This window comes from Pleurodeles waltl, chromosome 6, assembly GCF_031143425.1.
Source record: "Pleurodeles waltl isolate 20211129_DDA chromosome 6, aPleWal1.hap1.20221129, whole genome shotgun sequence".
Taxonomy (NCBI): domain Eukaryota; kingdom Metazoa; phylum Chordata; class Amphibia; order Caudata; family Salamandridae; genus Pleurodeles; species Pleurodeles waltl.
Window position 1 is genome coordinate 89,868,166 of NC_090445.1, and position 576,716 is coordinate 90,444,881.

Genomic DNA, 576,716 nt, shown 5'->3' on the forward strand with positions numbered 1-576,716 from the left:
TTGAGAGGTAGGAAACCTCATAATAAACTTAATCCAGTGTAGTTGAATTTAACTGCAGGAAGGAATGAAATGTGTGTATCTGAAATGTTGCAGAACATTATAACAAGAAAAATACATGGCTCAATTTGATAGGAAACAAGATGTGCGTACATCCTTATGGAATGTTGGAGACAAAGGTTTGGTTAGAAAACCAGGTATGGTCAGAAAAGGGTGTGTGCGCTAAATTCATGGGCCCTTTCATTATTGGTGAAGTGAGGAAATATGTGGTGGTATATTCGGGTGATATGTGGAATATGTCTTGGTTGGTCAACTGTGATGGAAAATTTGGTGAGAGTGAAGATAGACTTTGTGATGGCGATCAAAACTTTTCTGTAGATGAATGTCTTAATATTGACCTGGATAGCGCCAGGGCACTGACTTCCAAAAGGTAAAGAGTCAAACCAGCTTGGCACAAGGATTACGTAACTGGACATATCTTTAATCCAACCAATTGTTCTATCCATGTTTTGGTTCCAGGAACATTTATAACGTTCATTTATGTTTCAGTTATTGCAACTTTTAACTGTATAATATTAATGCAGTTTTTTTAGTCATTTGCAATTTCATTTGTTTCTGTTGAACCATTTAACTTCCTAGTGTGTAAATATTATATGGGGGGGAAGATGTGTTATGTCCTGGGTTAGAATGTTAGACATCTCACGGTTTACCTAGGCTACTAGAACTTTAGCTAGGTCACTGATGACAACATAATCCTTGGATGTCAAATATGTGCAGGGGTTTGAATATTGGCAGTTGAGCTGAGTGGCTTGTACAGGTCGGTGGTCTGTTAAGCTGTACTTGGAATAAAACAAATTGGAAACCTCATTGAGTTCTGTTGTGAACTGAAACTTTGACAGTAGCTCCCTGTTCTTGTATGTCAAGAAGCTATTACGCTTAGGCTGGATGTGGTGTCAGTGATGTACACTGTGAGCAAGATTGCTGTATGCCCTGATGACATCTTGAGCCCCGTCAATAATGCACCGGGTGAGAGATTGTTGTATGTCTTGAGAGAGTGGGGCACGCACAGGCGAATACATATAAAAACAGTGCTGAGATACGAGGGGCCTACTACACTCCAGTTATGATTGTCATTTTGTATCAAACCTGGGTGACAAACTTATTTTCCTCGTTTGCATTAGAGCCTCCTGGCATTTTGGTTAGTTGCTGAATATGCTGACTTTCACTATAGCTAGTGAAATGACTAACCCCACGACCATCTGAGTTGAACGAAGAGTGCCACAGGTGGACTTTATAGAAGTCTCATCATCTTTTTTGTATAGTGTAGGATTCCTGTACCCAAGAACTGGCGGGGGCACATGTATGTGCATGGAAGGACAGTTTGGAACACTGAAGAAGCCTCTTCAGTCCACACATATATCCTTTGCATCCTAGCGGTCTGGAATCAGGACTCAGTGGTGCACTTTCCAATACAGGCTCATGTTGAACACTTTTTAGCTATCAGCTGAACAACACCAGAATGGGCGATGCTTAGCAAGGGGAATAAGGCGCTATACTGACTCCCTATGTACAGCATAAGCTTATGTGTTCAGTGTGCATCCAAGATGTACAGCATTTGTTCAAAATCCATGAAACAGAGCAAGTGCCTGGAAAAGGCAAACAAAAAAAAACTGACTGACTAGCAACAAGGACCATTCCAGGAACAAAGGTCATAGGAAACACTAAATTGCTGGGGGACCTGGACAGTCTTGGGGAGAAATGGCCCAGGGGTCGGGCTTGGCTCCAACAGCCAAAGCAAAAAAATTAAAACAGGCAACAAATGTCATGAACAAATATTATAATGACTTTAACATGACAAAGTCAATAGTGTTTGGAATATTTCTGCAGACAACGATGATCAGAGTGACAGAACATGCTATTGTGAAGGAAAATGTTATTTACCCAGTAGACATTTGTTTGTGGCATGTAGTGCTGTTGATGCACATGCTTCGTATTATCCTGCCATCTAGTGTTGGGTCCGGAGTGTTAGAAGTTTTTTTTCGAGTCATGGGATCAAGGGACTCCTTCCTCTCTGTGATACTGCGCATGTGCATCGAGTCCTTTGTTAGATCGTTTTCCTGCAGGCGGGTGAGGAGGAATGAGAAGGAAATATAGAGCAAGATGCAATTGTATTTACATATGTACACAATATCAGGGGTGTGGAATTTAATAAAATATTCCCTTATCCGTGGGACAGGCTGCTTCATAAATCTACTCGTCCTGTAAAAAAATAAAAACTACTTGTCCCTTTAGCCCCATCTAGTGCAGCAACACATTATGGCAGCAATCACATTATGTAAGAGCTTTGATTATGCCAGGGTTAATGCTATAATAGGGCTCGAATACTAGCAATTTCCTTCGTTTGTCACCTTTCTGCAGAAATACATACTGGTGCTGGAGGTAGCGGTAAGCAAAAGATCCAGCGTTGGAAAGCCCTTTTGAGCAGCAGTGGCTGCTCCGTTAAGGCGGAGGAGCATCGCCCCACTGCTTTATGCAGTGGACGAAAGGGAAAAATAAAATGATATTAACTTAACATTATCATTTTATTTTTCCTCAGGACAACAGTAAGAGGAGGGCGGGACTGGGCTGGAGGAGGGCTACGTGCACATGAGTGTGCATGACACTTTGCCGGCCGTGTTGGGCCAGCCAGTCATGCGCACTTTACATTTCTCCACCCGGCTGTATTGAATAGCCGGGAGGAGAAAGTGCACAGGGTCCTATTACCTTGTCTGAGCACTGAAGCAGGCCACTCACACCAGTCAAGACGCTGCTGACAGCAGCCTTGTGATTGGAGGGGAGTCTGGAAGCCTGTGTGCTTCTGGGAGTCCACGGAGGAAGGAGTGTTGGAACCGTCTCTCCCAACAAAAAAAAGGTAAGGTTTTTTTTTGCTTTGTTTTTTCACCCCGAAGACAAGTGGCCACCACAGCTTTTGAGTCTGTGCAAACCTACTAACTCAGATGTTTTAAGGGTTTTCACCAGCTCTTCTCTAATGTTTTCCCATACTGAAAAAGACTGGAAATTTACTCCTGACAAGGGCAGAAGTAAAATTTCTTCCAGGGTTTTGGAAAAAAGTGGTTAGAGGAAAAGTGAACTTGTAAATGCTCAACACATTTTCGCATGAGCAAATCTACAGACCCCATATTTACTTGTGCTAAAATACAGTTCACTAATGTTTTCTAGAAATACGAATTCTTGGTCTACTGCAGTAAATTCTTTTGAATTCATGAAATACAGAAATCTGCACTAATGTAATGACATACCATAGGTGCACTTTTGTGACTTTCTTTAATAATTAGGCCTCTAAGCAGGTCTGGCATTAACCAAAACCTTTTGTTTTTATTAAAAATCAATCTCACTGAGTGATAACAACCTGCTCTTTCACAAGAAGCATATTTGTACACAAAGTAGTTTTGTTCAGTGCCAGGAACTATTATGGCAATGTATACTTTTGCTTTGTGCCAATGTTTGTTACAATGGTGAGGGCCAGACAGGTCCCACAACAATATTTTTTTTACAGAAGCCATGTCAACACAAGACATGCTTTGACAACGCATTAAGCAGGGCTACTGGTATTATGCGGCAGGAGAGACTAAATTATGCATCACAGTTGAGTAAATTATGCAGCAAGAAAAGGCAAATTGTGTTACATAATGCAACACATTTTATAACAGTATTATTTTGTTGCTTTTAAACTTGGTAACACTCTGTGGACTTTCTGGACTTGTACCTCATTAAAACCAGTGTAACACCCAAACATAGCAATAATAATACAAAAGTGACCAATCAAGCATTGCAAAGTGCCTTCCACCGAGTTGTAAAACCTGTATTTGCATTTTTAGTAAAGTTTGAACCGTCTGAACTAATTTGTTTGTTACAATCTGCATATTATGCGGCAGATAATGGATTATGTGGCAAATGCAGCAAATCTATAGTTATGTGAAAATCGCAGCGTTCACATAAGTCCAGTAGCCCTGACCATAAGACTGGCCACTAATGTTGGACCTATTGGCTTTGCCAATGCTTGTTTATTTTCATGTTTCTTTAATATTGTTGAAACTGGGTACAATGATTTTCCATAATGAAGATTTTTGTGGGAATTACTGCCATGCATCAACACATTTTACTAAGTGAGGCAACAAAGAAATGGTACCTAAAATTTCACAGTAATTTAGCAAAACATTTTTTTCCTTGTTCCATTTTTTGGTGGAACATATTTTGAAAGCAAAGCTTGTTTTCAAGCTTCTGCAAATATCTGCATTTAATTAGAGAGCATCCTGGGAGAATTATACATTGCCTCATATTGTTAAACTTTTCAAACGTGTGTGTAAACATTTTTATTACTAGAACTGCTGTCAGTAGTGCAGCCAGAGCTTACAACATTTAGTTACAGTACTCACCCTAATAATAAGGGCTTTGCATCAATGAGCCATAAAAGCAAGAAACGAATAGCATTAACATAGGGACACAAATATTACTTCAATTGCAGACAATTCCCTTCCCTGTTCCGTAATGTAAACTGGCACCCAAAGAGTTTATGCTTCAGGGGGTTGGCCTACTTGTCCCAAGGTCAAAATGGACATGAACACTTGTTGTCCTTGACACCAAACATGTCCTGGGAGTCAGGCTATAGGAATTCCACACCCCTGAACATACACAAATATAAAGCAACCACAGGGTGGGCGCATGTGAATCTAGAGCGCTACATGACACAAACAGATGTCTACTGGGTAAGTGACATTTTCTGTTTGCTGGCATATGTGGCTGTAGATACACATGCTTTGCACAGACTGTAAAGCAGGCCCTCTCAAAAGCAGTGGCGAGCCTGTTGAAGTTGTCTGGAAAAGTGTTCTTAGGACAGCTTGTCCTACATTTGCTTGCTTGTCGAGCTTGTATATCCACACAATAATGTTTTGTAAATGTGTGTGGTATAGCCCAAGTAGCTGCTCTGCATATCTCAGCTAAAGGATTATTTCCCAAAAATGCCATAGTAGCACCTTTTTTCCTCATGGAATTGCCCTACTAGTTTGTGGCAGTTGTCTTTTCGCCTTAACATAACAAGTTTGTATGCATCTAGCTATGCCATTCTTAGGGACTGGACTGCCCTTGAAAGGCAAAGCAAAAGTGACAAAAAGTTGTTTTGTTTTTCTAAACTCTTGTTCTGTGAATATAGTACAAGAGTGCTCGCTTTACATCTAAAGTGTGGCGTGCCCCCTCTGCTACTGAATCAGGTTTTGGGAAGAAAACTGGCAAATCAATGGTCTGATTAACATGAAATTGAGATACTAATTTTGGTAGTTGCTACATTGGATTTGTGTGAAGGCCCATCTTATCTTTATGTTTTTGAAAGAAAGGTTCTTCTAGAGTTAATGCCTGTAGCTTACTGATATGTCTAAGTGATGTGATTGCAACCAGAAAAGTTACCTTCCATGAAAGGAACTGAATAGGACTAGTAAAGTGGTTCAAATGGAGGGCCCATGAGCCTAGAGTGTACATTAGGATTGCATGATGGAACAGGTGGAAGTTTAGGTGGAATTACCAGTTTAAGTCCTTCGAATAACGTTTTAGGTACAGGGATTCTGAATAATGAGATATACTCCCTGTTTTGTAAATATGCAGCTATAGCTGCAAGATGTAATCTGATTTAAGTGTAGCTAATTTGGCTTGCTGCAAATGTAGAAAGTAGCAAATAATTTTCTGGAAAGATAGTTTAATTTGATCAATGGGTTTGGACTGACAGTAGCAAACAAAATACTTCTATTTTGCAGCATAACATGCCCTGATTGTCGGTTTGCATGCCTCCTTTAACATTTCCATACATTCAGGAGGTAAATTGAGATAACCAAATTCCTTCACTTCAGGAGCCATATTGGCAAGTTGAGTGGTTTGGGTGCCTGCTCTGTCCATGTGTGAGAAGATCTGGCCTGTAGGTGAGCTTCTCGTGAGGAACTTGCGAGCAGTCTAGAAGTGTTGTGAACGAAGGTTGACGTACCCATGTGGGCACTACTAGTATCATAGTTAGTGATGTCTGAGTTTGCGAACCTGAAATTGAATGAGTGGGATAGGTCAAAAAGCGTAAACAGATATCCCTGACCAGTTCATCCATAGAGCATTGCCTTTGGAGAGAGGCTGAGGATACCTGGACGCAAAATTTGGGCATTTTGTGTTTTCTGCTGTGACAAAAAGATCTATTTGAGGGTTTTCCCACTTTTGGAAGTATATTTGAAGGACTTGTGGGTGAAGTTCCCATTCGTGGACTTGTTGATGCATCCTGCTGAGCAGGTCTGCAAACTCGTTGTCCGTCCCTGGGAGATACTCTGCCAGTAGGTGAATGTGGTGGTGATGAGCCCATTTACATATTGTTTGTGCCAGTTGTGATAACTGGAAAAACTGTGTCCCTCCTGTTTTTGTAGCTAATACATCGCTGTCATGTTGTCCATACAGACAAGGACAACTTTGGGTGTGAGGTGAGGTAGGAAATCTTTGAAGGCTAGAAATACCGCTTGAAGTCCCAGATAACTGATGTGTATGGCACAAAGTGTGTGAGTGCAAAGACCCTGAACTGTGAGGTTTTGAAGATGTGCTCCCCAACCTGTCAAGGATGCATCCGTGATCAGAATGAGTTGAGGCACAAGGTCTTGAAAAGGCCACCCTTTTAAGAAGTTGGTGGAGCTCCACCATTGCAGAGTGGTAGGTTTGGCTGTCTATCAACACTAAATCCTGGAGACGACCCTGTGACTAAGACCACTGACGAGAAAGACATTGCTGTAACGGTTGCATGTGAAGTCTGGTATGTAGGACAATGGCAATGCAGGATGCCATCATCCCTAAAAGACCCATGACAGTTTTGAGCGTGATATTGTTGAAACTGAGTAATAAGATGTTGAAAACGTTGTATTTGAGCTAGATTGGTGTATGCTATTCACTATTGCATATTGAGAATGGCCCCTAAATACGGTTTAATTTGCAGGGGTTGTAGATGAGATTTTTGAAAGTTTATTGTAAATCCTAGATGGTGAAGAAGGTTTACCGTAATTTGAGCGTGGAATTGGCACTGTTGTAGTGTGTTGGCTTTGATAAGCCAGTTGTCCAGATGTGGAAGACATGAATCTTTTCTCTTCTGACGTGCGTTGCGAGACATTTGGTAAATACCCTTAGGTCGGTTGTGACCTCGAAAGGGAGGACTATGAGTTAGTAACGTTTTCCCGCGACCAGAAATCTTAGATATTTGCAGTGTGCAGGGTGTTTGGGAATGTGGAAATAGGCATCTTTTAGGTCTAGAGCTGTTATGAAGTCGTTCTGTGGAAGCAGTGGGATAGCATCCTGAAGAGTGACCATGAGAAAGTGTTCTGAAAGAATGTATTTGTTTAGGAGTCTGAGGTCCAAAATGGGTCTGAGTGACCCATACTTTTTTGGAATGAGGAAGTATAGCAAGTATACTCCTGTTCTGCGATATTGGGTTGGAAACTGTTCTACTGCCTCTCTCAAAAGAAGAGACTGTACTTCCTTTTTGAGGAGTGCAAGGTGTTCTTTAGATAACCTGCGAGTGCAACGAGGGATGTTGGGAGGTGTGGAAGTAAGCTGAAGACAATAACCATCTTGGATAATGGAGGGGACTCATTGGTCCGATGTTATATCTGTCCATTGTGGGTATTAGTACTGAAGACATCCCTCAACTGGTGAAATATGGAGTAGTGGTATTTGGAGGTAGTCAATGTTTTTGCTATGGAAGCTGAACCCCAGGAGCAAAGGTTTTTGCCTCTGAAATTATTTCTGCTGAATCTACCGCTAAAGGAACCTCGGGGGTAATAGTTTGAGGCTTGTCTATTTTGGGAGGTGGATGGGTCCGATGTTGTAGAGGATTTGTAACCCCCTCTAGACATTAGGCAACATGGCCCCCATGGCTTTTGCAGTGTCTGTCTTTTTTTTATTGTTCTAATGTGCCCCAAAGGGATGTTATTTGTCAAAAGGCATATTTAATACAGCTTACTGCACTTCTAGCTTAAATCCAGAGCATCTAAGCCATGCATGCCTTCCTATAATGCACCCTGGTATTTATGCCTCTTCCTGCTGTGTCGGCAGCATCTAATGCACACTGAATAGAGTTATTTGCAATTGTTTGCTCCTATTGAACAATTTGCTGTCCACGCTTACGATGCGTGATATTGGAGGAGATCCTCCATTTCATCCCAGGGGGCCCTATTATACCTAGAGCATAAGGCTTATGAATTAGCAATATGCCAGTGATTTGCAGTTTGAGCAGCAACTCGCTTGTCTACAGTGTCAAGCTTTTTTTACTCTGCTTGTCTGGTGGAGGAGAGTCTCCAGTGACCTCTCTATTAGCCCTTTTTCTGGCAACAGTAGCCACTGTTGAGTCCGGTGTAGGAAAGTACCATCTTGCCTGGCATGTTACCCCCATATTTCACTGTATATATGTTGTTTTAGTGTATGTGTCACTGGGACCCTGCCAGGCAGGGCCCCAGTGCTCATAAGTATGTGCCCTGTATGTGTTCCCTGTGTGATGCCGAACTGTCTCACTGAGGCTCTGCTAACCAGAACCTCAGTGATTATGCTCTCTCTGCTTTCCAAATTTGTCACTAACAGGCTAGTGACTAAATTCACCAATTCACATTGGCATACTGGTACACCCATATAATTCCCTAGTATATGGTACTGAGGGTATTGGGGTTCCAGGAGATCCCTATGGGCTGCAGCTTTTCTTTTGCCACCCATAGGGAGCTCTGACAATTCTTACACAGGCCTGCCACTGCAGCCTGCGTGAAATAACGTCCACGTTATTTCACAGCCATTTACCACTGCACTTAAGTAACTTATAAGTCACCTATATGTCTAACCTTCACCTGGTGAAGGTTGGGTGCAAAGTTACTTAGTGTATGGGCACCCTGGCACTAGCCAAGGTGCCCCCACATCGTTCAGGGCAAATTCCCCGGACTTTGTGAGTGCGGGGACACCAGTACACGCGTGCACTGTACATAGGTCACTACCTATGTACAGCGTCACAATGGTAACTCCGAACATGGCCATGTAACATGTCTAAGATCATGGAATTGTCACCCCAATGCCATTCTGGCATTGGGGGGATAATTCCATGATCCCCCAGGTCTCTAGCACAGACCCCGGGTACTGCCAAACTGCCTTTCCGGGGTCTTCACTGCAGCTGCTGCTGCTGCCAACCCCTCAGACAGGTTTCTGCCCTCCTGGGGTCCTGGCAGCCCTGGCCCAGGAAGGCAGAACAAAGGATTTCCTCTGAGAGAGGGTGTAACACCCTCTTCCTTTGGAAATAGGTGTGATGGGCTGGGGAGGAGTAGCCTCCCCCAGCCTCTGGAAATGCTTTGATGGGCATACATGGTGCCCATCTCTGCATAAGCCAGTCTACACCGGTTTAGGGATTCCCCCAGCCCTGCTCTGGCGCGAAACTGGACAAAGGAAAGGGGAGTGACCACTCCCCTGACCTGCACCTCCCAGGGGAGGTGCCCAGAGCTCCTCCAGTGTGTCCCAGACCCCTGCCATCTTGGAAACAGAGGTGTCTGTGGCACACTGGACTGCTCTGAGTGGCCAGTGCCAGCAGGTGACGTCCGAGGCTCCTTCTGATAGGCTCTTACCTCTCTTGGTAGCCAATCCTCCTTCCTAGGTAGCCAAACCTCCTTTTCTGGCTATTTAGGGTCTCTGCTTTGGGGATCTCACCAGATAACGAATACAAGAGCTCACCAGAGTTCCTCTGCATCTCCCTCTTCACCTTCTACCAAAGGATCGACCGCTGACTGCTCAGGACGCCTGCAAAACCCCAACAAAGTAGCAAGACGACTACTAGCAACCTTGTATCGCTTCATCCTGCCGGCTTTCTCAACTGTTTCCAGGTGGTGCATGCTCTGGGGGTAGCCTGCCTCCTCTCTGCACCAGGAGCTCTGAAGAAATCTCCCGTGGGTCAACTGAATCTTCCCCCTGCAACCACAGGCACCAAAAGACTGCATCACTGGTCCTCTGGGTCCCCTCTCAGCACGACGAGCGTGGTCCCTGGAACTCAGCAACTCTGTTCAAGTGACTCCCACAGTCCAGTGACTTCAGTCCAAGTTTGGTGGAGGTAAGTCCTTGCCTCCCCACGCTAGACTGCATTGCTGGGTACCGCGTGATTTGCAGCTGCTCCGGCTCCTGTGCACTTTTCCAGGATTTCCTTCGTGCACAGCCAAGCCTGGGTCCCCGACACTCCTTCCTGCAGTGCACAACCTTCTGAGTTGTCCTCCGGCGTCGTGGGACTCCCTTTTGTGACTTCGGGTGGACTCTGGTTCACTTTTCTTCCAAGTGCCTGTCCAGGTACTTCTGCGGGTGCTGCCTGCTTCTGTGAGGGCTCCCTGAGTTGCTGGGCGCCCCCTCTGTCTCCTCCTCCAAGAGGCGACATCCTGGGCCCTCCTGGGCCACAACAACACCCAAAAACCTCTACCGCGACCCTTGCAGCTAGCAAGGCTTGTTTGTGGTCTTTCTGCGTGGGAACACCTCTGCAAGCTTCATCGCGACGTGGGACATCCATCCTCCAAAGGAGAAGTTCCTAGTCCTCTTCTTTCTTGCAGAACTCCAAACTTCTTCCAACAGGTGGCAGCTTCCTTGCACCCTCAGCTGGCATTTCCTGGGCTCCAGCCCACTCTCGAGACTGTCGCGACTATTGGACTTGGTCCCCTTGTCTTACAGGTACTCAGGTCCGGAAATCCACTGTTATTGCACTGCTGGTGTTTGTTCTTCCTGCAGAATCCCCCTATCACAACTTCTGTGCTCTCTGGGGGTAGTAGGTGCACTTTACACCTACCTTTCAGGGTCTTGGGGTGCGCTATTTTTCTAACCCTCACTGTTTTCTTACAGTCCCAGCGACCCTCTACAAGCTCACATAGGTTTGGGGTCCATTCGTGGTTCGCATTCCACTTTTGGAGTATATGGTTTGTGTTGCCCCTATACCTACGTGTTCCTATTGCAATCTACTGTAATTTTACACTGCTTGCATTACTTTTCTTGCTATTACTTACCTAATTTTGGTTTGTGTACATATATCTTGTGTATATAACTTATCCTCATACTGAGGGTACTCACTGAGATACTTTTGGCATATTGTCATAAAAATAAAGTACCTTTATTTTTAGTACTTCTGTGTATTGTGTTTTCTTATGATATTGTGCATATGACACCAGTGGTATAGTAGGAGCTTTACATGTCTCCTAGTTCAGCCTAAGCTGCTTTGCCATAGCTACCTTCTATCAGCGTAAGCTGCCAGAAACACCTCTTCTACACTAATAAGGGATAACTGGACCTGGCACAAGGTATAAGTACCTCTGGTACCCACTACAAGCCAGGCCAGCCTCCTACATCCGGTGGCACCTGTCACCTGAGAAAAAGTGGGTCTGAGGGTGCAGGTTTAAATTTTTTGTGTACCCTAGGTGTTATGATTCCGGAGCGGACAGGCTCTTGAAAAATATGAGCCGCACAGGGCATCATTCCAGAAAGTATATGCGGATATTGGGTGTCTCTATGAGTGCTGATAAGTGTGTTGAATAAGAAATTCTCTTCAATGGGTTATTTATGTATTGGTACATTATGATATGAAGCTGCCCAAGCAATCACCTGTTGGTGGCATCTTCTGGAGGGGAAGTCCTAGCAGGATACAGATCTGGGTCATAAGAATCCTAGGCGTCTGGATCTTGAGGTGTTTCCCCCGAGTAGTGTTCTTCGAATATGGGTGTACCCTGTGGAGCAAAATCTTCCACAGCTGGAGATGTGGGAGAACGAGGAGAAGAGATAGGTGGAGGTGAAGTTGGAGGAGGGGCTGGGGGAAGGCGGGGGTGGGGGGAGTAGGAGCAGACTCAGTTGAGGTAACTGAGGTAACCTTCCCTTTTAATTTTGTTTGGAGGCGGGGAGGTGCACAATGCCTCCTGAAAAGTTAGATTCCGTTTAAAAGTCACAGTAGGTGAAGCTACAATGTGCCCTGTGCCTTCCTGAATGTATAGTCTGCACTGTTTAGTGTCCACAGTTTCAAGTATGGGCTGAACAGGTGAGGGCATGGAGGAAGAATGTCCTCAGTCCAGAAGTCCCAAAGTTGCAGTGTCTTTATGTTTCGGAACCAAACTTTTTGATGAACACTGTTCCATAGACTCTCAGCTCAACTCTTATCTTGAGGCGGGTGCAATTGGTGACGAAACCTTGCCCATACTGAATCAGACTAAAGTGGATGAAGTTGATGCCACAGGTGAAGCCGAACCTTCTTTCTGAGACCAACCATGGCTTGCTTGCAGGGACAGGGACTTTTTTGCTTGAGTTTTTGGGTGAGGAGTTGGGGCCCCAGTACTCGCAGACGTCAATGACGAGCTCTGACGATGTCGGAATCTGAATCTTGGATGGAGATGGCTTCTTTGTTTAGGCTGTTCTTGTGCATGTTCCGCCCTGAAAATATCATCTGTGCCTTCCGAAGATCTGCGTGACACCTCTAACCTGTGAGCTCATCGGTCCCAAAGAGTTTTCTTTAATCGAAATATTTGACACACCTCAGAAGTAGCCTCTTGATGATCCGGTGAAAGGCACAGATTACACACCCGATGGTAATTGGTGTAAGGTTACTTCGAGTGGTACAGAGGACAGAATCGAAACGGTGTCTGTTCCATCAGGATTACAGTCTTTTGGCATCACAAGTATATGGGCATGAAGGCTGACTGGGCCCAACCCAAAAGGCATACATAAAAATAAAAAAACTGGTCCCAATGAGTTTGAAAAATCAATGTGCGAAGAGAAACCTCAATCAAAAGTAACATACCATCGAATATAGAGAAGATGGAGAGAAAGTCTTGCACCGGAGAAAGTCAAAGACGGGACAAAAGATTACACATTCAAACCTGACGGCAGAGAGAAAATCTAACAAAGGACTCGGTGCTCATGCACAGTATCACTGAGAAAGAGGAGTCACTAGATCCTGTGACTCAAAATAGAACCTCTTCAAAAAAAAAAAAAAAAACTTGTAACACTCCGGACTCAACACTAGATGGCAGGATAATGCAAAACGTGTATCTACAGCCACACATGCCATCAAACATTATGTTACACTTCACAAGCATCACCTTGCTAATCACATAACTGTAGACAGAGTTTTCAGCCTCTCCTAAAATATTTTTTTCTCAAGTTAGCCAAGCCACTAATAATATTAACATAAAATAGCATTTCCATCCCTTTCTCTGCTGGCTTGCCTGAATTAAAAGCATCTGCCTAGCTTTGTGAAGGATTGCTGCTCTGTCCCCTCGAGAGATACTGCCTTTTAAATAACTTGTATTGGACTCTGATGTTGACGTGGTATCCAAAGAGCAACCCCCTGTCAAAAGAGCACTTCTCTCTTTTTATCTTTTAAAGTAATCTGTAATCAGGGCCACAGGCTTTTCCACCTGTACCCTATTAAGAGCTGTCTAATATCACCTTCTCCCCATCCCCCAGTGAACAAGTTACTTACCTTTGGTTAACACCTTTTCTGGTAGAGACGATCATCGTACTGATTATACAGAACAGGGAGGACTGTGGGTTGATGAGGAATCTGCAGTTAGCATCTCTACCAGAAAAGGCGTTACCCAAAGTAAATAACTTGTCCTTACGATTGAGATTTCCAACTGCAAATTTCTCACCTTGTGAATAGATTCCAAAGCAGTACATCTCCCCAGTGGTGGTTCTGTGAAACGGCTCAAGACAGAAAATCCTATAGGACTGATCAAGAGATGGTTCTGTTGCACAAGCTTTGCATTTCTTATCTCCACAGAAACAGACCAAAAGTAGTTTGTTTTCTTGGTACTTACTGGTGAGGTCAATGTAGAAGTTAAGCACCTTCGGGTCAAGGCGATGAGGTTATTCTCCTTTCTTGCAGAGCTGAGGCAGGGCATGGAAAGGTGACTGAGTGCCCTATGTTGAAAGGCATGACTACCTTGGATGGAAATGCTACATTTGTCCAGACGGCCAATTTATCCAGAAAGGATGTGTATGGTGGAACTACTGACGCCTAGAGTTCACTCACTGTCTGATGTTATGGCAATGAGGAATAGCTGATTAGGTAAATGTAAGAAGTCTGATAGCAAACTTTTAACTGTTGACGAATCAAGGCCTTGCTGGGCTAAAGACAGAGAAAATAAGACAACATCTGTGCATTCAGTGACTGGATATGTTGGAAGGATCACCAGACAAACTACCTCCAGTGTCCTGAGTAAACAGATTTGGTAGATGGATGCCTGGCTGCCAAGATGACACCTATTAGTTAGGGAGGAAGGCTGAAGGTTGTCAATGTCACTGCTCAATCTCCTTGCATGGAGGAATAGGTTGTGCAGGCCAAGTGGTCCCTACTACAACAGGACCTCATGAAGGCACAGCCGAATCAGAGGACAAATAATCAAAGCCTGAAGTTTCAACTACCACACTCTCCTCACCCAGTCTGAAGCACTTTGATGACTTGGGTCATGTCTCTCTTGATTTGTTTCAGTACTCTGGGTAGGAGAGGGAGGGGCAAAAGAGTTGAAACAGTGGGATCATAGCTCAAATGTTTTGAGGCTGCGGGATTTCTTGGGAAAAACACTGCATCCAGGATGGCACTGATAAAAGGTAGCCACTGTGAACGAGCCAGGTGAGTCTTCTGAATGTTGATGAAAAAGCTCAACAATGTCAACATGTCAGCTGTCACCAGGAGGTGGCTTACAATTGTTTGAGGCAAGCTAAATTGATGTGGCATGGGAAGACTTATTTCCATCCTACACAGTTAAGCCACAAGCACCAACATCACCTGTGTGAACACCCAAGGCAAGCTAGTAAGGACAAAACCGAGCACAGTGAATCTAAAGTGCTCCTTGCCTACCTGAAACCGCGGGTAACATATGTGAGACTGTAGGATGTGAAAATATTCATTCTGCATGTCCAGCATTACCATCCAGTCTCCTGGATCCAGGGCAGATAGAACTTGGGCCAGGGTAAGCAACTTCTTCTTCTGAAATAAGTAGTTAAAAGTATGAAGGTCTAGGATGAGGCGATGGCCTCTGTCCTTCTTTGACACCAGAAAGTAAGGGCAGTTCCAATATCTGATGCCAGCACCCTTTTTAGTGTTCTCTTTGCCAAGACAGCTTGAACATCGCCAGAGTATAGACAATTGCTCCTCCTGGAGATTTTGTGGTTTGGATGGCATGTCTATGGGGTAGGATAGAAAGCGTAGGAAGTATCCGTTTTGCATGAGCTGGAGAACCCATTGATCTGATGTGATATTCTTCCAACTGGGAAGGTGAAAAGTGATGAGACCTCCTACCAGTCAACTGTGCACTGCCAAGGAGAAACTAAAGCAGGCATTTGGCAGATGCAGGGGAGTGGCTGGGGTTTGGGTAGCTCTTTACCCCTGCTGGCCTGGATGCTGTCGGCCTGACCGCCACCCTTGAAAAAAGTGGGAAGCCTGTTGCTGCTGAGGCACATATTGTCTCTGCGATGTTAAGAGCAGAGCACACTGGTGCCAACCCCCCTACCCGTTCAGTAGTGTCCAGACTAGATTTAATAGAATATTTTGCTGGACCTTGTCTAACATCAGCCTTTATGAGGTTTGAGGGACATTGTCTGAGACCACTGGCAAGACGCCTGACACTTTCTCCCATAATGCATGTGAATATCTGCCCAAGAGGCATGTAGTATTCTGCAACCTGTAAGGCTGTCCGAGGAGAACATCCACTTTTATGAATGTTTTCATCCTTTTTGATTCCCTGTCAGGTAGTGTGGTACGGCATGCATTGGGGTGAAAATGGTTTGTAGATGTCTGAACAATGAGATTATCTGCAGTTGGAAGTTGTGATAGGAAGTCTGGTATGTGCCACCTTTTACCTGTCAACTGACTGGAGGGCAATATCCTGACTTTGACCAGGTGCCCATAAGAACATCACTTAAAGCCTCATTAAAGGGGATCAGAGGCTCCTGAGTGGATTGTGCATGGTTAAGGACCTCGCTCAGGAGAGTATCCTTAAGTTTTTGTGATGGCAGAACGAGGTCAAGTGTCTCAGCCACCTTCCACATTATGGTGGTGAAGGAAGCAAACTTTTCAGTAGCTATAGCTGGATTGGGTGAGGACAGGCCAATGTCTGGGGATACGTCCAGACCACTAGCATCCAGGAGATCATCAAAAATATTGCCCTCTTCATATTGGTGATCATCATTATGCGTCAATTGTGGCATCCAACATGGCACGGAATATGGGACCGTGAATGGTGTCAATTCTGGATTCAGCAAACCCAAAGTCAAAGACACTGTCAGCCTCAATGTGAGGTCAAGAGGCGCAGTTTGTGTCATGGAAGTATCCACTGACAGTAGATGAACCTAAGGTCCCTTCAAATCTGTGGGGCCTAAAGGTGCCTCAGAGAAACCGGATGTGGCACTGAAAATGTGATCCATGACCACCGTGAACTGCATGAGCTGATTTGGTGTCACAGTCTGTTCGGCGTCCGACTAGGATTTGGGTCAAATTGGTGGTGGGGTGTCAGAGGGTAGGGCGAACATGAAAAAAGACCATGATTGTGGCCTAGAGGTGCAACTCCAAGTGGTGGGGATGAAGGAGACCCATATTTTGATTTTTTTTTTAATGCTTCTCATGGAACTTCCTTGTCTTGCCCAGGTCCCATGACCTTGATGATGAACGGCCATGGTAATGGTCTCAGTAGTACACCTGCACCCTCAACTTCGATCACAGGAGCTTTTTCGACCTCCAGAGTTCGGGGACAGCAATTTTGTTTATCTTTGCGCAGCTTGGACACAATGCAGATTTGTGTTTGGAGCCAAGGCACAATGAACTTACTAAAGTAATAAATATACTCTGTGTGCACCTGTGATGATCTCTGTGCACTGTAGCCACAGCCATGTGTGTCCAAGACAAATATGGCTTGTAACTCAAATTTAGCTACATGTAATAGATCACGGACCATGACAGCAAAACATGCACGGGTAAGGAAGCAACAGAGCAGCATGATCACAGTCAGAGGTAGCCCTCTGTCAATGTGGGAAATAGATAAGCATTCAAAACAAGCTGATAGAAACTAATAATATTTAAATTAAAGCCCTTTTGACCTGAAACACAATTCAACAATGCTTCCCAGTAAGCTAGGTGACACTTCTGCAGTGGGGTAGGGTGATATCAAAAAGAGATGAAGAAACATCATCACAGAGAGGAGGTGGAGAAAGACACTAGTGATAGGAAGGTAGAAGAAAGCACAAACAACACAAGACTGAGGCCCACTCAAGTCAAAGAGGGAAGTAGTGGCAGACTAAAGGAGGAAAAAGAGCAAACCGACATTGGAGGGCCATCCTGGGAATTTGAAAAGAAAAACAACACCACTGTTTCAATACCGATCAGTCATTTGGTACATTTCCTAGAAACTCTGTTTAGGCAGATGTTAGCCCATAGCATATAGAGCAATATATCACGAGCAGGGGATTATCCAGTGTCCAAACATCACAAGCACACAGATCTTGGTTGATCAATGCAAGTCACCCATCCTTGCACTCCTGAGACTGCCTTTATTTGGAAACAGAGGCACAGTCAGGTGGAGGAGCCTCCTTCCTTCTTGATCTCTGAGCACATTTTTATTTGAATTCCATCACATCAGACATGACACAGAAGCATAATTGAAGAAGTTGATCATGCATTGAAATGCATGATATTCCTATGTTAGATGCACTGGGCTCAATAAGAGGTCTCATCCAAAAAAAACAAATATATGTTAGCCTCAAAGGGGAACAATGAGCATGTCAAAAAGACACCTATATCTAGCCCATGGTGAAAAGCATTAGTCCCACTGAGAGATCTGCTAACTGCTGCATTAAGCAAAAGCACACTGTCACCCTTGTCACTGCCAGCTAAAGCAGCTTAAAAGGGCTATTGTGAAGGTAATTTCTTTGGGCCTGGGCGCTATGGCAGGATATATAAAAGAAAAAGACACTGGCTAAGCCAGTAGAGCTGGCCAAGCCACTAGCCTTTTATTAATTCTTATCATGGTTTTTGCACAACTTTATTGTTCTGGAAGCTCCCAGGCCCTTATATAAATCTAAACAAACACATTGCCATAGTATTCCCTGGCACTGAATGGAACTACTTTGTGTGTTGATGTGCTCCTTATGAAAGGGCAGCAAGTCATAACTCATAGTGAAGTCAGCCAATGGCTGAAGTGGGTTGATACATTGCCTCGTGATGCATGCTGGAGTGGGTAGAAGAAAAATGTGAATTACAGAACCACAGAAAAATGGACCAAGTCTGTCTGAAAACAGATATAGATAACTATGTTATACCAATAATTTTAGTAAAATAAAAAGAATTTCTTGGCTAGGACAGATTTGAATAGCTAATTGGTCTGGCACTCTTGCTTTTAGGAAAGAAAGAAAGAAAGAAAAAGAAATAAAGACAAGCAAGAAGGGAAGAATCAAAGAAAAGGGAAGAAAGGAAGGCGGGAAGAAAGGAAGGCAGAAAGAAAGGAGAGAAAGCAGAAGACAAGTAAGAAAAAGGAAAGAATAAATGAAAGAAGGAAAGCAGAAAAAGAGGAGGCTAGAAAGAAAGGGGAGGAAAAGAATGAAAAAATCAAAGAAGGAAAGATAGTAAAGGAAAGTCAGGAAGAAAAAGAAAAGAAAGAGAAAAAAAGTAAGGAAAGAAGGACATAAAGAGGGACTGGCAGACAGGGTTGCAAATGTACAGCACCCTCATGAGCTTATATTCAGATTTCACGTGAGCTGCCGGTCTAGTACGAAAAATCAGACCAGCCATGTCAAAAGGAATTTACAACAGCATTGGCAGGAGATGGAAACTGAAAGATGAAAATTAGTTATTTACCTGTAACTGTAGTTCTCCAGTATTGGAATCTTTCATAGATTCACATGCTTGAATCCTTCCCTGTCGTCGAGATGGGAGCCCCCGGTACATTAAAACAGAACTATAGAAGCTACTGCAATGCAAAAAGGCCCAAAGGCTTTCACTTTAGTAGCCTATCTTTGTCTCTGAGTAAAAAGGACCAAAGCAAGTCCCAGCCAATCAGGCTTCGCCTCCCTTTAGAACGTTCCTTAGAGAAGCTTCATTCCCTCAGATTTTCCCAAGCACGAGTGCCAGAGTATCTGAAGAAGACAGGTAACAGTGAGCTCCCCAGGGGAGGAGGTAGGGTTGCATATGAATCTATGAAAGATTCCAATACTGGAGAACTACAGTTACAGGTAACTCATTTTCTTACTCTAATATTGGAACTTTCATAGAGTCACATGCTTGAATCAGAATAGCAAGCAGTAATGAAGCACATTGTATAGTATACATCCAAACATATACATGTATTTACATATATAGTCATAGAACATACATATATAACCAGAATAACTGGAGAAAAAGATCATGCAGGAGAGATAGAACCCTAGATAAGCAATAAACATGATAAAAGAACAGCACCTTGACCAGAAAATTAAGGAATATCATAACCTCAAAGGAAGAAACAATGCTAAACAATGTGCGCAAAGTATACTGGGCTGGCGGGAAAAAAGGAACAAAGGAACACAACAGCTCACTGTTACTTGAAGAAATGTCGTAAAACCACTTGTCCTACCGCCAGATCGTCCTGCTGAGTTTCTTCTAAACCGTAATGTTTCGCAAATGTATGCGTTGACTTCCAAGTGGCTGCCCCGCAGATGTCCTGGATGGGCACACCTGCAAAAAAAGCGTCATGGATGCAGCCATTTATCTTGTTGAATGTGCACGCGCTGAATTCTGTAAGGGTTTTCCTGCTGCTGTATGGCAATAGTTAATCGCAGAGGCTATCCACCTTGCAATCCCCTGCTTGGACAATGCTCGGCCTTCACGTGGAGCACTAAATGCAACAAAAAGCTGGTTCGATTTTCTAAATTGCTTAGTTCTATCGAGATAAGATTTTAGGCACCTCTGTACGTCCAATGAATGCAGAGCTTGTTCCGCTGGCATCGATGGATTTGGGAAGTATGACTTCAGTACCACCGGCTGGTTTATATGGAAATCCGACGGTTCTTTAGTTATAAATTTTGGGTTTGTTCATAAAATTACCTTGTCTCTCTTGAACTGCAAGAAAGGGTCTTAGATAGTGAATGCTTGAATCTCGCTCACTCTTCTCGCTGAGGTAAGAGCGAGAAGGAGAGACGCCTTCCAGGATAGAAATTTCAAATCCGCCTTGTGAATTGGCTCAAACAGTGGTTTCATTAATTCAGACAAGACCAAATTACGCTGCCACGATGGGGGAGGAGGCGTAACCGGAGGGAAACATCTGAACAGTCCCTTAAGAAACAGCTTTATGACCCTTGCGGACCACAAAGGAGGTACATTATCTGCACGCCTACAGCAGGAAATCGCTGCTAAGTGGACCTTAATCAAGAAAATAGCCAAACCTGATCTGGCCAGAAGTAGAAGATAAGGCAGTATTTGCTGTGGAGATTAATAGAAAGGATGCACCTGAGCTTGTGTACACCATGAACATACCTCCTCCACTTCAGACGATATCATCTGCTGGTACTCTCAGCTGCAGCCCTGGCGAGGATGGCTCTACAATACGAAGGTATATCTAAATGCGCAAACTCATGGCGTTCAGGACCCAGGCTGTCAAGTAAAGTGAAGCTGGATCCGGGTGGAGAATGTGGGCCTTGCTCATTGTTAGCAGGGAGGACATCACTGGTAGAGTGATGCTGTGGTTCTGTGAGAGGAGACGGAGCTTTGTATCCCAAAACTGGCGACGTAAGCATAAATTCCTGACCATGCCATGGAAAATGCATTCTAAGAGCCCAGATGATGATCCCGACTTGCAAAGAATCGGCATTTCGTATTCTGCGGGGTGGCAAAGAGATCCAGGTTTGGCTTTCCCCATAGGGAGAAGACTTGATTCAACACTCCTTGATCCAGCCCCCATTTGTGATTGGACGATCAAGATCTGCTCAGACAATCCGCTATGATGTTCTGTACGCCTGGGACATGTTCCGCTCGAAGGTTTATCTGCTGGCTGATAGACCATTCCCAAATGCTTTGAGATTCTCTCGATAAGAACAGAGACCTGGTTCCTCCCTGTTTGTTGATATAATGCATTGTTGTAGTGTTGACCGTCCGAATGAGTACGGATGAACCTTTTATTTTGGGGAAAAAAGTGCAAAGCGCTAATCAAACAGCTTTCAATTCGAGGTAATTGATGTGAAAGACCTTTTGATGTGGTTTCCATTTGCCCCTGACTCGTAGGTGCTGGAGGAAGGCACTCCAACCCTCGAGAGAAGCGTCTGTAGTAATCACCCATGGAGCTTGTTGGGGGAGAAAAGAAAGTCCTCTCGATAAGTGCGACTCCTGCGTCCACCAAGTCAGAGGCGATATCATGGGTTTTGTTATCCTGATGACATTGTCGAAAGACCCCCTGGACTGCGTCCACTGAAGGTCTAGCTGCTCCTGTAGGGGCCTCATTCTGAGACGACAGAATGGTACCAGTGGAATGCAGGATCACATCATCCCTAACAGGGACTTGAAGAGGCGAACTGAAACATACTTTCTTTTTCGAAAGCACCTCGCAAGGGATATGAGTTTTCTCCATCTGTCCTCTGTAGGAGTTGCATTGTTGGTGGAAGTGTCCAATATCGCCCCTAGAAATGTTCTCCTTCTTAAAGGCTGGAAGGCTGATTTTTCGCGGTTGACTGTTAAGCCTAGGCTCGTGAAGAGCTCGATGCAAGCGCATGTGGACTTCAGGGCCTGAGACCTGGCTTGGCCTTGACCAGCCAATCGTCCAGATACGGGAAGACTTGATGGTTCTGCCTTCTGAAGAAAGCTGCTACTGGAGCCAAGCACTTGGTAAAGATTCTGGGGGCGGATTTCAGACCGAAGGGTAACACTTTGAACTGGAAATGGTCTCCGGCTACAACAAATCTGAGGTATTTCCTGTGGGAAGGGTGTATCGGAATATGGAAATATGCGTCCTGCAAATAAAGGGTGGACATGTAATCTCCCGGGTTGAGAAGGGACAGGATGTCTGTTAGGGTGATCACACGGAACACTTGTTTCTTGAGATAAGTATTGAGGTCTAGGATAGGGCGCCAACTCTTCCGCTTTTTTCAAACCAGGAAGAATCGAGAGTAGTATCCCTTTCTTTTGTCCTGATGTGGAACTCTCTCTATAGCCCCCTTGAGGAGCATCGACTCGACTTCCTGCTTTACCCTTCGAGGGAGGGTAGGTCTTGTAGGAGGGTACTGTAAGAATTCCAAAGTATGGCCAAACTGAATGAGATTTAAGACCCATTGGTCTGATGTTATCTTTTGCCAGTTGTGAAAGTAAAGAGAAATCCTTCCCCCTAGGTTTGTATCCAAGGGAAGGTCCGCAGCCGGAGACGCCAGAAAGTCATTGTCTGTGTCCTGTATCCTTTGCTTGCCTTCCAGCTTTTCCTCTCTGTGAAGGTCTTGAATAAGCCGCTTGCGGAGGTAGTCTCTGTTGGAACTGGGGACAAAAGGACTGAGAAGCCTCAGACAGAGGGATACCTATATTGTTGGAAACCTCCTCTATATGATGAATACCCCCGACCTCTAGCTCCCTGAAAGGGCTATCTTTTAAAGTGCAGCATGCCAAGGGACCTGGCTGTATCAGTATCCGTTTTTATTGACTTACGTGCATCATCAATGGGCTTCCCGAATAGGGCTTCACCATCAAACGGAAGGCCCCGAACTTTGTTTTGAACCTCAGGTCTAAACAAAGTCGCCTGGAGCCAACCCTGCCTTCTTAGAACCGCGGCTCCTGCCATCTGTCGGAAAGCCGTGGTGGTGATATCCATCGCACAGTCTATAACTTCAGAAGAAGACTTCTCACAAGACTTTCTTGGCTTCCAATTTAGACTCCTCTGGCAGCTGATCCATATAGGGAGCAATGTCCGCCCACAGCTGTCTATCATATCTGCCTATGATAGCCAAAGAATTAGAAGCTCTTATCGTAAGCGAAGCCATCAAAGAAAAACGCTTCCCTATATTATCGAGCCTTCTACCCTCCTTGTCCGGTGGAATAGAGATTGGCGCTGAAGGGTTTCTGGATCTACGTTGCGCCGATTGAGTAATGACTGAGTCCGGTTTGGGATGGCCCGTGAGGCAGGCTGGAGAGTCTTCCGGGGCCTTATATTTCTTGTCAAGGCAAGGCAGAACCGGGGTGACGGTCGCCGGGTTCTTCATTACCTTGATGCCCTCATCCCAAATATAGTCCACAATTGGCATAGACTTCACACTTTTTTTTAATGGCTCTTTAAAATCAGACAAGAAGCAGTCAATCTGCTTCATGGGCATGGGCAGCTCAAATCTCTTTGCAGCTCTTTCCAACAAGTTTTGAAACCCCCCGATGTCACCAGGAGGGGAATCCACTGGAACCGGGGAGGGTGAGGACGGGCTAGGAATCTGATAATCATCCCACTCTACTATGGCATCCGGCAATTCTCCCTCCTCTGTCATCATCAGATGAAGACAGATCCTGTGTTGGGATTGAAACTGGCGTCTGTGGTGGTACATGCAATGGCTGGACCCCCGGAGGAACCGGAGTAGAAGGAAGAGGCACAGAGGGTGTCATAGAAGGTTGCTGTACTTCCGAGCCAGCTGGCAGAAACCGCCTTCTATAGTCATCCAGCATCAGTTGTAAGTCAGCTATGAGCGAGCCCGGCAAAGAAACCATCTGTTCCGGATACTGCCGTGGTTGTGAATAAAAGGAGTGTGGATCATGCTGTAAGTCCTCCTCTAGATCCTGGCACTTCACATGTAATTCTGATGGGCTATGAGCAATTCCCAAAAGGGCCCTCGTCTTCCAAATCTTTCTGTTCCAAGAGATGTGTAGGTACCAACGCCGATACCCTACATGGAGATGTAACCAGTGGCGAAAGCAAATCAGACTTCCTATGTCTTTCAACTCTCACCGATGGCATCGTCATTGCCGACGGAGAAAGTCTCGTCGACGGTAGCACCATCGTAGACAGTCTCACCAGCAGTATCGTTGACGGAGGAGAGGCGATGGGTATACAGATCGTCAACAAAGTGACTGCAAAGGCCATCAACGAGGACGTAGTCGATATGAGCATCATTGAAGAGGAAGCAGCCGTAGAGACAGTAGATGTTGTCGTAGTCAACGACGAGGCTGTAAACACACCTTTCGACACTGCCTTCGATGATGCTATCATCGACGGTGCAGATTTTTCAGATGGCTTCTTAAAGACATGTTTTACCATAGGAGGTGGCGTTGGAGGTTTGGAAAAGGCTCTTTTGCTGCGTTCAGAGTAGACAGAACCTTCCTTAGAGTGTCTTTTAGATGAAACAGAACTCCTGTGTGGAGAACTGGAAGGACTGCCAGCTTTAGAAGACACCTGTTTGGTCTTTTTATGAGCTTTTCTAGGTGGATCCTTAGAATGGTGAGCTTGAGGAGATCTGCCTCTTTTTTTTAACTTTCTCGATGAGGAGGAGGAGGAGGACTCCTCACTGTCAGAATCAGACACTGGGTTTGATCTGGATTTCAACTTCAAATCAGTAGCCTACCCTCTCTGTCCTTGAGGGTTTTGTTAGAAAAGGTTCTGCATACCTTGCAGTCTTTGGCTATATGGTCAGGAAATAGTCTTTGTGTGGGTCGTCAAAATGAAGTCTTTTCTTCCCACAGGTTTTGAAGGCTCTAAAAAGACTTCTTTTTCTTATCTGACATGTCGAATTTTGACAAAATACAATTCCTTTAGGCAAAGTAAAAAGAGGACACCTTACTTGCTGAAGAAATCCACTTTCTTTGAAGAAAAAGTAGTAGAGATAGACTTCTCTGGAGATTTGACTGAGCAGAGCTCAATGGAGACTCCCTAGCACGACATGCGATAGAAAATCTGAGGGAATGGAGCTTCTCTCAGGAGGGTGCTAAAGGGAGGGGAAGCCTGACTGGCTGAAATTTGCTTTGGTCCTTTTTATTCATAGAGACAAAGATAGGCTACAAAAGTAAAAGCCTTTGGGACTTTTTTCATTGCAGTAGCTTCTATATTGCTGTTTTAATGTACCAGGGGCTCCCATCTCGACAACGGGGAAGGATTCAAGCATGTGAATCTATGAAAGTTCCAATACTGGAGTAAGTAATGTGCACTGTGCTCAAATCTGGTAGAAAGTATCATGCTCTTACAAAGGCAACGCTAAAGCAATAAGTAAAAACATAAACATTGGCACTGAAGGGGAACTACCTTGTCGGCAAATGTGCTCCTTGTGACAGGGAACAATGCAGTCAACTCAAAGCGAAGGTGGTCAGTGGCTGAAGTAGGCTTACCCACTTGCCCTATGCTGTAAAGGGTGGAAGCAAAACATGAATGACAAGTACAGACCAATTATGAAGAGAGGTGGCTGAAAGCACCTTTATGCAAGTATATTATAAATATAATTTTAGTAAAATCAAAAGGTCTTGGTTAACACCAGACCCAAATAATGGCACACACACACTGGCCCTTTCAGCTGGCAATGCCAGGGTGACAGAGCCGACGGGCCAATTTAAAACATTCTACAATTGCCATGGCTGGACTAGGAAGAAAAGAAAAAAAAAAAGCAGACCTAATCCACACACAGAATGTGATTCGAGCCTCTTCACAATACACTCTTTTGGAAGTAGCTACGCAAAACACTTTTTGATAGACTTTTGGCGAGTCTCAGTATCAAGACTTTAATGGCATGGGAGGTGTAGGAAGTTGGCTCTGTATGTGCTATTTCAAAGTAAGGAATAGCATGCACAGAGTCCAAGGGTTCCCCTTAGAGGTAAAATAGTGGTAAAAAGAGATAATACTAATGCTCTATTTTGTGGTAGTGTGGTCGAGCAGTAGGCTTATCCAAGGAGTAGTGTTAAGCATTTGTTGTGCATACACATAGACAATAAATGAGGTACACACACTCAGAGACAAATCCAGCCAATAGGTTTTGTTATAGAAAAATATATTTTCTTAGTTTATTTTAAGAACCACAGGTTCAAATTCTACATGTAATATCTCATTTGAAAGGTATTGCAGGTAAGTACTTTAGGAACTTTAAATCATAAAAATTGCATGTATACTTTACAAGTTATTGACAAATAGCTGTTTTAAAAGTGGACACAGTGCAATTTTCACAGTTCCTGGGGGAGGTAAGTTTTTGTTAGTTTTACCAGGTAAGTAAGACACTTACAGGGTTCAGTTCTTGGTCCAAGGTAGCCCACCGTTGGGGGTTCAGAGCAACCCCAAAGTCACCACACCAGCAGCTCAGGGCCGGTCAGGTGCAGAGTTCAAAGTGGTGCCCAAAACGCATAGGCTTCAATGGAGAAGGGGGTGCCCCGGTTCCAGTCTGCCAGCAGGTAAGTACCCGCGTCTTCGGAGGGCAGACCAGGGGGGTTTTGTAGGGCACCGGGGGGGACACAAGCCCACACAGGAATTTCACCCTCAGCAGCGCGGGGGCGGCCGGGTGCAGTGTAGAAACAAGCGTCGGGTTTGTAGTGTTAGTCTATGGGAGATCTAGGGATCTCTTCAGCGCTGCAGGCAGGCAAGGGGGGGGTTCCTCGGGGAAACCTCCACTTGGGCAAGGGAGAGGGACTCCTGGGGGTCACTTCTCCAACGAAAGTCCGGTCCTTCAGGTCCTGGGGGCTGCGGGTGCAGGGTCTCTCCCAGGCGTCGGGACTTAGGATTCAAAGAGTCGCGGTCAGGGGAAGCCTCGGGATTCCCTCTGCAGGCGGCGCTGTGGGGGCTCAGGGGGGACAGGTTTTGGTACTCACAGTATCAGAGTAGTCCTGGGGTCCCTCCGGAGGTGTTGGATCTCCACCAGCCGAGTCGGGGTCGCCGGGTGCAGTGTTGCAAGTCTCACGCTTCTTGCGGGGAGCTTGCAGGGTTCTTTCAAGGCTGCTGGAAACAAAGTTGCAGCCTTTCTTGGAGCAGGTCCGCTGTCCTCGGGAGTTTCTTGTCTTTTCGAAGCAGGGGCAGTCCTCAGAGGATATCGAGGTCGCTGGTCCCTTTGGAAGGCGTCGCTGGAGCAGGATCTTTGGAAGGCAGGAGACAGGCCGGTGAGTTTCTGGAGCCAAGGCAGTAGTCGTCTTCTGGTCTTCCTCTGCAGGGGTTTTCAGCTAGGCAGTCCTTCTTCTTGTAGTTGCAGGAATCTAATTTTCTAGGGTTCAGGGTAGCCCTTAAATACTAAATTTAAGGGCGTGTTTAGGTCTGGGGGGTTAGTAGCCAATGGCTACTAGCCCTGAGGGTGGGTACACCCTCTTTGTGCCTCCTCCCAAGGGGAGGGGGTCACAATCCTAACCCTATTGGGGGAATCCTCCATCTGCAAGATGGAGGATTTCTAAAAGTCAGAGTCACCTCAGCTCAGGACACCTTAGGGGCTGTCCTGACTGGCCAGTGACTCCTCCTTGTTGCTTTCTTTGTTCCCTCCAGCCTTGCCGCCAAAAGTGGGGGCCGTGGCCGGAGGGGGCGGGCAACTCCACTAAGCTGGAGTGCCCTGCTGGGCTGTGACAAAGGGGTGAGCCTTTGAGGCTCACCGCCAGGTGTCACAGCTCCTGCCTGGGGGAGGTGTTAGCATCTCCACCCAGTGCAGGCTTTGTTACTGGCCTCAGAGTGACAAAGGCACTCTCCCCATGGGGCCAGCAACATGTCTCTAGTGTGGCAGGCTGCTGGAACTAGTCAGCCTACACAGACAGTCGGTTAAGTTTCAGGGGGCACCTCTAAGGTGCCCTCTGTGGTGTATTTTACAATAAAATGTACACTGGCATCAGTGTGCATTTATTGTGCTGAGAAGTTTGATACCAAACTTCCCAGTTTTCAGTGTAGCCATTATGGTGCTGTGGAGTTCGTGTTTGACAGACTCCCAGACCATATACTCTTATGGCTACCCTGCACTTACAATGTCTAAGGTTTTGTTTAGACACTGTAGGGGTACCATGCTCATGCACTGGTACCCTCACCTATGGTATAGTGCACCCTGCCTTAGGGCTGTAAGGCCTGCTAGAGGGGTGTCTTACCTATACTGCATAGGCAGTGAGAGGCTGGCATGGCACCCTGAGGGGAGTGCCATGTCGACTTACTCGTTTTGTCCTCACTAGCACACACAAGCTGGCAAGCAGTGTGTCTGTGCTGAGTGAGAGGTCTCCAGGGTGGCATAAGACATGCTGCAGCCCTTAGAGACCTTCCTTGGCATCAGGGCCCTTGGTACTAGAAGTACCAGTTACAAGGGACTTATCTGGATGCCAGGGTCTGCCAATTGTGGATACAAAAGTACAGGTTAGGGAAAGAACACTGGTGCTGGGGCCTGGTTAGCAGGCCTCAGCACACTTTCAATTGTAAACATAGCATCAGCAAAGGCAAAAAGTCAGGGGGCAACCATGCCAAGGAGGCATTTCCTTACAGGAGGCCACTGTCAATGGATGTTAATGTGATCACTGCAATTTTGGAAAAGAACAGGAAAAGGACCATTCTCAGTTTCTCCTGGGAGAAAATACCCCAACCCTATGTTTATGTAATGTCTGTCAACTAAAATCTCCCGGTCAACTTAGAAAAGCTCCGCTTATATACTCGCATATTTGCTCAGACTAATTCCATTTAGACCTTGTCAATTGACTCCTGATTTTCTAATCAACATGGCATAGGCCCTTCCATACACCGTGCTGAAATAATAAGTCCTGTATTGGCCACAATTTCAAAGCACGGTAAATAGGTGTTTTAATTACAATTACTTATCTCAGCTGTACTTATTACATAGATCTTCTCAAGTTGAAAGGCTGCATCATTCCTTCTAAATTTCAAACAGGCAGATTGCACTCTAATTTCTTCTTCCAAGGGCCTTGCAGTTCTGGTGCTAGTGAAAAGGTACCAGGTTGAGTGTATGGGCCTCTGACTCCCTCTACAGCAGTGTGGGTTCCTTAAGATGCACACCAGTGAACACTTCTCACACTATTCAGTTGTGGCAGCTGATATCCCTGCTCACCATTAGGTAGTAAACCTACTCGGGACAAGGGCACTGACCAAAATGCCAATAGAAGCAGAAGTGAGATCATTCACCCTTTAATCCAAGATGACATCATAAAGATGACCTCTTGTCCAACCCTTAGCAGCTCCCTATTGATGAATCATTAGGAGAATGAAGGAGCAGGAGTGGACACTACATAATGTTACCAAATCACTTAGAATGAAAATGTCACTTACCTAGTGTACATCTGTTCGTGGCATTAGTCGATGCAGATTCACATGCTGTGCATAGTCCGGCGTCTGGTGTTGGGTCGGAGTGTTACAAGTTGTTTTTCTTCGAAGAAGTCTTTTCGAGTCACGAGACCGAGGGACTCCTCCCACTTCGGTTCCATTGCGCATGGGCGTCGACTCCATCTTAGATTGTTTTCCCCGCAGAGGGTGAGGTAGGAGTTGTGTATGCTAATAATAGTGCCCATGCAATGGAATAAATACGTATGTACAAAATGAAGGTTTAATGTAATATATTTACAAATGTACAAATGTTCAAGATCTACTTCTAAACGGCTACAGGCTCCCGGGGAGGAGGGTGGGCGCATGTGAATCTGCAGCGACTGCCACGAACAGATGTACACTGGGTAAGTGACATTTTCAGTTCGGTGGCATGTGTAGCTGCAGATACACATGCTGTGCATAGACTAGTAAGCAGTTATCTCCCCAAAAGCGGTGGTTAAGCCTGTAGGAGTGGAACTAGTTTGAAATAAAGTTCTTAGTACGGCTTGACCTACTGTGGCCTGTTGTGCAGATAACACATCTACACAGTAGTGTTTAGTAAATGTATGAGGCGTAGACCATGTTGCTGCCTTACATATTTCGGTCATTGGAATATTTCATAGAAAGGCCATAGTAGCACCTTTCTTTCTGGTTGAGTGTGCCTTTGGTGTAATAGGCAGTTCTCTCTTTGCTTTAAGATAGCACGTTTGGATGCACTTTACTATCCATCTGGCGATAACTTGTTTTGAAATTGGATTTCCTGCATGAGGTTTTTGGAAGGCAATAAATAGTTGTTTTGTCTTCCTAATTTCTTTTGTCCTGTCAATGTAGTACATTAGCGCTCTCTTGATGTCTAATGTATGTAGTGCTCTTTCAGCTATTGAATCTGGCTGTGGGAAGAACACTGGTAATTCTACTGTTCGATTCAAGTGGAACGGTGAGATAACCTTTGGTAAGAATTTTGGATTTGTTCTTAGAACGACCTTATTTTTGTGTATTTGAATAAATGGTTCTTGTATGGTAAACGCCTGTATTTCACTTACTCTTCTTAGAGATGTGATGGCAATGAGAAATGCAACTTTCCACGTTAAGTATTGCATTTCACAAGAATGCATGGGTTCGAAAGGTGGACCCATGAGCCTTGTCAAGACAATGTTGAGGTTCCATGAAGGAACAGGTGGTGTCCTTGGTGGTATAATTCTCTTTAGGCCCTCCATAAACGCTTTAATGACAGGTATTCTAAATAGGGAAGTTGAATGAGTAATCTGCAGGTAAGCAGATATTGCTGCGAGATGTATTTTTATGGAAGAGAAAGCTAGATTTGATTTTTGTAAATGTAGTAAATATCCTACTACATCTTTTCGAGATGCATGCAATGGTTGGACTTGATTATTATGGCAGTAACAAACAAATCTTTTCCATTTACTTGCATAGCAGTGTCTAGTGGATGGTCTTCTAGCTTGTTTTATGACCTCCATACACTCTTATGTGAGGTTCAAGTGTCCAAATTCTAGGATTTCAGGAGCCAAATTGCTAGATTCAGCGATGCTGGGTTTGGATGCCTGATCTGTTGTTTGTGTTGTGTTAACAGATCTGGCCTGTTGGGTAGTTTGACATGAGGTACTACTGACAGGTCTAGTAGTGTGGTATACCAAGGTTGTCTTGCCCATGTTGGTGCTATTAGTATGAGTTTGAGTTTGTTTTGACAATCTGTTTACTAGATATGGAAGGAGAGGGAGAGGGGGAAAAGCGTACGCAATTATCCCTGACCAATTCATCGATAGAGCATTGCCTTGAGATTGCCGGTGTGGGTACCTGGATGCGAAGTTTTGGCATTTTGCATTTTCTTTTGTTGCAAATAGATCTATTTGAGGTGTTCCCCAAATTTGGAAGTAAGTGTTCAGGATTTGGGGGTGAATTTCCCATTCGTGGACCTGTTGGTGATCCCGAGAGAGATTGTCTGCTAGCTGGTTCTGGATCCCTGGAATAAACTGTGCTATTAGGCGAATGTGGTTGTGAATTGCCCAATGCCATATTTTTTGTGTTAGGAGACACAACTGTGTCGAGTGTGTTCCCCCCTGTTTGTTTAAATAATACATTGTCGTCATGTTGTCTGTTTTGACAAGAATGTATTTGTGGGCTATCATTGGTTGGAATGCTTTCAACGCTAGAAATACTGCTAACAATTCTAGGTGATTTATATGAAACTTTCTTTAATGTACATCCCATTGTCCTTGGATGCTGTGTTGATTGAGGTGTGCTCCCCACCCTGTCATGGAAGCATCTGTTGTTATCACGTATTGTGGCACTGGGTCTTGGAAAGGCCGCCCTTTGTTTAAATTTGTACTGTTCCACCATATAAGCGAGATGTATGTTTGGCGGTCTATCAACACCAGATCTAGAAGTTGACCCTGTGCATGTGACCATTGTGATGCTAGGCACTGTTGTAAGGGCCGCATGTGCAATTTTGCGTTTGGGACAATGGCTATGCATGAGGACATCATGCCTAGGAGTTTTAATACCATCTTTGCGTGTATCTTTTGTGTTGGATACATAGCTTGTATCACCTTGTGAAAATTTTGAACCCTTTGTGGACTTGGAGTGGCTATCCCTTTTGTTGTGTTGATTGTCGCTCCTAAGTATTGCTGTGTTTGACACGGCAAAAGGTGTGACTTTGCATAGTTGATGGAGAAACCCAGTTTGTAAAGGGTTTGTATAACATAATCTGTGTGGTGTGAACACATTTTTAGCGAGTTGGTTTTGATTAACCAATCGTCTAGGTACGGGAACACGTGTATTTGCTGCCTCCCGATATGTGCAGCTACTACTGCTAGACATTTTGTAAAGACTCTTGGTGCTGTTGTTATTCCGAATGGCAACACTTTGAATTGGTAATGTATCCCTTTGAATACGAACCCTAGGTATTTCCTGTGCGAGGGATGTATCGGTATATGGAAATACGCGTCTTTTAGATCTAACGTTGTCATGTAGTCTTGCTGTTTCAGTAGTGGTATTACGTCTTGTAACGTGACCATGTGAAAGTGGTCTGATTTGATGTAGGTGTTTAGTGTTCTGAGATCTAATATTGGTCTCAGACTTTTGTCCTTTTTCGGTATTAGAAAGTACAGTGAGTAAACTCCTGTGTTCTTTTGTGTTTTTGGTACTAATTCTATTGCGTCTTTTTGCAGTAATGCTTGAACTTCTAGTCCTAGAAGGTCTATATGCTGTTTTGACATATTGTGTGTTTTCGGTGGGACGTTTGGAGGGAGTTGGAGAAATTCTATGCAATAACCATGTTGGATAATTGCTAAGACCCAAGTGTCTGTTGTTATTTCCTCCCATGATTTGTGGAACTGGCTAAGTCTTCCCCCCACTGGTGTTGTGTGAAGGGATTGTGTGACTTGTGAGTCACTGTTTATTTTGAGGGGTTTTGGTACCCTGAAACTTTCCCCGGTTTCTTGGGAATTGGCCCCCTCTGTATTGGCCTCGAAAGCCACCCCTTTGATATTGTCCCTGGTAGGTAGGTGGTCTTGTTTGTGAGGTACTGGCTTCTGTGGCTTGACCTCGAAACCCTCCTCTGAAAGTTGTTCTGCGAAATGTGCCAAATGTGCCTCTGCCCTGCGGGGGAATAGAGTGCGCCCATGGCTTTGGCTGTGTCAGTGTCCTTCTTTAATTTTTCAATTGCAGTGTCCACTTCTGGGCCAAACAATTGCTGTTCATTGAACGGCATATTGAGCACTGCCTGTTGTATCTCAGGTTTGAAGCCAGATGTGCGCAGCCATGCGTGCCTCCTTATTGTCACAGCAGTATTTATTGTTCTTGCAGCTGTATCTGCTGCATCCATAGAAGAACGTATTTGGTTGTTGGAGATATTTTGCCCCTCTTCAACCACTTGTTTAGCTCGTTTCTGGAATTCTTTGGGGAGGTGCTCGATGAGATGTTGCATCTCGTCCCAATGGGCCCTGTCGTATCGCGCTAGGAGTGCTTGCGAGTTGGCGATGCGCCACTGATTTGCAGCTTGTGCCGCAACCCTTTTCCCAGCTGCATCAAACTTGCGGCTCTCCTTGTCCGGAGGTGGTGCGTCGCCTGATGTCTGCGAGTTGGCTCTTTTACGAGCTGCTCCTACGACTACTGAATCTGGTGTCAGTTGTGATGTAATAAAAGCAGGGTCTGTGGGCAGTGCCTTGTATTTTTTCTCCACCCTTGGAGTTATTGCTCTGCTTTTAACAGGCTCCTTGAAAATCTGTTTAGCGTGCCTTAGCATTCCCGGGAGCATGGGAAGGCTTTGATAATGGCTGTGGGTGGAGGACAGGGTGTTAAAGAGGAAGTCATCCTCAATAGGCTCCGAATGTAGAGATACATTATGAAATTCGGCTGCCCTAGCTACCACCTGTGCATATGCTGTACTGTCCTCAGGTGGTGAGGGTTTAGTTGGATACGACTCTGGACTATTGTCCGATACTGGAGCATCATAGAGGTCCCATGCTGCCTGATCATCCTGGCTCATGGTGGTATGAGCTGGTGATTGTGGTGGAGTCTGTGCCGGTGATACATGAGTTGACGGTGGTGGAGTTGCCCTCTTTACCACCTTTGCTTGTGGTGGCTTGTCTTGTTGCTGGAAGTCAAGCTTCCTTTTCCTTCTGATTGGGGGAAGAGTGCTGATTTTCCCTGTACCCCTTTGGATAAAGATCCACTGTTGCGTGTGATCTACCTCTGTAGTTTGTAATTCCTCCTCAAATCTGTGTCTTTTTAGTTGGGAGGACAGTGATTGTTCCTCTGAGTAGGAACTGGTTTTTGGTTCGGTTGCCGGGTGTTTTGGCACCGAAACCGTGTGTTTAGTTGTTTTCGGCTCCGACGAGATCTTTCTCTTTTTCGGTGTCTTGGCCTCTCGGTGCCGACCATCTTCGGTGCCGCTGTCTCTGTGTCAAGTAGCTTCGGTGCCGCTATCTCGGTGTCGAGCCTTTTCTGCACCACTCTCTCGGTCCCGAGAGTGTTGCGTGCCTGTGTCTCGACCTGAGTCGGACGACTTCGGCACCAGCTCGCCCTTTTTCGGTGCCGATGGACGGTCACCTACTTTATGGGTTATGCCATGGCCTGTTGGCAGTGGCGTCCCCTGGGCTTTGTCTGTTTTCTCGTGTGATCTTTCTTTCGACGTCTTACTCACGGTTGGTTGCTCGTCGACGTCTAATTCTTCGGAATCCGATTCGCGGATGGAGAAAGTTTCTTCTTCTTCCTCCTCCTCGAACCCTTGTTGTCCTGTCGGCGTGGAAGCCATCTGCAACCTCCTGGCTCTTCGGTCCCTGAGCGTTTTTCTGGACCGAAACGCGCGACAGGCCTCACACGACTCTTCCTTGTGTTTGGGGGACAGGCACAAGTTACAGACCAAATGTTGGTCTGTATAAGGATATTTACTGTGGCATTTAGGACAGAATCGGAACGGGGTCCGTTCCATCAGTCTCGATGTTGCACGCGGTCGGGCCGACCAGGCCCCGACGGGGGATCGAAAATACCCCAAAGGGTTACCGGAGCTCTTTAAGGCTCGGTGTCGATTTGCCCTAACTATCCCGATACCGAACGAAACAATACCGACAAATTTTCCGTTGATTCTGACTAACTTTCCGACCTGAAACACGGAGCAAAAAGGAACACGTCCGAACCCGATGGCGGAAAAAAAACAATCTAAGATGGAGTCGACGCCCATGCGCAATGGAACCGAAGTGGGAGGAGTCCCTCGGTCTCGTGACTCGAAAAGACTTCTTCGAAGAAAAACAACTTGTAACACTCCGACCCAACACCAGACGGCGGACTATGCACAGCATGTGTATCTGCAGCTACACATGCCACCGAACCCAAGTTTATTTTTTTTTGTACTCCTGGCTGCATGAAACCAGAGACCAGGGATAGTGAGGGTAGCACCAGGTGTACGAAAGGCCAAATAAGCAACTTCACCTCCTGATCCCCCTAATTGACATTTATTGTAAGAAAGTGCCTCTTTTTGACATGATTACTCCCCACTTTTGGCTTGGTATCTCATATGATTTTGACTGAAAGTGCACTGGGTTCCAGCTAACCAGGTCCCCAGTGCTCGATCTCTTTCCCAAAACTGCAGTTTCACCAATTGGCAAAACCTTTAGAGCCCTCTGTAAGTCCCTAGTAAATGGTGCCTGGTATCTAGGGCCTGGAGTACTACAGAGGGTCCCTAAAGGCTGCAGCACCAATTATGCCACCCTAAGGGACCCTTCCCCAAGCACGATAGGCTGTCATTGCAGGCTGTGTGCCTTTGTGCAGACAAATGTGAAAACATGACATGGCGCAAAGCCTGTGTGCTATTTCCCCTGTCACTGCATGCACCATATGTAAGTCACCCCTCTAGCAGGCCCAGCATTCCAAAGGCAGGGTGCATTATATTACACTTGAGCGCATATCTGTACGAGCAGAAAGAAGTGCCCCTGCTATGTCGTCATCAATCCTCAGACATAGTAATTGACCAGGGATGCCATTTTTAAAAGAATGTACTGGTCATTACGAGTTCCCTAGCTATATGATTGCTTCACTGAAGATAGAGATGTTTGTTATCAAACATCTTGTAATGGTGAACCCACACCGATGGCAGTGTTGGATTTACCAATACCTTAGAGGTGCCCCCTGAAACCCTACCATCCTCTGGTGTGCTCACTGAGTAGTATCTGCCAGCCTGCCATCTAAGATGTGCTTCTGGCCCCCTAGGGTGAGAGTCTTATGCTCTTAGGAGGTCCGGGAAGAGGGTGTAATACTATCTCACCTAGGACGACCTGCAGATTATCCTTCCTGAAAAAGTCATGTTGACGAAACACATGTTGGCTGTTGCATTCCTGGACTCACGAAGGCTGCTTTCCTCATGATTTATTGGAAGGAATAATAATAAAAAATTGCTACTTTACATTTACCTCGAATTGGTGTTTTGATGTCTATGACAAGAAGGAATGGATTTTTATGGTGTGCCCTGGTTTGACAATATTATGTCTTTGGAGCCTTCAACTGACACAACCGCACTCTGAGTGGCTGGGTGCTTACCAGTGCTGGCACCCGCTACAGTACCTTATAAAATTGGTGTACACTGTTTGCTCTTTTTACCATTTACGTATATAAAGGAAGTGTGAACCTACTGCACAGCGACTTTGTTCTTTGTAATTGCGATTAGGGCTGTTTCAGTGGTGTGGTTCGCACAGAATCCAGATTGGCTGGCCAAGGGGCTGTTGTTTTTCAATTTATTGAGTGAGTTGGCAGTTGGCCTTTGAGAACTTTGGCGGGGAAAGGGAGCTGAGAGCTGGGCGAGTCGTTTTTGAGCTTGTTATGGGGCCAGTGGACAGTTTGAGGAGGGATGTGATGTCAGTTTGATGTTACACTTGTCTGACAAGGTGGCCAAGATGATCTATGTGTTGCAGATAGCTGTGAGCTTAGTGATGCTCTTGTTGCTGCGGTTGAACATGTGGTGGGGACAGGGGTCCATGGGTGCTCCTGAGTGGATGGAGTGCATGATGCCAATGGTACTCTGCATGATGAGTTGGCCGCAGCCGATGAGCCTGTGGTCAGGGGTAGAGGCTGTGGATAGATGAGGATGTCGGCGGTAGTGGGTTGGGGTTTTAAGTTTCTGTAGCTAGAGATCTTGTCATGGAAGAAGTCAACCAGGGTGTCACAGAGTTCCTGGGATGGGGCGAACATGTTTCCAGTTGCTGAAGGGTGGGAGAACTCTTTGACGATGCTGAAGAGTTTTTTTTGTTGTGGTTGGAGATGGCTTCGATGCAGACCTTCAATGTTTTGAAGGTAGTCCAGTTAATGGACTCCTTGCTGGTGCGCCATTTCCTTTCCAGTTGCTTGCATTTGGGATTTGTAGTTTTCAGTTCTGGGGTGTAATGGGTGCCATGTTTGGTGATCGCTTAATTTTGCTGGAAGCAGCTTCATCTGCGCAGTTGGCAAGCCAGGTGGTGAAGTTCTTGATGGCCTGCTCAAGGTTGGTGGAGGTGTCGGGGTGAGAGGAGTTGAGGGCCTCGGTCCACTGGCTTTTGGATACTTTGTTCCAGCTGTGGTGTGGGATGCTGAGCATTCCAATGCACGCCTGCGCTGCAACCTCCATTAAGTAGGTCCTCAGAGGGGCGATGGGAGGTGAGCGGTGGGAATGCTGATCAACACTAAGCGAGCAGCGAGGCTCGCTGAACAAGAGATGAGGCACAGAATCCAGACAAACAAGCTACCAGGCACAATAAGTCAACAGAACGGAACAAACTACTGGGCACAATAAACAGACAACAGAGCAATTACAGGCAACACAACAAACTATCACGCACGACAGTTGGCAGCAATAAAGTTAAATGAGTAAATGTAAAGAAATGGCTCCCTGTTGCAGTTACCCCCCACTTCTTGCCTGATACTGATGCTGACTTGACTGAGAAGTGTGCTGGGACCCTGCTAACCAGGCCCCAGCACCAGTGTTCCTTCACCTAAAATGTACCATTGTATCCACAATTGGCACACCCTGGCATTCAGATAAGTCCCTTGTAACTGGTACTTCTAGTACCAAGGGCCCTGATGCCAAGGAAGGTCTCTAAGGGCTGCAGCATGTCTTATGCCACCCTAGAGACCCCTCACTCAGCACAGACACACTGCTTACAAGCCTGTGTGTGCTAGTGAGAACAAAATGAGTAAGTCGACATGGCACTCCCCTCAGGGTGCCATGCCAGCCTCTCACTGCCTATGCAGTATAGGTAAGACACCCCTCTAGCAGGCCTTACAGCCCTAAGGCAGGGTGCACTATACCATAGGTGAGGGTACCAGTGCATGAGCACTGTGCCCCTACAGTGTCTAAACAAAACCTTAGACATTGTAAGTGCAGGGTAGCCATAAGAGTATATGGTCTGGGAGTCTGTTTTACACGAACTCCACAGCACCATAATGGCTACACTGAAAACTGGGAAGTTTGGTATCAAACTTCTCAGCACAATAAATGCACACTGATGCCAGTGTACACTTTATTGTAAAATACACCACAGAGGGCACCTTAGAGGTGCCCCCTGAAACTTAACCGACTGTCTGTGTAGGCTGACTAGTTCCAGCAGCCTGCCACACCAGAGACATGTTGCTGGCCCCATGGGGAGAGTGCCTTTGTCACTCTGAGGCCAGTAACAAAGCCTGCACTGGGTGGAGATGCTAACACCTCCCCCAGGCAGGAACTGTGACACCTGGCGGTGAGCCTCAAAGGCTCACCCCTTTGTCACAGCCCAGCAGGGCACTCCAGCTTAGTGGAGTTGCCCGCCCCCTCCGGCCACGGCCCCCACTTTTGGCGGCAAGGCTGGAGGGAACAAAGAAAGCAACAAGGAGGAGTCACTGGCCAGTCAGGACAGCCCCTAAGGTGTCCTGAGCTGAAGTGACTCTAACTTTTAGAAATCCTCCATCTTGCAGATGGAGGATTCCCCCAATAGGGTTAGGATTGTGACCCCCTCCCCTTGGGAGGAGGCACAAAGAGGGTGTACCCACCCTCAGGGCTAGTAGCCATTGGCTACTAACCCCCCAGACCTAAACACGCCCTTAAATTTAGTATTTAAGGGCTACCCTGAACCCTAGAAGATTAGATTCCTGCAACTACAAGAAGAAGGACTGCCCAGCTGAAAACCCCTGCAGCGGAAGACCAGAAGACGACAACTGCCTTGGCTCCAGAAACTCACCGGCCTGTCTCCTGCCTTCCAAAGATCCTGCTCCAGCGACGCCTTCCAAAGGGACCAGCGACCTCGACATCCTCGGAGGACTGGCCCTGCTTCGAAAAGACAAGAAACTCCCGAGGACAGCGGACCTGCTCCAAGAAAAGCTGCAACTTTGTTTCCAGCAACTTTAAAGAACCCTGCAAGCTCCCCGCAAGAAGCGTGAGACTTGCAACACTGCACCCGGCGACCCCGACTCGGCTGGTGGCGATCCAACACCTCAGGAGGGACCCCAGGACTACTCTGATACTGTGAGTACCAAAACCTGTCCCCCCTGAGCCCCCACAGCGCCGCCTGCAGAGGGAATCCCGAGGCTTCCCCTGACCGCGACTCTTTGAACCTAAAGTCCCGACGCCTGGGAGAGACCCTGCACCCGCAGCCCCCAGGACCTGAAGGACCGGACTTTCACTGGAGAAGTGACCCCCAGGAGTCCCTCTCCCTTGCCCAAGTGGAGGTTTCCCCGAGGAATCCCCCCCTTGCCTGCCTGCAGCGCTGGAGAGATCCCGAGATCTCTCAGACTAACATTGCGAACCCGACGCTGGTTTCTACACTGCACCCGGCCGCCCCCGCGCCGCTGAGGGTGAAATTTCTGTGTGGACTTGTGTCCCCCCCGGTGCCCTACAAAACCCCCCTGGTCTGCCCTCCGAAGACGCGGGTACTTACCTGCAAGCAGACCGGAACCGGGGCACCCCCTTCTCTCCATTCTAGCCTATGTGTTTTGGGCACCACTTTGAACTCTGCACCTGACCGGCCCTGAGCTACTGGTGTGGTGACTTTGGGGTTGCTCTGAACCCCCAACGGTGGGCTACCTTGGACCAAGAACTAAGCCCTGTAAGTGTCTTACTTACCTGGTTAACCTAACAAATACTTACCTCCCCTAGGAACTGTGAAAATTGCACTAAGTGTCCACTTTTAAAACAGCTATTTGTGAATAACGTGAAAAGTATACATGCAATTTTGATGATTTGAAGTTCCTAAAGTACTTACCTGCAATACCTTTCGAATGAGATATTACATGTAGAATTTGAACCTGTGGTTCTTAAAATAAATTAAGAAAAGATATTTTTCTATACAAAAACCTATTGGCTGGATTTGTCTCTGAGTGTGTGTACCTCATTTATTGTCTATGTGTATGTACAACAAATGCTTAACACTACTCCTTGGATAAGCCTACTGCTCGACCACACTACCACAAAATAGAGCATTAGTATTATCTATTTTTACCACTATTTTACCTCTAAGGGGAACCCTTGGACTCTGTGCATGCTATTCCTTACTTTGAAATAGCACATACAGAGCCAACTTCCTACAGTAAAGTAAAAATAAAGTGAAAAACATGAGGGCATAGAGGTCAGCAGCAGACCCACTGGGCAGAATCAGGAGGATGGTACTCTGTTAAGCAGTGAAAGGGAGCTGGCACGCGTACCTGCTCTAATAACAGTCATTGTTTTCATAAATGCAGTAACTTTTGCTTAAAAGAAAACAGGATGTGTTTTAAAAAAAATTATATCACTAACATTTTTTAAGAGAAGGACGTGGTTTCCTTGGGTTCAATGCATACTCTTAAAATTACTACTCTTAAAAAAAAAATTCTCAACAGTCACAAAAGGGATGGTGTCCACTGGGGACCCCTTTCCATTAGCAAATGCCTTACCACTGCCTTTCAGTAGTTGGTAAAATAATGTGTTATGGTCAAATTTCAATCACAAAACAAAACAACAGCATTTCAATTCAGTATTTGGAAGTAACACCCTAAATGTGCCCATTGCAAATAGAGATTCGGTACGTAGTCACAAACCCAAACTGCCATTCGGTAATGCATTTCTAAATTGCAGTTTGGGTTTGCATGCCAAAATGCCTTTTACGGTCGCAAACTGCCAGATTCTGCGAACTGGACCCTTTGCGAACCTAGATGATAATAAATTGCCCAAGATAACAACGAACATCTCGCTTTAGTAATAAGAGGGATAGTACTACCGTACAAAACAAAGTACATTCCAGCTAGATCAACGGCACTCAACATATGAACACTATTCACTCGAATGCATCAAATAAACCCCAAACTTTTGGCTGTCAGTTTTCTCAGTTGCTGAAAAAACATTTAGTTCACTGGAGTGGTCCTTCCTACTGTTGGTTCTGAAGCGTTTGGGTATAGAAGCATTCATGAATGGATTAATCAAGCTGCTCTACACCTGCCCAAAGGCCAGAATACAGGTACATAACATTTTCCTGCAGGAACCTCTGGAATCCCAGCTGTTTTCAACGAATTTCAAACGAGGACAGTAAGAAATGTTTCTCATGCCCATATAAAATATCTAATGATTCTACACTCCTGAATAAATTGTCAAAGCTAGGCGTATCTGGGAGAAAGATCTAGGAGACATGGGATATTTGAAAGAGGTTGTACTGTCGTGCACAGCTATAGACCATATCGTTGTATTTCATGCACAAATTGTTACATATCAATTATTTACATGATTTATATTATACACTTGACTAGCTTTGTCAGCTAAATCCACCCAGACCACACGAATGCGAATGCTGCACATGCCAACTTTAAACATCTAACTTGGGAGGGCCACATTCTGGGAGGAACCTGCACATTATAACTTTATATTGGAATGCCTGTTGCAAGATCACTAGATGTGCCCCTGTGAAAAAATACCCACATGGCAATGTAAATTGACAGGGCTATTGTTCATCAAAAGGGAAATCTCTTTATATGAGATAAAAGTCCACTATCAACAGTGACTAAGTGGCTTTAGAGTATAGCAATATGTACTGTGAATGTGAAAACATTTGGTGAAATGCAACCCTTCAAATCGGGACCCTGAGACATATGCGTGCAATACCGTGCATATTTGAATATATTGGCCATCTAAATAAGGCTATGACAAGCTATTCATAAATGACCATTCAATGAATACCCAGTCATATACATGGATGACAGATATCTGTAAGTGAAATGGGCTAAGATATGAATGGAATATGTACGTCAGTGCTAGATGAGCCTTATATTTTCAATTAACCAGTTATGAATGTAACTGATAAATACGATATAATATGTATCCCCTACATTTATAGAACTGTACTAGCATAACTGCATGTTGTAATGTGTTATGTGGCTTATAAATTAATACTTTAACAAAAAAGAGCCTTGTGGCGTTAGTATGTCACCACTCTGTACCTTTCACTGATCCTTTCAAAGTACCTTGTCACTCCAAAGCTAAAGGGTCGTGCTAAAGTGACATGATAGGAGATCGGGAATACAGCTAAAATTGACAGTTAAACACGAACTCAAGTGTTTGGAAAAAATCAAAATCGACCATACCTTAAAATGTTGATGTCACGTTGGATGGTGGAAACATTTTGCTTTATTTTTCCAGGGATTAGCAACTTTCAAATAACTTCAACACTACCAATCCCCACATGAGGCCATTTAATACCAAACCGTTTCTGCCTCAGGACTACAGTGTTTTCAGAACCAGGGTGATCCTTCAATCAGACTTCTTTCTTCATTTTCATATATGGTTGGTAAGTGGATTACTATGTGGTGCGGCTGCGAAGCCTCAACATGTAATCAAGACAATTTCTATCAGGTCAAGCTAAGTTCTTTAACAAAAACCTACGCTCAGTCCCAGGTAGCTGTGGCACACGGCACTTATGTTTAATCAAAGGAACAAGTAAAAAGAACAAGAGTAGCAACAGTTAACAGAAGACGCAACACTATAAAAATATGACAACAATTTATAAATATTAGAGTATTTTCATCTTATTTAAAAAAACAAATAGGAAATAACCTATGAAGGAAATCATAAGATTGAAAATGTCACTTACCCAGTGTACATCTGTTCGTGGCATTAGTCGCTGCAGATTCACATGTTTCACACAGTCCGCTGCCTGGTGTTGGGCTCGGAGTATTACAAGTTGTTTTTCTTCGAAGAAGTCTTTTTTGGTCACGGGACCGAAGGACTCCTCCCTCTTCGGCTCCATTGCGCATGGGCGTCGACTCCATCTTAGATTGTTTTCCCCGCAGAGGGTAAGGATGGAGTTGTTTGCTATAAATAGTGCCCATGCAATGGAGTGAATACGTATGTACATAAAAAGTTTATAATAATTATTTACAAATGTACAAATGTTTAAGATTTAAGATCTACTTCTAAACGGCTACAGGCTTCCCAGGGAGGCGGGAGGGCACATGTGAATCTGCAGCGACTAATGCCACGAACAGATGTACACTGGGTAAGTGACATTTTCAGTTCAATGGCATATGTTGCTGCAGATACACATGTTTCGCATAGACTATAAAGCAGTTACCTCCCCTAAAAGCGGTGGTTTAGCCTGTAGGAGTTGAAGTAGTTTGGAATAATGTTCTTAGTACAGCTTGGCCCACTGTAGCTTGTTGTGCATTTAGTACGTCTACACAGTAGTGTTTAGTAAATGTATGAGGCGTAGACCAGGTTGCAGCCTTACATATTTCGCTCATAGGAATGTTTCCTAGAAAGGCCATTGTAGCACCTTTCTTTCTGGTTGAGTGTGCCTTTGGTGTAATTGGCAATTCTCTTTTGGCTTTAAGATAGCATGTTTGAATACATCTGACTATCCATCTAGCAATGCCTTGTTTAGAGATTGGATTTCCTATGTGTGGTTTTTGAAAAGCTATGAACAGTTGTTTTGTTTTCCTGATTAGCTTTGTTCTGTCAATGTAGTACATTAGTGCTCTTTTGATGTCTAATGTATGTAGTGCCCTTTCAGCCACGGAATCTGGTTGTGGGAAGAACACTGGCAATTCTACTGTTTGATTTAAATGGAATGGTGAGATTACTTTTGGTAGAAATTTTGGATTTGTTCTTAGAACTATTTTATTTTTGTGTATTTGAATAAATGGTTCTTGTATGGTAAATGCCTGTATTTCACTTACTCTTCTGAGGGATGTGATTGCAATGAGAAATGCGACTTTCCAGGTTAGATATTGCATTTCACAGGAATGCATGGGTTCGAAAGGTGGACCCATGAGTCTTGTTAAGACGATGTTAAGGTTCCATGAAGGAACTGGTGGTGTTCTTGGTGATATAATTCTTTTTAGCCCTTCCATGAATGCTTTAATAACTGGTATTCTAAATAGAGACGATGAATGAGTAGTTTGTAGGTAAGCAGATATTGCTGCGAGGTGTATTTTTATAGATGAAAAAGCGAGATTCGCTTTTTGCAAATGTAGTAAGTATCCCACTATGTCCTTTGTAGAGGCATGCAATGGTTGGATTTGATTGGTATGGCAGTAGCAAACAAATCTTTTCCACTTAGATGCATAGCAGTGTCTAGTGGAAGCTTTTCTAGCTTGTTTTATGACCTCCATACATTCTTGTGTGAGGTCTAAGTGTCCGAATTCTAGGATTTCAGGAGCCAAATTGCCAGATTCAATGATGCTGGGTTTGGATGCCTGATCTGTTGTTTGTGTTGTGTTAACAGATCTGGTCTGTTGGGTAGTTTGACATGCGGTACTAGTGAAAGGTCTAGTAGAGTTGTATACCAAGGTTGTCTTGCCCATGTGGGTGCTATCAGTATGAGTTTGAGTTGGTTTGGACTCAACTTGTTTACTAGATATGGAAGGAGAGGGAGAGGGGGAAAAGCGTATGCAAATATCCCTGACCAACTCATCCATAGAGCATTGCCTTGTGATTCGCGGTGTGGGTACCTGGATGCGAAGTTTTGGCATTTTGCGTTTTCTTTTGTTGCGAACAAATCTATCTGGGGTGTTCCCCAAATTTGAAAGTACTTGTTCAGAACTTGGGGGTGAATTTCCCATTCGTGGACTTGTTGGTGGTCTCGCGAAAGGTTGTCTGCTAGTTGGTTTTGGATCCCTGGAATAAATTGTGCTATTAGGCGAATGTTGTTGTGAATCGCCCACTGCCATATTTTTTGTGTTAGGAGACACAATTGTGTTGAGTGTGTTCCTCCTTGTTTGTTTTAATAATACATTGTTGTCATGTTGTCTGTTTTGACAAGAATGTATTTGTGTGTTATTATGGGTTGAAAGGCTTTTAACGCTAGAAATACTGCTAACAGTTCTAGGTAATTGATATGAAATTTTGTTTGGTGTACATCCCATTGTCCTTGAATGCTGTGGTGATTGAGGTGTGCTCCCCACCCTGTCATGGAAGCATCTGTTGTTATAACGTATTGAGGCACTGGGTCCTGAAATGTCCGCCCTTTGTTTAAATTGTTGCTGTTCCACCATAGAAGCGAGAGGTATGTTTGGCGGTCTACCAACACCAGATCTTGAAGTTGACCCTGTGCCTGTGACCATTGTGATGCTAGGCACTGTTGTAAGGGTCGCATGTGTAGTCTTGCGTTTGGGACAATGGCTATGCATGATGACATCATGCCTAGAAGTTTTAGCACAAATTTTGCTTGTATCTTTTGGTTTGGAAACATAGCACTTATTACCTTGTGGAATGCTTGCACTCTTTGTGGACTTGGAGTGGCAATTCCCTTTGATGTGTTGATGGTTGCTCCTAGATATTGTTGTGTCTGACACGGTTCGAGGTGTGATTTTGTATAGTTGATGGAGAAACCCAGTTTGTGAAGGGTTTGTATGACATATGTGGTGTCGTTTGTGCACTTTTTTACTGTGTTGGTCTTGATTAGCCAATCGTCTAGGTAAGGAAACACATGTATCTGTTGTCTCCTGATATGTGCTGCTACTACTGCTAGACATTTTGTGAATACTCTTGGTGCAGTTGTTATTCCGAATGGCAACACTTTGAATTGGTAATGTATTCCTTTGAATACGAACCTTAGGTACTTTCTGTGAGAAGGGTGTATCGGTATATGAAAGTACGCATCTTTTAGGTCTAATGTGGTCATGTAATCTTGCTGTTTGAGCAGTGGAATGATGTCTTGTAGTGTGACCATGTGAAAGTGGTCCGATATGATGTAGGTATTTAGTGTCCTGAGATCTAATATTGGTCTTAATGTTTTGTCTTTTTTTGGAATTAGAAAGTACAGGGAGTAAACTCCTGTGTTTTTTTGTTGTACTGGTACTAACTCTATTGCATCCTTTTGCAGTAGAGCTTGAACTTCTAGTCCTAAAAGTTCTAAATGTTGTGGTGACATTTTGCGTGTTTTTGGAGGGATGTTTGGTGGGAATTTGTGGAATTCTATGCAATAGCCATGTTGGATTATTGCTAATACCCAATTGTCTGTTGTAATCTGCTGCCAAGATTGGTAGAATTGGCTTAGTCTTCCCCCCACTGGTGTTGAGTGAAGGGGTTGTGTGACTTGAAAGTAACTGTTTAGGTGGAGGTGTTTTTGGAGTCTGGAATCTTCCCCTACTCCTTGGGAATTGACCCCCTCTATATCCCCTGAAACCTCCCCTTTGGAATGAACCCTGATATGGTGTGGTTCTTGTTTGTTGGCTGGTGGTGTCTGTGGGTTGGCCACGAAACCCCCCTCTAAATGGAGTTTTTCTAAAAGAGCCTCTGCTCTGCGGCGAGTAGAGTGCGCCCATGGCTTTGGCCGTGTCTGTGTCCTTTTTAAGTTTTTCAATGGCTGTGTCCACTTCAGGGCCAAAAAGTTGTTTCTCGTTGAAGGGCATATTAAGGACAGCCTGCTGGATTTCAGGTTTGAAGCCTGAAGTGCGGAGCCAAGCGTGTCTCCTTATGGTGACAGCAGTGTTGACTGTTCTCGCTGCAGTATCGGCTGCGTCCATTGAAGAGCGGATTTGATTGTTTGAGATCGTTTGTCCCTCTTCAACTATTTGCTGCGCCCTTTTTTGGTATTCCTGGGAAAGATGGTCTATGAGAAGCTGCATCTCATCCCAGTGTGCGCGGTCATATCGGGCCAGCAGCGCTTGAGAATTTGCGATGCGCCACTGGTTGGCTGCCTGTGATGCTACTCTTTCCTGCCGCATCAAATTTTCTGCTTTCTTTGTCCGGAGGTGGGGCGTCGCCAGATGTATGGGAATTTGCTCTTTTGCAAGCTGCCCCTACTACTACGGAGTCAGGTGGTAACTGCGAAGTAATAAACACTGGGTCTGTGGGTGGTGGTTTGTATTTCTTATCCACCCTTGGGGTGATGGCTCTTGATTTTACGGGCTCTTCAAAAATTTGTTTTGCGTGCCGTAACATCCCTGGTAGCATTGGGAGACATTGATATTGGCTATGTGTAGCCGAGAGGGTGTTAAATAAAAAATCATCCTCTATAGGATCGGAATGCAGTTGGACATTGTGGAATTCTGCTGCCCTAGCCACCAGTTGCGAGTACGAGGTACTGTCCTCTGGCGGTGACGGCTTTGTGGGGTATGAATCGGGATCATTGTCCGGCACTGGGGTGTCATATAGGTCCCAAGCGTCTTGATCCTGATTATCTTGACTTATGGTAGTTTGCGCTGGTGAGTGCATTTGTGGCGGTGTTTGTGCCGGCGATGCCTGTTGTGGTGGAGAGGGCGGAGGCGTGACTTTTTTTAACCACTTTGGCTTGTGGTTGTGCGTCATCCTTGAGAAGTCCGATCCTTCTTTTTCTCATTATTGGGGGAAGGGTTGATATCTTCCCTGTGTCTTGCTGGATGTACAGTCTCTTTTGTGTGTAGTCTGATTCTACACTTTGGAGCTCTTGTCCAAATCTGTGCATCTGGCCACTTATTCCTTGTTCCTCTGTGTAGGATGGAGGTGTGGAACTTTTCGGCGCCGAGAGAGAATCTTTTTTCGGCTTCGGCACCGACAGAATTTTTGTGGCTTTCGGCAGTGTGTCTCGGTGCCGATGTTTTTCGTTGCCGGCATCTTGTTTTTGCCTCTCGGAGCCGCTATCTCGGCTCCGAGGTTGCTCCATGGCGGTCCCTCGACCGGAGTCGGGTGTCTTCGCTATGGGCGTGCCCTTTTTCGGCACCTTAGACGGGTCGCCGGTTTTATGGGTCGAGCCATGGCCTGTTGGCAGTGGCGTCCCCTGGGCTTTTGTCTTCTTGATGGTTTTAATTTTCGACGTCTTACTCACTGTTTGTTGCTGTTGTTCGAAGTCGGAGTCTCCGGATTCTGATTCCGGAACCGAGAATGTTTCCTCTTCGTCGTCGAAACGTTGTTTTGTCGGCGTGGACGCCATTTGTAGACGCCTGGCTCTTCGGTCCCGGAGTGTTTTTCTGGACCGGAAGGCTCGACAGGCCTCACAGGTATCCTCCTTGTGCTCGGGGGACAAGCACAAGTTACAGACCAAGTGCTGATCTGTATAAGGATACTTACTGTGACATTTTGGGCAGAAACGAAACGGGGTCCGTTCCATCGGCTTCGATGTCGCACGCGGTCGGGCCGACCAGGCCCCGAAGCTACCCCAAAGTCTTCCGATGATCGGTGTCGATGTACCTAACTATCCCGATACCGAACGGAACAATACCGACGCTTTCTTCCGAGATTCTGACTAACTTTCCAAACCGAAACACGGAGCGAAAAGGAATACGTCCGAACCAGACAGCGGAAAAAAACAATCTAAGATGGAGTCGACGCCCATGCGCAATGGAGCCGAAGAGGGAGGAGTCCTTCGGTCCTGTGACCAAAAAAGACTTCTTCGAAGAAAAACAACTTGTAATACTCCGAGCCCAACACCAGGCAGCGGACTGTGCGAAACATGTGTATCTGCAGCAACATATGCCATCGAACATGATATTTCAAATGTAAATAAAATACTTTAACTTTAATCTATTGGATGCTATAAATGGATACCCTGTTAGGATCCCCTTGGACGGGCTGGGGCCAGTCATATGGACCACTCAGGTCCAGGGAGACAGGTTACAGATTGCTGTCTGCAGTTTTGGGTTCCTCAGTGTAATTTTCTTCAGTCCATCCAAGAAGTGGTACTGATGCTAGGGATGAAGGATGCCGAGATGCTGGAGGGATGCCAAAGAGACACCATGAGTTTTCCTAGGGCCACCCTGGGGGGGGGTCCATGAACTTTTGGGGTAATCTCTGGGCTCAGGACTTAATGTCCACATTCGAGCAGGAGAGTCCAGCGCAGGTCCAGTTGCCACTGCTAACAGCAGGCTCAGCGGTTGCCCACAGGTAAGCAAATCCCTTTCTTTGGGGGGGGTGCAGAGTCCATTTTAACTGCGGGCAACGTGGGGACACCTCAGGAAGGTCTGTACTCCATCTTGATCAGTCAAAGGGCACGTTGTCATACAGCAGGAGGCAAGCATTCTGGGCAGCTGTCCTTTCAAAAGGTGCAGGTTCATTTAGCTTTTGGTGGGTCTGAAGTTTAACAGAAGACTAGCCACCTACCCCTTGGAGTCACTTCTCCCACCCTGGCACAAGTGGAGCTCCTTCACATGAGTAGGCACAGCAGACACATTCCCATTTGTGGGTCCATTAGGTGCAGTCAAGTCTTTGGTGCAACCTCTTTGCTGGGTACAGGGAGCAGCAGGACAGTCCTTTCTTCTTAGCCAGTGGTGATCTGAGGACTGTGGATCTAGCGTGCACATTTCTGCCATCTTATCAATTGTGAGAGGGGAGAACTCTAGTCAACGGGGCAATGGCTGCCACGAGGCAACCCTTCTCCACTTTACATCACTTCAGGGGGGGTTTGGCCACTAAACAATCCCAGGATACTCCTCTCAACTCTAAACTACGATAGTGCAAGTCTTTCCCCTGTGAGGAGCCCTGGGCACACCCCTACGGTATACCTAGCATGAAGGGCAACTCCTCCTGGAAGACCGTTCTGCAGTGGATTCTCCCCCTCTGGAGGAGATTCCAGCCTGTCTGCCTGCACAAAGGAGCGGACAAGTGAAGGCATGATCGCCATTTGCTTCACTGGGGTGGAAGTCTTTTAAACTTGACCATCTGGGGCCACCACCCAGTAGCCATCCTGCTATAGATCACCCCTTCTTCCAACAGCAGTTCATTCTGTTACTTGAATTACTTTACACTTCTTAGCAGGGGGGAGCATGCTGTCGCAGGTGACAACTGCTGCAGATAGACAGGAAATGCTACAGGAGGTTTGTGCAAAAGTCACATTGTTATTACAAGTTACCTTAAATATTATCTTGGCAATGAGTCAGGTTTAAAGTAATGATTAATTTGATAACTTGGAGTAATATCTTTGGTGGTCCCAAAAGGAAGTCAGCACAATGTGAAAGCTAGTGAAACTCCATGCTAGCCAATACGAACATTGGCCTTGCTACAGTGAAAATGGCAATTTTATGTTTTTACTGTTATGGCATGTTAAACACAAAAGTCACATGTCCTCCTTTTTAATATTAAGTACCCTGACTGGTGGATTATCTAAGCCTTCCCTAGATATGGCTTATTAATACTGAAAGGAAGGCCTTCGACTTGGCAAAAGGGTTTATTTTGCCATGTCATGTCGCCATTTTAAAAGCTGCTCAAAAAGGCTACAGTGGCAGGCCTAAAGTTACATTTTCACTGCAATGGTGTCACCGTTTAGTGCTGCAGTCCACAAATGACATATTGCTCACTAGACCTGGGTACTTCTGGTACCATATACAGGACTTATAGGTAAGTTAACTTGAGCCAATTAGTATTACCCAATTGTACACACATTAGGTCCAACTACAATCACTGGGGCCTGGACAGCAAAGCCCAATGCACAACACTGAAAAAACATCAGCATCAGTCCAAAAAGTGGGGATGATCATAAAAAAAAAAAAAAAAGGTCCTTTCTAACATATAATCATGCTAAGAAAATTAGTTACTTGTAACTGCAGTTCTCCAGTATTGGAATCTTTCATAGATGCACATGCTTGAATCTGTCCCTGTCGTCAAGTTGGGAGTTCCCAGCGTGTTGTAATAGCAATGTAATGATAACTAAAGTGTATAAACGCCAAGGCCTACCACCTTAATAGTCTATCCTTGTCTATTTGAGAAAAGAAAAAAAAAGACCCCAAACAAGTTGCCCTTTCCTCTAGAACACTCCTGTGAGAAGCTCCAGTGCCTCAGATTTACCCATAGCAGGACTGCTGAAGCACTTGAGGTATATAACCTGTAATGGTGAGCTTCTCAGGGGAGGCAGGAGGATCGCATGTGAATCTGTGAAAGATTCACACACTGGAGAACTACAGTTCGAGGTAAGTAACTAACTCTTCTTACTCCAGTATTGGACATTTCATAGACTGACATGCTTGAATCAAAGTACCAAGCAGTAGTGAAGCACATAGTATGATGAACACGCTATATCAATTGATAGATGCAAATCCATGTATAAAAAAGAAAGCTTTAAATGATTAATTGCTATGGAAACAAAAGTTATTACACAGTGCTCTACAACAACCAGTGTATTGTGAAGGAAAAAAAACTTATCATACAATAGGATGCGCATTATACAGGGGAGGAGGGAAAAAAGAATAGCACAGTTCACTGTTACTGAAACAGATGCCGCAGCACTGTTTGCTCAACTGCTACATCACCTTGTGACGATTCCTCCGAGCAATAGTGCTTCGCGAAAGTGTGCGTGCACTTCCAGGTGGCCGCTCTGCAAATGTTCTGTATGGGCACACCAGTGAAGAGTGCTGTGGATGCTGCAACAGCCTTTGTGGAATGTGCATGCATTGGTCTGCGCAGGGGTATGCCTGTAGCTTCGTGACAATAGTCAATTGCACTAGATATCCATCTAGCAATTCTTTGTTTAGAAATCGGTTGCCTTTTCCTAGGGACACTGAATGACACAAATAATTGATTTGTTTTTCTAAAACCTCTCCTCTTGCCCAGATAACTTATTAGACATCAAAAGATGTCTCAAATTTTAAGAGCCTTTCCCGCTGGATTTGGAAAGTACGACTTTAGCACAGCTGGCTGATTATTGTGGAAGTCTGAAGAAACTCTGGGTATGAATTTTGGATTAGTTCAAAGAATTACTACACTGTCTTTAAACTGCAGAAAGGTATTTGAATAGTGAAGACTTGTATTTCGCTAACCCTTCTAGCTGAGGTTAGGGCAAGAAGAAGTGCAACCTCCCATGACAAGAATTTTAAGTCCACCCTGTGAATAGGGTTAAATGGATATTTCATTAATTGGGACAAAACTACGTTACACTGCCAGGACGGTGGTGGTCTGACTGGCGGGAAAGAACAAAAAAGTCCTTTAAGAAACTGCTTGATAATTCTCGTCAACCACAAAGATGGCGAGTTCTCTGATCGCAATTAACGGGAAATTGCAGCTAAGTGGACTCTAACTGAACCATTCACCAAACCTTGTCTGGCTAAATGGAGGAGATAAGGTAGCACCTGCTCTGACAATGATGAGAAAGGGTGCACCCGAGCATGTTTGCACCATACGCAAAATGTTTTTCATTTAAGGTGGTAAGCTCTAATGGTACTATCTGCTGCAGCGCTGGCAAGAATGACTACAGCCGGAAGGAATGTTTGAATTCATGGTGTCTCAGGAGCCAGGCAGTCAAATGAAAGGATGCTGCGGCCGGGAGGAGAACGTGACTGTTGCTCATGGTTAGCAGGCGGGTATTACTGGTAGAGGGATGCTGTGGCTCTCTGACAGGAGAAGCAGCTCCATATACCAATGCTGTCAAAGGCCATGCCGGGGCTATCAGAAGAATTTTGCAGTGCTCATTCTTGATCTTGGCTAGTACTCTTGGAATGAGGGGAACGAGATGAAAAGCATAAATTCCCGACCATGCTATTAAAAACTCATTACCCCAGGAGTCCGGATGGTGATCCGGACTTGCATAAAACAGGCATTTTGCATTCTGGGGAGTGGCAAAAAGATCAAGGTTTGGCTTGCCCCATTGAGAGTACCAACAAATTTCTTATCTTTGGTAGAAAAGCTTTCAGTTTGAGATAATTGATATGGTAAGCTTTCTGATGCGATTCCCACCTGCCTGACTCAAATTCAGGGATCACCCACAGTATTGGCTGAGGAAGGAAAGAGGCCCACAGACAGAGGAGATTCCTGGGTCCACCAATATAGGTGTTTTCTCATGGGTTTTGTAATTTTGATTTACATCATCGAAAGGCCCCCTTGGACTGCGTCCACTGATTGTCTAGCTGCTCTTGAAGGGAACGCATTCCGAGACGACAGAATGGCACAACTGGGATGCAGGAAGACCCCATTCCTAGTAGAGACTTGAAGAGGTGAACTGAAACAGATTTTTCTTTTTGTACCAGACTGGCTAAGGAAATGAAAATGTCACTTACCCAGTGTACATCTGTTCGTGGCATCAGTCGCTGTAGATTTGCATGTTTTGCATAGCTCGCCATCTTGTGTTGGGCCGGAGTGTTACAAGTTGTTTTTCTTCGAAGAAGTCTTTCGAGTCACGGGACCGAGTGACTCCTCCTTTTGTCTCCATTGCGCATGGGCGTCGACTCCATCTTCGATTGTTTTTCCCCCGCAGAGGGTGAGGTAGGAGTTGAATTGTAGTAATAGTGCCCATGCAATGGAGTGACTAAGTATGTACTTATTTAACCCCTTCGCTGCCAGGCCTTTTCCCCCTCCTGTGCCGGGCCTTTTTTTGCCTATTTGGGGCAGTTCGCGCTTAGGCCCTCATAACTTTTTGTCCACATAAGCTAACCAAGCCAAATTTGCGTCCTTTTTTTCCAACATCCTAGGGATTCTAGAGGTACCCAGACTTTGTGGGTTCCCCTGAAGGAGGCCAAGAAATTGGCTAAAATACAGTGAAAATTTCGTTTTTTTCAAAAAAATTGGAAAAAGTGGCTGCAGAAGAAGGCTTGTGGTTTTTCCCCTGAAAATGGCATCAACAAAGGGTTTGCGGTGCTAAACTCAGCAGCTTCCCAGCTTTCAGGAACAGGCAGACTTGAATCAGAAAACCCAATTTTTCAACACAATTTTGGCATTTTACTGGGGCATACCCCATTTGTGCAATTGTTTGTGCTTTCAGCCTCCTTCCAGTCAGTGACCGGAATGGTCATGAAACCAATGCTGGATCCCAGAAACCTAAACATTTCTGAAAAGTAGACAAAATTCTGAATTCAGCAAGGGGTCATTTGTGTAGATCCTACAAGGGTTTCCTACAGAAAATAACAGCTGAAAAAGAAAAATATTGAAATTGAGGTGAAAAAAACATCAATTTTTCTCTACTTTTTACTCTGTAACTTTTCCCTGCAATGTCAGATTATCGAAAGCAATATACCGTTACGTCTGCTGGACTCCTCTGGTTGCGGGGATATATAGGGTTTGTAGGTTCATCAAGAACCCGAGGAACCCAGAGCCAATAAATGAGCTGCACCCTGCAGTGCGTTTTCATTCTATACCGGGTATACAGTAATTCATTTGCTGAAATATAAGGAGTAAAAAATAGCTATCAAGAAAACCTTTGCATTTCCAAAAAGGGCACAAGATAAGGTGTTGAGGAGCAGTGGTTATTTGCACATCTCTGAATTCCGGGGTGACCATAGTAGCATGTGAATTACATGGAATTTCTCAAATAGATGTCTTTTTTACACACACCCCTAGATTTGGAAGGAATAAATGTAGAGAAAGACAAGGGGCAATAACACTTGTTTTGCTATTCTATGTTCCCCCAAGTCTCCCGATAAAAATGATACCTCACTTGTGTGGGTAGGCCTAGCGCCCGCGACAGGATATGCCCCAAAACACAACGTGGACATATCACAGAAAACAGAGCTGTTTTTAGCAAAGTGACTACCTGTAGATTTTGGCCTCTAGCTCAGCCGCCACCTAGGGAAACCTACCAAACCTGTGCATTTCTGAAAACTAGAGACCTAGGGGGATCCAAGGAGGGGTGACTTGCGGGGCTCGGACCAGGTTCTGTTACCCAGAATCCTTTGCAAACCTCAAAATTTGGCTAAAAAAACACATGTTCCTCACATTTCTGTGGCAGAAACTTCTGGAATCTGAGAGGAGCCACAAATTTCCTTCCACCCACCGTTCCCCCACGTCTCCCGATAAAAATGATACCTCACTTGTGTGGGTAGGCCTAGCGCCCGCGACAGGATATGCCCCAATACACAACGTGGACATATCACAGAAAACAGAGCTGTTTTTAGCAAAGTGACTACCTGTAGATTTTGGCCTCTAGCTCAGCCGCCACCTAGGGAAACCTACCAAACCTATGCATTTCTGAAAACTAGAGACCTAGGGGAATCCAAGGAGGGGTGACTTGTGTGGCTCGGACCAGGTTCTGTTACCCAGAATCCTTTGCAAACCTCAAAATTTGGCTAAAAAAACACATGTTCCTCACATTTCTGTGGCAGAAAGTTCTGGAATCTGAGAGGAGCCACAAATTTCCTTCCACCCAGCGTTCCCCCACGTCTCCCGATAAAAATGATACCTCACTTGTGTGGGTAGGCCTAGCGCCCGCGACAGGATATGCCCCAAAACACAACGTGGACATATCACAGAAAACAGAGCTGTTTTTAGCAAAGTGACTACCTGTAGATTTTGGCCTCTAGCTCAGCCGCCACCTAGGGAAACCTACCAAACCTGTGCATTTCTGAAAACTAGAGACCTAGGGGGATCCAAGGAGGGGTGACTTGCGGGGCTCGGACCAGGTTCTGTTACCCAGAATCCTTTGCAAACCTCAAAATTTGGCTAAAAAAACACATGTTCCTCACATTTCTGTGGCAGAAAGTTCTGGAATCTGAGAGGAGCCACAAATTTCCTTCCACCCAGCGTTCCCCCACGTCTCCCGATAAAAATGATACCTCACTTGTGTGGGTAGGCCTAGCGCCCGCGACAGGATATGCCCCAAAACACAACGTGGACATATCACAGAAAACAGAGCTGTTTTTAGCAAAGTGACTACCTGTAGATTTTGGCCTCTAGCTCAGCCGCCACCTAGGGAAACCTACCAAACCTATGCATTTCTGAAAACTAGAGACCTAGGGGAATCCAAGGAGGGGTGACTTGTGTGGCTCGGACCAGGTTCTGTTACCCAGAATCCTTTGCAAACCTCAAAATGTGGCTAAAAAAAACACATGTTCCTCACATTTCTGTGGCAGAAAGTTCTGGAATCGGAGAGGAGCCACAAATTTCCTTCCACCCAGCGTTCCCCCCCGTCTCCCGATAAAAATGATACCTCACTTGTGTGGGTAGGCCTAGCGCCCGCAACAGGATATGCCCCAAAACACAACGTGGACATATCACAGAAAACAGAGCTGTTTTTAGCAAAGTGACTACCTGTAGATTTTGGCCTCTAGCTCAGCCGCCACCTAGGGAAACCTACCAAACCTATGCATTTCTGAAAACTAGAGACCTAGGGGAATCCAAGGAGGGGTGACTTGTGTGGCTCGGACCAGGTTCTGTTACCCAGAATCCTTTGCAAACCTCAAAATTTGGCTAAAAAAACACATGTTCCTCACATTTCTGTGGCAGAAAGTTCTGGAATCGGAGAGGAGCCACAAATTTCCTTCCACCCAGCGTTCCCCCACGTCTCCCGATAAAAATGATACCTCACTTGCGTGGGTAGGCCTAGCGCCGGCGACAGGAAACACCCCAAAGCGCAACGTGGACACATCCTAAATTTTGGAAAAAAACAGAGGTGTTTTTTGCGAAGTGCCTACCTGTAGATTTTGGCCTCTAGCTCAGCCAGCACCTAGGGAAACCTACCAAACCTGTGCATTTCTGAAAACTAGAGACCTAGGGGAATCCAAGGAGGGGTGACTTGCGGGGCTCGGACCAGGTTCTGTTACCCAGAATCCTTTGCAAACCTCAAAATTTGGCTAAAAAAAACACATGTCCCTCACATTTCTGTGGCAGAAAGTTCTGGAATCTGAGAGGAGCCACAAATTTCCTTCCACCCAGCGTTCCCCCACGTCTCTCGATAAAAATGATACCTCACTTGCGTGGGTAGGCCTAGCGCCGGCGACAGGAAACACCCCAAAGCGCAACGTGGACACATCCTAAATTTTGGAAAAAAACAGAGGTGTTTTTTGCGAAGTGCCTACCTGTAGATTTTGGCCTCTAGCTCAGCCGGCACCTAGGGAAACCTACCAAACCTGTGCATTTCTGAAAACTAGAGACCTAGGGGAATCCAAGGAGGGGTGACTTGCGGGGCTCGGACCAGGTTCTGTTACCCAGAATCCTTTGCAAACCTCAAAATTTGGCTAAAAAAACACATGTCCCTCACATTTCTGTGGCAGAAAGTTCTGGAATCTGAGAGGAGCCACAAATTTCCTTCCACCCAGCGTTCCCCCACATCTCCCGATAAAAATGATACCTCACTTGTGTGGGTAGGCCTAGCGCCCGTGACAGGATATGCCCCAAAACACAACGTGGACATATCACAGAAAAGAGAGCTGTTTTTAGCAAAGTGACTACCTGTAGATTTTGGCCTCTAGCTCAGCCGCCACCTAGGGAAACCTACCAAACCTATGCATTTCTGAAAACTAGAGACCTAGGGGAATCCAAGGAGGGGTGACTTGTGTGGCTCGGACCAGGTTCTGTTACCCAGAATCCTTTGCAAACCTCAAAATTTGGCTAAAAAAACACATGTTCCTCACATTTCTGTGGCAGAAAGTTCTGGAATCTGAGAGGAGCCACAAATTTCCTTCCACCCAGCGTTCCCCCACGTCTCCCGATAAAAATGATACCTCACTTGTGTGGGTAGGCCTAGCGCTCGCGACAGGAAACGGACCAAAACACAACGTGGACACATCAAATTTTTTCATGGAAAACAGTGCTTACCTGTGGATTTTGGCCTCTAGCTCAGCCGGCACCTGGAGAAACCTAGCAAACCAGCGCATTTTTGAAAACTAGAGACCTAGGGGAATCCAAGATGGGGTGATTTGCGGGGCTCTGACCAGGTTCTGTTACCCAGAATCCTTTGCAAACCTCAAAACGTGGCTAAAAAAACACGTTTTCCTCACATTTCAGTGACAGAAAGTTCTGAAATCTGAGAGGAGCCACAAATTTCCTTCCACCCAGCGTTCCCCTAAGTCTCTCCATAAAAATGGTACCTCACTTGTGTGGGTAGGCCTAGCGCCCACAAAAGGAAATGGCCCAAAACACAACGTGGACACAACATATTTTTTCACAAAAAACAGAGGTGTTTTTTTGCAAAGTGCCTACCTGTGGATTTTGACCTCTAGCTCAGCCGGCCCCAGGGGGGGGGGGGGGGGGAAATGCCCTAAAATAAATTTGACCCCCCCCCTGCCCAGGAGCGACCCTTGCCTACGGGGTCGCTCCCCCTGCGTGACATTGGCGTCAAACAACAAATCCCCGGTGCCTAGTGGTTTCTGCCCCCTTGGCGGCAGATTGCCCTAAAATTGACCAATCTGCCCCCAAGGGGGGCAGAAATGGTCTAAACACACTTTGCCCTCCAGGGGAGCGACCCTTGTCTGATGGGTCACTCCCCATCTCTAAAAAAACAAACAAACAAACAAAAAAACACAAAAAACAAATTTGTCCTGGCGCCTACAGGTTTCTGCCCCCCCTGGGGGCAGATCGGCCTAATAATAGGCCGATCTTCCCCCAGGGGGGTCAGAAATGGCCTAAAATAAATTTGCCCCCCGAACCTCCACCCCCCCCGGGAGCGACCCTTGCCTACGGGGTCGCTCCCCCTGCGTGACATTGGCGCCAAAAAACAAATCCCCAGTGCCTAGTGGTTTCTGCCCCCTTGGGGGCAGATTGACATAAAATCGACCAATCTGCCCCCAGGGGGGCAGAAATGCTCTAAATACAGTTTGCCCCCCAGGGGAGCAACCCTTGTCTGATGGGTCGCTCCCCATCTCTAAAAAAAAAACACACAAAAAAAATGTGCCCTGGCGCCTACAGGTTTCTGCCCCCCCCTGGGGGCAGATCGGCCTAATAGGCCGATCTTCCCCCAGGGGGGGCAGAAATGGCCTAAAATAAATTTGCATCCCCAACCCCCACCCCCCCACCAGGAGCGACCCTTGCCTACGGGGTCGCTCCCCCTGCGTGACATTGGCGCCAAAAAACAAATCCCCGGTGCCTAGTGGTTTCTGCCCCCTTGCGGGCAGGTTGACCTAAAATCGACCCATCTGCCCCCAAGGGGGGGGCAGAAATGCTCTAAATACAGTTTGCCCCCCAGGGGAGCGACCCTTGTCTGATGGGTCACTCCCCATCTCTAAAAAAACAAACAAACAAAAAATAAAAAAATAAAATAAAAATTTGCCCTGGCAACAAGAGGTTTCTGCCCCCCCTGGGGGCAGATCGGCCTAATAATAGGCCGATCTGCCCCCAGGGGGGGCAGAAATGGCCTAAAATAAATTTGCCCCCCCCAACCACCACCCCCCCACCAGGAGCGACCCTTGCCTACGGGGTCGCTCCCCCTGCGTGACATTGGCGCCAAAAAACAAATCCCCGGTGCCTAGTGGTTTCTGACCCCTTGCGGGCAGGTTGACCTAAAATTGACCCATCTGCCCCCAAGGGGGGGGCAGAAATGCTCTAAATACAGTTTGCCCCCCAGGGGAGCGACCCTTGTCTGATGGGTCACTCCCCATCTCTAAAAAAACAAACAAACAAAAAATAAAAACATTTGCCCTGGCGCCTAGAGGTTTCTGCCCCCCCTGGGGGTAGATCGGCCTAATACCAATAGGCCGATCTGCCCCCAGGGGGGGCAGAGATGGCCTAAAATAATTTTGTCCCCCCCACCCCCCCCGGGGAGCGACCCTTGCCTACAAGGTCGCTCCCCTTGTGTGACGGCACAAAAAAAAGATCCCTGGTGCCTAGTGGTTTCTGCCCCCCTTGGGGGCAGATTGACCTAAAATCGGCCGATCTGCCCCCAAAGCGGGCAGAACTGGCCTAAATACATTTTGCCCCTCCAGGGGAGCGACCCTTGTCCAAGGGGTCGCTCCCCATCTGTAAAACGAAAAAACAAAAAAATCCCTGGTGCCTAGTGGTTTCTGCCCCCCTTGGGGGCAGATCAGCCGAATCAAAATAGGCTGATCTACCCCCCAGGGGGGCAGAAATGGCCTAAAATAACCCCCCACCCCCCCAGGGAGCGACCCTTGCCTAAGGGGTCGCTCCCCTTGCGTGAAATTCGCACGCAAAAAAAAACCTCCCTGGTGTCTAATGGTTTCTGCCCCCCTTGGGGGCAGATTGGCATCATCAAAATAGGCCAATCTGCCCCCAAGGGGGGCAGAAATGGCCTAAATATATATTGCCCCGTAGGGGAGCGACCCTTGCCTAAGGGATCGCTCCCCACAAAAAAAAAAGACCACCACAAAAAAAAAAAAAACCCTGGTGCCTAGAGGTTTCTGCCCCCCCCTGGGGGCAGATCGGCCTAATAGGCCAATCTGCCCCCAGGGGGGGGCAGAAAAGGCCTTCCCAAAAAAATGCCCCCCCTGGGAGCGACCCTTGCCCAAGGGGTCGCTCCTGTTGCGTGAAATTCGCGCGCAAAAAAAACCTCCCTGGTGTCAAATGGTTTCTGCCCCCCTTGGGGGCAGATTGGCCTCATCAAAATAGGCCAATCTGCCCCCAAGGGGGGCAGAAATGGCCTAAATATAATTTGCCCCCCAGGGGAGCGACCCTTGCCTAAGGGGTCGCTCCCCACCTACAAAAAAAGAAAACATCACAAAAAAAAAAAGAAAAAAAAAAAAGGTCCCTGGTGCCTAGAGGTTTCTGCCCCCCCCCGGGGGCAGATCGGCCTAATAGGCCAATCTGCCCCCAGGGGGGGCAGAAAAGGCCTTCCTAAAAAAATGCCCCCCTGGGAGCGACCCTTGCCCAAGGGGTCGCTCCCTTTTGCCAATTTCATTGAGAAAAAAAAAATCCCTGGTGTCTAGTGGGGTTTCAAAAGCCGGATTGCAAGCAATCCGGCTTTTGAAACCTGTGAGAGACTTCAAAGGGAAGGAAATACATTTCCTTCCCTTTTGAAGCCTCTCGGGGCCTCCCCCAGTGATTGAAAGAGAAATGCAAAAGCATTTCTTTTTCAATCGCGCTGGAAGCTCTGCTTCCAGCGCGATGGGGGAGACCCTGTGACTAATCAGCGCGCGCTGACGTCACAGGGGGGGTTGGGGGGGTCGGGGTGGAAGGGGAAGGGCTTCCCCTTCCATCCCTGACTTTGGGGGGGTGGGGGGGAAGCACACAGAGGGAGCGAGAGCGCTCCCTCTGGGCTGTGTGCCGAGGACGTAGTGGTTACGTCCTCGGCACAGCAGCACTGTGCCGCAGGACGTAACCACTACGTCCGCGGCACAGAAGGGGTTAAGGTTGAAATGATATATATACAAATAGTTGAAGGTAACTTCCGAACTGCTACAGGCTCCCGGGGAGGCGGGTGGGCACATGCGAATCTACAGCGACTGATGCCACGAACAGATGTACACTGGGTAAGTGACATTTTCAGTTCGATGGCATCTGTCGCTGTAGATACGCATGTTTTGCATAGACTAGTAAGCAGTTATCTCCCCAAAAGCGGTGGCTCAGCCTGTAGGAGTGGAAGTAGTCTGAAACAATGTTCTTAATACGGCTTGACCTACTGTGGCTTGTTGTGCGGATAACACGTCTACACAGTAGTGCTTGGTGAATGTGTGAGGCGTAGACCATGTGGCTGCCTTACATATTTCTTGCATTGGGATGTTTCCTAGAAAGGCCATGGTAGCACCTTTCTTTCTGGTTGAGTGTGCCCTTGGTGTAATGGGCAGCTGTCGTTTAGCTTTAAGGTAGCAGATTTGGATGCATTTAACTATCCATCTGGCTATACCTTGTTTTGATATTGGGTTTCCTGCATGAGGTTTTTGAAATGCAATAAATAGTTGTTTAGTCTTTCTGATGTTCTTTGTTCTGTCAATGTAATACATTAATGCTCTTTTGACATCTAATGTATGTAGTGCCCTCTCAGCTACGTATCTGGCTGTGGAAAGAACACTGGAAGTTCCACTGTTTGATTTAGATGGAACGGTGAAATAACCTTTGTTAAAAAGTTAGGATTAGTCCTTCGGACGACCTTATTCTTCTGTAGTTGTATAAAAGGTTCTTGTATTGTAAACGCCTGAATCTCGCTTACTCTTCTTAGGGAAGTAATGGCGATGAGAAATGCAACCTTCCAGGTTAGGAACTGTATTTCGCAGGAGTGCATGGGTTCAAAAGGTGGACCCATAAGTCTAGTTAGGACAACATTTAGGTTCCATGAAGGAACAGGTGGTGTTCTTGGTGGTATAATTCTCTTAAGGCCCTCCATGAATGCTTTAATGACTGGTATCCTATATAGGGAAGTTGAATAGGTTTTCTGCAGGTATGCAGATATTGCTGCAAGGTGTATTTTAATGGAAGAGAAAGCCAGGTTAGATTTTTGTAAGTGAAGCAAGTAACCCACTACATGTTTTGGAGTCGTGTGTAATGGTTGGATTTGATTAATATGGCAGTAGCAAACAAACCTCTTCCATTTACTTGCATAGCAGTGCCTGGTGGACGGCCTTCTGGCTTGCTTTATGACTTCCATACATTCTTGGGTAAGTTGTAAGTGCCCGAATTCTAGGATTTCAGGAGCCAAATTGCTAGATTCAGCGATGCTGGATCTGGGTGTCTGATCTTTTGGTTGTGTTGTGTCAATAGATCTGGCCTGTTGGGCAGTTTGATGTGGGGTTCTACTGATAGGTCTAGCAGCGTTGTGTACCAGGGTTGCCTTGCCCAAGTTGGTGCTATTAATATGAGTTTGAGTTTGTTTTGACTGAGTTTGTTTACCAGATAAGGAAGGAGAGGAGGAAAAGCGTAAGCAAATATCCCTGACCAGTTCATCCATAGGGCATTGCCTTGGGACTGCTTGTGTGGGTATCTGGATGCAAAGTTTTGGCATTTTGCGTTCTCCTTCGTCGCAAACAAGTCTATTTGAGGTGTTCCCCAGAGTTTGAAATAGGTGTTCAGAATTTGGGGGTGAATTTCCCATTCGTGGACCTGTTGGTGATCTCGAGAGAGATTGTCTGCGAGTTGATTCTGAATCCCTGGTATAAATTGTGCTATTAGGCGAATTTGGTTGTGAATTGCCCAACGCCAATTTTTTTGTGCTAGCAGGCTTAACTGCGTGGAGTGTGTCCCCCCTTGTTTGTTTAGATAATACATTGTTGTCATGTTGTCTGTTTTGACGAGAATGTATTTGTGAACTATTATTGGTTGGAAAGCTTTTAGTGCTTGAAAAACTGCTAGCAGTTCTAGGTGATTTATATGCAGTTTTGTTTGATGTACGTTCCATTGTCCTTGTATGCTGTGTTGATCGAGGTGTGCTCCCCACCCTGTCATGGAAGCATCTGTTTTTATTACGTATTGTGGCACTGGATCTTGGAAAGGCCGCCCTTTGTTTAAATTTATGTTGTTCCACCATAGAAGCGAGAGGTAAGTTTGGCGGTCTATTAACACCAGATCTAGAAGATGACCCTGTGCTTGTGACCACTGTGATGCTAGGCACTGTTGTAAGGGCCTCATGTGCAGTCTTGCGTTTGGGACAATGGCTATGCATGAAGACATCATGCCTAGGAGTTGTAATATCATCTTTGCTTGTATCTTTTGTGTTGGATACATGCGTTGTATGATGTTGTTGAAATGTTGAATTCTTTGGGGACTTGGAGTGGCTACTCCTTTTGTTGAGTCTATTATGGCTCCTAGGTATTGTTGTACCTTGCACGGCAGAATGTTGGATTTCGTGAAGTTGACGGTGAACCCTAGTTTGAAGAGGGTTTGTATGATCTGATTTGTGTGGTTTGAGCACTCTATTAACGAATGGGCCTTGATTAGCCAGTCGTCTAGATATGGGAACACATGTATTTGCTGCCTTCTGATGTGTGCAGCGACTACTGCTAGACATTTGGTAAAGACTCTTGGTGCGGTTGTTAATCCGAAAGGCAATACCTTGAATTGGTAATGTATTCCTTTGAATACAAACCTTAGGTATTTCCTGTGCGATGGGTGTATTGGTATATGGAAATACGCGTCTTTGAGGTCTAAAGTTGTCATGTAGTCGTGTAGTTTTAGCAATGGTAACACTTCTTGTAGTGTGACCATGTGAAAGTGGTCTGATTTGATGAATGTGTTTACTATTCTGAGGTCTAGGATTGGTCTCAGCGTTTTGTCCTTCTTTGGTATCAGAAAGTACAGTGAGTAAACTCCTGTGTTTATTTGTGTGTTTGGTACTAATTCGATTGCATTCTTCTGCAATAGTGCCTGCACTTCTATCTCCAGGAGATTGGAATGATGTTTTGTCAAATTTTGTGCTTTTGGTGGTATGTTTGGAGGGAATTGTAGAAATTCTATGCAATAACCATGTTGGATAATTGCTAGAACCCAAGTGTCTGTAGTGATTTCCTCCCATGCTTTGTAATAATGACCTATTCTTCCCCCCACTGGTGTTGTGTGGAGGGGTGAGTGACATGTGAGTCACTGCTTAGTAGTAGGGGTTTTGGGGCTTTGAAATTTTCCCCTATTCCTAGGGAATTGCCCTCCTCTATATTGTCCCCGAAAACCTCCTCTGTACTGTCCCTGGTAACTGGACGGTGTTGCCTGTGAGGTGCTGGCTTGTGTGCCCTGACCCCGAAACCCCCCTCTAAAGGGTGTTTTACGGAATGTGCTGTAATTCCCTCTGCTCTGCGGGGAGTAGAGTGCGCCCATGGCTTTAGCAGTGTCCGTGTCCTTTTTGAGTTTCTCAAATCGCTGTGTCCACTTCTGGACCGAACAGTTCTTTTTCGTTAAAAGGCATATTGAGAACTGCTTGCTGAATCTCTGGTTTAAATCCAGACGTTCGTAGCCATGCATGCCTTCTGATAGTTACAGATGTATTAATTGTCCGTGCAGCTGTATCTGCAGCGTCCATGGAGGAGCGTATTTGGTTGTTTGAAATGTTCTGTCCCTCCTCAACCACTTGTTTTGCCCTCTTTTGTAGGTCCTTGGGCAGATGTTCAATGAGATGTTGCATCTCATCCCAATGGGCTCTGTCATAGCGCACAAGTAGTGCCTGAGAGTTAGCGATGCGCCACTGGTTTGCAGCTTGTGCTGCGACTCTCTTACCAGCTGCATCGAACTTGCGGCTTTCTTTATCTGGGGGTGGTGCATCTCCAGATGTGTGGGAGTTGGCCCTTTTCCTAGCTGCTCCTACAACGACAGAGTCTGGTGGCAGCTGTGTAGTGATGAAAACCGGGTCTGTAGGAGGCGCCTTATACTTTTTTTCCACTCTTGGTGTGATTGCCCTACTTTTGACCGGCTCCTTAAAGATTTCTTTTGCGTGCCGGAGCATACCAGGGAGCATAGGCAGGCTTTGGTAGGAGCTGTGGGTGGAGGAGAGGGTGTTGAATAAAAAGTCATCCTCGACCTGTTCTGAGTGGAGGCTTACATTGTGAAATTGTGCTGCTCTAGCCACCACTTGAGAATACGCAGTGCTGTCCTCTGGTGGAGATGGCTTCGTAGGGTATGCCTCCGGGCTGTTATCTGACACTGGGGCGTCGTACAAGTCCCATGCGTCCTGATCTTGGTCACCCTGGAAACAGATTTTTCTTTTTGTACCAGACTGGCTAAGGAAATTAGTTTTTTCTGCCTCTCTTGTACGAGCTGCCATGCTGTTGGATATGTCTAGAATTGCACTCAGAAAGGTCTTTCTTTTCAGGGGTTGGAAAGCTGTTTTGTTGTGATTGATGGTTAGGCCTAGTTTTCAAAGCAGCTCTACACAGGTCTCTGTTGCTCTCTGGGCCAGTCATCCAGATATGGAAAGGCTTGATTTTTGTGCATTCTAAGGAAAGCTGCAACTGGAGCTAGGCATTTGGTGAACATTCTGGGGACTGATTTCAGGCCAAAAGGAAGAACTTTGAACTGGAAATGCTCCCCTGTGACTACGAATCTGAGGAATCTTTTGTGGGATTGATGTATAGGAATGTGGAAATATGCTTCCTGAAGATAGAGGGTGGACATATGATCTCCTGGATTGAGAGGGGAAAGGATATCCTGTAACCATACGGAATATCTTCTTTTTTTTTTTAGGTAAGTATTCAGGTCACCGAGGTCCAAGATTAGACCCCATTCCTTCCATTTCTTCTGGATAAGGAAGAAACAAGAATAAAACCCTTTGCTTCTGTCTGGAACAGGAACTCTTTCTATAGCCCCTTTCTTGAGCATTGCCTGGATCTCCTTTCTCCAAAGATTTAGGTGTTTCAGAGAGCTCGGAGGAGGAGGTCTTGCTGGTGGAATTTGCATAAACTCTAGTGTATGGCCAAATTGAATAAGGTTTAATACCCATCGGTCCGAGGTGATTATTTGCCAATTGTGAAAATATTGGGAGATCCTCCCTCCTATTATTGAATTTGAAGAAAGATAAGTAGCCAAAGTAAGAGAGAAGTAATTGTCTGTGTCCTGCTTCTCGTTTGTTGTCCTGCTCTTGTTCTTTGCGTGGGTCTAACATATGCTACCTGTGGAGGATGCCTCTGTTGATATTGAGGGAAAAAAAGGATTGGCAAGTGAAGAAAGAAGAGGGATATTTAGATTGTTGAAATCTCCCCTCTGTAGGATGGATATCCCCTTCCTCTGGCACCCCAAAAGGGCTGCTTTTTTTTAAATTGCAGGGTTCCAAGGGAACTTGGATGTGTCCGTATCAGTATTTATAGCCTGCAGGGCACCATCAATATGTTTCCCAAATAGGGATTCTCCATTGAAAGGTAAATCGAGAATTTTGTTCTACACTTCAGGCCTAAAATAAGTCGCACAAAGCCCCTGCCAGCTGACAAAAGGACGGGGTAGCAATATCCATTGCACAGTTGAGGACTTCAGCGGAAGTCCTTTCCCCTTCCTGTAGTATCTTGATTGCTTCCGCTTTTGAATCCTCCGGAAGTTGGTCTATGTAAGGAGCAATGTCTGCCCATAGCTGCCTGTCTTATCTGCCTATTACAGCCAATGGGTTTGACACCCTTACTGCAAGAGAGAACATGAAGGAGAAGCTCTTTCCTATATTATCAAGCCTTATTCCTTCTTTATCAGGCGGAGCAGAGATTGGAGCTGGAGGATTTCTAGATCTGCGCTGCCTGAGTGATAACAGAGTCCGGCTTGGGATGCCCAGTCAGGCATGCTGGGGCGTCGTCTGGCACCTTATATTTTTATCCAAGCGGGCAATACCAGGTAGCAGGATTTTTCTTTACCTTCAGACCCTCATTCCATATTTAGTCAACTATGGGTATCGATCTTACACTTTTTCGAAAGGGTTCCTTAAAGTCAAAGAAAGCAGTCCATCTGCTTTGTAGGCATAAGCAGCACAAATCCCTTTGCTGCCCGCTCCAATAAACTGTGGAATCCACCAATGTCACCTGGTGGAGAGTTGACTGGGACCAGGGAAGGGGAAGATGGAAGGTATTGGATAGTCATCCCACTCCGCAACAGCATTTGGCAACTCCCCCTCTTTTCTGCCATAATCGGATGGTAAAGGGTCTTGTGGTGGAACAGAAAGAGGTGTATGCAGGGGTACATCCAATGGCAATACCCGCAGTATAACAGGTGTGGAAGGAGCTAGCATCAATGAAGATATAGATGCCTGCTGGTCTTTGAAGTCGACTTGTGTAAATCTCTTCCTATAGTCCGCCAGCATTAATTGCAAATCTGAAATGAGGGAACCTAGCATAAGGAACATTTGTACCTGGTATGAATACTGATCCTCAGGAGAATAAAAGGACTGAGGATTATATTGGTTGTCTATGTCCAAGTCCTGACACTTTACATGTAGTTCAGAAGGACTGTGGATAATACCAAATGGCCCTTCCCCCTCTGAGTCCTCATCCTCAAAAAGATGAGCAGGAATTAAAGGTGACACTTTACTAGGGAAAGTGTGTGACGGTGTCGGGGATTTCAATTTTCCATGTTTCTCTACAATCTTCACCATCGACAGTGTCGGCAGGACCGTCAACGGTATCATCAATGCTGTTGTCGTCAACTGTGTTGGCAGTAATGACTGCGCGACTCTTGTGAACGGAGCAGTCGGCGGCGGTAAGGGTGTTATTGTCGACGATGGTTTAGTAGGATTTGTCGATGGAGGTGAGAAGACAGTTATTTTTAGTGTCAACGACCTGATGGAGTGGGTCCTTGACGGCGGTGTCGTACACACATTGGAAGTACTACATGCTGTATAGACCGTTGTTGTAGATGTCATCGACGCCGTGCACACCTTCGTCGCTGTAGTCGTCGGCGATTTCGTTGACAATGTTGTCCGTTTGACAGATGGCTTCTTGAAAGAATGTTTAATCATTGGAGGTGGTGCAGGGAGCTCAGAGGAAGCTTTTTTAAAACATTCTGGTGAGGAAGAACATTCTCTTATTTCTCTATGGGAGGATGCAGAACTCCTGTGAGGAGAACTTGAAGGGCTGTGAGCTTTGTAAGACCCAGGTTTAGTCTTTTTATGCTGATCATCCATGCGACCATATTGACGTGATCTGCCTCTCTTCTTTAGTTTTTCTGGAGGATGTAGAAGAATCCTCACTGTCAGAACCAGAAACAGGGTTTTTTCCTAGTTTTTAATTTCTGGAGCCAAATGAGCAGCTTGCCCTCCCTGTCCTAAGAGTCTTGTTAGAAAATGTCCTGCATACCTTACAATCTTTAGTAGAATGGTCTGGATAATGGCAATATTTGCAGTCTTTGTGGAGGTCCTCAGAGTGAAGCCTTTTCTTTCCACAGGTCTTGCAGGCTCTTCCTCAGACATGGCGATAGATACAGAAATTAGGTGTACAGCAGACTAGAGAAGAGGCTCTGAAGCCTTTGACTGGTAACAGCAACATTTTGAGGAGAAAAAGTACCAGAATTGAGTTCTGAAAAGTGTGACTGAGCAGAGCTCAGTGGAGACTCCCTAGCACGACGTGCGGTAGAAAATCTGAGGCACTGCAGCTTCTCACAGGAGTGTTCTAGAGAGAAGGGCAGCCTGATTGGCTGAAACCTGGTTTGGGTCTTTTTTCTCAAATAGACAAGAATAGACTACTAAGGTGGCAGGTCTTAGGCCTTTATACACTTTAGTTATCATTACGTTCCTATTATAATACACCAGGGACTCCCACCTCGACGACGGGGAAAGATTCAAGCATGTGAATCTATGACAGTTCCAATACTGGAGTAAATACAAGAATTAAAGTTACTTAACTATAACTGAAGTTCTCCAGTACTGATATCTTTCATAAAGTTTGCAGGCTTGTGTTTTTGTAGACACTGTTCAACAATTCATACAGATTTGTTATTTTTCCTGATACTGCTAACAAACAGTAGTACACTTAAAAACCTCAACTCAAAGATGCACTCAAGCTAGGTTGTCCACGGTGTACAGTTTGTGACAAGGTCAGAAATACTCGGAGTTCTACGATACTGAATTGTTCATAGATACACATGTTCTGTAGTCAAGCTGGGAATACTACAGCAGACATAGTGAGCAGTACAATATTAACCAGGTAAAGAAAGGCTTTAACATAAAAACAAAAGTAGCCCCACATTAATTAGCTTCCTTATTCACTGGGGCATCCACTGTGACCTTCCTAGACTCAAACTCTCACAATCAGCAATCTTAGGTACCACACATTCCCATCTCTGCATTGCAGCCAGTGCCTTGGGTTCTTCTCAACTATCACCAATCTGAAGTTCAAGTCCTCTAATTTCTGTTCTGTACACTGTGGAAACCCTTTGGGTGGTGGTCTTCTCCAGATGGAAACACCAATCTGGTAATAAACCTTCTTCACTAAATTGTGCACCTACCACTCGTGGTCCTCAAAGTGAGACAAAAGTATGTGTGTCTACACAAAGAAAGCTTGCAAGATGATCCGGTACCAGACAGACTACACAACATGAAGTGCCAACCGCCATATGTGAAACGCCTCCTTCCATATGTTCTAAGAGTGTCCTGGTTAGTTATTCACCATCTGGCATGGGGAACCAACAGGGTACACAAGATAAAGCAGCCACATGATTTAAAGAACTGTAATCAGTGCCTGAGTTTTGAAACCTCTGAATAATCTCTCAAATATCTGCGATACTCTGAGGTGGTGGCACTCCAAGAAGGTTGCCTCAGCCGGAGAGCCTGACTGGCTCCAGGAAGTCTGCTTTCACTAGTCCACTAAACCTGACTGGCAAAGTGAAGTCACTACAACAGCTAGTACTTTAGGGAAGATGCAAGGCAAGACTGTCATTCCAAAAGGCAAAAGTGTGAACTTATAATGATGGGATCCCACAGTGAATCTCTGGTAATGTCTGTGGTTAAGAAATTAAAGATGAAAACAGGCATCGCAAGCGTAAGGTGCCAACCAATCAATCACCTGGACTTAGGGACCTGGAATTTTAATAAGCCCACCCTTTAGAGGAGTGAGGGTGTTAAGCCCTTAAAAGCTTAACCATCCTATAGAGAATGGGACCCCCCCCCCCCCCCAAAAAAAAAAATAGTTTGACTTCTTGTAAGGACCTATGCACCACAGGCATGTGGTGGGATGTGAGGTGTAGGTATTCGCCCTTTCCTACATGGTCACCCCAGATTTTTAGCCTTTTGCTGGATCCTATATTTTAGATGGCTGTAGAATTCTTTGCACTCTACCCCTGCTAAGGAGTGGCAAAGTATTGATGTTCTTCCTTTCAACGTGAAAAAAATTGGTAGACTACTACTTCGTATATTTAACTTACTATAGGTCCCTAAAATATGGTACAAAATGTATACGGGGACTGTAAATTAAATGCCATCCACTGCAGCACCCCTTGTGCCATCCACAACAGTGACAATATGACTGCAGGGCTACCATTTGCAGCCTTGCTGTTCTAGTTCAAAATGCAAATTCGACCTGTCAAAATAACAGAATATTTAACAGGAAGGTTCTGACCTGTCAAAAGCTAAGTATGCAGGCCTTATTGCCCATAAGGCTGGGCGTATGATATTTAAAAGAAGGACACCTAGGAATTTAATTTTAAACACGTCCTTACCGTGAAAATGCCCCAAAGGCTATTTTCTCTAGAGCAAGGCTAACTGATGCACTGAAAAACACTGGGTTACATTAATACATTTGATAATGCTAATTTCGATTAGGAATTACCGAAAATATTAAACAACTATTTTCAGTAATTACTAAAATGCCAGTTCACTGGTGAAATCAAGTGCTTGATAAATAATTATAGAAAATATACTTTTGGAAAGTTATTTCCTGCCTAAAGCCTCTAGAGGCCCATTTCCATTTGGTCTTCAATTTCTGCAAGCCACTTATAGGCACTGGAATAGGATAGGTATGAATGGGTGCGAAATGCCTCCCAGGAGCACACAATAGGCAGACCTGAATAGGCAAGATGTTCCCTCTGAAAGTAACAGGCTATGCGGGGCGGGGGGGGGGTGGGGGGGGGGGGGAGTGGAGGGGTGGCTATCAGCATTTTTATTGGCATTATAGTGTCAAATCCTGCTTGCCAGATCCACTAGGGTTTTACATAAAACAGTGGGAGAAACAGAAAAACAAAACATTTCTGGTGTCCCCAGTCTCTGGATGCTGGAAAACCCTCCTTTGTTCTAACAGACGCCTGCCTCTCTGTTTATTGCTGTTACTGTGACTGCCCGAACTGGATTTTAGTGTTAGCTATATTAGGACACTGGAAATACCATAGTACACTCCCCACACAAGCCCCCCATCCTTCAGAGCCCAAGTTTGGTGTGGGCAAAAACATCCGTCATCTTGAATACGCCCAAAGTGGGTAGGGATGAACCCAGGAACCTTTACCCATTTGGGCAGGGAGCGTCCAAGAGTCATTCCCATCCACCAGCTTGTGCCAGATATAAATGGGACATTTCGAAGCACACACTTCAGAATACTCCTGGACCTGTGTAAGATCAGAAGAGGACTGAACCTACTGTCTGCGACCTGAGAAGAGCAATGGAGAACTGGACCTGCTCGGTCTTGTACCCATGAGAAAGCAATGGACTCCAAGGGTTACAAGACTGACCGGATTATGGTTCAATGATACAAGGTACAAGAGGCCTCTTCCTGCAACTGCCCAGCGGCAACTGGACCTGGGATTGATGCTCCTGTTGCCCTCTGACACCTTTTGGGTCTTTACGTGCCTCCGCTGAGGTCCTGGGAGGCATGAGAAGTGAACTCCTCTGGTAGTCTGGGACTGGAACTTCAAGGACTAAAGTCAGAAGGACAAATCTTTGACCAGGAAGACGCTTGGTTGGTGTACCTAACCTGTGCTCCATCGTGGTCAGCGTCAAATTGCACCTTGGTCCTGGGCTTTTGTGATCATTGACTATATTAACACTTTATGCTTCCCAGGGTTATTCCACCTTAAACTTCAAAATGCAAATCCCCCAAACTGATGTTAGTCATTTTATTAGATTTTGCTCTATTTTTCTAATTTGTTTTGGGATTGCATCAATACTCTATAAATTGCTCCTATGTTATACTTGTCTGCTCTGTGGCATAGATACCAGAGAGATGATCTCAGGTTAATTTAGTGACTGAGGATTCACCATGACATGACTTCTGATTATTCCTTGAGGTGGATCGTCACCCACCCAATATACCCATCCAATTTCCTACACTAGATAATCAGTGGAAAACGCGACAAAATATTGCCAGATTGTTGCACATGTGAAGCAAAAGGATGCCTCAGTGTAAACTGGCTGGTACTGCTGTCAAATCTTTTCTACCTGAACCGAGTTCTAGACGCAGACTGTAGTACATATAAATACGCATTCTGTCAGTAAGAACTATGGGGGAACATGGTTACCAAAAAAATTAAGTAAACAGTATTTAATACAGCTTCTTTTAGATCACCTATGAAGCAGAGCTTGGTAAAAAATAAATACAAATTGAAAATATTGTCACAAGTGTGGAATACAGAATAGGGAGGATGTTTTATCTGAAAAAAAAAACCCTGGTCAGGGTTACCTGTCTGTGCCTCTCTGCACTCTTAAATGATTCTGGGACCTGGGGGTTATGTTTATTATGAATGGCTACTCAGCTGTTGATTGGACACAATCAGCAAGGTGAAACATTCTACAACTAAAACATTCAATTTGGCTGCTGTGCAGTATATCAAAGTCCTTGTCTGCTTTTCTCTTAAAGGCTATTTGATAGAGTGTGCTGCCAAGCAATTTTGTAGTATTGTGTTTGGCTTTGAAACGCATGGGAGATTGTTTTTTTAGCCTGTTTGTTCAGAAGGCCAGTAGTTCATAATTTCACTAGCAAAGTATAGGCCTAGGACTTAGACAGTAACAAATATCTGCTCCAAGACGTTCACACACAGTGAAATATTGTGCCCATACTTCCCCCTCAACTCCACATTTCCAAAACAAACATTACAAATATTAGCAAAAATGTATCAAAAATGCACTGCTGTTGGGCTAAAAGATTTACTTAAAAAACAACTAAATATATATATGTATATATATATATAATCCATTTTACAAACAAAAACACAAGTGCTGAAGAGCTCATTAGACCCAGCACTCACTTAATTGAGAACAATTCAACATATAACACAGATTTTCAAGTATTTGGGGAGAGCTATTCTACTGGCAGAAGTGATTACAGGCTCACGTCACTGTGTACACCTACCTGTGGGACTGTAAATTAAAAACAAGCAATCCACATGTTCCCCACCTCCGCCAAATCCTCAAAAATAAAAAATAAAACATTTGGGAAACCGTAGCACTGAGTGTTAATTCAGGAACTCTGCACTTAGCAACAATGTCCATAACAAGGAACGCCGACACGATGAAACCACCAAGAGGGGATCTGCCGTACATGCCTCGGTCACTGGGGGCTGTGTGACAGTTCATGGTCTCTGCTTCACAGTTGGCTCTGCAATTGAGGAATTCCCAATGTTGCTGTCTTCTACGTATTGTTTTTGTCCTTCAAAGCCTCCTAGCAAGTAAAGAAAGCATGAGTTAATATTTTATGCTTTATGCAAAACAAAATCTCAGACACAGGGAAAAACCTACAGGTGTACTGAAAAGCAGTAGCAAATCGGGACATTTTATCCTAGGTCTCATATCACAAGACAGACAAACCTGAATTATATTTGAGACATGGCTAATAACTACAAAATAGTGCAATGAAAATAATAAATAAAAAAAACTATAAAATTAAATTATTCACCTCACATAAAAATCTACTAAAAGAGGTTCTGCAGAGCAATCAAGGCAGGCGCAGCGGGTATTCAGACCTTGCAAGCAATCTAAAGTTTTTGTTTAACATCTGCAAAATTATCTGTCAGTTTTAGGGAAGCCCGGCAGCCACACAATTGTCCTATTTGGGGTCAAACCTATTAAATTAGAAATTTTAAAAAATAACATCTAGCGATAGATACATAGAAAATATACAGATACACATTGTAGTATGCTATTTATTAACAATGTTGTGTGTGGGGGTGGCTATGACTCAGCACGAACATCATGATACACAAGGTTTTGTCTCACCTGTCAACATCAGTAATAAACATTATATTATACTTTGTACATCAGCACATATGGTTTATGCCATGGCATTCTTTTATGTGCAATTGCTATAACAAAAACATTTAACAATATACAAGGTGTTAAATTTAGCAAAACATACATTAAAGCGGCCCCATGACTCATTAAAGAATCGTTAAATGCAACATGTGCGGTGGCAAAAAGTGTTTATCATGTCATGTGGAGTACTGTGATAAATCTGCATTTGATCTTTGTGTTGTAGTAATAAAAATATGAATGTGTTTATCAGTACCTCTGCTTTAAATTACGTGTTACACGGTCACCTGTATTTACCTTGCCATGGAGGGGAGCGGAGGCATGATCAGGGACATCACTGATGACATCATTAAGCGAGTGAGTGCTTCGTAAAAGGTTCGGCTACTGAGACACTGAAAGATGTATACTGAGCTACTGCACAAGTTAAATGACTTTTTTTCTTTATTACTTAGTGTTAGGATTATAGTTGAGTTGATACATGTTATAAAATAAGTTTTTTTAAAGCGGATGTACCATTTATGATTGAACTAGCCTCTACACTGATGTGACTCCTGCTGAGGTATGTGAATGGTAGTGCTTTGAGACAGTCTAATCTGCTTATTGAGAATACACTCCACAGTGATGGCTGAGTATAATTGTGTTTTTAACAATGCCCACTTTGCTTAGAGGTCTCTCCTTTATGATGAATGAATGTAGTAGTAGTATACTACAATACATTTACCGGTTCACTAAGACCTCTTTCTAGGGTGTTGGCTCATTGTATTAGTGGTTTGCAACACACTGACCTCTTTGCTGACAACCTTCTCCGGGATGAAGAATAATTTCTCTTGTGGTTTCTGACAGCACCCTGTTTGCAAAGACCTCTACTGGGTATGTGTAGTAGTGGTTTGGGCAAAACTGTCGTCTGCACTAAAACCTCTTTCAATGTTGACAAATGGTGTTATGGTTTGTGATAGACTAGCCTGTATGGTTAGATGTCTTACCTACTTCAGTGTTTAGAGTAGTGGTTTATAGAGACCGGACTATGCGCTGAGAACTCTCCCCTGAGTGATATGCGAGTGTAATCGTTTATAAAGGCCACCAGTCGCCTTTTCCTATAATAATAATAAAAATAAACATTTAAATGGTTTTTCATGAAGTATATTGAAGTTTATTTTTCTGGATGATGTCATCAGTGATATTACTGACCAGGTCATGAGTGACGTATTGTGAGATCATAAGTAGTACACTGCAGGGGGCTAAGTTATAGTTGGCTCCAGTAAGTGTAACTGCTGAATTTCTATGGCTTTGTGTGTGTAAAATCTAAACCTAACTGGCACCTAATTAGAACATCCCTGTAACCTTTGTTTTTTTTACCACTGAGTTTGTAAATTTTTTTAATTCTATTTCCTAACTATAACGTCCCTGTAACCTTAGTTTAGTGAATCACAGTTTAATGTAAACTGTACTACAATTTGACCCTTAAGATCAATTTACTAATATACATTTTCATAAGTTTATATATACATTTTAATCACACATTCATTTGTTCTTATATATTTTAAAACAAAGTTATAGTAACTTATGTAGTCTTTCTCTAAATGAAATGCACCAAGTGTTTTTTGTTTTTTTTAAAATTAATTTTATGCATCTGCAGATCAGCTCCCAACCAAAAGCACACATTCAATACTAAAACACATGGTGACTGGGGGTAGGCGCGAGTGGCTGTATGGTGACCGGGGGTAGGCGCGAGTGGCTGTATGGTGACCGGGGGTAGGCGCGAGTGGCTGTATGGTGACCGGGGGTAGGCGCGAGTGGCTGTTGTGTGAGTGGCTGAATGGGGGTTGTGGGAAAATAGCCTCTTTTCAGCATGGTTACCCCCACTTTTTGTCTGATATCGGTATGCTTTGACTGTGTTCACTGGGATCCTGTTAACCAGTACCCCAGTGATTGTGCTCTTTCCCTCTAAATGTGTTTGTTTGGACTTCACACACCTCACATTTGGCATACTGGTGCCCCATATAAGTCCCTAGTGTGTGGTACCCAGGTCACTGGGCAGCCAGTAGTTACCCATGGGCTGCAGCATGTACAATGCCACCCATGGGAACGCATGTAAAATGTGTCTGCAGGTTTGTCGTGGCAGCCTGCATGAAAGGGTGCATACACCCTTTCACTTTAGATCACTGCACCAGGCCACTGTAAGCCCAGAGGGCTGTGTGTGAGAGCATGAGCCGAGGTGCCCCCACGCACTCCAGCTCCATTCACTTGGCCTTCGTGAGTGCGGGGAAGCCACTTTACCTGTGTACTAGACATAGGTCACTACCTATGTCCAGCTACATTAACCGCTTCTGTGCCTTGGACGAGGTGACCTCGTCCAAGGCTACAGTTCCCCTGTGCCTTGGACGAGGTCACCTCGTCCAAGGCACAGGGGAACTTGGGGGAGCGCTAGCGCGCCCCCCGTGCAGCCCCCTCCCCCCCAAGGTGGGGATGGAAGGGGAAGACCTTCCCCTTCCACCCGACAGTACCCCACCCTCCCTGTGAGCTGCGCGAGCTGATTTGTCACAGGGGCCTCCCCCATCGCTCTGGAAGCTCTGCTTCCAGCACGATTGAAAGAGAAATGCAAAGAATTATCTTTCAATCACTGGGGGAGGCCCGGAGGGGCTTCAAAGGGAAGGAAATGTATTTCCTTCCCTTTGAAGTCTCTCCCAGGGTTTCAAAAGCCGGATTGCTTGCAATCCGGCTTTTGAAACCCCACTAGACACCAGGCCTTTTCTGTCCCCCCTGGGGGCAGAAACCTCTAGGCACCAGGGATCATTTTTTTTTTTAATGTTTTATTTTATTAGGTGGGGAGCGACCCCTTAGGCAAGGGTCGCTCCCCTAGGGGGAAAATTATATTTAGGCCATTTCTGCCCCCTTTGGGGGCAGATTGGCCTATTTTGATTAGGCCAATCTGCCCCCATGGGGGGCAGAAACCACTAGACACCAGGGAGTTTTTTATTTGCGTGAATTTCAGGCAAGGGTCGCTCCCTGGGGGGGCAAGTTTATTTTAGGCCATTTCTGCCCCCAGGGGGGCAGAAACCTCTAGGCGCCAGGGCACATTTTTTTTTTGTGTTTCTTTTTTTGTTAGTTTTTTTTTTTTTTTTAGAGATGGGGAGCGACCCATCAGGCAAGGGTCGCTCCCCTGGGGGGGAAAATTGTATTTTGACCATTTCTGCCCCCCTTGGGGGCAGATTGGTCGATTTTAGGTCAATCTGCCCCCAAGGGGGCAGAAACCACTAGACACCGGGGATTTGTTTTTTGGTGCCAATGTCACGCAGGGGAAGCGACCCCGTAGGCAAGGGTCGCTCCCGGGCAGGGGGGGTCACATTTATTTTAGGGCATTTCTGCACCCCGCCACAGGCCCGGCTGAGCTAGAGGCCAAACTCCACAGGTAGGCACTTTGCAAAAAACACCTCTGTTTTCTGTGAAAAAATATGTTGTGTCCATGTTGTGTTTTGGGCCATTTCCTTTCGTGGGCGCTAGGCCTACCCACAGAAGTGAGGTACCATTTTTATCGAGCCACTTAGGGGAACGCTGGGTGGAAGGAAATTTGTGGCTCCTATCAGATTCCAGAACTTTGTCACCGAAATGAGGAAAAAGTGTTTTTTTGGCCAAATTTTGATGTTTGTAAAGGATTCTGGGTAACATAACCTGGTCAGAGCCCCGCAAGTCACCCCATCTTGGATTCCCCTGGGTTTCTAGTTTTCAAAAATGCGCTGGTTTGCTAGGTTTCCCCAGGTGCCGGCTGAGCTACAGGTCAAAATCCACAGGTAGGCACTGTTTTCTATGAAAAAATGTTGTGTCCACGTTGTGTTTTGGGCCATTTCTTTTCGTGGGCGCTAGTCCTACCCACACAAGTGAGATATCATTTTTATCGGGAGACTTGGGGGAACGCTGGGTGGAAGGAAATTTGTGGCTCCTCTCAGATTCCAGAACTTTCTGTCAAAGAAATGAGGAACATGTGTTATTTTAGCCACATTTTGAGGTTTGCAAAGGATTCTGGGTAAAAGAACCTGGTCCGAGCCCTACAAGTCACCCCATCTTGGATTCCCTTAGGTCTCTAGTTTTCAGAAATGCACAGGTTTGGAGGGTTTCCCTAGGTGCCGGCTGAGCTAGAGGCCAAAATCTACAGGTAGGCACTTTGCAAAAAACACCTCTGTTTTCTTTAAAAAATTTGGATGTGTCCACGTTGCGCTTTGGGGCGTTTCCTGTCGCGGGCGCTAGGCCTACCCACACAAGTGAGGTATCATTTTTATCAGGAGACTTGGGGGAACATAGATTAGCGAAACAAGTGTTATTGCCCCTTGTCTTTCTCTACATTTTTTCCTTCCAAATATAGGAGAGTGTGTAAAAAAGACATCTATTTGAGAAATGCCCTGTAATTCACATGCTAGTATGGTCACCCCGGAATTCAGAGATGTGCAAATAACCACTGCTCCTCAACACCTTATCTTGTGCCCTTTTTGGAAAAACAAAGGTTTTCTTGATAGCTATTTTGTACTCTTTATATTTCAGCAAATGAATTGCTGTATACCCGGTATAGAATGAAAACGCACTGCAGGGTGCAGCTCATTTATTGGCTCTGGGTTCCTCGGGTTCTTGATGAAACTACGAGCCCTATATATCCCCGCAACCAGAGGAGTCCAGCAGACGTAACGGTATATTGCTTTCGATAATCTGACATTGCAGGGAAAAGTTACAGAGTAAAACTTAGAGAAAAATTGATGTTTTTTTCACCTCAATTTCAATATTTTTCTTTTTCAGTTATTTTCTGTAGGAAACCCTTGTAGGATCTACACAAATGACCCCTTGCTGAATTCTGAATTGTGTGTACTTTTCAGAAATGTTTAGGTTTCTGGGATCCAGCATTGGTTTCATGCCCATTTCTGTCACTGACTGGAAGGAGGCTGAAAGCAAAAAGAATTGCAAAAATGGGGTATGTCCCAGTAAAATGCCAAAATTGTGTTGAAAAATTGGGTTTTCTGATTCAAGTCTGCCTGTTCTTGAAAGCTGGGAAGCGGCTGAGTTTAGCAACGCAAACCCTTTGTTGATGCCATTTTCAGGGGAAAAACCACAAGCCTTCTTCTGCAGCCACTTTTTCAATTTTTTAAAAAAAAAATCAAAATTTTCACTGTATTTTGGCTAATTTCTTGGCCTCCTTCAGGGGAACCCACAAAGTCTGGGTACCTCTAGAATCCCTAGGATGTTGGAAAAAAAGGACATAAATTTGGCTTGGTTAGCTTATGTGGACAAAAGGTTATGAGGGCCTAAGCACGAACTGCCCCAAATAGGCAAAAAAAGGCCTGGCACAGGAGGGGGAAAAGGCCTGGCAGCGAAGGGGTTAATGCTAACTCCAAACCTGGGCATGTTTGTTATCAAACATGCCAAAATTATACACCAATACTGTTGCCAGTTTGGTTGTATGATTCCAAGCACTCTGGGGACTCATTAGAGGACCCCCCTGCTTTGTTCCCATCAGTTTGCAGGGCTTCCCGGACAGCGCGTGCAGCTGCCATCCTACAGACCGGTTTCTACCCTCCTGCTGCTTGACCAGCTCAAGCCCAGGATGATAGAACCCAGCTCAAGCCCAGGAAGATCGAACAAAGGATTTCCTTTGGGAGAGGGACGCAACACCCTCTCTGTAGGAAGGTAGCCTCTTTCTAGCTTGGTTACTCCCACTTTTGTCCTTTTGTCCGTGTGACTGTGTTCACTGGGATCCTACTAACCAGGACCCCAGTGACTGTGCTCTATCCTCTAAATTTGGACGTGGGTAACTTTTTATCCCCACAATTCGCATACTGGTGCCCCCATGTAAGTCCCTAGTATATGGTACCTAGGTACCCAGGGAATCGAGGCTCAGGGGGATCCCTATGGGCTGCAGCAGTTATTCTGACAACCATAGGGAGCCCATGAAAAGGGTTCTGCAGGCCTGCCATTGCAGTCTGCGTAAACCGGGTGCACACACCAGTTTTCACTACAGGTCACTGTAAGTCACCCCTATGGTAGGCCCTCTCAGCCCAGAGGGCAGGGTGCAGGTACCTGGGTGTGAGGGCCCCACTTCACTAGCAGAGGTGTCCCCATGAACTCCAGCCCCATTTGACTGGACTTCGGGAGTGCGAGGACGCCATTTTACTGGACATATGTCCAGCTACATAATGGTAACTCCGAACCTAGGCATGTTTGGAATCAAACATGTCGGAATCATACCCCAATACTGTTGCAAGTATTGGAAGTATGATTCCATACAATCCAGCATTGCTACCACCAGTTTTACAGGGTTTACTCCGGGCTGCAAGGCGGCTGCCACCCCTCAGACAGGTTTCTGCCCTCCTGTTGCTTGAGAAGCTCAAGTCCAGGAAGGCAGAACAAAGGATTTCCTTTGTAAGAGGGGTGTTACACCTTCTTCTACTGGAAATAGGTGTTACAGGCTTGGGAGGGGTAGCATCCCCAGGACACTGGCAATGCTCTGAAGGACACATTTGGTGCCCTCCTGGCATAAACCAGTCCACACTGGTTCAGGGACACCCCCCAGACCCCCTCCCACCCCAGTCCCTGCTCTTGCGTGAAACTAGACAATGGAAAAGGGAGTGGCCACTCCCCGGGCTGTCACCACCCCAGGGGTGGTTCTCAGAGCTCCTCCAGAAGGTCCCTGAGTTCTGCCATCTTGATTCTAAAGTTGGAATGATAACTGTGGGAGCATCTGAGTGGCCAGGCAGGTGACGTCAGAGCCCCCTCCTGATAGGTGACCAATCCCCCTTTCAGGGCTATTTAGAGTCTTCATCTGGGGTGGTTCCTCAGATTCAGCTTGCAAGATTCCAGCAGGACTTCTCTGCAACCTCTGCTTTGACTTCTGGCACCGGGAACTGCGACTGGACCCTCCAGGAACCTACAAGCTGCAGACCCAAGAGGACGACTCTTCTGCAACACTGTATCCCGACTTCCTGGCAGCTTTGCAAAATTTCCCCGGCAGTTCATCCCCAGAAGACTGCTACTCTTCAGCCCACACAAGAAGGAATCTCCCTTGGGGTGAAAAAAAATCACACCCCTGTAACTACATGTACCTGGCTGCAACAACGAAACAGCTGCGTGGATCTCCCCTCATCCTGATTGGCGTGGATCCTGTATCACGGGTGGTGGTCCGGAGAGTCTCCCTTGGTCCTCTCTGCCAGCTCTCGCACTTTGGTGGTGGTAAGTCCTTTCCACTCCACGCAAGACAGCATCCCTGTGCATCACGTCCTTTGCAGCTGCCAAGGGTTGCTTGCTTCACCTCAAAGGGGAACTTTAGGCGACATGTAGCTCCAGCCCCCGGCACTCCCTCCTGCAGCTCCTGGGCCTCTACGTGGTCCTCCAGCGATGTGGGAGCAACTTCTGTGGGCTGCTTCAGCGACGCCTGTGTCCCTGTCCTGTGGGGCACTTATGGGTGCTGCCTCTGCTCCTGTGGGTGTTCTGTGACGCGGAGGGTCCACAATAACTCCCCCTCCTAGGTAGAGTCCTCCTGGGCCTTGGTGGTCCCCGGCAGCGCCTCTTTTCCTCCAACCGCAAATTTGCCCTTGCCAAGGCTTGTTGGTGGATTCCTTCACCAACACCTGGCTGCAATCTTCCTTCCAGAGTGGGTTTCCATCTGCATCCGTCAGGAACTCTTCTCCGGGTTCTGGGCTGCAGTGCTGACCTGTTCTTCACTGTCGACCAAATCCTGCATCTTCAGTGTGGTGGGTAGGGGCTCTGCCCCACTGGACTCTGTTTTACCTTCTGGACTTGGTCCCCTCTCTTCACAGGACTTTTTATTTCAGGAATCCACCGCTGGTTTTCTTGCAGCCTTCTCTGGGTGTCTTCTTTTCCTCTTTTTAGGTGGTTTGGGAAAAATCCATTGTTTTACTCCTGCATTCCTGGTCAAGGGAGGCAGGGGTTACAGGTACTTACCTTTGTGGTTTTCTAATACCCCCAGCTCCCCTCTAAACATCTTACTAACATAGTTGGGGGTACCTTGTTTGCATTCCATTTTGTTTTTTTTTAGTATATGGTTTGTGCTCCCCCTTGGGTCACTATTGGTTATTACTGTTTGCACTGTTTTCTAACCATTTCTATGCCTATTTCTAATTGCTAGTGTATATATTTAGTGTATTACTTACCCCCTAAGGGTGGGTCACAGGTCTAGTATTTTGTGGTGATTTGTGCTAAAAATAATGTACCTTTATTTTTGTAATACTGAGCGTTTTCTTTCATGTATGTAAATGCTGTGTGACTACAGTGGTATTTCATGAACTTTTCATGTCTCCTAGATAAGCCTTGGCTGCTCATCCACAGCTACCTCTAGAGAGTCTGGCTTCTAGACACAGCCTACACTACACTAAAAGGGGATACCTGGTATAAGGTGTATGTGCCATAGGTACCAACCACACACCAGGACAGCTTCTGACACTCTCCGTTTGAAAATAGGTGTTACATGGTTTGTGACGGGTAGCCTCCCCAAGACACTGGTATGCTTTGAAGGGCACATTTGGTGCCCTCCTTGCATAAACAAGTCTGCACTGGTGCAGGGACCTTCAGTCCCTGTTCTGGCATGAAACTGGACAATGGAAAGGGAAATCCATCACCACACCAGCGGTGGTGCCCAGAGCTCCTCCAGGTGGCTATTTAGGGTCTGCCTCTGGGGTGGGTCCTCATATTCGATCTGTAATATTCCAATATTACTCCTCTGCAATGTAGACTTCTGGACACTGGAACTGCAACTACTTCACAGGAACCTACAATCTGCAGCTATAGAGACGGCTCTGCAACATTGTTTCTCCGGCTCCTTCCAGCAACTGCAACATTTTCCCGGCTGTGCATCCTCTGAGGGTGACAAGTGTTCAATCTGCACAAGAAGCAAGAAGAAATCTCCGTTGGAGTGAAGGAGTCACTCCGCTGCATCCGCAGGCACCAACTGCAACGACGACAGGCTGCGTGGATCTAGTATCATTCAGGGATGTGTGGATCCTCTTGCAGCTACCAAGGCTTGTTGGCATCTCCTCCAAATAATCTTCATGCACTGTGTAGCCCCTGCCCCCTTCCTTGCGAGGCTCAGCCCTCTGCCTGCTTCTCCAGCGATGTGGACTTATTTCTATGTGTGCTGTGTGGGCCTCTTTGCAATTCCCGTGCTTGCTGCCTTAGGGGGCTGCCTCCTCTTCCTTCAACTCTCCTCACTGCTGAGGGTCAACCACGACTCCCCTACGTGGCCAGTTCCGAGCAAACCCGCATTTCTTCTCCAACGACATTTGCCCTTGCCAAGGCTTGCTGGTGGTTTTTCCACACCACTGACCGACTGCAATCCTTCTTCCGGAGTGGGACGTCGACTATCACTCCAGGATCTCTTCAGCTGCTCCAGTGCTGCACTGCTGACTGTCTTCGTCCACTGTCGACCTGGTCCTGCATCCACAAACTGGTTGGTAGTGACATCTGCCACCACTAGACACTCCAATGTAAACTGACTTGGTCCCCTACTTTTCCTGGTCTTCCTCTTCAGGATCCATCTCTGCTTTCTTGCAGTCTTGTCTGGGTCTTGCAATATCCTTCTCTGAAGTCCTTTTGGTGGGTTTGGGGAGAACCAGGTACTTCCCTCTCTTATCCTGGTCACTGGGGGGCAGTCTGGTACTTACCTTTTGGGTTTCCTAGTTCATCCAGCTCCCCTCTACCGCTTACGCTTCCTTGGGTGGGGGCCAGACCAGCATTGCACTTAGTATATGGTTTGATACCCCCGCCCCCATAGGGCCTTCAATACTTACTACTGCTTTCACTGTTTTTTATTTGCTGTACATAAAATAGTGTGTTTACTTACCTCCAGTTGTGGTATTGCCTATATAGTATTTTGGTAATTGTGTTAACATAATGAAGTACCTTTATTTTTGTAACACTGTGCGGTTCTTTCATGTGTGTAAATGCTGTGTGACTGCAGTGGTATTGCATACGCCAATGGTTCCCAGCCTGTGGTCCGTGGTTAGAAAATTAAATAATATGAACAGATTAGGTCCCCAGCTTTCAATGACGACTTAGTAGGGGGTCCCCGGATTCTAATAATGATTCAGTGTGGGGCTCTGGGTTCCAGGAATGATAAAGTGGGGGTCCACAGATGTCAAAAGGTTGGGAACCACTGGCATAAGCTTTGCATGTCTCCTAGGTAAGTCTTGGCTGCTCATCCACAGAAACCTCTAGAGAGCCTGGCTTCCTAGACAATGATTACACATTATTAGGGGATACCTGGACCTGGTATAAGGTGATAATACTATAGGTGCTCACCACATACCAGGCCAGCTTCCTACAGGTGTTGCATAAGAGGGCAAGCGGGTGCTGAGCGCGAGCGGGCGCAGTATGCGAGCGGGTGCTGTGCGCGAGCGGCCATGTGGGGTTTCGTGTATCTAAGTCGTATGTGAGTGGGTGTATGGGTGTGTGAACAGCTTTACACCAAATTACAAAAAGCACTTTTTCTGGACCAAGATCTAGCTTTCTGACAAATTTAGTGTACGTCTGTTCAACGGTTCAGGCTGTAGTCATGCCTAAAATCCCTATGGGAAACTGCATGGGGAAAATATATTTTGGGCCCCGCCTTTTTCTCGGCCCCAGCTTGAAGGATCACCCAGAAACTTTTCAGAAAATAGCTGAAGTGACTGGCAAAGTAGTTTTGAAAATTTCATGAATATTCGTCAAACAGCACCCAAAAAAAAATAATAAATAAATAAAACTCTCCTCCTGTAGAAATTGCGTTCTTACTATAACTACCTACTGGTGAGTGCCAGTAGACAATATGTATAAATATATCTAGATGCACGCGCACATGTATCCCCACAAAGAGCAAATAGTCTATCCAAAGGCCTTTTGTATGAGGGTGGCCCAGTGTGTGGTGGACACCTATGGTGTTACACCTTTATCTGGGTCCAGACAACCCTTATTAGATAGTGTTACAATGTCTAGGTAGCCGGCTCTCTCTAGGGGTAGCTAAAGACGTATCTAGGAGGAGTGTGAAGCACTTGCAATACCACAGTAGTAACACAGTAACTTATCCCACATGAAAGGAACTACAAAGTGTTGCAAAAATGAAGATACGTTATTACAGAAACACTAAACTAGATCACTATAGTCAAATTCCCTTCTGGAGGTAAGAACACACAAAATATACACAGGTAAGTATTAGGAAATAGCATCAAATAGCAAAGGCCCTATAGGGGTGCAAAACCATATAGTAAAAAAAAAAAAAAGTGAGGTCCCCCACCGGAGGATATGGAATAGTTACCCAAGGGCTGGAAGAGAGTGGAACCCCAAGAGGTAAGTATCTAGAAGACCCGCAGCGACCATGTAGGAAGCCGGCCTGGTGTGTGGTGGGTACCCAAGGTAATTACACGTTATACCAAGTCGCCCCTCCTAGTGAAGTATAGGCAGTGTATAGAAGCCAGGCTCTACCACTGTAATCACACAGCACTTACACACATGAAAGAAAACATTCAGTTGTACAAAAATAAAGGTACTTTATTTTTGACACAGATTATCACAAATCACTAGACAGATGACCCACCCTTAGGAGGTAAGTAATACAATAAATATATACACTAGTAATCGGAAATAGGCATAGAAAAGGTTAGAAAACAGTGCAAACAGTAATAACCAATATTGACCCTAGGGGGAGCACAAACCATATACTGAACAAAATGGAATGCGAACAAGGTACCCCCCCCACCTGGGTAAGTAAAAAGTTTAGAGTGGAGCTGGGGGTATTATAAAACCACAAAGGTAAGTAACTGTACCCCCGCAACCAGGATTGCAGGAGTAAAATACTGGATTTTCCCCAAACCACCCAAAAGGAGGAAAAGAAGAAAAAGAAGACACCCAGAGAAGAAAGCAAGAAAACCATCAGAGGATCCCTGAAGAAAGAAGAACTGTGGAGAGAGGGGACCAAGTCTAAGAGTCACAGTGGAGTCCAGGAGGAGTAGGAGGTACTACCCACCCAGCTGTGGATGCAGGAGTTGGTCAACAGTTCTGAAGAACAGGTCAGCACTGCAGCCCAGGAGCCGGTGAAGAGTTCCAGATGGCTGCAGAAGATGTTCCACGCTGGAAGGAAGATTGCAGACGGGTGTCAGTGAAGGATTTCCACCAACAAGCCTTGGCAAAGGCAAACTGACAGTTAGAGGTGCTGCCGGAGACCAGCAAGGCCCAGGAGCACTCAACCCAGGAGGGGAAGTGTAAATAATTGGCTCCCTGTTGCAGTTACCCCCCACTTTTTGCCTGATACTGATGCTGACTTGACTGAGAAGTGTGCTGGGACCCTGCTAACCAGGCCCCAGCACCAGTGTTCTTTCACCTAAAATGTACCATTGTCTCCACAATTGGCACAACCCAGGTAAGTCCCTTGTAACTGGTACCCCTGGTACCAAGGGCCCTGGTGCCAGGGAAGGTCTCTAAGGGCTGCAGCATGTCGTATGCCACCCTAGGGACCCCTCACTCAGCACAGACACACTGCTTGCCAGCTTGTGTGTGCTGGTGGGAAGAAAATGACTAAGTCGACATGGCACTCCCCTCAGGGTGCCATGCCAACCTCACACTGCCTGTGGCATAGGTAAGTCACCCCTCTAGCAGGCCTTACAGCCCTAAGGCAGGGTGCACTATACCACAGGTGAGGGCATATGTGCATGAGCACTATGCCCCTACAGTGTCTAAGCAAAACCTTAGACATTGTAAGTGCAGGCTAGCCATGAGAGTATATGGTCTGGGAGTTTGTCAAAAACGAACTCCACAGCTCCATAATGGCTACACTAAATACTGGGAAGTTTGGTATCAAACTTCTCAGAATAATAAACCCACACTGATGCCAGTGTTGGATTTATAGAAAAATGCACACACAGGGCATCTTAGAGATGCCCCCTGTATTTTACCCAATTGTTCAGTGCAGGACTGACTGGTCTGTGCCAGCCTGCTGATGAGAGATGAGTTTCTGACCCCATGTGGTGAGGGCCTTTGTGCTCGCTGAGGAGAGAAACAAAAGCCTGATCTGGGTGGAGGTGCTTCACACCTCCCCCCCCTGCAGGAACTGTAACACCTAGCAGTTAGCCTCAAAGGCTCAGGCTTCCTGTTACAATGCCCCAGGGCACTCCAGCTAGTGGAGATGTCCACCCCCTGGACACAGCCCCCACTTTTGGCAGCAAGTCCAGGGGAGATAATGAGAAAAACAAGGAGGAGTCACTGGCCAGTCAGGACAGCCCCTAAGATGCCCTGAGCTGAAGTGACTCTGACTTTTAGAAATCCTCCATCTTGCAGATGGAGGATTCCCCCAATAGGGATAGGAATGTGCCCCCCTCCCCTCAGGGAGGAGGCACAAAGAGGGTGTAGCCACCCTCAAGGACAGTAGCCATTGGCTACTGCCCTCCCAGACCTAAACACCCCCCTAAATTCTGTATTTAGGGGCTTCCCAGAACCTAGGAACTCAGATTCCTGCAACCTAAGAAGAAGAGGACTGCTAAGCTGAAAAACCCTGCAGAGAAGACGGAGACACCAACTGCTTTGACCCCAGCTCTACCGGCCTGTCTCCCCACTTCTAAAGACACTGCTCCAGCGACGCTTTCCCCATGGACCAGCGACCTCTGAATCCTCAGAGGACTGCCCTGCTCTAGAAGGACCAAGAACTCCTGAGGACAGCGGCCCTGTTCACCAAAGACTGCAACTTTGAAACAAAGCAGCAACTTTGAAACAACTTGCGTTTTCTGCCGGAAGCGTGAGAGTTGCTACTCTGCACCCGACGCCCCCAGCTCGACTTGTGGAGAACAATCACTTCAGGGAGGACTCCCCGGCGACTGCGAGACCGTGAGTAGCCAGATTTGCTCCCCCCCCCCACCACCCCGAGCCCCCACAGCGACGCCTGCAGAGGGAATCCCGAGGCTCCCCCTGACCGCGACTGCCTGCTCCTCAGATCCCGACGCCTGGTAAAGACTCTGCACCCGCAGCCCCCAGGACCTGAAGGATCCGAACTCCAGTGCAGGAGTGACCCCTAGGAGGCACTCTCCCTTGCCCAGGTGGGGGCTACCCCAAGGAGCCCCCCCCTTGCCTGCATCGCTGAAGAGACCCCTTGGTCTCCCATTGATTTCAATTACAAACCCGACACGTGTTTGCACACTGCACCTGGCCGCCCCCGTGCCGCTGAGGGTGTACTTTGTGTGTGGACTTGTGTCCCCCCCCCCCCCAGTGCCCTACAAAACCCCCCTGGTCTACCCTCCGAAGACGCGGGCACTTACCTGCTGGCAGACTGGAACCGGGGCATCCCCTTCTCCATTGAAGCCTATGCGTTTTGGGCACCCGTTTGACCTCTGCACCTGACTGGCTCTGAGCTGCTGATGTGGTAACTTTGTGGTTGCTCTGAACCCCCAACGGTGGGCTACCTTGGACCCAAACTTGAACCCCGTAGGTGGTTTACTTACCTGCAAAAACTAACAAACTCTTACTCCCCCCAGGAACTGTTGAAAATTGCACTGTCTCTAATTTTAAAATAGCTATATGTGATTTATGTGAAAAGTATATATGCTATTTTGCTAATTCAAAGTTCCTAAAGTACCTACCTGCAATACCTCTCATTTAAAGTATTACATGTAAATCTTGAACCTGTGGTTCTTAAAGTAAACTAAGAAAATATATTTTTCTATACAAAAACTTATTGGCCTGGAATGGTCTTTGAGTGTGTGTTCCTCATTTATTGCCTGTGTGTGTACAACAAATGCTTAACACTACTCCTTTGATAAGCCTACTACTCGACCACACTACCACAAAATAGAGCATTAGTATTATCTCTTTTTGCCACTATCTTACCTCTAAGGGGAACCCTTGGACTCTGTGCATACTATTTCTTACTTTGAAATAGTGCATACAGAGCCAACTTCCTACTGGAAGTCACAGGGGACCTTCAGCACCACAGAGAGAGTCCACAGGAGCAGAGGCTCCACCCACAGGAGTGGAACACAGAAGGCACAGAAGTAGCCCACGCAGCACTACAAAAGTGGATCCCATGCCGAAGGAGAACCACGCAGGAGGCTGGGATTTGCAGGAAGGAGTGCTGGGGTCTGGAGCTGCACGTCACCTGAAGATCCCTTGAAGTAGACACAAACAAGCCTTGGCAGCTGCAAGAGACATGGTGCACAGGGCTGCTGTCCTGCGTGGGAAGGCAAAGGCTTAACTCCACCAAAGTTGGACAGCTGGCAGAGGACCAAGAGGACTACTCTGGACCACCCCCCGTAATGCAGGATCCACACAGCTCAGCAGGAGAGGGGATCCATGCAGCCGGTCGTTCCTTGTTGTAGGTGTCTGCTGTTGCAGGGAAGTGACTCCTTCACTCCAAGGGAGATTCCTTTTTCTTGGGCAGGGTGAAGAGTTGCAGTCTTCTCAGGATGCATGGCGAGGAAACTGTTGCAAAGCTGGCAGGAACTCTGAATACAATGCTGCAGAAGAGGCTTCCTCGTGGATCTGCAGCTTGTAGGTTCCTGGGGGGTGCAGTTGTGGTTTCAGAGACCAGAAGTCAAACAAAATGTTGCAGAGGTGTCCTGCTGGAATCTTGCAAGCTGAATCTGAGGACCCACCCAAGAGAGAAACCCTAAGTACCCCTGAAAAGGGGATTGGTCACCTAACCACGTAAGTACCTATCAGGAGGGGGCTCGGACGTCACCTGCCTGACCTGGCCACTCAGATGCTCCCAGAGTTCCATGCCAACCTTGGAATCAAGATGGCAGAACTCAGGGACCCTCTGGAGGAGCTCTGGGCACCAACCCTGGGGTGGTGATGGACCTGGGAGTGGTCACTCCCCCTTCCATTGTCCAGTTTCACGCCAGAACAGGGACTGGGGGTTCCTGAACCTTTGTGGACTGGTTTATACATGGAGAGCACCAAGGGCCTGATTACAACTTTGGAGGAGGTGTTAATCCGTCCCAAAGGTGACGGTAAAGTGACGGATATACCACCAGCCGTATTACGAGTCCATTATATCCTATGGAATTCGTAATACGGCTGGTGGTATATCCGTCACTTTACCGTCCCTTTTGGGACGGATTAACACCTCCTCCAAAGTTGTAATCAGGCCCCAAATGTGCCCTTCAAAGCAAACCAGTGGCTTGGGGGAGGCTACCCTCCCAAACCAGTCACACCTATTTCCAAAGGGAGAGGGTATTACCCCCCTCCCCCCACTTTCCCCAAAGGAAATGCTTTGTTCTGCCTTCCTGGGCTTGATCAGATCAAGCAGCAGGAGGGCAAAAACCTGTCTGAGGAGTGGCAGCAGCTGGGCTGCCCGAGAAACCCTGTAAGACTGGTGGTAGCAATGCTGGGGGGTCCTCTAAGAGTGCATGGAATCATACTTCCAATACTTGCAACAGTATTTGGGTATGATTCCGACATGTTTGATACCAAACATGCCCAGGTTCGGAGTTATGTAGCTGGACATAGGTAGTGACCTATGTCCAGTACATTTATAAAATGGCGTTCCTGCACTCACGAAGTCCAATAAAATGGCGCTGGAGTTCTTGGCGGCACCTTAGCTATTGCAGGGGTGCCCTCACACACAGGTACCTGAACCCTGCCCTCTGGGCTGAGAGGGCCTACCATAGGGGTGACTTGCAGTGATCTGGTGCAGTGACCTGTAGTGAAACTGGGTGCATGCACCTCTTTCATGTAGACTGAAATGACAGGCCTGTAGAACCCTTTGCATGGGCTCTCTATGGGTGGTAGAATAACTGCTGAAGTCCACAGAGATCCCCTGGAACACCAATGCCCTGGGTACCCAAATACTAGGGACTTACATGGGGTGGAGGGGCAGTTTGCCAATTATGGGAAGAAAATGGTGCAATTTAGAGGAGAGAGCAAAACTACTGGGGTCCTAGTTAGCAGGAACCCAGTAGACAAACAGAGTCAAACAAACATTGTGACAGCAGGCAGAAAATGGGGGCAACCATGCCAAGATAGAGGGCACTTTCCTAAAGACCAGGTGAGCAGAAGTAAGTTATCTGGTCGTCCTATAGGCTAACATGGAGATTCGTAAATGGAAAACTGCAAAAGCAGGACCAGGCCGGTGGAACCTAACAGTGGATTCTGGATGAAAAGGACCTGCAAAAGAAGGGGAGAGAGTCCAGTCAATGGAGGAGTGTCCAGGTGGGGAAGGAGGCAATGCCCACCCTTCTGTGGGTGAAGCTCCAGGTCTACGGTGGTGGATGAAGTCCAGCTGCAAAACCCAGAAGCTGCAGAAGAGTCCCTGAAGGGTCCTAGGAGCTGTGCCTCAGCAGTCACCGGATTGCAGATGGGTCAGGACCACCAACAGGCACAAGCAACTGGAACTGTTGGAGATGTGCAGAGCTGAAGAAGACCAGCAAGGTCCTGGTGACTTGACCCTTGGAGGGAAGTCTGGGCTGACCTTAAGAAGACAGGACAGCCAGCAGAAGCAGTAGGAGCCCCCACGAGCGACCCGCTGGCAGCAGGCACAATAAGTTGCAGTGAGGCTTAGGCTGCAAACTGGAAGAGGAGTAGTACCACGCCGCTGAACCAGCAGAGATGAGACGGTCCTTGCAGAGGTAGAGTGCTGTGGGGCGGGGCTACTTGGAGCCTGAAGATTCCTCAGAGCAGTAGTCAACAAGCCTTGGTTGCGGCAACAGTCGTGGTGCACAGGGGTTCTGGGTCTTGGAGGAAGAGGCAAGGACTCACTGTCTCCCAACTTGGATAGAAAGCAGAGAGGACCCAGAGGACCCCTCCAAACCACCACCTGTGTTGGAGAATCTTCACAGGTCCAGAGGTCAGCAGACCCCAGCAGCCAAACAACGTTGCCTTAGGTGCCTGCAGATGCAGGTGAGTGACTCCTTCACTCCAAGGGAGAAACATTATTGCTTCTTTATATGCAGCTTAAGTCTAACGTTGAACCCCAGAAGATGCACAGCCATGGAAATGTTACAGGTTGCTGACAGGAGCCCCAGAAACAATGTAGCAAGGAGAGGTCGTATCAGTGTTGCAGTCTTGTTCAATTCCTTTGAAATCCAACAGCGGTTCCGGTGGCCAAGAGCAGAAGAGGTCGCTGCAGAGGAATCCTGCATGCCAAATCTGGGGACCCACCCGCAAGGGAGTCCCCTAAGTAGACGGAAAAGGAGCTTGGTCACTTTGCAAGGTGACTACACCTATCAGAGGAGGTCAATAACGTAATCTGCAAACCGGATTATGCAAGGAGGGTGCTAAATGTGCCCATTAAAGCAAGCCGGTGACGTGGACAGGCTACCGCTTCCCAGTGCTGTAACACCTATTTCCAAGGGAGAGGCGGTTGCACCACTCTCCCACAGGAATTCCTTTGTTCTGCCTTCTCTTGCTTGAGCTGTACAAGCAACAGGAGGGCAGAATCCTGTCTGAGGGGCTGCAGCAGCGTGGGCTGCTTACAGACCCTGGAAAAATGTTAGGAGTAATACTGTGGGGGTGGGGGGGATTTAAGGGGGGAGTTTAAGGGGGGGGTGCTCGAAGGAGTCCCTAGAGTGCATGGAGTCATGCCACCAATACTGGCATCAGTATATGGGCAAAATTCTGACATGTTTGATACCAAACATGCCCAGGCTCAGAGTTACCATTATGTAGCTGGACGATAGGTAGTGACCTATGGCCAGTACATAGCTAAAATGGCTTCCCTGAACTTACAAAATCCACAAAATTGGAACTGGAGTTTGTAGGCGCATCCTCTGCTCCTGCACTAGTCCCAACACACATAGGGACCAGCGCTCTGCCCTTAGGGCTGGAAGGGCCTAACATGGGGTGACTTAGTGACCTAGTGTAATGACCAGCAGTGAAAGGGTGCATGTACCTTTTCACGCAGGCTGCAAATGGCAGGCCGGCAGACAGTTTGCATGGGCTCTCATTGGTGGCATAATACATGCTGCACCCCATGGGGGACCCCTGGTGTACCAATGCCCTAGGTACCCAAGTACCATATACAACGGACTTACAGGGGTACACCAGTATGCCAACTGTAGGGTGTATAGAGTACCAAGACAACCAAATTTAGAGGAGAGAACACAATCACTGGGGTCCTGGTTAGCAGGATCCCAGTGAAAACAGTCTAAGCACACTGACAACAGACAAAAAGTGGGGGTAACCATGCCAGAAAGAGGGACTATCCTGCACTTTTGGTTCAATCAATGTAAAAACTCAGCACTCACTTGGGGTCTAAACAATGTAGTTGCTCCTCCTTTGAGGGATGAGGTGGAGCAAAGAACGTCAGAAGTGTGATGAACTGTCTGATATGAAAGGGAGGTAACCTTTAGTAGCAAGGCCGCTAGCAAGGCAGCTCTAGTCCTCCGAATAACACTGTAAGAAGAGCACAGGACTGAAAGACCCAGAAGCTCACTTACGCGACAAGCTGAAGTTATTGCGACGAAAAAGGCAGTCTTCAGAGTCAGGAGATGTAAGGAGCAATTATGTGTTTTCTAAAAGTGGGTACAGTTAAGAAAATGAAATCAAATTTATATCTCACTCTTATCCCAAATGACTTGAGATACATGAATTAAGTCTTTAAGGAATGGCATCACAACCGAGATTCAAATAAGGGCGGATGGTCTGTGTTAGAAATGGGGTCTCTGGTTGGCAGGGGTTTGGTGCACAAGACCCTGCCTTTCTCCATCCTGGTCCCAGATACTCCAGGGGGTCAGAAGGTCTGCTGTCGTCTGGGGGTGATCCATGACTTCCTTCAATAGCTAATCATCAAAGTAGTTAAGATGAGCTAGAACCACCACAATCATTTTTTTTTTTTTTTTTTTTTTTTAAACACCAGAGAGGCAATGGTGAGGCTGAATGGGAGCACGAAAAACTGAAAATGCTCCTGACACACCCCGAGCCACAATTAGCGCGTGTGGGCCCACAAGACGGGAACATGGAAATAGGCATCCTGCAGACCCAGCGCTACCATTCAGTCTTCTGGATTCAAGGCACATAGATCCTGTGCCAGCAAGAGCATCTCAAATTTGTCATTCGGCAGGAAGAAATTGAGGGGTCAGAGATTTAAACAGGATGACGTTTTAGGAAGCTGGCCTGGTTTGTGTGGTGGACACCTATGGTCTTTGTACCTTATACCAGGATTAGGCAAACCCTGTTAGTGAGACAGTGTCTAGGAAGCCAGGGCTCTGTAGTGGTAGATGTGGTGAGTAGCCAAGACTTATGTAGGCAGTGGCCACAACTGGAGTATATGTATATATTTTTTCTCTCTCTCTCTGTATGTATGTATAATATATATATACATACATATATACATACATTTTATATATGGAAAATGTCACTTACCCAGTGTACATCTGTTCGTGGCATTAGTCGCTGCAGATTCACATGCTGTGCACATCCCGCCATCTGGTGTTGGGCTCGGAGTGTTACAAGTTGTTTTTCTTCGAAGAAGTCTTTTCGAGTCACGAGACCGAGGGACTCCTCCCATTACGGCTCCATTGCGCATGGGCGTCGACTCCATCTTAGATTGTTTTCCCCCGCAGAGGGTGAGGTAGGAGTTGTGTATGCTAGTAATAGTGCCCATGCAATGGAGTAATGTACATAATGTAGTTTAAAGTAATATATTTACATATATACAGATGTTCAAGATCAACTTCTAAACGGCTACAGGCTCACGGGGAGGCGGGTGGGCGCATGTGAATCTGCAGCGACTCATGCCACGAACAGATGTACACTGGGTAAGTGACATTTTCCGTTCGATGGCATGTGTAGCTGCAGATACACATGCTGTGCATAGACTAGTAAGCAGTTATCTCCCCAAAAGCGGTGGTTCAGCCTGTAGGAGTTGAAGTTGTTTGAAACAATGTTCGTAGTACTGCTTGGCCTACTGTGGCTTGTTGTGCCGTTAGCACATCTACACAGTAGTGTTTGGTAAGTGTATGAGGCGTAGACCATGTAGCTGCCTTACATATTTCGGTCATTGGAATATTTCCTAGAAAGGCCATGGTAGCACCTTTCTTTCTAGTTTTGTGTGCCTTTGGTGTAATAGGCAGTTCTCTTTTTGCTTTAAGATAACAGGTTTGAATGCACTTAACTATCCATCTAGCAATGCCTTGTTTAGAAATTGGATTTCCTGTATGAGGTTTTTGGAAAGCAATAAATAATTGTTTTGTTTTTCGAATTAGTTTGTTCTGTCAATGTAGTACATTAGCGCTCTTTTGATGTCTAATGTATGTAGTGCTCTTTCAGCTACAGAGTCTGGCTGTGGGAAGAACACTGGTAATTCTACTGTTTGATTTAAGTGGAACGGTGATATGACTTTTGGTAAAAATTTAGGATTTGTCCGTAGAACTACTTTATGCTTGTGTATTTGAATAAATGGTTCTTGTATGGTAAATGCTTGAATCTCACTTACTCTTCTTAAAGATGTGATGGCAATTAAAAATGCAACTTTCCATGTTAAGTATTGCATTTCACAAGAGTGCATGGGCTCAAAAGGTGGACCCATGAGTCGTGTTAAGACAATGTTGAGGTTCCATGAAGGAACTGGTGGTGTTCTTGGTGGTATAATTCTCTTTAGACCTTCCATAAATGCTTTTATGACTGGTATCCTAAATAGAGAAGTTGAGTGCGTAATTTGCAGGTAAGCTGAAATTGCTGTAAGATGTATCTTAATGGAAGAAAAAGCTATCTTTGACTTTTGCAAACGTAGTAAGTATCCTACGATGTCTTTGGCAGATGCGTGTAAGGGTTGAATTTGATTATTATGGCAGTAATAAACAAATCTTTTCCACTTATTTGCTTAGCAATGTCTAGTGGTAGGTTTCCTAGCTTGTTTTATGACCTCCATACATTCCTGTGTAAGGTCTAAGTGTCCGAACTCTAGGACTTCAGGAGCCAGATTGCTAGATTGAGCGATGCTGGATTTGGGTGCCTGATCTGTTGTTTGTGTTGCGTTAACAGATCTGGTATGTTTGGTAGTTTGACATGAGGCACTACTGAAAGGTCTAGTAGTGTTGTGTACCAAGGTTGTCTTGCCCATGTTGGCGCTATTAGTATGAGTTTGAGTTTGTTTTGACTCAACTTGTTTACTAGATATGGAAGGAGTGGGAGAGGGGGAAAAGCGTAAGCAAATATCCCTGACCAACTCATCCATAACGCATTGCCCCGAGACTGATCTTGTGGGTACCTGGATGCGAAGTTTTGGCATTTTGCGTTTTCCTTTGTTGCAAATAGATCTATTTGTGGTGTTCCCCAACTCTGGAAGTAAGTATTCAGTATTTGGGGTGAATCTCCCATTCGTGGATCTGTTGGTGATCCCGAGAGAGATTGTCTGCTAACTGATTCTGAATTCCTGGAATAAATTGTGCTATTAGGCGAATGTGGTTGTGAATCGCCCAATGCCATATTCTTTGTGCCAGGAGACACAACTCTGTTGAGTGTGTCCCTCCCTGTTTGTTTAGGTAATACATCGTTGTCATGTTGTCTGTTTTGACAAGAATGTGTTTGTTGCTTATTATGGGTTGAAATGCTTTCAGCGCTAGAAATACTGCCAATAGTTCTAAGTGATTTATGTGAAACTGTTTTTGGTGAGTGTCCCATTGTCCTTGGATGCTGTATTGATTGAGGTGTGCTCCCCACCCTATCATGGAGGCATCTGCCGTTATTACATATTGTGCACTGGGTCTTGGAAAGGAGGCCCTTTGTTTATATTTATACTGTTCCACCATTGAAGTGAGGTGTATGTTTGGCGGTCTACCAACACCAGATCTAGAAGTTGACCCTGTGCCTGTGACCACTGTGATGCTAGGCACTGTTGTAAGGGCCGCATGTGCAACCTTGCGTTTGGGACAATGGCTATGCATGAGGACATCATGCCTAGGATTTCATCGCCATTTTGACTTGTATTTTTTGTTTTGGATACAAGGCCTGTATTACATTGTGAAATGCCTGAACCCTTTGTGGACTTGGAGTGGCAATCCCTTTTGCTGTGTTGATTGTCGCCCCTAAGTATTGCTGTGTTTGACACGGCATAAGGTGTGACTGTGTAGTTGATTGAGAAACCTAGTTTGTGGAGGGTTTCTATGACATACTTTGTGTGTTGTGAACACTTTTCTAGCGTGTTGGTTTTGATTAACCAATCGTCTAGGTACGGGAACACATGTATTTGCTGCCTTCTGATATGTGCAGCTACGACTGCCAGGCACTTTGTAAAAACTCTTGGCGCAGTTGTTATTCCGAATGGCAACACCTTGAATTGGTAATGTATCCCTTGGAATACAAACCTTAAGTACTTTCTGTGTGAAGGATGTATCGGTATATGGAAATATGCATCCTTTAGGTCTAGTGTTGTCATGTAGTCTTGTTGTTTGAGTAGTGGGATTACGTCTTGTAATGTCACCATGTGGAAGTGATCTGATTTGATGTAGGTATTTAACGTTCGGAGATCTAATATAGGTCTCAGACTCTTGTCTTTTTTGGGTATGAGAAAGTACAGAGAGTAAACTCCTGTTCCTTTCTGATGTTTTGGTACTAATTCTATTGCTTCTTTTAGTAGCAATGCCTAGTCCTAGAAGATCTATATGTTGTTTTGACATATTGTGTGTTTTCGGTGGGATGTTTGGAGGGAATTTGAGAAATTCTATGCAATGACCATGCTGGATAATTGCTAGGACCCAAGTATCTGTTATTTCCTCCCAATGTTTGTAAATGAAAATGTCACTTACCCAGTGTACATCTGTTCGTGGCATCAGTCGCAGTAGATTCGCATGTTTTGCAATAGCTCGCCATCTGGTGTTGGGCCGGAGTGTTACAAGTTGTTTTTCTTCGAAGAAGTCTTTCGAGTCACGGGACCGAGTGACTCCTCCTTTTGTCTCCATTGCGCATGGGCGTCGACTCCATCTTCGATTGTTTTCCCCCGCAGAGGGTGAGGTAGGAGTTGAATTGTAGTAATAGTGCCCATGCAATGGAGTGACTAAGTATGCACCTATTTAAGGTTGAGATGATACATATACAAATAGTTGAAGGTAACTTCCAAACTGCTACAGGCTCCCGGGGAGGCGGGTGGGCACATGCGAATCTACTGCGACTGATGCCACGAACAGATGTACACTGGGTAAGTGACATTTTCAGTTCGATGGCATCTGTCGCTGTAGATACGCATGTTTTGCATAGACTAGTAAGCAGTTATCTCCCCAAAAGCGGTGGATCAGCCTGTAGGAGTGGAAGTAGTCTGAAATAATGTTCTTAATACGGCTTGACCTACTGTGGCTTGTTGTGCGGATAACACGTCTACACAGTAGTGCTTGGTGAATGTGTGAGGCGTAGACCATGTGGCTGCCTTACATATTTCTTGCAGTGGGATGTTTCCTAGAAAGGCCATGGTAGCACCTTTCTTTCTGGTTGAGTGTGCCCTTGGTGTAATGGGCAGCTGTCGTTTAGCTTTAAGGTAGCAGATTTGGATGCATTTAACTATCCATCTGGCTATACCTTGTTTTGATATTGGGTTTCCTGCATGAGGTTTTTGAAATGCAATAAATAGTTGTTCAGTCTTTCTGATGTTCTTTGTTCTGTCAATGCAATACATCAATGCTCTTTTGACATCTAATGTATGTAGTGCCCTTTCAGCTACGGTATCTGGCTGTGGAAAGAACACTGGAAGTTCCACTGTTTGATTTAGATGGAACGGTGAAATAACCTTTGGCAAAAATTTAGGATTGGTCCTTAGGACGACCTTATTCTTGTGTAGTTGTATAAAAGGCTCCTATATTGTAAACGCCTGAATCTCGCTTACTCTTCTTAGGGAAGTAATGGCGATGAGAAATGCCACCTTCCAGGTTAGGAACTGTATTTCGCAGGAGTGCATGGGTTCAAAAGGTGGACCCATAAGTCTAGTTAGGACAACATTTAGGTTCCATGAAGGAACAGGTGGTGTTCTTGGTGGTATAATTCTCCTAAGGCCCTCCATAAATGCTTTAATGACTGGTATCTTATATAGGGAAGTTGAATAGGTAGTCTGCAGGTATGCAGATATTGCTGCAAGGTGTATTTTAATGGAAGAGAAAGCCAGGTTAGATTTTTGTAAGTGAAGCAAGTAACCCACTACATGTTCTGGAGTTGTGTGTAATGGTTGTATTTGATGAATATGGCAGTAGCAAACAAACCTCTTCCATTTACTTGCATAGCAGTGCCTGGTGGATGGCCTTCTGGCTTGTTTTATGACTTCCATACATTCTTGGGTAAGTTGTAAGTGCCCGAATTCTAGGATTTCAGGAGCCAGATTGCTAGATTCAGCGATGCTGGATCTGGGTGTCTGATCTTTTGGTTGTGTTGTGTCAACAGATCTGGCCTGTTGGGCAATTTGATGCAGGGTACTACTGATAGGTCTAGCAGCGTTGTGTACCAGGGTTGCCTTGCCCAAGTTGGTGCTATTAATATGAGTTTGAGTTTGTTTTGACTGAGTTTGTTTACCAGGTAAGGAAGGAGAGGGAGAGGAGGAAAAGCGTAAGCAAATATCCCTGACCAGTTCATCCATAGGGCATTGCCTTGGGACTGTTTGTGTGGGTATCTGGATGCAAAGTTTTGGCATTTTGCGTTCTCCTTTGTCGCAAACAAGTCTATCTGAGGTGTTCCCCAGAGTTGGAAATAAGTGTTCAGAATTTGGGGGTGAATTTCCCATTCGTGGACCTGTTGGTGATCTCGAGAGAGATTGTCTGCGAGTTGATTTTGGATCCCTGGTATAAATTGTGCTATTAGGCGAATTTGGTTGTGAATTGCCCAACGCCAAATCTTTTGTGCTAGCAGGCTTAACTGCATGGAGTGTGTCCCCCCTTGCTTGTTTAGATAATACATTGTTGTCATGTTGTCTGTTTTGACGAGAATGTATTTGTGAACTATTATTGGTTTGAAAGCTTTTAGTGCTTGAAAAACTGCTAGAAGTTCTAGGTGATTTATATGCAGTTTTGTTTGATGTACGTTCCATTGTCCTTGTATGCTGTGTTGATCGAGGTGTGCTCCCCACCCTGTCATGGAAGCATCTGTTGTTATTACGTATTGTGGCACTGGGTCTTGGAAAGGCCGTCCTTTGTTTAAATTTATGTTGTTCCACCACAGAAGCGAGAGGTACGTTTGGCGGTCTATTAACACCAGATCTAGAAGGTGACCCTGTGCTTGTGACCATTGTGATGCTAGGCACTGTTGTAAGGGCCTCATGTGCAGTCTTGCGTTTGGGACAATGGCTATGCATGAAGACATCATGCCTAGGAGTTGTAGTACCATCTTTGCTTGTATCCTTTGTGTTGGATACATGCGTTGTATGATGGTGTTGAAATTTTGAATTCTTTGTGGACTTGGAGTGGCTACTCCTTTTGATGTGTCTATTATGGCTCCCAGGTATTGTTGTACCTTGCGCGGCAGAATTTTGGATTTTGTGAAGTTGACGGTGAACCCTAGTTTGAAGAGGGTTTGTATGATATGATTTGTGTGATTTTAGCACTCTATTAACGAATGGGCCTTGATTAGCCAGTCGTCTAGATATGGGAACACATGTATTTGCTGCCTTCTTATGTGTGCAGCGACTACCGCTAGACATTTGGTAAAGACTCTTGGTGCGGTTGTTAATCCGAAAGGCAGTACCTTGAATTGGTAATGTATTCCCTTGAATACAAACCTTAGGTATTTCCTGTGCAATGGGTGTATTGGTATATGGAAATAAGCATCCTTGAGGTCTAAAGTTGCCATGTAGTCGTGTAGTTTTAGCAATGGCAATACTTCTTGTAGTGTGACCATGTGAAAGTGGTCTGATTTGATGAAAGTGTTCACTACTCTGAGGTCTAGGATTGGTCTCAGCGTTTTGTCCTTCTTTGGTATCAGAAAGTACAGTGAGTAAACTCCTGTGTTTATTTGTGTGTTTGGCACTAATTCGATTGCATTCTTTTGCAATAGTGCCTGCACTTCTATCTCCAGGAGATTGGAATGATGTGTTGTCAAATTTTGTGCTTTTGGTGGTATGTTTGGAGGGAATTGTAGAAATTCTATGCAATAACCATGTTGGATAATTGCTAGAACCCAAGTGTCTGTAGTGATTTCCTCCCATGCTTTGTAATAATGACGTATTCTTCCCCCCACTGGTGTTGTGTGGAGGGGGTGAGTGACATGTGAGTCACTGTTTAGTAGTAGGGGTTTTGGGGCTCTGAAATCTTCCTCTATTCCTAGGGAATTGCCCTCCTCTATATTGTCCCCGAAAACCTCCTCTATACTGTCCCTGGTAACTGGACGGTGTTGCTTGTGAGGTGCTGGCTTGTGTGCTCTGACCCCGAAACCCCCCTCTAAAGGGTGTTTTACGGAATGTGCTGTAATTCCCTCTGCTCTGCGGGGAGTAGAGTGCGCCCATGGCTTTGGCAGTGTCCGTATCTTTTTTGAGTTTCTCAATCGCTGTGTCCACTTCTGGACCGAACAGTTCTTTATCGTTAAAAGGCATATTGAGAACTGCTTGTTGAATCTCTGGTTTAAATCCAGACGTTCGGAGCCATGCATGCCTTCTGATAGTTACAGATGTATTAATTGTCCGTGCAGCTGTATCTGCAGCGTCCATGGAGGAGCGGATCTGGTTGTTGGAAATGGTCTGTCCCTCCTCAACCACTTGTTTTGCCCTATTTTGTAAGTCCTTGGGCAGATGTTCAATGAGATGTTGCATCTCGTCCCAGTGGGCTCTGTCATAGCGCGCAAGTAGTGCCTGGGAGTTCGCGATGCGCCACTGGTTTGCAGCTTGTGCTGCGACTCTCTTACCAGCTGCATCGAACTTGCGGCTTTCTTTATCTGGGGGTGGTGCATCTCCAGATGTGTGGGAGTTGGCCCTTTTCCTAGCTGCTCCTACAACGACAGAGTCTGGTGGCAGCTGTGTAGTAATGAAAACCGGGTCTGTAGGAGGCGCCTTATACTTTTTTTCCACCCTTGGTGTGATTGCCCTACTTTTGACCGGCTCCTTAAAGATTTCTTTTGCGTGCCGGAGCATACCAGGGAGCATAGGCAGGCTTTGGTATGAGCTGTGGGTGGAGGAGAGTGTGTTGAATAAAAAATCATCCTCGAACTGTTCTGAGTGGAGGCTTACGTTGTGAAATTGTGCTGCTCTAGCCACCACTTGAGAATACGCGGTGCTGTCCTCTGGTGGAGATGGCTTCGTAGGGTAGGCCTCCGGACTGTTATCTGACACTGGGGCGTCGTATAGGTCCCATGCGTCTTGATCTTGGTCACCCTGGCTTATGGTGGTGTGAGCTGGGGAGTGTGTTGGAGTTTGTGCTGGTGAGACGTTAATCACGGGCGGAGGAGAGGGTGGTGGGGTAACTTTTCACCACTTTTGGTTGTGGTGTCTGTTCAGTTTGGAACTCCAACCTTCTCTTTCTTCTAATAGGGGGAAGGGTGCTTATCTTTCCTGTCCCCTGCTGTATGAAAATACGCTTTTGCGTATGGTCTACATCCGTTGAGTGTAGTTCTTCCTCAAACCTATGCTTTTGCATTTGGGAGGTTAGCGAGTGCTCTTCTGTATAAGAGCCTGAAACTGGGTCGGTTGCAGTTTGTTTCGGCACCGAAACCCTGTCTGCATCTTTTTTCGGCTCCGAGGTGACTTTTTTCTTTTTCGGGGCCGAAACCTCTCGGCGTCGATCTTCTTCGGTGCCGCTGTCTCGGCGTCGAGCCGTGTCTACACCGGTATCTCGGTGTCGATGCTTGTCTCCAGCACTTTCTCGGTCCCGAGAAGGCTGCGTGCCGGTGTCTCGACCGGAGTCGGACGATCTCGGCACTGTTTGGGCCTTTTTCGGTGCCGACGGTCGGTCACCGAATTTATGGGTGGAGCCATGGCCTGATGGCAGTGGCGTCCCCTGGGCCTTGTAAATCTTCCTCTGTGTGGTTTTCGACGTCTTACTCACGGTTTGTGTATCGTCGAATCCTTCGGAGTCCGATTCTTGGATCGAGAAGGTACCTTCCTCTTCTTGTTCCTCGAACTCTCGGTGGGCTGTCGGCGCGGACGCCATCTGAAGTCTTCTGGCTCAACGGTCTCGGAGTGTTTTTCGGGACCGGAACGCACGACAGGCCTCGCAGGTGTCTTCACTGTGCTCAGGTGACAGGCACAGGTTACAGACCAAGTGTTGGTCTGTATAGGGGTATTTATTGTGGCATTTGAGGCAGAAACGGAACGGGGTCCGTTCCATCGGCGTTCTTCAGCACGCGGTCGGGCCGACCAGGCCCCGACGGGGGATCGAAAAAACTACCCCCGAAGGGCACCGGAGCTCTTCGATCCTTCGACGCAGTGTTGAATCTAACTACGCCGATCCCGAACGCAACAATACCGACGAAAATCTTCCGAAATTAGCTATCTTTCCGTTCCGAAACTCGGAGCGACAGGAACACGTCCGAACCCGATGGCGGAAAAAAAACAATCGAAGATGGAGTCGACACCCATGCGCAATGGAGACAAAAGGAGGAGTCACTCGGTCCCGTGACTCGAAAGACTTCTTCGAAGAAAAACAACTTGTAACACTCCGGCCCAACACCAGATGGCGAGCTATTGCAAAACATGCGTATCTACAGCGACAGATGCCATTCAACATGTGGTTAGTCTCCCCCCCACAGATGTTATGTGTTGGAGATGTGTGATTCGGAAGTCACTGCTTGTTTTGGGACTTTGGAACTTTCCTCTTTTCTTTTGGAATTGTCCCCCTCTATATTGTCCCCGAAAACTTCCCCGCTGATACTGGCTCTGGTAAGTGGGTCTTGTTTGTGAGGTTGTGGGTTCTGTGCTTTGTCCTCGAAACCCCCCTCTAAACTATTTTTCGAAATGTGCCTCTGCCCTGTGGGGAGTAGAGTGCGCCCATGGCTTTGGCCGTGTCAGTGTCTTTTTTAAGATTTTCGATCGCAGTGTCCACCTCCGGCCCAAACAACTGCTGTCTGTTGAATGGCATATTCAGCACAGCTTGCAGTATTTCTGGTTTAAATCCTGATGTACGCAGCCATGCATGTCTCCTTATTGTTACTGCTGTGTTGACAGTTCTAGCAGCTGTGTCTGCAGCATCCATTGCTGACCATATCTGATTGTTGGAGATACTCTGTCCTCCTACTACCTGCTGCGCTCACTTTTGGAACTCCTTGGGCAAATGTTCTATAAAGTGTTGCATTTCGTCCCAATGGGCCCTATCGTATCTGGCCAACAAAGCCTGTGAATTGGCAATACGCCACTGGTTTGCTGCCTGTGCCGCCACCCTTTTGCCTGCTGCGTCAAATTTTCTACTTTCTTTATCTGGAGGTGGTGCATCTCCTGAAGTATGCGAGTTCGCTCTTTTGCGCGCTGCCCCTACTACAACTGAGTCCGGTGTTAGCTGTTGTGTGATGTACACGGGGTCTGTTGGTGGCGGTTTATATTTTTTCTCCACTCTTGGAGTAATGGCCCTTCCTTTTACAGGCTCTTCAAACACTTGTTTGGAGTGTTTCAGCATTCCGGGTAGCATGGGGAGGCTCTGGTACTGGCTATGTGTGGACGACAGTGTGTTAAATAGAAAGTCGTCTTCAATGGGCTCTGTATGCAGGCTGACATTATGAAATGCCGCTGCTCTCGACACCACCTGTGCGTAGGCTGTACTATCCTCTGGTGGCGACGGTCTAGCTGGATAACATTCAGGACTATTATCTGACACTGGTGCGTCATAAAGGTCCCATGCGTCAGGGTCATCTTGACTCATTCCTGTATGAGTTGGGGATTGCATCATTGGTGGAGTGGCTACAGGTGATGGTTGCGGAGAGCACTGTGGAGATGGTGGCGGGGTTACTTGTTTAGCCACCTTTGCCTGTGGCTGCTTGTCTTTTTCCTGAAAGGCAAGTTTGCGTTTCATTTTAATCGGAGGGAGAGTACTGATCTTCCCTGTTTCTTTTTGGATATGGAGCCTTCTTTGTGTATAGTCTGGCTCTATTGTTTCCAATTCCTGTCCAAATCTATGTGTCTTCATTTGTGTGGACAGTCCTTGTTCCTCAGTGTAGGAACTTGTTTTCGGTTCCGAGGCCAGATGTTTCGGTATCGAAACCTTTTCGGCTGCTTTTTTCGGTTCCGACGAAACCTTCTTTACTTTCGGCGTCGTGGTCTCTCGGTGCCGCTATCTCGGTGCCGAACCTGCTTGGAGCCACTATCTCGAGCCCGAGATTGCTGTGTGGCGGTATCTCGACCGGAGTTGGATGACTTCGCCCCCAGCGTGCCCTTTTTCGGTGCCGATGATAGGTCACCTATTTTTCGGGTTAAGCCATGGCCTGTTGGCGGTGGCGTCCCCTGGGCTTTAGTGGTTTTTTCGTGAGTTTTGTGTTTCGGCGTCTTACTCACGGTTTTCGGCATTTCTTCGGGATCGATCTCATCCGAGTCTGATTCCTGGATGGAGAATGTTTCTTCCTCCTCCTCGAAACGCTCTTGTCCTGTTGGCGCCGACGACATTTGCAGTCTCCTTGCTCTTCGGTCTCTTAGTGTCTTCCTGGACCGAAACGCTCGACAGGCTTCACAAGTATCTTCCTTGTGTTCCGGCGACATACAGTGTAGAAAGGAGTGATAGAGTGAAATAATTTAAATGTGCAACTAAATGTACTAACTAAATAAGATGTCTATGCAAGTGTAAAATATATATATGGAAAATGTCACTTACCCAGTGTACATCTGTTCGTGGCATGAGATGCTGCAGATTCACATGCTGTGCATATCCCGCCATCTAGTGTTGGGCTCGGAGTGTTACAAGTTGTTTTTCTTCGAAGAAGTCTTTTCGAGTCACGAGATAGAGGGACTCCTCCCATTTCGGATCCATTGCACATGGGCGTCGACTCCATCTTAGATTGTTTTCCCCGCAGAGGGCGAGGTAGGAGTTGTGTATATAGTAATAATGCCAATGCAATGGAGTAAGTATGTATGTACATAGTGTGATTAAAAGTGTTATATTTACAAATTTTCAAATGTACAAGTTTAATTTCAGACAACTTATAACGGCTACAGGCTCCCAGGGAGACGGGAGGGCGCATGTGAATCTGCAGCATCTCATGCCACGAACAGATGTACACTGGGTAAGTGACATTTTCCGTTCGATGGCTTGAGTAGCTGCAGATACACATGCTGTGCATAGACTAGTAAGCAGTTATCTCCCTTAAAGCGGTGGATTAGCCTGTAGGAGTTGAAGTTGTCTGAAATAATGTTCTTAGTACTGCTTGTCCTACTGTGGCTTGTTGTGTTAATACATCCACGCAGTAATGTTTAGTAAATGTATGAGGCGTAGACCATGTGGCTGCCTCACATATTTCTGTCATTGGTATATTTCCTAGAAAGGCCATTGTGGAGCCTTTCTTTCTAGTGGAGTGTGCCTTCGGTGTAATAGGCAGTTCTCTTTTAGCTTTAACATAACAGGTTTGAATACATTTAACTATCCATCTGGCAATGCCTAGTTTGGATATTGGATTCCCTGTATGAGGTTTTTGGTAAGCTATAAACAATTGTTTTGTTTTGCTAAACTGTTTAGTTCTATCAATGTAGTACATTAGAGCTCTTTTTATGTCTAATGTATGTAATGCTCTTTCAGCTACAGAGTCTGGTTGTGGAAAAAACACTGGGAGTTCCACAGTTTGGTTTAAGTGGAACGGTGATATAACTTGGCAAAATGTTTTGATTTGTACGTAGAACCACTTTATGTTTGTGTATTTGTATAAAGGGTTCTTGTATGGTAAAGGCTTGTATTTCACTAACTCTTCTGAGGGATGTGATAGCTATTAGAAAGGCTACTTTCCAAGTTAAGTATTGTATTTCACAAGAGTGCATGGGTTTGAATGGTGGACCCATGAGTTGCGTTAATACAATATTGAGGTTCCACGAAGGAACTGGTGGTGTTCTTGGTGGAATGATGCTTTTTAGACCCTCCATAAATGCTTTTATAACTGGGATTCTAAATAGTGAAGTTGAATGTGTAATTTGCAGATATGCTGAAATTGCTGTGAGATGTATTTTAATGGACGAAAAAGCTAATTTAGATTTTTGTAAGTGTAGTAAGTAGCTTACAATGTCTCTTGCGGATGCGTGTAATGGTTGAATTTGATTATTTTGACAGTAATAAACAAATCTTTTCCATTTATTTGCGTAGCAATGTCTTGTAGTATGTTTTCTAGCCTGTTTGATGACCTCCATACATTCTTGTGTAAGGTCTAGGTGTCCAAATTCTAAGACTTCAGGAGCCAGATCGCTAGATTGAGCCATGCTGGACTCGGGTGTCTGATCGGCTGTTTGTGTTGAGTTAACAGATCTGGTCTGTTTGGTAGTTTGATATGAGGTACTACTGACAGGTCTAGTAATGTTGTGTACCAAGGTTGTCGTGCCCAAGTTGGTGCTATTAGTATTAGCTTGAGTTTGTTTTGACTCAATTTGTTTACAAGATACGGAAGGAGTGGGAGAGGGGGAAATGCGTTAGCAAATATCCCTGACCAACTCATCCATAACGCATTGCCTTTGGAATGAGGCTGTGGGTACCTGGATGCGAAGTTTTGGCATTTTGCGTTTTCTTTTGTTGCGAATAGGTCTATTTGCGGTGTTCCCCACTTTTGGAAGTAGGTTTGCAGTATCTGTGGATGAATCTCCCATTCGTGGATCTGTTGGTGATCTCGACTGAGATTGTCTGCCAATTGGTTTTGAATTCCTGGGATGTATTGCGCTATTAGGCGAATGTGAATCGCCCAATGCCAAATCTTCTGTGCTAAGAGACTCCCTGCTTGTTTAAGTAATACATTGTTGTCATGTTGTCTGTTTTGACAAGAATGTGTTTGTGGGTTATTAGCGGTTGAAATGCTTTCAACGCTAGAAACACTGCTAGTAGTTCTAGCTGATTTATGTGAAGTTGTTTCTGCTGAGTGTCCCATTGTCCCTGGATGCTGTGTTGGTGGAGATGTGCTCCCCACCCTACCATGGAAGCATCTGTTGTGATTACGTATTGAGGCACTGGGTCTTGGAAAGGCCGCCCTGGTTTAAATTTACAGGATTCCACCATTGAAGCGAGGTGTGTGTTTGGCGGTCTATCAACACTAGATCTTGAAGTTGACCCTGTGCTTGTGTCCATTGTGTTGCTAGGCACTGTTGTAAGGGCCGCATGTGTAATCTTGCGTTTGGGACAATGGCTATGCATGAGGACATCATGCCTAATAGTTTCATCACTAATTTTACCTGATACTTTTGGTTTGGGTGCATGCTTTGTATAACGTTTTGGAATGCTTGTACCCTTTGTGGACTTGGAGTGGCAATCCCTTTTTTGTGTTGATTGTTGCTCCTAAGTATTGTTGTATTTGACACAGCTGTAAGTGTGATTTTTGGTAGTTTAGTGAGAACCCTAGTTTGTGAAGGGTTTCTATGACGTATTTTGTGTGTTGAAGACACTGTTTCTGGGTGTTGGTTTTGATTAACCAATCGTCTAGATACGGGAATACGTGTATGTGCTGTCTTCTGATGTGTGCCGCTACTACTGCAAGGCATTTTGTAAATACCCTTGGTGCTGTTGTTATTCCGAATGGTAACACTTTGAACTGGTAATGTACTCCTTGGAATACAAACCTTAAGTACTTCCTGTGTGAAGGATGTATGGGTATATGGAAGTACGCATCTTTGAGATCTAATGTAATCATGTAGTCTTGTTGTTTGAGCAAGGGGATTAAGTCTTGAAGTGTTACAATGTGAAAGTGATCTGATTTGATGTAAAGGTTTAGTGTTCTGAGATCTAATATAGGTCTTAGAGTTTTGTCCTTTTTGGGTATGAGAAAGTACAGGGAGTAAACCCCTGCCCCTTTTTGATGACTGGGTACTAGTTCTATTGCCTCTTTTTGTAACAACGCTTGGACTTCTATCTGTAATAGATCCATGTGTTTGGACATGTGTGTTTTTGGCGGCACATTCGGTGGTAATTGTAGGAATTCTATGCAATAGCCATGTTGGATGATGGCTAGGACCCACGAGTCCGTTATTTCCTCCCAATTTTGGTAAAAATCTGTTAATCTCCCCCCAACTGGTGTTACGTGTTGGGGATTTGTGACACTGAAGTCACTGTTTATTTTGAGGTGTTTTGGGACTTTGGAACTTCCCTCTAGTCTTACGGTATTGTCCCCCTCTGTATTGTCCCCGAAAACCTCCTCTCGGATACTGGCTCTGGTATGTGGGCCTGGTTTGTTAAGTTGAGGGTTCTGTTGTTTGAGCCTGAAAGCCCCCTCTAAATTGTGTCTTCCTGAAAGTGCCTCTGCTCTGTGGGGAGTAGAGCGCGCCCATGGCCTTGGCCGTATCTATATCTTTTTTCAACTTCAATAGCAGTGTCCACTTCCGGCCCAAACAACTGCTGTCCATTAAAAGGCATATTAAGCACAGCCTGTTGGATTTTGGGCTTGAATCCTGAGGTGCGCAGCCATGCATGTCTCCGAATTGTCACCGCTGTATTTATAGTTCTTGCAGCTGTGTCTGCTGCGTCCATTGCTGAACGTATCTGGTTATTAGAGATACTTTGGCCTTTGTCTACCACCTGTTGTGCACGTTTTTGGAATTCTTTGGGCAGATGTTCAATAAAGTGTTGCATTTCGTCCCAGTGGGCTCGGTCATACCTTGACAGCAAAGCCTGTGAATTCGCAATGCGCCATTGATTGGCTGCTTGTGCTGCCACTCTTTTTCCCGCTGCGTCGAACTTGCGACTTTCTTTGTCGGGTGGTGGTGCATCTCCGGAGGTGTGTGAATTCGCCCTTTTACGTGCTGCGCCAACTACTACTGAGTCCGGTGTCAGTTGCTGCGTAATGTACATAGGGTCTGTTGGTGGAGGCTTGTACTTTTTCTCCACTCTAGGAGTAATAGCCCTGCCTTTCACGGGTTCTTGAAATATCTCCTTTGCGTGTTTCAACATTCCCGGTAGCATTGGAAGACTATGGTACTGACTATGTGTGGATGACCGAGTATTAAATAAAAAGTAATCTTCGATAGGTTCAGCGTGCAGTGTGACATTGTGAAAAGCAGCTGCTCTGGACACCACCTGCGTGTAAGCAGTACTGTCTTCAGGTGGTGATGGTCTTGCTGGGTAACAGTCAGGACTGTTATCTGACACAGGCGCATCATAAAGATCCCATGCATCTGGGTCATCTTGGCTCATGCTTGTGTGTGTTGGAGACTGCACCATCAGTGGGCTAGTGTAAGGAAATGCCTCCTTGGCATGGTTACCCCCTGACTTTTTGCCTTTGCTGATGCTAAGTTTTGATTTGAAAGTGTGCTGAGGCCTGCTAACCAGGCCCCAGCACCAGTGTTCTTTCCCTAACCTGTACTTTTGTTTCCACAATTGGCACACACTGGCATCCAGGTAAGTCCCTTGTAACTGCTACCCCTGGTACCAAGGGCCCTGATGCCAGGGAAGGTCTCTAAGGGCTGCAGCATATCTTATGTCACCCTGGGGACCCCTCACTCGGCACAGACACACTGCTTGCCAGCTTGTGTGTGCTAGTGAGGACAAAACGAGTAAGTCGACATGGCACTCCCCTCAGGGTGCCATGCCAACCTCACACTGCCTATGCAGTATAAATAAGTCACCCCTCTAGCAGGCCTTACAGCCCTAAGGCAGGGTGCACTATACCGTAGGTGAGGGCACCAGTGCATGAGCACTGTGCCCCTACAGTGTCTAAGCAAAACCTTAGACATTGTAAGTGCAGGGTAGCCATAAGAGTATATGGTCTGGGAGTCTGTCATGCACGAACTCCACAGCACCATAATGGCTACACTGAAAACTGGGAAGTTTGGTATCAAACTTCTCAGCACAATAAATGCACACTGATGCCAGTGTACATTTTATTGTAACATACACCTCAGAGGGCACCTTAGAGGTGCCCCCCTGAAACGTTAACCAACTACCCGTGTAGGCTGACTGGTTTTAGCAGCCTGCCACACTCGAGACATGTTGCTGGCCACATGGGGAGAGTGCCTTTGTCACTCTGTGGCAAGTAACAAAGCCTGTACTGGGTGGAGATGCTTATCACCTCCCCCTTGCAGGAACTGTAACACCTGGCGGTGAGCCTCAAAGGCTCACCCCCTTTGTTACAGCACCCCAGGGCATTCCAGCTAGTGGAGTTGCCCACCCCCTCCGGCCACGGCCCCACTTTTGGCGGCAAGGCCGGAGGAGATAATGAGAAAAACAAGGAGGAGTCACTGGCCAGTCAGGACAGCCCCTAAGGCAACTTGAGCTGAGGTGACTGACTTTTAGAAATCCTCCATCTTGCAGATGGAGGATTCCCCCAATAGGGATAGGAATGTGACCCCTCCCCTTGGGAGGGGGCACAAAGAGGGTGTAGCCACCATCAGGGCTAGTAGCCATTGCCTACTGCCCTCCTCGACCTAAACACACCCCTAAATTCTGTATTTAGGGGCTCCCCAGAACTTAGGAACTCAGATTCCTGCAACCTAAGAAGAAGAGGACTGCTAAGCTGAAAAACCCTGCAGAGACGGAGACACCAACTGCTTTGGCCCCAGCTCTACCGGACTGTCTCCCCCCCTTCTAAAGGCACTGCTCCAGCGACGCTCTCCCCAGGGACCAGCGACCTCTGAATCCCCGGAGGACTGCCCTGCTCTAGAAGGACCAAGACCTCCCGAGGACAGCGGCTCTGTTCACCCAAGACTGCAACTTTGTTACAAAGGAGCAACTTTAAAACAAATTGCGTTTCCCGCCGGAAGCGTGAGACTTGCTACTCTGCACCCGACGCCCCTGGCTCGACTTGTGGAGAACAAACACTTCAGGGAGGACTCCCCGGCGACTGCGAGACCGTGAGTAGCCAGAGTTGCCCCCCCTGAGCCCCTAAAGCGATGCCTGCAGAGGGAATCCCGAGGCTCCCCCTGACCGCGACTGCCTGTTCCTCAGATCCCGACACCTGGTAAAGACTGCACCCGCAGCCCCCAGGACCTGAAGGATCCGAACTCCAGTGCAGGAGTGACCCCCAGGAGGCCCTCTCCCTTGCCCAGGTGGTGGCTACCCCGAGGAGCCCCCCCCCCCCCAACATCACTGAAGAGACCCCTTGGTCTCCCGTTGATTTCTATTGGAAACCCGACGCGTGTTTGCACACTGCACCCGCCCGCCCCGGTGCTGCTGAGGGTGTACTTCCTGTGCTGACTTGTGCCCCCCCCCCAGTGCCCTACAAAACCCCCCTGGTCAGCCCTCCGAAGACGTGGGTACTTACCTGCTGGCAGACTGGAACCAGGGCACCCCCTTCTCCATTGAAGCCTATGCGTTTTGGGCACCACTTTGACCTCTGCACCTGACCGGCCCTGAGCTGCTGGTGTGGTAACTTTGGGGTTGCTCTGAACCCCCAATGGTGGGCTACCTTGGACCCAAACTTGAACCCCGTAGGTGGTTTACTTACCTGCAAAAACTAACAAACTCTTACTCCCCCCAGGAACTGTTGAAAATTGCACTGTCTAGTTTTAAAATAGCTATATGTGATTTATATGAAAACTGTGTATGCTATTTTGATTATTTAAAGTTCCTAAAGTACCTACCTGCAATACCTTTCATTTGAAGTATTACATGTAAAATTTGAACCTGTGGTTCTTAAAATAAACTAAGAAAAGATATTTTTCTATACAAAAACCTATTGGCCTGGAATTGTCTTTGAGTGTGTGTTCCTCATTTATTGCTTGTGTATGTACAACAAATGCTTAACACTACTCCTTTGATAAGCCTACTGCTTGACCACACTACCACAAAAATAGAGCATTAGAATTATCTCTTTTTGCCACTATCTAACCTCTAAGGGGAACCCTTGGACTCTGTGCATACTATTCCTTACTTTGAAATAGTGCATACAGAGCCAACTTCCTACAGCTAGCGATTGGTGATGATTGCGGTGAACGTTGAGGTGATGGTGGCGGAGTTACTTGTTTTGCCACCTTTGCTTGTGGTGGTTTATCCTTCTCTTGGAAAGCCAGTTTCCTTCTCATCCTTATAGGAGGGAGAGTTCTTATCTTCCCTGTCTCCTTTTGGATATGGAGCCTTCTCTGTGTATAATCTGGCTCCCTGCCTCTAGTTCCTGTCCGAATTTATGGCTTGGCATTTGAGTGGAAAGCCCTTGCTCCTCTGTGTAGGAACTTTTTTTCGGCTCCGAAGCCGGATGTTTCGGGATCAAAACCTTTTCCACAATCTTTTTCGTCTCCGAAGCCACTTTTTTTGTTTCGGTGTTCCGATCTCTCAGTGCCGAGTCGTCTCGGTATCTCAATGTCGAGATTGTTCTGACCCGGTGTCTCGGGGTCGAGTCTTTTCTGTGCCGGTATCTCGACCGGAGTCTGATGACTTCGACACATGCGTGCCCTTTTTCGGTGCCGATGGACGGTCACCGATTTTTTGGGTTAAGCCATGGCCTGCCGGCAGTGGCGTCTCCTGGGCTCTGATGAATTTTCCATGAGTTTTGGCTGGGGTGGTTTTACTCACGGTTTTCGGCGTCTGTTCTGTTTCGGCCTCGTCCGAGTCAGGAATGGAGAAGGTTTCTTCTTCCTCCAAGTCTTGGTGTCCTGACGGCGCCGACGCCATTTGAAGTCTTCACGCTCTCCGGTCCCTCAGCGTTTTCCTCGATCAAAACGCTCGACAGGCCTCACAGGTATCCTCTTTGTGTTCGGGAGACAAACACAAATTACAGACCAAATGTTGATCTGTGTAAGGATACTTGTTGTGGCATTCGGGGCAGAAGCGGAATGGGGTCCGTTCCATTAGTCGTGTCGACACACGTGGTCGGGCCGACCAGACCCCGCCAGGGAACCGAAACCCCGAAGGGTCACCGGACGTCTTAAAAATTCGGTGTCTATCTGTGTTAACTAACCCGATACCGAACGCAAACAATACCGTCAAATTTTTCCGATATCTAACTAATTTTCCGAACCGAAACACGGAGCGTAGAGGAACACGTCTGAACCAGATGGTGGAAAGAAAACAATCTAAGATGGAGTCGACGCCCATGCGCAATGGAGCCAAAATGGGAGGAGTCCCTCGATCTCGTGACTCAAAAGGACTTATTCGAAGAAAAACAACTTGTAACACTCCGAGCCCAACACTAGATGGCGGGATATGCACAGCATATGTACCTGCAGCTACACATGCCACCGAACACACACACACTCATATATATATATATATATATATAAAATGTCACTTACCCAGTGTACATCTGTTCGTGGCATTAGTCGCTGCAGATTCACATGCTGTGCACAGTCCGCCATCTGGTGTTGGGCACGGAGTGTTACAAGTTGTTTTTCTTCGAAGAAGTCTTTTCGAGTCACGAGACCGAGGGACTCCTCCCATTTCGACTCCATTGCGCATGGGCGTCGACTCCATCTTAGATTGTTTTGCCCGCAAAGGGTGAGGTAGGAGTTGTGTATGCTAGTAATAGTGCCCATGCAATGGAGTGAATGCGTATGTACATAATAAAGTTTTAAGTAATATATTTACAAATGTACAAATGTTTAAGATCTACTTCTAAACGGCTACAGGCTCCCGGGGAGGAGGGTGGGCGCATGTGAATCTGCAGCGACTAATGCCACGAACAGATGTACACTGGGTAAGTGACATTTTCAGTTCGATGGCATGTGTAGCTGCAGATTCACATGCTGTACATAGACTAGTAAGCAGTTATCTCCCCAAAAGCGGTGGTTCAGCCTGTAGGAGTTGAAGTAGTTTGAAATAATGTTCTTAATACAGCTTGACCTACTGCTGTTGCTTGTTGTGCAGTTAGCACATCTACACAGTAGTGCTTGGTAAATGTATGAGGCGTAGACCATGTTGCTGCCTTACATATTTCGTTCATTGGAATATTTCCTAGAAAGGCCATGGTAGCACCTTTCTTTCTGGTTGAGTGTGCCTTTGGTGTAATAGGCAGTTCTCTTTTAGCTTTAAGATAGCAGGTTTGAATGCACTTAACTATCCATCTAGCAATGCCTTGTTTTGAAATTGGATTTCCTGTATGAGGTTTTTGAAAGGCGATAAATAGTTGTTTTGTCTTTCGAATTAGTTTTGTTCTGTTGATGTAGTACATTAGTGCTCTTTTGATGTCTAAAGTATGTAGTGCTCTTTCGGCTACAGAATCTGGCTGTGGGAAGAACACTGGTAATTCTACCGTTTGATTTAAGTGGAACGGTGAGATTACTTTTGGTAAAAATTTAGGATTGGTCCGTAGAACAACTTTATTTTTGTGTATTTGAATAAATGGTTCTTGAATGGTAAATGCTTGACTTTCACTCACTCTTCTTAAAGATGTGATGGCAATTAAAAATGCAACTTTCCACGTTAAGTATTGCATTTCACAAGAGTGCATGGGCTCAAAAGGTGGACCCATGAGTCGTGTTAGGACAATGAGGTTCCATGAAGGAACTGGTGGTGTTCTTGGTGGTATAATTCTCTTTAGGCCTTCCATAAACGCCTTTATGACTGGTATCCTAAACAATGAAATTGAGTGCGTAATTTGTAGGTAAGCAGAAATTGCCGTAAGATGTATTTTAATGGAAGAGAAAGCTAGGTTAGATTTTTGCAAATGTAGTAAGTATCCTACTATTTCTTTTGCAGATGTGTGTAAAGGTTGAATTTGATTATTATGGCAGTAATAAACAAATCTTTTCCACTTATTTGCATAAGAGTGTCTAGTGGTAGGTTTTCTAGCCTGTTTTATGACCTCCATACATTCCTGTGTGAGGTCTAAGTGCCTGAATTCTAGGATTTCAGGAGCCAAATTGCTAGATTCAGCGATGCTGGATTTGGATGTCTGATCTGTTGTTTGTGTTGTGTTAACAGATCTGGTCTGTTTGGCAGTTTGATATGAGGTACTACTGAAAGGTCTAGTAGTGTTGTGTACCAAGGTTGCCTTGCCCATGTTGGTGCTATTAGTATGAGTTTGAGTTTGTTTTGACTCAACTTGTTTGCTAGATATGGAAGAAGTGGGAGAGGGGGAAAAGCGTACGCAAATATCCCTGACCAGTTCATCCATAGTGCATTGCCCTGAGACTGATGTTGTGGGTACCTGGATGCGAAGTTTTGGCATTTTGAGTTTTCTTTTGTTGCAAATAAATCTATTTGTGGCGTTCCCCACATTCTGAAGTAAGTGTTCAGTATTTGGGGGTGAATTTCCTATTCGTGGATCTGTTGGTGATCCCGAGAGAGATTGTCTGCTAACTGATTCTGAATCTCTGGAATAAATTGTGCTATTAGGCGAATGTGGTTATGAATCGCCCAATGCCATATTTTTTGTGTTAGGAGACAACTGTGTCGAGTGTGTTCCTCCCTGTTTGTTTAGGTAATACATTGTTGTCATGTTGTCTGTTTTGACAAGAGTGTATTTGTGCGTTATTATGGGTTGAAATGCTTTCAGAGCTAGCAATACCGCTAACAGTTCTAAGTGGTTTATATGGAACTGTTTTTGGTGAATGTCCCATTGTCCTTGGATGCTGTGCTGATTGAGGTGTGCTCCCCACCCTGTCATGGATGCATCTGTCGTTATTACGCATTGTGGCACTGGGTCTTGAAAAGGCCGCCCTTGGTTTAAGTTTATACTTTTCCACCATTGAAGCGAGATGTATGTTTGGCGGTCTATCAACACCAGATCTAGAAGTTGACCCTGTGCCTGTGACCACTGTGATGCTAGGCACTGTTGTAAGGGCCGCATGTGCAACCTTGCGTTTGGGACAATGGCTATGCATGAGGACATCATGCCTAGGAGTCTCATTACTAATTTGACCTGTATCTTTTGGTTTGGATACATGGCTTGTATGACATTTTGGAATGTTTGGACTCTTTGTGGACTTGGAGTGGCAATTCCTTTTACTGTGTTGATTGTTGCTCCTAGGTATTGCTGTGTTTGACACGGCAGAAGGTGTGACTTTGAATAATTGATTGAGAAGCCTAGTTTGTGTAGGGTTTGTATGACGTAATTTGTGTGTTGTGAACACTGTTTTTGCGTGTTGGTTTTGATTAACCAATCGTCTAGGTACGGGAACACATGTATTTGCTGCCTTCTGATATGTGCAGCTACTACTGCTAGACATTTTGTAAAAACTCTTGGCGCAGTTGTTATTCCGAATGGCAACACTTTGAATTGGTAATGTATCCCTTGGAATACAAACCTTAGGTACTTCTTGTGTGAAGGATGTATTGGTATATGGAAATATGCATCCTTTAGATCCAGTGTTGTCATGTAGTCTTGATGTTTGAGCAGTGGGATTACTTCTTGTAATGTAACCATGTGAAAATGGTCTGATTTGATGAATGTATTTACTATTCTGAGATCTAGTATGGGTCTTAGAGTTTTGTCTTTTTTGGGTATCAGAAAGTACAGTGAGTAAACTCCTGTGTTTAGTTCTTGTTTTGGTACTAACTCTATTGCTTCTTTTTTGAGCAATGCTTGAACTTCTAGTCCTAGAAGATTTATATGTTGTTTTGACATATTGTGTGTTTTCGGTGGAATGTTTGGAGGGAATTTGATAAATTCTATGCAGTAACCATACTGGATAATTGCTAAGACCCAAGTGTCTGTTGTTATTTCCTCCCAATGTTTGTAAAACTTGGTTAGTCTCCCCCCCACAGGTGTTGTGTTGGGGATTTGTGACCTTGAAGTCACTGTTTGTTTGGAGGAGTTTTGGGACTTTGGAACTTTCCTCTGTTCCTTTGAAATTGTCCCCCTCTATATTGTCCCCAAAAACCTCCCCGCTGATACTGGCTCTGGTAAGTGGGCTTTGTTTGTGAGGCTGTGGCTTCTGTGGTTTGCCCTCGAAACCCCCCTCGATATTGTGTCTTTCGAAATGTGCCTCTGCTCTGTGGGGAGTAGAGCGCGCCCATGGCTTTGGCCGTGTCAGTGTCTTTTTTAAGCTTTTCGATCGCAGTGTCCACCTCAGGCCCAAACAACTGCTATCCGTTGAATGGCATATTCAGCACAGCTTGCTGTATCTCTGGTTTAAATCCTGATGTACACAGCCATGCATGTCTCATTGTTACAGCTGTGTTGACAGTTCTAGCAGCTGTGTCTGCAGCATCCATTGCTGACCGTATCGGATTATTTGAGATACCCTGTCCTTCTTCTACTACTTGCTGCGCTCTCTTTTGGAACTCCTTGGGTAAATGTTCAATAAGGTGTTGCATCTCATCCCAATGGGCCCTATCATATCTGGCTAGCAAAGCTTGCGAATTTGCAATACGCCACTGGTTTGCTGCCTGTGCCGCCACCCTTTTGCCTGCAGCATCGAATTTTCGACTTTCTTTATCTGGAGGTGGTGCATCTCCTGAAGTATGAGAGTTGGCTCTTTTGCACGCTGCTCCCACTACAACAGAGTCTGGTGTTAGCTGTTGTGTAATGTACACTGGGTCTGTTGGTGGCGGTTTATATTTTTTATCTACTCTTGGAGTAATGGCTCTCCCTTTAACAGGCTCCTCAAACACTTGTTTGGAGTGTTTTAGCATTCCGGGTAGCATAGGAAGACTCTGATATTGGCTGTGTGCGGACGACAGTGTATTAAAAAGAAAGTAGTCTTCAATGGGCTCTGAATGCAGGCTGACATTATGAAATGCAGCTGCTCTTGACACCACTTGTGCGTAGCCTGTACTATACTCTGGTGGCGATGGTTTAGCTGGATAGCATTTTGGACTATTGTCTGACACTGGTGCGTCATAAAGGTCCCATGCGTCAGGGTCATCTTGACTCATTCCTGTATGAGTTGGGGATTGCATCATTGGTGGAGTGGCTACCGGTGATGGTTGTGGAGAGTGATGTGGGGATGGTGGTGGTGTTACTTGTTTAGCCACCTTTGCGTGTGGCTGTTTGTCTGTCTTGGAAGGCAAGCTTGCGTTTCATCTTGACTGGAGGAAGAGTGCTGATCTTTCCTGTATCTTTTTGAATAAAGAGCCGTCTTTGTGTGTGATCTGGCTCTATTGCCTGTAATTCCTGTCCAAATCTATGTGTCTTCATTTGTGTGGACAGTCCTTGTTCCTCAGTGTAGGAACTTGTTTTCGGTTCTGAGGCCGGATATTTTGGTACCGAAACCTTTTCGGCTGCTTTTTTCAGCTCCGACGAAACCTTTTTTTACTTTCGGCGTCGTGCTCTCTCGGTGCCGACCCGTTTCGGTGCCGGTGTCTCGGTGCCGAATCTTCTCTGAGCCACTATCTCGGGCCCGAGATTGCTGTGTGCCGGTATCTCGACCGGAGTCGGAAGACTTCGACACCAGCTCGCCCTTTTTCGGTGCCGATGAACGGTCACCTACTTTTCGGGTTAAGCCATGGCCTGTTGGCGGTGGCGTCCCCTGGGCTTTAGCGCTTTTCTCGTGAGTTTTTGTTTTCGACGTCTTACTCACGGTTTTCGGCGTTTCCTCGGGATCGATCTCCTCAGAGTCCGACTCCTGGGTGGAGAATGTTTCTTCCTCCTCCTCGAAACGCTCTTGATCTGTCGGCGCCGACGCCATTTGCAGTCTTCTTGCTCTTCGTCCCTGAGTGTCTTCCTGGACCGAAACGCTCGACAGGCCTCACAAGTATCCTCCTTGTGTTCTGGTGACAAACACAAGTTACAGACCAGATGTTGATCTGTATATGGATACTTGTTATGGCATTTTGGACAGAAGCGGAATGGGGTCCGTTCCATCAGCCTTGAAGAGCCACGTGGCCGGGCCGACCAGGCCCCGACGGGGATGGAAGAAAACCCCAAAGGGCCACCGGAGCTCTTCTTAATTCGGTGTCTATCTGTTGTAACTAACCCGATACCGAACGCAAACAATACCGACGATTTTTCCGAGATTCTAACTAACTTTCCGACCCGAAACACGGAGCGAAAAGGAACACGTCCGAACCCGATGGCGGAAAAAAAACAATCTAAGATGGAGTCGACGCCCATGCGCAATGGAGTCGAAATGGGAGGAGTCCCTCGGTCTTGTGACTCGAAAAGACTTCTTCGAAGAAAAACAACTTGTAACACTCCGAGCCCAACACCAGATGGCGGGATGTGCACAGCATGGGTATACATATATATACACATACATATACACACACACACATATACACATACACATACATATATACACACACACACACACATATATATATATATAGAAAATGTCACTTACCCAGTGTACATCTGTTCTTGGCATGAGACGCTGCAGATTCACACATGCTGTGCATTATCCTGCCATCTAATGTTGGGCTCTGAGTGTTACAAGTTGTTTTTCTTCGAAGAAGTCTTTTCGAGTCACGAGATCGAGGGACTCCTCCCATTTCGGCTCCATTGCGCATGGGCGTCGACTCCATCTTAGATTGTTTTCCCCGCAGAGGGTGAGGTAGGAGTTGTGTATTATAGTAATAGTGCCCATGCAATGGAGTAAATATGTATGTACATAATGTGGTTTAAAGTGACATATTTACAAATTTACAAATGTTCAAGATCAAATTCGAAACGGCTACAGGCTCCCGGGGAGGCGGGTGGGCGCATGTGAATCTGCAGCGTCTCATGCCACGAACAGATGTACACTGGGTAAGTGACATTTTCCGTTCGATGGCATGTGTAGCTGCAGATACACGCTTTGCATAGACTAGTAAGCAGTTATCTCCCCAAAAGCGGTGGTTCAGCCTGTAGGAGTTGAAGTTGTTTGAAACAATGTCCGTACTACTGTCTGGCCTACTGTGGCTTGTTGTGCCGTTAACACATCCACGCAGTAGTGTTTGGTAAACGTATGAGGCGTAGACCATGTGGCTGCCTTACATATTTCAGTCATTGGAATATTTCCTAGAAAGGCCATGGTAGCACCTTTCTTTCTAGTCGAGTGTGCCTTTGGTGTAATAGGCAGTTCTCTTTTTGCTTTGAGATAACAAGTTTGAATGTATTTAACTATCCATCTAGAAATGCCTTGTTTTGAAATTGGATTTCCTGTATGAGGTTTTTGGAAAGCAATAAATAATTGTTTTGTTTTCCGAATTTGTTTTGTTCTGTCAATGTAGTACATTAACGCTCTTTTGATGTCTAATGTATGTAGTGTTCTTTCAGCTACAGAATCTGGCTCTGGGAAGAACACTGGTAGTTCTACTGTTTGATTCAAGTGGAACAGTGATATGACTTTTGGTAGGAATTTAGGATTTGTTCGTAAGACTACTTTATGCTTGTGTATCTGAATAAATGGTTCTTGTATAGTAAATGCCTGTATCTCACTTACTCTTCTTAGAGATGTGATAGCAATTAGAAATGCAACTTTCCATGTTAAGTATTGCATTTCACATGAGTGCATAGGTTCGAAAGGTGGACCCATGAGTCGTGTTAAGACAATGTTGAGGTTCCACGAAGGAACTGGTGGTATAATTCTCTTTAGGCCTTCCATAAACGCTTTTATGACTGTTATCCTAAATAATGAAGTTGAGTGCGTAATCTGCAGATAAGCTGAAATTGCGGTAAGATGTATTTTAATGGATGAAAAAGCTAGCTTTGACTTTTGCAAATGTAGTAAGTAGCTTACAATGTCTTTAGCAGATGCGTGTAATGGCTGGATTTGATTATTATGGCAATAATAAACAAATCTTTTCCACTTATTTGCATAGCAATGTCTAGTGGTTGGTTTCCTAGCTTGTTTTATGACCTCCATACATTCCTGTGTAAGGTCTAAGTGTCCGAATTCTAAGACTTCAGGAGCCAAATTGCTAGATTCAGCGATGCTGGATTTGGGTGTCTGATCTGTTGTTTGTGCTGAGTTAACAGATCTGGTCTGTTTGGTAGTTTCACATGAGGCACTACTGAGAGGTCTAGTAGTGTTGTGTACCAAGGTTGTCTTGCCCAAGTTGGTGCTATTAGTACGAGTTTGAGTTTGTTTTGACTCAATTTCTTTACCAGATATGGAAGGAGTGGGAGAGGGGGAAAAGCGTATGCAAATATCCCTGACCAACTCATCCATAACGCATTGCCCTGAGACTGATCTTGTGGGTATCTGGATGCGAAGTTTTGGCATTTTGCGTTTTCTTTTGTTGCAAATAGGTCTATTTGTGGTGTTCCCCATCTTTGGAAGTAAGTGTTTAATATTTGGGGGTGAATCTCCCATTCGTGGATCTGTTGGTGATCCCGAGAGAGATTGTCTGCTAACTGATTCTGAATCCCTGGAATAAACTGTGCTATTAGGCGAATGTGGTTGTGAATCGCCCAATGCCATATTCTCTGTGCCAGGAGACAACTGTGTCGAGTGTGTTCCTCCCTGTTTGTTCAGATAATACATTGTTGTCATGTTGTCTGTTTTGACAAGAATGTGTTTGTGGCTTATTATGGGTTGAAATGCTTTCAACGCTAGAAATCCTGCCAGTAGTTCTAAGTGATTTAAGTGAAACTGTTTGCTGAGTGTCCCATTGTCCCTGGATGCGGTGTTGATTGAGTTGTGCTCCCCACCCTATCTTGGAGGCATCTGTAGTTATTACGTATTGAGGCGCTGGGTCTTTGGAATGGCCACCCTTGGTTTAAATTTATATTGTTCCACCATAGAAGCGAGGTGTATGTTTGGCGGTCTATCAACACTAGATCTAGAAGTTGACCCTGTGCCTGTGACCATTGTGATGCTAGGCACTGTTGTAAGGGCCGCATGTGTAATCTGGCGTTTGGGACAATGGCTATGCATGAGGACATCATGCCTAGTAGTTTCATCAGCATCTTGACCTGTATCTTTTGTTTTGGATACATAGCCTGTATTACATTGTGAAATGCTTGTACCCTTTGTGGACTTGGAGTGGCAACCCCTTTTGTTGCGTTGATTGTCGCCCGTAAGTATTGCTGTGTTTGACACGGCTGAAGGTGTGACTTTGTGTAGTTGAGTGAGAAACCTAGTTGGTGGAGGGTTTCGATGACATACTTTGTGTGTTGTGAACACCATTCTTGCGTGTTGGTTTTGATTAACCAATCGTCTAGGTACGGGAACACGTGTATTTGCTGTCTTCTGATATGAGCAGCTACTACTGCCAGGCATTTTGTAAAAACTCTTGGCACAGTTGTTATCCCGAATGGCAACACTTTGAATTGGTAATGTACTCCTTGGAATACAAACCTTAAGTACTTTCTGTGTGAAGGATGTATCGGTATATGGAAGTATGCATCCTTTAGGTCTAGTGTTGTCATGTAGTCTTGTTGTTTGAGCAATGGGATTACGTCCTGTAATGTCACCATGTGAAAGTGATCTGATTTGATGTAGGTACTTAACGTTCTGAGATCTAATATAGGTCTTAGAGTTTTGTCCTTTTTGGGTATGAGAAAGTACAGAGAGTAAACTCCTGTTCTTTTCTGATGAATTTGTACTAATTCTATTGCTTCTTTTTGTAGCAACGCTTGGACCTCTAGTCCTAGAAGGTCTATGTGTTGTTTTGACATATTGTGTTTTTTCGGTGGGACGTTTGGAGGGAATTTGAGAAATTCTATGCAATAACCATGCTGGATAATTGCTAAGACCCAAGTGTCTGTTGTTATTTCCTCCCAATGTTTGTAAAACGTGGTTAGTCTTCCCCCCACAGGTGTTATGTGTTGGGGATTTGTGATGTGGAAGTCACTGCTTGTTTTGAGGAGTTTTGGGACTTTGGAACTTCCCTCTATTCTTTTGGAATTGTCCCCCTCTATATTGTCCCCGAAAACTTCCCCGCTGATATTGGCTCTGATAAGTGGGCCTTGTTTGTGAGGTTGTGGGTTCTGTAGTTTGTCCTCGAAACCCCCCTCTAAACTGCGTTTTGCGAAATGTGCCTCTGCTCTGTGGGGAGTAGAGTGCGCCCATGGCTTTGGCCGTATCAGTGTCCTTTTTTAGTTTTTCTATAGCAGTGTCCACCTCCGGCCCAAACAACTGCTGTCCGTTAAAAGGCATATTCAGCACGGCTTGTTGTATTTCCGGCTTGAATCCTGACGTACGTAGCCATGCGTGTTTCCTTATGGTTACTGCTGTATTTACTGTCCTAGCAGCCGTATCTGCTGCATCCATTGCTGACCGTATCTGGTTGTTCGAGATACTCTGTCCTCCTTCTACTACTTGCTGCGCTCTTTTTTGGAACTCCTTGGGTAAATGTTCAATAAGGTGTTGCATCTCATCCCAATGGGCCCTATCATATCTGGCTAGCAAAGCCTGCGAATTTGCAATACGCCACTGGTTTGCTGCCTGTGCCGCCACCCTTTTGCCTGCAGCATCGAATTTTCGACTTTCTTTATCTGGAGGTGGTGCATCTCCTGAAGTATGAGAGTTGGCTCTTTTGCGCGCTGCTCCCACTACAACAGAGTCTGGTGTTAGCTGTTGTGTAATGTACACTGGGTCTGTTGGTGGCGGTTTATATTTTTTATCTACTCTTGGAGTAATGGCTCTCCCTTTAACAGGCTCCTCAAACACTTGTTTGGAGTGTTTTAGCATTCCGGGTAGCATAGGAAGACTCTGATATTGGCTGTGTGTGGACGACAGTGTATTAAAAAGAAAGTCGTCTTCAATGGGCTCTGAATGAAGGCTGACATTATGAAATGCCGCTGCTCTTGACACCACCTGTGCGTAGCCTGTACTATCCTCTGGTGGCAATGGTTTAGCTGGATAGCATTCTGGACTATTATCCGACACTGGTGCGTCATAAAGGTCCCATGCGTCAGGGTCATCTTGACTCATTCCTGTATGAGTTGTGGATTGCATCATTGGTGGAGTGGCTACCGGTGATGGTTGCGGAGAGTGATGTGGGGATGGTGGTGGTGTTACTTGTTTAGCCACCTTTGCGTGTGGCTGTTTGTCCTTGTCTTGGAAGGCAAGCTTGCGTTTCATTTTGACTGGAGGAAGAGTGCTGATCTTCCCTGTATCTTTTTGAATAAAGAGCCGTCTTTGTGTGTGACCTGGCTCTATTGTCTGTAATTCCTGTCCAAATGTATGTGTCTTCATTTGTGTGGACAGTCCTTGTTCCTCAGTGTAGGAACTTGTTTTCGGTTCCGAGGCCGGATATTTTGGTACCGAAACCTTTTCGGCTGCTTTTTTCAGCTCTGACGAAACCTTTTTTACTTTCGGCGTCGTGCTCTCTCGGTGCCGACCCGTTTCGGTGCTGCTGTCTCGGTGTCGAATCTTCTCTGAGCCACTATCTCGGGCCCGAGATTGCTGTGTGCCGGTATCTCGACCGGAGTCGGATGACTTCGACACCAGCTCGCCCTTTTTCGGTGCCGATGAACGGTCACCTATTTTTCGGGTTAAGCCATGGCCTGTTGGCGGTGGCGTCCCCTGGGCTTTAGCGCTTTTTTCGTGAGTTCTTGGTTTCGACGTCTTACTCACGGTTTTCGGCGTTTCCTCGGGATCGATCTCATCAGAGTCCGAATCCTGGGTGGAGAATGTTTCTTCCTCCTCCTCGAAGCGCTCTTGTCCTGTCGGCGCCGACACCATTTGCAGTCTTCTTGCTCTTCGGTCCCCGAGTGTCTTCCTGGACCGAAACGCTCGACAGGCCTCACAAGTATCCTCCTTGTGTTCTGGTGACAAACACAAGTTACAGACCAGATGTTGATCTGTATATGGATACTTGTTATGGCATTTTGGACAAAAGCGGAATGGGGTCCGTTCCATCAGCCTTGAAGAGACACGTGGCCGGGCCGACCAGGCCCGACGGGGATGGAAAAAAAACCCGAAGGGCCACCGGAGCTCTTCTTGATTCGGTGTCGATCTGTTGTAACTAACCCGATACCGAACGCAAACAATACCGACGATTTTTCCGAGATTCTAACTAACTTTCCGACCCGAAACACGAAGCGAAAAGGAACACGTCCGAACCCGATGGCGGAAAAAAAACAATCTAAGATGGAGTCGACGCCCATGCGCAATGGAGTCGAAATGGGAGGAGTCCCTCGGTCTCGTGACTCAAAAAAAGACTTCTTCGAAGAAAAACAACTTGTAACACGCCGAGCCCAACACCAGATGGCGGGATGTGCACAGCATGTGTATCTGCAGCTACACATGCCATCGAACATATATATATATATACACACACATATATATATACACATACATACACACACACATATGTACAAATAAAAACTGCAACGACTACAGGTTTCCGGGGAGGAGGGAGGGTGCATGTGAATCTGCAGTACTACATGCCACGAACAGATGTACACTGGGTAAGTGACATTTTCCATTCAATGGCATGTGTAGCTGCAGATACACATGCTATGAATAGACTTAAAAGCAGTCCTTCTCCCAAAACAGCAGTGGCTAGCCTGTAGGAGTTGAAGTAGTTTGAAACAATGTTTTAAGTACTGCTTGACCAACATTGGCCTGTTGCTTTGAAAATACATCCACACAGTAATGTTTTGTAAATATATGTGGAGTGGACCATGTCGCAGTTTTGCATATGTCTGCCACTGTTATGTTACCTAGAAGCACCTTTTTTCCTAGTGGAATGTGCTTTAGGGTTTAGTAAAAGTTGTCTTTTTGCTTTAATATAATATCTTTGGATGTATCTTACGATCCACCTAGCTAATCCTTGTTTAGAGATAGGATTTCCTTTACGTGGCTGTTGAAAAGCTACGAAAAGCAGTTTAGTTTTTCTAAACTCTTGTTCTAGCAACATAGTACATTAGAGCTCGTTTAAGGTCAAGAGTATGAAGAGCTCTTTCAGCAGTTGACTCTGGCTGTGGGAAGAAGACTGGCAATTACACTGTTTGGTTAATGTGAAAAGGCGAAACTGCCTTTAGCAAAGGTTTTTTGATTTGCCCTAAGTTCTACTTCATGTTTGTGTACTTGGAAAAATGGTTCCGCCATAGTGAATGCTTGTATTTCACTAACTCTTCTTAATGAAGCAATTGCTACTAAGAAAGCAACTTTCCAAGTCAGAAATTGAATATCACTTGAATGCATGGGCTCAAATGGTGGTCCCATTAATCTTGTGAGTACAATATTGAGAATCCATGCAGGAACTGGTGGGGGCGTTGGTGGAATAATACGCTTAAGTCCCTCCATAAAGGGTCTTATGGCAGGGACTCTAAAGAGAGAAGTATGTTGTATGGTTTGTAATTAAGTTAGCAGTAAGATGCATATTAATAGAGGAAAAAGCTAAATTTGCTTTTTGTAGATCAGGCAGATAGCATACCATATCTTGTATTGATGCTTTAAGTGGGTCTATATTTTTGGGCTGACAATAGTAAACAAAACGTTTCCACTTCTTAGCACAGTATTGCCTAGTTGTAAGTTTGCATGCTTGTTTTAGAACTTCCATACATTCTAATGGAAGGTGTAAATATCCAAATTCTATGATTTCAGGAGCCAAATCGCTAAGTTGAGAACACTGAGATTGGGATGCCTGATTTGAGCCTTGTTCTCTGTGTAGGAAGCTGGCTCTGTATATACTATCTCAAAGTGAGAGATAGTGTGCACAGAGTCCAAGGGTTCCCCTTAGAGGTTGATAGTGGCAAAGAAAATAAGTTACTTACCTGTAATTATAGTTCTCCAGTATTGGACTCTGATAGATTCACATGCTTGAATCATTCCCCATCGCCGAGATGGGAGTCCCCGGTACCTTAAAAAAAGACAATGTCCCATATAAATAACATTTATAACAAACCAATTCTCTTCACTTTAGCAACCCATCCAATTCTTTATGTAAAAAATGACCAAACTTGAATCTCAGCCAATCAGAGAGTACCACCCTTTAGAACCCTCCTGAGAGAAGCTCCAGCACCTCAGATTTTCTAAGCACTAGTGCACCAATTGACTATTAAACAAATGATAAGCAAAGGTGAGTTTTCCCTGGGAGGCGGTGGGTCACATGTAAATCTATGAAAGATTCCAATACTGGAGAATGAAAATGTCACTTACCCAGTGTACATCTGTTCGTGGCATCAGTCGCAGTAGATTCGCATGTTCTGCAATAGCTCGCCATCTGGTGTTGGGCCGGAGTGTTACAAGTTGTTTTTCTTCGAAGAAGTCTTTCGAGTCACGGGACCGAGTGACTCCTCCTTTTGTCTCCATTGCGCATGGGCGTCGACTCCATCTTCGATTGTTTTTCCCCCGCAGAGGGTGAGGTAGGAGTTGAATTGTAGTAATAGTGCCCATGCAATGGAGTGACTAAGTATGCACCTATTTAAGGTTGAGATGATACATATATAAATAATTGAAGGTAACTTCCAAACTGCTACAGGCTCCCGGGGAGGCGGGTGGGCACATGCGAATCTACTGCGACTGATGCCACGAACAGATGTACACTGGGTAAGTGACATTTTCAGTTCGATGGCATCTGTCGCTGTAGATACGCATGTTCTGCATAGACTAGTAAGCAGTTATCTCCCCAAAAGCGGTGGATCAGCCTGTAGGAGTGGAAGTAGTTTGAAATAATGTTCTTAATACGGCTTGACCTACTGTGGCTTGTTGTGCGGATAACACGTCTACACAGTAGTGCTTGGTGAATGTGTGAGGCGTAGACCATGTGGCTGCCTTACATATTTCTTGCATTGGGATGTTTCCTAGAAAGGCCATGGTAGCACCTTTCTTTCTGGTTGAGTGTGCCCTTGGTGTAATGGGCAGCTGTTGTTTAGCTTTAAGGTAGCAGATTTGGATGCATTTAACTATCCATGTGGCTATACCTTGTTTTGATATTGGGTTTCCTGCATGAGGTTTTTGAAATGCAATAAATAGTTGTTTAGTCTTTCTGATGTTTTTTGTTCTGTCAATGTAATACATCAATGCTCTTTTGACATCTAATGTATGTAGTGCCCTTTCAGCTACGGTATCTGGCTGTGGAAAGAACACTGGAAGTTCCACTGTTTGATTTAGATGGAACGGTGAAATAACCTTTGGCAAAAATTTAGGATTGGTCCTTAGGACGACCTTATTCTTGTGTAGTTGTATAAAAGGTTCCTGTATTGTAAACGCCTGAATCTCGCTTACTCTTCTTAGGGAAGTAATGGCGATGAGAAATGCCACCTTCCAGGTTAGGAACTGTATGTCGCAGGAGTGCATGGGTTCAAAAGGTGGACCCATAAGTCTAGTTAGGACAACATTTAGGTTCCATGAAGGAACAGGTGGTGTTCTTGGTGGTATAATTCTCCTAAGGCCCTCCATGAATGCTTTAATGACTGGTATCTTATATAGGGAAGTTGAATAGGTAGTCTGCAGGTATGCAGATATTGCTGCAAGGTGTATTTTAATGGAAGAGAAAGCCAGGTTAGATTTTTGTAAGTGAAGCAAGTAACCCACTACATGTTCTGGAGTTGTGTGTAATGGTTGTATTTGATTAATATGGCAGTAGCAAACAAACCTCTTCCATTTACTTGCATAGCAGTGCCTGGTGGATGGCCTTCTGGCTTGTTTTATGACTTCCATACATTCTTGGGTAAGTTGTAAGTGCCCGAATTCTAGGATTTCAGGAGCCAGATTGCTAGATTCAGCGATGCTGGATCTGGGTGTCTGATCTTTTGGTTGTGCTGTGTCAACAGATCTGGCCTGTTGGGCAATTTGATGCAGGGTACTACTGATAGGTCTAGTAGCGTTGTGTACCAGGGTTGCCTTGCCCAAGTTGGTGCTATCAATATGAGTTTGAGTTTGCTTTGACTGAGTTTGTTTACCAGGTAAGGAAGGAGAGGGAGAGGAGGAAAAGCGTAAGCAAATATCCCTGACCAGTTCATCCATAGGGCATTGCCTTGGGATTGTTCGTGTGGGTATCTGGATGCGAAGTTTTGGCATTTTGCGTTCTCCCTTGTCGCAAACAAGTCTATCTGAGGTGTTCCCCAGAGTTTGAAATAAGTGTTCAGAATTTGGGGGTGAATTTCCCATTCGTGGACCTGTTGGTGATCTCGAGAGAGATTGTCTGCGAGTTGATTTTGGATCCCTGGTATAAATTGTGCTATTAGGCGAATTTGGTTGTGAATTGCCCAACGCCAAATCTTTTGTGCTAGCAGGCTTAACTGCGTGGAGTGCGTCCCCCCCTGCTTGTTTAGATAATACATTGTTGTCATGTTGTCTGTTTTGACGAGAATGTATTTGTGAACTATTATTGGTTGGAAAGCTTTTAGTGCTTGAAAAACTGCTAGAAGTTCTAGGTGATTTATATGCAGTTTTGTTTGATGTACGTTCCATTGTCCTTGTATGCTGTGTTGATCGAGGTGTGCTCCCCACCCCGTCATGGAAGCATCTGTTGTTATTACGTATTGTGGCACTGGGTCTTGGAAAGGCCGCCCTTTGTTTAAATTTATGTTGTTCCACCATAGAAGCGAGAGGTAAGTTTGGCGGTCTATTAACACCAGATCTAGAAGGTGACCCTGTGCTTGTGACCATTGTGATGCTAGGCACTGTTGTAAGGGCCTCATGTGCAGTCTTGCGTTTGGGACAATGGCTATGCATGAAGACATCATGCCTAGGAGTTGTAGTACCATCTTTGCGTGTATCCTTTGTGTTGGATACATGCGTTGTATGATGGTGTTGAAATTTCGAATTCTTTGTGGACTTGGAGTGGCTACTGCTTTTGATGTGTCTATTATGGCTCCCAGGTATTGTTGTACCTTGCGCGGCAGAATTTAGGATTTTGTGAAATTAACGGTGAACCCTAGTTTGAAGAGGGTTTGTATGATATGGTTTGTGTGATTTGAGCACTGTATTAACGAATGTGCCTTGATTAGCCAGTCGTCTAGATATGGGAACACATGTATTTGCTGCCTTCTTATGTGTGCAGCGACTACCGCTAGGCATTTGGTAAAGACTCTTGGTGCGGTTGTTAATCCGAAAGGCAATACCTTGAATTGGTAATGTATTCCTTTGAATACAAACCTTAGGTATTTCCTGTGCGATGGGTGTATTGGTATATGGAAATAAGCATCCTTGAGGTCTAAAGTTGCCATGTAGTCGTGTAGTTTTAGCAATGGCAATACTTCTTGTAGTGTGACCATGTGAAAGTGGTCTGATTTGATGAAAGTGTTCACTACTCTGAGGTCTAGGATTGGTCTCAGCGTTTTGTCCTTCTTTGGTATCAGAAAGTACAGTGAGTAAACTCCTGTGTTTATTTGTGTGTTTGGCACTAATTCGATTGCATTCTTTTGCAATAGTGCCTGCACTTCTATCTCCAGGAGATTGGAATGGTGTGTTGTCAAATTTTGTGCTTTTGGTGGTATGTTTGGAGGGAATTGTAGAAATTCTATGCAATAACCATGTTGGATAATAGCTAGAACCCAAGTGTCTGTAGTGATTTCCTCCCATGCTTTGTAATAATGACTTATTCTTCCCCCCACTGGTGTTGTGTGGAGGGGGTGAGTGACATGTGAGTCATTGTTTAGTAGTAGGGGTTTTGGGGCTCTGAAATCTTCCTCTATTTCTAGGGAATTGCCCTCCTCTATATTGTCCCCGAAAACCTCCTCTATACTGTCCCTGGTAACTGGACGGTGTTGCTTGTGAGGTGCTGGCTTGTGTGCTTTGACCCCGAAACCCCCCTCGAAAGGGCGTTTTACGGAATATGCTGTAATTCCCTCTGCTCTGCGGGGAGTAGAGTGCGCCCATGGCTTTGGCAGTGTCCGTATCTTTTTTGAGTTTCTCAATCGCTGTGTCCACTTCTGGACCGAACAGTTCTTTTTCATTAAAAGGCATATTGAGAACTGCTTGTTGAATCGCTGGTTTAAATCCAGACGTTCGGAGCCATGCATGCCTTCTGATAGTTACAGATGTATTAATTGTCCGTGCAGCTGTATCTGCAGCGTCCATGGAGGAGCGGATCTGGTTGTTGGAAATGGTCTGTCCCTCCTCAACCACTTGTTTTGCCCTATTTTGTAAGTCCTTGGGCAGATGTTCAATGAGATGTTGCATCTCATCCCAGTGGGCTCTGTCATAGCGCGCAAGTAGTGCCTGGGAGTTCGCGATGCGCCACTGGTTTGCAGCTTGTGCTGCGATTCTTTTACCAGCTGCATCGAACTTGCGGCTTTCTTTATCTGGGGGTGGTGCATCTCCAGATGTGTGGGAATTGGCCCTTTTCCTAGCTGCTCCTACAACGACAGAGTCTGGTGGCAGCTGTGTAGTGATGAAAACCGGGTCTGTAGGAGGCGCCTTATACTTTTTTTCCACCCTTGGTGTGATTGCCCTACTTTTGACCGGCTCCTTAAAGATTTCTTTCGCGTGCCGGAGCATACCAGGGAGCATAGGCAGGCTTTGGTATGAGCTGTGGGTGGAGGAGAGTGTGTTGAATAAAAAATCATCCTCGACCTGTTCTGAGTGGAGGCTTACGTTGTGAAATTGTGCTGCTCTAGCCACCACTTGAGAATACGCGGTGCTGTCTTCTGGTGGAGATGGCTTCGTAGGGTATGCCTCCGGACTGTTATCTGACACTGGGGCGTCGTATAGGTCCCATGCGTCTTGATCTTGGTCACCCTGGCTCATGGTGGTGTGAGCTGGGGAATGTGAAGGAGTTTGTGCTGATGAGACGTTAATCACAGGTGGAGGAGAGGGTGGTGGGGTAACTCTTTTCACCACTTTTGGTTGTGGTGTCTGTTCAGTCTGGAACTCCAACCTTCTCTTTCTCCTAATGGGGGGAAGGGTGCTTATTTTTCCTGTCCCCTGCTGTATGAAGATACGCTTTTGCGTATGGTCCACATCAGTTGCTTGTAGCTCTTCCTCAAACTTATGCTTTTGCATCTGGGAGGTTAGCGAGTGCTCTTCTGTATAAGAGCCTGAAGCTGGGTCGCTTGCAGTTTGTTTCGGCATCGAAACCCTGTCTGCGTGTTTTTTCGGCTCCGAGGTGACTTTTTTCTTTTTCGGGGCCGAAACCTCTCGGCGTCGATCTTCATCGGTGCCGCTGTCTCGGCGTCGAGCCGTGTCCACACCGGTATCTCGGTGTCGAGGCTTGTCTCCAGCACTTTCTCGGTCCCGAGAAGGCTGCGTGCCGGTGTCTCGACCGGAGTCGGACGACCTCGGCGCTGTTTGGGCCTTTTTCGGTGCCGACGGTCGGTCACCGAATTTATGGGTGGAGCCATGGCCGGATGGCAGTGGCGTCCCCTGGGCCTTGTAAATGTTTTTCTGTGTGGTTTTCGACGTCTTACTCACGGTTTGTGTATCGTCGAATCCTTCGGAGTCCGATTCTTGGATCGAGAAGGTACCTTCCTCTTCCTGCTCCTCGAACTCTCGGTGGGCTGTCGGCGCGGACGCCATCTGAAGTCTTCTGGCTCGACGGTCTCGGAGTGTCTTTCGGGACCGGAACGCACGACAGGCCTCACAGGTGTCTTCACTGTGCTCAGGTGACAGGCACAGGTTACAGACCAAGTGTTGGTCTGTATAGGGGTATTTATTGTGGCATTTGGGGCAGAAACGGAACGGGGTCCGTTCCATCGGCGTTCTTCAGCACGCGGTCGGGCCGACCAGGCCCCGACGGGGGATCGAAAAAACTACCCCGAAGGGCACCGGAGCTCTTCGATCTTCGATGCGGTGTGGAATCTAAGTACGCCGATCCTGAACGCAACAATACCGACGAAAATCTTCCGAAATTAGCTAATTTTCCGTTCCAAAACTCGGAGCGACAGGAACACGTCCGAACCCGATGGCGGAAAAAAAACAATCGAAGATGGAGTCGACGCCCATGCGCAATGGAGACAAAAGGAGGAGTCACTCGGTCCCGTGACTCGAAAGACTTCTTCGAAGAAAAACAACTTGTAACACTCCGGCCCAACACCAGATGGCGAGCTATTGCAGAACATGCGTATCTACAGCGACAGATGCCATCGAACTTATAGTTACATGTAAGTAACTTATTTTCTTACTCCAGTATTGGAACTTTCATAGATTCACATGCTTGAATTGTTTAAATAATGCATTGCTACAGTATTGTCGGTCCTTATGAGAACTGTTGTGTGCTCTATCCTTGGAAGGAAAGCCTGTAGGGCCAAGAAAATCGCTCTCAACTCTAGAAGGTTGATATGATACTTTTGGAAGGAGCTGCTCCACTTCCCACTGATTTGAAGATCCTGGAGATGTGCTCCCCAACCCTCTAGGGAAGTGTCCATGGTGATGACCAATGGAGGCCGAGGTGGTAGGAAATGAAGACCTACTACAAGGTTTCGCTGAATTTTCCACCAGTGGAGAGCCTGGACCATCCGAGGAGTTACAATGATCAGATAGTCGAACGAGTTGTCTCTCTGTATCCACTGGAGATCTAATTCCTACTGCAGGGGACGCATTCTTAGGCGACAAAAGGGGACTAACTGTATGCAAGAAGACATCATCCCCAGAAGCGATTTATAAGTGCATACAGAAAGACTTTTTGTACTCTGCTTGCCAATGAAACGAGTTTCGCTTGTCTCTATCAACGGGAAAGCTCTGTCTCTGATGGGGTCGATCTTTGGTCCTAGGAAGGTTGTTACCCTTGTAGGTAAGATGTTTGACTTGTTGTGATTCAGAGTGAGACCCACCTCGCCAAATAATGCTATGCAAGCCGTTTCCGATTCGTGAGCTGCTTGAGACGACCGCGCCTTGATGAGCCAATCGTCTAAGTGGTGAAAAATTAGCATTTTCTTCTTTCTTAGGAAAGCCGCCACTGGAGCTAGGCAGTTTGTAAAGATCCTGGGGGCGGACTTCAAGCCGAATGGAAAGACTTTGAATTGGAAATGGCTGCTGGCTACAAGGAAAAGCAGATACTTCCTGTGGGCAAGTGAATTTGGAATATGAAAGTATGCATCCTGCAGATCCAGAGACGTCATATAATCTCCGTGGCTCATGTGGAGAAGAATATCTTGCAATGTGACCATGCGAAAGGTTTGGCGTTTGAGGTACTTGTTTAGGCCTCTGAGATCTAGAATGGGACGCCAAGATTCCCAGTTCTTGTGTACCAGGAAGAAGCAGGTGTAAAAACCTTTGCCCTTCTCCGGAGAAGGAACTCTCTCTATTGCTCTCTTTTTAAGCATGGTCACAACCTCCAGTCGGAGTTGTTTTGGATGCTTCTGCACGAAGGTATGAGGACAAGAAGGTAGGCGTTGAACGAACTCTAAAGTATGGCTAAATCTAACAATGTTTAAGACCCACTGGTCTGATGTAAGTTGATCCTACTTCTTGTAGAAGTGCAATATCCTTCCTCCTATCTTCCTGCTCTGTGGAAAGGCTGTAGCCGGAGCCTGAAAGTTGTTATTGCCGTCTGGCTGCCTCCTTACCCTGACGTCATCTTCCCCTAGGAGGGGGTCTGGAATATGATGCCTGAGGCGGTTGCCTTTGGGTATATTGAGGCCGAAACTGCTGTGTAGTATAGGAGGGGTAACGAAAAGTCTGGTAACCCCCTCGATAAGTTGAGACTCCCCGACCTCTGAAAGCACGAAAAGGAACTTTCTTAAATTGAAGTGTCCCTAAGGACCTTGTGGTGTCTGTATCTGTTTTTATAGCCTGCAAGGCTTCAACCACATGCTTGCCGAATAATGCTTCTCCATCAAAAGGGCGGTCCAACACCTTGTTCTGAACCTCTGGACGTAAGGATGTTGCTCTTAACCAACCCAGCCCTGACACCGCAGCACTGCTCCGCCAGCTAGCTGTCGAAAAGCTGTTGCAATGTCCATAGCGCAATCACCTCAGCCAAGGTGCGGTCACCCTCCAAGAGGATCTCTTTACTTCCGCCTTAGATTCTTCTGAGACGTGATCTAGATACGGGGCAATATCAGCCCACAGCTGTCTGTCGTACCCCCCCCCAGGATTGCCAACAAATTAGCTACCCTCACTATGAGGCCAGACATGGAAGAGAAACGGTTCCCAATGTTGTCTAGTCTTCTACCCTCTTTGTCCGGAGGAGCTGAAAGTGGCGTTGATGGATTTTTAGAATGCCTCTGCACTGCCTGGGTTATAACGGAGTCCAGTTTTGGGTGACTAACAAGACACGCTGGAGCATCCTCCGAGGCCTTATACTTTTTGTCCAACTTGGGCAAGACTGCACCTACCGTAACTGGATTTCTCATTACTTTGAGACCTTCCTCCCAGTTGTACCCAACAATAGGTATGGAGCGAACACTCTTGATACGGCTCCTTGAAGTCGTATAAAAAACAATTAATCTCTTTGGATGGCATGGGTATCCCAAATCTCTGACGCCCTCTCAAGCAAATTGTGGAAGCCCCCAATATCTCCAGGGGGAGAATCCACAGGGGTAGGCGACGGAAAAGAGGGTTCAGCAATATATAATTGTCCTGCAATTCCCCCTCTTCTCGCTCTTTATCCAAAGAGTCCGTAACTTGTATGAAGGGCCTTTCGGGGTACTTCTGGCCGGTCTAGGGGATACTCTAGGTTGTGACAGTGGAGCGGCAGGTATGGATGGATGGAGGTGCTGTCAATGTCCTGTTGCAGCACTGACGGAAATCTCCTTTTGTAATCGGACAACAGACTGCAGCTCAGATATAAGGGAACTCGGAACACAAACCAACTCCTCTGGGACATAAGTCTCCTGCCGCAGAGGAGAATAATACTGGTGATCGCAGCTTCATGTAAAGTGCCAAGAGGAAGATGAAGAATACTAAGGGCTATGGGCTGCCCCGAACGGCCCATCGTCATCTGAATCGTCTTCTAGAAGATGAGTCTGGATCGATGGAGTGATCTTACTTGGGGATGTAGCTCCTGGAGTGATATTTCCCCATCAAGACTCAGACTGCAACTTCTTCGTCGACGACGGTACAGTCGACGGGGTGATCTCCGGTAATATAAGTATTACCGTTGACGGTGTCGTCGATGACAGCGTAGACAAAGGTATCTTCACCATCAACGGTGTTGTCGACGGAGTCGTCATCGTAACCATCGTCGACGTCTCGATTTTGTTACCGTCATCGTGGACGTCGTCGAAGATGAAGTCACCATCGCCAAACGGAGACAACAACGATGACCTCGATGACGGTGGAATCGTCGTCAACGATCTATCTTCAGAGGCTGAAGTAGTCTTTCTAAACGTCGTCAACACCTTTGGAGTGGGGTGTAGAAGGCACTAGGGAAGATTTTGGGACCTCCGAAGTTGAAGCCCGATGGCTGGATTTAGAGGCAGATCTTTTTTCCTGAGGTAAAGATGAGACTGCAGCCTTCACCAGACCCCTGTGAGGTCTTTTTAAAAGTCTTTGAGGGTTGTCTCGAACCCTTTTCAGATTGAGGTGATCTATGCCTTTTATGAGACTTCCTAGAAGACCATGAGGAATCCTCACTGTCAGAGTCTGACAGGGTTTTTTCTTGTCTTCAGCTTTTGGAGCCATATCAACAGCCTCCCCTCTCTATCTTTCAAAGTCTTTGATGAAAAGGTACGACATACCTTACAATTAGCAGCGGAGTGTTCAGTGTAGAGGCAATATATACACTCTGTATGAGTGGCCTCTGAAGGGAGCCTTTTCTTCCCACAAGTGCTGCAGGCTCTAAAGAGACTTTTCCTCTCCATGTCCGACATCCTGCCGTGATAACAGGCTCCAGAAGGTAAGCAATAAGGTAACCAATAAGCAAAAGGAATTCAGATATATTGAGAAAATCTTCTCTCACAAGAACAAACTGAGCAGAGCTCAGAGGAGACTCCCTAGCACGACGTGCAGTATAAAATCTGAGGTGCTGGAGCTTCTCTTAGGAGGGTTCTAAAGGGTGGTACTCTGACTGGCTGAGATTCAAGTTTGGTCCTTTTTTACATAAAGACTTGGATGGGTGCTAAAATGAAGAGAATTGGTTTGTTATAAATGTTATGTCTTTGGGACATTGTCTTTTTTAAGGTGCCGGAGGCTCCCATCTCAACGACAGGGAATGATTCAAGCATGCGAATCTATGAAAGTTCCAATATTGGAGTCAATTAGATAATACTAATGCTCTATTTAGTCGAGCAGTAGGCTTATCAGAGAGTAGTGTTAAGCATTTGTTGTACACACAGGAAATAAATGAGGAACACACACTCAGACTTAACTCCAGGCCAATAGTTTTTATATAGAAAAATAGCATACACAGTTTTCGTAAAAATGGCAATAAGCTATTTTAAAAGTGGACACAGTGCAAAAATCAACAGTTCCTGGGGTAAGTAATGGTTAGATTATCAGGTAAGTAAGACACTTACAACTAAGTTCCTGGGCATAGGCAGCCCACCGTTGGGGGTTCAAGGTAACCCCAAAGTTACCACACCAGCAGCACAGGGCCGGTCAGGTGCAGAGGTCAAAGAGGGGCCCAAAACACATAGGTGCCTATGGATAACAGGGGTGCTCCGGCTCCAGTCTGGCAGCAGGTAAGTACAAATCTGTACTCTGAGGACACAGGTAGAGCACTGGGGGGGGGAGAGAGGGGACGGGACACAAGTAGGCAGACAAAGCACACCCTCAGCGGCACAGAGGCGGCCGGGTGCAGTGTGCTTGGATTGTATTGGATTCAATGGAGGGACCTGGGGTTCACTCTAGCAATGCAGGCAGGGCACGGGGGGGCTTCTCGGGCTAGCCACCGACTGGGCTACGCAGAGGGTCGCGGGGGGTTGTCACTCCTGCACGGAGGTTAGGTTACTTCTGGTCCTGGGGGCTGTGGGTGCAGTGCTTGGTCCAGGCGTCGGGTTCCTTGTTACAGGCATTCGCGGTCAGGGGAAGCCTCGGGATTCTCTCTGCATGCATCGCTGTGGGGGGTCATCTCGGGCTACTCATGAGGTTGTAGTCACCTGGGAGTCCTCCCTGTAGTGTTGGTTTCTTTGGAGCTCGAGCCAGGGGCGTCAGGTGCAGAGGGTGAAGTCTCACACTTCCGGCAGGAAGAGTGAAGGCCTTTAAAAGTTGCAAGAACGTTGCAAAGTTGTTGCTGTTGTTGAGCAGAGCCGCTGCTCACAGGAGTTTCTTGGTCCTTTGGTTCAGGGCAGTCCCCTGAGGCTTCAGAGGTCACTGGTCCCTGTTGGATGCGTCGCTGTTGCAGGTTTTCAAGTCAGGAGACAGGCCGGTAGGGCTGGGGCCAAAGCAGTTATCCTCTCCGTCGTCTCTGCAAGGCTTCCAGCTCAGCAGTCCTCCTCCTTGGTTCAGATTGCAGGAATCTGATTTCCTGGGTTCTGGGGTGCCCCTAAATACTAAATGTAGGGGTGTGTTTAGGTCTGGGGGCAGTAGCCAATGGCTACTGTCCTGGAGGGTGGCTACACCCTCTTAGTGCCTCCTCCCTGAGGGGAGGGGGCACATTCCTAATCCTATTGGGGGAATCCTCCAAATTTAAGATGGAGGATTTCTAAAGGCAGGGGTCACCTCAGCTCAGGGCACCTTAGGTGCTGTACTGACTGGTGGGTGACTCCTTATTTTTCCCATTATCTCTTCCAGCCTTGCCGCCAAAAGTGGGAGCAGTGGCCATAGTGGCGGGCATTTCCACTAGCTGGGATGCCCTAGGGCGCTGTAACAAAAGGGGTGAGCCTTTGAGGCTCACCGCCAGGTGTTACAGTTCCTGCAGGGGAGGTGAGAAGCACCTCCACCCAGTACAGGCTTTGTTCCTGGCCACAGAGTGACAAAGGCAACTCTCCCCCCATGTGGCCAGCAACTCGTCTGGTTGTGGCAGGCTGGCAGAAACTGGTCAGCCTAACACTAGAAGTCGGACTGGTATTCAGGGGGCACCTCTAAGATGCCCTCTGGGTGCTTTGTACAATAAATTCCACACTGGCATCAGTGTGCATTTATTGTGCTTAGAAGTTTCATACCAAACTTCCCAGATTTCAGTGTAGCCATTATGGAACTTTGGAGTTCCTGTTTGACAAACTCCCAGACCATATACTCTTATGGCTACCCTGCACTTACAATGTCTAAGGTTTTGCTTAGACACTGTAGGGACATAGTGCTCATGCACATATGTCCTCACCTGTGGTATAGTGCACCCTGCCTTAGGGCTGTAAGGCCTACTAGAGGGGTGACTTACCTATGCCACAGGCAGTGTGAGGTTGGCATGGCACCCTGAGGGGAGGGCCATGTTGACTTAGTCATTTTCTTCCCACCAGCACACACAAGCTGTGCGGCAGTGTGCATGTATGAGTGAGGGGTCCCCAGGGTGACATAAGACATGCTGCAGCCCTTAGAGACCTTCCCTGGCATCAGGGCCCTTGGTACCAGGGGTACCATTTACAAGGGACTTATCTGGGTGCCAGGGTTGTGCCAAATGAAGAAGCAAAGGTACAGTTTAGGGAAAGAACACTGGTGCTGGGGCCTGGTTAGCAGGGTCCCAGCACATTTTCAATCATAACTGGCATCAGCAAAAGGCAAAAAGTCAGGGGGTAACCATGCCAAGGAGGCATTTCCTTACATGTGCCCATGTGGGAGCTATGGGTATCATAGTGAGGGAGGTGTGAGGGATCTTGTTGACCAAAAATGGAATTAGTGGGAGAGGGGGGGGGAAATCATATATCCCTGACCAATTGATCCATAGAGCATTGCCCTTGGATCGAGGGTGTGGGTACCTGGATGTGAAGTTTGGGCATTTTGCATTTTCGCTGGTTGCACAAAAAGATCTGTCTGGTATTCCCCACAGGTGAAAGTACTGTTGCATTTCTTGTGGGTGAATCTCCCATTTGTGTATTTGTTGCTGCCTCCTGCTTAAGGGGTTCGCTAGTTGGTTGCGTATCCCTTGGATATACTCTGCTAGTAGTTGAATGTGATTGTGAATTGCCCATTTCCAAATTGTCTGTGCTAGAAGGGATAATTGGGTTAAGTGTCTCCCCCCCCTTCCCCCCCCCCCCCCAACCGCTGTTTTTGCAGATAATACATTGTTGTCTTGTTGTCTGACTTTATTAACACTGTCTTGTGTGTTATCTGTGGTGGGAATGCTTTGAGTGCTAGGAACACTGCTAGCAATTCCAAATGGTTTATGTTGTAAGTTTCCTGGACTGAGTCCCATTCTCCCTGGATAGTAAGATTGTTGGGATGGGCTCCCCAACCTGTCATTGATGCATCTGTTGTTATTATGGTCTGTGGCACAGGGTCCTGAGATGGCAGCCCTTTTGATAAGTTGGTGTGATTCCACCATTGCAGAGAGTTGTAAGTCTGACAGTCCAACAACACTAAATCATGAAGTTGACCCTGTGCTTGAGACCATTGTTGCGAAAGACACTGTTGTAGGGGTCTCATGTTTAGACATGCATTTGGTACTATAGCTATGCACAGTACCATCACTCCCAAGAATTTCATAATAAACCTTACTGTGCAAGTTTGATTGTATTGTAGCTGAGATATGAGACTGTGAAACGCTTGAATTCTCTGTGGTTTTGGGTAAGCTGATGCTGACTGAGTGATCAGAACTGCTCCCAGATATGATTGCATTTGCACGGGTTGAAGGTGAGATTTCTGGTAACTGATTATGAACCCTAGACTGTGTAGGGTATTGATTGTGTGTGTTGCTGACAGGTTTGAATAGTGCTGGCTTTTATGAGTCAGTCGTCCAGAAAGCGAAAGACATGTATGTGTTGTCTTCGGAGGTATGCTGCAACCACTGCTCGGCATTTGGTAAATACCCTTGGCGCTATTGTTACTCCAAAGGGTAGCATTTTGAATTGTTAGTGCTTGCCTGCTATCACAAACCTTAAGTATTAGCGATGTGCTGGATGTATGGGAATATGGAAGTATGCATCTTTTAGATCTAATGCTGACAAGTAGTCTTGTGTTTTGTAGTAAGAGAAGGACATCCTGAAGAGTGACCATGTGGAAATGCTCAGAGAATGTACTGATTGAGGGGTCAGCAGATCGAGGATTGTCTGAGTGCACCATCCTTCTTTGGTATGAGGAAGTATAGAGAATATACTCCTATCCCTTGTTGATTTGTAGGTACTATCTCTATTGCACCTTTGAGTAAAAATGATTGTACCTCTTGTTTTAGCAAAACGAGGTGTTCTGGAGAAAGCCTGTGTGAGCGAGGGGGAATATTTGGTGTGGAGATGAGTTCTAGACAATAACCCTTTGTTGATAATTGACAGTACCCATTCATCTGATGTAAATGTTGTGTCATTGATGGTAGAAATGTTGTAGTCTTCCTCCCACAGGATATATGTACTAAGCGGGGATGCTGAGAAAGTCGCTGCTTTGATGAGGTGGAGACACCTCTTGTGGCAGTGGTTTTCCCCCTACCTCTAGAGTGGTTTCCTCTATAGGATCCTTTGAAAGTCCCTCTAGAGTAATATTGATGTCCCTGCTTAAGTTGGGACGTCGTGGCCTCTGATGTTAAGAGTTTAAAACCCCCTCTGAAGTTAGGGCCTGCGAAAGGTAGCCCAAACAGGAGTTGCTTATAAGGCACCCATGGCCTTACCTGTGTCCGAGTCCTTTTTTAATTTTTCTACGGTGGTATCCACCTCTGATCCAAAAAACTGCTGTTTGTTAAACGGCATATTAAGGACCGCCTGCTGTATCTCAGGTTTGAATCCCGAATATCGCAACCAGGCATGCCTCCTGATTATTAGACAATTGTTTATACTCCTAGCGGCGGTGTCTGCTAAATCTAGGGCAGATCTAATCTGGTTGTTGGAAATAGACTGTCCTCCTGCCACTACCTGCTGTGCCCTTTTTTGGTGTTCCAGAGAGATATTGCAGGAACTCCTGCATCTCGTCCCAATGGGCCCTATCATACCTGGCTAAAAGAGCCTGGGAGTTGGCAATTCTCCACTGATTTGTAGCTTGAGTTGCCACTCTATTGCCTGCTACATCAAATTTGTGGCTTTCTTTATCGGGGGTAGGAGCATCCCCGGTGGACTATTTGCCCTCTTTTTTGCTGCACTCACAACAATAGAATCAGATGGCAATTATTGAGTGATGAAGAGTGGATCTCATGTTGCAGCTTTATATTTTTTGTTCACTCAGTGTCAGTACCCTAGCCTTTACTGGCTCTTTAAAAATGTCATCAGCATGTTTTAGCATGCCTAGAAGCATTGGCAGGCATTGGTACCCTTTGTGTGTAGAGGATAGCGTGTTAAATAAAAAATCATCCTCTATGGTATCAGAGTGTAACTGCACACTGTGGTATACCACTGCTCCAAAAATAACCTGAAATTATAGGCCATGGTGTCTTCAGGTGGAGGTGGCCTAGTGGGATATACATCAGGATCGTTAGATGTCATAGGGTCAGGGTCATACAAATCCCATAGATCTACACTAAGTATTGTCACCCAGGTCATCCCCATGTAAGGAAACGGGATTGCGGCGAAAATTGTAGGTGAAAGTGGTGATGGAGTTTCAGGTGGTGGCGAAGTGGGAAGCAACGGAGAATGAGTTTGTGAAGGATGATGTACTGCCTTTGGTTTCTCCTTGTGTTTGAAGATTTTGGCAGGTGAAGGCCCAACTTCTCTTGGAAAGATTGTTTCCTTTTAGCTATAGAAGGAGGAGAGGCAATAACCTTTCCAGTATCCTTATGGTTTTGGATTTTTCCCCTGTTTATGGTCCATCACTTCAAGTATGGGCCTAATGTCTGTGGATTATTTTACAGATGGAGCCTATTTCTTTCCCACAGTTTTGTGCCCCGAAAGCTTGGAGACTGACTGTTTTAATTGAGCCGAGAATGTCGACTTCGGAGCAGGAAGAGGTTTTTTTTTCCAGCTCCAAAGAGGATGTTGTGTGTTTCTGCTCCAAGGTGAAGACGAATGCTTTTCGAGTCGATCCCAAAACAGGTGTGGAAGTCTATTCGGTGGACATAAGATGCATTTTGGTCTTTTACGACGCCGAACCAGAGGGCCAGTCACCGAGATGTAACTTTCGGGTCTTACCATGGCTGGCAAGTAGTGGTGGACCCAAGACCAGTTGTGCTGATTTTTTGGATTGTTTTTGGTGATTGAAGGGGCTGGCGTATTCACGTACTGCACCACTTGAATCACTTGGCTGTCCCCATCGGAGTCATGGTAGGGATCAGAGTCTGCGATGGAAACTGTAGTCTGCGCACCTGTTCCTCACCGAAAATGTCAGGCGTTTGTTAGGGTTGACTTGGATGCCATCTCTAGCTGACGCGCTCTTCGATCCCGCAGTCTCTTCTTGGAGCAGAAGGATCGACACGCCTCACAGGTTTCTTCTTTGTGATCGGGAGAGAGGCAGAAGTTGCACACCGAGTGTTGGTCGGTGTAGAGGAACTTGGCGTGGCACTGGGGGGGGCAGGACTGAAACGGAGTCCGATCCATGAGCCTGTGATGCAGTAGGCCCAAGAAGGGCACGGTCACCGAAAGGGTGTTTAATCGATCCAGACGATACAATCGAATTGAGTGTTGTTAGAAAACGCGTTTGAAAACTATACCGATGTTTAAAGGAGAGATAGAGAAGTTGAGATAGTACCAAACAGATTTACCGAAGCGAGAGGGAACATGTCCGAACCAAACGGAGTAAAGAAAAGAATCTAACAAAAGACTCTATGCCCATGTGCACTATCACCAAGAGTAGTCACCACTCGATCTTGTGACTCGAAAAAGCTTTTTCGAAGAAAAACAACTTGTAACACTCCGAGCACAACACTATATTGCAGACTTATGCAAAGCATGTGAATCTGCAGCTACACATGCCATTGAATATACATTCACAGTAAGTATTAGGAATTAGCATAGATAAACGAGCATTGGCAAGAAATTGCAGAAGATCGCAAGGGCCCTAGAGGGGGGCTAAACCATATACTAAAATAGTAGAATGCAAAGTTAGATCCCTCACCCAACTATGTGGAGTAGTTAGAGGGGAGCTGGAAGAACTCAGAACCCCAAAAGGTGAGTAGCTAGGTGACCCCCAGCGACAGGAGAGTGGAGTTAAGTTACCTGGTCTTCCCAAAGACTAACAAGGGGACTTGGAAAAGGAAGATTGCAAGACCAGGACCAGTCCAGTAGAACCGGATGGTGAATTTCGAGAGAAGAGGACCTGAAAAAAATAAAAATACAAAAACGGGACAGATTCCAGTCCATGCAGAGGTGTCCAGGCGGGGCAGGAGCCACTACTCACCCTTCTGTGGATCAAGATCCAGGTTGACGAGGGACGATGAAGATCAGCTATGGCGCCCAGGAGCTGCAGGCAGGTCCTTGGAGTCGTGCAGATGTACCACGTCGACCGCCGGGTTGCAGATGGTCTGTGGTCAGGAGGACCACCAACAAACCTTGGCAAACAAATCTGGACAGAAGATGATTTGCAAAAAAGAAGAGGACCAACAAGGTCCAGGGGACTAAACCCTTGGAGGGGTGACCGGGCTGACCCTCAGCAGTCGGGAGAGCCAGCACAGCAGTCGTAACCCCCACAGGTAATCCACTGGCAGCAGGTAGAGTAAGTAGCAGTGAGGCCCAGTCAGCACACCTGAAGAGGAGTCCCACATCACTGGAGCGGCAGAAAGGAGACTGGCATTGCAAGGATGAAGTGCTCGTGGCTACTAGGAGTGTTAAGATCCCTTGGAGCAGGAGTCAACAAGTCTTGGTTGCTGCAAGAGTCGCAGAGCACAGGGATTCTGTCCTACAAGGATAGCCAAGGGCTCAGCGTCTTAAGTTGAGCAGAAGGCACAGAGGACCAAGAGGACCACTCAAACACCACCCGTGTTGGAGGATCCATGCAATTTCTGTGGAGAGCAGATCCCAGCAGCCAGGTGTCACTGCTTAGGTGCCTGCGGATGCAGGGGAGTGACTCCTTCACTCTAAGGGAGATTACTTCTTTGGGGCAACTGATGTTTTGCCGACCCCAGAGGATGCACAGCTGTGGAAATGCTGCAATTGCTGGAAGGGGCCGGAGAAACAATGTTGCAAGGTGAGGTAGCATCTGGAGTTGCAGGTTTGTTTGGTTCCTGTGAAGTCCAGCAGCGGTTCCGGGAGCCAGGAGCAGAAGAGGTCATTGCAGAGTCGTCCTGGTGGAGTCTTGCATGCTGCAAGGGAATCCCTAAATAGCCCTGACAGGGGGATTGGTCACTCTGTAGGGTGACCACCTATCAGAGGGGGTTCGACGTCAGTCACCTGTCCTAACCAACCAGATGCTCCCAGGGGCCTCTGCCCATTTTGTTTTCAAGATGGCAGAATCAAGTGGCTACCTAGAGGAGCTCTGGGCACCAGCCCTGCAGTGGTGATGGACATGGGAGTGGTCACTCCCATTTCCTTTGTGTGGTTTCATGCTAGAGCAGGGACCAGGGTTGCCTGGACTGGGGCAAACCTAATTATGCAAGGAGGGCACCAAATGTGCCCTTCAAAGTAAGCCTGTAGCGGCTACAGCTCTCCAGCCTTGTAACACCTATTTCATACCGAGAGGGTGTTGCATCCCCTCTCCCACAGGAAATCCTCTGTTCTGCCTTTCCTTGCTTGTCAAGCAGTGGGAGGGCAGAAACCAGTCTGAGGGGCTGCAGCAGCGTGCGCTTCCCGCAAACCCTGGAAGATTGGTAGGAGCAATACTAGGGGGTCCTCCAAGAAGCCTCCAGAGTGCATGGAATCATGCCACCAATACTGGCATTAGTATTGGGGGTAAGATTCAGACATGTTTGATACCAAAAATTACTAGGTTCGGAGTTACCATTATGTAGCTGGACCACAGGTAGTGAGTAACCTGTGGCCAGTACAAGGGTAAAATGGCTTTTTAAGCACTTACAAAGTTCAGTGCATTGGAACTGGAGTTCGTAGGGGCACCTCTGCTTATGCAGGGGTGACCTCGCACACAGGAACCTGCACCCTGCCCTTTGGGCTAAAAGGGCCTAACACAGGAGGCAACTTAGTGACCTGGTGTAGTGACCAGCAGTGAAAGGGTGCATGCACCTTTTCACACAGGCTACAATGGCAGGCCTGCAGAGACAGTTTGCATGGGCTCCCATGGGTGGCATAATACATGCTGCAGCCCATAGGGGCCCCCTGGTATACTAGTGCCCTGGGTACCTAAGTACAATATAATAGGGACCTACAGGGGTACATCAGTATGCCAATTGTGGTGTGTAAAGGGTACCACAGCTACTAAATTTAGAGGACAGAGCACAATCACTGGGGTCCCCGTTAGCAGGATCCCAATGAAAACAGTGTAAGCACACTGATAAACAGGCAAAAAGTGGGGGCAACCATGCCAAAAAGGGTGAATTTCCTAAACCTAATTCTATTACTAGATGTTACAAGTGAACAGGGAAGCCATCTTAGCTTATGTACTGGGCACTGGTCAAAACTAGTTACCCAGCTACGTAATGGCTTCACTGAAATATATGGTGTTTGGTTTCAAACACCTTGCATTAATAAACCTGTAGTGTAGCCATTTTTAATATAGCTTCATGCACGTTAGTTTAACATACTAGGCCACTGTGCACTTTGCCCTAGATACATTTTATTCAGCCTCGTACTGTTATTTTACAATAACCAGTTTTACGGTCTTGTTTTAATTTCCTTCTATCACACTGTTTAGCTTAGTTCAGCACTGTGTTCTCAAATAATGCATTCTTGATCGCCCTGTGCTTCAGTCAAGGCTACAGTCTGGTACATTGCTGGTAAACGTGGTAGAAGTTTAGTCTCCAGTATTCGTAGAAAATACACATCCTTACGTAGGGACATTTTCTTAGAACATCTGCGTGTTAGTTATAAAAACACTTCCTAGTCCTAGTACACGTCAGAGGGAGATTCCGGCCAGGAAGGATAAGTTACTTACCTGTAAATCCTAGTTCTCTTCCAGGGGTATCCTCATCAAAGTCATAAACATTGAATATTCCCGCCCTTGTGCGGGGACCCCGGAGCATATATATAAAATACATACATATTATCATGTGTAAAACAGCAATGCAGGCTATAATCATAAATAGGCTAAAATGCTTTATTTCTATGCAAGTTTTTTTTTTTTGTTTGTTTTTTATATTATAAAATCACAATAGATCATAAATATCTACCTAAGCCCCCAAAAACTGGACTTAGGGAAGTAAACAGCAGTAAATAGCAGAGAAAAATAGAAAAAACTACATTGAAAAACAATGAAGCATTCTTAGCCAATAGGCTGCATGCAGGTTAGCACAGGAGAACCATAAAAACTTTGGCACCGTGCCTTTAAGACCCTGAGCACCTCCAGTATCCCACCATGCCTCAGGGGTGAAGGAAAGGTGACAGTTGGTTCACAGTTAGGTCAGTACTTTTTTACGGTGACAATCTGTGTAACTGATCAGAAAGATAATCTGTCCTGCACTTCCAGGAGACTTGAGTCCGGGGAGGAGGGTGGGTTGTTTATGACTTTGATGAGGATACCCCTGGAAGAGAACTAGGATTTACAGGTAAGTAACTTATCCTTCTCTTCCAGGGGATCCTCATCAATAGTCATAAACATTGAATAGATTAGCAAGCCCATCCCTAAACTCTGCGGACTGTCTGAAAGAAGTGCAGGAAAAGATATATATTCATGCAAATAGATTTCTAAGAGATGCCTGCCCCACCTGGGCATCCGCTCTTGCATCCGAGTCTAAACAGTAATGCTTAGTAAAGGTATGCACAGACTTCCATGTAGCAGCCTTACAAATCTCGGAAATTGGTACATTGTTAAGGAGGGCAGCAGTAGCCGCTTTTCCCCTTGTGGAATGCGCTTTTGGCCTAGCCAGTAATCTCTTATTAGCCAGTTGGTAAGAGTTAACAATACAAGACACAATCCATCTTGATATCGTTCGTTTAGACGCTGCCTCTCCTGTTCTTAAATGACCATAATTTAGAAACAAATGGTTAGAATGTCTAATCGGTTTTGTTTTGTCCAAATAGAATTTCAGCACTCTTTTCAAGTCTAAAGAGTGCAATGCTTTCTCAGCCGGAGTCTCCGGCTTGGGAAAGAAAGTCGGTAAATATATAGTATGATTGATATGGAATTCTGACACCACCTTCGGAAGGAAAGATGGGTGAGTTCGCAGAACCACTCTATTATCGTGAAAAACCATGTACGGTTCTCTGCAAGACAGAGCCTGAATTTCGCTGACCCTCCTCGCTGAAGTAATGGCCACCAAAAAAGCCGTCTTCCACGTAAGGTGCTGTAAAGAGGCCTTGTGGATAGGTTCAAAAGGAGGGCCCATAAGTTTTGACAGGACTACATTCAGTTCCCATGGAGGAGAAGGTCTCCGAATGGGAGGAAAAACCTTTTTCAAGCCTTCTAAAAAATCCTTGACTACAGGTATCGTAAAGAAGGATTCCTGAGAAGGCGACTTACGATACGCTGTAATTGCAGACAAATGAACCTTAATAGAAGATACCTGCAGACCAGACTTCGCCAGATGAAGTAAATAGGACAGTATGACGTCCTCCTGAGCTCGTATGGGATTTATACCTTGTTGAGAGCACCAGATGTAAAATCTCTTCCACTTAAAAGCGTAAGAACGCCGCGTGGAAGGTCGTTTTGACTCTTTCAAGATGCTCATGCACTCCTGTGAGAGCCCTAGGTGCCCATACTGTAGGAATTCAGGAGCCATGCTGTCAAGCTCAGAGAGGGAAGGTTGGGATGTAGGATTCTGCCTTCCATTCTGCTCAGGAGATCCGGTCTGCACGGCAACCTCCTGTGAGGTCTTTCCGATAAGTTGAGTAGGTCCGTGTACCAGAATTGGCGGGGCCATTGTGGCGCTATCAGAATCATTCTGGTTCTGGAGTTGTAAAATTTGTTGATTACTGCCGGTATGAGGGGAATCGGTGGAAAGGCGTAGAGAAATGTCCCTGACCAGTTGATCAACAGGGCATTCCCTTGAGATCCCGGACGGCAGAACCTGGATGCGAAGTCTGGGCATTTCTTGTTTGTTTCGTCTGCAAAGAGATCCAACTGGGGTCGACCCCATTGACCGAAGATGTCCTCGACGACTTCGTCGTGTAGGACCCAGTCGTGCGCGTCTTCCAGATGTCTGCTCAGGAAATCTGCCTCTACGTTTTGCTGACCTGGCAGGTGTACCGCAGTGATAGACATTCCCCTGGCCAGGAGCCAATGCCATATCGTTTGGGATTCTCGAGACAGAGGTAGTGATCTTGTTCCCCCCTGTTTGTTCAGGTAATACATTGTGGTTGTATTGTCTGTCTGAATTAGGATAGATTTCCCCTGAACCAATGGAGAGAAAGATTTGAGAGCCAGATGGACTGCTCTGAGTTCCAGTAGATTTATGTGATAGTTCTTTTCCTTGTCGGACCACAGACCCTGAGCTTGGAAGGAACCCAGATGAGCACCCCAACCCTGAAGAGACGCATCCGTTACCAGAGTGTCGACTGGAATTGTCTGGTGAAACGGAGAACCTATCGACAGGTGAGGTCTGTGCATCCACCATTGTAGTGATTGAAAAGCCACTGCTGGTAGTCGAACTCTGTCCTCCCAGTGACCAGTCTTTTGGCTCCAATTGTTCTCTAATGCCTCCTGAAGGGGCCTCATGCGTAGCCTGGCATTCGGGACAATGAAGATGCATGAAGCCATGGAGCCCAGAAGCGATGTCACCTGACGAGCTGTAGGTGCATCGGCTGTTAATAGTTGTTGACACTTTCTGTGGATTGATAAAAGTCGTTCCTCCGAAGGATACACTCTTTGGAGCTCTGTGTTTAGTATCGCTCCCAGGTAGTGGAGGTTTTGTGTTGGAATCAAGGTTGACTTGTCGTGGTTGATTTGAAGACCTAGAGACTCGAAAGTTCTTAGAACGATATCTCGATGTTTTCTCGCCTGATCCGGAGATGAGGCCTTCACTAGCCAGTCGTCCAGGTAGGGGTAGACGAATATTTTTTGTCTTCGAAGGTGTGCCGCTACCACTGCTACACATTTTGAAAAGACTCGGGGTGCAGACTTCAGGCCGAATGGAAGGACTCTGAATTGGTAGTGCTGTGACGCTATCTGGAAACGTAAAAATTTCCGATGTTTGGTTGCTATTGGGATGTGAAAATATGCATCCTGTAGGTCGATGGAGCACATCCAGTCTCCCTGATGCAGTTGCGGGACAATCTGGTGAAGGGCTAGCATCCTGAACTTTTGCTTTCTTATGTACTTGTTCAGGAGCCGTAAGTCCAGAATTGGCCTGAAGAGGCCCTGTTGACCTTTTTTCGCCACCAGAAAGTAACGGGAGTACACCCCTTTTCCTTTTTGTGCCGGAGGAACCTTTTCTACAGCTTTCTTTTGTAGGAGTGCGAGAACTTCCTTGCGTAGCAGGCTGAGATGAGAAGGAAAACACCTTGCTGGCGGCAAGTGTGGAGGAGGTTTTTTGAAAAGGAGAGAATAGCCATGTTCGACAATATTGAGCACCCATTTGTCTTTTGTGATGGAGTGCCACTCGCGAAGATGATGCGTAACACTTCCCCCCACCGGAGTGGTGCACAGTGCTGAGGGAAGCAATGCCTCATTGCTTTGATGGTGTCTTTGCTGTAGACTGTCGAGGTCTACTTGACCCTCGGTCTCTTGTGGGTCTACGTGCCTGAAACAGGGGACGTCCCTGTCGTTGTTGTGGCCTCTGAGACCAGTGAGGGGTTTGAACCCTCTGCTGGAATGGTCGTCTGTCATACGGCCTGTACCTCCGCCTGAAGTCTTTTTTACGTTCCAGGCCCACTGCCCTCATCGTGTCGACTTCCGTTTTCATTCGGGCCATCTCTTCATCCGCGTGGGTACCGAACAACGAACTCCCGCTGAATGGGAGGTTCAAAATGCGCTGCTGTGCTTCCTGTTTCAGACCCGTGAGCCGTAGCCAGGAAGACCTCCTAGCGCAGATTCCGTGCGCATACCCATGCGCAGCCAAATCCGCCCCGTCCGCCGCCGCGCTGATGACCTGGTTAGATACTAGGCCCCCTTCCTGCAAGATTTCCTGGAAGTCCTGTCTATCTTCCCTGGGCAACTTTTCTGTAAATCTGTGGAGTGAGTCCCACAGAGAGCGGTCATATCTGCCCAGAAGTGCTGAGGCGCTGGAGACCTTCATAGCAGATGCCGCCGTACCGCACATCTTTCTCCCCAGAGAGTCTAGGTGTCTGCTCTCCTTATCCGGGGGGACTGTGGAAGATGATGCCACAGAGTGTGTTTTTCTGGCTGCGGCTAAGATCACAGAGTCCGGTGGCGGATCCTTCCGCAGGAATAAAGGATCTTGTTCCGGAGCTTTGTATTTCTTTTGAATCCTAGCCGGGGCAGACTTGAGAGTGGCTGGAGACAGAAAAGTGTCCATAGTCGGTTGCAGCAAACCCGGTACTAGTGGCAGCAGTTTTCTCGAGACTGATCTGTGTTGTAGGGTCTCAAAGATAACTGAGGATGAGGTGGCCGGCTCCGGTACCTCAATATTTAGCTTCTGCGCTCCCCTTAGAAGAACCTCATTAAAAGTGGTGATATCATCCACCGGGGAAATCCTAGCAGGTGGAGAATCTGTCAGTGTGGGGGAGTAGCGCCCAACCGACGATCCTGAAGAAGACCAAGAAGGTGATCTTCTGCGTGGTGTTCGTGACCTGGTTCTCCTTCGGGAACGGGACCTGCTCAGAGAGGCTGTAGCAGAGTGTGCAGGTCTTGTGGTCGGCTGACGAGAAGCAGAACGAGCCCGTCCTGCTCTAGCTGTAGGCGATGGCGTTCTCGGTAATGAGGCAGTAGGAGAATACATCCTAGAGTATTGTGAATCCGGGGATGCTGCCGGTCTATTCAGGCTCTCTAACCATCTGGGTGATAGAGTGATGGGAGAAACATGCCCCGATGCTCTGGAATTGGATGATGCACTCCTTATAGAGACCACCGGTGAGGGAGCTTTGTCCGCTGGCTCTACTGCCTGTGACACAGCTGAAGGTTTTGTCGACGTCGATTGTATCCTCGACGTCGAAGGTTGCGATGGCTGGTCTGTTCTCGACGAAGGTCTTGACGTCTGAGGTCTTGCCGTCGAGTGTCTTGACGCCGATCGCCTATCGCGGGACCTGGACCTACTCGCCGTCGTGTGTCTCGACGTTGAGTGGCGAGTGGTCGACGGCGGATGTTCATGCCGTCGAGGTGTTTTTGGTGTCGTGTCCTTCGACGCCAAGGGGTGAGACGTTCGACGGCGAACGGGAGCGCCGGAGAAGGCTCGACGCCGAACGGCGGCCTGCCGTCGACGGAGATGTACCCCTGTGTCCATGCTTCGACGTTTTGTCCCTCGACGTCGGTCTGGGCGCCGTCGACGGCGATCTATGCCGGTGAGACGGTGGTGCCGATGACGTCGATGGAGAACAAACAGGCACAATCCTACCTGTCGACGTCGATCGGGCCATTCCTTCTGCTGTAGGTCTGGGAAGTGAAGAGGATGTTGACTTTTTCCTCTCCTGAAGCCCATGTAGCCTGATCTTCTCTCTGTCTTTGAGAGTCCTCCTTGACATGTTCTTACAATACTTGCAGGTGTCAGGACAGTGACTCTGTGGCAGGCAGACAATACACAGAGTGTGGGTCTGACTGGGCTTTCTTCTTCCCACAAGAAGGACATTTTACAAAAAGAGATGGCATTTTCAGTCAAAAAAAGACTTCCAAACTCAGACAAAAGATGTTATCTGTCGAGTAAACAGGAAAAACACTATTTTTAAGGATTTTTCTGAAGAAAAACTCAGAAAAACTGAGAGCTCAATGCTCCAGGATCCTCTCAGAAGAAGCCGGAAAAAAGAACTGGCCTAACTGTGAACCAACTGTCACCTTCCCTTCACCCCTGAGGCATGGTGGGATACTGGAGGTGCTCAGGGTCTTAAAGGCACGGTGCCAAAGTTTTTATGGTTCTCCTGTGCTAACCTGCATGCAGCCTATTGGCTAAGAATGCTTCATTGTTTTTCAATGTAGTTTTTTCTATTTTTCTCTGCTATTTACTGCTGTTTACTTCCCTAAGTCCAGTTTTTGGGGGCTTAGGTAGATATTTATGATCTATTGTGATTTTATAATATAAAAAAAAAAAAACTTGCATAGAAATAAAGCATTTTAGCCTATTTATGATTATAGCCTGCATTGCTGTTTTACACATGATAATATGTATGTATTTTATATATATGCTCCGGGGTCCCCGCACAAGGGCGGGAATATTCAATGTTTATGACTTTGATGAGGATCCCCTGGAAGAGAACCTACAACTAGATGCGGACTGCCCGTTGCAGATGCTGATGCAGATTACAGGCCTTTGCTCAGGTATGAGGGTTGATGTCCTCCTGGGGGAACCTGAAAGGCAGGCTTAGAGCTTCACATGCTGTGCTCAGAATATAATTTAGAGAGAACATAATCTAGTGGCACTATGATAGCCTTATTCTTGTGCTTCACTCTCATCGTTACTATTTCAATCTTATTGTGGTTGTGTACTTCTGGTTATTGCAGCTCACGCTTTGCTATCTAAAATGCAGTCGTTTTATTAAACCAATCTTTAAAACTTAAACTGCCTTTGTCATTTCTATATGGGACCGCACTGTGTATGAGAGAACCGGTTGTGACCTGAGTGACCACGACTTCTCTGGGAAGTGCTAGGATGTCATGCGCTCTGCTGCCCAATTGTCTCTTCCCTTTGGGAGAGATGAGGCACTGCTAGTTAGCCGGAGCAAAACCCAGATTTGGAGTGACAAGGGTCCTTCGCCGTGGGTCAGACTTAGTCCCCCACACTACGAACGATCTTGCCGCTCAAAATCCAGTAGTCTCATTAGGATAATGAGAGCCTACGCGACAAACCCACACTGATTCCAGTGATGAATTTATTAATACATGCACTAAATGGGTACCTTACAGGTACCCCCTGAGCCCTCTAGTGTGCTTGCTGACTGGTCCTGTCCAGGCTGCCACCACAGAAGAGTTTTTGACCCCCTAGTAGGTAAAACTCCCACTCTGGGGTCGGAAATGATGCCTGCTCTGGCGATGTTTACCCTCCTCCAGCAGAAAGGCTAGTAAATTAGCATGTCAAGAAAGGGAGCTTCAAGAAGCACACCACCTTAGATATGTGAGCCTGGCTTCCCCCTTACCTGGAGGATGCCACCCCCTGCCCTGATGCCCATTTGGCACCAGGACAGGCAGGAAATTACCTATACTAAGAGGCGTGTTACACCTCTAGGCTAGTCACACCCCTAAGGTGGGATACCTGAAGTGAACACAAATTAGGATTTCACCATCTTGGATGTGGTGAATTTAGAAACTCCGTGTGCGCTGCCCACTCCCCACAGGAAGTGGCCATTTAGGGGGTGTAGTGACCGGTAAGCCCAATGGCTACTACACTTCACTCCCCTTAACGCCCCTAAATTGAGTATTTAGGAGGCCCCCCTCACACCACTAAATGAAATTAGTTTGCCTGGCAAAGGAAGGAGAACAAAGAAGAGCCCACAACGTGAGAACTGAAGAGCAGCAACTGACTTAGCTCCAACCCCAACAGCCTGCCTGCTTTCCCCAGCAACTGCATGGACCCAGCTCATCCAGAAAGCAGAGTGTCCTCAAAGAGCTGTGGAGGAGTGACCCACAACTTTAACTGGCCAGCAACATCTCTGGAGCAGAGGGGTTGTCTCACTCCACGTTTGTAGGCATCAAAAGGACTGAAACCAGAGCCTCTGCCAACATGACCACACCGAACAAAGCCTCCCTGTACACAAGCCGCACTGCCTGAGTTGCCATGAACAGACAGTGTCCCTAAGTCAGAGACCCTAAAGAGCTGAGCCCCATCCTGGGTGTAGCCAGACCGGCCACACCTATAACCACCTGCAGTATGTGTCTGCAGAAGAAGGTACTGCGAGAACCTCTTGAACACCATGACCAGACGCCTGAAAGCTCCAATGCAGTTGTGCCCCACAGCCAGAGGAGTAGTGGACAAATAGGGTCCCAAGACCCTTTACAGCTGAGCCCCCCTTTGGGTTTGGCTGGACTGGTCGCCCAAGTCCACAACCGCAGCCTGTTTTCATAGGCTATCACAAACTGAGAGTCTGTCCCACTGCGTGAACCTGCAGGAAACAATCACTTCTGCAGCTGAGCCCTACAGTCCGTGTTCCAGTGAACCTGCGGTGTCCAGACATGCCAGAGCCTTTACAGGACTGAGCCACCCCACTCCACCTCCACGTGGATTCACCCAGACTGGCCCCCCCAGTCCCTTCCTGCAGCTTCTGTCTCAGGACCTTTTTCCCCAATTAAAACAACGGGGCACCCAACGGGGAAAAGCACCTCTGTGCCTGGACACCCCAGTGCCCTCTGATGTGACCGGTTGGTGCTGCCTTGGACTTTGCCCCATACTTACCTTAACTCTTTAAGATTGGTCCTATAAGTCCCTGCTAAGTACCCATATGCAAATTATGTGCCTTTTCCCATAGGATAACATTACGGCATTAGAGTCAATAAAGTGTATTTACTCCATTCTTCAAAACTGCTTGAACTTGAAAAGTACTTATCTAATAACTAAGTTCTTGGAGTAAAAAAAATACATACAAATATGCTTTACTTTTCTAAATTGGTCTCAAGTTTCTTCCTGAGTGTGTGTCCCATTTACTGACTGTATTTGTTTAACAAAGGTTTAACACCGCCCTCGGATAAGCGTAAACTGCTAACCCACACTACCACAAAAAAGCATAATATTTTTTGCCTCCATCTACCAACAAGGGTTGTCTGCTCTATCTGCAAAGTGTACCCCTACTTTGGCTTTGCATAGATAGCAAGCTTCCTACAAGCACCTCTGTCAAGACATTTGACCTCAACCGGGGCAGCTGAAGGTCCAGGACCTCAGCCTCCCTCAGGACTACCACTGGAAAGGAAGCCCCTACCTCCGCAGCCACTGTGGGAGGAGAGAGGAGGCCACTGTCTGGAGAGACAACCAGAGCATTGGCATCAGCCAGGTCCTCATATCAGGTGTGGCAGGCCACAGACTCTGTTAGGGACTCCGAATAGCCACAGGGATCCCCTTCATTAGTGTTACTCAGAAGGTCCTTCAGGAAAATAGGGCTCTATCTCCAGTTCAGGCTGCGTGGTCCTGCTCCATAATGAAGTTGGGAGTAGGGTTGGGGTCGGCGCCTCCGATGGGAGTCTGCAGTGCGGGGGAACAACAACACTGGAACAGTCCCTGAAGGGAAAGGTGTCAACGCTGGGGCCGATCTAAATCCACAACGCATCATGAAGGCCAACTCCTGCCCACAGAGGTCCTGCCAGTGGAGTTTCAGTCTGAGTCCCTCCCGAACCCATGGAGCCTGAAGGTGCTCCGGAAGGGTCCATCTGCACAAAAGAGGCTAAAAAAAAATACTCAACTTTGGGGGGGAAGAGGAGGCGAGGCCTGGATTTGTAGAGCTGTTTCTGTGCCTCGTCTGATGAATGGGACCAGCACGGAGAAGTCAAAATGCTTCAACTTCTTGGACTTGTGGGACACACTAAAAAGCATAATAAATCACATCTTTCTCTTTCATTACAAGCTTTCAATATTTATATACGTGTTTTGTTAGCGCCTCCTTTCTCCTCGTGGCCGGTTTCTCTTGCCACCCCGGGATCTCTTGGTATATGTTCAATACCATAAAAGTTAAAGGATTTGCTGGCCCCATGTGCCTGACAAGTTTTCATGTGTACCACAATCGGATCTCTCTCATCATCATGTTTAAGGGCTCTTACATGTTCACTGATCCTTATCCTAAGGGGGCGAATCGGTCTGATGAAGTCCGCAGGTTACTTCTCAAGACGAAACATGTGTTGGCTGTGTCAAAACTAAAATTATCATCTGGCACATACAGAAGGACTGTAATTTTGTTTGTCTGGATTAAACTGGAATACTGGCTGAACCCATAAAAGGGATGAATTGTTGTACTTCAATATGCAATAATATTGGATTTAATTAGGATACGTTGATTTGGATTTTTTTTTTTCCCTAATAAAAAACACAAATATACATATTGAAAACTTTTAATGAAAGACAAAGATATGATTTATTATGCTCTTTAGCATGTGCCTTAAATGTGGATTGTCTGTCAGTCATAGACTGTTCAGGTTTTTGGGAGGAGGGTGTTTTCCCTTACAAGAGCACTTATTTGATAACATCATTGTTAATACGTTGTCAACTGGGTCTTAGAGCACCAGGTTTTCCAATAAAAACACCCCTCATACGTATTGTTCTTGTGGGACTTAACTGAAGAACTCCAGGATCGTGACGATGACTAGCGCAAGCAACTTAGAAAGTAGTCCTGGGGTCCTGCTAATGGGACCTGCAATGGAATGGAGTTGGCAAAGCGAGCAGCCAGAACCTTCATGGCCTGCTCGTGGAGGGCCTTTAGATTCAAGGCTCAAAAAATCTACCTGACCACTCAATTCCACTCGACCATTCTGGCGAGTGGACAAAGAACAGGTGTTCTGTTTAGTCAAACTGAATTGGCAATTAAAATGCCTTTAAATCTCATTCTTTAGACATTTGCTCTGTATTCAGAGACAGGTCAAAAGTCAGTTTGTCGCCTTGCAATGCAAATGCTTTTCCTTGTGACTGCAGAGTTCCAGGATTTTGTAAGGTGAACTGTGTGACCTATGTGAAATGAAAGGCTTTTGGTACCTGGTTTTCCCTAACACACAACATTTATATAACTAAGTGAACTTTACAAACATTTCAAAATAGATTTCAGTCGCTGTGAACGACCATTTTTTGTACTTGTGTGATGAAAAAAATAGGATAAAAAAAAGTAAGAACACTATAATTGGTGATGTACAAATGATAAATGTTTTCTGAAACCCAATTTTCACAGATTATTGTTAATACACTATATCTTTTTATCAGTAAAGCTGCAAGTTAGTGGGAAGGTTTAAATTTCTTGGAAATTTACTGTCTGTAAAAGACGGTGCGCTCCCACATCATGCTTTAGTAATATATTTATTAAAAGTGAGTGTTTAAACAACTGAAAAACACTCCTGCTCTGATGGTAAAGCTATAAGTAAACTAAGAGGCAAGTCATGAATGGATCATGTGTACCCTATATGTGGGCTAGGTTTATTATACATGGAGCAAACGTTTAGTGTATTTAATCAAACAAAAGAGGACTTTTATTTTTTTTTAACAGCAGAAATGCTGAACTCACATATTTGAAGGTGCACTCATATTTGAGAATGAAGAAAAAGGTGACTGTAAAATACAATATTTGCCTAGGATCACACAATTTGAGACCCATTTCCGGGTCAAGTACTTTACAGTTAGGTCAAGTAGATTATTCAAGCTACTCGACCTGCAGGTCTAGTAACATTTTTATGATTTTGAGGCTTGAGATTCATAGTCCGGCAATCCATGCAGCCTTGGAATCGGGGCCCAATTTAAGGCACCACAGACACATCAAGTGAGGTTATGTGACAGACATTTGCCTGTGACAGGCACCACAAGGATTGAATCCGTTTTTTTTTATTTTTTATTTTTTTAGAGACACTAAAACCAGTGGGGCAAAAAAGGCAAACCGGTCGTATTTGACAAAAAAAAATAAAAAATAAAATAAATAAACTTTCGGGAGCTCTTTCGAATCAGCATGGAAAAGAAACTGAGGTCAGGGCTTTGGTGTGCCACCCATATAGGCACTGCACATCACTTCCAGTGCGGCTAATGCCAATGAAGCTGCTTGGAAACGAATAACTTACCAGCTCGCAAGGGTACTTGCCAAAAAATTCCAGATCCAATCTGACACCGGGAATATTCTAAGGCAAGGAAACTGCGGCTAGAAGTCTCTATCAGATCAAATAAAAAAAATTATGTCCCCTACAAAACACGTGTCAGCTGCCTGTATTTCTTCTGGAATAAAAAACATCTCAATCTATTAGTGTACTGTGTTATTCTAATATATCTAAACATTTGTACTTGGTGGTATTGGACAATTTTGAGGACATTTGTGAGATGCTCCAGGTAGAGATTTTTGGTTGTGCAGGGGTTTTCTCTACACTTGTTGGACACTGCTTTGGTGGATCAGGGTCACTACCGGTTAAGCATTTTATCTAAAGTTGCTGTTAATACTTGGCACTTGTGGGAAGTGTGGCAACTTCTATACCACAGCCACCCATTCCACTGTCATTTCGTACTGTGAAACCTTGATTGAGGCAGCAGGTGGATCCCAGGAGCTTAACCTGGGCCTCTACCAAAACCTTAAGCTGGCACAACTTAAGGCCCTCTGCCAAGAATGGAAACTTGCCATGGGGTCTAAGCCCACAAAAGCCCATCTGCAGCAGCTACTTGCAGAAAGTGATAGAGCCATGGCAAGGAAAGGAGCCACTCACGAGGAGGATGTGGAAGAGGATGATGAATCCCTCCACAACTCCACTGACAGCAACACCACTGGGAGCATTTCTGATAGAACCCGGGGAAATGGAAATAGTGAAGATACTGAGCTTCAAAAGCTAGTTAAGAGGATAGAATTAGAGGCTAAACTCTTAGCTATAAAAAAAAGAGCCGAGATGAGCCTAGGACCCATCTCTGGTGGTAGCAAAATCTTAAATAGGGAGAAGAAGCAGCTTTTGACCCAAAGATCCCCAAAGGGATTGTCCTTATATGTAGAAGGTGATGATATCACCAAATGGTTTACAGCCTTTGAGAGTGCTTGTAAAATGAGAAAGCTCAACCAAACTTAATGGGGGTCTCTACTCTAGGAGCTGCTTTCAGGAAAGTGTAGGGCTAGACTCTGGACACTTGACGAGGCAGATGCGGAGTCCTATGACCTAATGAAGGATACTCTTGATTGAAGGATTTGGACTAAGAACTGAAGAGTGCAGGGTACATTTTGCTGACTTCTCAGTCGAGACACTGGGTGGCTGGTTAAAAGTGAACCAGGCGCACGACTAAAATGGGCTTTATAATCTTTTTATGAAAGACCATCTGTTAAGTAACTATTTCAGAAAAATTGCATCAATACCTGCTAGACCTAGGTCCAATTTTTACCCAAGAATTGGGAAAGAAGGCAGACCACTGGGTCAAGATTATGGTATCCAAGACAACAAAGCAGGGGTGACCAAAAAAAAAAAAAAAAAAAAAAAAAAAAAAAAAAAATGGGGTTTCTAAGGACCCCCCTCTCCCAACAAAGGGAAAGATGGTGACCAGTCTAAAGATAAAAACAAAGACTCTTCTATAGGCCACCAAAAACCTGTTGAGGAGGGTGGGCCCCAAGACACAACAGACCAAGGGTGGGTACCAAGGTTACAACTGGGACACCAAGAAGGCTTAGTGCCTTAATTGAAAAGCCAATGGGCACCAAACTGGAGACACTGTCTGTCCCAAACAGAATCCCCCTAGTGCACCTGCAGCTCCTGCTGCAGTGGTAAGTTTCCAGGCGGGATCCCAGGTGTGCCTTGACCATGTCAGAGAGCACACAGAAGCAACTTTAGTCTTTGAGAGTGCTGCTGGAGTCTGGAATAAAGGCCCAGCGCTCCAAGAGAAAAGGCAAGAAGTCTAGAAACCCACCTTCTGATTAGCCACAAGCACAGGTCCCCTCTATTCAGGGAGAATACCTGTCAGCCCTTGAGCTAACTGAGCCCCAGGAACTTGGGACTTACAGGGCAGAGCTCATGGGCCCAGGGCCCCCCCCCCCTCCCCCCCCCCTCTAGGAAAGAGCTGTGCCAAGAACAGAGAACCTGTCCCACTCTTGAAAGCCTGAGATAGCAAGCTGCTGACCAGGAAAAGGGAGAGGTCAGTGGCTCCCACAGAACCTAGAACCTATTTGGAGGAAGGGCTCCAGTATACAGAGGCCAGAGACCCCAAACCTGGTGCCAGTCGGAGAGTAGTAGTGCCTCAAAAGTAAAGAGTTTCTCATCACATTAGCACAACATCCCCCTAGCTGGACATCTTGCCCAGACCAAAACCTGGAGTAGGTTAGTCCCTCACTTTTACTGGCCAGCTCTGTCCCAGAAGGTGAAGGAGGATTCACAGCACAACCCCCACAACACTGTCCTAACAATGCCTCCATAGCACTGTCCTTATACTTTGAATTATTCACTGGACATATCAGTTTGTACTTTCAGATAGCTTTTTTCCCCTTACCAGTCCTTGCTCACTCATCTGGGCTCCTCCTGACCTGCACCCTAAGCTGACACCTCTTGCAGGTGGATTTGAGGGTGGACAGCCAAAAAAACAGTTTCCCATGGTCACAGGGCCATCTTCCGCCGCACAATAGACCTCCTCCTCGGACGGAGATGACGCCCAACTGCCACCAGTCTAGCTGCTCGCAGGTCCTTAAACTAGTCACCAAAATGTTGAAGTTAGAGGGCAGGGTCCTCATACTGGAGTATGGGAACACTCAGGTAGAAAGCAAGTTCTTTATTTCATGTTAGGCCATTAGGTTACAGCAACAGCAGGTAGGTCTGATCAGGGCTTTATCCTCCTCCTCCCTATCTCCTGGCTTCCACTCCACACACCCAAATTGTTAAATTTTTCACCCTCAGCATTCTAGACACCAGCTCATAGATACAGAGAATGGAGACGCAGAATGCATGTTAGTTAAAAGCAGCACAGAAAATAACATTTTACTTGAGAAAAACTCACAATCCAGGGAGCCAGACTGCTACAAGGACCATAAATTCAATTAACTTTAATCTAGGTCACCTGCAATAATCAAGTTATGAATACTTTATTTCAGGCATAGAACTAATGAGACCTAAAATAATGGGACGAAGCCCACTTATTAATCAACCTTCACAAAAAGGCTGTGCTCAGCTTTTAAACATCCTGTGATTTACTTACACACATACAACCAAAAAACATTTGTGCTCTCACCCTCTGAGGGGTCAGAGACCTGCCTGTTGGTGGCAGGCTAGTTAAAACTAGTCAGCCAGTACATGGTAGGTTTTTCAAGGGGACCTCTAAGGTGCCCTTTGGGTGCATGTATAAATAAATACATCACTGGCATCAGTGAGGGTTAATGAACACGAGATGTTTGATACCAAAAATCCCTACTTTCTGTTAAGGGATATTATGGTACATCACTAAAATCACTGCAATCTTCGTACAGAACCATAATACCCCGCACTAACAAAATATACCAAATTCCGTGGAAAAACGAATGTTCACAGGATTTGCGCTTATGATGCAAAACAGCAAACATCAACTGTTGCCAATTTTGGTTTCCTGGAAGCTCATGACTATATGCAAGAAACAAAAACGTATCTCTTTGCTATCCATGAGGGTGCTGTTCATGACTAACCTCAGGAGGTGGAGGCTTGATGGTGACAGGATGGGAGGTTCTGCGAGGAGGGGACAGCTTAGGTTGCACTTGCTGATGGACAGTGTTGTAGTATGTGACACCACCATAAACTTGAGACTGCGCCTGTGGAGAAAGTAATAAATGTGGTTATGCTAGTAACTAATATGTTCTATCTCAGACTAGTACAGTATGGTCACCAGAATGAAAAGACAAGACGTCAAATGATGTTCTTTATTTTCATTATCAACATGTCAAGTAATGGTCAATTGCATAAACTTACTGCCAAACATTTTCTGGTACAGCAGACACCCCCAAGTTGGGAAATCTATTGTAATTGGCAATTCTCCCAGCATAAAATCAAGCACCCAACAGTGGTTTGAAGCGTCCTACTATTTTCTGTAGTATCAAGAGCATTACAGTTCTATTGAACCTGAATTATGTGAATGACTGCTTCAAGAATGATGTGTGCTCCCTTCTTTATGCTATTTGTTCTGGTTTCAAATGCTGCCTTTCTTCATGTTATTTATGCTAGAGCAGAAAGTGTGTGATGCAGGTCTGCTTCCACTTTCTAATGGTTTCCAGCAGCAGATGCTGGGCCTGTGATCATGATCTGTGTGAGGTTTTCGGGCCTACCACATCATGACCTATGGGAGACAGATTTAGTTCTTAATGACTTATCGCCAGCACCACGACTGGTGGCTCTGTGGTACGAAACTGCTACTTACATATAATTCCCTGAAATCATCCAAACCACTTTGCCCTCATTAAAAACCTAGAGAAAGGCACCAAGGAAACTGCAGTGTTCCTTCAACACCATTTCTTCCTGGCCAAGCAGAAAAGAAGCATAACAGACTATTCTGGCACAGAGCTGCCACACAAGAGGCAATGAGCAATGGCAGCATATCACATCTATCCCAGCGCTATGAGGAATTGTGAACAAAGTTCTGGGACAGATGTAAGCTGCCATCTAAACTACTGTGTTAAAAACAACAGATCTGAGTGAGCAATTTACATCTGCCCCAGTACAATGCTCTGTTGTTAACACTGTACTGGGACACAGAGGAAATGGTCTGTGGCTTGCAATGTTTGCCAGGCAATGGACAACTGAGTTGTAAGTAAAGCCCCACACCTTGGCAATGCAGGGGGAGGGGAGAAACGTACCTACCAAGGTGGGGCAAAACCAGGGGTGGGGAGGATGGAGTGTAGGTCTCCCATCGAATAGGGCAGTGTGGTTGAGAGGATGAGGCATGGGAGCATGGCAATGTGATTGGAGTTAAATATCCTCAAAGCTTTCCAACCACAAATCACACATAAAACAGTGTTGAATAAGGGAAGACAACATAACCATAATGTATTATCTGCAAACCAATTGAGGGGGGGGGGAATGGGCAATGCACAATCATATTCAACTACTAGCAGAGTATATCCCAGGGAAACACAACCAACTAGTGGACCTCTTATGCAGGATGCAGCAACAAATACACAAATGGGAGATTTGCCCATAAGTGATTCAACACTACTTCCAGATGTGGGGAACCCTAGACATAGACCTTCTCCACAAGTAGAAACGCAAAATGCCCAAACTTCGCATCCTGGTACCCCACACTCTCAATTCAAGGGCAGTGCTCTATGGATCAATTGGTCAGGGATATTTGCTTACACTTTCCCCCCCTCTCCCACTAATTCCATTTCTGGTCAACAAGATCCGTCACACCTCCCTCACTATCATACTCAGCACCCACGTGGGCACTTCAACACTGGTACAGAACACTGTTGGATCTGTCTGTAGTACCACATCAGAAGCTTCCAAACAGACCGGACCTATTGACTCAAAACAAAGGTCAAATCAGGCATCCCAATCCCAGTATGCTCAACCTGGCGATTTGGCTCCTGAGGTCACAGAATTTGGCTATCTACGGCTTCCATCTCAATGTATGGATATTCTAAAGAAAGAACGTAAACCTACAAGTAGGTAGTTTTATGCAGTTAAATGGAAACGTTTCGTAAATTCTTGTCAACCCATTAACTCACTTAAAGTGTCAGTACAGGATATGGTCTGTGATTTGCTCCGTTTACAAAAAGCCAATCTTGTATACTCATCTAGTAAAATTCATTTAACAGCAATAGTTGCCTACCTCCAAAACAGACACCATACTTCTCTGTTTAGGATTCCTGCCATAAAAGCTTTTATGGAGGACCTTAAAATAATTATTCCACCTAGAGCTCCAGCAGCTCCTGCCTGGAATCTTAACATCGTGCTCACAAGGCTTATGGGTCCACCATTTGAACCAATGCATGTTTGCACTCTTCAATTTCTCTCATGGAAGGTTGCTTTTCTAGTAGCAATGACTTCATTAAAAAGTGTTAGTGAAATTCAGGCATTCACTTTAGAAGAACCTTTCTTCCAAATTCACAAAAAATAAAATAGTATTTAGGACAAACCCAATATTCCTACCTAAAGAAGTTTCACCATTTCAGTGGAATTGCCAGTCTTTTTTCCATAGCCAGATTCAGTTGCTTAAAGAGCTCTTCACATTCTTGATTCTAAAAGAGCTCTCATGTATTATGTAGATAGATCAAAAGATTTCAGAAAATCTAAACAGCTTTTTGTGGCATTGCAACAACCTCATTAGGGTAATCCTATTTCAAAACAAGCATTAGCCAGATGGATAGTAAAGTGTATCCAAAGTTGCTATCTTAAGGCTAAAAGACAGCTATTAGTAACTCCGAAAGCACATTCTACTAGAAAGAAAGGAGCTTCAATGGCATTCTTAGGAACTATACCAATGACCGATATACGCAAAGAAGCCACATGGTCCCCACCACACACATTTACTAAAAACTACTGTGTGGATGTCTTATATCTCGCCAACAAGCAAATGTTTGTCAAGCAGTGCCTAAAACACTATTTCAAATTACTCCAACTCCTACAGGCTAGCCACTGCTTATTTTCAGAGGGGACTGCTTTTCAGTCTATGCAGAGCACGTGTATCTACAGCAACACATGCCATTGAACGGAAAATGTTACTCTGTTCGTGGCATGTAGTGCTGCAGATTCACAGGCACCCTCCCTCCTCCCCAGAGCCATACGCACTATCACCGAGAGGAGGAGTCACTCAATCTCGTGACTCAAAAAAGCTTCTTCGAAGAAAACCAACTTGTAACACTTCGAGCCCACTAGATGGCGGACTTATGCAAAGTATGTGTATCTGCAGCTACACATGCCATCAAAATACATATATGTTTTGAACTAGCTACTTGCAATTTTATTTAAATATCAAGAATGAACAGATTTTCACCAAAACAAAAGGCATTAAAATGACAAACGCTGCAGTGCCATGAACAAATGAGTACAATTTGGATTTGAGATATTGGAGTTATGTATGGAGAAAAAAAACACTCCTATTCACATACTGTGCATACTACTGCCATCTAGTGTTGGGCCCTGATATGTACAAGTTCTTCAAAGAAGTCTTTAGAGTCCCACGGATAGGTGACTCCTCTTGCTGGTGATGCACAATGGTACTGACTCCACTCTTAGATTGCTTGCCGCCCCCCGTGGAAACTCTTTTTGCAAGTGGAGTGGGCTTTAGGAGGGATAGATAATATTCTCTATGCAGGTTTGGATGCATTTGTAAGCCTACGCAACTATTTGTCGCAAATATCCCAACTAGTTCATCCATAGTGCACTGCCTTTTGGCTGTGGGAACCTGGATGCGAAGTCTGGGCATTGTGTGGTTTCTACGGTTGCAAACTGGTCTATTTGGGGAAAGCCCTATTGCTGGTATTTACTGGTGGAGGACTTGCGGGTGGAGTTCCCACTCCTCAACTTATTGCCACGTTCTGCTGAGGAGGTCGGCAAAGTGTCTGTTAACCCCTGGGAGGTGCTCTGTTAATAGGTAGATTTTGTGACAGACAGCCCATAGCCAGATATGCTGGGTGAGTTGAGAGAGCTCTAGAGACGGAGTCCCCCTGTTTTGAAGGTTAAATATGGCTGTGGAGTAGGTTGTCCGAACATGAACTATTTTGCCCATCCGAAGGGGAGGGAAAACCTTCAATGCAAGGTGAACTGCTAGTAGTTCTAAGTAACTGATGTAAAGGCTCTGGTGTTTGGGTTTTCAGTGGTCTTGGGCGGTCAAAGTTTGGAAAAGTGCTCCCCATCCAGAGAGGGAGGTGTCTACTGCAATGGTCTCCTGTGGAACTTGGTTTCGAAAAGCCCACCCCTGCAACTGGTTTTTGGTGTTCCACCACAAGAGAGAGCGGCAGCTGACCAACACTAGACCTTCCCAATGAACCTCCACTAGAGACCGCTGTGCTAGGCATTTCTGCAACCAACGCGTGTGTAGTCTTGCATGGGGCACTATGCAGTAAGCCATCATGCCTAGGAGTTGCGCAAGTGTCCTGGCTGTAACCTGGTGGTATGGTTCAAAGTGTGGAAGAAGTGTATGAAAAGACTGTATTCTTGCCCTGTTGGGGTAGGCCAGCCCACGTTCCGAGTAGAGGACTACTCCTAAGTAAGGCTGAATTTGTTGGGGGTCGGAGGTGGGATTTTGTGACACTAATGGTGAATCCAAAATTGTGAAGAAGAAGGTGGTTTATAGTGATCAGTGTGTGTTTGTGGCATAGCTGGTGGGTGGAACTTTTGCTGAGCTAGTCGTCCAGATAAGGGAAGACGTGAATGCCCTGCCGACACAGGTGTGTGGTTACCATTGCAAGGCACTTTGTGAACACTCAGGGAGCTGAAGTGACCCCCGAAGGAGAGTACCTTGAACTGATAGTGTTTACTGTTGCAGAACATCTGAGGTAGCGCAGATGAACTGGGTGCACTGGCATGTGAATGCATGCGTTGTTCAAGTTGAGATCGGTCATGAAGTCGCCTCTGCTCTAGAAGAGGTATGACATCCTGAATGGTGACTATATGGAGACTTTCTGAGTGGATGTATTTGTTGAGGAGTCTTGCATCCAGAATGGGCCCAAGTGAGCCATCTTTTCAGGGAACAGGGAAGTACAGTGAGTACACTCTTGTGCTTTGTTGTTGAGTTGGTACCGGTTCAATGGCACCTTTGTGAAGGAGTGATTGCACCTCTAAGCTTTATGTGCTCTGCTGTAAGTTTGTTTGCGGGTGGTATGTTGGGAGGTGTGGAAGTTCGCTCCAGACAGTAATCATGCCGTATGATGTCCAGCACCCACTGGTCAGAGGATGCTCCACTAAGTGGAGAAGAACCCCTGTAGATGGCCCCAGACAGGTGGCATGTGATCACAGAGGCAGGAGGGTGAAGTAAAGTTTCACGACTAGGGAGGGACCCCTGCTTCTACCTCTGGCGTTATTATCCCTATAGGTGCCACTGAAAAAACCTCTACTTGAGGATGACAGGGCCTGTGGGCCGTTTTAAGTCATGGAGTTTAAGGGGAAGTTTGTTTCAAGTCGCCACAGGAAGGAGTGCAGCAAAAGGAAACTTCAAAAAGTGTGCGTTTGAAGTGCACCCATAGCCTTGGCTGTCTGTATCCTTTTTCATCTTTTCATGAATTTGGTCCATTTGGTATCCGAAAAGATGCCGTCAAAAGGAAAGGGACAGCAAGTTCTGTTATACCCCTGCTTTGAACACTGATCTGCCCCACCATGCATGGCATCTGAGAAGGAGGCTTGAAATGATGCCTTGAGCAGCAGTGTCTGCGGTGCCAAGAGTGCATTGTATGGGGGAGTTGTAGATTAATTTCCCTTCTTAAAACAAACCATGCGCTCTTTTCCTGTGTTCCTCAGGTAGGCACTAAGGAAGGTCCTCCATTTCACACCAAGTAGGTCTGTCATATCTGCCTAAGAAATCAACAGAATTGCCAATACGCCAGTGGTTAGCGGACTACTCTGTCACTCTTTCCCCAGCAGAGTCTGTTCTTTTACTTTCGGACTAGGTCGTCTCTGGTTGTTTGGGAGTTCGCCCTCTTCTATGCCATATGCACCACAAGTCTGGGGGAAGCTAACCTCAAATGTAAGGAGAATCTGATGGCTACACATCATAAGGATCCCAGGGGTTTTGGTTGTGCGGCAATGGGAATGTGCTTCCCCCTCTATACCCTCAGTGTATGGAAGTGGTGACCCCTGTGGAGTGTGAGAAAGAGGGTCTCCATGTGAGGAGTACGTGAAAGGTGAATCCTGCATGGTCTGTGTTGGTGACAGAGTAGCAGGTAGTGGACTGGTGGTCTTGTCAGTCTTTTTTCTGTGTTTAGGATCTGGGGGTTCATCTAAGGCTTCCTTGAAAGAAAGCTGTCTTTTTGGCTGCCGTATGGCAGTACCAGGTGGGCCAGTGATGATTCGACCCATCTGAGGATGGACTGCCAAATGTCTGTTGAGCATCAATCTCCTCTTGGAGCCAACAGAGGACTGGTTTGATCGCTTTATTGATGACTGCAGTGGTAGTCTGCTTTGACACAAATGATGGTTTCAGTGCAGACTGTTTTGGTGTTGATGGTTTCAACTCTGACAATTTACTCTATGCCAAGCTGGTCGTGGTTGGTGCAGAGCTGGTTGGCTTGGAGTTTGTTTTCCCCCAACACTGAGCTGGGTATTGTGGCCAAAGTCGATGGTCAATGCTGACCATGGCCCGAGGGCACTGGTGGCCCGATGGTATGTTGCTAATGATCCTGGGTGGCAGTGCAGCATTTTGTGGAGGCCTGCTCGCCCTGTGAGCTGTATTGAGGAAGGGAAGGATGTGCACTCGCGACCTGTTAAGCTGCTGGAATGTCCTCAAACTACAGATCAGAGCTGGTGTGAACTTCTCCTCGTCGGCTGCAGATGCCTCACCCGGATGTTCTTGAAGCTCCTCAGTGCCAAAGAACCTGTTTATTTACTGTTCCTCCTCCACATCTCCAAGTGTCAGCTTAGATCTGAAGGAGTGGCAAGAGTCACAAGCGAGCTTGTTATGACCAGGTAAAAGGTAAAGGTTACAGACCTGATGGAGGTCGGTCCCTGGATAGTGAGTGGAATCAAAGACAATATCTAAAAGGCATTTGTTTCATTGTACTGGTAACACGGCATGGAACCAATCAGAAGTCCTGGAAAGAAGACCCTAAATGGTGAGGGCCCACAAGCGACCAAGATCAGAGGATCGCATGGGCACAGCTAGAGTTTTCAACTTGGTAAGGAAGGGAAATAGGACATCAGTTTGAACAACAATACAGGCTGTTAGGTTACTGTGGGAACCAAAAACAGTACAGACTGCAGTATTGAACTGGAGCTCGGGAACACATCTGAGCCAGATAGTGGGAAGAAAACAACTAACAATGGAGTTGATGCCCATGCGCATTACCAGCAAGATGAGGAGTCACAACCTGGTGACTCGAAAAATTTCTTCAAAGAAAAACTTGCACACATCCGGGCCCAACACTAGATGGCAGGATTGTGCACAGCATGTGTATCAACAGCCACAAATGCCTCGAACAAAATGTTTTGGGGACCCCTTACAACTTAAAAACTGCTTTACCAATCAGCACCAAATCTGACATACTCCGAACCCCCAAATTTTGGTGCTGATTGGTCAAGTGGAGGTCAAGTTAGCAAATGGGCTTTCATAGAAGTGAAGAGTCAACCTTAAATATTGAGGTATGACTGAAGCTCTAATGCAAATAGCTTACATGCCAACTGTAGGAAGCTGGCCTGGTGTGTAGTGGGTACCTAAGGTACTTACACCTTATACCAGGTACCCCTTATTAGTGAAGTGTATACAGTGCCTAGAAGCCAGGCTCTCTAGAGGCAGCTGTGGATGAGCAGCCAAGGTGTTTCTAGGAGACCACTATAGTCACACAGCACTTACACACATGAAAGAAAACAGTTGAACAAAAATAAAAGGTACCTTTTTTTTTTGGTCACACAATACCACAAAATACTAGAAAGACAACCCTCCAATAGGAGGTAATACACACATTATATACACTAGTAAACAGCAATCTGCATAGAAAAGGTCAGAAAACAGTGCAAATAGCAATAAGCAACAGTGACCCTATGGGAAACCCAAACCATATAAATCCCAAAAAATGGAATGCAAACATAGGACTCCCACCTAGATGAGTGGAATGTGTTGAGGAGAGCTGGGAGTACTAAAGAGCCCAAAAGGTAAGTAACAGTACCCCACTCCCCCCAGCGACCAGGGAAGCAGGAGTAAAACACAGGATTTTCCCAAACCACACCCAAGGAGGAAAAAGAAGAAAAGGCGGCACCCATACATGACTGCAAAAAGCCAACGGTGGATTCCTGGAGAGGAAAACCTGTGGAGAGAGGGGACCAAGTCCAAAAGTGTCAGTGGAGTCCAGAAGGAGTAGGAGCTACTACCCACCCAGCGATACTTGCAGGAGTTGGTCGACAGTGAGGAAGAACAGATCAGCACTTCAGCCCTAGAGCCGGAGAAGAGCTCCTGAGGAATACAGAAGCTGTCCACGCTGGAATGAAGATTGCAGACAGGCAGGCGATGTGCAGGGATTCCACCAACAAGCCTTGGCAAAGGCAAACTGGCGGTTAGTGGTGCTGCCTGTGACCCGCAATGGCCAGTATAACTCAAACCGGGGGGGTGCGGATGCTTTGGCTCACAGGGGACCCCCAGTAACACAGAGGGCCCACAGCAGCAGAGGCAGCACCCAAAGCCCAAAGGAGTCACACAGGACTGGGACACAAGTCACACAGCACTACAGAAAGGGATCCCACGTCGCAGGAAGGGGCTGGAGCTGCACGGAACCTGAAGTTTCCTTGGAGGAGGTGCAAACAAGCCTTGGCAGATGCAAGAGGCACGGTGCATGGGGGTAATGTCCCTCATACCTCCACCAAAGTTGGACAGCTGGCAGAGAGGACCAAGAGTACTACTCCGGACCACCACCCGTGGTGCAGGATCCACGCAGCTCAGGATGAGAGGAGAGGAGATCGACGCAGCCAGTCGTTCTTGCAGTAGGATGCATGGGATTGACTTTCACACCAAGAGAGATTTTCGTCCTTCTCGTGCACGCTGAAGATTTGCTGTCCTCAGAGGTTGCACAGCCGGGGAAATGTTGCAGAAGCTGAAGGGAGCCGTGGAAACAATGTTGCAAGAAGTCTTCTTTGTGGATGCAGATTGTCAGTTCCTGGAGAGTCCAGTCGTGGTTCCAGTGGCTGGACGTCAAAGTGGAGGCTGCAGAGGACTCCTGCTGGAATTTTGCAAGCTAAATCTGAGGACCCACCCTAAAGGAAGACCCTAAATAGCCCTAAGAGTGGGCTTGGTCACCTAGCCAGGTGCCTCTCAGGAGGTGCCTCTCAGGAGGTGCCTCTGACGTCACCTGCTTGGCCACTCAGATGCTCCCAGAGTTACATGCCAACATTTGAAACAAGATGGTAGAACACAGGGACCCTCTGGAGGAACTCTGAGCACCACCCCTGGAGTGGTGGTAGGCACGGGAGTGGTCACTCCCCTTTTCATTGTCCAGTTTTGCGCTAGAACAGGTACTGGGGGACCCTGAACCGGTGTGGACTAGTTTACGCACAGAGGGCACCAAATGTGCCCTTCAAAGCATACCAGTGGCTTCTGGGGGCTACCTCTCCCAAGCCAGTCACACCCATTTCCAAAGGGAAAGGGTGTTACCTCCCTCTCCCAAAGGAAATCCTCTGTTCCGCCTTCCTGAGCTTGATCAGATCAAGCAGCAGGAGGGCAACAACCTGTCTGGGGGGTGGCAGCAGCTTCGGATGACCGGAAAACCCTGTAAGACTGGTGGTAGCAACGCTGGGAGTCATTTAAGGAGCCCCCAGAGTGCACAGAATCATACTTCTAATACTTGCAACAGTATTGGGGTATGATTCCAACATGTTTCATACCAAACATGCCCTGGTTCAGAGCCACCATTATGTAGCTGGACGTAGGTAATGAGCTATGTCCAGTACACGCGTATAATGGCATGCCCCAACTAACGAACTCCACGAAAACGGAACTGGAGTTTGTGGGGGAACCTCTGCTAGTGCAGGGGTGCCCTCACACACACAGGTACCTGCACCATGCCCCCTGGGTTGAGAGGGACAATAGGGGTGACTTAGTGACCTGGTGCAGTGACCTGTAGTGAAAACAGGGTTCATGCACCTGTTTCACGTAGACTGCAATGGAAGGCCTGCAGAACCTTTTGGATGGGCTCACTATGGGTGGCAGAATAACTGCTGCAGTCCATAGGGAAACCCTGGTACCCCAATGCCCTGGGCACCATATACCAGGGACTTAAATTGGGTTGGGGACAGGGGGGGCAGTATGCCATATGTGGGGAGAAAAAGGTACAGTTACAAAACTTTACAGGAGAGAGCATAACCACTGGGGTCCTAGTTAACAGGATCTCAATGGACACAGTCAAACACACTGACAACAGGCAGTAAATGGGTGTAATCATGCCAAGAAAGAGGGCACTTTCCTACACAACCCCCCACCCCCAATCCAAACAAAGGACAAGAAGGCTAACATTGCCCAGATGAGTCTTCATTGTCTAAGTGGAAATATCTGGAGAGTCCATCTGCATTGGAGCGGTTACTCCCAGGTCTATGTTCCACTGTATAGTCCATTCCATGTAGGGATATGGACCACCTCAACAATTCGGGGTATTCTCCTTTCATCGGGTTGAGCCATGGAATGGGCTTGTGCTCTATTTGAACAATTAAGTGAGTTCCAAACAGGCATGGCCTCAGCTTCTTCAAGGCCCAGACCACAGCAAAGGTCTCCCTTTCTATAGCTGACCAACGCCTCTCTGGGGCAAAAGCAATTGGTTGGTCCTCACCCTCAGTGTTGAGCTGAGAAAGAACTGCCCTCACCCCTCCCTCTGAAGCATCAGTCTGAACTATGAACTTCTTGGAGTAGTTAAGGCTTTTTAAAACAGGTGCAGAGCACATGGCCTGTTTGAGGTTCTCAAAAGCTTTTTGATAGCTATTGGTTGAATCTGGCCTCCACCTAAAAGGTGACCCAGATACGCAAGCTTTCCCTGCCATATCTAGCACTTCGAGGCCTCGATAGTGATAATGCCATCCAATGGTTAAAAATGCTGTCTTTGGTTTAGCATCATCTGATAACTTGATCTACCAATAGCCTACAGTCAGATCAAATGTGCTAAGACACTTGCCAGATGCCAGTGTATCTATGAGCTCACCTACCCTAGGGATAGGATGCGCATCAGTTTTTGTGACAGTGTTGAGTCCTCTGTAATCAACACAGAACCTCATCTCCCTTTTCCCATTTTGGGAGTGAGGTTTTGGAACCAGCACCACTGGGCTAGCCCAGGGGTTGTCGGTGCTCAATGACTGCTAGGTCTAGCATCTTTTGCACCTCTGCCTTGATGCACCATTGGTGGAACATTACACAGAAATGAAACACAGCAGAGGACATTCACTGGATAGTGCTGGATGTAGTACAAACAAAGACATAAGGACAATCTACAACCAATAAACTGTTGATACTGGAAGCCCGACTGATTGAAAAATACCAAACAGCCCGGCAAGGACTAAATGACATTGATGAAATTTGGTCGTTAATCTAAAAATTTGTACTATGTTGCAGCCTAATTTTCTTATTTTTCCTTATTTGGCTGTACTATTCATTTGCATTTTTAGTTGTCTCCGTCTCCATGTAGATGCCACTTTCTTTGGTAATAATGTAAACTGTAAACATGTTTATTTCTGTTTATCTCTGAATAAGGGATTGAGCCATACGAAATACCAGAGCTCGGATAATATTAATTAATCTGCAAAGCTCTGAGTGAATGGTCAGACATGCCCGTTTGTCTAGTAGCTCCCCTGTAGCACTTTAACACCTTATAGGAGGTTGTTTCCCTTTTTACAAAGCAAAGCGAGTTCCCTTACAGGCCGTTTTAGCCACTCCAAGATGGCCGATCCTTTTTCAGGTTCTTTCCCTGGCCTTTTCAAAGGACTCGTTAAGCCGACGTGACGCTTTTTCTAAGCGCTGAGACGTTTAGCGCAGCTTAGTAACTGTGTATTTGAGGTTCGCCAGCTGCGCGATTCCCCGCTGCCACATGAGGAGAATCAATATAAAAGCACCGGGTTGAGGCTGCATACAGATTCACGGTGCGCTAGAGGACTTTGTATAATTCAGTAAGTACGGGGCATAATCAGTTTTGCGCGCTGGTTATAGACCAGCTCTGGCTAGCCTCTGATTTCAGTTGTTTACTTCACTTCAGTTGTTTACGTTCCAGTCGATCTCAGTTGTTTAGTTTACTTGAGTGGTGTCTAGCAATACTGTTGTTTATTTGATATATTCCTATGTTTAGGTTTTCCTCGGACGAGGAATTTTTTGACTGCCACAAGCTCTAGAAACAATGAAGGTAAACAACGCTTTGACCCAGCGTCCAAGTATTTTCACTTCCATAATCTGTTGAGCATGTTTGGGGGGGACCGTGAGCACGTTTCGCACACGAGCAGTTTCAGCCATCATTTCCGCGATGATTTGAGACCCTGTTAAGCACCCCGTACACAGCATGGCTATACAGACTTACACGTTGGGGTTCTATGGATTTAGTTTGTAACACAATTTGCACCGGGTGGCCAATTGTTTGGCATTTTTAAGTCTTTTTCAGTGCTTTGAGCTTATTTTGTATATTTTGGTTTATCATTAGGCAACATTGTCCCTTTCTAGTCCTGATGAGGCACAGAATGGAAGGGGCCGAAACGCGTCAACACCTTTTGGATTGTGGCGAGGTTGGGTAAAAAGCGCATTAGACCCTCCAGAACTACATCACACAGTGCAAGGAACCCCAAGAAGAAATTTATCAGGGTCTAGCACTTGTGGGCATAGCTATCCACAACCATCGCTTTTGAGTGGATTACAAGTTTAAGTGATTTTTGTACCACTACCTCCAACGGAGGAAATTTAGTTGGGACAATTTCCAGACAATGTATTTTTGTTATGTTTTGTAATTTATTTGTATTTAAGCATAAAGATTGTAATTGTTTATGTTGTGTAAATACATCTCTGGCGCTATGTTCCAGTTGTGTTGGGACATTCTGTCTCCTTGAGTTCTTCTCTCTCTATGTCCTGCTTGAATGAATGTGAATACATTTTGTAAAGAAATTACTTCCCGAAGAGAGTATTTTTCACTTCTCTTTGCATAAAATGGGGTTATTAGTCCTGGCCTTTTGATCAATTTTTGTGTTACAAATTGTTCTCTTACCCAGGTCAGGTAGGGTTTGTTGGGTGAACCTCTTTTTCATTATATGCAGTTCCTAACATGGTCAGGTTGCCTCTAAACTTTACTTTTTATAGGCAAACTGTCCCCTGTGTCAATGGTGTGTTCACACCATGTTGTCTGACCAGGTGTCAGAGAAAATAATTCTGAGAACTGCCCCAAGAGGTTCCTGAAGTCTTCTTTCCGAGATTCAGAAAACAATCTACTAGGATCATCCTATATACTGAGCCATCAACTGCAATGTTAAAGAAGAGTTTAGGGAGAGGCTCACTCTTCTTCCTGTCCCTCATCAGTGGCCATGAGCAGAGCCATATCAGCCCTGAAATAGTAGGGCTTAAGGCGGTTCACATGAAGCACCCTGAGGGGGCTTCTGGGAGTACCTAGGTCAACCAACTAGGTGACTTCACCCCTTTTTCTCCACTATAATAAGGGGTCCACTCCACTTGTTTTGGAGTGCCCTGGGAGCCAAAGGCTCCAGGACCAACACTTTCTGCTCTGGCCAGTAAACAGTAAACACAGCCTTCTCATCATGCCACTGCTTATGCAGTTCCTGGCTGTTTTGACTTTTTAGTCGTCTTTTTCATATACTCAGCCATCCTGGATCTGAGGCCAAGTACATAATCCACAATGTCTTGTTAAGGGGGCGTGAGAGGTTACTCCCAGCTCTCTCTTACAAGAACAAGTGGACTCCTGACAGGGTGTCCAAACAGAAGTTCAAAGGGGCTGTAGCCCACTCCCTTCTGAGGAACCTCCCTGTAGGCAAACAGGACGCATAGCAGTAGGACATACCTTCTCTTTCTGAGTTTTTCCAGAGAGTCCCATGATCATGCCTTAGAGAGGTTTAATAAAATTCTCAATCAAACCAATTGTTTGGGGGTGGTGAACTTGTAAGTTACACCACATTCCTTCCACATGGTCTTAAGGAAAGCAGACAAAGTTTGTACCTGTCTGATACCATCTCTTTTGGGAAGCCCCACTCTGGAGAAAATTCCCAGGAGGGCTTTTGCCACTGCAGGAGCTGTAGAGGTCCTTAGAGATATAGCCTCTGGATACCTGGTGGCATGGTCAACCACCACCTGTATGATGAATCTGTTTCCAGAGGCAGTGGGCGGGTCTAGTGGGCCAACAATATCAATCCCAACCATCTCAAAGGGAACCCAAACCACTGGCAGTGGGTTTAAGGGGTCCTTTGGAGTGCCACGTGTCTTGCCACTCACTGGCTTGACAGGTGAAACAGGACAGGCAAAACTCCTTTGCATCTTCAGACATATGGGGCCATTGAAAGTGTGGGCCAAGTCTGTCCCAAATCTTGCTTTGCCCCAAGTGACCTGCAAGGTGTATGTCATGGGCAAGGGTCAATAAAAAATCTCTATTCTGCAGAGGTACTCCCAATCTCCTGGTGGCACCAGGTTTGGGTTCCCTTGGATCGGAGTATAAGAGGTTGGCTTTTAAATACACCCTGTGGGTGCCACGGACATCCCCTGCTTCCTGAAGGACAGTTTGCTGCCTTAATCCTTCCCAGTGTGGGACAGGTTTTCTGAGCCATACTGAATTCCTCCCTGGCAGGCCCCCTGCACCTAAGAGTTCAGCTGTGTCAGCTTTCAACTCTTCAGGTTTAGGTTCTGCCAAGGGAGTGGATTCCTCCTCCTCAAATGGGGAATCCTTAGTGGAAGGTGGGGTAGGGGGCAACGTTTTGCCTTTTCTACCCTTGGCTTTAGGAGACTCTTGGGCCATTATTTCAGGCTCCAAGTTTTCTTTTTGGCCTGTGCCCTAGTTAAAGGGCAAATATGCCCTGGGATGCCCAACATTGCTGCATGGGCCTCCAACTCTACTTCAGCCCAAGATGAAGTCACCAAGTCGTTTCCTAGTTGACACTCTACAGGAAGGTCTGTGGACATTACAACTTTCTTAGGACCAGTAAACACCGATCACACCCCACCCCCCCGGAAATTCCCCCCTCCCCCAAGCTGAAATCAACAACAGGCACAGTTGTATTGTTGTGGGAGTCGGTCACTTGGTACTGATAACCAAGTAGGTGTTGCTCAGGGGGCACCAGTTTTTCAGTCACCATAGTGACACTGGCGCCTGTGTCCCTGTAGGCCTCTGCCTGAACACCATTTATCAAGGGCAGCTGCCTGTACTTACCCATGTTAAGGGTACAGGAAGCAAGGATGGCAAGATCAATGCCCCCATCTGAGACTAAACCAGCGTCAGTAGTCTCCCTGACTAAACCAGCCCCCACTACACTTCCTTAAGTAAGCCCAGCTACACCTTTGGATTGGCTATCGTTACCTGATCCGCCACTACTGATATTACTAGAGGCACTGGTGGTAGAGGTGGGGGTACAGTGGTGGGTGCTTGGTGCTTTTCTTAGGGCAGAAGCTGTCTCCTGGCTTGTGGTCTTTGTTCCTACAGACATAGCACCAAGGCTTCTGATTATGGGAAGAAGAGGAAGAGGTTTTGGACCCACCCCTAGAGCAGTTTTGCGGGCCTGATGAAGACTCTAGATATTTGGCCTCGCCTTTGTCCTGGGACTTACCAGCTTCCTTTTTCTTGGTCACCCCCTGGGTGAGATTGTCTGCTCACCCTTGTTCTGAACCATTTGTCTGCCTTCTTTCCCAATTCTCGGTGAGAGGTCAGATCTGAGTCTGCCAAGTACTGGTGCAACAAATCAGACACAATTGTTAAGTATATGCTGTCTCAGAATAAGATTGTATAAGCCCTCATAATCATTTACTTTGCTACCATGTAACCAGCCTTCCAAAGCCTTCATAGAGCAATCCACAAAATCAACCCAACCCTGGGAGGACTCTTTCCTGGTCTCCCTGAACTTTATCCTGTATTTTTCAGTGGTAAGACCAAATCCATCCAAAAGAGCAGACTTCAACACAGTGTAATTATCAGCATCTTCCTCTCTGACAGTAAGGAGTCTATCCCTTCCCTTGTCAGAGAAGGAGAGTCAAAGGATAGCAGCCTACTGTCTCTGGGGGACCCTCTGTACTTTACAGGCCCATCGCCAGAGCTCCAGAGCTGAGAATCACTTTTGGATGTCATCCCCCCAACCTTATAAGGGGGGGGAGAACAACTTTACTTAGGTTTTTGGAATCAAAAGAGTCCTCCCTGACCCTAGGGGCCCTGAAACTAAAGTTGCTGCAGCCACCCTGGTGGGGGGGGGGGGGGGGGGGGGGGGGGGGGTAACCCCAACACATCTCTCTCTCCTCTGCCAAGGCCTCCCTGTTGCTGCTGCAGCCTCAGCTTGGCTTCCTCCAGTCTCAGTTGCCTGTGTTCCCTATCTAGAGAAACTTCCCTTGGAGTTGTGCAGTGGGTCCCCTCAGATACTGAGGAGATGTGAGTGGGCAGAAGAGGATCTATTCCTATTCTGGGGCACCCTCTGAACCAGCCCTCTTGGGACAAAGGTGGACCTACTGTTATGGCCCCACTTTACTGACAGTGCTCCTAGCAGGACTCTGGGTGCACCTAGGCTTTGCCTGATCCTCCCTGGATATGTCCTGACCCACCACAGAGTCTACTTCATCTGCCGTCTCCTCCTGGCTACCAGCATGAACCTGGTCATCCCGGAGGAGCAGGCCCAGAAGTAAAGTCTTGTTGTGATTCCTTCCAGCCTTCAGCTTTCTTTCTGCACACAACTTCGTACTCCCCTGGAAGGTTGTTTCCTCATAAGGATACTCCATGTTCTGAGTTGTGTGCTCTTCTGAAGACGTGTCAGCTAGCTGGAGTGCTGTAGAATCCCTTACTACTCCAAGTCCCCAAAAAGACATTTGGAGTATAGGGCTATACCTAAAATCCTTCTCTTACCCAAACGCAAGAGAAGGTTTCCCTGTTAATAGGTATAGTGTAGACCCCTAGTTAGTAAGTGATTTTTCCTGTGGAAGGTACCAAGTGACAAAGTGGTAAGGCAATTACAAGTGCTTATCCCACTGCTGCACCACCAATGTAGGAAGCTGGCCTGGTGTGTAGTGGGTACCTACCAGGTATTCCCTATTAGTGTAGTGTAGGCAGTGTCTAGAATCCAGGCTCTCTAGAGGTAGCTGTGGATGAGCAGCCAAGGCTTATCTAGGAGACATGCAAAACCACTGTAGTCACATCACTTCCACACATGAAAGAAAACATTCAATTGTACAAAAATAAAGGAATATTTGGTCACACAATACCACAAAATACTAGAAGGGAAACCTTCCAATAGAATGTAAGTAATACACAAATTATATACACACTAGTAAACAGCAATAAGCATAGAAAAGGTTAGAAAACAGTAAAAATAGCAATAGTGACCCTAGGGGGAGCCCAAATACTACTAAAAAAAAAAAAAAAAAAAAAAAAAAAAAAATGGAAGTGTGGAATGTGTAGAGGGGGGCTGGGAGTCCAAAAGAACAGCTAAGGTAAGTAACAGTACCCGCCCCCCCCTCCCAGCGACCAGGAAAGCAGGAGTAAAACACTGGATTTTCCTCAAACTACCCACAAGGAGGAAAAAGAAAAGAAGACACCCAGACAAGACTGCAAGAAGCCAGCAGTGGATACCTGGAGAGGGAGACCTGTGGCAAGAGAGGACCAAGTCCAAAAGTGTCAGTGGAGTCTAGGAGGAGTAGGAGCTACTACCCACCCAGCTGTTCTTCCAGGAGTTGTTAGACAGTGAGGGAGAATAGATTAGCACTGCAGCCAGAGGAGAGTTCCTGAGGAATGCCCCACGCTGGAATGAAGATTGCAGACGGATGTCGGTGCAGGAATTCCACCAACAAGCCTTGGAAAAGGCAAATTTGCGGTTAGTGGAAAAGTGGTCCTGCAGGGGACCAGCAAGGACCAGGAGGACTCAACCCAGGAGGGGGCGTCGCAGGGGACCCTCAGCAACACAGAGGGCCCACAGGAGCAGAGGCAGTACCCACAGGATGGGGACAAGTCGCAGAAGCAGCCCATGCAGCACGACAGAAAGGGATCCCACATCGCAGGAGAACCATGCAGAGATCTGTGCATCACAGGAAGCAGTGCTGTGGGCTGGAGCGGCATGTAGCCTGAAGTTCCCTTGGAGGAGATGCAAACAAGCCTTGGCAGCTGAAAGAGACGTGGTGCAGGGGGTACTGTCCTGTGTGGGAAGGCAAGGGCTTACCTCCACCAAAGTTGGAAAGCTGGTAGAGAGGACCAAGAGGACTACTCGGGACCACCACCTGTGGTGCAGGATCCACCCAGTTCAGGATGAGAGGAGTTCCACGCAGCCAGTTGTCATTGCAGTAGGTGCCTGCGGATGCAGGGGAGTGACTCCTTCACGCCAAGGGAAATTCCTTCTTCCTTCTCGTGTAGACTAAAGACTTGCCATCCTCAGAGCATGCACAGCAGGGGAAATGTTGCAGAAGCTGGAAGGAGCTGTGGCAACAATGTTGTAAGAAGAGTCTTCTTCGTGGACACAAATTGTCGGTTCCTGGAGGGTCCAGTCACAGTTCCAATGGCTCGAAGTCGAAGTGGAGGTTGCAGAGGAGTCACCCCAGAGGAAGACAGTAAACACCCCTAACAGTGGGCTTAGTCACCTAGCTGGGTGACCACCTATCAGGAGGTGTCTCTGACGTCACCTACCTGGCCTGGCCACTCAGGTGCTCCCAGAGTTTCATGCTAAGCTTGGAAACAAGATGGCAGAACCATGGGACCCCCTGGAGGAGCTCTGAGCCCCACCCCTGCGTTGGTGATGGACAGGGGAGTGGTCACTTCCCTTTCCATTGTCCAGTTTCATGCCAGAGTAGGGACTTGGGGGCCCTGAACCTGTGTGGACTGATTAATGCACCGAGGGCAAAAACATGTGCCTTTTAAAGCATACCAGTGGCATGGGGAGGCTACCCCTCCCAAGACAGTCACACCTATTTCCAAACGGAGAGGGTGTTACCTCCCTCTCCCAAAGGAAATACGTTGTTCCCCCTTCCTGAGCTTGGTCAGATTAAGCAGCAGGAGGGCAGAAACCTGTCTCCGATGTAGCAGCAGGGGGCTGCCTGGAAAACTCTGCAAGACTGGTGGTAGCAATGCTGGGAGTCCTCTAAGGAGCCCCCAGAGTGCATGTAATCATACTTCCAATACTTGCAACAGTATTGGGGTATGATTCCAACATGTTTCATACCAAACATGCCCAGGTTCAGAGTTACCATTATGGAGCTGGACATAGGTAGTGACCTATGTCTAGTACACACGCAAAAGGGCGTCCCCGCACTCAGGAAGTCCAGGAAAATGGAACTGGAGTTCATGAGGGGCACCTCTGCTAGTGCAGGGGAGCCCTCACACACAGGTACCTGCACCTCACCCTCTGGGCTGACAGGGCGTACCGCAGGGGTGACTTAGTGCCCTGTAGTGAAAATGGGTGCATGCACCTGTTTCACGCAGACTGCAATGATAGGCCTGTGGAACGCTCTGCATGGGCTCCCTATGGGTGTCAGAATAACTGCTGCAGCCCATAGGGATCCCCTGGTACCCCAATGACCAGGGTACCTTGGTACCATATACTAGGGACTAACATGGGGGTGGGGGGCACCAGTATGCCAAATGTTGGAAGAAAAAGGAACAGTTACCAAAATTTACATGAGAGAGCATAACTACTGGGGTCCTGGTTAGCAGGATCCCAGTGGATACAGTCAAACACACTGACAACAGGCAGAAAAGGAGGTAACCATGCCAAGAAAGAGGGCACTTTCCTACACCAACCCATGATCAAATCTTAATACAAAAATATCTTGCATACATTTCTAGGTTTCTAAGGTAGTATCTATAGGCTCCTAATAACAGTGATGAAATGCTGATGCTAGCCAGGAGTATCAAGAAGAAATATGGCAACAAAACTGTCCAATTAATATGCAAGTCTAAGATGATCTTTTGCAGGAGCGAGGAGATTAGGGTGCTTAAGTACATGTTTTCGTGGAGCACAATTCATGGTTCGTTTGCACACATCTTGGCTCTTCACCACCCTTTTAGCGGTGTAATTGTTACTTTTAATAACTATAACAAATGCAGCATGTATGATTTCTTTTTTTGCCATGCCCCTTAATCTGCTCTACAACACCAAAAGCTGAATTCCTTAAATTTCAAAGCATATGATAGTCATGTGGAAAGATGTTTCATCTTTCTCAGGTAGAGGAAGATTTAGACAGCTACACAGGAGCTACTGGGGAACAAAGCTTTATTGTAGGACCTTATCAGACATCTTACTGAAGATCTGGCCACCACGAAAGCCTCTTGAGTGGCCACTGCAATGAGAGGTGATCCAAATATTAATATGGACTTGAAACATTTGCAATAATGAGGATCATCGTAGTTAAGTGCTTTTTCAGAAAAGCTGTCGACATTTAAGAAAGAGAATAGTAGGAAGGCATTCTTGACCACTGTATCAAATACGCAATCCCCTTGGAGTCGAGTTTTGGGTTTCTTTATGTGAAGTCTCATCATCCTCTGCTTCTTGTGGTCGCAAACATAGCAAGCTGTGGTGTTTCCCGTTTAAAAAAAAAAAAAGTATTTGAGAACTGTCTCTTCATCAACTTATCTTCATGAAAGCACCAGCTTTGATTGTCTGCCTAGTTATTCTGAATATCCTTCAGGTGGGTCTGCACTAGTCTGCAGTCTCTAGCCGAAAGTACTCAATACTTTCAGCTTCTTTGGTACTCTGTGGAGATGTGTGATTTCATGAAGTACCCAAAGGTGGCTCAAAAAAATCTTACAAAAGCCAAGAGTGCATGAGCCTCATAAGGTCTATTGACTCCCACAACAAGTGTTAAGCCCATAAATGGTCAAGGGATTTTCATAAAGGCTCCAAGGACACAACACAGAGAAGAGATGTGGAATGAGTGAATGCAGGAGTCTGGGTATAATGGACTTAAGAGTAATAATCGTAACTCCCAAAGAAGTCCGAATACAACAAAAACAATTAGCTGCTCTGGGCTATGATCCAAGATGACCCACATGGAGGCAGGTCAAAGTGGCACTCCCATGTCTGCCAAGATATCCCTCATGGAAACAAAATCTCTTTCCATATCCCCAACACGCCCTTCTCCAAACTCTCCTTCCAAATGGGACTATAAGCCTGCCTCCTCCGATAACCAGTCAACTTGTTTGCGTGGAGGGTGTGTTTGCTGTGCCCTATCTCTACTACACTTCAAACCTGAAACTGAAGTGATAAGGAAAATACAGCTCAGGAAGGGACTAAATTGGCAGGAAACACCCTTCCAAGTCTGGTAGAAGCTCTCCTGTGGTACAGACAGTATCTCTGCAGTCTTTAAAGTTACGCAAGGGCCCATGTCTGCCCCAAATGTCCTACTGTACCCAACATTAACATGCAATATGTAAGGCTTCACATCCATAAGAGTTCTTGGTGCAAGGTGTGAAAGAATACCATACTTAATAATATGTGGTACATTTCTGCTATGTTTGGTTCCTGACTTGCAGACACCAATAATTTTGATGGACATTGCTTTGGAGGATTAATTTAAGGGGCATTCATTTGACATGTGTATATTTAATACACATTTTGTTTTGTTAAACTATTTATGTTTTTTTCAGATATTAAACAATAGGGATGTTAGAATTCAAAACTGTCAGGCTTTAAGATTGGGAAAACATAAAAAAAAGGTGATTGGTGTCACAAAGTTTCAAAGGGCTCCCCCTAACGCAGAGGGAAAATCCATGACAAAATATGAAACAAAAGGCAACACTGGGCCCAAACTTGGAAGCAACAGCCTCCAGTGGCTAATATCCAGTTTCCAAACAGTGTACTTACCAAAAACGGTGCCCTCTTTGGTGTATTGCCAGCTACAAATGTTAACAGCAGGTTTCTATCAGCATAGGCTTTCTACTAAAGGGTATGCACTTGTTGCGTTGTAAATAATAGGCGTTACTATCACACAACAGTAAACCACTTAGGTACCTCTGGAGAAATAGAACCATCTTGATTTAAACAGGACCTTCAGACAATACAGATCTATGTAACACATATCTTGTCCCACTTGCTGACCTGCATTTAATAAGAGGACTAAGACTCAGTGAAAATGTGAATATCATACCACCACACTTTGCCCCACAGTATTTACCACTGGACCACATTCTTACTATTGATGCAACACTTGTCACCTCTTTGGTGATCACTTACCTGTGGGTTAGGATATAGATGAGGTGGAGGTGGTGGTGGTGGTCCCTGCAATGCCCCAGGAGCATAGGGGTAACTTGGAGTTCCATAATTCATCACACCTGGTGGAGAGAAGTAAGGGGGTGGCAGCAGCTGTTGAGGAGGAGGCTGTCCAGGGGAGAGAGATACTGGAGGAGGGTATAAACCTGGATTTGCCAGAGGTGGAGCTGATTGGTGTGGGTGTAAACCTGTAATAGAACAAGGTAATAGCTGAGTTTACCAGTGTTTTGATTAGCTCAGACTCAAGACATGACATGGACGTCAGAAATATTACCAGAATCTCAAGCAAGTCTGAATCTCTGCACTGAAGGTCCCTTATCGCAAAACAAAATAGGAGCAGATGTCTAAGCCTCTAAAAAAACACACCCAGAGAATAATCTGAAGAAAATTGCATTTGTTGTGATTCTTACCATTTATTTTTGGTTTATTTGGACTCTGAACACTGGAAGGCTTCCACTATATTTATAGAAGGAGTGGGTGTGGAGGGGAGAACAGTGGACATCAAATGGAGAAGCAAAGGTAAGGAGTCTGGGAGGTTAGGATGTGGATAATGGGCCTAACTCAGTCACTTTGGCTGGTATCAATGTGTGTGAGGAAGGAAGGGAGTACAGCATGAGAACTTGGAGGATAAGCTTGGGGACATCCATCAACCACTAATGATATACCATTTGTTTCTTGGGGCTCTAATCTTGTAGAAAATAAAAACACCAATAGACTGAAGGAATAAGCCACAAGGTCAAAACCTACATGGAAGAGGACTGAAGCTTTGGTATACTGCTCCTCCTCGTGCATCCTCTTGGATTTTGTTACGAATACAAAGGTTCTCCACTAGGTTCAGACTGTTATAACAGGAGGGAGGACACAAGATCCTCACATCTGAATATCACTGCCTCTGATACTACACAGGGTTTAACTCACATGCCAAAATTCTGTTTCATTTTCATAAAATATCTGTTACAATGAAAACTGATACAGGTGAGCCAAACAGCTTTCCTCTTATTAAAGCACTAACATACATCAACAAATCATTCCATGTTACTACTTCAAAATCAGGGGGCCTAATATAGGGTCGAAAAAGACTTAGCTTGACCTAGAGGTAATAGGAAACTACAGTTCCACTATCAACCTATACTCCCAATCAGTGTCACAACTGCAGCCCCTTTTAATCACTGTTATGGTATTTAAACAGAATTCATAAGTGTACATTGCACAGAATCTACAGTTTATTTGTTAATGCCATTCTACTGTTCAAACCTAGCCACTTGAACAGTAAAGGCCTTCAAGACAAAGGTAGACAGGTGCAACAGAATATGCTCAACAGCTGGTTACATCAGAAAAAATGTGGTAATAAAAGCAAGATGGGAAAATGTAGAATACACAAAATAAGTTGAGTGGTAAAAAGTTAATCAATATGAGTTAGAGAGTTAATTCTACACCAGGACCAAGATTTTTGTAGAATAGCCAACTGAATTAATGCCAGATAAGGCAGTGACCTATAGAGTTTAGAAGAAAAGAGAAGGATTATTTTGTAGGTTTTAAAATTACAGACTTCTGTAATGCCTATTTTATAGAGAGGGACTTGCAGTGAACTAGACGGCCTCTTAAAGAGTTGGCAAGCTTCTGCTGCACATGGATATTCCTGTTGAAGACAGGAATGAAACGTGTGTGAGGCAAACTTGTAATGCTGTTGCCTTTGCTACATGCCGCTGATGTAGCCATGTGTGAAGAAAGTCTTAACTCTTATAGCACAAGCTAAAGAGATTTGTTCTGTTCCTGACAATGATTTTTATTAGCATTGCATGGCAGCATTGTGACATGAGAGCAACACACAGTAAGAAAATAAGTTATTTACCTGTAAGTGTAGTTCTCCAGTAGTGGTGTCTTTCATAGATTTACATGCTGGAATCATTCCCAGTCGTTGAAGTGGGAGTCTCACTGTACCATAGATGATAGTACAGAAAAAAAAAGAAACAACATACATAGAGAGCAATGTTAACGACATTCACTTTAACAGCTAATCAACATAATTTAAAAAGAACCAAAGTCCAGCCAATCAGGCGGCAGCACCCTGTAGAACCCTCACCACAGAGGCTCAAGTCCCTCAGATTTTCCACATAAGTGATATCTATATATGGAAAATGTCACTTACCCAGTGTACATCTGTTCGTGGCACGAGACGCTGCAGATTCACATGCTTTGCACATCCCGCCATCTAGTGTTGGGCTCGGAGTGTTACAAGTTGTTTTCTTTGAATAAGTCTTTCGAGTCACGAGATCGAGGGACTCCTCCCCTTTCGGCTCCATTGCGCATGGGCGTCGACTCCATCTTCAATTGTTTTCCCCGCAGAGGGTGAGGTAGGAGTTGTGTATCATAGTAATAGTGCCCATGCAATGGAGTAAACATGTATGTACATAATGTAGTTTAAAGTGATATATTTACAAATTTACAATTGTTCAAGATCAACTTAGAAACGGCTACAGGCTCCCGGGGAGGCGGGTGGGCACATGTGAATCTGCAGCGTCTCATGCCACGAACAGATGTACACTGGGTAAGTGGCATTTTCCGTTCGATGGCATGTGTAGCTGCAGAACACATGCTTTGCATAGACTAGTAAGCAGTTATCTCCCCAAAAGCGGTGGTTCAGCCTGTAGGAGTTGAAGTTGTTTGAAACAAAGTTCGTAGTACTGCTTGTCCTACTGTGGCTTGTTGTGCTGTTAACACATCCACGCAGTAGTGCTTGGTAAATGTATGAGGCGTAGACCATGTGCCTGCCTTACATATTTCAGTCATTGGAATGTTTCCTAGAAAGGCCACGGCAGCACCTTTTTTTCTAGTTGAGTGTGCCCTCGGTGTAATAGGCAGTTCTCTTTTTGCTTTGAGATAACAGGTTTGAATGCATTTAACTATCCATCTAGCAATGCCTTGTTTGGAAATTGGATTTCCTGTATGGGGTTTTTGGAAAGCGACAAATATATATTTTTTTTTTCCGAATTTGTTTTGTTCTGTCAATGTAGTACATTAATGCTCTTTTGATGTCTAATGTATGTAGTGCCCTCTCAGCTACAGAATCTGGCTGTGGGAAGAACACTGTTAGTTCTACTGTTTGATTCAAGTGGAACGGTGATATGACTTTTGGTAAAAAAAATTGGATTTGTCCGTAGAACTACTTTATGCTTGTGTATTTGAATAATTGGTTCTTGTATGGTAAATGCTTGGATTTCACCGACTCTTCTTAGAGATGTGATAGCAATTAAAAATGCAACTTTCCATGTTAAATATTGCATTTCACATGAGTGCATGGGCTCAAAAGGTGGCCCCATGAGTCGTGTTAAGACAATGTTGAGGTTCCATGAAGGAACTGGTGGTGTTCTTGGTGGTATAATTCTTTTTAGGCCTTCCATAAAGGCTTTTATGACTGGTATTCTAAACAGTGAATTTGAGTGGGTAATTTGCAGGTAAGCTGAAAATGTGGTAAGATGCATCTTAATGGATGAAAAAGCTAGTTTGGCCTTTTGCAAATGTAGCAAGTAGCTGACGATGTCTTTAGCATATGCGTGTAAGGGTTGAATTTGATTATTATGGCAATAATAAACAAACCTTTTCCACTTATTTGCATAGCAATCTCTAGTGGTTGGTTTTCTAGCTTGTTTTAGGACTTCCATACATTCCTGTGTAAGGTCTAAGTGTACGAACTCTAAGACTTCAGGAGCCAAATTGCTAGATTCAGCGATGCTGGATTGGGGTGTCTGATCGGTTGATTGTGTTGAGTTAACAGATCTGGTCTGTTTGGTAGTTTGATATGAGGCACTACTGAGAGGTTTAGTAGTGTTGTGTACCAAGGTTGTCTTGCCCAAGTTGGTGCTATGAGTAGGAGTTGGAGTTTGTTTTGACTCAACTTGTTTACTAGATATGGAAGGAGTGGGAGAGGGGGAAAAGCGTATGCAAATATCCCTGACCAACTCATCCATAACGCATTGCCCAGAGACTGATTTTGTGGGTACCTGGATGCGAAGTTTCAGCATTTTGCGTTTTCTTTTGTTGCAAACAGGTCTATTTGTGGTGTTTCCCAATTTTGGAAGTAAGTGTGTAGTACTTGGGGGTGAATCTCCCATTCGTGGATCTGTTGGTGATCCCAAGAGAGATTGTCTGCTAATTGATTCTGAATCCCTGGAATGAACTGTGCTATTAGGCGAATGTGGTTGTGTATCGCCCAATGCCAAATTTTCTGTGTCAGGAGACACAACTGTGTTGAGTGTGTTCCTCCCGGTTTGTTTAGGTAATACATTGTTGTCATGTTGTCTGTTTTGACAAGAATGTGTTTGTGACTTATTATTGGTTGAAATGCTTTTAACGCTAGAAATACTGCCAATAGTTCCAAGTGATTTATGTGAAACTGTCTTTGCCGTGAGTCCCATTGTCCCTGAATGCTGTGTTGATTGAGGTGTGCTCCCCACCCTATCATGGAGGCATCTGTAGTTATTACGTATTAAGGCACTGGGTCTTGAAAAGGCCGCCCTTGGTTTAAATTTATATTGTTCCACCATTGAAGCGAGGTGTATGTCTGGCGGTCTACCAACACCAGATCTAGAAGTTGACCCTGTGCCTGTGACCACTGTGATGCTAGGCACTGTTGTAAGGGCCGCATGTGCAACCTTGCGCGTTTGGGACAATGGCTATGCATGAGGACATGATGCCTAGGAGTTTCATCACCATTTTGACTTGTATTTTTTGATTTGGATACATGGCCTGTATTACATTGTGAAAGGAACCCTTTGTGGACTTGGAGTGGCAATCCCTTTTGCTGTGTTGATTGTCGCCCCTAAGTATTGCTGTGTTTGACACGGCAGAAGGTGTGACTTTGTGTAGTTGATTGAGAAACCTAGTTTGTGGAGGGTTTCTATGACATACTTTGTGTCTTGTGAACACCTTTCTAGCGTGTTTGTTTTGATTAACCAATCGTCTAGGTACGGGAACACATGTATTTGCTGCCTTCTGATATGTGCAGCTACGACTGCTAGGCACTTTTTTAAAAACTCTTTGCGCAGTTGTTATTCCGAATTGCAACACCTTGAATTGGTAATGTATCCCTTGGAATACAAACCTTAAGTACTTTCTGTGTGAAGGATGTATCGGTATATGGAAATATGCATCCTTTAGGTCTAGTGTTGTCATGTAGTCTTGTTGTTTGAGTAGTGGGATTACGTCTTGTAATGTCACCATGTGAAAGTGATCTGATTTGATGTAGGTATTTAATGTTCGGAGATCTAATATAGGTCTCAGGCTCTTGTCTTTTTTGGGTATGAGAAAGTACAGAGAGTAAACTCCTGTTCCTTTCTGGTGTTTTGGTACTAATTCTATTGCTTCTTTAGTAGTTATGCCTGAACTTCTAGTCCTAGAAGATCTATATGTTGTTTTGACATATTGTGTGTTTTCGGTGGGACGTTTGGAGGGAATTTGAGAAATTCTATGCAATAACCATGCTGGATAATTGCCAGTACCCAAGTGTCTGTTGTTATCTCCTCCCAATGTTTGTAAAATTGGCTTAGTCTCCCCCCCCACAGGTGTTGTGTTGGGGATGTGTGACTTGGAAGTCACTGCTTGTTTTGAGGGGTTTTGGGGCTTTGGAACTTCTCTATTTTTTGGGAATTGTCCCCCTCTATATTGCCCCCGAAAACTTCCCCGCTGATATTGGCTTTGATAAGTGGGCCTTGCTTGTGAGGTTGTGGCCTCTGTAGGTTGACCTCGAAATCCTCCTCTAAATTGTGTTTTGCGAAATGTGCCTCTGCTTTGTGGGGAGTAGAGTGCGCCCATGGCTTTTGCGGTATCAGTATCTTTTTTGAGTTTTTCAATAGCAGTGTCGACTTCCGGCCCAAACAACTGCTGTTCATTAAAGGGCATATTCAGCACGGCTTGTTGCATTTCCGGCTTGAATCCTGACGTACGCAACCATGTGTGTCTCCTTATTGTTATTGAAGTACTTACTGTCCTTGCAGCCGTATCCGCTGCGTCCATTGATGACCGTATCTGATTATTGGAGATACTTTATCCTTCTTCTACCACTTGTTGTGCCCTTTTCTGGAACTCTTTGGGTAAGTGTTCTATGAACTGCTTCATTTCGTCCCAATGAGCTCTATCGTATCTTGCCAAAAGTGTTTGTGAATTGGCAATACGCCATTGGTTTGCTGCTTGTGCTGCAACTCTTACCAGCAGCATCGAATTTGCGACTCTCCTTGTCTGGAGGTGGTGCATCGCCCGAGGTGTGAGAGTTTGCTCTCTTGCGAGCTGCCCCAACAACCACAGAATCTGGTGTTAATTGCTGCGTAATATAAACAGGGTCTGTTGGTGGTGGCTTGTACTTCTTCTCCACCCTTGGAGTTATGGATCTGCCTTTTACAGGATCCTGAAATATTTGTTTGGAATGTTTTATCATTCCCGGGAGCATAGGTAAGCTTTGGTATTGGCTATGAGTGGAGGAGAGTGTATTAAACAAAAAGTCATCCTCAATTGGTTCTGAATGCAAGTTATGAAACGCAGCTGCCCTTGAGACCATCTGCGTGTAGGATGTACTGTCTTCAGGTGGCGACGGCCTCGCAGGGTAACAGTCTGGGCTGTTATCTGATACAGGAGCATCATAAAGGTCCCATGCATCAGGATCATCTTGTCTCATTGCAGTATGAGTCGGGGATTGCATCAGTGGTGGAGTGGCTACCGGTGATGTGTGCATTGATGGTGGTGGAGTTGTTGGTCTTGCCACCTTTGCCTGTGGCTGCTTGTCCTTTTCTTGAAAGGCAAGTCTTCTTTTCATTTTAATTGGGGGAAGAGTGCTTATCTTCCCTGTGTCTTTTTGAATGTGGAGCCTTCTTGGAGTGTAGTCTGGCTCAACAGATTCAAGTTCCTCTCCGAACTTATGTTCTTGCATCTGGGAGGACAATCCCTGTTCCTCTGTGTAGGAACCTGTTTTCGGTTCCGAGGCTGGATGTTTCGGAATCGAAATCTTTTCGGTCGCCTTTTTGGGCTCCGAGGAAACCTTTATTTTCGGCGTTGTGGTGTCTCGGTGCGAACCATTTCGGTGCCGAATCTGCTCGGGGCCGCTGTCTCGGGCCCAAGATTGTTGTGTTGCGGTATCTCGTCCAGAGTCGGATGACTTCGCCACATGCATGCCCTTTTTCGGTGCCGATGATCGGTCACCTATTTTTCGGGTTAAGCCATGGCCTGTTGGCGGTGGCGTCCCCTGGGCTTTTGTTGTCTTCTTGTGAGTCTTATGTTTCGACGTCTTACTCACGGTTTTCGGCGTTTCTTCGGGATCGAGCTCGTCCGAGTCCGATTCCTGGATGGAGAAGGTTTCTTCTTCCTCCTCGAAACGCCCTTGTCCTGTCGGCGCCGACGCCATCTGCAGTCTTCTCGCTCTTCGGTCTCTTAATGTCTTCCTCGACCGAAACGCTCAACAGGCTTCACAGGTATCCTCCTTGTGCTCTGGAGACAGACACAAGTTACAGACCAGATGCTGATCTGTATATGGATACTTGTTATAACATTTTGGACAGAAGCGGAATGGGGTCCGTTCCATCTGCCTTGAAGAGACACGTGGCCGGGCCGACCAGGCCCCGACGTGGGGGGTGGGGAAATCGAAAAAAACCCCGAAGGGCCACCGGAGCTCTTCAAAAGTCGGTGTCGATCTGTTGTAACTAACCCGATACCGAACGCAAACAATACCGACGATTTTTCAGAGATTCTAACTAACTTTCTGACCCGAAACACGGAGTGAAAAGGAACACGTCCGAACCCGATGGCGGAAAAAAAACAATCCAAGATGGAGTCGACGCCCATGCGCAATGGAGCCGAAATGGGAGGAGTCCCTCGATCTCGTGACTCGAAAAGACTTCTTCGAAGAAAAACAACTTGTAACACTCCGAGCCCAACACCAGATGGCGGGATGTGCACAGCATGTGTATCTGCAGCTACACATGCCATCGAACATATATATATATGGAAAATGTCACTTACCCAGTGTACATCTGTTCGTGGCATGAGTCGCTGCAGATTCACATGCTGTGCACAGTCCGCCGTCTGGTGTTGGGCTCTGAGTGTTACAAGTTGTTTTTCTTCGAAGAAGTCTTTTCGAGTCACGAGACCGAGGGACTCCTCCCCTTTCGGTTCCATTGCGCATGGGCGTTGACTCCATCTTAGATTGTTTTCCCCGCAGAGGGTGAGGTAGGAGTTGTGTATATTAGTAATAGTGCGCCCATGCAATGGAATGAATACTTATGTACATAATAAAGGTTTAAAGAAATATATTTACAAATGTACAATTGTTTAAGATCTACTTCTAAACGGCTACAGGCTCCCGGGGAGGCGGGTGGGCGCATGTGAATCTGCAGCGACTCATGCCACGAACAGATGTACACTGGGTAAGTGACATTTTCCGTTCGATGGCATGTGTAGCTGCAGATACACATGTTGTGCATAGACTAGTAAGCAGTTATCTCCCCAAAAGCGGTGGTTCAGCCTGTAGGAGTTGAAGTAGTTTGAAATAATGTTCTTAATACAGTTTGACCTATTGTTGCTTGTTGTGCAGTTAGCACATCTACACAGTAGTGCTTGGTAAATGTATGAGGCGTAGACCAGGTTGCTGCCTTACATATTTCATTCATTGGAATATTCCCTAGAAAGGCCATGGTAGCTCCTTTCTTTCTGGTTGAGTGTGCCTTTGGTGTAATAGGCAGCTCTCTTTTTGCTTTAAGATAGCAGGTTTGAATACACTTAACTATCCACCTAGCAATGCCTTGTTTTGAAATTGGATTCCCTGTATGAGGTTTTTGAAAGGCAATAAATAGTTGTTTTGTCTTCCTAATTTGTTTTGTTCTGTCAATGTAGTACATTAGTGCTCTCTTGATGTCTAATGTATGTAGTGCTCTTTCAGCTACCGAATCTGGCTGTGGGAAGAACACTGGTAATTCTACTGTTTGATTCAAGTGGAACGGTGAGATAACCTTTGGTAAGAATTTTGGATTTGTTCTTAGAACTACCTTATTCTTGTGTATTTGAATAAATGGTTCTTGTATGGTAAATGCCTGAATCTCACTCACTCTTCTTAGAGATGTGATGGCAATGAGAAATGCAACTTTCCACGTTAAGTATTGTATTTCACAGGAATGCATGGGTTCGAAAGGTGGACCCATGAGCCTTGTTAAGACAATGTTGAGGTTCCATGAAGGAACAGGTGGTGTCCTTGGTGGTATAATTCTCTTTAGGCCTTCCATAAACGCTTTAATGACTGGTATTCTAAATAGGTAAGTTGAATGAGTAGTCTGCAGGTAAGCAGATATTGCGGTGAGATGTATCTTTATGGAAGAGAAAGCTAGATTTGATTTTTGCAAATGTAGTAAATATCCTTCTACATTTTTTGGAGATGCGTGCAATGGTTGAATTTGATTATCATGGCAGTAACAAACAAATCTCTTCCATTTATTTGCATAGCAGTGTCTAGTGGAAGGTTTTCTAGCTTGTTTTATGACCTCCATACACTCTTGAGTGAGGTCTAAGTGTCCGAATTCTAGGATTTCAGGAGCCAAATTGCTAGATTCAGCAATGCTGGGTTTGGATGCCTGATCTGTTGTTTGTGTTGTGTTAACAGATCTGGTCTGTTGGGTAGCTTGACATGAGGTACTACTGACAGGTCTAGTAGTGTTGTGTACCAAGGTTGTCTTGCCCATGTTGGTGCTATTAGTATGATTTGAGTTTGTTTTGACTCAACCTGTTTACTAGATATGGAAGGAGAGGGAGAGGGGGAGGGGGAAAAGCGTACGCAAATATCCCCTGACCAGTTCATCCATAGAGCATTGCCTTGGGATCGCTGGTGTGGGTACCTGGATGCGAAGTTTTGGCATTTTGAGGTTTCTTCTGTTGCAAATAGGTCTATTTGGGGTGTTCCCCAAATTTGAAAGTAAGTGTTCAGTATTTGGGGGTGAATTTCCCATTCGTGGATTTGTTGGTGATCGAGAGAGATTGTCTGCTAGCTGGTTTTGGATCCCTGGAATAAATTGTGCTATTAGGCGAATGTGGTTGTGAATCGCCCAATGCCATATTTTTTGTGTTAGGAGACAACTGTGTTGAGTGTGTCCCCCTTTGTTTGTTTAAGTAATACATTGTTGTCATGTTGTCTGTTTTGACAAGAATGTATTTGTGGGTTATCATGGGCTGAAATGCTTTCAGCGCTAGAAATACTGCTAACAGTTCTAGGTGATTTATGTGAAACCGTCTTTGATGTATGTCCCATTGACCTTGGATGCTGTGCTGATTGAGGTGTGCTCCCCACCCCTGTCATGGAAGCATCGGTTGTTATGACGTATTGTGGCACTGGGTCTTGGAAAGGCCGCCCTTTGTTTAAATTTGTACTGTTCCACCATAGAAGCGAGATGTATGTTTGGCGGTCTATCAACACCAGATCTAGAAGTTGACCCTGTGCATGTGACCATTGTGATGCTAGGCACTGTTGTAAGGGCCGCATGTGTAACCTTGCGTTTGGGACAATGGCTATGCATGAAGACATCATGCCTAGGAGTTTTAATACCATTTTTGCTTGTATCTTTTGTGTTGGATACATGGCCTGAATTACCTTGTGAAATGTTTGAACCCTTTGTGGACTTGGAGTGGCTATCCCTTCTGTTGTGTTGATTGTCGCTCCTAAGTATTGCTGTGTTTGGCACGGCAAAAAGGTGTGACTTTGCATAGTTGATGGAGAAACCTAGCTTGTGAAGGGTCTGTATGACATACTTTGTGTGATCTGAACACTTTTTTAGCGTGTTGGTTTTGATTAACCAGTCGTCTAAGTAAGGGAACACGTGTAATTGCTGCCTTCTGATATGTGCAGCTACTACTGCTAGGCATTTTGTAAAGACTCTCGGCGCGGTTGTTATTCCGAATGGCAACACTTTGAATTGGTAATGTATTCCTTTGAATACGAACCTTAGGTATTTCCTGTGTGAAGGATGTATCGGTATATGGAAATACACATCTTTTAGGTCTAATGTTGTCATGTAGTCTTGTTGTTTGAGCAGTGGGATCACGTCTTGTAATGTGACCATGTGAAAGTGGTCTGATTTGATGTAGGTATTTAGTGTTCTGAGATCTAGTATTGGTCTCAGAGTTTTGTCCTTTTTTGGTATTAGAAAGTACAGTGAGTAAACTCCTGTGTTTTTCTGTGGACTTGGTACTAATTCTATTGCGTCCTTTTGCAGTAATGCTTGAACTTCTAGTCCTAGAAGATCTATATGCTGTTTTGACATATTGTGTGTTTTCGGTGGGACGTTTGGAGGGAATTGGAGAAATTCTATGCAATAACCATGCTGGATAATTGCTAAGACCCAAGTGTCTGTTGTTATTTCCTCCCAAGATTTGTAGAACTGGCTTAGTCTTCCCCCCACTGGTGTTGTGTGAAGGGGTTGTGTGACTTGTGAGTCACTGTTTATTTTGAGGGGTTTTGGGACCTTGAAATTTTCCCCGATTTCTTGGGAATTGGCCTCCTCTGTATTGTCCCCGAAAACCTCCCCTTTGATATTGTCCCTGGTAGGTAGGTGGTCTTGTTTGTGAGGTGTTGGTTTCTGTGGGTTGACCTCGAAACCCTCCCCTAAAAGGTGTTTTCCGAAATGTGTCTCTGCTCTGCGGGGAGTACAGTGCGCCCATGGCTTTTGCTGTATCGGTGTCCTTTTTTAGTTTTTCAACGGCAGTGTCCACCTCTGGCCCAAACAATTGCTGTTCATTAAACGGCATATTGAGCACAGCCTGTTGTATTTCAGGTTTGAACCCAGATGTGCGCAGCCATGTGTGTCTCCTAATTGTGACTGCAGTGTTTATTGTCCGTGCAGCTGTATCCGCTGCGTCCATGGAAGACCGTATCTGATTATGCGAGATACTTTGTCCCTCTTCCACCACCTGTTGCGCTCTTTTTTGGAGCTCTTTGGGTAGGTGTTCGATGAGATGTTGCATTTCATCCCAATGAGCCCTGTCGTATCTCACCAAGTGTGCTTGCGAGTTGGCAATACGCCACTGATTTGCTGCTTGTGCTGCAACCCTTTTTCCCGCTGCATCAACTTTGCGGCTCTCCTTGTCCGGAGGTGGTGCGTCGCCTGATGTATGCGAGTTGGCTCTCTTGCGAGCTGCCCCCACAACTACTGAGTCCGGTGTCAGTTGTGTTGTAATAAATATAGGGTCTGTGGGTGGCGCCTTATATTTTTTCTCCACCCTTGGAGTTATAGGTCTGCCTTTAACTGGCTCCTGAAATATTTGTTTTGAGTGCCTTAGCATTCCCGGGAGCATGGGAAGGCTTTGATAATGGCTATGGGTGGAGGACAGGGTGTTAAAGAGGAAGTCATCCTCAATAGGCTCCGAATGTAGTGATACATTATGGAATTCGGCTGCCCTAGCGACCACCTGTGCATATGAGGTACTGTCCTCAGGTGGTGACGGTTTAGTTGGGTACGACTCTGGGCTATTGTCTGATACTGGGGCGTCGTAGAGGTCCCATGCATCAGGATCATCCTGGCTCATTGTGGTATGAGCTGGCGAGTGTGTTAATGGTGGAGTTTGCGCCGGTGATGCATGAGTTGATGGTGGTGGAGAAGGTGGTGGAGTTACTTTTTTCACCACCTTTGCTTGTGGTTGCTTGTCTCCTTGTTGGAAGGCAAGTTTCCTTTTGAGTTTGATTGGGGGAAGAGTGCTGATCCTCCCAGTATCTTTTTGAATAAAGAGCCTCTTTTGCGTGTGATCTGGCTCTATTGTTTGTAATTCCTCTTCAAATCTGTGTTTTTTCATTTGAGAGGACAGCCCTTGTTCCTCTGAGTAGGAACTGCTTCTCGGTTCGGATGCCGGTTGTTTCGGCACCGAAACCTTTTCTACTGCTTTTTTCGGCTCCGACAAAATCTTTTTTCTTTTCTGCGTCGTGCCCTCTCGGTGCCGACCAATCTCGGTGCCGAATGGTATCTGCGCCACTCTCTCGGGCCCGAGAGTGTTGCGTGCCTGTATCTCGACCGGAGTCGGATGACTTCGGCAGCAGCCCGCCCTTTCTCGGTGCAGATGGACGGTCACCTACTTTTTGGGTTAAGCCATGGCCTGTTGGCGGTGGCGTCCCCTGGGCTTTGTCAGTCTTTTCGTGAGCTTTTTGTTTCGACGTCTTACTCACGGTTGACATTTCTTCGGCGTCGAGTTCTTCGGAATCCGACTCTTGGATGGAGAGTTTCTTCTTCTTCCTCCTCGAACCGTTGTTGTCCTGTCGGCGTGGACGCCATCTGCAATCTCCTGGCTCTTCGGTCTCTGAGCGTTTTCCTCGACCGAAACGCGCGACAGGCCTCGCACGTATTCTCCTTGTGCTCGGGGGACAGGCACAAGTTACAGACCAAATGTTGATCCGTATAAGGATATTTATTATGGCATTTAGGACAGAATCGGAACGGGGTCCGTTCCATCAGTCTTGAAGTCGCACGCGGTCGGGCCGACCAGGCCCCGACGGGGGATCGAAATTACCCCGAAGGGTCACCGGAGCTCTTCAAGATTCGGTGTCGATGTGTGCTAACTAACCCGATATCGAACGAAACAATACCGACGATTTTTTCTGAGATTCTAACTAACTTTCCAACCCGAAACACGGAGCGAAAAGGAACACGTCCGAACCCGATGGCGGGGAAAACAATCTAAGATGGAGTCGACGCCCATGCGCAATGGAACCGAAAGGGGAGGAGTCCCTCGGTCTTGTGACTCGAAAAGACTTCTTCGAAGAAAAACAACTTGTAACACTCCGAGCCCAACACCAGACGGCGGACTGTGCACAGCATGTGTATCTGCAGCTACACATGCCATTGAACATATATATATATACAGTCTATCAATAAGGGAAGACTATAGGGAAGAGGGTGGGTTGCCTCTACAGGGAGGAGGGGGGTTGCACGTGTCTATGAAAGATACCAACACTGGGGAGCTACAGTTACAGGTAACCTATTTTCTTCTCCAGTATTGAATCTTTCATAGATTTGCATGCTTGAATCAATAGTTAGGAGTTAGCATTTACAAATATCATTCCAGTGTTATAGCAGATGGTGGGAAACAATTAGTTAGAAATGGCTCAAGTTATTGAAATAGATGGCATAACACTACTTGCCCTACAGCCGCAGCAGTCTAGTCAAAGGATTCGAGACAGTAATGCTGCCTAAAACTGTGCCTACTGGACCATGTGGCTGCCCAGCAAATCTGTTGGATAGGCACACTAGCAAAGAGAGCTGCAGTGGTGGAAACAGCTCGAGCAGAATGCGCCTTCACCTTGCGTGACAAAGGCTTTCCTACTTGGCTATGACAGAATTGGATAGTTGTGGTGATAGATCTGGCTATGGTCTGATTAGACACTCTGAATCCTCTCCATAGTGTTCCATATGCCACAAAAAGCTGGTTAGTTTTGCGCAATTATTTTGCTCTAAGCAAGTAGAATTCAATACATCTCTATGTCTAGCATATGCAATGATATTTCGGCCGTAGTCTGCAGATTGGAAAAAAAATTCCTTGGTACAATATGTTTGTACAGGTGAAAGTCAGATGGGACTTTTGGTATGAACTTTGGGTTAGTTTGTAGAATTACGCTGCTTTGGGTAAACTGCAGGAATGGTTCTATGATCGTGAATGCCTGGGTGTCGCATCTCGCTGACGTTAATGCCAGTAACATTGCTGTCTTCCATGTGAGGTACTTTGCGTCTTATTACGGACTGGCTTAAACAGAGCTTTCATTTACTGGCTTAGTACGATATTGAGATGCCAATCAGGGGGAGGTTCCCTTACAAAAAACACCCTGAAAAGTCCTTTGAGGAATGATTTGATTACCCTAGCTGACCATAAAGAGGGTACACTTGACCTACAGAATCGAGCTATCGCTGCTAAATGTACTTTGATAGATGAGTGACTTAGTCCAGACTTTGCCAGTTGAAGAAGATACTGTAAGATCTGCACCAGGGTTGAGGTAATGGGATGAATGCCCTTGTCCTGACACCACAGACAGAAACACGTCCCTTGTATGTCTTAGCAGTGGTATCAGTCCTGGCTTTGGAGAGGATCTCTGCAGTTCCCCAGGATGTCTAAGCAAATTCATGGAACTCAGGAGCCACGGCAACTAGTGCAGCGATGTCAGGTTGGGATGACCCAACTGCCCGTTGTTAATCGTAAGTAAAGTTGCTATTGGTGTTAGTTGTATGTGGTCAGGTTGCGAAAGAATGAGTCCTGTGAACAGAACTGTACTGTACTGTCTGGGTCATCAGGGAGCAATGAGGATCATCCAACAGGATTAATGGGATTGTGGGGGGGGGAAGGAGTGTATGCAAAGATTTTCAACCATCCTGTTGAAAACTCATTTCCCCAGACTTCTTGGGGTGGTATTGGCATTTCTGACTGACCTTGGTAGCAAATAGGTCCAGTTTCGGCTTGCCCCAAAGGTCGAAGATGTTTCAAGTCTGCTGATCGAGCTCTCATTCGTGGCAGTAGGTGGTTGTGGTACATTGGCCCCTCTGGGCACAAGATCTCCCTTCAAAGTTATTTGGTTGTGCAAAATGCTGACCTTGTTCCTCCCTGCTTGTTTGTGTAATGCATGTTGGTGGTATTGTCTGTGCGTATCAGCACTGATGAGCATGCTATGGTGGGGAGAAAAGATATTAAGGCTAGTGCTATGGCCTAGTGTTCCAGCAAGATGATGTGCATTTCTTTTTCTACGTTGTTCCATCTCCAGCTGACTGAGGTCTTGAAGGAGAGTGCCCCAACCCTCTAAGGATGCATGGATAAGTTACTTACCTGTAAATCCTAGTTCTCTTCCAGGGATATCCTCATCAAAGTCATAAACATTGAATGTTCCCGCCCTTGTGCGGGGACCCCGGAGCATATATAAAATACACACATATAAAGTATGAAATATGTACGAAAAATATATATAGCATTTTTAGTAGACACATTTTCATACTAAACTCATATATACATGTGTAAAACAGCAATGCAGACTATAATCATAAACAGGCTAAAATGCTTTATTTCTATGGAGTTTTTTTTATTTTTTTTAATTCTTCTCAAAATTACAATAAGAGAAAAAATATCTACCAAAAACCCCACCACTGGGCCTAGGGAAATCAGCAGTAGTAATCAGAGAAAACTACATTGAAAAACACTAGAGCATTCTTAGCCAATAGGCTGCATGCAGGTTAACACAGGAGAACCATAAAAACGTTGGCACCGTGCCTTTAAGACCCTGAGCACCTCCAGTATCCCACCATGCCTCAGGGGTGAAGGAGAGGTGACAGTTGGTTCACAGTTAGGTCAGTACTTTTTTACGGTGACAAGCTGTGTAGCCGATTCGAAAGATAGTGTGTCCTGCACTTCTAGGAGACGTGCGTCCGGGGAGGAGGGTGGGTTGTTTATGACTTTGATGAGGATACCCCTGGAAGAGAACTAGGATTTACAGGTAAGTAACTTATCCTTCTCTTCCAGGGGATCCTCATCAATAGTCATAAACATTGAATAGATTAGCAAGCCCATCCCTTGACTCTGCGGACTGTCCAATAGAAGTGCAGGAATAGATATGCATCATGCAAACAAATTTCTCAGAGAAGCTTGCCCAACTTGGGCGTCTGCTCTTGCATCTGAGTCCAAACAGTAATGTCTAGTAAATGTATGTACAGACTTCTGTAGGAAGTTGGCTCTGTATGTGCTATTTCAAAGTAAGGAATAGCATGCACAGAGTCCAAGGGTTCCCCTTAGAGGTAAAATAGTGGTAAAAATAGATAATACTAATGCTCTATTTTGTGGTAGTGTGGTCGAGCAGTAGGCTTATCCAAGGAGTAGTGTTAAGCATTTGTTGTACATACACAGACAATAAATGAGGTACACACACTCAGAGACAAATCCAGCCAATAGGTTTTTGTATAGAAAAATATCTTTTCTTAGTTTATTTTAAGAACCACAGGTTCAAATTCTACATGTAATATCTCATTCGAAAGGTATTGCAGGTAAGTACTTTAGGAACTTCAAATCATCAAAATTGCATGTATACTTTTCAAGTTATTCACAAATAGCTGTTTTAAAAGTGGACACTTAGTGCAATTTTCACAGTTCCTAGGGGAGGTAAGTATTTGTTAGGTTAACCAGGTAAGTAAGACACTTACAGGGCTTAGTTCTTGGTCCAAGGTAGCCCACCGTTGGGGGTTCAGAGCAACCCCAAAGTCACCACACCAGCAGCTCAGGGCCGGTCAGGTGCAGAGTTCAAAGTGGTGCCCAAAACACATAGGCTAGAATGGAGAGAAGGGGGTGCCCCGGTTCCGGTCTGCTTGCAGGTAAGTACCCGCGTCTTCGGAGGGCAGACCAGGGGGGTTTTGTAGGGCACCGGGGGGGGACACAAGCCCACACAGAAATTTCACCCTCAGCAGCGCGGGGGCGGCCGGGTGCAGTGTAGAAACAAGCGTCGGGTTTGTAATGGAAGTCAATGGGAGATCTAGGGATCTCTTCAGCGCTGCAGGCAGGCAAGGGGGGGGGTTCCTCGGGGAAACCTCCACTTGACCAAGGGAGAGGGACTCCTGGGGGTCACTCCTCCAGTGAAAGTCCGGTCCTTCAGGTCCTGGGGGCTGCGGGTGCAGGGTCTCTCCCAGGCGTCCGGACTTTAGGTTCAAAGAGTCGCGGTCAGGGGAAGCCTCGGGATTCCCTCTGCAGGCGGCGCTGTGGGGGCTCAGGGGGGACAGGTTTTGGTACTCACAGTATCAGAGTAGTCCTGGGGTCCCTCCTGAGGTGTCGGATCTCCACCAGCCGAGTCGGGGTCGCCGGGTGCAGTGTTGCAAGTCTCACGCTTCTTGCGGGGAGCTTGCAGGGTTCTTTAAAGCTGCTGGAAACAAAGTTGCAGCTTTTCTTGGAGCAGGTCCGCTGTCCTCGGGAGTTTCTTGTCTTTTCGAAGCAGGGGCAGTCCTCAGAGGATGTCGAGGTCGCTGGTCCCTTTGGAAGGCGTCGCTGGAGCAGGATCTTTGGAAGGCAGGAGACAGGCCGGTGAGTTTCTGGAGCCAAGGCAGTTGTCGTCTTCTGGTCTTCCGCTGCAGGGGTTTTCAGCTAGGCAGTCCTTCTTGTAGTTGCAGGAATCTAATTTTCTAGGGTTCAGGGTAGCCCTTAAATACTAAATTTAAGGGCGTGTTTAGGTCTGGGGGGTTAGTAGCCAATGGCTACTAGCCCTGAGGGTGGGTACACCCTCTTTGTGCCTCCTCCCAAGGGGAGGGGGTCACAATCCTAACCCTATTGGGGGAATCCTCCATCTGCAAGATGGAGGATTTCTAAAAGTCAGAGTCACCTCAGCTCAGGACACCTTAGGGGCTGTCCTGACTGGCCAGTGACTCCTCCTTGTTGCTTTCTTTGTTCCCTCCAGCCTTGCCGCCAAAAGTGGGGGCCGTGGCCGGAGGGGGCGGGCAACTCCACTAAGCTGGAGTGCCCTGCTGGGCTGTGACAAAGGGGTGAGCCTTTGAGGCTCACCGCCAGGTGTTACAGCTCCTGCCTGGGGGAGGTGTTAGCATCTCCACCCAGTGCAGGCTTTGTTACTGGCCTCAGAGTGACAAAGGCACTCTCCCCATGGGGCCAGCAACATGTCTCTGGTGTGGCAGGCTGCTGGAACTAGTCAGCCTACACAGACAGTCGGTTAAGTTTCAGGGGGCACCTCTAAGGTGCCCTCTGTGGTGTATTTTACAATAAAATGTACACTGGCATCAGTGTGCATTTATTGTGCTGAGAAGTTTGATACCAAACTTCCCAGTTTTCAGTGTAGCCATCATGGTGCTGTGGAGTTCGTGTTTGACAGACTCCCAGACCATATACTCTTATGGTTACCCTGCACTTACAATGTCTAAGGTTTTGTTTAGACACTGTAGGGGTACCATGCTCATGCACTGGTACCCTCACCTATGGTATAGTGCACCCTGCCTTAGGGCTGTAAGGCCTGCTAGAGGGGTGTCTTACCTATACTGCATAGGCAGTGAGGCTGGCATGGCACCCTGAGGGGAGTGCCATGTCGACTTACTCGTTTTGTCCTCACCAGCACACACAAGCTGGCAAGCAGTGTGTCTGTGCTGAGTGAGAGGTTTCCAGGGTGGCATAAGACATGCTGCAGCCCTTAGAGACCTTCCTTGGCATCAGGGCCCTTGGTACTAGAAGTACCAGTTACAAGGGACTTATCTGGATGCCAGGGTCTGCCAATTGTGGATACAAAAGTACAGGTTAGGGAAAGAACACTGGTGCTGGGGCCTGGTTAGCAGGCCTCAGCACACTTTCAATTGTAAACATAGCATCAGCAAAGGCAAAAAGTCAGGGGGCAACCATGCCAAGGAGGCATTTCCTTACAACTTCCATGTAGCAGCCTTACAAATTTCAGAGATTGGAACATTATTAAGGAGGGCAGCAGTAGCCGCCTTTCCTCTTGTGGAATGCGCTTTAGGTCTAGCAAGTAGTTGTTTGTTAGCCAACTGGTATGCATTAACAATACAAGAAACTATCCATCTTGATATGGTTCGTTTTGATGCTGCCTTTCCTGCTCTCAAATGACCATAATTTATAAAAAAGTGGTTGGAATGTCTAATCAGCTTGGTTTTATCCAAATAAAATTTTAGCACTCTTTTCAGATCTAGGGAGTGCAACGCTTTCTCCGTCGGAGTCTCCGGATTGGGGAAAAAAGTTGGTAGAGAAATAGTCTGATTGATGTGGAATTCTGACACCACCTTCGGTAGGAATGATGGGTGAGTTCGCAGAACCACTATTGTCGTGAAAGACTGTGTACGGTTCTTTGGAGGACAAAGCCTGAATTTCACTGACCCTCCTTGCGGAAGTAATGGCTACCAAAAAAGATGTCTTCCACGTAAGGTGTTGCAAAGAGGCTTTGTGTATAGGTTCAAAAGTAGGGCCCATAAGTTTTGATAGTACTATGTTCAGCTCCCATGGAGGGGAGGGTTTCCGAATGGGCGGAAAAACTTTTTTCAAACCTTCTAAGAAATCCTTGATTACTGGTTTCGTAAAGAAGGATTCCTGAGAAGGTGACTTACGATAGGTTGTAATGGCAGATAAATGTACCTCAATAGATGAAACCCGCTGACCGGATTTTGCCAAATGGAGTAAGTAAGACAGTAGGACCTCCTCCTGAGCCCGTATGGGATTCGTACCTTGCTGACAGCACCATATGTAGAATCTCTTCCACTTGAACGCGTAAGAACGCTGCATGGAAGGTCGTCTGGACTCCTTCAAGATGTTCATGCACTCCTGCGAGAGCCCTAGGTGCCCATACTGCAGGAATTCAGGAGCCATGCTGTCAAGCTCATAGAGGGTAGGTTGGGGTGAAGTACCCTACCCTCCATCTTGCAAAGAAGATCCGGTCTGCACGGCAGCCTCCTGTGAGGTTGTTCTGATAGGTTGAGGAGATCTGTGTACCAGAACTGACGGGGCCATTGCAGAGCTATGAGAATCATTCTGGTGCTGGATCTGTAAAGTTTGTTGATCACTGCCGGTATGAGGGGGATCGGTGGAAAAGCGTAGAGAAATATCCCTGACCAGTCGATCAACAGGGCATTCCCTCGAGATCCCGGACGGTAGAACCTGGACGCGAAGTCTGGGCATTTCCTGTTTACCTCATCTGCAAAGAAATCCAATTGAGGCCGACCCCATTGAGCAAAGATGTCTGACGACTTTGTCGTGCAGGACCCAATCGTAGGCGTCCTCGAGGTGTCTGCTCAGGAAATCTGCTTCCACGTTTTGTTGACCTGGTAGGTGAACCGCTGTAAGCGACATTCCTCTCGCCAGGAGCCAATGCCAGATTGTTTGAGACTCCCGAGATAGGGGTAGGGATCTCGTTCCCCCTTGCCTGTTCAAATACATTGTGGTCGTATCGTCAGTTTGTATTAGGAGAGATTTCCCCTGAATCGATGGAGCAAAAGACTTGAGAGCCAGATGGACCGCTCTGAGCTCCAGCAGATTGATGTGGTACTTCCTTTCGTTGTCGGACCACAGGCCCCGAGCTTGAAGGGGACCTAGATGAGCCCCCCCCATCCCTGAAGAGTCGCAACCGTTACCAGAGTGTCGGATGGAATTACCTGGTGAAACGGAGCTCCTACTGACAGGTGAGGTCTGTGCATCCACCATTGTAATGACTGTTGTGCTGCTATCGGCAGCCGCACTCTGTCCTCCCAGCGGCCTGTCCTTTGGTTCCAGTTGTTTTCCAACGCCTCTTGGAGGTGCCTCATATGTAGCCTGGCATTCGGGACAATGAAAATGCATGATGCCATGGAGCCCAGTAGAGATGTCACCTGACGGGACGTAGGTGCGTCGAACTTCAACAGGTCTTGACACTTTTTCTTTATTGATAATAGTCGTTCTTCCGAAGGATACACTCTTTCGAGCTCTGTGTCTAGTATTGCTCCCAGGAAGTGGAGGTTCTGTGTTGGAATCATGGTGGACTTTTGGTAGTTGACTTGAAGACCTAGAGACCCGAAAACCTTGAGCACAATGTCCCGATGGCTTCTTGCCTGTTCCGGAGAGGAGGCTTTCAGTAGCTAGTCGTCTAGGTATGGGAAAATGAAGATTTTTTGCTTTCGTAGATGTGCCGCTACCACTGCTACGCATTTTGAGAAAACACGAGGGGCAGATTTCAGGCCGAATGGTAGCACCTTGAACTGATAGCGCTGTGAGGCTATCCGGAAGCGCAGGAATTTCCGATGCTTGGGAACGATCATGATGTGAAAGTACGCATCCTGCAGGTCGATGGAGCACATCCAGTCCCCCTGATGTAGCTGAGGGAAAATCTGGTGAAGGGCCAGCATCCTGAACTTTTGCTTTATTATGTACTTGTTCAGTAGTCATAAGTCCAGAATCGGTCCGAAAACACCCTCTCGGCCTTTTTTCGCTACCAGAAAATAACAGGAGTAAACCCCCTTCCCTCTGTGCGCGAGTGGAACTTTTTCTATTGCTTTATTTCGTAAAAGGGCGTGAGCCTCTTTGCGCAATAGGCTGACGTGAGACGGATTGCACTTGGTTGGTGGGAAGTGCAGTGGAGGTTGCCGGAAAAGAAGAGAGTACCCATTCTCGACAATGTTGAGCACCCATTTGTCTTTTGTTATACCACACCACTCGTGAATAAAGTTTGTAACACTTCCCCCCCCACCGGAGTGGTGCACAGTGTTAAGGGAAGCGAACTGTTATTATAACAAAGTCTGAAACTGGGGAGAGGAATGTGAGACCTTTGGCGATGTTGCCACTCTAAGTACACCATTTCATGGATGTTACCATGGTTGGAGTGATCCGAATGACAAAGGATCCATTCACTTGCTCCTATTGCTTGTCTAACTCAACCTGCAGAGGATGCATGTGAAGCCGTCAATTTGGTATCAAAGGAATGCAAGAGGACAACAACCCCAGGACTGACTTGTACAGTCTCACTGAAACAGACTTTTTTTTAGCTTAGTCATTGAGCCAGTTGCTGTATTCTGTTTCAATGTTCTTAAGATGCGAATGCTTTGTTCTGCATGGTGTCCAGAACATCTCCCAAGAAAGTTAAAATATTTGTGGGAGTGAGACGAGATTTGTCATGCTGACTGAGACCCAGCGTCTTGATAAGTGAGAGACAAAGGGAAGTTTCTGTTGTAAGGTAATGTAAATGTAAATTCGTACTTGTAAAGCGCACTCCGACCCTAAGTTATCGAGGCGCTGAACGCATACCACTGTGGAACCCCTCCTGGCTTTTCCCTGTGAGCTGCCCACTCCTGGGAAACCCCCAAGGTGAAGCCAGGCATCCCAGGGCTGTTGGGGCCGTTGTGGAGATTAAGCAAGCTATTGCCCAGAGTTGCAGAGTGAGACCCATGAATTAGATTAGGCACTGAGGTGAGAAATATCCTGTCCAAGAACCGCCAAGGCAGGAATTGAACCCTGGTCCCGGGCCAGATCTCTGCATCAGGGTCTGCCTCTTTAAACATTGTGCCACACTTCTCCACTTCTGTTATGGCTTGTTGAGATGTGGACGCCTTTATTAACCAATCGTCCAGGTATGGGAATACCTGGACCCCTTTCTGTCTCAAATAAGCCACCACTGGGTCAAACACTTGGTTAAGATGCGGGGAGCCAATTTGAGTCTAAAGGAGAGGACTCTGTATTGGTAATGGGTGGCAGCCACTTTGAAGTTTAGGTATCTGATGTTTTTGGTGAATTGGGATGTGAAAGTATGCTTCATGGAGGTCTACGGATGTCATATGATCCTCATGACTGAGAAGGATGTGAAATATCTTGTAGGGTGACCATGCAAAAGGACTGTTTTCTTAGGTATTTTTTGAGCTTCTGAAGATCTGCGACAGCGCGAGTCTCCTGACTTTCAGTATCAGGATGAAACCCGTTCCCCTCCAAGTCTGGGGGACCACTTCTATTGCCCCCTTTCCCAGCATGGTTGAAATCTCCAGCAGAGGTCTCAGATGAGGAGGAGGAAGCCTTTCAGAGGGAATATTCAGAGGCTCGGTGATACATCTGAGGGTGTGCCCTTCAGCTACGATGTCTAGGACTCATCTGTCCATTGTTATTTTGGACCATTGTGGAAGAAAATGGGATATTCGGCCTCCAAGTTGCTTTTTGAAGTTGGGGAAAGTAACTGGCACCATGAAGAGGTCACTTTCCTTGTGGAATCTCTGCCTCCTGAAGATGGTTTTCCTCTTGTTGGCTACTTGTATGCCACTGGAGTTGGTACTGATATTGCTGTGGTTACTGCGGGTGATATTGTCCTTGAAAGGATTGCCATTTGTAAGGTTGCTATCCCACTCGAAACAAGATGAAACCCCTTCCTCTTGTTCCTCGAAAGGGCTGTCTGGCAATCTGTAAGGGGCCAAGGACTTGGCAGTGTATGTATCTGACTTGATGATTTGGAGTGCACTGTAGACATGCTTGCAGGAGAGAGCTTTGCCATCATATGGCATATCCAGGTTCTTGCTCTGGATTTCAGGTCTGAAAGTTGTTGCTTTCAGCCAACCTTGCCTGTGGAGTACCGCTGCTACCATAAACAGCCTAAATCCTGTGAAGGGGATGTCAATGGCACAATCAAATTCCACAGATGCTGTAGGAAGTTGGCTCTGTATGTGCTATTTCAAAGTAAGGAATAGCATGCACAGAGTCCAAGGGTTCCCCTTAGAGGTAAAATAGTGGTAAAAATAGATAATACTAATGCTCTATTTTGTGGTAGTGTGGTCGAGCAGTAGGCTTATCCAAGGAGTAGTGTTAAGCATTTGTTGTACATACACATAGACAATAAATGAGGTACACACACTCAGAGACAAATCCAGCCAATAGGTTTTTATATAGAAAAATATCTTTTCTTAGTTTATTTTAAGAACCACAGGTTCAAATTCTACATGTAATATCTCATTCGAAAGGTATTGCAGGTAAGTACTTTAGGAACTTTAAATCATCAAAATTGCATGTATACTTTTCAAGTTATTGACAAATAGCTGTTTTAAAAGTGGACACTTAGTGCAATTTTCACAGTTCCTAGGGGAGGTAAGTTTTGATTAGTTTTACCAGGTAAGTAAGACACTTACAGGGTTCAGTTCTTGGTCCAAGGTAGCCCACCGTTGGGGGTTCAGAGCAACCCCAAAGTCACCACACCAGCAGCTCAGGGCCGGTCAGGTGCAGAGTTCAAAGTGGTGCCCAAAACACATAGGCTAGAATGGAGAGAAGGGGGTGCCCCGGTTCCGGTCTGCTTGCAGGTAAGTACCCGCGTCTTCGGAGGGCAGACCAGGGGGGTTTTGTAGGGCACCGGGGGGGACACGAGTCCACACAGGAATTTCACCCTCAGCGGCGCGGGGGCGGCCGGGTGCAGTGTAGAAACAAGCGTCGGGTTCGCAATGTTAGTCTATGAGAGACCTCGGGATCTCTTCAGCGCTGCAGGCAGGCAAGGGGGGAATTCCTCGGGGAAACCTCCACTTGGGCAAGGGAGAGGGACTCCTGGGGGTCACTTCTCCAGTGAAAGTCCGGTCCTTCAGGTCCTGGGGGCTGCGGGTGCAGGGTCTCTCCCAGGCGTCGGGACTTTAGGTTCAAAGAGTCGCGGTCAGGGGAAGCCTCGGGATTCCCTCTGCAGGCGGCGCTGTGGGGGCTCAGGGGGGACAGGTTTTGGTACTCACAGTATCAGAGTAGTCCTGGGGTCCCTCCTGAGGCGTCGGATCTCCACCAGTCGAGTCGGGGTCGCCGGGTGCAGTGTTGCAAGTCTCACGCTTCTTGCGGGGAGCTTGCAGGGTTCTTTAAAGCTGCTGGAAACAAAGTTGCAGCTTTTCTTGGAGCAGGTCCGCTGTCCTCGGGAGTTTCTTGTCTTTTCGAAGCAGGGGCAGTCCTCAGAGGGTGTCGAGGTCGCTGGTCCCTTCGGAAGGCGTCGCTGGAGCAGGATCTTTGGAAGGCAGGAGACAGGCCGGTGAGTTTCTGGAGCCAAGGCAGTTGTCGTCTTCTGGTCTTCCGCTGCAGGGGTTTTCAGCTAGGCAGTCCTTCTTCTTGTAGTTGCAGGAATCTAATTTTCTAGGGTTCAGGGTAGCCCTTAAATACTAAATTTAAGGGCGTGTTTAGGTCTGGGGGGTTAGTAGCCAATGGCTACTAGCCCTGAGGGTGGGTACACCCTCTTTGTGCCTCCTCCCAAGGGGAGGGGGTCACAATCCTAACCCTATTGGGGGAATCCTCCATCTGCAAGATGGAGGATTTCTAAAAGTTAGAGTCACCTCAGCTCAGGACACCTTAGGGGCTGTCCTGACTGGCCAGTGACTCCTCCTTGTTTTTCTCATTATTTTCTCCGGCCTTGCCGCCAAAAGTGGGGCCTGGCCGGAGGGGGCGGGCAACTCCACTAGCTGGAGTGTCCTGCTGGGTTGGCACAAAGGAGGTGAGCCTTTGAGGCTCACCGCCAGGTGTGACAATTCCTGCCTGGGAGAGGTGTTAGCATCTCCACCCAGTGCAGGCTTTGTTACTGGCCTCAGAGTGACAAAGGCACTCTCCCCATGGGGCCAGCAACATGTCTCGGTTTGTGGCAGGCTGATAAAACTAGTCAGCCTACACAGATAGTCGGTTAAGTTTCAGGGGGCACCTCTAAGGTGCCCTCTGTGGTGTATTTTACAATAAAATGTACACTGGCATCAGTGTGCATTTATTGTGCTGAGAAGTTTGATACCAAACTTCCCAGTTTTCAGTGTAGCCATTATGGTGCTGTGGAGTTCGTGTTTGACAAACTCCCAGACCATATACTCTTATGGCTACCCTGCACTTACAATGTCTAAGGTTTTGTTTAGACACTGTAGGGGTACCATGCTCATGCACTGGTACCCTCACCTATGGTATAGTGCACCCTGCCTTAGGGCTGTAAGGCCTGCTAGAGGGGTGTCTTACCTATACTGCATAGGCAGTGAGAGGCTGGCATGGCACCCTGAGGGGAGTGCCATGTCGACTTACTCGTTTTGTCCTCACTAGCACACACAAGCTGGCAAGCAGTGTGTCTGTGCTGAGTGAGAGGTCTCCAGGGTGGCATAAGACATGCTGCAGCCCTTAGAGACCTTCCTTGGCATCAGGGCCCTTGGTACTAGAAGTACCAGTTACAAGGGACTTATCTGGATGCCAGGGTCTGCCAATTGTGGATACAAAAGTACAGGTTAGGGAAAGAACACTGGTGCTGGGGCCTGGTTAGCAGGCCTCAGCACACTTTCAATTGTAAACATAGCATCAGCAAAGGCAAAAAGTCAGGGGGCAACCATGCCAAGGAGGCATTTCCTTACACAACCCCCCCCCAAACGAAAGAGGATGAGACTAACCTTTCCCAAGAGAGTCTTCATTTTCTAAGTGGAAGAACCTGGAAAGGCCATCTGCATTGGCATGGGCAGTCCCAGGTCTGTGTTCCACTATAAAGTCCATTCCCTGTAGGGAGATGGACCACCTCAACAGTTTAGGATTTTCACCTTTCATTTGCATCAGCCATTTGAGAGGTCTGTGGTCAGTTTGAACTAGGAAGTGAGTCCCAAAGAGGTATGGTCTCAGCTTCTTCAGGGACCAGACCACAGCAAAGGCCTCCCTCTCAATGGCACTCCAACGCTGCTCCCTGGGGAGTAACCTCCTGCTAATGAAAGCAACAGGCTGGTCAAGGCCATCATCATTTGTTTGGGACAAAACTGCCCCTATCCCATGTTCAGAGGCATCAGTCTGCACAATGAACTGCTTAGAATAATCTGGAGCTTTGAGAACTGGTGCTGAGCACATTGCCTGTTTCAGGGTGTCAAAGGCCTGTTGGCAGTCCACAGTCCAGTTCACTTTCTTGGGCATTTTCTTGGAGGTGAGCTCAGTGAGGGCTGTCACAATGGATCCATACCCCTTCACAAACCTCCTGTAGTACCCAGTCAAGCCAAGGAATGCCCTGACTTGAGTCTGGGTTTTTGGAGCTACCCAGTCCAGAATAGTCTGGATCTTGGGTTGGAGTGGCTGAACTTGGCCTCCACCTACAAGGTGTCCCAAGTAAACCACAGTTCCCTGCCCTATCTGGCATTTGGATGCCTTGATAGAGAGGCCTGCAGATTGCAGAGCCTTCAAAACCTTCCTCAGGTGGACCAGGTGATCCTGCCAGGTGGAGCTAAAGACAGCAATATCATCAAGATAAGCTGTGCTAAAGGACTCCAAGCCAGCAAGGACTTGATTCACCAACCTTTGGAAGGTGGCAGGGGCATTCTTTAAACCAAAGGGCATAACAGTAAACTGATAATGCCCATCAGGTGTGGAGAATGCTGTCTTTTCTTTTGCTCCAGGTGCCATTTTTATTTGCCAGTACCCTGCTGTTAAGTCAAAGGTACTTAGAAATTTGGCAGCACCTAATTTATCAATGAGCTCATCAGCTCTTGGAATTGGATGAGCATCTGTCTTGGTGACAGAATTGAGCCCTCTGTAGTCCACACAAAACCTCATCTCTTTCTTTCCATCTGTGGTGTGAGGTTTGGGGACTAAGACCACTGGGCTAGCCCAGGGGCTGTCAGAGCGCTCAATGACTCCCAATTCCAGCATCTTGTGGACTTCCACCTTGATGCTTTCCTTAACATGGTCAGACTGTCTAAAGATTTTGTTCTTGACAGGCATGCTGTCTCCTGTGTCCACATCATGGGTACACAGGTGTGTCTGACCAGGGGTTAAGGAGAAGAGTTCAGGAAACTGTTGTAGGACTCTCCTACAATCAGCTTGCTGTTGGCCAGAGAGGGTGTCTGAGTAGATCACTCCATCTACTGTACCATCTTTTGGGTCTGATGACAGAAGATCAGGGAGAGGTTCACTCTCTGCCTCCTGATCCTCATCTGTTACCATCAACAGATTGACATCAGCCCTGTCGTGGAAGAGCTTAAGGCGGTTTACATGGATCACCCTTTTGGGGCTCCTGCTTGTGCCCAGGTCCACCAAGTAGGTGACCTGACTCTTCCTCTCTAGTACTGGGTAAGGGCCACTCCATTTGTCCTGGAGTGCCCTGGGAGCCACAGGCTCCAGAACCCAGACTTTCTGCCCTGGTTGGAACTCAACCAGTGCAGCCTTTTGGTCATACCAAAACTTCTGGAGCTGTTGGCTGGCCTCAAGGTTTTTGGTTGCCTTTTCCATGTACTCTGCCATTCTAGAGCGAAGGCCAAGTACATAGTCCACTATGTCCTGTTTAGGCTCATGGAGAGGTCTCTCCCAGCCTTCTTTAACAAGGGCAAGTGGTCCCCTTACAGGATGACCAAACAGAAGTTCAAAGGGTGAGAACCCTACTCCCTTCTGTGGTACCTCCCTGTAAGCGAAAAGCAGACATGGCAGGAGGACATCCCATCTCCTTTTGAGTTTTTCTGGGAGCCCCATGATCATGCCTTTTAATGTCTTGTTGAATCTCTCAACTAAGCCATTAGTTTGTGGATGGTAAGGTGTAGTGAATTTATAAGTCACTCCACACTCATTCCACATGTGCTTTAGGTATGCTGACATGAAGTTGGTACCTCTGTCAGACACCACCTCCTTAGGGAAACCCACTCTGGTAAAGATACCAATGAGGGCCTTGGCTACTGCAGGGGCAGTAGTCGACCTAAGGGGAATAGCTTCAGGATACCTGGTAGCATGATCCACTACTACCAGGATATACATATTTCCTGAGGCGGTGGGAGGTTCCAGTGGACCAACTATGTCCACACCCACTCTTTCAAAGGGCACCCCCACCACTGGAAGTGGAATGAGGGGGGCCTTTGGGTGCCCACCTGTCTTACCACTGGCTTGACAGGTGGGGCAGGAGAGGCAAAACTCCTTAACCATGTTGGACATATTGGGCCAGTAGAAGTGGTTGACTAACCTCTCCCACGTCTTGGTTTGTCCCAAATGTCCAGCAAGGGGAATGTCATGGGCCAATGTTAGGATGAACTCTCTGAACAGCTGAGGCACTACCACTCTCCTAGTGGTACCAGGTTTGGGGTCTCTGGCCTCAGTGTACAGGAGCCCATCTTCCCAATAGACCCTATGTGTTCCATTTTTCTTGCCCTTGGACTCTTCAGCAGCTTGCTGCCTAAGGCCTTCAAGAGAGGGACAGGTTTCTTGTCCCTTACACAGCTCTTCCCTTGAGGGTCCCCCTGGGCCTAAGAGCTCAACCTGATAAGGTTCAAGTTCCAAAGGCTCAGTTCCCTCAGAGGGCAGAACTTCTTCCTGAGAAGAGAGGTTCCCTTTCTTTTGCTGTGTTGCAGTTGGTTTCCCAACTGACTTTCCTGTTCTCTTGGTAGGTTGGGCCATTTTTCCAGACTCCAGCTCTACTTTTTCACCCTGTGCCTTGCATTGTGCTCTTGTTTTCACACACACCAGTTCAGGGATACCCAGCATTGCTGCATGGGTTTTTAGTTCTACCTCAGCCCATGCTGAGGACTCCAGGTCATTTCCAAGCAGACAGTCCACTGGGATATTTGAGGAGACCACCACCTGTTTCAGGCCATTGACCCCTCCCCATTCTAAAGTAACCATTGCCATGGGATGTACTTTTCTCTGATTGTCAGCGTTGGTGACTGTGTAAGTTTTTCCAGTCAGGTATTGGCCAGGGGAAACCAGTTTCTCTGTCACCATGGTGACACTGGCACCTGTATCCCTCAGGCCCTCTATTCTAGTCCCATTAATTAAGAGTTGCTGTCTGTATTTTTGCATGTTAGGCGGCCAGACAGCTAGTGTGGCTAAATCCACCCCACCCTCAGAAACTAGAGTAGCTTCAGTGTGGACCCTGATTTGCTCTGGGCACACTGTTGATCCCACTTGGAGACTAGCCATACCAGTGTTACCTGGATGGGAGTTTGGAGTGGAACCTTTCTTGGGACAGGCCTTGTCTCCAGTTTGGTGTCCATGCTGTTTACAGCTATGACACCAGGCCTTTTTGGGATCAAAGTTTTTACCCTTGTACCCATTGTTTTGTGAAGAGGCTCTGGGCCCACCCTCCTGTGCAGGTTTTTGGGGGCCTGTAGAAGACTCTTTACTATTTTTAGTTTTGGTTGTCTCATCACCCTTCTGCTGGGGAGTCTTTGTGACCCCTTTCTTTTGGTCACCCCCTGTTGAAGTCTTGGACACCCTTGTCTTGACCCAATGGTCCGCCTTCTTTCCCAATTCTTGGGGAGAAATTGGTCCTAGGTCTACCAGATGCTGATGCAGTTTATCATTGAAACAATTACTTAACAGGTGTTCTTTCACAAATAAATTGTACAGCCCATCATAATTACTTACCCCACTGCCTTGAATCCAACCATCTAGTGTTTTCACTGAGTAGTCAACAAAGTCAACCCAGGTCTGGCTCGAGGATTTTTGAGCCCCCCTGAACCTAATCCTGTACTCCTCAGTGGAGAATCCAAAGCCCTCAATCAGGGTACCCTTCATGAGGTCATAAGATTCTGCATCTTGTCCAGAGAGTGTGAGGAGTCTATCCCTACACTTTCCTGTGAACATTTCCCAAAGGAGAGCACCCCAGTGAGATCTGTTCACTTTTCTGGTTACACAAGCCCTCTCAAAAGCTGTGAACCATTTGGTGATGTCATCACCATCTTCATATTTAGTTACAATCCCTTTGGGGATTTTCAACATGTCAGGAGAATCTCTGACCCTATTTATGTTGCTGCCACCATTGATGGGTCCTAGGCCCATCTCTTGTCTTTCCCTCTCTATGGCTAGGATCTGTCTTTCCAAAGCCAATCTTTTGGCCATCCTGGCTAACTGGATGTCCTCTTCACTGGAGTTATCCTCAGTGATTTCAGAGTTGTTGGTCCCTCCTGTGAGGGAACCAGCATCTCTGACTATTATTTGTGGAGTCAGGGCTTGAGAAGCCCTGCTCTCCCTAAGTAGGACTGGAGGGGGGGAATTTCCCTCCAAGTCACTATCTTCATCCTCTGAGTTGCCATCCTCAGAGGGGTTGGCCTTTTCAAACTCTGCCAAAAGCTCCTGGAGCTGTACTTTGGTAGGTTTGGGGCCCATTGCTATTTTCTTTAGTTTACAGAGTGACCTTAGCTCTCTCATCTGTAGATGGAGGTAAGGTGTGGTGTCGAGTTCCACCACATTCACATCTGTGCTAGACATTATGCTTCTAAAAGTTGGAATACTTTTTAAGAAACTAAAACTGGTTCTAGAATCTAATTCAAACTTTTACAAACTTTTAAACTCTAAAAGAAATGCTAAACAGGATCTAACACAAGGCCCTAGCAGGTCTTTTAAGAATTTAGAAAACTTTTCAAATTGCAAAAATCAACTTCTAATGACAATTTTGGAATTTGTCGTGTGATCAGGTATTGGCTGAGTAGTCCAGCAAATGCAAAGTCTTGTACCCCACCGCTGATCCACCAATGTAGGAAGTTGGCTCTGTATGTGCTATTTCAAAGTAAGGAATAGCATGCACAGAGTCCAAGGGTTCCCCTTAGAGGTAAAATAGTGGTAAAAATAGATAATACTAATGCTCTATTTTGTGGTAGTGTGGTCGAGCAGTAGGCTTATCCAAGGAGTAGTGTTAAGCATTTGTTGTACATACACATAGACAATAAATGAGGTACACACACTCAGAGACAAATCCAGCCAATAGGTTTTTATATAGAAAAATATCTTTTCTTAGTTTATTTTAAGAACCACAGGTTCAAATTCTACATGTAATATCTCATTCGAAAGGTATTGCAGGTAAGTACTTTAGGAACTTTAAATCATCAAAATTGCATGTATACTTTTCAAGTTATTGACAAATAGCTGTTTTAAAAGTGGACACTTAGTGCAATTTTCACAGTTCCTAGGGGAGGTAAGTTTTGATTAGTTTTACCAGGTAAGTAAGACACTTACAGGGTTCAGTTCTTGGTCCAAGGTAGCCCACCGTTGGGGGTTCAGAGCAACCCCAAAGTCACCACACCAGCAGCTCAGGGCCGGTCAGGTGCAGAGTTCAAAGTGGTGCCCAAAACACATAGGCTAGAATGGAGAGAAGGGGGTGCCCCGGTTCCGGTCTGCTTGCAGGTAAGTACCCGCGTCTTCGGAGGGCAGACCAGGGGGGTTTTGTAGGGCACCGGGGGGGACACGAGTCCACACAGGAATTTCACCCTCAGCGGCGCGGGGGCGGCCGGGTGCAGTGTAGAAACAAGCGTCGGGTTCGCAATGTTAGTCTATGAGAGACCTCGGGATCTCTTCAGCGCTGCAGGCAGGCAAGGGGGGAATTCCTCGGGGAAACCTCCACTTGGGCAAGGGAGAGGGACTCCTGGGGGTCACTTCTCCAGTGAAAGTCCGGTCCTTCAGGTCCTGGGGGCTGCGGGTGCAGGGTCTCTCCCAGGCGTCGGGACTTTAGGTTCAAAGAGTCGCGGTCAGGGGAAGCCTCGGGATTCCCTCTGCAGGCGGCGCTGTGGGGGCTCAGGGGGGACAGGTTTTGGTACTCACAGTATCAGAGTAGTCCTGGGGTCCCTCCTGAGGCGTCGGATCTCCACCAGTCGAGTCGGGGTCGCCGGGTGCAGTGTTGCAAGTCTCACGCTTCTTGCGGGGAGCTTGCAGGGTTCTTTAAAGCTGCTGGAAACAAAGTTGCAGCTTTTCTTGGAGCAGGTCCGCTGTCCTCGGGAGTTTCTTGTCTTTTCGAAGCAGGGGCAGTCCTCAGAGGGTGTCGAGGTCGCTGGTCCCTTCGGAAGGCGTCGCTGGAGCAGGATCTTTGGAAGGCAGGAGACAGGCCGGTGAGTTTCTGGAGCCAAGGCAGTTGTCGTCTTCTGGTCTTCCGCTGCAGGGGTTTTCAGCTAGGCAGTCCTTCTTCTTGTAGTTGCAGGAATCTAATTTTCTAGGGTTCAGGGTAGCCCTTAAATACTAAATTTAAGGGCGTGTTTAGGTCTGGGGGGTTAGTAGCCAATGGCTACTAGCCCTGAGGGTGGGTACACCCTCTTTGTGCCTCCTCCCAAGGGGAGGGGGTCACAATCCTAACCCTATTGGGGGAATCCTCCATCTGCAAGATGGAGGATTTCTAAAAGTTAGAGTCACCTCAGCTCAGGACACCTTAGGGGCTGTCCTGACTGGCCAGTGACTCCTCCTTGTTTTTCTCATTATTTTCTCCGGCCTTGCCGCCAAAAGTGGGGCCTGGCCGGAGGGGGCGGGCAACTCCACTAGCTGGAGTGTCCTGCTGGGTTGGCACAAAGGAGGTGAGCCTTTGAGGCTCACCGCCAGGTGTGACAATTCCTGCCTGGGAGAGGTGTTAGCATCTCCACCCAGTGCAGGCTTTGTTACTGGCCTCAGAGTGACAAAGGCACTCTCCCCATGGGGCCAGCAACATGTCTCGGTTTGTGGCAGGCTGATAAAACTAGTCAGCCTACACAGATAGTCGGTTAAGTTTCAGGGGGCACCTCTAAGGTGCCCTCTGTGGTGTATTTTACAATAAAATGTACACTGGCATCAGTGTGCATTTATTGTGCTGAGAAGTTTGATACCAAACTTCCCAGTTTTCAGTGTAGCCATTATGGTGCTGTGGAGTTCGTGTTTGACAAACTCCCAGACCATATACTCTTATGGCTACCCTGCACTTACAATGTCTAAGGTTTTGTTTAGACACTGTAGGGGTACCATGCTCATGCACTGGTACCCTCACCTATGGTATAGTGCACCCTGCCTTAGGGCTGTAAGGCCTGCTAGAGGGGTGTCTTACCTATACTGCATAGGCAGTGAGAGGCTGGCATGGCACCCTGAGGGGAGTGCCATGTCGACTTACTCGTTTTGTCCTCACTAGCACACACAAGCTGGCAAGCAGTGTGTCTGTGCTGAGTGAGAGGTCTCCAGGGTGGCATAAGACATGCTGCAGCCCTTAGAGACCTTCCTTGGCATCAGGGCCCTTGGTACTAGAAGTACCAGTTACAAGGGACTTATCTGGATGCCAGGGTCTGCCAATTGTGGATACAAAAGTACAGGTTAGGGAAAGAACACTGGTGCTGGGGCCTGGTTAGCAGGCCTCAGCACACTTTCAATTGTAAACATAGCATCAGCAAAGGCAAAAAGTCAGGGGGCAACCATGCCAAGGAGGCATTTCCTTACAGATGCTCTTTCTCCATTGTAGGAAGTTGGCTCTGTATGTGCTATTTCAAAGTAAGGAATAGCATGCACAGAGTCCAAGGGTTCCCCTTAGAGGTAAAATAGTGGTAAAAATAGATAATACTAATGCTCTATTTTGTGGCAGTGTGGTCGAGCAGTAGGCTTATCCAAGGAGTAGTGTTAAGCATTTGTTGTACATACACATAGACAATAAATGAGGTACACACACTCAGAGACAAATCCAGCCAATAGGTTTTTATATAGAAAAATATCTTTTCTTAGTTTATTTTAAGAACCACAGGTTCAAATTCTACATGTAATATCTCATTCGAAAGGTATTGCAGGTAAGTACTTTAGGAACTTCAAATCATCAAAATTGCATGTATACTTTTCAAGTTATTGACAAATAGCTGTTTTAAAAGTGGACACAGTGCAATTTTCACAGTTCCTGGGGGAGGTAAGTTTTTGTTAGTTTTACCAGGTAAGTAGGACACTTACAGGGTTCAGTTCTTGGTCCAAGGTAGCCCACCGTTGGGGGTTCAGAGCAACCCCAAAGTCACCACATCAGCAGCTCAGGGCCGGTCAGGTGCAGAGTTCAAAGTGGTGCCCAAAACACATAGGCTAGAATGGAGAGAAGGGGGTGCCCCGGTTCCGGTCTGCTTGCAGGTAAGTACCCGCGTCTTCGGAGGGCAGACCAGGGGGGTTTTGTAGGGCACCGGGGGGGACACAAGCCCACACAGAAATTTCACCCTCAGCGGCGCGGGGGCGGCCGGGTGCAGTGTAGAAACAAGCGTCGGGTTCGCAATGTTAGTCTATGAGAGATCTCGGGATCTCTTCAGCGCTGCAGGCAGGTAAGGGGGGGATTCCTCGGGGAAACCTCCACTTGGGTAAGGGAGAGGGACTCCTGGGGGTCACTTCTCCGGTGAAAGTCCGGTCCTTCGGGTCCTGGGGGCTGCGGATGCAGGGTCTCTCCCAGGCGTCGGGACTTTAGGTTCAAGGAGTCGCGGTCAGGGGAAGCCTCGGGATTCCCTCTGCAGGCGGCGCTGTGGGGGCTCAGGGGGGACAGGTTTTGGTACTCACAGTATCAGAGTAGTCCTGGGGTCCCTCCTGAGGCGTCGGATCTCCACCAGCCGAGTCGGGGTCGCCGGGTGCAGTGTTGCAAGTCTCACGCTTCTTGCGGGGAGCTTGCAGGGTTCTTTAAAGCTGCTGGAAACAGAGTCGCAGCCTTTCTTGGAGCAGGTCCGCTGTCCTCGGGAGTTTCTTGTCTTTTCGAAGCAGGGGCAGTCCTCAGAGGATGTCGAGGTCGCTGGTCCCTTTGGAAGGCGTCGCTGGAGCAGGATCTTTGGAAGGCAGGAGACAGGCCGGTGAGTTTCTGGAGCCAAGGCAGTTGTCGTCTTCTGGTCTTCCGCTGCAGGGGTTTTCAGCTGGGCAGTCCTTCTTCTTGTAGTTGCAGGAATCTAAATTCTTAGGTTCAGGGAAGCCCTTAAATACTAAATTTAAGGGCGTGTTTAGGTCTGGGGGGTTAGTAGCCAATGGCTACTAGCCCTGAGGGTGGGTACACCCTCTTTGTGCCTCCTCCCAAGGGGAGGGGGTCACATTCCTAACCCTATTGGGGGAATCCTCCATCTGCAAGATGGAGGATTTCTAAAAGTTAGAGTCACCTCAGCTCAGGACACCTTAGGGGCTGTCCTGACTGGTCAGTGACTCCTCCTTGTTTTTCTCATTATCTTCTCCGGCCTTGCCGCCAAAAAGTGGGGCCTGGCCGGAGGGGGCGGGCAACTCCACTAGCTGGAGTGTCCTGCTGGGTTGGCACAAAGGAGGTGAGCCTTTGAGGCTCACCGCCAGGTGTGACAATTCCTGCCTGGGGGAGGTGTTAGCATCTCCACCCAGTGCAGGCTTTGTTACTGGCCTCAGAGTGACAAAGGCACTCTCCCCATGGGGCCAGCAACATGTCTCGGTTTGTGGCAGGCTGCTAAAACTAGTCAGCCTACACAGATAGTCGGTTAAGTTTCAGGGGGCACCTCTAAGGTGCCCTCTGGGGTGTATTTTACAATAAAATGTACACTAGCATCAGTGTGCATTTATTGTGCTGAGAAGTTTGATACCAAACTTCCCAGTTTTCAGTGTAGCCATTATGGTGCTGTGGAGTTCGTGTTCGACAAACTCCCAGACCATATACTCTTATGGCTACCCTGCACTTACAATGTCTAAGGTTTTGTTTAGACACTGTAGGGGTACCATGCTCATGCACTGGTACCCTCACCTATGGTATAGTGCACCCTGCCTTAGGGCTGTAAGGCCTGCTAGAGGGGTGTCTTACCTATACTGCATAGGCAGTGAGAGGCTGGCATGGCACCCTGAGGGGAGTGCCATGTCGACTTACTCGTTTTGTCCTCACTAGCACACACAAGCTGGCAAGCAGTGTGTCTGTGCTGAGTGAGAGGTCTCCAGGGTGGCATAATACATGCTGCAGCCCTTAGAGACCTTCCTTGGCATCAGGGCCCTTGGTACTAGAAGTACCAGTTACAAGGGACTTATCTGGATGCCAGGGTCTGCCAATTGTGGATACAAAAGTACAGGTTAGGGAAAGAACACTGGTGCTGGGGCCTGGTTAGCAGGCCTCAGCACACTTTCAATTGTAAACATAGCATCAGCAAAGGCAAAAAGTCAGGGGGCAACCATGCCAAGGAGGCATTTCCTTACATCCATCCTAGAGAATTTTCTTGGCCTCCTCTGGCAGTAGGTCAGGTACTGAGCCATTTCAGACCACATTTGCCTGTCGTAATTCCCTAGGTATTGCAATGGAATTGGCTACTGACTGTAGAGGCTGCTATGGTGGAAAAACGCTTGCTGATGTTGTCCAGTCAGCGCCCCTCTCTATCAGGTAGTGTAGTGATAGGGGTTGATGGATTCCTTGAGTGCCACTTAGCTGCTTGCTTTATGACAATCTGGCTTGGGATGCCAGATTAACCAAACTGGAGAATCATCTGGTGCCTTGTATTTCTTATCAAGTCTGTACAACACAGCTGCCACCACAGCTGGGGTTTTCATTGCCTTTACTCCTTATTCCCAAATGCAATCTTCTAAGGGGATGGCCCTTGTGGATTTCTTTGTTGGCTCTTTGAAATCATATAGGAAGTAATCAGATTGTTTTGTGGTCAGAGGAATCTGAAATCTTTCTAATATTCTCTCCATAATATTGTGGAAACCACCAATGCCGTCTGGTGATGAATCTACTGGTGGAGGCACAGGTGGAGATCACGTCTGGATGAAGTATGGAAGTGGAATCTCTTATTTCCCCCTCTTCTCTGTCCTATTCTGAGGAAGGTTGGTTGGGTGGAGATCACATCTGGATTAAGTATGGAAGTGGAATCTCTTATTTCCCCCCTTCTCTGTCCTATTCAGGAGGAAGGTTGGTTGTCCTCTGGAGGCTCCGCTAAAGTACTTGCTAGCGTGGGTAGAGGAGTTACTGACCATGGCAGAGTATGTGCCAAGCAAGGGCCACACAAATTTGCAGAGATGGGATGAGTTCAGGTGGTGGAGGTGGAGGTGGTGGAGGTGCAGAAGATGCTGGATCAGGAAATCTCTTGCAATAGTCCTGAAGCATATGTTGGAGACTGTTTACCAGCTCTAACGGCACCTGGACAGAATGCCCCTGTTCTTGGAGGTCATAGGTGGAATAGACTTCATCGTAATGTTCCTGTTCACCTGTGTAAAATTGGTCCCGTAGTATTAGTCATCATAATTATCATCTCCTGACACTTTGCGTGAAGTTCAGAAGAACTATATGGCACCCCGAAGGGTCCCTCATCCTCAGACTCATCCTCATCCAACAAATGTAAAAGAGAAAAAGGCAGAACCTTGCTAGGTGGGGTATGTACTGGTAGGATTGTCTCTAGAAGATTTTGACTTAATAGAGATCATAGATGCAGGGATCAGTGGTGTAAATGGCACTGCCAATGGCGTTGCCATCAGCGGTGCTGCCATCGGCGGTGCTGTCGACGGGTCCTTTGTCGACAGGTCCCTAGTCTATGTTGTCAACAGTGTTGACGTCAACGGCCATGCCGTCGGCGCTCTCATTGTTGACGCAGTCAACTGTCTCGTGGACTGGGCCATCGTCGACGGTGTCATGGTCGTTGATGTCTTGACGATTTTCATCAAGACTTTCTTGGTCAACGGGGCCATCGTCAAGAGGATCCTGGAAGTAATAATTGTTGAAGCTAGAGCTGATGACAATATCAACATGGGGGACATCACAGAGGAAAAGGAAGATGTGGTAATGACCACTGACGCTGTTGTCGACACAGATGAAGTTGCCGAGAAACACATAAGTACCTTAGATGTATTTTATTGGCAATTTGGTCATCAACAGTAAGGACTTGGATGACCTTTTGGCTGTCTGCACCTTTACAGGAGTTGCAGATTCTGAATGCACTATTTCCGAGTAGAATTACTCCTTTTTAGAGGTATGTGGAAGCTCCTCAGGTTTTTTAGAATGTCCAGAAGACCTATGATGGGACTTTTGGTGACCCTAGCTGCACATTATCAAGAGATCTATCTATTTGCAGGATTTTTGCGTTCTGGAGGAGACAGCAGTATCTTCCAGACCGACAGAGGGTTCACCTTACCTTTTAGTTTTTGTACCCAAATCAATAACCTCCCCTCTGTCCTTATGACCTTTCTGACAAAAAAAGTGCAACATACCTTGCAGTCCTTAGGTTTATGTTCCGGGTGAAGACAACAGGTGCATGTTTTGTGAGGATCAGTGTGTAACCTTTTTTTGCCACATGTCCCACATGCCCTGAAGTGTCACTTTTTGGTTGGTTCTGAAATCGTAGAACAGAGTCTGGAACAGTAGAAATAAATTCTGACCTGAAAAGAAATCTTCTCAAAATTTGAGTACACTGTGGAAAACTGAGCAGAGCTCAGGGAGATTCCTATCACACAACATGCGGCAAAAACTCTGACAGACTAGATGCTCTGTTGTGAGGGTTCTAAAGGGTGCTGCTATGTATGGTACGATGGGACCCCCACTTCAAAGGCGGGGAATGATTCAAGCATCTGAATCTATTAAAGACCCAATATTGGAGAACCATACATAATATAACTAGAAGGACCTGTCTGCATATCACTGCATCCTTCGTTCTTATGTAAGGGGCAAGTAAAATAAACATGGTTAATAAACTGGTAACTCTGGAGTCTGCTGATATGGGTGAATCATGTTACGTAAATGGGCTGGTGAGAAGCAATGAGTTGTGGTTTGGGGGTGTAGAGACAACATCCCATGAGCATGGAGGTTTGTTTCACCGGGAAGGGAGGGCAATATGGTGACTAAGTCTTTTCCAAATATGGGGTGGAGGGGGGAAGTTTGTGGGTTGGGGTGCATATGTGTGGGTTATGTGTGTGCGTGCGATATCACTCCGTGGTGATAGAGGAAAGTGTTTCACAGTGGGCTTGTGTAATTTTTCTCCTCAACTTTAATAAGATAGGAGTCCAAGCATTCTCCCATCCTTTTATTTTCAATCTCTGAGCATCTTGAGGGTATTAGCTTCTGCGCCTGTCCACGTCAGCAGCATGGCCAGCCAGTGCTGCAGGCCCCAGGGGAGCTGGCGGCTTCTGCAACATCACCATCAGACTCTTGAACAGGAAGAAAACGCGGTCTATGTATCTATTAGGGTGTTTGTCACCATGGGCCTGGTGCGAAATCCCAGCAAGCAGGATTCAGGTGTGGGCAATAGGGGATGTTCTGCTAGTTCAGCAACTACACCAGTGTCCTCATGCCAGACCACCTGTAGCGTCGGGCAATCACATAATGATTGGTAAAAACCAGCATGCCCTCGTTTGCAACGGGGGTACTCATGGGTGACTCTCCTCTAACAGGTTATGTGTAGGAGATTTCACTGTGCTCCCCAGATGATTCTGTATAAAAAAAAATGTTGGACTTACACAAACTCTCACAGTTAAGACCACTTTCACAAACACTGATTCAAACAAGGGAATTAATAAGCTTGACTGAACAATAAAACCCTACCACACCAGATTATGTAATGCCCATCATCTGATAGCTCAAAAATATTTTATTCACTATGAGACTGCAGAACAACTCTAGTATGGAAGCCTTAAACTCACAGACCTGGATGAGGGAGGTGCATTTCTGGCTGAACGATCATGCTCTGAGGAGGCAGCGGAGCCGGGGTCTCACCATGAGTGTAGATTGGTCCTTGGTCTGTAAAAGAAATTAAAAGGACTTCAAACTCCAACAAACCGTGGCAACAGAACAAGCAAGCCTTAAAAAAGTAAGGTTCCTAGAGCTCAATTATAGTATATGGTGCTTCAAAAAGGCGGTTTGTAGGGAGAGCTGTAAAGTTATCACTGTAGCTCACTTCCAATCTCATTTACTCACCTGGTCATGGCTGAACATACCACTCACTACTAAATACTGCTATGCTACCTGTCAAAGGGGACCTTCAAAAAAGGCGAGAAAAAAAGAAAAGAAAACCTGGTGGAAAAGGCTACTTTTACTCACCAGAACCTGGACATCTACTCCCTCACATCACCTCTATACAGGGAAGACACAAGGTGCTCATGGCCTACCACAATCAGTTACAGCTCAAAGATACCCGCTTCCTTTCTCAACCTGTGAAAATCCTGCCATCCTGAAGCAAGATCAGCAATAGCATTGTAATTTTTTTGAATTTTATTTTTTTATTTTTTTATTTTTTATTTTTAAAGCCCAGGTCAGGTTCTACACTCATGCAGTGGTGCATTGTATGCTTCGCTTCCCCTGAAGGATGCATACCCTTTAGTAGTTCCCTTTTTACTGCCGAAGAGTGGAATTGAGACCAGTTTTCTTCAGCTAGTCTGGCCTATGTTCTGTATATTAGCTGTCATCCACCATTTCCAGCAACTGAACTACATAACTTCCAAGTCTTTTTTTTGTCTCAGGAGCTGAACGCTATATTAAACCAGTTCATGCTGCTTCCCTTTGAGTCAATCCATAAAGCATACCTGAAGTTCCTTTCCTGAAAATCTGCACTTTTACTTACCCTCACATTAGCAAATAGTTGGGGTGTTGCAAGCATTTACAATAAAGGAGCCCATTCAGAGATTAGGTGAGGAAAAGCTCAACCTTTGAATCAACCTAAAGTTCATGCCAAAAGTGCCTACAAGTTTTCCTGAAAGGACCAGTTATTCAGTGCTGTTTCTTCCTAATCCTACATCACCAGAAAAATCTCTGCCCTCTCTGGATGTACACAGGTGCATCAGATTTTAACTGGCCCAAACAAAAGACATTTGCCCACAGCTGCTTGTGACACAGCTAGTGACACCTCGGACACCAACTCCTCTGAGGAGAGGAGCACAGACAGATAGTTGGTCTAGTGAGGAAAGCAAAAGAAGGTGATATTGGGAAGGATTAGATATCAACCTTAGATACAACCCTGGGAGGGTTTCAGTCATTAGGCACCCACAACAGTACTACCCCACATCCTACCCACACCAGTTCTTCAGTCGGGGTACCCCTCTACCACAATGTCCACCACCCCGCTTTATAAAATCAGGAATTTTCTTTTGTATCAAGGGGTGGCAGGGGAAGAAGTAGAAGAGAGCCAAGTGCGGTGGTAGGATCAAACAATGGGGGTACATACGAGGAGTATGTTGAAGGAACCAGTGGCCCGACCAACTCGGGGTGAGACATAACCAATCTTCCGGCGATACCTGTCACTGGAACACAGCAGAGAGTTCTGAAAAAGGATTAGGGTTTGTCCCTACGACACATTTGGATACTTTCGCCAAATTTTTCAGGAAATTGAAGCAAAAAGCATTTTTTGAAAAGAATTAGACTATGTAAATTGCAGAAAACGAGATACTGGCTTAAGGATAAAATTTACCCTTTTCCCTCCCACAAGCTCAGTCCCCATTGAGGTACTGATATTTGAACAAGCTGTGTTCAACGAAGTTGAAGCCATACAGAGCAGGGACCCAGACACTTTTCAAAACATGACTGCGGAAGAGACCAGGGCACTGAAGGAACTCCGGATGGACCGCAGGATCATCCTAACACCCACTAATAAGGGGGGGAAGGCACAGTGATACAAAATAGACAGGATTACGATACCAAATGCCATCGACTCCTGAATAAGGAAAACTATAAAATACTCAACACAGACCCGACACAACAGCTAGGTTTTGAGGTAATGGATTCGGCAGAAACAGCAGAGAAAAATGGTTGGATCGCAAAAAGAGGCAGAATTTCTTCTGGTGACCAAGCCCAAGATATCATTTTTATACACTCCTGCAAATTCATAAGTACAGAACACCTACACCAGTACGCCCAATAGTCTCAGTATAGGTTCCTTATTGGAATCTCTATCCCGGTTCTGTGATTTTTTCTTAAGACCATTGGTACAAAAAACATCTACGAATGTAAAGGACAAAAAGGATCTACTTAGTCCACTGAAGAACATTACTTTTGACACGGGAAGACAGATGCTTCTGACTTTAGATGTAGAGTCTCTACACAAGCCTTCCGCAAGAAGACACCTTACAGGTCCTCCAGGTAGCTCTGGACCAAGAAGACTGGAATTTCCCAACTCCAAAAAAAAAAAATCATCTTTGATTGTGGACACCTAGCACTCATGAAAAACTATTCTGAATATTTGTTACTTCAATGGGGAGTACATTTGCCCTTAGCGTGGCTGGATTGTAGGTTTTAATTTTTGAGAAAGAATACAAAAACAACCCTGTAGGAAAGTTCCCTCTTTCTTGGCATGGTTACCCCCATTTTCTGCCTGCTGTCAGTGTATTTGTCAGTGTATTGGACTGTGTCCACTGGGATCCTGCTAACCAGGAGCCCACTGGTTATGCTCTCTTCTTTCTAACTTGTTAACTGTACCCTTTTCTCCCCCACAATTGGCATACTGGTACCCCCATGTAAGTTCTTAGTATATGGTACCTAGGTACCCAGGGCATTGGGACACCAGGGGATGCCTGTGGGCTGCAGCCTCCCATAGGAAGCCCATGCAAAGGGTTCTGCAGGCCTTCCATTGCAGTCTGCGTGAAATGGGTGCATGCACCAGTTTTCACTACAGGTCACGGCACCAGGTAATTGTAAGTCACCCCTATGGTAGGGCCTCTTAGCACAGAGGGCAGGGTGCAGGTACCTGTGTGTGAGGGCACCTCTGCACTAGCTGACATGCCCCCACAAACTCCAGGCTCATTTTCCTGGACTTGGAGTGAAGAGAGGCCATTTTACTAGTGTACTGGAAATAGGCCACTACCTATGCCCAACTACATAATGGTAACTCCAAACCTGGGCATGTTTGTATCAAACATGCTGGAATCATACCCCAATACTGTTGCAAGTATGATTCCATGCACTCTGAGGGCTCCTTAGAGGACTCAGCATTGCTACCAGCAGTCTTACAGGGTATTTCAGGCAGCCCAAGCTGCTGCCACCCCTCAGTCAGGTTTATGCCCTCCTGTTGCTTGAGAAGCTCCAGCCCAGGAAGGCAGAACAAAGGATTTCCTTTGGGAGAGGGAGGTAACACCCTCTCCCTTTCGAAATAGGTGTGACTGACTTGGGAGGGGTAGACTCCCCAAGCCCTTGGTTTGCTTTTAAGGGCACAGTTGGTGTCCTCTGTGCATAAACCAGTCCACACTGGTTCAGGGACCCCCTCCCCCTCCAGTCCCTGCTCTGGCACAAAACTGGACAATGGAAAGGAGAGTGACTACTCTCCTGTCCATCACCCCAGGGGTGGTGCTCAGAGCTCCTCCAGAGGGTCCCTGGGTTCTGCCATCTTGTTTGTAAGGTTGGCAGGGAACTCTGGGAGAATCTGAGTGGCAAGGCCAGGCAGGTGACGTCAGAGCTCCCCACTATATCCACTTACCTGGCTAGGTGACCAATCTCCCTTTCAGGGCTACTTAGGGAGTCTCGCTTGGGTGGGTCCTCAGATTCGGCTTGCACGATTCCAGCAGGACTCCTCTGCAACCTCCACTTAAACTTCTGACCACTGGAACCGCGACTGGACCCTTCAGGAACCAACAACGCTGCAAGAGAAGACTCTTCTGCAACTTTGCTTCCACGGTTCCTGCCAGCTTTGCAACATTTCCCCAGCTGTGCACCCTCAGAAGACAGCAACTCTTCAGCCTGCACAAGAAGAAGGAATCTCCCTTGGAGTGAAGGAGCCACTCCCCTGCATCCGCAGGCACCTGCTGCAACGATGACCAGCTGCATGGATCTCCTCTCATCCTGAACGTGGATCCTGCATCATGGGTGGGGGTCCAAAGTAGTTCTCTTGGTCCTCTCTGCCAGCTGTCCAACTTTGGTGAAGGTAAGCCTTTGGCTTCCCATGCAGGACAGTACCCCTGTGCACCGCCTCTCTTACAGCTGCCAAACCTTGTTTGCATCTACTCCTAGGGATCTTCAGGTGACTTTTAGCTCCAGTCCCCAGCACTCCTTCCTGCACCGCTCAGCCCTCTGTGTGGTTCCCCTGCGGCGTGGGATCCTTTTTCTGTAGTGCTGTGTGGACTCCTGCTGCAACATCTGTGTCCACGTCCTGCAGGACTCCTGTGGACTCTGACACTGAGGGTCCCCTCTGACTCTCCCTCCTGGGTTGAGTTCTCATGGCCCTTGCTGGTGCCCGGCAGCACCACGTTTCTACTCAAGCGTGGGACATCTTCTCCATCCATCAGGAACTCTTCTCCGGCTCCAGGGCTACAGTGCTGACCTGTTCTTCATCACCGACCAACTCCTGCAAGTACAGCTGGGTGGGTAGTAGCTCCTACTCCTCCTGGACTCCACTGTGACTCTTGGACTTGATCCCCTACCTCCACAGGTCTTCTCCAGGAATCCACAGCTGGCTTCTTGCAGTCTTGTCTGGGTATCTTCTTTTCATCCTTTTCGGGGGTTTGGGGAAATTCTAGTGATTTACTCCTGCTTTCCTGGTCACTGGGGGGGGAGGGGGGGACTGTGTTACTTACCTCTGGTTTTATAGTACTCCCAACTACCCTCTACACATTCCTCTTACCCTAGGGGGGATCCTGTGCTCGCATTCCATTTTTTTTTAGTATATGGTTTGGGCACCCCCTAGGGTCACTACTGGTAATTGCTGTTTGCACTGTTTTCTAACCTTTTCTATGCCTACTTCTGATCATTAGTGTATATATCTAGTATATATCTAGTATATTACTTACCTCCAACTGGAGGGTTGCCATTCTAGTATTTTGTGGTATTGTGTTCCAAAAGGAAAATGTCACTTACCCAGTGTACATCTGTTCGTGGCATTAGTCGCTGCAGATTCACATGCTGTGCATAGTCCGCCGTCTGGTGTTGGGTCGGAGTGTTACAAGTTGTTTTTCTTCGAAGAAGTCTTTTCGAGTCACGAGACCGAGGGACTCCTCCTACTTTGGTTCCATTGCGCATGGGCGTCGACTCCATGTTAGATTGTTTTCCCCGCAGAGGGTGAGGTAGGAGTTGTGTATGTTAGTAATAGTGCCCATGCAATGGAATGAATAAATATGTACAAAATGAAGGTTAAAGTAATATATTTACAAGTGTACAAATGTTGAAGATTACTTCCAAACGGCTACAGGCTCCCGGGGAGGCGGGTGGGCGCATGTGAATCTGCAACGACTAATGCCACGAACAGATGTACACTGGGTAAGTGACATTTTCCGTTCGGTGGCATGTGTAGCTGCAGATACACATGCTGTGCATAGACTAGTAAGCAGTTATCTCCCCAAAAGCGGTGGTTCAGCCTGTAGGAGTGGAAGTAGTTTGAAATAAAGTTCTTAGTACAGCTTGACCTACTGTGGCTTGTTGTGCAGATAGCACGTCTACACAGTAGTGCTTAGTAAATGTGTGAGGCGTAGACCATGTTGCTACCTTACATATTTCGTTCATTGGAATATTTCCTAGAAAGGCCATGGTAGCACCTTTCTTTCTGGTTGAGTGTGCCTTTGGTCTAATAGGCAGCTGTCTCTTTGCTTTAAGATAGCAGGTTTGGTTGGACCTAACTATCCATCTAGCTATACCTTGTTTTGGTATTGGATTTCCTGTATGAGGTTTTTGAAATGCAATAAATAGTTGTTTTGTTTTCCTAATTATTTTTGTTCTGTCAATGTAGTACATTAGTGCTCTTTTAATGTCTAATGTATGTAGTGCTCTTTCAGCTATTGAGTCTGGCTGTGGAAAGAACACTGGCAATTCTACTGTTTGATTTAAGTGGAACGGTGAGATGACCTTTGGTAAGAATTTTGGGTTGGTTCTTAGAACTACCTTATTTTTGTGTATTTGAATAAATGGTTCTTGTATAGTAAATGCCTGAATTTCACTTACTCTTCTTAGAGATGTAATGGCAATGAGAAATGCAACTTTCCACGTTAGATATTGCATTTCGCAAGAGTGCATGGGTTCGAAAGGTGGACCCATGAGTCTTGTTAAGACAATATTGAGGTTCCATGAAGGAACAGGTGTTGTCCTTGGTGGTATAATTATTTTTAGGCCTTTCATAAATGCTTTAATGACAGTTATTCTAAATAGGGAAGTTAAATGAGTAATTTGCAGGTATGCAGATATTGCTGCGAGATGTATCTTTATGGAAGAGAAAGCTAGATTTGACTTTTGCAAATGTAGTAAATACCCTACAACATCTTTTGGAGATGCATGCAATGGGTGAACTTGATTATTATGGCAGTAGCAAACAAATCTTTTCCATTTACTTGCATAGCAGTGTCTAGTGGATGGCCTTCTAGCTTGTCTTATGACCTCCATACATTCCTGTGTGAGGTTTAAGTGTCCAAATTCTAGGATTTCAGGATCCAAATTGCTAGATTCAGCGATGCTGGGTTTGGATGCCTGATTTGTTGCTTGTGTTGTGTTAACAGATCTGGCCTGTTGGGTAGTTTGACATGAGGTACTACTGACGGGTCTAGTAGTGTTGTATACCAAGGTTGTCTTGCCCATGTTGGTGCTATTAGAATGAGTTTGAGTTTGTTTTGACTCCATCTGTTTACTAGATATGGAAGGAGAGGGAGAGGGGGAAAAGCGTATGCAAATATCCCTGACCAATTCATCCATAGAGCATTGCCTTGAGATTGCTGGTGTGGGTACCTGGATGCGAAGTTTTGGCATTTTGCGTTTTCTCTTGTTGCAAATAGATCTATTTGAGGTGTTCCCCACATTTGGAAGTAAGTGTTCAGGATTTGGGGGTGAATTTCCCATTCGTGGACCTGTTGGTGATCCCGAGAGAGATTGTCTGCTAGCTGGTTCTGGATCCCTGGAATAAACTGTGCTATTAGGCGAATGTGGTTGTGAATTGCCCAATGCCATATTTTTTGTGTGAGGAGACAACTGTGTTGAGTGTGTTCCCCCCTGTTTGTTTGAATAATACATTGTCTGTTTTGACAAGAATGTATTTGTAGGTTATCATTGGTTGGAATGCTTTCAACGCTAGAAATACTGCTAACAATTCTAGGTGATTTATATGAAACTTTCTTTGAAGTACGTCCCATTGTCCTTGGATGCTGTGTTGATTGAGGTGTGCTCCCCACCCTGTCATGGAAGCATCTGTTGTTACCACGTATTGTGGCACTGGGTCTTGGAAAGGCCGCCCTTTGTTTAAATTTGTACTGTTCCACCATAGAAGCAAGATGTATGTTTGGCGGTCTATCAACACCAGATCTAGAAGGTGACCCTGTGCATGTGACCATTGTGATGCTAGGCACTGTTGTAAGGGCCGCATGTGCAATCTTGCGTTTGGGACAATGGCTATGCATGAGGACATCATGCCTAGGAGTTTTAAGACCATCTTTGCGTGTATCTTTTGTGTTGGATACATAGCTTGTATCACCTTGTGAAAATGTTGAACCCTTTGTGGACTTGGAGTGGCTATCCCTTTTGTTGTGTTGATTGTCGCTCCTAAGTATTGCTGTGTTTGACACGGCAAAAGGTGTGACTTTGCATAGTTGATGGAGAATGAAAATGTCACTTACCCAGTGTACATCTGTTAGTGGCATCAGTCGCTGAAGATTCACATGTTGTGCATAGCCCGCCATCTGGTGTTGGGTCGGAGTGTTACAAGTTGTTTTTCTTCGAAGAAGTCTTTCGAGTCACGGGACCGAGTGACTCCTCCTCTTCGTCTCCATTGCGCATGGGCGTCGACTCCATCTTTGATTGTTTTCCCCGCAGAGGGTGAGGTAGGAGTTGTGTTGTAGTAACAGTGCCCATGCTATGGAGTGACTAAGTATGTACCTATTAAAGGTTTAAATAATATATTTACAAATGTACAAAGCTTAAGCTAACTTCCGAACTGCTACAGGCTCCCGGGGAGGCGGGTGGGCACATGTGAATCTTCAGCGACTGATGCCACGAACAGATGTACACTGGGTAAGTGACATTTTCAGTTCGATGGCATCTGTCGCTGGAGATACACATGTTGTGCATAGACTAGTAAGCAGTTATCTCCCCAAAAGCGGTGGCTCAGCCTGTAGGAGTGGAAGTAGTTTGAAATAAGGTTCTTAACACGGCTTGACCTACTGTGGCTTGTTGTGCGGATAGCACGTCTATACAGTAGTGCTTGGTGAACGTGTGAGGCGTAGACCATGTGGCTGCCTTACATATTTCGTTCATTGGAATATTTCCTAGAAAGGCCATGGTAGCACCTTTCTTTCTGGTTGAGTGTGCCCTTGGTGTAATGGGCAGCTGTCGTTTTGCTTTAAGGTAGCAGATTTGGATGCACTTAACTATCCATTTGGCTATACCTTGTTTTGATATTGGGTTTCCTGCATGAGGTTTTTGGAATGCAATAAATAGTTGTTTAGTTTTCCTGATGTTTTTTGTTCTGTCAATGTAGTACATTAATGCTCTTTTGACATCTAATGTATGTAGTGCCCTCTCAGCTACGGAATCTGGCTGTGGGAAGAACACTGGTAGTTCTACCGTTTGATTTAGGTGGAACGGTGAAATAACCTTTGGTAAAAATTTAGGATTAGTCCTTAGGACTACCTTATTTTTGTGCAGTTGGATAAAAGGTTCTTGTATTGTAAACGCTTGAATTTCGCTTACTCTTTGTAGAGATGTGATGGAGATGAGAAATGCAACTTTCCAGGTTAGGAACTGTATTTCGCAAGAGTGCATGGGTTCGAAAGGTGGACCCATGAGTCTTGTTAGGACAACATTGAGGTTCCATGAAGGAACGGGTGGTGTCCTTGGTGGTATAATTCTTTTAAGGCCTTCCATAAATGCTTTAATGACTGGTATCCTATATAGTGAAGTTGAATAGGTAACCTGCAGGTATGCAGATATTGCCGCAAGGTGTATTTTAATGGAAGAGAAAGCTAGGTTAGATTTTTGTAAGTGTAGCAAGTAACCCACTACATCCTTTGGAGATGCGTGTAATGGTTGGATCTGATTATGATGGCAGTAGCAAACAAACCTCTTCCATTTGCTTGCATAGTAGTGCCTAGTGGATGGCCTTCTGGCTTGCTTTATGACTTCCATACATTCTTGGGTAAGTTCTAAGTGTCCGAATTCTAGGATTTCAGGAGCCAGATTGCTAGATTCAGCGATGCTGGATCTGGATGCCTGATCTGTTGGTTGTGTTGTGTTAACAGATCTGGCCCTCTGGGCAATTTGATGTGGGGTACTACTGATAGGTCTAGCAGTGTTGTGTACCAGGGTTGCCTTGCCCAAGTTGGTGCTATCAATATGAGTTTGAGTTTGTTTTGACTCAATTTGTTTACTAGATAAGGAAGGAGAGGGAGAGGGGGAAAAGCGTATGCAAATATCCCTGACCAGTTCATCCATAGGGCATTGCCCTGGGACTGCCTGTGTGGGTATCTGGATGCAAAGTTTTGGCATTTTGCGTTCTCTTTTGTTGCAAACAAGTCTATTTGAGGCGTTTCCCAAAGTCTGAAGTAAGTGTTTAGAATTTGGGGGTGAATTTCCCATTCGTGGACCTGTTGGTGATCGAGAGAGATTGTCTGCAAGTTGATTCTGGATCCCTGGAATAAACTGTGCTATTAGGCGAATGTGGTCGTGAATTGCCCATCGCCATATCTTCTGTGCTAGAAGGTTCAACTGCGTTGAGTGTGTCCCCCCCTGTTTGTTTAGATAATACATTTTTGTCATGTTGTCTGTTTTGACAAGAATGTATTTGTGAGTTATGATTGGTTGGAAAGCCTTTAGTGCTTGAAAAACTGCTAGCAGTTCTAGGTGATTTATATGCAGTTTTGTTTGATGAACGTTCCATTGTCCTTGTATGCTGTGTTGATCGAGGTGTGCTCCCCACCCCGTCATGGAAGCATCTGTTATTACGTAATGTGGCACTGGGTCTTGGAAAGGCCGCCCTTTGTTTAAATTTATACTGTTCCACCATAGAAGCGAGAGATATGTTTGGCGGTCTATCAACACCAGATCTAAAAGGTGACCCTGTGCTTGTGACCATTGTGATGCTAGGCACTGTTGTAAGGGCCTCATGTGCAGTCTTGCGTTCGGGACAATGGCTATGCATGAGGACATCATGCCTAGGAGTTGTAATATCATTTTTGCTTGTACTTTTTGTGTTGGGTACATGCGTCGTATGATATTGTTGAAATTTTGAATTCTTTGTGGACTTGGAGTGGCTAGTCCTTTTGTTGTGTCTATTATGGCTCCTAGGTATTGTTGTACCTTGCAAGGCAGAATGTGTGATTTTACAAAGTTGATGGTGAAACCAAGTTTGTAGAGGTTTTGTATGACCTGATTTGTGTGGTGTGAGCACCTTGTCAGTGAGTTGGTCTTCATTAGCCAGTCGTCTAGATACGGGAATACGTGTATTTGCTGCCTTCTGATGTGTGCAGCCACTACTGCTAGACATTTTGTAAAGACTCTTGGTGCGGTTGTTAAACCAAACGGCAATACTTTGAATTGGTAATGTATTCCTTTGAATACAAACCTTAGGTATTTCCTGTGCGACTGATGTATTGGTATATGGAAATACGCGTCTTTGAGGTCTAAGGTTGTCATGTAGTCCTGTAGTTTTAGCAATGGTAACACTTCTTGTAGCGTGACCATGTGAAAGTGATCTGATTTGATGTAGGTGTTTAGTATTCTGAGGTCTAGGATTGGTCTCAGTGTTTTGTCCTTTTTTGGTATTAAGAAGTAGAGTGAATAAACTCCTGTGTTTATTTGTGACTTTGGTACTAGTTCGATTGCATTCTTTTGCAATAATGCTTGGACTTCTATTTCTAGAAGGTCGGAATGTTGTTTCGATAAAGTCTGTGCTTTTGGTGGTATGTTTGGAGGGATTTGTAGAAATTCTATGCAATAACCATGTTGGATAATTGCTAAGACCCAAGTGTCTGTAGTTATTTGTTTCCATGCTTGATAGTAATGACCTATTCTTCCCCCCACTGGTGTTGTGTGGAGGGGATGAGTGACATGTGAGTCACTGCTTGGTTGTAGGGGTTTTGGGGCTTTGAAATTTTCCCCTATTCCTAGGGAATTGTCCCCCTCTATATTGGCCCCGAAAACCTCCCCTGTACTGTCCCTGGTAGCTGGACGGTGTTGCCTGTGAGGTGCTGGCTTGTGTGGCCTGACCCCGAAACCCCCCTCTAAAGGTTGTCTTGCGGAAGGTGCTGTAAGTGCCTCTGCTCTGCAGGGAGTAGAGTGCGCCCATGGCTTTAGCAGTGTCAGTGTCCTTTTCAGTTTCTCAATTGCCATGTCCACCTCTGGTCCGAACAGTTGTTTCTCATTGAAGGGCATATTGAGCACTGCCTGCTGTATCTCTGGTTTAAAACCAGACGTTCGTAGCCATGCATGCCTTCTTATAGTCACAGATGTGTTAATTGTCCTTGCAGCTGTGTCTGCTGCGTCCATAGAGGAGCGTATCTGATTATTAGATATGTTCTGTCCTTCCTCAACCACCTGTTTCGCCCTCTTTTGTAGTTCCTTGGGTAGATGCTCAATGAGGTGTTGCATCTAGTCCCAATGGGCTCTGTCATAGCGCGCAAGTAGTGCTTGAGAGTTAACGATGCGCCACTGGTTTGCAGCTTGTACTGCGACTCTCTTTCCGGCTGCATCGAACTTGCGTCTCTCTTTATCTGGGGGTGGTGCCTCCCCAGATGTGTGGGAGTTGGCTCTCTTGCGAGCTGCTCCTACTACGACAGAATCTGGTGGCAGCTGTGTGGTGATGAAAACAGGGTCTGTGGGAGGCGCTTTGTATTTCTTTTCAACCCTTGGTGTGATTGCCCTACTCTTGACCGGCTCCTTGAAGATTTCCTTTGCGTGCCGAAGCATTCCTGGGAGCATAGGCAGGCTTTGGTAGGAGCTGTGGGTGGATGAGAGGGTGTTGAATAAGAAGTCATCCTCGACTGGTTCTGAGTGGAGGTTTACGTTGTGGAACTCTGCCGCTCTAGCCGCCACTTGTGAATAAGCTGTGCTGTCTTCTGGTGGTGAGGGCTTTGTGGGATACGCCTCTGGACTGTTGTCCGACACTGGGGCGTCGTATAAGTCCCAAGCGTCTTGGTCCTGGTCACCTTGGCTCACGATGGTGTGAGCCGGGGAATGTGATGGAGTTTGTGCTGGCAAAACGTTAGTTACAGGTAGAGGAGAGGGTGGCGGAGTTACCTTTTTCACCATTTTTGTTTGTGGTGCTTGGTCTGTCTGAAACTCCAGTCTCCTTTTTCTCCTAATAGGGGGAAGGGTGCTTATTTTCCCTGTTCCTTCCTGTATGAAAATACGTTTCTGCGTATGGTCCACTTCGGTGGATTGCAACTCTTCCTCAAATCTATGCTTTCGCATCTGAGAGGACAAGGACTGCTCCTCTGAATAGGAACCGGTAACTGGGTCGGTTGCGGGTCGTTTCGGCACCGAAACCCTGTCTGTATGCTTTTTCGGCTCCGAGGTGACCTTCTTTTTTAGAGTCGAAACCTCTCGGCGTCGATCTTCCTCGGTGCCGCTATCTCGGCGTCGATCCTTTTCAGCAGCACTTTCTCGGTCCCGAGAAGGCTGCGTGCCGGTGTCTCGACCGGAGTCGGACGATCTCGGCACTGTGTCGGCCTTTTTCGGTGCCGATGGTCAGTCACCGAATTTATGGGTCGAGCCATGGCCTGGTGGCAGTGGCGTCCCCTGGGCCTTGTCACTTTTCTTTTGTTTCTTCGACGTCTTACTCACAGTTCTTGGATCGTCGAATTCCTCGGAGTCCGAATTGTGGATCGAGAAGGTTTCTTCTTCCTCTTGTTCCTCGAACTCTCGGTGCGCTGTCGGCGTGGACGCCATCTGAAGTCTTCTGGCTCGACGGTCACGAAGTGTCTTTCGGGACCGGAACGCACGACAGGCCTCGCAAGTCTCTTTACTGTGCTCAGGCGACAGGCACAGGTTACAGACCAAATGTTGGTCTGTATACGGGTATTTGTTGTGGCATTTGGGACAGAAACGGAACGGGGTCCGTTCCATCAGCGTTGTTGTACACGCGGTCGGGCCGACCAGGCCCCGACGGGGGATCGAAAGCTACCCCGAAGGGCACCGGAGCTCTTCAATCTTCGATGCGGTGTCGATTCAATCTAAGCCGATCCCGAACGCAACAATACCGACGTAATCTTCTGATAGTTAGCTAACTTTCCGTTCCGAAACTCGGAGCGACAGGAACACGTCCGAACCCGATGGCGGAAAAAAAAACAATCTAACATGGAGTCGACGCCCATGCGCAATGGAACCAAAGTAGGAGGAGTCCCTCGGTCTCGTGACTCGAAAAGACTTCTTCGAAGAAAAACAACTTGTAACACTCCGACCCAACACCAGACAGCGGACTATGCACAGCATGTGTATCTGCAGCTACACATGCCACCGAACATAAAGTACCTTTACTTGTGTACAACTGAGTGTTTTCTTTCATGTGTGTAAGTGCTGTGTGACTTCAGTGGTTCTGCCTGAGCTTTGCATGTCTCCTAGATAAGCCTTGGCTGCTCATCCACAGCTACGTCTAGAGAGCCTGGCTTCTCGACACTACCTACACTTTACTAAGAGGGGGATACCTGGGCCTGGTATAAGGTTTAAGTATCTTGGGTATCCACCACACATCAGGCCAGCTTCCTACAAACCCCTTTAGGCAAAATATTCTACTGTGGATACGTTGCATAGATTATATTCTTACCATCTAAGAAAGAGGCGGGTTCCATCCCCCCCCCCATATCTTGGATCAGTACTTGTGATCTTAATCGAAAATTCACCCACACAATGAATTCACGTTACTGGATGTGACAATCTTTGAAGAGGGAGGGAGATTTTGGACCAAGACTAACCAAAAACAGATAAGAATACACCATTAAGGTTTAACAGTTTTCATCCCAGACCATTACAGGAAAACTTTCCTTATGGACAATTCTTAAGGTTACAGAGGAATTGTAATAAACTGTCCGATTTCAACCACCAGGTTATCGCCTTCACAGATAAATTATGGGCCTGCGAGTACCCCGAGCATGTCATTTTATCAGCTCGTAAATGAGCACAAAAAAAATAAAAAAATAAGAACAGTGAAGCCTGGAGTCTATGCCTCAAGAGACAATCCCCATTCCACTTGTGTGCTATCACCTATAATGAAAATGTCACTTACCCAGTGTACATCTGTTCGTGGCATCAGTCGCTGAGATTCACATGTTCTGCAATAGCTCGCCATCTGGTGTTGGGTCGGAGTGTTACAAGTTGTTTTTCTTCGAAGAAGTGTTTTCGAGTCACGGGACCGAGTGACTCCTCCTTCTGTGCTCATTGCGCATGGGCGTCGACTCCATCTTCGATTGTTTTCCCCGCAGAGGGTGAGGTAGGAGTTGTACTATAGTAATAGTGCCCGCGCAATGAAATGTGTAAGTATGTACCTATTAAAGGTTTAAATAATATATATACAAATGTACCAAATTGAAGGTAACTTCTGAACTGCTACAGGCTTCCGGGGAGGTGGGTGGGCACATGTGAATCTCAGCGACTGATGCCACGAACAGATGTACACTGGGTAAGTGACATTTTCAGTTCGATGGCATCTGTCGCTGTAGATACACATGTTCTGCATAGACTAGTAAGCAGTTATTTCCCCATAAGCGGTGGTTTAGCCTGTAGGAGTAGAAGTTGTCAGAAATAGAGTTCTTAATACAGCTTGACCTACTGTAGCTTGTTGTGCGGATAGCACATCTATACAGTAGTGTTTGGTGAATGTGTGAGGCGTAGACCATGTGGCTGCCTTACATATTTCATGCATTGGGATGTTTCGTAAAAAGGCCATTGAAGCACCTTTTTTCCTTGTTGAATGTGCCCTGGGAGTAATGGGCAGTTGTCTTTTTGCTTTAAGGTAGCAGATTTGGATGCATTTAACTATCCATCTGGCTATACCTTGTTTTGATATTGGGTTACCTGCATGAGGTTTTTGGAATGCAATAAATAGCTGTTTAGTCTTTCTGATGTTCTTTGTTCTGTCAATGTAGTACATTAATGCTCTTTTGACATCTAATGTATGTAGTGCTCTTTCAGCCACAGAATCTGGCTGTGGGAAAAAAACTGGTAGTTCTACCGTTTGATTTAGATGGAACGGTGAAATAACTTTTGGTAAAAATTTTGGATTAGGTCGTAGGACGACCTTATTTTTATGTATTTGTATAAAAGGTTCTTGTGTTGTGAACGCTTGAATTTCACTTACTCTTCTTAGAGATGTAATGGCGATGAGAAAGGCAACTTTCCAGGTTAGGAATTGTATTCCGCAAGAGTGCATGGGTTCGAAAGGTGGGCCCATGAGTCTTGTTAGGACCACGTTTAGGTTCCATGAAGGAACAGGTGGTGTTCTTGGTGGTATAATTCTTTTAAGACCTTCTATGAATGCTTTGATGACTGGTATCCTAGACAAGGAAGTAGAATAGGTAGTCTGCAGGTATGCAGATATTGCTGCAAGGTGTATTTTAATAGAAGAGAAGGCTAGCTTTGCTTTTTGTAAATGGAGCAAGTAATTTACTATATGTTTTGGAGTTGCGTGTAGTGGTTGTATCTGATTATGATGGCAGTAACAAACAAATCTTTTCCACTTACTTGCGTAGCAGTGTCTAGTGGATGGCCTTCTGGCCTGCTTTATGACTTCCATACACTCTTGGCTAAGTTGTAAGTGTCCGAATTCTAGGATTTCAGGAGCCAGATTGCTAGATTCAGCGATGCTGGATCTGGGTGTCTGATCTGTTGGTTGTGTTGCGTTAACAGATCTGGTTTGTTGGGCAGTTTGATGTGGGGTACTACAGAGAGATCTAGCAGTGTTGTGTACCAGGGTTGTCTTGCCCACGTTGGTGCTATTAAAATGAGTTTGAGTTTGTTTTGACTCAATTTGTTTACTAGATAAGGAAGGAGAGGGAGAGGAGGAAAAGCGTAAGCAAATATTCCTGACCAGTTCATCCATAGGGCATTGCCTTGGGATTGCTTGTGTGGGTATCTGGACGCGAAGTTTTGGCATTTTGCGTTCTCTTTTGTTGCAAATAAGTCTATTTGAGGTGTTCCCCAGAGTGTGAAGTAGGTGTTTAGAATTTGTGGGTGGATTTCCCATTCGTGGACTTGCTGGTGATCTCGAGAGAGATTGTCTGCCAGTTGATTCTGGATCCCTGGAATAAACTGTGCTATTAGACGAATTTGATGGTGGATTGCCCACTTCCATATGTTTTGAGCTAATAAGCTTAACTGCATTGAATGTGTTCCTCCTTGTTTGTTTAGATAATACATCGTTGTCATGTTGTCTGTTTTGACAAGGATGTATTTGTGGATTATGATTGGTTGGAAAGCTTTTAGTGCTTGAAAAACTGCTAATAATTCTAGATGATTTATATGCAGTTTTGTTTGATGTATGTTCCATTGTCCTCTTATGTTGTGTTGATTGAGATGTGCTCCCCACCCTGTCATGGAAGCATCTGTTGTTATTACGTACTGTGGCACTGGGTCTTGGAAAGGCCGCCCTTTGTTTAAATTTATACTGTTCCACCATAGAAGCGAGAGGTAAGTTTGGCGGTCTATTAACACCAGATCTAGAAGGTGACCCTGTGCTTGAGACCACTGTGAGGCTAGGCACTGTTGTAAAGGCCTCATGTGCAGTCTTGCGTTTGGGACAATGGCTATGCATGAGGACATCATGCCTAGGAGCTGTAGTATTGTTCTTGCTTGTATTGTCTGATTTGGAGACATGTGTTGAATGACTCTGTTGAAATTGTGAATTCTTTGTGGAGTTGGCGTTGCTACTCCTTTTGTCGTGTCTATTATGGCTCCTAGATATTGCTGTACTTTGCTTGGCTGAATGTTGGATTTTGCAAAGTTGACGGTGAACCCTAGTTTGTAGAGGGTTTGTATGACTTGATTTGTGTGGTTTGAGCATTGTGTGAGCGAAGTGGTTTTGATTAGCCAGTCGTCTAGATACGGGAATACATGTATTTGCTGCCTTCTGATGTGTGCAGCGACTACTGCTAGGCATTTTGTGAATACTCTTGGAGCGGTTGTTAAACCAAAAGGCAATACTTTGAATTGGTAATGTATTCCTTTGAATACAAACCTTAGATATTTTCTGTGTGATTGATGTATTGGTATATGGAAATATGCGTCTGAGGTCTAGGGTTGTCATGTAGTTGTGTTTTTTGAGCAATGGTAACACTTCTTGTAGTTTGACCATGTGAAAGTGGTCTGATTTGATGAATGTGTTTACTACTCTGAGGTCTAGAATTGGTCTCAGTGTTTTGTCCTTTTTTGGTATCAAAAAGTACAGTGAATAAACTCCTGTGTTTATTTGTGTGCTTGGTACTAATTCTATTGCATTTTTTTGCAGTAGTGCTTGAACTTCTATCTCTAGAAGCTGTGAATGGTGTTTTGATAAATTTTGTGATTTTGGTGGTATGTCTGGAGGGAATTGCAGGAATTCTATGCAATAACCATGTTGGATAATTGCTAGGACCCATGTGTCTGTAGTTATTTCCTCCCATGCTTCGTAATATTGACTTATCCTTCCCCCCACTGGTGTTGTGTGGGGGGGGTGAGTGACGTGTGAGTCACTGCTTGTTGGTAGTGGTTTTGGGGCTTTGAAATCTTCCTCTATTCCTAGGGAATTGCCCTCCTCTATACTGGCCCCGAAAGCCTCCCCTGTACTGTCCCTGGTAGGTGGACGGTGCGGACTGTGAGGTACTAGCTTGTGTGGCCTGACCCCGAAACCCTCCTCTAAAAGGTGTTTTGCGGAAGGTGGTATAAGATCCTCTGCTCTGCGGGGAGTAGAGTGCGCCCATGGCCTTGGCAGTGTCAGTGTCCTTTTTGAGCTTTTCTATGGCTGTGTCGACCTCCGGACCGAACAGAAGTTTTTCGTTTACTGGCATGTTAAGTACTGCCTGCTGAATTTCTGGCTTGAATCCAGACGTTCTGAGCCATGCGTGCCTACGGATGGTAACCGACGTATTAATGGTCCTTGCGGCTGTGTCTGCTGCATCCATAGAGGAGCGTATTTGATTGTTGGAAATGTTTTGACCCTCCTCAACAACCTGTTTTGCTCTTTTTTGTAGATCTTTTGGGAGATGTTCAATGAGATGCTGCATCTCATCCCAGTGGGCTCTGTCGTATCGCGCTAGCAGCGCTTGTGAGTTTGCGATGCGCCACTGGTTTGCTGCTTGGACAGCGACCCTCTTCCCGGCTGCATCGAACTTTCTGCTTTCTTTATCTGGGGGAGGTGCATCCCCAGAAGTGTGTGAATTTGCCCGTTTTCTGGCAGCCCCTACCACCACAGAGTCTGGTGGCAGCTGAGAGGTGATGAATACTTTTAACTGGTTCCTTGAAGATCTCCTTTGCATGGCGTAGCATGCCTGGGAGCATAGGCAGGCTTTGGTAGGAGCTGTGGGTGGAGGAGAGGGTGTTAAATAAAAAGTCATCCTCTACTTGTTCAGAGTGTAGTTCCACATTATGGAACTGTGCTGCTCTAGCCACCACTTGTGAATAGGCTGTGCTGTCCTCAGGTGGTGATGGCCTAGTTGGGTATGTGTCTGGGCTGTTATCAGACACTGGTGCATCGTACAAGTCCCACGCGTCTTGATCTTGGTCATCGTGGCTCATGGCGGTGTGAGCTGGCGAATGTGACGGGGTGTAAGTTGGCGAAGCCGGAGTTACATGTGGAGGCGAGGGAGGAGGTGTTACCTTCTTTGCTGTTTGTTGCTGAGGAGCCTCTAGTGCTATAAACTGAAGTGTTCTCTTTCTTTTGACAGGTGGAAGGGTACTGATCTTCCCTGTCCCCTGCTGAATAAAGATACGCTTTTGCGTGTGATCCACTTCAGTGGATTGCAGTTCCTGTTCGAATCTGTGTTTTTTCATTTGTGAAGACATAGAATGCTCTTCAGTATAGGAGCCTGAAACTGGGTCTGTTGGTGCTTTTTTCGGCTCCGAAAACCCTGTTGTTTGTCTTTTCGGCTCCGAGGTAACCTTCCTCTTCTTTTGTGCCGAAAAATCTTGGCCTCTATGGTCTTCGGCGCCACTGTCTCGGCGTCGATCCGTGTCGACACCGAACTCTCGGTGTCGATGCTTCTATTTAGCACTCTCTCGGTCCCGAGGAGGCTGCGTGCCGGTGTCTCGACCGGAGTCGGACGTTCTCGACACTGAATGGGCCTTTTTCGGTGCCGATTGTTGGTCACCGGTAATTTGGGTTGAGCCATGGCCGGTTGGCAGTGGCGTCCCCTGGGCCTTTTTGCCTTTTTTAAGTTCTGATCTCGACGTCTTACTCACAGTTTTTGTATTGTCGAGTTCATCGGAGTCTGAATCCTGGATGGAAAAGGATTTCTCCTGTTCCTCTTCTGTCTCGAACTGTCGATGCTCCTTTGGCGTGGACGCCATCTGCAGTCTTCTCGCTCGACGGTCGCGCAGAGTTTTTCGGGACCGGAACGCCCGACAGGCCTCACAGGATTCTTCGCTGTGCTCGGGTGACAGGCACAGGTTACAGACCGAGTGTTGGTCCGTATAAGGATATTTGTTGTGGCATTCAGGGCAGAATCGAAACGGGGTCCGTTCCATCGGCGTTGTTCTCCACGCGGTCGGGCCGACTAGGCCCCGACGGTGTGCTGAAATCTACCCCGAAGGGCACCGAAGCGCTTCGATGTTCAATGCGTCGTCGTGTGTGTTTATCTCGAACCGGATCGCAACGATACCGTCGAAAATCTTCAGTTTTCAGCTATCTTTCCGTTCCGAAACTCGGAGCGACAGGAACACGTCCGAACCCGATGGCAGAAAGAAAACAATCGAAGATGGAGTCGACGCCCAGGCGCAATGAGCACAGAAGGAGGAGTCACTCGGTCCCGTGACTCGAAAACACTTCTTCGAAGAAAAACAACTTGTAACACTCCGACCCAACACCAGATGGCGAGCTATTGCAGAACATGTGTATCTACAGCGACAGATGCCATCGAACCACTATTTCTAATCAGATGAAAAAAGTGATCAATAACCATGGGAACATAATGACAATAGAAAAACAAATGGGAGAAGCCACCTTTTTCCTTTAAAAGGGCTAGAAGCCTTGAGGACAGTTTGGTAGTAACTTGTCCAAAAAAGAATATAAAGTTAACATGTACTATACAGGACAAAAGGGGCTACCCAATATAACAGGTCATTACGCTTGTGGCGACAGCATTATTTGTCATTTGACGAGCACTGCAAAGACATTGGAGTCAGAACCTGTAAAAATATGGATCCAGAAAAGGCACACCAATTGCAATTCTATTAATGTCATCTACATGATAACCTGCCCATGTAAGTTACGCTATGTGGGCATGACCACTAGAAAAATTAAAACACGCATCTATGAACACCAGAGTAATATCAGGGTAAAAGGCAGTACCACAACTTTAACTGATCACTGTCCGATAGCAGGGGACACCACCAATGACGTGACGTGGGTGATTATAGAACAACTGGAGGGTACTAGTAACATCACAGAGAAGAAGCTTTTTGAAGAAGAACAGCGGTGGATACATCACCTCTCCATACATAAGATGGGCTAGAATTAAAATATCCCTTGGGTAGACTACAGTATGAGCTACAAGCTGTAGTTAAACCTCTCTATATGCATAAAAGAGACAAATACTGTGTCCCATTCAGTAGGCATCACCGAGGTTAAGCATAATCACCAGCCAGGAATAACTGTCAACCTTGGCTATGCAAGTTCAGTAGCACAAGTTTAATGGTACCAGTTAGCATATACACCTACTAATAATACTTATCATATGGAATGTGACAGACACTTACATTTGTTTTACGAGAAGATTAATCATGTTCCTAACTACCATTGCCTACCTGCCATAATTTGGAAGAATACCATAATTTATCACACTACGCGGCCAGGGGATTCTTTTGACTTCTGACACTTCCTTCTAGGGTATGAACATTAATCCAGAACAGTGGAACCCAGTTAACAATAATGAGGTCACAATGCTCTGCACATTTCACAAAATAATTGAGTATGAATTTCTGACCCTCTGTAAATTTTAATTCTCTTCCCTAGTTGTGGAGAAAATATAATCATACAATTTTTTTATTTTTTTATAAGTGAGCTTTAGAATAAAATCCAGCCTCTATTCACTTGCAAAGAAAAGCAAGCAAATTTTACAAGCCATACGTTTGAAGCGACTCGGTTTGCATGGCAATGAGGCTAGCCACTCCCATTACAAGTGTAATGGCAGGACAGACACACACCAATATGGCCAAACGCCACACACTCTTATGCACGATTTGGTGCCCCTGGCTACAGGGTATCGACGTGACCTGCATGAGACGTAACGGACACACCCCAACACGGCTGGAAGCACAATGGCCACGTCCCCAATACACATGGAATGTCCCATATGGAATATTTAGTGGGCTGTGGGGGGTGTCACAGACCTAATCCAGAACACCAGGGAACAAGTAGGTACGGTACGGTAGGTGAGCCAGTTCATTTTCCCACTCTTGAATGTGTTTTGTCAGATTTTACATAGACAAAACAAAAGACATTACCTATGGCTGCTTGTGTCCCCTGGCCGTTCAGAAAGAGACAGACTCCTGTCAGAACAGGGAACTGTCAATCTGCAGCACTTCTGCCAGAACAAGGCAAAGTGTCTATTCCAAGGCAGTAAAAGGTGCCTCTGGGGGAGAAGGGTGGCTCAGCACCACATCGAATTAAGTTTGGGCTGTTTCAAATGAGGAAGACATGCTAATAAACACACATTTGTTGAGGCCTATGACAATTTCAAAATGGTTTAGTGCTATTTAAATTTAACTGGGATTTGCAGCTTGATAGGGGATGATTCAAACGTGCAAATATGTGAACTATGTAAAACTGGAGAGCAATGCATATCAGCATAATGATGCAGAAACACCAAGGATTGTAAATGTGACAGTTGCTCCCTGCAACTCTTCTAACAAAACGCTGATCAGATGTTGCATAGTTAGTCCAAGCATGTCACAGTCTACATGTCTATCATATCAAACTCCTGTGGTGGGTCTCCGTGCCTACTAAAGAGGCAAACTACAGCAACAGCACTTGGTTGGAGAAGATTAACAAGTGACTCGTTATCAGTGCATTCTGGAACAGGTTAGTCCCCAACACAAATGTGCTAGAGATCAAAGGGGCTATTCTTTTTTTGTTCTTAGAGCCGACCGCCCCCCCGCCCTCCCTCCACAAGTGGTGCTTGTCCACAAGGATCATGCCGCAGTCCTCTTCTATTTAAGAAAGCACTGGCCCGCCCTCACTAATATTCCAGCTGACAGCACAACTGTGAAAGCTGGTCATGCCCCAAGGCATGTTGCTGTATGCGTGTCACTTTGCTGAAATAACCAGAGTATACAGACTATGCAAGTTTCTTCATTCTCCCACAAGATGAGCAACTTCAACAAGTGTCACTATCTGCACAGGATGCAATCTCAATCGATGTACCACTTAACATAAAAAGTGTGTAAAGTGAACTTTAAAAAAATTATGCCAGCACTGACGCACACTACCAAACGTCTGATTCTGCACAGCACAGCAGTGAATGGTGGAGCAGCAGTTTTCAAATGGGCCTTCCTCAACTTTGGAGAATGAGGAGAAACATACCCATCTAACACCTTTCAAGCCAACACCCCTCCCTCGTTCTCATTCGGTGTCAATTTAATTTTTGGCTTATCAAGAATTCTCATTTCCCAAATTTCTACTTCTAATCTTTACAAATCCGTTTGTTCAGCCCAGCTGCTTAGAGTTTTAAAAAGTACTTCAGAATTGTAAAAGTAAACAATTCTTCTCCAGGCTCAGGGTTGAAAGTGTCAAAGAGAATCTACAAATGCCAGAAGCCCTTCTGTATAAACTGCTATCTACAGCTTTTGTGGGCATCAGCAGACAGTTCTCTACAGAGATACACGCAGGAACTTACAAGGGTCATAGTAGTGGCGCTCCATGATGCTGATGTGCATAGGAGGCGGCTCTGGAATAGGCCGCTGACGCTGAGAGGAGTATCGTTTTGCACGGCTAGGCTGTACCCCCTAAAAGACAGGACATGAAAAGATTAGTAAAGAGAAACGATTATTTTACAGAAAGGTACTCGCCAGGATAACAATCATAGATGAAACTCAAACTGTACAAAAACTGGGGAAACCTTTAACAATCTAAGTTCTGGAAGGGAGGAGATGATGGCCTGGAAAGGCACTTCCATGAGAAACGAGCAAGGACAAAAGGACTGGAAAGCAATGAGTCCAGACTGAAAACTGAAATATTCTTCTAAAAATCCCTACTGCAATTACAAGGAAAAAAAAGCTTTTTGTATACAATACATCCATAGGATTAAGGATGTGTGTGTTTATTCAGCGTATTTTGATGCACTGCAACTGAACCACTGCAGAGGCAGCGGAATAATACACCAAATAGCCAAGGTTTATTCCTTTGGGTGACAAAGTCTTGTTTTTTTTATGTAGCTTTGTGTTGCTTCCAGTACTGCGCACGTTCTAGAAAGAGGAGGACACCAACACTGTTGGCTTCGTCAATGCACTTTCACTTACCATTTCCTCCATGCGGTTGAACTGAGGAGGTCCGCCACCAATGTGCATATGGTTTGGTATTCCTAAAAATCAGAAAGTAAAGGACCATAGTCAGGCTTCAGAATCAAGAAAGTTCAACAAGGTGTAAATGTTTGTTTCCATAAATGTGCAACTGAAAGCAAAATGATTTAATATCTAGGGTGGTAACCGTGCAACTGGTTTCTATTATGTGTTTATTTGTATTACTTGATTAAATTAAAAGGTGCACAAATGCTCAGTCTTCAATGTATTCTCTTGTGTTGATCAGCAGCATCCACTGGTTTAGATTCTAGAATCTAGTAAAGAACACGTTACTTACCTTAACACCCTTTCTGGTAGAAACTATCTAGCCACAGATTCCTCAATTATGATTATTTCCCGGGAGGCAGACAGGATCATAAAACTTTTCAGCAGTACCTCTGCGTGCTGGAAAGTGGCACCTTGTCACTCTGCACTTCTGCAGTTCTCATTTGGAGGTAGCAAGTGGGCCATTAAAGGCACCACACACCAGTGAACTGACATCAGTTACTTTTGAGACTGTCCGTCCTGCCACACACGGAGGCCCAAAGGAAAATTGGTAGACAGTGTGAAGATAGCTAAATATGGGATTTTATTAATGGGTGTCTCTAGCAGAAAGAACATTACCAAAAGGTAAGTAACACGTTCTGCTGATAGAGACTTGTAACTGCAGATTCTTCATTACCAAAGCAGGACCTATTTAGATGTGGGTCTGTGAGAGGACTCACACCAAAAAGTCCTGCAGGAACCAGCAGGCAAACGCCCATATGCAAAAATCACAGCCCAGACAACATATGGAGGGACGCCCACGTAGCTGCTTGGCAGATGGCTAAGAGGGGATAAGAGGTAGCAGCTTTGGCCCTGGTCGAATGAGCATGCAGCCTTTCTTGAGGCTGCTATTTAGCCACTGCTTAGCAGGTCTTTCTGCAGAGCACCATCCAGCAGAAGATTATTTTCTGCCTTGCCTTTTTGTTCTTCAGGGAACCGCACGAGCTGATCGGCTACCCGGGGGTCTTTGGTATGATCTACCAAAGCTCAGCCCTCTCTAGGGGGTCCAAGCAATAGTCTCTCTCTCCCTCCTCAGGGGGGTAGGGCAAGCATATAACGCTGGCAGAGAGATGGTTTGCCTTAAATGGAACAGTCTCACATCTTTCAACAGAAAAGATGCTGGAGTCTGGAGAACCAGTTTTCTGAGAAAACAGTGTAAGATGGATTAATACAGTGAGCCTGAAGCTCACGTGCACGTTGTGCCAAGGTAATGGGGAACACAGTCTTAATGGTAAGGAATCATAAGGGACAGCTGTGAAGTGGCACGAAATGGAGAGCACATCATGTAAGTCAGGGCCAGCTTAAGGTCCCATTGTGGCATCACAAAGAGGCTGGAGAAAACATGTCATAGCCCTTTGAAGAAACATCACAACTGATTTAAACAAAGAGCTGATCGAGCATCAGTAAGAAGGCCAAATGAGACCCTTGACTGTGCCCAAACCAAGGCCTTGCTGGGCAAGGGAGAACAAACAGCAGAACATTCGATAACTTGGACTGAAGGAGTCAAACATGGCATGTGCCACACAAAACCACAGGCATATACATTTCGTTGAGTGATACCTGGCTTCCAGGAAAACATCAACCACCTCCAGATGAAGGTCAAAGGTGTTTGGCTGTCCCTGCTCAATCTCCACACATGAAGATGGAAAATGTGTAGGCCCAGGTGCAGAACCACTACTTGTTGCTGCGACAGGAGGTTATCCTGGAGGAGTAGCCTGATCAGAGAACATGTGCTCAAGCCCAGGAGTTCTCAATAACATACTCTTCATGTCCAAATTCGCAGTCACTAAGATGACTTGGACCCGGTCTGTTCTGATCTTCTTGAGAACTCGGTGCGCAAGTGGTACCGGCAGAAAGGCATACAGGAGTCCCAAGTTCCACTCCAGGCAGAACAGGTCTGAGCAAGAAACGCCTTGGAAACTCCAACATGCAGCAGTGCCGAGACTATGCGATCTTGGTGGTTCCCAAACAGATCGAGCCAAGGTTCTCCTCAGTCGCGAAAGACCTTGTGCCACCGTTGGGTATAACTGTCAGTTGTTATCCATAAGGTGCCAATAGCTGACCTTGACCATCCTAGCATCTTATGATCCTGCAAGGTGGTTCACCACCAGGAAAATTACTTGGTGGTCCAGTCGTTTCCAGAGGCACAAGGCCTCCTAGCACAGGGCACCCAGCCCTGTTTGTCGCAGTACCATATGATGATTGTGTTGTCCGTGAGCACCTGCACCAGCCTCCTTTTGATGGATGGCAGAAAGGCTTTCAGTGCCAAGTGGATGGCCCAAGGCTTTCAGTGGCAAGCAGATGGTCCTCCGCTCCAGAGTGCTGATGTGGAGCCGGGACTCAGTTGGATACCAGAGACCTCTTATCTCCACCTCGTCCAGATGGCTTCCCCATTCCAGAAGCAATGCATCTGCCACCATTGTCAGCTGTGGGGAACAGGAGCAGGGTCTGCTGCTGACAAATCTGCTCTCCAGCAACCACCACTACAGATCTACTGCAGTCTCCTCCTATCTCTGAACGTAGTCATAGAAGTCCCCTTGATGTTGGGCTTGCTGGGACTTCAGATCTCATTGCATAGCCTGCAGCTGTGCTTGACCTGCAGAATGCAGGAGGTTTTCAGTCCCAGCAGTCTCCGAGTCAACCTCACTGAAATCCAGGACCAAGTAAAAGCTGCAGCAGAGAAGAAAGTAATGGGAGAGCTCCTCCGGTAAAAACTATCTACAGAAACCACCTGTCCAATGTAATTCCCTGCCAACCTAGATAGAATCATCTGATTCTTCCTGTCAGTTGGCAGCTTTGCTCTGTGAAGAGCACGCCAAAGAGGTAGGGCTTTTCGGGGATGGCACAGTTGCTGACTGGGCAGGCACTGACACTGGCCACGTGGGTACCTCTGCCACAAAGCAGCTGGTTCCCCTGAGGATGATGGACATACTGGCAGTAAGGCATGCTTTTGATTAGTTTTAAACCACAAATCCCTAGCAAGCTGTTCACTTATAATAAAATATGATAACTTCCAGTTTGTGTGTGTGTGTAGGCTCAAGCTGCCACCTGGTGTTCATCCGAGAGTACTCAATACACAGTGCAATGTACATCCATTAAACCATGGTAGGTACAGTGGATAGGGAACAATTTTCAGAGTGAGGGTGCTGCCATCATTGTTATATAACTGGCTATAAAAAAAGTGTCACAAAAAACAAGTGTAGAACTTGTGGGGAGTCCATTCAGCAGGAGAATGGTAGGGGTGTACTATGTAGCCAAGGTGCATTTTTGAACACTGGGCCTGGTAGCCCACCATCATTTACAGAGAACTCCTTTACTATTGTAATGGTCACTAAATTTGCACAAACTTTACAAAATAGGTAAGTCACCCCTCTAGCAGGCCTTACAGCCCTAAGGCAGGGTGCACTATACCACAGGTGAGGGCATAGGTGCATGAGCACTATGCCCCTACAGTTTCTAAGCAAAACCTTAGACATTGTAAGTGCAGGGTAGCCACAGGAGTATTTGGTCTGGGAGTCTGTCAAAAACGAACTCCACAGCTCCAAAATGGCTACACTGAATACTGGGAAGTTTGGTGTCAAACTTCTCAGAATAATAAACCCACACTGATGCCAGTGTTGGATTTATTAAAAAATGCACACAGAGGGCATCTTAGAGAGCCCCCCCTGTATTTTACCCAATTGTTCAGTGCAGGACTGACTGGTCTGTGCCAGTCTGCTGCTGAGAGACGAGTTTCTGACCCCATGTGGTGAGGGCCTTTGTGCTCTCTGAGGACCGAAACAAAAGCCTGCTCTGGGTGGAGGTGCTTCACACCTCCCCCCTGCAGGAACTGTAACACCTAGCAGTGAGCCTCAAAGGCTCAGGCTTCGTGTTACAATGCCCCAGGGCACTCCAGCTAGTGGAGATGCCCACCCCCTGGACACAGCCCCCACTTTTGGCGGCAAGTGAAGGGGAGATAATGAGAAAAACAAGGAGGAGTCACCCACCAGTCAGGACAGCCCCTAAGGTGTCCTGAGATGAGGTGACCCCTGCCTTTAGAAATCATCCATCTTGATTTTGGAGGACTCCCCCAATAGGAATAGGGATGTGCCCTGCTCCCCTCAGGGAGGAGGCACAAAGAGCGTGTCGCCACCCTCAAGGACAGTAGCCATTGGCTACTGCCCTCCCAGACCTAAACACACCACTAAATTCAGTATTTAAGGGCTCCCCAGAACCTAGGAAACTAGATTCCTGCAACCTGAAGACGAAGAAGAACTGCTGACTTGAAAGCCCTGCAGAGAAGACGGAGACACCAACTGCTTTGGCCCCAGCCCCATCGGCCTGTCTCCCCACTTCTAGAAAAACTGCAACAGCGACGCGTTCCCCAGGGTCCAGCGACTTCTGAAGCCTCAGAGGACTACCCTGCATCTAAAAGGACCAAGAACTCCCGAGTACAGCGGCTCTGTTCCAAAGAAGAAACAACTTTGCAACAAAGAAACAACTTTTAAAGGACTGCACGTTTCCCGCCAGAAGTGTGACACTTTTTCACTATGCAACCGACGCCTCCGGCTCGACCTTCCGAGAAACAACACTACAGGGAGGACTCCCAGGTGTCTACGACCCTGTGAGTAGCCAGAGTTGACCCCCCTGAGTCCCCACAGCGACGCCTGCAGAGGGAATCCAGAGGCTACCCCTGAACGCGACTGCCTGCTTCAAAGAACCGGACGCCTGGAAAAGACACTGCACCCGCAGCCCCCAGGACCTGAAGGATCCGACATCCAGTGCAGGAGCAACCCACAGGTGGCCCTCTCCCTTGCCCAGGTGGTGGCTACCCAGAGGAGCCTCCCCCCCCCCCCCCCCCCCTTGCCTGCCTGCTTCGCTGAAGAGACCCCTGGGTCTCCCATTGAAACCTATTGCAAACCTGATGCCTGTTTGCACTCTGCCCTCTGAAGACACGGGTACCTACCTGCGGGCAGACTGGAACCGGGGCACCCCCTTCTCCATTGAAGCCTATTTTTTTGGGGGCCCAACTTTGACCTCTGCACCTGACCGGCCCTGAGCTGCTGGTGTGGTAACTTTGGGGTTTCCCTGAACCCCCAACGGTGGGCTACCTTGGACCCAACTTTGAACCCTGTAGGTGGTTTACTTACCTGCAAAACTAACAAACACTTACCTCCCCCAGGAACTTTTGAAAATTGCACTGTCTAGTTTTAAAATAGCTTATTGCCATTTGTGTGAAAACTGTATATGCTATTTTCCTGATTCAAAGTCCCTAAAGTTCCTAAGTGAAATACCTTTCATTTAAAGTATTGTTTGTAAATCTTGAACCTGTGGTTCTTAAAATAAACTAAGAAAATATATTTTTCTATATAAAAAACTATTGGCCTGGAATTGTCTTTGAGTGTGTGTTCCTCATTTATTGCCTGTGTGTGTACAACAAATGCTTAACACTACCCTCTGATAAGCCTACTGCTCGACCACACTACCACAAAATAGAGCTTTACAATTATCTTTTTGTGTCACTATCTTACCTCTAAGGGGAACTCTTGGACTCTGTGCATGCTATTTCTTACTTTGAAATAGTGCATACAGAGCCAACTTCCTACACATGGGCAGTGTGAGGTTGGCATGGCACCCGAGGGGAGTGCCATGCCGACTTAGTAATTTTCTCCCCACCAGCACACACAAGCTGGCAAGCAGTGTGCATGTGCTGAGTGAGGGGTCCCCAGGGTGGCATAAGACATGCTGCAGCCCTTAGAGACCTTCCCTGGCATCAGGGCCCTTGGTACCAGGGGTACCAGTTACAAGGGTACAGGTTAGGGAAAGAACACAGGTGCTGGGGCCTGGTTAGCAGGCCTCAGCACACTTTCAAATCATAACTTGGCATCAGCAAAGGCATAAAAGTCAGGGGGGTAACCATGCCAAGGAGGCATTTCCTTACACACGGAAAAAAGGGAACTGACGTCTGCACGCCGACGAGGACCTCTTATTGCCTGGATGACGTCATACGGCGTTGCGTGGGAGTCGGGCAATTGTGACATCATCGACGTGCAAAGCTATAAGAAAAATTTCCGGCGGATGCTGCCGCATGGGTGAAAATTCTTTAGGTGAGGAATCCACAGGTAGCTGAATCCATCAGAAGTGATGCAGTTAATGTCCCATGTCAGTAGAAGAGTTGCAGTCCGACAGTGGTGTGGAAAACCATCACCAACAAGCCTTGGCAAAGGCAAGAGTTGCAAAAGAAGAGCTGCAGAGCTGCTGGGGACAAGGAAGGTTGGGGGTGGTGGGGAGGGTTAGAGGCTCAACCCAAGGCGGGGAGTCCCAGGCGACCCTCAGCAGTGAGGAGAGCCAGAAGTTGAGGATGCAACCCCTACAGGCAACTCACAGGGAGCAGGCACAGGAGTTGCAGGGAGGCCCACTCAGCACACCTGGAGAGTAGTCATGTCGCTGCAGCAGCAGGCAGGATACTGTGCTTTGCAGGGAAGAGTGCTGGAGGCCAGGGTAACACGGAGCCTGAAGATCCCTTGGAAGAAGAGCCAAAAAGCCTTGGTAGCTGCAAGAGTCGCAGTGCACAGGGTGTACTGTCCTGAAAAGAGAGGCATGGGCTTACAGTTTCCCAAGATGGATAGCTGGTATGGAGGACCAAGGAGACCACTCCAGACAACCACCTGTGATGTGGAATTCACACAGTTCTGGATATGAGAGGATCCACGCAGCCGTTGTCATTGCAGTTGGCGCCTGCGGATGCAGGGGTGTGCCTTTCACTCCAAGGGAGATTCCTTCTTGCTTCTTGTGCAGGCTGAAGAATTGTCGCCCTCAGAGGATACACAACCAGGGAAATGTTGCAGTTGCTGGAATGAGCTGGAGAAGCAATGTTGCAACACGGAGTTGTTGCTTGAGTTGCAGGATTGTTAGTTCCTGGAGGGTGCAGTTGTAGTCCCAATGACCAGAAGTTGAAGTAAATGATGCAGGAGTCCTGCTGGAATCTTGCACATCAAATCTGAGGACCCATCCAAGAGGGAGAACCTAAGTAGCCCACGAAGGCGGAATCGGTCACCTAGGAGGGTGACCACCTATCCAGAGGGGGCTGTGATGTCACCTGCCTGGCCTGGCCACTCCAATGTTCCCAGGGGCCTCTGCCCACCTTGGATTCAAGGTGGTAGAATCAAGTGGCCACCTGGAGGTGCTCTGTGCATCACCCTTGGGGTGGTGACAGACCGGGGAGTAGTCACTTCCCCATTCCATTGTCCAGTTTCACGCCAGAGCAGGGACCGGAGGTCCCTGGACTGGTGCAAACTAGTTTATGCAAGGAGAGCACCAAACATGGCCTTCAAAGCATACCGGTGGCTTGGAGAGGCTACCCCTCCCAAGCCATGTAACACCTATTTCCAAAGGCAATCCTTTCTTCTGCCTTCCTGGGCTTCAGCTGGTCAAGCAGCAGGAGGGCAGAAACCGGTCTGTAGGATGACAGCAGTGCAGACTGCCCGCGAAAACCCTGCAAACTGAGCTTAACCTCTGCTGGGTGTCGGCAATGTAGTGCTATTGTGATTGGGGACGGTACGGTGTAGTAGAATGTGGGTCATAGCCACCCAAGCTAGCAAGACCTCCTGGGCTTTGGCATCCATCCTAATTTTCCTTAGGTGTACCTCCTCAGCCCCCACCCACTCCAGCAGATATTCCATCTATAACGTACGGTGAGCACTTAGTGTATGGCAATATGCCTTTTGGCTACTAAGAGGTCCATAATCATTCATACCCCCTTGTGAGTTTTTTTTTATTGGGGTGGTCAGGTAAGAGTCCCAGCAGGCAGCTCCTAATGGATAATGGAACATCCCATCCTACCTGTCTTTAGGAGACCTAGGATCTCGACCCAAAACTTTCAGTCAGCCCCATATCATACGAATAAAATCCACTCCTGCAACCCCACACTTAGGACAGGGTCCTGTGTCTAGTGGGGTAAATGTGGTGGAGGCGATGTGGCGAAAGATAGGTCATAAGAATAACATACTGAATTTGTTTAATTCTAGCACAGGTGCCAGTCTTACGGACCCAGTCATGTATTTTAGTCCATTCGCTGGGTGTAATTTGTTCTGAACTATACTGTTGCTAAAGGTCCTCAACACAGAGCGGTTTAGGAGGTTTGTCTAAACAGAGTGCATAATATAATTGTGTAATGATTCAGCATCCACCATTCAGCAGCAAGAGAGTGACCATAGTTTGCGTGGGCTCATATGCATCGGGGAACATAGGTCATAATGGACGTGCAGTGGCTATACCGTGTGGCATATTGCAGCAACTGTCCCTTGCAGAGATTAAAGGTTGTCTGTGCTTCTTGCAGGGTTATAAAATGGCCATCAGGATAGAGATCGGCCAGCATTATGCAGCCGCCCCTCAAGCCACCTATCCGTCACCCTAACCTAGGTTATACGTTGGAAGGGGGATATTCTGCAGACATCTAGGTCTGGGGTGAAAGGGGCTCTTTTCAACATCTGTTTTACCGTTCTCTCCTAGATCCAACCCATTAGGCATATTAAATGTGGGAGTTCTTTGGGAATCCCTGTGCCCAGCATCAGGAGTTCACCTAATTGGTGCCCTTTATGGGAACTGTATAAGAGTTCTTTCCCAGTTCAGCTCCCAATCAAGCCAGGAGGTGGCGTGCTGGAGCTGGGCGGCAAAGTAATATAGTTACAAGTCAGATACTTCCAAGCCCGTCTTAATTTCTTCCCCTACACTATTCAAAGCAACAGTTTCAGTTTTCAAGATAATTTCAACTACAGTGGAGAAAGTGCCTAAGGCCAGAATTACTCTACTGAAATGGTCAACACCCTACATTCACTAAACCTGTGTATTAATCTAATACATTCTCCTCCTGGCCACAATGATTAAAAATGAAATGACTAATTTGCAAACTGCCTAGTTTAACTGCACATTCAGAGTTATACCTTGTCTGTAAAAGATAGGAGCTAGCGAGGTACAAAAACAAGTTGTACTAAAAGAGCCACATGTTCACTCCCTTTCAAATCATTACTTAAAAGCAATTATAAAGGTTTTATCAAGGGCGATTGGATGGGAACTCAAAACATTTTGTTGTAGAAAATCTGTATTAAAAGGGCCATTTTAACAAGCCATGTTTATTTAGAAAAGTCCCAAACGCATTAATTTGTTTATTTTTCGCCATAAATAAAAAATAAAGAAAATTGACCACTTGGTAGATCATTGGCACTAAAATCCAGATTTGATTAAATTCTCTAAGGAGTTTTATGTGTAAATTAGAAGCACCCCCTAAACAAATGCTTATTCTGAAAGTTTTAACTGAAAAAACAAATCTAGACCATGAACCAGACTGAACATACTCTCAAAATTATGCATTTAACCAGATTAAACATGCCATTCATAGGAGACTAAAGCAGATGCACTTGTTCCCTAAAATATCTCATTTTGTGTTTTATGTTTTTTTTTACAGCTATTGAATGGAGAAGTCAGAAAACCAAGCAAAGTTTTGGCACTGTTTAGGTGCAATGACTGGTGTTCAATCACTGAAAACACACAAAGGCATGGACTAACCAGCTACCACATCTCCAGCCGTAAACAGAGCCTACTATTAGAAAATAAATAAATACAAAATTGCTGGCCAAACCATTTAGCCCAGAAAAAAAACTATAATAAGGGACGTACCTTGAAAGAAAGCCATTCAATTCAAGCACTCAGTAAGAATACTACAACAATAAGGGCAAAAGGATTTTTGGTAATCGGTAAGATGAGAAGATAGACTTCATTAAATAAGAAAGCTGAGGAGACCTGGTGCCTCCTTGTTTTTGGAGATAATACATGTCAGTCATGTCTTTTGATCAGGACCCACTGGACAATCAGCTGAGGAAGGAAGGCTTGAACATTAGGTGACCAGCTAGCAACTCCAGGTGACAGATGTGGAGATGTGTCTGGCTGGGTGTCCAGTGTACCTGGACAGCTAGATCTTGGGAATGCACCACCTTGCCCATGAGGGAGGCGTCCACTGTAATGGTTCTCTGCAGAACTGGTTCTAGGAAAGACCTTCCTTTCATAAGGTTGCTGGTGTTCCACCACTGCAAAGAGTGGCAAGCTTTAAGGACAACCTACACTAAATCTTCCCAATGATCCTCCGCTTGAGTCCTCTGACGCACTAAGCACTCTTGCACTGGACGCATGTTCAGTCTAGCATGAGTTATTATGGTTATACATGAAGCCACCATATTGAGGAGACACACAACTGTCCTCGCTGTTACCTGCTGAGGTGACAAATTGAGGAATGAGTGTCTGGAAGGATTGCATCCTGGTAGTATAAGGGTAAGCTATTCCCAGGTTCAAGTTGAGAACTGCTCCTAGACAAAGTTGGACCTAAAGGGGTTGGAGGTGAGATGTTACTGCATTGATTGTAAAACCTAGCTGGTGAAGTAGGTTTATGGTAACCTGAGTGTGTTGGAAGCGCGTTGGGTGAGATACACTTTTAAAAAGCCAGTCGTCTAGATATGGGAAGACATATGTGTTGTCAGCGCAGGTGAGCAGTTACTACTGTAAGACATTTGGTGAAGACACAGAGGGCCGTAGTGACCCCAAAAGAGCGCTTTGAATTGGAACTGCTGATATTTTATTACAAACCTCAGTTATTGGCATAGCATCTGGTGAATAGGAATGTGAAAATAGGCATCCTCAATGTTGAGAGCTGCCATTAAGTCGCCTTGATGTACAAAATGGATGTCATCCTGGAATGTGACCACATGAAACTGCTCTGAAAGGATGCTCTTGTTTTGGGGTCTAAAACTGGTCTCAGGCACCCGTCTTTTTTAGGAATAAGGAAGTATGGTGAATAGACTCCAGTGCCATGATTGAGTGGAACAGATTCTATAGCTCCTTTGAGTAATGCCTGTACTTCTTCCTTGAGCAGCATCCGGAACCAGAGGCCAAGGGGCAGCATCAGGAACCAGAGAAAGTTGGTGCTTGTGAGGTAAAATGTTTGGAGGTGTGGAAGTGAGCCCCAGATAATAACCATGTTGTATAGTATCCAACACCCACTGGTCGGAGGTGATGTTCTGCCAAGCGAGAAAGAATCCTTGTATTCAACCCAACCGGTGTTATGTGGTCGGGGGGGAAATGGTTGGAAAGTCAGAGTTTAGTGGGATTGGCGGAGGATTTTGTGAATATGCCCTAACCTCAACCTTTAAAATGGTTACCCCTGTAGGAGCCTATGTAGTACCCTCTGTAGGTGCCTCTGGACGCCGACAGGAGCTAAAGGTCTCAGAGGACGTTATCTGTGAGCCTCCACGATATGAGGAGCAGCATACAAAAGCAATGGCATCTGCAAGGCCTCCATGGATGCAGCGGTCTCATTGTCCTTAGTATTTTGTCTAAGAGAGTGTAGACTTGGGGATCAAAAAGGTGTGCCCTGTCGAATGGGATGGCCAAGAGGTTTTGCTGGACCTCTGGTTTAAAGAGACTCTGATCCAGGCATGTCTTCTAAGGAGGACACTAGAATTTATGCCTCTAGCAGCTGTGTCAGCAGCGCTGAGGGCGCAACAAACTGCACCTTGTATTTTTCTCAACCCGTGCCGTAATCTCGCAAGACCCAAAAAGGTCACTTGTCAGAAGTATGTCACAACATGCCTTTAAGCATCGGCAGGTATTGTGCCGGGCACTGGGTTGAGGTTAAAGTCTCAAATAAAAAAACTGTCTTTAGAGGCTCGGTGTGTAGCTACAACCGATAGGTGGAAATTGTTCCTTATAAGGTCATTTATAGGAGGTGGTGGAGTTCCCAGGGGAGGGAAGGGTGGTTTAGCAGGATACAGGCCAGGGTCTGTATCAGAAGGCAGTACTGTGTCATAAGGGTCGTCATATGGTAGGAAAGAAAAGTTGTCCCCTTGTTCTCCCCCTCGTGTAAGAGAGGATAGAACCCTCTCGTGAGTATGATGCAGGGGAAGCAGGAAGCTGGTAAAGGCTGTGTGGTGCTTAGCAGGCGTTTGTGGACTTATGTGCACCGGGCTTGTGGTCTTTTCCACCTTTTTTCTGTACTTTGGTGGAGGTGGGGTTTCCAAAGCCCCTTCAAAGGACGATTGGCTGTGCACGGATAGGAGGTCTGGGTATGTATCATATGTTTTGGCATGGAGTCTATTTCCTTTTGCGGATGCTGGATCACAGGTTCTACAGTCTTAGAGCTGTGTGCCTGTTTGCCAAAGGTAGAGGATTTTGTCTCAGATGTTGAAGACTCTGGTGCCAATAGTTTCGGATCTGAAACAGCTAGTTTCTGTGCAGTCGAACTGTTCTGAAGCAGAAAGAGTTGTTTTAGGAACGTGAGGCCTATGCTGTTTTTTTTGGTGCCAAGGTAGGGTGTGTGCAAGACAGTCTGTTAGTGCAGACGATGGCCTGAAGGCAGTGGTGGCCCAACGGTGGATTTTGGCCTGTCTGGCATAAGTAGTTGACCTTTTGTGGGGGTCGTCTAGGGTTGGCGGTCAGGGTGTAGGGGGCACAGTACTCACAACTTGCCCTGGTGGAAGATCTTGTATTTCAATTTTGGAGCTGTCAGGGGAGAAGGTTCCTTTGTCTGCAGCCGACGCCTGTGCTTTTCTTTTTTTTTTAAGGTCCTCTGGTCCAAAGATACCAGTGTTTCTTTGATGCTGCGGCAGGACATTTCAAGACCTCAAGCTAGACTATGAAACAGCGTCTTCCTGAACCAAAAAGATCTGCAGGCCTCGCAGCTGGCCTCGTCATGTTCAGGGAAGAGGCACAGGTTACACATCTGATGGAGATCAGTGCACAGGAACTTGGCATGGCACCAAGGCCAGAAGTGAAAGGGCGTCCAATACATCACCGGGTGGGCATGGTGCAAAATGAGCGCGCAAGATGTAAAGCCCGCCCCAAAGGGCGAAGGCCCATAGAGGCTACGGTTGAGTCAAGTCACCCCGGCTAAGTTGACATCAAAGAACCAATGAAGGAGACAGAGAAGCAACGATCGAGAACAACACCAACAGTAAGGCCTCAGAGAGCAGGCAATGACTGTCGAACCGGAGCGGAGGAGCACACTTCTGAACCAGACAGCTAAACAAAACAAACAGAAAATAGAGTTGATTACCATGTGCATTACCAGCAGGAGGAGGAGTCACACTACCTCCTAATTCGAAAGACTTTATTTGAAGAAAAACAACTTGCACATATTCAGGCCCAACACTAGATTGTAGGATTATGCTAAACATACATATCTACAGCCAGGCATGCCTCGAAGAATTTCTTCAAATTCCACAACTCCCAATCACTGAACCACATGCCAGACAAATTAGTTACAACGCTGATCTACTGTATCTCTGTCTGCAACTCTGATCCATCAAGACTAGAGCCCAAACGGTCCAGAGAAACTTTGAGCCGAACTGTACATACCACACAGGATAGTGGCCTTAGGGCTCACTGTCAACTATGTTACTACTCCTAATGTGTAAGAGCCATAGACACCTTTGAGGTTGGTTCTCTGGCCCAGAAATATTTTAGGCACTTAAGGGTTTATTTGCTAATTAGAGTTTTAGGTGTAACACATATTTCTATTAAAGTCCTCGTCTTTCTTATAAGGTTCTTACTGGTCACTTTATTATCTTAGGTATTGTTACACTGCATTCTTAATGCCTATCCTCCCCTCCACCAGAAGTAAGCCTTGATCGAACCATTAAAACTCAGGCTAGGGACAATATTAAGAGATGTGTAGCTCCTAACCAAGGAGCTTTAGGAACCTTTGAAATCATCTATCCCAGAATGTCAAAACATCTGTTCTTCTCTGTGCATCTTTGTTTCAGTTGCTCTATTTTAACCTGTGTGAACAGACGTTCCTGAATGGTATTAACTCTCATGCTTCAGAGTTCCTACCTTCTCCTGCTACTGCAGTAACCAATGACTGATTGTCTTCACTACCCTGAGACAGTCAAAGTGCTTGTAACTTATCCATCAAAATGAAGTGCCATCGGAAATTATGAATGTCACCATTCCCACCAGACACCTTTCCATGACGTCCACTGATGCCAGGCATTGCCACAACCATCCTTGTTTGAATCACCAATTGTGATAAGATTTTGAAGGAGGCTGGCCTAATGTGCGGTGGGTACCCAAGGTACTAGCACCTTATACCAGGTATCCCCCCTTAGTGAAGTGTAGGCAGTGTCTAGAAGCAAGGCTGTCTACAGGTTGCTGTGGCTGAGCAGCCAAGTCCAATCTAGTAGACATGCAAAGCTCATGCAATACCACAGTAGTCACACAGCACTTACACACATGAAACAAGTTAGAAAAGGTTCGAAAATAGTGCAAATAGCAATAACCAACGGTGACCCTAGGGGGAGCACAAACCATATTCTAAAACATCGAATGAAAAAACAGGGTCCCAACCTAGGTAAGTAAAACACTTAGAGGGGAGCTGGAAGTACTCGAAAACCATAGAGGTAAGCAACACAATACCCTCTACCTCCCTCATCCCCCCTCCCCGCGACCAAGAAAGCAGGAGTAAATCACTGGAATTTCCCAAACCATCCAAAAGGAGGAAAAAGAAGAAAAGACGACACCCAGACAAGACTGCAAGAAATTAGCAGTGGATTCCTGAAGATGACCTGTGGACAGATGGGACCAAGTGCAAATGTCACAGTGAAGTCCATGAGGAGTAGGCACTACTACCCACCCAGCTGTACTTGCAGGAGTTGCTCGACGGTGATGAAGAACACGTCAGCAATGCAGCCCTGGAGCCAGGTCAAGAGTTCCTAATGGATGAAGAAGATGGCCCACGCTGGAATGAAGATTGCAGATGGGTGCAGAAATTCCACCAACAAGCCTTGGCAAAGGCAAACTCGCGGTTAGTGGAAAAGCCGTGACGCCAGGGTACCAGCAAAGCCCAAGAGGACTCAACCAAGGAGGGGGAGTGGCAGGGGACCCTCAGCGTCGCAGAGTCCACAGGTGCAGAGGCAGCATCCACAGGATGTGGACACAAGTCGCAGAAGGAGCCCATGCAGCACTACAGGAAGGGAACCCATGCCGCAGGAGACCCACACAGAGGGCTGTGTGTCGCTGGAAGGAGTGTTGGGACTGCAGCTACACGTTGCCTGAAGATCCCTTGGAGGAGATGCAAACAAGCCTTGGCTCCTGCAAAAGATGCGGTGCATGGGGGTACTGTACTGCGTGGGAAAGCAAGAGCTTACCTCCACCAAAGTTAGACAGCTGGCAGAGGGGACCAAGAGGACTACTCCGGACCACCACCACCTGTGATGCAGGATTCACTCAGCTCAGGATGAGAGGAGATCCACGCCGCCCAGAATGAATGAGAGGAGATCCACGCCGCCCAGAATGAATGAGAGGAGATCCAGGCCGCCCAGAATGAATGAGAGGAGATCCAGGCCGCCCAGAATGAATGAGAGGAGATCCAGGCCGCCCAGAATGAATGAGAGGAGATCCAGGCCGCCCAGAATGAATGAGAGGAGATCCAGGCCGCCCAGAATGAATGAGAGGAGATCCAGGCCGCCCAGAATGAATGAGAGGAGATCCAGGCCGCCCAGAATGAATGAGAGGAGATCCAGGCCGCCCAGAATGAATGAGAGGAGATCCAGGCCGCCCAGAATGAATGAGAGGAGATCCAGGCCGCCCAGAATGAATGAGAGGAGATCCAGGCCGCCCAGAATGAATGAGAGGAGATCCAGGCCGCCCAGAATGAGAGGAGATCCAGGCCGCCCAGAATGAGAGGAGATCCAGGCCGCCCAGAATGAGAGGAGATCCACGCCGCTCAGAATGAGAGGAGATCCACGCCGCTCAGAATGAGAGGAGGCAGCTGGTCGTCATTGCAGCAGATTCCTGTGGATGCAGCAGAGTGGCTCCTTCACTCCAAGGGAGATTCCTTCAGGCTGCAGAGTTGCTGACTTCTGAGGATACACGGCAAGGGAATTGTTGCAAAGCTGGGAGGAGCTGTGGAAACAATGTTGCAGAAGAGTCTTCTTAGTTGATTGCAGCGTTGTTGGTTCCTGGAGGGTCCAGTCAAAGTTCCAGTGGTCAGAAGTTGAATTGGAGGTTGCAGAGGAACACTGCTGGAGCCTTGCAAGCCGAATCGGAGGACCCACCCAAGAGAGAGACCCTAAATAGCCCCGAAAGGGGGCAAGGGGGATTGGTCACTGTAAAGAAACCGCTGCACCACAGATTCTTCTTTTTCTTCTTCATTCTTCAGATAAGAAATACACATCCAACCCTGGCAGGTCTTATCAACAACTGCCTGCCTTACAATCTAATCATAACATTCCAGCTTCCTCCCAGTTGCTAAGCAGCCCACTAAGATTCATGTGAATAGAATACAACATATCTCCCTTCTAAATAACAAAATTATCTAAAAAAAACAATAAATAACAAACTAACACAAGAAAACACGTAAACACAACTACTCTGTATAATAATCTTTCATATATTCTGGTTTCTTGAATACTCTGACTTTCTCACCCTTCTTGACTCCTCGACACCACGGCCACACCCAACCTGCTTCTTCCACTCAGCTACTTCCATTTCACTGCATCTGACAACATCAGCCATATTCCATCTTTTACCGTCGCTTAAAACCACACTATAACACTTCACTCCCCCAACCATTTTTGGTTCTGACCACTTTGACAAACCCTTCCTGCCACCATGCCATACTCTGGTTCGCACCCAGGCCCCAACTGCAACCACACATTCCTTCGGTTTTCCCAATACACTTTCGTCATACTTCTCTTGCACCCCCTCCACTCTAAATGCAAGATTCCTTACACTTACACGTTTTTTACCAGCTTTCCCCATCCAACCAGGAACAGCTTTGGTACACGGTTTCCTTCCCTTCAACAAAACAAACGGAGTTTCTCGCGTCGTCGAATGCGGAGTCGTCCGATAATTCCATAGCATGTTTTTCACTTCAGTCCTCCAACACAAACCAGTCTGAATTGACAGTTGAATATTGTCACACAACACTCTGTTAAACCTTTCTACTAACCCATTCTATCTTGGATGTGCCACAGCTGTCCTCACATGGTTTACTCCACACAATGTTAAATGGCCCTCAAACTCAAACAAAGTAAATTGTGTCCCATTGTCAGTCACCACCTCCTCGGGATAACCTTCCCTTTTCCAAATTTCCTCACAAAATTCAATCACCACTCCAGCTTTAGTGTCTTTGACGATACTAACTTCTGGCCATTTGGAGTGGTAATCTACCATAACCATGGCATAAAACTTTCCACCATCACCAAAATCAAACGGGCCACACACATCTATTGCTATCTTTTGCCATGGTTTAACAGGAAAAGGTACAGGAATGACAGGTGTCCTCTCACACACGTGTTTTGTCACTACAAGCACAGCTTACACAATTCCTAAAAAATCTTTCAACCTATTTGTCCATGCCTGGCCACCCAAAATCTTCCCTGGCTTTCCTCTTCATACCCGACATACCACCATGTCCCTCATGTAGAATCTCTAAAACAGTCTGCCTCAACTTATGCGGCACTACCAACCTATCACCTCTCCTAAGTAAATTACTCTGTAATGACAACTCAGACCATACACTTTTGAAATTTGAAAACATACTGGTTTCATCACCCAATTCAGACCAACACTTATGCAAATTCCTTATTATGGCCTGAAGTTCAGTATCCTCCTGAACCGCCGCCTTCCAAACTTCCTCACTGATAGCCTTTGTCTTGATGTCTTGCAGGTCAGCCACAACCCATTCTTCCTCTTCTTCTCCACATACATTTTCTAATGGCAACCTCGACAAACAGTCCGCATTTACATTCATTATACCAGGCAAGTATTTTACTGTGAAAGTGTATTCCTGTAACCTATATAACCACTTGGCAATCCTAGAAGAAGCACGACTTGCACCTGCAGTAGTGAAAATGTCCACAAGCGGTTTGTGGTCTGTACGTAATTCAAAACTTCTACCCCACACATAGTTTTTAAAGTACGTGATGCCCCACCAACAAGCAAGAGCTTCTTTTTCTACAGCAGAGTATGTTGTTTCCGCTCCCTTCAATGTACGTGAAGCGAACGCTACCACACGTTCCTTTCCATTATGCACTTGCATTAGTACCGCACCCAACCCGTACATGCTTGCATCCGTTGTTATTATAATGTGATAATGAGCCACAAAAGGGTTTAATTCAACTGCTTCTATAACGTTTTTCTTCAATTTATCAAACGCTTGTTGGCACTCATCCGACCAGATATATTTTTGATTTTTTTTTCATTAACACTCTTAAAGGATATGCTATGTCAGCGAAATTCCTCACAAATTTAGCATAATATTCCGCTAATCCAAGAAATGATCTTAGTTGATCTTTGTTAACTGGACTAGGTGCCCGCTCAATTGCTTCCATAAGATTAACCTTGGGCGTTATACCCTTCCATGAAATAGTATGGCCCAAATACTCAACACTGTGACATGCAAATTTACATTTGATAGCCTCAACAGTCAAACCTGCATTCTCAAGAATATGGCATACTTTCTCCAGAATGGTATCATGCTCTTGTAAATCCTTTGCCCATACTAGCACATCATCCTGAAAAAACCTCACACCCTTTACACCACCCAGTAGATTTTGCATAACCCTTTGGAAAACAGCGGAGGCAGACGCAAGCCCAAACGGCATGCGCACAAATCTGAAAGCTCCCTCAGGCGTTATAAACGACGTGAGATGCCTTGACTCTGGGTGCAACATTATTTGGTGGTACGCACTGGATAAATCTAGGGTTGAGTACACCTTTCCCCCTTGAATACCACTCAATAGTTCATTAATATTAGGAATAGGATGGGGGAGGAGCCAAGATGGCCGCCGAGTCGGACACTTGAGAACGGAGCTCCGACTCGGGCCTGGCCTATATATCCTTGTGGGCGCCCCCGGGCAGGGCACATCAAAAGTAGAGACGCGCACAGGCCCCCGGGACGACCCTGGATCAAGGGAGTGGCCAAATCGTGGCTGAAGCCGCGCCGTCCCGATCGAGGGACTCCGGCGGCACAGAAGAGGTGCCCGACAAAGCGGCTCCCTGCAAATAAAATCGGAGGCAGGTGAGATTGGGGACCACGGCGGCCGGAGATCTCGCACCCCCGGGATGCTGGTGTGAGGGGAGGGTCCGGGTGCTGGATCGGCCCTTTCGGGCCCCCGGCAACCAGGGGCAGCGCCCTGCTCCCCCCTCCTCCCCCGCCCTCCCGGCCGGGCCACGAACGGAGCGGGAGCTCCGCACCTTAATCCGTGCCGATCCTGCCGAGAACAGGATCGGCGAAAATTAGCAGAAAGGAGGGGATCCTCTCCCCCCCCTCTTCTATGGGGAGGTACCTGCGGCAATAACAAAGCGCCCGCTCCTGAAGTGGGGTTTTAATCTGGCTTGGATGTCTCGGGCCTCCGCCTGCTGGCCGCCGCACGCCGTCTCCCACCCTCCACCTGCAGAATTCTTCGCCGAGCTGAATCTGGACTCGGGGCTGCGGCCCGGCCCACAGCGCTCGGTCTGGAGACCTTGAGCAGGCGAAGGGAAGCCGCCCCAGCACCGGGAACGCACGACACAGGGAACGCTCACCTGGGGCCGGGGCGAAGTTAGATACGCCTGCCGCAGGCATGCGGCCACATTCCCCCCTCCCGTCCTCCCTCCTGCGCGTGGGGATTGCGGTGGGCGGCACCCTACCCCAGTAGGGACCGACCGAAGGCACTTAATTCGGAGACTGGCCCTTTTCAGCCCCCCTCTTCCGCCTGGCGCAGGAGTACACCCAGAAACTCTTACGGTAAGCGAACGGAGGCGCTCCCACGCAGACTGCGTGGACCCCCTGGGTCTTCCCCCACCCCCCAAAAAAAGGGGACTTTGTGAGGGGCTCTCAACAGGGGGCTGGGGGCACACGCAGTCAATACCCTGTGCCCCGCCGGGCCTACAGGAATCACAGCGACATCCCACATTACTTTCTGGGCCTGCCCCGCATAATAAATGAAGAGGCCCCTCAGGAAAGGCCCTGCAACCTGAAAGAAGCATAGTCGCACTCAAAATCATACAACTGCCGAAAGATATATCCAATTACTCCCCCTATCCTCGGTAGATAGTGCCATTCGTAAGGAGAAGAAATGGCTGGGAAATCTAGGATGACAAAGAATCAGGAGCGAAGTACGCCGGGCATGGTGCACACTGAACAATCGCAAAATACAACCCTGCAATCGCTTGAAAATACACTTCAAACGCACTCAGTGCAATTCGAAAAAGTACTACAGGCTATAATGGACACTAAATCTTCCTTAGAACATAAAATAGACGCAGTAACGCAAGACTTAAATCTACTTAGAGTGGACCACCGGAAACTGGCAGAAAGGGTGAAAATAACGGAGGATACCCTAGCAACGACAGGCCCAACTGTATCAGACAATCAGAAACAAATACAACGGCTAGACTCGGAAGTAAAGACCCTTTGGAGACGGGCCGAAGAAGCAGAAAGCAGATCCAGACGTAACATTCGTCTAGTGGGGATACCGGAATTCCCCCCGGAAAAAAACCCGGAGCTAACAACAGAGCAATGGCTAATTAAAGAGGTTCTGAATGGCTCCCCCTCAAAGTTCTTCTCGGTAGAACGAGCAAATAGAATCCCGGGCAGACCTCCACTCCCGGGTCAGCCTTCTAGATCCCTCATAGTTAGACTCCTGAACTACCGGGACCGAGATCTGATTTTACAGCGTTTCCGCATCAAAGGCCCATTTCAATATGAAAATGCAGTGATCCAGGCATATCCGGACTTCACTCAAGAGGTACAGAACAGGAGGAACTCTTTCGTGAAAATCAAACAACGACTCCGGGAGCACAACATTAAGTACGCTCTCCTTTTTCCAGCTAAACTGAGGGTGAGCCTGGACGACCGCACACATATGTTTGCTTCCCCAGAAGATGCCTGGACATGGATGCATGCCAAAGGCCTCGTGCAGTCAAAAGTGGGCGCGCCTGAGGAGGAAGAATGGACTGCCGCCGTAACTAAGAAACATAGCAAGAGGCGCCCAAGGGGCCACCCCACAGAGAAACAGGCGGCAGAAGAAAGAGCGAAAATACTAAAGGAAACTCCAACACTCATGCAAAACCCCTTTGAGATACTCCGGACGACTCCTACGTCCGCATCAGACTCGGACTCGACCAACTCAACTTCAACAATCACGGAAGCTCTCAGAGGCCCGGACATCACTCCAAGAACAGCAGACGAACTGTGAAATAGATAAAGCAATAAAAGCGAGACTGTCGGGAACCGGCCAGGACATTGGGAGTCCAGATTCCTGAAGCGGCTAAAGCTGAAATCGTAACATAAACCGCATTGACTCCGAAATGTATCTTTTCATGTTTTAAACTGCGCACCAGTGTTTACGGCAGCATAAATGCGATGGGCGGTTGTGAGAAGGTAGCCTCTTTCTAGCCTTGTTACCCCCACTTTTGGCCTGTTTGTGAGTGTATGTCAGGATGTTTGTCACTGTTTTCACTGTCTCACTGGGATCCTGATGGCTAGGCCTCAGTGCTCATAGTGAAAACACTATGTTTTCAGTATGGTTGTTATGTGTCACTGGGATCCTGCTAGTCAGGACCCCAGTGCTCATAGGTTTGTGGCCTATATGTATGTGTCACTGGGACCCTGTCACACAGGGCCCCAGTGCTCATAGGTGTGCATGTATATGTTCCCTGTGTGGTGCCTAACTGTCTCACTGAGGCTCTGCTAACCAGAACCTCAGTGGTTATGCTCTCTCATTACTTTCAAATTGTCACTAACAGGCTAGTGACCATTTTTACCAATTTACATTGGCTTACTGGAACACCCTTATAATTCCCTAGTATATGGTACTGAGGTACCCAGGGTATTGGGGTTCCAGGAGATCCCTATGGGCTGCAGCATTTCTTTTGCCACCCATAGGGAGCTCTGACAATTCTTACACAGGCCTGCCACTGCAGCCTGAGTGAAATAACGTCCACGTTATTTCACAGCCATTTTACACTGCACTTAAGTAACTTATAAGTCACCTATATGTCTAACCTTTACCTGGTAAAGGTTAGGTGCAAAGTTACTTAGTGTGAGGGCACCCTGGCACTAGCCAAGGTGCCCCCACATTGTTCAGAACCAATTCACTGAACTGTGTGAGTGCGGGGACACCATTACACGCGTGCACTACATATAGGTCACTACCTATATGTAGCTTCACCATGGTAACTCCGAATATGGCCATGTAACATGTCTATGATCATGGAATTGCCCCCTCTATGCCATCCTGGCATTGTTGGTACAATTCCATGATCCCAGTGGTCTGTAGCACAGACCCTGGTACTGCCAAACTGCCCTTCCTGGGGTTTCTCTGCAGCTGCTGCTGCTGCCAACCCCTCAGACAGGCAGCTGCCCTCCTGGGGTCCAGCCAGGCCTGGCCCAGGATGGCAGAACAAAGAACTTCCTCTGAGAGAGGGTGTGACACCCTCTCCCTTTGGAAAATGGTGTGAAGGCAGGGGAGGAGTAGCCTCCCCCAGCCTCTGGAAATGCTTTGTTGGGCACAGATGTGCCCAATTCTGCATAAGCCAGTCTACACCGGTTCAGGGACCCCTTAGCCCCTGCTCTGGCGCGAAACTGGACAAAGGAAAGGGGAGTGACCACTCCCCTGACCTGCACCTCCCCTGGGAGGTGTCCAGAGCTCCTCCAGTGTGCTCCAGACCTCTGCCATCTTGGAAACAGAGGTGCTGCTGGCACACTGGACTGCTCTGAGTGGCCAGTGCCACCAGGTGACGTCAGACTCCTGCTGATAGGCTCCTTCAGGTGTTAGTAGCCTTTCCTCTCTCCTAGGTAGCCAAACCCTCTTTTCTGGCTATTTAGGGTCTCTGTCTCTGGGGAAACTTTAGATAACGAATGCATGAGCTCAGCCGAGTTCCTCTGCATCTCCCTCTTCACCTTCTGATAAGGAATCGACCGCTGACCGCGCTGGAAGCCTGCAAACCTGCAACATAGTAGCAAAGACGACTACTGCAACTCTGTAACGCTGATCCTGCCGCCTTCTCGACTGTTTTCCTGCTTGTGCATGCTGTGGGGGTAGTCTGCCTCCTCTCTGCACCAGAAGCTCCGAAGAAATCTCCCGTGGGTCGACGGAATCTTCCCCCTGCAACCGCAGGCACCAAAAAGCTGCATTACCGGTCCCTTGGGTCTCCTCTCAGCACGACGAGCGAGGTCCCTCGAATCCAGCGACACCGTCCAAGTGACCCCCACAGTCCAGTGACTCTTCAGCCCAAGTTTGGTGGAGGTAAGTCCTTGCCTCACCTCGCTGGGCTGCATTGCTGGGAACCGCGACTTTGCAAGCTTCTCCGGCCCCTGTGCACTTCCGGCGGAAATCCTTCGTGCACAGCCAAGCCTGGGTCCACGGCACTCTAACCTGCATTGCACGACTTTCTAAGTTGGTCTCCGGCGACGTGGGACTCCTTTGTGCAACTTCGGCGAGCACCGTTTCACGCATCCTCGTAGTGCCTGTTTCTGGCACTTCTCCGGGTGCTACCTGCTTCAGAGAGGGCTCTTTGTCTTGCTCGACGTCCCCTCTCTCTGCAGGTCCAATTTGCGACCTCCTGGTCCCTCCTGGGCCCCAGCAGCGTCCAAAAACGCCAAACGCACGATTTGCGTGTAGCAAGGCTTGTTGGCGTCCATCCGGCGGGAAAACACTTCTGCACGACTCTCCAAGGCGTGGGGGATCCATCCCCCAAAGGGGAAGTCTCTAGCCCTTGTCGTTCCTGCAGTATTCACAGTTCTTCAGCCTAGTAAGAGCTTCTTTGCACCAACCGCTGGCATTTCTTGGGCATCTGCCCATCTCCGAGCTGCTTGTGACTTTTGGACTTGGTCCCCTTGTTCCACAGGTACCCTCAGTCAGGAATCCATCGTTGTTGCATTGCTGATTTGTGTTTTCCTTGCATTTTCCCTCTAACACGACTATTTTGTCCTTAGGGGAACTTTGGTGCACTTGGCACTCACTTTTCAGGGTCTTGGGGAGGGTTATTTTGCTAACTCTCACTATTTTCTAATAGTCCCAGCGACCCTCTACAAGGTCACATAGGTTTGGGGTCCATTCGTGGTTCGCATTCCACTTCTGGAGTATATGGTTTGTGTTGCCCCTATCCCTATGTTTCCCCATTGCATCCTATGGTAACTATACATTGTTTGCACTGTTTTCTAAGACTATACTGCATATTTTTGCTATTGTGTATATATATCTTGTGTATATTTCCTATCCTCTCACTGAGGGTACACTCTAAGATACTTTGGCATATTGTCATAAAAATAAAGTACCTTTATTTTTAGTATAACTGTGTATTGTGTTTTCTTATGATATTGTGCATATGACACTAAGTGGTACTGTAGTAGCTTCACACGTCTCCTAGTTCAGCCTAAGCTGCTCTGCTAAGCTACCATTATCTATCAGCCTAAGCTGCTAGACACCCTATACACTAATAAGGGATAACTGGGCCTGGTGCAAGGTGCAAGTACCCCTTGGTACTCACTACAAGCCAGTCCAGCCTCCTACAGCGGTGGAGGGAGGGAGGGGGGACAGATAAAGGAGAGGGCCCTCTCGGGGGTGCTCATGTAAACGCATGTGCACATTCACAGACCAGGTCTGAGGAAGGGTGTGTGCTCCGCATAGGTGACACGCCCGACCAGAATGAGAACCCCCCCCCACGAGTGTCCGAACAGATACCGGCCCCACCTAGTAACAAAGTTGGGGTTCTTCTATTATCTTTTTTCCTTTTTTCTTTAAGTTTGTGGGGTAGTATTCAATTAGAGGGATTAGTAAACACGGTGGGTGGGATAGTGGGAGTTAGAGGGGTTAGATGAGGTCAACACCGCCAGCAGGGTACACTAACACGTTCGCCAGCTCTAGACATAGACCTGATAAAATGCGCAGATAGCTGGGAGGAAATGGGACTAAAAAGGGAACAAAAGATTGCGGCACCACACAGGGTAACATGGCTCAACGAACTGTAGCAGGCGCACAACAATATGAGATAATCACATGGAATGTAAGGGGAATGTCCACACCGAGCAAGAGAGCGCAAATACACGCACGCCTCAAGCGCTTAAAGGCCCACATAGTTATCCTACAAGAAACACACTTAATGGATGATGAACTACAAGAGATTCAGACGGAATGGGGTGGGCAGGTCACAGGCACAACACACTCAGCGTACGCCAGGGGGGGTATTGATCTGGATAGCTAGAGGTGTCCCATTTGCCAGAACCTCGCACAAGATCGACACAGGGGGCAGATATGTGATAGTGGAAGGCCACCTAGATGGGAGACAATTAGCCCTCATAGGGATATACGCACCCAACAACGCGCAGGCGAGATTCCTGGAGTCGTTAACCCCGGCGTTGCTGGACAACCCAGCGGCGCCCACAATATGGGGGGGTGACTTCAATTGCCTCCCGGACGTAGAGTTAGACAGATCGGTTCCTCCTAAAACAGCAGTAATACTCAGAATCATCAAAAGCCCACTACAGAAATGGGCGGATGACATGAGACTACATGACCTTTGGCGACTGCAGCACCCCAGACAGAGAGAATACTCATTTTATTCTGTGCCACACAAGGTGCACACAAGAATAGATATAATCTGGGGCACCACTGATATATGCGCGCTAACGAAGGAATCAGAATATTTAGCTACGACACTGTCTGACCACTCCCCGCTCAAAATAACCCTGGGCTGGGGCGGGACCCGTCAGGCAATCCCCACATGGCGGCTGCAGCCAGAAGCGCTCCAGGACCAGGCCTATGCAGAGGAACTAGGTACAGCACTAAAGCAATATTGGGAAGTCAACTCTGACTCCGCAAACACAAGAGCAGCGGAATGGGAGGCACATAAGGCGGTAGTGAGAGGGCTCTGCATGGCAACTTCGTGGGGGGTCAGGCGCGCTCTACACTCGGAGATAAACAAATTGGAAAAGGAGCTGAGAAAACTCGAAGTAGCGATAGCCGTTAATACAGCACCATACGCCACATTAAAGGAAGCACGCATAAAATACAAAGAAACTGACTCCCGCCTCCGCAAACACGATCACAAGTATCATTTAATGCGTCAACAATCTGAGGGGGACAGGTCGGGCAGACTGTTGGCTTGGCTCCTTAAGGGAACCCAGAAGCAGACCCCAATAGGGACTATAAAACTAGACAATGAGTCGGTCTCCACGCAAGCGGATATAAACAGGGTGTTCAGGGATTATTACACAAACCTATACACAACACGCTCGGATTACACACCCGGTCAGCTCGAAACTTTCCTATCTGGCGCTAATTTAAAACAATTCTCATGAACACGCAGAAGAACTAGAAGCCCCATTGAGAGTATTGGAACTAGAGGCCGCATTAACACAAATGCCAAGAAACAAGGCACCAGGAATGGATGGCCTCCCAATGGAATACTATGCGAAGTATTCGGCTCTCCTGAAGCCCCATCTATTAAAAGTATTCGAAGAGGCCTGGAGACACAAGGCACTACCTCCCACACAGAGGGAAGCAGTGATAGCGGTCCTGCCCAAGCAGGGACGGGATCCCACTGATGTCAAATCATATAGACCACTATCACTTTTGAACACCGACTGTAAAATACTGGGCAAGATGCTGGCCAACAGGCTGGCCCCAGTCATCCACACACTGATACACGAAGATCAAAACGGCTTCATTCCCAAACGAAATACATTTCTAAACACTCGCCGCCTTCTGGGAGTGATGGGAAGCACCCCCCTGGACGCATATGACGAAATGGTACTATCATTGGACATAGAAAAGGCTTTTGACACGCTGGGGTGGGATTTCCTATTCGATACCATGCGGGAAATGGGAATAGGCCCAAAATACATACAATGGGTGCAGACATTGAACTCCGGGCCACAAGCAAGAGTCAGAACAGGCGGAACTGTATCTGAAAGCTTCCCGATCGCAAGGGGCACTAGACAGGGATGCCTCTTATCCCCCCTGCTATTTGCTATCGCTATGGAGCCTCTGGCTGCTCGCCTAAGATTGAGGGAGGAGGATTGGGGTATACGAAGGATCGGGACGAAACATATAATATCTTTGTACGCTGACGATGCTTTAATTTACCTCCAGAATGGAAACGAAACAATACCATCAGTAATGACACTCCTCGCTGAGTTCGGCACAGTGTCCGGACTGGTAGTAAACTGGGAGAAATAGTGCGTATTTTCCCTAGTCGCCGGGACACTGTCAAACCGAACAACAACTCTGTCCGGGCACCTGAGATGGTGCTTTGACACATTTAAATACCTGGGAGTACAAATATACCACAAACGAGATGACCTCCGAGACGGTAACCTGGGGAGAGCACTTGCCTCCATTAAGGGATCGCTCCGCTTCTGGGGCAGGCTGCCACTGTCACCAATGGGTAGAGTTCCAATAGCAAATATGCTGATACTTCCCTGCCTGCTGTATTATTTCTCTGCGCTGCCACTCTTAGTCCCGAAGAGCTTTTTCCGTGAACTTAACGGTGTACTGCTACAACTCATATGAGCAGGAGGCAGAACGCGCGTCGCCCTCACCACACTACAACGCCCAGTAGCCGAAGGTGGCATGGGCGCCCCAAACTTCGAGCGCTACTATGCGGCTGCCCAGCTCCAGTGGGTACTGGACTGGATACATAGACCTACAGTAGCAGAGTCAGCAGGAGCGTTAGCCAATCTAAAGGATACACCAGTGGTCGCATGGATGGCAGCCGGAGCCCCGAAGGGAATACCCGGCAAACCACAATTGCAGGTGGCGCATGCGTGCTGGAAGAGATATATTCAGGGTGGACGCCGCACGCTTCCCTACTCCCCTCTAGTGCAACTTGGGGCCCTCCCGGGCTGGGCTGGTGGAGACAAAAGAAGGTCTTTGACGGTGTGGGCAGAGGCGGGCATCGAGAAGGTCGGGGATTGCTTTGAGGAAGGGAAACTAATGACCTTCGAAGAAATACACGACCTCTCAGCAGTAAGCCCAGGGCAATTTATGACATATCATGCCCTATGCCACACCATAAAGAAGACATGGGGGTCAGGAGAACAGGAACCCGCGACCTCCACTGCCATACACCATATGCTGCAATACGACGGCCAACTGCGAATAGTGTCGAACCTGTACAAAGTACTTAATAAGGAGACGGCACTTGCCCTGGGGAAAGCATTAACTAAGTGGAACGAGGTGCTCCCACTCCCGATCACGCTAGAGGAATGGCCTTGTGCCCTGTTACACACTAAGGGAGTATCGAGGAACCCAAGGTTCAGATATACGCAACTAAATTATCTACACCAAACGTACCTCTCTCCAGCCAGGATTAAAATTATCTTCCCCAGCTCGGAGCCCGCTTGCCCAAGATGTCGCGCCCCGCTGGCACATTTCTATCACATGGTATGGGACTGTCCCATAATACGAGAAAAGTGGAGCGCAATAGTGGTAAAGGTATCTGAATTGACGCGCCTGGCACTCACAGTAGAGCCTAAATCCTGCTTGCTAGGCCTGAGACATAGAAACAAAAAGCACAAGCACTTACATAAGTTTATTGATTTAGCTTTTGTAATGTACAAGAGATTGATAGCAATGAACTGGAAGTCGGCCGCCGCCCCGGACCTGAACTCCTGGCACAACGCGACATTAAGATGGGCCAGCGCAGAACTGGTGGTGCTAAGGACTACAAAAATGGGACCACGACAGACGGGCGGCGAGGTGTGGGAGATCCTGATAGATAGACTAGACGCTAAAAGCGATGAGAAACCGCCCTGAACTAAAACACACGAACAGCTGTAAATAGCGATCAGCCTCGACAGCTCCCCACCCCATCCTGCCCTATTAGGGACTTTTCAGGCGAGAATCATCGGAACAGGTGGCACCTCCCTGCACCTGTGTGCGAGCCAGGGGTGTCCCATCACGATCGCCCATAGAAGAGATGCGTTTCCACAGCATAATGCGAGCTATACACCCCACATTCAACACGCATATCCCCTACTGTATCAGTCCTTCCCTCACGCAACACATAGGCGCCAGTACCACAAAAGAATATGCCCGATGTATAGGAAATGTATTCACATTTTTATTTAGGGGAGCGATTGTTCAGGAACCATTTCTGTACCCCTTATTTAATGTGCGATAATGACCTCAGTTAAGTTGTTAAGTTAGTGTGTTAAACTGTGTATCAGCAACGCCATTGATGCAATATATCTGTAAAATTAGACTAGTAAATGTTGGAAGCAGAATCAAAGCAAAAATGTAATAAAAATATTTTTTTAAAAATATATATATATATATATATATATATATATATATATATATATATATATATATATATATATATATATATATATATTAGGAATAGGATGTCTGTCTACCCATATATTACTGTAAAGGTCCCTCAAATCTACACACATTCTAATCTTGCCATTAGGTTTGCGGGCCAAAACCACTGGACTCAACCATTCCGACGCTTCAATTCTCTCAATCACACCCAAACTCGATAATCTAGATAATTCAATTTTTAATGCATCTCTCAGAACAACCGGCACACTCCTGACCTTATGTACACTGGGAACAGCCCCACTTTTCAGCACAATGCGATGTTGGAACTTCTGCAAACAACCTAACTCGCTATTGAAAAGATTTGGAAACTTCTTACTCCATTTTTCTGAACTCTCTTCACCTACTGACAAAACCTGTCTTTCACTATTTGGATCTAACACAATCTTCAGCATTCTTTGTTCATTCCATCCTAACAAACATCAACCATTTTCAACCACATACACATCACATATTGCCTGTCTTTGATTAAATAACACCTCCCCTTGAAAATATCCCAACGCAGAAATTTTGTTGCCTCCATAACCCACCAAATCCACTTCCGCTTTAGCCAATTCGCCACCCTCCACTGCTTTCCACGTTGCTTTGTCAATTATGGTATAAGGTGAACATGAGTCAGCCCACACGTTTATCACCACACCATTTATGCTTATCGCACACTTAGGAGGTTTATAAGCAGTCTCCATGGATAAAACATTAAGCATTAAAATTTCAAAATGGTTATCCACTTCCTCACCGGAACACAACATCTGACCGTTAGAATACGATTTTTGTCCTTGATTACCATCTTGTAAACAATTTACATTTCTTCTGTTGTAAGTACTTTTTTTCTGATTACACATTTTCGAAAAATGTCCCCTTCTGTCGCACTTGAAACACTTAGCCTCTCTTGCAGGACAATTCATCGAGGATGCCAGATGTTTTATGCTTCCACATTTAAAACATTTCTTTCTTTCATCCATTACAGTGGTATTTTTTCTGATTTTCACAGAATTTACAGCTTGTACTAGTGCAGCCTCGGTATCATTTCTACTTAACTCCTTAACATACCTAGATGTGTTTTCAACACGTTTAGCCACTGCTATGGCCTCCTCCAAAGATGGATCTTTTAAATTTAACAACTTTTCCTGAATTTTCAAACCTGTACGATTTATTAATTGATCTCTAATAATTTCTTCATGCAAGTCTTTAAATCTACACGATTTAGCCAGCGTAAGTAACGCGCACACAAATTGATCGACCGATTCATGAGACGCTTGGGTCCTAGAAAAAAAATTGTGGCGTTCTACAACAATGCTTACTTCCTTGCTAAAATGCTCCTCCAACACCCCCAATGCCATCATATACACATCGTCCTCACTGTCATTCTCCTCATCCTCAGACCTTCCATCGTTATTCGTTACAAAATTTGCAAATGGCAACGTTTTCAAAATCTTTCTACCTTCCACACCCATGTATTTTAACAAAGCCAACTTCCTTTTGTCCGTAAAAATGGCACCTCCCAAAGCCTCTAAATATGTTTCAAACGCTTCCCTCCAATCTTCCCATGACATGGTTGGTTCGCCAGGCATGCTCAAAAATGTAGGTGGTGGTGCAATCGACTGCATGTCTGCTACGTAAGTTATTTAACTATTATGAGCATAAATAATCCCATAAAAAACGAATGAAATATGACGAGAGAAGAGAAATTTTTTTTTTTACATAAATAAAGTAGTCACCGTTGTCACCGTCCTCAGGCTGATTGTTTCCATTGTCACAGATGAGTAAACTAAAATACAGCATGGCAGAGTTGAAAGTTGAAAGCGCTGCAAAGTTAAAAGTCGAAGGCAATATGTTACAGTTGTTATGTTTTTACTTTTGCTTCGACCTCTTTCTACAAGAGGTTTCCCTTGTTTTGCCGCAAACACCGCTGACGTCACATCCAACTGAAACCGGATATCATCCACAGTGTGGATGCAGCACGAGGACTCTCTGGGCAGCGTCCGCGAGACTCTTCAGGTAAATGCCTCATTCAAAATGCCAACCCAACAGCACAAACTTTTTTGTTTAAGAAAGAAAAGAAAAAAAACGCGCTACCTCCACAACTCGGTCAACTTGACAAACCGAGTTCGGAATCCATCACAAAACCCACCATTCAATTTATGGTCATTAGGATCACCGCTTTCTCGCACCACCAGTCACAGTACACCGCTGCCAGGGTTGGTCCACGTCTTATTCCTTATGATCCCATCCTCGTGGCCACTGTAAAGAAACCGCTGCACCACAGATGCTTCTTTTTCTTCTTTATTCTTCAGATAAGAAATACACATCCAACCCTGGCAGGTCTTATCAACAACTGCCTGCCTTACAATCTAATCATAACATTCCAGCTTCCTCCCAGTTGCTAAGCAGCCCACTAAGATTCCTTTGAATAGAATAAAACAGTCACCTAACCAGGTATTCACCTAGCAGGAGGTGGCTCTGATGTCACCTGCCTGGCCACTCCGATGCTCCCAGAGTTCCCGGACAACCTTGGAAACAAGATGGCGGAATCAAGACTGAAGGAGTCTTGTTTTGCTTTTGGGAAAGTATGTTCAATAATACAGCAGTCTTGTGTTGGTTATGGTGACAACTTGATAATAATGATTGTAGAACTAATAAGTTCATTTGGGCGAAAGTTAGTTCTCATGCCAGAGCCTGACCGATTATGAACATTTACAAGAAAAGCAGAAGTCATGGCATATTTATGGTGAAAAGCATTTGTTAAAGCCAGTAGGTTTACTGGCGAACGACACTGCTTAAGCTTATAATATACTTGTTGAAAAGGGTCAACAACCCTTAGCAGCAAATGGGCTCTACTGCTCTTTGAGTGATGGTATTTTGCATAATCATACTTAAACATCAATTTACTAAAAACAAAATGGACATCAGCTGATCGGCGCATTTCACTTTCACTGCCTCAGTGCTAGGTGGGCTACTAGAAAGGGGAGAACCTCCCTTTTGCCTACGAGGCACCAGGGATTATTATTATTATTTTAATAGGGTGGGGGCTGCCCTCAATGGGAAAGACATTTCTCCCAACCCCTCAGGAACAAATAGGAGCAGCCTTTCTGCCCTCCCTACCCCCCGCTCCAATCTGCTCCCCAGGGTTTGAGGGAAATAAGCCCACTATACACCAGGGATTTCTTTCTTTCTAAAAGAGGGGCAGTGGCTGCCTAAAATGGGGATGCTAATACCCCCACCCCCCAAGCCACACAAGAGTCTTTATGCATCCCCCTCCCCACACTCTCTGCAAAGAAAATGGGGGTTAATATCCCTGAATGTGGACTAAAACCAGACATTTTTACTCACATTTCTGTGATGGAAACTTTCAGAATCTGCATGAGTCCTCAAAATTCCTACCACCCAGCACTGTCCTACTTCTGCCGATAAATATGCTGTGCCACTTGTATGGTTGGGCCTAGTGCCAGCGACAGGAATGGGTCCAACCGATGTCAATAGGCGTACCCACAAATTCAGAGATGTACAAATAACTTCTTCTAAACTCCACAACTAATGCCCATTTCAGAAGTTCATTGGCTTCCTCAATACCTACTTTTCACTATATTTTACCATATAAATTGCTGCATACCCTGTACACAATGAAAAACCATTGCAAGGTGCAGCTTAAGTTACTGGCTTGGCTCTGGGTACCTCGGGTGCTTGGTGAACCTACAAGACCTATATATCCCTGCAATCAGGAGGGTCCAGCAGACATAACTGTATATTGCTTTCGAAAATTTGCCCTAGTTATTTGGGGGGGGGGGGGGGGGGGGGGGGGGAGAAGGAGGGGGGGGGGGGGGAACGGACAAAAAAAATGTCGTATCTCAACCAACTTTCAATATTTTTTGTATTTCAACTGTTACTTCCTACAGGAAAACCTCTAATGTTCTATACTCTTCAGAAATGTATAGCTTTCTGTGATCCACCACTGGTTTCATAGCCATTTCTGCCATTAACGGGAAGACTGTTGAAAACACAAAAAAAATAGGAAAAATTTAATATGTCCCAGTAAAATTCCAAAACTGTGCTGAAATATGTTTTTCTGATTCAAGTCTGCCTGTTCCTGAAAGCTGGGAAGATGGTGATTTTAGCACCACAAACCCTTTGTTGATGCAGTTCGTGTACAAAGGAGCGTGTATGAAGCTATGTTGAGACTGGCTTGGTTGGAGAGTATCCCATGGGTGGAGAAGAATTACAAACAGAACATTCAGGTAAGTCTCTTTCATTGAGGATGTTAATGACTTTGCAAAAGACCTATGCCAACAAAGGTTAGACAACCTCTTGCAGAATGCTGCCTTTGCTCCCTCTTGCAGAATGCTGCCTTTGCTGAAGTAAAACAGCTTTGGGATGTATTCTGGAACATCATCATGAAAATGTAGATCTCTCTGCATTTTGGATGTGGATACTGCTGAAAATGTCTTGCTGGCTCTGCTGCCAGCTGCTCGAGAAGGAAATTGGCATTTACATCTTACTGCCATACTCTCTTAGACCAATGGTGTTTTACGTATGAAAGGATGAACTACAGTAGTGATCTTCCTGTATACTATGCTGAAACAACATTACTTGCAGTGAAACATCCAGAGATACACCACAGCTTCATCAACAGATGCTTTTCCGTTCAACTATCAGATGTTAATCAGTGTGGACGAATTCCGGTTGATCAAACGAGAGGTGACAGTCAAAGACACACAGACTCCAGGTGGTACGACAAGGTTCAACCTCAAGGTGGGTGCTGTGAAAAGGTATAGGACGGCTGAACACAGGAGTGCCTTTTTGGGTCAGATAAGGAAAATGGACCTATATAAGTCACAAACTGAAAAAGACGAAGATACTGTTACGAGAGCGGTTAGTCTGGTTCAAAGCTGGATAAACCCGTTTGTTGGGCCACATGATCTCACTGGTCTCTCCACAGCAAAAAAGGCATCTCAAGACATGGTATCTGACATAATGAAGGCGCATGAAATAGGTGAACACTGCTATACAGACTTCAAACCTGAGCGACTGGAGAATAATCCACCTATTAAGAAGTTTCATCACCCAATAAAAATGAACAAACTAAAAACCGTCACTAACTTGCCCAAGAAGAAGGCAGTGAACAGCAATGCCAGGACAATCATCATGAAAGCAGACAAAGCACTATTTGGTTGAACCATTGTGACAGCACAGAATAGGAACCTTCAAATGGCGGATGTACTCTCTCATCCCTTAGGACCTTTACCATGGGCTTCAGCAACTCTAGAAGGTATGTTACAAAAGACAAAACAAAGCTGTTTTAGCAACATACTTGCAGACAAACATTACCCATGCTGAGGAAATACCTGAAAATTCAGCCACGCTGATTGATGGTATGGTTCTTGTTCAGAGAGTAAAAGGAGAGGAATCAAACTTTGGTGAGGAGGCTAGGTCTAACTTGCCAATGGCTTTGCTGGAAGGAAATAGGACTCAAAGAATCTATGTTGTGTTTGATATATACAACAACACAGTTATTAAGAACGGCAAAGGGACAATCAGAGGGGAAGAACTCTGGCACCAGTTACAGAGCATCTCACCTTCTCAGATTGTCAGACAGTGGCGGACAATCCTATGTCACGTTAGGATTAAAACAACTCATCCCATTTCTTGTTTATGAATGGAGGAAACCAGAGTATTTTGTAAAACTTGAGAATAAAACACTGTTTGTGAACTGTGAAGGTAAATGCTACAAAATCACATCTGAAGGGAGCCACTAAGTGCTCGCTTTCAATAGTACACACAAAGTGTTGCTACACATGATGCTAATGAGGGTTATGAGGCAGTAGTGATAAACTCCAATGACACCGATGTATTTGGGATACCATGACAGAATCATGGGTAAATTGTTTCTGACATGTGGTACTAAAATACGCATGCGAGTTCTTGGCATTGGGAAAAAGCTTCAACTCTAGGTGAAAATGTGCGTCAGGCTATGATAGGTCTCCATACGTTTACGGGATGTGACAGTTGGGTATTTGCGGGAAAAGGAAGTGCATTCAAAATCCTGTCTGCAAATAGCCACACACTGGAAACATTTTTGAAGCTCGAAGACGAACGGGATGTCTCTGAAGAACTAGTGTATGAATTGGAGCAATTCATGCTTCCTGTATGCACCAAAATCTTTGGTTCATCACCTGTAATACTTGAGATATCACCTATTCTGCGCAAAGAAGGGCGAGATAGACAGTCATCAGTTTCCACCTTGCATGCACTGTCTAAAGAAACATGCTGAACGTGCAAATTATCAATCCGCTATAAGCAAGAGACGTCTTCTAAATGCTCCACAGACACTGAGTCCAATTGGGAGAGGGTGGAAGTTTGAAAAACACAAGGGAGCAGAGCAACTGGTAGTTGACTGGATAGAGGGGCAGCCAGCACCTCAGGCTGTGTTAGATCTACTAGCTTGCAATTGCATTACGAACTGCAAACTGCCAACATGTGTCTTCTGTCTAAATGACCAAGTGCACTGGCATGTGTAGACTTCCCGCCTGTGAGAATCAAACAGATGCAGAGAATGAGGACACCTATTCAGAACATGACGACAAATGTGAATGATCAAATTGTTTTATGTTCACTCATGGCATACATTGCCTATGCAAGATATGACAACTATTATCTGAAATTGCAAGTGAAAATTATGCATATAATCTATATCTATGTATTCCTCATAAAATGATGTTTTATCATTTTCAAAACTATATTACTACAATTATTAAACAATTATTTTTAAATTGTATTGAATTTAACCAATCTGGTGGAATTAGAGTTATTTTCCACATATGATGAATTTGTATGCTATTTATCAAAAATAGGAAAACTATTTTTTTCTGCTATATCATCAGACAAAAGAGGGATGACCTGCCATCACATATTTTCCATCTCGCAACATCCATTCCTTGCAACAAAAAAAATAAATCCAGCTAAAACCCACTCCCCTCCTGGAGTGGAACCAATGGCCTAAATTTGGTGTCCTGGCTCATGGCCTATAAGGTCTTCTGTACACAGGATTGGATTTGAATGTCTAATTAGGCCAATACAGGAACCGATACAGCATTATTCACCTGGCAAGCTATGAGCAAAATCAGAGCTTCAGGCACCCATGTAACTCTCTAACTTTCTAACAGCATGTCTGAATGTCAGATTTGTAATGAACAAGACCTAGTTTTGAAACTAGGAGGAGGGATAACTAGCTTTTCTTTTCTTCAGAAAATATTCTGCACTGCAAGAGACACGAGCACCAACAGACCTGAGCTCTTAAAGTTACTGCACTCCCTCAAACTGACTGAGTAGCAGAGAAATAAGTGGCACATTTCCATGTAAAAATACAAGTGAAATAAAAATATAAAAAATCATACCATAGGGGCCTGCTCCTAACAAAACAGCACCGTTTGTTTTGCTAGGTGCAGAAAAGTAAAGAGAAAAAAAGGATTCTGTGGGCAAGTGGGGATTTATCTAGGTAACGCAGACAGGGAACGTTAGTCACAATTTACTGCTTCTTCAAAAGTGAAGGTGGTGTAGCTGTGTTATATAAGAGCACAATCCATAGTTGTAAATATGCATGTCTTACATACACAACACTTGCTTAAAGCATCTGGCAGCCGCAGCAAGATTGTACCAAAAAATATGAAGAGTTTATTTAAAATATCATAAGCACTCAATAACTTACCATGAAGATCTCTGGGCTGCAAGTACTGAGGCTGCCCTGGTGTCCAACTCTGCCCTGCTACATTAATTTGGCTCATCTCTTGCTCAAGTCCATTGAGGTTAGATTCCACTGGAGCCTCCTCCCAGCTCTCAGGCTTCACTGCTGGAGGGGGTGTTACCACTTCTACTGGTGGTGGAGGTAGTGGTTCCTGCGGGGGTGGATCTTCTGGAGGTTTTCCAGCCTCACCACCTTTAACCCTGGTCCTCCGTACTCGTGAATAGGATTTCTTTTCCACAGGCTTGTCCTGTGGCAATGGTGCCTCAGTTGTATCAGCAGTGGGACTTGGGCTTTCTATCGTAATTTCTTCGGTTTTATCCAGACTTCCCCTTTCTGCCTGTGGTACAGTAGGCTCAGGGGACAGCTCCCTGTTGGGCTGGTAATCACAGCTCCTAGCTCTATAGTAGTTACTCTGAGGCTTTGGGCGCTCATGTCCATCTTCAAAGGCCCTGTAATGTTGACGATTCTCTTTATAGCTGTTGGTCCTGGGAAAGCTCCGGGATGGTGGGATCCTACCCGAAGAGAACCGGTGGTTAAAAGTACGCTGCGGTGGCAAGGCATGGTTATCTTCTGGGTAACGCAGCGGGGGTCGTTCTAGCTTGTCTTCAGACCAGCCCTGATCCCGGCTCTTTGGAGTTTCAAACCTAAGAACAGAAAAAGACAGGTAAGAGCTTATGGGACAATTAGTTTCAGAGCAATGCTTGCATTTTCATAATTATTCCACCATTCCATGGCGCCACACACTTTTTACTAGTGAATTTAAGGTGATTCCAACAAAATAATATTCAAAAATGTAAACTGGAAACAGTTTTGGCAAAGAGAAAAAATGCAAAGCAATTGTTACTCTTGCAGCACAAACGTAAGAAATTAAATGCTGATCAATTGTAAGTAAATAATTATAAAAAAAACAGAAAGCATCTCTAGAGCATAGCTCGAGGAAATGGTTTGCAAGTCCATGGGTCTCCAAGGCAGAGATAGAGCTTGCAGACATTGCCTTCAGGGCTGTGAGTCTGATACTCAAACTATCATATTGAAATACCAAAACTGAAACAGGAGAGCATGACTAGAAGAACTCCAAATGTACCCATCAAATTGCCAAGTCTATTGTATTCTCCTTTCCGGCAGCGCTCTGCAATGTGCCTCCTACCTCTTTCGAACATCAGCTTGCTCAGCTGTCGACTGGAAGAACCATAACTTCCAAGTCTTACTGCATTCGCTTACGTTTCAACCTATTGCCTCCACTCCATGTTTCAACACCCTTAAATGCTCCCTATGCTACATACTATGATTAGTTAAGTCTTATGCAAGTCAAGCCAAAAGAAATCTACTGACAACTTCCTTTGGTGAGCCACATCAGCCTAAGCTATTGTTAGGGCCTGGTATGGCAAGAGAGCATATGACAAATCACAGGTGTTCTGAAAGTGAATGAGCAATAAGGATGCTTTAAAGCCTGTTTTTATTTGGTCACATTTGATGTGTGTATTATCAGGTCACATTTGCTAAGGTCAAATGTCAGCTTATGTCTTCTTACAAAATGCTGCATATTTTACCTTAGAGATTGGTATTTACAAAATCCTCCAATTTTGTAGTCAGAGAAATAACAATAATAAAGTTAACTACCTGGCAATTGTGTCGGGGTACAAGAAGTGTAAAATGAAAGAATGTGGGATGTCATTTTTTCCTAACAAATAAATCGCTTATAAATGAATGGTAGAAATATTTCAAAATATAGTTCAGCAATTAGGAAAAGCACTTAAAAAAAGAAAAATTAAGTGTGGATGAAACAAAGGTTTTAATAGGATCAAACACTTTACTTGGTGAGGTGCAAATCATAAATATTTGCTGAAACCCAACTGCCAAACAATACTGTTTGCATGCTATATATTTTTATCAGTAAAGGTGCATGTGTCAGTGGGAAGATATGTGGCCGTTTCAACGGAAATGTGGTGTATGTAAAGGTCAGTGCACCACCACATCATGCTTTAGAAATATTTATGAAAAGTGCGAGTTTTTAAACATGCACTGAGAAACATTCCTGCCCCCACCCTGATGGCAATGCTATTAGTTAACTAAGAGGCAAGTCAGAGGTTCCGTGTACCCCAAGTGGGCTAGATATTTATTATACATGGAGAAAATGTTTAGTCTAATACATCAAACAGAAGATTTTGAGCACAATAGATATGCTGAACTCACATATTTGAAGGTGCTCTTGTGATAAAATATTTGCCTATGATAAACACAATGAGAGACCAGTTTATCGATCCAGGGCATTACATGTTGGTCAAGTAGATCATTTAGGTCACTCGACCTGCAGATCTGTAAAATGTGTATGATTTTTCAATGCCTGTATCCCTTGGAAAAACAGGGCTGCATTACAATTCTCAAATTTGGCTGGCTTTCTGTTTTACATCAGATCTGACCATCTACAATGTCAGTACAAGTACTCCATGATTCAGGTATGGCATTTATGCCCTTTTGTGTGCTCTTATAACTGTGATTCTTGTTTTCCATCTACCATGTAACTGATGGCGCATGAAGTGGTATTTCACATATGATGGGAAGAAGTGTGCAAAATGACAAATTGCAAATCTGGACACAGTTATAGGTGTCCCCGTGTGGGTTCGATCATCTGTAGTCACTTTTTCCTTAGTGCACTGACAAAAATTGCAGCAGTCTTGTGAGCTGGGAAGGGAATCACATCCATTGCAGAACCAGTTTTGCTTTCATTGAATCCAGCCTCTTTACTGTGCTGGCCACTGCCAAGTCATCCGGGAAACTGTGGCTCAGGGTAGCTGACCCAAATACACCAACTACCTTGACTGGTTCATACAAGACTGACCTCAACCTCACAACAAAACAGGAAGAAGAGAAGCATGTTACCTGGGTTTGCGCATCCTCTGTGGTCGGATGTCATCAGGATTCCTGGTGGAGCGGATGTCGTAGCCATACATGGTTATCAGTTCATCCCTGGACTTTGGAGCCTGCTCATCTTCACGGAATCTATCATGCTCCCAGCGTCCCTCATCTTTCCAAAGCTTTCGCGGACGCCCTTTTGGTCTGGAACAGCAGGAGACGTGTGAATAGCCTTGCCAGAGAAAGGACTCTCTAATTAAATCCCTGAGCAGTATTCCATCAACAAAGCAGCACACACTCATCATAAGCTGGGGATCCCTATTCATAGGAGTAAATGCCCTGACCTCACAAAACCAGTTTTATTGCACCAAAATGGACACTCGTCATACTGGGGACTGTACCATTTTTGATTATTAACAAGAGTAAAGGGAACATTACTTAGAATATTAGTTACCCTCTTTGTGTCAAACACTGCAGGCAACCACTAGCATCTCCAGTCTTTATATAGGATTCATGAACACGTTTAAGCATAAATAAACTCACAAAAAACACATATACAAACAAACACATAAATATTTAGCACTTAAAAAATACAAACGTTACAGGGACATTATAGTTAGGTTATGAATTTACTCGTACAAAACCATAGAAATTCACTAGTTATAGTTATTTCAAGTAACCAACTCATGCCCTAAGGTAACTATAACGTGCGCCGCCATAATGCCGTTTTTTTTGTGTTTTTTTATTAAACAGTTTTTATTAACATTTTCCTTTAAGAAACAATGCCATAATAATACATCAGATCACACCAAATCTCTGACAAAAAGCCAACTTTGCTCGACCCCCTCAATCAAAAAAAAAAAAAAAAAAGGGGGGGGGAAGCATCTCGATCCTCATGAGAAACAAAAGTACAATGTAATTAATGCTTACCCCACCCTCCTACATATCCCCCACATCAGCGATGTCCAACGGCCCCCTCAGGAGGAGAGAATTGAAAATGTCACTTACCCAGTGTACATCTGTTCGTGGCATTAGTCTCTGCAGATTCACATGCTGTGCATAGTCCGCCGTCTGGTGTTGGGTCGGAGTGTTACAAGTTGTTTTTCTTCTAAGAAGTCTTTTCGAGTCACGAGACCGAGGGACGACTCCTCCTTTGTTTCCATTGCGCATGGGCGTCGACTCCATCTTAGATTGTTTTCCCCGCAGAGGGTGAGGTAGGAGTTGTGTATGTTAGTAATAGTGCCCATGCAATGGAATGAATAAGTATTTACCAAATAAAGTTTAAGTAATATATTTACAAATGTACAAATGTTGAAGATTACTTCCAAACGGCTACAGGCTCCCGGGGAGGCGGGTGGGCGCATGTGAATCTGCAGCGACTAATGCCACGAACAGATGTACACTGGGTAAGTGACATTTTCAGTTTGGTGGCATGTGTAGCTGCAGATACACATGCTGTGCATAGACTAGTAAGCAGTTATCTCCCCAAAAGCGGTGGCTCAGCCTGTATGAGTGGAAGTAGTTTGAAATAAAGTTCTTAGTACGGCTTGACCTACTGTGGCTTGTTGTGCGGATAGCACGTCTACACAGTAGTGCTTAGTAAATGTGTGAGGCGTAGACCATGTGGCTGCCTTACATATTTCGTTCATTGGAATATTTCCTAGGAAGGCCATGGTAGCGCCTTTTTTTCTGGTTGAGTGTGCCTTTGGTGTAATGGGCAGCTCTCTCTTTGCTTTAAGGTAGCAGGTTTGGATACACTTAACTATCCATCTGGCTATACCCTGTTTTGATATTGGGTTTCCTGTATGAGGTTTTTGAAATGCAATAAACAGTTGTTTTGTTTTCCTAATTAGTTTTGTTCTGTCAATGTAGTACATTAGTGCTCTTCTGATGTCTAATGTATGTAGTGCCCTTTCAGCTACTGAGTCTGGCTGTGGAAAGAACACTGGTAGTTCTACTGTTTGATTTAAGTGGAACGGTGAAATAACTTTTGGTAAAAATTTAGGATTGGTTCTTAGAACTACCTTATTTTTGTGTATTTGAATAAAAGGTTCCTGTATAGTAAACGCTTGAATTTCGCTTACTCTTCTTAGAGATGTAATGGCAATGAGAAATGCAACCTTCCACGTTAAGAATTGCATTTCGCAAGAATGCATGGGTTCGAAAGGTGGACCCATGAGTCTTGTTAAGACGATGTTGAGGTTCCATGAAGGAACAGGTGGTGTTCTTGGTGGTATAATTCTTTTTAGGCCTTTCATAAATGCTTTAATGACAGGTATCCTAAATAGTGAAGTTGAATGGGTGATCTGCAGGTATGCAGAAATTGCTGCGAGGTGTATCTTTATGGAAGAGAAGGCCAGATTTGATTTCTGCAAATGTAGTAAGTATCCTACTACATCCTTTGGAGATGCATGTAATGGTTGAACTTGATTACTATGGCAGTAGCAAACAAATCTTTTCCATTTACTTGCATAGCAGTGTCTAGTGGATGGCCTTCTAGCCTGTTTTATGACCTCCATACATTCTTGGGTGAGGTTTAAATGTCCGAATTCTAGGATTTCAGGAGCCAGATTGCTAGATTCAGCGATTCTGGGTTTGGATGCCTGATCTGTTGTTTGTGTTGTGTTAGCAGATCTGGCCTGTTGGGTAGCTTGACATGGGGTACTACTGACAGGTCTAGTAGTGTTGTGTACCAGGGTTGTCTTGCCCATGTTGGTGCTATTAGTATGAGTTTGAGTTTGTTTTGACTCAATTTGTTTACTAGATATGGAAGGAGAGGGAGAGGGGGAAAAGCGTATGCAAATATCCCTGACCAATTCATCCATAGAGCATTGCCTTGAGACTGCCTGTGTGGGTACCTGGATGCGAAGTTTTGGCATTTTGCGTTCTCCTTTGTTGCAAATAGGTCTATTTGAGGTGTTCCCCAAAGGTGGAAGTAAGTGTTTAGAATTTGGGGGTGAATCTCCCATTCGTGGACTTGTTGGTGATCTCGAGAGAGGTTGTCTGCTAGTTGATTCTGGATCACCTGGAATAAACTGTGCTATTAGGCGAATGTGGTTGTGAATCGCCCATTGTCATATCTTTTGTGCCAGGAGGCACAGCTGTGTCAAGTGTGTTCCCCCCTGTTTGTTTAGATAATACATTGTTGTCATGTTGTCTGTTTTGACAAGAATGTATTTGTGGGTTATGATGGGTTGAAATGCTTTCAACGCTAGGAACACTGCTAACAATTTGAGGTGATTTATATGCAACTTCGTTTGATGTACGTCCCATTGTCCTTGGATGCTGTGTTGATTGAGGTGTGCTCCCCACCCTGTCATGGAAGCATCTGTTATCACGTATTGTGGCACTGGGTCTTGGAAAGGCCGCCCTTTGTTTAAATTTATACTGTTCCACCATAGAAGCGAGATGTATGTTTGGCGGTCTATCAACACCAGATCTAGAAGGTGACCCTGTGCCTGTGACCATTGCGATGCTAGGCACTGTTATAAGGGCCTCATGTGCAGTCTTGCGTTTGGGACAATGGCTATGCATGAAGACATCATGCCTAGGAGTTTTAATACCATCTTTGCATGTATTTTTTGTGTCGGATGAATGGCTTGTATAACCTTGTAAACATTTTGAACCCTTTGTTGACTTGGAGTGGCTATCCCATTTGTTGTGTTGATTGTCGCTCCTAAGTATTGCTGTGTTTTGCACGGCAGAATGTGTGATTTTGCATAGTTGATGGAGAAACCGAGTTTGTAGAGGGTTTGTATGACATACTCTGTGTGGTGTGAACACTTTGTTAGGGAGTTGGTTTTGATTAGCCAATCGTCTAGGTAGTGGAACACGTGTATTTGCTGCCTTCTGATATGTGCAGCTACTACTGCTAGGCATTTCGTAAATACTCTTGGTGCGGTTGTTATACCGAACGGCAACACTTTGAATTGGTAATGTATTCCCTTGAATACGAACCTTAGGTATTTCCTGTGCGAGGGATGTATCGTTATGTGGAAATACGCGTCCTTTAGATCTAAGGTTGTCATATAGTCTTGTTGTTTTAGCAGTGGTAATACGTCTTGTAGCGTGACCATGTGAAAGTGTTCCGATTTGATGTAGATGTTTAGTGTTCTGAGATCTAAGATTGGTCTCAGTGTTTTGTCTTTTTTTGGTATTAGAAAGTACAGTGAGTAAACTCCTGTGTTCCTTTGTGTACGTGGTACAAGTTCTATTGCGTCCTTTTGCAGTAATGCCTGAACTTCTAATTCCAGAAGGTCTAAATGCTGTTTTTACATGTTTTGTGTTTTTGGTGGGACATTTGGAGGGATTTGGAGAAATTCTATGCAATAACCATGTTGGATAATTGCTAAGACCCAAGTGTCTGTTGTTATCTCCTCCCAAGCTTTGTAAAATTGGCTTAGTTTTCCCCCCACTGGTGTTGTGTGAAGGGGTTGAGTGACTTGTGAGTCACTGTTTGGTTGTAGGGGTTTTGGGACCTTGAAATTTTCCCCGGTTTCTAGGGAATTGTCCCCCTCTGTACTGGCCCCGAAAGCCTCCCCTTTGGTACTGTCCCTGGTAGGTAGACGGTGTTGATTGTGAGGTGCTGGCTTGTGTGGCTTGACCCCGAAACCCCCCTCTGAAGGGTGTTCTGCGAAATGTGCCAAAAGTGCCTCTGCCCTGCGGGGAATAGAGTGCGCCCATGGCCTTGGCTGTGTCAGTGTCCTTTTTCAATTTCTCAATTGCCGTGTCCACATCGGGTCCAAACAATTGTTGTTCGTTGAACGGCATATTGAGCACTGCCTGTTGTATCTCGGGTTTAAACCCGGATGTGCGCAACCATGCGTGCCTTCTTATGGTTACAGCGGTATTTATTGTTCTTGCAGCTGTATCCGCTGCATCCATAGAGGAGTGTATTTGGTTATTAGAGATATTTTGTCCCTCCTCAACTACTTGTTTTGCCCGTTTCTGTAATTCTTTGGGTAGATGCTCGATGAGATGCTGCATCTCATCCCAATGGGCTCTGTCATATCGCGCTAGGAGCGCCTGAGAGTTCGCGATGCGCCACTGGTTTGCAGCTTGTACAGCAACCCTTTTTCCAGCTGCGTCGAACTTGCGGCTCTCTTTGTCCGGAGGTGGGGCGTCGCCTGATGTGTGCGAGTTGGCTCTCTTGCGAGCTGCCCCTACTACAACTGAATCTGGTGGCAGTTGTGATGTGATAAAAGCAGGGTCCGTGGGCGGTGCTTTATATTTTTTCTCCACCCGTGGAGTTATCGCTCTGCTTTTGACAGGGTCTTTAAAGATCTGTTTTGCGTGCCTTAGCATTCCCGGGAGCATAGGCAGGCTTTGATAGGTGCTATGGGTGGAGGAGAGGGTGTTGAAAAGGAAGTCATCCTCGACAGGTTCTGAGTGTAACGACACGTTATGGAACTCTGCTGCCCTAGCTACCACCTGTGCATATGCTGTGCTGTCCTCAGGTGGTGAGGGCTTGGTAGGGTACGACTCAGGACTATTGTCTGATACTGGGGCGTCATATAGGTCCCAAGCGTCCTGGTCATCTTGGCTCATGGTGGTATGAGCTGGTGAATGTGACGGAGTTTGTGCCGGTGATGTATGAGTTACAGGTGGAGGAGAGGGTGGTGGAGTTACTTTCTTCACCACTTTTGCTTGTGGTGTTTGTTCTTGTGTTTGGAACTCTAGTCTCCTTTTCCTCCTGATTGGGGGAAGAGTGCTGATCTTCCCTGTCCCACTCTGTATGAAGATCCGCTTCTGGGTGTGGTCTACGTCAGTGGTTTGTAACTCTTCTTCAAATCTGTGTTTGCGCATTTGAGAGGACAGTGATTGTTCCTCTGAATACGAGCTGGCAGTCGGTTCGGTTGCTGGGCGGTTTGGCACCGAAACTGTGTCTTTGCTTGTTTTCGGCTCTGATGAGAATTTTCTCTTTTTTGTAGTCGAGCTTTCTCGGCGTCGATCATCCTCGGTGCCGCTGTCTCTGCGTCGAGCAGCTTTGTTTCCACTGTCTCGGCGTCAACCCTTTTCGGCAGCACTTTCTCGGTCCCGAGATTGCTGCGTGCCTGTGTCTCGACCCGAGTCGGACGATCTCGGCACCAGTTCGCCCTTTTTCGGTGCCGATGGACGGTCACCTAGTTTATGGGTTGAGCCATGGCCTGTTGGCAGTGGCGTCCCCTGGGCCTTGTCTGTTTTCCCGTGTGGTGCTTGTTTCGACGTCTTACTCACGGTTTCTTCGACGTCGAACTCCTCCGAGTCCAATTCATGGATGGAGAAGGCTTCCTCTTCTTCTCCTTGTTCCTCGAACTCTCGTTGTCCTGTCGGCGTGGACGCCATTTGCAACCTTCTGGCCCTTCGGTCACGGAGCGTCTTTCGGGACCTAAACGCACGACAGGCCTCACACGTTTCTTCCTTGTGCTCGGGCGACAGGCACAAGTTACAGACCAAATGTTGGTCTGTATATGGATATTTGCTGTGGCATTTAGGACAGAATCGGAACGGGTCCGTTCCATCGGTGTCGATGTTACACGCGGTCGGGTCGACCAGGCCCCGACGGGGGGGTCGAAGTTACCCCGAAGGGCTACCGGATCTCTTCACGATTCGGTGTCGATGCTATCTAACCCGATACCGAACGAAACAATACAGACGTAGTTTTCCAAAGTTTTGACTATCTTTCCGTCCCGAAACCCGGAGCGAAAAGGAACACGTCCGAACCCGATGGCGGAAAAAAAACAATCTAAGATGGAGTCGACGCCCATGCGCAATGGAAACAAAGGAGGAGGAGTCCCTCGGTCTCGTGACTCGAAAAGACTTCTTCGAAGAAAAACAACTTGTAACACTCCGACCCAACACCAGACGGCGGACTATGCACAGCATGTGTATCTGCAGCTACACATGCCACCGAACACACATTTACCCATCTATAAAAAATATGAAGAATCAAAGCATAAAAACATTAACTATTTCTCCCATATACCTGCCCTGCATGCTATAGAAGCGGGGGTTGGGGTCCAGAGGGATAAGCGAAAGGAGGGCTCCACAACAGCTCCCCCAAGCTTCTCCTGAAGAACCACACCTGGACTGAACCCTATACATGGAAAAGATGCAGTGCCCTAAGATGTGGACTACAAGTAGTGAGCGGAATGACCCTGGACAGAAATCTCACCAGGGGATCCCAAATATAGTCAAAGCTCTGTCGAGAATTATCCAACTTGTCTGCCAAGCGTTCCATAGCAAGCTTCCGCCATAGTCTGACATACCACAATGTCAACGGGGCAAATCTTTTTTCTTCCAACATGACGCAAGGACAGTTTTAGCCACCCCCAATGCCAACCAAAGGATGGAGCGATCCCCGTGTGTTTGATGTCGCAATTCAGGAGCCCGCAGACCCAACAAAACTTAGGCCGGTGAGGTAGGGATAGGGTATCCTAGAATCTCTTTTAGACGCGACAGGATTTCTTTCCAAAAGAGTTTAATAACAGGACAATCCCACCATATGTGCCTGAAATCTCCCAACATCTCGCACCCAAGCCAACATCTATCAGATGTCTGAGGAAAGAGTTTAAGCTTCTCCAGGAACAGATACCAATTATAAAGAAGTTTATAATGAGCTGCCCTGGTCCCCATGGAGTGATTATATTTGATTATATCTTGAAATAATCGTGCCCAGAGACCCTTCTCAACAGGGGCATCCAACGTCCGCTCCCAAAACTCCACATGACAAGGAACACACTGCCGCTGAACGGATAACAATAATTTGTATAGTGTGGAAATGCTGCCCCGCCTCAATCCCCCTTACTGAACAAATCTCTCAATAGGAAGAAGCTCCCTGGTGGCTGCTGCTCTCAAATGGGGCTGAGTAACCGATTGTAATGGAAGCGCTCGGAGCTAGGGAGAGGACAGTCCCTACAGCAATTTTCAAAGGTGCGCACCTGATCCCCATGGAAGAGATCCGCAATCGTAAGACACCCCCCCCTCCACCTATCAAAGGGTCCCATTGTGGCTCCAGGAGGGAAGGTCGCATTATAATGAATTGGGGTTTGTGGTGAAGGGAAGGTCGTGAGATGGAGGGCACAAGTCACCTTATCCCACACCTTAAGAGTAGTAGCCGTGGGGGTGCTAAGATATGCATTCTTCAGACGATCCTCCCTAGGTTTCCACAACACATCCCACAAGCTTCGCCCAGTCACCACCCTATCCATATGCAGCCACAGCTTATCTGATTCCCGAAGGGACCACTCCGCGATAACCCAGAGCTGAGCTGCTCTATAATATAATAAAAAATCTGGGAGAGCAAGCCCCCCTTTATCCCTGGGACGCATTAGCAATTTGTTTGAGAGCGAAGCTCTCGTGTTCTGCCAAATAAACTGAGTACACACCTGGCGCAGTTCAGTAAAATAATCCTGGGGAACATCAATAGGTAAACTTAGGAACAAATATAACAGCCGTGGAAGGACCGTTATCTTAATCGTATTAATGAGGCCCAGCCAAGAGTGGCAAAGCATGGACCCTCTCTTGAAATCAGTACGCAATGTCTTAAGGAGTGGCGGGAAATCTGCCTTAAAGAGGTCTGACACCCTAGGCGTGAGCCAAACCCCCAGGTACAAAATATCTTTTTTAGCCAGTGCGAATGGTGAAGAGGAGGCTACCACACATTTCTGCCATCAGTACCGTTAAATTAAGGATATAGGATTTCCCTTTATTCACTTTAAAGCCTGCTACCTACTCAAAAAGATGCAGTTCTGCCAATATCGCGAAGAGTTTGGCGTGGATTAGTGATATAAAGAAGAACATAATCGGCAAACAGAGAAATCTTGTGTTGATCCGAACCAAATTGAACGCCGTGAACAATCGGGTCGGCCCTTATCCGCGTAGCCAAGGGTTCCACACTTAGCACAAAAAGCAACGGAGAGAGCGGGAACCCTGCCGTGTCCCCCTGGACAAGTCAAAGAATTCGGAGCTCACTCCATTAACACAGATCCGTGACCAAGGGCCCGAATAGTTAATCACCATAACGTCTGGTGATGACGCCAAAGCGCCTAAGGGTGGCTGCTAAAAAAAATACCATTCCACCCGGTCAAAAGCCTTCTCCGGGTCTAGCACCAATAAAATAGCTGGAATCTGCTTCTTCTCTACCTTTTCCATCAGATGAATAGCCCTTCTAACATTGTCATGGGTTTGCTGACCTTTGATAAAACCAGACTGATCTGGATGAACCAAATCCGGCAACACTTCCTCCAGTCGCTGTGCCGGTATTTCTGAATACAACTTGGCATCAAGATTAAGTAGGGCAATAGGCTGGTAAGGATGCACATAATTGGGGATCCTTTCCCCTCCTTAGGCATCAGTGAAATCAGAGCTTCCCTCATAGAAGAGGAGAGCGTATGCTCAGATCGTATGAAATTGAATAACGCAGTTAAATGAGGGACAAGCTCAGCCCCGAAGGTTCTATAAAAGTGAGCCGTGAAGCCATCAGGCCCCGGAGCCCTATGCAAGGGGAGGTAGTCAATAGCCTCCCTTACTTCATCTAGAGTGATTGGCGCCTCCAAGAGTTCATTAGCCTCCGGAGTAACCTGCGGAAGTTGAACATGTCGTAGATAACTCTCCTTGGCTACCACACTTGGATTGTCCGAGGTATACAAGCGAGTATAGAAGTCCATGAACACTCACGCTTTCTCCTCTTCTGAGTAGAAAACCCCGGTGTCGTCTCTTACTTGCACATTATAGCCCTTGGATTGCCTAACCCGTAGTTGCCTCGCCAAGAGGGTACCAATTTTGTTCCCCCGTCATAGTGGGACCTCCAGAGCCGAAGCAGGGTCCACTCCGCCCTATTCATATAAATAGACTGTAGTTCACCCTTTAAGGAGGTTACCTTCCTCTGACTCAGCCAAGTTGGAGAAAGCTTATGTACCCCCTCAGCTTCCCGTAGTGCCTCTCCAATCCTAATCGCTCTTCAGCCTGTAGCCGAGACAATGAGGTCGCTAGGGATATACAAGTGCTCCTTGTAAGGAAATGCCTCCTTGGCATGGTTACCCCCTGACTTTTTGCCTTTGCTGATGCTAAGTTTTGATTTGAAAGTGTGCTGAGGCCTGCTAACCAGGCCCCAGCACCAGTGTTCTTTCCCTAACCTGTACTTTTGTTTTACACAATTGGCACACCCTGGCATCCAGGTAAGTCCCTTGTAACTGGTACCCCTGGTACCAAGGGCCCTGATGCCAGGGAAGGTCTCTAAGGGCTGCAGCATATCTTATGCCACCCTGGGTACCCCTCACTCGGCACAGACACACTGCTTGCCAGCTTGTGTGTGCTAGTGAGGACAAAACGAGTAAGTCGACATGGCACTCCCCTCAGGGTGCCATGCCAGCCTCTCACTGCCTATGCAGTATAGGTAAGACACCCCTCTAGCAGGCCTTACAGCCCTAAGGCAGGGTGCACTATACCATAGGTGAGGGTACCAGTGCATGAGCATGGTACCCCTACAGTGTAAACAAAACCTTAGACATTGTAAGTGCAGGGTAGCCATAAGAGTATATGGTCTGGGAGTCTGTCAAACACGAACTCCACAGCACCATAATGGCTACACTGAAAACTGGGAAGTTTGGTATCAAACTTCTCAGCACAATAAATGCACACTGATGCCAGTGTACATTTTATTGTAAAATACACCACAGAGGGCACCTTAGAGGTGCCCCCTGAAACTTAACCGACTGTCTGTGTAGGCTGACTAGTTCCAGCAGCCTGCCACACTAGAGACATGTTGCTGGCCCCATGGGGAGAGTGCCTTTGTCACTCTGAGGCCAGTAACAAAGCACTATGCCCCTACAGCGTCTAAGCAAAACCTTAGACATTGTAAGTGCAGGGTAGCCATAAGAGTATATGGTCTGGGAGTCTGTCAAACACGGACTCCACAGCACCATAATGGCTACACTGAAAACTGTGAAGTTTGGTATCAAACTTCTCAGCACAATAAATGCACACTGATGCCACTGTACATTTTATTGTGAAATACACCCCAGAGGGCACCTTAGAGGTGCCCCCTGAAACCTTAACCAACTACCCGTGTAGGCTGACTGGTTTTAGCAGCCTGCCACACTCGAGACCTGTTGCTGGCCACATGGGGAGAGTGCCTTTGTCACTCTGTGGCTAGTAACAAAGCCTGTACTGGGTGGAGATGCTTATCACCTCCCCCTTGCAGGAACTGTAACACCTGGCGGTGAGCCTCAAAGGCTCACCCCCTTTGTTACAGCACCCCAGGGCATTCCAGCTAGTGGAGTTGCCCGCCCCCTCCGGCCACGGCCCCACTTTTGGCGGCATGGCCGGAGGATATAATGAGAAAAACAAGGAGGAGTCTCTGGTCAGTCAGGACAGCCCCTAAGGCAACCTGAGGTGACTGACTTTTAGAAATCCTCCATCTTGCAGATGGAGGATTCCCCCAATAGGGATAGGAATGTGACCCCCCTCCCCTTGGGAGGAGGCACAAAGAGGGTGTAGCCACCCTCAGGGCTAGTAGCCATTAGCTACTGCCCTCCCAGACCTAAACACACCCCTAAATTCTGTATTTAGGGGCTCCCCAGAACCTAGGAACTCAGATTCCTGCAACCTAAGGAGAAGAGGACTGCTAAGCTGAAAAACCCTGCAAGAAGACGGAGACACCAACTGCTTTGGCCCCAGCTCTACCGGCCTGTCTCCCTCCTTCTAAAGACACTGCTCCAGTGACGCTTTCCCCAGGGACCAGCGACCTCTGAATCCTCAGAGGACTGCCCTGCTCTAGAAGGACCAAGAACTCCTGAGGACAGCGGCTCTGTTCACCCAAGACTGCAACTTTGTTTCAAAAGGAGCAACTTTAAAACAACTGCGTTTCCCGCCGGAAGCATGAGACTTGCTACTCTGCACCCGAAGCCCCCGGCTCGACTTGTGGAGGACAAACACTTCAGGGAGGACTCCCCGGCAACTGCGAGACCGTGAGTAGCCAGAGTTGCCCCCCTGAGCTCCCACAGCGACGCCTGCAGAGGGAATTCCGAGGCTCCCCCTGACCGTGACTGCCTGTTCCTCGGATCCCGACGCCTGGAAAAGACTCTGCACCCGCAGCCCCCAGGACCTGAAGGATCCGAACTTCAGTGCAGGAGTGACCCTCAGGAGGCCCTCCCTTGCCTGTCTGCATCGCTGAAGAGACCCCTTGGTCTCCCATTTATTTCAACGACAAACCAGACGCGCGTTTGCACACTGCACCCGGCCGCCCCCGTGCTGCTGAGGGTGTACTTTCTGTGCTAACTTGTGTCCCCACCCCCCGGTGCCCTACAAAACCCCCCTGGTCTGCCCTCCGAAGACGCGGGTACTTACCTGCTGGCAGACTGGAACCGGGTCACCCCCTTCTCCATTGAAGCCTATGTGTTTTGGGCACCACTTTGACCTCTGCACCTGACCGGCCTTGAGCTGCTGGTGTGGTAACTTTGGGGTTGCTCTGAACCCCCAACGGTGGGCTACCTTGGACCCAAACTTGAACCCCTTAGGTGGTTTACTTACCTGCAAAAACTAACTCTTACTCCCCCCAGGAACTGTTGAAAATTGCACTAGGTGTCTAGTTTTCAAATAGCTATATGTGATTTATATGAAAACTGTGTATGCTATATAGATTATTCAAAGTTCCTAAAGTACCTACCTGCAATACCTTTCATTTGAAGTATTACATGTAAAATTTGAACCTGTGGTTCTTAAAATAAACTAAGAAAATATATTTTTCTATACAAAAACCTATGGGCCAGGAATTGTCTTTGAGTGTGTGTTCCCCATTTATTGCTTGTGTATGTACAACGAATGCTTAACATTACTCCATTGATAAGCCTACTGCTCGACCACACTACCACAAAATAGAGCATTAGTATTATCTATTTTTGCCACTATCTTACCTCTAAGGGGAACCCTTGGACTCTGTGCATACTATTCCTTACTTTGAAATAGTGCATACAGAGCCAACTTCCTACACCCCTGATAATAGCTTTGAATGCATCCCAAATGACAGGACGAGGGGGATAATGCGCAGATTTGTATGAATGATTTTACAACAAATGTTAGTGATGTTATAAAAGATGTAGGAAAGCAACACCTGACATAGTTACCCCCACTTTTTGCCTGGCATCAGTGTTTGGACTGTAGTACACTGGGATCCTGCTAACCAGAACCCAAGTGTCAGTGTTCTCTCCCCTAAATTCAGTTGGCAAGTTTATTTCACACCTCACAATTGGCATACTGGTGTCCCCTGTAAGTCTCTAGCATATGGTACTTAGGTACCCAGGGCATTGGTACACCAGGGGTTCCCCCATGGGATGCTGGATATATTATGCGATCCATGGGAGCCCATACATACTGTGACTACAGGCCTGCCATTGCAGTCAGTGTGAAATGGTTCATGCACCTTTCCCTCCAGATAAAAGGATTACCTTATGTCATGGTCACTGCACTCTGACCCTACAAGTCACCCCTAAGGTAGGCCCTTTAGCCCAAGGTGCAGGGTGCATTGTTCCAAGTGTGAGGATACCCCTGAATGAGCAGAGGTGCCCCTACATATCACAGGCTCCATTTGTTGGGCTCTGTAAGTGCAGGGAAGCCATTTTGAGGTATGTAGTGGACACTGGTCAACACGAGATGTCCAACTACATAACGGCTTCACTGAACCTAGTCATGTTTGATATCAAACATGTTGGAATCATGCAACTACACTGATTCCAGTGCTAGCTGCATGATACCATGTACTCTGGGGGTTGCCTACACGGTCCCCCATGTCTGCCTGTACAGCTTTGCAGAGTCTGCTTCACCCCTATGCATTTGCATTCGCTGGTGTAGGTACTCCATTTCTCCAGGTATCAATGGCTAGGTATAATTGTCTCAACATGTTTCCTCAAGATCCTCTGGGAAGGGTCCTAAAACACAAACTCCAACCGCAAACTTCCCCACATTATCCTATGGACACCTACTGTGGGGTAACATCACTGCACACAGGCGCCTGGGGAATCCCATCTATTTTCCTTTGGTGTTCTAGTGCTTCCCCAGTCCCTGAGGGTCCTTGGGTGATTGTCTGGGTTGGTAGTGATTTTTGCATTCCATTTCTTTTTTTTTTTTTAGTATATGTCACCCCCTACCCCCACACCCCACCCAGTAGGGGCCCTTGTTATTTTATGCCAGTACTTGCCTGTTTCTAAGTATATTTTTGTGTGTACTTATCCCTGTTTAAGAGATATACCAGTTAGTTTCGTGGTTGTGTTATAATAAATACATATTATTCTTCTAACACTTGCGTGTTTCTTTCTTGTGTGTACATCATTGAGTGACGTGTGTGGTATTTGTAAATGTTTTACACACTCCTGGATTAGATTTAGCTGCTCTCCACAGCTACCCTTTGAGGACTCTGATTATCTAGTGCCACTTACACTATCACTAAGGATTGCCTGGACTCGGTACAGGGTGCCTCACCAATAGGTGTACACCATATACTAAGCCAGGCTCCTTAAGATGTCATGACTGCTGTAATATTTGGGGTAATTAGTAGTGCATGACAAATGCGCGAGTTATAGTTAGTTGAAATAACTGGTGGATTGGTCAGCTTTTCTAGAAATAAATTCAGAATGTAACTAACGTCCCTGTAACCTTTTTTTGTTTTTAAACAAAGTAATTGTCATTACTACACATTAATCCAACCACTGCAGTGCAGGGCCTTTGGCCGCTGTGGCCAACCCCCTTTAACCACCCAACCCTGCATTGCACACTGCCATTGGTTGTGCGCAGTAAGCGTGGCCACATGGCCTGGAGAGAAGAGGGGGGAGAAGGAGAGGGGTGGTGAAGGGGGGAGAAGGGGGTGGGGGGGGGGGGCAGAAGGAAAGCGAGGGGGGGGAGGAGAGAGGGGGAGGGAGAAGGAGAGGGGGCATTAGGAGAGAGAGAGGAGGGGGAGGGAGAGAGGGGGGAGGAGAGGGAAAGAAGGAGATGCAAGGAGAGAGAGAGGGAGGGAGAAATGTAGGCTTTGATGAATGATAGATGCTTAAAATGAGATTTCCATACAAACTGAAAAAAAAATGTTTTGTCAATTTAAGAGTGAGATCACCTTTCAGTATTTAACTGAAATATTTATAGTTGAAAAGAAACTAAAGCAGGAAATGACTACAGGCTCACCTAGACTAGAACCCTTAACCTTTAGTGTGCATGTCAGACACCTTAACCACTAGGCCAGAAGAGACTCCTTACTGTGCAGTGTCCAGACTTAACTACGACCAGGGCACTGGAATTATGCAGCAGGAGAGGGCAGTGTTGAGTAAATTACGCAGCACGGAAAGGCAAATTATAGGGCATAATGCGGCACATTTTGTATTGATACAAGTTCATTATTTAATCATTTTTAAACTTGGTAGAACTTTCTGACCATTGGTTGCACATCATTAGTACTAGTTTAACATCACAATATAGCAATAAGCAACAGAAAGGTGACCAGTCCAGCTTTGCAAAGGGCCTTCCAGGGCTCGGCAACACTTGCTGCGCCATTTCTAGTAACTTTTGAACCGTCTGAACTAGAAACAAATTTGTCTTTTTGTAAAAATCTGCAGATTATGCAGCAGATGATGGATAATGTGGCAAATGCAGCAAAACTATGTTTATGTGAAAATCACCATGGACACATAACAACATAATTCCAGTGGCCCTGGCTAGGACATTCAACCCACAAATTCTGAGGTGAAAAAGACTTCAGTGGTCCATCGCTAGGAATGTTTAACAGTGAAAACACTAAAAAAAAATAAACACACACACTGCTAAGTGTGTCTGTCCGATACTAGGATTTGAACCTTCACCCCTCCCCAAATTATATTCAATTACAGCCTCAGGGAGGTGGTGCCTCCCAGGGAGGCCCCCCCCCCCCACCTTTGTTTTAAGCTATGGAGAGGTGGTGGTCCCCAGGGCATCAAAATGCCCTGGGAAAGGGGGACACACACGCCCAACTCCTTTACTTCAAAATGCCATCAGGAACAAGCCCACCAGAGGGCTTCTTAAAAATAAGCAAGGGAGCCTTGCTGTAGGAAGTTGGCTCTGTATGCACTATTTCAAAGTAAGGAATAGTATGCACAGAGTCCAAGGGTTCCCCTTAGAGGTAAGATAGTGGCAAAAAGAGATAATACTAATGCTCTATTTTGTGGTAGTGTGGTCGAGCAGTAGGCTTATCAAAGGAGTAGTGTTAAGCATTTGTTGTACACACACGGGCAATAAATGAGGAACACACACTCAGAGACAATTTCAGGCCAATAGGTTTTTGTATAGAAAAATATCTTTTCTTAGTTTATTTTAAGAACTACAGGTTCAAATTTTACATGTAATACTTTAAATGAAAGGTATTGCAGGTAGGTACTTTAGGAACTTTGAATAATCACAATAGCATATATACTTTTCAAATAATTCACATATAGCTATTTTAAAACTAGACAGTGCAATTTTCACAGTTCCTAGGGGGAGTAAGAGTTTGTTAGTTCTTGCAGATAAGTAAACCACCTACGGGGTTCAAGTTTGGGTCCAAGGTAGCCCACCGTTGGGGGTTCAGAGCAACCCCAAAGTTACCACACCAGCAGCTCAGGGCTGGTCAGGTGCAGAGTTCAAAGTGGTGCCCAAAACGCATAGGCTTCAATGGAGACAGGGGTGCCCCGGTTCCAGTCTGCCAGCAGGTAAGTACCCGCGTCTTCAGAGGGCAGACCAGGGGGGTTTTGTAGGGCACCGGGGGGACACAAGTTAGCACAAGAAGTACATCCTCAGCAGCACAGGGGCGGCCGGGTGCAGTGTGCAAACACGTCGAGTTTCCAATGTAAATCAATGGGAGACCAAGGGGTCTCTTCAGCGATGCAGGCAGGCAAGGGGGGGGGGGGGGGGGGGGGGGGCCTCGGGGTAGCCCCCACCTGGGCAAGGGAGAGGGCCTTCTGGGGGTCACTCCTGCACTGGAGTTCCGATCCTTCAGGTCCTGGGGGCTGCGGGTGCAGAGTCTTTACCAGGCGTCGGGATCTGGGAAGCAGGCAGTCGCGGTCAGGGGGCGACTTGGGATTCCCTCTGCAGGCGTCGCTATGGGGGCTCAGGGGGGGCAACTCTGGCTACTCACAGTCTCGTAGTCGCCGGGGAGTCCTCCCTGAAGTGTTGTTTCTCCACAAGTCGAGCCGGGGGCTTCGGGTGCAGAGTAGCAAGTCTCACGCTTCCGGCGGGAAACGCAGTTGTCTTGAAGTTGCTTCTTTGGAAACAAAGTTGCAGTCTTGGGTGAACAGGGCCGCTGTTCTCGGGAGTTTCTTGGTCCTTCTAGAGCAGGGCAGTCCTCTGAGGATTCAGAGGTCGCTGGTCCTGGGGAAAGCATCGCTGGAGCAGTTTCTTCAGAAGGGGGAGACAGGCCGGTAGAGCTGGGGCCAAAGCAGTTGGTGTCTCAGTCTTCTCTGCAGGGTTTTTCAGTTCAGCAGTCCTCTTCTTCTTAGGTTGCAGGAATCTGAGTTCCTAGGTTCTGGGGAGCCCTTAAATACTAAATTTAAGGGCGTGTTTAGGTCTGGGGGGTTAGTAGCAAATGGCTACTAGCCCTGAGGGTGGGTACACCCTCTTTGTGCCTCCTCCCAAGGGGAGGGGGTCACATTCCTAGCCCTATTGGGGGAAATCCTCCATCTGCAAGATGGAGGATTTCTAAAAGTCAGAGTCAGCTCAGGACACCTTAGGGGATGTCCTGACTGGCCAGTGACTCCTCCTTGTTATTCTCATTATCTCCTCCGGCCTTGCCGCCAAAAGTGGGGCCGTGGCCGGAGGGGGCGGGCAACTCCACTAGCTGGAGTGCCCTGTGGTGCTGGAACAAAGGGGGTGAGCCTTTGAGGCTCACCGCCAGGTGTTACAATTCCTGCAGGGGGAGGTATGAAGCACCTCCACCCAGTACAGGCTTTGTTACTAGCCACAGAGTGACAAAGGCACTCTCCCCATGTGGCCAGCAACATGTCTAGAGTGTGGCAGGCTGCTAAAACCAGTCAGCCTACACGGGTAGTTGGTTAAGGTTTCAGGGGGCACCTCTAAGGTGCCCTCTGGGGTGTATGTTACAATAAAATGTACACTGGCATCAGTGTGCATTTATTGTGCTGAGAAGTTTGATACCAAACTTCCCAGTTTTCAGTGTAGCCATTATGGTGCTGTGGAGTTCGTGTTTGACAGACTCCCAGACCATATACTCTTATAGCTACCCTGCACTTACAATGTCTAAGGTTTTGTTTAGACACTGTAGGGGCACAGTGCTCATGCATTGGTGCCCTCACCTATGGTATAGTGCACCCTGCCTTAGGGCTGTAAGGCCTGCTAGAGGGGTGACTTATCTATACTGCATAGGCAGTGTGAGGTTGGCATGGCACCCTGAGGGGAGTGCCATGTCGACTTACTCGTTTTGTCCTCACCAGCACACACAAGCTGGCAAGCAGTGTGTCTGTGCTGAGTGAGGGGTCCCCAGGGTGGCATAAGACATGCTGCATCCCTTAGAGACCTTCCCTGGCATCAGGGCCCTTGGTACCAGGGGTACCAGTTACAAGGGACTTACCTGGATGCCAGGGTGTGCCAATGGTGAAAACAAAAGTACAGGTTAGGGAAAGAACACTGGTGCTGGGGCCTGGTTAGGAGGCCTCAGCACACTTTCAAATCAAAACTTAGCATCAGCAAAGGCAAAAAGTCAGGGGGTAACCATGCCAAGGAGGCATTTCCTTACACAACCCCCATCATCATTTGTTTGGGACAAAACTGACCCTATCCCATGTTCAGATGCATCTGTCTGCACAATGAACTGCTTGGAGTAATCTGGAGCTTTTAGAACTGGTGCTGTGCACATTGCTTGTTTCAGGGTGTCAAAGGCCTGTTGGCATTCTACAGTCCAGTTTACCTTCTTGGGCATTTTCTTGGAGGTAAGTTCTGTGAGGGCTGTCACTATGGATCCATATCCCTTCACAAACCTCCTGTAGTACCCAGTCAAGCCAAGGAATGCCCTGACTTGAGTCTGGGTTTTTGGAGCTGCCCAGTCCAGAATAGTCTGGATCTTAGGCTGGAGTGGCTGAACTTGGCCTCCACCTACAAGGTGTCCCAAGTAAACCACAGTTCCCTGCCCTATCTGGCATTTGGATGCCTTGATAGAGAGACCTGCTGATTGCAGAGCCTTCAAAACCTTCAGGTGGACCAGGTGATCCTGCCAGCTGGAGCTAAAGACAGCAATATCGTCAAGATAAGCTGCACTAAAGGACTCCAAACCAGCAAGGATTTGATTCACCAACCTTTGGAATGTGGCAGGGGCATTCTTTAAACCAAAGGGCATAACAGTAAACGGATAATGCCCATCAGGTGTTGAGAATGCAGTCTTTTCTTTTGCTCCTGGTGCCATTTTGTTTTGCCAGTACCCTGCAGTTAAGTCAAAAGGTACTTAAGAATTTGGCAGCACCTAATTTATCAATCAGCTCATCAGCCCTTGGAATGGGATGGGCATCTGTCTTGGTGACAGAATTAAGTCCTCTGTAGTCCACACAAAACCTCATCTCTCTCTTTCCATCTTTGGTGTGAGGTTTGGGGACTAAGACCACTGGGCTAGCCCAGGGGCTGTCAGAGTACTCAATTACTCCTAATTCCAGCATCTTGTGGACTTCCACCTTGATGCTTTTCTTAACTTGGTCAGACTGTCTGAATATTTTGTTTTTGACAGGCATGCTGTCTCCTGTGTCCACATCATGGGTACACAGGTGTGTCTGACCAGGGGTTAGGGAAAAGAGCTCAGCAAACTGTTGCAGGACCTTCCTACAATCAGATTGCTGTTGGCTAGAGAGGGTGTCTGAATAGATCACTCCATCCACTGAACCATCTTTAGGGTTTGATGAGAGGAGATCAGGGAGAGGATCACTCTCAGCTTCCTGGTCCTCATCTGTTACCATCAACAGATTCACATCAGCCCTGTCATGGAAGAGCTTAAGGCGGTTCACATGGATCACCCTCTTGGGGCTCCTGCTAGTGCCTAGGTCCACCAGGTAGGTGACCTGACTCTTCTTCTCTAGCACTGGGTAATGGCCACTCCATTTGTCCTGAAGTGCCGTGGGGGCCACAGGCTCCAAAACCCAGACTTTCTGCCCTGGTTGAAATTCAACCATTGCAGCCTTTTGGTCATACCAAAACTTCTGGAGCTGTTGGCTGGCCTCAAAGTTTTTACTTGCCTTTTCCATGTACTCTGCCATCCTTGAACGTAGGCCAAGTACATAGTCCACTATGTCTTGTTTAGGCTCATGAAGAGGTCTCTCCCAGCCTTCTTTCACAAGAGCTAGTGGTCCCCTTACAGGGTGGCCAAAAAGAAGTTCAAAGGGTGAGAACCCTACTCCCTTCGGAGGCACCTATCTGTAAGCGAAAAGCAGACATGGCAAGAGGATATCCCATCTCCTTTTGAGTTTTTCAGGGAGCCCCATGATCATGCCTTTTAATGTCTTGTTGAATCTCTCAACAAGGCCATTAGTTTGTGGATGGTATGGTGTAGTGAATTTATAAGTCACTCCACACTCATTCCACATGTGTTTCAGGTATGCTGACATGAAGTTGGTACTTCTGTCAGACACCACCTCCTTAGGAAAACCCACTCTGGTAAAGATACCAATGAGGGCCTTGGCTACTGCAGGGGCAGTAGTCGACCTAAGGGGAATAGCTTCAGGGTATCTAGTAGCATGATCCACTACTACTAGTATGTACATGTTCCCTGAGGCTGTGGGAGGTTCAAGTGGACCCACTATGTCCACACCCACTCTTTCAAAGGGGACCCCCACCACTGGAAGTGGAATGAGGGGGGCCTTTGGGTGTCCACCTGTCTTACCACTGGCGTGACAGGTGGTACAGGAGACACAAAACTCCTTGACTTTCTGGGACATGTTGGGCCAGTAGAAGTGGTTGACTAGTCTCTCCCACGTCTTGGTTTGTCCCAAATGCCCAGCAAGAGGAATATCATTGGCTAAGGTCAGTATGAACTTCCTAAACTCCTGAGGCACTACCACTCTCCTAGTGGCACCAGGTTTGGGATCTCTTGCCTCAGTGTACTGGAGTCCATCTTCCCAATAGACCCTATGTGTTCCAGTTTTCTTGCCATTGGACTCGTCAGCAGCTTTCTGCCTAAGGCCTTCAAGAGAGGGACAGGTTTCTTGCTCCTTACACAACTGCTCCCTTGAGGGTCCCCCTGGGCCTAAGAGCTCAACCTGATAAGGTTCTAACTCCATAGGCGCAATTCCCTCAGAGGGCAGAACTTCTTCCTGAGAAGAGAGGTTCTCTTTTTGTTGTGGTGTTGCAGCTGGTTTCCCAGTTGTCTTTCCTTTTCTCTTGGTAGGCTGGGCCCTTTTTCCAGGCTCCAGCTCTACTTTTTCACCCTGAGCCTTGCACTGTGCCCTTGTCTTGACACACACCAGTTCAGGGATACCCAGCATGGCTTTTCAGTTCTACCTCAGCCCATGCTGAGGACTCCAGGTCATTTCCAAGCAAACAGTCTCCTGGGATATTTGAGGAGACCACCACCTGTTTCAGGCCATTGACCGCTCCCCACTCTAAAGTTACCATAGCCATGGGATGTACTTTAGTCTGATTATCAGCTTTGGTGACTGGATAAGTTTGTCCAGCCAGGTATTGACCAGGGGAAACCAGTTTCTCTGTCACCATGGTGACACTGGCACCTGTATCCCTCAGGGCTTTTACACTTGTCCCATTAATTAAGAGCTGCTGCCTGTATTTTTGCATGTTAGGAGGCCAGGCAGCCAGTGTGGCTAAATCCACCCCACCCTCAGAGACTAATGTAGCTTCAGTGTGACACCTGATTTGCTCTGGGCACCCTGTTGATCCCACTTGGAGACTAGCCATTCCAGTATTAGCTGGAGTGGAGTTAGAAGTGGTACTTCTCTTGGGACAGGCCTTGTCTCCAGTTTGGTGTCCAGGCTGATTACAGCTACGACATCAGGCCTTTTTGGGATCAAAGTTTTTACCCTTGTACCCAAAATTGTTTTGTGAAGAGGCTCTGGGCCCACCCTCCTGTGCAGGTTTTTGGGGGCCTGTAGAAGACTCTCTACTATTTTTGTTTTTGGATGTCTCAACACTCTATCCCTGGGGAGGCTTTGTGACCCCTTTCTTTTGGTCACCCCCGGTGGAAGTCCTGGTCACCCTAGCCTTGACCCAATGGTCCGCCTTCTTTCCCAATTCTTGGGGAGAAATTGGTCCTAGGTCTACCAGATGCTGATGCAGTTTATCATTTGAACAATTACTTAATAGGTGTTCTTTCACAAATAAATTGTACAGCCCATCATAATCATTTACACCACTGCCTTGAATCCAACCATCCAGTGTTTTCACTGAGTAGTCCACAAAATCAACCCAGGTCTGGCTCGAGGTTTTGTGAGCCCCCCAGAATCTAATCCTATACTCCTCAGTGGAGAATCCAAAGCCCTCAATCAGGGTTCTCTTCATGAGGTCATAAGATTCTGCATCTTTTCCAGAGTGTGAGGAGTCTATCCCTACACTTTCCTGTGAACATTTCCCAAAGGAGAGCACCCCAGTGAGATCTGTTTACTTTTCAGGTTGCACAAGCCCTCTCAAAAGCTGTGAACCATTTGGTGATGTCATCACCATCTTCATATTTAGTTGCAATCCCTTTTGGGATTTTCAACATGTCAGGAGAATCTCTGACCCTATTTATGTTGCTGCCACCATGGATGGGACCAAAACCCATCTCTTGTCTTTCGCTTTCTATGGCTAGGAGCTGTCTTTCCAAAGCCAATCTTTTGGCCATCCTGGCTAACAGGAGGTCATCTTCAATGAGGCTCTCCTCAGTGATTAGAGGTGCTGGACCCTCCTGTGAGGGAAGCAGCATCTCTGGCGATTATTTTTGGAGACCGGGCTTGCGGGGCCCTGCTCTCCCTAATTAGGACTGGAAGGGGGGAATTCTCTTCCAAGTCACTATCTTCTCCCTCTGTGAGGTCATCCTCAGAGGGGTTGGCTTTTTCAAACTCTGCCAGCAGCTCCTGGAGCTGTTTGGAGGGTCTTAAGCCAACTGGGATTTTCTTTATTTTGCAGAGAGACCTTAGCTCCCTCATCTTAAGATGGAGGTAAGGTGTGAGGTCGAGTTCCATCACATTCTCTTCTGCACCAGACATTATGGCCCTCATTCTGACCTTGGCGGGCGGCGGAGGCCGCCCGCCAAAGTCCCGCCGTCAGATTACCGTTCCGCGGTCGAAAGACCGCGGCGGTAATTCTGACTTTCCCGCTGGGCTGGCGGGCGGTCGCCTTCAGACCGCCCGCCAGCCCAGCGGGAAAGAGGCTTCCACGATGAAGCCGGCTCAGAATCGAGCCGGCGGAGTGGAAGCTGTGCGACGGGTGCAGTTGCACCCGTCGCGTATTTCACTGTCTGCGCAGGAGACAGTGAAATACATGTAGGGGCCCTCTTACGGGGGCCCCTGCAATGCCCATGCCAGTGGCATGGGCACTGCAGGGGCCCCCAGGGGCCCCGCGACCCCCCCTACCGCCATCCGGATCCCAGCGGTCGGACCGCCGGGATCTGGATGGCGGTAGGGGGGGTCGGAATCCCCGCGGCGGTGCAGCAAGCTGCGCCGCCGTGGAGGATTCAATGGGGCGGCGGTACACTGGCGGGAGCCCGCCAGTGATGCCGGTCCGACCGCGGCTTTACCGCCGCGGTCGGAATCCCCATTGGAGCACCGCCGGCCTGTCGGCGGTGCTCCCGCGGTCCTCCGCCCTGGCGGTCAAAGACCGCCAGGGTCAGAATGAGGGCCTATGTTTCTAAAAGTTGGAATACTTTTTAAGAATCTAAAACTATTTCTAGAACCTAATTCAAACTTTCACAAAACTTTTAAACTCTAAAAGCAATGCTAACAGGGACTAACACAAGGCCCTAGCATTACTTTTAAAAATTTAGAAAAATAGTTCAAATTGCAAAAATCAATTTCTAATGCCAATTTTGGGAATTTGTTGTGTGATCAGGTATTGGCTGAGTAGTCCAGCAAATGCAAAGTCTTGTACCCCACTGCTGATCCACCAATGTAGGAAGTTGGCTCTGTATGCACTATTTCAAAGTAAGGAATAGTATGCACAGAGTCCAAGGGTTCCCCTTAGAGGTAAGATAGTGGCAAAAAGAGAATACTAATGCTCTATTTTGTGGTAGTGTGGTCGAGCAGTAGGCTTATCAAAGGAGTAGTGTTAAGCATTTGTTGTACACACACAGGCAATAAATGAGGAACACACACTCAGAAACAATTCCAGGCCAATAGGTTTTTGTATAGAAAAATATATTTTCTTAGTTTATTTTAAGAACCACAGGTTCAAATTTTACATGTAATACTTCAAATGAAAGGTATTGCAGGTAGGTACTTTAGGAACTTGGAATAATCACAATAGCATATATACTTTTCAAATAATTCACATATAGCTATTTTAAAACTAGACACTTAGTGCAATTTTCACAGTTCCTAGGGGGAGTAAGAGTTTGTTAGTTCTTGCAGGTAAGTAAACCACCTACTGGGTTCAAGTTTGGGTCCAAGGTAGCCCACTGTTGGGTGTTCAGAGCAACCCCAAAGTTACCACACCAGCAGCTCAAGGCCAGTCAGGTGCAGAAAGTGGTGCCCAAAACGCATAGGCTTCAATGGAGACTGGGGTGCCCCGGTTCCAGTCTGCCAGCAGGTAAATACCCGCATCTTTGGAGGGCAGACCAGGGGGGTTTTGTAGGGCACCGGGGGGGACACAAGTGTTGTTTCTCCACAAGTCGAGCCGGGGGCGTCGGGTGCAGAGTAGCAAGTCTCACGCTTCCGGCAGGAAACGCAGTTGTCTTGAAGTTGCTTCTATGGAAACAAAGTTGCAGTCTTGGGTGAACAGAGCCGCTGTCCTCGGGAGTTTCTTGGTCCTTCTAGAGCAGGGCAGTCCTGAGGATTCAGAGGTCGCTAGTCCTGGGGAGAGCGTCGCTGGAGCAGTGCCTTTAGAAGGGGGGGGGGAAAGAGTCCAGTAGAGCTGGGGCCAAAGCAGTTGGTGTCTCCGTCTTCTCTGCAGGGTTTTTTCAGCTTAACAGTCCTCTTCTTCTTAGGTTGCAGGAATCTGAGTTCCTAGGTTCTGGGGAACCCTTAAATACTAAATTTAAGGGCATGTTTAGGTCTAGGGGGTTAGTAGCCAATGGCTACTAGCCCTGAGGGTGGGTACACCCTCTTTGTGCCTCCTCCCAAGGGGAGGGGTCACATTCCTATCCCTATTGGGGGAATCCTCCATCTGCAAGATGGAGGATTTCTAAAAATTAGAGTCACCTCAGCTCAGGACACCTTAGGGGCTGTCCTGACTGGCAAGTGACTCCTCCTTGTTATTCTCATTATTTCCTCCGGCCTCGCCGCCAAAAGTGGGCCCGTGGCCGGAGGGGGCAGGCAACTCCACTAGCTGGAGTGCCCTGTGGTGCTGTAACAAAGGGGGTGAGCCTTTGAGGCTCACCGCCAGGTGTTACAATTCCTGCAGGGGGAGGTGTGAAGCACCTCCACCCAGTACAGGCTTTGTTACTAGCCACAGAGTGACAAAGGCAGTCTCCCCATGTGGCCAGCAACATGTCTCGAGTGTGGCAGGCTGCTAAAACCAGTCAGCCTACACGGGTAGTTGGTTAAGGTTTCAGGGGGCACCTCTAAGGTGCCCTCTGGGGTGTATGTTACAATAAAATGTATACTGGGATCAGTGTGCATTTATGGTGCTGAGAAGTTTGATACCAAACTTCCCAGTTTCAGTGTAGCCATTATGGTGCTGTGGAGTTTGTGTTTGACAGACTCCCAGACCATATACTCTTATGGCTACCCTGCACTTACAATGTTTAAGGTTTTGCTTAGACACTGTAGGGGCACAGTGCTCATGCACGTGTGCCCTCACCTATGGTATAGTGCACCCTGCCTTAGGTCTGTAAGGCCTGCTAGAGGGGTGACTTATCTATACTGCATAGGCAGTGTGAGGTTGGCATGGCACCCTGAGGGGAGTGCCATGTCGACTTACTCGTTTTGTCCTCCCCAGCACACACAAGCTGGCAAGCAGTGTGTCTGTGCTGAGTGAGGGGTCCCCAGGGTGGCATAAGCCATGCTGCATCCCTTAGAGACCTTCCCTGGCATCAGGGCCCTTGGTACCAGGGGTACAGTTACAAGGGACTTACCTGGATGCCAGGGTGTGCCAATTGTGAAAACAAAAGTACAGGTTAGGGAAAGAACACTGGTGCTGGGGCCTGGTTAGCAGGCCTCAGAACACTTTCAAATCAAAACTTAGCATCAGCAAAGGCAAAAAGTCAGGGTGTAACCATGCCAAGGAGGCATTTCCTTACATTTGCACTTTATTTTTACACGTGGTTTGCTGAGAATTCACAGATCCACTGCAAGTTTGAGGCAAATAGTTTTAGAGAGAAAAAAAAAAAAACACACTTTCTTGCCACTGGGACTCCAGCAACAGAGCTAAGTGGTCAGAATGTCCCTACCCTGGTTCTTTTTTTTAATTTATTTTGTATAAATCTTTTGAAGCAGAGTCCCAAGTTGGTTGCCAACATTCCCTGGTTGAAGTCTTGGCAGCCAATCAGAGCTGTGAATTTCCCTGCGCAAGCTAATTATTTGCGAACACTTCGCACCTCTAGATATCTATATTTAGTGCTCTTTTAATATTTTAAGAAGTACTGAACAGATGTACACAAAATAACAAAAAACAAACACTCACTGGACCAAGAGCTAGTTTTCTGCCAGAATTGGTGTAATTCGGTCCAAGGGTTTGGGCTGTAGGAGTGGCTTAAATCCTTTGGAGAATTATACTGGGAAACTCATGTTTTGTTTTTTTACTCCCATCCCTTTCCTCGTCTACCGCATGACGGATCATCCTGAAACTTCCCATGACCAACAAGATTCACTGGAACACTATTTTTGGGAAAATTTTGTGACGATTCAGCAAAAGTCGCCAAAGATATAGGCAAGTCAAAAAACACTTTCAATGGAAACATGGTCCGAACTATAACTACTTACTGGCGACCGCCAACAGTATGGCTCCATTGCGCCTGGGCGTCGACTCCATCTTAGATTGTTTTCCCCTCTGAGAGTGAGGTAGGAGTTGAGAGTATACTAGATGTCCCCATGCAATGCAGTAGGTGTGTGTAGGATGTTGGCTCTGTATGCACTATTTCAAAATAAGGAATAGTATGCACAGAGTCCAAGGGTTCCCCCTCAGAGGTAAGATAGTGGCAAAAAGAGATAATACTAATGCTCTATTTCGTGGTAGTGTGATCGAGCAGTAGGCTTATCAAAGGAGTAGTGTTAAGCATTTGTTGTACACACACAGGCAATAAATGAGGAACACACACTCAGACAATTCCAGGCCAATAGGTTTTTGTATAGAAAAATATCTTTTCTTAATTTATTTTAAGAACCACAGGTTCAAGGTTTACATGTAATACTTCAAATGAAAGGTATTGCAGATAGGTACTTTAGGAACTTTGAATTAGCAAAATAGCATATACAGTTTTCACATAAATCACATAGCTATTTTAAAACTAGACAGTGCAATTTTCAACAGTTCCTGGGGGGACTAAGAGTTTGTTAGTTTTTGCAGGTAAGTAAACCACCTACGGGGTTCAAGTTTGGGTCCAAGGTAGCCCACCGTTGGGGGTTCAGCGCAATCCCAAAGTTACCACACCAGCAGCTCAGGGCCGGTCAGGTGCAGAGGTCAAAGTGGTGCCGAAAAAGTATAGGCTTCAATGGAGAAGGGGGTGCCCCGGTTCCAGTCTGCCAGCAGGTAAGTACCCACGTCTTCGGAGGGCAGACCAGGGGGGTTTTGTAGGGCACCGGGGGGGACACAAGTCCACACAAAAAGTACACCCTCAGCGGCACGGGGCGGCCGGGTGCAGTGTGCAAACAAGCGTCGGGTTTGTAATAGAAATCAATGGGAGACCAAGGGGTCTCTTCAGCGATGCAGGCAAGGGGGGGGGGGGGGGGGGGGGGGGCTCCTCGGGGTAGCCACCACCTGGGCAAGGGAGAGGGCCACCTGGGGGTCGCTCCTGCACTGGAGGTCGGATCCTTCAGGTCCTGGGGGCTGCAGGTACAGTCTTTCCCAGGCGTCGGGTCTTTGAAGCAGGCAGTCGCAGTCAGGGGGAGCCTCGGGATTCCCTCTGCAGGCGTCACTGTGGGGGCTCGGGGGGGTCAACTCTGGCTACTCACGGTCTTGTAGTCGCCAGGGAGTCCTCCCTGTGGTGTTTGCTCTCCACAAGTCGAGCCGGGGGAGTCGGGTGTAGAGTGCAAAGTCTCACGCTTCCTGCAGGAAACGTGTGTTGTTTTAAAGTTGCTTCTTTGTTGCAAAGTCGCAGTCTTTGGGGAACAGAGCCACTGTCCTCGGGAGTTCTTGGTCCTTCTAGATGCAGGGTAGTCCTTTGAGGCTTCAGAGGTTGCTGGACCCTGGGAACGCGTCGCTGGAGCAGTGTCTTTAGAAGTGGGGAGACAGGCCGATAGAGCTGGGGCCAAAGCAGTTGGTGTCTCCGTCTTCTCTGCAGGTTTTTCAGTTCGGCAGTCCTCTTCTTCATAGGTTGCAGGAATCTGAGTTCCTTGGTTCTGGGGAGCCCTTAAATACTAAATTTAAGGGCGTGTTTAGGTCTGGGGGGTTAGTAGCCAATGGCTATCCCGGAGGGTGGGTACACCCTCGTTGTGCCTCCTACCTGAGGGGAGGGGGGCACATCCCTAATCCTATTGGGGGAATCCTCCATCTGCAAGATGGAGGATTTCTAAAAGTCAGTCACCTCCGCTCAGGACATCTTAGGGGCTGTCCTAACTGGCCAGTGACTCCTCCTTGTTTTTCTCATTATCTCCTCCGGCCTTGCCGCCAAAAGTGGGGCTGTGACCGGAGGGGGCGGGCAACTCCACTAGCTGGAGTGCCCTGGGGTGCTGTAACAAAGGGGGTGAGCCTTTGAGGCTCACCGCCAGGTGTTACAGTTCCTGCAGGGGGGGAGGTGTGAAGCACCTCCACCCAGTACAGGCTTTGTTACTAGCCATAGAGTGACAAAGGCACTCTCCCTGTGTTGCCAGCAACATGTCTGGTGTGTGGCAGGCTGCTAAAACTAGTCAGCCTACACAGATAGTCGGTAAAGGTTTCAGGGGGCACCTCTAAGGTGCCCTCTGGGGTGTATGTTACAATAAAATGTACACTGGCATCAGTGTGCATTTATTGTGCTGAGAAGTTTGATACCAAACTTCACAGTTTTCAGTGTAGCCATTATGGTGCTGTGGGGTTTGTGCATGACAGACTCCCAGACCGTATACTCGTATGGCTACCCTGCACTTACAATGTCTAAGGTTTTGCTTAGACAGTGTAGGGGCATAGTGCTCATGCACTTATGCCCTCACCTATGGTATAGTGCACCCTGCCTTAGGGCTGTAAGGCTTGCTAGAGGGGTGACTTATCTATACTATATAGGCAGAGTGAGGTTGGCATGGCACCCTGAGGGGAGTGCCATGTCGACTTAGTCGTTTTGTCCTCACTAGCACACACAAGCTGGCAAGCAGAGTGTCTGTGCTGAGCGAGGGGTCCCCAGGGTGGCATAAGATATGCTGCAGCCCTTAGGGACCTTCCCTGGCATCAGGCCCCTTGGTACCAGGGGTACCAGTTACAAGGGACTTACCTGGATGCCAGGGTGTGCCAATTGCGGAAACAAAAGTACAGGTTAGGGAAAGAACACTGGTGCTGGGGCCTGGTTAGCAGGCCTCAGCACACTTTCAAATCAAAACTTAGCATCAGCAAAGGCAAAAAGTCAGGGGGTAACCATGCCAAGGAGGCATTTCCTTACAGTGTGTATGTACATAATGTGAATTAAAATAATATTTATTTACAAATCGTAATCAACTAACAACGGCTACAGGCTCCCGGGAGGTGGGAGGGCGCATGTGAATCTGCAGTGTCATGCCATGAACAGATGTACACTGGGTAAGTGACATTTTCCGTTCGGTGGCATGTGTAGCTGCAGATACACATGCTGTGCATAGACTACTAAGCAGTAACCTCCCCTAAAAAGCGGTGGCTTAGCCTGTAGGAGTTGAAGTTGTTTGAAATAATGTTCTTAATACAGCCTGTCCTACTGTGGCTTGTTGTGTTATTAACACATCTACACAGTAATGTTTTGTGAATGTATGAGGCGTAGACCAGGGGACTGCCTTACAAATTTCAGTCATAGGTATATTCCCCAGAAAGGCCATTGTGGCACCTTTTTTCCTAGTGGAATGCTGTAAGGAAATGCCTCCTTGGCATGGTTACCCCCTGACTTTTTGCCTTTGCTGATGCTATGTTTTGAATTGAAAGTGTGCTGAGGCCTGCTAACCCGGCCCCAGCACCAGTGTTCTTTCCCTAACCTGTACTTTTGTTTTCACAAATGGCACACCCTGGCATCCAGGTAAGTCCCTTGTAACTGGTACCCCTGGTACCAAGGGCCCTGATGCCAGGGAAGGTCTCTAAGGGCTGCAGCATATCTTATGCCACCCTGGGGACCCCTCACTCAGCACAGACACACTGCTTGCCAGCTTGTGTGTGCTGGTGAGGACAAAACGAGTAAGTCGACAAGGCACTCCCCTCAGGGTGCCATGCCAACCTCACACTGCCTATGCAGTATAGGTAAGTCACCCCTCTAGCAGGCCTTACAGCCCTAAGGCAGGGTGCACTATACCACAGGAGAGGGCATAGGTGCATGAGCACTATGCCCCTACAGTGTCTAAGCAAAACCTTAGACATTGTAAGTGCAGGGTAGCTATAAGAGTATATGGTCTGGGAGTCTGTCAAACACGGACTCCACAGCACCATAATGGCTACACTGAAAACTGGGAAGTTTGGTATCACACTTCTCAGCACAATAAATGCACACTGATGCCAGTGTACATTTTATTGTAAAATACACCCCAGAGGGCACCTTAGAGGTGGCCCCTGAAACCTTAACTAACTACCCGTGTAGGCTGACTGGTGTTAGCAGCCTGCCACACTCGAGACATGTTGCAGGCCACAAGGGGAGAGTGCCTTTGTCACTCTGTGGCTAGTAACCAAGATTGCACTGGGTGGAGATGCTATCACCTCCCCCAGGCAGGAGCTGTAACACCTGGCGGTGAGCCTCAAAGGCTCACCCCCTTTGTTCCAGCACCACAGGGCACTCCAGCTAGTGGAGTTGCCCGCCCCCTCCGGCCACGGCCCCACTTTTGGCGGCAAGGCCGGAGGAAATATTGAGAATAACAAGGAGGAGTCACTGGCCAGTCAGGACAGCCCCTAAGGTGTCCTGAGCTGAGGTGACTCTGACTTTTAGAAATCCTCCATCTTGCAGATGGAGGATTCCCCCAATAGGGATAGGAATGGGACCCTCTCCCCTTGGGAGGAGGCACAAAGAGGGTGTACCCACCCTCAGGGCTAGTAGCCATTGGCTACTAACCCCCCCCAGACCTAAACACGCCCTTAAATTTAGTATTTAAGGGCTCCCCAGAACCTAGGAACTCAGATTCCTGCAACCTAAGAAGAAGAGGACTGCTGAGCTGAAAAACCCTGCAGAGAAGACGGACACACCAACTGCTTTGGCCCCAGCTCTACCGGCCTGTCTCCCCCCCTTCTGAAGAAACTGCTCCAGCGACGCTTTCCCCAGGACCAGCGACCTCTGAATCCTCAGAGGACTGCCCTGCTCTAGAACGACCAAGAAACTCCTGAGAACAGCGGCCCTGTTCACCCAAGACTGCAACTTTGTTTCCAAAGAAGCAACTTAAAGACAACTGCATTTCCCGCCAGAAGCGTGAGACTTGCAACTCTGCACCCGACGCCCCCGGCTCGACTTGTGGAGAAACAACACTTCAGGGAGGACTCCCCGGCGACTCCGAGACTGAGTAACCAAAGTTGTCCCCCCCTGAGCCCCCACAGCGACGCCTGCAGAGGGAATCCCGAGGCTCCCCCTGACCGCGACTGCCTGATTCCCAGATCCCGACGCCTGGCAAAGACCCTGCACCCGCATCCCCCAGGACCTGAAAGATCGGAACTCCAGTGCAGGAGTGACCCCCCAGGAGGCCCCCTCCCTTGCCCAGGTGGTGGCTACCCCGAGGAGCCCCCCCCTTGCCTGCATCGCTGAAGAGACCCCTTGGTCTCCCATTGATTTCAAAGACAAACCCGACGTGTGTTGGCACACGGCACCCGGCCGCCCCGTGCTGCTGAGGGTGTACTTTCTGTGCTAACTTGTGCCCCCCCCCCCCCCCCCCGGTGCCCTACAAAACCCCCCTGGTCTGCCCTCCGAAGACGTGGGTACTTACCTGCTGGGAGACTGGAACCGGGGCACCCCCTTCTCCATTTAAGCCTATGTGTTTTGGGCACCACTTTGAACTCTGCACCTGACCAGCCCTGAGCTGCTGGTGTGGTAACTTTGGGGTTGCTCTGAACCCCCTTCGGTGGGCTACCTTGGACCCAAACTTGAACCCCGTAGGTGGTTTACTTACCTGCAAGAACTAACAATTACTTACCTCCCCTAGGAACTGTGAAAGTTGCACTGTGTCTAGTTTTAAATTAGCTATATGTGTTTTATTTGAAAAGTATATATGCTATTGTGATTATTCAAAGTTTCTAAAGTACCTACCTGCAATACCTTTCATGCAAAGTATTACATGTAGAATTTGAACCTGTGGTTCTTAAAATAAACTAAGAAAATATATTTTTCTATACAAAAACCTATTGGCCTGGAATTGTCTCCGAGTGTGTGTTCCTCATTTATTGCCTGTGTGTATGTACAACAAATGCTTAACACTACTCCTTTGATAAGCCTACTGCTCGACCACACTACCACAAAATAGAGCACCAGTATTATCTCTTTTTGCCACTATCTTACCTCTAAGGGGAACCCTTGGACTCTGTGCATACTATTCCTTACTTTGAAATAGTGCATACAGAGCCAACTTCCTACAAATGCGCTTTTGGTGTAATAGATAGATCTCTTTTTGCTTTGATATAACAAGTTTGAATACATTTAACTATCCATCTGGCAATGCCTTGTTTGGATATAGGGTTACCGGCATGAGGTTTTTGGAAGGCTACAAACAATTGTTTTATTTTACGAAATTGTTTTGTCCTGTCAATGTAATCCATTAGTGCTCTCTTTATGTCTAATGTATGTAAGGCTCTTTCGGCTACTGAGTCTGGTTGTGGAAATAAGACTGGGAGTTCCACTGTTAGGTTTCCTAGCTTGTTTATTGACCTCCACACATTCTTGTGTAAGGTCTAAGTGTCCAAATTCTAAGACTTCAGGAGCCAGATTGCTAGATTGAGCGATGCTGGATTCAGGTGTCTGATCTGTTGTTTGTGTTGAGTTAACAGATCTGGTCTGTTTGGTAGTTTGATATGAGGTACTACTGACAGGTCTAGCAGTGTTGTGTACCACGGTTGGCGAGCCCAGGTTGGTGCTATTAGTATTAGTTTGAGTCGGTTTTGACTCAATTTGTTTACCAGATAAGGAAGGAGTGGGAGAGGGAGAAAAGCGTAAGCAAATATCCCTAACCAACTCATCCATAACGCATTGCCCTTGGACTGAGGGTGTGGGTACCTGGACGCAAAGTTTTGGCATTTTGCGTTTTCTTTTGTTGCGAATAGGTCTATTTTTGGCGGTCCCCAGCGTAGAAAGTAATCTTGTAGGATCTGGAGATGAATTTCCCATTTGTGTGTTTGTTAGTGATCTCAACTGAGATTGTCGGCCAACTGGTTCTGAATGCCTGGGATGTATTGTACTATTAGGCGAATGTGATTGTGAATTGCCCAATGTCAAATTTTCTGTGCTAAGAGACACGGTTGTGACGAGTGTCCCCCCCCCCCCCCTTGTTTGTTGAGGTAATACATGGTCGTCGTGTTGTCGGTTTTGACAAGAATGTGTTTGTGGGCTATCAGTGGTTGAAATGCTTTTAATGCTAGAAACACTGCCAACAGTTCTAAATGATTTATGTGCAGTTGTTTTTGTTGATTGTCCCTATATGCTGTGCTGGATGAGGTGCAACTGTTGTGATCACTTCTTGAGGCACTGGGTCTTGGAATGGCCGCCCTTGGTTTAAATTTATAGGGTTCCACCATTGAAGCGAGAAGTGTGTCTGGCGGTCTACCAACACTAGATCTTGGAGTTGACTCTGTGCTTTTGTCCATTGTTTTGCTAGGCACTGTTGTAAGGTCCGCATGTGTAATCTTGCGTTTGGGACAATGGCTATGCATGAAGACATCATGCCTAGAAGTTTCATTACAAACCTCACTTGGTAATGTTGGTTTGGCTGTATGTTTAATGTTATATTTTGGAACGCTTGTACCCTTTGTGGACTTGGAGTGGCAATCGCTTTTTAATTGTTGAGTGTTGCTCCCAAGTATTGTTGTATTTGGGATAGCTGCAGATGTGATTTTTGGTAATTTATAGAAAAACCTAGTTTGTGTAGAGTTTCTATAACGTATTGCGTGTGAAGAAGACACTATTGTTGAGTGCTGGTTTTTAAAAGCCAGTCGTCTATGTATGGGAATACGTGCATGTGCTGTCTCCTTATGTGAGCGGCTACTACTGCAAGGCATTTTGTGAATACCCTTGGGGCTGTTATCCCGAACGGTAACACTTTGAATTGATAGTGTACGCCGTGTATTACAAACCTTAAGTATTTTCTGTGGGAAGGATGTATGGGTATGTGAAAGTAGGCATCCTTGAGATCTAATGTTGACATGTAGTCCTCTTTTTTGAGTAAGGGAACCACATCTTGAAGTGTTACCATGTGGAAGTGATCCGATTTGATGAAGAGATTCAGCGTTCTGAGGTCTAATATGGGTCTTAACGTTTTGTCTTTCTTTGGAATTAGGAAATATAGTGAGTAGACGCCTGTTCCTTTTTGATGGTTGGGTACCAACTCTATTGCTTGTTTTTGTAACAATGCTTGGACTTCTAGTTGTAACAGGTGTAAGTGTTTGGACATATTGTGTGCTCTTGGGGGCACATCTGGCGGGAAATTTATGAATTCTATGCAATAACCATGTTGGATAATGGCTAGGACCCATGCGTCCGTAGTTGTGTGTCCAGTTTTTGTAGTATGCAGTAAGTCTCCCCCCCACTGGTGTTAAGTGTTGGGGTTTTGTGACATTGAAGTCACTGTTTGGTTTGACTTGTTTTAGGGGTTTGGAATTTTCCCCTTGCTCTTGGGAATTGTCCAGCCCTATATGAGCCTCGAAACTCTCCTCTCTGGTATTGTCCCTGATAGGTGGGTCTGGTTTGCGAGGTGGAAGGTTCTGGTGTTCGCATATGAAACCTCCCTCTAAATTGTGGCTTTCTAAATGTGCCTCTGCTTTGGGGGAGTAGAGCGCGCCCATGGCTTTAGCCGTGTCTGTGTCCTTGTAGGAAGTTGGCTCTGTATGCACTATTTCAAAGTAAGGAATAGTATGCACAGAGTCCAAGGGTTCCCCTTAGAGGTAAGATAGTGGCAAAAAGAGATAATACTAATGCTCTATTTTGTGGTAGTGTGGTCGAGCAGTAGGCTTATCCAAGGAGTAGTGTTAAGCATTTGTTGTACACACACAGGCAATAAATGAGGAACACACACTCAGACAATTCCAGGCCAATAGGTTTTTGTATAGAAAAATATATTTTCTTAGTTTATTTTAAGAACCACAGGTTCAAGATTTACATGTAATACTTTAAATGAAAGGTATTGCAGGTAGGTACTTCAGGAACTTTGAATAATCAAAATAGCATACACAGTTTTCAAGTAAATCACATATAGCTATATTTTAAAACTAGACAGTGCAATTTTCAACAGTTCCTGGGGGGAGTAAGAGTTAGTTAGTTTTTGCAGGTAAGTAAACCACCTACGGGGTTCAAGTTTGGGTCCAAGGTAGCCCACCGTTGGGGGTTCAGAGCAACCCCAAAGTTACCACACCAGCAGCTCAGGGCCGGTCAGGTGCAGAGTTCAAAGTGGTGCCCAAAACACATAGGCTTAAATGGAGAAGGGGGAGCCTCGGGATTCCCTCTGCAGGCGTCGCTGTGGGGGCTCAGGCGGGGCAACTCTGGCTACTCACAGTCTCGTAGTCGCCGGGGAGTCCTCCCTGAAGTGTTGTTTCTCCACAAGTCGAGCCGGGGGCGTCAGGTGCAAAGTAGCAAGTCTCACGCTTCCGGCGGGAAACGCAGTTGTTTTAAAGTTGCTCCTTTAAAACAAAGTTGCAGTCTTCGGTGAACAGAGCCGCTGTCCTCAAGAGTTTCTTGGTCCTTCTAGAGCAGAGCAGACCTCTGAGGATTCAGAGGTCGCTGGTCCCTGGGGAAAGCGTCACTGGAGCAGTGTCTTTAGAAGGGGGGAAGACAGGCCGGTAGAGCTGGGGCCAAAGCAGTTGGTGTCTCCGTCTCGTCTCTGCAGGGTTTTTCAGCTTAGCAGTCCTCTTCTTCTTAGGTTGCAGGAATCAGAGTTCCTAGGTTCTGGGGAGCCCCTAAATACTGAATTTAGGGGTGTGTTTAGGTCTGGGAGGGCAGTAGCCAATGGCTACTGTCCTTGAGGGTGGGTGCACCCTCTTTGTGCCTCCTCCCTGAGGGGAGGGGGGCACATCCCTAATCCTATTGGGGGAATCCTCCATCTGCAAGATGGAGGATCTCTGAAAGTCAGAGTCACCTCAGCTGAGGACACCTTAGGGGCTGTCCTGACTGGCCAGTGACTCCTTGTTTTTCCTCATTAGATCTCCTGGACTTGCCGCCAAAAGTGGGGGCTGTGTCAAGGGGGTGGGCATCTCCACTAGCTGGAGTGCCCTAGGGCATTGTAACACGAAGCCGGAGCCTTTGAGGCTCACTGCTATGTGTTACAGTTCCTGCAGGGGGGAGGTGTTAAGCACCTCCACCCAGAGCAGGCTTTTGTTTCTGTCCTCAGAGAGCACAAAGGCCCTCATCACATGGGGTCAGAAACTCGTCTCTCAGCAGCAGGCTGGCACACACCAGTCAGTCCTGCGCTGAACAATTGGGTAAAATACAGGGGGTATCTCTAAGATGCCCTCTGTGTGCATTTTTTAATAAATCCAACACTGGCATCAGTGTGTGTTTATTATTCTGAGAAGTTTGATACTAAACTTCCCAGTATTCAGTGTACCCATTATGGAGCTGTGGAGTTCGTTTTTTACAGACTCCCAGACCATATCCTCTTATGGCTACCCTGCACTTACAATGTCTAAGGTTTTGCTTAGACACTGTAGGGGCATAGTGCTCATGCACCTATGCCCTCACCTGTGGTATAGTGCACCCTGCCTTAGGGCTGTAAGGCCTGCTAGAGGGGTGACTTACCTATGCCACAGGCAGTGTGAGGTTGGCATGGCACCCTGAGGGGAGTGCCATGTCGACTTAGTCATTTTCTCCCCACCAGCACACACAAGCGGGCAAGCAGTGTGTCTGTGCTGAGTGAGGGGTTCCTAGGGTGGCATAACACATGCTGCAGCCCTTAGAGACCTTCCCTGGCATCAGGGCCCTTGGTACCAGGGGTACCAGTTACAAGGGACTTACCTGGGTGCCAGGGTTGTGCCAATTGTGGAGACAACAGTACATTTTAGGTGAAAGAACACTGGTGCTGGGGCCTGGTTAGCAGGGTCCCAGCACACTTCTCAGTCAAGTCAGCATCAATATCAGGCAAAAAGTGGGGGGTAACTGCAACAGGGAGCCATTTCTTTACAGTCCTTTCTTTAATTTTTCAATTGCTGTGTCCACCTTCGGCCCAAACAATTGTTCCTGGTTGAAAGGCATGTTTAACACAGCTTGTTGGATTTCTGGCTTGAATCCGGAGCTTCGTAACCATGCATGCCTGTGAATGGTTACCGCAGTGTTGACTCTTCGTGCTGCTGTGTCTGCTGAGTCTAATGCGGACCTTATTTGGTTGTTGGATATTGCTTGTCCTTCCTCAACAACCTGTTGGGCACGTTTCTGGTGTTCTTTGGGCAAGTGCTGTATAATGTGTTGCATCTCGTCCCAGTGTGCCCTGTCATAGCGAGCCAATAGGGCTTGCGAGTTTGCGATCCGCCATTGATTGGCTGCCTGTGCTGCCACCCGTTTGCCCGCTGCATCAAACTTCCTACTCTCCTTGTCAGGCGGTGGAGCGTCTCCTGATGATTGAGAGTTTGCCCTGTTTCTTGCTGCCCCTACAACTACCGAGTCTGGCGTAAGTTGCTGTGTTATAAACACAGGGTCCGTTGGGGGAGGTTTGTATTTTTTCTCCACCCTAGGTGTGATAGCCCTTCCTTTCACTGGCTCCTGGAAGACCTGTTTTGCGTGCTTGAGCATGCCTGGGATCATTGGCAGACTCTGGTAGGAAGTGTGGGTGGACGCCAAGGTGTGGCATAGGAAATCATCCTCTATTGGCTCTGAGTGCATTGCTACATTGTGGAATGTAGCTGCCCTTGATAGTACCTGCGTATATGCAGTACTGTCCTCTGGAGGTGATGGCCTTGTTGGGTAACAATCTGGGCTGTTGTCTGATACCGGAGCATCATTTAAGTCCCATGCATCCCGTGTCATCCCTGTATGGGTCGGTGACTGCATTGGGGGTGTTGTTACCGGGGACAGCTGTGGTGAATACAGTGGAGAAGGTTGTGGCAAAAACCTTGGTGGTGGTGTTTTATCTCTTGCCACCTTTGCCTTCGGCTGCATTTCTGACTCATGAAATGCCAGCTTTCTTTTGGTTTTAATTGGAAGAAGAGTTTGTATTTTGCCAGTCTCTTTCTGGATATGCAACCTCCTTTGGTATGGTCTGGTTCCCCCATACCTATCTCCTGCTCAAATATGTGTTTTTGCATTTGGCCAGAAAGTCCTTGCTCTTCCGTGTAAGAGCTTCTTTTCGGCTCCAAAGCCGTTTTTTTCGGTAACGAAGCTTCTGTGACAGTCTTTTTCGGTTCCGAGGTAACTTTTCTCACCTTGGGTGAGGCGAACTCACGGTGTCGAGATCGTTCGGAGCCTGAATCCTGACCGGAGTCGGATGTCTTCGGTAGTTCTTTGGCCTTTTTTGGTGCCGATGTTTGGTCACCGTTTTTTCAACGGTCTGCTGGCGGTGGCATCCCCCTGGCCTTTACGATCTTTGTGTGAGTCTTCCCAGGATGGAAATTCTTTCCTCCTCTTCGACATAGAGTTGTTCCCTCGGTGTCGACGCCATTTGTAGTCTTCTGGCTCTTCGATCGCGTAGGGTCTTTTTCGATCGAAATGCCCGACAGGCCTTACAAGTATCCTCCCTGTGTTCTGGTGATAGACAGATTACAGACCAAGTGTTGGTCTGTATAAGGATACTTCGAGTCGCACTTCAGACAGAAGGGGGAGGGTGTCCGGTCCATTAGTTTCGTCGATTGACACGGTCGGGCCGACCAGGCCCTGCTGAAGAGCGGAAGCCCCGAAGGGCCGCCGGAGCGCTTCTACTATCGGTGTCGATACGCTAACACTAAACCGGTACTGAGCGCAAACAATACCGTCAAATTTTTGATATTTAGCTAACTTTCCCGATTCGAAATACAGAGCGAAGAGGAACACGTCCGAACCCGATGGCAGAAAGAAAACAATCTAAGATGGAGTAGACGCCCATGCGCAATGGAGCCAAAGGGGAGGAGTCCCTCTGTCTCGGGACTCGAAAAGACTTCTTCTAAGAAACCAACTTGTAAAACTCTATATATAAAATAAAATGTCACTTACCCAGTGACATCTGTTAATGGCATGTAGTGCTTCAGATTCACATGCTAAGCATTTCTCTTCCGAGATCTAGTGTTGTGCTCCGAGTGTTACAAGTTGTTTTTCTTCGAAGAAGTCTTTCCAGAGTCATGGGATCGAGTGACTCTCGGTTACAGTGTGCATGGGCATCGACTCCATTGTTATATTGATTTCTCTCAACGGGTGAAGGAAGGGGTGATAGAGTATAAGAATACAAGAGATGTCATGCAAATGTAGATGTATCTTCATATGTACAAATATTAAGCTTAAACGACTACAGGCTTCCGGGGAGGAGGGAGGGTGCATGTGAATCTGCAGCACAACATGCCACGAACAGATGTACAATGGGTAAGTGACATTTTCCGTTCAATGGCATGTGTAGCTGCAGATACACATGCTATGCATAGACTACAAAGCAGTTAGTCCTCCCAAAAAATAGCAGTGGCTAGCCTGTAGGAGTTGAAGTTGTTTGAAATACTGTTCTTAAGACAGCTTGACCTACAGTAGCTTGTTGCTGCGAAACAACATCAACACAGTAGTGTTTTGTAAATGTATGAAGAATTGACCATATAGCTGCTTTACATATATCAGCCATCGGTAGGTTTCCTAAAAATTACATTGACGCACCTTTTATTTTCCTATGTAGAATGTGCTCTAGGAGTAATCAAAAGGTATCTCTTTGCTTTGATATAGCATGTTTGTATGCATCTAACAATCCATCTTGCTAACCCTTGTTTTGATATAGGATTGCCTCTGTGGTTGTTGAAAAGCAACAAAAAGTTGTTTTGCTATTCTAAATTCTTTAGTGCTGTCTATATAGTACATAAGAGCTCTTTTGAGATCTTGAGTATGAAGAGCTCTTTCTGCCACAGAGTCTGGCTCTGGAAAGAAGACTGGCAATTCCATTGATTGGTTGATGTGAAGAGGAGATACTACTTTTGGTAGAAGTGTTGGATTTGTTCTAAGTACAACTTTATGTTTGTGCACTTGGAAAAAAAGGTTCCTCAAGGGTGAACACTTGTATTTTACTAACTCTTCTTAAAGAAGTAATAGCTACAAGGAAGGCAACCTTCCATTTAAAAAATTGAAATTGTCAAGAGTGCATGGGTTCAAAAGCTGGGCCCATGAGTCTGGTAAGTACAATATTTAAATTCCATGATGGAACTGGTGGTGTTCTGTGTGGAATAATGCATATTAATCCTTCCATGAAGGCTTTAATAACAGGAACTCTGAATAGAGAAGTGTGTTGAATAGTTTGTAAATAAGCAGATATTGCAGTAAGGTGGATTTTGATGGATGAAAAAGCTAAATTTGAATTCTGCAAATTTAAATAAATAACATACATTATCTTGTATAGATGCTGTAAGGAGATCAGTGTTTCTAGATTGACAGTAGTAGGCAAATTGTTTCCATTTATTTGCTTAACATTGTCTAGTAGTAGGTTTATGTGCTTGTTCAATTACTTCCAGACATTCTGATGGAAGTTTTAGGTAACCAAATTCTATGACTTCAGGAGCCAAATTGCTAGATTGAGAGCACTGGGGTTTGGGTGCCTGATTTGACCTTTGTTCTGTGTTAACAAGTCTGGTCGGGAGTTTGGAATGAGGTACTACAGAAAGGTCTAGGAGTGTTGTGTACCAATGCGGATGTGCCCAGGTTGGGGCTATGAGTAACATGGTGAGTGATGTTTGACATAGTTTGCTGACCAGAAAGGGAAGGAGTGGGAGAGGGGGAAAAGCTTAAGCCAATATCCCTGACCAACTGATCCATAGAGCATTGCCCTTGGATAGGTGATGTGGGTGTCTGGATGCGAAGTTTTGTCATTTTGCGTTTTTGCTTGTTGCGAATAGATCTATTTGTGGCGTTTCCCACTTTTGAAAGTACTTTTGAAGTACTTGTGGGTGAATCTCCCATTCGTGAGTTTGTTGGTGATTCCTGCTTAGGAGATCTGCCAGCTGATTGTCTATCCCTGGAATGTATTCTGCTAATAAGTGAATGTAATTGTGAATTGCCCATTTCCATATTGTTTGGGCTAATAGGGACAGTGAAATGAATGCGCCTCGCCCTGTTTGTTGAGGTAATACATGGTCGTCATGTCGTCTGTTTTTATTAGTACAGTCTTCTGTTTGAGAAGAGGTTGAAATGCTTTTAGAGCAAGAAATACAGCTAATAATTCTAGGTGGTTTATGTGAAACGGTTTCTGATTGGTATCCCATTTCCCTTGAATGGTATGATCATTGAGATGAGCTCCCCAACCTATCATTGATGCGTCTGTTGTGATTATGGTGTGAGGCACAGGGTCTTGAAATGACCGCCCCTTCATTAGATTGCTGAGATTCCATAATTGAAGGGACATATGTGTTTGGCGGTCCACCAACACTAGATCTTGAAGTGGACCGTCTGAGACCACTGTTGTGAGAGGCACTGTTGTAAGGGCCTCATGTTTAGTCTTCCATGTGGAACTATGGCTATGCAAGATGCCATCATCCCTAAAATGTTCATGATAAATATTACAGTATATTGTTGATTTGGCTGTATGTGTAGAATGAGATTTTGGAAAGCTTGTATTCTTTGTGTATTTGAATATGCTAGGGTTTTTTGAGTATTTAGAATAGCAACTAGATAAGGTTGTAGTTGTGCTGGTTGAAGGTGTGATTTTTGGTAATTGAGAGTGAACCCTAAGTGTATGCAGGGTTTGTATCACATACTGAGAGTGTTTTTGGCATTGTGTAAAATTGCTTGATTTTATTAGCCAATCGTCTAGATATGGAAAGATGTGAATGTTGTCTTCTTAAGTAGGCTGCTACTACTGCTAGACATTCTGTCAACACCCTTGGAGCTGTTATGCCGAATGGCAAAACTTTGAACTGGTAATGTTTTCCTGCTATGACGAACCTGAGGTATTTTCTGAGAGCTGGATGGATAGGTATGTGGAAATACGCATCTTTGAGGTCTAAAGCAGTCATGTAATCTTGTTTTTGAAGTAGTGGAATGACATCCTGCAGAGTTACCATGTGAAAATGTTCTGACAGGATGTATAGATTCAGAGGTCTGAGGTCGAAGATGGGCCTGAGGGTGCCATCTTTTTTAGGAATGAGGAAGTATAGTGAGTATACTCATGTTCCTTGTTGAGAATGTGGGACTAATTCTATTGCTTATTTTAATAGCAGAGATTACACCTCTTGTTGTAACAGAACATTCTGTTCTGGGGAGAATTTGTGGTAACGCAGTGGAATGTTTGGAGGGGTGGAGTTCAATTCTAGGCAACAGCCATTGCAGATAATTGATAGTACCCAATTGTCTGTGGTGATATTTTGCCAAAGAGAGTGGAATTGTTGTAGTCTTCTCCCCCCGCCTCCGGGACAGGAGATGTGTGGGGTTGAGGGGTGAGAAGGAAGTCACTGCTTGGATGTTGTAGTGGCTTGCTTTGAGGCTTGGAACTTGCCTCTGTGTAAGGAAATGCCTCCTTGGCATGGTTACCCCCTGACTTTTTGCCTTTGCTGATGCTATGTTTTGAATTGAAAGTGTGCTGAGGCCTGCTAACCAGGCCCCAGCACCAGTGTTCTTTCCCTAACCTGTACTTTTGATTCCACAATTGGCACACCCTGGCATCCAGATAAGTCCCTTGTTACTGGTACCTCTGGTACCAAGGGCCCTGATGCCAGGGAAGGTCTCTAAGGGCTGCAGCATGTCTTATGCCACCCTGGAGACCCCTCACTCAGCACAGACACACTGCTTGCCAGCTTGTGTGTGCTGGTGAGAACAAAACGAGTAAGTCGACATGGCACTCCCCTCAGGGTGCCATGCCAGCCTCTCACTGCCTATGCAGGTATAGATGAGTCACCCCTCTAGTAGGCCTTACAGCCCTAAGGCAGGGTGCACTATACCATAGGTGAGGGCACCAGTGCATGAGCACTGTGCCCCTACAGTGTCTAAGCAATACCTTAGACATTGTAAGTGCAGGGTAGCCATAAGAGTATATGGTCTGGGAGTCTGTTTTACACGAACTCCACAGCACCATAATGGCTACACTGAAAACTGGGAAGTTTGGTATCAAACTTCTCAGCACAATAAATGCACACTGATGCCAGTGTACATTTTATTGTAACATACACCACAGAGGGCACCTTAGAGGTGCCCCCTGAAACTTTACCGACTATCTGTGTAGGCTGACTGGTTCCAGCAGCCTGCCACACCAGAGACATGTTGCTGGCCCCATGGGGAGAGTGCCTTTGTCACTCTGAGGCCAGTAACAAAGCCTGCACTGGGTGGAGATGCTAACACCTCCCCCAGGCAGGAGCTGTAACACCTGGCGGTGAGCCTCAAAAGCTCACCCCTTTGTCACAGCACCGCAGGACACTCCAGCTTAGTGGAGTTGCCCGCCCCCTCCGGCCACGGCCCCCACTTTTGGCGGCAAGGCTGGAGGAAACAAATAAAACAACAAGGAGGAGTCACTGGCCAGTCAGGACAGCCCCTAAGGTGTCCTGAGCTGAAGTGACTAACTTTTAGAAATCCTCCATCTTGCAGATGGAGGATTCCCCCAATAGGATTAGGGATGTGACCCCCTCCCCTTGGGAGGGGGCACGAAGAGGGTGTACCCACCCTCAGGGCTAGTAGCCATTGGCTACTAACCCCCCAGACCTAAACACACTCTTAAATTTAGTATTTAAGGGCTTCCCTGAACCTAAGATTTTAGATTCCTGCAACTACAAGAAGAAGGACTGCTGAGCTGAAAAACCCCTGCAGAGGAAGACCAGAAGACACCAACTGCCTTGGCCCCAGACTTACCGGCCTGTCTCCTGCCTTCCAAAGAAACCTGCTCCAGCGACGCTTTCCAAGGGACCAGCGACCTCTGAATCCTCTGAGGACTGCCCTGCTTCGAAAAAGACAAGAAACTCCCGAGGACAGCGGCACTGCTCCAAAAGAACTGCAACTTTGTCACAAGGAGCAGATTTAAAGACCCCTGCAACTCCCCGCAAGAAGCGTGAGACTTGCAACACTGCACCCGGCGACCCCGACTCGACTGGTGGAGAACAACCAACTCAGGGAGGACCCTCCGGCGACTCTACGACTGTGAGTAACCAAAGTTGTCCCCCCTGAGCCCCCACAGCGACGCCTGCAGAGGGAATCCCCAGGCTCCCCCTGACCGCGACTGTCTGAACTCCATTTCCCGACGGCTGGAAAAGACCCTGCACCCGCAGCCCCCAGCCCCTAAAGAAACGGAACTTCTGTGCAGGAGTGACCCCCAGGAGGCCCTCTCCCTTGCCCAGGTGGTGGCTACCCCGAGGAGCCCCCCCCCCTTGCCTGCCTGCGACGCTGAAGAGATCCCTTGATCTCTCATTGACTTCCATTGAAAACTCAGCGCGTGTTTGCACGCTGCACCCGGCCGCCCCCGCGCTGCTGAGGGTGTACTTTCTGTGCTGACTTGTGTCCCCCCCGGTGCCCTACAAAACCCCCCTGGTCTGCCCTCCGAAGACGCGGGTACTTACCTGCTGGCAGACTGGAACCGGGGCACCCCCTTCTCTCCATTGAAGCCTATGTGTTTTGGGCACCTCTTTGACCTTTGCACCTGAACGGCCCTGAGCTGCTGGTGTGATAATTTTGGGGTTGCTCTGAACCCCCAACGGTGGGCTACCTTGGACCAAAAACTGAAACCTGTAAGTGACTTACTTACCTGTGAAAACTAACAATAACTTACCTCCCCCAGGAACTGTGAAAATTGCACTGAGTGTCCGCTTTTAAAACAGCTTATTATGTTTTATGTAAAAAGTATACATGCTAAAGTAATGATTCAAAGTCCCTAGAGTACTTACCTGCAATACCTTTCAAATGAGATATTACATGTAGAATTTGAACCTGTGGTTCTTAAAATAAACTAAGAAAAGATATTTTTCTATAACAAAACCTATTGGCTGGATTTGTCTCTGAGTGTGTGTACCTCATTTATTGTCTATGTGTATGTACAACAAATGCTTAACACTACTCCTTGGATAAGCCTACTGCTCGACCACACTACCACAAAATAGAGCATTAGTATTATCTCTTTTTACCACTATTTTACCTCTAAGGGGAACCCTTGGACTCTGTGCATGCTATTCCTTACTTTGAAATAGCACATACAGAGCCAACTTCCTACATTGGTGGATCAACGGTGGGGTACAAGACTTTGCATTTGCTGGGCTACTCAGCCAATACCTGATCACACAACAAATTCCAAAAATTGTCATTAGAACTTGATTTTTTGCAATTTGAAATTTTTCTAAAGTCTTTAAAGTCCTGCTAGGGCCTTGTGTTAGTCCCTGTTAGCATTTCTTTTAGAGTTTAAAAGTTTGTAAAAGTTTGAATTAGATTCTAGAACCAGTTTTAGATTCTTAAAAAGCCTTCCAACTTTTAGAAGAATAATGTCTAGTACAGATATGAATGTGGTGGAACTCGACACCACACCTTACCTCCATCTCCAGATGAAAGAGCTAAGGTCACTCTGTAAAATAAGAAAAATAACAATGGGCTCCAGACCTACCAAACTACAGCTCCAGGAGCTGTTGGCAGAGTATGATAGAGCCAACCCCTCTGTGGATAACACAGATGAAGATGATAGTGAATTGGAGGAAGATTCCCCCCTACCAGTCCTATCTAGGGAGGACAGGGCTTCTCAAGCCCTGACTCCAAAAATACTAGTCAGAGATGCTGGCTCCCTCACAGGAGGGACCAGCACCTCTGAAATCACTGAGGATAACTCCAGTGAAGAGGACATCCAGTTAGCCAGGATGGCCAAAAGATTGGCTTTGGAAAGACAGATCCTAGCCATAGAAAGGGAAAGACAAGAGATGGGCCTAGGACCCATCAATGGTGGCAGCAACATAAATAGGGTCAGAGATTCTCCTGACATGTTGAAAATCCCCAAAGGGATTGTAACTAAATATGAAGATGGTGATGACATCACCAAATGGTTCACAGCTTTTGAGAGGGCTTGTGAAACCAGAAAAGTGAACAAATCTCACTGGGGTGCTCTCCTTTGGGAAATGTTCACAGGAAAGTGTAGGGATAGACTACTCACACACTCTAAAAAAAGATGCAGAATCTTATGACCTCATGAAGGGTACCCTGATTGAGGGCTTTGGATTCTCCACTGAGGAGTATAGGATTAGATTCAGGGGGGCTCAAAAATCCTCGAGCCAGACCTGGGTTGACTTTGTAGACTACTCAGTAAAAACACTAGATGGTTGGATTCAAGGCAATGGTGTAAATGATTATGATGGGCTGTACAATTTATTTGTGAAAGAACACCTATTAAGTAATTGTTTCAATGATAAACTGCATCAGCATCTGGTGGACCTAGGACCAATTTCTCCCCAAGAATTGGGAAAGAAGGCGGACCATTGGGTCAAGACTAGGGTGTCCAAAACTTCCACAGGGGGTGACCAAAAGAAAGGGGTCGCAAAACCTCCCCAGGGGAAAGGTGGTGAGACAGCCAAAAACAAAAATAGTAAAGAGTCTTCTACAGGCCCCCAAAAACCTGCACAGGAGGGTGGGCCCAGAGCCTCTTCACAAAACAATTCTGGGTACAAGGGTAAAAACTTTGATCCCAAAAAGGCCTGGTGTCGTAGCTGTAATCAGCCTGGACACCAAACTGGAGACAAGGCCTGTCCCAAGAAAAGTACCACTTCTAACTCCCATCCAGCTAAAACTGGAATGGCCAGTCTCCAAGTGGGATCAACAGTGTGCCCAGAGCAAATCAGGTGTCACACTGAAGCTACATTAGTCTCTGAGGGTGGGGTGGATTTATCCACACTGGCTGCCTGGCCCCCTAACATGCAAAAATACAGGCAGCAGCTCTTAATTAATGGGACAAGTGTAGAGGGCCTGAGGGATACAGGTGCCAGTGTCACCATGGTGACAGAGAAACTGGTTTCCCCTGGCCAATACCTGGCTGGACAAACTTATCCAGTCACCAACGCTGACAATCAGACTAAAGTACATCCCATGGCTATGGTAACTTTAGAGTGGGGAGGGGTCAATGGCCTGAAACAGGTGGTGGTCTCCTCAAATATCCCAGTAGACTGTTTGCTTGGAAATGACCTGGAGTCCTCAGCATGGGCTGAGGTAGAACTGAAAACCCATGCAGCCATGCTGGGTATCCCTGAACTGGTGTGTGTCAAGACAAGGGCACAATGCAAGGCTCAGGGTGAAAAAGTAGAGCTGGAGTCTGGAAAAATGGCCCAGCCTACCAAGAGAAAAGGAAAGTCAGCTGGGAAACCAGCTGCAACACAACACCAAAAAGAGAACTTCTCTTCTCAGGAAGAAGTTCTGCCCTCTGAGGGAACTGAGCCTATGGAGCTGGAACCTTATCAGGTTGAGCTCTTGGGCCCAGGGGGACCCTCAAGGGAAGAGTTGTGTAAGGGACAAGAAACCTGTCCCTCTCTTGAAGGCCTTAGGCAGCAAGCTGCTGAAGAGTCCAAAGGCAAGAAAAATGGAACACATAGGGTCTATTGGGAAGATGGACTCCTGTACACTGAGGCAAGAGATCCCAAACCTGGTGCCACTAGGAGAGTGGTAGTGCCTCAGAGTTTCAGAGAGTTTATTCTGACCTTAGCCCATGATATTCCCCTTGCTGGGCATTTGGGACAAACCAAGACGTGGGAGAGGTTAGTCAACCACTTCTACTGGCCCAATATGTCCCAGAAGGTTAAGGAGTTTTGCCTCTCCTGCCCCACCTGTCAAGCCAGTGGTAAGACAGGTGGGCATCCAAAGGCCCCCCTCATTCCACTTCCAGTGGTGGGGGTCCCCTTTGAAAGAGTGGGTGTGGACATAGTTGGTCCACTAGAACCTCCCACAGCCTCAGGAAATATGTATATCCTAGTAGTAGTCGATCATGCTACTAGGTATCCTGAAGCTATTCCCCTTAGGTCGACTACTGCCCCTGCAGTAGCCAAGGCCCTCATTGGTATCTTTACCAGAGTGGGCTTCCCTAAGGAGGTGGTGTCTGACAGAGGTACCAACTTCATGTCAGCATACCTAAAACACATGTGGAATGAGTGTGGAGTGACTTACAAATTCACTACACCATATCATCCACAAACTAATGGCCTTGTTGAGAGATTCAACAAGACATTAAAGGGCATGATCATGGGGCTCCCAGAAAAACTCAAAAGGAGATGGGATGTCCTCTTGCCATGTCTGCTTTTCGCTTACAGAGAGGTGCCTCAGAAGGGAGTAGGATTCTCACCCTTTGAACTTCTGTTTGGCCACCCTGTAAGGGGACCACTTGCTCTTGTTAAAGAAGGCTGGGAGAGACCTCTTCATGAGCCTAAACAAGACATAGTGGACTATGTACTTGGCCTTCGCTCAAGGATGGCAGAGTACATGGAAAAGGCAAGTAAAAACCTTGAGGCCAGCCAACAACTCCAGAAGTTGTGGTATGACCAAAAGGCTGCACTGGTTGAATTCCAACCAGGGCAGAAAGTCTGGGTTCTGGAGCCTGCGGCTCCCAGGGCACTTCAGGACAAATGGAGTGGCCCTTACCCAGTACTAGAGAGGAAGAGTCAGGTCACCTACCTGGTGGACCTGGGCACAAGCAGGAGCCCCAAGAGGGTGATCCATGTGAACCGCCTTAAGCTCTTCCATGACAGGGCTGATGTAAATCTGTTGATGGTAACAGATGAGGACCAGGAAGCTGAGAGTGAACCTCTCCCTGATCTCCTCTCATCAGACCCTAAAGATGGCTCAGTGGATGGAGTGATCTACTCAGACACCCTCTCTGGCCAACAGCAGGCTGACTGTAGGAAGGTCCTGCAACAGTTTGCTGAACTCTTTTCCCTAACCCCTGGTCAGACACACCTGTGTACCCATGATGTGGACACAGGAGACAGCATGCCTGTCAAAAACAAAATATTCAGACAGTCTGACCAAGTTAAGAAAAGCATCAAGGTGGAAGTCCACAAGATGCTGGAATTGGGAGTAATTGAGTACTCTGACAGCCCCTGGGCTAGCCCAGTGGTCTTAGTCCCCAAACCTCACACCAAAGAAGGAAAGAGATGAGGTTTTGTGTGGACTACAGAGGACTTAATTCTGTCACCAAGACAGATGCTCATCCCATTCCTAGAGCTGATGAGCTAATAGACAAATTAGGGGCTGCCAAATTCTTAAGTACCTTTGACTTAACAGCAGGGTACTGGCAAATCAAAATGGCCCCTGGAGCAAAAGAAAAGACAGCATTCTCCACACCTGATGGGCATTATCAGTTCACTGTTATGCCCTTTGGTTTAAAGAATGCCCCTGCCACCTTCCAAAGGTTGGTGAATCAAGTCCTTGCTGGGTTGGAATCCTTTAGTGCAGCTTATCTTGATGATATTGCTGTCTTCAGCTCCACCTGGCAGGATCACCTGGTCCACCTGAAGAAGGTTTTGAAGGATCTGCAATCTGCAGGCCTCTCTATCAAGGCATCCAAATGCCAGATAGGGCAGGGAACTGTGGTTTACTTGGGACACCTTGTACAGGGAGTGCAGAATTATTAGGCAAGTTGTATTTTTGAGGATTAATTTTATTATTGAACAACAACCATGTTCTCAATTAACCCAAAAAACTCATTAATATCAAAGCTGAATATTTTTGGAAGTAGTTTTTAGTTTGTTTTTAGTTTTAGCTATGTTAGGGGGATATCTGTGTGTGCAGGTGACTATCACTGTGCATAATTATTAGGCAACTTAACAAAAAAAAATATATACCCATTTCAATTATTTATTATTACCAGTGAAACCAATATAACATCTCAACATTCACAAATATACATTTCTGACATTCAAAAACAAAACAAAAACAAATCAGTGACCAATATAGCCACCTTTCTTTGCAAGGACACTCAAAAGCCTGCCATCCATGGATTCTGTCAGTGTTTTGATCTGTTCACCATCAACATTGCGTGCAACAGCAACCACAGCCTCCCAGACACTGTTCAGAGAGGTGTACTGTTTTCCCTCCTTATAATACTCACATTTGATGATGGACCACAGGTTCTCAATGGGGTTCAGATCAGGTGAACAAGGAGGCCATGTCATTAGATTTCCTTCTTTTATACCCTTTCTTGCCAGCCACGCTGTGGAGTACTTGGACGCGTGTGATGGAGCATTGTCCTGCATGAAAATCATGTTTTTCTTGAAGGATGCAGACTTCTTCCTGTACCACTGCTTGAAGAAGGTGTCTTCCAGGAACTGGCAGTAGGACTGGGAGTTGAGCTTGACTCCATCCTCAACCCGAAAAGGCCCCACAAGCTCATCTTTGATGATACCAGCCCAAACCAGTACTCCACCTCCACCTTGCTGGCGTCTGAGTCGGACTGGAGCTCTCTGCCCTTTACCAATCCAGCCACGGGCCCATCCATCTGGCCCATCAAGACTCACTCTCATTTCATCAGTCCATAAAACCTTAGAAAAATCAGTCTTGAGATATTTCTTGGCCCAGTCTTGACGTTTCAGCTTGTGTGTCTTGTTCAGTGGTGGTCGTCTTTCAGCCTTTCTTACCTTGGCCATGTCTCTGAGTATTGCACACCTTGTGCTTTTGGGCACTCCAGTGATGTTGCAGCTCTGAAATATGGCCAAACTGGTGGCAAGTGGCATCGTGGCAGCTGCACGCTTGACTTTTCTCAGTTCATGGGCAGTTATTTTGCGCCTTGGTTTTTCCACACGCTTCTTGCGACCCTGTTGACTATTTTGAATGAAACGCTTGATTGTTCGATGATCACGCTTCAGAAGCTTTGCAATTTTAAGAGTGCTGCATCCCTCTGCAAGATATCTCACTATTTTTGACTTTTCTGAGCCTGTCAAGTCCTTCTTTTGACCCATTTTGCCAAAGGAAAGGAAGTTGCCTAATAATTATGCACACCTGATATAGGGTGTTGATGTCATTAGACCACACCCCTTCTCATTACAGAGATGCACATCACCTAATATGCTTAATTGGTAGTAGGCTTTCGAGCCTATACAGCTTGGAGTAAGACAACATGCATAAAGAGGATGATGTGGTCAAAATACTCATTTGCCTAATAATTCTGCACTCCCTGTAGGTGGAGGCCAAGTCGGGCCACTCCAGCCTAAGATCCAGACTATCCTGGACTGGGCAGCTCCAAAAACCCAGACTCAAGTCAGGGCATTCCTTGGCTTAACTGGGTACTATAGGAGGTTTGTGAAGGGATATGGATCCATTGTGACAGCCCTCACAGAACTCCCCTCCAAGAAAATGCCCAAGAAAGTAAACTGGACTGTAGAATGCCAACAGGCCTTTGACACCCTGAAACAAGCAATGTGCACAGCACCAGTTCTAAAAGCTCCAGATTACTCCAAGCAATTCATTGTGCAAACAGATGCCTCTGAACATGGGATAGGGGCAGTTTTGTCCCAAACAAATGATGATGGCCTTGACCAGCCTGTTGCTTTCATTAGCAGGAGGTTACTCCCCAGGGAGCAGCGTTGGAGTGCCATTGAGAGGGAGGCCTTTGCTGTGGTTTGGTCCATGAAGAAGTTGAGACCATACCTCTTTGGAACTCACTTCCTAGTTCAGACTGACCACAGACCTCTCAGATGGCTGATGCAAATGAAAGGTGAAAATCCAAAACTGTTGAGGTGGTCCATCTCCCTACAGGGAATGGACTTTATAGTGGAACACAGACCTGGGACTGCCCATGCCAATGCAGATGGCCTTTCCAGGTTCTTCCACTTAGAAAATGAAGACTCTCTTGGGAAAGGTTAGTCCCATCCTCTTTCGTTTGGGGGGGGGGGGGGGGGGGGGGGGGGTGGTTGTGTAAGGAAATGCCTCCTTGGCATGGTTACCCCCTGACTTTTTGCCTTTGCTGATGCTATGTTTTGAATTGAAAGTGTGCTGAGGCCTGCTAACCAGGCCCCAGCACCAGTGTTCTTTCCCTAACCTGTACTTTTGATTCCACAATTGGCACACCCTGGCATCCAGATAAGTCCCTTGTAACTGGTACCAAGGGCCCTGATGCCAGGGAAGGTCTCTAAGGGCTGCAACATGTCTTATGCCACCCTGGAGACCCCTCACTCAGCACAGACAAACTGCTTGCCAGCTTGTGTGTGCTGGTGAGAACAAAACGAGTAAGTCGACATGCCACTCCCCTCAGGGTGCCATGCCAGCCTCTCACTGCCTATGCAGGTATAGATGAGTCACCCCTCTAGTAGGCCTTACAGCCCTAAGGCAGGGTGCACTATACCATAGGTGAGGGCACCAGTGCATGAGCACTGTGCCCCTACAGTGTCTAAGCAATACCTTAGACATTGTAAGTGCAGGGTAGCCATAAGAGTATATGGTCTGGGAGTTTGTCAAACACGAACTCCACAGCACCATAATGGCTACACTGAAAACTGGGAAGTTTGGAATCAAACTTCTCAGCACAATAAATGCACACTGATGCCAGTGTACATTTTATTGTAAAATACACCACAGAGGGCACCTTAGAGGTGCCCCCTGAAACTTAACCGACTATCTGTGTAGGCTGACTGGTTCCAGCAGCCTGCCACACTAGAGACATGTTGCTGGCCCCATGGGGAGAGTGCCTTTGTCACTCTGAGGCCAGTAACAAAGCCTGCACTGGGTGGAGATGCTAACACCTCCCCCAGGCAGGAGCTGTAACGCCTGGCGGTGAGCCCCAAAGGCTCACCCCTTTGTCACAGCACCGCAGGACACTCCAGCTTAGTGGAGTTGCCCGCCCCCTCCGGCCACGGCCCCCACTTTTGGCGGCAAGGCTGGAGGAAACAAAGAAAACAACAAGGAGGAGTCACTGGCCAGTCAGGACAGCCCCTAAGGTGTCCTGAGCTGAAGTGACTAACTTTTAGAAATCCTCCATCTTGCAGATGGAGGATTCCCCCAATAGGATTAGGGATGTGACCCCCTCCCCTTGGGAGGGGGCACAAAGAGGGTGTACCCACCCTCAGGGCTAGTAGCCATTGGCTACTAACCCCCCAGACCTAAACACGCCCTTAAATTTAGTATTTAAGGGCTTCCCTGAATCTAAGATTTTAGATTCCTGCAACTACAAGAAGAAGGACTGCTGAGCTGAAAAACCCCTGCAGAGGAAGACCAGAAGACACCAACTGCCATGGCCCCAGACTTACCGGCCTGTCTCCTGCCTTCCAAAGAAACCTGCTCCAGCGACGCTTTCCAAGGGACCAGCGACCTCTGAATCCTCTGAGGACTGCCCTGCTTCGAAAAAGACAAGAAACTCCCGAGGACAGCGGCACTGCTCCAAAAGAACTGCAACTTTGTCACAAGGAGCAGATTTAAAGACCCCTGCAACTCCCCGCAAGAAGCGTGAGACTTGCAACACTGCACCCGGCGACCCCGACTCGACTGGTGGAGAACAACCAAATCAGGGAGGACCCTCCGGCGACTCTACGACTGAGTAACCAAAGTTGTCCCCCCTGAGCCCCCACAGCGACACCTGCAGAGGGAATCCCCAGGCTCCCCCTGACCGCGACTGTCTGAACTCCATTTCCCGACGGCTGGAAAAGACCCTGCACCCGCAGCCCCCAGCCCCTAAAGAAACAGAACTTCTGTGCAGGAGTGACCCCCAGGAGGCCCTCTCCCTTGCCCAGGTGGTGGCTACCCCGAGGAGCCCCCCCCTTGCCTGCCTGCGACGCTGAAGAGATCCCTTGATCTCTCATTGACTTCCATTGAAAACCCGACGCGTGTTTGCACGCTGCACCCGGCCGCCCCCGGACTGCTGAGGGTGTACTTTCTGTGCTGACTTGTCCCCCCCCCCGGTGCCCTACAAAACCCCCCTGGTCTGCCCTCCGAAGACGCGGGTACTTACCTGCTGGCAGACTGGAACCGGGGCACCCCCTTCTCTCCATTGAAGCCTATGTGTTTTGGGCACCTGTAGGAAGTTGGCTCTGTATGTGCTATTTCAAAGTAAGGAATAGCATGCACAGAGTCCAAGGGTTCCCCTTAGAGGTAAAATAGTGGTAAAAATAGATAATACTAATGCTCTATTTTGTGGTAGTGTGGTCGAGCAGTAGGCTTATCCAAGGAGTAGTGTTAAGCATTTGTTGTACATACACATAGACAATAAATGAGGTACACACACTCAGAGACAAATCCAGCCAATAGGTTTTTGTATAGAAAAATATCTTTTCTTAGTTTATTTTAAGAACCACAGGTTCAAATTCTACATGTAATATCTCATTTGAAAGGTATTGCAGGTAAGTACTTTAGGAACTTTAAATCATAAAAATTGCATTTATACTTTTCAAGTTATTGACAAATAGCTGTTTTAAAAGTGGACACAGTGCAATTTTCACAGTTCCTAGGGGAGGTAAGTATTTGTTAGTTTTACCAGGTAAGTAAGACACTTACAGGGTTCAGTTCTTGGTCCAAGGTAGCCCACCGTTGGGGGTTCAGAGCAACCCCAAAGTCACCACACCAGCAGCTCAGGGCCGGTCAGGTGCAGAGTTCAAAGTGGTGCCCAAAACACATAGGCTAGAATGGAGAGAAGGGGGTGCCCCGGTTCCGGTCTGCTTGCAGGTAAGTACCCGCGTCTTCGGAGGGCAGACCAGGGGGGTTTTGTAGGGCACCGGGGGGGACACAAGCCCACACAGAAATTTCACCCTCAGCAGCGCGGGGGCGGCCGGGTGCAGTGTAGAAACAAGCGTCGGGTTCGCAATGTTAGTCTATGAGAGATCTCGGGATCTCTTCAGCGCTGCAGGCAGGCAAGGGGGGGTTCCTCGGGGAAACCTCCACTTGGGCAAGGGAGAGGGACTCCTGGGGGTCACTTCTCCAGTGAAAGTCCGGTCCTTCAGGTCCTGGGGGCTGCGGGTGCAGGGTCTCTCCCAGGCGTCGGGACTTTGGATTCAAAGAGTCGCGGTCAGGGGAAGCCTCGGGATTCCCTCTGCAGGCGGCGCTGTGGGGGCTCAGGGGGGACAGGTTTTGGTACTCACAGTATCAGAGTAGTCCGGGGGTCCCTCCTGAGGTGTTGGATCGCCACCAGCCGAGTCGGGGTCGCCGGGTGCAGTGTTGCAAGTCTCACGCTTCTTGCGGGGAGCTTGCAGGGTTCTTTCAAGGCTGCTGGAAACAAAGTTGCAGCCTTTCTTGGAGCAGGTCCGCTGTCCTCGGGAGTTTCTTGTCTTTTCGAAGCAGGGGCAGTCCTCAGAGGATGTCGAGGTCGCTGGTCCCTTTGGAAGGCGTCGCTGGAGCAGGATCTTTGGAAGGCAGGAGACAGGCCGGTGAGTTTCTGGAGCCAAGGCAGTTGTCGTCTTCTGGTCTTCCTCTGCAGGGGTTTTTCAGCTAGGCAGTCCTTCTTCTTGTAGTTGCAGGAATCTAATTTTCTAGGGTTCAGGGTAGCCCTTAAATACTAAATTTAAGGGCGTGTTTAGGTCTGGGGGGTTAGTAGCCAATGGCTACTAGCCCTGAGGGTGGGTACACCCTCTTTGTGCCTCCTCCCAAGGGGAGGGGGTCACAATCCTAACCCTATTGGGGGAATCCTCCATCTGCAAGATGGAGGATTTCTAAAAGTTAGAGTCACCTCAGCTCAGGACACCTTAGGGGCTGTCCTGACTGGCCAGTGACTCCTCCTTGTTGCTTTCTTTGTTCCCTCCAGCCTTGCCGCCAAAAGTGGGGGCCGTGGCCGGAGGGGGCGGGCAACTCCACTAAGCTGGAGTGCCCTGCTGGGCTGTGACAAAGGGGTGAGCCTTTGAGGCTCACCGCCAGGTGTCACAGCTCCTGCCTGGGGGAGGTGTTAGCATCTCCACCCAGTGCAGGCTTTGTTACTGGCCTCAGAGTGACAAAGGCACTCTCCCCATGGGGCCAGCAACATGTCTCTGGTGTGGCAGGCTGCTGGAACTAGTCAGCCTACACAGACAGTCGGTTAAGTTTCAGGGGGCACCTCTAAGGTGCCCTCTGTGGTGTATTTTACAATAAAATGTACACTGGCATCAGTGTGCATTTATTGTGCTGAGAAGTTTGATACCAAACTTCCCAGTTTTCAGTGTAGCCATTATGGTGCTGTGGAGTTCGTGTTTGACAAACTCCCAGACCATATACTCTTATGGCTACCCTGCACTTACAATGTCTAAGGTTTTGTTTAGACGCTGTAGGGGTACCATGCTCATGCACTGGTACCCTCACCTATGGTATAGTGCACCCTGCCTTAGGGCTGTAAGGCCTGCTAGAGGGGTGACTGACCTATACTTGCATAGGCAGTGAGAGGCTGGCATGGCACCCTGAGGGGAGTGCCATGTCGACTTACTCGTTTTGTTCTCACTAGCACACACAAGCTGGCAAGCAGTGTGTCTGTGCTGAGTGAGAGGTCTCCAGGGTGGCATAAGACATGCTGCAGCCCTTAGAGACCTTCCTTGGCATCAGGGCCCTTGGTACCAGAAGTACCAGTTACAAGGGACTAATCTGGATGCCAGGGTCTGCCAATTGTGGATACAAAAGTACAGGTTAGGGAAAGAACACTGGTGCTGGGGCCTGGTTAGCAGGCCTCAGCACACTTTCAATTGTAAACATAGCATCAGCAAAGGCAAAAAGTCAGGGGGCAACCATGCCAAGGAGGCATTTCCTTACAGCACCTCTTTGACCTTTGCACCTGACCGGCCCTGAGCTGCTGGTGTGATATTTTTGGGGTTGCTCTGAACCCCCAACGGTGGGCTACCTTGGACCAAAAACTGAAACCTGTAAGTGACTTACTTACCTGTGAAAACTAACAATAACTTACCTCCCCCAGGAACTGTGAAAATTGCACTAAGTGTCCACTTTTAAAACAGCTTATTGTGTTTTATGTAAAAAGTATACATGCTAAAGTAATGATTCAAAGTTCCTAGAGTACTTACCTGCAATACCTTTCAAATGAGATATTACATGTAGAATTTGAACCTGTGGTTCTTAAAATAAACTAAGAAAAGATATTTTTCTATAACAAAACCTATTGGCTGGATTTGTCTCGGAGTGTGTGTACCTCATTTATTGTCTATGTGTATGTACAACAAATGCTTAACACTACTCCTTGGATAAGCCTACTGCTCGACCACACTACCACAAAATAGAGCATTAGTATTATCTCTTTTTACCACTATTTTACCTCTAAGGGGAACCCTTGGACTCTGTGCATGCTATTCCTTACTTTGAAATAGCACATACAGAGCCAACTTCCTACACTCTGTTTCTAAAATATTGTCCTCTGTAGGACCCTCTAAATCCCACTCTTTGATATTGTGTTTGTTGTCCCTGCTTTGCCTGGGAGGGGAAGTTTCAGAGGATTGTGGCTTAAATACTCCTTTAAACTGTGGCCTGCGAAAGGAGCCTCTATATGGTGTGGTATATAGTGCCCGCATAGCCTTTGCAGTATCTGAGTTTCTCAGTTTTTCTATAGTGGTGTCCACTTCAGGCCCAAATAAATGTTTTTTTAATCAAAGGGCCTGTTAAGTACCGCCTGTTGAATTTCTGGTTTAAAACCAGAGGAGCGTAGCCATGCATGCCTTCTTATTGTAATGGCAGTATTAACACTCCTTGCGGTTGTATCAGCAGCATCAAGGGCAGACCTTATTTGATTATTACTTATAGCTGGTCCCTCTTCTACAACCTGTTGTGCCCTTTTTTGATGCTCTTTTAGGGAGTGCTGTATGCATTCTTGCAACTCATCCCAATGGGCTCTATCATACCTGGCAAGAAGTGCTTGCAAATTCGCAATTCACCATTAGTGGGCCGCCCGAGTGGCTACTCTTGCCAGCAGCATCAAACTTTCTACTTTCTTTATCAGGAGGAGGAGCGTCTCCTGATGACTGGCTGTTAGCTCTTTTTCTTGCTGCACTGTACTACTGAATCGGGAGGGACTGGATGTGTGATGTAGTCTGGATCTCTAGGGGCAGGCTTGTATTTTTTGTCAATTCTAGGGGCAATCACTCTAGCTTTGATAGGCGCATTAAAAATTTGGTCCGCATGTTTGACCATTCCAGGCACATTGGGAGACACTGGTATCCAGAATGAGTGGAAGACAGAGTGTTGAATACAAAATCTTCTTCCAGGGCTCAGAGTGCATAAGCACCCCATGGTAAACAGCTGCTCTAGAAACTACTTGAGTGTAGGCAGTAGTGTCTTCTGGTGGAGAAGGCTTGGATGGGTATAGATCAGGATCATTGTCTGGAATGGGATCAGGATCATACAGATCCTAAGGGTCCACTGTATTTCCATGCGAGTATAGGGAGTGTTATGGAGAAGGCAATGGTGGTGGACTATTTTGAGGAGGTGAAAAAGAAAGCTGTGGAGAGTGAGGAGGCGAGACAGGGAGAGGTCGTGGTTTCCCCTTCAGTTTCTGAACCTTTGCTGGTGGTTGAACAGAGTCTATTTCCTCTTGAAAGGCCAGATTTCTTTTAGTCTTTAAAGGAGGTGCTGTTAGAATTCTGCCAGTCTCCTTATGTATATGGATTCTTGATTTATCTTTCAGAACCTCCAATATTTGCGCAATCTCAGTCTCTTCTTCAGAAGGTTTGTGATTTTCTTGCATGGGCTTCGAGATTTGCTTAAGTTTACTCAAAAGTCCTTGTTCCTCTGTGTATGAGTATTTTTTCAGTTCCGCTATCAATCTTTTTCGGACCCGAAAAAGAAGTCGGCTGTTTTGGCTCCGAAGCGGACGTCGAATTTTCGACTCCAAAGAGTGAGGACGCTTACTGGAGTCTGAGGTGGAAGTTTTAACCAACTCTTAAGTGGACGGAGAAGTGGCCTTTTTCGGCGCCGATCCCAAAGGTCTGTTGCCAACAGTCTTTTTCCGGGCCGAACCATGGACTATCGGCAGTGGTGAACCCAAGGCCTTTAATTGCTGTTTTTTTTTTATATATGGGCGTAGGGGCAGACTTACTCGCATGCTGGCCAGCAATGATGGGTCTATCATCTTTTGATTCTTGCTCGGAGTCGGTGTCTTGGATGGAGACTGCTGTTTGCACCTGCTCTTCCTCCAGGACGTCGAGATGTTCAGTGCTTTGACACCATTTCTAGTCTTCGGGCCCTGCGATCTCTTAAGGTCTCCTTCGATAGAAAGACTTCGCAATCTTATTTGATGGTCTGGAGAAAGGCACAAATTACAAACCAGATGCTGGTCTGTATATGGGAACTTTGTGTGGCATCGAGGGCAAAATCGAAATGGAGTCCTATCCATCAGGCTTCCACGCGGTAGGCTTGGCCAGGCCCGAATTGGGTGCACGCCCCCCGAAGGGCGAAATGAAGATTCCAACAGTACTACTGGTTCGATGCTAGATGGAAAATACGATCGAAACAATACAGACGAATAAGTAGGTTTTCTAAGGTTTTCCGATTTGAAATCTCAGAGCAAGAGAACACACGTCCGAACCCGACAGCAGAAAGAAAACAATCTAACAATGGAGTCGATGCCCATGCGCAATGTAACAGAGAAGGTGTCACTCGATCCCGTGACTCCGAAAAGACTTCTTCGAAGAAAAACAACTTGTAACACACTGAGCCCAACACTAGATGTCAGAAGAGATATGCATTGCGTGTGTACCTGCAGCTACACATGCCATCGAACATATATATATTCATATTCACCAGTAGGTAGTTACAGTTAGGACCTAGTTTTCATAGGAAAAGCGGTTTTTGTTTTGCCACCTTTTGACGAATCGCCACAAAAGTTTCAAAACAGTCAGTTCACCTGTTGTGTTGAAAGTTTTGGGGTGATTCTTAAAGCAGGGCTGAGAAAAAGGGGTGCAGGGCCTCAAAATACATTTTCCCATGGGATCTTTAGTACGACTATAACCCGAACTGCTGAATGGAATTACACCAAATGTGTCAGGAAGCTTGATATTGGTACGCAGATCATGCTAGTATTTGGTGTAAATCCTTACAGTAGTTTTCGAGTTATTAAAGGAAAAACAAGTAAAGATATCTGGGCGAAGCCTAAGCACTAATCTCATGGTGAGATCTGATTGGCTGTCAGCACTTCAACCAGAAAGTGTTGGCAGCCATCTTTGCTCCAATATACATGATAGCACCCCACTGAAATACATTATACTAAATGGCAGGTTTTGAAGGTCAAAAAAGGAGAACATATAAAAAGTGATAACAGATTTTAGTTTCAATATAAATCATTTGTTGATGGTACCATACTCATTTTAAGAATTGTGGTGTGTTCCAATGTGATGTTACCTTGCGAAAAAGCTTTCTGCTTGGAGTTCAAGAATCCTGTTAGAAAGAAGACGGTTTTCTCATGATTTTCCCCTAAAGATTCTGGAGGATGCTCCAGAAGAATACATGAGAGCATATTTTCTGGAAATTCATACTATCTTTCTCAGCCATATGAGAATGAAGTCTGACATTCTCAGTAAAACATGTACTTCCAACAGGAGCAGGCTGTCAGTTGATTCCCTTGTGTTCCACTGCAGCATCCCAGAGTGTTCTAAAGAACTACAGCGCTAACAGTCTTACTTATGACAAAAGTGTGGCACACACCTGAAGCCATCTTGATTGAATAAAACTGGGAAAACTTAAAACATTTCATTAAGAAAGGAACAAACTGAAGTGGTTCATTTTGTCATAGAACTTATGGTTAGTGCTGTAGAAAGAAAATATAGGACATGTTTTAGAAGAGTTCTCAAATACCTTCCTCTTCAATTTCATTAAAACATTCTGACATACAGACCGAAACATGCACTTTTAACATCAGCAGCGGCTGCCAGTTAACTTACTTGTGTTCAGCAGCTTCTCTACAGATTTCTAATGTACAATTAGAGCGCTAACATTCTGAATTCATCCCAGAAGTGTGGCACATACAAACACCATTTCAATCGACTGGAATCGAAATGGAAAACTGAAAGCATTTTCTGATGACACTGTTCTACATGAGGAAATTTGAGAGATCCATTACAAGTAAGTCTCCCGAGAAGGCTACCAGGGAAACAAAGCCCAAATGTAGCACAAATATCACCCAAATACAGCCCATTAGAGCTCACTGACAAAAGTGTGCAAAATATTTACCGTTTTTGTTTTTTGCAGTTTTACATAGCACTTCTTGACCCAAAGGTACTGGAGTGTTTTACATGAGCATCAGTTACACTACACAAGGACACATTCATTTTGGTTTTAGGCATTGGGAGATTAAGTGATTTATCCAAAAATCACAGGATGTCAAACCGACGCCAAAACTTGAACCTGGTTCCCCAATTGCAAAGTTTGCAGCTCTGACTGTAACGCCACATCCTCACCCCTAAGTGCAACAAATAATCTACTGATCAACTGGATAGAAAACAAAGATAGCAAATAATTTAGAAGTGCTTTGTCGCTATTTGAGAACTCAGACAATATGTCTGATTTTCTTTTTTTTTTATTATAGCACTAACCATAATTTCCATAGGAATAAGAGTCTCATTTTTAGGTTAAAGCATAGCGGCGTGCAAGCGCTGCTCTTTGACATGGTGCAATCTATTCTGTGGGCTTTAACCACGCCCATCACATTCATTTGTTCCTGGGCCTGCCTTTCAAAAATCCCTTGATGTCATTGGTAAATGCTTTACATTTGTCCCAACTTGTTACCACCTGGGAGATTGACCCAGTTACATGGATTATTGCACAATCAGCCATGTACCTTAGTGTAGCGCACTATTTTTCCTTTGGCCTCGCAGCTTCCCGCTCATGGTGGTATGTTTCTTCCTCTTCCTTGTTTTCTGGCATCATGCTGTTTCTTTGCAATGTCTGCTGTTTTTTTTTTTTTTTGCCGTTTTTTGTGGCGCAAACTCAACACAGAGGTATTGGGAGTGCTTTACATGAGCAATGGTTACATAACACAAGAACACATTAATTTTTGATAGCAAGGGGAGATTAAGTGATTTGCCCAGAATCACAGGTCGTTGAGCCAGAGCAAAGACTTGAACCGTGTTCCCCAGCTCCAAAGTCAGCAGCTCTGGCCTTTACGCCACATCCTCTCCCCTAGGGTTCTTTGTCTGGTGCGTGTTGGGGGTCTCGGAATAACTCCTTTTTGTTTTTATTTATCGCTTCGTAATACAGGTTGTGCCACACAGTGCTGCAAATCAGGTGCCAATCTTAACAAAATCGCTATAATTCAATTCGTTTGCATCAACCTTGCAGAGATAAAGAGGTGAAAGAGCTATGTCAGGATTGTAATCTGTGATATTCTCGTTCTGTCAAGACCTCTGCAGTGAGTTTCATTAACCAACTGACTTGCGATAGCATGTGCTCTTGATAACCTCTGGAGGGTCACCAACCAAGTACACAGGTTAGTACTAGGCAAGAAGATGGCGAAAGGTGTTGTCTTCAAAATGGTGGAAAAGGAATTGTGACTCAAGACCAAAGCACTTCGCTACCACAAACTTTATAGCAAAACATCCAGTTGTTGGATGTAAACTGGGCCTCTTCAAAAGAGAGATCAGTTGGTGCGAACTCGATAAAAAGGTATTAAAGAGCTGTACATGAGCACCGGTTACATTACACAAGAACACATTCACACTTGGTAGCAAGGGGAAATTAAGTGATTTGCCCAGAATCACAGGACGTTGAGCCGGTGCATGTCATTTAACACACATTAATATGGTCTAAGCAAAGATTTCTCCTTATTAGTACCAGTTTAAAGGCATGACCACAAGAGTCCGCAACTAAAGTGACCAGATGACCTCTGCAAAGGATCTGCCTCTCTGCACAATATGCCAGAGTCTTAGAACTGCAGCATTCCAGTGGCCCTTCCTCTTACTAACATGCACCAAGAGGAAATACTGCATGCTTAATGTGGGCTACATAAATGATCGTTATAATTTTCTTGTTATTGTATTAGTTGTGTGATGGGGTTGTTATGAAGAGGAATGAATCTTTACGACTGAACTACGTATACATGATGCAGTCTAGGTTTCCAGCACAGGAGTTAATATTTTCTCTAAAGTAATACATGATTCATATTTATGACTTGTGAGGAACTGAAAATTTGTGGCTGGAGCAACATCTATTTATGCTTTAAAGAACTGGACACATCCGCTCTCAGCATCACCACAACATTGATCGGTTTCAGCGCAGCGGTTCACGGCATCTTCAATACCAACAAATATTCCTGTTACTTGACCAGACTATTCCTGGAAATCTGGTTTGACTTTAAGAGAGGTCAGAGCCAAGTCACTGCCCGAGAAGGAAACTACTGTCTTAGCTTATTCTCATTGTGTGTTCTACAACTGCACACCAGAAGTACACTAATGCTGTATGCTTTATATTTGTTGCATTTGGGGCTGCACAAGCTCTCCTTCAGAGAGCATATGGTCTAACCAAGCTCTGTTGTGTAAGGAAGGTGTCTTATGGAGTCACCTAGTGGTTAGGTGACATTATTGCCAATTTACCTTAAATACATATATGGGGACTGCGCCATTGGCACAATTCTATTTGGTCCGAAGAGCTGAAAATTGCACCGCTCCCTGGCCCAACAGAACATCCACTGAATGGCTGGGCCAAATTAATTCTCACAGGGTTTGTCCCAACATGTATTGGCACAGACAAGCTAAAAACTATGGAGCGGAATGTGCCGCACCATGTCTCGCAATATTGTATTCAACATTACTATTCACACAGAGCTGCTTGTCAGTTGGAAAAGGTCTGTGCGATGTATCATTTACGGCCGTGCCACACAATCTAACTGTCAAAAGCAGAAAGGGGACCAGGCATCAGAGTGATATAACACAAGGCACCACCACTGTCGTATCCAGTGCTACGACAGACATGGATAGTGGCCACCATTGGATGGATCATTGATCCACATTCTTTTCTGCAGGTATCTTTTGAATGCAAACCTTTTCCCAGCCCCTAATTGGGCACCCTGAGATTTACTTGACAAATGATTTCATGGGAAGCAGGAAGATGGATTATGTGCCCCATTGCACCCATTGTGCGAATCACAGTCATTTGCATGTATAGGTTCAGCTTACTTTAGTAAATGGCTTGATTTACAAAAGTGGAATATGAATTTGAGCTTATAACTCAATTTATACACATATAATACAACATTATGTAATATTAGGTTGGAGTAAATCTGCTCTCCACAGTGAGGATCCCATAGAGTGTTTGTGCACACTGACAAATGTATGAGTTGGTAGCTACTCACAAACATTCTCAGCCTGGCAAGGTTTACAGCCAGGAGTAAATCATTTCTCAGTAACAGAATGAGGGTAAAAATCCCTAAAATTTGTAGAGTTGTAGGAAATGTGGCTTCTCCGCCAGGAAAAAAAAATTCCAGTGGAAAATGGGGGAAAAGTTAGAAAAGGTAAATATCTTAGTAATCATTTTTTTCTCATATGAAATTGTTTTCCATAAGCAGTTATGTATGTATAGCTGCTTAAGATTGTGAATACTTCTGAAAAGTTGTGACTGTTGCAGGCTCCTAGGATTACCTCTGGAAAGCTTTGAGAATTCCAAAATCAGAATCAAAAGCCTCCCCCTTCCTGTAGGAATAAACCTAGGATTGTAGGTTTTCTTAGTTAATGTTGCCCCGTGTGCCTCAAAAAACACAAATGCATAGAACATAACTGGAAAAGCCATGACTCCAGGCCGGGTGGCAGCCCTATGCCCCCTCCTTCCTTTAAATATTTATGTTACTGTTTTACTTCTGTAATTCTAACTTGCCATTTAAAATGAAGCTGGTGATTTGTGGTCAGACAGTCTTTGTTGGCTTCTGTACACAGAAGTTTGGTCCAATTTGCTAGCTGCATGGCTGGGTAACGTTTCACTTCTGAATTTGTGTGCACCTAAAGTACTTTCTTTTCAAATATTTTGAACACTGGATTTTTCTACTTGCTGGAAATGCTTGCTTTTTGACTCCGACGTCATTCTCCTCACTCAGAGGAAAGGCGTCAGTGACCTCACAAGCTGATAAAAAGTGAGTGGCCTATTTATAGAACACAAGGTGATCCAGAAGGCAGTGCATTGCACAGCAGCTTTTTTATTTCATTTTTTTTATTGTGGTTCTTATGTCCTATATACATATTATTATAGGTATATGTTAAGGTTATTAGAACATTTTACTGCATGTCATTATAGAACATGCATGTCCATTGAAGGACTGGGAAGACAGGGTCCATGCCAGGCTTGTGGGGTAAACACTGTAAAGAAGATCCATAGAAATTATTTTTACATAGTTTATGTTATGTGGATATCAAACTCTGACATGGTTCTGGACGTACCTTGGATTCCCAAGCACAACATACATCTGAATCCTTTTCATAGCCTGAGAGATTGCCAATGAACCAGCCCTGCAGGTGCCTCAATGGGCACCTCTGGTCTAGGTGAAAAAAACACTATCACCCAAACCAAAGTTTCCCGCTCTACTCCGAGTGGTCCAGATGGCAAGGCCAAGACTTCAAATATTGAGTAATCACCCCAACAGAGATAATTCTCACTTCAAAACCATCAGCCTGTGCAAAAATACATGTACCGAAAAGGCACTGTCAAGGCCCAAGAGATTCGGGTACACGTATCTGTTCTACAGAGTCCTGTCCTGAGCCGAGGGCTGTCGCAAGACTACTAACCCAAGGAATAAACACAGGTTACCAGCCCTTCTGCATTTCCATTAAAAACACTGGCCCAAGGTCACAGATCACACCTCTGGAACCTATCCTGTCTGCCCACCTACCACTGAAGCGCTGGTTCACCAATCTGCACACATTTAAAGACACCTGTTCAGTTAAGCTGCCTCTTCTGTTATTCTCTTTGCATACAGTCAATGTTTTCAAAGGAAAGGCTGGTATTGCCAACTGTAGGAAGTTGGCTCTGAATGCACTATTTCAAAGTAAGGAATAGTATGCACAGAGTCCAAGGGTTCCCCTTAGAGGTAAGATAGTGGCAAAAAGAGATAATACTAATGCTCTATTTTGTGGTAGTGTGGTCGAGCAGTAGGCTTATCCAAGGAGTAGTGTTAAGCATTTGTTGTACATACACACAGGCAATAAATGAGGAACACACACTCAGAGACAAATCCAGGCCAATAGGTTTTGTTATAGAAAAATATATTTTCTTAGTTTATTTTAAGAACCACAGGTTCAAATTCTACATGTAATATCTCATTTGAAAGGTATTGCAGGTAAGTACTTCAGGAACTTTAAATCATTACATTAGCATGTATACTTTTTACATAAAACACAATAAGCTGTTTTAAAAGTGGACACAGTGCAATTTTCACAGTTCCTGGGGGAGGTAAGTTTTTGTTAGTTTTGTCAGGTAAGTAAATCACTTACAAGTCTCAGGTTTGGGTCCAAGGTAGCCCACCGTTGGGGGTTCAGAGCAACCCCAAAGTTACCACACCAGCAGCTCAGGGCCGGTCAGGTGCAGAGGTCAAAGAGGTGCCCAAAACGCATAGGCTGCAATGGAGAGAAGGTGGTGCCCCGGTTCCAGTCTACCAGCAGGTAAGTACCCGTGTCTTCGGAGGGCAGACCAGGGGGGTTTTGTAGGGCAGACCAGGGGGGACACAAGTCAGCACAAAAAGTACACCCTCAGCAGCGCGGGGCCGGCCGGGTGCAGTGTGCAAACACGCGTCGGGTTTTCAATGGTTTTCAATGAGAGATCAAGGGATCTCTTCAGCGTCGCAGGCAGGCAAGGGGGGGGCTCCTCGGGGTAGCCACCACCTGGGCAAGGGAGAGGGCCTCCTGGGGGTCACTCCTGCACAGGAGTTCCGTTCCTTTAGGTGCTGGGGGCTGCGGGTGCAGGGTCTTTTCCAGCAGTCGGGAAATGGAGTTTCAGGCAGTCGCGGTCAGGGGGAGCCTCGGGATTCCCTCTGCAGGCGTCGCTGTGGGGGCTCAGGGGGGACAACTTTGGTTACTCACGGTCTCGGAGTCGCCGGAGGGTCCTCCCTGAGGTGTTGGTTCTCCACCAGTCGAGTCGGGGTCGCCGGGTGCAGTGTTGCAAGTCTCACGCTTCTTGCGGGGGAGTTGCAGGGGTCTTTAAGTCTGCTCCTTGAAACAAAGTTGCAGTTCTTTTGGAGCAGTGCCGCTGTCCTCGGGAGTTTCTGGTCTTTCTCGAAGTCGGGCAGTCCTCAGAGGATTCAGAGGTCGCTGGTCCCTTGGAAAGCGTCACTGGAGCAGGGTTCTTTGGAAGGCAGGAGACAGGCCGGTAGGACTGGGGCCAAAACAGTTGGTGTCTTCTGTTCTTCCTCTGCAGGGGTTTTTCAGCTCAGCAGTCTTCTTCTTCTTGTAGTTTCAGGAATCAAAATTCTTAGGTTCAGGGGAGCCCTTAAATACTAAATTTAAGGGCGTGTTTATGTCTGGGGGGTTAGTAGCCAATGGCTACTAGCCCTGAGGGTGGGTACACCCTCTTTGTGCCTCCTCCCAAGGGGAGGGGGTCACATCCCTAATCCTATTGGGGAATCCTCCATCTGCAAGATGGAGGATTTCTAAAAGTTAGAGTCACTTCAGCTCAGGACACCTTAGGGGCTGTCCTGACTGGCCAGTGACTCCTCCTTGTTATTCTCATTATTTTCTCCGGCCTTGCCGCCAAAAGTGGGGGCCGTGGCCGGAGGGGGCGGGCAACTCCACTAGCTGGAGTGTCCTGCGGTGCTGGCACAAAGGGGTGAGCCTTTGAGGCTCACCGCCAGGTGTGACAGCTCCTGCCTGGGGGAGGTGTTAGCATCTCCACCCAGTGCAGGCTTTGTTACTGGCCTCAGAGTGACAAAGGCACTCTCCCCATGGGGCCAGCAACATGTCTCGGTTGTGGCAGGGTGCTGGAACTAGTCAGCCTACACAGATAGTCGGTTAAGGTTTCAGGGGGCACCTCTAAGGTGCCCTCTGGGGTGTATTTCACAATAAAATGCACACTGGCATCAGTGTGCATTTATTGTGCTGAGAAGTTTGATACCAAACTTCCCAGTTTTCAGTGTAGCCATTATGGTGCTGTGGAGTCCGTGTTTGACAGACTCCCAGACCATATACTCTTATGGCTACCCTGCACTTACAATGTTTAAGGTTTGGCTTAGACACTGTAGGGGCACAGTACTCATGTACTGGTGCCCTCACCTATGGTATAGTGCACCCTGCCTTAGGGCTGTAAGGCCTACTAGAGGGGTGACTTATCTATACTGCATAGGCAGTGTGGGGTTGGCATGGCACCCTGAGGGGAGTGCCATGTCGACTTACTCGTTTTGTTCTCACCAGCACACACAAGCTGGTAAGTAGTGTGTCTGTGCTGAGTGAGGGGTCCCCAGGGTGGCATAAGATATGCTGCAGCCCTTAGAGACCTTCCCTGGCATCAGGGCCCTTGGTACCAGTTACAAGGGACTTACCTGGATGCCAGGGTGTGCCAATTGGGGAATCAAAAGTACAGGTTAGGGAAAGAACACTGGTGCTGGGGCCTGGTTAGCAGGCCTCAGCACACTTTCAATTCAAAACATAGCATCAGCAAAGGCAAAAAGTCAGGGGGTAACCATGCCAAGGAGGCATTTCCTTACACCAACGCAGAGGAATAGTTTCTTTAAATGTTTAACACAAATATATGGCTGCCCCTTTTCATTGCTTTTAACTCTTTTGAACCCCCTCCCCCTTTTCTCTTGGTCAAATAACATGAAGGTACCGCATTGTGGCTTCTCTTGGATATCACAGCCAGTCTGTAGGAATGCGACAAACACACTCCCAAGATGGCAGCCTTGTTGAGTCCTTTCTCCTGCAGAGACAGGTCTGGGAGGATTGCTGTGGCACCTGGAATACATCCACTACACTCCAAACCAAAACACATAGGTAAAGGACATTGTCATTTACAATGCCAATAGCTCTAACTCTCACAAATGTGAGAATTATTGCATTGCAAATGCTTGTTAACATTTCTAAAGGAAATGATTTAGGCATTAGTTTTGGCTACATCAAAATGATGTCAGGCGTGTCACACTTTAGTAATAAATATAGAATGTCAGCAATCGAGTTGTTCATTGGAATACTGTGGGTAGGCAGATGTCAGGGGCACAGACTCTGATAAGAGGATAGGGAAGAAGGGGCAAAGGCAACAAGTTGATCATGCTGGGCAGGAGGGAGGGGCAGTAGCAACACAATGGATCATGTAGGGCAGGGGAAAATGGGGCAGGTGCAACAAACCAACAATGCAGGACAGGCAAGAAAGGCTGTTACAATTCGACAGACCATTGAGGGCAGAAGGAGGAGGCAGTGGCAGTCCAACCACACATACCAAAAGACCCACTTTAGGCAGCAGACTCACAATGTTTTTAAGCCCAAAAAGGACTGACTTTATTTTATCTGCCTCCTGCCTGAAATGTCCATTATTATTTTTTTTTTTTTTTTTTTTTTTTTTAAGAGTCAACCAATAGGGTAAATCAATTTCCAAGGTTTTTTTTTCCCCCCCAAAAAAACCTACCTCTTACCAAGCTCAAGATGTTGGTAAGTATGATACAATGGATCATGGAGGGCAGAAGGAATGAGGTAGTGTAGGAAGCTGGCCCTTTATGTACCATGAAAATACCATGTAAAGGGTTCTGGGGTCCCCCAGTGATTGGACAAGGCTTGCTACGTGAGACAGCAGGTGCAGTGGTGACTCCAGGCGTCAGGTTTTGGCGGTTCCAGAGGCTTCAGAGTCCCATCTTTTGGAGTTTGGTAAAGAACAGGTCCACTCTTCACAGGAGGTCTTGAGTCTGTATTGAAGGCAGGCAGTCCCTCCTGGGTTTCTGGAGTCACAGCTGTAGGACAAGTCAACTTTGGTGCAGATTTTGCCAATGGATGCAGACAGCCAGGTGGGGTTAGTACCAGGTCAGCTGCTTGTTTTCGCCTTTTCTGCTTTTGCAGCTTGTGTCCTTTGCCTTATTAGGTCATTAGGATTTGCTTCTCTGGTGCCAGGGGCTCACCTAAACACTGAATTTAGGGGTGTTAGGGGTGTGTAGAGTAGCAGCCATTGGACTACTGACCTTGGGGTCACTGCACCCTTTATTAGACCACTTCCTGTGGAAAGTGGCATAACCCTGTGCCAGAATTCCTAGGTATACCATCACAAAGATGGCTACCTCTGAAATTTCATGTCCACCTCACAGTAGCCCACCTTAGGGGTGGTACTAGCCTGGTAGTGGCACGCCTACTTGAGTAGCTAATTTTCCCGCCTGTCCAGGTGCCAAGTGGACTCTGGACAGGAGGGGTATGTTGGATGGCTTCCTCTCCTGTAAGGGGAGCCAGATCCACATTTCAAAGGCAGCAGCCTACTGAGGCTTGCCTCCTTAGGAAGTCTAATCAGCAAATCATTCTGTGGGCAGGGAGGTGTTACACCCTCTCCCAGGACAGACTTTAGTTCTTAGTCTCCTGAGAGCAAAAGGCTCTCATCCCAAGGGGCCAGAACCATGCCTTAGGGTAGCTGGCTGGTAGAAACCAGTCTGATAACACAAGAGGCTGGTAGGGTTTTGGGGGCACCTCTAAGGTGCCCTCTGGGTGCATGTATTGATAAATCCAACACTAGCATCAGTGTGGGTTCACCAATATGAGATGTTTGATATCAAACATTCCTATCTCCAGTGAAGCCATCATGTAGCTGCGGACCTCGTTCTGACCAGTGTCAAGCACAAGCATTTAAAATGTCTTCCCTGGTCACTTACTATGTCTGAAAATTGACAAAGATAGCAGAGGCATATGCAACTATACCTTCATATGCAATATAATGCACCCTGCCTTCGGGCTGTAAGGCCTGCTGTAGCAGTGACCTACATATATTGCATGCAGGGTAAGGGGCATCGCACAAAGGATGTGTGCCATGTTGCGTTTCCACTTTTGTCTGCATCAAGACACGCAGCCTGCAATGGCAGCCAGTCATTGTTACGACTGTCATCCCATCTCTAGAGGGCACTGTAAAGGGACTGTCAGTAGCCTGGGAATCACCTTGAACACTTATCTAGAGTCCCTTGCTAACTCCTGCTTGTTTCTCTTTACACAATGGTATTCTTTTGTAGAATTGCATTTGCTTCCTGGGACTGCAAATCCCATAATGCACAGCCTGGTAGTCATGAAAGCCTGGATTCGGTTATACATTGTTTTCTATGGGAGAGTCCAGTTGCTCCTTTTCACTGGATCCTCTCCTCCAGGACTTGTGAGGGTCTGAAACTACACACACCCGAGACCTCTCCTGTGCAGCCCAGTCATGTGATTCCACCTGGGGTTTTATGCAGCTTGGAACTGCTTATAAGCAGCCATTTCCTCAAGATCCTCGTCGTGCACTGGAGTTCGATTCCTTTGTGTTACAGACCCCTTATCAGATGGTGTTCCAGTCTTGTTCCTGTTCTGTTTCAGCTTGAACTTGTTACCTTTTTCTCTGCCCTGTTCCTGATTGTTCCAGCCAGAGTCTGCTCCCTATCTTAGTCTTTTACCGGTTTGTTTCTTCCTGAGCATACTCCGTTTCTCAGTCCTGTGCCTGCATTGTATCAGCCTGAAACTGCTCTGTTTTCCAGTCCTGTTTACTGCTTATTCCTTCTCCCTGTATTCCAGCCCTGTCCCCGCTTGTTCCAGCCAGTGCCTCTTCCCTGTTGGCCATTCCTGTTTGTTTGTTCCAGCCAGAAGCTTGCGCTCGGTTTTCCAGTCCTATCCTTGCCTTTGCTTCAGCCTGAGCCCGTTCCCAGTTCCTGCCTCCTAGTTTGTTCCTTCTGTTTCCGTTTCCTCTTGGGTATTTGCATCTGGTAAGTGTTCTATCAGTCTTCACCAGTGTATAAGTGTTTTCCTTTGTTTTGGGATTGGCTCCTGGGTTCCAGGAGGCAATTTCAGCCCCCATCCTTTGTCTAGTGTTATACGTTGTCTTTAGTGTCTAACTGTGACAGTGGGCTACTGCTGTTTTTCCAGGAATTGCACTGTGTTTCCAGCTGGACCCACAAAGCTTGTCTTGTGTATGTAAATACTATTCTTGTTTGTGCTCTAACAGTCCAGAGACAGAATCACTTCTGCTGCCTCCTTTCTATGGAGCTTGCGGGGTGACTATCTGTAAGAGCAAACTGCACAGAGGCATTGACATTCCCTGTTGCTGTTTGTTCACACTAAGGTTGCTCTGCTTTTACTTTCCTGTGACTGTCCATAGCTGTCCTTTACTGTGTATGCCTTTAGCTGCTCTTCTGCCCCAGTACTCTAACTCATTGGGATATTCTGTGACCTCAAGAGGTGCCCCAACCAGAGTCCAGATCAGACCCGCCCGAAACCGTGACAGTAAGGTGCTTGGTGAGGGATCCCTGAAGGTGGCACAATTCGTTTTGCAGCCCGTAGAGAGACATTTACTAAGGACTTATAGAGAATACTAAAGGATTTGCCAATGGGGGAAAACAATTGTACAGTTTAGGGGGAAGAGATGTGGCACTGGGGACCTAGTTAGCAGGAACAGTGCGCACTTTCAGTCAAAAACACAGCAGCGACCAGGCAAAAAGTGGGGGTAGCCATGTCAAAAAGAGTCACTCGCCCCCCCCCCCCCAAAAAAAAGTGCTTGGAAAGGATGTACCAGTTGAGGAGGAATGGGCAGAGTCCAGTCTGGGCGAACCACCAAAGGGGGTAGTGGCGGTTTGTGTCAGACAGGCTGAAGATGCAACCTGAAAGTCCACAGCGTGCAAACTCAAGGTGGGCTTAGTCTCTAGAGGGTTGGGAACAACGCTGGCACAGCTGTCCCATTTCAGCTGGGGCTAGGGGGCTTGGGTACAGTGGTTCTGTCTGACATCAGGTTTTTGGCAGTCCCGGTCCTCAAAGCTCTTTCTGGAATGCAGTGAAGGAGCTCCTCTGCTCCAAGACTGTTGTTCTTGGCGATTTGCGAAGTACTGGCAGCTCTCCCGGTTTCTTGGGAGGCTGCAACGGCAGGACAAGTCAGTTGCTCCTCGAGGGTCAGATCCAGCAGACAGGTTAGCAGGGCTAGCACCAAGTCAGTCGTGCCCATCAGTTCTCGGGTTCAGCAGGCTTCTAGTCCACTCCTTTTGTTTCCAGCGAAGATCTGTTTTCCTGGTATCAGGGGATCCCCTACATACTCAATTTAGGGGGCAATAAGGGGAGTGAAAGGTAGTAACTAATGGGCTACTTACCCTTTGAGTCACTACACCCACTAGACGATCACTTCCTTTGGGGAGTGGGTATCACCTTGTCTCCGAACCGGGAATTCTTAATTCCATCACACACAAGTTAAAGGATTTCCTAACGCTGTGTTCACATTTGGCCGGTCACCCTATGGGTGTGCCCATCCTGGCAGTGCAACAAGCCTCTTATATAGCTAATTTTTCCGCATGTCCAGGTGACAAATGAGCGGGGGAGGCTTGATGAGTTTGGTGCTGGGTTCCTCAGAGTGGCACAAGTTATGCTGAAGCTCTTAGGAACCCTCTTTCATACCTAGGAACGATTTACTAGGGACTTAGAGGAGCTAAAGGATCAAGTGACCAGGTGTCTTGTTTTGGGGAAAGAACACTGGCAATAGGGACCTGGTCAGCATGAACCCAGTGCACTTAAAAGTTGCATCATAAACTAGGCAAAAAATGGGGGGTACTGCAACCAGAACCAAACTTCCTACCGCTGTTCCTAGAAGATGTTGGGGTGTCATCGGAAGTCTGCCTCCGCATTTAGTGGTGTTCCCATTGTGTCTTCAGGTAACAGAGTCTTCTTTGTACAGATCAGCAGGAAGGATCCACACCCAGTGTTATGGTATGGAGAAAGGCAAAGGTTACACTCCTGGTGGTGGCTGGTCCAAGGCATCTTCGTGAGATACTGAGCACCGTTTTGGGAATGTTGTCTATTTCAACACCCTGTGTACATTAGTCACTGAAAAGGATGTCAAATGTCATTGAGTACAAATGACGTGAGGCCCCGGAGAGGACCTGTGGTGTAGGGAGTCGATGCAGATCCATCTTCGGAAGTTAACAGTTGGAGGAAAGGCAACAAATGTAATTATCTAGATGTCAGAGTTGAGGAATGGGTCGGATAGGCCCGAAACATATCATGGAAGCACGTCGAACTCAGTGCCCTGCCTGTGCACTTCCAAACCCAATGGTGGAAAAAGAACAATCTAATATGGAGTTTGTGCTGATGCACATTGCCAGCTAAGAGAAAGGTCACTATATACCATGTGATTTGAAAGAAAGACGTCTTCGAAGATGACTAGATGGCAGAAGTATGCAGAGCATGTTTATTTACAACACGTGCACCAAACATTTTCTTCCTTCATGCTTTGATGATTTGTGCAGGGGATCCAAGGAGAACTCAATCTGGAAACAACAATATACCATTTCTAAGAGGGAGATGGCAGAAACGGAGTCAACATTTTTTAATGCCCTCTTGAAAATCTTAGTGTTGTGGAAAAGGAACCTTGCAAAGAACTTTGCCTGCAAACTGTCAGAGATATAAGGTGCAACTTGACGGAAGACGATTGTGGGTGATGTGGGAACCTTACATACTCTAAGCACTCCATAGAAGGAATACATTTCTGAACACACTTGAAAGTGTAGGCTGCCCTAGTGCTGGGTGCTTTAGTTCGCTTCTTTAAATATGCCTATGCAATCTCAAGGCACATGTGAATGGTAACATTTAAGGAGCCATGAAGCAAAGGTCAGCAATGGTAAGCTTAGAGGATGCTGCTCTGAATACTGCCGAGGAGATCCAGTTTACACAGCAACCCGCAAAGGTGGTGTTCAACGTTAGGAGAAATCTGAGAACCACCACTAATTAGGCTACCTGGGGCAATAGAATCAGAGTTGTGAATGGCTCCTGATTTAATTGAAGATAGTAGTCTAAAGAAACTTCTGCAAACAGTCTGTCAAGGGCATGACCATAGATCTTGAGGGAAATGTACATGGATGCCAAGTTTGGCCTCTTTTTGATGTTGTGTCTCAGCACTCTGCACATCTAGCTGCTTCTTGTTTATTAGTATTACTTGGTTAATTAAAAATATATATATATAATATACTATAATAAAATTAAAAACAGAAGAACAAGGAAATGTCACTTCAGTAGGATTCAACCTAATGGGTTTGTACAAACAAAGCCACAGAGGGAGCATGACCTTTCAGGCAGACTAATTCAGTCTGAAGACTTTCCAGAAATAGCTCTAAAATTCATGGTCTTCTCCTCAAGACAGCTCAAAATTATAAGCACTAAAATCTGTTCAATGTCTGAAAACTCACAGCTGTCATCAAGAGGGTAAAAAGCAAACTCATAGCCTTTTGAGAATGGATACAACAACAAGCCTAGTGGTGTGCTGGCATCTATCTATACCTAACTTTCCCTTAATTTCTCACACCAGACACCAAGTATCACGTTGGGTCTTGGGGTCAAATCTACTGATCTCCAAAACACAAAATGACTTGTAAACAGCCCACTATAATAAGGAAAAACTGGAATGACCCTGGACAGAAAAAGCGGAACAATAATGAAACTTTTGTGTTACTTGGTGGACAGTTCTTACCGCCAGAGACACTTACATATTCACAGCATCCAAGGTTCATAGGCACATGGTTCCCAACACTGCCATTGCATCTCGCCTGCTCTTACAGCGCTAACAAGGTGTTTTGTTTTTTTATCTTCCTATAAGCGAGGTCTAAAAGACCAAACCTAAAATAAAGTACACACATGGCAGACACATGCAGGTTCCTGATTACCTGCTTGTATCACAAGGCAGCAGCTTCTATTAATAAGGTGTTTGGCCTGGTGCTTCTATACCTGCTCCAATACACTCCTGGTGCTGTTTGTTTGCACCAATATCTTGTATCCCACTAAAGCATGGTAGAAAGTCTTCAGGGCCAAGTGCACTGCCAGCAGTTCCATAAGGTTAATGCGATATCTTAAAACAAGGTGCCCTAGATCAACCCATCAGCAACACACCAGCCATTCACCTGGAACATGCTAGTAACAATAAGTGTTTTATTGAAATGAGGAATTAAAAAAAGCTTATGGCGCACATTCAGCGTCGCCGAAGATGGGAAACTTTTCAAGTAGAGGAATCATCCTGAATCTTTCTTTCTACATCAACTCAGTTAATATTCTGAGATGGAGGATGGCTCTGATTTTCTGTTTTGGGCCTTTCTTTTGTTATATGAAGTATCAGGAATATATCACTTTCCCTGAAGTACCTAGAACCAAAGTTTATTTCTGCAGGATAACTGACTTTCTGACATTCTGCACAGCTCAATGACATCGGTATCAAGAAGAGTTTAAAAGGATCCAGAGAAGTCTTGAATCTCAAACCACAGGCAATAAGCACATAATTCAACATTTGTCTTGTGTAATTTTAATCCATTCTGCTAGACTGTATGTTGTACTTACTTTTCCCAAGCATCACTTTTGCAACTAATATCCACAATTGTTTGGGCAATGTCAAGCAATCTATGTGTAACAATTTACTAAATCACAACACCAGACAACACTGGGCTCTTAATTTTAAGCAGGGATTAACTTTGTTTGAATGGTCTACTTCCATTTGCACCTGCTGATCCCCTTGGCAAAGGTAAAAACACTAGAGGTGATCCTGGACAAGAATCTTGCTATTGACCACCATATTTTCTCAGTAGTTAACACAAGATCTGGCATATTAAATACAATCGGGAAAATGCAGCCTTTCCTCCCTAGGAAATCCTTTGTGTTTGTATTACCTTCCCGCATTATGTCAAGGCTGGACTACTCAAACGCCCTGAATTCGGCTCTGCCACCAACACAAGCTGTGAGGCTCCAGAACATTCACAGATATGTAGATAGGATGGTCTGCAGACAGAGAGATAGGACTGGGATTTGGCTGCAAGTAGACATCTTCATTGGCTGTCCACTAACATTTATTATCATTTGTCTGATGCTTATCAACCAAATAACTACTGGTTACATAGACCCATAGATTATGTGGTTAACCTTTGCTGCAGATTCTCAGATAAGAAAACAAAGCTTGTAGTGGGAAACAGGTGGTCTTTTAGTTATCAAGCCCCTAAGCTAGGATATGACCTTCTGGTCTCTGAAGCAAAATCACCGGGGCTTTTGAGAAACATAAATTTCCTACTTACACAATCCTAGGAGCCAGTTACTTACTGTGGCTTTTTAAACTTGCCTTCCCTGCAGTGAGGTTTAGGCTTTAGCAGCAATAAGAACTTTAGAAGTTAATCAATCAGTGTATTCTCCCATCTTATAGAAACAAAGTGGCAGATTTGTGTTGGGTGGGAAGAGCAGCTGACAGTTGCCTCTTGGTTGGCTTTCTTGGTCATATTGCTGAGTGTTCTGGACTGGATGTTGCCCAGATATCTGCCTATACGAGAGTTAAGGCTTTTAATAAAGGCATCATTGCTAATCATATCAGTTTAAATTTTTTGGCTATTCCTTATCGTTGTTCCAACCAATATCTTAATCTCTGCCCTTCATATTATGAAGTTATTAGTCATTAAAAGCACCAAATAGGTTTGCAACAAAGAAAGATTTATATCTTATTGGGTTTGCAAAAGGGCAAGTAGATCTAAAAATCACTGGAGGTGACAACCTATGAGCAACGCCTTGCACTGTCTAGGAGGCATTTTCTTGGAGCCCTGGAGAAGTCATTGGTCAAGTAGACTCTCCTTTGTAGGTACTTTTGTTATCCAAATTTGTCCCAGAATCACAATACTTGCAAACAAACCTGATACTCAACTGATCAGGTCAACTCTGGGCTGAAACAATGTTAAAATAATTAACTGCAATTTCTTGTATGGTCTTTCTAAAAGGTCACTGACTATTTTGCTCGAGTGTAGAACTACATTACATTACATGTTAACGTGTTTGTTCGCTTTTCAAGTGACAACAGAATACGGAACGTTTGCCTCAAGGTTTCTTTAAATCACATTTTGGAATGCCAGAAGCTTCATACTATTGGTAAGGCTTCATCATGCCCACTCTAAATTATCGGTTCCCACTGTATTGGTGAGGAATCAGAATGGCTAAAGAACAGAACTGGGGGCAAACCAATGATCCCCAAGTGCTTCTGGTCTATGCTTGAGAAGTGATGGACTGTAGAGACTAGTAAAATAAAAAGAACAGAAGAAGGCTAGATGTGTAGAAAACCTATTGCAGTCTACCATTTGAATTTCCAATCTACTTTCACATCATTATTGCAGATGGGACATAAAGAGCCTTGCCGCTAGTCTGCATGCTCTAAAGACAAAACAGATGTAAAAAATCCAAGGAGGTGAAATTCATGGAGCTTCACTGATAAGGAGGAACTGGATATAGAGTAGTGTCCAATCAGAAAAGGCAGCCATACAAGACTGAAGAGATAAAAGAGGTAGCCACTGCAAGAATGCAGAAATAAAGATAGTTCTGCTCGTGTGCTACACTAATACTACCTGCCTAAAGCCACAAATGTAGGAGCAACTAGTACAGCAGGAGGTCAAGCAAAAGAAGGATATAGTTAACGCTTAATGAGGCAATGGAATGTTTTAAAGTAGACCTCAAGTTTCCCATCAACTAGTAGGCTTCCTGAGAGTCATTTGACCAAGGCGTTCAAGACTCAATCAAAGTAGAAAAGAAAGCAGACAATTCACTTTAAAATAAAGCATACTAAAGGACTGCTCCAAAATCCAGACAAGCAATATTGCCATTCAATGTTATTTGCCATTCAAGACTGCCAGATCAAGCAAAACAGCCACGAATGTGTTACACAGGAGGGTGCCAAAAAGATTTTTTAAGGAAGAGGACCTTAAAGCAAAAACTTGTGCCCAAGTTCCTAGGACATCTATGGGCCAAATAAGTATATTGAAGCACAGGAGGAACATGTGCCAAATGTCACAAGCAGGGAACTTTTAGAGGCACTGCAAGACAAGTCAGATGGGACTAGGAACGGGTGTTGGCAAAAGTTCAAGTTTAATTTAAAAAAAACAACAACAAAAAACAATTATCTAAGTTCCAGATTGGTCCGAAAGATCCCATCATTGTATGCTGTACAGGCAGTTTACTTGAAACTTCATCAAATCTCAAAATCAGAGGAGCCCCAACTTTAAATTAATTAGAGGTAGAAGGAATTACTTATGGTTACCATTAATGAGTGTAATGTAATCTTTCACCCTGCATGCTTGCTTTGTCTGCTTGACAGCTACTCATCCTAGGGCCAGTCCAAATTTGATGTCAGGTTCAACAGCCAGGCTCTCCCCATAGGCAGCGTCTTTTGAATACACTGAACATTTATGACTCAAGTGGTGCAAAATTATTTAATAGACTCAATCCTCCTCAAAGCAGAGACCAGACTCAGGAGTTTCAAGAAGCCCCACAGTTTCCATCCCCAGACTCTCTGGGGTCAAAAACCGGAGAAAAAACGGTCTCCTCTTCATTTGACTTTTGCACCCTAACCCTTTGACCTCAAACTCCACACCATTGCAGTTTTGCCTTTAACGTCGAGGCATCCAAAATGAAATTCACTTTTCTCAGCAGTGCCAATGCTCTTCCTTCCTCCTTCACAGGCTTCGATATGGAGCCTGTGTTACTGCTTACAAATTGAACAATGGATAAAAGAATATCAAGATGGTGTCTACAAATGGGGCCTTATGGGCTAATCTCCAGCATCAGTGTCAACATGACTCCTACAGTCAACACCTAAAAAGGAAAAATAAAAAAATGTTTGCTGCAAAGACTTCCACACCTAAAAACAAGCGCATGGGAAAATGCACGCCATGTGAATCTAGAATAGGTCTATTCTGAAAATCTATCAGTTTATAGACAAATTATAGTTCTGCAGCACCAATACCTGACTTCTTCCTCCTGAACCTGCCCCCGCAGATCGTGTTCAAAGAAAAGTCCTTTGCGGGGAATGTACGCCGGGTTCTTTCGATCCTCGTCATCATCCAGCTTTTGGGATTTCTTGGTAGCCTTATTCTCATCATTTTCTGTACTCTCCTGGAAAAACAAAAACACAATTTACTTAACACATCACTATAGAAGAGCATTGGCTAGCCTTTTCACAGTTAGCCCAGCACATTGCACTCAGATTTCCAAATTAGTTTAACCTCTAGAAAAAGATCAAAAAGCTATAGAGCACGTCAGAGGAATGATCACAAACCATCCTGTACAGATATTTCAGGGCTGCGCATCACAGATTTAGAACATTTTGTCATGTTGTAATTACCTGATCTTAACATACACTAACAGGGTTTTAAACTGACCAGTGTCTCAAATGCACTCAAATATAAAGGTAAAATCTATTTGAGATAGATCGTAGTATCACTTGCTAGGCCGTGCAAATATTTATTTATTTTTAAAAACATCATATGCTCTTTCAGCACTGGTTTTTCTTTATCTCCAGGAGTGGGTAAGAATTTTATTTTAGTAGAGGGAAAACAGATCCTTATTAACAATACAATTCATTCACTAGTTGATTATTTCATACATGCTGATCCAAGCACACAGTCAAGTTTGCATGGGCGCTTTTACAGGTCTCATTGCTTGAGGCTATATACCGACCAAACAAGACACTCAAACACCCTTCCAAAAAAAATTGTGGAAGTGTTTCCTGCACACTAGAGATGTTGAAAGGAATCACAAATTGTTTCTGGAAGGACTTTTAGCCCCTCAAACAGTGGGCGGGTAAGGGAGTAGCCATACAAGCAAAGCTGGGAAAGCATGAAGGGATGAGAGTGAAGGGGAGATATGTAGGCAGAGGTAACCATAGCTTGATCTTATGGACCTTCAGTGTCAAGGAAGCTCCACAGTCTCATTAATAATACACCAAAATATGTCCAAATAAGACTTAAATATATGAAGTACTGCAAAATTCTAGGAATTTAGCCCATTGGCGTAGACAATTTAAATTATTCTTCTGTGTCTAAAAGTATAAAAACAAAACCAATTTGTCTCTAAATAGTCATGACCTTCAAGCACTACAGTTCAATTTCCAAGAGTTCTCCCATGTTAGAATGGACATCAACAAAGCCTTGGGGCCAAAATGTTGGGATGATCTTGGGGCGGGAGGTTAAAACCAGCCCAAGATACTGTTCCTCGTAGCTTTGCCAAAGACACAGTTAATATATGTACTATAAAGATGGGTCTATGCAGTGGTTTCCTTCTTGGAATACTTATTTCACTTGGATTAAATTTCTTACACCCTATTATCTTTAAGTTCCTTTTAACAGTACAGTGAACGTTTTACTTGCTCACTGATAACGAACAATGCAGGAGTTCAAAGGTACACTTTAGTGAGCTCTGGGGGATGTAAAACATTTTTCATTGTTGAATCAATGTATCCCATTAAGGTACAATCTGAAAGGTTGATCAGTTAGGCTACTACCACAATATGGTGCTAAAAAATAAGTGTAGGAAGTTGGCTCTGTATGCACTATTTCAAAGTAAGGAATAGTATGCACAGAGTCCAAGGGTTCCCCTTAGAGGTAAGATAGTGGCAAAAAGAGATAATACTAATGCTCTATTTTGTGGTAGTGTGGTCGAGCAGTAGGCTTATCAAAGGAGTAGTGTTAAGCATTTGTTGTACATACACACAGGCAATAAATGAGGAACACACACTCAGACAATTCCAGGCCAATAGGTTTTGTTATAGAAAAATATTTTCTTAGTTTAAGAACCACAGGTTCAAATTCTACATGTAATATCTCATTTGAAAGGTATTGCAGGTAAGTACTTTAGGAACTTTGAATAATCACAATAGCATATATACTTTTTACATAGAACACATATAGCTATTTCAAAAGTGGACACTTAGTGCAATTTTCAACAGTTCCTGGGGGAGGTAAGTTATTGTTAGTTCTTGCAGGTAAGTAAACCACCTACGGGGTTCAAATTGGGGTCCAAGGTAGCCCACCGTTGGGGGTTCAGAGCAACCCCAAAGTCACCACACCAGCAGCTCAGGGCCGGTCAGGTGCAGAGGTCAAAGTGGTGCTCAAAACACATAGGCTTCAATGGAGAAGGGGGTGCCCCGGTTCCAGTCTGCCAACAAGTAAGTACCCGCGTGTAAAGAAATGGCTCCCTGTTGCAGTTACCCCCCACTTTTTGCCTGATACTGATGCTGACTTGACTGAGAAGTGTGCTGGGACCCTGCTAACCAGGCCCCAGCACCAGTGTTCCTTCACCTAAAATGTACCATTGTATCCACAATTGGCACACCCTGGCATTCAGATAAGTCCCTTGTAACTGGTACTTCTAGTACCAAGGGCCCTGATGCCAAGGAAGGTCTCTAAGGGCTGCAGCATGTCTTATGCCACCCTAGAGACCCCTCACTCAGCACAGACACACTGCTTACAAGCCTGTGTGTGCTAGTGAGAACAAAATGAGTAAGTCGACATGGCACTCCCCTCAGGGTGCCATGCCAGCCTCTCACTGCCTATGCAGTATAGGTAAGACACCCCTCTAGCAGGCCTTACAGCCCTAAGGCAGGGTGCACTATACCATAGGTGAGGGTACCAGTGCATGAGCATGGTACCCCTACAGTGTCTAAACAAAACCTTAGACATTGTAAGTGCAGGGTAGCCATAAGAGTATATGGTCTGGGAGTCTGTTTTACACGAACTCCACAGCACCATAATGGCTACACTGAAAACTGGGAAGTTTGGTATCAAACTTCTCAGCACAATAAATGCACACTGATGCCAGTGTACATTTTATTGTAAAATACACCCCAGAGGGCACCTTAGAGGTGCCCCCTGAAACTTAACCGACTATCTGTGTAGGCTGACTAGTTCTAGCAGCCTGCCACAAACCGAGACATGTTGCTGGCCCCATGGGGAGAGTGCCTTTGTCACTCTGAGGCCAGTAACAAAGCCTGCACTGGGTGGAGATGCTAACACCTCCCCCAGGCAGGAATTGTCACACCTGGCGGTGAGCCTCAAAGGCTCACCTCCTTTGTGCCAACCCAGCAGGACACTCCAGCTAGTGGAGTTGCCCGCCCCCTCCGGCCAGGCCCCACTTTTGGCGGCAAGGCTGGAGAAAATAATGAGAAAAACAAGGAGGAGTCACTGGCCAGTCAGGACAGCCCCTAAGGTGTCCTGAGCTGAAGTGACTCTAACTTTTAGAAATCCTCCATCTTGCAGATGGAGGATTCCCCCAATAGGGTTAGGATTGTGACCCCCTCCCCTTGGGAGGAGGCACAAAGAGGGTGTACCCACCCTCAGGGCTAGTAGCCATTGGCTACTAACCCCCCAGACCTAAACACGCCCTTAAATTTAGTATTTAAGGGCTGCCCTGAACCCTAGAAAATTAGATTCCTGCAACTACAAGAAGAAGGACTGCCTAGCTGAAAACCCCTGCAGCGGAAGACCAGAAGACGACGACTGCCTTGGCTCCAGAAACTCACCGGCCTGTCTCCTGCCTTCCAAAGATCCTGCTCCAGCGACGCCTTCCAAAGGGACCAGCGACCTCGACATCCTCTGAGGACTGCCCCTGCTTCGAAAAGACAAGAAACTCCCGAGGACAGCGGACCTGCTCCAAGAAAAGCTGCAACTTCGTTTCCAGCAGCTTTAAAGAACCCTGCAAGCTCCCCGCAAGAAGCGTGAGACTTGCAACACTGCACCCGGCGACCCCGACTCGGCTGGTGGCGATCCAACACCTCAGGAGGGACCCCAGGACTACTCTGATACTGTGAGTACCAAAACCTGTCCCCCCTGAGCCCCCACAGCGCCGCCTGCAGAGGGAATCCCGAGGCTTCCCCTGACCGCGACTCTTTGAACCTAAAGTCCCGACGCCTGGGAGAGACCCTGCACCCGCAGCCCCCAGGACCTGAAGGACCGGACTTTCACTGGAGGAGTGACCCCCAGGAGTCCCTCTCCCTCGCCCAAGTGGAGGTTTCCCCGAGGAATCCCCCCCTTGCCTGCCTGCAGCGCTGAAGAGATCCCGAGATCTCTCATAGACTAACATTGAAAACCCGACGCTTGTTTCTACACTGCACCCGGCCGCCCCCGCGCTGCTGAGGGTGAAATTTCTGTGTGGACTTGTGTCCCCCCCCGGTGCCCTACAAAACCCCCCTGGTCTGCCCTCCGAAGACGCGGGTACTTACCTGCAAGCAGACTGGAACCGGGGCACCCCCTTCTCTCCATTCTAGCCTATGTGTTTTGGGCACCACTTTGAACTCTGCACCTGACCGGCCCTGAGCTGCTGGTGTGGTGACTTTGGGGTTGCTCTGAACCCCCAACGGTGGGCTACCTTGGACCAAGAACTGAGCCCTGTAAGTGTCTTACTTACCTGGTTAACCTAACAAATACTTACCTCCCCTAGGAACTGTGAAAATTGCACTAAGTGTCCACTTTTAAAACAGCTATTTGTGAATAACTTGAAAAGTATACATGCAATTTTGATGATTTGAAGTTCCTAAAGTACTTACCTGCAATACCTTTCGAATGAGATATTACATGTAGAATTTGAACCTGTGGTTCCTAAAATAAACTAAGAAAAGATATTTTTCTATATAAAAACCTATTGGCTGGATTTGTCTCTGAGTGTGTGTACCTCATTTATTGTCTATGTGTATGTACAACAAATGCTTAACACTACTCCTTGGATAAGCCTACTGCTCGACCACACTACCACAAAATAGAGCATTAGTATTATCTATTTTTACCACTATTTTACCTCTAAGGGGAACCCTTGGACTCTGTGCATGCTATTCCTTACTTTGAAATAGCACATACAGAGCCAACTTCCTACATTGGTGGATCAGCGGTGGGGTACAAGACTTTGCATTTGCTGGACTACTCAGCCAATACCCGATCACACGACAAATTCCAAAATTGTCATTAGAAATTGATTTTTGCAATTTGAAAAGTTTTCTAAATTCTTAAAAGACCTGCTAGGGCCTTGTGTTAGATCCTGTTTAGCATTTCTTTTAGAGTTTAAAAGTTTGAAAAAGTTTGAATTAGATTCTAGAACCAGTTGTAGATTCTTAAAAAGTATTCCAACTTTTAGAAGCAAAATGTCTAGCACAGATGTGACTGTGGTGGAACTCGACACCACACCTTACCTCCATCTTAAGATGAGGGAGCTAAGGTCACTCTGTAAAATAAAGAAAATAACAATGGGCCCCAAACCTACCAAAATACAGCTCCAGGAGCTTTTGGCAGAGTTTGAAAAGGCCAACCCCTCTGAGGGTGACAACTCAGAGGAAGAGGATAGTGACTTGGAGGAAAATTCCCCCCTACCAGTCCTATCTAGGGAGAACAGGGTCCCTCAAACCCTAACTCCAAAAATAATAGTCAGAGATGCTGGCTCCCTCACAGGAGAGACCAACACCTCTGAAATCACTGAGGATAACTCCAGTGAAGATGACCCCCTGTTAGCCAGGATGGTCAAAAGATTGGCTTTGGAAAAGCAGCTCCTAGCCATAGAAAGGGAAAGAAAAGAGATGGGCCTAGGTCCCATCGATGGTGGCAGCAACTTAAATAGGGTCAGAGATTCTCCTGACATCCTAAAAATCCCCAAAGGGATTGTAACAAAATATGAAGATGGTGATGACATCACCAAATGGTTCACAGCTTTTGAGAGGGCTTGTGTAACCAGAAAAGTGAACAGATCTCACTGGGGTGCTCTCCTTTGGGAAATGTTCACTGGAAAGTGTAGGGATAGACTCCTCACACTCTCTGGAAAAGATGCAGAATCTTATGACCTCATGAAGGGTACCCTGATTGAGGGCTTTGGATTCTCCACTGAGGAGTATAGAATTAGATTCAGGGGGGCTCAAAAATCCTCGAGCCAGACCTGGGTTGATTTTGTAGACTACTCAGTAAAAACACTAGATGGTTGGTTAACTGGAAATGAAGTGTGTGACTATGTTGGGCTTTATAATTTGTTTATGAAAGAACACATTTTAAGTAACTGCTTCAATGAAAAGTTGCATCAGTATCTGGTAGACCTAGGTCCAATTTCTCCCCAAGAATTGGGAAAGAAGGCAGACCACTGGGTCAAGACTAGGGTAACAAAAACTTCCACTGGGGGTGACCAAAAGAAAGGGGTTACAAAAACTCCCCAGGAGAAGGTGGGTGACACTAGAAACAAAGAAAAAGAGTCCTCTGTAGGCCCCCAAAAACCAGAACAGGTGGGTGGGCCCCAAGACACAACCCAAAACAAAGGTGGGTACCAGGGTAAGAACTGGGATGCCACTAAGGCATGGTGCCACAACTGTAAACAGTCTGGGCACCACACCAAGGACACTTCTTGTCCCAAAAACAAACCCCAGAACAAAATTCCAGGGGTAACCAGTGTAGCCATGGGAGATGACTCCTCAGATGAGGAGGTCTTCATAGCCTTCAACTGGAAACAGGGCCCAACAGGTGAGTTGGAGATTCCAGAGGGAAGTAGACACTTCCACCACCTACTGGTGAATGGAATCCCAACCACTGCCCTGAGAGACACTTGTGCCAGTCACACTATTGTGCATGACAGGCTGGTGCTCTCAAACCAGTACATCCCAGGTGAGACTGCCAGGGTAAGAGTTAGCCTAGACAGGGTCACTAAGAGGCCTGTGGCTTTAGTGCCCATAGAAGTGGGTGGCACTCTTAGCTGGAGAAGGGTAGTAGTCAGTACAGACCTCCCCCTTGATTGTCTCCTTGGAAATGACTACCCAGAGGTTAGTCAGAGCCCAAGAGAGGAACTGGTCCAGTGCCAGTCCTCTCCCAAGGATTCTGGAAGTCCTGCCTCTGCAGTAAATGCAAGCAGGCCCCAGAAGAAGAAGAAAAGAAAACAGAGTAGGAAGGGTGGACAACCTTTAGCCAAGGTTACAGCAAGCCAAGGAGATTCTGCTCCAGTAGGGGAGAACTCCAAAAATGGCCCTGATAAAGTCCAACCTGACCCACAAGAAGTCCTGGCTAGTCAGGCAACTGTTAAACCTGAGTGGGTGGCTCCTCAGCTAACAGAAGAAAGAGTGGAAGAAGGGTGTTTACTACAAGATGTGGTAACCCCCCACTCTAATACAGCAGACAGGCAACCTGAACCCAAAGAGGCCTGTAACTTAGCCCCTTCCCTTTTAGGTGAAGAGCTAAAGGTGTGGTTCTGGGCACTGACAGCTGTCAGTGGCCTCTGCTGGGTGTTAGCCTTTATGGCTGCACTATCCTTAGCATGGTGGTCTGACCCCATGCCAAATAGCAAGTTAGGCCCCCTGACCCTATTGGTCATGGTGGGGTTACTCCAGCTCTGGGTAACCTCTCTGGGTAAGCTAGGGGTAACCCTGGCCAAGATAAGGTCAGCAGAGGTGGATACCTCTAAGACCAAAATAGAAAGAATGGGTGGAGACATTGAAGAGGCAGACAAGAGGCAATTCAGACTAGGTCCTATCACTGTGGAAGTAGGTCAGTTCCCCAAAGGGAATGACCTGAACAGAAGGATGTAAGGCAGAGTAGGCCCTGCAACTAACCAGCCTATTTCTCCTACTCTTCCTCGCCTGACAGACTAGGAAGACTCTCCCAGCTTGGGCTGAGTCTCCTGGCCTGTGGGCTGGGGGGGGCTTGTGTAAAGAAATGGCTCCCTGTTGCAGTTACCCCCCACTTTTTGCCTGATACTGATGCTGACTTGACTGAGAAGTGTGCTGGGACCCTGCTAACCAGGCCCCAGCACCAGTGTTCCTTCACCTAAAATGTACCATTGTATCCACAATTGGCACACCCTGGCATTCAGATAAGTCCCTTGTAACTGGTACTTCTAGTACCAAGGGCCCTGATGCCAAGGAAGGTCTCTAAGGGCTGCAGCATGTCTTATGCCACCCTAGAGACCCCTCACTCAGCACAGACACACTGCTTACAAGCCTGTGTGTGCTAGTGAGAACAAAATGAGTAAGTCGACATGGCACTCCCCTCAGGGTGCCATGCCAGCCTCTCACTGCCTATGCAGTATAGGTAAGACACCCCTCTAGCAGGCCTTACAGCCCTAAGGCAGGGTGCACTATACCATAGGTGAGGGTACCAGTGCATGAGCATGGTACCCCTACAGTGTCTAAACAAAACCTTAGACATTGTAAGTGCAGGGTAGCCATAAGAGTATATGGTCTGGGAGTCTGTTTTACACGAACTCCACAGCACCATAATGGCTACACTGAAAACTGGGAAGTTTGGTATCAAACTTCTCAGCACAATAAATGCACACTGATGCCAGTGTACATTTTATTGTAAAATACACCCCAGAGGGCACCTTAGAGGTGCCCCCTGAAACTTAACCGACTATCTGTGTAGGCTGACTAGTTCTAGCAGCCTGCCACAAACCGAGACATGTTGCTGGCCCCATGGGGAGAGTGCCTTTGTCACTCTGAGGCCAGTAACAAAGCCTGCACTGGGTGGAGATGCTAACACCTCCCCCAGGCAGGAATTGTCACACCTGGCGGTGAGCCTCAAAGGCTCACCTCCTTTGTGCCAACCCAGCAGGACACTCCAGCTAGTGGAGTTGCCCGCCCCCTCCGGCCAGGCCCCACTTTTGGCGGCAAGGCTGGAGAAAATCATGAGAAAAACAAGGAGGAGTCACTGGCCAGTCAGGACAGCCCCTAAGGTGTCCTGAGCTGAAGTGACTCTAACTTTTAGAAATCCTCCATCTTGCAGATGGAGGATTCCCCCAATAGGGTTAGGATTGTGACCCCCTCCCCTTGGGAGGAGGCACAAAGAGGGTGTACCCACCCTCAGGGCTAGTAGCCATTGGCTACTAACCCCCCAGACCTAAACACGCCCTCAAATTTAGTATTTAAGGGCTGCCCTGAACCCTAGAAAATTAGATTCCTGCAACTACAAGAAGAAGGACTGCCCAGCTGAAAACCCCTGCAGCGGAAGACCAGAAGACGACGACTGCCTTGGCTCCAGAAACTCACCGGCCTGTCTCCTGCCTTCCAAAGATCCTGCTCCAGCGACGCCTTCCAAAGGGACCAGCGACCTCGACATCCTCTGAGGACTGCCCCTGCTTCGAAAAGACAAGAAACTCCCGAGGACAGCGGACCTGCTCCAAGAAAAGCTGCAACTTCGTTTCCAGCAGCTTTAAAGAACCCTGCAAGCTCCCCGCAAGAAGCGTGAGACTTGCAACACTGCACCCGGCGACCCCGACTCGGCTGGTGGCGATCCAACACCTCAGGAGGGACCCCAGGACTACTCTGATACTGAGAGTACCAAAACCTGTCCCCCCTGAGCCCCCACAGCGCCGCCTGCAGAGGGAATCCCGAGGCTTCCCCTGACCGCGACTCTTTGAACCTAAAGTCCCGACGCCTGGGAGAGACCCTGCACCCGCAGCCCCCAGGACCTGAAGGACCGGACTTTCACTGGAGGAGTGACCCCCAGGAGTCCCTCTCCCTCGCCCAAGTGGAGGTTTCCCCGAGGAATCCCCCCCTTGCCTGCCTGCAGCGCTGAAGAGATCCCGAGATCTCTCATAGACTAACATTGAAAACCCGACGCTTGTTTCTACACTGCACCCGGCCGCCCCCGCGCTGCTGAGGGTGAAATTTCTGTGTGGACTTGTGTCCCCCCCCGGTGCCCTACAAAACCCCCCTGGTCTGCCCTCCGAAAACGCGGGTACTTACCTGCAAGCAGACCGGAACCGGGGCACCCCCTTCTCTCCATTCTAGCCTATGTGTTTTGGGCACCACTTTGAACTCTGCACCTGACCGGCCCTGAGCTGCTGGTGTGGTGACTTTGGGGTTGCTCTGAACCCCCAACGGTGGGCTACCTTGGACCAAGAACTGAGCCCTGTAAGTGTCTTACTTACCTGGTTAACCTAACAAATACTTACCTCCCCTAGGAACTGTGAAAATTGCACTAAGTGTCCACTTTTAAAACAGCTATTTGTGAATAACTTGAAAAGTATACATGCAATTTTGATGATTTGAAGTTCCTAAAGTACTTACCTGCAATACCTTTCGAATGAGATATTACATGTAGAATTTGAACCTGTGGTTCCTAAAATAAACTAAGAAAAGATATTTTTCTATATAAAAACCTATTGGCTGGATTTGTCTCTGAGTGTGTGTACCTCATTTATTGTCTATGTGTATGTACAACAAATGCTTAACACTACTCCTTGGATAAGCCTACTGCTCGACCACACTACCACAAAATAGAGCATTAGTATTATCTATTTTTACCACTATTTTACCTCTAAGGGGAACCCTTGGACTCTGTGCATGCTATTCCTTACTTTGAAATAGCACATACAGAGCCAACTTCCTACACCGCGTCTTCGGAGGGCAGACCAGGGGGGTTTTGTAGGGCACCGGGGGGGGACACAAGTCAGCACAGAAAGTACACCCTCGGCGGCACTGGGGCGGCCGGGTGCAGTGTGCAAACATGCGTCGGGTTTTCAATAGGTTTCAATGGGAGACCAAGGGGTCTCTCTAGCGATGCAGGCAGGCAAGGGGGGGGCTCCTCGGGGTAGCCACCACCTGGGCAAGGGAGAGGGCCTCCTGGGGGTCACTCCTGCGCTGGAGTTCCGATCCTTTAGGTCCTGGGGGCTGCGGGTGCAGGGTCTTTTCCAGGCGTCGGGATTTTGGATTCAGACAGTCGCGGTCAGGGGGAGCCTCTGGATTCCCTCTGCAGGCGTCGCTGTGGGGGCTCAGGGGGGACAACTTTGGTTATTCACAGTCTCGGAGTCGCCGGGGGGTCCTCCCTGTAGCGTTGTTTCTCCACTAGTCGAGTCGGGGTCGCCGGGTGCAGTGTTGCAAGTCTCACGCGGGGATTGCAGGGGTCTTTAAATCTGCTCCTCTGGAAACAAAGTTGCAGTCTTTGTTGAACAGGGCCGCTGTTCTCTGGAGTTTCTTGGTCTTTTGGAAGCAGGGCAGTCCTCTGAGGATTCAGAGGTCGCTGGTCCTGGGGAAAGCGTCGCTGGAGCAGTTTTCTTCTGAAGGAGGGAGACAGGCCGGTAGGGCTGGGGCCAAAGCAGTTGGTGTCTGTCTTCTCTGCAGGGGTTTTTCAGCTCAGCAGTCCTCTTCTTCGTAAGTTGCGGGAATCTGATTTCCTAGGTTCAGGGGAGCCCTTAAATACTAAATTTAAGGGCATGTTTAGGTCTGGGGGGTTAGTAGCCAATGGCTACTAGCCCCGAGGGTGGGTACACCCTCTTTGTGCCTCCTCCCAGGGGGAGGGGGTCACATTCCTATCCCTATTGGGGGAGTCCTCCATCTGCGAGATGGAGGATTTCTAAAAGTTAGAGTCGCCTCAGCTCAGGACACCTTAGGGGCTGTCCTGACTGGCCAGTGACTCCTTGTTATTCACATTATTTTCCCCGGCCTTGCCGCCAAAAGTGGGGCCGTGGCCGGAGGGGGCGGGCAACTCCACTAGCTGGAGAGCCCTGTGGTGCTGGAACAAAGGGGGTGAGCCTTTGAGGCTCACCGCCAGGTGTTACAGCTCCTGCCTGGGGGAGGCGATAGCATCTACACCCAGTGCAGGCTTTGTTACTAGCCACAGAGTGACAAAGGCACTCTCCCCATGTGGCCAGCAACATGTCTCGAGTGTGGCAGGCTGCTAAAACCAGTCAGCCTACACAGGTAGTTGGTTAAGGTTTCAGGGGGCACCTCTAAGGTGCCCTCTGGGGTGTATTTCACAATAAAATGTACACTGGCATCAGTGTGCATTTATTGTACTGAGAAGTTTGATACCAAACTTCCCAGTTTTCAGTGCAGCCATTATGGTGCTGTGGAGTTCGTGTTTGACAGACTCCCAGACCATATACTCTTATGGCTACCCTGCACTTACAATGTCTAAGGTTAGGCTTAGACACTGTAGGGGCACAGTGCTCATGCACTGGTGCCCTCACCTATGGTATAGTGCACCCTGCCTTAGGGCTGCAAGGCCTGCTAGAGGGGTGACTTATCTATACTGCATAGGCAGTGTGAGGTTGGCATGGCACCCTGAGAGGAGTGCCATGTCGACTTACTCGTTTTGTCCTTACCAGCACACACAAGCTGGCAAGCAGTGTGTCTGTGCTGAGTTAGGGGTCCCCAGGGTGGCATAGGATATGCTGCAGCTCTTAGAGACCTTCCCTGGCATCAGGGCCCTTGGTACCAGGGGTACCAGTTACAAGGGACTTACCTGGATGCCAGGGTGTGCCAATTGTGAAAACAAAAGTACAGGTTAGGGAAAGAACACTGGTGCTGGGGCCTGGTTAGCAGGCCTCAGCACACTTTCAATTCAAAACATAGCATCAGCAAAGGCAAAAAGTCAGGGGGTAACCATGCCAAGGAGGCATTTCCTTACACAACCCCCTCCCCCCAAACGAAAGAGGATGAGACTAACCTTTCCCAAGAGAGTCTTCATTTTCTAAGTGGAAGAACCTGGAAAGGCCATCTGCATTGGCATGGGCAGTCCCAGGTCTGTGTTCCACTATAAAGTCCATTCCCTGTAGGGAGATGGACCACCTCAACAGTTTTGGATTTTCACCTTTCATTTGCATCAGCCATCTGAGAGGTCTGTGGTCAGTTTGAACTACAAAGTGAGTCCCAAAGAGGTATGGTCTCAGCTTCTTCAGAGACCAAACCACAGCAAAGGCCTCCCTCTCAATGGCAATCCAACGCTGCTCCCTGGGGAGTAACCTCCTGCTAATGAAAGCAACAGGCTGGTCAAGGCCATCATCATTTGTTTGGGACAGAACTGCCCCTATCCCATGTTCAGAGGCATCTCTCTGCACAATGAACTGCTTGGAGTAATCTGGAGCTTTTAGAACTGGTGCTGTGCACATTGCTTGTTTCAGGGTGTCAAAGGCCTGTTGGCATTCTACAGTCCAGTTTACCTTCTTGGGCATTTTCTTGGAGGTAAGTTCTGTGAGGGCTGTCACTGTGGATCCATATCCCTTCTGTAAAGAAATGGCTCCCTGTTGCAGTTACCCCCCACTTTTTGCCTGATACTGATGCTGACTTGACTGAGAAGTGTGCTGGGACCCTGCTAACCAGGCCCCAGCACCAGTGTTCTTTCACCTAAAATGTACCATTGTTTCCACAATTGGCACAACCCTGGCACCTAGGTAAGTCCCTTGTAACTGGTACCCCTGGTACCAAGGGCCCTGATGCCAGGGAAGGTCTCTAAGGGCTGCAGCATGTCTTATGCCACCCTAGGGACCCCTCACTCAGCACAGACCCACTGCTTGCCAGCTTGTGTGTGCTGATGGGGAGAAAATGACTAAGTCGACATGGCACTCCCCTCAGGGTGCCATGCCAACCTCCCACTGCCTGTGGCATAGGTAAGTCACCCCTCTAGTAGGCCTTACAGCCCTAAGGCAGGGTGCACTATACCACAGGTGAGGGCATATGTGCATGAGCACTATGCCCCTACAGTGTCTAAGCAAAACCTTAGACATTGTAAGTGCAGGGTAGCCATAAGAGTATATGGGCTGGGAGTCTGTCAAAAACGAACTCCACAGCTCCATAATGGCTACACTGAATACTGGGAAGTTTAGTATCAAACTTCTCAGAATAATAAACCCACACTGATGCCAGTGTTGGATTTATTAAAAAATGCACACAGAGGGCATCTTAGAGATACCCCCTGTATTTTACCCAATTGTTCAGTGCAGGACTGACTGGTCTGTGCCAGCCTGCTGCTGAGAGACGAGTGTCTGACCTCATGCGGTGAAAGCCTTTGTGCTCTCTGAGGACAGAAACAAAGCCTGCTCTGGGTGGAGGCGCTTCACACCTCCCCCCTGCAGGAACTGTAACACCTAGCAGTGAGCTTCAAAGGCTCAAGCTTCGTGTTACAATGCCCCAGGGCACTCCAGCTAGTGGAGATGCCCGCCTCCTGGACCCAGCCCCCACTTTTGGCGGCAAGTCCAGGAGAGATAATGAGAAAAACAAGGAGGAGTCACTGGCCAGTCAGGACAGCCCCTAAGGTGTCCTGAGCTGAGGTGACTCTGACTTTTAGAAATCCTCCATCTTGTAGAAGGAGGATTCCCCCAATAGGGATAGGAATGTGACCCCCTCCCCTTGGGAGGAGGCACAAAGAGGGTGTACCCACCCTCAGGGCTAGTAGCCATTGGCTACTAACCCCCCAGACCTAAACACGCCCTTAAATTTAGTATTTAAGGGCTCCCCTGAACCTAAGAATTGAGATTCCTGCAACAACAAGAAGGACTGCCTAGCTGAAAACCCCTGCAGAGGAAGGCCAGAAGACAACAACTGCCTTGGCTCCAGAAACTCACCGGCCTGTCTCCTGCCTTCCAAAGAACTCTGCTCCAGCGACGCCTTCCAAAGGGACCAGCGACCTCTGCATCCGCTGAGGACTGCCCTGCTTCGACGACGACAAGAAACTCCAGAGGACAGCGGACCTGCTCCAAAAAGACTGCAACTTTATCCAAAGGAGCAGCTTTAAAGAACCCTGCAATCTCCCCGCAAGAAGCGTGAGACTTGCAACACTGCACCTGGCGACCCCGACTCGGCTGGTGGAGAACCAACACCTCAGGGAGGACCCCCGGACTACTCTACGACTGTGAGTACCAAAACCTGTCCCCCCTGAGCCCCCACAGCGCCGCCTGCAGAGGGAATCCCGAGGCTTCCCCTGACCGCAACTCTCTGAAACCTAAGTCCCGACGCCTGGAAAAGACCCTGCACCCGCAGCCCCCAGGACCTGAAGGACCGGACTTTCACTGCAGAAGTGACCCCCAGGAGTCCCTCTCCCTTGCCCAAGTGGAGGTTTCCCCGAGGAAGCCCCCCCCTTGCCTGCCTGCAGCGCTGAAGAGATCCCGTGATCCCTCATTGACTTACATTGCGAACCCGACGCTTGTTCTAACACTGCACCCGGCCGCCCCCGCGCCGCTGAGGGTGAAATTTCTGTGTGGGCTTGTGTCCCCCCCGGTGCCCTACAAAACCCCCCTGGTCTGCCCTCCGAAGACGCGGGTACTTACCTGCAAGCAGACCGGAACCGGGGCACCCCCTTCTCTCCATTATAGCCTATGCATTTTGGGCACCACTTTGAACTCTGCACCTGACCGGCCCTGAGCTGCTGGTGTGGTAACTTTGGGGTTGCTCTGAACCCCCAACGGTGGGCTACCTTGGACCAAGAACTGAACCCTGTAAGTGTCTTACTTACCTGGTAAAACTAACAAAACTTACCTCCCCCAGGAACTGTGAAAATTGCACTGTGTCCACTTTTAAAGTAGCTATTTGTGAATAACTTGAAAAGTATACATGCAATTGAAATGATTCAAAGTTCCTAATGTACTTACCTGCAATACCTTTCAAGCAAGATATTACATGTTAAATTTGAACCTGTGGTTCTTAAAATAAACTAAGAAAAGATATTTTTCTATACAAAACCTATTGGCTGGATTTGTCTCTGAGTGTGTGTACCTCATTTATTGTCTATGTGTATGTACAACAAATGCTTAACACTACTCCTTTGATAAGCCTACTGCTCGACCACACTACCACAAAATAGAGCATTAGTATTATCTATTTTTACCACTATTTTACCTCTAAGGGGAACCCTTGGACTCTGTGCATGCTATTCCTTACTTTGAAATAGCACATACAGAGCCAACTTCCTACACCTTCACAAACCTCCTATAGTACCCAGTCAAGCTAAGGAATGCCCTGACTTGAGTCTGGGTTTTTGGAGCTGCCCAGTCCAGAATAGTCTGGATCTTGGGCTGGAGTGGCTGAACTTGGCCTCCACCTACAAGGTGTCCCAAATAAACCACAGTTCCCTGCCCTATCTGGCATTTGGATGCCTTGATAGAGAGGCCTGCTGATTGCAGAGCCTTCAAAACCTTCTTCAGGTGGACCAGGTGATCCTGCCAGCTGGAGCTAAAGACAGCAATATCATCAAGATAAGCGGCACTAAAGGACTCCAAACCAGCAAGGACTTGATTCACCAACCTTTGGAAGGTGGCAGGGGCATTCTTTAAACCAAAGGGCATAACAGTAAACTGATAATGCCCATCAGGTGTGGAGAATGCGGTCTTTTCTTTTGCTCCAGGTGCCATTTTGATTTGCCAGTATCCTGCTGTTAAGTCAAAGGCACTTAAGAATTTGGCAGCACCTAATTTATCAATCAGTTCATCAGCCCTAGGAATGGGATGGGCATCTGTCTTGGTGACAGAATTAAGTCCTCTGTAGTCCACACAAAACCTCATCTCTCTCTTTCCATCTTTGGTGTGAGGTTTGGGGACTAAGACCACTGGGCTAGCTCAGGGGCTGTCAGAGTGCTCAATTACTCCCAATTCCAGCATCTTGTGGACTTCCACTTTGATGCTTTCCTTAACTTGGTCAGACTGTCTGAAAATTTTGTTTTTGGCAGGCATGCCGTCTCCTGTGTCCGCATCATGGGTACACAGGTGTGTCTGACCAGGGGTTAGGGAAAAGAGCTCAGCAAACTGTTGCAGGACCTTCCTACAATCAGATTGCTGTTGGCTAGAGAGGGTGTCTGAATAGATCACTCCATCCACTGAGCCATCTTGAGGGTTTGATGAGAGGAGATCAGAGAGAGGTTCACTCTCAGCTTCCTGGTCCTCATCTGTTACCATCAACAGATTCACATCAGTCCTATCATGGAAGAGTTTTAGGTGGTTCACATGGATCACCCTCTTGGGGCTCCTGCTAGTGCCTAGGTCCACCAGGTAGGTGACCTGACTCTTCTTCTCTAGTACTGGGTAAGGGCCACTCCATTTGTCCTGGAGTGCCCTGGGAGCCACAGGCTCCAAAACCCAGACTTTCTGCCCTGGTTGAAATTCAACCATTGCAGCCTTTTGGTCATACCAAAACTTCTGGAGCTGTTGGCTGGCCTCAAGGTTTTTACTTGCCTTTTCCATGTACTCTGCCATCCGTGAGCGAAGGCCAAGTACATAGTTCACTATGTCTTGTTTAGGCTCATGAAGAGGTCTCTCCCAGCCTTCTTTAACAAAAGAAAGTGGTCCCCTTACAGGGTGGCCAAACAGAAGTTCAAAGGGTGAGAACCCTACTCCCTTCATAGGCACCTCTCTGTAAGCGAAAAGCAGACATGGCAAGAGGACATCCCATCTCCTTTTGAGTTTTTCTGGGAGCCCCATGATCATGGCCTTTAATGTCTTGTTGAATCTATCAACAAGGCCATTAGTTTGTGGATGATAGGGTGTAGTGAATTTATAAGTCACTCCACACTCATTCCACATGTGTTTCAAGTATGCTGACATGAAGTTGGTACTTCTGTCAGACACCACCTCCTTAGGGAAGCCCACTCTGGTAAAGATGCCAATGAGGGCCTTGGCTACTGCAGGGGCAGTAGTCGACCTAAGGGGAATAGCTTCAGGATAACTAGTAGCATGATCCACTACTACTAGGATGTACATATTTCCTGAGGCTGTGGGAGGTTCAAGTGGACCCACTATGTCCACACCCACTCTTTCAAAGGGGACCCCCACCACTGGAAGTGGAATGAGGGGGGCCTTTGGATGTCCACCTGTCTTACCACTGGCTTGACAGGTGGTACAGGAGACACAAAACTCCTTGACTTTCTGGGACATGTTGGGCCAGTAGAAGTGGTTGACTAGTCTCTCCCACGTCTTGGTTTGTCCCAAATGCCCAGCAAGGGGAATATCATGGGCTAAGGTCAGTATGAACTCTCTGAACTCCTGAGGCACTACCACTCTCCTAGTGGCACCAGGTTTGGGATCTCTTGCCTCAGTGTACAGGAGCCCATCTTCCCAATAGACCCTATGTGTTCCAGTTTTCTTGCCATTGGGCTCTTCAGCAGCTTGCTGCCTAAGGCCTTCAAGAGAGGGACAGGTGTCTTGCCCCTTACACAACTGCTCCCTTGAGGGTCCCCCTGGGCCTAAGAGCTCAACCTGATAAGGTTCTAACTCCATAGGCTCAGTTCCCTCAGAGGGCAGAACTTCTTCCTGAGAAGAGAGGCTCTCTTTTTGTTGTTGTGTTGCAGCTGGTTTCCCAGCTGACTTTCCTTTCCTCTTGGTAGGCTGGGCCCTTTTTCCAGACTCCAGCTCTACTTTTTCACCCTGAGCATTGCACTGTGCCCTTGTCTTGACACACACCAGTTCAGGAATACCCAGCATGGCTGCATGGGTTTTCAGTTCTACCTCAGCCCATGCTGAGGACTCCAGGTCATTTCCAAGCAAACAGTCTACTGGGATATTTGAGGAGACCACCACCTGTTTCAGGCCATTGACCCCTCCCCACTCTAAAGTTACCATAGCCATGGGATGTACTTTAGTTTGATTGTCAGAATTGGTGACTGGATAAGTTTGTCCAGCCAGGTATTGACCAGGGGAAACCAGTTTCTCTGTCACCATAGTGACACTGTGTAGGAAGTTGGCTCTGTATGTGCTATTTCAAAGTAAGGAATAGCATGCACAGAGTCCAAGGGTTCCCCTTAGAGGTAAAATAGTGGTAAAAATAGATAATACTAATGCTCTATTTTGTGGTAGTGTGGTCGAGCAGTAGGCTTATCCAAGGAGTAGTGTTAAGCATTTGTTGTACATACACATAGACAATAAATGAGGTACACACACTCCGAGACAAATCCAGCCAATAGGTTTTGTTATAGAAAAATCTCTTTTCTTAGTTTATTTTAAGAACCACAGGTTCAAATTCTACATGTAATATCTCATTTGAAAGGTATTGCAGGTAAGTACTTTAGGAACTTTAAATCATTTCAATTGCATGTATACTTTTCAAGTTATTGACAAATAGCTACTTTAAAAGTGGACACAGTGCAATTTTCACAGTTCCTGGGGGAGGTAAGTTTTTGTTAGTTTTACCGGGTAAGTAAGACACTTACAGGGTTCAGTTCTTGGTCCAAAGTAGCCCACCGTTGGGGGTTCAGAGCAACCCCAAAGTCACCACACCAGCAGCTCAGGGCCGGTCAGGTGCAGAGTTCAAAGTGGTGCCCAAAACACATAGGCTAGAATGGAGAGAAGGGGGTGCCCCGGTTCCGGTCTGCTTGCAGGTAAGTACCCGCGTCTTCGGAGGGCAGACCAGGGGGGTTTTGTAGGGCACCGGGGGGGACACAAGCCCACACAGAAATTTCACCCTCAGCAGCGCGGGGGCGGCCGGGTGCAGTGTAGAAACAAGCGTCGGGTTCGCAATGTTAGTCTATGAGAGATCTCGGGATCTCTTCAGCGCTGCAGGCAGGCAAGGGGGGGGTTCCTCGGGGAAACCTCCACTTGGGCAAGGGAGAGGGACTCCTGGGGGTCACTTCTCCAGTGAAAGTCCGGTCCTTCAGGTCCTGGGGGCTGCGGGTGCAGGGTCTCTCCCAGGCGTCGGGACTTTGGATTCAAAGAGTCGCGGTCAGGGGAAGCCTCGGGATTCCCTCTGCAGGCGGCGCTGTGGGGGCTCAGGGGGGACAGGTTTTGGTACTCACAGTCTTAGAGTAGTCCTGGGGTCCCTCCTGAGGTGTTGGATCTCCACCAGCCGAGTCGGGGTCGCCGGGTGCAGTGTTGCAAGTCTCACGCTTCTTGCGGGGAGCTTGCAGGGTTCTTTCAAGGCTGCTGGAAACAAAGTTGCAGCCTTTCTTGGAGCAGGTCCGCTGTCCTCGGGAGTTTCTTGTCTTTTCGAAGCAGGGGCAGTCCTCAGAGGATGTCGAGGTCGCTGGTCCCTTTGGAAGGCGTCGCTGGAGCAGGATCTTTGGAAGGCAGGAGACAGGCCGGTGAGTTTCTGGAGCCAAGGCAGTTGTCGTCTTCTGGTCTTCCTCTGCAGGGGTTTTCAGCTAGGCAGTCCTTCTTCTTGTAGTTGCAGGAATCTAATTTTCTAGGGTTCAGGGTAGCCCTTAAATACTAAATTTAAGGGCGTGTTTAGGTCTGGGGGGTTAGTAGCCAATGGCTACTAGCCCTGAGGGTGGGTACACCCTCTTTGTGCCTCCTCCCAAGGGGAGGGGGTCACAATCCTAACCCTATTGGGGGAATCCTCCATCTGCAAGATGGAGGATTTCTAAAAGTTAGAGTCACTTCAGCTCAGGACACCTTAGGGGCTGTCCTGACTGGCCAGTGACTCCTCCTTGTTGCTTTCTTTGTTCCCTCCAGCCTTGCCGCCAAAAGTGGGGGCCGTGGCCGGAGGGGGCGGGCAACTCCACTAAGCTGGAGTGCCCTGCTGGGCTGTGACAAAGGGGTGAGCCTTTGAGGCTCACCGCCAGGTGTCACAGCTCCTGCCTGGGGGAAGGTGTTAGCATCTCCACCCAGTGCAGGCTTTGTTACTGGCCTCAGAGTGACAAAGGCACTCTCCCCATGGGGCCAGCAACATGTCTCTGGTGTGGCAGGCTGCTGGAACTAGTCAGCCTACACAGACAGTCGGTTAAGTTTCAGGGGGCACCTCTAAGGTGCCCTCTGTGGTGTATTTTACAATAAAATGTACACTGGCATCAGTGTGCATTTATTGTGCTGAGAAGTTTGATACCAAACTTCCCAGTTTTCAGTGTAGCCATTATGGTGCTGTGGAGTTCGTGTTTGACAAACTCCCAGACCATATACTCTTATGGCTACCCTGCACTTACAATGTCTAAGGTTTTGTTTAGACACTGTAGGGGTACCATGCTCATGCACTGGTACCCTCACCTATGGTATAGTGCACCCTGCCTTAGGGCTGTAAGGCCTGCTAGAGGGGTGTCTTACCTATACTGCATAGGCAGTGAGAGGCTGGCATGGCACCCTGAGGGGAGTGCCATGTCGACTTACTCGTTTTGTCCTCACTAGCACACACAAGCTGGCAAGCAGTGTGTCTGTGCTGAGTGAGAGGTCTCCAGGGTGGCATAAGACATGCTGCAGCCCTTAGAGACCTTCCTTGGCATCAGGGCCCTTGGTACTAGAAGTACCAGTTACAAGGGACTTATCTGGATGCCAGGGTCTGCCAATTGTGGATACAAAAGTACAGGTTAGGGAAAGAACACTGGTGCTGGGGCCTGGTTAGCAGGCCTCAGCACACTTTCAATTGTAAACATAGCATCAGCAAAGGCAAAAAGTCAGGGGGCAACCATGCCAAGGAGGCATTTCCTTACACAACCCCCCCCCCCCAAACGAAAGAGGATGAGACTAACCTTTCCCAAGAGAGTCTTCATTTTCTAAGTGGAAGAACCTGGAAAGGCCATCTGCATTGGCATGGGCAGTCCCAGGTCTGTGTTCCACTATAAAGTCCATTCCCTGTAGGGAGATGGACCACCTCAACAGTTTAGGATTTTCACCTTTCATTTGCATCAGCCATTTGAGAGGTCTGTGGTCAGTTTGAACTAGGAAGTGAGTCCCAAAGAGGTATGGTCTCAGCTTCTTCAGGGACCAAACCACAGCAAAGGCCTCCCTCCCAATGGCACTCCAACGCTGCTCCCTGGGGAGTAACCTCCTGCTAATGAAAGCAACAGGCTGGTCAAGGCCATCATCATTTGTTTGGGACAAAACTGCCCCTATCCCATGTTCAGAGGCATCAGTCTGCACAATGAACTGCTTAGAATAATCTGGAGCTTTGAGAACTGGTGCTGAGCACATTGCTTGTTTCAGGGTGTCAAAGGCCTGTTGGCATTCCACAGTCCAGTTCACTTTCTTGGGCATTTTCTTGGAGGTGAGTTCAGTGAGGGCTGTCACAATGGATCCATATCCCTTCACAAACCTCCTGTAATACCCAGTCAAGCCAAGGAATGCCCTGACTTGAGTCTGGGTTTTTGGAGCTACCCAGTCCAGGATAGTCTGGATCTTGGGTTGGAGTGGCTGAACTTGGCCTCCACCTACAAGATGGCCCAAGTAAACCACAGTTCCCTGCCCTATCTGGCATTTGGATGCCTTGATAGAGAGGCCTGCTGATTGCAGAGCCTTCAAAACCTTCTTCAGGTGGATCAGGTGATCCTGCCAGGTGGAGCTAAAGACAGCAATATCATCTAGATAAGCTGTGCTAAAGGACTCCAAACCAGCAAGGACTTGATTCACCAACCTTTGGAAGGTGGCAGGGGCATTCTTTAAACCAAAGGGCATAACAGTAAACTGATAATGCCCATCAGGTGTGGAGAATGCTGTCTTTTCTTTTGCTCCAGGTGCCATTTTTATTTGCCAGTACCCTGCTGTCAAGTCAAAGGTACTTAGAAATTTGGCAGCACCTAATTTATCAATGAGCTCATCAGCTCTTGGAATTGGATGGGCATCTGTCTTGGTGACAGAATTGAGCCCTCTGTAGTCCACACAAAACCTCATCTCTTTCTTTCCATCTTTGGTGTGAGGTTTGGGGACTAAGACCACTGGGCTAGCCCAGGGGCTGTCAGAGCGCTCAATTACTCCCAATTCCAGCATCTTGTGGACTTCCACCTTGATGCTTTCCTTAACATGGTCAGACTGTCTAAAGATTTTGTTTTTGACAGGCATGCTGTCTCCTGTGTCCACATCATGGGTACACAGGGGTGTCTGACCAGGGGTTAAGGAGAAGAGTTCAGGAAACTGTTGTAGGACTCTCCTACAATCAGCTTGCTGTTGGCCAGAGAGGGTGTCTGAGTAGATCACTCCATCTACTGTGCCATCTTTTGGGTCTGATGACAGAAGATCAGGGAGAGGTTCACTCTCTGCCTCCTGATCCTCATCTGTTACCATCAACAGATTCACATCAGCCCTGTCATGGAAGAGCTTAAGGCGGTTCACATGGATCACCCTCTTGGGGCTCCTGCTTGTGCCCAGGTCCACCAGGTAGGTGACCTGACTCTTCCTTTCTAGCACTGGGTAAGGGCCACTCCATTTGTCCTGGAGTGCCCTGGGAGCCACAGGCTCCAGAACCCAGACTTTCTGCCCTGGTTGGAACTCAACCAGTGCAGCCTTTTGGTCATACCAAAACTTCTGGAGCTGTTGGCTGGCCTCAAGGTTTTTGGTTGCCTTTTCCATGTACTCTGCCATTCTAGAGCGAAGGCCAAGTACATAGTCCACTATGTCCTGTTTAGGCTCATGGAGAGGTCTCTCCCAGCCTTCTTTAACAAGGGCAAGTGGTCCCCTTACAGGATGACCAAACAGAAGTTCAAAGGGTGAGAATCCTACTCCCTTCTGTGGCACCTCTCTGTAAGCGAAAAGCAGACATGGCAAGAGGACATCCCATCTCCTTTTGAGTTTTTCTGGGAGCCCCATGATCATGCCTTTTAATGTCTTGTTGAATCTCTCCACCAAGCCATTAGTTTGTGATTGGTATGGTGTAGTGAATTTATAAGTCACTCCACACTCATTCCACATGTGCTTTAGGTATGCTGACATGAAGTTGGTACCTCTGTCAGACACCACCTCCTTAGGGAAACCCACTCTGGTAAAGATACCAATGAGGGCCTTGGCTACTGCAGGGGCAGTAGTCGACCTAAGGGGAATAGCTTCAGGATACCTGGTAGCATGATCCACTACTACCAGGATATACATATTTCCTGAGGCTGTGGGAGGTTCCAGTGGACCAACTATGTCCACACCCACTCTTTCAAAGGGAACCCCCACCACTGGAAGTGGAATGAGGGGGGCCTTTGGATGTCCACCTGTCTTACCACTGGCTTGACAGGTGGGGCAGGAGAGGCAAAACTCCTTAACCATGTTGGACATATTGGGCCAGTAGAAGTGGTTGACTAACCTCTCCCACGTCTTGGTTTGTCCCAAATGTCCAGCAAGGGGAATGTCATGGGCCAATGTTAGGATGAACTTCCTGAACAGCTGAGGCACTACCACTCTCCTAGTGGCACCAGGTTTGGGGTCTCTGGCCTCAGTGTACAGGAGTCCATCTTCCCAATAGACCCTATGCGTTCCATTTTTCTTGCCTTTGGACTCTTCAGCAGCTTGCTGCCTAAGGCCTTCAAGAGAGGGACAGGTTTCTTGTCCCTTACACAGCTCCTCCCTTGAGGGTCCCCCTGGGCCTAAGAGCTCAACCTGATAAGGTTCAAGCTCCAAAGGCTCAGTTCCCTCAGAGGGCAGAACTTCTTCCTGAGAAGAGAGGTTCCCTTTCTTTTGCTGTGTTGTAGTTGGTTTCCCAACTGACTTTCCTGTTCTCTTGGTAGGCTGGGCCATTCTTCCAGACTCCAGCTCTACTTGTTCACCCTGTGCCTTGCATTGTGCTCTTGTTTTCACACACACCAGTTCAGGGATACCCAGCATTGCTGCATGGGTTTTTAGTTCTACCTCAGCCCATGCTGAGGACTCCAGGTCATTTCCAAGCAGACAGTCCACTGGGATATTTGAGGAGACCACCACCTGTTTCAGGCCATTGACCCCTCCCCATTCTAAAGTAACCATTGCCATGGGATGTACTTTTCTCTGATTGTCTGCGTTGGTGACTGTGTAAGTTTTTCCAGTCAGGTATTGGCCAGGGGAAACCAGTTTCTCTGTCACCATGGTGACACTGGCACCTGTATCCCTCAGGCCCTCTATTCTAGTCCCATTAATTAAGAGTTGCTGTCTGTATTTTTGCATGTTAGGCGGCCAGACAGCTAGTGTGGCTAAATCCACCCCACCCTCAGAAACTAGAGTAGCTTCAGTGTGGACCCTGATTTGCTCTGGGCACACTGTTGATCCCACTTGGAGACTAGCCATACCAGTGTTACCTGGATGGGAGTTTGGAGTGGAACCTTTCTTGGGACAGGCCTTGTCTCCAGTTTGGTGTCCATGCTGTTTACAGCTATGACACCAGGCCTTTTTGGGATCAAAGTTTTTACCCTTGTACCCATTGTTTTGTGAAGAGGCTCTGGGCCCACCCTCCTGTGCAGGTTTTTGGGGGCCTGTAGAAGACTCTTTACTATTTTTAGTTTTGGTTGTCTCATCACCCTTCCCCTGGGGAGTCTTTGTGACCCCTTTCTTTTGGTCACCCCCTGTTGAAGTCTTGGACACCCTTGTCTTGACCCAATGGTCCGCCTTCTTTCCCAATTCTTGGGGAGAAATTGGTCCTAGGTCTACCAGATGCTGATGCAGTTTATCATTGAAACAATTACTTAACAGGTGTTCTTTCACAAATAAATTGTACAGCCCATCATAATTACTTACACCACTGCCTTGAATCCAACCATCTAGAGTTTTCACTGAGTAGTCAACAAAGTCAACCCAGGTCTGGCTCGAGGATTTTTGAGCCCCCCTGAACCTAATCCTGTACTCCTCAGTGGAGAATCCAAAGCCCTCAATCAGGGTACCCTTCATGAGGTCATAAGATTCTGCATCTTTTCCAGAGAGTGTGAGGAGTCTATCCCTACACTTTCCAGTGAACATTTCCCAAAGGAGAGCACCCCAGTGAGATCTGTTCACTTTTCTGGTTACACAAGCCCTCTCAAAAGCTGTGAACCACTTGGTGATGTCATCACCATCTTCAAATTTTGTCACAATCCCTTTTGGGATTTTTAACATGTCAGGAGAATCTCTGACCCTATTTATATTGCTGCCACCATTGATGGGTCCTAGGCCCATCTCTTGTCTTTCCCTTTCTATGGCTAGGAGCTGTCTCTCTAAAGCCAATCTTTTGGCCATCCTGGCTAACAGGAGGTCATCTTCACTGAGAGCATCCTCAGTGATTTCAGAAATGTGGGACCCTCCTGTGAGGGACTCACTATTTCTGACTAACACAGTTGGAGACAGGACTTGAGGGGTCCTGTTCTCCCTATTTAGGACTGGAGGAGGGACATTGGCCTCCAAGTCACTAATTTCTTCCTCTGTGATGTCATCATCAGAGGGGTTGGCTTTTTCAAACTCTGCCAACAGCTCCTGGAGCTGAATTTTGGTAGGTCTGGAGCCAATGGTTATTTTCTTTATATTACAGAGAGACCTTAGCTCCCTCATCTTAAGATGGAGGTAAGGTGTGGTGTCGAGTTCCACCACCTGCATCTCTGTATCAGACATTATTCTGCTAAGAGTTGGAATACTTTTTTAAGAATCTAAAACTGTTTCTAGAATCTAATTCAAACTTTTAACAAACTTTTAAACTCTAAAAAGACAATGCTAAACAGGGACTTAACACACAAGGCCCTAGCAGGACTTTTAAGAATTTAGAAAACTTTCAAATTGCAAAAATGAATTTCTAATGACAATTTTGGAATTTGTCGTGTGATCAGGTATTGGCTGAGTAGTCCAGCAAATGCAAAGTCTTGTACCCCACCGCTGATCCACCAATGTAGGAAGTTGGCTCTGTATGTGCTATTTCAAAGTAAGGAATAGCATGCACAGAGTCCAAGGGTTCCCCTTAGAGGTAAGATAGTGGCAAAAAGAGATAATACTAATGCTCTATTTTGTGGTAGTGTGGTCGAGCAGTAGGCTTATCCAAGGAGTAGTGTTAAGCATTTGTTGTACATACACATAGACAATAAATGAGGTACACACACTCAGAGACAAATCCAGCCAATAGGTTTTTGTATAGAAAAATATCTTTTCTTAGTTTATTTTAAGAACCACAGGTTCAAATTCTACATGTAATATCTCATTCGAAAGGTATTGCAGGTAAGTACTTTAGGAACTTCAAATCATCAAAATTGCATGTATACTTTTCAAGTTATTCACAAATAGCTGTTTTAAAAGTGGACACTTAGTGCAATTTTCACAGTTCCTAGGGGAGGTAAGTATTTGTTAGGTTAACCAGGTAAGTAAGACACTTACAGGGCTTAGTTCTTGGTCCAAGGTAGCCCACCGTTGGGGGTTCAAAGCAACCCCAAAGTCACCACACCAGCAGCTCAGGGCCGGTCAGGTGCAGAGTTCAAAGTGGTGCCCAAAACACATAGGCTAGAATGGAGAGAAGGGGGTGCCCCGGTTCCGGTCTGCTTGCAGGTAAGTACCCGCGTCTTCGGAGGGCAGACCAGGGGGGTTTTGTAGGGCACCGGGGGGGGACACAAGCCCACACAGAAATTTCACCCTCAGCAGCGCGGGGGCGGCCGGGTGCAGTGTAGAAACAAGCGTCGGGTTTGTAATGGAAGTCAATGGGAGATCTAGGGATCTCTTCAGCGCGGCAGGCAGGCAAGGGGGGGGTTCCTCGGGGAAACCTCCACTTGATCAAGGGAGAGGGACTCCTGGGGGTCACTCCTCCAGTGAAAGTCCGGTCCTTCAGGTCCTGGGGGCTGCGGGTGCAGGGTCTCTCCCAGGTGTCGGGACTTTGGATTCAAAGAGTCGCGGTCAGGGGAAGCCTCGGGATTCCCTCTGCAGGCGGCGCTGTGGGGGCTCAGGGGGGACAGGTTTTTGTACTCACAGTCTTAGAGTAGTCCTGGGGTCCCTCCTGAGGTGTTGGATCGCCACCAGCCGAGTCGGGGTCGCCGGGTGCAGTGTTGCAAGTCTCACGCTTCTTGCGGGGAGCTTGCAGGGTTCTTTAAAGCTGCTGGAAACAAAGTTGCAGCTTTTCTTGGAGCAGGTCCGCTGTCCTCTGGAGTTTCTTGTCTTTTCGAAGCAGGGGCAGTCCTCAGAGGATGTCGAGGTCGCTGGTCCCTTTGGAAGGCGTCGCTGGAGCAGGATCTTTGGAAGGCAGGAGACAGGCCGGTGAGTTTCTGGAGCCAAGGCAGTTGTCGTCTTCTGGTCTTCCTCTGCAGGGGTTTTCAGCTAGGCAGTCCTTCTTCTTGTAGTTGCAGGAATCTAATTTTCTAGGGTTCAGGGTAGCCCTTAAATACTAAATTTAAGGGCGTGTTTAGGTCTGGGGGGTTAGTAGCCAATGGCTACTAGCCCTGAGGGTGGGTACACCCTCTTTGTGCCTCCTCCCAAGGGGAGGGGGTCACAATCCTAACCCTATTGGGGGAATCCTCCATCTGCAAGATGGAGGATTTCTAAAAGTTAGAGTCACTTCAGCTCAGGACACCTTAGGGGCTGTCCTGACTGGCCAGTGACTCCTCCTTGTTGCTTTCTTTGTTCCCTCCAGCCTTGCCGCCAAAAGTGGGGGCCGTGGCCGGAGGGGGCGGGCAACTCCACTAAGCTGGAGTGCCCTGCTGGGCTGTGACAAAGGGGTGAGCCTTTGAGGCTCACCGCCAGGTGTCACAGCTCCTGCCTGGGGGAGGTGTTAGCATCTCCACCCAGTGCAGGCTTTGTTACTGGCCTCAGAGTGACAAAGGCACTCTCCCCATGGGGCCAGCAACATGTCTCTGGTGTGGCAGGCTGCTGGAACTAGTCAGCCTACACAGACAGTCGGTTAAGTTTCAGGGGGCACCTCTAAGGTGCCCTCTGGGGTGTATTTTACAATAAAATGTACACTGGCATCAGTGTGCATTTATTGTGCTGAGAAGTTTGATACCAAACTTCCCAGTTTTCAGTGTAGCCATTATGGTGCTGTGGAGTTCGTGTTTGACAGACTCCCAGACCATATACTCTTATGGCTACCCTGCACTTACAATGTCTAAGGTTTTGCTTAGACACTGTAGGGGTACCATGCTCATGCACTGGTACCCTCACCTATGGTATAGTGCACCCTGCCTTAGGGCTGTAAGGCCTGCTAGAGGGGTGTCTTACCTATACTGCATAGGCAGTGAGAGGCTGGCATGGCACCCTGAGGGGAGTGCCATGTCGACTTACTCGTTTTGTCCTCACTAGCACACACAAGCTGGCAAGCAGTGTGTCTGTGCTGAGTGAGAGGTCTCCAGGGTGGCATAAGACATGCTGCAGCCCTTAGAGACCTTCCTTGGCATCAGGGCCCTTGGTACTAGAAGTACCAGTTACAAGGGACTTATCTGGATGCCAGGGTCTGCCAATTGTGGATACAAAAGTACAGGTTAGGGAAAGAACACTAGTGCTGGGGCCTGGTTAGCAGGCCTCAGCACACTTTCAATTGTAAACATAGCATCAGCAAAGGCAAAAAGTCAGGGGGCAACCATGCCAAGGAGGCATTTCCTTACACACTGGCACCTGTATCCCTCAGGCCTTCTACACTTGTCCCATTAATTAAGAGCTGCTGCCTGTATTTTTGCATATTAGGAGGCCAGGCAGCCAGTGTGGCTAAATCCACCCCACCCTCAGAGACTAATGTAGCTTCAGTGTGACACCTGATTTGCTCTGGGCACACTGTTTATCCCACTTGGAGACTAGCCATTCCAGTGTTAGCTGGAGTGGAGTTAGAAGTGGTACTTTTCTTGGGACAGGCCTTGTCTCCAGTTTGGTGTCCAGGCTGATTACAGCTACGACACCAGGCCTTTTTGGGATCAAAGTTTTTACCCTTGTACCCAAAATTGGTTTGTGAAGAGGCTCTGGGCCCACCCTCCTGTGCAGGTTTTTGGGGCCCTGTAGAAGACTCTTTACTATTTTTGTTTTTGGATGTCTCAACACCTTTCCCCTGGGGAGGCTTTGGGACCCCTTTCTTTTGGTCACTGCCTGTGGAAGTCTTGGTCACCCTAGTCTTGACCCAATGGTCCGCCTTCTTTCCCAATTCTTGGGGAGAAATTGGTCCTAGGTCTACCAGATGCTGATGCAGTTTATCATTGAAACAATTACTTAATAGATGTTCTTTCACAAATAAATTGTACAGCCCGTCATAATCATTTACACCACTGCCTTGAATCCAACCATCCAGTGTTTTCACTGAGTAGTCTACAAAATCAACCCAGGTCTGGCTCGAGGATTTTTGAGCCCCCCTGAATCTAATCCTATACTCCTCAGTGGAGAATCCAAAGCCCTCAATCAGGGTACCCTTCATGAGGTCATAAGATTCTGCATCTTTTCCAGAGAGTGTGAGGAGTCTATCCCTACACTTTCCAGTGAACATTTCCCAAAGGAGAGCACCCCAGTGAGATTTGTTCACTTTTCTGGTTACACAAGCCCTCTCAAAAGCTGTGAACCATTTGGTGATGTTATCACCATCTTCATATTTAGCTACAATCCCTTTAGGGATTTTTAACATGTCAGGAGAATCTCTGAACCTAGTTATGTTGCTGCCACCATTGATGGGTCCTAAGGCCCATCTCTTGTCTTTCCCTTTCTATGGCTAGGATCGGTCTTTCCAAAGCCAATCTTTTGGCCATCCTGGCTAACTGGATGTCCTCTTCACTGGGGTTATCCTCAGTGATTTCAGAGATGTTGGTCCCTCCTGTGAGGGAAGCAGCATCTCTGACTATTATATTTGGAGACAGGGCTGGAGTGGCCCTGTTCTCCCTAGTTAGGACTGGTAGGTGGGAATTTTCCTCCAAGTCACTATCTTCATCCTCTGTGTTGCCATCCTCAGAGGGGTTGGCTCTTTCAAACTCTGCCAAAAGCTCCTGGAGCTGTAGTTTGGAAGGTCTGGGGCCCATTGTAATTTTCTTTATTTTGCAGAGTGACCTTAGCTCCCTCATCTTAAGATGGAGGTAAGGTGTGAGGTCGAGTTCCATCACATTCACATCTGCACTAGACATTATGTTTCTAAAAGTTGGAATACTTTTTAAGAATCTAAAACTAGTTCTAGAATCTAATTCTAACTTTCACAAAACTTTTAAACTCTAAAAGAAATGCTAAACAGGGACTAACACAAGGCCCTAGCAGGACTTTTAAGAATTTAGAAAAATAGTTCAAATTGCAAAAATCTATTTCTAATGACAATTTTTGGAATTTGTCGTGTGATCAGGTATTGGCTGAGTAGTCCAGCAAATGCAAAGTCTTGTACCCCACCGCTGATCTACCAATGTAGGAAGTTGGCTCTGTATGCACTATTTCAAAGTAAGGAATAGTATGCACAGAGTCCAAGGGTTCCCCTTAGAGGTAAGATAGTGGGAAAAAGAGATAATACTAATGCTCTATTTTGTGGTAGTGTGGTCGAGCAGTAGGCTTATCAAAGGAGTAGTGTTAAGCATTTGTTGTACATACACACAGGCAATAAATGAGGAACACACACTCAGAGACAATTCCAGGCCAATAGGTTTTGTTATAGAAAAATATATTTTCTTAGTTTATTTTAAGAACCACAGGTTCAAATTCTACATGTAATATCTCATTTGAAAGGTATTGCAGATAAGTACTTTAGGAACTTTGAATAATCACAATAGCATATATACTTTTTACATAAAACACATATAGCTATTTCAAAAGTGGACACTTAGTGCAATTTACAACAGTTCCTGGGGGAGGTAAGTTATTGTTAGTTCTTGCAGGTAAGTTCTTGAACACCTACGGGGTTCAAATTGGGTTCCAAGGTAGCCCACCGTTGGGGGTTCAGAGCAACCCCAAAGTCACCACACCAGCAGCTCAGGGCCGGTCAGGTGCAGAGTTCAAAGTGGTGCCCAAAACACATAGGCTTCAATGGAGAAGGGGGTGCCCTGGTTCCAGTCTGCCAGCAGGTAAGTACCCGCGTCTTCGGAGGGCAGACCAGGGGGGTTTTGTAGGGCACCGGGGGGGACACAAGTCAGCACAGAAAGTACACCCTCAGGTGCACTGGGGCGGCCGGGTGCAATGTGCAAACATGCGTCGGGTTTTCAATGGGAGACCAAGGGGTCTCTAGCGATGCAGGCAGGCAAGGGGGGTGCTCCTCGGGGTAGCCACCACCTGGGCAAGGGAGGGGGCCTCCTGGGGGTCACTCCTGCGCTGGAGTTCCGATCCTTCAGGTCCTGGGGGCTGCGGGTGCAGGGTCTTTTCCAGGCGTTGGGATTTTGGATTCAGACAGTCGCGGTCAGGGGGAGCCTCGGGATTCCCTCTGCAGGCGTCGCTGTGGGGGCTCAGGGGGGACAACTTTGGTTACTCACAGTCTCTGCGTCGCCGGGGGGTCCTCCCTGTAGCGTTGTTTCTCCACCAGTCGAGTCGGGGTCGCCGGGTGCAGTGTTGCAAGTCTCCCGCTTCTTGCGGGGATTGCAGGGGTCTTTAAATCTGCTCCTCTGGAAACAAAGTTGCAGTCTTTGTTGAACAAGGCCGCTGTTCTTGGGAGTTTCTTGGTCTTTTGGAAGCAGGGCAGTCCTCTGAGGATTCAGAGGTCGCTGGTCCTGGGGAAAGCGTCGCTGGAGCAGTTTTCTTCTGAAGGAGGGAGACAGGCCGGTAGGGCTGGGGCCAAAGCAGTTGGTGTCTCCGTCTTCTCTGCAGGGGTTTTTCAGCTCAGCAGTCCTCTTCTTCGTAAGTTGCAGGAATCTAAGTTCCTAGGTTCAGGGGAGCCCTTAAATACTAAATTTAAGGGTATGTTTAGGTCTGGGGGGTTAGTAGCCAATGGCTACTAGCCCTGAGGGTGGGTACACCCTCTTTGTGCCTCCTCCCAAGGGGAGGGGGTCACATTCCTATCCCTATTGGGGGAATCCTCCATCTGCGAGATGGAGGATTTCTAAAAGTTCGAGTCACCTCAGCTAAGGACACCTTAGGGGCTGTCCTGACTGGCCAGTTTTTCCTCCTTGTTCTTCTCATTATTTCCCCTGTCCTTTCCGCCAAAAGTGGGGCCGTGGCCGGAGGGGGCGGGCAACTCCACTAGCTGGAGTGCCCTGTGGTGCCGGAACAAAGCGGGTGAGCCTTTGAGGCTCACCGCCCGGTGTTACAGCTCCAGCCTGGGGGAGGTGATAGCATCTCCACCCAGTGCAGGCTTTGTTACTAGCCCCACAGTGACAAAGGCACTCTCCCCATGTGGCCAGCAACATGTCTCGAGTGTGGCAGGCTGCCAAAACCAGTCAGCCTACACAGGTAGTTGGTTAAGGTTTCAGGGGGCACCTCTAAGGTGCCCTCTGGGGTGTATTTCACAATAAAATGTACACTGGCATCAGTGTGCATTTATTGTGCTGAGAAGTTTGATACCAAACTTCCCAGTTTTCAGTGCAGCCATTATGGTGCTGTGGAGTCCGTGTTTGACAGACTCCCAGACCATATACTCTTATGGCTACCCTGCACTTACAATGTCTAAGGTTTGGCTTAGACACTGTAGGGGCACAGTGCTCATGCACTGGTGCCCTCACCTATGGTATAGTGCACCCTGCCATAGGGCTGTAAGGCCTGCTAGAGGGGTGACTTATCTATACTGCATAGGCAGTGTGAGGTTGGCATGACACCCTGAGGGGAGTGCCATGTTGACTTACTCGTTTTGTCCTCACCAGCACACACAAGCTGGCAAGCAGTGTGTCTGTGCTGAGTGAGGGGTCCCCAGGGTGGCATAAGATATGCTGCAGCCCTTAGAGACCTTCCCTGGCATCAGGGCCCTTGGTACCAGGGGTACCAGTTACAAGGGACTTACCTGGATGCCAGGGTGTGCCAATTGTGAAAACAAAAGTACAGGTTAGGGAAAGAACACTGGTGCTGGGGCCTGGTTAGCAGGCCTCAGCACACTTTCAATTCAAAACATAGCATCAGCAAAGGCAAAAAGTCAGGGGGTAACCATGCCAAGGAGGCATTTCCTTACAATACGGTATCAGCATTTTATCTGGATCTGGAAACCACCCTTCGACATCTCTAAGGTTTCACCTATTTATACAGTCAAACTTTATCTTCAGCAACCTCTCTCCAACCTTCCCCCCCTTGCATCCCAGACTGCCTGCAGCCTCTCCTGTAACTTCTGCAATCTCAACCCTGGCCTCTCCCCTATTTCTGAAGGGGGGTGGTATGGGGAGGTTCTCTCATGCCATTACAATGCTTCAGCAAACAAGCCAAACATGGAGTCATAGAAACATACCTGCCCATCGCCACTTTGCCTTTCATCTGCAATTGTGTCTTTCTTCTCTATTTTCTCCTGCGGGTCCTTTTCTTTGGATGCAGGTTCTTCAGTGGCGATGTTCTCCCGTTTCAAGATGACCTTCGCAGGTTCTTCTTCTTCACTGTACTCACCCTCATTCTCACCCTGTTAAAAAAAAAAAATTACATTTGACACCATGGTAGATCTTACCTGCAAATGAAGTAACTAAGAACCTTCACCTCTGCACATTAGCTACCCAAACAGTTGGGGCTCTTTCAGAGTTTTTATTCCTTGGGCTTTACTTGGTCAAACTGGTAACCTAATTTGTATAAACTACTTGCACTACGAGTCAGGCATATTTAGTCGCCAATGATAGAACTATAAAGATTGGACAACGAATCTCAATGCATGGCGGTGGAACACATGCCACAACACTAAACAAGGCTGTATCCGTCCACAGGAACCACATGTGTTCATCTACCAGAACCTCAGTTCTTTCAGTCACTGCAGCAATTGTACTAGGAAGAGATGATGTAGGCAGACTGTTCTACTGAGGATGTGATTAATTTTAATAGAAAGAATTGATGCCTGCAGATTGTTCAACTGAGGATGTGCGCAGAATAACTTGTGCTTTCTGCCCCTTTGATTTTTGTTCTTACATGACCAAACTCCAAAGCGCATAAAATCTTTTCAAGTAGATTGAAGAACCGGTAAGCAGTCCTGGTGCCTACTACAGATTAAGACATTTGTGTTTTCAGCATGGCCTAACTTATCTGGCTACCAGATTTGAATGCAACATTGAGGCATAGTGAAAACAGAAGTCAAATGTGCTTTTTAATACAAGGAAGCCTTCTGAGAAGGCTGGAGTAATCATGGTCTGCAGAGATGGATGGAGGCCATGACTTCATTATCATTCAGATTCCTAAGACTATTAATGGGTACTTTGAACATTCCTACAGTCTACATAGAGTTCTGCCACCACAGGTGACATGCCAAGTAAAGAGAAATGTTGATAAATTTGACAAACCTTGGGACAGTGGTAAATAAATAATTTAAAGTGCTAATAAACTGTTGTACAATACAATGCATGCTTCTATAACTGAGAGGGTATCCAAATCTTCAAATCTGTAAAACCATTATTGTCAACCAAAGAGCATCTTCCATGTTAGCAGCTGTCAGACTCCCGTTTTAGTAATAAGACTGCTGGATTTGAGGCAGCAGCACCACTGTATGTGGGTGACTGAGTCAATCCCACACCATATTGGCAGCTGTTGGCCCAAACTTTTTGGCTAGCTATCAGCACCTTACTAAAACTTGAAAGAAAAGGTGATTTGTGGCAGCCTGAACATGACTGACTTCTCAGGGAAAGTCGTGGTTGACAAGTCCCGCCCCTTTCTCATTAGCCAAATGTCTCAGACACACATGCAGGCAAAGAATAAGATGCAAAGAATTTCAATACATTTATTAAAAGACTACAATTTACAATAAAATATATATGTGCTGCAATTATTAGGGCAATAAGGCCTAACAATACTAGAATGGTGATGATCAGCAAAAAGAAAATAAACAGTCCCAACATATTGGAATAATATGTATAAATTATTTCTATCTAGCCCCCAACTCCTACATGAGAGCATAGCAGTGTCATCACAGTCTGTCCATACTTAGTCCACGAGATGAGTACCCACCCCCATTCCCTGAAGGAAAGGGGTCTGCCCGCCGTCTCCTGGGTTGGCTGTAGAGACAGGGCCGAAGTCAGCAATGAAACTGCATGTAGCGTGGATGGTATCCAGGCTGAAATGACCTCCCTGTTGTCCCTTGGCCTACACAGTGTTTTTATAAGACTACACATTCTGGTACTGTGAAAAAGGTCTGACATGGGTAGGTTCCCAAGTCTGGGAGTGATTATAAACTCATGTAGCAACATTTGCTAGCTGGATTATCATGTTCTCAGGCACGTCAACCTTGGACAAGGGTGCATAGTGAAATGTCGTGCACAAAACAACAACAACGCTTTCGCAGAATCAGAGTTACAGCTCATTAGAAAATAAAACATCCTCGCTAAAAGCAGACTAACTAAAAAAAACACAGAATCAATTGAGTCAGAGCACATATGTAGGTAAAAGGGCACATGCCAAAGAAAAGATAAAATATTTGTGCCCAAGCAGAGTATAAAATGAACCCACAGCAGTTTCAATATCACCAGAAGCCACGAGCCCAGAGTTTTCATATCAACATTTAAAACAACATTCGAAACAACATTTAAAGTTTAAGGGAGGGTTGGGCTTTCTAAAAGTCAGACAATATTGAGGAGACAATGAGATTTTAAAGAGGCATCTTACTCCCATTGGTGTGCGAAGTGTATGTGAATTCAACTATTCTTTCCTTTTGATGTATCCAGAGGCACATACCTGTTGGAGTTACCCTTGACTTCAGTTGGAATGAGTGTTGCAAAAAATGATAAAGTAATCAAATATATTCTTTATCTTAGTGACCAGTAGTTGAAATGGAAACATAGAAGTGCAGGTACACACTATCCCAGAGTAACTATTTGCTATTGAGAATTGCAGGCACTCTCCAATTAAAAAGTATTTTATCAGTGCTGAGAATACTTATACTCATCTCTTTCAAATAAGATAGTAATGGAGGGACAAGAGCACCTGACAGCTGCTTCCCATTTAATGTGCTGCTTGCTTTAACCACAATAGCCAGTTAAAAAACATCTGGAGTAAAGACAAGCACAGTGTGACCATCCCCATAGACTATCAGCCAGTTCCATGATTATCAAGTCCTTTAGTGGCCATCAGTAGTTTTCAACAGTTGAAAAGTAAGAAAATAGTAAGCACACAATAAAATTAAATAGAAACCCATAGAAAAGCAGTTTAGAATGTTGCCAACCTACTCTAAATGCAGAATGGAAAACCCAAATCCCCGCACTCCCATACTACGTCTCAGTGGATTCCATCTACTCTGATTCCACACAGTGGAGCCTATGTACAAGGAAGTCATGTGATCAGTAGTGATTCCCTCAAGCTCATGGACTGAAGAGAAGGACTGAGTATCCAATCTTTCTGTTGTGAAAGGACTATTCCCAATCAGGTCGACCATCTAATCCCTTTGCTATTGAATGTGAGTTTAAGTGGAATCCTTAAACGCTATGAATAGAATTTCCATCTACCTAAGAAATAAGATACATTTGAGATTCATAGTAGTTTCTTTCACAGTTGGAGCCACTTCTAATTACTACAGATATACCATGGGTATAGCACATCCATGCTGAATTGTGTGATGCAGCTCTGGATCAAGCGGACCAGGATTGGATTCTAAATATTGTAGACTCATGGGTGAGGCATGTGGTTTAAGTAAACTTACAAGACGGCATGTATGGCTGCAATATATTTGAGACAAGTTTAGTCTATGAATGAATATGCAGACCTGTGATAATTTGGTGCTCAACATAACAGTTTGTAATGGCAGGTAAAACTGAATGAAATATGGCTGGCTGGATATTTTAATTCACAGACTCACAAAGTAACACCAAGACGGTTTTATTTTCCAAACTATTCTTGAAACTACCTACTTTGATACATTGAGCAATAACCTATCCTGCTGAACTGCTTGAGTGTTTTTAGTCTAATTTGTTGATAAGCAGATGAGAAGAAGTGTTACTAAGACAGACTTGTATAGGTGTCTCTTGGGTTCTTCCCTCTTCTTACAGCTCTCCTCTTTCATCCTCCAATTTTATGTGACTGAAGTTCCATCTCTGGCGTTTCTTGGAGCTGTGTTATGAGGATTTATATTTACACCACCATGCCACCTGAGAATGGCGGTAGGGAGCATGAAAAACTGAAAGAGTCACTTGCCAGAATGTAGGTGAATAACAATATAATGAATCCAACAACAGGTTTCAGTCTGACAGGCATACAGAAAAAAGGATTTTGGAGAGAGGTCCAAAGCACAAACAGATACTAACTCTTTCCAGAAACAACAGAGTAATGGAGAAATTTGTTTCAAAGGAAAGGCAGCCTTAGTTAAGATGGGGACTGTAGGAAGTTGGCTCTGTATGCACTATTTCAAAGTAAGGAATAGTATGCACAGAGTCCAAGGGTTCCCCTTAGAGGTAAGATAGTGGCAAAAAGAGATAATTCTAATGCTCTATTTTGTGGTAGTGTGGTCGAGCAGTAGGCTTATCAGAGGAGTAGTGTTAAGCATTTGTTGTACACACACAGGCAATAAATGAGGAACACACACTCCGAGACAATTCCAGGCCAATAGGTTTTTGTATAGAAAAATATATTTTCTTAGTTTATTTTAAGAACCACAGGTTCAAGATTTACAAGTAATACTTCAAATGAAAGGTATTTCATGTAGGAACTTTAGGAACTTTGAATTAGCAAAACAGCATTTACAGTCTTCACATAAATGACATATAGCTATTTTAAAACTAGACAGTGCAATTTTCAACAGTTCCTGGGGGAGGTAAGTGTTTGTTAGTTTTTGCAGGTAAGTAAACCACCTACGGGGTTCAAGTTTGGGTCCAAGGTAGCCCACCGTTGGGGGGTTCAGGGCAACCCCAAAGTTACCACACCGGCAGCTCAGGGCCGGTCAGGTGCAGAGGTCAAAGTGGTGCCCAAAACACATAGGCTTCAATGGAGAAGGGGGTGCCCCGGTTCCAGTCTGCCAGCAGGTAAGTACCCGCGTCTTCGGAGGGCAGACCAGGGGGGTTTAGTAGGGCACCAGGAGGGAGGGGGGGGGACACAAGTCCACACAGAAAGTACACCCTCAGCGGCACGGGGGCAGCCGGGTGCAATGTGCAAACAAGCGTCGGGTTCGCAATAGAAATCAATGGGAGACCAAGGGGTTTCTTCAGCGATGCAGGCAGGAAAGGGGGGGGGCTCCTCGGGGTAGCCACCACCTGGGCAAGGGAGAGGGCCACCTGGGGGCCGCTCCTGCACTGGAGGTCGGATCTTTCAGGTCCTGGGGGCTGCGGGTGCAGAGTCTTTACCAGGCGTCTGGTCTTTGAAGCAAGCAGTCGCGGTCAGGGGGAGCCTCGGGATTCCCTCTGCAGGCGTCGCTGTGGGGACTCATGGGGGTCAACTCTGGCTACTCACGGTCTCGTAGTCACCGGGATGTCCTCCCTGTGGTGTTTGTTCTCCACGAGTCGAGTCGAGGCGTCGGGTGCAGAGTGCAAAGTCTCACGCTTCCGGCGGGAAACGTATGTGGTTCAAAGTTGCTTCTTTGTTGCAAAGTTGCAGTCTTTGGTGTACAGAGCCGCTGTCCTCAGGAGTTCTTGGTCCTTCTAGATGCAGGGTAGTCCTCTGAGGCTTCAGAGGTTGCTGGACCCTGGGAACGCGTCGCTGGAGCAGTGTCTTTAGAAGTGGGGAGACAGGCCGGTAGATCTGGGGCCAAAGCAGTTGGTGTCTCAGTCTTCTCTGCAGGTTTTCAGTTCAGCAGTCCTCTTCTTCTTAGGTTGCAGGAATCTAGTTTCCTAGGTCCTGGGGAGCCCCTAAATACTGAATTTAGGGGTGTGTTTAGGTCTGGGAGGGCAGTAGCCAATGGCTACTGTCCTTGAGGGTGGCTACACCCTCTTTGTACCTCCTCCCTGAGGGGAGGGGGGCACAACCCTGTTCCTATTGGGGGATTCCTCCTAAATCAAGATGGAGGATTTCTAAAAGTCAGAGTCACCTCAGCTCAGGACACCTTAGGGGCTGTCCTGCCTGGCCAGTGACTCCTCCTTGTTTTTCTCATTATCTCTCCTGGACTTGCCGCCAAAAGTGGGGGCTGTGTCCAGGGGGCTGGCATCTCCACTAGCTGGAGTGCCCTGGGGCATTGTAACACGAAGCCTGAGCCTTTGAGGCTCACCGCTAGGTGTTACAGTTCCTGCAGGGGGGAGGTGTGAAGCACCTCCACCCAGAGCAGGCTTTTGTTTCGGTCCTCAGAGAGCACAAAGGCCCTCACCACATGGGGTCAGAAACTCTTCTCTCAGCAGCAGGCTGGCACAGACCAGTCAGTCGTGCACTGAACAATTGGGTAAAATACAGGGGGCATCTCTAAGATGCCCTCTGTGTGCATTTTTTAATAAATCCAACATTGGCATCACTGGCATGTGGGTTTATTATTCTGAGAAGTTTGGTACCAAACTTCACAGTATTCAGTGTAGCCATTATGGAGCTGTGGAGCTCGTTTTTGACAGACTCCCAGACCATGTACTCTTATGGCTACCCTGCACTTACAATGTCTAAGGTTTTGCTTAGACGCTGTAGGGGCATAGTGCTCATGCACATATGCCCTCACCTGTGGTATAGTGCACCCTGCCTTAGGTCTGTAAGGCCTGCTAGAGGGGTGACTTACCTATGCCACAGGCAGTGTGAGGTTGGCATGGCATCCTGAGGGGAGTGCCATGTCGACTTAGTCATTTTCTCCCCACCAGCACACACAGGCTGGCAAGCAGTGTGTCTGTGCTGAGTGAGGGTCCCTAGGGTGGCATAAGACATGCTGCAACCCTTAGAGACCTTCCCTGGCATCAGGGCCCTTGGTACCAGGGGTACCAGTTACAAGGGGCTTACCTGGGTGCCAGGGTTGTGCCAATTGTGGAGACAATGGTACATTTTAGGTGAAAGAACACTGGTGCTGGGGCCTGGTTAGCAGGGTCCCAGCGCACTTCTCAGTCAAGTCAGCATCAGTATCAGGCAAAAAGTGGGGGGTAATTGCAACAGGGAGCCATTTCCTTACAGGGACTGTCAACGATGCAACGGCTAGTCCTTGAAAGCAGAAAAAAGCCATTGATTGCTGCTGAAGGTAGAGGCAATCAAGTGAGCTGTTGCATTCGGCATGCACTGGCATCTCAAAGACTCAGATTTAGTAAACCTGTCAAAATGGAATACGGAAATCTTGAGGTTAAAGGTAATAAACAAGAGATTTTCAGCAGCAAAAAAAAGCAGATCAGAGGCTTGTTGTTAAAGGCAGATGTTCCGGTCAAGTAGGAAGTCAATGTTACAAATTGAAGCGGGTGGGGGCACACTGTAGTAGGTCACAGTGTGTAGTTTTAGAGGCTCGTGAGACAAACGCTCAGAGCTTTGAAAAGGCTAGTTTTAGTCAACTGTATTTCAATCAGTTCAGGAGGTAAACAGGTTGCCATGACAAAGAACTGTGTCTGCTAGGCACAAATGATGCATGATCTGCATTAATCTACTTCAAAATTATAGCTTTTCTAAAAAAGAACATCTACAGTTTGGAAATGGATTAGTGCATAGTGTACATGAAGGCTTTCATTTGGTATCAGTCTCTTTCTACCTCTGCAAAGACTTTAAAAGTATGGCTGTTGGGATTTCTTGATGTAGGAGTTTGTTAGAATTTTGATTTTAACAGACACTTACTCTAAACATTTCTCTGCATTTCTGTGTTCAACTGCACTTGCATTTCATCTTTAAAAAACAGCCAGGCCTCACTGAATGGACAAGCCATAACTACATATATTTGTTCGTGTAGTCTTCATTTCCTCAAACTGTGTGAATTTTGTTTTACCAGTCTTAAAAGGTGTACTATATTTTTACACTTCCATACAATGAAGGTATGGGTCTAGATAACCGAGCAATGGTACAAGAAATGTGTGTAGACAGGGTAAGTACAAACTGCTTACAAAAAACACAGCTTAAAATGAATAAGGATGGTTTAAGTGTCAAGAGTCTGGTCGTCACATGTGGCCATATGGGTGTGACTAACCTCACAAGATATCATCAAGCCTCCTTGTCATTTGATTCACCCGAGTCACTTTATCGTGCTTAGGGTTTAGGCAATGAATTACTCTGACATCACATCAACTGTACTTTTAACAGCTGCCAGACTGTTGAAAAATAAAAATGCACTTACTTCAGATTCTTCCCCAGCACTTTCATAATCTGATAGGACAGCTGCAAAAGAAGTCACAAGAGAGACATTTAAGAGATTAAAAAACAAACCACTGTAAAACGTACAAGCACAGAGATGAACTAGCGATACAATGGTAAAAATGGAATGGTAGCAAGTTAAAATGACCCAACTTTTAGCTTAACATGGACACCCTTTTAAAATTATTATGCTGCAGACTTCTTTCACAAGGAAAAATCTTAGATCGTTTTCAAGAATACTTCTTTACTAAAGTGATACAGTAATTAAGTCATTCAAGAGGACCAGGAATGACACTTAAAGACAGAACCCTATCGAGTCATGGACAGTGCAACAATTTGTAGCATCCAAGCAGCTCACCCCCCCCACCCCAGGCAGACCATGTGCTGCACATATTCTGCAGAGAATGTAGTGTTACAGATAAGTAACTTTTCTTTCACCAGCAGCACTATAAGAGGACATCAAAAAAGTTCCAAGAAAAAAAATAGTCAGTTATCTATGCCGCTTACTATTTTAGCGTGTGTGCGTGCATTGGAGGGTTGCCTCTAGTATTTTCTGATACTGTGTTCCTTTAGTTTTGTACAACCAAGTGTTTTCTTTCCTGTGTTCAAGTACTGTATGACTGTAGTGGTATTGCATGAGCTTTGCATTTTTCCTAGAAAAGCCTTGGCTGCTCATCCACAGCTACCTCTAGAAACGTCTAGAGACTGCCTACACTTCACTGAGAGGGGATACCTGGACCTGATCTAAGGACTAGGTGCCATAGGTACCGACCAGGCACCAGGCTAGCTTCCTACACACACACAAAAAAAATTATCTTACATCCGAGCCCCGTAGATCCCGCATGAAGATAGAGCCAAAAAGGCTATACAGAGGAGTGCAGCACCATCTGCATCTTTGTAGCATCTTGAAACCCACTGGCAAGACTTTTGGGTGTTTTTTTTTTCTGGGACGATAGGGAGGGGCAAGCCACGATATGTGTGTGTGTGGGGGGGGGGGGGGCAGGGGCTAAGGGGAGGAAAGGGCAAGCAACAATGGGGAGGGGCCGGGCAGACATGGCAAACAAAAACAAAAGAGGAGGGTGGGAGGTGGCTCAAGAAAGTGGAGGAGGGAGGAATGGGGGAGTGAGTAAAAGGAAAAAATGTACCCCTGAAAGCAGCAAGTAGTGGAAGTACACTGGGCAAGGAAATCAGTACTTGGGCTACCCTCCAGGGTAGGGACAAACACACAAAGTGGAAGTGAAGATAGCACTTGCTGACCAACCCCTTTATAGATTTTTTTAAACAATAGATTGCTGCATGAGACAATGCATGCACTGCTTCAGGTGAGACCTAAAAAGTCTCTATTTGGTCTAAGCAATATAATAACTACAACCCCTCAACCTCACCCTTGGAAAATGAAGAAGCGCCTCTGGTGAATCATCTGTAAGTTGACATGAAGTGACTAGTCAACTGCCAATTAAATTGCGCTTTGGTTACCCAGAGCAGGACGATTAGTGGAGATGTTTGAAATGTAGTCCATGACTTGAACCTACTTACTGAAAACGAGGTTGTATTTAAGACACTCAAACAAAGGTTCATCTTAAAGCCCACCCCATTTTTGTCACCTATCTTTAAACTGTTTAAAAATGCAGTAAAGTTGGAGGACAATTGTATTTGGATGTTAAATATAGTGGTGGCAGTGAAGCATAAAGATGAGTGAGAATGGAGACAGAGATGAAGAGCGATGAAGATGGGTGCCACCAACATAGTAGCAGAGTCACAAAAGCTCCTCCACATCTAAAAGACTGTGTGATAAGTGTGTGGTAGAGACAGTGTCAAGTTAAGTAGTCAATATTTTGTGTAAATATAGGGAAAAAAGTGCTGTCATTGTATATAAGGAAAGTCAGACATTAACTCACGTGTTAGAGTTGTCTGGATAAGTTTAGAGAAGGGAGATGTGTGGTATCTTGCAAAAGGGAAACTGATGGTTGGAACCTAAGGACTGAAATGTGGACTGTGGAATGTTGCTGGGCCTTAAAAGGGTTGGAGCACCCTGGGTTCTAATGCTGTTATTTGAGACAGTCCTACGGAACTGATGGGTTGCCTGTTGTATGTAACTTAAAATAAAGCTGCTGAATTAAACTGAAGAGGGTTTCTACACTACCCAATCCATATTTGTATTCCTAGATTTCATATTTTCTGTGACGCTCTTTGCTTGCCTCTCTGGTATTTTATGCCTGGTCTGTGGAAAGTGCTCTTACACATTTGTCCAGGGTTTTGAAACGCTAAATCAAGAACTTAAATGTACTTAAGTAGAATTTTTCTTACAACAGCCCAGTTTTAATGGCACAGAATTGGTAACAAATTTGCTGCTCTTGTAACTGTTCCGGTGAAGACAACGTTCTTCCTCTCCCTATTTAGCTAACGAGACTCAGCCACAAAAATGCCTAATTTTCATGATAGTCACATAAAATACACTACTGATGAACCTTAATGGAAATAATTTATGCAGTCTGTAGTTATCCAGTACATACTGCATGCAACGAGCACCCCCTCAATCTACACTGCACTTGCCTGGGCTTGGACATACAAGAGTGAGAGCACTAAAACACCAACCAGGTAAAACATATGCGTGAAAGAACACCTTTCCTATAAAAGCTTTTGCAACAGGAACTATAGCTTTGAGGAATTGGAGAGGTGAAAAACTCATCGGTACTAACAATTAACGTAACCGTAAACTAAAAAAAATGGAAGAGGAAACTATAGACTATGAGGAGTCTGTTCAAACAGCAGCCAAATGTCTAGAGATCCATCAGGTTGGAGGATAGCACTGTTAACTGTGGGATTCTTAAACTCCAACTGTTTTGGTAAACCCAAATAGATCTCGCTATATTATTGCTTTTTTGGGGGTGAGGGGGGGCGATAAAGACAAATTTGAGAATTGTATAAGGACCACACCAAGTTTTACGTGGTCTTAAACATCCCTGCATCAATGTATGAAGAAGACTATATTCCAAGAGCTTAAAAAAAATTAAAAAAACAATGAAAATAGATTGGCATACTCACCATCTCCCTCAATACCATCTTCACTTTCCTAAGAAGACAAAAGTAAAGAATTTGGTAAGCATCCCTTCAGGAATAGTTTGATTTCTGCTACAAGCAATGCCTAATTCATCGAGCCTTTGAACACTTTGGTTTATGCGGGTTCCTCATATGACATTTTATGCCATCCTAAGGATGCCAGAAAGTGCGAATGGGACAGGAGAGATGGAAAGGAGGTTGCATTTTTGATTCATCATTGTTCAACACTAGCCCATGAGTAGCTCAACAGTTAGATTGTAAAGGCCCAATAGCAACAACTGCATACAAGTAACAGTGCAGAATTTGTATGCTCTACACGGAGTGGTATTTCATTTTTGTTAAGTCTCTATGGAGCTCTTCTATCATTAAAACAGCTATCAGAAGATAGCTGTAGTTAGCTACAATGCAAAACTGTTTTGAGGTATATTGCTGTACATACAATTCAAGCATGCTAGGAAAATGCAAAGACATATTTCGATTTTGTTTTCACTCAGACATACACTGCAATGAAGCACAACAGTGGCTAAAAAGTCCTAAATAAACATTGTAAGCACCACTCCACATTTTTGGAAGTTCCAATTCAATAACTGAAAAAATAAAAGGAAAATTATTGTAGATATAACTAAACTTAAGCCTGAACTCACAATTGTCCCATCCATTTGTAATCAACTCAACTAAATTGAGGAGCCCATGCCACACCAAGGAACCTACTCTCTGAGATAAACAAATGAAAATCAGGAGGAGCGGTTTTCCTCAAAGTTTTAAAGAACTAATACCTTACCCAATTCAGGATGCTGTGGGCATTTTCTGACCTGACTATATTTGACTAAAAATTCTCAATGAGTGCGAGCCTGTCCATCTTTTTGTGACAAGGTCTTACATATCTAGTTTTGTGGTTAGTCTTTATAACAGTAACATAGTGCTTTGTGCTATTCACAAGTATGTACTGGGCACTTTTAAATGCCTACAATATTAGCACCAGAATGGCCTCAATGGATAGCAATGGTTTCCACAATAGGTGCCATAAAATGAGATAGGGCAGGAGAAAGTCAGTTGTTCAGAGCTTCGTACATTATGAAACTGATAAACTATAAATGAATTCCAGCTGCCTCTGCAATTTCTAAGTTTAACATGAACTTAATTCGGCAGGGGGGGGGTTGAGAGTATTGCTCACCATTTTCCAATTTTGGCCATAAATTTCCATGTTCAACACATTATTCATCATTTATTCACATCATGATAGCCAGTATACCAGGTACACTTGAAATTGTGCTATCTTAATAAGCTACTAATCCAAATCAATAGGTTCATGTAAATGCCAATTAAAAAAAAATAAAAATAAAAAAAATAAATAAAGGAAGGAGTTCTTGCCTAATATAAAAGGCAACATTCTAGGGCTCTGGGTCGTCCAGAAAGTAATCCTTATGGCTTACAATACAAAAATATATCAGATAAAAACTGCAATGTCCAAGAATCCTTTGATTTATTTTCCATCTTTTTGTTTGCGTTTTGAGCTGTTGAAATATAGAATGTAGAACGCAGCAAGCCAACATGTGTTTCACCCCCATGGCAGGCATGCCCTAGACTATATTAGCCTTGAAAAAGCCCGGCCGTGCCTGCCACAGGGTGCAACACACGTGTTGGCTTTCTCTGTGTTCTACTTTAGGGACACCTTCTGATTCAGACATCCCCCAGGATGATCCTCAGCTGGCGTTGAAACAAAAGTGAAAAATACACCATACCACAGCTGATTTACCGCTTGTAGGTCAAAAGATCCCGATGTTTGAACCACAAAACATTATTCGCCCTCGCTCCTCTGAATGGGTGCCTTGTATGGTGGTGGCACACTATGCACAGGACAGATTGCACAAGGGCTTTGAGCACAAGGTGTGCAACACCCAGAGTTCCAAGTGCCCTTGACCATCCCTTCTTGGCAGAGTTGGCCTCTACAAAGACAGACACCATATTCTCAGACAAATTTGTTAAAGACAAAGGGAAATACATTGCCACGTTCTCAGCTTTGGGCAAAGCTCAAATGTCTATGAAGATATTTCACAGTGGCCTTTTCACTAGGGCTGGGTGCTTTCAAGGCAGAGTGCTGTGGATTCAAATCAGGCTTCCAGAGGCTACAATCAGAGAGGCAGAGGTGTTTCTTCCAGATCCTCCAACTTCTACCCCTCCGGGCATAGAGGAGGTTGTGGTCATGCCCAGAGAGGCGGATATCAGGTGGTAACAACGCCACCGATTTCACTTATGCAGGTAAGACTTATTCAGGCCTCCGATGCCTTGGTGGGGGACAAATACGGATATAACCGCACAATTGGAGGATGATCACTCATGACCCATAGGTACTGAATATGGTTCAGAGCTTCAAAATGAAGTTATATTCACTATTCACCCTTCCCCCCCTAAATCATGAGAAACACCCAACTTCTCTTCTTTTTCTCCAAGTAAAGAGCAATTTCATAGACCAAGAAATACAGGCACTCCTTTTAAAAAAAATAAAAAAATAGGCTATGGTGTCCCTCATCCACAGGACTTCATCGGTACACTATATTATAGTTCAGAAAAGGGACCGCGGTTTTCGACTAATCCTGAACCTCAAGCAGTTCAATTCTTGGATAGTGTATCACCATTTCAAGATGGAGAGCATACACTTGCTTCACAATCTCTTGCAAGATGGAGATAGGATGCTCCAGTTGGACCTCAGACGCTTATTCAACAGTCCCATACCTCCCCACAACACGAAATCAGAGATTTTTTCAATTGTGATGGCAACACCTGTGGTATGAGTTCACTGCCATGCCCTTTGCTCTGTCCTCAGCTCCCTGGTGTTTCACCAAGCTACTTCAACCAGTAGTCCAATATCTTCAGAAGCAGGGAGGTTGATTATCTAGATGGCACTGTCATGACACGGCACAGGGACAGTTCTTCTTCGTCTTTCTTGGGCAGTTCAACTCCTTTATTATCTGGGATTCGCCATCAATTCAGAGGAAGTGCCAGAAGTTTTGCAAAACACTGTTCTTCTTGCTGCAATCTTGGGCTCCCTCTACGCACAAGCAATATGAAGAAGCTTCGTTTTGATGGGTATTTTGGGGTGATAAACAAATGTTGATTCCTTTGGGGCAGGTATGATTGTGAACTTCCTTTCTGAATTGGCTAGTCAGGGTCTGGCCTATAGGACGATTAACAACTTCCACTCTGCTATTTCTGCTGGACATCTTCATTTGGAGTGTAAACCTGTAGGTGAGCATCCACTGGTATGCAAGTTATTCAGAGGTATTCGGATGATCCGCCCCCACCACCCCTCAACCGAAGTACTCTGTTATGGAATGCTGATGAATTTGTGTGTTTTCTTAGGTCATGGTCAGCTAACGAGAATCTTTTGTGGAAACAGTTACCAGCAAAACTGGTGTTTCTTTTGTGCCTGGCTTCCTGTAGGTGTGTTTCAGGCGTACGGGCGCTCGACTTAGCAGGTAGAGTATTTATTCCTTCTGTGGTACCTTTTTCTATTTCAAGACATACAAAAAAACTACACGGAGGTGTATTAGTTATCCTGCTTTTCTTCATCATCAAAAATTGGGTGTGGTTAAGTGCCTCAAGGCATATGAGGATGGTATCTGTGATCTGTGGAGAGATCCCACAGGTCAAGTACTTATTTCTTTACTGAAACCGTTCTATCGCTTCAGCAACCTAGGCCAGATGGGTTAAATGGTTGTTGGCCGAAGCTGGTGAAGATGTCTCTTATGGAGCTTATTCTGCGAGAGATGCAATGGCCACTAAGGCATTTTCTAAAGGTTCTTGTCTAGAGGACATGACTGCAGCCAATTGGTCTTCTGATTCTGGCATTAAGGTTTTTTACCATAAGCCTATTGTGGATGTTGCATCGATGGTGGTGGATCAACTTTAAACTAACATAATCCAAAGCTTCCTGTCCTGACATAGAATAATAAAAAAAAAATTGAGTCAACACAATAAGAAATTTCAAATATATTAAGGACACGGAGGCGAGTATTATCCCACCATGGGGTATTAGAATAGCATTAAAATGGGAATTGGTAATTTAGCATGTTCATTATTTTGGATGTTTTTCATATTATAGTTATTTTCTGTGCTGCACTGTTTCTTACAGTTATTGTATCCCATTTTCCCCGCCCATAATCGATTGAACTACCTTTAAGGGATGGCTATTACTTTAATGTTTGCATTTCAGGTACAGATGCAAAAGCGACTTGAAGTTGATTGTTGGGCTGCCGGTGGTTGATTAGCTGTTTCCGCGAAGGAAGTTAGCCTCGCCTGTTCAATGCCATCCATCCTGTGGAATGGACGTGTTGATTCCATGGCAGTTCGTGTTGGACTCAGGTTTCGAGGCCTTGTGGTGCTGTTTGCAGAGAAAGAGGAAGGACTTGTCATATCGACATATACAGGGAGATATGATCCCTTTGATTGGATGAGACAGTTGGCTGTGGGGCTCATGGGATATGTAGTTTAAAGTTGTGTGTGTTTTGTTTGTTGTAAAATTATCAGTAAAGAAAGGGAAGCATAATACGAAGCCTCCAGTCTTGACAAAAAAAACAATTGCATCTTTTATCAGGTTTCATTTTCATAGCACACTGGATCAGCTCGTTTTTTATTTGACTTTCGGTCTCCCTATTAACCAATAGGACCATTACAAAGTGGCCGAACGTTTGCGGCTTGTTCTTTCCTGTGATCTCTGTTTTCATACCATCATTCTTTTACGTGATTTCTAATTCTTTACCAAGCTTGATAGCCAAGAAACATCGGACGAGCTTGTTTCTAACTGATTTTCCATTTCTTGAATAACCAACAAGATCATTCCAAGATGAATGATTCCAACCATCCCTTTTTTTCTTTTTATGACTCAATCGGAAACTAACCTTTAGCTGTTCCAAGTACTTCCTTAACTACAGTTTAAAATTAGTTGTGCTGGCGTCTCTGTTTAGCAACTGCAGAGACAGTGAAAGGACATTTCCGGCATGTTCATCGACTGTTTGTATACACTGCAAGGTAAGCGGTTTACACAATTAATGGCGCTCCGACTGTTTACTTTTGGTGTCCACAATGCTGCATGTTGACCGCTGCCTACTTTGACCACAGCGACATTTCTTATCACATCTTTGAAGTAGGTGTACGCTGTACTTCTTTTATTGATCACTAACACCTTGCACACAACCCTTAGTCTCGGGTCTGATCTGGGCTACGTGAAATATGGGATTTGAACCCTGTATGCGTTGCCCCCTTAAGGGATACACCAATAACCTTGCATATTACTGTGTGCGCTGTTGAGCACACTTGTTGCTTTTTATTACTCTGTTTTGTGGTCCTTGACCTTGAATACATTAACAGCCCCCATGGAAACTTTCATTCGGGTTTACGCCAATTTCATATATAGGATGCGTGCTGTGGTGCATGCGCTTTTTACCTCAATAATATACAATTGATGGACTACTCCATGCGGACTCGCATTAGTGGGAGCAATTACCTCATACATTTAATGTTTTTCACATGCTTTTCTTTTTTCTTCCAGTATAGATTGAGGACTTTATCTCATCACTGTCAAAGGGTGGGCACGGAGCTTCACCTTCCTTAGCAGATGTTTGTATTTGTTAACCTTTCTCGCTGTATCATTACTCATCTATCTTCTTGTTCTTTGGGTGACACTAGATTTCACATATAATGTTTAAAATATCACGGCACACCCCATTTTGTTTTTATAGTCCAATCAGAAATGACGAGTCTTGAGTAGTCACACTTCACCATTCAGAACTCTTATTCTTCCATGATTGAAGAAAATAACAAGGAGCTGCTAGTCCCATGCAACAACAAGCGACACGTGTTTCGTCAAATTGACATTTTCAAGGCAAGAAATGTAGGTCTATTCACATTATCCAATGTGCTATGCGGTCCCAAGGATGATGTATGTATAATAAATGCGTAACGGGATTAGCCCAAAAGTAGTGTCTCTCTCAAGTCAGGAGATACACACGACCATGATAAGTCAGGTAAGAGTTTGTTTCTTACATGGTAACAGAAAGTACGATAAAGAACCAATTTCACATACGGTTTCTTCTTTGGTGCCAAACGTCCCACCATCACTTGACTTACCAAATAACGTTAAGAACTATCAAACTATTCACTGTATTTAAAAGGTGAACTATGATGCATTGGGTTTTAAAAGATATGTATCAAAGTTAATTTGCCAAAAACTATTTGATATATATATATATATATATATATATATATATATATATATATATTTTTTTTTTTTTTCAAGATATAATTTTTTTATTAATGTCCCTTCTGTATGTTGTATGTTCAATGGCCAAATATGTTATGTTTTGTCCCACTTTGACCACCAATTCTGGCTTTTTGATTATAGGAAATTTAAAGTTTTATGGTCTTGTTCTGTTTTGTTATATTTTTCCTTTTTTGGTTATATGGAAATATATGTTTTCTCATTTTCATGTTTGCACCCTATAGACAGTATTAGCCTTGAAAAAGCACCAAGCATGCCTGCTAGAAGGGGTGAAACATGCAATGACTTTCAACAACTCAAAACGTAAATAAAAGGATGGCAATAAATCAAAGGATTCTTAGATCTCTCTTTTAAATTTCCACTCTGGAATGAAACTATGATATTTAAGGGCACAACCTACCTTCATTACTATATTCTTATTATTCTGTGGATGTCAGGGGTTGATCCACCCAATGACCATCATGGAACACAATATTGAGGTTTGCCTAAGTTGGCATAAATCTCAGGAATCTCACACCGCTTGTACAATGAAGGTTACTAGATGGGGATAAACCCAAAGTCATATCAGGCTGCTGTCAATGGTCTCTCTGGGTTTGTTAGAGCGCATGGACTGAATGACAATACCCTATGGCTCACCCAGTCACAAGCATGAACAAGCACTTTTGCTTTTTGATATACTTCCCACGTCTAGATACTGTGATTTGGCTGAAGTGTTACTAGATGGGGATAAACCCAAAGTCATATCAGGCTGCTGTCAATGGTCTCTCTGGGTTTGTTAGGGCGCATGGACTGAATGACAATACCCTATGGCTCACCCAGTCACAAGCATGAACAAGCACTTTTGCTTTTTGATATACTTCCCACGTCTAGATACTGTGATTTGGCTGAAGTGTTACATGGCCACTATTACATAATGTTGCCGGCTCCCATATAGCAAATAGCCCATCTAGCACTTTCTATGGATATTTGTCATGCATTTTTACCATTACAACAAGAACCTTTTTCACTGACACATTTCTTTATTTTTTCATTTTTTAGGCAATGGGACATTGTGATCCCCCTCCACAAATCCATTTGGCATTTTCTATAGATCTTTTTCATTCATTTCTACTGTTACAACAAGAACCTTTTTTTATCAAGCGGTTCTTTTATTAGTTTCATTTTTTTTTTTTTGTCAATGGGACCCAGCCTTCCCCTTCCAGGCTTTATTTTCATAATAAAGGGTTGTACGGTGCCAACTCTATTACTAAAGATAGTCATGTGGATGGGACCACAGTTCCGCTGATTCTTCCCCTGATGCAGAGCGGGTAATGTCACATGCCAACACTTGTTTTTGAACAATAAGATGACCGAGAAAGAGACTCAGCATCTCCTCGACCTGGTAGGATCTAAACCTAGACAGCAAACTGTTAAGGGTGCAGGGTCGACACTGTTTACCCTTTTTATATGACATTAGCGCTAGTATTTTTAGTTGTATTTTAGTTGCCATTATCTTGAATCTTGCTGATGGCAATGGGGTGAGATGGATCAGACATGACATCTACGCACCACAGGTGGTCAGGACTTACCGGGTTTGGCTGGCTAAAGGAAGCAATGTAGGTCAGTGACTTGACCAATGTGGAACTACAGAAGTTGCCACCCTCAAGTTGGACGATGAAGTAAATGACTTGCTACCCTAGGGCTGGTATATCGACTGGGTGCAGTTAGAAAATCATATCACCTGTACGAATGTGCTGATTATTATCCAGTAGGGATCCTCTCTTAGCCCTGAAGAATGCACCTGACCACCTTTCAGGCAAATGAACGGACCGAAACATGTTGGCAGGTTAAAGAATGAAAAGGGCATAGTACCTAGATCATCAGGTTGTAGGTTTTCAGACATGCCTAGGTTATCTATAAATAAAAGGGAAACCCTTCAGGTTTGCCCAAATGGCATTTTTTTTTATCTAGATTGCTAATTTATAAAGAACTCCCTCATAACTTGAAGTTGAGTCTGCCCTGCTGGTATTACCTCACCAGAGTGGGATGATATAGCCTATGATGATGCATGCAACTTACTGCTGTTGAGGAGTCTTCGTCCAGAAAAACTGGATTCAGTTCAGGGTGCAAGGGTCTGGATAGGATAAAACAAACTCCTGTCCTCTTTTCCATCTACACTGTACACTTACAGTTGTCAAGTCTCTGCACTCTGTCGGAAACTTTTCTGTTCCAATACTTATTAGTATTTCAACTGCCCCTTACACACAGGGCATAACACCAAGAGGATTTGTTTTTTTCTTAGCTCAGACTACTACTTTCACTGTCGTAATGTAGGCAGTTTGGTGACTGCCGAGTGTACACTATTGTGGGCACAGAGAGAAACAATATTTTGTTAAAACGCAAGATTACTTGCTTTCAGAGAATAGACATCATTACGATGGTGGACATGTGACATTTTAAATTGCAAGTACAGTTTCTGGCTAATAATCCATTCCTCAAAAGGAACAGCCCATTTTATTCACAGCTTAATAGTAAGACTTTGTTTTAGGCCAGGAGTTATGTAGAATACAGTACGATGAACGCATCCATACCACATTTTTAAACAATTTTTACTGTACTGTGTCTTGTAGACAGACTTGTTCTTCTCCCCCCGACTGGAAAGTTGGATGTAAGGCAAACACCCTGTTCAATGTGGGTAAACATATGCATCAGCCTACAGGAGACTAAGACCAGTCACACGTGTTCTTTTGCAGTGTGCCTGAATAAAAGTGAACAGTGTGTGTTGCAAGTTTTCTGGACTTACATAAAGTTGATTATCAGTTCTCTACTGCACCATTATTTCCAATGCCATCAATATTTTACAAGTTCAGACACAGGTGGGCACCATCTACCACAGCCCTTCTTTTGATGTTCCCACGTTGGCGAGTTGTAGACCACACCACAAGCCTATGCAAGTGGTGTAAGGAGAGACCTTGTGATGAAGCATGCCACCCCAGAGTGGGTGAGGCTTTTCATCCTCAAAAGATTTTTGTAACAGAGACCAGTTGGGGCCCCTTTTACAGCTCCCAAATTAATAGGATGTTCTTGTGTACAGACAGAGTACCTTTGTTATGAATTAGGTAGCCCGATAATCCAGAGAAGATATATGCCTACAATTTACAAATGCCTCCACACACAATGGCCAATAGGAAACGTTCACAGCGGGCCGCCAATACAGGTACGACAACAACAGATTCCCTTCAAACAGTGGAAAGTGTGACACGAGGTGAGCCTCCCAGAAACATCAGTTCTGCAAGGTGACAAGTAGGTGACCCCCAAGATACTTCATTATAGATTGATTCAGTTAGCCTATCAGGGAAATCCAGGCATGGTCAAGACTAAAGTACGAGTCCAAGAAGACATCTGCTTTCTATGCAAGCACTCCATTACAAAACACGTCACACTAAACTGTAATTTGTTTCAAGCAGACATAAACATCAAATTTACTGCAGCACTGAAAAAGCATGCATAACACTGTGGTCAGGATGAGGGGACAACTATGCATCCTGTCAGACAATACGTTGTTTCTGGTCCTTATGAATGCATGCTTAAAATGCCCAGTTGTAGAAATTGCAGCTTTCACGTTATTTAAACATGCACATGCCCAAACTGGAAAAACGCATTGCTATATACAAGCTTCTGACAGTTGCAAAACTGATAACATGACAAAGACAGTGAAAAGAGAAGAGCTGATGACAGAGCTTTAGTAATGGACCACCATCCAGGAAGAAAATTCGAGATGCCACATGAGTGCGATCCCCTGGACTGCAACAGAAACTAAAATAACAGTGGTTTCCGCAAAAAGAAACTGACAAAAAGTCAGATCCAAGACTGGAACAGCTCTATAGAAGACAAAGAACCCAGTAGTCTCTGGCACGTTAACAAGACAAAATGCTTCAGAAGTAGTGTGTAATCTATCAGTATGAACACGCACGATGGCAACAGACGTGTCACCTGTGTAATACAGTAACTAACTGGCACACACGAGCGCACCCTTGCTTACTAGAATTATCAACAATTTAAGTATTCATTCAGCATCAGCCGGCGGCGCCCCCAAAAATAACACTACCCTGGTGACCCCACACCGAGCTAGGGGCCACTTCATAGCAACAGCCAACATGCCTCTCAGATGACTCAATGCAGTCTACCGACACACCACCATTACATCCGCAAAACTACGCCCCCGGGGCACCACTTCCCGAAGCCGTACACCCTAGTTGCTGACTCCCTTATCACCTAGTGCAGTTCAGGTCAGCTCCCATGCCCTCAAGTGCCCCCTTCCCATCTACTCTACATATAGGTGTAGTTTCCTGTTTTGCCCGGATATCCTCTCGTCAAAACAGAGGCCACTCATCTACTAGCATGAGAGCTCAACGACTCCACAACTATCACTGCACGCACTATAGCCGTCCCAACGAACTAGTAACCCCCAAGCCACCGTCAGTGTTCCACACAACATCCAGCGCACAGCACCTCGCACCCGAGTACAGCCAGTTTCCTATAACCACTGTCAGGTAGCACTCCTGCACAGCTCCGCCCCCTAACCCTACCCCATATCACCCCCTGCTACTCACACACTCAGACTCTTCCTCTCCTAGCGGGATGCCCGCAGGGATGCTCTCCGGTACCGCGGGGACGTTGGCAACAACCGGCCGAGGTCGTCCCGCTTCCCTTTCTGGCCCAGAGCCTGTGCTGTCAGAGCCAGACTCTTCCTCGCTGTCCTGTGAAGCGCGCGTCCGCCTCCTACGCCTATCCGCCATCTTGGAAACTCCTCACGTCGCCGACGCGCGGCCGGTGAGTACACCCGGCGCCTAGATGAGAGTCAGAGAGGGCGGAGTCTGGAGCACTAAAAAAAAAAAAGGGCGAGGCTTGTAGAGGAGGCTAGCCTGAAGGGGCGGGGCCCGGAAGAGCACGTGAGGCGTACGCAGGGTTGGGCGTAGCGGTTAGATGTTTAGTGCGTGAGGGGCGTGGCTTGTGAATCGAGAGTTGGGGGAGCGAGAAGAAATGAAAGTGGCTGTGTGTGTGTCCTAGTAGAAACACTGTTTTATTTTCATTTAGTAATGCGCAGTGCTTTAACTGGCTTCTTACTCCCCGTTGCTGAGGATGTGTACTTCTTTAATTTCAGTCGCGTACAGGAGAAAGTAGGGCATCTGTGCTGGTTGGAGTTCTTTAGGGTTGAGGTGATCGTAAAAGGAAGTAGATTAGATTGGTAATAGCAATGCTGTAGCTTGCAAGTAGGCCTACAGTGTGGTCTTTGGGGGAGAGTGGGTGTGAACCTTGTGGAGTGAGATGATTACCAACTCCTAGGTATTGAGTACAGAGGATAGATGGTCTGTCTTCAGCTGAGGGAGATAGTTGAAGAGAAATTGTTTAGCTGGAATATAGTTTTATCGAACTCAGAAAGTTTCGAGCTGAAGAGATCGAGATTCTGCTCTACGTGATGAGTTTTGGACGTCGTGATATGGGGATAGGGGTTGAAGAGTGGGCAGGATAGGGTGTTATGGGAGGTGTTGGTGTGTGGGAAGAGAGTATGTTATCTGGGTAACTGAGGCTGAGAGTAGTGTAAGGTGCAAACAGGAAAGGCAACTGTGAGATGATGTGTGCTGTGCGGTTTCAGCGCAGGTTGTGAAAGGTGGTCTTAATGTTGGTGTAGGAAGTTGGCTCTGTATGCACTATTTCAAAATAAGGAATAGTATGCACAGCGTCCAAGGGTTCTCCTTAGAGGTAAGATAGTGGCAAAAAGAGATAATACCAATGCTCTTTTTTGTGGTAGTGTGGTCGAGCAGTAGGATTATCAAAGGAGTAGTGTTAAGCATTTGTTGTACACACACAGGCAATAAATGAGGAACACACACTCAGAGATAATTCCAGGCCAATAGGTTTTTGTATAGAAAAATATATTTTCTTAGTTTATTTTAAGAACCACAGGTTCAAGATTTACATGTAATACTTTAAATGAAAGGTATTGCAGGTAGGTACTTTAGGAACCTTGAATAATCAAAATAGCATACACAGTTTTCAAATAAATCACATATAGCTATTTTAAAACTAGACAGTGCAATTTTCAACAGTTCCTGGGGGGAGTAAGAGTTAGTTAGTTTTTGCAGGTAAGTAAACCACCTACGGGGTTCAAGTTTGGGTCAGGGGTAGCCCACTGTTGGGGGTTCAGAGCAACCCCAAAGTTACCACACCAGCAGCTCAGGGCTGGTCAGGTGCAGAGGTCAAAGTGGTGCCCAAAACGCATAGGCTTTAATGGAGAAGGGGGTGCCCCGGTTCCAGTCTGCCAGCAGGTAAGTACCTGTGTCTTCGGAGGGCAGACTAGGGGCGTTTTGTAGGGCACCGGGGGGGACACAAGTCCACACAGAAAGTACACCCTCAGCGGCACAGGGGCGGCCGGGTGCAGTGTGCAAACAAGCGTCGGGTTTTCAATTGAAATCAATGGGAGACCAAGGGGTCTCTTCAGCGATGCAGGCAGGCAAGGGTGGGGGCTCCTTGGGGTAGCCACCACCTGGGCAAGGGAGAGGGCCACCTGGGGGTCTCTCCTGCACTGGAGGTCGGATCCTTCAGGTCCTGGGGGCTGCGGATGCAGTGCCTTTACCAGGTGTCGGGTCTTTAAAGCAGGCAGTCGCGGTCAGGGGGAGCCTCAGGATTCCCTCTGCAGGCGTCGCTGTGGGGGCTCAGGGGGGTCAACTCTGGCTACTCACGGTCTCGCAGTCGCCGGGGAGTCCTCCCTGAAGTGATTGTTCTCCACAAGTCGAGCCGGGGGCGTCGGGTGCAGAGTGCCAAGTCTCACGCTTCCGGCGGGAAACGCGTGTTGTTTCAAAGTTGCTTCTTTGTTGCAAAGTTGCAGTCTTTGGTGAACAGAGCCGCTGTCCTCAGGAGTTCTTGGTCCTTCTAGATGCAGGGCAGTCCTCTGAGGATTCAGAGGTCGCTGGTCCTGGGGAAAGCGTCGCTGGAGCAGTTTCTTCAGAAGGGGGGGGAGACAGGCCAGTAGAGCTGGGGCCAAAGCAGTTGGTGTCTCCGTCTTCTCTGCAGGGTTTTTCAGCTCAGCAGTCCTCTTCTTCTTAGATTACAGGAATCTGAGTTCCTAGGTTCTGGGGAGCCCTTAAATACTAAATTTAAGGGTGTGTTTAGGTCTGGGAGGGCAGTAGCCAATGGCTACTATCCTTGAGGGTGGCTACACCCTCTTTGTACCTCCTCCCTGAGGGGAGGAGGGCACATCCCTATTCCTATTGGGGGAATCCTCCAAAATCAAGATGGAGGATTTCTAAAAGTCAGAGTCACCTCAGCTCAGGACACCTTAGGGGCTGTTCTGACTGGCCAGTGACTCCTCCTTGTTTTTCTCATTATCTCTCCTGGACTTGCCGCCAAAAGTGGGGGCTGTGTCCAGAGGGCGGGCATCTCCACTAGCTGGAGTGCCCTGGGGCATTGTAACATGAAGCTTGAGCCTTTGAGGCTCACCGCTAGGTGTTACAGCTCCTGCAGGGGGGAGGTGTGAAGCACCTCCACCCAGAGCAGGCTTTTGTTTCTGTCCTCAGAGAGCACAAAGGCCCTCACCACATGGGGTCAGAAACTCGTCTCTCAGCAGCAGGCTGGCACAGACCAGTCAGTCCTGCACTGAACAATTGGGTAAAATACAGGGGGCATCTCTAAGATGCCCTCTGTGTGCATCTCTAAGATGCCCTCTGTGTGCATTTATTAATAAATCCAACACTGGCATCAGTGCAGGTTTATTATTCTGAGAAGTTTGATACCAAACTTCCCAGTATTCAGTGTAGCCATTATGGAGCTGTGGAGTTCGTTTTTGACAGACTCCCAGACCATATACTCTTATGGCTACCCTGCACTTACAATGTCTAAGGTTTTGCTTAGACACTGTAGGGGCATAGTGCTCATGCACCTATGCCCTCACCTGTGGTATAGTGCACCCTGCCTTAGGGCTGTAAGGCCTGCTAGAGGGGTGACTTACCTATGCCACAGGCAGTGTGAGGTTGGCATGGCACCCTGAAGGGAGTGCCATGTCGACTTAGTCATTTTCTCCCCATCAGCACACACAAGCTGGCAAGCAGTGTGTCTGTGCTGAGTGAGAGGTCCCTAGGGTGGCATAAGACATGCTGCAGCTCTTAGAGACCTTCCCTGGCATCAGGGCCCTTGGTACCAGGGGTACCAGTTACAAGGGACTTACCTGGATGCCAGGGTTGTGCCAATTGTGGAGACAATGGTACATTTTAGGTGAAAGAACACTGGTGCTGGGGCCTGGTTAGCAGGGTCCCAGCACACTTCTCAGTCAAGTCAGCATCAGTATCAGGCAAAAAGTGGGGGGTAACTGCAACAGGGAGCCATTTCTTTACAGTTGGTAATCAAGTGAGATGGAGCTGGTTGCCAGTTACTGTGTCCTGATGTCATGTGAGCTGTTGTTATGTCAATTGCGCACGTGTTCTTTGACGACGTGCACATTTTTCATATGTGTGTTCTGGAATGTGTTCTGCTCCAGATCGACATTTACCTTTCTGTGGATCTGTGGGTTGGACGCATTCTCGGAGTGGTGCCATAATAAAGATCCTACACTTTCCTCCGTGTTGGATTATACTTTATAAGTGGCGACGAACAGCACCAGCCCTCTGACCCATTTTTCCTGCCAGTGTGGGATTTATTTTAATTTTTTTAAATGCCAGAGAATCAACATGTGAAATCTACGTCCTTGAATCATTCTGGTGTATCGCACACTATATTGAAAGCTATTTTGCTTTCCCTGGATTGTACGATCTCACGAATACGGCACAGGTACTTTCATCTATTCCGGTGTATGCTGTGATTACATTCTGTATTGGTTCCGATCACATGAATACGGCACAGATACTTTTGTTTATTCCTGTATAAGACGTAATTACATTCTATATTGAATCTCTGCCAGTTGGTCTCCACTATGGATTTGTGAACTAGTGTGTTACCCACAAGGCAAACCTTTTTTCCATCAAGGGTTTCTACATGGAAAGCTTGTTTTCTTTTACTGTGCGAGTTCTGCTTACCTTTTGAAGTTTCTCTCTTTGGTGATCGTTTGGATTCCATCTGCATTATCAGAGCATTTCTGGGATTCTTTACTGTGACGTTGCACGTATCCACGCCTCCCTCAATTTTGTTAGAGATTATAACCAGGAAGTATCACTCAGTTTTGTGAGCAGTTATCTTTGTTATTTTCTACATCTGCTCTTCTTCAACCTCTGAAACTATCCCTACACTCTATTGGATTTAAAGCATATTCATCACCTATTTGGAGCATTCATTCGTTTTTTCTCTACCATTTTTGTTTGGTTTGTTTGGGTTTTCTTGCAAAATTATTTTTTATTTTTTTGTTTACATTTTACATTTATATCTGTGTTTTGTTTGTTGTTATTCGTTTAATATGTGTGCACAAAGTTTTTCCCTTCCTCCCCTTCAAGTATTTTGGCCAGCAGGCAGTGTTCCCTGTATGAAATGACCGTAATGGAAAGCTTGTTTCCTTAACTATATTGATACTATTGATGTCAAAGGTGAAATGCCTCCACAACAGCAAAAAATAATTTTCCTACATTTTGTAGGACCAGAGGACTTGAAAGCGTATAACCAAATGACTAAAGAGGTGGGTGGGAACGGAGATCATAATGTGTTTGACAATGTTCTCAGTGCTTTTGATCAATATTTTTCACCTAAAGTATGTAGAGGTATATTGAGATACAATTTTTTTCCACAGGGAGCTGTTGAAAGTATTGATGATAACGTTGCAGCACTTGGAACATTATTGGTAGATTGATACTTTGGTCTTTAATAATAAATCAAATAGTTGTGTATGTCAATGATTCTTCTATCCAAGAGAGGCTATGGGTAAATGGAAATTCAAATCTACAACAAATCTTAGATATAGCCAGAAAATCAGAATTGTCTTCCAGGAGTGCCAAAGCTGTACAGAAACAGTCCAAATTTGATGAATGCGTAAGTAAGGTTCATTCTTAAAATCAGGGAAGAAAAACAGGAAGGAAATAAGAGGTGAATAGAGATAGTTCAAAATAAGTATCCAAGGAAAATGTTAAATGTTTTAGATGTGACAGTAAGTCGTATTTAGAAAATAGCAAATTTTGCCCTGCTTTAAAAAAGAAGTGTTCCCTTTGCGGTGTGTTAGGGCATTTTTCTAAAGTTTGCAGAAAGGAATCCCATAATGGGATTAAGTTTGTTGATAAAGGGAGTGACAGAGATGATGTTTCCTCGTGGGAAAAAAGGGAAAAAGGAGAAGATGATATATTTGTATTAAACATCAACAGTAGTGAAGACAAAGTTTTAAATGTTGATCCGAGTAAAGTCAAGAAGAAACCTGTATGTATGATAACTATTGATGGAATTGTTGTTCAAATGTATGCCAATTCTGGCTCTCCTTACTCTATCATTAACAAACAGATTTGGGTTGACAAATTTAAAGGGAATTGTGATAATAATTTGGTTAGTCCTGATGTTTCTCCGGAATGTTTTTCCAGAGAAAAATTGTTTTTATTGGGTTTTTTCAAATTTGTATTTGAGGTTAAGGATAGATCTAGCTTATGCAAACTGTATGTGGCTAAGAAAGGTCCTGCAGTTTTAGGTTGGCAAGATCAAGTTAGTTTAGGCATTATTCTGAACCCTAATAATCCGGAACCTGTAATGGTAATTGATGAGTATGAACAAAAAAATACTTTGATTCAAAAGAAGTTTCCTAGAGTCTTTAATGATCGCATTGGCAAATTAACTGATTTCGAACATAGAATTGTAATTAAAGGAAATGCTATCCCTAAAGTTTTCAAATTGAGAAATATACCTATCACAGTTAGGAAACAAGTAGAGAGAGAGTTGGATACATTGGTGAAGGAGGACATAATAGAAAAAATAGAGTCATTTGAATGGGTTTCTCCAGTTGTAGTTGCTAGACGATCAGATGGCAAAATTAGATTATGGTGGTCATTATGAACATGGCGGCAAATACCACCGACTGCCGTGGCGACAGTGGCGGTGAACAGCACACCGCCATATAATGATGCCAAAAACAGAAACCGCCCAAAATTCTGCAACCTCCAGCACCCGCCAGGGCCCTTGATGGCAGAAAGGCTGTACACCCTGCCACCGCCAAGCAGACAAATCCTCCGCCCACCAAATAATGATGCACAAATCACTGTGGCGGATAGTGGATGTCAAACGACCATTGGCGGTACGGACGGCCACGGCCAGCAATGGGACCCAACAGCAAGAAATGCACACATTGGTAAGTTTGAAACCCTCACACCTGACACACATCCTCAACACTATAAAACACTCATATACACATCCCAACAATCCTCCGCAACGCCAAGTGCACAACTGAAATTGAGAACACTACACGCATACACTGTACACAACACAACAAAAGGTACACACACATATACACAAAAGCACCCTCCTCAATCCACCCAGAACACCACACCCATAACACACACCATGGCACCCCATAAGCACCCACACTTCACAGATAGGGAGCTAAGGACCATGGTGGACGAAATACTGAAGGTCGGGCCACACATCTTTGGGGCACAGGTCCAGCACACACCCATCGCCAGGAAGATGGAGTTATGGCAGATAATTGTAAACAAGGTCAACGCAGTGGGAAGCCATCCATGCATAAGGGACGACATCTGCAAGAGATAGAACGACCTGCGGGGGAAGGTGAGGTCAATGGCATCCAGGCACAACATTGCGGTACAGAAGACTGGGGGAGGACCCCCACCTACACCCCAACTACACCGACTGGGAGGAGAAGGTACTGGCTATCCTGCACCCGGAGGGCCTTACTGAAGGCCTGGACTCGGGTAAGTCGACTACAATAACTTCATATCCACCACACCTGTAATTCATGTACCACCCCACCCCTCCAACTACCACCAGGACCACTACCCCGCCCAGGCCACAATAACTAAATCCAGTCACCCTGCATGCCCACAAATCCACTAACAGGCCCACATCCCTCCCCCTGTGCACAGTCACCTACCCCTGCAAGGAATCACAATGGCACTACTGCACTCACAATGCGCCTCCACATCCCATGCAAAATGGAAGGATAATCCCACAAGAGGCCCATGTATGGCCCGACGGGAATAAACAGCAGAAAATAGGGCAGGGTTGTGCACCTTATCCATTTCTGTACATGTAACATACATGTTCCTGCCCCTCTCCCCCACCCCCCAGGTACCCCCACCCATGTCACCCGGACAGAAAGGCCATCCCACACGAAGACAGAGGCCCCACTCAGGAGACTGAAGAGGGATATATGGATAGTGAGGATTACCCTGGACTGTCACCCTCCAGCAGCCCCACCCAGGATACCATTGACACCCCTACCACCCAGCCACCACCATCAGCTCAGGCCAAACAACCCCACACCAGTGTCTCCAGGCCACAGACTGGCAGACCACATGTACAGGGGCCAGAGTCACCACCAACTAACAGGCAGGATGATGATGATGGCCCCAGTGCAAGTGGGACTGCCTGTTTCAGGTCCTGAGCTCGCCCCCCACGACCGCAGCACCAACCTGCTGCCCTCTGCCTCTGTCCCACGAGCACGCTGCCGTTTGCGTGTTCGAGGCCCTCCTCCACCCACAGGCATCCTCCTGCGCCTCATCCCTGGTGGCTAGTGGGCTCACTTGACCCGTGTGCCACTTCCGCCGTCCTGTAAGTTGTTTTTTGGCTTTTTCGCTTTTTCAGCGCCTCGCCGCCGGCGCTTCTGCCCCCTTTGTGCCCCCCTGAATTGCTGTCTCCCCGATCGTGTATTGTGCCATTATTGTATTTCTGATTGTGTGCTTTTCTTACTGTAACTGCTTGTATTTTTGCTCGTTTTCAGTGTTTTTGCCCCTTGTGCGCTCCCCGTTCCCTGCCGCTGCCTCCCTGCGGCCCCGCCCCCCTCACGCCCCCATTTGCCGCTTCCTCCCGCCTCCCAGCTGCTCCTCCCTCCCCCTCCCTTCTTAATGGCTGGCGCTGCGCGTCGCGAGTGAGCGAACTCTGACCTGTTTCAGGTCCTGAGCTCGCCCCCCACGACCGCAGCACCAACCTGCTGCCCTCTGCCTCTGTCCCACGAGCACGCTGCCGTTTGCGTGTTCGAGGCCCTCCTCCACCCGCAGGCATCCTCCTGCGCCTCATCCCTGGTGGCTAGAGGGCTCACTTGACCCGTGTGCCGCTTCCGCCGTCCTGTAAGTTGTTTTTTGGCTTTTTCGCTTTTTCAGCGCCTCGCCGCCGGCGCTTCTGCCCCCTTTGAGCCCCCCTGAATTGCTGTCTCCCCGATCGTGTATTGTGCCATTATTGTATTTCTGATTGTGTGCTTTTCTTACTGTAACTGCTTGTATTTTTGCTCGTTTTCAGTGTTTTTGCCCCTTGTGCGCTCCCCGTTCCCTGCCGCTGCCTCCCTGCGGCCCGCCCCCCTCACGCCCCCATTTGCCGCTCCCTCCCGCCTCCCAGCTGCTCCTCCCTCCCCCCTCCCTTCTTAATGGCTGGCGCTGCGCGTCGCGAGTGAGCGAACTCTGACCTGTTTCAGGTCCTGAGCTCGCCCCCCACGACCGCAGCACCAACCTGCTGCCCTCTGCCTCTGTCCCACGAGCACGCTGCCGTTTGCGTGTTCGAGGCCCTCCTCCACCCGCAGGCATCCTCCTGCGCCTCATCCCTGGTGGCTAGTGGGCTCACTTGACCCGTGTGCCGCTTCCGCCGTCCTGTAAGTTGTTTTTTGGCTTTTTCGCTTTTTCAGCGCCTCGCCGCCGGCGCTTCTGCCCCCTTTGTGCCCCCCTGAATTGCTGTCTCCCCGATCGTGTATTGTGCCATTATTGTATTTCTGATTGTGTGCTTTTCTTACTGTAACTGCTTGTATTTTTGCTCGTTTTCAGTGTTTTTGCCCCTTGTGCGCTCCCCGTTCCCTGCCGCTGCCTCCCTGCGGCCCCGCCCCCCTCGCGCCCCCATTTGCCGCTCCCTCCCACCTCCCGCCTCCCAGCTGCTCCTCCCTCCCCCCTCCCTTCTTAATGGCTGGCGCTGCGCGTCGCGAGTGAGCGAACTCTGACCTGTTTCAGGTCCTGAGCTCGCCCCCCACGACCGCAGCACCAACCTGCTGCCCACTGCCTCTGTCCCACGAGCACGCTGCCGTTTGCGTGTTCGAGGCCCTCCTCCACCCGCAGGCATCCTCCTGCGCCTCATCCCTGGTGGCTAGTGGGCTCACTTGACCCGTGTGCCGCTTCCGCCGTCCTGTAAGTTGTTTTTTGGCTTTTTCGCTTTTTCAGCGCCTCGCCGCCGGCGCTTCTGCCCCCTTTGTGCCCCCCTGAATTGCTGTCTCCCCGATCATGTATTGTGCCATTATTGTATTTCTGATTGTGTGCTTTTCTTACTGTAAATGCTTGTATTTTTGCTCGTTTTCAGTGTTTTTGCCCCTTGTGCGCTCCCCGTTCCCTGCCGCTGCCTCCCTGCGGCCCGCCCCCCTCGCGCCCCCATTTGCCGCTCCCTCCCGCCTCCCGCCTCCCGCCTCCCGCCTCCCAGCTGCTCCTCCCTCCCCCCTCCCTTCTTAATGGCTGGCGCTGCGCGTCGCGAGTGAGCGAACTCTGACCTGTTTCAGGTCCTGAGCTCGCCCCCCACGAGGCAAGCCCGTCTGCGCCCGTCCGCGCCTGGACCGCGCCCAGCGCCACCCCCCCTGGCCCCCACACCCCCCGTATCCGCTACTCATCCAACGAACTCCGCGCTCTCAACCCCGGCCCCTCCACTGAATGCTTCCGGGCGTCCCCGAAGCACAATAAAGGACCTTTTTCCTGCCGCACCTGCAACTTCTCCTGCATCAGAACGACTAATCCAACTGCTAAAATATTCAACCCCAACCACCTGAACTGCATCCTCATCAACACCCGCTCCGCACGAAAACACGCCATCGAGCTCTGGGATTTGCTCGACACCACTGCTCCTGACGTGGCTTTCCTGACCGAAACCTGGTGGAACGACTCCTCGGCTCCGGACATCGCCATCGCCATACCGGACGGCTACAAAATCATCAGAAGAGATCGAACCAACGGAATCGGAGGCGGAATAGCCATCGCTCACAAAGCTACCCTCAAAATCCACACCCACTCGGACGACACCCTCAAGACAGCCGAACACCTCCACTTCCAGATCCACACGGACCCCAACACGACCCTCAGAGGAACCCTCATATACCGCCCTCCAGGACCAAGAGCCCCCTTCAGCGACACCATCGCCGACCTCGCAAGCACCCACGCCCTCGCCTCCACTGATTACATCCTCCTGGGAGATCTAAACTACCATCTGGAAAACGCCAACGATGCCAACACCGCATCACTGACCTCCAACCTCCTCAACCTCGGACTCCACCAGCTAGTCAACACTCCCACCCACATCGCCGGACACACCCTTGACCCCCTCTTCACCTCAAGCAACCACATCTCTTTCAGCCACACCTCCGAACTCCACTGGACCGACCATCACTGCGTCCATTTCACCTATAAGAAAATCACAGAGCAACACCGCATCCAGCTACCTCCTCACCGCCGCTGGGGCAAAGTCACCCAAGACCAACTGACCAGCACCCTCATCAACAACCCTCCACCCGACGCAACCGACCCGAGCACAGCCGCCATCAATCTCCATCAATGGATCCTCGACTGCGCCAACACCCTTGCCCCACTCAAGAAACCCACTGCAATCCAAGGAAAGAAAAAACCAGCCTGGTTCACAGACGATCTAACCACCTCCAAAAGCATCTGCCAGAAGCTCAAAAAGAAATGGATCCAAGAACGCACACCCGACAACCTCGCCACCCTCAAAAACGCCAACCGTGAACACCACCAACGGATCCGCCTTGCCAAGCGCGCCCACTTCACCGAACGCATCAACAACAACGCCCACGACTGCAAAGAACTCTTCGGCATCGTGAAGGAACTCTCCAACCCAAAAGCCAACTCCAGCGACATCCCGCCCTCCCAGAAACTCTGCGACGACCTCTCCACCTTCTTCCACCAGAAAATCGCCACCATCCACGACAGCTTCAACACCGGTCCACTGCCAGACCCCACCCCGACGTCTCCTCCCACGACTGCCGCCTCACCGCCTGGACCCACGTGGATGGTGCAGAAACCATAACAACCATGAACACCATCCACTCAGGCTCCCCTACGGACCCTTGCCCTCATCACGTATTCAACTCAGCCAACGCCACCATCGCCCCCGAACTCCGCAAGATCATCAACCTCTCCTTCACTTCCGCCACTTTCCCGGACAGCTGGAAACACGCAGAAATCCAACCCCTCCTCAAGAAACCCAAAGCCGACCCCAACGATCTCAAAAACTTCCGTCCGATCTCTCTCCTCCCTTTTCCAGCTAAAGTCATCGAGAAGATCGTCAACACTCAACTCACCCACTTCCTCGAAGACAATTCCATCCTGGACCCCTCACAATCCGGATTCAGACGAAACCACAGCACTGAGACTGCTCTCCTCGCCGCCACAGATGACATCAGACATCAAATGGACAACGGCGAAACCTCAGCCCTCATCCTCCTCGACCTATCAGCCGCTTTTGACACAGTCTGCCACCGCACCCTACTGACCCGCCTCCAGGAAGCCGGCATCCAAGATAAAGCCCTCCACTGGATCTCAAACTTACTCTCCGACAGAACTCAGAGAGTCCGTCTCTCCCCTTTCCGCTCCAAAGCGACCAACCTCATCTGCGGCGTCCTCCAAGGATCCTCCCTCAGCCCTACGTTGTTCAACGTCTACATGGCCCCCCTCGCTAAACTGTCCCGCCAACATCATCTCAGCATCATCTCCTACGCCGACGACACCCAGCTCGTCCTCTCCCTGACCAAAGACCCGCTCACCGCCAAAACAAACCTCCACGAGGGACTAAAAGCCATCGCCGATTGGATGAACAACAGTCGCCTGAAACTCAACTCCGACAAGACGGAAGTCCTCATCGTCGGGCGCACTCCCTCGGCCTGGAACGACTCATGGTGGCCCTCCGACCTCGGACCCCCGCCCACCCCTGCCAACCACGCAAGAAACCTCGGCTTCATCCTGGACTCCGCCCTCACCATGTCCAAACAGGTCAGCGCCGTCTCCTCCTCCTGTTTCAACATCCTTCGAATGCTCCGCAGAATCTTCAAGTGGATTCCAACAGAAACCAGAAAGACGGTGACCCAGGCCCTCGTCAGCAGCAGACTTGACTACGGCAATGCACTCTACACAGGCATCCCAACCAAAGACATCAAACGACTCCAACGTATCCAAAATGCCTCCGCCCGACTGATTCTCGACATACCCCGCCGATGTCACATCTCCCCTCACCTGAAGGAACTCCACTGGCTCCCGGTAGACAAGAGGATCACCTTCAAACTCCTCACCCACGCTCACAAGGCGCTTCACAACACCGGACCCTCCTACCTCAACACCAGACTTAACTTCTACACTCCAACACGTCAACTCCGATCCGCCAACCTCGCCCTCGCCATCGTACCCCGAATCCAGCGCAAGACCTCCGGAGGCAGATCCTTCTCCTTCCTCGCCGCCAAGACCTGGAACTCTCTCCCCACACCTCTACGCCAGACCCAGGACCTCCTCGCATTCAGAAGGCTCCTCAAGACCTGGCTCTTCGACCGCTAAACAGCAGCGCTCCACGCCCCCCCCCTCCCCCCAGCGCCTCGAAACCCTGATGGGTACATAGCGCGCTTTATAAATATTGTGATTGATTGAGACCTGTGCAGGGGATACAGGCACAGGGGGCTAGGCCCAGTGGGAGGGCAACAGTGGCCCAGGGGGAGGCCAAAGGATGGATGCTGCAGCCCAGGAGGTGATTTCTGAGGTCTTGGGAGCATGCCACCATACCCAAAGACAGGATGGGTCAGATCCTGGCCACCCATGAGCAGAGTCAAAGGCTGTAGATAGCACAACACCAAGAGACCATGGTGCAGTGTAAACAACCCAATGCCACCATGGCCACCATTGCAGGGGTGCTGCAACACCACTACTCAAGCCCGCCTGAGACCCCCATAAACCTGGAAGCCCCTACCACTGCCCAGGACACAGACCTGCCCTCTACATCGGCAGCAGCAATTGGACTGGTGGCACTGGCAGAGGACACACAGGAGACCAGTAGCCTTACACCTGCAGCCCAGCACCAGTCACTCAAACGTGCCCTCAGACCCAGATATGGCACTGGAACACCTGCCAAGACCAAGGGCTCCACTAAGAAGTGACTTTGACCTGAGTTTTCTCCCAAGTGTGCCACTGTGCTACCATCTTGACCTGCCAATAGCAACAACATAACTTGCAAGTGACATATGGACCAATACCCACTGCCACCAATCTCTTAGCCCATGTACCTGGTATGGACATGCACCATGAGCCCACTCCCTATCACTGTACAGAGTACCTATGAAATTGTGACACATAATAAACACATTTACACCAATGTGTATGTCCCCTGTCATTATGAAAATTAAATTGTAAGTGTGAATGCATTAGCCGGTCAATTCCATATTCATACCTTTATTGCAAGAATGGTATCCCATGCACAACATTGTCTGGAGTAACTCAAAATGTACACCATGAATATTTCCATGGCACATGCCACCTCAGTCTTCAGGTAACAGTGTCAATGACTACAGACACCACATCCCCAAACAAATGAGTCAGACAAACATTATGCAGTGCAGACAACAGCATCAGTGAACAGTACCTCATTGTCACTGGAAGTATAGGTGGATTAGCTGGTTCCTGGAGTGGACATCTTCCCCCTCTTCATCCTCGCCATCACTCTCATCCCCTCTCAGAGGTAGTAGGTCTGTATGTACAGCACCCTCCTCCTCTAGTAAGGGGATAGCTCTCCTCACGGCCAAGTTGTGCAGCAGGCCACCACTATTCTACACACCTTTTCAGGGCCATAGCACAGGGATCCCCAGAGAGATGGAGGAAACAAAATCTAGCCTTCAGGAGCCCTATAGTGTGCTCAGTCACCCTCCTAGTACGTCCATGGGCCTCACTGTAATTCCTCTATGCATCTGTCCTGGGATTCCTCACAGCTGTCAGGAGCCATTGCAAGTTGGGGTAGCCAGAATCACCTGCAAAAATGGGTGAAAGAGCACTTCAACAAACTGCTATTACCTGCATACAGCCTGGCGGTCAGCTTTGTACTGATCCAGTGTCATACACACTCACTTATAAACCAATCTCTGTCCCCTTGTAGTTGTTCCATCATGTGTGACACACTGCTGTTCCTCAGGACAAAGGAATCATGAACTGATCCTGGAAACATGGCATTTACATGTGATATGTAGTGGTCAGCAGTACACACCAATTGTATATTCATTGAGTGGAAGTTCTTTCTGTTCCTATATACCTGTTCATTCACTCTTTGGGTCGGGGGGGGGGAGAGCTATGTGGGTTCCATCAATGGCACCTATCACATGGGAAATATTAGCAAATGCATAAAATTCAGACTTGATAGCGGGAGTTCAACCCTTTGGGGAAACTTGACCTATGTCTGCATGTGTTGTACAAACGCATCCTGGAATTTGGATAGGATGAAGCTGAACACTGGCTGTGAGAACCCTGCACCCATGCCCACTCTCACCTGAAATGAGCCAGTAGCCAAGAAATAGAGTACAGAGAGCACTTGCACTTCATTAGGGATGGCGTGCTAATTCCGATTAGTCGGTCTCAGTACAGGATCCAGTAAAGCACATAGGTCCTGGATTGTTGTATGATTGAGTCTGTAGGTGACAATGATGTGACGTTCCACCATGGTATCCAAATCAACAAGAGGTCTGTACACAGATGGGACCCTCCCTCGCCACATGGGTCTGTGCCTATGGGGAGGAAATAACACAAATGAGGGTCACACATACACATGCAAAACATGTTTAGAATGAAAACTGGTGTACAATACGTAGGTTACACACACATACAATGTATGATGTACAACTTTAGAGACATGTATGCAGTGATACCTCTGGTCTGATGTGAGGAACAGACACTCGTGGGCAGGCGACTAACGGCTGGGATTTGAAGGCCCTGAATGGGGCCCCTGACCAAGAAATATTGTACATGGTGCTAGCTAAATGGCAGCCTCCTGCCATCCAGATATGAAGGAGTGGAAGTAACATAATTCCGCTGGCGGTAGTTGTCATGGCGGAAGGCAGTGTTCACCGCTGTGCACCCATTCATTGGTTTACCTGGTTGTCAATGGGGAAGCTGGGCCTATCATGATCGCCGCCGGTGGTGACGGTGCACACCGTCACAGAGCGTACGCATGTCATCATCACAGTTTCACTTGACTCCCGAATCCCGTGCATGCAAGTACTCCACTGAGTGTGCTGCTGTGTCTTGACTCTGGTTACTCCAATGGCACGAGTCACAAGGGAAAGGGTCCCGGCCTTCACAAGCTGGAGAAGCTGGTGGACGTGGTCCTACCCCTGTATGTCAAGTTATATGGGCGACCAGAGGAGCAGGTGAGTTGGCGGTTGTCTTGCATGGATGTGTGTGATGGTGGCGGATGTCTGTATGCATGTTTGCTCGATTTGTAACGGCACAGGCGTAGATTGTATAGCAAGTACTGTTAGTGATTTTGGTAAAATGATCCTGTGAAGTTTCCATCCCATAGGGGATGACATGTCAGCTGTATCAGATGAGCATATCCTGATGTCTGTCTTTCTTCTCTGTCTGTCCCATACAGGTCAGCGCCCATCAGAAGAGGGGACTCTGGCAAGCCATCGTCAGGGGGGTGCGGACCCTGGGGGTCTACAACCGGCAGAGCACCCACAGCAGGAAGCAGTGGGAGGACATGTGGCGCTGGGCCAGGAAGACCTGCGAGGCTCAGCTGGGGAAGGCCTCCCAACGAGGAAGGGGTGCCCGTCGGACCTTGATCCCCCCCCCCCCCAATGTCCTGTATTCTGGCTTTGGCATATCCGGATTTGGATGAGTGCTTGAAGGCAGCACAGCAGCCACAATGGGGTGAGTACCAACACTGTTTAATACCACTTTGATGGATGTGTTTGGGTGTTGTATGTATGCTGTCTAGTGCCAGGCACTCTGACAGGTGTGTTCCAACAGTCCTGTCCCCCATGGGCCAAGAATGGTGTGGGGCAGGTGTCAACGGTCACAATAGGCCCTTGGGGATTGGTCTACCTGTACTGTAGGATTCCTTGTGGGCACACGCACTAGTGGATGCATTGTCTGACCATGGTCCCCCATGTGTGTAGTCCACACAGTTCATCAGGTCCGTGTTTCATGTGGGAAATGAGTTATATTCTGGGGTAGTGGCCACTAGTCAAAGGCATAGTCATGACTATTGTTGTAGGTGCTGCGTGTAGGTGTGTAAGCTGGATGTTGTGTGTGCACCAAGTATGTACATCCATTCAGGTATTTACAGTTTTGTCTCATGTTTTGTCTCCCCACCCCTGTGCTCTTGTGTTCTTTGTGTACATCAGCGTCATCTGGCGAGGGAGCAGTGGCATGGGCGAGTAGTGATGCAGCAGCCCACGGTCCCAAGGAGGCAGAGTCGGCGGAGCCCAAGGGGACCAGTGGGTTGGAGGGTGAGGGGAGTACCACAGGGGAGGCAACTACCATTGACGTTAGTGACTCTGATACCTCCTCCGATGGCAGCTCCCTGGTGGTGGCGGACCCTAGTGGGCCCACCCATTCTTTGTCATCTTCCGCCATCTGCCGCCCCCATACCATCATCGCCCTCCCTGTTGCTCCCCACCAAGTTGCTTGTGCCGGCTCACCCATGAGGGTAGGTGTCTCCTTTGCCCCAGGCACCTCATCCTGTGCGCCAGTTAGCCCTGCTGCTCTCACGGAGGAGGCTATTGACCTCCTGAGGACCATCTCTGTAGGGCAGACAACCATTGTGAATGCCATCCGGGGCTAGCATCCCAGATGCAGCAATGCAGTGCAAACCTGGAAGGCATTCACGGTGCCATGTCTGGTCTACAGAGATCTTTTCAGGCTCCGACCTCCTCTTTGACGGTAGCCAGTGTCCCTGGTCTTTCCGTCTCCCTCCCAGCACCTCTACCACTTCCAGCACCCCACTCCCTTCACCCATTCCAAGCGCACGTCCAGACTGCCATGCACACACCTCAACACCGGGTAAAGAACCTGTCTGCACCACCCTTTCCCTGGCGGTTTCTCCCACCAGGAAAAGGCTGGCAGAATGGAGGCCCCTATACTGCCCATGCACTTGGCAGGGGCCCGTGCATACCCCATTGTGCATGTCACTGCCCGACTTACAGGCAGTGATATGCGTGACAAGTGCTGCTGCACCCGCCGCACTGCTACATCGCCAATGTCCAGGCCCAGCATTCTGCTAGGCCAGCTGGTAGAAACACTGTTTCCGCCCACCAGCCCAGTGGAATGTTGATTATGCGGCTGGCGGGGTCCTCAACGGGCTGGCAGTCTGTGTTTAGACCGCCAGCCTGATCATGGCGGGAAATCCCGCCGTGTTCATAATGAGGCCCTTAGTTTTGTCAGCCTAGTGTTATAATACTTTTTTAACATCTAGTTTGTGAAGCTCTCTTTCCACTACATACTGGATTAGGAAAGAGGACTGGTACCTCAATGGTTTGATTAAGATGAAAAGTTGACAGTACTTTAGGCAAATATTTTGGGCTGGTTCTTAGAATTACCCTTTCTTGGTGTATATGAAAGAAAGGCTTTTGCAAGATGCGCGGTTGTATTTCACTAACTCTTCTTACTGTGTAATTGGCACTAGGAAAGCAATGAGCAACATAAACTATCCATGTCAGGGAGTCCGGATCCTCGGGGTTTGCGCCTGTTCCCAATATGTCCACCTCTTGGCAGCTCCAAACTCTACTAGCCGTTATAGCACAGAGTTAAAGAATGGCCAAGTGGGGAATGGGGTTTTAGGTTGGGAACAGCGGGGAAGGATACCTGTGGAAGTAAAAGTTAAGAACACAAAGCCAGATTATTCACATTGACTTTCATAAGCTTTGTTCATAATATCTATATACTGATAACATGAATGATCCAGAGCTTTCCTATATCACGACCTTATTAGCTCTGAGTACCTGGAAAATAAATAAGGATTATGCAAGCTTTCATATTAGAGTTTTGTAGAATGCAATCTTATGCTTTGAACCTTGAACTGACTCAAGTTATTTCTTTGAATAGAAACTACTTAATAACAGTGATCAATAAACACATTAGTTTTTGGGAATAAACTGCGTTAGGCTCATGAATGATACTGCAAGGACACACTATAACAGTAATCAATGAACACATTGTTTTTCAGGAATAAACTGTGATAAGCTCATGAATGATACTGCAAGGACACTCTGGCCCTCATTCTGACCTTGGCGGGCGGCGGAGGCCGCCCGCCAAAGTCCCGCCGTCAGGTTACCGTTCCGCGGTCGAAAGACCGCGGCGGTAATTCTGACATTCCCGCTGGGCTGGCGGGCGGCCGCCTTCAGGCCGCCCACCAGCCCAGCGGGAAAGAGGCTTCCACGATGAAGCCGGCTCGGAATCGAGCCGGCGGAGTGAAAGCTGTGCGACGGGTGCAGTTGCACCCGTCGCGTATTTCACTGTCTGCGCAGCAGACAGTGAAATACATGTAGGGGCCCTCTTACGGGGGCCCCTGCAATGCCCATGCCAGTGGCATGGGCACTGCAGGGGCCCCCAGGGGCCCCGCGACCCCCCCTACCGCCATCCGGATCTCGGCGGTCCGACCGCCGGGATCTGGATGGCGGTAGGGGGGGGTCAGAATCCCCGCGGCGGTGCAGCAAGCTGCGCCGCCGCGGAGGATTCAATGGGGCCGCGGTACACTGGCGGGACCCCGCCAGTGGTGCCGGTCCGACCGCGGCTTTACCGCCGCGGTCGGAATCCCCATTGAAGCACCGCCGGCTTGTCGGCGGTGCTCCCGCGGTCCTCCGCCCTGGCGGTCAAAGACCGCCAGGGTCAGAATGAGGGCCTCTGTCTAGACTTTCAAGATTCAATTGCTTAGGAATTATTATACACTTTAAATATCAAACTGTGCATCAAGATTTCAATGCCTAGAAATGATCACGCTATCTGCCGATCTGAAACACAAGGGTTAAATGCCAAGAATGACTCACCCACTCTGCCATTGATTGAATCATCAGGATTTAAATGTCAAAATACGAACGCGCACTCTGCCGATCTGAGTTGCAAGTTTTAATTGCCAAGAATGAATCGAGCACACTGATGCCAGTTAGACCATCAAGTTCTAAAAGCCAAGATACGATCGCGCACACTGTCGATCCGAACTGCAAGAGTTAAATGCCAAGAATGAATTGTGCACACTGCTGCCGATTCAACAGTCAAGGTTTAAATGCCAAGATACGATCGCGCACACTGCCGATCCAAACTGCAAGAGTTAAATGCCAAGAATAGATCGTACACTCTGCTGCTGATTCAACCATCAAGGTTTAAATGCCAAGATACAATTGCGCACACTGCCGATCCAAACTGCAAGAGTTAAATGCCAAGAATGAATCGTACACTCTGCTGCCAATTCAACCATCAAGGTGTAAATGCCAAGATACGATCGCGCACACTGCCGATCCGAACTGCAAGAGTTAAATGCCAAGAAAACCATTGCATAAGCGATTTAACCAAAAGGCCCACAACTCTAGTATTTCTAAAAACGGAGTCGGGGCCTAAGCCTACCTCCGCCTTACCGCCCTGCTTGAAGATCGCCAAGGAAATGAAGACAGGACCTGGAAATCTTAGGTAGGCCTCCGGAACAGGAGCTCAGGAAAATGCTGCTGCTCTGCACCAGGACCTCTGAATAGTGAGCAGGTGGAGCTGGGCTGGGTCCCTTAAATAGACCCAGGCCCCACCCATGTGCCGCACCCAGCCAGGCTGCAGGAAAGGATTCTAGAAAGGCTTAGAATAGGGACCACACCCTGTAATGCTGCAGCAAAGTCTTGAAAATGAGCAATGCATTGCAAACAGCATTAATGATGTTTCAATATGAATCTCTGCAATGCAAAAGGTTAACATACGGCATTAACACATAATGCATGAATTATTACATTACATAAGGATTGGCCTTTAGCATTACGTCGCCCGTAGAGCACGCACTGTCCTGATGTTGACAATCCACGCCAAATTTGCATTCTTCATTCCCAACATCCTGGGGATTCTAAAGGTACCCAGGTTTTGTGGATCCCCCTGGGAGGGGACCAAGAAATTAGCCAAAATATAGCTAACTTTTGGGGTATTTTTTGGGTCGGGATGCTTTCTGGAGCAGGCAGATTTGATTCATAAAACCACATTTTTAAACAGTTTTGCATTTTACTGGGAGATAGCCCATTTTTCCTATTTTGTGTGCTTTCAGACTTCTTCCAGTTTGTGTTGCAAACAGGTGTGAAACCCATGGTAGATCCTGGAAAGCCATACATTTCTGAGAACTTGACAAAATTCTGAATTATTCAGCAAGGGGTCATTTGTGTAGATTTTTCAATTTTTGCCCAAATAAACTAAGGGCCCGATTTTGAGTGTGGCTGATCGGTTAATCCGTCACAAGCATGAAGGATATCCCATCCAGTGTATTACAATCTCCATAGGCTATTATGAGATTGTAATAAATCAAACTATATATCCATCACATTTGGGACTGAGTAAAACCCTCCACCAAGATCTAAAACAGGCCCTCAGTTTTGAATTAAAAAATATTGAAAATTAATAGGAAAAGATGGGCATTTCTTAAAACATTTTCATTTGTAACTTCTTATCACAATAGCCGATTTACAAAAGTGATATACCATTACATCTAGACCAGTGATCTCCAAACTTTTTAATGCCGCGCTGCCCAGTTGAAAAATAAAAATCATTGGGCCACCCCTTCAGAATTTTCCACAAATATTTTATAAAGATGGCAATGTTTAAATATGTCTAGACCTATTTAAACATTGCAATTAAGTACTGTTACCTTTTAAAAAATGCAATAACATGCTTCTGCTTAAAACAAAACACTGTTAACTGTGTAATGCTTTTTTGGCCAGAGCCTGGCACCCCCCAACCCCCCCGGGGATCACTTGGGGTCCCCTTAGGGGGGAGCCCGCCCCCCCCAGTTTGAAGACCTCTGATCTAGACCCTTCTGCTTGCGGGGATATATATTTGTGGGTTTTCCAAGAACTCAAGGTACCCAAAGCCAATAAATGAGCTGCACCTTACAATGGTTTTTCATTGTGTACCAGGTACACTGCAGTTCATATGATAAAGTATAAATAGTGAAAAGTAGATATCAGGTAAACCTATGTATTTCCAAAATGGGCACAAGATATGGAGTTTAGAAGCAGTGGTTATTTGCATATCTCCGAATTTGGGGGTACCCATACTAACTTGAATTAAAGGGCATTTCTCAAAAAGACTTCTTTCTTTTACATTGTCTTGCATTTGGAAGACGCAAATGCAGAAAAATACAATTGGTTATAACACTTGTTCTACTATTCTGTGTTCCCCCAAGTCTCCCGACAAAAAATGGTACTTCACTTGTGTGGGTAGGCCCAAAATGCAACGTGAACACCACATTTTTCCACTGTAGCTGACTCTTTTTTTTTTTTTGCAATGTGCCTAGCTTTGGATTTTAGCCCAGCAGGAACGTAGGAAAACCTAGAAAACCTGTAAATTTTTAAAAACTAGACGCCTAGAGGAATCCAGTATGGGGTGACTTGCATGGCTGTCATCATATTGTGTTACCCAGACTCGCTTGCAAACCTCAAAATTTGACCAAAAAAACACATTTTCCTCACATTTTTGTGATGAAACATTCTGGAATCTGAGTGGAGCCAGACACTTCCTTCCACACAGCATTCCTCCAAGTCGTGTGATAAAAATGGTACCTTCCTTGTGTAGGTAGGCTTAATGCCAGTGACAGGAAATGGGCCAAAACACACATGGATACATCACATTTTTCCACTGAAAACTGCCCGTTTTTTGCAGTATGCCTAGCTGTAGAGTTTGGGCCATAGGTCAGCCGGCACCCAGAGACACCTAGCAAACCTGTACATTTTTTAAAACTAGACACCTACGGGAATCTAGGATAGGGTGACATGAATGACTCTCACCAGGTTGTGTGACCCAGAATCCTTTGAAAACCTCACTTGTGTGAGTGGGCTTAGTGCCCGTGACAGGAAATATCCCTAAACGCACAGTGGACACCACATTTTCCCACTGAAAATGGACCCACTTTTGGAATGTGCCTAGCTGTGGATTTTGGATCCTAACTCAGCTGGCACCTAAGGAAACATAAATTTTATTAACAAGAAATTTCACAAATACACTCTTAATAATTAAAAGTTAAAAAAACAGAACCAATGACTCACAGCTTGTGAGTTGTAAAGCTACAACAAGACACCTAGCGCTTTACAGGCCATTCACATACCTTTTCATGCCTGGCACACACAAAACCTTTCACATCGTCAGCCGCGGACCCAACGCATTACACAGTCACATCAACAGACAGCGCCGTTCAAGGGCCCATCACTTTCAAACGCCCACATGAATGATTCAGGAATCACACCGGTTGTTGGCTGACAGAGTGTGTGGACTGGCGTTTGACTGGCAATGTGTGTATAGTGACCAGCAGCAAGTTAAATGCCAGCTCTCACACACCACCAGCCAACCGCCATTCTACGCACACTGCCATCCAAGCGCCAGTCAACACACACTGCCAGCCAGGCCCCAGTCCACGCACACCGCCTGCCAAGCGCCAGTCCACGCACACTGCCAGCCAAGCACCAGTCCACACACACTGCCTGTCAGGCCCCAGTCTACACACACCACCAACCAGGTGCCAGTCTACACACAGCCAAATAAGCGCCAGTCCACACAAACCGCCTTCATATTTTTTTTAAACAATTTTTTTTTTGAAGTACATAAAAAAACAACTATGACTACAAACATAACAGGTCTATCAAACTACATCAAACTACTGCCAACTGAGAAAATGAACAAAAAATTGAAAACGATACAGACTACTCAGTTAACTTTTACGCTCTCGGTTGCTCTCAATACTTCAATTGCATGTGGTACAATTTAAAACATGCGGGCACAGATATCCCAGTGTTAGACTGACACTTGGGGCAGTACATATGACGCTCCTTCTGCACGCCTTTTTGGACACAGATTCTACGTCTACTACGGGAAACTTTTGGAGGATTTTTGGGGTGTGGGAGGAATGTAGTCTGGAAAGTGTCAATCTTTCAATCTATAATGTCACAGTGATAGAATGCACACCTTTGTTCAACTCGTAGTCAACAAGTTTATGCAGTGCTCAATGTCATAATTTCTGGCATGCAGGCTCAGTCATGCTTTGCCCCCATTGCACGGGTTTTCAATTAAAAATTGACTGGTGCGTCGTCAGCACCTAACCAAGCTGCACAGCCTTGCAAGCAAAAGTCAACCAGCTTCCAGTTTTTATCCAAGTGGTCTAAAGTAATTCATATTGATTCAGTTATTCTTTAATTCTCACAGAGGCAACATGATTTTAAACTTTTAAACAGTGAAGAAATGCCCATCCAGGCCTATATCTCCTGGCTGTTAGAGTTCACATTACCTTAGGTAACCATGTGAACATTTACCCAGTTGGACATCAGTGTAGAAGTTTTCTATGTATAAATAGTGACCTTTGTTAACAGGTCCTCTACCAAGTTCCCACACTATTTTCTCACTGACTCTAAAAAGTGGATAGACAGCCAGGAGGATAGAACAATCCCTACACCCTGAATAGGAATAAACATATCCAGTAATGCTCTCAAACAGCATATACATCTTAATTCCATAACGTGCCCTCTTGCTAGGAATGCACTGCCTTAAAACTGACTGGCCATTGAACAGGACCAAAGACAAATCCATAGCTACTTCTTTGCCTGGAACATAGATCTCTGAAAAACGATATACAAAATGATCAAGGCCAGGCTGAGGCCCTCATTCCGAGTTTGACTGGCGGCAGTAGCCGCCAGCCAAACGGGAACCGCCACTTGGCCGCTCCGCGGTCAAAAGACCGCGGAGGCCATTCTGGCTTTCCCACTGGGACGGCGGGCGCCTGCCAAAGGAGCGCCCGCCGGCCCAGCGGGAAAGGCCCTGCAACAATGAAGCCGGCTCCGAATGGAGCCGGCGGAGTTGCAGGGGTGCGACGGGTGCAGTTGCACCCGTCGCGATTTTCACTGTCTGCAGTGCAGACAGTGAAAATCTTTCTGGGGCCCTGTTAGGGGGCCCCTGCACTGCCCATGCCAGTGGCATGGGCAGTGCAGGGGCCCCCAGGGGCCCCACGACACCCGTTCCCGCCATCCTGGTTCTGGCGGTGAAAACCGCCAGAAACAGGCTGGCGGGAAGGGGGTCGGAATCCCCATGGCGGCGCTGCAAGCAGCGCCACCATGGAGGATTCTCCTAGCCAGGGGTAATCCGGCGGGAAACCGCCGGACCTAGCTGGGCGACCGCGGCTTCACAGCCGCTGTCGGAATACAAAAGGAAGCACCGCCAGCCTGTTGGCTGTGCTTCTGTGGTCGTCGACCCTGGCGGTCGATGACCGCCAGGGTCAGAATGACCCCCTGAATCTTAAAGAGATGGTCACAATCAGGGTGATCTTGTGGCAATGCTGAATCTTTATCAGCAAAATTCAGCATCCGAAGCAGAAGCAAACACCGATCACGACTCATGGTTGCAAGAAATATAGCCGTTGCCCTCAAGGGACTAGTGGACCAATATGAAGACAGTGACAGCTTCCTTATCAAGCCTATCAAAAAGGTAAACCCAACTTCTTTAACTCATACAGATTTGTGGGAGTCCACCGGCTAGCTCTAGAGTGGGACTTAAGTCTGTCACTGTTGTCCCTCAAATACTGTTCAGCATACAGGTTAGTATGGTCAATAATCACATCCAAACATACATTGCTCATAAGCAACTGAAAGAAATGTATAAACAAAACATTTTCAGTATTCACGCTACACCCTGCAACACCAGTAAAAGCAGGCAACACAGGCTGCACCATGTTTGGGGCAACCCAGAGTTCAGCAATTTCAATGGGAAGCCTTTCTGCCCCAGGCAGCAATCTAGATTGCTCCTGCTGCACTATCGACTTATCAGTGTCCTCCTCTAGAAGAGGCTTCCTCAGTCCTGATAGTGGCTTCATTATCAATGGATTCCTCTTAGATAGAAAATTCACTACCAGAATCTTGGACTCCCTCCTCTGCCTCTGATGCACCATAAGTCTCAGAACTATGATCAGAGGAAGATTCAGAAAGCAAGCTAACAACCTGCTGAACAGTAATCCTGCGGCTAGCCATAATCTTTACTAATAACACAACCAATAAATTAACAATACTCAACACTGTGTAAAATAAGCAATAAAGTATGGCTTTATCAAGCAAAAAGTAAAACTGCTGAAATAGCAATCTGCATGGAAAAGTCAATCAGTACAAAGCATACAAAGACCTATATACTCAAAAACAATACCACTCACTTGCCAGAGAAAGCAAGATGGAGGATCAACTGTACCTACTCTGCTAAGACACAGCAAACAGCAAAGAAGCCCAGCTGGAAAGAAAAAACAAAAAAGTTACAAATATCACAAAGCAGTAAAAAAACGTGCACAAATCAGTATGTTACTTTTAAAGACAATCATACAAAAAGCTGATGAATCAAACATTAGCACAGCATTCAAAACAAATTATACAAACAGGCTAAGGATGCACGTTAAATGAAAAGATTACTAGATGAGTTGCTTACCAACTGTTAAAAACTGGGTGTCTAGTTGGCAGCGATATGCACTCTTTCCAAGTAGGGTCAGGGTAACTCCAAATACACAGCCTAAATTAACCTCTATTCATCCTCTGGTAGCTTGGCACAGAGCAAGCAGATTTAACTTAGTAGGCAATGTGTAAAGTATTTATTAAACCCCCCTTCAGAAGTCACAGTGAGAACACCACAAAAAGGCTCCACACAGTATTGAAAAAATAGAAACCTCTTTATTCTTAAAATGAAACCAAAGCGACAAAAATCCAATTAAGAAATCTCACTTTTCAAGGTGAAAACAAAAACAGTGCTTGTAATCGGTTACAGGCCAAAAGATGATGCTGTGCACTCACATTTATTCAAGTATAATGCGGGAATATCCCGGACGCACTCTTTGCTGAAAGCAGCTGAATTTTATGTTCATAGGTAAAACATCTCCCCAGTGTGGTGGCAAGGAAGCTGTTGAGACCACATGAGAGGTATTAAGGGAGGCCAGCAGCACCAGAGGGAATCAGCGCCATGTGTTTTGAGAGTTAAGGAGGGAGTGTGGCAGTCTGTCGAAGTGAAGCCGGTCTGTGATCCTTGACAAGCGAGCAGCAGGCTGCAGGAAAGCCACTCTTTGATCCTTGTGGACAGCAAGCTGCAGGGAAGCTGCGCTTGACCCTGGACAAGGGGGCAAGAGGTGGCAAGGAAGCTGCTTTGTGATCCTTCATAAAGCGAGTGGCAAGCTGTGTGATCCTTGATAAAGCGAGTGGCGAGCTGCACGGAAGCCACTCTGTGATCTTTGATAAAGGGGGCAGAGAGCTGCAGGGAAGTTGCTTTGCTATCCTTGACAGGTGGGCGGTGACATGCAGGGAAGCCACTCTGCGATCCTTGATAAAGCAGGTGGCGAGCTGCAGGGAAGCCGCTCTGGGTTTTGGATAAAAGCAGGCAACAGGTTGCAAAGAAGCCCCTCTGGGTTTTTGATAAAAGCGAGCGGCAGGTTGCAAAGAAGCTGCTCTGGGGTCTTTGATGTCCCAGAGACCCTTAGTAGAACCGAAAGCAAGTCAGCAAGCCCTTGGAATCACTCATGTGACCGGGGAGCTTAGTCACAAAATATCCCTGGTCACCTGAGTGAACTTCTAGAAGCAATATTCACTAGTTTTTAGATATCATGAGCCCCAGCCCACATTTTTTGAATGGCTGATTGGGAATGTACTTCCCTGGACTACTCACATGGAACATTACTACATGCCATACGAGTGAACTTCTAGAAGCAATATTCACTAGTTTTTAGATATCATGAGCCCCAGCCCACATTTTTTGAATGGCTGATTGGGAATGTACTTCCCTGGACTACTCACATGGAACATTACTACATTTGGAGTGATACCCCTAGACGAACTATTGAGTTTGAAGATGCCCTTGACTAGAAGATATTAATTCTTTACTGGATTTCCTAGGTGCTACCGACCAGACTTTATTCCCAGTCCTGATGATGACCCACTATTGATTTACATCAACATTTGGGGTCGAAATGTCAACATGATTTTGAATGTGGATTAATACTGTAAAGAAATTCTATGTGACTTCAGGGCCTCCTGGATTGACGGAGCCATTGGAAGACCTTATTGTTCTTAAACCACTTTCTGTACATATTGTAGATATCACCTTCACTTCCCCTCACAATATTCACTTTCACTGTGTTTTTCTAATTAGGAGCACCTATCAATACAAGTACAATCCGTTCTTGTGATAACAATGCAATGAAGTAACAAAAACATTATTGACGCTACATAAATTGTATATCTTAATTGCTGAGTCAATTGTTTACCGAGGAAGTCTAGGAGTACTTCCCCCTTGCTCTGACCATAGATTTACTGCCATTACCCTGGTCAAAAGGTTAGAGGGTACTTGCCTCATTGTTTGAAACTACTGTGTATTAGAGACAGGCTGTAGGTACACATGACAGTGAAGGCAGAGAAATAGTAGTAATAAATCTGGCTTTACCAGTAAAGAGGACTTATCATTACAATTCTGATACTAAACATGACGTAGCTACTCCTCTCTGATCAGGAATTACAGCTTAAAAGTATTTTAAGGATTCCCAAGGAGCAAGCCTCACAGTAATAAAAAACAACTTCAGGAGTTTTCCATTACCAGGACAGGTAAAACTAAAAAGTACATGTCCTGCCCTTTGCTTACAGGACACCCTGTCCCATGGGCTACCTAAGGCCTACCTCAGGGGTGACTTTTATGCAAGAAAAGGGGAGTTTAATGCTTGACAAGAGGTTTTGAATGCAAAGTCGAGGTGGCAGTAAGACTGCACGCACAGGCTCTGTGGTGGTAGGCCTTAAACATGTTTTTACTGGGCTATTTAAGTGTTACTAAGGGCACCTTCAGATTGTGGTCTGCTCAATTACCTCATCCAGAACATCTTCTGATTCAGGTGGAAGGTGGCAAGTGCTTAACAAGCTGGTTGAGTCGAGACTCAGCTGCAATGTTTTCATACTCAAGATGTCGATTCTGGTGATGCATAATTCTCTGGATCTGAAAAAAACTCAAAAGGTTAAGTACAGAGCAAGCTTGGGCAACCAATCCTGTTGGCAGAGAAAAAAGTCTGAAAATGGAGCTGATAGCCATGCGCATTATGTACAAGAGGAGAAGTCACAAAATCTCGTGCTTCAAAATACTTCTTCAAAAATGTTTTACAAACATCCGAGTCCAGATCTAATGGCAGGAGTATCCAGAAATGTATATCTACAGCCACACCTGCTACAAGTAGTGTATCCCTTCAGACCTTTCTAAACTTGAAGCATCTACTCCCAGATCTCTGAAAGTCTTTTTGACCTGCTTCAACTTAACTTTTTGATATATGTCACTGCTGTCACATTGTCTTTTCTCAATAAAATTGAACAATTCTGAATTTGATCATTAAAAATCTGAATTGCAAATAAACCAGCTTTCACCTCTAAAAATGTATGTGCTCCATCTTCTTCTGAGTTAATTTCCCACCTGTCTCCAGCTGAAGCAGTCTCCCTCACGAACCTGCGTTGCGTGCATCTGAATCTAAAACAAAATCTGGACTGGAGCCAAGAACAGCCTTACCATTCCATGCTATAACCACCATGTCGTTTCTGCTTTTGCCTACACTAATAAAATTATCTAAACTCTATACCACAACTCTCTAGCCAAACTACAGGTCTTTTAATGTTGCATGGCCCTGTAGTGGGGAGGACCAGGAAATGTGGCCTGAAAAATAACAATCCAAAAATCTTTAACATCTTTGCCAAGTGCCTAATGTTTTCTAAATTTCAACATATGACGTAATTCCTTTTTTATTTTTTATACATTTCCATAGAGCAGCTGCATTTGAACCATCTGTGTATCCACACTGAATTCTAGAAACTGCTAATTCCAGCAAGTAACTATAACTGACTTCATTATGAAACTCAAACTCTCTAAAGTTGGCCTTGTCAATAACAACTGGTCCTCCAGCTCCAACCTGTTCTGACACATCAAAACAATGTCTAGATGTACTATCAGCCCCCCTCTCTCCAAAATCCTATCACAGGCCTCAGCACCTCAGTAAAGCACCAAGACGTGGACAACAGGCCAATGGACATCCATTGAATCTGAACTGTACACAGTTCTGACTCTCCTGAGTGATGGAAATAGTGAAATAAGCATCTTTTAGATCTAGTTTTACCAGCCAATTGTCTTCCTATAATAACCCTCTTAGAACATCAACATCATCCATCTTGAATTGTCAGTAGGCTACATAACTGTTCAGTTCTTAGATTTATAACCGGTCGCCACCCCTTGTCTTTTTTCCCCCCCAAAAACAGTTAGCCTACAGAACCACTCTCCTTTCATCCACAATCACACCTTTCTCCAACGTCTGATTCACTTCTCCATTCATCTCTGCTTGCAACTCTTGGTTCCTTTACCTCTGTAGGTTCTCTCTCAAACTCTACAGCATAACCCTATACGCGTTGCATTACCCAAACATAAAAAGTTATATCCAACCAATTTTCCAGATAGTTCTTTAATCCTATTCCCACGTTACCACTGGAAAAACCAGAAACAGTCCCCGTACAGACCGTGAGCGGTGCTTGTTTGTTGCACCCCGCCTCTCGATGATCCATTCTTGATGCCTGAAACCTATCTGATTCTCAAATCCCTGATACACAACTTTTCCTGATTGTATTTGGAGTTAGAAAATCCACAGCTAAAAGGTTGCTCCTGCTTCCCAACCTGCCATATAGATTAGAGTGAAAAACTCAACACATAGAGCTTCCAGCCTCATCTAAGGTCATAAAAGTCAGTACATACTTTCCCAGGCACTTCACCATTCCTCTTCTACAGACAAGTCGTTTAGCTTCCTCGTTTGGTTCTGACGTGCTAACTCTCCCCACTTGGGATTCATTTACATCAGAGCCACTTTATATCTTTCATCATTAGCATTTCCTAAAAATCATATCGTTCTCTGGCACCAACCTCACAAAAGAGATATATCCAAATAATTTCCCTCAAGATATGCTTACTCAACCAAATTAAACATATGTGCCAGAACACTCAATGCATCTAAATCTTGTCTTCACATTAAGTGAACGATCTAATCCTTTCCTGGGATCCTTTCCCAACAAATAATACATTCTGGATCTAAGGTAAAAGTTAAACGTTTGTTGTCCTGTACTACAGGACAAGAACACTCTGCTTTCTTAATTGCCCTTTCTTTCTTCTCCAAACCTCCAGAATTCAAAATATAATATATTCCACCACATGCCTTAGCCTTTTAGGGTCAAGTAACATTTAATTTAAATGACAGTAGAGAACATTATAAGAATGAGGAACCTCATCATCATCACCCTTAAAACTATTCCATGACTGCATATCAGGATTTAAATCCAAAACACACTCCACCACATCATTACTGAGATTATCATTATTATTAGTCTATGTGAAGGCTACAACTTGTTCAGGGTGAACTTGCCCTCTCTGTATGCTGCTTTGGATAACTTTTCCTTCTGTTTGGCAATGCACACCACCTTTTTCTTTACAGACTGTCTGTATTTTCTAAATGTTTTCTTTTCCCAACATATTTTCCATTAGAAACGTTTGAATTCTACACTCATCTTCCGAAAGTGACCAGTATTCTTCATCGTCCTCACTACCTTCCCTTTTTTTGCTAAGCCCCTGAAAGGCCTGATGTACAAACCTTTTTTACATATCTTTAAACCAAATTAATAATTCCTTCTTCCTGGACCTTTTCATCTGAAGCATGAGAAATCTCTTAATCCAGCATAACTGATAAAATTATCACCAATTCAGAAAAAGAAATACCATCATAATGTTAAATACTTCTTGAAATAAATAATTTCTCTACCACCAAAATATTTTTAAAACATTACCTCATCCAAGAAATTTCTCTTCAAGCTCAACTGTCTAGATCCAGCACACATGCCCCATCACCTAAAGGAACAAATGATTCACATGTGGCAAAAAATAAAGAAAACTTTCCTCAGATCACTTTCCTGATATCAATCGTGGCACAGGTGGCCTCAAATGGCTGAATGTATGGATAGCTTTCAAGCTTCTCACACTTCGACTACCTCTCGGCCCAATAGAACACCCATTGCGCATGTTTGACACATGATGCTGTCTAACTCCAAAATGAGGGATCCAACTTCAGAGTACCTGCACAGCACTCAGATTTAATCAAAAGAACCTGTTACTGGTGCAACAGCTGTCAACATGTGAAAAACAAACCAAAATCAAACAAAGGCATAACATTATCTCTCAAATCTCACCACCTCAGGTGAAACAAAACTTAATAATTTAAATGCTCAACATGTTCAGCAGTATTTCAAATCATAAATAAAAAGTACTAAAATAAATTGGATAAATAAATACTTACATAAAAGTAATAAAAATGCATTACCATAAATTGGAAACTAGATATAACCTAATAGTAATCCTAACATAGTAAACAAAATCTTTCTCCTTATGACAAAGTATATTTATCTCCATAGAGCAGCAAACAAAAGGGTACATATAAGTATTTACAGCACTGCAGTGTTCTAATATCCTTTTGTATTAATTTAAATGTTGTAATGTTTAGATCTTTCAAGAGCTGCAGAGTGGTGAAATAATAAGTAACACACAATGCTAGCCTCCACTCTTGTCATCAAATCCTGTTCTCACAAGTACTTTAGTGCTAGTAAATCTGAAATCCTGAGTAAGAATCAAAATGGGAATTTCAAAGATGTATTTAAACTGTCCAAAGACTCATAAAAAAGAAACACTGTTACTTGTAAATTTTTCAAAACGGCTGCCAAGTTGTGAAAATTCACAATCTCAGGGAATTTGACATTTGCCTTTAAAATACAAAGGGTGAAAGAACATGTATGAGCACAAATAAATGGACTTTTGCAGGACAGGAATAGTTTGATGTAAGACTATTGTTAGACAGCATTGCCAAAGTCCTCTTGGCACAGAGGTGGTTTGATACTCTTGAGGCTCTTTCATTCTGAAGGTTTTGAGGATCTTGAAGGTTTTAAGGAGAGTGTGGTAATTCCCGAACATATTTTAACTATTGTTTGCCTTACAGGAGTCCAGCTTCTTTGTATGTTAACCTTTCCTATTTACCCACCCTCTTGCTAGGAGGAGATTCCAGAAGGTTCTTCTCACCCCCACAGTCAATGCAGTTCATAACCTAAAGGTAAGGTGAGTATCTTACATTGAGTATACAAATAGAAACAACATTGGAGAACACTGGACTCACAGCTCATCCCATCTGAACAAGTCCCTCTGTTCAACAACCCCCTCCCTAAACCCTTCACCCACATTTTGGCAGAAGCTCACTGTGAGAAATTGGGTTGTTGGTTAACTGGAGTGTGAGCCACAGTCCTTGTCAAGGTAAGGCACAAGCAAACCCCAAATTAACCTGTGCTCAACCTCCTGGTAGCTTGGCACAGAGCAGTCAGGCTTAACTTGGAGGCACTGTGTAAAGTATTTGTGAAACACTTCAAACAGTAAAACTGTGAAAACACTATTTAAAAAGGATCCCACACCAAGTTAGAAAAATAAGTTTGAATAAATAAAACAAGACCAAAACAACAAAAATCCAATCAGAACTGGAGTTATGAATTTTTAAAGAATGAACTGTAAAATAGCGCCTAAAAAAAAGAAAGCACCAACCACAGCTATCTGGATACCCTTGACCTGGTCAAAGTCAAAAGTTCATGCCCATCGCAATGAAGCGCGGGTCGATACAGTCCTTTATTAGTCCCACTGAAATTTTACCTTCCCAAGAGTCATGTTCGCATTGGAGAGTGTAATTGTATGGCTATTAACCCCACCTGTAACATTTTGCTAAACAGTTCTTTAAGCTCAGCTATGGTGCTGAGATGCTGGAAACAAGCCAAATGAATTCCATTATTAAAAAAGCTACCTGTTGACAGGTTTGTTTTGACCAGTTTCAGATTTCGCTATTACCGGCTTTCTCGAAAATTCTGGGGAAGTGGGTCAATCAGCATTTTTCTGAATTCTTGGAACAGCACCAATTGGGTTTTAGACCTGGTTTCAGTATAGAAACAGCACTTGTGGAGGTCTCTGACACTTATTAGGCAGGCTGTGGATCAGGGGAAGCAGGTTGCTTTTCTGCCTCTCCACTTACCTGCAGCTTTTGATACCGTGTCCCATCCTATTAAAACGATTGGGGAATATTGATGTTGGTGGTTCAGCTCTGGCCTGGTTCCAGTCTTCTTATCGGACCACGTCAAGCTGTCTGGATGGCACCTCATGTCTCGGAACCAAAGCCCTTTGTGTTTGGAGTTCCCCAGGGCTCAGTCCCACACTGTTTAATGTTTAATTGTCCCCTCTTGCGTTGCTAATCAAGTCTTATGGCATGCAGGTGGTGTCCTATGCTGATGAGACCCAAATTATCCTCACACTGGATAACAACACACCCTGTATAATTTTAAGACTTGTCTTTCAGTGGTGTTTTGTTGGATATGCCCAGGTAATCTTCAGTGAGATTCTGTTATTTGGCTCTCCGCCCCCTCTGTGAGAGAGTGAATGTTGGCCCAGTCAGATCACACCCCCTCCAGCCTCCTCCTCTGTAGTGAGAATTTTGGGTTTTAAATTTGATTCCTTGACTAGTTTTGGGCATCAAGTTGATAAGGTGGTGGGCATCTGCTATGGTCTTTTCAAGTCTTTAAAGACATTTTTGTATCTGTTTCCTGAGCAGCATCAGAAAATTGTAATTTATGCGCTGATTACATCCCGTTTGGACTTTGCAAGTGTTTTGCTTTAGGGCCTGCCAGCTTACCAACTGAGAGGACTACAGATTGTGCAGAACGCCTCAGCCCGGCTTCTGTTGAAAGTATCAAAAAGGAATCACACCCAGCAGCACTTGAAAGAGCTTCACCAGCTCCCTATTAAAGAGCGAGTCATTTTTAAGGGATTCATCTTAACAGAGCCTTTCACCACGGAGGACCTTACTGTCTGAGGGATAGGATCAGACCGTATATTCCAGGTCGAGCTCTATGCTCCTCCATTGCATTATTGACTGTTCTGAGATTCAGGAGAAAGAAATGAGGTGATTCCTCTTTTCTCGCTGCCTTTGCTTGGAACTCCCTCCCTATGCACCACCAGGAGGGTACGGAAGAACAGACTTTTAAGTGTCTCCTTGAAACCTGGCTCTTTGAGAGAGCCTTTAAGTAGTTATGTGTCTTTAGAGATTGCAGCAAACCACATAGCACTGGGACACTTTTAGAGTACCTGTGCACTCTATAAACCTTATGATTGATTAAGTGGGGCTGTGCTCAGCTCTGCCTCCCATCCTGTCAGCATACCTAATCCCTTTATTGTGTGACTGTGTGCGAGGAATTCACAAAGATCCAGGCCAGGCTACAGGCACAAAAGGACTAAGGGCAGAAAAAACACCATCTTTCTAAAAATGGGCTTTTTAAAATTGTGATAAAAAAACTGACTTTTTAGCATTAAATAGGGCTCTTCACCACAATTCCAGAGACACTAAACATGAAATAGCCTCCAGCTCATATTTGGAAATTACAGCTTAATAAATGCAACAAGGAATCCCCAATGTTATTTTATGGGAGGGGTAGGCCTCTCAGTAGTAAAAAACAAATTTGGGAGTTTTTCACTACCAGGACATGTAAAACTTAAAAGTACATGTCCAACCTTTTAATCACACAGCGCCCTGCCCTGTGGGCTACCTATGGCCTTCTTTAAGGGTGACATAAGTAATAAAAGGGAGATTTAAGGCTTGACAAGAGGGTTTAAATGCCAAGTCGACATGGCTGTTTAAAACTGCATTCAGGCTGCAGTGGCAGGCCTGGGACATTTTTTAAGGTGTCACTTAAGTGGGTGGCACAATAAGTGCTGCAGGCTTACTGGTAGCATTTCCCTTGCAGGCCATTGGTATATGGTATAGAACTCTACAAGGGACGTATAAGTACATTTAATATAATTGGGTATAAACCAATCCAAGCATGTTTTAGGGAAGTGAGAGCACCTACTTTAGCACTGTTTCGCTGTGGTAAAGTGCACAGAGTCCTAAGGCAACAAAAGCAAATTAAGCAAAAGTGGAGGGCAAAAGGCAAATCATTTGAGGGTACCCCTGTAGAGAGGAGGGCCAAGTCCAACACTCACCAACAAGGCCTCGAGAAATTTACCAGCCCACTTGCAATGGTGAGTCACATTTTATCAGGGCAAGCTGTGTTTAGGACCTACAGGCCCATTCTGGTGAGCTGAAAAAGAATAAGGGGGTTATTCCAACTTTGGAGGAGGTGGTAATCCGTCCCAAATGTGACGGATTTACCACCAGCCGTATTACGAGTTCCATAGGATATAATGGACTCGTAATACGGCTGGTGGTATATCCGTCACTTTACCGTCACTTTTGGGACGGATTACCACTTCCTCCAAAGTTGGAATAACCCCCTAATTGTTGTGTTCACTCAGGAAGTGAATAAGCAATAAAGATGCCTTTAAATCTTGTTTTTATTGTGTCACATTTACTGTGTGTTCAAAGAGACGTCATAAGTCAGCTTATGTCTTCATACAATTTGCTGCTTTTTTCGGGAGGTTGATTCTGACTGCAAAGTTAGAGGGTTTTGCAAAATGAACTATCTGGCAATCATGCTGTACATTGAGTGTGAAATGAAGTGCTCTAGGATATCATATTTTCATTTTTAACAGGCAACATTTAGGGCCTCATTACGAGTTTGGCAGATGGGAAAGCTCATCCACCAAACTCCTGAAAGGTTGCCACCACCTTCGCTGGAGTTATTAGGAATTTGCTGCTAGGTCAGCAGGCCCTCCGGGCTAGCAGGAAACAGGCTACAGCATTGTCTCTGGCTCGTTATCAAGCCCGCGACAATGCTGTAGCCAGCAGGGTGCACCAGCACCCTTACAATGTTCACTGCCTGCAAAGCAGACAGTGAACATTGCAATGGTGTTAGCAAGGGGGCGGGGCTGCAATGCCCATTCCAAGTGTATGGGCACTGCAGGGATTCTGTTAGCCCCTGCACCTGTTCTCCGCCAGCTTTTTCATGGCAGTGTAAAGGCTGGCAGAGAACAAGGTTGTTATCCGCAGGGCGGCGCTGCATGTGATTACGTTCTCTACCAATGCCAGGCCGCCGGTATCATGGAGCTGGTGGTGTGACCGCCAGGGTTGTAATGCGGCAGTCAGACCGCTGCATCAGCGGCCATCCTGACCGCCACCATGAGTGTGGCAGTCTGTAGACCACCACACTCGTAATGAGGCCCTTAGATTGTAAATAAATTGTACAAACAATTCGAAATAGATTTCAGAAGTTAGGAAAGGGCATTTTTTGTAACTCTGTGTAATGGAAACAAAGATTTTAATACGATAACAAACATTTACAATGCAATGGGTCTCACGTTTGTTAGTGTTGTAAATTACTAACTGGACTTTTCTTGCCACATAAACTGAAAATGAAAAGTAAAACAGTTTCACATAAGCAAGCTGATTCAAAGGCCCGCTCTGAGTGTGGTGGAGACACACAAAAGGAAAAAGAAGTTTGCTCGCAGTCAAAGTTATCAGCAAACGTGCAATTATCCATGTAACAGGGTCGATGGCCAAAGCAGTAACAAAACCGCCCAAGGAGGGACAATCGTAAAGCATTTACCAACAAAAAGAAATGATTTTTGAAAGGCAAGCCCATGAACGAGTGATAGTGCTGGGCGTGCGGTTGGCGTGGTTAAAAGCCCAGATACATATCAACACGGGCCCCTGCACTGCCCATGCATTTGCAGACAGTGAACAGTGTGAGGGTGCAGGTGCACACTGCATCCTACATCATTGCCACTGCTCAATTACAAGCTGGAAACAATGCTGTAGGCTGTTTCCCGCTAGGCCAGCAGAAGAAATTCAGGTTTCCGCTTGATGACCTAGTGGGAAACTTTTAGTCCGCTGAACTGGAGAAGTGTGGCACAATGGTTAGAGCGGCAGACCCGGACGCAGAGATCTGGCCCAGGACCAGGGTTCAATTCCCACCTCGCCAGGTCTTGGGCTCAATTCCCTTGGACCAGTAAATTCTTGCCTCGGTGCCTAATCTAATTAATGGGTCCCACTCTGTAACTCTGGACAATAGCTTGCTTAATCTCCACAACGGCCCTCACATTGCTTGGATGCCTGGCTTCACTCTGGGGCTGTCCAGGAGTGGGTGCCGCACAGGGAAAAGCCAGGAGGGGTTCCACAGTGGTATGCGTACAGCACCTTGAGACCCTAACGGGTGAGTAGTTCGCTATACAAGTGCAAAGTTTACAGTTTAACTCATATTCAGGCCTTTGCTTGTTTGGAGTGACAATAGTAAACTCCAGTCTTCTGAAATGCAACACTTTCCCTACTTTTGCACAGACCGGAGTGAGAATAGTAAATCTTACCCTGCTACTTTTGCACTCACTGCAGTGGCAATAGTAAGCTTTTACCCATCCAAAATCCAACCCTTTCCCTACTGTTGACTGGTTTGGAGTGGGAATAGGACATTTAACAACTCTGAAGTCCAACAATTTCCCTACTGTTGAGTTGTTTGGAATGGAAATAGTTAATTTCACCCCGTTTGAAGTCCACCGCTTTCCCAACTTTTACGCAGTTTGGAGTGGGAATAGTAAAATTTACCATTCGATATCCAACGCTTTCTCTACTGCTGCTTGGACTGGAGTGGGAATAGTCAATTTCACACCTCTGTAGTCCAACGCTTTCAATACTGTTGCACTGACGGGAGTCAGAGCTGTAAATATAACCCCTCTGTAATCCAACACTTTCCAACTATTGTATAAACTAGAGTGGGAATAGTATATTTAATATTCTTAAACTTCAATAGTTTTCATAATATTGGTTAAATAGATTTTTTCAGTATTGATTTATTTTTGTATATTTTATATGATGTATGCTTATTATTACATTTATTTTAATGTTTATAGTATTTTTGTAAATGTAAGGATTTTTCAATTTGTAATATTTTATTTATTGTCTACATTGATTGATTTATTTCCTCTTTATACTTTTTATGTTTTTGTGTGTATGTATGTTATATATAATGGAAAATAATTCATACAATTTTACATTATAATAATTGTACTTTAATGTTATTAGAACACCTATATGTACATATATTTTAACAGGATGTTACAATATATCACCATCACCAGTGGCCCCCTGCATTGTGTTTCTGCCAGTCTTCCCCTGGGAGGGTCCCTGCCATGGAAAGACTGGCAGAAACTGATCAGCGTGTCGGCGGTGAACCTAGGACTAATGTGGCTGACCATGACACCAATCGTCGCCATGCAGCCGGAAACCATGTTCCTGATGAGGACGGCGGTCCCCTGGTGGTCCAAGCTCCAGGGTTGTAATGTGGCAGTAAAGACTGCCAGCCTCGTAATGAGGTCCTACATATCTTCGATAATGGGCAACAGCAGTATTTGCCCGAGATGCTTTTTACAAGTTATTAAAATAAAATAATAAAAAACACCACAAAAAATAAAAGGTTTTGAAACCTACAAAGAATTGTTTTGAGAAGTGCCTACTTTGGTCTAAAGAAAGAAAGACTGTAGACCTAATTAAGAGTTTGGTGGATGAGAAGGCCTGTCCGCCAAAACTCCCAACAGGGTGGCCACCGCCTTCTTGGTGACCACCTTGCCGGAATAATTAACTGTTTCCCACTAAGTCCTCTGTTTCCGCCCACCGACTTAGCGGGAAACAGGATTGTAATTGAGCCGGCGGCAATGCTGTAGCTCACAGAATGCACCAGCACCCTTCCATTGTTCACTGCAAAGCAGACAGTGAACATTGTGATGGTGTTGGGCAGGGGTGCCCACGGGCAGTGCAGGCCCCCCGTAGCTCCCTGCACCTATTCTCCACCAGCCTTTTCATGACGGTGCTACCGGGTGGAAAGGTTGGTGGAGAAGAAGGTTGTAATTGGCAGGACACTGCTGCATGAAGCGGGATCATGAATCCTGGCGGTCTGACTGCCAGGGTTTTAATGTTGCAGTGGGACCTCCCCAACATCAACGGTCCTAACCGCTACCACAAGTGTGGCGGTCTGAAGACTGCGGTTCAGCGCCGCTGTGGCTGAGTACAACTCTGGCTGCCATCTACCCATTGGGAACCATGTTCCCTGAGGAGACAGCGGTCCCCTGACGGGTCCGCCAGCCAGACTTGTAATGTGGAGGTCGGATGGCCTGGAGTGCGGTGGCCCAACCGTCACCACAAGAGTGGCGGTGCTCGGACCGTCACAATCGTAATCAGGCCCAGAGTAACTATTCAAGCTTATATGTATATTAGTCAGACAGTAAGTGAGCGCAGACTGTGAGTGCATAAGTCTATCTGAATCTGTGAGGGTATTGTTCTGTGAATGTTCTTGTGTTTGTGTGAGAATAAATAGATCAGTCTGGTAAAGTGTGTAGATGTATGTTTGTTTTGGTGTAATAGACTTTGGTGTACGTGGTTGTGCTGATAGTCTCAGTGCAGTTGCCTGACTGTGGCATTAGAATATGTGCATTCGGGTGCAGTTGTCCATCTGTATAGTTGAGTATGAATAGGTGACTCGGGTGTTATAGCTGTATGTATGTCTCTTTAAGTGTGAAATACTCAATGGTTGAAAGTCTCCTTATTATGGACCCATTATATCATATGGTGATCGTAATACTATGGACGGGGTATTCAATCCGCCAAGATCTAAATCAGGGCCATAGTGAGAGAGTGTCCTCACAGTGTGAATACATGTGTCTGAGTCAGAGTGTTATGTTATATATGGTTGCAGTTGTTCTTCTCCATGACTAAGTACAAAGGGCTAATTTTGGATGTTTCAATTTTGTGCATGTCAGTTATGGTCTGGGAGGCTCAATATCTATGTTTTCAGAGGGTGGGCGGGAATCTGAGACTATGGGCCTAATTAGGAGTGGAAAACCCCATCCGCCAAACTTCCGACGGGGAGTTTGCTGCCACACTGGCTTCCTCCCCGCCAGACCCATTAAGCCTAGCATGAAAGTGGCAGCAGCATTGTCTCTGGCTTGTAATTGAGCTGGCGGCAATGGTATTGCCTGCAGGGTGCACCAGCACCTGCGGAATGTTCACTGTCTGCACAGCAGACAGTGATCTTTGCGAGGGTGCTGGGCACGGGGACCCCTGCACTGCCAATGCCAAGTGCAGGCCCCCCGTGGCCACTGCACCTGTTCTCTGCCAGCCTTTTGATGGTGGTAAAACTGCCATGAAAAGGTTGGCGAAGAACCAGGTCATAATCAGCAGGGCACTTACCTCTGCCACCGTCAGCCCGTCGGGATCACTGATCCCAGCGGAGACAGGTGGTACAGCCCGCCAGGGTCTTAATGTGGAGGTTGGATCGCCGCAGCAGCAGCGGTCCTGACTGCCACACCAAAGCTGGCGGTCTCATGACCACCACAGCCTCGTAAGGAGGCCCTTTAGGTGTTGTGTGTATATATGAGTTAGTGAGTTTCTATAGACTGTCTGCAGTTGTGTCTGTGTGTGTGTGTGTGAATATGTGTGTTGGATGTTACATACAATAATTAGTGTGCAAACATGTGTAGTGCTGTATAAGTGTATTTGTCAAAATGTCAAAGTGGAATTTTGTACAATGTGCATGATTCTGTAAGGTTCTTTGGTTGTATAGCAGCGTGTATAGTTGTGTCAGTGTGTCTGTAAGTGGAGTTGTGCGAATGTGTTAGAAGAATGTATGTGTATCTGCAATAGTGTACGTGTGTTTGATTGAGGTAGTATGGAATTGTCTGGATTTGGATGTGTGTGTGTGTGTGTATATATATATATATATATATATATATATATATATATATATATATATAGTAGATATATATACAGTATGTGTTCGGTGGCATGTGTAGCTGCAGATACACATGTTCTGCATTATCCTGCCATCTAGTGTTGGGCTCGGATTGTTACATGTTGCTTTTCTTCGAAGAAGTCTTTTCGAGTCACAAGACCAAGGGACTCCTCCCTTTCGGCTCCATTGCGCATGGGCGTCGACTCCATCTTAGATTGTTTTCTTTCCGCCATCGGGTTCGGACATGTTCCTCTTCGCTCCGTATTTCGAATCGGGAAAGTTAGCTAAATATCGAAAAATCAACGGTATTGTTCTCGTTCGGTACCGGTTTAGTGTTATTGTATCGGCACCGATCGCAAAATCGCTCCGGCGGCCCTTCGGGGCTTCCGTTCTTCAGCGGGGCCTGGTCATGCCCGACCACATCCATCTTCGAAGACTAATGGACTGGACCCTCTTCCGCTTCTGTCCGAAGTGCCACTCGAAGTATCCCTATACAGACCAACACCTGGTTTGTAATCTGAGTTTATCACCAGAACACAGGGAGGATACTTGTGAGGCTTGTCGAGCATTTCGATCTAAAAAGACCCTACGTGACGAGCGAGATGACTGCAAATGGCGTCAACACCGAGAGAACAACTCGACATCGGAGAGGAGGAAAGAATTTCCATCCAGGGGACGGACCCTCGACGATGCAGAAAACCGTGAGTAAAACTGCCCCCGTCCAAAACTCACACAAAGATCGTTAAGGCCAAGGGGACGCCACCGCCAGCAGGCCATGGCTTAACCCATCGAAAAGAAGGTGACCAAACATCGGCACCGAAAAAGGCCAGAGATTTGCCGAAGACTTCCGACTCCAGTCGAGATTCCGACACCGAACGATCTTGACACCGAGAGTTCGACTCACCCAAAGTGAGAAAAATATCGTCAAAACCGAAAAAGACTTTTTCAGAAACATCGGTACCGAAAAAAGCGGCTTCGGAGCCGAAAAGAAGCTCTTACACAGAAGAGCAAGGACTTTCCAGCCAAATGCATGAAAGACACAGATTTGAGTAGGAAATAAGTATGGATGAAGCAGACCATATGCAAAGGAGGTTGCATATCCAGAAAGAGACTGAAATAATACAAACTCTTCCTCCAATTGAAACCAAAAGAAAACTGTCATTTCAGGAGACAGAAATGCAGCCGAAGGCGAAGGTGGCCAGAGAAAAATCCCCACCACCAAGGTTTTCTCCACAACCTTCCCCACTACACTCACCACAACTGTCTCCGGTGGGAACACCTCCAATGCAGTGACCTACACATACAGGGATGACACAGGATGATCCTGATGCATGGGACTTATATGATGCACCAGTATCAGATAACAGTCCGGATTGTTACCCAACAAAGCCGTCACCTCCAGAGGACAGTACTGCATATACGCAGGTACTATCCAGGGCAGCTACGTTCCACAATGTAGCAATGCATTCTGAGCCAATAGAGGATGATTTCCGGTTCAACACCTTGGCATCCACCCACGCTTCCTACCAGAGTCTGCCAATGCTCCCGGGTATGCTCAAACATGCAAAACAGGTATTCCAGGAGCCAGTTAAAGGAATGGCTATCACGCCTAGGGTGGAGAAGAAGTACAAGCCTCACCCAACGGATCCTGTGTTTATAACACAGCAACTTTCACCAGACTCGGTGGTTGTAGGAGCAGCAAGAAAGAGGGCAAACTCTCAATCGTCAGGAGACGCTCCACCGCCTGACAAAGAGAGTAGAAAGTTTGACGCAGCGGGCAAACGAGTGGCAGCACAGGCAGCCAATCAATGGCGGATCGCTAATTCGCAAGCCCTACTTGCTCGCTACGTTAAGGCACACTGGGACGAGATGCAACACATTATACAACACTTGCTCAAAGAGCACAAGAAACGTGCCCAGCAGGTTGTGGAAGAAGGACAAGCAATATCCAACAACCAAATAAGGCCCGCACTAGACTCGGCAGACACAGGAGCACGAACGGTCAACACTGCAGTAACCATTTGCAGGCATGCATGGTTAAGAAGCTCTGGATTCAAGCCAGAAATCCAACAAGCGGTGTTGAACATGCCTTTTAACCAAGAACAATTGTTTGGGCCGGAAGTGGACACAGCAATTGAAAAGTTAAAGAAGGACACGGACACGGCCAAAGCCATGGGCGCGCTCTACTCCCCACAAGGCAGAGGCACATTTAGAAAGCCACAATTTAGAGGGTGTTTCGAATGCAAACACCAGAGCCTTCCACCTCGCAAACCAGACCCACCTATCAGGCACAATACCAGAGGGGAGGGTTTTTTGGCTCATATAAAGGAGGACAATTCCCAAGAGGAAGGGGAAAGTTCCAGACACCTAAAACAAGGCAAACCAAACAGTGACTCCAATGTCACAAAACCCCAACACTTAACACCAGTGGGGGGGAGACTTACCCCATACTATCAGAACTGGACACACATTACCACAGACGCATGGGTCCTAGCCATTATCCAACATGGTTATTGCATAGAATTCACAAATTTCCCGCCAGATGTCCCCCAAGGGCACACAATCTGTCCAAACAACACTTAGACTTATTACAAATAGAGGTCCAAGCACTATTACAAAAACAAGCAATAGAGTTTGTACCCAACCATCAGAAAGGAACAGTCATCTACTCACTATATTTCCTAATTCCAAAGAAGGACAAAACATAGAGACCTATCTTAGATCTCAGAACACTGAATCTCTTCATCAAGTCAGACCACTTCCACATGGTAACAATTCAAGACGTGGTTCCCTTACTAAAAAATGAGGACTACATGTCAACATTGGATCTCAAGGATGCGTACTTTCACATACCCATCCATCCTTATCACAGAAAATACTTAAGGTTTGTGATACATGGTGTACACTATCAATTCAAAGTGTTACCGTTCAGGATAACAACAGCCCCAAGGGTATTCACAAAATGCCTTGCAGTAGTAGCCACTCACATAAGGAGACAGCACATGCACGTATTCCCATACTTAGACGACTGGCTAATAAAAACCAACACTCAACAACAGTGTCTTCTTCACACGCAATACGTTATAGAAACTCTACACAAACTATGGTTCTCTATAAATTACCAGAAATCACATCTGCTGCCATCCCAAATACAGCAACACTCAACACACAAAAAGCAATTGCCACTTCAAGTCCACAAAAGGTCCAAGCGTTCCAAAATATAACATCAAGCATACAGTCAAATCCACACTACCCAGTAAGGTTTGTAATGAAACTTCTAGCCATGATGTCTTCATGCATATCCATTGTCCCAAACGCAAGATTACACATGCGGCCCTTACAACAGTGCCTAGCAAAACAATGGACACAAGCACATAGTCAACTTCAAGATCTAGTGTTGATAGACCGCCAGATACACTTCTCGCTTCAGTGGTGGAACCCTGTAAATTTAAACCAAGGGCGGCCATTCCAAGACCCAGTGCCTCAAGAAGTGATCACAACAGATGCTTCCATGATGGGGTGGGGAGCACACCTCAACAAGCACAGCATACAGGGTGAATGGGACAATCAACAAAAACAACTTCACATAAATCATTTGGAACTGCTAGCAGTGTTTCTAGCATTAAAAGCATTTCAACCACTAGTAGCCCACAAACACATTCTTGTCAAAACCAACAACATGACAACAATGTATTATCTCAACAAACAAGGAGGGACACACTCGTCACAACTGTGTCTCTTAGCACAAAAAAATTGGCATTGGGCAATTCACAATCACATTCGCCTGATAGCACAATACATCCCAGGCATTCAGAACCAGTTAGCCGACAATCTCAGTCGAGATCACCAGCAAACTCACAAATGGGAAATTCATCCCCAGATCCTACAGGATCACTTCCTACGCTGGGGAACACCAAAAATACAACAAAAGAAAACGCAAAATGCCAAAACTTCGCGTCCAGGTACCCACACCCTCAATCCAAGGGCAATGCGCTATGGATCAGTTGGTCAGGGATATTTGCTTACACTTTTCCCCCTCTCCCACTCATTCCTTATCTGGTCAACAAACTAAGTCAAAACAAACTCAAACTAATACTCATAGCACCAACCTGGACTCGCCAACCGTGGTACACAACACTGTTGGACTTATCAGTAGTACCTCACATCAAATTACCAAACAGACCAGATCTGTTAACACAACACAAACAACAGATCAGACACCCGAATCCAGCATTGCTCAATCTAGCAATCTGGCTCCTGAAGTCTTAGAATTTGAACATTTAAACCTTACACAAGAATGTATGGAGGTCATTAAACAAGCTAGAAAACCTACGACAAGACATTGTTACGCAAACAAATGGAAAAGATTTGTTTACTACTGCCACACTAATCAGATTCAATCACTACATGCTTCCACAAAGGACATTTTAAGCTACTTATTACACTTACAAAAGTCTAATCTAGCATTCTCTTCCATTAAAATACATCTCACTGCAATATCTGCCTATCTGCAGATTACACATACAACATCGCTTTTTAGAATCCCAGTCATCAAAGCATTTATGGAGGGACTAAAAAGAATCATACCCCCAAGGACACCACCAGTACCTTAGTGGAACCTTAATATTGTATTAACACAACTCATGGGACCACCATTCGAACCCATGCACTCTTGTGAGATGCAATACTTAACTTGGAAAGTAGCCTTCCTAATAGCTATCACATCACTTAGAAGAGTAAAGTGGTTCTCCGTACAAATCCCAAATTCCTACCAAAGGTCATATGACCATTCCACCTAAACCAAACAGTGGAACTCCCAGTCTTCTTTCCACAACCAGACTCAGTAGCCGAAAGAGCCTTACATACATTAGACATAAAGAGAGCACTAATGTATTACATTGACAACAAAACAATTGTTCGTAGCCTTCCAAAAACCTCATGCAGGTAATCCTATATCCAAACAAGGCATCGCCAGATGGATAGTTAAATGTATTCAAACTTGCTATATTAAAGCAAAAAGAGATCTACCTATTACACCAAAAGCACATTCCACTAGGAAAAAAGGCACCACAATGGCTTTTCTGGGGAATATACCTATGACGGAAATTTGTAAGGCAGCCACCTGGTCTACGCCTCATACATTCACTAAGCATTACTGTGTAGATGTGTTAGCAACTCAACAAGCCACAGTAGGACAGGCTGTATTAAGAACATTATTTCAGACAACTTCAACTCCTACAGGCTAAACCACCGCATTTTGGGGAGATTACTGCTTATTAGTCTATGCACAGCATGTGTATCTGCAGCTACACATGCCACCGAACTGAAAATGTCACTTACCCAGTGTACATCTGTTCATGGCATGGGACGCTGCAGATTCACATGCACCCTCCCACCTCCCCGGGAGCCTGTAGCCGTTATTAGTTGACTGAAAATTGAAAATTTGTAAATAAATATTATTTTAATACACATTATGTACATACATACCTACTCCATTGCATGGGCACATCTAGTATATTCACAACTCCTACCTCACCCTCTGCGGGTAAAACAATCTAAGATGGAGTCGACGCCCATGCGCAATGGAGCCGAAAGCAAGGATTCCCTCGGTCTTGTGACTCGAAAAGACTCCTTCGAAGAAAAACAACTTGTAACACTCCGAGCCCAACACTAGATGGCAGGATAATGCACAGCATGTGAATCTGCAGCGCCCCATGCCACGAACAGATGTACACTGGGTAAGTGACATTTTCCATTTACATATATGAGTTATTTCAAGTTACTGTAATTCATGCCTTAAGGTAACTATAACTTGCAGCCCCTACCATGCAGTTGTCTCCTCAATCATTTTACTGCAAGTATTTCATTGATATTATCAATGATGAGGAGAGTAAACTTTTATGTGTTACTTTCTTAGGTTCAGTATGAGTAACTATAACATTCCGAACAAGTTTTAAAGAAGAATCACAATATGTATATAACCTGTTTCTCTATGTCAGTCATGTTGAGTAGAAGAATTTAGGACAACGACTTACCAGCTATTATTAGTGTGCAAAAGGAATGTTTATTATACGCATATAAGATGCAGTTGATATTCTACTATATAGTTTAGTAGAGTGGTTTTTACAGATTGTAGGAAAGTGCCCTGTTTCTTGACATGGTTACCCCCATATTCTGCCTGTTGTCAGTGTGTTTGACTGTGTCCACTGGGATCCTGCTAACCAGGACCCCAGTGGTTATGCTTTCTCCTGTAAATTGTGGTAACTGTATCCTTTTCTTCCCACATTTGCCATACTGGTCCCCCATGTAAGTCCCTAGTATATGGCACCCAGGTGCCAAGGGCATTGGAGTACCAGGGATCCCTATGGGCTGCATCAGTTATTCTGACACCCATAGGGAGCCCATGCAAAAGGTTCTGCAGGCCTGCCATTGCAGTCTGCGTGAAACAGGTACATGCACCTGTTTTCACTACAAATCACTGCACCAGGTAAGTCACCCCTACGGCAGGCCCTCTCAGCCCAGAGGGCAGGGTACAGGTACCTGTGTGTGAGGGCACCTCTGCACTAGCAGAGGTGCCCCCAACATCTCCAGTTCCATTTTCCTAGACTTTGTTAGTGTGGGACGCCATTTTACGTGTGTACTGGGCACCGATCACTACCTATGCCCAGCTACATAATGGTAACTCTGAACCTGGGCATGTTTGGTATCAAACATGTTGGAATTATACCCCAGTACTGTTGCAGGTGTTGGAAGTATGATTCCATGCACCCTGGGGGCTTCTTAGAGGATCCCAGCATTGCTATCACCAGTCTTACAGGGTTTTCCGGGCAGCCCAAGTTGCTGCCACCCCTCAAACAGGTTTCTGCCCTCCTGCTGCTTGATCTGGTCAAGCCCAGGAAGGCAGAACAAAGGATTTTTTATGGGAGAGGGAGGTAACACCCTCTCTCTTTGGAAATAGGTGTGACTGGCTTGGGAAGGGTAGCCTCCCTAAGCCTCTGGTATGCTTTGAAGGGCACATTTGCGCAAAACTGGATAAAGGAAAGGGGAGTGACCATTCCCCTGTCCATCACCAGCCCAGGGGTGGTGCTCAGAGCTCCTCCAGAGGGTCCCTGGGTTCTCCCATCTTGTTTCCAAGGTTGGCAGGGAACTCTGGGAGCATCTGAGTGGCCAGGCCAGGCAGGTGACGTCAGTGCCCCCTCCTGATAGGTGCTTACATGGCTAAGTGACCAAACCCCCTTTCAGGGCTATTTAGGGTCTCTCTCTTGAGTGGGTCCTCAGATTCGGCTTGCAAGATTCCAGCACGATCCCTCTTCCACCTTCACTTCGACTTCTGGCCTCTGGAACTGCGACTGGACCCTCCAGGACCCGACACTCTGCTTCCAAGAAGAAGAACTCTTCTGCAACATTGTTTCCAGGGCTCCTGCCAGCAACTGTAACATTTCTACCAGCTGTACATCCACTGAGGGTGGTGTGTCTTCATTCTGCACTAGAAGAAAGAAGGAATCTCCCTTGGAGTGAAGGAGTCACTCCCCTGCATCCGCAGGCACCTGCTGCAATGACGATCGGCTGCATGGATCTCCTCTCCTTCTGAGTTGCGAGGATCCTGCATCACGGGTGATGGTCCGGAGTGTTCCTCTTAGTCCTCTCTGCTAGCTGCCAACTTTGGTGGAGGTAAGCCTTTGCCTTCCCATGCAGAACAGTACCCCCTTGCACAGCGTCTCTTGCAGCTGCCAAGGCTTGTTTGCATCTCTTCCAAGGGATCTTCAGGAGACGTGTAGCTCCAGTCCCCAGCACTCCTTCCTGCAATGCACAGCCCCCTGCGTGGCTCGCCTGCGGCATGGGATCCCTTTCTGTAGTGCTGCGTGGGCACCTTCTGCGACTTCTGTGTCCCCGTCCTGTGGGACTCCTGTGGGTTTTGCCTCTGCTCCTGTGGCCTCTCTGTTGCTGAGGGTCCCCACTGACTCCCCCTCCTGGGCCTTGCTGGTACCCGGAACCACCACTTTTCCGCTAACCACGAATTTGCCTTTGCCAAGGCTTGTTACTGGAATTCCTGCACTGACACCGACACCCGCTTGCAATCTTCACTCCAGCGTGGGACATCTTCTGCATCCATCAGGAACTCTTCTACATCTCCAGGGCTGCATTGCTGACCTGTTCTTCCCCTCTGTCGACCAGCTCCTGCAGGCACAGCTGGGTGGGTAGTAGCTCCTATTCCTCCTGGACTTCACTGACACTTTTGGACTTGGTCCCCTCTCTCCACAGGGCTTCTTCTCCAGGAATCCACCACTGGTTTCTTGCAGTCTTGTCTGTGTGTCTTCTTTTCCTTCCTTTTGGGTAGTTTGGGGAAATTCCAGTGATTTTCCTCCTGGTTTCCTGGCCGCTGGGGGGTAGTGTGTTACTTACTTACTTATGTGGTTTTCTGGTGCTCCAAACTCCCCTCTACACAACCCAATTACCTAGTTGGGGGTCCTGTGTTCGCATTCCATTTTTTAGTATATTGTTTGGGCTCGCCCTAGGGCCACTATTGGTTATTGCTATTTGCACGTTTTTCTAACCTTTCCTATGCCTATTTCTGTTAACTAGTGTATATAATTAGTGTACTACTTACCTCCTATTGGAGTGTTGCCCTTCTAGTATGTTGTGGTATTGTGTGACCAAAAATAAAGTATCTTTATTTTTGTACAACTGAGTGTTTTCTTTCCGGTTTGTAAGTGCTGTGTGACTACAGTGGTTTTCCATGAGCTTTGCATGTTTCCTAGATAAGCCTTGGCTGCCCATCCACAGCTACCTTTAGAGGGCCTGGCTTCTAGACACTGCCTACACTACTCTAAGAGAGGGGATACATGGACCTGGTATAAGGTGTAAGTACCTTGGGTACCCACCACACACCAAACCAGCTTCAAACACAGACCTTTCTTGAAAGCAGCACCTCCATATTTATAAATAATATATATGTAGTAAATGGGGGTGTGCATGGTTTGACACTGACTTTTTAAATCTGACTTGTCATTTGTTGGTCTCCTTATGTACAAGGGAATTGACCTACCACAGCATGGCATATGTAATCCAAAATTTACCCTTGAACAAAAAAATTTCTTCAGGAAGAAGTTTGAATGTAGAAAAGGCTGAGCTAATTTAAAATTAAAAGATCTAGTGGAGAAGAGGTTACATTACTGGATTATTTGGTTTACAGACACAGGTATACATACATAATATTTTACTTATTGTCATAGCTATATGTTGTGTAAAGGTGCCTTCTTCTCCCAAAAGATTTGACAGGCCTAGAGATGTACCATGAACACCTTATACCTACTAATACATTAAAGATGCAGTTAAAGCCTTTAGATTTCAATGTATGTTTTCTAAAAAAAAAAAAAAAAACAATTACAATGTGTGTAATGGCAAACTGTGCTATTTATACACATTTCTTAAGAGACATACAGGAGTAAATGTAAGGTTTATCCTGCAAGCATTGTACAAAACAATTGTCCTAATAAAGAAATCGGTTATTTAAACAAATGTACAATTAATAAGTGATATATTAGCCTTTTTTAAATGAAACAGGGAAATGGATTGCAAATTCAGCTTACATCCTTGACTTATGGGGACAAAAACATATTGTGAAACAAAACCATGAAGTCTGTGTTAAACTACAATACATAAACAGTTGATTCCTAGAGACCATTATCAGTCATACACCATTTTCACACTCTATTCCTTAACACTATATGTTACTAACAATAAGAGCACAACAGAGAAAAAGTTCTGTTAGGAACAGAAGGCCTAAAGTGGTTGTCACCCTTGGTAGACCGAATGTTGACTTATACTCAGAATATAAGCAATACATTCTCCTAATGTAACTGAAATGTAATTCTCACTAATTAGGGCCTCATTATGAGTCTGGCGATCTTCAGCCCGTCAGACCCACGGTGGCGGCTGGACCACTGTGGTCGTGGCGGTCCATCCGCCACATTATGACCGTGGCGGAGCCGCCATGGGCGACCGCCAACACCGCCAGGCTGCTGGCAGCCTGGCAGTCCCGGCGGTTGTAATCCCCCAGGGCTGGACTATGAGTCCCCATACCGCCAGCCTTTCCATGGCGGTTACACTGCCATGGAAAGGCTGGCGGAATGGAGGATTTGGGGGGGCCCCATGCACAGCCCCATCTCGCATTCCACTGCCTGAATTACGGGCAGTGGCATGCACAACGGGTGCTGCTGCACCTGCCGCACTGCCACATTGGCTCCGGCTCCATTAGGAGCTGGTGTCAATGTTAAGGCCCTGTTCACCGCAGGGCCGGCAGACAGAAACGCTGTTTCCGTCCACCGGCCCAGCGGTTAACTCTTAATAGGACCGGCAGTGTTCAGGCCGCACAGGCGGCCTGATGGAGGAACGAGTTTGGCCTCAGTTGAAAGAAAATGAAACATGAGTTTGGCAATTTCTAAGGTAATTTTGGTTTGCATGTAAGAGAAGTGTCATTACACTCAGTCCATCCAGATACAGTTTTCAAATAGACTATGTAGTGACCTAACCTAATACTTTCTCCCTGATGGAAAATGATGGTGATTGTAGTGAACGTTTTCCCTCCTAGAGAAATGAGGCCTTCTTTGAAGTTCGAAAGTTCAGTTTTAATTTCAGTGCCATCTGCTCTACACTTTTGTAGCATTACGATAACATATCTGTTGCTGTTGTGAATAATAAGAGAAGATAATACTTCTGCTCTGCAGTCTGGACATACATTATTTTGCACAGCTTAATTTTGTAATTTATCAAAAGGCACTATTTTGTAATCTGCTATGTTTACATACACAAACCATGCTAGCTAGATGTGAGTACTTGAGGTATATTGGTAACTTTCAAAATCATGTTGCCATGAGTAGTTTGTTTCAAATAGTTCATTTATTGGTAAACACTCATTTTGTACAATTTCTAATATGACCATTAGAAAATCCTGTGCATCTTCTTGAGTGCTGACATTTAATTGTATGACACCAGTACATATACCAACAAAATTATGTATACATGTTGTGGACTGCCAAGATGTTTTTTATTTTTGTACATCATTTGTCAAATTAAAAGTGCTCTAGATAATGTCTTATCTATGTTTTCCCCAATTCCTTCTACTACTGGTGGGAGCAAGAAAGGGGCATTTAGAACTACTTTGCAATAGCAGTTAACTCCATATACAATGGAGACCCAATGTCTAGTCATTTCTGGTACAGTATCAACTTTCATCTTTTTTTAATACCTTTTTTGTTAAACTTGTCTTTTTTGGCTCATGTCTTTCATCACTAAGTTCACAGAGTTTACGTTTGACACTAAAGCATCTCTTTTAAAAGATTGGGTATTGACCCAGATGAGGAGCATAGACACATGAGCTGCCTCCACATATTGGGCTCTCATCAAACTCTTCAAGGTACAATCCAGTCAGTGATCCAGCATGTGACAGTACAACATAAACATTCCCTTTTTGAATACTTTTTGCCCTATATTTATAAGTGCTGCATATAGACTTAATCCTTGAGATTTATGAATAGTGATGGCATGCGCCAAACACAGAGGAGGCTGTTCTCTAAATAGATACAAATCTTTCACTAAGAGAAACCTAGCACTACATCTACCTATTTATTTTGGCTCATGTGTATGGTCAAGAATGTACTCAAACTTACTTTTATTGGGATATGTGATAACGTCTAGCACATTTTCTATAGCACCATTCACTAAACCTGCCTCAACATTCAAATTCTGATGCATAATAAATCTACATTTTCTTCAGAGGCTTACATTTTTTGCTAAACTTCCGATTTGAGACACTGATTTCTCTAGTCCCTCCAACTTTTTAACCACTGATTGACACAATGGTAAATTCATACATTGATTTCTAGTTTGCTCATGGAGCAGTTAATGAACACTGGCTGGCAGGAGTCAGCTGAAGTAGATCCCCAAACACTATAATTTGTTTACCGCCAAACAAAATATTATAGTCTGCCCTGATTACTTCTTGCATTCTCAGGTGAACAAAAGCAAGCATTAGGTTTGACACCGTGCTCATCTTATCTATAATCAACACCTTCAATTTCATAAGAACTTTTTGATACTTCATGGCAAGCATCTCCAGAAAACTTGTGGTACTCTAGTTTATCATGCTCCACTAGCACCATCAGAGGGTGGTGCAAAGTAATACCTTTTATAATTTGTGCAGGTGGTCTAGTGGGTGCTTGTAACCGGACGTCTCCGGACGCCGGTTTCCAGGACATTGTGCGGGACGGACGCGAGCCTGTGACGTCAGACGCCTTCGGCGTCTGGACGACAACCGAAAGAAAAGACGGACCAAAAGAGGACGAAGAGAGAGAGGAGACGGAAGTGGTATCTCGACGTGCGCGGCCGGAGGAGAAGGAGACCGGGACGCCGACGACAGAGAAGAAGGAACCCGCCGAAGGAACCGAGACCCCGAGAGAGAGAGGAGAGCCCCGGGGCTCTCCCGCCCCCGTCGGAGAGAAGCCGGGAGGCTGCCAAAGTGCCGGCCACGTCCCAGGAGGGGCGTGGCCACCTCAGGTACGTTCGTACCGCAGCTGGGGGTTTGCTAGAGGGTGGTTGTTAGGAAAAAGGGGAGCCAAGGGAAAGGAAGGGAGGTCCTGCCGGGAAGGGGAGGCCATATAACAAAGACCCCTAAAATAAACCCTAACCTCACAAAAACCAACCACCAGAGGATTTCTACAAGGAGGAGAAGGTCTGAGAACACCCATAGGGGGGGAACCACAAACCAAAGGACAGTTAAACCCTCACTTCCCTTCACTTATACCTACCCCCCCCTCACCGCCCTACTAACCCTATATACTTACCTTATATATATATATATATATATCCCACTTACCTGTTTTGTTATCCTCCTTTCTATTTCTTTGGAGAGCCTGGCCCCCTGATGAAGAGGAGGACCGGAGACCTTCCCAAGGCTGGACCGCGTTACTCACGGACTACCACCAAAACCCTGAAAGAGAAAAAAAAAAGGGGAACTTTTTGTTAATTATTTCTGGATTGCAAGTGCGTTATCCGTGTGAACAAAACAAGGGATAAAAAGCCATCCTTAAAACCAAAACACGAATAAACTAACTAAACCCTACCTTCTGCGCCTGTTATCTTATTCCAATATCCCTTTTATTGCTTCAGGGATAAAGAACCCATTACAGTGGTGTCAGAAGTGGGATATTGGAATAACTACAGGTAACCAAAGACGATGGAGGGCACACCCAGCCTATCGGAGATGATGCAGCAGCTAGCCGCAGGGCAGAGGCATCTGCAAGTAGTATGGGAAGAGCAACAGAAGGAGGCTAAAGTGGAAAGGGAGGCCCTACAAAGCGCTCTGAAAAGTCAGGCCACTATCATGGCCAACAATCAGTTGGTCCATGAGACTGCAATCAAAAACCTCACGGACACTATTGCCGCTACCCGGGTACATCCAAACGTACCCAGTTCGGTCCTGCAGCGATATCAGGAAGGCGAAGACCCGGATGCCTTTTTCACGAATTTCGAGCGGGTGGCTACTTCCGCCACCTGGCCCCCGGATAGGTGGGGCCAATACATCGCCCCGTTATTGACAGGAACTCTCCAAGCGGCTTATCAAGCGGTAAACCCCGGCGGAACGACACCCTATCAGGATATTAAGAAGAGTATCCTGGAGCGGGTGGGGTTTGATACAGAACATTATAGGGTCCGGTTTAGGAAAGCCAAGTGGGGACCCTCCGAGAATCCCCGGGCCCTATATTTTCGAATTAAGGACTTAGGACTCAAATGGCTAGGTCCCATTGAGACCAATAGGGAGCATATCATTGAGGTTGTTCTCCTAGAACAATATCTAGATGCCCTACCTACCAATACCCGTAATTGGATCAAGCAACACCCAAGTCCAGATACTAACACCACTATTGAATTAGCCTTTGCCTTTCACCGCTCCCTCGAGTTCAAAATCCCTCCCGTACGGCCAACACTTAACCCCCTCCGACAGAACCTCGGACCCTCCCCATCCCTAGGGCGAAAACCAACCGAGGATCCGGGAAAATTACGAGGTCCAGAAAGACCCTATATGCAACAACCACAGTGTTTTAGCTGTGGAGAGTGGGGACATATCGCCCGGGTTTGCCCACTGAAATCAGAAAAGTCAGAGCCGATGGAAATAGGAGTCACCAGGGGGAGAGTCTTCTATACAGGGGGAAAGGAAACCCGATACAAGAAGAGACTTGTTATCAATGGAAGAACCACCGTAGCGCTCATCGACTCAGGGTGCAGCCAATCTGTAATTCGTGCTGATTTATTGGAAAACCCCCTTTTTGCTTCAGGGCTTACAGTATCCATATGTTGTATTCATGGAGATACAAGAGAATACCCCCTAATCTGGACAACCTTGTCCTGGGATGGAAAAGAAGTCCCCATAAGGATGGGGGTGGTGGAACGATTAGTCGAAGAAGCTATCATAGGAACCGACTTCCCTGACTTTTCGGAACTTCTTGACAGTACAAAAGACTCTGAAAACATGAGCACATGGTGGAAAAGAGCTCCTTTTTCTAGTACACCAATAACACCACCGGTGGTTAAATACCGACCCTCCCGAAAAGAAAAGAGAGAAACCCGAAGAGTCTTTGCCCAAGGAAACATGAGTCCAGATAGGGTAATTACAAAGGTCCTTACTCTTACTGACCTTCCCCCATTCCGTAGTTGTCAAAGGGAAGATCCGAGTTTGATCCATGCCTGGAAAAATGCCCGACCCCGGGAACCCCAAGACAAAAGCCCCTCTTTTACCATAATCAGAAACCTGTTGTACCGTGTCACTGGTAATAACCGAGAAGAAAAGAAGCAGCTATTAGTCCCCGAACCTTATAGACCACAAGTCCTACACCTAGCCCATAGCCAGCCAGGGGGGGGTCACTATGGCAGGGAGAAAACGGAAGAATATCTGTTGAGGAAGTTTTACTGGCCGGGGGTCTTTTCACAGATTAGGAGGTTTTGTCAGCAATGTCCCAAATGCCAAATGATTGATCCTGGTCCCAAAAGAAGAGCCCCCTTACAACCGTTGCCCATTATAGACATCCCTTTTTCAAGAATAGGAATGGACATTGTAGGTCCTCTCCTACCTTCTTCTAGAGGATACCGTTATATACTGGTATTGGTGGATTATGCCACCAGATACCCAGAAGCCATCCCACTCAGCAGTATTAACTCCAAGAGCGTAGCTCATGCAATGATAGGGTTCTTCTCCCGAATAGGCTTTCCCCGAGAAATTTTAACAGACCAAGGTACCCAGTTCATGTCCAACTTGATGTCACAAATATGTCAACTTCTGGGGATCAAACAGTTACGGACAGCGGTTTATCATCCTCAAACGGATGGTTTGGTAGAAAGGTATAACCGCACCCTGAAAACTCTACTAAAGAAATCTATTTCAGAGACAGGTAAGGACTGGGATAGAAAACTCCCCTTAGTGTTATACGCTATCAGGACCCATGAACAAGCATCCACGGGCCATAGTCCATTTGAATTATTGTTCGGACGACAGCCCAGGACCTTGTTAGATATGGCTGCCGAGTTATGGGAGGAGGAGGACGGAGAAAAATCCCTCTTAGAATATACCCAGGAGTTAAAAACCAACATCCAAAATGTGTGGGAAAATGTAAGGGAACATATGGAGAAGGCTCAAGAAAAGCAGAAAAGATATTACGACAGGAATACCCAATTAAGGACCTTTACCATAGGTGATAAGGTGTTAGTGCTTCTCCCTAGCTCAGACAACAAGTTGCTGGCAAAGTGGCAGGGACCTTATAAAGTGATAGGGGTAATAACCCCCGTGACCTATAAGGTCCAGCTCACAGATAGTTCCAACCGGTCACAGATCTTTCATGTCAATCTATTGAAAAAGTGGGAAGAGCCACAGGGAGAACCAACCAGGGGATACCTAGTTAACACCGTTAAGGAGTTGGAGATAGGGTGGTGTCCCACTGAGCATCCTAGCGGAAACGAGGTGCCTCCCATAAATAGCGAAATCTCGATCCAACAGAGTGAGCAATTAAATCAGCTCCTCCATGTTCATGCCCATGTGTTCTCCTCGATACCAGGCAAGACCAAGCTGGTGCATCATCAAATCATAACCCCACCTGGCAAGATCATACGCTTACGGCCATATCGTATCCCAGAAGCTAGAAAGATCCTGGTAGAAAACGAAATAGAAAAGATGTTAGACCTAGGCGTTATAGAGCCTTCCCAGAGTCCCTGGTGTTCACCGGTGGTATTAGTGCCAAAGCCAGATGGGTCCATACGTTTCTGTATTGACTTTAGACAAGTCAATTCTATATCCCAGTTTGACACCTATCCCCTTCCAAGGGTAGACGAACTCTTAGAGAAGTTCGGAAAAGCTAGGTACATGTCTACACTCGACTTGACCAAAGGCTATTGGCAGATTCCTTTGACGCCAGAAGATAAAGAGAAAACGGCCTTCTCTACCCCCTCTGGGTTATACCATTTTAAGGTTCTCCCTTTCGGGTTACATGGGGCACCCGCCACCTTCCAGCGTCTCATCGACACCATTCTACGACCTCATACCAGATACGCTGCCGCGTATCTGGATGATATCGTTATCCACAGCGAGACTTGGGAGGACCACTTGACACATTTAACCAAAATCTTTACAGCGTTACGAGGGGCTGGGTTAACAGCCAATGCCTCCAAAAGCCGGTTGGCGTTCAATGAGATCTCTTATCTAGGATATCATATAGGGAAAGGTATACTTAGACCACAAATGAGTAAAGTTGAAGCCATCCTACGGATAGAGGCACCCACAACGAAAAAGGAGGTCCGCTCATTCTTAGGCTTAGTAGGCTACTACCGAAGATTTATACCCCATTATTCCACCGTGGCCGCTCCCCTAACCGATCTCCTGAGGAAAGGACAGAAAAAAAATATCACGAATTTAAACCCCGTACAATCCCATAGTTACCGTACCCTACAAAGATACCTCACTACCCAACCGATTTTAAAATGTCCTGACTTCACTATCCCCTTTCACCTCCAAACGGATGCCTCAGACGTGGGTCTGGGGGCCGTGCTTTTTCAGAAAGATGGAAAAGGTATTAGTCACCCCGTGGTCTTTATTAGCCGTAAACTGTTTCCCAGGGAGCGAAACTATCCCATTATTGAGCGGGAATGTCTCGCCATCAAGTGGGCACTTGAGAGCCTCCAATATTACCTCCTGGGAAGATCCTTTCTATTATATACGGACCACGCTCCCCTCACCTGGCTATCGAGGTATAAAGATACTAACAGTCGCATATTGAGATGGTTTATGGAGCTTCAACCTTTCTCCTTCCAGGTTTGCCATCTCCCTGGTGATCTTATGGGACAGGCTGACTATTTATCCCGGTTCCCGGGACCTTTGGGCCTCGAACAGCCCCATTCAAGGGAGGGGATGTGTAACCGGACGTCTCCGGACGCCGGTTTCCAGGACATTGTGCGGGACGGACGCGAGCCTGTGACGTCAGACGCCTTCGGCGTCTGGACGACAACCGAAAGAAAAGACGGACCAAAAGAGGACGAAGAGAGAGAGGAGACGGAAGTGGTATCTCGACGTGCGCGGCCGGAGGAGAAGGAGACCGGGACGCCGACGACAGAGAAGAAGGAACCCGCCGAAGGAACCGAGACCCCGAGAGAGAGAGGAGAGCCCCGGGGCTATCCCGCCCCCGTCGGAGAGAAGCCGGGAGGCTGCCAAAGTGCCGGCCACGTCCCAGGAGGGGCGTGGCCACCTCAGGTACGTTCGTACCGCAGCTGGGGGTTTGCTAGAGGGTGGTTGTTAGGAAAAAGGGGAGCCAAGGGAAAGGAAGGGAGGTCCTGCCGGGAAGGGGAGGCCATATAACAAAGACCCCTAAAATAAAACCTAACCTCACAAAAACCAACCACCAGAGGATTTCTACAAGGAGGAGAAGGTCTGAGAACACCCATAGGGGGGGAACCACAAACCAAAGGACAGTTAAACCCTCACTTCCCTTCACTTATACCTACCCCCCCCCCTCACCGCCCTACTAACCCTATATACTTACCTTATATATATATATATATATATCCCACTTACCTGTTTTGTTATCCTCCTTTCTATTTCTTTGGAGAGCCTGGCCCCCTGATGAAGAGGAGGACCGGAGACCTTCCCAAGGCTGGACCGCGTTACTCACGGACTACCACCAAAACCCTGAAAGAGGAAAAAAAAAGGGGAACTTTTTGTTAATTATTTCTGGATTGCAAGTGCGTTATCCGTGTGAACAAAACAAGGGATAAAAAGCCATCCTTAAAACCAAAACACGAATAAACTAACTAAACCCTACCTTCTGCGCCTGTTATCTTATTCCAATATCCCTTTTATTGCTTCAGGGATAAAGAACCCATTACAGTGGTGTCAGAAATGGGATATTGGAATAACTACAGGTAACCAAAGACGATGGAGGGCACACCCAGCCTATCGGAGATGATGCAGCAGCTAGCCGCAGGGCAGAGGCATCTGCAAGTAGTATGGGAAGAGCAACAGAAGGAGGCTAAAGTGGAAAGGGAGGCCCTACAAAGCGCTCTGAAAAGTCAGGCCACTATCATGGCCAACAATCAGTTGGTCCATGAGACTGCAATCAAAAACCTCACGGACACTATTGCCGCTACCCGGGTACATCCGAACGTACCCAGTTCGGTCCTGCAGCGATATCAGGAAGGCGAAGACCCGGATGCCTTTTTCACGAATTTCGAGCGGGTGGCTACTTCCGCCACCTGGCCCCCGGATAGGTGGGGCCAATACATCGCCCCGTTATTGACAGGAACTCTCCAAGCGGCTTATCAAGCGGTAAACCCCGGCGGAACGACACCCTATCAGGATATTAAGAAGAGTATCCTGGAGCGGGTGGGGTTTGATACAGAACATTATAGGGTCCGGTTTAGGAAAGCCAAGTGGGGACCCTCCGAGAATCCCCGGGCCCTATATTTTCGAATTAAGGACTTAGGACTCAAATGGCTAGGTCCCATTGGGACCAATAGGGAGCATATCATTGAGGTTGTTCTCCTAGAACAATATCTAGATGCCCTACCTACCAATACCCGTAATTGGATCAAGCAACACCCAAGTCCAGATACTAACACCACTATTGAATTAGCCTGTGCCTTTCACCGCTCCCTCGAGTTCAAAATCCCTCCCGTACGGCCAACACTTAACCCCCTCCGACAGAACCTCGGACCCTCCCCATCCCTAGGGCGAAAACCAACCGAGGATCTGGGAAAATTACGAGGTCCAGAAAGACCCTATATGCAACAACCACAGTGTTTTAGCTGTGGAGAGTGGGGACATATCGCCCGGGTTTGCCCACTGAAATCAGAAAAGTCAGAGCCGATGGAAATAGGAGTCACCAGGGGGAGAGTCTTCTATACAGGGGGAAAGGAAACCCGATACAAGAAGAGACTTGTTATCAATGGAAGAACCACCGTAGCGCTCATCGACTCAGGGTGCAGCCAATCTGTAATTCGTGCTGATTTATTGGAAAACCCCCTTTTTGCTTCAGGGCTTACAGTATCCATATGTTGTATTCATGGAGATACAAGAGAATACCCCCTAATCTGGACAACCTTGTCCTGGGATGGAAAAGAAGTCCCCATAAGGATGGGGGTGGTGGAACGATTAGTCGAAGAAGCTATCATAGGAACCGACTTCCCTGACTTTTCGGAACTTCTTGACAGTACAAAAGACTCTGAAAACATGAGCACATGGTGGAAAAGAGCTCCTTTTTCTAGTACACCAATAACACCACCGGTGGTTAAATACCGACCCTCCCGAAAAGAAAAGAGAGAAACCCGAAGAGTCTTTGCCCAAGGAAACATGAGTCCAGATAGGGTAATTACAAAGGTCCTTACTCTTACTGACCTTCCCCCATTCCGTAGTTGTCAAAGGGAAGATCCGAGTTTGATCCATGCCTGGAAAAATGCCCGACCCCGGGAACCCCAAGACAAAAGCCCCTCTTTTACCATAATCAGAAACCTGTTGTACCGTGTCACTGGTAATAACCGAGAAGAAAAGAAGCAGCTATTAGTCCCCGAACCTTATAGACCACAAGTCCTACACCTAGCCCATAGCCAGCCAGGGGGGGGTCACTATGGCAGGGAGAAAACGGAAGAATATCTGTTGAGGAAGTTTTACTGGCCGGGGGTCTTTTCACAGATTAGGAGGTTTTGTCAGCAATGTCCCAAATGCCAAATGATTGATCCTGGTCCCAAAAGAAGAGCCCCCTTACAACCGTTGCCCATTATAGACATCCCTTTTTCAAGAATAGGAATGGACATTGTAGGTCCTCTCCTACCTTCTTCTAGAGGATACCGTTATATACTGGTATTGGTGGATTATGCCACCAGATACCCAGAAGCCATCCCACTCAGCAGTATTAACTCCAAGAGCGTAGCTCATGCAATGATAGGGTTCTTCTCCCGAATAGGCTTTCCCCGAGAAATTTTAACAGACCAAGGTACCCAGTTCATGTCCAACTTGATGTCACAAATATGTCAACTTCTGGGGATCAAACAGTTACGGACAGCGGTTTATCATCCTCAAACGGATGGTTTGGTAGAAAGGTATAACCGCACCCTGAAAACTCTACTAAAGAAATCTATTTCAGAGACAGGTAAGGACTGGGATAGAAAACTCCCCTTAGTGTTATACGCTATCAGGACCCATGAACAAGCATCCACGGGCCATAGTCCATTTGAATTATTGTTCGGACGACAGCCCAGGACCTTGTTAGATATGGCTGCCGAGTTATGGGAGGAGGAGGACGGAGAAAAATCCCTCTTAGAATATACCCAGGAGTTAAAAACCAACATCCAAAATGTGTGGGAAAATGTAAGGGAACATATGGAGAAGGCTCAAGAAAAGCAGAAAAGATATTACGACAGGAATACCCAATTAAGGACCTTTACCATAGGTGATAAGGTGTTAGTGCTTCTCCCTAGCTCAGACAACAAGTTGCTGGCAAAGTGGCAGGGACCTTATAAAGTGATAGGGGTAATAACCCCCGTGACCTATAAGGTCCAGCTCACAGATAGTTCCAACCGGTCACAGATCTTTCATGTCAATCTATTGAAAAAGTGGGAAGAGCCACAGGGAGAACCAACCAGGGGATACCTAGTTAACACCGTTAAGGAGTTGGAGATAGGGTGGTGTCCCACTGAGCATCCTAGCGGAAACGAGGTGCCTCCCATAAATAGCGAAATCTCGATCCAACAGAGTGAGCAATTAAATCAGCTCCTCCATGTTCATGCCCATGTGTTCTCCTCGATACCAGGCAAGACCAAGCTGGTGCATCATCAAATCATAACCCCACCTGGCAAGGTCATACGCTTACGGCCATATCGTATCCCAGAAGCTAGAAAGATCCTGGTAGAAAACGAAATAGAAAAGATGTTAGACCTAGGCGTTATAGAGCCTTCCCAGAGTCCCTGGTGTTCACCGGTGGTATTAGTGCCAAAGCCAGATGGGTCCATACGTTTCTGTATTGACTTTAGACAAGTCAATTCTATATCCCAGTTTGACACCTATCCCCTTCCAAGGGTAGACGAACTCTTAGAGAAGTTGGGAAAAGCTAGGTACATGTCTACACTCGACTTGACCAAAGGCTATTGGCAGATTCCTTTGACGCCAGAAGATAAAGAGAAAACGGCCTTCTCTACCTCCTCTGGGTTATACCATTTTAAGGTTCTCCCTTTCGGGTTACATGGGGCACCCGCCACCTTCCAGCGTCTCATCGACACCATTCTACGACCTCATACCAGATACGCTGCCGCGTATCTGGATGATATCGTTATCCACAGCGAGACTTGGGAGGACCACTTGACACATTTAACCAAAATCTTTACAGCGTTACGAGGGGCTGGGTTAACAGCCAATGCCTCCAAAAGCCGGTTGGCGTTCAATGAGATCTCTTATCTAGGATATCATATAGGGAAAGGTATACTTAGACCACAAATGAGTAAAGTTGAAGCCATCCTACGGATAGAGGCACCCACAACGAAAAAGGAGGTCCGCTCATTCTTAGGCTTAGTAGGCTACTACCGAAGATTTATACCCCATTATTCCACCGTGGCCGCTCCCCTAACCGATCTCCTGAGGAAAGGACAGAAAAAAAATATCACGAATTTAAACCCCGTACAATCCCATAGTTACCGTACCCTACAAAGATACCTCACTACCCAACCGATTTTAAAATGTCCTGACTTCACTATCCCCTTTCACCTCCAAACGGATGCCTCAGACGTGGGTCTGGGGGCCGTGCTTTTTCAGAAAGATGGAAAAGGTATTAGTCACCCCGTGGTCTTTATTAGCCGTAAACTGTTTCCCAGGGAGCGAAACTATCCCATTATTGAGCGGGAATGTCTCGCCATCAAGTGGGCACTTGAGAGCCTCCAATATTACCTCCTGGGAAGATCCTTTCTATTATATACGGACCACGCTCCCCTCACCTGGCTATCGAGGTATAAAGATACTAACAGTCGCATATTGAGATGGTTTATGGAGCTTCAACCTTTCTCCTTCCAGGTTTGCCATCTCCCTGGTGATCTTATGGGACAGGCTGACTATTTATCCCGGTTCCCGGGACCTTTGGGCCTCGAACAGCCCCATTCAAGGGAGGGGATGTGTAACCGGACGTCTCCGGACGCCGGTTTCCAGGACATTGTGCGGGACGGACGCGAGCCTGTGACGTCAGACGCCTTCGGCGTCTGGACGACAACCGAAAGAAAAGACGGACCAAAAGAGGACGAAGAGAGAGAGGAGACGGAAGTGGTATCTCGACGTGCGCGGCCGGAGGAGAAGGAGACCGGGACGCCGACGACAGAGAAGAAGGAACCCGCCGAAGGAACCGAGACCCCGAGAGAGAGAGGAGAGCCCCGGGGCTCTCCCGCCCCCGTCGGAGAGAAGCCGGGAGGCTGCCAAAGTGCCGGCCACGTCCCAGGAGGGGCGTGGCCACCTCAGGTACGTTCGTACCGCAGCTGGGGGTTTGCTAGAGGGTGGTTGTTAGGAAAAAGGGGAGCCAAGGGAAAGGAAGGGAGGTCCTGCCGGGAAGGGGAGGCCATATAACAAAGACCCCTAAAATAAAACCTAACCTCACAAAAACCAACCACCAGAGGATTTCTACAAGGAGGAGAAGGTCTGAGAACACCCATAGGGGGGGAACCACAAACCAAAGGACAGTTAAACCCTCACTTCCCTTCACTTATACCTACCCCCCCCTCACCGCCCTACTAACCCTATATACTTACCTTATATATATATATATATATCCCACTTACCTGTTTTGTTATCCTCCTTTCTATTTCTTTGGAGAGCCTGGCCCCCTGATGAAGAGGAGGACCGGAGACCTTCCCAAGGCTGGACCGCGTTACTCACGGACTACCACCAAAACCCTGAAAGAGAAAAAAAAAAGGGGAACTTTTTGTTAATTATTTCTGGATTGCAAGTGCGTTATCCGTGTGAACAAAACAAGGGATAAAAAGCCATCCTTAAAACCAAAACACGAATAAACTAACTAAACCCTACCTTCTGCGCCTGTTATCTTATTCCAATATCCCTTTTATTGCTTCAGGGATAAAGAACCCATTACAGTGCTGTTACAACAAAAACACATTGCAATCAGTTTTTTGTGAATATATGCATTAAGCACTTTTATCAGGAAACTTTTCCCAGTCCCTTCTTGTTCACTAACATTTAGAAGTGTGGGCTTGAATGTGGTGCATGTACATTCCCAACAATTGTGCTGAATTCCATGATCCACTGATGCAGTTATCTCCTGGTATATCTGTAGTTGTTATACAATTAGTTGACCTATCAACTTGTCCAAGTCTATTATTTGAATCTTGATCTGGTCTATAGCATTCTGCACCTCATTCATTGCAATGGCTGCTTTATTGTCAAGAATGGGCTAGCCAGGTGGCTCTTCACTATGAGATTCTGGTATTTTACTTCTTTGTGAACTATCCTTTCCAGTGTTGGCTATTACAGTCTCCTCCTTGTTGAATCTCACCTTTCAACATTTTTAAATAAGTAGGAAACATTGGGCATTCAATCAGGTCTTTAAGTGCATTGAAAACATCTTCATAGCAGTCATAATGACCTAACAGTTCTTATTCATGGCTCCAAGGTTTAAAGAGCTGGAGAAGAGCCAAAATAAAGAACCCTCTCTTACCGGCACTTCGGCAAGACAATTTGTAGTGGTTTATGAGACTTTCTGTTTGTGTGTCTAACTAAACAACCATTTACAGCCAGCTACAGAGAATTTGCAACCGCAGTGTTTTCTCCCATATTGTTTCTGTATGTGTAGAGCTGAACTTCCTCAAAGATTCTCTAAACCCTTCGATCTGGGTAGTAAGTGTCCAGCATATTTGTTTTCACAATTTCTGTACCAATCAGGTTTTGAGTGTGCAAGGTATTCAATCTCATCAAAAGACATCATTACTGTGTTACAAGTAGAAACAAAGCCAAAGCTTGTCAGAACACGGCTGGTGCGCGATCTAGGGCCCGCCCTAGCTAAATTACCTCTGCGCTCATTGTTACCATTGTGTGCCAAACCATCTTGTGGGAAAGCTCACAAGGCCACCTGTAAAGCTAACTGGTGGTCTCGTTGTTCATTTTCTTATTAAATTATGCTATTACCCCATGAGATATTTATGGTATTGAATGGCATATCTTGAATGTTAAACAAATGTTTGTTCCGCCATATAGCTGTTTGCTAGCGTTGTGCTACTTCATTGTAGTAGTATGAAAGAGACTACCATTCCCAGCAGGCTGTACAGCCACCATCTTGGGTGTGGCACCTAGTATAAAACTGGCCCCGCCCAGCAAACGATGCTCACTATTGCTCTGGGGCTCCCTGGTGGCAGTCCGGTTTGCTCTCATCTCGATGAAGACATTCCTAAGGTTATTTTCCCCAATCCAGCCAGGCAGCTGTCATCGCAGCTTTCGTGCGGAGTCTCTCCTGTTATCAGCTGCAGTCATCTCGCCCATTAATCTTCGTGTGAGCCTCTAGCAGAGTGTATTTCCAGAGCAGGCCCTGCTCTGAAGGTAAGATTATTCTTTCTAAGAAAGTGCATCTGGGTTCGATGTAGCTTTCCAGTTATTTGAGTTTTGTGTCCTGAAGTCTGTGTTGATTTATTACAGGGTCACTCTGAGTTCAGCATCTTCCAGGCAGAATGTTTTCATACAATTAAAAGTGCACTGAATTATTTTGAAAATATTGTTTAGCCTGCAACTAACTCTGAAGTCAAGAGTTTTATAACCATGATAAATAGGATTACAAGTTGAAGAGTTTTATTGCTGACTTACGATCTTCATGATGCAAGCATAGGCAAGTGGGTAAATGTTGGGGCATATATATATTACATTAAAGAAGGTATCATTAGACAACCAATTGCATGTTTATTAGGGAAAGGCTCGACAAAACCCACTGCTGAAAGTCCTGGTGCCTTTTCATTTTCTCAATCATCTTTCCATACTGTAACTCAAAATTCAAAGTAATCTGAAACCCTTACGCCAGACTGCAGTTCAAGTCTGTGCAGAATTGTTAATGTGCTTTGTATTGTTTTCCTGTGACCTTTTTGTTTTCTCAGATCTCCTTCCCTGCTGATCCCTTCCCACAACCTTCCCCTCATCAGATCTCTCCAAAAATCTGCGCTATAAGAGCATTCAGATTTGGAGGTATCTGGAGGTGGGCCCTGTTGAGCTTCAAACAGACCCCATGGAAATGTAGCCCTGACTAGCTAATCGAGAGGCCTGATTCGGATTTTCCATAAAAACGTAATCTGTCTCACACCCCATAAGAACTAACCTCTCTGTGAGAAAGCATCTTTAAACTGTTTAAACTGAAGGAATACAACTTCTTTGTTAAAGACTTTTCTGCAGTAATGTCCTTCTACACCTCTTTCATATCTGTCTTTTCAGACTTTGTAATGTGAGAGGTAACATAGGCCCTCATTCGGACCTTGGCGGGCGGCGGAGGCCGCCCGCCAAAGTCCCGCCGTCAAAATACCGTACCGCGGGTATTTTGACTTTTCCCCTGGGCTGGCGGGCGGCCGCCGAAAGGCCACCCGCCAGCCCAGGGGAAAACGACCTTCCCACCATGAAGCCGGCTCGTAATCGAGCCGGCGGAGTGGGAAGGTGCGACGGGTGCTACTGCACCCGTCGCGTATTTCACTGTCTGCTATGCAGACAGTGAAATACTAGCGGGGCCCTCTTACGGGGGCCCCTGCAGTGCCCATGCCATTGGCATGGGCACTGCAGGGGCCCCCAGGGGCCCCGCGACACCCCCTACCGCCATCCTGTTCCTGGCGGGCGAACCGCCAGGAACAGGATGGCGGTAGGGGGTGTCAGAATCCCCCATGGCGGCGCAGCGAGCTGCGCCGCCATGGGGGATTCAAATGGGCAACGGAAAACCGGCGGGAGACCGCCGGTTTTCCATTTCTGACCGCGGCCAAAGCGCCGCGGTCAGAATGCCCAAGGGAGCACCGCCGGCCTGTCGGCGGTGCTCCCGCCCCCGTTGGCCCTGGCGGTGCAACACCGCCAGGGTCATAATGAGGGCCATAGTATGTAACAGCAGTGGAACTGTCTGCCACAAACTCAATATCCATATTTGCTTTCCACATACACAAAATGACAGGGTTGTAGTCACTGATGAGTTTCAAAGCCTTACTTCTTTTTATGTTGTATGTGTTCTTAGGAGATTTGCCAGTGACTGAATGTCTGACTGTAGACATAAAACTGGTTACTCTTCCTTAAGCAATACTAGGCAGTGGGAAACAAAAGCGACATTTAGGCCCTCATTCCGACCCTGGCGGTTTCAAACCGCCAGGGTGGAGGGCAGAGGAAGCACCGCCAACAGGCTGGCGGTGCTTCCCGGGCCATTCTTACCGCCGCGGTCAGAAAAGGGGAACTAGCGGTTTCCCGACGGTTTTCCCCTGGCCCAGGGAATCCTCCATGGCGGCGCTGCTTGCAGCATCGCCATGGGGATTCCAACCCCCTTCCCGCCAGCCTGTTCCTGGCGGTTTACAACGCCAGGAAGAGGCTGGCGGGAACGGGTGTCGTGGGGCCCCTGGGGGCTCCTGCACTGCCCATGCCACTGGCATGGGCAGTGCAGGGGCCCCCTAACAGGGCCCCACAAAGATTTTCACTGTCTGCTTAGCAGACAGTGAAAATCGCGACGGGTGCCACTGCACCCGTCGCACCCCTGCAAATCCGCCGGCTCCATTCGGAGCCGGCTTCCTCTTTGCAGGGGCTTTCCCGCTGTGCCGACGGGCGATCTTTTGGAGATCGCCCGCCGGCCCAGCGGAAAAGTTGAAATGACCCCCGCGGTCATTTGACCGCGGTGCGGTCTTTGGGCGGTTTCCGCCCGGCGGACGCCGCCCGCCGGGGTCGGAATGACCCCCTTAGTGTATTATTTACCTTTGCTTCTGTAATTGCGACAACAGTATTTCCCACATCTCTGGGGCTGAAATCTCAACGCTTGCTGCCTAAGAGTATTTTGAGACCCTTATTGTCATTGTCACAAGTTAGATACTGCTCAATAAAAAACAGTACTGACTTATCAACATTCTCTCTAACACATGGTGCACCTTTAGCCCAGAGCAACATATGATTGTGTGGGGCAACCCTAGGTTGGCATTCTTTCCTTCAAAAGTAGTCAGTCACCTATCCAAGAGGAGGGTTTCTTTTATTGCAGATAAAGTAAAGTATGGCTTGAAATCTGTGACTAAAGTACCTGCATGTATTCTTGAGCATACTTCACCTAGTACCTAAAATTAATGTCTGGAATGCTGAAGTTAGCTTCTCTAGGAAGCTCATGCAAATCAACTTTGAATTACAAACTATGTAGGTGTACCTAAGTTTCACAACATACACCTCAGCTCACCATGCCAATGACACCAGTACTCATTAGTACCACACAAGCACGCCATGAGATTACACTCAAGATTCTCATCTTTTCCATGAACTTTTTCAGATGTCTTGCACTCATTTTGAAAACATGCTCCTGTTTTCAAAGTATGTGCAACAGCATCTGACCAAACTTGCAGTTCACTTTTAAACAGAAGGTGAAACAGATAGGGAATATTTTGGCTAAATCTGGGATCTTCTGAATACAGCCTAGTTTTTTCTGTATTCTGATGCAGGTATCTGAAATGTTGGAAAGAGATGTGGAAAGCAGTGAACTTCCAAGCTCTTTTCCCACACACTTATAAATTCACCTTTGCCTTGTATCATTTGACATAATGCCCAACATCACCAATTAAATCCCTATCAATCAATCAATCAATCACAATATTTATAAAGCGCGCTATGTACCCGTCAGGGTTTCGAGGCGCTGGGGGGAGGAGGGAGGGCGTGGAGCGTTGCTGTTTAGCGGTCGAAGATCCAGGTCTTGAGGAGCCTTCTGAATGCGAGGAGGTCCTGGGTCTGGCGTAGAGGTGTGGGGAGAGAGTTCCAGGTCTTGGCGGCGAGGAAGGAGAAGGATCTGCCGCCGGAGGTCTTGCGCTGGATTCGGGGTACGATGGCGAGGGCGAGGTTGGCGGATCGGAGTTGACGAGTTGGAGTGTAGAAGTTAAGTCTGGTGTTGAGGTAGGAGGGTCCGGTGTTGTGAAGCGCCTTGTGAGCGTGGGTGAGGAATTTGAAGGTGATCCTCTTGTCTACCGGGAGCCAGTGGAGTTCCTTCAGGTGAGGGGAGATGTGACATCGGCGGGGTATGTCGAGAATCAGTCGGGCGGAGGCATTTTGGATACGTTGGAGTCGTTTGATGTCTTTGGTTGGGATGCCTGTGTAGAGTGCGTTGCCGTAGTCAAGTCTGCTGCTGACGAGGGCCTGGGTCACCGTCTTTCTGGTTTCTGTTGGAATCCACTTGAAGATTCTGCGGAGCATTCGAAGGATGTTGAAACAGGAGGAGGAGACGGCGCTGACCTGTTTGGACATGGTGAGGGCGGAGTCCAGGATGAAGCCGAGGTTTCTTGCGTGGTTGGCAGGGGTGGGCGGGGGTCCGAGGTCGGAGGGCCACCATGAGTCGTTCCAGGCCGAGGGAGTGCGCCCGACGATGAGGACTTCCGTCTTGTCGGAGTTGAGTTTCAGGCGACTGTTGTTCATCCAATCGGCGATGGCTTTTAGTCCCTCGTGGAGGTTTGTTTTGGCGGTGAGCGGGTCTTTGGTCAGGGAGAGGACGAGCTGGGTGTCGTCGGCGTAGGAGATGATGCTGAGATGATGTTGGCGGGCCAGTTTAGCGAGGGGGGCCATGTAGACGTTGAACAACGTAGGGCTGAGGGAGGATCCTTGGGGGACGCCGCAGATGAGGTTGGTCGCTTTGGAGCGGAAAGGGGAGAGACGGACTCTCTGAGTTCTGTCGGAGAGGAAGGATGAGATCCAGTGGAGGGCTTTATCTTGGATGCCGGCTTCCTGGAGGCGGGTCAGTAGGGTGCGGTGGCAGACTGTGTCAAAGGCGGCTGATAGGTCGAGGAGGATGAGGGCTGAGGTTTCACCGTTGTCCATTTGATGTCTGATGTCATCTGTGGCGGCGAGGAGAGCAGTCTCAGTGCTGTGGTTTCGTCTGAATCCGGATTGTGAGGGGTCCAGGATGGAGTTGTCTTCGAGGAAGTGGGTGAGTTGAGTGTTGACGATCTTCTCGATGACTTTAGCTGGAAAAGGGAGGAGAGAGATCGGACGGAAGTTTTTGAGATCGTTGGGGTCGGCTTTGGGTTTCTTGAGGAGGGGTTGGATTTCTGCGTGTTTCCAGCTAGAATGAAGAGGATCAATACTTCAGCTTTTGCTAAATCTACTTTTTCAAATTGCTCACTCCGCTCACACACTTTGAAGTGGGTGTCTCTAGTATAGTCACATGGTGATCTACAATTACATCTTTATAGATTTTTTTCTCTTTTGCGATATTCAATGGCTTTTTTTACTCTCTCTATACTAACCTATTTGTGTCAAATCATTTTATTTTACGTTGGAACACCATTTACTAAAACTACTAATGGTTCCTCTATTTCTCACTCTATCCCAAAAGTTACAATGTTTTGTTTAAAATCTGGTGGTAGATATCCAACCTCCCCTTTAAGACCTTTTACTTACTGACTTTGAGGTAATTATGCACTTTTTGCCTGCTTGAAAAGAGTTCCCAATTTGAATCAAAATACTCTCATATGCATTTAGCTCTTTTAGTTCTGGAAGAATTAGAAAATGTCTAAATTATTGTGAATACCTCTAGCAGGCATTGTATTATCATCCAGTTTAGTGATGCAGTATTTTCACACTACTCGATTAACACATAAATCAAACCGTTCCACTTCAATTAAGTACAGGGCAAGTTTAAACCACTGAATAAGGTCTGCCACTTCACTTTTTGCACAGATATCTATTTTTCTTGTTTGTGCTTTGTAGTGCCTATGTCAGCAACAAACACATATTTTGTTTGGAATCTCAGCAGATGTAGCATCAAACTGGCTTATTGTCTTCCTGGACTACTCTAATTTAATACCACTACTGTCACTCGCTAGGCTAGGAGGGACTAGTACTTTATGTACATCTGTCTGAGTCTCCAGTTCATACTGGAAACACTTACTATTGGTTGAACTTAACTTAACCTCTCTGTACATGTTGTATTGGATTCACAGATCCACCTCGCAGTCCCCATAGACAAGCTTCACAGTGTGAACCTTGTGTGCTGGAATCTAGGATCCATCACGGAGCTCAGTGTGGTCCTCCCTACATATAAATTTGTGATAAATCTGCAGATATGTGAACACCCTTAGAAACTGTACAATGCCAAACTAAGTGGATAGATATGATATTGTTATCTGTACCTATGCTCTCCTTGCCACTTTAAAAATCATAACCGTCCTAGTTCAACCCATTTACTTTTTTTGTAATGTGTGCACCCTCCATTACACCCTTCACCCATACACATTTCCATAAGCCCAGTTTCCATGGCAACCAATTTGAAAATCCTTAGAACCAAGCTCCAGCTGAAAATTTCATGAAGCGTAGGCTGCTCTGTAGGTCTGCAAAGCAATTTCAGTGGATGTCACTGTATACACTGAAACAATGTAAATCTATGACAATATATAGTGCAGAAACCTTTTGCCATCTCCCAATTCGAGTAAACAATCCATAGAGCAGTTATTCAGTACCTAACTTACTTTACTACAGTAAACCTTCAGCCAATCACAATCTTTGCTGTTTACATCCCCATTTCTTATCACTGTCCATGTTTATTATTACATTTGTCATTCTGCTAGTACCTCCTCCTGTATCCAGCCCCTCCATACCAGCATCATAGTGAGAGTGTTCATTGTGGGACACATGTTTGTTGTTTAGGCCAGAAAGCATGTGTACAAATTGTGGCATTAACAAAGAGAAATCACTTGGATTTCCCAAAGAGGTATGAAGTGGCATCAATTGTTGCCTACGCTTAAGAGCATTTTGGATTGCAAGCACCCAAACCTCATGATTCTGCACTGTGGTGGCAATGATCTTAGCATAATCAGTGGTCATTTGAGTTTTGTCCAAAAATTAAGACTTCTAGGAGGCTCGATTTTCCATAATAATATCCGCTCTGACATGCCAGGTGTGTTCCGAAAGGATGCAGTCCACTTCACAGCAGAAGGGAACCGGATCTTTCTTAACAACATCAAGGATTGTATCCAGTTCCATCTATTAAGTGTGCACAACACACTGTAAACATAAAGGCTATTTTCAGAGCCACCCAGCTAAAAAATAATTGTATTTTTATTTTTCAAAAACTTTTTTAAAGTTATTATTCAGATCTGCTGATCCAACGTGAGGCCAATTACCAGGTGCTTTCAAATGATTCTGGCAAAAAAATAGCTCACGGTGGATTCACAGATCTGGCTAAACGTTAGAGCAAAAAAAAGAAATTAATGTTTCTAAACAGTGCCAAGAGAACTATGTACAACAGTGTCTGTGTGTGCGAAGGAGCAGGTGTTCTAGTCTATGTTAATATATGTGAGTGAATGTGTGAAGGTATATATGTGCTGCAGTGTGTCTCTTACTATGGTATATATGTGTGTTTCTATGTGATTGTCTGTGTGCCAGTATAGGGGTATGTGTGTAGATATGTATGTGTCTACTTGTATCGACTTGTGTGTGTCATTCTGTGACTGTGTGTCTTTGTGTGTGTGTGTGTGTGTGTGGTTAAGTCACTGCGTGTCTAAGTGAGTGGGTGTATCAGTGTGAATGTGAAGGTCCATCTAGACTGTGAGAATGTCTGTAAGTTTGTATCGGGTTGTGTGTGAGATGTATATAGGGCTGTGTCAGTATTTGCATGTATGTACACATGTGTGTGCGCAGGTATGTGAATGTATATTTGGGATTGGTTGTGTCATGTGGGAAGGGTTATATATATATATCAGTGTCTAAGGTTCTGTGGGTGTTTGTGTGACTATATGCATATGAGTAGATGTGGTTGTGTGTTACAATGTGTGTTTTGTAAGGCTTGGTGTATGTCTGTGTGGAGGTTACTTCTGTGGTGGTGTGGAGGTGGGTATGTGTGTGTTGGGCTGCGTACGCGTGTTAGTGTGTCTATGTGCATAGAGTTGTGATAATATAGGGTGTGCACTGCAATTATGATGCTGTGTATGTGATTGAGTGTATATGAGATTGAGTGGTTGTCTATGTTACTGTGTGTATCTGTGTTGTGTGGATAAGTGAAAGTGTGTAGATGAGTATGTGTGTTTGCTCAATTGTGTCTATGCGGGTCATTCCGACCCTGGCGGTCGGTGGCCGCCAGGGCCACCGACCACGGGAGCACCGCCAACAGGCTGGCGGTGCTCCTACGAGCATTCTGACCGCGGCGGTTTAGCCGCGGTCAGACGCGGAAAGCCAGCGGTCTCCCGCTGACTTTCCGCCGCTCGTAGGAATCCTCCATGGCTGCGGAGCGCGCTCCGCAGCCATGGAGGATTCCGACTCCCCCTCCCGCCATCCAGTTCCTGGCGGTTCTCCCGCCGGGAACCGGATGGCGGGAGGGGGAGTCGCGGGGCCCCTGGGGGCCCCTGCCGTGCCCATGCCTATGGCATGGGCACGGCAGGGGCCCCCGTAAGAGGGCCCCTAAAAGTATTTCAGTGTCTGCAAAGCAGACACTGAAATACGCGACGGGTGCAACTGCACCCGTCGCACCTTCCCACTCCGCCGGCTCTATTACGAGCCGGCGTCATCGTGGGAAGGGAGTTTTCCCCTGGGATGGCGGGCGGTCTTGCGAAGACCGCCCGCCAGCCCAGGGGAAAACTCGGAATACCATCCGCGGTCTTTCGACCGCGGAGCGGTATTTCGGAGGGGGGAAGTCTGGCGGGCGGCCTCCGCCGCCCGTCAGACTCAGAATTAGGGCCTATGTGTCTATGTGTATGTTTGTACATGGATATGTGGGTTTGTGTGAATGTGTGTGTGTGTGTGACTGCATCTATGCAATAATAATGGCTACTGTCACTTGAGTGTGTGAGGTGGTTGTGTGTGTATGTATGGGGTTGAAGTTAGTCTAGATATGTGACAGTTGTCTGGGTTTTTATGTATGTGTGACTATGGAGCTGTGTGTTTTTGTGGGATTATGAGGGTAGCTAGGACTGTGTATGTGGGGCATTGCATGTGTGGGGGTAGTTTTGTGTGTATGTGTTGGGTCGTGTGAGCATATGTGTGTATGTACAAGTGTTTGTGAGTGTAGTAAAGTGCCACTGTTCATATGGTTAACCCCCCCACTGTTTGCCTAATGTTGAAGCCAACTTTGATTGAACGTGTGCTGGGATCCTGCTAACCTGGCCCCATCACCAGTGTTCTTTCCCAAAATCAGTTGCTTTGTTTCCAGAATTGGCACAACCATGGCACACAGTTAAGTACCTGGTAGAAGGTACCACTGGTACCAAGGGCCCTGTGGCCAGGGAAGGTCCCCAAGGGCTGAAGCATGTATTATGCCACCCTGGGGGACCCCAGGACCCCTCGCCAAGCACATTTTGGGAGAAAAAGGCAAAGTCGACATGGCAACCCTCTCAGGGTGCCATGCCCACAAACCATTGCCCTTGGCGTAGGTAAGACACCCCTCTGGCAGGCTTACAGCCCTAAGGCAGGGTGCACTATACCACAGGTGAGGCACACCCCCCTGCAGGAACTGTAACACCTGGCGGTGACCCTCAATGGCTCAAGCCTCAGGTTACAGTTTCTGAAGATTGCACTGTCAACTTTTTTTGCCAATATTTCAAAAACTGTGCAACTTATCAATTTCAAACAAAGTGCTATTGATATATGTGTTAAATACAAATGTATTGAAGTACTTACCTGCAACATGAATCTTGCGGTTCTAGAATTAAATTAAGAAAATATATTTTTGCTATAAATAAAAAACATTGGTCTGGAGTTAAGTCATTGAGTGTGTGCTTCTTCTATTGTCTGTGTGTGTACAACAAATGCTTTGCACTACCCACTGATAAGCCTAACTGCTCGCCACACTACCACAAAAGAGAGCATCCACTTTAGCCTCTGTTTAGCCCCCGGGGAACACCTTGACTTTGTGCACACTATGGGGGTCATTTTGAAAGACCGCTGAGGGACCGCCGTGCGGAAGACCGCCAGTGGTGGCGGTTTTCCGCTCGGCCTTTTATGACCGTTGGCAGCTCTCCGTCCTTTTTCGGATGGAGAGCCGCCAACAGCCATACTGGCGGGAGGCGGGGAAGTGGAGGTTGCTCCACCTCCACCGCCACGCCAACAGAACACCGCCCAGCGAATCATGTCCTGTGATTCGCCGTGGCGGTGTTCTGTTGGCAGTGTGGTGTCGGCGGAGCTGCCCCCATGGCTCCCGTCCCCTCCCAGAGGATCATCGGACCAGGTAAGTCGATAGTCCGTGAGCGGAGGGAGGTTGGGGGGTTGTTGGGTGTTGTGTGCGTGCATGGGGGTGTGCATGTGTGTATGTGAAGGGGGTGTGGGTGCGTGTATGCTTGCGGGGGTGTTGTGTGTATGGGAATCAGTGCATGTATGTCTGTGGGTATGTCAGTATGGATGTGTGCGTGAATGTTTGAATGTGGGTGTGCGTGTCTGCCTGTGTGTGTGTATGTAGGCATGTATGTTGGCGTGTGTGCGTGTGAGTGTGTAGGTGGTGCCTGCGTGCGTGTCGTGTGGGAATGGGTGATGTGATGTTGGGGGTTGGGGTGGGGAGGGGGACCCTGCCACCTTTGGTGGGTGGCAGGGGTGGTGGGGGGGTAGGGGAGGGAGTCGGGCTGGGGGTGGAGGGTGGGGGAGACCCCCATCAGTGCCAGGGAAGGAATTCCCTGGCACTGATAGTGCTTACCGCCATGGATTTCATGGCGGTTCAAACCGCAGGAAATCCACGGCGGTAAGCCGGGTCAAAATACCAGCGGTGGTATAGTGACGGCCGCCGGGCTGGAGACCCAGGTCTCCAGCCCGGCGGTCGTCTCCAGCCCAGCGGATGACCATGGCGATAACCGCCATGGTCATAATTCCATGAAGGGAGACCGCCAGCCTGTTGGCGGTCTTACCGCCGGTTCTCCGTCTTCTGCCAGGGTCGTAATGACCCCCTATATCTCATTTTTATATAGTATATACAGTGCCAGCTTCCTACAGTGAGTATGTATGCTTGCATGCACTTGTGTGTGACTGTATTTATTTATCATGTTGTGATAGAGTGTGTCACTTTGTGTGTAGGGAGTGAATGTGTGTGTAAGGGGTGAAAGTTAGTCTACGTAAGGGTGTTGTGTATGTGTGTGTGTGTCATGTCTGTGGGGTTGTGCGTGTGTAAGGGATTGTGAGGGTAACTGTGAGGGGGCATCAACTGTAGGGGGTTGTGTGGATGTGTGTGTTGGATTGTGTATGTGTGTGTGTGTACATGTGTTTATGGGAGTTTGTGGGCTTGCATGGACTTGTGTGTGACTACTTATATAAATGTGATGGGGGATGCCACCCTGTGTGTGTGTGTGTCTGTGTGTGTGTGGAGTGGTTATTGCTGTAAAGTATGGAAGTTAGTTCTAAGTGTGGGCGGGTGATGTGTACGTGCGTATCATGTTTTGGTGTGTATGCGTGGGGATTTGTTTGTCTCTGTCTTTGTATACATTACATCACAGTTGCATTTGTCAAAAACCATGCGTGGCGCACAGCACCAGTTGTGCCAGTTTTAACCACGCTTTGAGGGCAATGCTTGTACAAGCCAGTATAAGTTCCAATGCGCTGTGCGTTCATTTTCCAATATCAAAATCACCACCGATATGTCAGGAAAAATTATGCGTTTGCTGAAAATGGGAGGCAACTCAGGCAGGAAATTACGTAATGTGTGTGACAGGCTGCAAACTAGGAAGTGTGAAGTTAGTTTCACTTTCTCTTACTGTTAGTCTTTGCTAGGTGTTGGTGGTTTCCGAGACTTTGTCTGTGATTGTTGGTAGTTTGTCCTTGTCTGTTTGTGCTCTGTGTTTCAAAAGTGTTTCATTATTGTCAATAATTGTCATTTTGTCTACTTTTCTGTATTTATTGTCACAGTATTGTTGGGAGTTTGTCTTTTTGTGTGTTTTTATTCTAGGGGGAGGTTAAGTAGTTGGGGGTTTAGTTTTGTTAGTGTTGAGGGGAGTGATAAGGGACATGTTGGGGTGGGGGAAATAGTTTCAGAGGCAGAACTGGGGTCCTCATATGGCTCATCATGCACTATCTTCCAAGGCTGGTTGTGGCTAGGAGCAGTGTGAGCCAGGGGTACCCTGCCAAAGCCAAGAAGGAACTTTGGAAGAAAGTGCGCTGGCATCATGTGCATATGTTTGAGGAAGACTGGACCACCCAACAGATGAAGCATAGGTGTGCAGACGTGATGGAATGGGAGGCAACCTCATTGAGGTCTTGGGCCATGGAGATTGGCTGACCTGTCAATATGTATGTTTATACACTATGGGGGTCATTCCGGCCGGGGACGGAGGAAGCACCGCCAACAGGCTGGCGGTGCTTCAGGGGCAATTCTGACCGTGGCGGTAAAGCCGCGGTCAGAAAAGGGAAACTGGCGGTTTCCCGCCGGTTTTCCCCTGCCCCAGGGAATCCTCCACGGCGGCGCTGCAAGCAGCGCCGCCATGGGGATTCCGACCCCCTTCCCGCCAGGAAGAGGCTGGCGGGAACGGGTGTCGTGGGGCCCCTGGGGGCCCCTGCAGTGCCCATGCCACTGGCATGGGCACTGCAGGGGCCCCCTAACAGGGCCCCATTAAGATTTTCAGTGTCTGCATAGCAGACACTGAAAATCGCGGCGGGTGCCACTGCACCCGTCGCACACCAGCAACTCCGCCGGGTCCATTCGGAGCCGGCTTCATCGTTGCTGGGGCTTTCCCGCTGGGCGGGCGGGCGGCCTTTTGGCGGGATGACCCACTATGACTCTTATATGGACATTGCTCTGGCTGATCCCCTGCAACACCCTTGGTTTGTTAAGTTTCACCCTAATTACAATGCCATGTGTTATTGGTGATGCGTCACTAGCTCACACTTTCCCAGCGGATGTGCAACGCTGAGGTTTTTCTTTATACCTCTTTGTATTATTCATATTTTCATGTGTGCTGCATTTTGCAGCACATATAGAAGATGATGATGGCTCACAGGATGTTTTTGGTACAGGCATATGCCCATCCTTGAGTTAAAAAATGCTGCACGCAACACAGACACCCCTGATCCATGGTTTAAGGGTGCCTGCGTTGGGGAAAGGCTGCTGAAGTAGGACAGGCACATGGTGAGATAAAAGTAATGCACCATATGCTATCCAAATGGCACATTTCTGCAGTTTCACTTTGAGGCAGGCCAGTGTAGCAACATTTCATGGTAATATGTACTCTGACATGATGCTGCCCACCATAAGTACATACATCACATGCCTGAGCAATGCGATGATGGATAAATCTGAACTACACGCTCCAGCACGTTCTGAGATTCATTCTGACTGGCTGTGTTCAATGTTTTCGCCATTATCAGATATTTTACAGTGAGCTTTTATGTAAATCTTGAAATCTGGTCTCGCATAGTTTATAAGATGGATTTGTAAGCATACGTTAAATCACTGTTTACTATGCTATGTTTGACCATTCACACATGGCAAGGTGGATGCAGTCCGTGACCCCAATGCTACTGTAAAGTTGCATGAGCACATGTTTATGTCTGTGTGTGATCTAAGTTACATGTGATATTGTGATGTTGGGGTAGGGAATGATCACCTACTACCAAATTACTGTCAGTGTGTGAAACACAACGGAACCAGACCACATATTAATTGGGAATGAACAGGGAAGCTGACCATTGTGAATGTAGGGTGTATGTAGGCAGGGGCACATGATGTAAGCATGTAACCATTTGGATAATGTATACAAATCTATAATTATGTGGGTTTGGGCACACTAACCATCACCTGTTGCAGAATCTGCATGTGTTCAACATAAACACATTAGCTGTTAACAAAAATGGCAGTAAGCTATACTGTTAAGTTCAACGTATGTAGTAGCACAGTGAAATGTGTCTTGCTAAGCATGTGTAGCCAGTGGTCAGTTGCTTATGTTGAAATAGGTTTCGACATAGGTACAGAAGATGTGCAATATGTTCACACAGACACTGTCGGTATGCATATACGGGTAATTGTGATGGAGGCAGAGGCACACAGTATGCATTAACATGCAGCATACTCAGCCAATAAATTGCACATACATTAGATCTCCCAAGCTAATATGTATGACTGACCCTAGGGGAGTGAAACTGTACCAGCTGTGTTAGCCCTCATTTTGCATTCAAAAACATAGCTGTCCCTGTAGCGCGTGTCAGACAAAAACATATATTACAAAGTATTAATGTGTGGCATCAGTTTAGCCGTAGAAAAACAGGATTGTTATGGCTATTAACAACATTTGTCTGTGAATTGGAAATGTTAATAGTTCTAAATGCAAATGATTCTTGACAAACAACAGATGACATGGGGAAATGTGTCATTGTTCATGTGTGAGTTTATCATCATTTGGATACCTAGAAGTTGCTATACTTGGCCAACCTTTGAGTATGGTTGTTGTGATGCAGCCTCAGGGGTACTTGAGCCTCACTCAAAGTGTTGGTGCAAGGGTGTCCGCATTATATGCAACAACGTACTGTCTCTGATGCATGCTTTGAATTCATATACACACTCCTGAGTTGCATTGTGTAAATCATGATGTGTGAGGTGAGGTGCACATTGAGACCTGTTAAAATATGAATAACCATGTTATTTGCTACAATGGTCAACCAGAGACAACATGTCACAGATGCTTACAGATGCTTGAAGCTACATAAATGAAATCTATACCAGTCATGTTTTGAAGGAGATAACTGACATACACATATCCATGTATGGGCTACCTGACACTGGATAAGTTAAGTCAGAAATGCATGGTAGCATTTGTGACTCCAGATGGGGTATGCAACATAGAGACACACTACATGGATTGTAACACCTTATTCACTTTTACATGTGTGCATGTTAAACTCCCTGCCCACTTACATAATGCAAAAACTCAACCCAGTGTACTGACTCAGTAGAGTCAGAACCATGTGTCCTATATGAAATATGTACATCATTATGAGCGAGGATAGCGATTCTCAGATTACCATGAAAATGGAATCAGGATTTCATTAAAGACACGGAGGCTAATATTATGCATAACCTTTTAATTGCCACTCAACATCAACTAAATTCCAGAATAGAATCATGACAATCAATAAATAACTCTGCAGTGGAACACTCTTCCTTTTTTAAATCTGAAACTGCAAAGAAACTGATCCAACATCTTTCACGTGAAACCCTCAATCTTCCTCCTGTTACGAAAGTGTTTCTGAAAAATAAAATTATAATTACTCATCATAATCAGTAATATAAAACATGACATTAACATTATCTTTCACATTATAAACTGCAATATTAATATTTTAAATACATTGTTATCACTAAAATTACTTATGCTTCTCTTTATAATGTACTTTAGAATTATTTGAGATTCAACTTTTTTAATTATTTTTTTAAAACCATGGGAGTGGAGGCTGGGATAATGTTAGCCTCCGTGTTGTTAATGAAATCCTGATTCTTTCTTCGTATTAATCTGAGGATCGCTATTTCATTACAGGACCGGAGGCTACCGTTATGCATGTTGAAAGCCTTTCAACACTACCTCTGACCTGTTCAATTGGACTAAAATAGTGATTTGCAAAAGTTTCTACATTCCACCAATTAACTGCTTTCATATGGCCTCCAATTTCCCACCTGACCACCATGCTTTACTTGCCATAGCTCCTCGTAAGAAATGTGACTTAAATCTTTCTACATTTACTCCAGCTTGTTTCATGACCTCCCTTTTCCACATTACAGTAGTTGCAGTACTTACCGCTCTCAAGGGTTTCACGTATGAAATCAACAATGGGTAATTTCCATCTCTTCTGTTTTCCTGTACCCTACACTCATATTCTTTCAAACATTGAACTACACGCAATTTTTGCATTCTTCAAATCTTGGATAAAACACAGATATGGGCATAGACTTTGTCCTTTTCCAAATCTCAAAGACTACTTCATCTGGGCTAAAGCTTCTGTTACTTACCTCCAAACATTTCACATCCGACACGTTTTTGCATGATACCAAAACACAAAAGACATGCAAATTTTATGGTATGATTTTTTAGTCTCAAATATTTGTTTATTGGCCAAGACAAAAACGATTTCAAAACCAAATCTACATCCCAAAACATCTCATACCTAGCTCTTGGAGGTATTCTAAGTCTTTCAATCACTTTGCAAATCAAAACATTGCTTCCTACTGATTTACCTCCAACTGTTGTATGCCCTGCAGTAATCGCTGATCTGTAACAATTCATTGTGTGGTAACTCAAACCTCTATCAAACTGTTCTACTAAGAAATGTACTTTCTCCACCACAGGTGCCTCCAAGGTATCCAAACTCTTTTTCATACACCAACAAACATCTACCGCTGCTGCATCCAGGTCTGGAATACAACTGTAATATTTGAGTATCTCAAAAGTCAAACTGGTTGCAAAAAGATCTACCTCTAGAGGGCCACAAATCTGATCTATCCTCCCAAAATACGTTCAACCTAACTTCCAATCGCTGAAGTCTTTCAGATGCCTTGAATACCAACCTGCTACTGAATTCCTTCCCCCGGGCAGATCTTCTGCACTCAAACCTATCTTGTGCTCCAGGCAAAACAACCATAATTCCTTTGATATATATCCGAAAGATTCTGAGATCTGACCCCTAATTTATTTATGTACGCCACTGCCAATAAATTGTCAGTTTTCATCAACACTGAATGACCCTGTACCACATTCCTTTTACTCTGCAAGGCATAATGTCCAGTTGTCAACTCCAAATAGTTTATCTGTTGATTTCTCTCTATGCCGGACAATACTCCACCTGTCTTCTGTCTTCCCATCCAAGCTCTACAACCACAAAAGCTGGCATCTGTCTCCAGTATGCAATCTGGAGTGCGTCCAAATATTGCTCTGCCATTCCACGCCTCTAGGTTCTGCATCCACCAGTTCAATTCCTCTTTCACTTCCATTTTCAACTCCACTTTGTTTCCTTACCATAAACCTTCTCTCAAAGCCTTTGCCTTCTTTCTCTGTAAACCCAGATAATGTAAGGGCCCTGGGAATATAGCTTAGATTGATGATGAAAACAACCCTGTTATTCTTGCTAAGACTCTCAATGTTATACTTTCTCTCCTCATCACTCTTGCAACTTCCTTCTTTATCATTCTTATCTTCTTTTCTGGCAACAGTAATTTTAAATCTGCTGTGTCTATCTGGGAACCTAAAAATTGTATTGCTTGAGATGGAATCACAATTAACTTGTCTGTGTTTATGATAAAACCCACTGATTCCAAAACATTCCTCACTTTTCCCAATTGATTCACCAACTCCTCCTTGTCCTGTGACATGATAAGAAAGTCATCCAAATAGATAATCAAAAAATTCCCCTTTCTCTCAAATGATCTACTACAGCCCGTATCACTTCCGTAAAGCACCATGGTGCTGATAATAGGCCAAACGGAAGACATTTGAACTGCAACAGCTGAATCCTCCATCTGAACTGCAAGAATCTCTGGCTTTCCTCCTTCATTGATACCATAAAATAAGCATCCTTCAAATCCAGTTTTACTAACCAGTTGTTTGGAAGGAGCACATCCCTTAAAATATGGATTCCCTCCGTACTGAAATGCCTGTAAACTAGAAAACGATTCAGCAGCCTGACATTTATTACTGGTCTCCATCCTTTGTCCTTTTTACTACTAAAAATAAGGTAAGCCTTTCAAATGATCTTCTACAAGACGGATTCCACATTTTTGTAACATTGCCCCTATTTCCCCATCGGCCATCTTTTTCTGATCCTGTGTTAAACATATTTCCATTGGTTCCTTCTCCTAAACATGTACCTCTAGAAACCCTATTTCATATTCTTTAATCGTGTTTAAGACCTCTGGATCCTTTGTTATACTTCTCCATGTGTTTACAAACCATTTTGCGTCCACCTATCTTTTTGTGTGCTGGCCCTTCAATAAACACTTCCAAAGCCTTTCTCATATTAGTTTGAGCCTTGTTCAATGCTGTGAATGTGGAGATGTATTTCCCTAAACTTTTAACCAAGCCCTCTCCAAAGAGCAAAACTTTAGCATCGTCTGAAGCCTCTTTCTTTGCCAACTCACTCAATTTGGGCTTATTTCATTAATGTAGTCTTCCTACAATCAGCTAGTGTCTCCGCATTCGCATTTCCTAGGATCACCATAGTCCATTGGCTCCATCCTCTCAACAACTCTGCATCAACTGGCTCATCGTTCAAGTGAGCTTCCTCTGCCATGTCCATAATCTTTGCTAGAGGACCCAGTACATCCAATAAACAGTCTTGACACTGCTCCAGGGACATTTCTAAACCTTTGTGTGGGTCCTTTCCCATCGCAAACAAAAGTTATCATATCTGGATCTAGATTTGGTGTTGAACACACCTTATTTTTAATCTGTGGCCATAAACATTCAGCTCTTAGCACATTCCGATCATCTCTTTCTAATGGCTTTCTAATAAATTCTTTAATAAACTTCCCTATGTGTGCAAAAGGCCACCAATCAACACTTCTAGGATGACGTATTTTAGTTGGACAAAACAAGTCCTCACCCAAAGGATTTTGAATCACTACATTTGTGGATGTACTTGCACTCTCCTTTATATTATCATTTAAGTCATCTTCCTGATGCAAATCAAATATATATTTATTTTAATCTTTCTTTCTCATAAAATTCTAATCAACATTCACAAACTCGTCATCAGATGGATCCTGCGTGCCACTGTGGACACCTTCGCCATGCATGCCGCTGTGGGCACTCACCTTTTCCATTGAATTAAATCCATCTTTTTTCTCTTTCTCAATATGCTTAGTTTTTTAAGCTTTTTCCGATGTTTTGCAGTTTTTTTTATAAACACATTTTTATTATTTTGTGGACAAAACAGCAAAGTCACAATTGTAGGAGGCTGGCTCAGGATATGGTGTACACCTATAGGTGATGCACCCTGCACTGAGTCCAGGCAACCCTTTGTGATAGTGTTAGTGGTTTCTAATAACGAAAGCACTCAAAAGGTAGTAGTAGAGAGCAGCTAAGGCTTATCAGAGAGAGTGTAAAGCAATTGCAAATACCACAAAGTCAGTCAGTGATTTACACACAAGAAAGAACAACACAAAGTATTAGAAAAAGAGAGTATTATTTATTAACACACAGGCAATAAACAGGAGATATGCATGCACAGAAATATACTTCAAACAGGTAGGTAAAATAATAAAATGGCATGGGCACCTATGGAGGGGTGGGGGGGCAAAACAATATACTAAAAAATGGGTTAATAAAGGCACAGCTAACCAAGATGAACACTTAAGGAACACCAGAGGTAAGTAGCAGGTATTCCCCAAGGACCAGTGTGTAGAGGTGTTATCCAGTGTCAGATGTCCCATAGTATAACGTTGGGTAATCGCGGTTAGAAAAAGGTTGCAGAAGTACCCTTCCCAGAGGACCCCAAAGAAACCCATCGGGACAAAGAAGGTTCAAGAGTACCCACACCCCCGGGTTCCCAGAGAAGTGGATTACCCACACCACCTACACCAGGGAGCCCAGGTACAAAGGGTTGAATTAGTGTTGGAACCTCCCGTTGAAGTCAATGGGGACCTCGGCTGTCTAGCTGCTACTGTGACCTATGGACCAGGTTGGTGGAACCCAGGCATGGATTCCAGACAAGGAGCACCTGTGACTATAGGTGACATCCAGGGGGTGCAGGAGGGAAATCTTCACCCTTCTCGTAGATGCTTCTCTGATGGACGGTTGTCATGAAGATGCAGCTGCGGCATCCAGGCAATGCAGAAGGACCCCAAGAGTAGTCCAGGAGCTGTCCCATGCTGTTTGTCGAGGGCATAGGGGTCAGTGGTCAGCAGACCACCAAAAAGCCTTGGCAAATACAAAAGGAGGGATGCAAGAAGAGTTGCAATAGTGGGGACCAGAAAGATCCGAGGGACTCAACCGTTACGGGTAAGTCAGGGCCAGCCCTTAGCAGTGAGGAGAGCTTGAAGGAATCAATGGAGACCCCAGTAGGACCCTCTGGCAGCAGAAACAGGGACACACAAGGAGGGCTCAGCAGCACAAAAAGTTGGATACCCACGTTGCAAGAGTTGCAGAGAGGACATCAGTCTTGGAGCTGTGTGATGCTTGAGGTTGGAGTTTCTTGGACCTAGGAGGTCTTCAAACTGAAGAGCCAACAAGCCTTGGTAACAACAAACAGATGCAGTGCACAGGGGCTCCATCCCAACAGCTCCAAAGAGGGACCTCGCCTTCTCAGTTGCACAGAAAACAGGTCAGACCTCTGGAGATCCACAGAACCACCACCTGTGTTGCAGTGCCTTCAGGAGTCCATGGGACAGCAAGATCCACAAACTGGTTGCTGACATTGAGATGCCTGCTGTTGCAGGGGAGTGACTCCTTCACTCTAAAGGAGATACCTTCTGGATGTCCTTAGTGCAGGCAGAGTCCTTGTGACCCTGGAGGATGTACGGCCACAGAAGTTGAAGAGTTCTTGCAATACCTGGGGACGAATTTGCAGTAGGAGCCCTCCGACCAGTTGCAGTCTTGTCTTGTCCTGGTGAAATCCAGCAGCAGAATCCCATGTCCAGTCACAGAAGTCTTGAAAATGAATCTGGGGTCCCACCCTCAGGGAAGCCCTTAAGTAACCACGAAGGGGGCTGGATGACTACTGCAGTGACCTACCTATCAGGGGTTCAGGGACAATACTCTGCTGGACTGACCAGTCAAATGATCCCAAGGGCCTCTGTTCATCCTGTTTCCAAGATGGAAGAATCAAGTGTCCACCTGGCAGAGCTCTGGGAACCCCCGTAGGGGGTCCCTGCTTCTGCAACTCTTTATGCATCCTTCTTCTTGCAGTTGCCACGGCTTGTTGGTGGCCCTGCTGTACACTGACCCCGCTGCAATTCAGTGATCGGCATGAGACAGTTTGTGGATGATTCTTGCCATCACCTGGATTCCACAGCTGTCCCTTCACGACAACCGTCCAGCCGAGAAGTACCCATGAGAAGGGTCGACAATGCCCTCCTGCACCCCCTTGTGACCCCAGGTGGTTTGGACTCTGTTCCCTGTTTCCTCAGGTACTTCTTGTCTGGAATCCACCTCTGGATTCCACTGACATGGTCCACGGGTCACTACAGCAGCTGGACAGTCAGGGTACCCATTGACTTCAAGGGGAGTGTCAGACCCAAATTCACCCCATGCACTTGGGCTCTCTAGTGTAGGGTCTCCACTTCTCTGGGTATCCACGTATGGGGGTGCTCCTGAACCTTCCTTGCTCATATGGGTTTCCTCGGGGTCCTCTATGAAGGGTCCTTCTGCAACCTTTTTCCAACTGGGGAAATCCCATGTTATCCTATGGACATCTACGCTAAGTAAGACCTCTGCACACAGGTTCCTGGGAATTCCTGCTACTTACCTTTGGTATCCTAGTACTTACCTAGTCCTTAAGATTCTTGAGTATTGGCCTTGTCTCATTGTACAGTTCTTAACCCATTTTTTTAGTATATTGTTGGGCTCCCACATAAGGGCCCATGTTATTTTATGCTTTTTCCTACCTGTTTTTGAAGTATAATTTTGTGTGTATTTCCGGTTAGGAAATATACCAAAGATAATTTAGTACCTGTGTTTTAGTAAATACTACTTCATTTTTATAACACTTGGTGTGATTCTTTCTTGTGTGTAAATCACTGACTGACTTTATGGTATTTGCAATTGCTTACCACCCTCTCTGATAAGCCTTTGTTGCTCTCCACAGCTAGCCCTTGAGAGCTTTGGTTATTAGGAACCACTAACACTATCACTAAGGGTTGCCTGGACTCAGTACATGGTGCATCACCTATAGGTGTACACCATATACAGAGCCAGGCTGCTACAGAACCTTCCTACCAGTTGCAGTCTTGTCTTGGTTCCCAGTGAAGTCAAGCAGCACAATCCAGTGTCCAGGACACAGAAGAAGTCTTGAAGATGAATCTGGAGTCCCACCCTCAAGTGAGCGCTGAAGTAACCCAGGAAGGGGTTTGGATGACTACTGCAGTGAACCACCTATAGGAGGGGGAGTCAGGGATGCTACTCTACTGAACTGACCAGTCAGATGATCCTAGAGGCCTCTGTTCATCCTATTTCCAAGATGGCAGAATCAAGCGGCCACCTGGCAGAGCTCTAGGCACCCCCCTCGGGGAGGAGCTGGACTGGGAGGTTGTCACTCCCCTGTCCTTTGTGTGTTTCATGCCAGAGCAGAGCGTGGGGACTCCTGCCCTGGAGGAAACCAGTTTTGCAAGAAGTGCACCAAATGTGCCCTTCAAAGCAGTTTGGTGGTGCCCAGGAGCAGTCCCATCCTACCCCAAAGACACCTATTTCTAAAGGAGAGGGGGTAACACCTCTCCTCTACATGAAATCCTTTGTTCTGCCTTCCCCTGTGTGAGTTAAGCTCAGCAGCAGGAGGGCAGAACAGTGTAGTGGTTGGGGGTAGCACTGGCTTGTACACAGTTCCTGCAAGACTGAACAGGCAGACATGGGGGATCTTTGAAGGAACCCCCAAAGTACATGGCATCATGCAAATAACACTAGAAACAGTGTAGTTGCATGATTCTAATATATTTGATACCAAACATGACTAGGTTCGGAGAAATCATTATGTAGTTGGACATCTTGTGATGACCAGTGTCAGCTACATACTTTAAAATGGTCCAGAAAATGGAGTCTGGGGTTTGCAGTGGTACCTCTGCTCTTGCAGGGGTACCCTCACACTTAGAACCATGCACCCTGCACTTGGGCTGAAGGTTTGCATGGCTCGCATGGGTGGCAAAATACAATGCCCTGAGTACCTAAGTACCATATACCAGAGCATCAGTATGCCAATTGTGGGGTGTAAGAAATACATAAGAACTAAATTTAGGGGAGACAACACTGACACTGGGATCCTGGTTGGCAGGAACTCAGTGTGTTACAGTCAAAACACTGACACAAGTCGAAAAGTGGGGGTAAACATGTCAGAAATATCCTACTTTCCTACAACAATTACAGGTCAAAATAAATATTAGCCCGCCCTGTTCAAGGCTCGTGTATTCCCATTATATCCTCTTCATCCACTCCCAATAGAACTACGAGTGGGGAGAGGTCCTATATTTGACCTAGCACCATGGAAAGCTCAGCCAGGATTGCCTTCCAGTAACGTGCTACGACTGGGCATGACCAGATCTTATGGAATAAGTCGGCCAGCGAGTGGGAGCAGCGGTGGCACTGTGGACTGGCCTAAGGACCTGCCCTATGCAGTCTGCCAGGGGTAAGATAAGCACAGTGCAGATAGTATACCTGCACCAGTTGTAACCTGGCAAAGATCAGGGCACCATTGATGCATCCCTACAGTCTTCATCCTCCAAGAATCCAATCCAATTTTTCCAGTGGGTCCCAAGGGAATGGATAGTCTCAGGCGTGTTCAGAATTAGGGAGCGGTATATCTGTGAGACCCCTACCTTACCCAGGGTGCCCATCATCACTTTAGCTTCCCTAGGTTTGAATTCTGGTACTGAGGTGTCAGGAGGGATGTGTACCCTCAACACACTATGCAGCTGCAAGAATTTATGAAATTGTGTGTTGGATAATGCATAGGAATGTTGGAGTTCTTGGAAGGGTACCATGTTTGTGCTTGTACACACATCTCCCACAAGGGTGATTCCTATGGTGTCCCATCGAGTAACACCTTCTAAAGCAACAACATCACGAACCACATACCATGCCACGGGGGGTATGTTGAGTGATTTTGTTCCAACATACTATGTGCTGCTGCACGGCTCTCCACCCATAAAACACCAAACTAGTAACCTCTGGAATGCTTGCAGAAATGGGGCTGCCTTAAAGCAGCTCCATAGTACGAGGGAAGCCCAATTAGGTAAGTCATTGTCGGTAAGCTGGGTCTGACCAGCATCCAGTGAACCAATCATGAATATCCAGGATTTGGGATGCTAAGCATTAGAAGTATGGGTTGGACAAGCCCAGCCCTATCCCTTGTACGGTGCATGTTGACAGGTGCACAGAGCTAAGCGCAATCTGATGTTATGCAAGAGGAAAGCAACGGCCATGGAATCCATTTCCTTAAACTAGTGGCAGTGGATGCTAATGGGAAAGGTTGTAAAAAGATATAAAAAACGGGGTAATACCATCATCTCATATTATGCAATTTGTCCCATGACATTTAATGGTAAAGATTACTACTTTTTGAGGTCTGTTCTGACTTTGAAGACTATCCGTGTACTTTTGAGGGACCAGGTCAGGAACGGGTAAAGAGCTACGCAGTAACCTAGATACTGGAAGTTGAGGCACCGGATTGGTATGTTCGTTTGCCAGTCCATATTGCCTCGGGTACCAGTCAAGGGCACCAGATGTGACTTGGCCAGGTTGACGGTGAAGCCAGAGGCCTCTGCAAATAGTCATATGAGGTAAAGACAAAGAGGGCCACTGTCTGCCGGGTTTGAGAGGTATAATAATATGTCATTGGCGTAAAGTGCAATGCGATCTTTATGGCCTGTGCTCCATTCCCACCTTTTGACTTGTGTGTTGCAGTGTATAAGCCGTGCGAGGGGCGCTATGGCCAGTGCAAAAAGGAGGAGGGGCAGGGAGAAGCCCTGTATGGTATAAGGAGAGATGGTAAATGTCTCAGAAACCACCCCATTAACCTGCACCCGGCCGTTGGGTTTCTGTAGAGCAGCTGTATCAGGCAACAGAAGGGGGACCCGAAGCCCGTCCTCTCCAGAACTCCGAATAGGTACTCCCAGTCCACTGTATCAAACGCCTTCTCAAAATCTCAATGACGAAGCGGGACCCGAAGCCCGTGCTCTCCAGAACTCAGAATAGGTATTTCCAGTCCATTGTATAAAACGCATTCTCAAAATCTATCAGGCGAAAGAGTGCCGCTGGGTGAGTGCAATGTGTAGACACCGCAAACAGTGTCTGCTGCTACTGGCAGGCATAAAGCCGCACTGATCTGAGTGGATTAAGGACCCCATGACTTGTCCCAGGTGGTTAGCCAGTACTGTTGCATAGATTTTAATCTCTCGGTTAATAAGTGAGATAGGCCAGTAATCATCACAGGAGACGGGTGCAGGTTGTGTCTTCGGGTATGACTGCTATGGTGGCCTGGTCGAGGTTTGGAGGGAAGGTGCCCATCTGCACCGCCTCTTTATAGAGGTTTAGTAAGTGAAGGGCGAGAATGTCCTTGAATTTAGTGTAAAATTCAGTGGGATAACCATCTGGACCTGGCTTCTTGCCTGGCTTCATAGCCAAGAATGCGTCTCCAATCTCCTACAACGAAGTAGGCTGGTTCAATGCCCATTGATCTGAGTTCATTAGGTGAGGTAGGGGTATCTCATCTAGAAAGGGAGCAGCCCTTTCACAATCAGGCCACGCAACAGCCATATAAAGCGCAGCATAATATTCAGTGAACACCGAGGTTATAGAAGTTCAGCGTACAGCCTCTCAAATCAGCCTCTTCAGGTATGATTCGCCCTGTCAGGGATATAGAGGCGAGCCAATATAGCAATTTGCTATTTTTGTCCCTCATCCGTAAATCCGCGCCATAGAGGCACCACTAATTTGGTTTGCTGCTTCTAAGGAATAAGCTCTAATTTCTTCTTGCACAAGGTTGAGTCTCTAGTAACATCATACTGACTGTTATTAGATAGCAGTGCTTCCAGGCGTAATGCCTGGACCTCCAATTGGGTGATTTGGTCCTGTCGTGCTTTCTCTTTGCATCTGAGAAGGGTCTTGGTGTGGCCTCAGACAGTACCCTTGCATGCCGCACACAAGGTTCCTTTGGATTAGACTGTCCCCACATTAATACAGAATTATGCCTCTACTTCCTGGCATATGTCGCAAGTGTAATCCTTGTCCTGGAAGTGCCAAGCATTAAGTCACTACATAGGGCATTGAGTGGGGTCTGCTGGGCCAATGCCGAGGAGCAATGGAGCGTGGTCCGAAATCCCTCAAGCAAGTATCTGAATTTGTGAGACTGATGATAAATCAGTAGCCAACGTGAAGAGCATGTCTATACGTGCAAGTGTGTGTTGTGCTGCTGAGGTATCGGTATACTGCCGGTCCCTGGGGTTCCAGGGCCTCCAAACGTCGCATAAACCCAGGTTGTTCACCCATTTACATAGGGAGGCAGCTCTGCTATATCCTTAGAGGGGAGACCTGTAGAATCTATTGCGGGCTCTATAACCATGTTAACAGCACCTTCAATGATTGTAAGGCCAGGAGGAAGGTGGGCCACAATCTTAATGAGTGTTGCTAGGAAAGAGTTGAGCACCGTGGGAGGTGCATAAATAAAGAGATTGTTCAGGGGGTGGCCTTCCGACATTCCTGCCAGGGCCAGATAGCGGGCCCGGGGATCAGTCCAGGACTGATTCACCACTAAGGGGACAGTATGACGCAGAAGTATTGCTACCCCACAAGACCCTTGTGTAAAGCCAGCATGATATACACGATCAAAGCCATAGGGAGCAAGGAATGGACAAGACGTGACCAGCAAGTAGGTCTTCTGTAACATTAAGATTGACTAGTGGAACCACTGACTCTAGCGCAACACCGCCAAAAGTTGAATCGGGTCTAAAATGACATTTACATTTCATGACATCACAGTGTATTGGGCCATGAGAGGTATAGTGACATGAGTCGTGGCTTGCCGGGGAAGAAGTCAGTGACATAGAGGAACCTGATTATCAGATGTGGTGTGCTAGTAAACAAATGCCTGGGGGTCACTGCAGGTGTGGTGGCATTAGATCTGTGTGACAACCAGTAAAGAAACTGAGTTAAACAACAAGCAATAAAATATTTCCTTGTAAACATAATAATAAATATTTCAACTCCCTCAACTCCCCCCTTGCTCCTTGAGAAGCATCTGTCGTCCCATAAATGTAGCCCCAACTGGAACCCAAAGTAAGCTAAGTGGTGTGGAGTGGTAGATCCCTCCAGGTTGTAGTATGAATTTTATAATGGCAGTGCCAGCCAGCACATGTAGAATGATAATTTGTCATCAAAATGTGTGTATAACACCAAGGAAAGGCATCCCGCTAAACCCTCAGTGGTAATCCTAATGGGATGAAGTTGTCTGACTCAGTCGGTCCTCTTCTTGAGCTGCCACTTGTTTGTCTCTGCTAAGATCCAGAGAGCGCTCGAACCATTGCGATTGTGGTGCTGAGGAGCCAGAACTCAGCAATCGTGAGGCTGTTCTTGTTCTACCCTTTCTCCGACAGGATTTCGTGTGAGAATGTTTTGGGTGACCGTTCGCTATGTCCTCAACTCTGAGTGTGCAGTTAGATGTGGGCATGGGAGGAGGAGAAGAGCAAGCCACTCCATGAAGTCGCCTCTCCTCAGTCAGTCATTCCCATGCCAGCTTTGGGTGTTGAAGAAGAGTCTTGCCCACATGTATCACCTTGAGGTGTGCCAGAAACAGGAGCACATAGGATAGGTATAAGGCTCAAGGCTTTTGCTTAGCAGGCTCATAAGAGATGCATGTGTTTGGACTTCTCAAGTGTAATCAAGAAAGATGAGGATTTGTGAGTTCTGGAATTGGAGATCTGTGTGTGTGCGAGCCTTGCATAGTATGCAGTCATAGTCTCTAAAGTTGAAAAGCTGTGCGATCATAGGTCTGGGAGACGCTCCTGGAGGGGGTTTGGGTGAAAGTGATCTGTGGGCACGTTCCACAGCGAACCAGAAGGAAAACTTTTAGACCGGCATCCAAGATTTAAGCAATTCCTCGAGGAATTCCACAGGTTGATTGCGTTCTGTTTCTTCTGCAAAGCCAATGAAGAGCAAGTTGCGCTGTCTCAAGTAATTTTTTGGGGTCTTCCGCTTGTTGCTGGAGTTCGTGGCTGCAGGTAAGTGGGCAACCGTGGACTTAGGATCAGTAACTTCGTCCTCCACCATAGAGATTTGCCCCTCTGCTTCAATGATGTGCCTTGTGGTGTTTTTGAGGTCTTGATAGGGGAGTTCCACGTCCACCCATACCTGTCTGACCTTAGTCTCGACCACTGATTGTACATTTTGGATCACTTGCAAGATTTTATAAGTGTCTCCCTCTGAGGAAGCAGGGCCTCTATGGCATCACCCCTCTGTGCTAAAGTAAGAGTGTGAATTTATAAATACAAGGCTCGGAGAAGTGGGATTTTGCTGACTTGTCCTTTCTTATCCCGGCTGAACGTTGTGTGTAGACCTAGCCTGCTTGCCACAACCTGTAGCAACACAAGCAGCTTGGAGTCCATGTGGGCACACCCCCCCTAAAGCAGTGAGCAGGGATGTCTGTTGAGGCGAGGAGCATCAGGCCCAGTGAAAACTATGTAGCTATGGGGGTACAAGGACCGTGCGAGGTAGGCACAGGAGAGACAAGGAATCAGTGATTGAATATGCTGGACAAGTGTGCCACGCAGCATTGGGCCCCTGCTGTGTATCCCATCTGCCTCAGGTCATGGGGTTCCTCTCGTGGAGTCCATAGGACAAATTGTCAGTGGCGGGTGTTAGAAATGGGGTCTCTAGTTGGCAGTCGGTTTGCATCCTGTCCAAGTAGGAACCCTCATTCTAGTCAGGATAAGGGAGATAACCCCTGCTCAACCCCTTGGTAGCTTGGCCCAAGCAGTCAGACTCATCTCAGAAGTAATTTGTAAAGCATTTGCACATAGCACACAGTAATAAGTGAAAACACTACAATTTTAGGAAAATAGCCAATATTTATCGATATAAAACAAGACCAAATGCCATAAGAATCCACCATACAGTAATAAAAATATGAATTCTGCAAAAAAATACAGTTCCTTGAAGTCGATAGCTCCACCTGGGGCTATCAGGGCGTCGTGATCAACAAAACTAACAGTTCAGGCCGGCTGCGGCGTTGTGGGCCAGCTTCGGTGTTGGGAAGACCCGCAAACAGTGCCTTTGGAATTGCAGGGCATCGCGTTCCTCGCGGTGAGCTCCGGAAAGTGGCTTCGCTAAAGTCCTGGTGTCGGTTCTGAAGTTGGTGCGGGAGTCGTCGGGCCCTTGAAGTCACACATATTGCAGATTGAACTCCGGGCTGATGAAGTCAGGAGCGCTGGCGTGGATGGCGTCGGGGCTGCGGTGCGAAGCGGGACAATGTGACATGCGGTGCCCACAGGTCACAGTGCAGGGTGTGGCTTGGTGATGACGTGCATCGGTGAGACCAGGGCTGCGGTGTGAAGGGGACAGTGCAACGTGCAGTGTCACCAGGTCACAGTGCAGGCAATGGCGTAGTCGTTGCTGAAGTGTGTCGTCGGTAGGCCCAAGCTGGGGGTGCGGGACAGTGCTTTGTGACCCTCACAAATGGTGTCTACAGGCCACGATACAGGCAGGGATGCCTAGTGACAACACTGGAGTCGATGGTGCTAGTGTCGGTGGACCGGGCTGCAGTGCAGGACGGGACGGTGCTTTGTGTACCTCACGAGCGATGTCCTCAGGCCACGGTGCAGGCAGCGGCTTCGGTGTTAGCAGAAGTGTCGTCGTTGGGGATGCCCAGGCTGCGGTGTGAGCAAAGCCATGCCAGAGTGCAGGGCCCACAGGTCGCGGTGCGAGCAGCGGCTCAGTGAAGTCATCCAATGATGGCGTTGGTGAGACCAGGATCACGGTGCGAAGCAGGGCAGTGCGGCTCCGTGTGGAGTCGGCAGGTCATGGTGCAGGCCAGCGGCGTTGTTGACTGCGTTGCAATGGTTTCTCATCTTGAACAGCACAAAACACACAGTTCACAGTGCTGCAGGTCAAGGAAACTGAAGTGCTTGGTGTCCCTGAGACTTCCAACAGGAGGCAAGCTGTACTCCAAGCCCTTGGAGAACTTTCTCAAGCAGGATACACAGCAAAGTTTACTCTTTGCTCTCTTTTAAGGCAGAAGCAGCAACTGCAGGCCAATCCAGCAAAGCAACACAGCAAAGGGACAGTACTCCTCATCCAGCTCTTCAGTTCTACTCCTTGTGGGAGGTTCCTCTTGATTCCATAAAGATTCTAAAAGTCTGGGGTTTTGGGTCCAATACTCATACCGTTTTCTTTCTTTGAAGTTGGCAACCTTCAAAGCAAAGTCTCAAGTGTTTGAAAGATCCTTCCTTGTCCAGGCCAGGCCCCAAACACACACCATGGGGTTGGAGACTGCTTTGTGTGAGGGCAGGCACAGTCCTTTCAGGTGCAAGCAACCACTCCTCCCTCCACTCTAGCTCAGATGGCTCATCAGGATATGCAGGCTACACCCCAGCTCCCTTTGTGTCACTGTCTAGAGGAAAGGTGTAAACAACCCAACTAAATTGACCCAGATGGGGAATCCATAGACAGGCAGAGTCATAAAATGGTTTAAGCAAGAAAATGCCTACTTTCTAAAAGTGGCATTTTCAAACTCACAAACCCAAAAACAACTTCACTAAAAGACATGAAGACATGCAGCGCTGCCCTGTGGCAATTCCCCATAAACAAGCCCAAGCTATCTCATGTCGCAAGGGGGCATGAATTGTCCAAGTCTGGTTAGTCAGGGTTGAAGTGTCCATGTATGATGTGCTGTTCCAGTCCAGGTATGTTTGCTTTGTATTGTGGGACTCGTAGTCCTGGTCACTCATGTTATATGCTCCACTACAAGTCCCAGTATACAAAGGTGAACCTCGACTGGTGCTGCACATCACACATGGAATGAACAGAGCTGACAGAGGTGGACTGGGCTGTACAACATGTAAGTGAGCAGTGCGTGATGATGTATGACAGGACATGTGAGTGATTCCTGGCCTTTTTACTTGCACACAGTGCAGTACAGTGCAGGAACATAGCTTTCTGCATTGCACAGCATGACATTTATATGTATATTGTCCCTTGTTGTCACTTAACCCTGTTGGTTTTGCTGGTCCTCAAAGCCAGCACTGTCCTGTCCTGCCACTCCTTCCACCAATGTAGCTGGGGTGACTGATGCCACCTGCTCCTCCAGTAGGCCCAGCTGCTCATGCTCATCTGGTCCTCCTCCAGTCCAAATGGCTGCCTTCAGGTTCTTGGCCAGTTTCTTCTTGGTCCTACACTTATAATAATGCCAGCTCTTCGTACACTCTGGCACTATCCTTTTAGTTTGCCCTAGACTTTTTATCTTTTTCACTATGGACTGCCAAATATTTTCTTTCTTCCATAATGGCAATTTTGAGGTAACAAAGAGCTGATGTCCAAGTCTTGTCACCTCTATTACTAGTATTTCATTCTCCTCCTCACTGAAATATTTTTTCCTCTTCCTCTTCCCCTGGGGTTTTGTCTGAAAATCCTGTCTGGGGTTAGAAATGTTGCCCTGACTGCGTCTGCCCCCTGCTGCCTGCTCCATCTCTCCCTTTTGAGCTGCATATAAGGTTTTTATCCTCAATGCGTCACTTGTTAATGCTTTTTTGACCATGGCAGAGTCCACTGTGAAGTAAAGGCAATTTGTGGGATGTAAACATTGGTTTACGACCCACAAAACAGCCTTGCATGACTCTTTCAAGACATGCGTCAGTTTTGGCTGCGGCATCCGTCCCACAGATGCATCCGTTTTTTTAGGGTCGAGTCTGCGTTGCATGCGCTCGCGCATGCGTATCGCAGCGAGACGCTTTAGTTATTAGAAAAGGGCTCGGAGCCCTGTCGACGTCACATCAGTGTGTTTGATTGGTTCGTGGGTTTGCCTAGTAAAATCTGCTTGCTTTCATTAGTGGAAGGCATGCACACGTCATGCCTTTTCCGGTGGTTAGCCCTCCTCGAGCGCAGCGACCAAGTACAGAAAACATGCGAGGCTCGCTGTTTTCTGTCAGATCGTGGACTACTTTTTCTCTATTTTCCTAGCGCGATTTCGCTTGGCAGAAGTCAAGCGCTTTACACAGTTAATTTCACTTTTTCGGGTTACGTACATAAAAGCACTTTTGCCGATAGATGAAAAATCGGGTTAGGAGTTTACAACACGATCAGCTCTAACATGAGCAAACGCGAAACCCGTTGCATTGCAAATGCTTGTTTTAATTAATCTTGGGACCTTGCGAAATGGTGCGCTGTACAGTAAATACAGCACATCCATGTCATAAGGAGGTGTTGTACCGCTCTGCCTTGTGGCAACGATGCATCATTTTTTCGTAAATATGCCCCTCAATCAGACAGAATTCAGCAAACAGTAAAAACTGAAGAACTTAGCCTCTATTGTTGCAGCCCAGGGAGATGCTGAATCTGTCACCTCTCCAAAAGACTGAGCGTGGAGCTGCTGAGCTCAAAGAGAGCACTGGCATTGACAGAGAAAGAGGACTGCGAGTGAATAGCCCAATTTGGAATGGAGAAATTAAATAAATGGCAACCGAGCAACTTCAAAGCTGCGTCTCCTTAATAAAAGAAAAAACAAACACCAGATAAAGTTGTAACATGCTAAAACGATATGATACAAGCTAAAACCTGTTAGAACAACACAATAAATGAGGGCAATTCAATCAAGAACAGTACATATTCTAGGCAATAAACAATAAGTGAGGCTCTTGACTGCGGAGCAGCAAAGAAAGATGCAGTCAAGATGGTCTCTCACTGTTTTAGGAACTCTATGATTAGATGATTGGTGAACTATGGTAGGGAGGAGTGGCTTTAAGACTCATGGGATACGTAGTGTTTGTTATTAAATTTCTGATGTTTTCATTGGCTGCTGTTTTGATTAGTGAAGAAGGAGAAAGCATCATCTGAGCCTCTGGTGCTGACATAAAATGTCAGACTTTATTCTCACATTGCTGAGAAAGATAGTGTGAATTTACCAAAAATATGCTCTCTTTTTAGCTTAAGAGGCATCTCTCATAACCTCCATGAGAAAATCACGAGAAAAGTTTTCGCTCAAACATGCTTCATGAAATCCCAGCAGAAGGTCATTACTTTTCACAGGGTAAAATCACCTTAGAACACAACACAATTCCTAAAATGAGTATGACTCCACCAACAAATGATTTATATTGTAATATAAAATCTGTTATGATCATTCATACGTGCTCCTTTTTGTGCTCTTCAAAACCTGTCATTCACTACAATGAATTTCAATGGGGACCATGCCTCAGAGTACTATAAGTGCTGCCACAGCACGTGACCTTGTTGTAGCCAGACAATAAAGGGGAAGGGTCCATTTGGGACCCCATATATGCCCCTTGGGGTCTGGGTGTGCTCATCCTGTCTACTTACATTTTTTAGTTCCTTTTCAGGACAGCCTGAGTCTTGTAATGGCTGCCAAAACATATTATTCAGGTTGAAACCAGCCACTCAGGATTGACTAGTCCCCTTTAAAGTAGCATACCAGAGCATATATTTGCTTCAGCAACTGTCCAGATATCTATATTTGTTTAACCTTAATTTCTCAAAAAAACACTGAACAGATTTACGGCAAATCACAGAACCACAATCTGCATGCCAGGATCTAGCTTCCTGCCAAATTTGGTGGAATTCCGTTCAGCAGTTTTTGCTGTAGCCCTGTCTAAAGAAGTCTCCCTTTTTTCTCAGCCCCCACTTGACGAACCACCCTGAAACTGTCCATGCACAAACCAGTAAAGAAGTAGTTCCTTTTTTTGACGTTTTGTGGAGATTCGTCAAATGAGGTCAAAGTTATTATCAACACAAAATTCTCTTTTCACATGGAGCAGCTGACCTAACACACACACACCCACACACATGCATGTATTATATTTTCACTTAAAAAACCCAAAGGTTGCAGGGACATTATAGTTAGGCTCACATTTCAAATGTACAAAGCCAAAGAAATTCACCTGTTATAGTTAGAGATATTTCAAGTAACTATAACTCGCTTCCTAAAGTAACTATAACTCGCGCCCCTGCCATGCACAGTTATCTGACCAATAATTTTACTGCAGATGTTACAGTGACATTATCAATGATATTATCAAAGATGTAGTTTGTGGGGTAATTAGCAGTGCATGGCGAGGGTGCGAGTTATAGTTACCTTAGGACATGAGTTATATCTACTTAAAATACCTGTGAGCCTAACTGTTATGTTCCTGTAACCTTTGGTTTTTTAAGTGAATTTCTGTGTGTTTTAAATTCTATTCCTATCTATAACGTCTCTGTAACCTTTGTTTTTTTAGTGAATTTCTAGTTTTTTTATAGTGTAAGGAAATTTTCATTACTATAGGTTAATCCAGCCACCACTGCGCACAGCCTTCACCCGTATGTGGCAGATGTTGGCCACAGGGCCTGGCCTGCGGTCAGGCACTGCAACAAACCCCTATAGCAACCCAGCTGTGCGCAACAAGGGTTGGCCGCAGGGCCTGGCCTGTGGCCAGGCCCTGCATCCAACCCCTATAACCACCCAACCCCATACTGCGTATGGCCTTTGGCCTTGCGCAGCAAGAGTTGGCAGCGGGACCTGGCCTCCGGCCTGGCCCTGCAGCCAACCCCTATAACCACCTAAACTCACGCCGCGCACTGCCTTTGGTCGTGTATGGTGGAGGTTGGCTGCTGGGCTTGGCCTGTAGCCAGTCCCTGCAGCCTACCCCCCTAACCACCCAACCCTATGCTGTGCACAGCCCTTGGTCACGCACAGTAGGAGTTGGCCACGGCCTGGCTCTATAGGTGTGAAAGGGTGTATCTGGATGTAAGAATGGCTGTGAGAGTGAGTGTGGGTGTGTCAGTGTCTTAGTGGGTCTGTGAGTGGGCCGTCCGTGTCTGTGTGGGTCTGTGATATGGGTGCGTGAGTGTTCTAGTGGGTCCATGAATGGGTATGTGAGGGTCTGAGTGGGTCTGTGAGTGGGTGCATGAGGGTCTAAATGGATCTGTGAGTGGGTGTGTGGGAGAAAAGAAAGAGAGGGAGAGAAATAGAGAGTTTTTAGGCTTTGATGAATGATATACTTAGAATGAGATATTTCTGGACAAATTGAAAAGAAAAATGTATTTGTCAATTAAAAAGAGTGAGATCACCGTTTAGTATGAACCCTAAACTTTTGAAAGAAATTAAAGAAGGAAAGTTACCATGGGCACACCTGGAGTAAAACCCTCAACTTTTAGTGTGAGGGTCTGTGACCTTAACCTTTAGGCCATAGGTGACTCCGTACTGTGATGCTTCCAGACATACCTACGACAGTTAATCTGTGCATGTTGTTGGAAAGAAACGTGAATGTTCCATCACTAAGAAGGTTTAACATTCAAAACACTAGGAAATAAACAAACACTGCCAAGAAATACTAGGATTTGAGCCTTCAGCCTACTGAGTGACAGCACAAGACCTTGACCATTAGGCCAGAAGTGACCCTGTTCCCCTCTGCATCCAAACGTAACCATAACATTCGTATCCCTTTATGGGATGAAAGAGTGAGAGAGAGTGGCAGGACCGCAGGTGAGCCTGAAGGTCCCCACAGTCCTAGCCGGCTCCCCACATCCTCCGGAAGCCAGCATTGCTTCCACAAGCAGGGAGCTGCTTTAAATAGCAGCTCCCTTCTTGCGGGAGCAATCTTTTCATCTGTTTCCCTGCACGCATATTTGCATGCAGGAAACAGATGAAAACTCAATTTTCAGCCAGCGGGATCTGTTTGATAGCTCCCGATGTCAGAAAGTGGACTTTGTTTGCTTCTGCTAGGTGAGAGCTGTCAGCGTCCACCAACCAAAAGCATACAGCTATGTCCCGGGGGTGAACACTCTGGGACATAACATAGCAGGAGCTGACCTTGGGGGTGGCAGTCTTTAGGGCCATTATTGGCTCCAGGAGGGAGGTGCGCGACCCCCCCTCTAAAGTAATCTAGCCCTGGGGGGGTGGTGATACCCGGGGCTCGGTCCGCAACAGACCCCCTTCATTCTTTTTATTGTAGCCTCAGGAAGTTGGTGGTCCCTGGGGCTGCGGGGGGGGTCACGTGCCCCCCACATTGTATTTGTTTAAAGCCCCGGGGAGGTGGTGGTCCCCGGAGCTGCAGGGGGACCACAGGGGCCCCCGCACACAGAATAACTTTGGTCCCTCCCCCCCAGGATTCACAATGCACAATGTCAATGACCCCAGGACCTGGCTGGGCTTTTTAAAAAGAAGCGAGGCAGCCCATGAAATTACAGCAAATTTGTTGTTTGTAAAGTGTTTGTAGCCCTGGGGGGTTCCTCTGGGACCCCAGCACCAGAGCTAAGGGGTCTGGGTGATTGTATCCTGGCCCCTTGTCATGTGCTTTTACTTTTTTTGTTGAACTCAGCTGAAGCTGAATCCTAAGATGGCTGCCAACACTTCCTGGTTGATGTTTCGGTAGCCAATCAGAGCTCTGCACTTCCCTGCAAAAGCTCGTCATTATTCGCAGAGTCGTCTCAGCCAGAGATATACAAATTTGGATTTCCTTCAATATCTAAACAAAACCTGAACGCATTTACACCAAATAACTGAAAGCATAATCTGCATACCGAAAGCTACCTTTCTGCCAAATTTGGTGTAGTTCTGTCCAGGGGTTTGGGCTGTGGTCTTGTTCAAAACTCCTACGGGAGTTAACATGGTAAACACACGTTTTTTGACCTCCCCTTTTTCTTGGTCACTGATTGATGAATCACCCCAAAACTTCCCATGCACAAAAAGAATCACCGGCACACTTCTTTTAGAAAATTTTGTGAAGATTCGTCAAACGGTGCGAAAGATATAGGCAAGTAAAAAAACATTTTTGGTCCATGGAATCATGGTCCTAACTATAGCTACTGGTGACTGCCTACTGGGTGATATATATATATATATATATATATATATATATATATATATATATATATATATTTATATATATATGTATATCTCACCTACTGGCAGTCTCCAATAGGTAGTATAGTTTGGAGCTAGTGTACATAGGAAAATTGTTTTTTGTTTTGCCAATAACTTTTGTGTTGTTTAATGAATCTTCATGAAATTTTTAAAACTAAGATGACAGTCAATTCAGCCCCTGTTTTGAAAGTTCCAGGGTGATCCGTCAAGTGGGGGGCAAGAAAAAGGGGGGGTCCCTAAAAGCATTTTCCCCATGCATTTTACCATAGGCATTGTGAACATGACTACAGCCTGAACCGCTGGATGGAATTACACCAAATTTGGCGCAAAATTAGCTTTTGGTCCAGAATGTGTGTTTTTTATAATTTGGTGTAAATCAGTTCAGTAGTTTTAGAGATAGTTAAGGAAAAAGAAAGATAGATATCTAGGGATGCTGACGCTCTGAGGATCCTGAAGATCTTGTGCTGAGATCGCATTGGCTGCCAACACTTCAACCAGGAAGTGTTGGCAGCCATTTTGGGACTCAGCTTCACCAGAGTCCAGAAAAAAACATAAAGAAAGGGGAAGGGTAAGAATACCCTAACACCCTAGCCTTGGTGCTGGGGTTCCCCTGGGGCCCCACCAGGGCAAAAAAGCATTTTTAAAAACTTTTCAGTGAAATTTACAGAGGATCCACGAATCCCACCAAACATTAAAGAAAAAAAAACATGAGAGGCCTCCGACGCTTATTCTTTATTTGGCCCCCGGGAGGGCCAGATCCCAGGTGCATACCCATGTAAAAAATAAAGGAGGAGGGTGCCCAGGGCCCCCCTCCTAGGGCTCATAAGAGCACTAGGGGCACCACCTCCAGGACCTTTATTCTTATTTTGGAGGGGGGCCACAAGGGTCCCTTCCATGTGGCTCATTGAGCTCAGTGGACCACCACCTTCCCAGGGCTTTTTTTAAAGAAAGGATGGGGGCTGTGTGGACCCACCTCCCGGGGCTTTACAATGCCCTGGGGACCACCACCTCCCCAGGGCTAAACCGTGAAGTGGGGGTGGGCATGCAGACCCTCTGGGTTCCTAGGATCCCCACCTCCCTGGGGCCAGTTGGATCATTCAAAGAGAGAGGGGGGGTGTGGCCCTACTCCCAGGCCATATAGAGCCCCAGGGACACAACCTCCCTGGCATCGGCCTATGCACAACAAAGGAGGGGGGCCAAGTGGCCCCCCTCCTGGAATCATTAATGACCCTGGGGTGCCCACCCTCGAGAGATAGCTGTTTGCTTTTGCTTGACGGCAGCTATCCCAGCTTTCACCATGCAAGAGCAAACTAACTCAGCTCCCAGCAAGCAGGAACTTGAAAATTGCTCCTGCTTGATGGGAGCAGAGCTTTCATCTGTTTCTTTGCCCGCTGTCATGTGGGCAGAGAAACAGATGAAAGATTGTTCCCGCATGCAGGGAGTTGCATATTTAACAGCTCCCTGCATGCAATAGCAATGCTGACTCCCGCAGGAGGTGGGGAGCCGGCTGGGACTGCGATGGCCTTGAGTCTCCCCGAGAGGCGTTCTTGATGGACAGAAATATGATCACATCTCCAACAAACAAAGAAGCACTTACTTCTGTAAAGTACAAATCATCCTTACATCTTGCACCTGGCCAGGGCAAAGCAAGTGTGTTTTCTCTGCAGTTCTACCTTGAAACGATATCTGGAATCCTTGATGGAGGTGTTTGCATCCTTGCTCTTCCGAGCACAATATTTTATGTAGTGATACTATGAGCATGTAAAATGGCCTAGAATCCCCCTTGTTTGGCCTCACCCAGTATACATTAGTGTACGCAACATCTTTCTGCCCTTTTCCCAGAGTGATGGATAGCTAACTGAAAGCTCCCCCTCCCACCGAGCGCGTTTCCGGACGATTTTGGAGCTGTGTTGTTGATGTACAGGAATATGATCGCATCTTCACCAAAGAATGAAGCACTTACTTCTGTAAAGTACAAATCATCTTAACATCTTGCACTGCCAAGGCAAAGAAAGCATGTTTTCTGTGCAGTTCCACCTTGGAAAGTTATCTGAAATCCTTGATGGAGGTGCTTGCGTGTTTTCTCTTTTGAGAGCAATATCTTGTGTAGTGATACTATGAGGATGTAAAACGACCTAGAAGCCCTGCCTGTTTGCCCACACCCAATATACATTAGTGTTTGCAAGGTCTTCCTGCCTTTTTCCAGGGTAATGGACAGCTTACCAAAAGGCCCCCGTGCGTGCTTCCCGCCGATTCAGAGACTCGTTTTTGATGCACAGGAATATGATCACATCTTCACCAAACAAAGAAACACTTCATGCATGGCATGAGATTGGGTGGTTGCAGGGGATAGGCCATAGGGCCTGGCCGCATGACAACCCCTGACGCTCATGGCCAAAGGCCGTACACGGCGTGGGGTTGGGTGGTTATAGGGGGTAGGTGCAGGCCGGGCCACATGCCAAGCCCTGCAGCCAACCCCTGCCACTCATGGCCGAAGGCCGTGCGTGTCGCGGGGTTTGGTGCTTATAGGGGGTGGACACAGGACCTAGCCACAGGCCAGGCCCTGTGGCCAATCCCACCCTCTCACGGCCAAAGGACTGTGCGCAGCGGTTGTTGGATTAACATAAAGTAATTACAATTCTTAATGTTAAAAAAACATAGAAATTCACTGAAAAAAACAAAGGTTACAGGGATGTTATGGTTAGAAAATAGAATTAAAAAACATAGAAATTCACTTAAAAAAACAAAGGCCGCAGGGAGGTTATAGTTAGGCTCACATTTCAAATGACAAAAGCATAGAAATTCAGTAGTTATAGTTAGAGTTATTTCAAGTAACTATAACTTTTGCCCTAAGCTAACTATACCTCTCGCCCTCACCATGCACTGTTATTTACCCCAGATATTACAGCACTCATGACATCTTTTATAACACCATTGATGTCACTGCAACATTTGCAGTAAAATTATTGCTGGGGTAACTGTGCACGGTGGGGGTGTGAGTTATAGTTAGTGCATGAGTTATAATTGCTTGAAATAACTCTAACAGCTGAATTTCTATTGTTTTGTTTGTTTAAAATGTGGACCTAACTATAATGTCCCTGAAACCTTTCTTTTTTAAGTGAAAAAAAGATATATATATATATATATATATATATATCTATTAGGCATAGTGAACATTTGGTATAAAATTAGACACTGAAGTATGACTTGCCATCCGTGATCAATACCGTTTGTTCGAAACGCTTTGGACAGTTGCCATTTTGATTTTATATAAATAAAAGCACACTCTGGAATTCACTATGTGCAGCATGTTCGTTTGTAGAGAAGGTAAACTATGAGGGGTACTGTCAGCCTCTAAATGCTGGCACCAGCTGGAGAGAAGCTTTGGTCTCATGACCGTATTGTGGAGGATTGAATTTTGGAATCGAAGCTACCAACACGAGCATGCTGCGGCAGGAAAGAACGCAGCCCCGAAGTCAGCGTTGTGGGACAGCATTGGAGGATTCTGCCCCAGCGGCAATCTACCTTTGGGTAAGACTGCATGCTTCTGTTTGTAAACTAAGCTGCTACATGTGTTGAAGCGGTTCGTTCATTTAATAGGCAGTGCCTCAAAGTAAGGTCTAGGAAGAATGAAATTGAGGCGGTGAATTCTACGCATGTTAATTTGTGTTTGACCACGGCAACTGGGGGGATCCTGTCAGACAGCAACAATTAGAAAGAAAACAAGTTACTTACCTGTAACTACAATTATCTGGTATTGGTGTCTTTCATAGATTCACACACTTGAATCATCCCTGTTATCGAAATGGGAGTCCCACTTAGGAAAGCAGTATGTAGGAATAACCAATGGCTATAATGCTAGTAAAACTTAAACATATAATCTATATAGGTCCTTTTGAAAAAGAGAACCAAACTTGACCTAATACCAATTAGGTGCCAGAACCCTCTAGAACAGTGGTACCCAACCTGTGGTCCGGGGACTCCTGGGGGTCCGCCAAGCCTCCTCAGGGGGTCCGTGACTGCTGAAAAAATTAAATAAAATTAACAGATTTGGGTCCCCAACTTTCAGAAATGACTGGCGGGATCACGGGATTCCAATAATGATTCAGTGGGGGTCCCCAGGATCCAGTATTGATAAAGTGGGGGTCCCCAAAAGTCAAAAGTTTGGGAACCACTGCTCTAGAATACTCCCAAGAGAGGCTCCTTCCCTCAGATTTTCAAGCACTAGAGTGAAGAATATATACTGAAAAGGAAGGTGAGCCTCACAGGAAAGGAGGGAGGGTTGCATGTGAATCTATGAAAAATGCCAATACTGGATAACTGTAGTTACAGGTAAGTAACTTGCTTTCGTATTCAGTAATAGATCTTTCATAGATTCACATGCTTGAATCTGAATAGCAAGCAGTACGTAAAAGAACAGCTGTTACACCCTTAGTGGACGGTGGGTCTAAGCAGTTCATATAGTTAAAATAAACAATACAAGAGCTGGGCATAAGTAGTATTCAAGATAATAATTGCAAAGTGATTAGGAACAATTGCAAAGAAAATTAAACATGCATGCATGAACTTCTGTAGGAGGGAAGCCCAGGAGAAATCAACATTCATAAGAAAACAACATAACTAACATAAATAATGAGGCTCACTTTAATTAAATAGATGGCGTAGTACAGCCTAATGTTGAATCGCTGTGCTGATTCCAAACAGAAGTGCTGCGCAAAAGAATGAGCAGTCTTCCACATTGCAGCTCGGCATATCTTGTCCAAAGACATGCCTGCAAAAAGAGCAGCTGAGGTTGATACTGCTCTCGTAAGTGTGCCCTAGGTAGTCTGGTTAGTGGTTTGCCATCTTTCAAGTGACAAAACTGTATGGCGGATGAAATCCATCGGGCTACTGTGTCCTTTGTGACTCCTGTTCTCTCACGAACTTGACTGTAGGAGACTAGTAGTTGGTCTGTATTACGTAAGTTTGGTATTATGAAGGTAACATTTCAAGCTTCACTTGACATCCAATGTGTGGAGAGTTCTTTCATCTGCAGTAGACGGATTTGGAAAAAGTGTTTGTAGTATAACTGGTTCATACAAGTGAAAAGATGAAGGAACCTTAGGAATATATCTTGGGTTCGTCCTGAGAAGAACTAAATGATCAGTGAAGATCAGGAAAGGCTCTTTATGGTAAAGGCCTGTATGTCACTGACTCTTCCAGTAGAGGTGAGAGAAAAGAGAGTTGTGAGTTTCCATGTGAGGAATTTCAGTTCAATAATTGAGAAAGGACAGTGTTGACATGCCACTGACTAGGAGTTTGTCACACTGGAGTAAAAGTGAGAAACAATCCCATAATAAACTGTTTTATGAGTCCGGATGAACGGAGTTGAAGGTACGTTTGCAGAACGTCTATATGTAGGTATTTTAGCCAGGTGAATCTTAATTGAGGCATGGACGAGACCGGACTTGGAGAGTGAAAGGAGGTAAGATATAATTTGCTCAGGCAGAGCCTCAAATAGGTGCAAATTGTTTTGTTGGCACCAGACACAGAATCTTCGCCACCTGAGTCTGTAAGTCTTGTTTGTACTTTCGTCCCGTGCTCTAAAAATGTTCAATGTTCATGTTTCAGACCAGGCCATGAATGCAACTGGAGAGAGGCTGGGTCTGGATGTAGCATTTGCCCTTGGTTCTCCGTTAGTAGGTTCAGTTTGTTGGGAAATCATATGGGATTGATCACCAATAGGAGAATGAGTTCTGTGTACCGATACTGCCTGGGCCACCTGAGTGCTACTAGTATGAGCTGGCAATCCTCTGTTTTTCACTTTCTTGAGAACTTTGGGGATCAGCGGGAAGGGGGAAAAGTGTATGCAAAGATCCGGGACCATTTCTTCAAAAGGGCATTCCCCCACGATCCTGGGAGTGGATATCGACTGGCATAGAAGCTGCATTTGGCATTCTTGTTGGTGGCGAAGAGATCCACTGCCGGTTGTCCCCAGCGGACAAAGATCTTGTCCACCTCCTATTGATCAAGTTCCCATTCGTGGCAACTATCGTCTGTCCTGCTGATTGAATCTGCGAGGACGTTGTTGATCCCAGATATGTGTCCGCCTCTGAGATATTCTGTTCAGTGTGAGCCAATCCCAGAGAGCTTGAGCTTCTAGAAAGAGGGATAGAGATTGTGTTTCTCCCTGCTTGTAGACATAAGACATGCTTGTCGTGTTGGCCATGCGGACAACAACCGATGAACCTGATATTCGAGGAAGGGAAGCTTTGAGTGTGAGAAATATTGCCTTCAACTCCAAGAGATTTATGTGCGTCTTCTGAGAGTTGAACCTTTTCCCCTGGATACACGTCTTGCAAATGAGTGCCCCAGCCCTGTAGAGAGGCATCCATTGTGATGATGAAATCTGGAACTGGGGTAAGGAACGTTAATCCCTTAGAGATGTGTTTGGTCTGAGACCACCATTGCAAGGTTTCTACCATCCTTGATGTGACTTTGATCAAGACCTCGAAGGACCCTTGGTACTGGATCCATTAATGTTGCAGTTCCTCTTGTAGTGGCCTCATCCTCAGTTGTGCTAGGGGCACTAGGGCCCATATTTATGGGAAAATGACAGAGCTCAATGCTGCTCCAAAATTGGCAGCGCTGCGCTCCGTCATTTTCACCACGCAGGGATGCGCTGTATTTAAGTGAATACGGTGCACCCCTGTGTTGTCCCCTGTGCTGGCGTTAAATTTAGCTGCCAACGCAGGTATCCTTGCACCATCGTGCAAGGATGTCTGCGTTGAGGGGTGTGATTGTTTATGTGCGGGAAGGTGTCCCTTCCCACACATAAACAATCACTAATGGTGCTTTGGCACTTCTGTGTGTTCTCCAGAATACAGCACACTCAGAAGTGCCAAAGCGTACTTTTCAAATGATTGTTTATGTGCAGGAAGGGACACCTTCCCGCACATAAACAATCATTTCTGGCATTATGCTCTTTCTATGCGTGCTGCAGAATGGAAAAAAGTGGCGTTGCACCTCCTTGTAAGTATGGAGCAGAGGTTAGCATCACTGGAGCGTCATGTAAAGTGACACTCCATTGGCGCTAGGGGCCTATTAATAGGCCCCTAGGTTTATTGAAGAAGAAATCATCCCTAGGAGCGATTTGAAGGTTCTCAAAGAAACAAACTTTCTTTTGGAGATTGTGAGAGCTAGATTGGACAGCTTTTGTTGTCTTTCTTTCACAAGAAAAGCTTTGCTTTTGTCTGTGTCGAGTTTCGCACCCAAAAAGACCATCTTGCGTTAACGGATGGTGGATGACTTCTGATGATTCACTATCAAGCCCAGACTGCGAAATAAAGCAAGGCAGGCGTTGGTGGCTTCGGAAGCCTGCTGAGGTGTTGGTGCCTTGGTGCCTTTAGTAACCAGCCGTCTAAGTACGGGAATATTTGAAAACTTTGGTTGCATAGAGCTGCGGCCACTGGTGCAAGATACTTTGTGAAAATCCTGGGTACTGACTTCAGCCCGAAAGGGAGAACCTTGAATTGGTAATGGGTACTGGCTACGGTGAAGTGAAGGTATTTGCGATGTTTGGGAAGGATGGGCATATGAAAGTAGGCATCTTGGAGATCCAACAATGTCACATAATCTCCGCTGTTGAGAAGGTAGAGGATATATGATAGTGTTATCATACGGAAGGTTTATTTGCACAGAAATGTGTTAAAATGTCTGAGATCTAGAATCGGCCTCCAATCTCCTGATTTCTTTTTTTACTAGGAAGAATCAGGAGTAAAAACCTAGGCCTCTTTGATGAATGGGAACCTTTTCTATCGCACCCTTGGAAAGCATTTGATAAACTTCCTGTTTTAGTAAGTGAAGATGAGGTGAGTGCATCTTTGTTGGAGGATGGTCTGGAGGTTTGTGAACAAACTTCAGCCTATGACCTGAAGTCACTATATCCAAAACCCACTTTTCTGATGTTATGTGTTTCCTTTGAGCTGGGAATATTTGCACCCACTTGGTTGGTATGTGGGGAGAAAGGGTCTGAAGCCGGTACCCGATGTAAATCATTTTTTACGGTTAGCCTCTCAGCCTTGGTGGGGCTGTTTCCTTCTGCCGCCTTGTTTGACATAGGCCACTGCAGGTGGCTGATGGTAAGATTGGTGGTAAGCAGCTCTGTATTGTGATTGTGGTTGGTGCTGCCTGTGTTAAGTACCTCTAAATGAAAAGAAAACTCTACCTCCACAAAAGGGTTGCCTTTTATACTGTAGCGTACCAAGAGAACCAGGCAGTATCTGTGTCTGTCTTGATGGCTAGTAAAGCATCGTCTATGTGCTTAACAAACAGAGTCTCACTATTGTAAGCCATACCAAGTATTCTTGAGTGAACCTCAGGTCTAAATAAGGTAGCCTTTGCCAAACCTGGCAGCGCAAGGCTGCTGCTCCCACTAGCTGCCAAAAGCCTGTGGAGGCGATGCAGAATGCACAATCAATGACTTCTGAAGATGTGTGCTCGCCCTCCTGTACCTCAGGTTGTTTATTCTCATGTATGAGGTTGATAAAAGCATGTATGAGGTCAATAAAAGCACTCATATCAGACCACATCTGACGGTCGTAGCGTCCTAAGATCGCCAAGGTATTGGCTACTTGTACGGTGATGGCTGACATTAATAAGAACCTCTTTCCCTTTATTATCTAATCACCTGCCCTCTTTGGTGGAGCCAAAATAGGAACAGATGGATTTTTAGAGCACCTTTGAGCAGCTTGAGAGACAACAGAGTCTGGCTTTGGATGTCCTGTTAAGAAGGCTGAAGAATCGTCCGTTGCGTCAGATTTTTTTATCCAGTTTAGGTAGCACTGGAAAGACTGTGGCAGGGTTTTTAATTATATTCAAGCCTTCACTCCAAATGTAATTGATAATGGGAATAGCCCCTACCAACTTTCTTGCTTGCTCCTTGAAGTCATAGAGAAAACAATCCAAATGGGAGACAGATGTTGGCAAATGAAAGTGCGTGGCAGCCCTATCCATCAAATTATGAAATCCCACTATATCCTCAGGAGGAGAATCCTATTGATGAGGAAGTGGTGGGGATGGTGTAGGAGCTATATATTCATCCCACTCGTCACTAGGATGTCGAGGAGTGATGATCTCTCCTTCTTACCTCTCCTCATCCAAGGAGGTATTGTCTTCCCTGGGAGGTGCAGCTATCGTTGAGGTAGGCGTAAATCTAGGTGTTGCCGGAGGCATACTTCTTGGTGTAGCTGGGGAGGGGGGTGGTGGCTGTGAAGATTGTTATGGTTGATCTGGAGCTGAATCTGGAAACCTCCTTTTGTAGATCTGAAGCATGGACAGAAGATCCTGAATTAGGGAAACAGGCATCTGTACTGTACTGCGCAACTGTTGATGTTGCATTGGCTCATAATAACGTCCATGGGGTGTGTAATAGGGATCATATTCCTGTTGTTCATAGTCTTAATCTATAGACTGTGTGCATCTCTAAAGATCCCTCATCGTCAGATTCTTCAGAGTCCAAGAGATGACTAAGTTGACACCTTGCTAGGGGATGTATCATCAGGACGCAAGGTAGGCTTGAAAACTTTATTAATCCTCAATGTTGTATGGAGGTCAGGAGACTCTGCAGAGGGGGGAACAACAGTGAGTTGTGGCACAGTTTTCTTTGGGGTAGGTAATGCCAGTGGTATCATTAACGGTGGTGTCTTCTACGACAGTGTCATCCTTGGTGTCGATGATGGTCCAGTCGATGTTGTCGTCATCAACAGAGTTGCCATCAACAGTGTCATCGCCGGTGCCGTTGCCGACAGTCTTGTTGTCAACAATGGCTTCGTTGCTGAGGGTCTCACTGACGATGACTTCATCGACGAATAGGTAGCTGATGGTGCAGGAGACTTTGTTGATGATTCAGAGGTCATCGATGGCAAAAGTTTATTTTTGGCTGGAATCAAATCCCCTGTGTCACGCACCCTTACTGAAGAGATTGGCGTTTTTTTGGCCGTCGCCGACTATGTCAATGTAGGCGATGGCCTGACCGATGAGACAGTGGTGACGGTGGACGTTGTGATCGTTGTCAACAGCATTGTCAATGGTAATGACATCGTCAACTTAAACTGAAGTGGTGTTTTTCTAGATGTCGTTGTAAAGAAGGAGAACAATGATGAGTCTCCTTTTTGCTATATGGAGCGGATGGCTGTGAGGAGGCTGACCCTGCTGAGGCTTTGGAAGCATCATTATGATGGGATTTATGGTGCTTTCTGCTCTCCTCAGACTGCCCCTTGTCAGATGATCTAGACCTTTTTTGAGGCTTTGGACCTGTGTCGCTATCCTCACCTGCAGTACAGGACTTTGCTTGTAACCAAAGTAAAAGTCTTCCATCTCTGTCCCTCAGAGTCTTAGCGGAGAAGGTGCAACAGGTCTTGCAGACCTTCACCTGATGCTTGGGGTACAGACAGTACAAGCAGTCCTTGTGTGGATCATCGACATGGAGCCTTTTCTTGCCACAGGATTTACAAGGACAAAAAAGGCCAGCTAGTGGAGTTGCTCACCCACCGGACAAAGCCCCACTTTTGGCAGCAAGTCCGGTGGGAAAATTAAGGAAAGCAGGAAGGAGTGATCACCCCAGGTAGGAACACACCTAAGGTGTCCAGAGCTTAGGTGACCCCCTCCCTGCAGAATCCTCCATCTTGGTTTGGAGGACAGGGACCAGTAGGGTTAGGTTTGTGTTCCCCTCCCCAAAGGAAGTGGACACAAGAAGGGTGTAGCCACCCTCAGGGACAGTAGCCATTGGCTACTGCCCTCTGACCCCTGGAACACCCTTAGATCCAGGGTTCAAGGGTCCCTCTGAACCCAGATTGTCAGATTCCTGGCGACCTCACAAGAAGAAAGAAGGACTGCTAAGCTGAAACCCCAGCTGTGAAGAAGGAAGACCAAAACTAACTTGACCCCAGCCCTTCCGGTCTGTCTTCTGCTTCAAAGAACCTGCAACAAGAAAGTGATGCATCCAGCTGGACCAGCTACCTGTGCCACGCTCTACTGCTACATCACATAGGACCAAGAACTCCTGTGGACAGCGGCCCTGTCCAGAAAGAAGCTACATCTAAGTACTCCAGAGTCTTCCCAGATCCTTGAGTCCTGACCACTCTGCACCCGACGCACACGGCCCGTGTCCAGAAGGCCCAACCAGCTAGTGAGGATCCCCAGGCAATTCTGAGTAAGTGCCCACCCTAGGCTGACCTCTCCTGCCCCCCACGACGACGCCTATAATGTGAATCCAAAGGACCTCCCGACCGTGAAAGCTCTGGATGAAGATATCTGATGCCTAAAGGTACACTGCACCCGCAGCCCCCAGGCCTTGGCGAACCCGACTACTGGTGTAGCAACATTCAGCAGGTGACCCTCTTGTACAGCCTGTGGTTTTCCCAAACCGACCCCCTGGATCCAGCCTGCAGCATCTGAGTGACCCCAGGGGTCCCTTCATAGGAAAGCATTGGGAGCCCGACGCTCTGTTTGCACCCTGCACCTGGCCGCCCCTGTGCCGCTGAGGGTGTGTGTTTGGTGCCTACTCATTGTCCCCTCGGTGCTCCTCCAAACCCCCAGGTCTGCCCTCTGAAGACGCAGGTACTTACCTGCAAGCAGATCTGAAACCAAGGCCCATATTTATACTTTTTTTGCGCCGCATTTGTGTCATTTTTTTAACGCAAAAGTGGCGCAAACTCACAAAATTCAATTATATTTTGTTAGTTTGCGCTGCTTTTGCATAAAAAAATGACGCAAATGCGGCACTAAAAAGTATAAATCAGGCCTCAAGTGCCCCCAGTCTCCATAGGAGCCCATGTTAAATTTGCCTCAGCTTTGACCTCTGCACCCGGCCGGCCCCATGTTGCTGGTGGTGGGTGTTTGGGGTTAACCTGAACCCCAACCTGTGGACTTCCTAATCCCCAGAGATTGGAACTGTAAGTCAAGTACTTACCTGTAAATCGTATTAACATTTCTTCCCCCCAGGAACTGTTTCTGAAAATTGCAGTGTCAACTTTTAAAACAGATAATTGCCTATATTTCAAAAAACGGTATAACTTATCGATTTCAAACTAAGTACTATTGATGTGAAATACTAATCTATTGAAGTACTTACCTGAAACTTGAATTTGGTGGTTCTAGAAATAAATTACGAAAATATATTTTTGCTATATAAAAACCATTGGTCTGGAGGTAAGTCATTGAGTGTGTGCTTCTATTTTCTGTGTGTGTACAACAAATGCTTTGCACTACCCTCTGATAAGCCTAACTGCTCGACAACAGAGAGCATTATTATTATTATCTACTTTAGCCTCTGTTAAGCCTCTGGGGAACCCCTGGACTCTCTGCACACTATGGGGGTCATTCCAATGTTGGCGGGCGGCGGAGGCCGCCCGCCAGAATTCCCCCCTCCGAAATACCGCGCCGCGGTCAAAAGACCGCGGCGGGTATTACAAGTTTTCCCCTGGGCTGGCGGGCGGTTGCTGAAAAACCGCCCGCCAGCCCAGGGGAAAACGACCTTCCCACGAGGATGCCGGCTCGTAATCGAGCCGGCGGAGTGGGAAGGTGCGACGGGTGCAGTGGCACCCGTCGCGTATTTCAGTGTCTGCAAGGCAGACACTGAAATACTTTGCGGGGCCCTCTTACGGGGGCCCCTGCCGTGCCCATGCCATTGGCATGGGCACGGCAGGGGCCCCCAGGGGCCCCGCGACCCCCCCTACCGCCATCCTGTTCATGGCGGCTTTCCCGCCATGAACAGGATGGCGGTAGGGGGGGTCGGAATCCTCATGGCTGCGGAGCGCGCTCCGCAGCCATGGAGGATTCACACGAGCAGCGGAAAGTCGGCGGGAGGCCGCTGACTTTCCGCTTCTGACCGCGGCTGAACCGCCGCGGTCAGAATGCTCGTTGGAGCACCGCCAGCCTGTTGGCGGTGCTCCCGTGGTCGGTGGCCCTGGCGGCCACCGGCCGCCAGGGTCAGAATGACCCTCTATATCTCATTTTGATATAGTATATACAGAGCCAGCTTCCTAGACCACTGAAACAAATATTCTTTCATTTGCAAAAGCTTTAAAAGAAAGAAATAAACAAGAGTTGGGAAGCCATTGCATTAAAAAAATATATCGAAGTTAACAGAGTACCAAGGGGCTTGCGAATTCTAAAGGTACTGACGCATCCAGACACAAAGTCAGAATTGCTCCAAAAATGGGGTGACAATAACGTTCTGCTCAATGAATATTATGAAGATACTTATTAAGCATGCTAAATTGGATATAGACGACATACATAGGAGAATTAAAGAGCTGGAGGATAAACTAAAAGTCGGGGTCGGGCGTCACAGTTTAAATAAATATGGGGCAAGGTTTGCACCGAATGTGCGTCATAATTTTGACGCAAACAGAGTATAAATATGCCCCTAAGAGTTTTGAATAAAGATCTATTTTTTGCCCTGAAACACACTTCAACTATGTGGTCACATTTATCAGGAAATTGAAATTGGCAAAATATCATGCTACAAAATTGCAACATGGCCTACTAACAAACAAGAAGAAGAAATAGATATTTGTATTGATCAAATTTCAGATATTAGTTTTGCACCAAAAGTATAAATATGTCCCTTATTGTCACTGTGGTGTGGGTGGTGGTGTTGCTGGTGATTGGGGTGGGTATCTTTGTGCCCATTCCATGGTGTTCTTCCATGGAAATGGGCCCACCTGCTCTTTAACGCTTGGTCTGACCAGGCATTAAATAATGGCGCTTAACAGGCTTAGTGCCATTATTTAGGTCCGCCTCCCACTTGCGTGTCGTTTCTGCGTCAGGTGTTAAATATGGCGCTGGGGGGCTAGCGTAATTTTTAGGAAGGGAACGCCTACCTTGCATCTCATTGATGCAAGGTGGGCTGGCGCTTCCTAGAAATGGCGCTAACCCCTATATTTTGATGCTAGAAGGATCTAGCATCAAAATATAAATATGGAGTTAATTTGCGGCGCTTTAGTGTCAAAACTCATGGCGCTAAGATGATGCTAACCTTCCATAAATATGGGCCTTAGCATGATGAATATCTACTGGCAACAACTGATGTAGTGTCCCTTTATACATCAATCACTTGGGACTAAAAACTTGGTAAATACTATCTTAAACAGCGCAAAACTGGAGAATTAAAAGACACAAAAAAGCTCCTATCAATGATTGAACTTTGACTAACCAACAATATTTATCTTCTTAATAATGAAATTTACCATCAGCTAGTTGGCACAGCCTGGGAATTTCCTTATCACCAAAATACACAAATCTCGTGATGGGTTGGTAGGAAAAGGAGGTGTCTTGGGGACCAGAAAATTACATCTTCGCCAATAAAATCATGCTGTGGGTGCAATATATAGATGATTTGTTCATAGTTTGGCATGGCAGGAAAGAAGAATTCATGGCATATTTCACAATCTTGAACACAAGCCAATTAGGATTGAGTTTCTCATGTGAAACCAGTCAGTACCGAATCGACTGTCTAGATCTCTCCACATATGTTGAAAATGGAAGAACTGAAACCACACTATATAAAAAGAAAACATCAATGAATAGCAATCTACATGTGCAAAGTTTCCATCCAAAAGCACTCCTGACCAGCATACCAAATGGGGAGCTAACTCGTATGCGTAGAAACTTTTCAAATGATGCTGAATCCACTAACAAGTAGAGACATTACTAAGGTTTCAACAGAGAGGTTCTAAGAACAGTATTCTAAACAAAAGTTGTCTTGAAAGGATAAAGAAAAAATACAAGGAATTAACTTTTGGTCCCACAATCTGAAGTGACTTATATCAGAGACAATGATTCCTCTAGAATGATTACAATGTAGAGTAATGAAAGTGGCGAAATACACAAGATTCTACAAAAACTTTGGAACTTAATTGCAAGAAATCCTGATATTGGCCAATTAGTAGGAGACAGACCATGGATCACTTTAAAAAAAGGCACCATCTATAAAGGGTAAACATGTCTACAGTCACTTCTCCCCTAAACCAGCGGCAAATTGGCTTAGAGAACAAAGCAAAGGATTTGTCAAATGTAATAAGTGTAAAGCATGCAGGATAGGCCAGACTATGAGAACTTTTTTGAATAAGGACCAGACTGAAACACTGATAAAATACAGGATTACTTGTGACATGAAATGTGTGATTTATGTCATTGAGTGTCATTGTGGTCTAAAGTACATCAGGATTACCACATGCATGCTCAGAAAGAGGATATTGGAGCATATTAAAGCAGTAACACATACAGATTTAAGCTATGCAGTGGTGAACATCTACAAACACACCAAAAGAAAGATTGGAAAATGCTTAGGTATTATGGCATAGATCATATGTCTGCACATGAAAGGGGAGGTGACAACACAAAAAGTGAGGCACCTTGAATCAGGATATATAATCCAGTTGCAAACTAAAATGCCTTTTGGTTTGAACAATGACGAGGAACGTTTTGTCCATCTGTAGAGCATCTTACTACTAGTGATAGTACCACCACGACCCATTAACAGGCACTATTTTAAATTAAATGAATTGAGGCATAGAAATGCTTTTTATTAGATAAATCAAATCATGATGTGCATGTAGAAAGGTGGCCTGGTGTGTGGTGGACATATCTAGGGTTGGCACCTTATACCAGGTCCAGGCAACCCCTATTAGTGAATGAAGACAGTGTCTAGATGCCAGGCGCTCTAGAGGTAGCTGTGGATGAGCAGCCAAGACTTATCTGGGAGACTTGCAAAGCTTATGCAATACCACAATAGTCACACCGTAACTTATCCCACATGAAAGAACCACACAGTGATACAAAAATAAAGGTAATTTATTACAGTAACATTACACTAGATTACTTATAGGCAGTCCCCCCAGCCGGAGGTAAGTATGCGCTATATATATATATATATATATATATATATATATATCGGGCCAACCAATTCCTGCTGTTCTTCCTGATTTTGCCATGCGAAATTGGTGCACCGCTATGGGCGCAGGACCCATAAATATTTTATCATAAACGATTCAATTGCAAACCGGCACTCCAAACAACTTTGATGTTTATTTAAGGCTTATTTAAGGCTTGTACAATCTTTCACAAAGTAACAAAGTATCGACTTGCAATGGCAGCCATATATATAATATATACAATAGCAATCAGAAATTAGCAGAGAAACAACTAGCATTGACAAGAAGTGTAGAAAATAGTAAGGGCCTAAGGGGAGGGCCAAACCATTTACTCAAATAGTAGAATGCAAAGTGAAGGCCCCCAACCAAAGGTATGGAGTAGTTAGGGGGAGCTGGGAGAACTCGGGACCCCAAGAGGTGAGTACCTTAGTGACCCCCAGTGACCAAGAGAGCAGAGATAAGTACCTCGTTTTCCCAAGGACTAACAAGAGGATTTAGAAAATGGATTGTGCAAGAACAGTACCAGGCCAGAAGAAACCAAAGGTGATTCAGGAAGAAGAGGACCAGCAAAAGAAGGGGCAGAGTCCCGTCCACGATGGACTGTCCATTCGGGCCAAGAGCCACTACCCACCCTTCTGTGGGTGAAGATCCGGCTCGATGGGGGAAGAAGATGACCAGCTGTGGAGTCCAGGAGCTGCAGAGGAGTCCTCGGAGCAGTGCAGATGGTGCCCCACGTCAGTCGTGGGTCGCAGATGGTCAGTGGTTTAGGAGAACCACCAACAAACCTTGGCAGATGGAAGAAGAGGCAAAAGAAGAGAAGGCTGAAGAGGACCAGCAAGGTCCAGGGGACTCCACCCTTCAAGGGGAGTCTGGGCTAACCCTCAGCAGTCGCAGTCCCCAGAGGAAACCCACTGACAGCAGGCACAGTAGGTTGCAGTGAGGTGCAATCAGCACACCTGGAGAGGAGTCCCACATCGCTGGAGCAGCAGAGGAGAGACTGTCCTTGCAAGGATAAAGTGCTGGGGGCTGGGGCTACTTGGAGCCTGAAGATCCCTTGAAGCAGGCGACAACAAGTCTTGGTTGCTGCAAGAGTCACGGTGCACAGGGGTACTGTCCTGCAAGGAGAGGCAATTGTTCACTGTCTTCCAAGTTGGGCAGCAGGGAGAGAAGACCAAGGGGACCACTCCAGACCACTACCTGTAATGCAGGATGCATGCAGTTTCAGAGAAGAGCAGATCCATGCAGTCGGACGTTGTTGCTGTAGGTGCATGCAGATGCAGGGGAGTGACTGCTTCACCCCAAGGGAGATTCCTTCTCGCTTCCTAGTGCAGCTAAAGTCTTGCAGACCCCACAGGATGCACAGCTGCGGAAATGTTGCAGTTGCTGGAAGGAGCCAGGAAAACAATGTTGCAAGGCAAAGTCGTCTCAGTCTTGTCAGTTTCTCAAGTGTCCAGTCGCGGTTCTAGTGGCCAGAAGCAGAAGTAAACGATGCAGAGGAGTCCTGGTGGAATCTTGCATGTCGAATCTGGAGACCCACCAGCAAGGGAATCCCTAAATAGCCTTAAAAAGGAGGTTTGGTCACCTTGCACTGTGACCACCTATCAGAAGGGGTCTCTGACTTTACCTGCCTGATCTGGCCTCTCAGATGTTTCCAGGGGACTCTACCTATCTTGGTTTCAAGATGGCAGAATCGAGTGGCCACCTGGAGGAGCTCTGGGCACCACCCCTGCGTGGTGATGGACAGAGGAGTAGTCACTCCCCTTTCCTTTGTCCAGTTTCGTTCCAGAGCAGGAACCGGGGGTCCCTGAGATGGTGTAAAGGAGGGCACCAAATGTGCCCTTCAAAGCAAACCAGTGGCTTGGGGAGGCTACCCCTCCCAAGCCTTGTAATGCTAAATTCTAAGGAAGAGTGTGTTGCTTCCCCTCTCCCACAGGAAATCCTTTGTTCTGCCTGCCCCTGCCTGAGCTGGTCAAACAGCGAGAGGGCAGAAATCTGTCTGAAGGGCTGCAGCAGCGAGGACTACCTGGAAAACCGTGGAAGACTGGTAGGGGCAATAATGGGGGTTCCTCTAAGGAGCCCTCAGAGTGCATGGAATCATGCAGCCAATAATGGCAACAGTAGTAGGGGATGATTCCAACATACCTACCCAGGTTCTGAGTTACCCATATGTAGGTGGACACAGGTGTCTAGTGTCCAGTACATGGGTAAAATGGCTTCCCCGCACTTACAAAGTCCAGTGCAATGGAACTGGAGTTCATGGGGGCACCTCTGCTCATGCAGGGGTGCCCTCACACACACAGACCTGCACCCTGCCCTCTGGGCTAGGAGATCCTACCATAGCAGTGACTTACAGTGGCCTGGTGCAGTGACATGTAGTGAAAGGGTGCATGCACCTTTTCACACGAGCTGCAATGGCAGCCTTGCAGACACATTTTACATGGGCTCCCATGGGTGGCACAATACATGCTGCAGCCCATGGGGAACCCCTGGTGTCCCAGTGCTCTGGGTACCTAAGTACCATATACTAGGGACTTATAAGGGGATACCAGTATGCCAATTTTGGAGTGCAAAAAAATCCAAGGTAGCCACATTTGGAGGGAGAGAACACAAGCACTGGGGTCCTGGTTAGCAGGATCTCAGTGAAAAAGGTATAATCACACTGATAGCAGCCAAAAGGTGGGGGTAACCATGCCAAAAAGAGGGTAGTTTCCAACACAACCCCCTCCCCAAACGAAAGACAGTAAGTCTAATCTTGCCCAGTTGAGTCCTCATTGTCTAAGTGGAAATATCTGGAGAGTCCATCTGCAGTGGAGTGCTTGCTCCCAGGTCTATGTTCCACTGTACAGTCCATTCCCTGTAGGGAAATGGACCACCTCAAAATTTAGGGATGTTCGCCTTTCATTTGCTTAAGCCATAGGAGGTACTTGTGGTCTGTCTGAACAAGGAAGTGAGTGCCGAACATGTATGGCCTCAGCTTCTTCAAGGCCAAGACCGCAGCAAAGGCATCCCTCTCAATGGCTGGCCAAAACTTTTCCCTGGGGGTCAACCTTCTGCTTATGAAAGATACAGGTTGCCTGGCCCTCATCATTTAGTTGAGAGAGTACTGTCCCTAGCTCGACCTCGGAAACCTGTTGGTACAATGAACTGCTTGGAGTAGCCAGGGATTCTTAAAGTGGGGGCAGAACTCATGGCCGTTTCCAGGTCATCAAAAGCTTTTTGGGAGCTAGCTGTCCATAATTCTTTCTTGGACATACTTTTGGATATGAGGTCATTTAAGGAGGCTACAATGGAGCCATGGTTCGTAATGAACCTCCTATAGTGCCCAGTCAGGCCCAGGAAGGCTGTGACATGGGTCTGAGTAGTAGGGGCAGTCCAATACAGGATTGTCTGGATTTTGCCCTGGAGTGACTGTATCTGCCCCCCATCTGGTCCATGGGTGGCCCAGATAAAACACGGTTCCTGCCCTATCTGCCATTTTGATACCTTGATAGTGAGGCCTGACTTTTTATAGAGCCTCCAATATATTTCCAAGGTGATCCTCCCAGGTGCACCTACCTACTCTATGTAACTAGACGTCCTAAGAGTTTGGAGAAAGGGCTTTGACAGATCCCCAACTTACCCAAACTAGCAGACTGGTGATCCTAATCACTAAGTGCAGTGTACCCTATAGTCTAGTATTGGGCTTTCATGTGAACAGTTAAAAATGACAGAGTGGTAAGGCAATTGCAAGTGTCTTATCCCACTGCTGCACCACCAATGTAGGAAGCTGGACTGGTGTGTTGTGGACACCTATAGTGTTGGCATCTTATACCAGGGCCCTATTGCAGAATGAAGACAGTGTCTGGGAAGCCAGGGTTCTCTAGTGGTAGCTGTGGATGAGCAGCCAAGACTTATCTAGGAGACATGCAAAGCTTATTGCAATTACGACCGTGGCGGAAACCGCCAACAAAGACAGCCACTTTAACACTCCGACCACCACAGCGGTACAAACAAACAGCGCGGCGTTCACCGCCAACAGACAGCGGGAGACAATGTACCGCCCACACTATTATGACAGGCCAATCCGCCACCTTTTCCGGGGCGGATTCACCGCGGATAAAAACACAGCGGAAACAGGAATCCCGAAGGATAAACGCTCACCTCTACACACACCACAAGGAACGAGGACGCCATGGAACCAGAGCTTCACACTTCTCCAGCCCCCATCTTCTTGCTCCTCTACCAGGAGCACGAACGCCTGCGGCGAAGACCACAGTGAGTACTGCACCTACGACACAGGGGAGGGGGGAGGGAAAAAACAGGGACACACACACACACGCAACACCCCCACCCACACCCTCACCCACTACAACACACACACTAATGCGTATCAATACATCACAGTTACACCCCCAAGCCCCCCGGAAGAATGCAAAGACAATATAAAATGAGTGTAACCATTGTAATATATTAAAAGCAAGTAGGCAGAAATAGATATATACACCATGTACATAATATATACCAAGCATAGTAGTCCAGGTAGTGTTCTAAGAAAGTCCGTGGAACACCGGGACCACACGGTATGGGCGAGGCCCACACAAGATCCCCGACCATGACGAAGAGAACACTGCAGGGGCATCAGACAGCAACTAAACAGGCACCTCAGGGGGAGGGAAAGGGGAGCACCTCAGCCGCTTGAGTGCACGACGACAAATCCACGAGGGGGCCACATGCCCACTGTTCAATCCTGGGGACTGCAAAGCCACAGTCTCTCAAGTCTCTACAGTGGGTGGGTTGCCCACTGTTCAATCCTGGGGAGTGCAAAGCCACAGTCTCTCAAGTCTCTACAGTGGGTGGGATGCCCACTGTTCCATCCTGAGGAGTGCAAAGTCACAGTCTCTCAAGTCTCTACAGTGGGTGGTTTGCCCACTGTTCAATCCTGGGGAGTGCAAAGCCACAGTCTCTCAAGTGGATGCCTTCTCCACTGGTTCTGGAGGGGGCATGGTGCCTAGAGTGCATCATTCACCCCGTGACGGACTCAGTTGTGTCAGTGCCCTTGCCGCTCATGGGCCAGCGGTGCTTGAGACGGCGGTGCCCTGTTCAGCGGTGCTTGAGATGGCGGTGCCCTGTGCAGCGGTGCTTGAGACGGCGGTGCCCTGTGCAGCTGTGCTTGAGACGGTGGTGCCCTGTTCAGCGGTGCTTGAGACGGCGGTGCCCTGTTCAGCGGTGCTTGAGACGGCGGTGCCCTGTTCAGCGGTGCTTGAGATGGCGGTGCCCTGTGCAGCGGTGCTTGAGACGGCGGTGCCCTGTTCAGCGGTGCTTGAGATTGCGGTCTCCATTGAACGGTCTCAGCTGCTGGCGGTCCTTCATGGCCCAATGGGGCTTTTGCTGGCAGTCCTTCATGGCCCAACGGGGCTTTTGCTGGCGGTCCTTCATGGCCCAACCGTGCTTTTGCTGGCGGTGGCCTCCTGGGCAGCTGGGCTGGTGCTGGTGGTGGCCTCCTGGGCAGCTGGGCTGGTGCTGGCGGTGGCCTCCTGGGGAGCTGGGCTGGTGCTGGCGGCGGCCTCCTGGGCAGCTGGGCTGGTGCCGGCGATGGCCTCCTGGGCAGCTGGGCTGGTGCTGGCCTCCTGGGCAGCTGGGCTGGTGCTGGTGGTGGCCTCCTGGGCAGCTGGGCTGGTGCTGGCGGTGGCCTCCTGGGCAGCAGGGCTGGTGCTGGCCTCCTGGGCAGCGGGGATGATGGCGGTCTTCTCCGCCGTGCTGCTCTTACCAGACTTGCCAGGTTTCTTGTGGCCCTTCCCCACCTTGGAAGGTGTCACAGCTGACTCCACACTCCCACTGGGACCCCTGGGAGCGGCTTTGGTGGCTGGAGTTTTCCCCCTCTCCCGCCGGGCACTGGCCAACTTCTGATGCTTCACAGGTGGGGGACTGTCTGTGCTGTGGCTCTGTGCCACACTGGCTGCCCTGGTGGCCGGTGCACTCCAGATTCCGGTGACTACAGGCACCACAGGTTCCCAGAGATGTTGTGGCTGAGGTGCTAGTTCTGGACCTATGAGATGGACGGGGTGGGGGAGGTGTGGGAAAGAGGTCAAGGGTGGGCAGGAAAAGTTTTTGGGACACACTGGGACGGGTAGCTGGAGGGGGTTTGGGAGTGGGGGATGAGGTGGTGGTTGTAAGAGGTGTACGTTTGGTGACTTTGGGTGAAGGTGCATGCGCTGGGAGCTGTCATGAGGTGGATGGCTGTTGGGTGGGTGTGTGCCTGCGTTTGTGTATCTTGGGAGGGGGCGTCACAGACACACTGGGAGAGGACACAGGGGACGTGTGAATGGTAGTGGGGGTGGTGACTGCACGTGAGCGGGGTGTGGTGGTGGTGGGTGTGCTGGAGAGGGATGTAGTGGCTGTAGAGGTAGTGCATGCAGGTGTGAGTGTAGACGTCACTGGGAGGGAGGAGGGGGACACAGTGGAGGCAGTGGAGGCAGTGGATGTTGGTGTGTCTGCATGTGTGTGATGCTTGCGTGAATGCCTGTGGGAGGTGTGGTGCTTATGTTTGCCTGAACTACCCTTGGGTGTTGACGTGTGTGCATGTTGGTCTGTAGGTGTGCTTGGGATGGGCTGAGGTAGAGGGGATTGGGTCTGGGTGGAGGAAGTTGGAGGGGGGAGGCTAGAGACGGGGACAATGGCTGCCATTAGTGCTGAGGCCAGAGTCTGAAAAGCTCGGTGAAGGGCCGTCTGACCAGAATGAATGCCCTCCAGGAATGCATTAGTTTGTTGCAACTGCCTCTCTACACCCGGGATGGCATTCAAAATGATAGACTGCCCAACAGTGAGGGACCTGAGGAGGTCAATGGCCTCCTCACTGAGGGCAGCAGGGGTGACTGGGGCAGGGCCTGATGTGCCTGGGGCGAAGGTGATGCCCACCCTCCTGGGTGAGCGGGCTGCCTTATGGAGGGGCCTTGCCTACAGAACTCGCCCTGGCCTAGGGAAACCCACAGTCCACCTCCCCCACCCAGACAACTCCACTGCGCGCAAAGTCAGCAGAATGAGAGTGTACTCTCCCCCTTGTGTCTGCTGTGATGCCCTCAAGCGCCCATCCAACTCCGGGTACGCCACCGCCAGGATCCGGAACATCAGCGGGGTCATGGTGCGACGGGCACCCCTCCCACGTTGGGAGGCCATCCCCAGCTGAGCCTCCGCCATCTTCTTGCTCCAGCGGCGAATGTCCTTCCATCTTTTACGGCAGTGGGTGCTCCGTCTGTGGTAGACCCCCAGGGTCCGTACGTCCTTGGCGATGGCACGCCAAATATCTTTTTTCTGGTGGGCGCTGACCTACATGAAATGTACAGGGGAAAAAGAGTAGTTATTACCAACTGCACCGTCAAAGTGATTGGCCCCCATCCCTACCCTTGCCATGATGCACATGCACTCTCCGTCGTTTAATGCACGCCTCAATCTCCCCCCACCCATCTTTCAACTACCCCACCCCACATAGTCATAGCCCATACAGCATGCTCACAGTGTATTCACCTGTTTGTCTGGGGGACCGTAGAGTAGCGTGTACTGGGGTAGGACCCCATCCACGAGCTTCTCCAACTCCTCCGATGCGAAGGCAGGGGCCCTTTCCCCAGACACTCGAGCCATTGTCTCTTCCAGACCGAGGTCACAGCAGCACTTGCAGTGTAGGTCCTCTCCTATCAAAGATCAGGTATCGAGTGATTGAACAGATAGAAAATGGCAGTCATGTCTGTGGCGGTGCGTACCGTCACCGCCGGCGCACATCGTCATTGGCTCCTGGGACCCATAGGGGCCAATGTTAACCAACGCAGCATTGCGCCGCAGTCTTCGACAGCCTACCGCGACAGTGTACAATGCCAGCGCAGTTACCTCACATCCCATTGTCCCACTTTAGAGGTCAGGCAGCCGCCATTTCAGGGGCCCACATGGCTTCATTTCCAACTGCGTCACACATACCTAGGCCTAGACTCAACACACATACAGGCCACTTTTGTGTATGATTGGTGTTCTGTGTAAACTGTGGGTACGTACCTCTGAGTTGTTTGACTCTGTACTCGCTGTTGTCCTTCATAGGCACCGTCCGCTGGGACATGTGAGGAGATGGCGGCATCCTCCGGTGTACCGACCGTTGATGGACCTGTCGACAATGGAGGCGCGACATGTCATAATCACATACAGGCTTGACCGTGCCACAATCCAGGAACTGTGTACCGAGTTGGAGCCAGACCTGATTTCAGCAATCCGCCATCCCACAGGAATACCCCTTCAAGTGCAGGTGCTGTCAGTGCTCCATTTCCTAGCAAGTGGGTCATTTCAAACAACAGTGGCCATAGCATCAGGAATGTCCCAGTCTATGTTTTCCAACGTATTATCCAGAGTGTTGTCTGCCCTTCTGAAACACATGCGGAGCTACATCGTGTTCCCTAAGGTGAAGGATTTGCCTACAGCGAAAGGTGATTTCTATGCCCTGGGACATATCCCCAACATTATAGGTGCCATTGATGGGACCCATGTGGCTTTGGTCCCCCCCCCCACAGGAGTGAACAGGTGTACAGAAACCGGAAGAGTTATCATTCTATAAATGTACAGATGGTATGTTTGGCAGACCAGTACATCTCCCATGTGAATGCCAACTTCCCTGACTCAGTGCATGACGCCTACATCCTGCGGAATAGCAGCATCCCTTCTGTGATGGGGCAACTCCAGAGGCACTGTGTGTAGCTATTAAGTGAGCACCTGGAAGCAAGACAGTGGGAATGGTTGTCTGGGTCTGGGGTTATCATACAGGTTAGTGTGTGTCTAACACTTGTCCCTCGCCATTTGCAGGTGACTCTGGTTACCCCAACCTGTCATGGCTACTGACCCCAGTGAGGAATCCCAGGACAAGGGCAGAGGAACGCTACAATGAGGCCCATGGGCGAACTAGGAGGGTGATCGAGCGGCCCTTCGGCCTCCTGAAGGCCAGGTTCCTGTGCCTCCATATGACACGTGGATCCCTACTCTACTCACCAAAGAAGGTGTACCAGATCATCGTGGCCTGCTGTATGCTTCATAACTTGGCATTGCGACGACAGGTGCCTTTTCTGCAGGAGGATGGTCCAGATGGCGGTGTTGTTGCAGCTGTGGAGCCTGTGGATAGTGAAGAAGAGGAAGCAGCGGAAGGAGACATGAACAACAGGGACTCAGTGATCCAGCAATATTTCCAGTGAGACACAGGCAAGAGTACAGACCTGCCTACTACATGTACTTAAACACTACTACCTCTCTACTGTCTGTTGTTTTCACCCAGTGTATGGTCACTGAGTTGTCACTTTCCCTTACGATTTCACAGATGTGGTCCCACTGTGTGACATCTGCTTTGATTCCTCATGGACTTGAGATGTGTGACATAGGTATGTTGACATTACAATTGAAAGAGCTTTTTGTCACTGTAATTGCTAATACACTATTTCGAAATAACAGACAGACTGCAGATTGTTTTGTGTTTTAAGTGTATTTATTTAAGTGCTCATTATTGGAGTGGGTAGTGAAATGGGAGGGGTGATGGCGGAGGAATGTCCATGACAGAGTCCAGTCTATTAGTCTCACAGGTGCATTGCCCAAAGGGGCATAGGAAGTGGAGGTTGGGCAGTTTAAGTATGGACAGGGTGACAAAGTGGGACAGTAGGATGACAATCAGGGTGGTCTCATTTCTTGGCGGGGGTCTTGGCATCGTGCTCTGTCTTTGTCCTAGATCTCAGGGACCATTTGCGGGGTGGTTCTCCCTCTGCAGGGGGTGAGGTGCTGGTGTGGTGGTTCTGTGGCGGGGCGTCCTGTCCACTAGCGCCGGCGGAGGTGGTGGGCAGTTCATCGTCCATGCTAGTGTCAGGGGCCCCTTGTAGTGCCACAGTGTCCCTCCTGGTGTTCACGAGTTCCTTCAGCACCCCTACGATGGTGCCCAGGGTGGAGCTGATGGTTCTGAGTTCCTCCCTAAAGCCCATATACTGTTCCTCCTGAAGGCGCTGGGTCTCCTGAAACTTGGCCAGTACTGTTGCCATCGTCTCCTGGGAGTGGTGATAGGCTCCCATGATGGAGGAGAGGGCCTCGTGGAGAGTGGGTTCCCTTGGCCTGTCCGCCCCCTGTCGCACAGCAGCCCTCCCAGTTCCCCTGTGTTCCTGGGCCTCCGTCCCCTGGACCGTGTGCCCACTACCACTGCCCCCAGGTCCCTGTTGTTGTTGGGGTGGTGGGTTATCCTGGGTTCCCTGTAGTGGTGGACACACAGCTGATTGACGTGTCCTGGGGACGGAGGTATGGACCCGCTGGGTGGGTGCTGTGCTGGTGTTTCCAGAGGGGGGAAGGTCTGTGATGGCCTGTGCCAGTGTGAGGGGAACTGACTGTCCAGAGGTCCACGACGGGCCGGGCCGGGCTGGTCATCTAGATCCAGTTGGACGGAGGTGCTGTCATCACTGTGGGCCTCTTCTGTTGGTGGTGTGGACATGTGTGGACCCTCCTGTCCGGTGATGTTGGGCAGGGGTCCTGCAGGGGTATAAAAGGATGGTTATTACATCTGTATGTGTCCTGGTGTGCAATGGGTGGGTGAGCGTGTACCCCATTGCTTGTATTCCTGTGTGGGAGCTTGTGTGATGGTGGTTTAGGGGGTTGTATGGGTATGTGCAGTGGGCATGCTTTAGTGATGGGTGTCCATGCTCTGTTGTTGCATGCAGGGCTTGGTGGTGGGATGGGTGGTTTGTGATGTTGGGGCCTATGTGAGGAGTTGGGGTGCTGGGGGTGAGGGTGGGGGTATGTGATAGCATGCAGGTAGGGTGGGGGATGTAATGGTTAAAATTTGACTTACCAGAGTCCATTCCTCCGCCTACTCCTGCGAGGCCCTCAGGATGCAGAATCACCAAGACCTGCTCCTCCCATGTTGTTAGTTGTGGGTGAGGAGGTGGGGGTCCGCCGCCAGTCCGCTGAACCGCCTGGTGGTGTCTTGAGACCACGGAACGCACCTTCCCCCGTAGGTCGTTCCACCTCTTCCTGATGTCCTCCCGATTTCTTGGGTGCTGTCCCACTGCGTTGACCCTGTCCACTATTCTGCGCCATAGCTCCATCTTCCTTTCAATGGAGGTGTGCTGCACCTGTGATCCGAATAGCTGTGGCTCTACCCAGACGATTTCCTCCACCATGACCCTGAGCTCCTCCTCCGAGAACCTGGGGTGTTTTTGCCGTGCCATGGAGTGGTGTAGGTGATGTGTGGGGTGGATTGTGTGGTGATAAGTGTGCTGATATGTAGTGGTGTGTTGTGTGAGGTGCGCGGAAGTTCTGTGGGTGATGGTATTGTGTGCCTGTGGATGCTGTTGTTCTTGCTGGTGGTGTCTCTCTCTGGCCTTCTTTCAAGATTTTTTGTCATAGGGGTTTGTGGGTGATGTGGGTGTGTGTTTTATATTGTAATGTGTGTGTGGGAGTGGTGTGTGTATGTGTATCAGGTGTGTGTATTTTGAATTGTCCAATGTGGCTGTGTTTTGTAAAGGTGTGCCAAACCATATACTAAAATAGTGGAATGCAACGTGAAGTCCCCCACCCAAAGGTATGGAGTAGTTAGAGGGGAGCTGGAAGAACTTGGGACCCGAAGAGGTGAGTACCTTAGTGACCCCCAGCGACCAGGAGAGCAGAGGGAAGTACCTGGTTTTCCCAAGGACTAACAAGAGGGCTTAGAAAATGGATTGTGCAAAAACAGGACCAGGCCAGAGGAAACCAAAGCTGGATTCTGGAAGTAGAGGACCTGCAAAAGAAGGGGACAGAGTCCTGTCCACAATGGAGTGTCCAGTTGGGGCAGGAGACACTACCCACCCTTCTGTGGATAAAGATCCAGCTCGATGTGGGAAGAAGACGAGCTGTGGAGTTCAGGAGATGCAGAGGTGTCCTTGGAGCAGTGCATATGGTGTCCCACGTTGGTCGTGGGTCACATGTGGTCAGTGGTTTAGGAGAACCTTCAATAATCCTTGGCAAATGCAAGAAGAGGCAAACGAATTGCAAGGCTGAAGAGGACTAGCAAACTCCAGCTACTCGACCCTTGGAGGGGAGTCTGGGCTGACCCTCAGCATTCAGCAGGAGAGTCAGCAGAAGCAGTCCCAGTCCCCACAGGCAACTCACTGGCCGCAGGCACAGTAGGTTGCAGTGAGACCCAATCAGCTCACCTGGAGGGGAGTCGCACGTTGCTGGAGCAGCAGAGTAGCGACTGTCCTTGCAAGGACAAAGTGCAGGGTGCCAGGGCTACTCAGAGCCTGAATATCCCTTGGAGCAGGAGACAACAAGCCTTGGCTGCTGCAAGAGTTGGTTGCAGTGCACAGGGATACTGTCCTGCAAGGACAGGCAAGCGCTCACCGTCTCCCATGTTGGACAGCTGGCAGAGAGGACCAAGGGGACCACTCCAGACCACTACCTGAAATGCAAAATCCACACAGTTTCAGAGGAGAGCAGATCCACGCAGCCGGACGTTGTTGCTGTAGGTGCCTGCAGATGCAGGGGAGTGACTCCTTCATTCCAAGTAAGATTCCTTCTTGCTTCCTAGTGCAACTGCAGTCTTTTAGACCCCAGAGGATGCACAGCCAGAGAAATGTTGAGGTTGCTGGAAGGACCCAGGGAAACAATGTCGCACAACGAGGTCATCTCAGGAGCTGCAGTCTTGTCGGTTCCCGAAGTGTCCAATCGCGGTTCCAGTGGACAGGAACACAAGTAAACAATGAAGAGGAGTCCTGGTGGAGTCTTGTACGTCAAATCTGGGGATCCACTTGCAAGTCCGTAAATAGCCCTAAAAGTGGGTTTGGCCACCTTGCATGGTGACCACCTATCAGGAGGGGTCTCTAGCATCACCTGCCTGACCTGGCCACTCAGATGCTCCCAGGGGTCTCTGCCCATCTTGGTTTCAAGATAGCAGAATCGAGTGGCCACCTGGAGGAGCTCTGGGCACTACCCCTGGGGTCCCTGAGCTGGTGCAAACTGGTTTATGCAAGGAGGGCACCAAATGTGCCCTTAAAAGCAAACCGGTGGTTTGGGGAAGCTATCCCTCCCAAGTCTTGTAACACATATTTCCAAGGGAGAGGGTGTTGCCTCCCCACTCCCACAGAAAATCTATTGTTCTGCCTTTCCCTGCCTCAGCCAGTCAAACAGCTGGAGGGCAGAAACCTGCCTGAAGGGTTACAGCAGTGCGGGCTGCCTAGAAAACCCTGGAGGACTGTTAGGAGCATTACTGGGGCGTCCTCTAAGGAGCCCCCGGAGTGCATGGAATCATGCAACCAATACTGGCAGCTGTATTGGGGTATGATTCCAACATGTTTGATACCAAACATGCCCAGATTCTGAGTTATCATTATGTAGCTGTGTCCAGTACATGGGTAAAATGGCTTCCCTGTACTTACGAAGTCTAGTGCAATAGAACTTGAGTTCGTAGGGTCACCTCTGCTCATGCAGGATTGCCCTCACACACAGGGACCTGCACCCTGCCCTGTGGGCTAGGAGGGCCTTCCATAGGGGTGACTTGCAGTAACCTGGTGCAGTGACCTGTAGTGTAAGGGTGTATGCACCTTTTCATGTGGGCTGCAATGGCAGGCCTGCAGACACATTTTGCATGGGCTCCCATGGGTGGCACAAAACATTCTGCAGCCCATGGGGAACCACTGGTTTCCCAGGTCTGTGGGTACCTAAGTACCATATACTAGGGACTTATAAGGGGACACCAGTATGCCAATTGTGGAGTGCACAAAAGTACAAGGTAACAACATTTGGAGGGAGAAAGCACAATCACTGGGGTGCTGGTTAGCAGTATTCCAGTAAAAACAGTCTGAGCACTTTAATAGCAGGCAAATAGTGGGGGTAGTCATGCTAAAAAGAGGGTACTTTCGTACAGTATAGGGTTGAACGAATCAGTAATTCTTTAGCAGTGTATTCATGCTTATAATATAACATGTTGTTTTCTGTTTCTAATGGAAAGGGGGCTTTGTGTAGGAATACATGATACAAGAGATTTAAGAACTTATTGGGCATTCGACAACAGATGGATCAAAAATTGTGGTGATGAGTAAAAGGGTACTATACCATCACTAGCTCAAATTCTCACAATGCAATATTTTGCCATCAGTTCACATTGTTGACTTTTATTATAGTATTGGTTACTGATTTAAGATACAAAAACTGGATATTTCTCTGCCAAAACGTTACTTATGGTTTTAGCAGCTCTAGACCTGACACAATTGATAATTGGCCCCACTCATCTCAGAGGCCATACAATTAATCTGGTCTTTAGTAATCTTCCAAATCTATCAGCTCAGGCCCCTCTTCCCTTGATCTGGTCAGATAATTTTTCAGTCGCAGTCCTACTCCCCAAATCGCCTTCTCCAATCCACCAACCCCCCTAGTAAGTTAACTGTATGCCAGTGGTCAAAATTGAACAGTAAGGATTGGATGGCCACCCTAGAGAACCTGCCTTCTTCCCCCTATTTTCTTTAGCCTTATACAGCAGACAGTTTTGATAAGTGGATTTCCAGGTCCCTAGACATTATTCTACCAACTACGACTATTTACAGGACTGCCCACCAAAAGAAATCACGTTAGTTCTCTCCACATCTGTTGCATTTAAAATAAGAATGTAAGCGGATGGAGAGGAAGTGGAGGAAGACTTATGACTATGTCTCGAAAATGGGTTACAGGAATGTGATTAGATCCTTCCATATGGAAATTAAGGTTGCACAGGCATTATTTTATACCTCTAGGACACTCCCATTCCCCTAGATAGATCTTTCTAATGTTTGAGGAATTGACTCAGTCTCCCTCCCCCAGTAATGTAACGGAAGGCTCTAAGGAACACAGTAATGAGTTAGCCTGTTTCTTCCAAAAGAACATTTCTGAAATTCAGGCAACTTTCCCTAGCTGTTCCTTGAATGAGGCTAAGTTAGCCGCTTATGTTGATTCCCAGTCTTCTAGAGCGTTACCCTCAGTTTTCAGCCCCCGGGGGAAGACCTAGTAGGTAATTACCTTTGCTCCATAAAATCTGGATCTCCTTTGGACCCGTACACCCCATCCATTTTAGCCTTAGGATTGGATGCTATGACGCCTGAGCTAACCAATGTTCTTAATGACTCTCTTTCTCTTGGGCATTTACCGCAACACTGGAAACATGCTTTTGTCAAGCCCCTACTAAAATAAAATAGTCTAGATACAACACTACTCTGTAACTACAGACCAATTGCTCTTCTCTCTATATCATCAAAAATAATCGAGAAACACATTAACAATCAACTGTCAGGCTTCATTGAGGAGCATAATCTTCTTCATAACACCCAAATGGGATTCAGACCACAACACAGCACAGAAACTGCCCTACTGGCTGTTACTGAAGACACTTGACAACGCCTAGATTCGGGTGGATATGCAGCAATCATTCTACTTGACCTGAGTGCCGCTTTTGACACTGTGGATCATAAGATCTTACTTCACAGAATTTCTCAAATAGGAATTGAGGGTACCAGCCTTAAATGGTTCTCCTCTTATTTGAGTCAGAGGACTTTTCAAGTCCTTGATCGAACATACTTTTCTAACATTTTTCCTCTCACCTGTGGGGTTCCACAGGGCTCGTCTTTGAGCCCTACACTTTTTAATATTTATATGGCCCCTTTGGCAAAGATTGTGGAACCCCACGTTCTATCCCTTGTGCCCTATGCCGATGATACCTAATTGGTCTTCTCTTTTTCCACCAACACCAATTCAGAACAAGCTACTTTATCATCCTGTCTGTCCGACGTTGCCAGATGGATGGCGGACAGCATGCTTAAGCTCAATGATGAGAAAACAGAGGTTATGTTGGTAGGGAACTTATCCCTCCTCAAGTCCCCCGCTCCAGTCCCAGTAGGATTAAAAGACCTCCCCCCGCCTAAAGACAATATAAGAAGTTTAGGATTTTTGCTGGACTCCCGTCTTACGATGGAATGTCACTCTAAAAAACTTGCAGCTACCTGTTTTAGTCTGTTAAAGACTTTCAGGAAAATCTTTACATTCCTCCCCTTTCTGGATAAAAGACTTATCATTCAGGCTCTTATATTGTCATGTCTAGATTATGGGAATGTTCTATTTATGAGCTCTCCATCCTATGTCTTAAAGAGATTGCAGGTGGTACAAAATGCTACTGCCCTCATACTGTTGGACATTCCCAGACATCATTCTGCCAAAGCAGCCCTGGCCTCTCTCCATTAGCTTCCCACTGAACAACGTGTTCATTTTTAAAGCCATGTGTTTTGTTTATCGGGCACTTCATTATAAGAGTCCGGCTTTTCTTAGGCAGATCATATCTCCCTATATTCCTCAGAGATCACTTAGATCCTCATCTGCTTCTTTAATTAACATCTGTTGTGTCAAGAAAGCAAGATGGGGAGGCAGTTCCTTTGCTTTTAAAGCAGCTAATCTATGGAATTCCCTCTCACTGGAACTACGGTTAGAGAACTCAGAACTTTCCTTTTGTAAAAATTTGAAGACTTTACTGTTCCCTCTATAGTTTTTCAGCTTTCTCTTTTTTTTCTTTCTTCTTCTTTTGCCTGTTTAATGGTCCTGCATCAGCGCTGGGAAGCCTCCGGGTAGCCATGCGCTCTATAAATCCTAATAATAATAATAATAATATATAAATGCCTAATTTCCGTTTTGGAGCATTGTCGATGTTAATAATTACCAACTTTTCTGCTATATATTGATTTTTGCCCCCTCAACTGCTTTAAGTTTGAAGTTTATATTACAGATTTGTTGATGTGGTTGTTTTATTTGGTTTCACTGCATGTTTATTCGCACAACTACAAGTTCCACAATGTCTCACAATAGGCACAGTGGACATTTGGTATAAAATTAGACACTGAATGAGGACTTGCCATTTGTGATCAAGACTGTTTGGTCAAAACACGTTGGACAGTTGCCATTTTGATTTTAATTAAATAAAAGCGCACCTTGGAATTCACCGTGTGCAGGATGATGGTTGGTAGAGAAGGTAAACTATAAGGCATACGGTCAGCCGCTAAACGCTGGCAGAAGCTTTGTTCTCATGACTGCTTTGTGGAGGACATATATATATTACAATGTTAAATAAATGTATTACATTTTTTTCACTGAAAAGAAACAAAGGTTACAGGGACGTTATAGTTAGGTTCTGAATTTACTCGTACCACACCATAGACATTCAGCAGTTATAGTTAGAATTTTTTCAAGTAACTAAAACATGCACCCTAAGGTAACTATAACTTGCGCCCTCACCATGCACAGTTGTCCCACCAAAAATTTTATTGCAAATGTTGCAGTGAGATTATGAAAGATGGCATAGAATAGGTCATCAATGTGGAGTAATTAGCTGTGCATGGGGAATGCACAAGTTATAGTTACATATAGTATTTAAAAAAAGAAAGAGGGTCCCTTTGGGGACCCCAAACCGCAGGGAGTACTAACCCTCAAAAGCTATGTCCTTGTTGAAGGGGGACTGCAAAGTCCCCCACTTGGAGCCACTGATGGCCCTAGGGACCGCCACCCCTCAGGGCCGCCTCCTGCTATGTCCTGGGTTGCCCACCCCCGGGACATAGCTGTTTGCCGTGGCTTGTTGCAGCTGTGCAGCTGTAGCCAAGCCACAGCAAACACTCTGCTGTTTGACAGCGGGACCTTTAAAGTAGGTCCCGCTGTAAAACAGCAGAGCTTTCATCGCTGTCTCCTGTCAAAGCAGGTCTCTGCTTGCTGAAACAATGGCACCGCAGGAGAGGCCTTAAGGCTTCCCCCACAGTGGCAAGTAGCCCGTAAGGGGAGTTTTATTTTTAAAATCACATTTTTTAAAACTATAAATAAACAAATAAATATACTGTATAGGTACCGATGGGGAGCCCTTGAGGGCTCCCTCGCGGTCTCAGATAGCCCATAAAGGGCTAACAAAACACTAAAATAAAAAATAAAAACCCTATAGCGCAAGAAATTAACCATTCACTCTATTCAAGCTTCTAATCATTAACTGGAATGTACAAAGGTAGGTCTCATTACCTGATTCCTAATCACAGTCTTAATCTAAACTCACAATCTGGTGTCAGAACCATTGTGAATGGTCATATGAATCTGGGAAATGAATGGCAAAAAGATCTATCAAGGTATGAATACTAATACATCTATAGTGAGCTTAAGCTTATCCTGTTAGAAAAAGTGTGGTTTGATCATAGCAATTCAGTTAAACTTTAGCGTCAACATTTAAACTGCAATTGTTCCCCAATAGTCATACTTACTGTAACAAAGTTACATGGGAGGGTCAAGAGATCATTCTCTGATAGCTCAGGGTGGGATAATTCTCGCCTCCATGTCCTTGATAGAATTGAAACCTTTCTTCTCGTTGGCTAGGACATTTTTCATTCTATGTCAGGACCAGAGGAGAGGATTATGCATGTTCAAAGCTTACTCACCACAAGGGCTGCGGCTTTCGAAATGGGTTTGAAATAGAATCTCTTGAAAGTCGATTCAGATGACCAGTCCACACACTCATAATATCTTCCAGCCTTCCACCTACCCGAATGGCTTTAGATGCCATAGTATGTCTTGTGGAATGAGCGACCAATTTTAGTACATCAATACCTGCTTCTGCCATAACCCAGCGTACCCACCTGGCGATGGAACGGGAAGAAACTGCCTTAAAGGGTTTCCTGAGAGTGATCAATAATTGTCTGTCACCTGCTGGCCTGGAACTACTTGTAATATCCTTGTATGCCTTAATACATCGTACCACACACAGTGAAGGGTTTTTGGCAAAAGCAGGATAGGATACTGACCTTTGTCTCCTGGAGATTCTGAAGGTAACTCAGTCTGGGGTAAAAAACCTTGCTGGTATATCAAAAGCTCTAACATCTGATACTCTTTTGCAGGCTATGAGGCATAAAAGAATGGCCAATTTCGCAGAAAGCTCTTTCCTGGAGAGATATTGGTTGTCCTGCCAGCTCAAAAGGAACGGCAGTACCAAATTGACATCCCACTAACCTCAATATCTAGGTTCTGGTGGTTTGCTCAGTCTAATTCTTTTCATGAGCTTACATATCCAACGATGTTATCCCACTGGAACGTTGTCAAAGGTATTGTGTCCGGCTGAGATGGCCAATCTAAAGGAATTTAATGTTTGATATGCCAGACTTGATTGCGCTACTTTGGCCAGAAAGTTTAAGATGTGTGTAACCTCCGCCACCAAGTGATCCAGATGCCTCTCCAAACACCAATGGTGCCATTGTCTCTAAGCTGAGCGCCATCTCTTGGTGGTGCCCAAGGCCCATGCCTATTGGATGAATTCAGTAGCTTCCTTTGAACTGTGATCATCCTTCCAGCGTTGCCGAAAATCCTTCATGCCATGAGGGTTAAGTGATCTTGAAGGACCAGGGAATGAGGTTGTCTCAGAGGATCCCTGAGGATCAAAGGTAACGAGGGCAGTGCTATCTGGAGGTCCTATGATAGTTCCAACAGTGTTGGGAACCATCCCTGGGACTTCTAGATCAGTGTCTGTAAGGATCAGCTATGCCCTCTGTCTCCATACCTGAGCCGTCACTTGTGAAATCATCATGAACAGTGGAAAGGCATATGAATTATGCTTTTACCAATCCTGGAGGAAAGTGCCCACCGTTTTGGCTTCTTGGTCTGGACAGCAGCTCACATATCATGTTAGTTTCCGGTTCATTCTGAATACAAAGAGACCCATGTTTTACAGGCCCCACCTGTCCATGAGAGCCAGGAACATGTTGGGGTCCAGATGCCAGTCACTGCTGTCCATGAAGTTCCTGGAGTTCCAGTCCCCGATCATCTTGTTGATGACTGGTAGGTACTCTACTGTTACTGAGATCTGTTTCTGCAGGCAGTAGTGGCAGAAGTCCTTCGGAAGACCCAACAGGATCTTCAACCATGTCTCTCCCAGCTGGGTAACATACTGGACTGCTGAGATGTTGTCCATCTTCAGTAATACACAGCAGGACACCTTGAGGGATTTGATTGTGAATGATCCTGCCAGGAGTTCCAGACAGTTGATGTGGAGATTCAACTCCTCTTGCGACCGCCTGCCTTCCACGAATATTTCGCAGCATCTGGCTCCCCAGCCCTGGCAGCTGGCATCCGACTTTATTACCATATCTAGCTTCATCCCAAAGATCGCTCTGCCATTCCAGACTTTCATGTGGTTGATCCACCACTGGAGTTCCGTCCTGGCATTGGATGACAGAGATATCAGTTACAAACAGGTTAGACCTCTTCAAAGGTAACTAGCCTTCAGTCTCTGAAGGGCCCGATAGTGTAGTGGTCCCAGGAACATAGCCTGAATAGACAACGAGAGGAGTCACACTGTCCCGGCTAGTTGTCTCAGTGAAATTCTATCTCATCTCAGGACCATTAAGAGCTCTTTCTTCATGTTGGATATCTTGGAGGTCAGAAGACTCAGCGATGCTTCGAATGACATGCCAGGAACGTCATCTGTTGACTCGGAATCAGTTGAGACTTGCTTTTGTTGATAACAAAGCCCAGGTCCTGTAGTAGTACAATAGTCATGTCCAAATTGTACATGAGATTGGACTGGGTATTGATCCATCAGTAGGATGTTGTCCAAATATATTATCATTTGTACCCCCCCCCCGGTGCGCAGGGTCTCCACCACCATTGAAGTAGATTTATGAAGCACCAGGGAGCTGATGAGAGACCGAAAGGGAGAGCCCGGAATTCGTAGATCCAATCCTGCCAGGGGAATTGGAGAAATCTCCAAAGTGGTAGGTAAATGGGCACCGAAAAATAGGCGTCCTTGAGGTCCAATCTGACCACCCAGTCACATATCCCTCAGAAGATGGATGCCCTCCATCTTGAAATGCCGACATACTAACCATTTGTTGAACTCTTTCAAGTTGATGATCGGTCTGAAGCCTTTGTCTTTTTTCTGCACAAGAAACAGGTTGCTCAAGAACCCGTGTGGGTGTAGTAGTGTTCTGTAAATCACCTCTTCTTCCAGAAGATCTCTTACCTCTGAGTCTATTAGGTGTGCTTCCTCGGTCAAAAAAACCAGAGGTCGTGGCGTCCCACTTGAACTGGGGACCTGTAAACCTCTATGTGATAGTCGCTGACTGTCTGAAGGACCAAGAAGTCTGTTGTTATGTTTCCCAATTGTGAACAAATAACCTTAATGTCCCCCCTAGGTCTTGAGGGGAAGAAAGAGGATTGCTTATCAGAATTTCCTCTTGGGGTGGTATCACAGCCTCTGCCACCTCTGTAGCCTTTTCCTCGCCCTGAGCCCCAATTTGGATAGAAGGGTCCCTGTCAGCTAGCATTTCATCCATTGGTTTCTTTTGAATTGGCTTTTGGGGGGACCTTATTGGTACGATTGGCCTGAGGAGCGTCCCCTGCCTCTTCCTGCCACTGCAAAAACCTTCCCAGGGAAGATCTTCCTGATTGATGGCTGAGCTTTGTCAAGGGCTGAGGAGGGTGAGACAAATGTCCCTAATTCCTTAACAAATGGCTTGTCAAAAAGGTTTCCTTGTGCTATGGCACCACCTTCTGAAGTTGTAAGCTCCCCCAGTTTGGGGTCGATCTTGATGAGGACAGATCTCTCCTCCTCTCTGCCTCCAACATGCAGGTTGCGTTCCCCAGGAGGCAGACGGCCCTCGGTGTCCATCCAGCTACTATGGGGGTGATTCTAACATTGGCGGGCGGCGGAGGCCGCCCGCCAATGTTCCCCCGTCAAAATACCGCTCCGCGGTCGCAAGACCGCTGAGGGTATTTTGAGATTTGCCCTGGGCTGGCGGGCGGCCGCCAAAAGGCCGCCCGCCAGCCCAGGGCAAATCTACCTTCCCACGAGGACGCCGGCTCAGAATTGAGCCGGCGTAGTGGGAAGGTGCGACGGGTGCAGTTGCACCCGTCGCATATTTCAGTGTCTGCTTTGCAGACACTGAAATACTTTGTGGGGCCCTCTTACGGGGACCCCTGCAGTGCCCATGGCATGGGCACTGCAGGGGCCCCCAGGGGCCCTGCGGCACCCCCTACCGCCATCCTGTTCCTGGTGGGAGACCCGCCAGGAACAGGATGGCGGTAGGGGGTGTCAGAATCCCCATGGCGGCAGAGCGCGCTCCGCCGCCATGGAGGATTCTGGAGGGCAGTGGTAAACCGGCGGGAGACCGCCGGTTTACCCTTTCTGGCCGCGGCTGAACCGCCGCGGTCAGAATGCCCTTGGGAGCACCGCCAGCCTGTTGGCGGTGCTCCCGTGGTCGGTGACCCTGGCGGTCACCGGCCGCCAGGGTCAGAATGACCCCCTATGTCTATAGACACAGTGACTTCTGATTATTTGGCTTGTTCCGTCAGTTTGATAATCTTTGTGAGGGGCCCTAGCACATCCAGAAGCTTGCTCTATCAAGCTCTCCAGGAACAGTTGATGCCTTTCTTATGGTCACAGATGCACTTGTTAAAGAAAGTAAACATCTTGGCATCGATGTCCGGCATGGCCGCCACCTTTCCATTCAGCGATGGCCTAGGGCATTACGCTCTGAGGCATCCTCTAATGTATTTCTCGAGGGGTTGGCGGATATTGCTTGCCACGTATTCAGCCACATTAGTGTCTGGGGCCCATTCCAAAGACCTGGGGTAGTATATCCCCTCCAGGTCGAACATATATGATTGCCCTGCATCTCCGTTCAGGGATTCAGAGGCCATGGAGCACACACAAGGAAATATATATGAATACATACACCCCAAATGATCTCTGGGCAGCCCCGCCATTAGTGCTCTAATAATAATTATGGGAATTCTTGGAAGCGCCACCTGGTGGTCAACACGTCTTTCCGATGGGATCGGTAAACACAATCTGCGTAGCTGTGTCCAAGCGGGGGTTGGCAGGTCTGCCCGAGTCCCCTTCCTCACCTGAGGACAAATCCCCTTCAGAATCACCTTCTCCTCTAAGAAGCCCTGGGGTTAGGGTCTGAATTTGGATGCCAAAGTTGCAGTTTTCTATGGGTTCATCTTCCTCTCAGAAGGGTGCATGTTTTAGCACGTGCGCACTCTTCTGGAAGGTTTCCCAGAGTTTGTTGAAATCTTCAAGGTGCTCTACATCATGCTTGGTAGCCTGTCTTCCCCCTAAAGAAAGCCCGCTAGATACAGCGCCCAAGGATGTAGGGTTGCTGAACACTCATGGAGTACTTTTGGCCAATCTTTCAACTTTGTCCTGAAGGGAGGCAAGTGCCCTAGAAATCGCTTGAGAAAGTGCTTCATCTACTTTAGCAGGCAGGTGTTGAGGAGGCCATTCTTCCCTTGCCTCCTGAAAAAGCAATATTTGTGTCCTCGAGGGGAATCCATGAGTGATTAAAGAGGGTGTGAGCACACACAAGGAACTATATATATATATGCTTACACCCCAAATGATCTCTGGGCAGTCCCGCCATTAGTGCTCTAATGATAATTATGGGAATTCTTGGAAGCGCCACCTGGTGGTCAACCTGTCTTTCCAATGGGATCGGTAAACACAGTCCGCGTAGCGGTGTCCAAGTGGGGGTTGGCAGAAAAGCCCTGAGGGAATCCCAGATGGGAAACCTCAACAGGGCTTTCCTCTTGCGTATGTGAGCCGGCAAGAGCACTGTCTAGCTGCTCTGACAGGCCACACGCACATGACAGATCTGCACCGGGCGCAAAAGAGCACCACCTGTAGGACCCGCCTGGTACCATGGATGCGCTCGGGCCGAGGCCATCCACACGGGGAGCCTCAATTATCGCTGCAACAAGATGGGGAAAAACAGCATAAAGAAAAGCGGCAACAAATGTGGCAGCAAGTAATTAAAATTTTTGCAAGCACAGATTATGCACAACAGTTAAAGAGCATAACAGAGAAGGCAGTGACTTAACTGACGAGCAGTGAAGAAGAAGGAACAGGAAGGGATGCCATACACACACACACATATATACATCGGGCTGTTACTTGTTTGAACAGCGGTTGTTATGGAGACACTTTCCGTCAGGGTTCATGGCATATATAGCTTGAATGTTTTCCTTCACTTATACCTTCTTTGGAGGTTGCTGTGACAAATAAGGTGAAGAGAAAAATGCAAAATCCTCACCTCCGTTCCTGACATAGAATTATGGTTAGTACTGTAGAAAGAAATATTAGGACAAGCTAGGGAGTTCTCAAATATCTTCCTGCTGTACTTCAACAGGAGAAGCTTGCCGGTTAATTCCCTTATGTTCTACTGCAGCCTTTCAGTGTTCTAAAGAACAACTAGAGTGCTAACAGTCTTACTTATGACAAAAGTGTGGCACACCTGAAGCCATCTTGATTGAATCAAATGAGTAAAACTTAAAATATATCATTTAGAAAGCAACCAAATGAGGGGTTTCATTTTGTCATAGAAATGATGGTTTGTGCTGTAGAAAGAAATATTAGGACACACTTTAAGTGAGTTGTTCTTGAATAGCTTCCTCTTCCATTTCATTAAAACATTCCATCATGTAGACTGAAACATGCACATTCTGAGTTTATGCCAGAAGTGTGGCACACCTGACCATCATCTTGATGGAATCGAAGTGGAAAACTGAAAGCATTTTCTACTGAGGATACTGCAGTAAATGAGATTAGGGAGCCTCATAACAAAGGAGTCTCCCAAGATGTCCAACAGAAAAAAAAACAAAAGTAGCACAAATATCACGCACATGTAGCCCAAGTATAGCCCAATGACAGAAGTGTGCAAAACACTTACCTTTTTGTTTTGTGCAGTTTTTATAACACCGACTTGACCCGAAGGTATTGGAGTGCTTTAAATGGGCATCAATTACATTAGACAACAATAGATTATTTTTTGGCTTTGGGCTTTAGGAGACTAAGGACCTTATTACGACCTTGAAAGAGGCAGAGATCCCGTCCGCCATATTATGATCCCATTATATTTAATGGAGATCGTAATACTACGGACAGGATATCCGTCATATTTGTGATTGAGGAAACCCCTCCGTCAAGGTCGTAATAAGGCCCTAAGTGATTTGTCCAGAATCACAGGATGTCAACCCACACTGAAACTCGAACCTGGGTCCCCAGTTGCAAAGTCTGCAGCTCTGGCTGTAACAACACATTCTCTCCCCTAAGTGCAACATATAATCAAGTGATCAACTGGATAAAAAAAATCAGGATAGCAAATAATTTAAAAGTGCTTTGTCGCTATTTGTGAACTTTGAAAAAATACTCACTTTAGTTTTTTAGAGCACTAACCATAATTTCTTTAGGAATAAGACACTCTCAGTTTTATAAAGTTCTAAAGGAAATGATTTAGGTATTACAGTTTGATTACATCAAGATGACTTCAGGAGTGCCACACTTTTGTAATAAATATAGAATGTTAGCCATCTAGTTTTTCATTAAAATACTGAGAGGCTGTGGCAATATAATAGACCACTGAGGGCAGAAAGAAGAGGCAGTGGCAGTACAGCCATACATGCCAACAGACCCAATTCAGGCTGCAGACTCACGATGTTTTTAAGCCCATCATAAGGGCTTTATTTTATCCATCTCCTGCCTAATATCCTCCTTTTTTTTTTAGAATCTCCCTCTTACTACATTCAAAATATTGGTAAGTATGGTACATTGGATCAGTGAGGGCAGGAAGAATGGGGTAGGGACATGGACTCGTATTATATATATATATATATATATATATATATATATATATATATATATATATATATATATTTATTTATTTATTTATATATATATATATATTGCAACTTCCCTGTAAGCTTCTGTCAGCAGTGTGTAGTGCTTTAATTTCACATGCTTGCCATCTAGTGTTGGGCTATGATATTTGTAAGTTGTTTTTCTTCAAAGAATCTTCTTGAGTCATGAGATGCAGTGCAGCAACTCCTCTATGTATAATGCTTAGTGAATGCATAGTAGTGACTAAGTATCTGTCATACATATTTCCAGCTAATGGGATGCTGTTAAGAAAGGCAATAGTGGCCCCTTTTTCTGCAAAGAGTACACCCTAGTGGGAGCATAAAGTACCCTTTTGGCTTTGAGGTAACAGGTTTCAATACATTTGACACTGCATCTGGTAATGCCAGCTTTGCAAATAGCTTGTCCCTCTTGAGGTTTAGTGAATGAGACGAATAGTTGCTCTGCTTAGCAGACCGGTTTGGTCCTCTCTATGCAGTATGCAATGACCTTTCCTTCACATAATCAGGCTGTGGAAAGGAGACAGAGTTCAATAGTTTGGTTGAGATGATAAGGTGGTACTACAGTAGGAAGGAATTTAGGGTTGGTCCTGAAAACTACCTAATCAGCATGGTCACGCAAATATATATATCAACTCTCTATATGCGGAGGACGCCTTGATATATTTGCGTGACCATGCTGATTCCATGGGGGATGTTATGGAAACACTTGACGCCTTTGCGGCCATTTCTGGCTTACGAGTCAATTGGTCAAAATCTTGCATTTTTCCTCTTTTTCCAGTACCACCGGAGCTTCGCTCGGACCTTCCACATTATCTACTACCATGGTGCCACACCACCTTTAAGTATTTGGGCATACAGATTTATCACGCTGTAGATGACCTCAGGGAGGGCAATATTGATAGGATTCTTCGCTCAGTGCAAGGGTCTTTACCATTCTGGCTGATCTCCCCTTATCGCCTATGGAACGGATAGCTATCACAAAAATGCTTCTCCTCCCGAGATCTTTGTACTATTTTACAGCGCTCCCGATTATCCTTCCCCGCTTATTTTGAAGAACTTACATTCCATTATGACCAATTTACTATGGGGCAGGGACAGATGCAGAGTGGCGCTATCCATAACGCAGTACCCACAGCTGAAGGGAGGACTGGGCATGCCCAATTTTGAATTGTATTACGCAGTGGCCCAATTACAATGGCCAGCCTTCTAGCTGGGTGAAACGCCTTCAGCGGCACATACAGCGAAAATGAAGATGCTGGCACCGCTCTCGGTGCTCATTTGGCTGCTGGATGGGTCGCAACATTCATCACATGGCTCCATTTTATAAGTAGCTGCAAAGACGTGTTGGCAGCGATATGTCCACAGCAGGGGTGCCCCAATGCCATACTCCCCCATGCTCCCATGGACTCAGTTGCCTAAGGCTCAAACCCTAATAAGGCAACACGACGCGTCCCTATGGCGTGAAGCGGGCCTAGTAAATTCGGTGAGCTGTATGAGGACTCTATACTAAAGTCCTTTGCCGTACCCATGACGACGGCGGGGATTCAAGCTGGTGCCTTCATTGCATACTACGCGATCAAACACTTGTTGGGGGCCACATGGGAATGGGGCAGCACTGAGTCGCAAGAATTGCAATTGCTCACATTGATTTTAGCAATTGGAAACACAAGAGGCGCAATTTCCAGACTATGGGGGTCATTACAACACTGGTGGTAAAATGCGCTTACCGCGTGCAGAAGACTGCCAATACACCGCCGCGGCCGCGGAATACCGCGGAATACCGCGGAATTCCGCCACAGCTATTATGACACACAGCTCGGAATCCGCCGAAATTCAGACACCCACACAGCTCCGCCACACCAAAGGTCAGTGATAAACTGGCGAAAATAAAACCTCCACCTCCACGCCAACAGAAACACGCCCATGCTAATATGACCCACGAATCCAAGCGGCGGTCTTTCACCCGCGGTATTCCATTGGCGGTACACACCGCCGCGCTCAAAATACACACACATCTCCAAAACACCGCCACATTGGACAATTCAAAATACACACACCTGATACACATACACACACCACTCCCACACACCCAATACTATATAAAACACACACCCACATCACCTGCAAACCCCTACGACCGGAAAATCACGAACGAAGGCCAGAGAGAGAGCACAAAATAGACAACCCCATCACACAGAGGCACACAACACCATCACTCACACAACATCCACGCACCAAACACCACACACCACTACACATCACCACACTCATCACCACATACACGACCCCACACATCACACACACCACCCCATGTCACGCCAAAGACACCCCCGCTTCTCCGAGGAGGAGCTCAGGGTCATGGTGGAGGAAATCATCCGGGTAGAGCCACAGCTATTTGGCTCACAGGTACAGTACACATCAATAGCCAGGAAGATGGAGCTATGGCGCAGAATAGTGGACAGGGTCAACGCCGTGGGACAGCACCCAAGAAATAGGGAGGACATCAGGAAGAGGTGGAACGACCTACGGGGGAAGGTGCGTTCGACGGTCTCCAGGCACAACATCGCGGTGCAGCGGACTGGCGGCGGACCCCCACCTCCTCCCCCACAACTAACAACATGGGAGGAGCAAATCTTGACCATCATACATCCAGAGGGCCTCGGAGGAGTCGGTGGAGGATGGGACACTGGTAAGTCAAATCTTAACTATCATATCCCCCACCCTACCTGCATGCTCTCACACACCCCCACCCTCACCTCCTCCCCTATCACTCCAACTCCTCACTAATGTACTAAGAACACAAACCAGACATCCCATCCAAGCATGCTCACTGCACATACCCAGAACAACCCCCTAACCATCATCACACAAGCCCCCACACAGGAATGCTTGCACTGGGGTACACAGACACCCACCCATTGCACACCATCACACACACATGCAATAATCATGCTCTTATGCCCCTGCAGGAACCCGAAGGACTGTCACCACACCAGAGGGTCCAGACAACACCACTCCACCCCAGAAGAGGCCCACAGTGACGATAGCAGCTCTGCCCTACTGGATCCTGATGACCAGCCCGGACCATCGTGGGCCTCGGGACAGTCGGTTCCCCTTGCACAGGCACAGCCCAACACTGACCTTCAACCCTCTGGTAACACCAGCACAGCACCCACCCAGCGGGCCCAAACCTCCCTACCTAGGACAGGTCAATCAGCTGTGTGTCCACCACTACAGGGGACCCAGGATAACCCACCACCCCAACAACAACAGGGACCTGGGGGCAGTGGTAGTGGGCACACGGTCCAGGGGACGGAGGCACAGGAACACAGGGGAACTGGGAGGGCTGCTGTGCGATAGGGGGCGGACAGGCCAAGGGAACCCACTCTCAACGAGGCCCTCTCCTCCATCATGGGAGCCTACCACCACTCCCAGGAGACGATGGCGACGGTCCTGGCCAAGTTTCAGGAGACCCTGCGTCTGCAGGAGGAACAGTATTTGGGGTTCAGGGAGGAGCTCAGAACCATCAGCTCCGCCTTGGGCATCATCGTAGGGGTGCTGAAGGACATACAGAACACCATGAGGGACACCGTGGCACTCCAAGGGGCCCCTGACACTAGCCAGGACGATGAATTGCCCACCACCTCCGCCGGCGCTAGTGGACAGGACGCCCCGCCACAGGACCAACACACCAGCACCGCACCCCCTGCAGACGGACAACCACCACGCAAGCGGTCCCTGAGATCCAGGAACAGGACAGAGCAAGATGGCAAGACCCCCGCCAGGAAATGAGACCACCCTGTTTGTCCTCCCACTGTACCACCTTGTTACCCTGTCCATACTTAAACTGCCCCAGCTTCACTTCCTTTGCCCAGATGGGCAGTGCATCTGTGAGACTAATAGACTGGACTCTGCCATGGACATTCCTACGCCATCACCCATCCTCTTTTTACAACCCCCTCACATTTCTGAGCACTTCAATAAACACCCTTGAAACACAAAACAATCTTGAGTCAGTCTGTGATTTACTAATTATGTATTATCAATGACAGTGTCATAATGCGTTTCCCATTGTAAGGCTAACATACCTATGTCACACATCACAAGTCCTTGAAGGATGCAAGCAGATGACACGTTGGTAACCACACCTGTGAAACCGTAATGGAAAGGTACAACTCAGTTACCAAATAGTGTTTGAAATCGACAAACCGGATAGAGGCAGACGTGTGAAAGTTAATGTAATGTTAAACATGAACATTTTCTCAACTGTGTGTCACAGGAAATATTGCTGTATGACTGACTCCCTGTTGTCATTGTCTTCTTCCTCAGCTTCCTCCTCATCACTGTCCACAGGCTCCACAGGCTCCACGGCTGCAACAACACCGTCATCTGGATCATCCTCCTGCAGAAAAGGCACCTGGCGTCGCAAAGCCAAATTATGGCGCATGTAGCAGGCAATGATGATCTCGCACACCTTTTTCGGTGAGTAGAATAGGGATCCACCTGTCATATGGATGCACCTGAACCTGGCCTTCAGGAGGCCGAAGGTGCGTTCGATCACCCTCCTAGTCCGCCCATGGGCCTCATTGTAGCGTTCCTCTGCCCGGGTCCTGGGATTTCTCACTGGGGTCAATAGCCAGGAAAGGTTGGGGTAACCAGAGTCTCCCAATAGCCAAACACAGTGCCTCTGGAGTTGACCCATCATATAAGGGATGCTGCTATTTCGCAGGATGTAGGCGTCATGCACTGAGCCAGGGAACATAGCATTTACTTGCAAGATGTACTGGTCTGCCAAACATACCATCTGGACATTCATTGAATGATAACTCTTCCTGTTCCTATACACCTGTTCACTCCTGTGGGGGGGGGGGACCAGAGCTACATGGGTCCCATCAATGGCACCTATGATGTTGGGGATATGTCCAAGGGCATAGAAGTCACCTTTCACTGTAGGCAAATCTGCCACCTCAGGGAAAATGATGTATCTCCGTACGTGTTTCAGCAGGGCAGACAGCACTCTGGACAACACGTTGGAAAACATAGGCTGGGACATCCCTGATGCCATGGCCACTGTTGTCTGAAAAGACCCACTTGAAAGGAAATGGAGCACTGACAGCACCTGCACGTCAGTGGGATTCCAGTTGGATGGCGGATTGGTGACATCAGGTCTGGCTCCAAATGGGTACATAGTTCCTGGATTGTGGCACGGTCAAACCGGTCGGTGACGATGACATGTCGCTCTTCCATTGTCAACAGGTCCACCAGCGGTCGGTACACCGGAGGATTCCGCCATCTTCTCAACTGTCCCAGCTGACGGTGCCTACGAAGGACAACAGCGAAGAATCAGTCATTATTCCTCCAGGTATGTACCCACAGTTACACACAAGACTACACCACTCACAGAACCATTCCTGTATGTGTGTTGAGTGTAGGCCTAGCTATGTGTGACGCAGAGGTAAATTAAGCCATGTGGGCCCCTGAAAAGGCGGCTGCCTGACCTCTAAACTGGGACAATGGGATTGTGGGGTAACTGCGCTGGCGTTGCACACCGTCGCCGTAGGCGGTTGTAGACCGCGGCGCAATGCTGCATTGGTTAACTTTGGACCCTATGGGTCCCAGGAGCCAATGAACAGGTGCGCCGGCGGTGATGATGCGCACTGCAGCGGACTTCACCGCTGCGGACGTCACCGCCATTTTCTATCTGTTCAATCACTAGATACCTGACCTTCGACAGGAGAGGACCTACACTGCAAGTGCTGCTGTGACCTCGGTCTGGAAGCGACGATGGCTGCTGCGTCTGGGGAAAGGGCCCCTGCCTTCACTGCACAGGAGTTGGAGAAACTGGTAGACGGGGTCCTCCCCCAGTACACGCTACTCTACGGTCCTCCAGACTAACAGGTTAGTACACAGGGAGCACGTGGTATGGGCTAGGCCTGGGTGGAGAGGGCTGGTTGGAAGAGGGAAGGGGGCAGAGTTCATAGTACATTAATGCATGGGAATGAATGGGCCACATGGCCAGAGTAGGGAGGGGGCCACTCACAACGACGGTGCAGTTGTTAATGACTGTTCCTCTTTCCTTGTGCATGTCATGTAGGTCAGCGCCCACCAGAAGAGGGACATTTGGTGTGCCATCGCCAAGGAGGTCTGGACCCTGGGGGCCCACCAGAGACGGGGCACCCACTGCCGTAAGAGATGGGAGGACATTCGCCGCTGCAGCAAGAAGACGGCGGAGGCTCAGCTGGGTATGGCCTCCCAACGTGGAAGGGGTGCCCGTCGCACCATGACCCCCCTGATGTTCCGGATCCTGGCGGTGGCCTACCCGGAGTTGGATGGGCGCTTGAGGGCATCACAGCAGACACAAGGGGGTGAGTACACTCTCATTCTGCAGACTTTGCGCACAGTGGAGGTGTCTGGGTGGGGGAGGTGGGCTGTGGGGGT

The 576,716-nt window shown here is 46.7% G+C and overlaps 1 protein-coding gene across 1 annotated transcript; it reads right to left on the reverse strand.

Moving 5' to 3' along the window:
• Nucleotides 1-73,166: 73,166 nt before the first annotated feature.
• Nucleotides 73,167-426,004, reverse strand: CASC3 (CASC3 exon junction complex subunit). Its single transcript, XM_069237412.1, has 13 exons — nucleotides 425,752-426,004; nucleotides 414,868-414,895; nucleotides 411,806-411,846; nucleotides 403,937-404,101; nucleotides 370,364-370,512; nucleotides 290,038-290,214; nucleotides 287,122-287,801; nucleotides 250,000-250,061; nucleotides 249,378-249,486; nucleotides 226,123-226,215; nucleotides 185,400-185,623; nucleotides 163,097-163,219; nucleotides 73,167-73,694 (listed from the first exon to the last, which is right to left on the reverse strand). Exons 1-13 carry the CDS (start codon nucleotides 425,935-425,937, stop codon nucleotides 73,665-73,667), a joined length of 2,067 nt encoding a protein of 688 aa, XP_069093513.1. The 5' UTR covers nucleotides 425,938-426,004; the 3' UTR covers nucleotides 73,167-73,664.
• Between the last annotated feature and the right edge of the window lie 150,712 nt (nucleotides 426,005-576,716).

Excerpts from the sequence above, each read along its gene's own strand:
- CASC3 (XM_069237412.1), bottom strand. The coding sequence starts at position 425,937 with ATGGCGGATAGGCGTAGGAGGCGGACGCGCGCTTCACAGGACAGCGAG. Across the intron at positions 370,513-403,936 it reads GGCAAAGTGGCGATGGGCAG|GAGAGTACAGAAAATGATGA; the intron begins GTATGTTTCTAT and ends TTGTTTTTCCAG. Across the intron at positions 226,216-249,377 it reads GCGCCACTACTATGACCCTT|ACCAAGGACCAATCTACACT; the intron begins GTAAGTTCCTGC and ends TTTCTTTTACAG.